A 556688-nucleotide genomic window follows, 5' to 3' on the forward strand; every position below is an offset into this window, starting at 1 on the left:
GTGCCATCAGGGCTCTACTCTTAGACCAGCCACCTTAAATATGCCATGCACCTATGCTCTGAAGCTCTTATTTATTCCCGCCTTTTGACCAATAATTTCTGAGAAATTCTTCGATCACATTATCAACAGCCATTATGGGGAGAGTGCTTTCTTTTGCATCTTGTGCTCTATATTTCCCAGTAGGACAGCCTTATGAATAACAGCAGAACATTGTCTGATATAGTGCCAGAAGATGAGCCCCTCGGGTTGGAAGGCACTCAAAAGACAACTGGGGAAGAGCTGCCTCCTCAAAGTGGAGTCAACTTTAATGATGTGGATGGAGCCAAGCTTTCCAGACCTTCATTTGGTGATGTGGCACAACTCAGAAGAAACAGTTGCAAGTATCCATTAATAATCGGAACATGGAATGTACAAAGCATGAATCTAGGAAGATTGAAAATCATCAAAATTGAAATGGAACACATAAATACTGAAATCCTAGGCACTTGTGAGCTGAAATGGACTGGTATTGTCCATGTTGAATCAGACAATCATATGGTCTACTATGCTGGGAATGACAACTTGAAGAGGAATGGCATTGCATTCATTGTCAAAAAGAACATTTCGAGATCTATCCTGAACTACAATGCTGTCAGTGATAGGATAATATCCATAAGCCTACAAGAAAGACCAGTTACTATTACTTATTCAAATTTACACACCAAGCACTAAGGCCAAAGATGAAGAAATTGAAGATTGTTCCCAACTTCTGCAGCCTGAAATTGACCAAATATGTAATCAGGATGCATTGATAATTACTGGTGATTGCAATGCAAAAGTTAACAAGAAGGATCAGTAATTGGAAAATATGGCCTTAGTGATAGAAACGATGCTGGAGATCGCACAATTGAATTTTGCAAGAGCAATGACTTCTTTGCAAATATGTTTTTTCACCAACATAAACGGCAACTGTATACATGGTCTTCATCAGATGGAATACACAGGAATCAGATCGACTACATCTGTGGAAAGAGATGATGGAAAAGCTCAACGTCATCAGTCAGAACAAGGCCAGAGGCTGACTGTGGAACAGGGCATCAATTATTCATATGCAAGTTCAAGGTGAAACTGAAGAAAATTAGAACAATTCCATGAGAGCCAAAGTATGACTTTGAGTATATCCCACCTGAATTTAGAGACCTCAAGAATAGATTTGACACGTTGAACACTAAAGACCAAAGACCAGATGAGTTGTGGAAAGAATTCAAGGAAATCATAAACGAAGAAAGCAAGAAGTCATTAAAAAGACAGGAAAGAAAAGACCTAAATGGATGTCAGAAGAGACTCTGACACTTGCTCTTGAAAGTACAGTAGCTAAAGCGAAAGGAAAAAAATGGTGGAGTAAAAGAGCATAACAGAAGATTTCAAAGGGTGGCTCAGGAAGACAAAGTAAAGTATTATGATGACATGTGTGAAGAGCTGAAGATAGAAAACCAAAAGGGAAGAACACGCTCAGCATTTCTCAAGCTGAAAGAACTGAAGAAAAAATTCAAGGCTTGAGTTGCAAGAGTGAAGGATTCTACTGAAGGAAAATATTAAAAGACTCGGAAAGCATACAAGGAAGATGGAAGGAATACAGAGTCACTAAACCAAAAAGAATTGGTCAACGTTCAACTGTTTGAGGAGGTAACATATGATCAGGAACCAATGGTACTGAAGGAAGGAGTCCAAGCTGCACTGAAGGCATTGGTGAAAAACAAGGCTTCAAGAATTGGCAGAATATCAATGAGATGTTTCAACAAACAGATGCAGTGCTGGAAGTACTCACTTCACCTATGCCAAGAAATTTGGAAGACAGCTACCTGGGCAACCGACTGGAAGAGATCCATATTTTTGCCTATTCCCAAGAAAGGTGATCCAACCGAATGCAGAAATTATCGAACAATATCATTAATATCACGTGCAAGGAAAATTTTGCTGAAGAGCACCCAGAAGCAGTTGCAGCAGTACGTTGACAGGGAACTGCCAGAAATTCAAGCCAGATTTAGAAGAGGATGTGGAACCAGGGATATCATTGCTGATGTCAGATGGATCCTAGCTGAAAGCATTGACTACCAGAAAGATGTTTACCTGTGTTTTATTGACTATGCTTAAAGCATTCAACTGTGTGGATCACAACAAATTATGCATAACATTGCAGAGAATGGGAATTCAGGAACACTTAATTGTGCTCATGAGGAATCTGTACATTGATCAAGAGGCAGCCATTCGAACAGAACAAGGGGATACTGTGTGGTGTAAAGTCAGGAAAGGTGAGAGTTAGGGCTGTATCCTTTCACCATACCTATTCAGTCTGTATGCTTAGCAAATAATCCAAGAAGCTGGACTACAGGAAGAAGAATGGGGCATTAACAACCTGCATTATGCAGATGATACGACCTTGCTTGCTGAAAGTAAAGAGGACTTGAAGCACTTACTGACAAAGACCAAAGACCACAGCTTTCAGTATGGATTACATCTCAACATAAAGAAAACAAAATCCTCACTACTGGACCAATAACCAACATTTTGATTAACAGAGAAAAGACTGAAGTTGTCAAGAATTTCATTTTACTGGATCCACAATCAACACCCATGGAGGCAGCAGTCAAGAAATCAAAAGACACATTGCATTGGGCAAATCAGCTGCAAAAGACCTCTTTAAGTGTTGAAAAGCAAAGATGTCAACTTGAGTACTGGTGCACCTGACCCCAAGCCATGGTGCTTTCAATTGCCTCATATTCATGTGAAAGCTGGACAATGAATAAGGAAGACAGAAGAAGAATTGACTCCTTTGCATTGTGGTGTTGGTGAAGAATATTGAATATACCATGGACTGCCAGAAGAACGAACAAGTCTGTCTTGGAAGAAATACAACCAGAATGCTCCTTAGAAGGAAGGATGGTGAGACTACGTCTCACATACTTTGGACATGTTATCAGGAGGGATCAGTCCCTGGAGAATGACACCATGCTTGGTAAAATAGAGAGTCATCGAAAAAGAGGAAGACCCTCTATGAGATGGATTGAAACAATGGCTGCAACAACGGCTCCAGCATAGCAACAATTGTAAGGATGTGTTCGAAGAAAGAGAACTTTATCTTGTTTTCATCTTTCAGAGGTTCTTATGAATGGCTGCTTACTCTAGTAAGCCTTTAAGACCCCAGATGCTATTTATAAATAGTCCGGCACCATCTAAAATCTTCACCATGCCATCGATGGAGCTTCTACTTCTGTGGTATTAACCTTGGAAGACATATAGAATAGGCCATGTTAAGGAATAACCTGGCTTTTAAGGAGCTGATTTAAGGAATGAGCTTGAGTCCGTCTGAAATATGGGTCCATAATTCTTTTCAAAGATATTAAATTGGTGTTCTGAGTAATCAGACAACATTTGATTTACGTAGACCAGTAAATAATACGGATCAAATCCGTAATCCAGCACCTTAAGGTAACCAGCTAAAGATGTCAAGGAAAAGTGTATCACACATAGGGAGTACAGGAAGCCAGGTTGCCATTTGGCATACCTGCTTAAGGTCTTAAAGCAGGGAATGACATTATCAGTAATCCGTGGAGCAAAAGAATAACAACAAGAAAAGAAATGAGGGTTAGGATGTCAACAAGTGTTCATAATGCAGGCCAATAAGAACTCTGGTGAAATAACAGGGTGAATAGCAAAACAGCAGCTAAAAGATTAAACTGACAATAAGTATTTCTCTTATTTGCATGGAAAAAGTATAGTATGGGAACAAGGAATAATACCAACAGTGTATAATACAGCAACCAGCATGAGGACAGCAATGAATATGAAAACAGATAGCAAATATGTCAATAGTCTATATGGGAAATTCTTATCAGTCAATAAACCCAAGTTGCCATCATAAAGCAACCTCAAAAGTAATAAGGATATAACAAAGTCCTACAACTTTAGGAGCTTGCATTTGACAGAATGGGTGAGAAGTCTTGTTCCACTCCCTTGGGAAAGCTGTCTGCTTTGGGCGCAGTTCTCTGCTTCTGCCCACTAGGGCGTTTCAGCTTCAATTTTAAGTATCCAGATGATTGCCAAGTCCAAATGAGTGCTTTAGTTCCTTTAAGCTGTGACACCTTCCACAGTTCAACTGCATACAGATTGGTGATAAGGGCAAAGTTCATTCCAGGAGGGTTCTAATGAGTCCTTTACATGATGTCTCCTTTAATATACATAATCTTTTGGGGTGAAATCAGGCAAGCCTGGAGAGTTGAGTTTCTGTTTATCAAAGGCCTCTCTCACATGTGAAAAATATTCTTTAGAATATTGGATTAGGGATTGACAGTACTTACTGGTTGACATTTTTGCAAGACAAATCTAAAGTCCAGGTGGCCTAAGGCATGAGACCTCCTGAATGAACAAAAGCAGAAGAAAAACATTCAGTTAAGAGTTGTGAAAGATACGTGATTAGCAAGATATTACAGGACAGACTCCTTCTGTTGGAAGTTAATGTATTTAAAACATACTAAGTGTTCTTCCCGAGGGCAAGCTGCCCTTCCCTGGTTTACCTACCAACAGTCATGAGTCACTTTCTCAGAAGCAAAAGTGAAGCCTAACACAAAACAGAGTCCAAGCCAGACCTTGTGTCAGCCATTTTAGTTAGGCCAAGTGCCTCAGTTTTAGAGTGCCCTCACATGTTCCCTTCTTCCGCTCATGAATTTTCACACAAATTCTTTGATCATCATTATAAGTATATCTTCTGCTCAGACACTCTGCTTCTGTGACTTTAAATTAGGGTAAGTGCAGGGTAAGGCCACATTGAAGGAATCACTTGGTTTCCCAAAATGCTGACTCAAAGTGTGAGGTCAATCTCCTCTGAGAACCTGGTTTCTTCAAGATACATGATTTTCTGCATAACAAGATGGGAGGGGGGTATGTGACAGTTCAATTACAAACAGACAGGCATTTCATATGATATTGACTCTAAAACCATTTGAAATAAATACTGATTTACTCTGAACATAGCTCCCAGTCTGATCCTTGGAATCTGTTTCCCAAAACAAATCAAATTCTTCAAAAAAGCACAACAGCCAGAGCAGAACAGTCTTACTAATTTATCTGGGCCACTGTTTGACTCAAAATGGCTTTTAGGCACCAGTTTTTCCAAGTTTCAAGGTTCAAAATGACACCTAAGGGCAATGGCCTGTTTGGGTTACCCCAACTTCCATGAAAACCAAAAATCTGGACAGCAAGCTAGGAGGTAGAACAGAAATACTGACAACAATATTAGGCCAACTGTTTAAAATAACCCACAAAACCGTGACCCTAAGTTCTTTGTACCAAGGAAACAAGTCCCATGAGGTGTTCGTTTATAACATAAGCAGCATCAGTAATGGCTTTTTATGTGCACTAGCAGCAAGGTCATTCTGCAAAACCTCAGATTGCATATTGATATAAACACAACAACATTCGTCTCTTAAGGCAAAAAAAACTGTTCTTCAGGAGACTTAGCAGAAAATCATAATGCCATTCTATTTTGTAAAATCCTAGCTCAAACTCCAGACACTTTTCTACATATGGTGTTTACAACTTTGGTAAGTTTACCAACAAGAACTTCTAATTCGAGAGTTACAATATCTAAACCCATTAGTTAGATAATATTCCTGCATAAAACCCATAACAATCCTTTAGTTCACTCAGTACTATGTAGTTAATTTCTGTTCCATATGATTCTGGATCAGCCATAGTCTGTAAACCCATCAGAATCTACAGAGGAGTTCTGGAAATCTTGATTAAGTCTTGTTTTGGGTCCACATTCGAAATATCATAGCCTTTTTCAAAAGTCCAATATAATCCATCTTTTTGTTGAGATATTTTGGTCAAATGCTTTCAGCAAATCAACAAAGTAAAAACTTATCTGGAGAGGACAAAACTTAATATGTCCATGATTAATTTATAAAAATAATACTCTTAAAAGTGAAAAACCTGGACATCTAAGTCAATTGGCAAAATAAATTCTATTAAGAAAACATTCTGCACCCCACTTTGAAGTGTGGCGTCTGGGGTCTTAAACGCTAACAAACGGCCACCTAAGATGCATCAATTGGTCTCAACCCACCTGGATCAGAGGAGAATGAAGAACACCAACTTCACGAGGTAATTATGAGCCCAAGAGACAGAAAGGGCCACATGAACTAGAAACTACATCACCTGAGACCAGAAGAACTAGATGGTGCCCGGCCACAACTGACGGGTGCCCGGCCACAACTGACGACTGCCCTGACAGGGAGGACAACAGAGAACCCCTGAGGGAGCAGGAGAACAGTGGGATGCAGACCCCAAATTCTCATAAAAAGACCAGACTTAATGGTCTGACTGAGACTAGAAGAATCCCAGCGGTCATGGTCCCCAAACCTTCTGTTGGCCCAGGACAGGAGCCATTCCCTAAGCCAACTCAGCAGACATGGATTGGACTGGACAATGGGTTGGAGAGAGATGCCGATGAGAAGTGAGCTACTTGCATCAGGTGGACACTTGAGACTGTGTTGGCATCTCTTGTCTGGAGGGGAGATGGGAGGGTAGAGAGGGTTAGAAACTGGCAAAATGGTCACGAAAGGAGAGACTGGAAGGAGGAAGCGGGCTGACTCATTAGGGGGAGAGTAAGTGGGAGTATGTAGTAAGGGTATATAAGTTTTTACGTGAAAGACTTACTTGATTTGTAAACTTTCACTTAAAGCACAATAAAAATTATTTTTTAAAAAAGTGAAAAACCTGATAGAAACTAGTTATGAAAGAGTAATTCAAAGCCAAATAAGGTCAGTTAAAAAAAATTTAGACAAAAATATCTCTAATTATAATGATTAACCTTATTTTCAAAGAGCTTCAGATACAAAACATAATCATCTTGAGACATAATACCATATAGTCAGATATACCAAGAATATACCAAGATTATCAAGTCTCTAAATATCAGAATAGTAATAAAAAATTCATGGAAAACTGATGAGAATTTCCCAGAGCATTGGCTTTGATGCTGTTAGATTCAAAAGAAGCAAAGTTGTAACCAATTTAGCAATTAAAAATGATAAAATTATAACACAATATCATACATTTGTTGCCTAATACTAACCAAAAACATAAGAGGAAACACTAACATATAAATTTTAAACCAAAGAGACTCAGGTGCTTCTCTTGATTTTGACAATACATTCCATATAATTTATATATTAAACAGACCTTTTTAGCACTTTTCTTTATAAAGTGCATCAAACTTTGTGTGTGTGTGTGTGTGTGTGTGGCTTTCCATAAAGTTTCAAAGTTGTCAGGAGTTTATTATAGGTCACTGAGAAACAATACTTGAGTCATTTAACCAAAGGTCTTAAAGGTAAAAACTTTAACCTTTTCAAAGCCATGCGGCTTGATTTTTGATTCAGAGATTTATTCTAATGAGACGTTGAACCCTTGCCTTTGAAGCAGATTGCACAAAGAATAAATAATAATCAAAGAAAATTTTATTGTTTTAACAGCGAGAAACTGAATTCTCTATTACGTGTGATTTAACATTAAAGCTCCTAAAAATCTCATAAATTAACCTGTTAAACTTTAGCCAGACAGATAAAACTTTGACCATATCAAATAAATAACCTTTTTAGCATTTTCTGTGTTTCATATTTCTCATAGCATAGCCCTTCAAATGAAAAAAATGAGTGCATTCATTAGCAGACCAAAACATATATATATTCCTAGTTATCCAGTGCTACTATAACAGAGATATCACAAGTGGATGTATTGAACAAATGGGAATTTATTCTCTTACAGTCTAAGAGGCTAGAAGTACACATTCAGAGTGCTAGCTCCAGGAGAAGCCTTTTTTTTCTCTGTAGGCTCTGGGGAAAGGTCCTTGTCATCCATCTTCCTCTAGTCTAGGAGCTTCTCAGCACAGGGACCCCAGATACAAAGGATGTACTCCACACCTGGCTCTTCTTGCTTAGTGGTAATAAGGTCCCTCTGCTCTCTGCTCCCTTCTCTCTTTTATATCTCAAAAGCGATTGACTCAAAATACAACCTACTCCTATGGATTGTGTCCTGCCTTATTACCATAACTGTCACTAATCCTGCCTCATTAACATCATAGAGGTTAGGATTTACAGCACATAGGATTACCAGATCAAAAAATGGAGAACACCCACACAACACTGGGAATCATGACCTAGCCAAGTTAACACACATTTTCTGGGGACACAATTCAATCCATAAGATATATATATCCTTTCTCTGTGGCACGTAAAGCGATAGTACAAATTATAATGAATATTTATTAACTCAATTTAGTATCCTATATGATAAAACATAATCATTGTTGAAATAAAGTTTGTTTTCATTTAAACTTTTACCATTTTCCATATTTTCCCCAATGCAACTTTTGCCCTTTAAGATTTTATCAACTGGTTTGGAAATAGTCTCTGTTCATCCCAACCAATTCATTGATATGATTATAACCTTAAGTCTCTGATTAGGGGTGGAAACATTTCCCCAGGCCATTTCAGGTGTGCCTCATTGTGATTTCTATCTTTAGGCTTCTTAAATTTCCCCTACAATTTGTTTACAGCTCCTTTATGAAGAGAATCCACCCAATTTTGATAACTACAGTAAGAGGTTTTTTTTCTTATTTTCTTTTGTCTTAAAAAAGTTCTTATCTAGTTGGGAGTGGTCCCTCAAAAGTTATCCTGGAGCTACATAGCCTCAGAGGCTGAGGGCCTGGAGGCCTGGTCCTGTCCCACCCTCCCTCTCTTTTCATTCATGGTAGAAGACACGACCACCGTGCACCTGTCAGCCTTCAGTATGGACTACACCTCAACATAAAGAAAACAAAAATCCTCACAACTAGACCAATAAACAAGATCATGATTGTCTTAGCTATCTAGTGCTGCTATAACAGAAATACCACAAGTGCACCGCTTTGACAAAGAGAAATTTATTCTCTCACAACCTAGTAATCTAGACATCTAAATTCAGGGGATCAGCTCCTGGAGAAGACTTTTTCTGTAGGCTCTGGGGGAAGGTCCTTGTCATCAAACTTCCCCCGGTCTAGGACCTTCTCAGTCACAGGGAGCCCAGGCCCAAGGAAGCACTGTGCTCCTGGCACTGCTTTTTTGGTGATATGAGGTCCCCATGTCTCTCTGCTCACTTGTCTTTTTTATATTTCAAAAGAGATTGACTTAAGACACAACCTAATCTTGTAGATTGATTCCTGCTTCATTAACATCATAGAGGTAGGATTTGCAACACACTGGAAAATCACATCAGATGACAAAATGGCGGACAATCACACAATACTGGGATTCACTGCCTGAACAAGTTGACACACATTTCTGGGGGACACAATTCAATCCATAACAATGATAAGTGGAGAAAATATTGAAGTTGTCAAGGATTTCATTTTACTTGGATCCACAATCAACACCCATGGAAGCAGCAATCAAGAAATCAAACAACATATTGCATCAGGCAAATCTGCTGCAAAAAACCTCTTACAGATGTTAAAAAACAAAGATGTCATTTTGAGAACTATGGTACGCCTGACTCAAACCATGATATTTTCTATCACCTCATATGCATGCCAAAACTGGACAATGAATAAGGAAGATCAAAGAAGAATTGACACATTTGAATTATGGTGCTGGTGAAGAATATTGAATATACCATGGACTGTCAGAAGAATGAACAAATCTGTCTTGTAGGAAGTGCAGTCAGAATGCTCCTTGGAATCAAGGATGGCGAGACTTCCTCTCACCTACTTTGGACATGTTATCAGGAAGGATCAGTTCCTCGAGAAGGACATCATGCTTGGTGAAGTAGAGAGTCAGCAAAAAACAGAAAGACCCTTAATGAGATGGATTGACACAGTGGCTGTAGCAATGGGATCAAACATAGCAACGATTGTGAGGATGGCACAGGAACAGACAGTGTTTCATATTGTACATAGGGTCACTATGAGTCAGAAGCAACTCCAGGGCACCTATCAACAAGGACAACAGAAGACAAGATTAGGTCATTCCAATTCATTTACATATTTTTAAGTTGTCCTAGGCATTTAGAAAGGTAGAAGATAATTAACTTCTTTCCCTTTGGCTCTTCTCTTGGTATGCAGTTTTGCCTTCTCCTTATCACAACTTTTTACTACCCAGTAAATACCAAAGCTCTTTAGCAATTTTGTAAATGTATCCATCAACTTTTGGATAACTTTTTTTTTTTTCTTTTTCTCCTCTAGGCTTGCCCTGTTACTCCCTTTTCCCATTCTGGAACTGCTAGTTTTACTTTAAGACAAATATCCCTTTTCCTTAAATAAAACACATTTTATAATAGCTAGCTTAAATTATTTAGAAAGATTTTGCTTTCAAGGCTGACATAAACATAAAAACCTTTGTCAGATGAATTCATTGTCATTAATTCCTGGGATTATCAGGACTATTTTATTTATATACATGTTTATTTGTCATTAAATCAATCAGAGTAAGTTCTTTGGAGAAACATTATAATTTAATTTTAATAATACATTCTGGAGGTAGGGGATTATTACTTTTTCATAACTTTATTTTTTCTTGCTTTATATGATCCTTTAGAAAAACAATCAGAGTAATTTGCCCCTTTTTAAGGTCTTATTATACCAGCCAAAATAAGCAACCTATCTTCTTTTTGTGTACCTTTGAAATACACCAATTTATATTAGAGTTTCTCCAAGTAGCTACTAAAAGTTCAAATCATAAGACACAGGCAAAAAGCAATTTTTCTAAAAACAGACCAGACTTACTGGTCTGACAGAGACTGGAGAAACCAGAGAATATGGCCCCCAGACACCCTTATAGCTCAGTAATGACGTCACTCCTGAGGTTCACCCTTCAGCAAAGATTAAAAACCAAAACCAAACGCATTGCCATTGGGTCAATTCCGACTCCTAGCAACCCTGTAGGACAGAGTAGAACTGCCTCATAGAATTTTCAAGGAGCTGCTCACGGGCTTGAACTGTCAACCTTTTGGTTAGCAGCCATAGCTCTTAACCACTGTGCCACCAGTCCTCCTGCCAAGGATTAGACAGACCTATAAAACAAAATGAGACTAAATAGGCACATCGGCCCAGAGGCAAGGACGGAAAGACGGGAGGATACAGAAAAGCTGATAATGGGGATCCCAAGGTTGAGAAGGGGAGAGTGTTGACATGTCGTGGGGTTGGCAGCCAATATCACAAAATAATATTTGTGTTATTTGTTTAATGAGAAGTTAATTTTCTCTGTAAACTTCATCTAAAGTACAAAAAAAAAAAAATTTTTTTTTAAGTTTTTCTTAGAAGAAAAAAAATGGAAATCCTTGTGAAAAACGGTAATTGCTAGCCATGGCCTCTAACCTGATACAAGACAGAAACTCAGACACTACTCTTTAGATCCGAGGCAAACTCTCAAGATGAAATGAGACAGAAAACCACGTAAACTCATTTGTCTATGAGGCCAGCTAGAAGACCAGGCTTACAGAATAACATATAATGTAAAAAATCCAGTGTTCTTAAAACGTATACAGGAATTCTTTGGTAGGATTGGCCCAATTCAACAGAAAAACAGGTACTATATAAAACCAATTGACTTGTCAGAGTCTCAGATGGCGGGATCTCAGACCCTTCAACAACCCTGAGCACCAAACAAAAAGTTCTCCAAAAGAGGAAAGAAAAGACAATACAAACGGGAACTCATTTTCCTAAAATGGAAGGAAAGAGGGATGGAAACTTATTTCCTCAAAGTTATCATGGAAATTCTAAATTACTTCAAATAGGAAATAAATTTTTTCTAACATGAACCCCAAACCATTGTCTCATTTATCCAAAATGTTAAGAATAGGCTGAAACTTTGGTCCAAAGTCAAATAAAATTCCTAGCAGGGTTGGAAACAGCTTCCCAGTCCAGTCTGTGGCATTTGATTAGTTCTAATAATTCAGGGTAAAGTCCATTTAGGAGTATGGAGTTGAAAGCTATATCAGCTCCAGGCTCTGTTAGATTTAAGCCCAAGTGTTCAGCAAAAAGTTTGTTCAAGTGGTCCCTATAATTATCTTTTTGTTGTTTACAACCTTGGACTTTGACCCAATCTATTATCCTAGGAAAACACTTGGGAATAGAGTCTGTGAGTAATTTAATGATGGCTTTGTGTGTGTATAAAAAAAAAATTTTTTTTTTAATTTTTTTTTTTGTGTGTGTGTTGGTCAATAATTCTATACTGGGAACATCGGGTCTTATAATTAAAAGATACTTCTATATTTTTCCAATTCGCCTCCCCCATCCACCTTTGAGCTTCCCCTAGTCTTTTCAACATATTTATTAATTGATACAAATCTGATAGGCCAGGTTCATAAGTTTCCATACCTAAATTCCTGGGTGAACTTGTGGGGAACCTTGCAAGGATTAGAATAGTCCTTTACAGTTGTGTGAAATTCTGCATTAGACCAACGGGAAAAGGTACCCTGGGAAGGATTATTTGCTTCTTCTGGATACCTTGTCTTAAAAGACATCTGAGGGTTTGTTACAGAAACTGGTTTCTCTAATTGTTCCTTAGTAGGTTCTGTAGGGTAGAAAGGGAGTTCAGAAAGGGTATTAGTCAGCTGGTGGAGGACAAGAAGGAATGGGGGTAGGAGAAACAGGGACAGGCACCTAATGATGTGTTTCTTTAATTTGCCTAGCCTGTTTTTGGAAGCTTCCAGGTACTAATTAAAATAGGCTTCTCATGGTACTAGTTTTATTTGGGAGACTTTGGCCTCTAGTTTACTGCATAGAAAGTCAGTTTACCTAGGTCAAATGAGTCCTATAATAGCCATTGATTTCCTCAATTATCAATAGTAAGTGCACGCCAGAAATCAAGATATAAAACTGAACTGGGGCCATTTCTGGAGCTGGCACTCCCCATCTTAATAAGTAAATTGCAAGTATGAGAACTTTAAAGGTGAACTTAAGCCTTATGTTCTCCTAGAGAAAACAAAAATTGAGTTCTAAAGTCTCACTAGGACTCCTGACTAGATGGCAAATTGAACTTGTCAATGTTCAGTGCATGAACAGAAAATGAAAGCAAAAACAGCAAACTGACAAGGACTCTTCTGAAGAGCCATCTATGCAACAAAGCAGAGGCTCAAGATTCCAGAGGGCTTAGCTTTGCGGCCCTGAGATTTCGTGGAGATGGATTAAACACAAGGGGCATGAGTTGGCATCAGAGCTGCTGTCCTAAACAATCTCGGGATTTTGCTGAAGATAAGATGCCTTTGAATTTCTTCCAACTATGCCAAAATGTTGTAGACTGAAACTCTCAGACTCTGCTAAAGTAAAACAAAGAGATTTATTGAAAGCATTAGAAACATTAAAATGGGGAGACATTATCCCACACAGAGTGAAGACCAATGAATCCAAGGGGCGGCTGCTTGACAGGGATAGTTTATAGGGCAAAATCAAGAACCTCCCAGCAAGATTCTGATTGGTTGACCCTCCCTGGACTTTCCCAGACTAGTCCAGGCTTGCTCAGGCTTGCCCTGGCTTGCCTAGCTGTAGCCATATTGTGTGTTGCTTTCATCCAGCCAGAGGTCCAAGTTTGTATGTATATGAATGGGAAGAAGTCAGAGTTACATTCTCAGGAATGCAGAAGCAGGAGCTTGTAACAAAATGGAGTCAGCCTGCTCCTAGGCCAGCCTCCCTAAATATGCTAAGCACCTCCCTTCTGAAGTTCTTATTAATATTAAGAATCTAGGAAAATTGGAAGTTGTCGAAATGAAATGGAATGCTTGAAGATAGATATCTAGGCATTAGTGAGCTGAAATGGACAGGTATTGGCCATTTTGAATTGGACAGTCGTACAGTCTATTGTGCCAGGAATGACAAATTGAAGAGGAGTGGCACCATATTCATTGTCAAAAAGAACATTTCCAGATCTATCCTGAAATACAATGCTGCCAGTGATAGGATAATATTCATACACCTACAAGGAAGATCAGTTAATGTAACTATTATTAAAATTTATGCACCAAACACTAATACCAAAGATGAAGAAATTGAAGATTTTTACCAACTTCTGCAGTCTGAAATTGATCAAACATGCAAACAAAATGCGTTGATAACTACTGGTGATTGGAATGTAAAAGTTGGAAATAAAGAATAATCAGTACTTGGAAAATATGGCTTTGGTGATAGAAACAATGCTGGAGATTGCATAATAGAATTTTGCAAGACCAATGGCCTTTTAATTGGAAATAACTTTTTTCAACTGCATAAAGGGCTACTATACATGTGGACCTTGCCAGAGGGACTCCACAGTGTAAAGAGATGATGGAGAAGCTCAACCTGATCAGTTAGAAGAAAGCCAGGGGCCAACTGAGGTACAGATCATCAATTGCTCATATGCAAATTCAAGTTCAAGCTGAAGAAAATTAAAACAAGCCCACGAGAGCCAAAGTACAACCTTGAGTATATCCCACCTGAATTTAGAAACCATCTCAAGTATAGATTTGACACACTGAACACTAATATCTGAATAGCTGAAGAGTTGTGGAATGACATACATGAAGAAAGCAAAAGGTCATTAAAAAGATAGTGAGAGGCGGGGCCAAGATGGCTGACTAGGTAGACCCTACCTCGGATCCCTCTTGCAACAAAGACTCAGAAAAACAAGTGAATCGATCACATACATGACAATCTACGAACCCTAACCATCAAGCAAAGATCTAAAGAGTTGACCTGAGTGACAGAGACTGAGAACTAACAACCAACGGGAAGCAGCGACTGTTTTCGGAGCCTGGAGCCAGCGTCCCAGTCAGGAAACCTTGGGGCCGGGCTTTGGACTGGACGCAGGGGAGCTGAGCATGGCATCCTGAGATGGCGCAAAAACGAGGTGCACATACTTAATGGTCTGACTGAGACTAGAGGAATCCCGGCAGCCACGGTCCCCAAACCTTCTGTTGGCACAGGACGGGAACCATCCCTGAAGACAATTCATCAGACATGAAAGGGACTGGACAGTGGGTGGGAGAGAGATGCTGATGAAGAGTGAGCTAATAATATCAGGTGGACACTTGAGAATGTGTTGGCATCTCCTGTCTGGAGGGGGGATGGGAGGATAGAGAGAGTGGGAAGCTGGCAAAATTGTCACGAAAGGAGAGACTGGAAGGGCTGACTCATTAAGGGGACAGCAAGTGGGAGTACGGAGTAAGATGTATGTAAACTTATATGTGACAGACTGACTTGAATTGTAAACGTTCACTTGAAGCTCAATAAAAGTTAATTAAAAAAAAAAACAAAAAACGAGGTGCAGCCCTAGCCCCCTGAACTGACCTCTAGGGAAGCCCAGCCAGTGCTCGCAGGCAGCACAGCGACGCTGCTGACAGGAAGAGAAGTGACTGGGAGGCAGCGACTGGTTTTGGAGCCAGTAGTGCAGCGTCCCAGCCGGGGAACCTTGGCGCTGGGCTTTGATCTGGGAGCAGAGGAACTAACCGTGGCTTCTGAGACAGCACAAGCACCGGACGCAGGCCTGACCATCGGGGAAAATCTCTACCCACCCAGCACATACAGTCGATGTACACCTCAGGAATCTCAGATAAAACAGTCATCCCAAGCAAGATAAGTAACTTTGTCTATATTCTGGGGTGCTACTCTCTTCTGTTTTTCTGAACCCTCCCCTCCCCTTCCCAGGCGACTTCATTAACATTGGAATTTCCTGAGCCAGAGGGAGAACTGCTCCGCAGTTTTTCTTTTCCTTTTTTTTTTTGGTCTTTTCCTAACCCATTCTTCTGGCCTGAGAGAAGCAACCACAAAAAACCCAGGGACCAAAAATCCTTCCCTAATTGGACTAAAAACACAGAACCAGCTCCAGCCAAGCATATGTGATCCACAGTCTCCGGCTTTCATCCCTACAGGGAACAAGGTGGCTATTATAATGCAAAGGCAATTCTGATAGGGATCTGACTGCAATTATTTTAGCGGATTTACTGGGAAGACAAGTTTCCCAGGCCTGATATCTCTGCATATTCAACAGAGCCCTCACTGACCCAAAACAGGGAACTGAGGGCTGAAGCTCCCCCCAGACCACCTAGCCTCCTGCCTTAGAGGTCTAAGGAGGGTGACACCTACCAATCTGTAGAGGTACTTGCATTGGGGGCCTAAGGTCTGGTGCACACATCTATCACCACTACTTCTCTAGGTGGACCCAAAATCAGATTCTACTCAAGAATAGTGAATGGACTCAGGCTTATATATCTGGTAACAGCCCAAACCAGCTGGTAATAGGACATAAGTGAGTCAAGGGCTACAACAATCAAGGCAGCTCAATCTAGTAGCCCATCTACGTACATTGAAACAAAACAAAACAAGATAAGACTCAGGGAGCAAATATAGAATAAATCACTACAATATCTTAGTGATGGCTCGGAGACAGCAGTCGATATCAAACCACATAAAGAAGCAGACCATGACTGCTTCTACAACTCCCCAAACTAAAGAATCAAAATCTTTCCCAAGTGAAGATACAATCCTGGAATTGCCAGATACAGAATATAAAAAACTAATTTACAGAATGCTTCAAGACATCAGGGATGACCTCAGAAATGAAATAAGGCAGTCTACAGAAAAAGCCAAGGAACACACTGATAAAGCAGTTGAAGAACTCAAAAAGATTATTCAAGAACATAGTGGAAAAATTAATAAGTTGCAAGAATCCATAGAGAGACAGCATTCAGAAATCCAAAAGATTAACAATAAAATTACAGAATTAGACAACTCAGTCGGAAGTCAGAGGAGCAGACTCGAGCAATTAGAATGCAGACTGGGAGATCTGGAGGACCAGGGAATTAACACCAATATAGCTGAAAAAAAATCAGATAAAAGAATTAAAAAAAATGAAGAAACCCTAAGAATCATGTGGGACTCTATCAAGAAGGATAACTTGCGTGTGATCGGAGTCCCAGAACAGGGAGGGACAACAGAAAACACAGGCAGAATAGCTGAAGATCTGTTGGCAGAAAACTTCCCTGACATCGTGAAAGACAAAAGGATATCTATCCAAGATGGTCATCGAACCCCATATAAGATTGATCCAAAAACAAAATCACCAAGACATATTATCATCAAACTTGCCAAAACCAAAGATAAAGAGAAAATTTTAAAAGCAGCCAGGGATAAAACAAAGGTCTCCTACAATGGAGAATCAATAAGTTCAGACAGCAGAAACCATGCAGGCAAGAAGGCAATGGGATGACATATACTGAGCACTGAAGGAGAAAAACTGCCAGCCAAGGATCATATATCCAGCAAAACTCTCTCTGAAATATGAAGGCGAAATTAAGACATTTACAGATAAACACAAGCTTAGAGAATTTGCAAAAACCAAACCAAAGCTACAAGAAATACTAAAGGAAATTGTTTGGTCAGAAAACCAATAATATCAGATACCAGCACAACACAAGGTCACAGAACAGAGCATCCTGATATCAACTCAAATAGGGAAATCACAAAAATAAATTAAGATTAATTAAAAAAAAAAATGCTCAAAACAGGGAATCATTGAGGTCAATATGTAAAAGATCACAATAATCAAAAAGAGGGACTAAATACAGGTGGCACAGAACTTCCATATGGAGAGGGATACAAGGCGGTATAGAACAATACAAGTTAGGTTTTTACTTAGAAAAATAGGGGTAAATATTAAGGTAACCACAAAGAGGTATAACAACTCCATAACTCAAAATAAAAACCAAGAAAAACGTAACGACTCAGCAAACAAAGTCAAATACTATGAAAATGAGGAACACACAATTTACAAAGAAAAACGTCTCAGCACAAAAAAGTAAATGGAAAAATGAAATTGTCAACAACACACATAAAAAGGCATCAAAATGACAACACTAAACACTTATTTATCTATAATTACGCTGAATGTAAATGGACTAAATGCACCAATAAAGAGACAGAGAGTCTTAGACTGGATAAAGAAACACGATTCATCTATATGCTGCCTACAAGAGACACACCTTAGACTTAGAGACACAAACAAACTAAAACTCAAAGGATGGAAAAAAATATATCAAGCAAACAATAAGCAAAAAAGAGCAGGAGTAGCAATATTAATTTCTGACAAAATAGACTTTAAAGTTAAATCCACCACAAAGGATAAAGAAGGACACTACATAATGATAAAAGGGACAATTGACCAGGAAGATATAACCATATTAAATATTTATGCACCCAATGACAAGGCTGCAAGGTACATAAAACAAATTTTAACAGAACTGAAAAGTGAGATAGACACCTCCACAATTATAGTAGGAGACTTCAACACACCACTTTCGGAGAAGGACAGGACATCCAATAAGAAGCTCAATAGAGACACGGAAGACCTAATTACTACAATCAACCAACTTGACCTCATTGACTTATACAGAACTCTGCACCCAACTGCTGCAAAGTATACTTTTTTTTCTAGTGCACATGGAACATTCTCTAGAATAGACCACATATTAGGTCATAAAACAAACCTTTGCAGAATCCAAAACATCGAAATATTACAAAGCATCTTCTCAGACCACAAGGCCATAAAAGTGGAAATCAATAACAGAAAAATTAGGGAAAAGAAATCAAATATTTGGAAACTGAACAATACCCTGCTGAAAAAAGCCTGGGTTATAGAAGACATTAAGGAGGGAGTAAAGAAATTCAGAATGCAACGAGAATGAAAATACTTCCTATCAGAACCTCTGGGACACAGCAAAAGCAGTGCTCAGAGGTCAATTTATATCGATAAATGTACACATACAAAAAGAAGAAAGAGCCAAAATCAGAGAACTGTCCCTACAACTTGAACAAACAGAAAGTGAGCAACGAAAGAATCCATCAGGCACCAGAAGAAAACAAATAATAAAAATTAGAGCTGAACTAAATGAATTAGAAACAATTGAAAGAATTAACAAAGCCAAAAGCTGGTTCTTTGAAAAAATTAACAAAATTGATAAACCATTGGCCAGACTGACTAAAGAAATACAGGAAAGGAAACAAATAACCCGAATAAGAAACGAGAAGGGCCACATCACAACAGATCCAACTGAAATTAAAAGAATCGTACCAGATTATTGCGAAAAATTGTACTCTAACAAATTTGCAAACCTAGAAGAAATGGATGAATTCCTGGAAAAACACTACCTACCTAAACTAACACAATCAGAAGTAGAACAACTAAATAGACCCATAACAAAAAAAGAGATTGAAACGGTAATCAAAAAACTCTCAACAAAAAAAAAGCCCTGGCCCGGATTACTTTACTGCAGAGTTCTACCAAACTTTCAGAGAAGAGTTAACACCACTACTACTAAAGGTATTTCAAAGCATAGAAAATGACAGAATACTGCCTAACTCATCCTATGAAGCCACCATCTCCCTGATACCAAAACCAGGTAAAGACATCACAAAAAAAGAAAATTACAGACCTATATCCCTCATGAACATAGATGCAAAAATTCTCAACAAAATTCTAGCCAATAGAATTCAACAACATATCAAAAAAATAATCCACCACGACCAAGTGGGATTTACACCAGGTATGCAAGGCTGGTTTAATATTAGAAAAACCATTAATGTAATCCACCATATAAATAAAACAAAAGACAAAAACCACATGATCTTATCAATTGATGCAGAAAAGGCATTTGACAAAGTCCAACACCCATTTATGATAAAAACTCTCAGCAAAATAGGAATTGAAGGAAAATTCCTCAACATAATAAAGGGCAAGCCAACAGCCAACATCACTCTGAATGGAGAGAGCCTGAAAGCATTTCCCTTGAGAATGGGAACTAGACAAGGATGCCCTTTATCACCGCTCTTATTCAACATTGTGCTAGAGGTCCTAGCCAGAGCAATTAGGCTAGACAAAGAAATAAAGGGCATCCGGATTGGCAAGGAGGTAGTAAAATTATCTCTATTTGCAGATGACATGATCTTATACACAGAAAACCCTAAGGAACCCTCCAGAAAACTACTGAAACTAATAGAAGAGTTTGGCAGAGTCTCAGGTTATAAGATAAACATACAAAAATCTCTTGGATTCCTCTACATCAATAAAAAGGACATCGAAGAGGAAATCACCAAATCAATACCATTCACAGTAGCCCCCAAGAAGATAAAATACTTAGGAATAAATCTTACCAAAGATGTAAAAGACCTATACAAAGAAAACTACAAAGCACTACTACAAGAAATTAAAAAGGACATACTTAAGTGGAAAAACATACCTTGCTCATGGATAGGAAGACTTAACATAGTAAAAATGTCTATTCTACCAAAAGCCATCTATACATACAATGCACTTCCGATCCAAATTCCAATGACATTTTTTAATGTGATGGAGAAACAAATCACCAACTTCATATGGAAGGGAAAGAAGCCTCGGATAAGCAAAGCATTACTGAAAAAGAAGACGAAAGTGGGAGGCCTCACTCTACCTGATTTCAGAACCTATTATACAGCCACAGTAGTCAAAACAGCCTGGTACTGGTACATCACCAGGCACATAGACCAATGGAACAGAATTGAGAACCCAGATATAAATCCATCCATATATGAGCAGCTGATATTTGACAAAGGCCCAGTGTCAGTTAGTTGGGGAAAAGATAGTCTTTTTAACAAATGGTGCTGGCATAACTGGATATCCATTTGCAAAAAAATGAAACAAGACCCAAACCTCACACCATGCACAAAAACTAACTCCAAGTGGATCAAAGACCTAAACATAAAGACTAAAACGATAAAGATCATGGAAGAAAAAATAGGAACAACGTTAGTAGACCTAATACAAGGCATAAACAGAATACAAAACATTACCAAAAATGACGAAGAGAAACCAGATAACTGGGAGCTCCTAAAAATCAAACACCTATGCTCATCTAAAGACTTCACCAAAAGAGTAAAAAGACCACCTACAGACTGGGGAAGAATTTTCAGCTATGACATCTCCGACCAGCACCTGATCTCTCAAATCTATAGGATTTTGTTAAAACTCAACCACAAAAAGACAAACAACCCAATCAAGAAGTGGGCAAAGGATATGAACACACACTTCACTAAAGAAGATATTCAGGCAGCTAACAGACACGTGAGAAAATGCTCTCGATCATTAGCCATTAGAGAAATGCAAATTAAAACTACGATGAGATTCCATCTCACTCCAACAAGGCTGGCATTAATCCAAAAAACACAAAATAATAAATGTTGGAGAGGCTGCGGAGAGACTGGAACTCTTATACACTGCTGGTGGGAATGTAAAATGGTACAACCACTTTGGAAATCTATCTGGTGTTTTCTTAAAAAGTTAGAAATAGAACTACCATACAACCCAGAAATCCCACTCCTCAGAATATACCCTAGAGAAATAAGAGCCTTCACATGAACAGATATATGCACATCCATGTTTATTGCAGCTGTGTTTACAATAGCAAAAAGCTGGAAGCAACCAAGGTGTCCATCAATAGATGAATGGTTAAATAAATTGTGGTATATTCACACAATGGAATAGTACGCATCGATAAAGAACAGTGACGAATCTGTTTCATAACATGGAGGAACCTGGAAGGCATTATGCTGAGCAAAATTAGAGGCAAAAGGACAAATATTGTATAAGACCACTATTATAAGATCTTGAGAAATAGTATAAACTGAGAAGAACACATACTTTTGTGGTTACGAGGGGGGGAGGGAGGGTGGGTGGGAGAGGGTTATTTACTGCTTAGTTAGTAGGTAAGAACTACTTTAGGTGAAGGGAAGGACAATACTCAATACACGGAAGGTCAGCTCAACTGGACTGGACCAAAAGCAAAGAAGTTTCTGGGATAAACTGAATGCTTCAAAGGTCAGCGGAGCAAGGGCAGGGGTTTGGGGACTATGGGTTAAGGGGACTTCTAAGTCAATTGGCAAAATAATTCTATTATGAAAACCTTCTGCATCCCACTTTGAAATGTGGCGTCTGGGGTCTTAAATGCTAACAAGCGGCCATCTAAGATGCATCAATTGGTCTCAACCCACCTGGATCAGAGGAGAATGAAGAACACCAAGGTCACATGATAACTATGAGCCCAAGAGATAGAAAGGGCCACAGGAACCAGAGACTTACATCATCCTGAGACCAGAAGAACTAGATGGTGCCCAGCCACAATCGATGACTGCCCTGACAGGGAGCACAATGGAGAACCCCTGAGGGAGCAGGAGATCAGTGGGATGCAGACCCCAAATTCTCATAAAAAGACCAGACTTAATGGTCTGACTGAGACTAGAGGAATCCCGGCGGTCATGGTCCCCAAACCTTGTATTGGCCCAGGACAGGAACCATTCCCGAAGACAACTCATCAGACATGGAAGGGACTGGACAATGGGTAGGAGAGAGATGCTGATGAAGAGTGAGCTACTTTTATCAGGTGGACACTTGAGACTGTGTTGGCATCTCCTGTCTGGAGGGGAGATGGGAGGGTAGAGAGGGTTAGAAACTGGCAAAATTGTCACGAAAGGAGAGACTGGAAGGGCTGACTCATTAGGGGGAGAGTAAGTGGGAGTAAGGAGTAAGGTATATATAAGCTTATATGTGACTGACTGACTTGATTTGTAAACGTTCACTTAAAGCTCAATAAAAATTATTATTAAAAAAAAAAAAAAGATAGTGAAGAAAGTCCAAAAGAGATTCAAGAAGAGACTCTGAAACTTGCTATTGAACGTACAGTAGCTAAAGCAAATGGAAGGAAAGAAGAAGTAAAAGAGCTGAACAGGCCTGTGAAAAGACCTGGAGTTAGAAAATGATAAGGAAAGAACACACTCAGCATTTCTCATGCCAAAAGAACTGAAGAAAAAATTCAAGCCTCAAGTTGCAATATTAGCTGATTCTTAAGGGTAAATATTAAATGACACAACAAGCATAAAAAGAAAACGGAGGACTATACAGGGTTACTGTACCAAAAAGAATTGATCGACATTCAACTATTTCAGGAGGTAGTCTATGATCAAGAACTTCAAGGAAGAAGTTCAAGCTGCACTGAAGGCATTGTTGAAAAACAAGGCTCCAGGAATTGATGGACTACCAATTGAGAAGTTTCAACAAATGGATACAATCCTGGAAGCATTACTTGTCTATACTAAGACATTTGGAAGACAGCATCCTGGCCAGCTGACTGGAAGAGATCCATATTTGTGCCCATTCCAAAGAAAGGTGATCAAACAGAATGTGGAAATTATTGAACTATTGGTAATTAACACCACACTCAAGTAAAATTTTGCTGAAAATAATTAAAAATCTGTTGTAGCCGTATGTGGACAGGAAACTGCCAGAAATTCATACCAGACTCAGAAGAGGGCATGGAACGAGGGATATCATTGCTGATGTCAGATGGATCTTGGCTGAAAACAGAGAATACCAGACAGATGTTTACCTGTGTTTTTAACAGCCTACAGAAAAGCATTCAACTCTGTAGATCGACACAAATAATGGATAACACTGCAAAGAATGATAATTTCAGAACACTTAATTGTGCTCATGAGGAATTTGTACATAGACCAAGAGGCAGTCACTGGAACAGAACAAGGAGATACTGCATGGTTTAAAATCAGGAAAGGTGTGTGACGGTTTTGTATCCTTTTATCATACCTATTCACTCTGTGGAAACCCTGGTGGCGTACTGGTTAAGTGCTACGGATGCTAACCGAAGGGTCAGCAGTTCAGATCTACCAGGTGCTCCTTGGAAACTCTATGGGGCAGTTCTATTCTGCCCTATAGGGTCGCTATGAGTCAGAATCGACTTGATGGCAATGGGTTTGGTTTTTTCGGTTATTCACTCTGTGTGCTGAATAACTAATCAGAGAAGTTGTACTATATGAAGAGGAACTCATCAGGATTGAAGGAGGACTCATTAACAACATTCATTATGCAGTAACCTTGCTTGCTTAAAGTGAAGAGGACTTGAAGCACTTACTGATGAAGATGAAAGACTACAGCCTTCAGTAAGGATTCCACCTCAACATAAAGAAAACAAAAATCCTCACAACAGGACCAATAAATAATATCATGATAAATGGAGAAAACACGTGAAAGCTGGACAACGAATAAAGGGAAACTGAAGAAGAATTGATGTCTTCGAATTATGGTGTTGGCGAAGAATACTGAATATACCATGGACTACCAGAAGAACAAACAAATCTGTCTTGGAAGAAGTACAGCCAGAATGCTTCTTAGAAACAAGAATGGTGAGACTTCATCTCATGTACTTTGGACACGTTATTAGGAGAGACCAATCCCTGGAAAAGGACATCATGCTCAGTAAAGTAGACTGTCAGTGAAAAAGAGGAAGGCCCTCAACTAGATGGATTGACACAGTGGCTACAACAATGGGCTCAAACACAGCAAGGATTGTGAGGGTGGCAAAGGACTGGGTAGGGGATCTTGTTAAAATGCAGGCTCTGCTTCAGCAGGTCGAGGTGCCTCCTGAGATTCTGCATTTCTAATGAGCTCTAGAGGATGCTGCTGCCACTGGTGGTTGTGGACCATACCTTGTGTAGTGAGGTCATAGGCATCTCAACCTTAATATGCCCAAAATGTAGCTCTTAATCCACATCCGCACTCCCACCCCACCCCAGCCTGAATGAGGATTCTAGCGGCTTTTCTCCATCTCCACAAAGGAAGCAAAGTGGCGAGATCCCCAGGAAGGGCTGAAAGGAGAAGCATCAGCAGGGTCTCCTGCCTTGTGAGCGCTGTCCAGTAGAAACCTGATATGAGCCACATATGTAATTTATAGTTTTCCAGTAGCACCATTTAAAAATGTAAAAGTGTAAAGACACAAGTGAAATTAATTTTAACAATATATTTAACCCAACATATCAAAAATATCACTGTAACATGTAATCCATATGAAAAATTAATGGGATTTTTTTTTCATCCTAGGTCTTGAAAATCCAGTGTGTATTTCATACTTACAGCCCATCTCAATTCAGATGTTAAATTTTAATCAGAAACATTTGATCTGTATTTAGATTTTATAAAATGTTCAGTTAAAAAAGTAGATTCAAATGCCCAGCTTGTTCCAATCATACCTGAGTGTTTTCCAATAGCTAAAATCGGTATTTGTCTTTAGATTTAAAGTGAAATTAATTAAAATAAAATAAAATTTTAATTCACTTTCTCATTCACACTAGTCACATTTCAAGTGTTCAGTAGCCACATGTGGCTAGTGGCTGCATAGTGGGTCCTGCAGATATATAGCCAATTGCTGCTGTTGTTAGGCGATTTTGAGTCAGCTCTCTGACTCATAGCAGCCCCCCGCACAGCAGAATGAAATATTACCCTTCCTTACCCAGGCCTGCACCACTCTCAACGTTGTTGATACATTTGAGCTCATTGTTGCAGCCACTATGTCAATCCATCTTGTTGAGGGTTTTCTTCTTTTTTGCTGACCCTCTTCTTTACCGACCATAAAGTCCTTCTCCAGGGATTGTTCCCTCCTGATAACATGTCCATTCTCCCTTCTGAAGAGTGTTCTGGCTGTACTTCTTCCAAGGCAGATTTGTTTGTTCTTTTGGCAGTCCATGGTATATTCAATATTCTTTGCTGACACCATAATTTGAAGTCATCAGTTCTTGTCCAGCTTTTGCATACATATGAGGCCATTGAAAATATCATGGCTTAGGGTCAGGCACACCCTAGTTCTGAAAGTGACATCTTGCTTTTTAACACTTTGAAGAGATCTTTTGTAGCAGATTTTCCCAATACAATGCGTCTTTTGATTTCTTGACTGCTGCTTTCATTGGTGTTCATTGTGGATCTAAGTAAAATCGAATCCTTGACAACTTCAGTCTTTTCTCCGTTTATCAAGATGTTGCTTATTGGTCCTGTTGTGAGAATTTTTGTTTTCTTATGTTGAGGTGTAATCCATACTGAAGGCTGTAGTCTTTGATCTTTATCAATAAGTGCTTCAAGTTCTCTTTCAGCAAGCAAGATTGCGTCATCTGCATATTACAGGTTGTTAATGAGTCTTTCTCCATTCTGATGCTGTGTTCTTCTTCATATCATCCAGTTTCTTGGATTATTTGTTCAGCATACAGATTGAATAAGTATGATGAAAGGATACAACCCTGTTGAATACTTTTCCTGATTTTAAACTGCACATCTGATATCAGCAATGATATCCCTTGTTCCATTTCCTCATCTGAACCTGGCTTGAATTTCTGGCAGTTTCCTGTCCATGTACTGCTGCAACCATTTTTTAATTATCTTAAGCAAAATTTTACTTGAGTGTGATATGAATGATATTGTTCAATAATTTCTGTATTCTGTTTGATTACCTTTCTTTGGAATGAGCAATTGTGCTTGCCATCAGTTGGGGAGAGACTCTAGAGGTCAGAGTCTAGGCCGTAGTTCATCTCGGACCCTACCCCCTAGACGCCTGGCCCGGGGCCTGCACTCAGTACTTTTTTACTGAACTGAATTTACTCCTAACAAGCCAAAAATTGGCCTTTGGGAAGGGTGGGTCAGAACCAGGAAGAGCTCTTTAGCATGATCAGTTCCCAAAAATGACCACTAGGGGGTAGTATCTGGCTATCACCGCTTGGAAGAAAAGAGGAACCCTAACGAATGTCCAGTTAGATGGAAAACTATTCAGTGCAGTGTTTATCATAATGGAGGTCACGACCCATTGCTGTTGTGTGCCCTTAAGTCGATTCCGACCCTTAGCGACCCTATAGGACAGAGTACAACTGCCTGTAAACGGTTTCCTAGACTATGATCTCTCTGGGAGCAAATCGCCAGGTCTTTTCTCCCCAGAGAAGCCGGTGGGTTCAAACCATCCATCTTTTGGTTAACAGCTGTACATGCTTAACCACTGGCCATGGAGGCTTTTCCCCATGAAAGAGTGAACTCAGTTAAATGAGTCCTAACCAGCATCCGTCTCTAGGTGGCGCAGAGTTAAGCAATTGACTACTGACCCAAAGGTTAGTGGTTCAAACCCTCCCTGAGGCTTCTCGGAAGACAGGCCTGGCAACCTGCTTCCAAAAGATCACAACCTTGAAAATCCAATGAAACAGTTCTACTCTGCACACCTGGGTTCACTGTGAATTGGAATCAACTCAATGGCAACTAACAACAATAACTGGTATTTATAAAATAACTAGAAAAAAATGATAATACAGTAAAAGCTGTGAAGGATGGAACCTGTGCAAAGTGAAACCTGTCAGAGAGGGAAAACTCAAATATTTTCCAGTGATAGTTGTTGTTGTGAGGGGCTGTCGAGTAGGTTCCGACTTACAGTGACCCTATGTACCACAGAACGAAACACTGCCCAGTCCTTTCCCATGCTCACAATCATTGTTATGCTTGAACCCATTGTTGCAGCCACTGTATCAGTCCATCTCATTGAGAGTCTTGCTCTTTTCCATTGACCCTGTACTTTACCAAACATGATGTCCTTCTCCAGGGACTGATGATCCCTGACAGCATGTCCAAAGTATGTAAGATGCAGTCTCACCATCCTTGCTTCTAAGGAGCATTCTGGTTGTACTTCTTCCAAGACAGATTTGTTTGTTCTTTTGGCAGTAAATGGTATATTCAATATCCTTCGCCAACACCATAATTCTAAGGCGTCAATTTGTCTTCGGTCTTCCTTATTCATTCTCCAGCTTTCACATGCACGTGATGCGATTGAAAATACCATGGCTTGTGTCAGGCGCACCTTAGTCTTCAAGGTGACATCTTTACTTTTCAACACTTTAAAGAGGTCTTTTGAAGCACATTTGCCCAATGCAATGCATCTTTTGATTTCTTGGCTGCTGCTTCCATGGGTTTTGATTGTGTATCCAAGTACAATGAAGTCCTTGACACCTTCAGTGTTTTCTCTGTTTATCATGATGTTGCTTATTGGTCCAATTGTGAGGATTTTTGTTTTCTTCATGTTGAGGTATAATCCATACTGAAGGCTGTGGTCTTTGATCTTCATCAGTAAGTGCTTCAAGTCCTCTTCACTTTCAGCAAGCAAGGTTGTGTCATCTGTATAATGCAGGTTGTTAACGAGTCTTCCTCCAATCCTGATGCCCCGTTCTTCTTCATATAGTCCAATTTATTGGATTATTTGCTCAGCATAGAGATTAAATAAGTGTGGTGAAAGGATATAGCCCTGAAACACACCTTTCCTAACTTTAAACCATGCAGTATCCCCTTGTTCTGTCCGAACAACTGCCTCTTGATCAATGTACATATTCCTCATGAGCGCAATTAAGTGTTCCGGAATTCCCATTCTTCACAATGTTATCCATAATGTGATATGATTCACACAGTTGAATGCCTTTGCATAGTCAATAAAACACAGGTAAACATCCTTCTGGTATTCTCTGCTTTCAGCCAGGACCCATCTGACATCAGCAATGATATCCCTGGTTCCCTGTCCTCTTCTGAATCTGGCCTGAATTTCTGGCAGTTCCCTGTTGATGTACTGCTGCAGCTGCTTTTGAATGATCTTCAGCAGAATTTTCCTTGTATGTGATATTAATGACATTGTTCTATGATTTCCGCATTCGGTTAGATCACTTTTCTTGGGAATAGGCATAAACATGGACCTATCCCAGTCTGTTGGCCAGGTAGCTGTCTTCCAAATTTCTTGGCATAGGCGAGTGAGCACTTCTGATCATGCATCTGTTTGTTGAAACACCTCAATTGATATTCCATCAATTCCTGGAGCCTTGATTTTTTGCCAATGCCTTCAGTGCAGCTTGGACTTCTTCCTTCAGTACCATTGGTTCCTGATCATATGCCACCTCTTGAAATGGTTGAACATTGACTAATTCTTTTTGGTATAATGACTCTGTGTATTCCTTCCATCTTTTTTTGATGCTTCCTGCGTTGTTTAATATTTTCCCCATAGAATCCTTCACTATTGCAACTGCTTGAATTTTTTCTTCAGGTCTTTCAGCTTGAGAAACGCTGAGCGTGTTCTTCCCTTTTGGTTTTCTATCTCCAGCTCTTTGCACATGTCATTACAATATTTTACTTTGTCTTCTTGAGCTGCCCTTTGAAATCTTCTGTTCAGTTCTTTTACTTCATCATTTATTCCTTTTGCTTTAGCTGCTTGACATTCAAGAACAAGTTTCAGAGTCTCTTCTGCCAGCCGTTTTGTTCTTTTCGTTCTTTCCTGTCTTTTTAATGACTTCTTGCTTTCTTCATGGATGATGTCCTTGATGTCGTTCCACAACTCATCTGGTCTTCGGTCATTAGCGCTCAATGTGTCAAATCTATTCTTGAGATGGTCTCTAAATTCAAGTGGGATGTACTCAAGGTTGTACTTTGGCTCTCATGGATCTGTTCTAATTTTCTTCAGTTTCAGCTTGAACTTGCATATGAGCAATTGATGGTCTGTTCCACAGTCAGTCCCTGGCCTTGTTCTGACTGACAATATTGAGCTTTTCCATCGTCTCTTTCCACAGATGTAGTCGATTTGATTCCTATATATTCCTTCTGGCGAGGTCCATGTGTGTAGTCACCGTCTATGTTGTTGAAAAAGGCATTTGCAGTGAAGAAGTCATTGATCTTGTACAATTCAATCATGCGATCTGTGGCATCGTTTCTATCACTAAGGCTGTATTTTTCAGCTACCTATCCTTCTTCTTTGTTTCCAACTTTTACATTCCAATCACCAGTAGTTATCAATACAACCTGATTGCATGTTCAATCAATTTCAGACTGCAGAAGCTGGTAAAAATCTTCAATCTCTTCATCTTTGGCCTTACTGGTTGGTGCATAAATTTGAATGATAATCATATTTACTCTTCCTTGTAGGCGTATGGATGCTATCCTATCACTTACAGTGTTGTACTTCAGGAGAGATCTTGAAATGTTCTTTTTGACAATGAATGAACCTCTTCAAGTTGTCATTCCCAGCATAGTAGACCAAATGATTGTCCAATTCAAAATGGCCAATCCCAGTCCATTTCAGCTCACTAATGCCTACGATATCGATGTTTATGAGTTCCATTTCATTTTTTATAATTTCCAGTTTTCCTAGATTCATACTTCATACATTCCATGTTCCAATTACTAATGGATATTTGCAGCTGTTTCTTCTCATTTTGAGTCGTGCCACATCAGCAAATGAAGGTCCGGAAAACTTGACTCCATCCACATCATTTAGGTTGACTCTACTTTGAGGAGGCAGCTCTTCCCCAGTCATCTTTTGAGTGCCTTCCAACCTGGAGGGCTCATCTTCCAGCACTATATCAGTGTTCTGCTGCTATCCATAAGGTTTTCACTGGCTAATCCTTTTCAGAAGTAGACTGCCAGGCCCTTCTTTGTCTTAGTCTGGAAGCTTAGCTGAAACCTGTCTACCATGGGTGACCCTGCTGGTATCTAAATACCAGTGGCATAGCTTCCAGCATCACAGCAACACGCAAGCCCCCACAGTACGACAAACTGACAGACACGTGGGGGTCCACTCATAGAGAATGACAGAAAAATGATAAGACTGCACGCTGTCAAAGGTGGAAAACTTGCCATACCCAGACAAACAAAATTGTCCCATCGAGTTCAATTCTCACAGGTTGCACTGTATAAACACTATCATTGTTTTGTGAAACTTTAGTTTTAGTTTTATTTATATATGTATTGTGTGTTGGTCTTGATGCAAAGTGTATTTCACATTGTGGGTGATAGCCAAAAAAAGTTTAATAATCACTCTAATCTCCCTTAATTACAGATAAAGAAACCAAACATCTCTCCCCATTTGTAGATATTTTAAATTCTGCATACAAAAAAGTTAATGAAAAAAAAAAAAAGCTGAGCTAGAGGGAGTAGTACAGTGGCATACTGTAGGCTCACAGGTAGGAGTGGCAAACCTGGGGCTCACAACTAATGCCTTTAATATTAATTTACAACGTATTTATGAAAGACTGACCATGTGCTAGGCACTCTGCTTAGTAGTGGGGATATAGATGTGAATAGAATAATGTCAGTTTCTGACTCCTTAGAGCTACAAGTCCTGTAGGGAAGATAGACATTAGCAACTAATCTCACAATATGGTGTTACAAACTGTAACAGGTGCACCGAAGGAAAATGGACTCGGTGACCTGAGAGAGTAGAATGTGAGCACCTAATTAGGCTGAGGAGGCTAAGGAAGTTTCTCTGAGAAGGTGGCATCTAAAAGCAGCCTGAGTGGACAGAAGTGTGTGTGTGTGTGTGTGTGTGTGTTGAGGGGCATGCTGTGACCATTCCCAGCTGAGGAAATAAGCCATGTGAAGGTGGTAGAGGCCACCTTGAAGCTCAAAGAGCTTGGAGTGTTCCAGGAACTTCAAGAAGACCAACATGGCTGAATAGGACATAGCCTCAGAGGAGACTAGGGAGGCAGGAGGGAGATCTGCAGGACCTCATGGGCCTCATTAGGATTTTTTATTTTATCCTAAAAGGTAGCCATTGAATGGCTTTGAGTAGAGGAAGGACATGATCTGGCTCATGTTTTAAGAAAAATCCCCCTGGCTCTGAGTGGAGAGTGGGCTCGGGGGCCGAGGTAGCATGAGAGTAAGGAGGCAGTTAGGAGCTGTCGTGGTTCTCTGAACAGAAGTTGGTGGCAGCCAGCCAGCCCTCACCTCAGAAGAGTCAATATGCCCTCCACCCCAGCCTCAAATATACTGTTTGGCTTCATTAGGCTAGCTATCTTCTATTAGTACCCCCAAGACCTATCTTCACCCTCTCCACTTGCTGGGAGGGCTAGCCCTTGTGGACACATCAGTTTTGTCCACCAGCTTCCTTTTGGATTTGGCCAATGCAGAGTTCCTGCAAGAGATGGGAGGCGAGGAGCTGAGTGGGGTCAGGGTATTTATTCTCCTTCTCCCTCCCTAAAGGGTCACTGCAGACTGGCTTGTCCTTCAACCAAAGGTCACAGCTTCTGTCAGGTGGCCGTATCACAAGGTTCTCTTTCTCTCTATGCCATAACTGCTCCCTCCCCTCTCCCTTCAGGGGTGATAACAGAGCCCTACTGTCATTAGCCTTGGGAACTGCACTGTCCCTAGTGTGTCCTATACCCTGCCCACAGAGTAGTCCTTTTGTAAAACTCTCCTCAAATGACCAATTTGAGTGAGTCTTCTGTTTCCTGCCAGCCCCTGGCTGATGCACTTCCTACCCAAGCAGGCAACATGGTATGCATGGAAGAGCATGGACTTTGGGGTCAGATAAAACCCGAACTGAATTCTGGCTCTGTCACCTATTAGCGCCGTGATGGGATTAGTCATTTAGCCTCTCAGAGCCTCAGTTTGTTCATCTCTAAAATGAGGGTAATATTGCCTTCTTTATAGAGCTGTTGTGATGATTAGATTAAATAACACATGCAAAGGGCTTAGCTCATGCCTAGCACATAGTAGACAATCTGTACATGCTTGTTCTGTTCTTCTACCTCCCCCACAACTGCACAAGTTATTACACTGCATGTGTCAAGCACTATGTTAAGCACTGGGAGTGGGGGAGAGATAAACCAGCTGTTTTTGCCTGTAGGGAAGTCGCAGTTTTGTAATGGAGATACGCAGCTGCTCCTCAATTTGGCCTCCCCCAAAGTGGGGAGTAATGAGTGCTCTGTTTCAAATCATTCATTTATTCAGCAGGTATATACTGTTTGACTACTATGTGGCAGCCATTTTTTTCAGAGGCTGGAGAGAAAGCAGTGAACAAGCAGTGCAAATATTTGTGGTGATCAGAAAAGGCTTCAAAGAGGAGGTCAAATTTACTTCTAGCTTTAAAGGAGCTGAACTCAAAAAAAAAAATTTTTTTTTTTTTTGTAGGGTATATTCACCTCCCTGGGGACTGCCCTCATGGGTCCTCTCCTCCTCCCCACCTCAGAGAGCTGGCTGAACTCCCTAGATTGAGAATCCAGACCTTAATTAGCCACAGTCACTCTCAGGAGTGTATTATATCCCCTAAGGTGTGCTGGGAGCAGAAAGTACCTTGAGAAGTCTGCCTTAAAGGATTTCTCCTGGTGTGATGGGGCAGCTGGAGGGGGCAGAAAACCCAGGACAGAGACCAGTGCGAGATGGCTGAAAGGGGGACATGTAGAGAGGGGGAGAGTTGGAACACGAAACATTAGAAAACTAGGTTGAGACCAGATTGCTAAACCAAGCAGTTTGAATCTGATTGTATAGACACTGGCTTTGAGCAGGGGTCAGACCCAATCAGAGCTGGGCTTTCAAACGCTTTGTCTGATAGTCGTGTAAGGTGGGTGAGTGCTGGAGTTACACGCAGTGGGCCAGGCGTGAGGACCCACGGCCTGCATCTCGGTGATGGCAGTGGAAATGGAAGGAAGGATCACACCCTTTGCATTCATTCACAAAATGTTTATCTGAGCACCCACAAGGACTAGGCAACCATGTTGCAGAGATGACACAACACACAATAACATTAAAAAAAAAAAAATTAGCAAACATTTAATTGATACCTGTGATGGGCCAGGTACTTTACTTGTGTAAACTGTTAATCTTCAAAAGAGCTCATGCACATTAACAATCCCTTTTGCAAAGAAAGAGACTAAGCCTTAAATAGATTAAAACATTGCCCAAAGTGACCAAAAAACCCAAACCAAACCAGCTGCTGTCAAGTGATTCCCATAGGATTTCCAAGGAGCAGCTGGTGGATTTGAACTGCTGACCTTTTGGTTTGTAGTCAAGATCTTAATGACTGCACCACCAGGGCTCTGCCCAGAGTGACAGAGTTAAGTAAATAGTGGAACCAGGATTCTAACCTAGTCAGTCTGAGTCCAGCACCCACCCTCTTACCCAGTCTCTGCCCCCCACACTGCACCCTCTTTACCCACAAGGAACTCAAAGTGTTGTGGGGGTAGCCCCAATAACTATCCCACAGCTTGAGGAGTTTGATGACAGAGATGTGATTACTTAGGCTGGAGTCCTGGGTGGTGCAAATGGTTAAGAAGATCAGTTGTTAACCAGAAGGTTGGCAGTTTGAGTCTACCCAGAGATGCCTTGAAAGAAAGGCCTGGAGGATTACTTTCAAAAAATCACAGCCATTGAAAACCCTGTGGAGCAAAGTCCTACTTTGTACACCGTGAGTCAGAACCAACTCAATGGTAACTGGTTTGGTTTGGAGGGGATGGCTAGAAAAGACTTCCCTCCTCCAGGAGCTGGGTCTGAGGATTTGTTTATTTGATCATTTGACAAATATGTTTCAAGGCCTGCTATGTGCCAGGCACTATTTTAGGGACTTGGGATATAGCTGTGAACAAACCAGAAGAGTGCCTGCCCTTGTGGAGTTTACATTATAGTGGAAAGGGTAATTCCTTACATGTGTTGAGATCTTTCTGTGTGTCACGCACTGTTCTAAGAACTTTACATGTATTAACTTCTTGAGTCCTCATAACAACCCTATGATGTAGATGCCATTCTTATCCTATTTTGCAAATACAGAAACTGAGGCAGATAGAATTCATAAATGGTGTGTCATGATCCCAGAGCTAGTAAGTGGTACAGCCCCAGAGTTTGCTGGGGGAGCTAGGGATGGGGGGACAGGCCTTCTGGAAAGAAACACCAACAGGGGCAAAGATAGAAAGACAATGAGAACACGGCATTCTGCAGGTTCAATACTGCTGCACAGTAAGACCAGGGAGGGGGGGCGGGGAGGTTGGAGGGAAGGAGGCCTGATAAGGGATGAAGGGAGAATAGGCAAAGGCTAGATGGTAAGGGGCTGAGGATTCCAGCTTTGCCAGTTGGGACTGTATTCCATACACCACCAGGAGCCACTGAAGCATCTTAAAGAGGGGAGACATATGCTTTGGTTTGTATTTCTGAAAAATACTTCTTGAATGCTAGAGAGAAGGGTGATAACATTGGCAGGGGACACTGGAATAGGCTGTGACAAGGGCCCAGGTGAGGAAGCTGTGAAAACAGAGTCAGGAGCAAAGGAGGTGGGGAAGAGGAGACCAATTCAGAAAACAAGAAGATATGAGATTGACAAGAGAAGGAAATTGATTGGAAGTATGGGAAAAGGAAAATATAATTTTATTTTAAAGCCAACACTTCCTGAATATCTATATGTTTCAAGGACTGCTATGTGCCAGGCACTATTTTAGGGACTTGGGATACAGCTGTGAACAAACAAGCAAGCATTATCTCATTTGATCCTTACAACAGGAATTATCTCAATCCTCACATTTACCCATAAGGTAAATCCTCTTCTTATCTTGATTTACAGATGAGGAGACTGGGACTTGGTGAGGTTAAGTAACTTGCCCAAAGTCACACAGCTAGTAAGTGGCAGATGGGTTTTGGAGTCAGGCCTGTCTGATTCCAAACTGTGTATTCTTATCAACCCCATTTATGAGGCAAATGAAAGTGTGGTGCCATTTGCCAACATGGGGGACACTGAAGAAGTCGGTTGGGTTGGGATGAGGATGATGAGGTCAGCTTTGGACAAATCAAGTTGAGGACCCTGTGGGACATCCAATGGAAATGACCACAAAAAAGATGGGCATTTAGATTTGTAACTCGAGAGAAGGTGGAAATTTCTATTGCGGAGTAATGAAATATAGGTGATAGCTGACGTCAGGGGGAGGCATGAATGGAGGGCAAGAAGAAAAGAGGGTCGATGACTGAACTCTGGGGAGCCTGCACATATGAGTGAGGGAGAGCCAGAAGAGACAGTGACAGAGGGGTGAAGGAAAAAGAAGGCATGGTCCATCGCGACAACTGCGTCCAGAGGTTAAGTAAAAAGGACTGAACACTGTCAAATGGGTTTGATGTTCAAGGTGCCAGAGCTAAATTAGGATGAAGTGGTAGGAGCAAAAGCCCAATGGAGTAGCCTGAGAATGGATGCAAGTGAAAAGTGGAGACAGGAAGAAGGATTACTTTCTTGGTTTAATAAAATAATAATTTTTATATTGGTTAAAATAGTTGTTGTTGTTAGGTGCTGTCATGGATTAGATTGTGTCCCCCCAAAATATGTGTCAGCTTGGTTAGGCCATGATTCCCAGTACTTTGTGATTGTCCTCCATTTTGTGATTTTCCTATGTGTTATAAATCACAATTTCTGCCTCTGGCTAAAGAGGATTAGGGTGGGATGTAACACCCTTGCTCAGATCACATCCCTGATCCAATGTAAAGGGAGTTTCCCTGGAGTGTGGCCTGCACCACCTTTTATCTTAGAAGAGATAAAAGGAAAGGGAAGCAAGCAGAGAGTTGGGGACCTCAGGCCGCAAAGAATGTAGAGCAGGAGCACGTGTCCTTTGGACCCAGGGTCCCTGCTCTGAGAAGCTCCTCGGCCAGGGGAAGACTGATGACAAGGACCTTCCTCCAGAGCTGACAGAGACAGAAAGCCTTCTCCTGGAGCCGGTGCCCTGAATTTGGACTTCTAGCCTACTGGACTGTGAGTGAAAAAACTTCTGTTTGTTAAAGCCATTCACTTGTGGTATTTCTGTTATAGCAGCACTAGATGACTAAGACAGGTGCCATTGAGTCAGTTCCGACTCATAGCTATCCTATCTACAGCAATGAAACGCTGCCCGGTCCTGCACCATCCTCATGATCGTTGTTATGCTTGAGCCCATTGTTGGAGCCACTGTGTCAGTCCATCTCATTGAGACTCTTCCTCTTTTTTTGCTGACCCTCTACTTTACCAAGCATGATGTCCTTTTCCAGGGACTGGTCCCTCCTGATAACATGTCCATCCTTGCCTCTAAGGAGCATTCTGGCTGTACTTCTTCCAAGACAGATTTCTTTATTCTTTTGGCAGTCATTGGTATTTTCAACATTCTTAATATAAAAAGTCAGAGAAGATTTGAAAAGTATTTTTTAAAAAAATGATATTCCATTAGCCCATGAAAGATCGTCACAGGTAACATTTTAGCATTTTTTCTATGCATTTTTATTTGCAGAGTTGTAATCATATCACTTATATGAAATTTATACAACTTTGGAACCTGTTTTCCCCCCACTTTACATTAGAATGTAAAATTTAGCAACAGTACTAATCGGAGTACTTTTGGCTGCAAGTACCAGAAAACCCAACTAACAGTGGCTTAAACAATAAAGGCAATTATCTCACATAATGGAAGCCCAGGGGCAGGGTAATTCCAGGATTGGCTAGTTCAGGGGCCTTGTTATATCTTCGAGGAGCCCTGGTGGTGCAGTTGTTAAGAACTCAGGATGCAGACCCCAAATTCTCATAAAAAGACCAGACTTAATGGTCTGACTGAGACTGGAAGGACCCCGGTGGTCATGACCCCCAGACCTTCTGTTGGCCCAGGACAGGAACCATTCCCAAAGCCAACTCTTCAGACATGGATTGGACTGGACAATGGGTTGGAGAGGGATGCTGGTGAGGAGTGAGCTTCTTGGATCAGGTGGACACTTGAGACTATGTTGGCATCTCCTGCCTGGAGGGTAGATCAAAGGGTAGAGGGGGTTAGAAGCTGGCGAAATGGACACGAAAAGAGAGAGTGGAGGGAGAGAGCAGGCTGTCTCATTAGGGGGAGAGTACTTGGGAGTATGTAGCAAGGTGTATATAAGTTTTTATGTGAGAGACTGACTTGATTTGTGAACTTTCACTTAAAGCACAATAAAAATTATTAAAAAAAAAAAGAACTCAGGCTGCTAACCAAAAGGTTGGCAGTTTGAATCCCCCAGCCACTCCTTGGAAACCCTATGGGGTAGCTCTACTTTACCGTATAGGGTTGCTATGAGTCAGAATCAACTCAATGGCAATAGATTTGGGTACGGGTTTTGATGCATATTAGCAAGGAATATGTGAATGCCCATCCCCCCATATTCTTAGAAATCTTCAGAATTTTACTATTGTTTTTAATCCTTGCTATTTTGATAGGTAACAATCATCTCATTCTTTAACTTGTATTTTCTTGATTCTTTTGAGATTTAACTTTTTTTTTTCATACTTATTAGCCATTTATACATTATTAATTGGAGTCTTTGTGTTTTCTCATTTATGTATTTATGTATTAAGTATATTAACTCTTTGACAAATTTGAGGCAAATATTCTCCACAATTTTGTTTGGCTTTTTCTTTTGTTCATGTTGTTTTATAATATATAAAACCAAACTCGCTGCCTTTGAGTCCATTCCAACTCATAGCGACCCTATACGACAGAGTAGAACCACCCCAAAGGGTTTCCAAGGAACAGCTAGTGAATCCAAACTGCTGACCTATTTGATTAGCAGCCAAACTCTTAACTACTGTGCCACCAAGGCTCTTTATAACATATAGAAGATTTTAAAAATTTAAAGTAGCCAAGTAGAGTAATTCTTTCCTTTGTTAGTTCTTTCAGCTGTTTTTATCTGAGTTCAAAAAGGTTATATGTCCATTACAGATAATTAGAAAATGCTTTTATTGCTTTTAGCCTTAGTCCTCTGCTATCCAGAGATTGAACATGTATTTAATTTTCTTCTAATTTTGTATGGTGTAGCTTTATATTCTTAACATTTGAGTTCACCTGGAATTTATTGGGTGTGAGGCACAGGTCTAAATTGCTCTCTTCCAAATACCTAATCAGTTATCCAAGCACCCTGTCTTTTCAGCATCATGAATGACTAATCTTTGTATTTCCCACTGTCTGTCAGCTAATGTCGCAATAATGCTTTATAACAAACCAATGCAAAAAGTCAGAGGCATACAACAATAAGCATTTACTTCTCACTCATGCATCTGCGGGCAGGCTGAGTTTCAGTGATCTGGGCTGGGCAGGGCAGGGCTGAATTCCAGGTTGTGAGTGGGGTCCAGGTCTGTCTCATGTATTTTTCTTCCTCTTTAGACCGGCAACTATCTGAGGGATAAAAGTAATAGTGAATGAGCATCATGAACATGGAAACCAAGTTCAACCGCAATAGCACATTTAAGGCCTCAGCTTGTATCATGTCTGCTATCATTCTATCAGCCAAAGCAAATCTCAAGGCCACGCCCAACATCAATGGGATGGGGAAATATATTTCACCTCCACTGAAAAGGTACATGGTCACATGGTAAAGGGTGTGTTTTCAGGGAAAGGTGAAGGACTGAGAACTGAAATGCAATCTACAGCACCCTGAGACAGCCTTTCAGGAAACCAGATTATATTGAGATAAAGACTGAACACAATCTAGAAGGGAGCCCAAGGTCAAGGGAGTTTTTTTTTTTTTTTAAGACAGGAAGATACTTGAGTTTGTTCATAGGGTGTGGAAAGGGGTGATCAGGAGAGAAAGCACCTGAACATATGAACGAAAAGGGCTAAGAGTGGGAAAAAAAAAAAAATAGTACTTCCTCTAAATATTCACATGTTAGTAGCAAAACTTGTAGGGGGGTGAATGGGCACAGAAACAGTTTTCTCTAAGAAGGATATTTGCTGAGAGAAAAGCAATTGGAGTTGGAGCTTGAGGTTTGGAATAACAACTGTGGATGATGAGAGGAGACTGCAGCAAAATAAAAGCACTAGCAAGCTTTGGTATTTGGGGCCCCAGTGAGGCCTGAATTGTAATGGCCCTGATTCACATGAGACGGTGGTTTTCTTCAGCCCTGTCCCTGAGGTTGGAGCAGAAAGGGTGAAATATGGGTTGGTACAATGGGTTCAAGCACAACAACAGTTGCGAGGATGGCGCAGGACCAGGCAGTGTTTCGTTCTGTTGTACATAGGGTCGCTATGAGTCAGGACCAACTCGACAGCACCTAACAACAACAACAACAGGTGGGCGTGAAGGTTGGAAGGCTAAGGGTGTTGGAGGGACAAGGGGTGAGGAAGCTGCCAGATAGTAAGTAGTTCAAGGGATTGTGCCCAAACCCTGGCTGGGAGGGAAAAACTGTGGGCAAGAGGGGTTGGAAGAAAACGAATAGTTTGAGGGGCTGGAGATGGAGGACCATGTGTATTGAGGATGAAGGTAGTCAAACAGGACACTGGAGTTTAGGTTTTCCGAGGTGGAGAAGTTCTAGTTGAATCCAGGGTGTGGCAACATGAGTAGGCTGCTGACTTGAGGTGAAAATTTTGGAACTGAGGTCAGGAACTGAGGCCAAGGCAGAGTTTAGAATCACCTGTGTGCCCCACCCAGGTCTACTGAGTCTGAATCTCTGGGGGTGGAGGTTCGAGATTCTGCATTTTAGCAAGCTCACCGAGTGGCTCTTAGGCCCCATAAAGTTTGAGAACTGTTGAGCTAAGATGTTAAATGAGCCATGCTTGTTGGAATTACCTGATTGGCAGGATTCAGGCAAGAAGTCTAAAAAATCCTCAGAGAGTAAAGGCTGGGTCAGAAGATGGGACTGATGCGGAGGAGTGGAAAGAAGTTTTTACATGAGGGAGCAAGGGCAATGGTCTTAACCTGGCATGGAACTATTGTATTCCTTTCCAACCTGGAGATGCAACAGTGTAGGTGGTTGGAGGTTTCTCCTCCAGGAGATGAGACAGTGGAAGGGATGGAAGGGAACAGAAGGCAGGGGTCATATTTAGTCAGGACAGGGCAGAGTGGGGGTTCTGTGAGAAGGCAGAGGATGTGGGGAGGAGTTGCTCCAACCAAACCAGGGTTCCAGAGTGTACAGGGCAAAGGCTCAGGGGTAAGTCCACAGTGGGAGGGTGAGCTTGTGGTGGGGGCAGCTGAGCTGAGCGGGGGACAGGTGATCCCACCCACCACCTCTGCATTTGGTTAATTTTCCCAAATTGAACTAACTTCTCCCCCTGGTCCGACCAGATGTCTTTTTTCTTTAACATTTGAACAGCTCCAATCATCTCAGCTCCTTCACAATTGTGTCATCATTATCATCATCATTGTTGTCATCTCATCATCATCATCAATACCAGTGATTTCCTGAACATCAGCCAAACACTAGGCAACAAGCTTGAACCATGATATAAAGATGAAGGCAGGCTCTCTATCCTAAGGGAAGATCCCAGGTCAGTTGGGAAGGCAGGATGTAGACACCAAGGACAGGCATCCTGGGCTGGCAGGTGGAACAAGGGGAAGGCATGAAAAGGTCCCTGGACCTGGAAGGGAGCTTGCTTTTTATGAGTTAACCTCTAAAACCACCACATCACAGGCAAACCTGCAGGATGGCCAGTCACCTGACCCAGGTTACCCGTGGATATCCCCAAAGAGTCAAACTTTAGCGTTGGCATTGCTCTCTGCAAAGCTGCTCAGGGGAGGAGGTCAAGGCTGAATACCTGGAGTGTATGGGTTCCTCAGACACGACTCTCCTGAGGGTTTGAAGAAGCAGGGAGCCTTCCCTGAAACCATGAGCAATGTGTAGCAGCCAGTCCTGTTCTGACTGTGCTTACAACCAGAACTCCTGAATGGGGTTTGGCTTCTGGACAAGTCTCCTACAGGGCCAAACCTGCTGGTCAGCTTGAGAGGGTTCCAGTCTCCAGATGGTCAAAGTGTTCAGGGGCAATAGTCATTCATTCATTCATTCTTTGTCTCTATTATTCATTCATTCATCAGAAATGCTTAACTGAGTGCCTGCTCTGTGCCAGCCACTGTGCTAGGCTCTGGGAGGACAGTGGCCCAAAGATAGACAGGTTCCTTTCTGGACCTCACAGGGCTTACATTCCTTTGCGGGTAACAGGTGAGAAACACAAAATAGTGTCAGATTATAAAAAGTGCTATGAAGGAAATAAGCAGAAGCAATGTAAGTAGTATAATAGAGAACGATGGGGTGGTCAGCAAAGGCCTCTCAGAAGGTGTGACTTTTTTTTTTTAATTACATACGGTAAAGTGCACTGATCTTTAGCGTAGAATTTGGTAAGTTTTTACATTTGTACATGCCAGAGTTTCTCAACCTTTCTCTACTGGCATTTTGGGCTGATAATACCTTGTTGTGGGGGCACTATCCTGTGCATTATTGGACATTTAGAAGCATCCCTGGCATCTACCCACTAGATGTCAGAAGTATCTCTTCCACAGCTGTGACAATGAGAAATGTCTCAAAACATTGCCAAATGTCCCCTGGGGTGGGAGGCAAAATAGCCCATCAAGAGCCAGTGGTATAAGTCCATGTAACCACCACTCAGCTCAAAATTCAGGTTGTTTCCAGCACAGAGGGGTGGTGTTTGAGCTGAGACCCAAAGGATGAGAAACTGCCACCTGGTCAAAGAACTGGGGAAGAGTGTTCCAGGTGGAAGGAACAAAAGCAATGGCCCTAAGATGGGTATGAACTTGGCCTATTTAAGGAACAGTGTGGCTGGTCTCTGGTGACAAGGGGAAGGATGGCATCTGAGGAGGTTGAAGAGATAGCCTCAGCTCTATCAGGCAGAGGAGCTCGTGGGCTGTGGTTAGGAGTCTGACATTTCAAAGAACATTTGTATTTAATGTGTGACTGGCATCAAGCCAGACACTGGAGATTCAAAGATGAATACATTGAATCATACTCCCTACCCTTAAGGAAGACATGAACGTCTTCAAGATTCTAGGCTATGATACCAAAAAAACAAACCAAACCCATTGCTGTCAAGTCAATTCTGACTCATAGCAACCCTATAGGACAGAGTAGAACTGCCCCAGTAGTTTTCAAGGAGCAGCTGGTGGATTTGAACTGCCGACCTTTTGGTTAGCAGCCGAACTCTTAACCACTGTGCCATCAGGACTCCATCTAGACCATGATACAGACATGGAAACAAGAAATTATGCCATGGGGTGTTGCATTGAATGATAGAAGTATGCACAGGACAGAGAGTTGGCACAGAGGAGGACATACTTAAGCCCATGTGGGAGTGGAGGGTTCAAGGAAAGCTTTCTTGAGGAGAGAACACCTGATCTGAGTCCTTGGGGAACAAAGAATGAATAGGAAGCCAGGCAGAAGGCACAGCATGTGTGAAGGCATGGGGGTGTGAGACTATGTGGTAGGTTCAGGTAACTACAACTAATTAGTTGTTATAGGTGTAAAGTGCGGAGGAGGGGTAAATAATGGGGCACCTGTCTATGACGGATATTAGATTCTCATGGAAGACGAAGTGAAATTAAGGCAGATTTGGAGCAGATGTTGGGAGCCTTACGGAACAGTCCAGGGGAGGAGGAAAGGATGACTTCCTGAGGCTGCATGAATCCCTTAAAGCACCCCCTCCTCACTCATCCCAGCCCTGCCCTAGCTCCATATACTTCATAATATGCATCTTGGATTTATTACTTATAACCTTGTTGGGTGTGTGTGTGCTCATGCTGCTTGAGATTTAGGATCCAGTTATCTCTGTTCTCAGTAGGCCCATGCCTGAGCCTGCATTTCCTGCTCCAGATTACAGGAGCTGGGTTTTAATTTCTCAATATAATGCTTGGCACAGCCTCATCTGCAGAAAGGTGTGTTCACAATGACTTTTGATGCTGCTTCATGATTCTTCATTTACAGAGATAGATTTAAACTATAGAAACTCCCCAGTCCTGAAAGGGGATTCTGCAGGTTGGCTTATCAGTCCTCACATCCCAGGTATCCTCTGCAGCACACACAAGCCGTGCATGGGAACGGCCAGAGTTCAATTCAATTCTAGCTGTTGCCGTTTATGGAGCGCCCTCTGTGTGTGTGCCAGGCTCAGGGCTAGGCTGAGATCAGAGAAGCAGTGGAATTGTGGAGCGAGAAAGCCGTAGGCTCTGTTCCTCAAGATGTATCCACAGAGGAGAAGCTTCATGTCTGTCTGCGTTTTCTAGATTACAATTCATTTTGGTGGCAAATTAATCCATCTCTTATCTCTTTGGGGAGACGGAGGACAGTGAAACCTCCAATGCATTGTGCATTTAATGATCCATACTTGGTATGCTAAGAAGCCCTGGTAGCACAAAGGTTAAGCACTTAGCTTCTAACTGTAAGGTTGGCTACTCGATTCAAACCCGCCCAGCTGCTCCATGGGAGAAAAGACCTGGTGATCTGCTCCTGTAAAGATTACAGCCTAGATAACTCTATGGGGTAGGCCTACTCTGTCCTATAGGGTTGCTATGAGTCAGAATTAATTCGATATCACCTAACAACAACTACTCGGTATACCCTCAGCATTGGGTACTCAGCCTTTTATCCAAATACCTGATCAGAGTACATCAGAGAGAGAGAGAGGAAGAAAATGTGTGATTTGGGGATTAGGTTATCTAGTCTGTCTCAGGCCAGGGAAAAAACAACAGTTTTGCCTCACCTGCTTTCCTCCCCCACCATCTCCCAGTGGGAGACAGAGTGAACTTGACTCTTTGCAGCATTTCCTTCCCTTCCAGTAGGGTACTGGGCCAGCACTAGGGCGGGAGCAAAAACTAGCCCAGCCCTAGCTCCTGTGTGCCTACATTTGTAGATTTCACTAGACCTGCCCTTACATCTACTTCTGTCCCACTAACCCTGACAACTTCTGGAATCCATCAGGAAGGCAGTCGTGGTGATAGTGGGGTGATGTGGAAATTGAACTGGGTTTAAGAGTCTGGATATCTCAGTCCTGGTCTTGTCTCTGCCACCCATTTACTTTGTAACCTTGGTCAAGTCACCACCCCCCTAGCCTTGGTGGCCTCTTGCCCTTCAGTGCATGCCTTAAATGTCATCTGCTCAGAAAGGCCCTCCCCCAACTAAGTTGGTCATCTCTATCTTCCATATCATTGCTCCTTCTGCTTGCTTCCTTTATAGCGCCACAATTTGAAATTACACACACACGTATGTATGTGCATAATGTTTGTTTGCTTGTTTACGGTTCATTTGCCCACTAGATGCTAGAATGTAAGCTACAGGAATGCAGGGGCCGTGTGTCTTTGACTCTTGCATCCTCAGAGCCTAGCACAGTGCTTGGTACCAGAAAAGTAATTTAATGAACGAATGAATGAATGGAAGCCGACCCAGATGATCTCTCTGGTCCCTTCCAGCTGAAAAAGCTCACGCGCCTAAGGTTTCCCCGCCAGGAGGACCACTCCACTGTCTCTCCCAGAGCCTCCAGAAGGGTGTTAGGGGAGTGGGGGGAAAACCGAGCGCCTGTCGCCTTCTGGGACTCAGGCAATTGTGCACGGGGATTAGCGCGGATCCGAGGCCCGCTCCAACCCCGCCTCCTGGCCGGCAGACGGGGGCAGGGCCAGGCCGCCTCCCGGCTGGTGGCACTCTGGACACGCGCCCGGCCGATGGTGGTAAGGGGGCGGGGCCGAACGCGAGGCAATAGCAGGGGCGGGGCCAGAACGCCCCCAACACCCCCCAGCCCGTCGGCGCAGGGGGCGGGGCCCCCAACCTCGCCGGTTCCCCGCGGGGGGCCCCGGCTGGACCGTCGCCTAGCAACGGCCAGCCCCGCCCCCTGGCTCGCTGCGGGTGCCTGCCCCCCGGCATGGCTTTAGCCGACTGGCCTGCGCCGTGGCTGTGGGTCGCCGGCTTCGGGCTGCTGCTCCTCGTCCTTGTCCTGCTCGTGAGCCCCCGCGGCTGCCGCGCTCCGCGGAACCTCCGCGGCCTGCTCATGGCGCGCAGTGAGCGGCTGCTCTTCCGAATCGGGTTTGTGCGGCCGGGCTTCGGCGGGATGCGGGGCTCGGGAAGGCGGGAGCTCTGGGGAAGGGACCAAGAAGCAGGGGCTGCGGGAGGGCTTAGGAAGGGGCATGCAGTGGGGAATCCGGGGCCAGAGAAGAGGGATCGGAGAGGCGCCGTGGAGAAGCTACTGAACTGGGGGAACTGGAGAGGAGGACAGACTTTGAGGACACGAAGGAGTTGGGGGGCTGGAGAAATAGGATAGGATGGGGGAGCAGGGAAGGGGGAGTGGGGGGGATGGGCCAAGGTAGTCAGGGAAGGGTGCGTGAGAGAAGCTGGAGACAGGGAGATGTAAAGGGGGTGGTTGCAGGAGCCCCGTGCCGGTATGACCATCCCTGTCTGGGGCTAAGGTCCCCAGAGGCCCGCCTCCCTCCCCCAGTTGGCAGGTGCAGGAGAGAATGTCTGCCTCACTGGAAACCTCCAACTCCTTTCCATGTCCCTCTTCCCACCATCCAACTCCCCACCACTCGAGGTGGGCTCTTCTGTCCCAAGGAGGAGTCCCAGCCCTGTAGGTCAGTCTGTTCCTTTCCTTCTGTTCCTGCACCCTGAGCACAGTCCAAAGTCCCAGGCTGTGAAATTTGACCAAACCACTTAACCTGACTTGTGGAGGCTCACTGATCTCTGGTGACTTGTCCCCAAGTCTGCAGGGGACTCCCTGCCCCCCCCTTGCCCTTTCTTCCTGGGTCCAGACACAGCGGTAACCAGCTGTGTTCTGCCACAGAGAGGCAGAGAAGGAGCCACAAGATGTCGGGCCTGTCAGGGCCCCTTCCCTTTCCCACGACCAGTTGTCCTCCATTGGGAGAAGTGGGGCCATGGGACAAGACTTCAAGCCGAAGGTTAGGGACAATGATGCTAGGAATGAGAATTGTGGGAACCCTGGCCATGGGCCAGTTTGTGGGGAGGACCTAAGCCTAGGAATTTCCTGAGTTGCAGAGAAGACATTGTGCAATTCATCCCCTCCTCCCCAGACCACCCCAGACACTCCTAGAGCTTCAGCCCTAGGATTCTACTGACACTCGGATCTAAGAAATGGAGATATAAAGGCCTACAGTAGAATCCTACTGACACTCAGATCTAAGAAATGGAGATATAAAGGCCTAGCAGGCAGGAAAAAACAGAAAAACGTGTGTGTGTGTGTGTGTGTGTGTGTGTGTGTGTGGTGGGGGAACCGTGTATATGTGTGTCTTTTGGAGCATTCATATCTCTAATATTCCAAACATTGGTCATGTTCTAGATAATGCTGCAATCAATTTACCATTGCTCTACAAATAGCATAAATAATGAGATTCACAAATATTTAAATATCTTCATATTTGGGATATTAAAAAGCATTTCTTCCTACAAAATTTCTGGGAATTTTACATGTCTACTTAGGAATTTTTTTAGATCTACTTCTAGCTTTCAAAATTGATAAATTGAAGTCATACAAATAGCCTGAGGAATTGGAAATTAGAAGTGTCCCTTGGGAGCTAGGAGAACCCTGGTGGCATAATGGTTAAGAGCTACGACTGCTAAGCAAAAGGTCGGCAGTTCAAATCCACCGGGTGCTCCTTGGAAACTCTATGGGGCAATTCTACTCTGTCCTGTAGGGTCTCTATGAGTCAAAATTGACTCGACAGCAAGAGGTTTCGTTTGTTTTTGTTTTTGTTTAGGAGCTAGAATCAGAAGTCCCCAGATCAGAATCCCCAAGGTCTCACCTCAGAATCCTGAGGGGTTTTGAGTATTTCTGGAATTTGGGATCTGGGAGTTTCCTATCCCCAAACTTGGAGTTCTCAAAGAGCTTCTTCAGAATTCAGTATTCCTCTGGGCTACCCTGGAAACCTGGTGGCATAGTGGTTAAGTGCTCCAGCTGCTAATCAAAAGGTTAGCAGTTCAAATCCACCAGGCATTCTTTGGACACTCTGTGGGGCAGTTCTACTCTGACCTATAGAGTTGCTATGAGTCGGAATCGACTTGATGGCAACAGGTTTTTTTTTTTTTTTCCTGGGCTTTCCCATGTCTGGATTTCAAGGTCGCCCTGGAATCAGTTTTCCAAATCAAATCTTTAGAGCTGAAGGGCGTGCCTGGAATCAGAATTCCAGACTGGCCACTCTAGGATCTGGGAAACAATCAGTTTAGTCCCATGGGGGAGGGGCTGCTTGCTGGCAGGAGGGAGAGGGGTGTTACCAGGAAATGGGAAGGGGGAAATAGGCAGGTGTTGATACTGTGGGGGTGCCCACAGGGCCTCCAGGAAGGATGGAGAGGGAGGGGGACGGGATGGGGACAGGACATGTTGGGGAGGGGCAGACGCATGGTTATGCTCCATCCTGAAGGTATGGCTGAGATGACTACAAATCAAGGTTTCTATTGGGGGCTGGAAAACAGATGATGGAAATATTAAGCAATGTCTGAGAGAGCTGTTGTTCATTAATAAGAATAATCACTGGTATTTGACCATTTAATAACAGGCTTTCCTCAAATACTGTATAACCACAATTGCCTTGGGGTAGGGTTGGCTGGGCATAATGAATGCAGGAGAGTAGACCGGAGCTAACCTGAGGATACACATGTTTGAGGCTCTGCGGGGTCTGGGAGACAGTGTATGTAGTAGCTAAGCACATAGGGTACAGGGTTGGACAAACCTGCTTTTGAATCCATGTTGTTGCTTAATAGCTGTGGACCTTGGACAAGCCACTCAACCTCTCTGTGCCTCAGTTGTTTGCACCTGTAAAACAGGGATAGTAATAGTGTCTACTTCACAGGGCTCCATGGAGGATCAAATGGAATCGTTCATGTAAGTGCTCAGGAAATGTTAGCAATTGCTCATTCTGTAGCATGGGGATATGCGGAGTAGGGTGGGCAGGCACCAGCCAGGCTTCTTCTGGAGCTTCCTTACATACTTTCAAAACCCATCCTAACCACCCACCCATCAGGAAACCCAACATCCCTCCATTCATTCAATGAACACCTAACTGCCCTGGGTCGGGACTGTGAGATCACAGATGTGAGTGGAGCTCTGGCTGCTGTTCTTCAGGAGTAGGGGAAAGAGGAGCACGTGACCAGGTCTAAGCAGGGGCCCAAATGCTCTGTGGCAGCGACCAGGGTGTGGCAAGTTGCCCTGGAGTGACAGGGTGTGCCTAAAGAGTCTGGAACTCTTCCGTGTGTGCACCTTGCTTTATACCTCAGTTTCCCTTTTGCTTCTTGGCCTTCTCAGTGGTAGTTGAAGGGGGTTTGCAGATGGGGCCTTGAGGAAAGCCTCCGTCTACAGAATGGAGGTGATGGGGGAACAAGGGTGGGCTGGTGCAGGGCTCAGAACATCTTGCAGAGCTGAGGAGGTGGCCAGCGGCCATCCTTTGGAGGTGGGCAACCCTAGCTGACCAAGCCCTCCCTCCCTGAGCAAGCCCCCTCTCCACTCCTGGGCTTAGAGGGTCTTTCTTGACCCACCTGACCCAAGTAAAACCAATTGCCCCAGAATAGGCCTTGCTTGTTCCACTTCTGCAAGATGAAACAGGCCAAGGAGGCCCACTGGCTTGATTTTAAGAGCTGGCAAGAATTTGGACCCTATGCTTCTTGAGTGAATGGCCCACCTCCTTATGGCCCAAGAGGCCAGGCAGGGGCAGTGAGCTGGGCCACCCACACAGCCTGGCAGGAACAAGGAGGGGAACAGGGACCACTTATTTCCTACAGGCCTCTGGGATCTTGGAGAGCTCCAGTCCAGGGCTCCACCCTGGCCTCCTGGCCTCCCTGCTCTCCCCACTGATCCTGCTTCCCTTCTGCTGCCTGGTTAGTTTTCCAAACCACGACTCTGAGCAGGTTCCCCCCTTCCCCAAGCCACATTGCCTACAGAAAAGAGTTCACACCCCTCACCCGGACCAGCCTAATTCCATCTCCCCAGGCCCTGATCTCTTTCTGTACTTCTGTCTGGGGGCTTGTCACACCTTCCTCCCTGCATCTCTACCTATCAAATTTTCTTGTATCCTCAAAGCTCACCTTTGAAATATATCTAAATCTGAACATTTCTCCCCACCTCCACTGCTACCACCCTGGGCCAAGCCACCATCACCTCTCACCTAGTCAGCCATAACAGCCTCCCAAACTGACTGCTTCCTTCTGCCCCTATACCCCCCAAATACTCTCAACACAGCAACCAGAGTGAAACTGTTAAGATTAAATCAGAACATGTCATTTCTTTGCTCAGACCTTTCCAGAGAGTTTCCTATCTCTCTGACCAAGAGTGAAAGTTCATTCAAAGAATGGCTTAAAGGCCCTATGTGACCTCCCACTGCCTCTCCCCCACCTTACCTTTTACAGCTCTTCACCTTGCTAGCGCACACGGCCCTTTTGGCTTTTCCTCAAACCCTCCAAGATGATCCCACCTCTGGCCCTTTGACTTGCTGTTCTCTTGCCAAAGAATCCTCTTTCCTACTGCTGCTTTTTTTCCCTCAAGTCTCTGCTCAAATTTCACCTTGCTAGAGAGGCCTGCCCAGGCCACCTCATCTAAAAGTAACAGCGCCTTACCCTGTACTCCCTGTCATCTCTACCCTACTCTGTTGTTCTTCGTAGTATTATATGTTAACTTATCTATTAGTTTAGTGTTTGTCTCCCCCAACTAGAATATGAGCAACGTTAGGGAAGAAACTTTGTTCACTACTGTATCCCTGCTTCTGGAGTAGTGCCTGGCACGTAGTTGGCCCTTACTCAGTGTTTTTTGAATGAATGAATGAAAAGGTTGGCTCCGATACCATCTCCATGAAGCCTGCACAGGCTCCCTGGTCAAAATGGACTTCTGCTTCCAGAGCAAGCCCTGGCACCAGCTTCTCTCTCAGAGCTCCTACTGCATATTCTTGCTAGCTCTTGAGTTAGGTGTTCTCAGGTCTGACTCCTCGACTGGACTCCGGCAGGTTGAGCCCAGGGAGTGGGACTGAATTAAGAGGGCCAGGGGTTGGGGTGAGGGCGAGGAGGGAGAGCCCAAAGAAACAAAACAAAACCCAGAGGGCTTCCCTGGGTAGGTGGCCTAGGGTTACAGGGAAGAAGACAGAACTAGTCCAGCCTTCCTGGCCAGGACTGAGGCATAGCAGAGAGGCTGGCCACTCTTTCCCAGCTTTTGGTCCTACTCAAGGGCCCTCAGCAGCCATTTTCCCTCCCTCTCTCTGCTAAAAGCAGGCCTCCTCTGGAGGGAGCCGCACTGGCCTCGTGAGCAGGCTTGCTCTGACCACATGAAGGCTCTGCCCTTCTCCTGGGTATAGGGAAGTGTCCCCCCTCCCTGCCCCCTTATTCTAGCAGCTTCGGGAAACTATCACTCTCCAGAGCCTTTTTATCTGTCTCATTAGCTTCTTTAGTTTCCCCAGTTTTGAGAAAGCACAAAACACGGAGCCTCTCTCTTTATCCCTAAAGGTCCATGGAGCAGGCCCTGGCTCCAGTAGAACTCTGTGCCCTGGTGGCCCCCCAGCCCTCAGACAGGCATTTCTGGGTTTGGTTTCATGAAGAGTTGCTTGTCCCTGGTCAGATGCAAAGCCTGGGCACCCTGGGTCTGGGGGGGTGGGGGGCAGGAAAGGGGAACCAAAACGCTCCCTGACCAGAGGCCTCACCAACCTGGGCGTGCCTGTTGGGTTTCAGTGGAGTCCAAGGCCATTTAGGGAACATCAGAGGGAGAGATAGGGAGAGAGTGACCTTGGTGATAAGGGCTTTCCAGGTCCTTCTGCTTGATGCTGTAAAAAACCCATTGCGGTGGAGTCGATTCTAACTCATAGCAACCCTATAGGACAGAGTAGAACTGCCCCCAATAGAGTTTCCAAGGAGTGCCTCATGGATTTGAACTACCGACCTTTTGGTTAGCAGCTGTGGTACTTAACCACTACGTTACCAGGGTTTCCTCTGATGCAGAGCCCCCTTTATCCTGTCCCCTCTACCTGACTGGCCTGAGGCTGGGCTGAAAGGCCTAGTTTGGATGGGCACTTGAAAGCCCTCTGGCGCCTGGGGCTGCCAAGGATAGTGAAACTGCCCAGGAAGGAGGGGAGGAAGAAGGGCTCCATTGTATGTTCTCCACTGTGTGCCAGAGGGGAGGTGTGTGTGGGCGGAGAGCCGTGTCTCACTGCCCCCAGCTGTTGGTCCCACACGGCCTCCCTTGGGGCTGGAGGTTCATACCAGAGAAGCCGTGCTGTGGTTCAGTGAGGTGAGAAGTGAAAAGGGCTTCCTGACCCCACACCAGTGTGGCTGGTACTATGTGGGCTGCTGGCACCCCACAGGCGGAACCTTCAGGCCCACTGCAGGGACTCTCCCCAGGCCTGCTGTCACCCCCCACACCCACCCTTGCCTGCCCCGAAGAAAAGAAGAAAAGCGGTTTTTTCATCTCCCACGTGGGTCCCCAGAGGACTGGTCAGGAAGCGTTATTTTCTTTTTGATGAAGTGATAGTAGCTAGTTCTGGGCCCCAGAACTGCTGAGTCAGAATCCAGGAAGGGAGTGGGGAGGGAGAGGAGAAGTTCAGAATTTTCTTGTTTTAACCAACATCCCCAGATAATTCCAGTGCAGGTGATCCGAGGTCCACCTTTGAGAAGCACTGTCCTAGATCCCAGCTTTGTGACCACACCTGGGAACCCTGCAGCAGAGCGTTTGAATCCCATATCTGGCCTGGGGTATGTAAGTCACCTGACCTATCTGGGTCTCAGCTGCTCTTTTAGAGAAGGGGAGTGCTTGGTTTTACAGAAAGGGCAACTGAGGAGGCTTGGGCAATGAGTGAGAGTCTGCCCCCAGGCCCTGACCAGACTTCCTGCTTCTTGCCTCCAGCAATAGGTGAAAGGAAGGTGTATATCTGGTAACTGCTGAGAAACCCAAGGCCTGTTGCATGGGGTGTGATGACCTAGCTGGTCTGGGGGCAAAGGGAGGCTAAGAGATAGAAGGACACAGGTTCTTCTCAGCTACTCCTCCACCTTCACATTTTCCCCTCTGGGGTCTATTCTTCTTCCCTAAATTCTCTTCTCCATCTGGCTCATGATGCTATCCTTGGACCCCTCAATCCATTCCTAACCCAGGATTAGGGGTCACTGAGCTGGATTTGGAAGGGATCTTCAGGACTGTCTGATTCAGGTGTCCCATCCTGAGGTCTGCAGTCTCTTACCCTCTGCAATTGTCTGCAAAATGTTGCATGTGTAATATGGTCCAGAAGGAGGAGTCATAGCATTTACCAGACTCTCCAAGAAGTTTATGACCCAAAGAGGCTAACACCAGCGCTCCAGGAAGCCCTGGAGGCCAAATTCCAAGGCTGTGTGTCTGGGTCATTGTAACCACCCAGCGTATCATTCTCAAAGGAGCTGGATCTACCCCCAAACAGTTTAGACCCATTCATCTCATCCTACTCCTTCATTTGGGGTTTGAGGAGAATTTCAATAGTCGAGAGTCTGCAATCAGGGTCAGGCTGCCTGCAGATGAATCTCTGCTCTACCACTCAGTAAGCTGTGATCTTGAGCACATCACTCTCACCTCTCTGGCCCTCAGTTTCCCTGTCTGTAAAATGGAGATAATGATAATGCTACCTGCCCTGGTGGTATTCTGAGGATGACTTGATTTCACTGATGGGAAGCACTGAGTTTAGGGCCTGCTCACAGGAAGGGGCAAGAAAAGCCATTGTGATGATAATTGTTTGAAAGATGAGGAAAATGGGCCCTAGAGAGGTGGAGTGACCTGCCCAAGGTGCTGTAACATGTCTGGGGCAGAGGATGGACTGTAAAACCAGTCTGCAGACCCCAGTCCAGTGCTCTTTCCACCTCCTTACTCTTCCCTGCTCTTTCTCTTCTTCCTGGCTCAGAGGCCCCTGGTCCAGACCCCCAGTTGCCGTTGGGTCAGTTTCAACTCGTGGTGACCCCATGTATATGTATAGTAGAACTGCTCCATAGAGTTTTCATGGCTGTGACCTTTCAGGAGCAAATTGCCAGGTCCTTCTTCCCAGGAGCTTCTGGGTGAGTTTGAACCACCAGCCTTTCGGTTAATAGCCCAGCACTTAACCATTTGTGCCATGCAAGGACTCCTGTGTTCAGACCTCAGGGCAGGGGAAATTGGGACAGTGTGTCCAGTAACACAGCCCCACCCATGCCCCTGGGCCTAGGTGACCTGCTTAGCAGAGCACCCTGCTTGGCCAGGCCTGTGGGTGCAACAAAGAGCGGAGAGGGCAGAGCAGAGGCAGAGGTGGCTGAAAATTGGGCAAGATGCCCCACTGGGCTTTGCTGGACTTCCCCACCTCGGTGTGGCGTGGACCACACAGTTGACAGTTCACCTTCCTGTCTCTTTAACATCTGCATCCCAGCCCGCTCCCCACAGTCCAGCCTTTCCTAGTCACTAAGCCAGCATTACTGATGGGTGCTGTACTACTGCTGGGAGGATCCCAGGGGAGATGCAGAGGAGCCGCGTGAGGAGCAGGTAGGACGTGGCCAGCGCTGTCTGCCTGCCCTGGGTGAGGTGCTGACCCAGGCACCTGGGTTGTTGCTGGTGTTAGTTGCCCTTGAGTGGCCCCTGCTGCTGAGGAGCTCAGCTCCTTGTGGGAGACCGGGAGGGGGAGACTGAGTGCTCCCGACAGAGCAGAGGGAGGAGGCCTTCTGCTGGGGTCACCAGGGACCACATCTCAGAGGAGATGGTTTGAGCCAGGCCCTGAAGGATGGGTAGGATTTCAGTAAGTAGAGAAGGCCCGGAGGGCAGAGAGGAGGGTATTCCAGGCAGGGAGACAACAGGAGCAGAGGCAGGGAGTGAGGGCAGTAGGTGAAAGTTCACGGAGCAAATCAGTTTCTCATTCAAGAATTTATACACAGCTTGTTTCGTGACCTTGGTTGCAAAGCCCTGAATGTGTCAGCATTCTCCCCTCTGTCTCCCTGGGTTCTCTGTGTCCATTTGCCCAGCTTTCCTACCCCTACTGTCCTTCTGAACTTTGCTTTTGGGAAAATGTTGCCCTTAAGGTCTTGTATAGTTGAATGTTCTAAGGTATATATTCCTCACATATGTTATTGTCCTGTCTATTGTATGGCTATAATGTGATCTCCAGGAGTGATTTCAGTTCCCAGTTTGAAGGATGTCTAAGGGCTGTAGTCTCAGGGGTTCTACCAGTATCTCTCAGACTAGAACGTCTGGTCTTACTGGATGAGTTTGAATTTTGTTCTACATTTCTCTCCCACTCTGTCCATGACCTAACATTGTGATCCTGGTCAGCGCAGCAGGGAGTGGTAGCTGGGCACCATCCAGTTCTTGTAGCCTCAGGCTAGTGGAGGCCATGGTTCATGTGGTCCATTAGTGAGTAATTTTGAAATTTTAATGAGTTATTTTAGGCGTTCAAAAAAGGATAGACACAATGACAACCACCACCACCCAGCTTAAGAAATTAAATATGGCAGGTACTGTGGAGGCCCCTGGGCCACCTCCCTGAGTCTATCGTCTCCCCTACCCCCTGAGATAACACTGCTAAACTGGATGTGGACCATTCTGTCAGTGACCTTTATTGTTTTACCACGTCTGTGTCCCTAAACGATATCCACGATAGTTTTGTATGCTTCTTCATCTTTAATAAGTATTGTCAGATTGTATATTCCCTCTGCATCACGTCCTTTAGCTTCACTTAGGTATTTGAGTATAGTGCATGTTGAGACCTGTTACTGGAAATCATTTGTTTTCCTGGCAGCACTGTTTTCCACAATCTGAAGATGTCACAGTTTATTTATTCATTTTACCATTGATGGACATTTAGGGCGTTTCCACTTTTTCACTCTTGAGGGCACAGTGTTTTCACTGGGAAGGGAAGAAGTAGAGTCTTGCCTTGGCTCCAGTTCACGGAAGGCCTGACTAGGGAGGGGAGTTGGACAGTCTCCTGTAAGCAGTGGGAGCCATGGAAGGCTTTTGAGGAGGAGCAGGACTCAGTCAAATGCGATGCTTTAGGAACTTACACTTTTGCCAGCGGCTTGCAGTTTGGACTGGAGTTAGAGGAGGCTTCTGTAAGAGCCTAGGTAAGAGCTGCAAGGGCCTGTTCCTAAGACGAACCCGTGTGATCCGGCCAGAGGACCCTGCATTGGTTGCTTACACCAGGGAGAGAGTTAAATGGGGGCTCATGCCGTATAACTGGGAGAATGGCAGGACTTTTCCCAGAAAGAGAGGGAGCAGAAGAGGGGCTGGAGAGGGGAGGTTTGGACCCTGCTTACTGTGATGCAGCTGGCAGGCAGATGAAGGAGAAGGAGCTCAGTAAGTTGAGAGTCATTGGAAGGCATGGTCAGGGAGGGGACAACCCTAGGGAAAGTGTCCCAGCATCACCTGGTTCTCAGGCCCCTTCCTCCCCACCTCCCGGGCCCTGGCTTCGGCTGCTCTGCCCAGTAATCCAGACTCCAGGCCCAGCAAGGCCTCCACCTGTCCCTTCCCCTGACCCCCAAACTGGATCTCAAGTTCCACATCCGTCCCCATCTTTCTGAAAATCCATCACCCCTTGAGTCCAGGCCCCTCATCTCCCACCTGGATGACTCAGTAGCCTCCTGCCACCTTCACTCTCGCACCTTTCACTGCATCCTCCACACAGCAGCCGAGTGAGCTTTCAAAAATGGAAGTCAGATTCCCCGCTTCAAAACCCGCCAGTAATTTTCCACACCTCTCACCAAGGCCTGCAAGGCCCTCCAGACCTGCCCTTGCCCACCTCACTGACCCTCCTCTGCCTCTTGGCCCTGCCTGGAGACTCAGAGGCTGCCTGCAAGTTCCTAGAACATGCCACACTCCTGCCTGCCTGGGGCCTCAGTACTGACTACGCAGAACAGTCTTCATGCTGGCTCCTTCTTATCTTTCAGTGTCCACTCAAATGTTGCCCTCTAAGAGAGGCCTTCCATGACCACCCTGTCTACAGAAAGGCCTTCTTCCCTTCCAGCTCTTCCAGCACCAGCTCTAGTTCAATAGGTTGGTAGTTGATTTGTTTTCTGGTTTATTTTCTGTTGGGCCCTCCTCTAGATAAGCGCCCCAAAGGCAGGGACCTGAATCACTTGTTCTCTGCTGCCTCCTCCGTGACCAGCATGAGCAGTAATATTTTCTAAATAAAGCAAATGCAAAAGAGAGACCTTGTTTATTCTCAGTACACAGTCCCTGTCCTCATGGGTCTTTGTGCCTTCCCCATTGTTGGGGGACAAAACCAAAGCACATAGAATAAGCATCCAACGGTGGAGGACAGTGAACATTTATCAGTCCCTTCCAGATGTACACAACCTCGTTCAAGCAGCTGTTAGGGGTGCGGGTTGAATTTGGAAAAGAACCAACAGTTGCTAAACACCTTCCACCTCCTAGCCCCTCAACTGAGTGCCCTACATTATCTTGTGTGTGTGTGTGTATTAAATGGGAAAACAACTTTATTTCAGTTGGGGGGCAGGCAGGCATCCCAGCTCGGAACTTCTGGAACCGCTTCTTGGTGCTGGTGGCCTTGGTGCCCTTGAGCACGTTGAAGTACATAGTCTTGCTCAGGGGCCAGCATTCATCCACCATGATGATGTCGATCTGAATGTCCCTGAAGCAGGGGGACAGGTGCACGGATATGTTTTTATGGCACTTCTCAAAGCAATTGTACTTGCAGATATCGTGGAGGTAGTCATGGTGGGTGACAGTGGTCTTTTGCATCTTCATATTGATTACCACACTACACAGAATGTGCCCTTGGATGGAGATATTACCAGTGAAGGGGCATATCTCATCAGTGTAGGTGCCCTCAATGGCCTCTTTGGTGTCTTGAAGCCCAGACCAATGTTCTTGTAGTAACGCGGGAGCTTCTCCTTACCGATTTCTCCAAGCTGGTCCCTCTTCTTGTTTTGGAAGATGATCAGCTGCTTTTGGTAAACACGCTTGGTCTGAATGTCTTCCATCTTCCTGGCCACTTGGGAAGAAGACCTTTATCTTATTGTATGTCATTTCATCTTCACACTGTCCTGCAGGGGTAAGTTATGGTATTACCATTTTATAGATGGGGAACCTGATGTGTGAACCAATGACTTGCCTAAGGTCACAGAACAGGGGCCAAGCCAAAACTGGAGCCTGATCTTTTTGTTGCCAGAACCCCAGCACCATCCATAAGCTGATGTAGGGAGAAAGGAATTCAAGTAAAGGACTCTGGGCATGGGTGTGAGGTGGGTGTCAGGGCACAGAAAAAAGGGTAATTTTATTTAATTTTTTAACTTTTCATTTTGGAATAACTTCAGGCTTGCAAAAATAATACAAAGAATTCCCATGTACCCTTCACCCAGTTCCCCTAAATGTTAACATTTTTCATAACTCCACCAAGAAACGAACTAAACCAAGAAACGAACATCAATACAATACTATTCACTATTCTCCAGACCTCATTCAAAGTTCTCCACTTGTCCCACAACTGCCTGGTCCAGAATCCCATCCAGGATCCCACATTGTATTTAGTCTCCTTAGTCTCCTCCTGTCTGGAGCAGTTCCCCAGACTTGCCTTGTCTTAAGATCTGACACTTTTGGAGAGTGCTGGCTAGATATCTTGTAGAATGTCCTTCATTTTGGATGTTGTCTTAGTCATCTAGTGCTGCTATAACTGAAATACCACGAGTGGATGGCTTTAACAAACAGAAATTTCTTCTCTCACAGATTAGGAGGCTAGAAGTCTGAATTCAGGGTGCCAGCACCAGGTAAAGGCTTTGTCTTTCTGTCAGCTCTGGGGGAAAGTCCTTGTTATCAATCTGCCCCTGGTCTAGGAGCTTCTCAATGCACGGATCCTGGGTCCAAAGAGCACGCTCCACTCCTGGCTCTTCTTACTTGGTGGTAATGAGGTCCCTTCCCTGTATGCTTGCTTCTCTCTTTTATATTTCAAGAGATTTACTCAAGATACAGCCTAATCCTATAGATTGAGTCCTACCTCATTAACATAGCTGCCTCAAATCCTGCCTCATTAACATCATAGAGGTTAGAATTTACAACACATAGGAAAATTACATCAGATCACAAAATGGAGGACACCCACACAGTACCGGGAATCATGGCCTAGCTAACTTGACACATTTTGGGGGCATATAATTCAATCATAGCAGACGTGTTTGCTCTTTTCTCATGAATAAATTATGGTTATGTATTTTTGGCACGAGCACCGCAGAAGTGATGCTATACCCTCCTCAGTGCGTCACATCAAGATGCAAATGATGTCTGCATATCATTACTGGAGAGGTTAACTTCCATCACTTGGTTAAGGTAGAGCCTGGCAGGTCTCTCCACTCCCTTTGTAATTAGTATCTTGCGAGGCAGATACTTTGAAACTATGCAAATATCCTCTTTCCTAACATGCTTGGGTGATTTGGCCAAGGTATCTGGGTGGTTGAGCTACAACTGCTAGCCAAAATGTCGGCGGTTCAAATCCACCAGCCACTCCTTGGAAACCCTATGGGGCAGTTCTACTATGTTGTATGGGGTCACTATGAGTCGGAATGAACTTGACGGCAAGGGGTTTTGGTTTGATCCAGGTGGCAGATTGAGCTCCTATGTGTTAGAAACTCTCAGTGTTACTTGTGTGTTCAGAGCAAGGTAAGAGTAGAGAAACTGGGGTGGTCAAGGAAGGCTTCTTGGAGGAGGGGCAGAATCTAGAGAAGGCAAGGGAAGGGCATTCGAGGTAAGGGAACATGCCCAGGGGAGAGTATGGAGGCAGGGATGTCCTGCCGCTGGTATCCTCCTACTGTTGTGCCAGATCCCCGGGGCACCCCACCTTTAGGGGCCCTGCCCCCATCTCAGCTTTGGAACTAAATTATTTCTACCAAATTGTCATAGAAACCTGCTTAGTTTTGACCAAATTTTTTGCAGACAAATCAGCTAGCTCTTCCCTAAGGGGCCTGAGGAGCAGCTGCCCCTGCCCCTACTCCCCCCGCCAGCCTCTTACAGTAAATCCCTGTAGAGATTTAGGGTCCGTCCTTCACGCACTCCTACCTCGACTTTTCTGTCTCAGACTCAACCAGAATCCCTTCCACTTTTCATGTATAACCCTAAGTGTTGACTGCTCCACCCAACCCCTGCCTCAGTTTTCATTTTGTGAGGGGAGGGCCTAAGACAGATCCTTCCCATACTGGCAGGGCTGGCTACATAATTTACACCGCCCATTGCAAAATGAAATTTTAAGGCCCCTTGTTCAAAAAGTGGAGCCCCGGTGGTACAGTGACTGAGAGTTTGGCTGCTAACCAAAAGTTAGGCAGTTCAAATCCACCAGCCATTCCTTGGAAACCCTATGGGGCAGTTCTACTCTGTCGTATAGGGTTCCCATCAGTCGGAAACGACTCGATGGCAACGGGTTTGGTTTGGTTTTTGTTCAAAAAGCAGGAAAAAAGTGCTTTATAGGTACTAAAATATAAAGCTTTTCCCTTTCTTTTATAATCTCTCTTTTGACTTGCCATGATGTTTTTAATTTGCTATTTAACATTCTAAGTAAAGAAAAATTAAAAAGTTCAATGATTAGCGTGAATATTATTGTTCCTCTTTATATTGTGTAATGCCAATTTTAAATGCCAACCTAAGAACATTTAACTCACGTGGAATCACTGGAATCTCACGATTCACACTTCATAATGTGTACATGCATATATATTTCGTTCTTAACCAGAAACGGTGGCAAGGCTGCTCAATACTAACTCAGCAGTTCTTATTTCACTTGTTGATACGCGTACATTCTACCAACACTCTCTACCGTTGGCTACTGACGAGTAAGGAAGGACCTTCCCTTTCCTTCTGTGTCATCCTTTTCAGCATCAGTGGTTAGAAAATACAGGGCACTTCATGCATTTTAAACTAATTCTGGTTGAACTGAAAGCACCGCCTCTTGGGTCGGTCTTAAAGGTACACTTACCTGTTCTTTCTCACTTTGAGTCTTACTCAACTCCCACACACAGTGAGCCCACTAGATTCTGTGCTCATGGGACATTGTGAATGCTATCTGTGTATGGGGGGCAAAGAATGGAGGCTACACATACTGTGTGTCCCCTCCATTGTGCTCCATTGTCCCCCAGACTCCACTTACAAGACACAGGTTCAAAGATAAAATCATTTCAAGGTGGCAACAGCAGAGCATTAAACCAAGTACAGGGCCCTTCTGCGCGTGGGGCCCTGTCTGACTGCGTGAATGGTCAGCCCACCCATCTTCGCCTCTCGCTGTGTCTTCCACCAAACAGCCAAACAGTACTAATAGTTTCTCCAAGCAAGCCCTCTGCTGTTTCCTGCCTCTGGGCCTTTGCCTGTTGTTTCCTCTACCCCAGTAGTCCTCCAGTGTGGGTCCCTGGACCAGCAGCATCGGCATCGCCTGGGGAGTTGCTAGAAATGCGTGTTCCCAGGGCCTACTCCAGACCTACTAAATGGGAAGCTGGAGAGAGGGCCCAGCACTCTGTTCTTTAACACGTCCCTTGGGCGATTCTGATGCGTGACCACCACTGCTCTTCCTGAAATATTTTCCCACCTCATTTCAGCTACCTAAGTCCTATTCCCCCTTCACTGTGAATATTGCTTCATGGGGGAGGCCCAGCCCTGGGCTGGATGAAGCTAACTCTCCCGGTCTCTTCTGGGAGTTCCTCACTTCACACCTCCCCTGTCTCAGGCTCTGCATGTGTCTGTCTCGGTCTTCATCTTGTCCTGGGTCTGAGCAGGGCAAACAGTAGGCACATAATAAGTGAGGGTGCAACTGTATCAATGCAGGGAATGGCCAAGGAAGTGGAGAGGAGGTGCCTGCAGGATCACGCAGGGGTCCAAGCGGGAATGGGAGAGGGGCTGACACAGAACATCCCCACTCCAGGTACAGCCTGTATACGCGCACCTGGCTCGGATACCTCTTCTACCGACAGCAGCTGCGCAGGGCTCGGAATCGCTACCCCAAGGGCCACTCCAAAACCCAGGCCCGCCTCTTCAATGGTGAGCTGTGGCCATCCCTGGCCAGCATCCCCCTAACTGACCCCACCCCATCCTCCCTGCCTACTCCCTTCATATAGCCCAATGGCCTTGCTCTCTGCTTGCCACCCCACCCACAGCCCCTTTCTGTCCCCCAGGAGTGAAGGTGCTTCCCATCCCGGTCCTCTCAGACAACTACAGCTACCTCATCATTGACACCCAAGCCCGGCTGGCTGTGGCAGTGGACCCTTCAGACCCTCGGGCTGTACAGGTGAGAAGGGAGTGGGGGTCAGGGGAGCGCTTGGGGTCACCTTCCACTTGCTAGAGAGGGGTTGACCCTGGTCCCTCTGCCGATGGGATGTGGCACTTGCCACTCCTGCACCCTCCACGGACACATACACACACACACACACACACACACACACACACCCCTCTACACAAATACACAAAGACCCCCTCATATACAACATGGGGGAGGAGCAAGTATCTAGAGCAGGGTAGATGAAGTAGGGAGGGTAGGAGTGGGGGGACCAGGGCCCAAGGGAGAGGTATGCTGACACTGGAAGTGGGCCTAGTGAGTTTCCTGTCATCTCTCACTCTCTGTGGTCCGCTTTCTGACCCTCTTTCTTCCTTCCTCACGTCTGTCTGTCAATATTTGGGTCAGTCTTTCCCTCCCATTTCTTATTTCTCTGTGTTCGCTTGTGTCTGTGTCTCTAGCCCCTCTCCTCTCCTCTCCACTACCTCCCCACCCTCCCCCATGTACCCATGCTGGGTCTTAGTCAGTTCCCTCCTCCCCCTCTCCTTTCCCCAGCTCTCTCCTCCTTCTCTTTTTCCTCTCCTCCCCACCCAGCACCCCACCCCTACCCCCATCTCTTTCTGCTTTGTCTCTCCCTTCACTTCCAGTTCCTCAGTCTGAATACTGCCTCCTCTTTCCCTCCCAGGCTTCCATTGAAAAGGAGGGCGTTACCTTGGTTGCCATTCTCTGCACCCACAAGCACTGGTAAGGGGCTGGGTGGGGGAATCTGGAAGCAGTTTTCCCTGGCCAACCCTTGCCCAACTGGGCTTGCAGGACTGGGCCCAGTGAGATGGGTCAGCTGGGGATCAGGACATCAGGATGGGTGGCAGCACCTTCTTCATGACGTCACTTGGGCACCAGCAGAGATGGAGGGTAGGCACTTCTACCACCCCATTTCTCCAGGCTCCTGAAGACCCAGGGGAGAGGAGGGCAGGAATTCATCTTCCATTCCATGGGCATTTATTAGATGCCTCCGGTGTGCTGGGCATGGGCAAAACTTGTGGTCTCTGCCTTCAAGGAGATCATAGTCCAGTAGCAGGAGACAGGCCTGCATAAAAGTATATCACCGTCTGTAAAAATGGCACAGGGGCAGTGTCTGACCTCCTCTAACTTCACAAGGGGGAAGGAGAATCAAGACCAACAGCCCAAGGTTGATTCCTATGAGGCGGAGGTCAGACATGCCTCCTTTCTCAGCCATCTTTACCAATTCTGACACCAGCTGCCCCTCCCACGGCACTCTACTTCTCTGCTGGGTTCGATAATTCATTGCAATGGCCACACAGAACTCACAGACAACACTCACAAGTATGGGGTTCATTAGGGAAGTAACAGGTTACAGTTCAGGTTCAGGAAAGCTCAGGGTATAGTTCTTCCATCAGGAAAGCCTCTTCGAGCTGTGCTCGCAGGCACACCTCTCTCTGGCCCTCAGCCTCTGCCCAGAGTCATTCAGCTTTCTCTCTCCTTGGGCTAGGGAGCCCACCATGCCATCTCCTGCTGCCAGGTCTCTGCCACAGATTCTCGCTGCCTTCAGTGTTACAGCTCTCTCTCAGTCTCCTGGTTCCAGGAGCTTCTCAGTGCAGGAATCCCGGGTTCAAAGGACATGCTGGCTCCTGGCTGTTGGTCCTTGGTGGTGGTGGGATCCTCTCTCTCCTGCTTCTGAGGTGGCTCATTTCAAGCCCAGCAGAATGGCAAAACTGACCAGTCCCTTTGGTGGGCCACAATTACCCTATCACACAGCCCCGCTGAATCAGTTGGGTGGAACTTACAAGATCATGGCTAGAATGGCCACACAAAAGTGATCCATCACACCGCAGCATTAAAAACATTTAGGGGGCATTTGGCACAGGGAACAGGAGTCAGGAGCACCAGGCAAGGGGTGGTCATATCCACTTGCGTAAATTAGAAGGTGATGACCTTGATGCTGAGAAAGTCCAGAAAGATGAGTCAGTATTGGCCAGGTTATTGAGGCCGGGGGTAGGATGGCAAGTTGGGGGAGGGGAGACATTCTGGGCAGGGGAACAACTTGCACAAAGGCCTAGAGGTGTGGACAGCTCAGCCCAGTCTGGGAGCCACAGCCCCCAGGGGCCAAAGGCCCAAAGATGCCATTGGGAGTGGAGACAAGGGACGACAGGAGCCCAGGAATGGTTGCCCCTCTAAGGACCCTTGCCTGTCTTTGCCGTCCTGCAGGGACCACAGCGGAGGGAACCGTGACCTCAGCAGGCGGCACCGGGACTGCCGGGTATACGGGAGCCCTCAGGATGGCATCCCCTACCTCACCCAGTAAGTCCCTGACCCAGGGATGGGATCGCCGTTCTAGGGGCCCTTTCCCTCACCCCATCCTTCGGTGGAGTATTTCATGCATGTCAACAATTGGACCTTCACTAGACTCCTTCCCAGTCATCTGCAGCCTGGCACCGCCCCCCTATCTGATCCAGCGATGGTCCCCTGAAGAGGAAGGGGGAGAGTTTGGGTCCAGACCCTGTGCGCTGGGGGTGCCTTCTCTCTCTGGCGTGGATGCCCACCCTCCTGCGAGTCACCCGGCCCCTTGGGCCTAGAATGGGTACAGAGATCAGCATGGTAAAAGCTCTAGTACCTTCTTTCCCCTATTGTCTTGCTCCCCAGTCCCCTGTGTCATCAAGATGTAGTCAGTGTGGGGCAGCTTCAGATTCGGGCTCTGGCCACCCCAGGCCACACGCAAGGCCATCTGGTCTACCTGCTGGACGGGGAGCCCTATAAGGGCCCCTCTTGCCTCTTCTCAGGAGACCTGCTCTTCCTCTCTGGCTGTGGTGAGTACCCCCACCCCCACCCCAAAGGGGAGAGGTAGGAGGTGAGGAGGAGGGAGGGACAGAGGCCAGGGCAGCTATGGTCCCAGGCAACGCATAAAGCACTGGTTCTCAGGACAGACGTCACGCCGGCAGAGATTCCCACCTACGTTACCCTGGTTTTTTTTTAATATCCCCAAGACTTCTCAAGGGAATGGACAGGAGAGAATGCCTGTGACTGTGTGAAGACCTCGCCACAGGGCATTTGTTTGCATTGGCGGAGACTGGCTCTCTGATGCAGTGACAGGCGGGACTAGGTTTTGAACAGTTGGGAAGTCCTGAGTGAGAGGATGACCCCGGTGGAGTGTGAGGACCATGAGTTTGGGCTGCATGGAGTCCTAAAGGGCACTACAGCCAAAGGAGTGCTCTTTGGAAAAGCAGGGCTTGGGATTGGGAGAACCAACCTAAAGGTCCTGCGCCCCTCTCCATCCAGATGCCAACATGTGGAATGGAGCCCTTCGGATGGGCTTGGGTGGGGGTGAATAATTGAGCCCACCTCCCTGGAGGGAGGAGGGAATAGATGCATTGGGGGTCAGCTCGCGGCCAGCCTGAGCCACACAGTCTGGTCCTCACCCCTCTCCGTGTATCTCATAACATACCGCCCATACCCTACCCAGGACGTACCTTCGAGGGCACTGCGGAGACCATGCTGAGCTCACTGGACACTGTGCTGGGGCTAGGGGACGACACCCTGCTGTGGCCTGGTGAGGCATTCCTCCCACCCCACCCCCTGCCCCCCCGCCATGCTCTTGGTCTGGGAAGGCTCTCCCAGCCCCTCACTGCCCCAGAGACCAGCCAGTGCAGGGCAGAGCTCCTCGCTTCTTTCTGGAGTGCTGGCTCTTTAACACCTCTGCTTCTCACCCCACAGTCCCCTGCCAGCCAGCCCTCGGCCTCTTGGGAGCCCTGAAGGCCCCAGAGGGTCCCAGAGAGATGTCCAGTTTTTCATAGTCAAAGCCAATAGCAGAAAGTAGCCTTTGCTTATCTGGGGAGAAACTGATAAATTAACTCAGCATATATCCATTGTCTTATTGTTTACAAAACACGTTCACAAACTTGTCCATTAATCTTCAGAACATTCATTCATTCCTTCCTTCATTTGACAAATACTTTATAGAACACCTACCATGTGCCAGGCTCTGTCCTGGGCATCAGGGAGCAACATCTGTGTCCTAGTTGGCAATAATTGTTTTCTCCACTTTCCACATGAGAAAATTGAGGCTCGAAGAGGTGGTGTGACTTGTCTAAGGTCACACACCTGGGCAGGGGTAGAGCCAGGGCTAGTGTGCAGGTCCTCTAGTCTAGTGGCTTCCCCCTGAACCTCCTTTACCTCTTAACTCATGGTGACTTGTGCCCACATTTAGAGAAGCATTGCTGGGCAGTTGGGATTTTTCTGGGAGCAACACCTTCCTGCCTGGTTGCTGGGTGCCCAGATGTGGCATAGGCCTGGGCCTGGGGCTGGGGAAGACTTTTTCTGACCACACCACCAGTCCCTGTCCTGTGTCCCCATGGCCATTAACGTCCATAGGTCACGAGTATGCGGAGGAGAACCTCGGCTTTGCGGGTGTGGTGGAGCCGGAGAACCTGGCCCGGGAAAGGAAGATGCAATGGGTGCAGAGGCAGCGGATGGAGCGCAAGAGCACGGTGCGGGGCTGGGGCTGGAGAGGAAACTGCTTATGCTGAGCCCCCAGGGAGAGTGGGGCCTGCAGGCACCTCCCCAAAGTTCTGACAGGCTTGATCCTCAGGCCTTCAAGTCAGAACTCCTGGACCCAGGCACGGGAGGTGGGGGGGCTCCCTGCATTGAACTCATGTTCCAGATTTTCTCCATCAAGCCTGGTGCGTCTCACCCCACAGTGCCCGTCCACCCTGGGGGAGGAGCGCTCCTACAACCCGTTCCTGAGGACCCACTGCCAGGCGCTGCAGGAGGCTCTGGGGCCAGGCCTGGGCCCCACTGAGGACGATTGCTTCTCCCGGGCCCAGCTCCTGGAAGAGCTCCGCCGGCTGAAGGACATGCACAAGAGCAAGTGATGCCCCCACCCCAGCCAGCCCGACCCCAAGGTGGGGAGACCGCCCACCTCCCGCACCACACCGTCTATCTCATTTCTACCACCGTCACCTCCATCTGTGCCCACAGCGGCCATCCTTCCCCCACACTGGTCGGGGGAGGGGAGGGACAAGGCCATGCGACTTGAGAAAGGGGACAAGTGGAAGCTTCAGAGACCCCAGGGAGTGAGGCTCTTAGGAGGGGCGGGAGAGAGAGGCCTCGGGACATCTCCAGAGCCTGCTAACTGGGATGGTCCCCTGCTCGCTTCCCTTGCTCCTGAGACTACAGTGAGGACATTATGGAGGCTGCTATGACCACCTCCCTCAGACAGGAGGTCACCCTCAGGCTGTACCCCCGAACCCAGGGCAGCAGGAGCCATAAGGGGATTAAGTCCATCTTCCCCTTTCCCCCTTCCAGGTGGAAAAATGTCAGCCCCCCAAAGTGGCCTAAGGTGTGGTGCCTTGGAAAAGTGATGGCTCAGGTGGCGAGCGGGCCCTGGTTTACTGAGACACTGCCCCCCCTCGCCCGGCCTCCCTGCCCCTGCCCCTCCCCCTCTGTCGCGCGCGCAGGCATCTTGCAGACTGAGCCATTCCTCCGGAAGTCTGAGCCACGCCATTCTTAGGCAGGCCCCGCCCCCAAGCCCTCCGGCCAATCCCCTGCAGCCTGGAAGAGGGCGGGTCCTTGTTGCCAAGGAAACCTGGCCCTGAGGCTAAGGAGACACCTAAAGCCGGTTGTGGAGGCTCACGAGCAGTCTTGCGGGTCACATGTTCGTCCAGCACAGGGGGCCCTCTGCCCTTGCCCTGGGCCAAAGAGCACCTCCGTCCGGGAGGGAGAGAGAGCCATGGTCGGTCTCGTGTTCCTCACTTTCGGCCCTTATTTTCAGAGTTTTTGCTCTGGTTAAGAGCTACGTCTGCTAAGCAAAAAGTCGACAGTTCTAATCCACCAGGCGCTCCTTAGAAACTCTATGGGGCAGTTCTCCTCTGTCCTATAGGGTCACTATGAGTCGGAATGGACTCGACGGCAGTCAGTTAACTTCATTCCCCCTGCTTTACCCTCAACCCCTATTCTCTTTCAGTTGGTAAAGGTTTATTTTTAGGCCTCGAAATTCATCTGGTCCCTTTGCAGTTTGCCAAGAACGTTCCCATGTGGTTTCTCCTTTGATCCTGGGCCCCACGGGGGAGGGACAGGGCCTGCGCCTCCACAGCAAAGAGCAGAAATGAAGTCTGGGATCAGAGAGCTCGAGTGAAATGCATCTTCCAGGACCCCAGGCCTGGGCCCTGCATCTGCTCACCCCATTCCGCAGTTCAGTTTCTCCTCGGGTCTCGGGTCCAGGTCTATTTGGGGGCCACAGTGGTCCTGAGCAGCCCGAAGCCTTCTCTTCTCGTGTGGAAGCCTTCCCTTGGGCTGTGCTCGCCTCTGGTTATCCTCCAAGGTGGCCCCTGCTCTCAGTTTCCCCTCATCTTCCCATCTCTGCCTCCCTCTCCAGCCACGGTCTCTGGTACCAACTCTAGCAATACCGTCAGACTAGTTAGAATCCCCCGCCCCCAACACAACGGTATCCTGCCTCGGTGCCTTCGCTCATGCTGTTTCTTCGAACTGGAACGCTTTTCTCTGCTCCCCCTGCCTTGTCTGCCTGGCAAACACCTATTCATCTCTCGCAATCCCACTCAAAGGCCCCCTCCTCCAGGAGGACAACCCCATGCCCTTCCCCCTCCAGGCTACCTCTGCACTTTGTAAATGCTTCTCTTGTGGCAGTTATCACACAGTACTTCACTTGTTTACATGTTTGTTTCCCCTTCTAGACTGTGAATCCTTAAGGGCATGGACTGTATCTTATGCATCTCTGTATTTCTGCGCCTAGCACGGTGCCTGGCACACAGTTGGCGCTCAATAAATGTTGAATGATTGAATGATTTAAATGAAGTTTGATGAATCAATGGCCTGCCTTTATTGCTGGTTGAGTGACAGCAAAGTACCTTCCCACTGTTTTCCTGTCTCAGGTGTAGGCCCACTAACCTTGAGTTACTGGACTTTAAGAGCTTTGGTCAGAATGGACACCATAAATATATTTCTTCCCATGGCACATGTGGATTTAGTTAGGTTTATTATTTGTTTACCTCAGTGTTTTCCAAAGTTTGAGATATGCAGGTGTATCGCCTGGCTACAGAGGAGATGGTTTTAGATGATCACAGCACAGCAGTGACTAACATGTCATGGGCAAGGCCTTGGCGCTAGCCAGTCTTTAACGCCTCTCTAACAAAGAGCCTGACTCCAGGTTGGCACCTTGGTCAGACAACTGTCCCTAGTTAAACCTTAACAGCATTATTTTGTTTTCATTGTATTTGTCTTTGGAGTTTACTTTTGACAAGTGACACCAGTTGCCATTCATGGAAGGGACTACAGATATATTTACTTAAGTAGTAAAACATGAAATAAAGAATAGTACAGGTGACAGACACCTGGCTAAGGCAAAACTCTTGAAGGTGGAACTGAAGCTGAAGACTGGGAAACACTGGATTAGCTCCACACTTCCTTGGGGCCAGCCCAAATCACAGTTTTCCCATCCCTAGCCACAGTTCCACCTCCCCTCTTAGGCACCCCTCAGCCCAGGCCAGGGACCGTGGCACTGGGCCCAGCTGTCCTGGATCAGAGCTGCATCTGAGATGGGTGGTCCTTGCCTCCCTCAAAAAGGGTGGCTCCATGTGCTCTGTGATTGTATCTGGGTCACTGCTGTGTTGGGCAGGCGAGCCCCAAGGACCAGGCCCTGGTCCAAGCAGGTCACTCTGAGCACACCCAGCTCCAAAGAATACTTGGAGAGGCTCCCTGGGGCTGGCAAAGCACTTTCCTAGGACCTTGGGTAATCCTCCCACAAGCCATCTGTCCTGAATGAAGGGCATGTGCTTCTCCTGGAGCTGTCAGTAACCAGTAACGAACAGGCCACCTGTCCTTGAAGGACAGCAGGTGTCACTGGCCTCAGAGACCTGGGTTCCAGTCCCAGCTCTGTCATTTGACATCCAAAAAATGCTGGGCAATTCACTTTCCTGGCTTCAGTTTCTTCACCTTCCAATGGAGATAACAACCCTCGTTGAGTTAGCATCTTTTTAGTTGTAAGTGAACTTAACACAAAGGGGCTTAAACTAAAAGAGGACCTTACCAGCTCCTGAAATTGAGAAGTGTGGTGTTAGGTCATAGTGCCTTCAGGGCCTCCAACAGTATCTTCATTGCTCAGCTCTGCCTTCTTCTTGAATTGTCATCATTCTCTGTCAGGGTTGCTCCCTGCAGTGGAAAAATGGTCCTAGAACTTCCAGGATTCTAATTCATCACACCTAGCAGAACCTCTAGTAGCTCCAGCCAACTCTGAGTTTTTTAGGCCCACCTTGGGTCATGTGCCCAAACCTGAACCAATCATACAGGTTAGGGAAATGGGCTTCTCTGACTGGACAGGTCAGATCACATGACCACCCCTGGACAGGCAGTGTCAGACCCAGCTGAACCACATGGCCTAAGAGTAAGGGAGGGGTTCCCCAAAGGAACAGGAGATGCTAACTCCAGAAATGATGCAAGGCAGCAAAATCATAAGCCTTCACTAGCAATTCCACTGACTGGAAGCTTTTAGGAAGGTCAGATGAGAAAAGGCATATGAAGTCACTTTGAAAAATGCTACACTGGATTTCTGGTGCTATAATTAATTATAGAGAGGAAATGGAGGTAGACATATGGCCTCAAAGGTGTTTGAATAACATGCAGTTTTAAAAATAACCAGCAAGTGGTTCACTTTGTTTGCTTGCTGGCTTTTTTCTCATTTTTTTCCTGGATCACAGACTATCTCTCTGGGGGTTAAAAAGAAGGAAGGGCAGAGGTTAGGTGGGCAGCCCTCGGGCATTCCAGGGAAAAACAGAACATGTGGAAGTTGTAGAAATGAGTGTGAAAGACACTGTGTGTGCCCGTGTGTGACTGTGTGAGTATGCGTTGGGGGTGGTCTTAGTCTTCCAAATCCCCACCCATACATAATAGAGCCTTTGAAAGCAGGTGGGAACCTAACAGTGGCTGACGTCACTAGGGTTGGTGTCACCCAGTGCAGTAACTCATGGTGTCACCCCCCGTGTTAATTACCACAATATTGTAGCTAAAACCCCAGGAAATTTGAGAAAAACAGCGACTATAAAAACACAAGCAGCAATGAAAACAACAGCACGTGCTTGTCCCGGGTGCAGATGAAACCACGTGATTCAAAGCCTAATTGTTAATTGGGTAATAATGACAGCTCTGTTATAATGACAGCTCTGACCAACAGAGCGCATTAGAAGGTTTAAAAAGTAGATTAGCATAGAGTGTTACCCTTGTAGATATACTGACACATGTAAACTGAGCAGGGATGAATTATCCAATAGGCAAGGTAAACACGGTGCTTACCTTGCTTACCAGATCATCTGTAGTGAACATTTTCACATATTTTCACCACATCGAAGATTCTGCTGCTAGGTCTGGCTGGCATCTTCCTCTCTCCTAACCCCACAGCACCTTCCTACAGAATCAAAGCCTCTTTCCAAATTTACAATCCCTGACAGTAAGCAAAGTAAGCACAGGCGTACTTGCACTTACTTATTTACTAATCTGTAAAGATTAAAGATTAGAGCCTTGGAAACCCTATGGGGCAGTTCTGCCCTGTCCTATAGGATTGCTATGAGTCGGAATGAACTTGATGGCAATGAGGTTGGTCTGGGTTGGTTATAAATAACTATAGGAGCCCTGGTGGCACAGGGGTTAAGCACTTGGCTACTAACCAAAAGGTTGGCAGTTCGAACCCACCAGCAGCAACTCGGGAGAAAGATGTAGCAGCCTGCTTCCATAAAGATTGCAGCCTTTGGGAACCCATGGGGCAGTTCTACTCTGTCCCATAGGGTCACTGAGTTGGAATTGACTCCATGGCAGTGGGTTTTTGTTATAACTAACTACAGGGACATTTTTATAAAAAATAATAAATTTCTACTGAAACACTGCACAAAAGTTTTATTGACAGCCATACTGGTGTCACCCTGACAGTGTCACCCGGTGCAGTCTGCATCCCCCACAACCTCTTAGTGACACCACTGGAACCTAACCCTGATTGTCAGTAAGCCCTAGGCTAGGACGGGGCAGGACAGGGTGGTAGAAAGAACATGGAAAGACCATATATTGTATAATTCCGTTTATATGAAATGTTCAGAATAGCCAAATCCATAGAGACAGAAAGAGATCAGTGGTTGCCTAGGGCTGGGAGTGGGGGTGTGGGTGGTGGCCAGGAAATTGGGAAGCGTGAAGTTAGGTCATGGTGGCAGGTACAGGCCAGGGGCTCAAAAAAAGAGAGGACTTGGAGTTGGACTGATCTGGGCACAAACATAGGTTCTGTCTCTGATTGGACATGTGTAAAACTGGACAAGTGACTCAATATCACTGAAACTCAGTTTCACTCCAGAGTGGCTGGAAGAATTAATGAGATGCACAGTAGTGTCCAGTTAACTCTTTCCTCTTTTTGTTAAAAAACTTTGGGCTAGTCTTTCAGGGGCAATAGAGCAAAGCAGTTACGATCATGGTCTCCGGAGCCAGCCCATACGGGCTGGAGTTCACGCTTTCCATTTATTAACTGGGTGACCTCAGGCAAGTTCCTTAACCTTTCCGTGCCTCAGTTTCTCATCTATAAAATGGGGATGATAATAGTAGCTACCTTAGAAGACTGAGGATTAAATGTGTTAATACTTGCAGAGCCTGGCACATAGTGAGCCGACTCTAAGTGTTTTTCCTTTTTTACCAGTTGCCATCCAGTCAACTCTGACTCATGGTGACCCTATGTGTTGCGGAGTAGAACTGCACTCCACAGGGTTTTCAAGACTGTGACCTTTCGGAAGCAGATCACCAGGCCCTTCTCCCAGGGCGCCTTTGGGTGGGTTTGAACCACTGTGGTGTGATGTGTCACTTTTGTGTGGTCTTTCTCACCATGGTCTTGAAACTCTCACCCAAGTGACTGGGTGGGACTGTGCCAATAGCGTAATCATGGCCCACCAAGGGGATTGGTCAGTTTGCTATCCCTCTGGGCTTGAAATGAGCCATCCCAGAGGCAGGAAGGAGAAGATCTCACCACCACCAGGGAAGAACAGCCAAGAGTGGAGTATGTCTTTTGGACCCTGGATTCCTGTGCTGAGAATCTCCTGGAGCCAGGAGACTCAGAGAGAGGAGCAATGACAACAGCAAGAGGCGGTGGCAGAGAAACGCTGGCAGGAGAGACCAGCAAGAGACAGTGTGGTAGGCTTCCCTGTCCACAGAGTGAGAAAGCTGTGTTTGGGCTGAGGCTTATTGGGCCCTTATCAGCAGAGCTAAAAGAGTTTTGTAACACCTGCCTGAGCAGGGCAGAGGCCAAGGGCCACGGAGATGCCTGCCTGTAAACACTGCTGGGAAGAGCCTGTCCTGACAGAAGAACTATATCCTGAGCTTTCCTGAACCTGAATTGTAACCTGTTACTTCCCTAATAAGCCCCATCATCATGAGTATTGTCTGTGAGTTCTGTGTGGCCATTGCAATCAATTTTCGAACCCAGCAGAGAAGTAGAGAGTGCTGTGGGAGGGGCAGCTGGTGTCAGAACTGGCAAAGACAGCTGAGAGAGAAGGCATGTCTGACCTCTGCCTCATAGGAATCTTCCTTGGGCTGGTAATCTTGATTCTCCCTCCCCCGTGTGAAGTTAAAGGTCTGATTCTGCCCCTCCCCACCCCCCATTTTTACAACCACCAGACTTTCAGTTAGTAGTCAAGCACTTAATGGTTCGCACTACCCAGGGTTAAGTGTTAGTGGCTGTTATTCAGTAGTTGCCTACCTCAGTGAAGACACAGGCTGTCCATCTCATAGCCAGGCTCATAGAGGCCAACTTACCCAGTGCCACCCAACAAGGATGTCAACCTCCTGTAGCATATCCCTACACTGGCCTGTCAGGGCCTAAGCGAGGGGAGGTGGTGGTGGTAAAAAGGTCCATAATAGATCTCTTCTGTTGTTGCTGTTGTTGGGTGCTGTCAATTCATAGTGACCCAATGTGACGGAATAGAACTGCCCCATAGGGTTTTCTTGGCTGTAATCTTTATAGGCACAGATCACCAGGTCTTTCTCCCATGGGGCTACTGGGTGAGTTCAAACCACCAGCCTTTCAGCTGGCAGCCAGCCACTTAGCCATGTGCCACCAGGGCTCCTTAGATCTCTTCCAGTTTAAAAATAGACAACAAACTGGATGTCTATGTTGCCAGACTGCTTTCTCCCCTAGCAGCTGACACAGTCAGCCAGAACCATTAGGAGGGAATTTGCGGGGGAGGTGAGAAAGTTGAGAACATAGGGTTACAGGAGGCAGAGAGCCTGTGAGGACAGGCAGGTGGGAGCCCAATACAGCTAGAGGGGCCTGACTATGGGCAGAGTAGGGGTGGGGGTGAGGGAAGCTCCAGAGGGTGGAGGGCTCAGAAAGTAACTCTTTCCATTCAGCCCAGGAGCCCAGGACAGGAGGGGGTGGGGTATAGGAAAAGGAACTGTGTGGGCATTGCCTCTTAAAGAGCAACAACAAAATAAATAAAATTTAGAAGGGGAAAAAAAAAAATCAATATGAGACCAAAAGGTGAACAATTACTCAAAAGCACAGTGGAGAAGATAAGGGGGTAGGGAAACTAGAGTACTGGAAATGGCACAAACAGAAGACAATTAAGGAGAATGCTGACACATCGTGATAAATGGAATTAATGTTGCTGAAGGATCTGAGTGGAAATTGTCAAATGGGAACCTAACTTGCTGTGTCAATTTTCACCAAAAACTCAATAAGAGAATTTTTCTTAAAAAGCACTAGACCATACTTAGCTTCTTTTTCTAACTTCCTCTCAATAATCAAAAAGACTTGGTCAAACTTTGAAGGAGTGAAAATGCTTTTTCTTTAGTGTTTTAATATTAGGGAGAATATATTTTCTCATTTGTTTTAATATAGCTCTATAAGCTGTGATTAATCTCTATTCCTTGGAAAATGGTGCAGGCTCTGTTCAAAATATAGCTGAGCAGCCTGTTCTGCTCTTAAACCTAACAAATCCCTAATACCTTACAACATATTTTCCCCTATTCGAAATAGGCGATTGAGAGCTTGACATGACTAACGCCATAATGATGCTCTAAGTAATCTCTAAACATTTTTTTAATTGCACCAGCTGCACCGGTCTCTTCCAAAGGGGTACAGAGCTCTCTCAGCTCCTGTGGCCTTGGTGTCTCTTCTCCTTTCTTTGTTCTATTGAGAAATGGCCTTCAGCCTGCAAACTGACAAGAAGGTTTTCTTTCTTGCTCCCTATCTCAGCCACAGTGGACTTGGCAAAACAGCCCCATTAGCCAAGAGATTCTTATGAGAGTTTTTCAGCCTGTTATAAATATACTGATTAGAGTCCAAGGTGCCTGACATGTTTATCTTTAGTCTAATAAATAGTTTTTGTAGTTGTTTTGTGATGTATAAGACCATCTGTGGACTACGAGCTCAAAACATGAGGTAACCGTGATCTTTCCCATATAAAACCCTCCCATCAACCCTTTAGGGCAGACAGAATTTGGGAGAAATTTAGCCCCCTCTGTCTCTTGAATACCGGTGTTCAATAAAGCCTTCTTACTGCTTACCTCCTCCTGTCTCACTATTGGCTTTGCGGTAGGCGGCTCGAACCCGCAATTTGCGGTAACAACTTTATGTAACTCACATTGGGAAAGCAACAGGGTTTGCTGTTTTTTAATTTTTTTTTATTAATGGCTTTATGTAGATATAATTCATATAGCATAAAATTCGCCTTTTAAAAGTGTTTCACTGTTTTTTTTAATTTTATTTATTTTGTTGTTGTTGTTGAGAATACACACAGCAAAACATACACCAGTTCGACAGTTCCTACATGTACCATTTAGAGACCTTGATTACATTCTTCGAGTTGTACAACTAGTCTCACCCTCATTTTCTGAGTTGTTCCTCTCCCATTAACATAAATTCACTGCCCCCTAAGGTTTTTATCTAATCTTTGAAGTTGCTGTTGTCAATTTGATCCCATATAGATAGTTCTTAAAAGAGCATGATGCTCAAGGCAGACATTTTTTACTAGTTAAGCTAAGCTATTGTTTGGTTGAAAGAAGATGTCAGGGGGTGTTTTTGATTTAAGGTTTAAAGTTTATCTGAGGGTAATAATTTAAGGAGTTCATTCAACCTTTATGGCTCCGGGGAGTCTGGAGTCCATGAGAATTTAAAATTATATTCTGCATTTTCCCCTTTTGACCAGAATTCTTCTATAGAATCTTTGATCTAAATGTTCAGTAAGGTAACATGACACCATCCAGTTCTTCTGGTCTCATGGCAAAGGAGGTAGTTGTTTGAGGCAATTAACCAACACATTCCATATGGTCTCATGGCAAAGGAGGTAGTTGTTTGAGGCAAATAACCAACACATTCCATATTCTCTTTCTATTCCTCACACTCCTTCTTCTGTTGTTCCAGGCAAATAGAGACCAATTGCTGTGCCTGGGATGGCACATCCAAGATTTTATGTTTTTGTTTTCAATTGTGGTAAAGATACATGAAATAAAACATTTACCATTTCAACATTTTTTACATGTACAATTCAGTAGCATTAATTACATTCACCATGTTGGGCAAACATCACTACTACCTGTTTCCAAATTTTTCCATCACCCTTAACAGAGCTCAATGTCCCTGTCTTAGTTATCCGGTGCTGCTATAACAGAAATACCACAAGTGCATGGCTCCAACAAAGAGAAATTTATTCTCTCATGGTCTAGGAGGCTAGAAGTCTGAATCCAGGGTGCCAGCTCCAGAGGAAGACTTTGTCTCTCCGTCGGCTCTGGTAAGGCCCTTGTCATCAATCGGCCTAGGAGCTTCTCAGTGCAGGGACCCTAGGTTCAAGGGACACGCTCTGTTCCTGGCACTGCTTTCTTGGTAGTACGAAGTCCCCCCGTCTCTCTGCTTCTCTCTTTTATATCTCAAAAGAGATTGACTTAAAACCCAACCTAATCTTGTAGATTAAGTCCTGCCTCATTAACAAAACTGCCTCTAATCCTGCCTTATTAATGTCATAGAGGCAGGATTTACAACACAAAGGAAAATTACATCAGATGACAAAATGGTAGACAATCATACAATCCTGGGAATCATGGCCTAGCCAAGTTGACACACATTTCTGGCAGACACAGTTCCCTCCATAACAGTCCCCTAAGCAATGAATCCCCCCTTTCAGTGGATTTTTGTATATTCACAGTTGTGCAACCATTGCCAGAGTCTAATTTTTGAACATTTTCATCATCCTCAAAAGAAACCCTGTGCCCATTCGATGTCACTCGTGCCTCCACCCACACCCACCCACCCCACTCCACGCCCAACCCTAGGCAACCACTAATCTACTTTCTGTCTCTATTATATTTGTCTATTTTGGACATTTCATATATATGGAATCACATGATATGTGGACTTTTGTGACTAGATTCTTTCATTTAAAATAATATTTTCAAGATTCATCCATATTGTAACATAGATCAGTACTTCCTTTTTATTGCCAAATAATATTCAACTGTATGAACATATCACATTTTGTTTATCCATTCATCAGATAATGGACATTTGGGTTGTTTCCACCTTTTAGCGATTTAGGTTGATATGAGCATTTGTGTTTAAGTTTTTGTGTGGACATATGTTTTCAATTCTCTCGGTTAAATACGTAGGAGCGGAATTGCTAGATCAAACGGTAAACATACGTTTTGATTTTTGAGGAGCTGACTAACTATTCTCTAAAGAAGCTGCCAGTGGCTTATGTGAAGAGAGAAAGTGTTCAGAATTCACTTCAGCTATTAAAAATTAATATTCAATTTATTAAAATTCACATTTTGATTGAAAAATTTTAAAACATAATTTTTTTTAAGCTTTTAAGTTCAACTTACCAGTCATATTATTCTATTCATAAATCAAACAAATGTTAACAATAGCTCTCAGAGAGCTTTGACTAATAATTGGTCTTATTTTCAAAATTAAGACCACTTCAGGCAGTATACACTGTATTTATTCAGTGCATATATTCAATTTCCATTTTAAATACAATTGACTGGCAAACCAGCCTCTCAAGTATTTTTATTGCAATCTCATAAAAGTAAACATATAAATACGATACATTTTCAGTAATTTTAATGTTCTGGTTCTACTTACAATCTCAGTAAGAATTTAATTTACACCACTGACTGCTCTGACAGGGATCACAATAGAGGGCCCCTGACAGAAGGAAGAAAAATGTAGAATGAAATTCAAATTCACACAAAAAAAGACCAGACTTGCTGGTCTGACAGACTGGAGAAACCTCACAATTATGGCCCCAGGCACCCTTTTAACTCAGTACTGAAGTCACTCCCAAGGTTCGCCCTTTAGGGAACGATTCGACAGGTCCATGAGGCAAACAGTAGCACAAGTGAGGAACGTGCATCGTAGTTCAGTTATGTATAAGGGACTAACTACATGGGCACACCAGCCCAAAAGCGAGGACGAGGAGGCAGGAAGGGACAGGAAACTGGATGAATGGAAACAGGGAATGCGGAGTAAGAGAGACAATGTTGACACATCACAGGGTTGGCAACTCATGTCACGAAACAATTCGTGTATTGTTTAATGAGAAACTAATTGGTTCCATAAACTTTCACCTAAAGCACAGTTTTAAAAAAAGAAAATTGCTTAAGAATGAAGAAAAAAAAAATTTAATGTAAAGTTACAAGTCTAAATCATTCAACTGCCTAATTCAAATGAGAATGACAAGATTTATCATTCAAGCCCTCTAATATACCAAATTATTTTAATTATTTCAAGAACCTGAAATACAAATATGCACAATTAACACAAAAGACTATCACATCTTTGTCAGTTTGTCCTACTGTGGTGGCTTGCATGTTGCTGTGATACAGGAAGCTATACCACTGGCATTTCAAATTCCAGAAGAGTTGCCCTTAGTGGACAGGTTTCAGCTGCGTTTCCAGACTAAGACAGACTAGGAAGGAGGACCTGCCAGTCTACTTCTGAAAAAATTACCCAGTGAAAACCTTATGAATAGCAGCAGAACATTGTCTGATACAGTGCCAAAAGACGACCCCCCCAGGTTGGAAGGCACTCAAAATACTACTGGAGAAGAGCTGCCTCCTCAAAGTAAAGTCGACTTTAATGACATGGAATGGAGTCAAGCTTTCAGAACCTTCATTTGTTGATGTGGCAGGGCTTAAATTAATTGAGAAGAAACAGCTGCAAATGTCCATTAATAACTGGAACATGGAATGTATGAAGTATGAATCTACGAAAATTAGAAGTTGTCAAAACAAAATGGAACGCATAAACATCGATATCCCAGGCATTAGTGAGCTGAAACGGACTGGGATTGGTCATTTTGAATCAGACAATCATATGGGCTACTATGCCGGAAATGACAAATTGAAGAGGAATGGCATCACATTCATCATCAAAAAGGACATGTCAAGATCCATCCTGCAGTACAATGCTGTCAGTTATAGGATAATATTCATATGCCCACAAGGGAGACCTGTAAATATGACTGTTATTGAAATTGTCATACCAACCACTAAGGCCAAAGATGAAGAAATTGAAGATTTTTGAGATTGATCAAACATGCAATCGAGATCCATTGATAATTACTGGTGATTGGAACGCAAGAGTTAGAAACAAAGAAGGATTGGTAGTTAGAAAATATGGCCTTGGTGATAGAAACAACACAGGAAATCACATGATAGAATTTTGCAAATACATTTTTTCAACAACATGAATGGCGACTAGACACTGGACCTTGCCAGATGGAATACTCAGGAATCAAATCGACTACATCTGTTGATAGCTCCAACACCATCAGTTGGAACAAGGCCAGGGACTGGCTACAGAACAGAACATCAATTGCTCACGCGCAAGTTCAAGTTGAAGTTGAAGAAAATTAGAACAAGTCCATGAGAGCCAAAGTATGACCTTGAGTATATCCTACCTGAATTTAGAGACCATCTCAGGAACAGATTTGATGCATTGAACACAAATGACTGAAGACCAGAGGAGCCGTGGAATGATATCAAGGACATTGTGCTTGAAGAAAGCAAGAAAGCATTAAAAAGACAGGAAAGAAAGAATAGATCAAAATGCATTATGGAGATGGACTTGAAGCATTTATTGATGAAGATCAAAGACCACAGCCTTCAGTATGGATTACACCTCGACATAAAGAAAGCAAAAGTCCTCACAACTGGACCAATTAGCAACATCATGATAAATGGGGAAAATATTGAAGTTGTAAAGGGTTTCATTTTACTTGGATCCACAATCAACACTCATGGAAGCAGAAGTCAAGAAATCCTTGCATTGGGAAAATCCGCTGCAAAAGATCCCTTTGAAATGTTAAAAAGCAAAGATGTCACTTTAAGGACTAAGGTGGGCCTGACTCAAATCATGATGTTTTTCAACCACCTCATATGCATGTGAAAGCTGGACAATCAATAATGAAAACCAAAGAAGAACTGATGCCTTTGAATTGTGGTGTTGGCGAAGAATATTGTATATACCATGGACTTTCAGAAGAACGAACAAATCTGTATTGGAAGTAGTACAGCCAGAACACTCCTGAGAAGCCCTGGTGGTGAGACTTTGTCTCACATACTTTGGTCATGTTATCAGGAGGGATCAGTCCCTGGAGAAGGACAACAGCCTTGATGAAGTAGAGGGTCACTGAAAAAGAGGAAGACCCTCAACAAGACGGATTGACACAGTGGTTGCAACAACAGGCTCGGGCATAACAACAATTCTGAGGATGGCGCAGGCCTGGGCAGTGTTTTGTTCTGTTGTACGCCGGGGTACTATGAGTTGGAACAGACTCGACAGCAGCCAACGCCACCACAGAAGATATTAATACGATCAGTTTGATGCTCCTAAGTATTTCTATACGTAATTTTAAATCTTCCTGAAGGTGAAAGATATTTCTCAACAAGGCCATTGGGGGTTACCTTCCCAAGTGACAGGAAAGGGGGGCATTTAATGAGACTGAGATTTAACACCAAGATTTCTCTTCTGACCTCAACTGTGAGACTGAACCCCTTTTATAACCACCATGACAATGCTGAGGCTTACAAGGTGGTGGATCAGATAGCCCACAGCCTAGGGCTTCAATCATAACATTATTTAATTTTTAAATCTACATATCTACTCTCCGTCCAGTTTGTTGCACCACTTTTTTGGATACAGTGTATCTGTTTACTGCTTCATTTTTTGAATTCTTGTTGGCTCTGGAACCAGATTGTCTCGGGTTGAATCTTGGTTTTGCCAATTATTAGCTGTGTGGCCTTGGGAAGACAGTTAACCTCTTGTGCCTCGGTTTTTTTTATCCACAAAGCGGAGTTTAACAGAAGTACCTACTCACAGGATCATTCCAAAGACTGAATGAGATAATGCATGTAAAGCCCTGTAGAACCAGATGGCTATTGTTATCATGATTGTCTGTTAGGACCACAATTTGTAGAGATATTCATAGGATATCTAATTGGATTCTGTGTTTTTAAGGCTGTTACAACTTCTAAGGTTATTCCAATAATCCATTTCATCTCCCTGCCTTTAAGAATGTCAAATGCTCCCCCTGCTGGACAATATCTCAGGCTTGGGCTGAGCCCCAGAACCTGCAGATCCTTCCGTTCTTTCTTGGACAACTTCCTCCAAAGTCTGGGTGTTTAGCAAAGTGGGTTGATGGCCCTTTAAGAGGCAGCAGCTAGTTCCAGTTGCTGTGGAGATAGCTGGACACTTACCGGGTAGAAGCAGGCAGCCATGTCCTACAAACTTCATTCCACAGGTGGGAAGAGGGCTACTGGTGCTGGGAAGGGGAAGGGGAAGCGGTCTCTTCTGTCTCTCAATCCACAGCAGGGGTGGGGGGCTTGAAGGATTCTGCTCTTGGGACAAAGGCCAGGACTGGGGTGCCCCTGCCTTTCTCCCCAAGGTCCCCCATCTCAACCTTACCTCTCCTCCCTCCATAGGACTCAGAGCCAAGGACCACCAGCCCTCATCCCAGAAGGAGAGTCTGCCACTCCCAGAAGCCAATGGGGAAGCCATCAAGTTCCTCACATCCCTCCGTGAGCCCTGGCAGTGGGGGGAAGTGGGGAGAAGGGACGAATGTTGGGCAAGTCAGCCCTGGATCCAGGCTCTGTCCTTGCGCCCCTCCCCTCCACTTTGACTCTTCTGTGACTCAGCAGAAAGGGTGTGAGGCCTATTTGTTGGCATTCTTCAAGGGGAAACCCAGGGCTACAGGGGAGGGAGTCTTCACCTGCTGACTGCTGTAGAGGTCAAAGGGAGGGGAGTGCTGGGGCCACCTGGAAGACAAGAGGGATGAGGAGAGAGTGGGTGGAGGTATGGTCAGGGGGGGTCAGAGGGTTGAGGCCTAGGAACCAGGGCTTGATCTGTTCTCATGGGACCCTTACCCCAGAACCTAAGGAGCTGCAGCTGCTATTCTTCTCCGAGACTCTGACCATGGTCTCAGACACAGGCGAGCCCCTGGGAGAGCTGACCATTGATGTGCAGAAAGGGAAATACAGAGATGAACTCGGGGTCATCTCAGACTGCCTCATCGTGCATGCCTTCAACCGTGGCTACTTGGACAACACGCTCTGTGGAAACTCCCTTCTGGGTAGAGGTCCTACTGCCTGGCATATCACCCCATACTTCCTCCACCACCCCAGGACCCTTATTCAGGACCAACCCCTTGACTTTACCTTGGGCCAGAATGTGGGTAAGAGGATATGGGGTGGGGGAAGGTTAATCACACCACAGACTCAAGTCAAGAGCAGCACTGACCGACCTGTACTTCTGTGGCCACATGGCACCTGAGTACCCCAGCATGGGCCACCACCCTCCCTTCCTGCAGTCTCCAACCCATGTCTCCTGTGACGTCAGTATTCACCTCTGTCCATCTCTAGGCTATCTCTCGGGGAAAATGGAGATCATGGAACAACATAGCCATGAGTTCATCAAGGTACCTCATAGGGTCCTCAGCCTTGACCCCAACCCAGGATGAGAGAATAGAGGCCCTGGGAGGGATGGAGGAAGGGCAGGCCTCCATGGAATGTCACCCAGTTACTCTGCAACCCCCACCACATGCAAGTTGAAAAGCTATCCACCTGGGATATTAGAGGTCAGCAACGGGTCCCTTCTGATAGCATTCTCTGATACACAAAGCCTGAACCCAGCCCGCTCCAATCCTCCTCCAGCCCCAAAGCCCAGCATCTCCAGGGGGCCACTGAGGCTGGAGCTTTGGGTCTGGCCTTTCTGGAGGTCTCATCTCCTAGACCATCTTGCCTCCAAATTCTCCAGCTCTGTGCCCCTCACACCCATCCCAGCCACTTCAATAACTTGTGCAATGTGATCCATTCATACATTGAAAACCACTAAGAACCTCCACACAGAAACCATTTAAAACTCATATTCTGAAGAGCATTCGCTTTTTAATTTTGTATTACACCATAATATGACTTCTACTCTTAAGCTCTACTGTGCATGGAAGGTTTTCATCAAAATCTCACCTCGGTTTTCTCCTTGTAAAGGAGGCTGGACAAGATGATCTCTGGGGGGGTCCCATTTGTATAAAATCCAGGGATCCCCTGATTCTCCCCTTCCATTCCCCCCTTCCATGCTCTGGCCCTTAGTTCCTTGTCCTCCCAATGGAAAGGAAGACCAGTTTAGTGAGGCAGGAAGATCAGCTGGCCATGACCAGGATTGTCAAGGAGGGGGAGGTAAGGACAAGAGCCAGGTGGGAATGGTCCTCCATAACCTTTCCAGAACCATGAGCAGGGACCGGATTGGGTCAGGCCAGGAGCCTGGACTGAGGACTGAGCCAGGACCATATACCCAGCTCCTGGCTTGCCCTCTCTCCCTGCCCCTTCCCTGCGCAAGGTCCCTGACCCAAATTTGTCCTGAACAGGAAATGAAGACCGAAGTGACTTTCTTCCCCTGGAACTCAATCGCTGGCTTCATCTCTGAGGCTGCCAACTTGGTGTTGCTGAGGGCGATGGCCCGGCGGCAGATGGTACCCAGCAACGCCTGCTTCCTTGCCTTGGACACGGAGGGGAAACTCTGCTATTCCACTTACGTAAGGGCGCACCCCGGGCATGGGGCTGGGGCTGGGGCAAAGCAGAAGGGGTGCAGGACAGACTGGAAGACAAGAAAGCTGAACCCTGGGAGTGAGTGGAGGAGGCAGTGGGGTTGGGGATAAAACAAGAGTATGGGAGTAGGACTTTGAGGGCAGGAAAAACCAAGAACCGACTTTGTTACATTAAATGTAGGGCAAGTGGAGAGAGTGAGAGGGATCCAAAGGTGTGGGCAGTTAAGGGAAGCAACCCTTTCTGCACAAAAGTCAGTCTAGGAAAAATAACGTAGTGCAGGAATGCTTTTTGAAAGTATATATATATTTTTAAACTAGGAAATGCACTATCTCTGACTGCACTTAAATAATATTTTATTTCTCAACCCTGGAGAGTTTCTCTTTTTTATTTTGGCTAAAGTTTCATTGTCAATATACCTAAAACTCTCTGCGATATGTGATTATAAAGCTGCACCTTTGAATACACTCTGTTTTGAGTGAGCCACTTTAGGAGCTGAGCTGTCTTTCTTGGACCATGTAAATTCTCATCTTTAAATCAAGGCTCTTTTTCTGTCACAAACACAGCAAACAGCAGTGTCTTCAACACAGACAAACGCATACCATTTCCCCCCATTTTCTTCAAAACACGAGTTTTATGTTAGTATTTTTCTCTCCAAGGCATCATTACCTGCCCCCTCCCAATAGCCATCCCCTCACCCTCCATATCTAAAGGGTTGGTCCTCCTCCCTGTAACAGAATCTACCAACTAGAAGCACTTGGTCAGAGAGATGACATCGGATGGCGTTGGGATAAGGCAGGCTGGAGGTGGCCTTATGAGGGGACTCCCAACTTAGATTATGGGTGTAACTCAAACTTTGTGGCACCTGGGGGTCTGGACAGCCAAGGTTGCTTATCACTAGTGAAAGATGAATGAAGATCGAGATGGAGAAAAGAACCAGGGTGAGATTTTGTGGGAGACCCTAGTGGGCATCCAGCTTACCCCCCACTCCATTTTGGCTGCTGCCAGCAAGCCCTGGGCTTCCAGACAATCCAGGTGGGCCGTCAGCAGGCGGAAGTTTTCATCGTGGAGCAGACCGTACACTCAGAGGAGGGCATCCCCATGTCCTGCCAGTTCTACCTGTTCTCTGATGGGTGAGCCACAGTGCGGGGCCAAGGGGGTGGTGTCCAGCACAGACTTGGGTGCTCAGTGACAGAGGCAGGGATGGGGCAAAGGGAAGACTAGCTGTTTCTGAGGACACCACCAGGAAGAGGAGCCGTGGAGATCTGAGTACCCCCTGCTTTATCCACATCCTTCACCCTTTCTTCACCTATTTGCTCATTCTTCTAATCCTCACAGTGCTTCCCAAACCTCCTAGCCAAAAAACTTTGAATGGCTAAGAAGCAAATGCCAACCTCCACAGGGCCTAAAGCACAGCTTAAAGCAGCTGCCACGGCGTTGGGTTTAATATTGAGCAACACCAAGTTTTGAAAGACACTTGATCTGATCAAGGTGTTAGGAGAAACGCCCCTGGCACACGGCCAAGCTGTCACCAGCACAGTGAGAGCACCAAACCATGAGAAAATTCGGGTGGGGAAGCAAATTTATTTCTTGACATTTCAAAAGAACTATTGACACAGTCACTACACTGGGAAAAAGTCATCAGAATGCTATCTGCTTTTTTTATTTCATAACTTAGTAAATTGTTTCCATTTTGAATTTCATGTAGCAGGAGGTTCCCGATTTTTTTTTTTTTTTTTTTAGTGCTTTCACCTCCAAAGGTGTTAGTTCAGCCTTGGCACACTGGCCACACATCTTGGGGTACAGACAGTAGCCAGTTTGAGTAGCAGGGGCCTAATACTTGTTGAGAGCCCTGTGCCGTTATCAGGGGACGCATAAATGAACAAGACCCAGGACTCTAAGACAAGTGAGGGGAGGCAGAAGTAAAAGGAGCCCCCAGGACAGGTCTCTGAAGGGTGGCGGGGAGGGGGGTGGTGAGGTCTGGGAAAGCTCTCCTTCCCGTACCTTCTTCCATGTCACACTCCAGGCACCTGGCCAAGAGAGTCCAGGTGGGCTCCCCTGGGTGCTGCATCATCACCAAGATGCCCATCTTGAGGGAGGAGGGTGAGTGAAGCTCAGCTGTGGGTGAGTGAAGGGGACGTGGGGGAACCCTGGCACCTTCTGGGGTGCAGAGGCCTCCTTGTGCAGCCTGCAGAAGGGACAGACTGCGTGTGCTTCGGGTGGGATCCAGCCTGAGATCGGCTGGAGAAACTCTGCCCTCCAGCCCCCGCCCCAAGGCACTTTGGGAGAATCCTTCTTGCTGTGAACACCTTTAAGCAACTCCGCCCACGTGGGCAGAGTCCTGGGGTTTTACCTGAACCTGTTGCTTGGGTGGTCCTAGGAAGGTTCTTGGAGTCCCTGGGTGTTAACCGAAAGGTTGGATATTCCAGTCTATTCAGAGGTGCTCGGGAAGAAAGGCCTGGAGACCTACTTCCAAAAACATCAGCCATTGAAACCCTATGGAGTGCAGTTCTACTCTGATACACATGGGGTCGCCGTGTGTGTTTAGGAATGTTCTGGGGTAGCGGTAGGGGGTATGCAGCCTTCCTCCCTCCCACCCAGATGAGGTTGAGCCTCCTCCTGTGTTTGAGAAGAAGCCCCTAGCGTGGGAGGAGGATATGGAGCTCTACTCGAGGTTTCTGGACCGAAAGGTGAGGAGAGGCTGCAGCCAACCTGGGGTCCCCATTCCTCCCTTGGCCACACCTTCCTCAAACTGATCTCCTTGCATGCCTGCTTGACCTGCACACCCCTGGGGGCTGCGAGGTTCCAGCACCACTTAGCCCTCCTTGGAGCGAGCGCGGGGCCTCCTGGGCACGGGAAGGGGGTGTCTCCGGTCCCAATGGGGCTTGGGCACCCCGCCCCCCCCCCAGGAGGAGCTCCGACTCTGCCACACCAGCTACATGCGACACCACCCTGAGGCCCACGCGCTCATCTCGGACTTCCTGCTCTTCTTGCTGCTGCGCCAGCCTGCGGACGTGGTCACCTTTGCCGCCGAGTACTTCGGTCCCTTCGCTGTGCGCCGCCGGCCGGCCCCGTCCCTGCGCTCGTCCAACCGACCCAGCCCTTTCCGCTCGCTGGCCCCGGAGCAGCCCTCCAGCAGCGGGTCCCCACCCGCCTCGGGGGAGGGCTAGGCAGCCGACGGGAGGAGAGCGCGTCCGGCCGGGCCCTGCGGGCCGGAACGGGGCAGGAAGCCGGGCGTCGGCGAGGGCGCGCTTTCCGGGCTGCGGTTTTGTAGGAATAAACTGGACCCTCCCGCTGCTCTGCTGGGCGCGCAGACACCTTCCTGGCAGCGTCGTACGTCAGGCTAAAAATAGGAGCCGCTGACAGCATTTATGGAGTGAATTTCAGTCCTTCTAGAAAAGACTATTACGATCATTATTATCGTCATTTTGCAGATAAGAAAATAGAGGCACAGACAGGTTAAGTAACTCGTAGGGCTAGAATGTGAAGAAGTAGAATTCGAGCCCAGACTCTTAGCCGTTAGTTTAGTGGGAATGGCGGGGGGGGGGGGGGCGCTTTTTCACATTCGGAGTCTTTATGGCGACCACCGAGCATAATTGCCCTCTCCACCCCACCCCCAAACTGAAAGAACACACGGAAGAAAGAATGGGGGTTGGAGCCCCTTTGACCTTGCTTGTCACCTCTGAAGCCTCCCCAAACGCCCACCGCCAACTTTCAGGCTCCACTTTCTATCCATTGACACACAGTAGCTCCCAAACTGCGGACCCTGGGTCCCCTCCCTTTTCCCACTGACATAGAGTAACTTCGAAACTGTGCAGGGACCCTGGGTCCCCTCCCCTTTCCCACTAACACAGAGTAACTTCGAAACTGTGCAGGGACACTGGGTCTCCTTCCCGTTCCCACTGACACAGAGTAACTTCGAAACGGTGCAGTGACCCCGGGTCTCTTCCCCGTTCCCACTTCAGGAGCCCCAAGCTGTGCAGGGTTCTCAAGTCTTCTCCCCATTCCCGCTGTCAGAGAGGAACCCCAAACTGCAAAGTCCCTGGGCCTCCTCCCCGTTCCCACTGCCAAGAGCCCCAAACTGGGCAGCGTCCCCGGGTCTCCTCCGTGTTCCCACTGACAGAGAGGAACTGTGAGACAATTCGTGGTCTCCTGCCCTCCTCTCCGGAGGAACCCCTAAACTGCACGAGACCCCAGTTAACCAACTTCTCCTCTAGAAAATCGGTGGGCAGGTAGTGTCACCTCCTTAGACTCCCTGTTTGATGTCAGCTGTGGCCAGCGGCTTGTTTCTGCCTGCTGGCTGAGGCTCGGTAGCTTTGTAAATATTAAACATGACCCCTTGAGGCAGCTGGTAATGAGGGTGCAAGCTCCATCCCTCCACCCATTCAATCACTGGAAGCTTTTATTTAACACCTGGATAACTCATGAATGGAAATAAGCTCAGGGCACGCTACAACACCACCTTTGAGATGAAACATTGCTCATCCGTTAGTTTGTGGTACTGTGGTGGCTTGTGTGTTGCTGTGATGCTGGAAGCTATGCCGCAGGTATTTCAAATACCAGTAGGACCACCCATGGTGAACAAGCTTCAGTGGAGCTTCCAGACTAAGACAGACTAGGAAGGAGGCCCTGGTGATCTACTTTTGAACATTAGCCAATGAAAATCACAACAGAACATTGTTCGTCATTCTGTTGTACATGGGGCCACCATGAGTGGATGGACAGGGCAACTAACAACGGTAACACTGTGAGGTGAGAGAATACAAAGAAGCTTTGCACTCTGGGGGACAATACGAGCCACTGTCTACAAGGCTGGGGGGCAGGGAGTGAGGAATCGGGGAATCAGGGAAGGTGACATGGAGAGTTATCATTTCAGTTGAGCCTTGGAGAATTTTTTAAAAATATATCCTTTGTTGTCCTCTTTCCCTTAAAAAGAAATACGTGTTTATTAGAGAAAACTTTAAAAAAGGAAGATAAACCAAAAGAAGAAAAATGGAACCACCCAATTCCTCTACCTGGAGGCAGCCACCCTTGGCACTTTTGGCAAATATCCTCTCTGCTTTTCTTTCTATGGATAAATGCTCTGGTGTTGGTTGAACATTTTTTCTGTCAAGCACTTTTATAGATTGTTTGGTCTGGTCTTCACTACCCCGAGAGAGAGATTTTATTTTATTTTTAACAAAAATGAGATCCTGTAGTAATACCTGTTCATTAATTGTTAATTGAATATTTATTTATATTTTTTGTAAACATTTCAAACATCACAGGTATCTAAGTCTCCTTAGATTTCCACTCCAGTCTCATAGTGTTTTGTAAGCTTTTCTCATGTGTTGTAACTGGCTGTTTCATTTAACAATATATTTTGAAAATCTTTTCATGACATCACACAGCCTTCTATTTTTGATGGCTGTACCAATATTTAGGAAACCCTGGTGGCATAGTGGTTAAGTGCTACGGCTGCTAACCAAAGGGTTGGCAGTTCAAATCCGCTAGGTGCTCCTTGGAAACTCTAGGGGGGCAGTTCTACTCTGTCCTATAGGGTTGCTATGAGTCGGAATCGACTCGACGGCACTGGGTTTGGTCTTTTTTGGGTTTGGTACCAATATTTAGCCACTCTTCCTACCCGTCACCCCATTTTCAGCTACTGTAAACAATGCTGCATCAAACATTCTTGTAGCTAAATGTTTGCCTGTATCAATAGTATATCAATGTATTCCGCAAGAATACATTCTGAGAAGCAGAATGGTTAGATCAATTTTAAGGATTTGTTAACTTACTGGCAAATTCTAGATGGGTAGGATTTTAGTAAGAGTCTGGTAAAGAATTCCAGGCAGAGAAAATGACATGAGCAAAGTGTAGACAGGTAAGAAAGTGTAATGCATGTTCATAGTCTAAAGCAACATTGTCCAGTAGAACTTTCTGCAATGATGGAAATGTTCTACATCTGCGATGTCCAATATGATAACATTAGTGATATGTATCCAGTGAGCATTTGAATGTGGCTAGTATGATTGAGGAACTGAATTTGTAAAATAATTTTTATTGTACTTTAGATGAAGGTTTACAGAACAAACTAGTTTTTCATTAAACAGTCAGTACGCACATTGTTCTATGACATTGGTTGACAAACCCACGACATGGCAACACTCTCCCTTTTCAAACTTGGGCTCCCTATTACCAGCTTTCGTGTTCCCTCCTACCTCCTAGTCCCTGTCCCTGGGCTGGTATGCCCCTTTAGTCTTGTTTCGTTTCATGGGCCTGTCCAATCTTTGGCTGAAGGGTGAACCTCATGACAGACTTGATTACTGATCCGAAAGGGTATCCGGGGGCCATGCACTCAGGGTTTCTCCAGTCTCTGTCAGGTCAGCAAGTCTGCTCTTTCTTTTTGAATTAGACTTTTGTTCTACATTTTTCTCCAGCTCTGTCCAGGAGGAACTGAATTTTCAATTTAGTTTCATTTTAATTAAATTTAAATAGCCACATGTGGCTAGTGGCTACCATACCAGACCTCACAGATCTAGAAGATGAGATCTTTTCACTCAGTCAGGCAGTCAGCCCAACAAATACAGGGCTCCTTCCATGCGCCATGTCTTAGTTATCTAGTGATGCTGTAACAGAAATATCAAGAGTGGATGGCTTCAACAAACAGAAGTCTATTCTCTCACGGTCTAGTAGACTGGAAGTCCGAATTCAGGACATCAGTTCCAGGGGAAGGCTTTCTCTTTCTGGACTCTGGAGGAAGGTCCTTGTCATCAATCTTACCCTGGTCTAGGAGCTTCTCAGCACAGGGACCCCAGGTCCAAAGGACACACTCTGTTCCTGGCACTACTTTCTTGGTGGTATGAGGTTCCCCTGTCTCTCTGCTTGCTTCTCTCTTTTATGTCTCAAAAGAGATTGACTTAAAACCCAGCCTAAACTTGTAGATTGAGTTATTAATCTACCTGCCTTATTAACATAACTGCCTCTAATCCTGCCTCATTAACATCAAAGAGAGAGGATTTACAACATATAGGAAAATCACATCAGATGACAAAATGGTGCATAATCACATAATACTGGGAATCATGGCTTAGCCAAGTTGACACATATTTTTGTGGGACACAATTCAATCCATAACATTCCACCCTTTGGACTCCCAAAATTCATGTACTTTCCACATGTAAAACACATCAGGACTGTTCTGGGCAATGAAAGATTAGCAGTGACAAGATGGATAAAATCTCTTGTCTTCAGGAGCTTACAGTGTGGAGAGATGGATGATCAACACAAAAGGTAATTTCATATATTTACAAAAAATAATAAAGCTGAGTAGTAAGTACAAAGTGACTCAGGTTTGGAGGGTTGACATTGATATAATCCACTGATCCCTTTCAGATTTCCCATGTTACTTGTACTCATTTGTTCTATACAACGTACAATATCCACTACTACTGTCAAGATACTGAACAGTTCCAACACCACAAGGATCCTTCATATTGACCTTTTATAACTACACCTACCTCCCTTTCCACCCTCCACCTCACCCATCCCTAACCCATGGCAACCACTAATCTGACCTTCATGTCTAAAATTCCATCATTGCGAAAATGTTATATGAATGGAATCATACAGTATCTAACCTTTTAGGATAGCCTTTTTTCACTCAGCATAACTTCCTGGAAATTCATCACAAGTTATTTTCAACAGAAAATAGAAGACTAAAACAACACTATAAGCAAACTAGATCTAACACATTGTCTTCGTTACTTACAAATACTGTAAGTAGGTGCTTTAAAGAACAAAAATTAATTTTCTTACAGTTCTGGAGGCTAAAAGTTCAAATCAGGGTCTTGGCCATGTCAATCTCTTCTACGAGTCTCTCTCCTAGTTTCTGGTGTCTGCTGGAAATCTTTGGCATTCCTTGGTGTTTTCTGGTGTCTGTCTTCCCCCTGTGTCTGTCTCTGTGTCTACTCTGCTCTTTTGATAACTCAAAAGTGATTAGGTTTAGGACCTACTGTATATGGGTATGCCCTAATTAACATCACAAAGAAAACCCCTATTTCCAAAAGGGCCATACTCACAGGTACGGGGGTTACAATTTGTCTTGGTTATCTAGTGCTGTTGTAAAAGAAATACCACAAGGGGATGGCTTTCACAAAAAGAAATTTATCTCTGCATAGTAAGGTAGGCTAAAAGCCCAAATTCAGGGTAAGGCTTTTTCTCTCTGTCAGCCTTCTCATCCATCTTCCTCCGGACTAGGAGCTTCTCCATGCAGGGACCCTGTCACTGCTTTCTTGGTGGTATGAGGTCTCCCACTCTCTGCTTGCTTCCCTTTTATCTTTTGTAAGATAAAAGGTGGTGCAGGCCACACCCCAGGGAAACTCCTTTTATGTTGGATCAGGGATGTGACCTTAGTAAGGGTGTTACATCCCACCCTAATCCTCTTTAACGTAAAATTAGAATCACAGATTATAAGACAACCACACAATACTGGGAATCATGGCCCAGCCAAATTGATACACACATTTTGGGGAGGACATAATTCAATCCATGACAGTATGCAACACATTTTGGGGGGACACAACTCAATTCATAACATACATCTATAGAACGCTCCACACAACAACAGCAGAATATGCATCCTTCTCAAGTGCACTTCTGTCATTATCCAAGATAAACCATATGATAGGTCATAAAACAATCCTAAAAAAATTTTAAAGGAGGAAGATGGGGCCAAGATGGCAGAGTAGTCAGATGCTACCAGTGATCCCTCTTACAACAAAAATATGAAAAAACAAGTGAAACAATTATATTTACAACAAGCTAGGAGCCCTGAACATCAAAGGCAAAGTTAGAAAATGGACTGAGAGGTAAGAGGAGGGAGAGACGGTTTGGAAGCAGAGAGGAGTTGCCGGACCTGAATCACTGGGAACTCTTAGGCACCATTCCCTGGAGCGACCGTGGTGGGGCTGGCGGTAGCATTCTGGACACAGTTTCCTCAGGGAGAGACAGCCAGCTGCATAGCCTACTCACACCTCCAGAACCAGAGAATAAAGGCGCTGTTAGCAAAAGCTAAGTACTTGCATATATTTTACAGCTTCAGTGGCTGTTGATTTCCCTGGGCCTGAGATAGGCTCTGCTGAGTGCTCTGAGCCATTCTCCCAGCCTTGGAGAAGGAATAAATTCACAACTGGGGGAAAAGATAATTTTCAGCTCCACTAAATGGGGGAGTTCAGGACAGAAGCAACTCCTGTCTAGGCATAAACAGTCTGTGGACTTTGAATACCTTTCCCCCCTGCATGGACCTGCGTGGGCCTATTACAGGAGAATAGGCCCTTGTTGGCAGACTGCAACTGTTTCAACTGTGCGGTGGAAAGGTGGGTGTTTGATGTTCAACACCACTTTGCCTATTAAACAGAGTCCTCACCTACCCACATCAGGGGCCTAAGAACTGGTAGCTCCACCCACATCACCTAGTTACCCCCAACAGGGGTCCAAGGATAACTGGTACCTCCCAGTCCTTATAACCAAAAGCATTGGGTGCCCATGGTCTGTCTGAAGGGAACAGGGATGCACTTTCCTCACAGACACTCAGGGGGAGAGTTGTCAGCCCCCTGCCTTGTTCAGAGCATGACCCCCTCCTGCAACCAGATACCTATACCTATATCAATCACCCCTGCCCCTCTAAGGCTGTGGGACAGAGCCTGTACCACACACTTGATGACCAACTACCTGGACACCCGAGCTGAATCCATGCAAGAAAAGTGAATGGACTCCGAGGCTCATATACCTGATAACAGCTCTAGCCATCTGGTGACAGGATGTTACAGCTTCAAAGGGGAAAATAAGCTAGCTGACTCAAGTAGCTTATTTGGGCATATCAAAACAAAACAAAATAAAGCAAGAAGCTAGGATACAGTAAGGAAACATAAAATAAACTAATACAATACCTTATAGATGGCAGAGACAACAGTCAATATCAAATCACATAAAGAGGCAGCCCATGATCAGCTCAACAAGCTCTCAGAACAAAGAATCAAGGGATCTTTTGGATGAAGGTGCATTCCTGGAATTAGCAGATGCAGAATACAAAAGATTAATATGCAGAACTCTTCAAGACATCAGGAACAAGATGAGGAAGGAGATTAGGAAAAATGCAGAACAAGCCAAGGAACACAGAGATAAAGCAGTTGAAAAAACTAAAAAGGTTATTAAAGAACATAATGAAAAATTTAATAAGCTGCAAGAATCCATAGACAGCAATCAGAAATTCAGAAGATTAACAATAAAATTACAGAGTTAGACAACTTGATAGAAAGTCAGAGCAGTAGAATTGAGCAAGTGGAAGGCAGAATTAGTGAGACTGAAGATAAAACACTTGGCACCAATATATCTGAAGAAAAATCAGATAAAAGAATTAAAAAAAAATGAAGAAACCCTAAGAATCATATGGGACTCTATCAAGAGAAATAACCTATGAGTGATTGGAGTATCAGAACAGGGAGGGATAACAGAAAATACAGAGAGAATTGTTGAAGATTTGATGTTAGAAAACCTCCCTGATATCGTGAAAGATGAGAAGATATCTATCCAAGATGCTCATCGAACTCCACACAAGGTAGATCTCAAAAGAAAGTCACCAAGACATATTATAATCAAACTTGCCAAAACAAAAGATAAAGAGAGAATTTTAAGAGTGGCTAGGAATAAATGAAAAGTCACCTACAAAGGAGAGTGAATAAGAATAAGCTCAAACTACTCGGGAGAAACAATGCAGGCAAGAAGGCAATGGGATAACTTACATAAAGTGTTGAAGGAAAAAAATTGCCAGCCAAGAATCATATATCCAGCAAAACTGTCTCTCAAATATGAAGGAAAAATTAGGACATTTCCAGATAAACAGACGTTTAGGGAATTTGTAAAAACCAAACCAAAACTACAAGAAATACTAAAGGGAGTTCTCTGGTTAGGAAATCAATAATATCAGATATCAACCCAACACTAGAACACAGGACAGAGCAACCAGATGTCAACCCAGATAGAGAAATCACAAAAATAAATCAAGATTAAAAAAAAAAACAACACTCTAAACACAGAAACAGCGATGTCACTATGTAAAAGAAGACAATCTTAAAACAATAAAGAGGGACTAAGAAATGTAGTCATAGATCTTTCATATGGACAGGAAGACAACATGATATAAAGAAATAGAAGTTAGGTTTAAATTTAGAAAAATAGGGGTAAATATTAAAGTAACCACAAAGGAGACTAATAATCCTACTCATCAAAATAAAATACAAGAAAAAAAAAAATAGAGACTCAGCAGAAACAAAATCAACAACGAACAAGAGGAAAAGACAATGTATAAAGATAAACCACTCAGCACAAAAAATTAAGTGGGAAAAATAAACTGTCAACAACACACAAAAAAAGACATCAAAATGACAGCACTAAGCTCATAAAAAAAATTATCCATAATTATGCTGAATGTATATGGAGTAAATGCACCAATAAAGAGACTGAGGGTGGCAGAATGGATTAAAAAACACGATCCGTCTATGTGATGCCTACAAGAGACACACCTTAGACTTAGAGACACAAACAAACTAAAACTCAAAGGATGGAAAAAAATACATCAAACAAACAACAATCAAAAAAGAGCAGGAGTGGCAATATTAATTTCTGACAAAATAGACTTTAAAGTTAAATGCACAACAAAGGATAAGGAAGGACACTATATAATGATTAAAGGGACAATATACCAGGAGAATATAACCCTATTAAATATTCATGCACCCAATGACAGGGCTGCAAGATACATAAAACAGCATTAAAAGGTGAGACAGACAGCTCCACAATTATAGTAAGAGACTTCAACACACCACTTTCGGTGAAAGACAGAACATACAGAAAGAAGCTCAATAAAGACCTGGAAGATCTAAATGTCACAATCAACCAACTTGACCTCATAGACATATACAGAACACTCCATCCAACAGCAGCCAAGTATACTTTCTTTTCTAGAGCACATGGAACATTCTCTAGAATAGACCACGTATTAGATCATAAAGCAAGCCATAGCAGAATCCAAAACATCAAAATGTTACAAAACATCTTCTTTGACCATAAGGCCATAAAAGTAGAAATCAATAACAGAAAAAGCAGGGAAAAGAAATCAAACATTTGGAAACTGAACAATACCCTGCTCAAAAACGACTGGGTTATAGAAGACATTAAGGATGGAATAAAGAAATTCATAGAATCCAGTAAGAATGAAAACACTTCCTGTCAGAACCTTTGAGACACAGTGAAAGCAGTGCTCAGAGGTCAATTTATATCAATAAAGGTTCACATACAAAAAGAAGGGCCAAAATTAAAGAATTATCTCTACAACTTGAACAAATAGAAAGAAAGCAACAAAAGGAACCCTCAGGAGCCAGAAGAAAGCAAATAATAAAAATTAGAGGAGAATTAAATGAAATAGAGAAGAGAAAAACAATTGAAAGAATTAACAAGACCAAAGCTGGTTCTTTGAAAAAATTAACAAAATTGATAAACCACTGGCCAAACTGACAAAAGAAAAACAGGAGAGGAAGCAAATACCGTGAATAAGAAATGAGATGGGCGATACCACAACAGACCCAACTGAAATGAAAAGAATCGTATCAGACTACTATGAAAAATTGTACTCTGACAAACTTGAAAACCTAGAAGAAATGGATGAATTCCTAGAAACACACTATCTACTTAAACTATCACAAATAGAGGTAGAACAACTAAATAAACCCTTAACAAAACAAGAGATTGAAAAGGTAATTAAAAAACTCCTAACAAACAAAAAAAAAGCCCTGGCCCAGACAGCTTCACTGGAGAATTCTACCAAACTTTTTCAGAGAAGAGTTAACACTACTACTACTAAACGTATTTTAGAGCATAGAAAATGATGGAATACTTCCAAACTCATTCTTTGAAGCCAGCATATCCCTGATACCAAAACCAGGTAAAGACACCACAAAAAAAGAAAATTACAGACCTATGTCCCTCATGAACATAGATGCAAAAATCCTCAACAAAATTCTAGCCAATAGAATTCAACAACACATCAAAAAAATAATTCACCGTGACCAAGTGAGATTCATACCAAGTATGCAGGGATGGTTCAACATTAGAAAAACAATTAATGTAATTCATCATATAAGTAAAAGACAAGAACCACCTGATCTTATCGGCTGATGCAGAAAAGGCATTTGACAAAGTTCAACACCTATTCATGATAAAAACTCTCAGAAAATAGGATAGCAGGAAAATTCCTCAACATAATAAAGGGCATTTATACAAAGCCAACAGCCAGAGTTATCCTACATGGAGAGAGTCTGAAAGCATTCCCCTTGAGAACGGGAACCAGACAAGGATGCCCTTTATCACCACTCTTATTCAACATTGTGCTGGAGGTCCTAGCCAGAGCAATTAGGCTAGATAAAGAAATAAAGGGCATCCAGATTGGTAAGGAAGAAGTGGAAGTATCTCTATTTGCAGATGACATGATCTATACACAGAAAACCCTAAAGAATCCTCCAGAAAACTACTGAAACTAATAGAAGAGTTCAGCAGAGTATCGGGATACTAGATAAAGATATAAAAATCAGTTGGATTCCTCTATAAAGAAAAAAAGAACATTGAAGAGGAAATCACAAAATCAATACCATTCACAGTAGCCCCCATGAAGATAAAACAATTAGGAATGAATCTTACCAGACTCGTAAAAGACCTACACAAAGAAAACTACAAGACACTATGACAAGAAACCAAAAGAGACCTACATAAGTGGAAAAACATACCTTGCTCGTGGATAGGAAGACAACATAAAAATGTCCGTTCCACCAAAAGCAATCTATAGATGCAATGCAATTCTGATCTAAATCCCAAAGACATTTTTTAATGAGATGGAGAAACAAATCACCAACTTCATATGGAAGGGAAAGAGGCCCTGGATAAGTAAAGCATTACTGAAAAAGAAGAACAATGTGAGAGGCCTCTCACTACCTGATTTTAGAACCTATTATACAGCCACAGTAGTCAAAATAGCCTGGTACTGGTATAACAGATACATAGACCAATGGAACAGAGTTGAGAATCCAGGCATAAATCCATCCACATAAGAGCATCTGATGTTTGACAAAGGCCCAAAGTCAGTTAAATGGGGAAAAGACGGTCTCTAACAAATGGTACTAGCATAACTGGATATCCACCTACCAAAAAATGAAACAATACCCATACCTAACACCATGCACAAAAACTAACTCGAAATGGATCAAAGGCCTAAGTATAAAATCTAAAATGATAAAGATCATGGAAGAAAAAATAGGGACAACGCTAGGAGCCCTAATACATGGCATAAACAGTATACAAAACATTACTAACGATGCAGAAGAAAAACTAGGTAACTGGAGCTCCTAAAAATTGAACACCTGTGCTCATCCAAAAACTTCATCAAAAGAGTAAAAAGATTACCTACAGACTGGGAAAAAGTTTTTAGCTATGACATTTCTGATCAGTGTCTGATCTCTAAAATCTACATGATACTGCAAAAACTCAACTACAAAAAGACAAATAACCCAATTAAAAAATGGGCAAAGGATATGAACAGACACTTCACTAAAGAAGACATTCAGGTAGCTAATAGACACATGAGGAAATGCTCACCACAATCATTAGCCATTAGAGAAACGGAAATCAAAACTACAATGAGATTCCATCTCACTCAGTGGCATTAATCCAAAAAACACAAAATAATAAATGTTGGAGAGGTTGTGGAGAGACTGAAACACTTATACACTGCTGGTGGGAATGTAAAGTGGTACAACCACTTTGGAGATCGATTTGGTGCTTCCTTAAAAAACTAGAAATAGAACTACCATACAATCCAGCAATCCCACTCCTTGGAATATATACTAGAGAAATAAGAGCCTTTACACGAACAGATATATGCACACCCATGTTCACTGAAGCACTGTTTACAATAGCAAAAAGATGGAAGCAACAGAGGTGCCCATCAACGGATGAATGGATAAATAAATTATGGTATATTCACACAATGGAATACTACACATCGATAAAGAACAATGATGAATCCGTGAAACATTTCATAACACGGAGGAACCTGGAAGGTATTATGCTGAGTGGAATTAGTCAATTGCAAAAGGACAAATACTGTATGAGACCACTGTTACAAGAACTCGAGAAATAGTTTAAACAGAGAAGAAAATATTCTTTGATTGTTACGAGTGTGGGGAGGGAGGGAGGGAGAGGGGTATTCACTAATTAGATAGTAGACAAGAACTATTTTAGGTGAAGAGAAAGACAACAATACAGGAGAGATCAGCACAACTGGACTAAACCAAAAACAAAGAAGTTTCCTGAATAAACTGAACACTTCAACGGCCAGCGTACCAGGGGCGGGGGTTTGGGGACCATGGTTTCAGGGGACATCTAGGTCAATTGGCATAATAAAATCTATTGAGAAAACATTCTGCCTCCCACTTTGGAGAGTGGCATCTGGGGTCTTAAACGGTAGCAAGCGGCCATTTAAGATGCATCAACTGGTCTCAACCCACCTGGACCAAAGGAGAATGAAGAATACCAAGGACACAAAGTAATTACGAGCCCAAGAGACAGAAAGGGCCACATAAACCAGAGACTACATCATCCTGAGACCAGAAGAACTAGATGGTGCCTGGCTACAACCGATGACTGTCCTGACAGGGAACATAACAGAGAACCTCTGAGGGAGCAGGAGAGCAGTGGGATGCAGCCCTCAAATTCTCATAAGAAGACCAGACTTAATGGTTTGACTGAGACTAGAAGGACTCTGGAGGTCATGGTCCCCAGACCTTCTGTTAGCCCAAGACAGGAACCATTCCCTAACCCAACTCTTTAGACAAGGATTAGACTGGGCTATAGGAATTTTTTTTTATATAGGATAGAAAATGATATTGGTGAAGAATGAGCTTCTTGGATCAAGTAGACACATGAGACTATGTGGGCAGCTCTTGTCTGGAGGGGAGACGAGAAGGCAGAGGGGGACAGAAACTGGCTGAATGGACACGAAAATAGAGGGTGGAGAGAAGGAGTGCGCTGTCTCATTAGGTGGAGAGCAACTAGGAGTATATAGCAAGGTGTATATAAATTTTTGTGTGAGAGACTGACTTGATTTGTAAACTTTCACTTAAAGCGCAATAAAAATTAAAAAAAATTTTTGTGAAGGATTGAAATAATGGTATGAAATATGTCCTCTGATCACAATGGAATGAAATTCAGTATCAATAACAGAAAGAAATATGAGAAACTCAAAATATGTGGGAATTAAACAACACACTTCTAAATAATGTAGCAAAGAAGAAATTAGAAAATAGCTTTATTTGAATAAAAATGAAGGCAAAACATATGGAATGCAGCTAAAGCAGTACTTAGAGAGGAATTGATTTTATTGTTTTGACTTTTTAAATTTTATTGTGCTTTAGGTAGAAGTTTACAGCTCATATTAGTTTCTCATTCTAAGATTTATATAAAAATTGTTTTATGACATTGGTTGCAATCCCTGCAATGTGTCAGCACTCTCGCCCTTTGCACCCCAGGTTCCCTGTATCCATTAGTCTAGTTTTCCTGTCCATTCCGGCCTTCTCATCTTTGCTTTTGGGCAGGTGAGGCCCATTTGGACTCATATACTTGATTGAACTAAGAATAATATTCCTGACGTGTGTTACGGTTTGTTTTATAGGCCTGTCTAGTCTTTGTGTGAAAAGTGGGCTTCAGGAGTGTCTTCAGGTCTGAGTTAGCAGGGTGTCTGGGGGCTATAGTCTCAGGGGTTCCTCCAGTCTCTGTGAGACCAATAAGTCTGGTCTTTTTCTCTGAATTTGAGTTTTATTCTAAAATTTTCTCCTGCTCTGTACGGGACTGTCTATTGTGATCCCTGTCACAGCAGTGGGTGACGATAGCTGGGCACCATCTAGTTCTTCGGAGCTCAGGCTGGTGGAGGCTGTGGTTTATGTGATCCTTTACTCCTTTGGGCTAATGTTTTCCTTGTGTCTTTCGTTTTCTTCATTCTCCTTTGCTCCAGACGGAATGGGACCAATAGACGTATCTTAGACAGCTAATTTAAAGTTTTTAAGACCCTAAACACTACCTACCACAGTAGGATGTAGAGCTATGAACTATGTTATGCCAACTGACCTAGATGTCTCCCAAGACAATGGTTCCCAGCCCTCAGCCCCAGCGGCTCAGTCCCTCAAGGTGTTTGGATATGTGTAGGAAGCTTCTATGACTTTGCCTTGGTCAAGTTGTGCTGACTTCTCCTATATTGTGTGCTGTCTTTCCCTTCACCAAGGTTGACACTTGTCTACTACCTAGTTAGTGATTTCCTCTCCCTTTCCCTCCTCTTCTACCAAAGATTTTTTTTGTATGTAAACATTTTCTTGAGTTTCTAAAATAGTGTTCTCATAGAATATTTGTCCTTTTGTGATCAACTTATTTCATTCAGCATAATGTCCTCCAGGTTCATCCATGTTGTGAGATGTTTCACAGATTCATCATTGTTCTTTATTGTTGAATAGTATTCCATTGTGTGTATGTACCATAATTTGTTTATCCATTCATCTGTTGATGGGCACTTAGGTTGTTCCCATCTTTTTGCTATTGGGAGCAATGCTGCAATGAACGTGGGTTTGCACATGTCTATTCGTGTGACAGCTCTTATTTCTCTAGGATATAGACCTAAGAGTGGGACTGATGGATCGTATGGTATTTCTATTTCTAGCATTTTAAAAAAAGGAAGCATCATATCATTTTCCATAGTGGTTTTACCATTTTACATGCCCACCAGCAGTGCATAAGAGTTCTAATCTCCCTGCCACTTCTCCAACATTTATTGTTTTCTGTTTTTTTTTTATTAGTGCCAGTAATGTCGGGGTGAGACGGTATCTTGTCATTTTGATTTGCATTTCTCTAATGGCTAATGATGACAAGCATTTCTTCATGTGTCTGTTAGCTGCCTGAATGTCTTTTTTGGTGAAGTGTCTGTTCATATCCTTCGCCCATTTTTTAATTGAATTATTTGTGTTTTGTTGTTGAGGTGTTGAAGTATTTTATAGATTTTAGAGATTAGACTCTTGTCACATATGTCATAGCCAAGAACTTTTTCCAGTCTGTAGGTTCTCTTTTTACTCTTTTGGTGAAGTCTTTTGATGAGCATAAGTGTTTAATTTTTAGGAGCTCCCAGTTACCAAGTTTATCTTCTGGTGTTTGTACACTGTTAGCTATGATTTGCATTGTATTTATGCCATGTATTAGGGTTACAGAAAAGCTTACAGTTGTAAATACCTATATTTAAAAGCAGAATGATCTCAAATTAATAGCCTAATCTTCCACTTTAAGACAGTGGAAAAAGAAGAAAAAATTAAACCAAACCAAACAAACAAAACAGAAGGAAGAAAATAATAGATTAGAGTAGAAATTAATGAAATAGAGAATAAAAAAACAATAGAGAAAATGAACATAGCCAAAAGCTGGTTCTTTAAAAATTTCAACTAAATGAACAAACTTTTACGTAGATTGGTGAGAGAGAGAGCAAGAAGATTCAAAGGACTACAGTCAGAAATGGAAGAGGGGACATCACTACCAACCTTACAGAAACAGAAAGGATTATAAAGGAATACTATGAACACCTGTATGCTAATAAATTAGATAACTTAGATGAAACTGACAAATTTCTAGAAGGACTCAAACTACCAAAGTTGAATTTTGAAGAAGCAGACAATCTTAATGGACCTATAACAAGTAAGGAGGCTAAGTTAGTAATCAAAAAAACTACTCACAAAGGAAAGCCTGGCCCCAGATGGCTTCAGTATTGAATGCTACCAAGCATGTAAAAAGCAATTAACACAAATTCTTCACAAACTTTTCAGAAATACAGAAGAGGAGATAACACTTTCCAATTCATTCTATGAAGCCACCATTACTCTGATACCGAAACCAGACAAATCACAAGAAAGAAAATTATATCTGAAAATCAACAAATATAATACATCATATCAATAGAGTAAAAAACAAAAACCACATGATCATCTAAATAGACACAAAAAAAGCATTTGGCAAAATCAAGCACCCTTTCATGATAAAAACACTTAACAAAACTATGAATAAAAGGGAATTTCCCCAACTTATAAAGAAAAAAAAAATTTTTTTTTTTTTTTTTTATAAAGAGCATCTACAAAAAACACAGAGCTAACATCGTACTTAACGGTGAAAGAATGAATGCTTTCCCCCTAAGATCAGGAAGAGGACAAAGATGTTCACTCTTTCCATTGCTACTCACTGTGGAGTGGAGGTTCTAGCCAGGGCAATTAGCCAAGAAAAAGGAATAAGAGACATCCGGATTGGAAAGGAAGAAGTAAAATTATCTCTATTTGCAGATGACATGATCTGGTGTGAAGAAAGTTTTAAAGAATCCACTAAAAAAATACTTAGCACTAATAAACGAGTTCAACAGTGTTGAGGATATGAGATCAACATACAAAAGTTAACATTATTTCTAGTTTATAATGAACAATCCAAAAATGAAACTAAGAAAACAATTCAGTTTACAATAACATCAAAAAGAATAAAACGCCTAGGAATAAATTTATCAAAAGAAGTGTATGATTTATACACTGAAAACTACAAAACGTTGCTTAAGGAAATTAATATCTAAACAAATTGAAAAACAACCCATGCTCTTGGATCTGAAACTTTAATATTGCTAAGATGACGGTACTCCACAAATTGATCAACAGATTCAATAAATCCCAGATAACTTCTTTGTAGAAGTTAGGCAGCTGATTCTAAATTTTATATGAAATTGCAAGGGACCTAGAGTAGTCAAAACAATCTTAAAAAAGAACAAAGTAGAAGAACTATATTTCCTGATTTTAAAACTTATTACAAAACAACTGCAATCAAGACAGCATTGTAACTTACATAAGGATAGGCATATAGATCAATGAAATAGAATTGAAACTCCAGAAATAAATCCATGCTCCTATAAACAATCAATTTTCAACAAGGATAAAAATATCATTAAATGGGGAAAGAACAGTTTCTTTAGCAAATGGTGCTGGAACAACTGGATAGACACATGTGAAATAATAAAGTCAGATCATTACCTCACACCATATACAAAATTACCTCAAAATGAATAAAAGGCACGTGTTGTTGTTGTTAGCTGCCATCAAGTCAGTTCCTACTCATAGCAACCCTATGTACAACAGAATGGAACACTGCCTGGTCCTACACCATCTTCACAATCGTTGCTATGTTTGAGCCCTCTGTTGCAGCCACTGTGTCAATTCATATCATTGGGGGGGGGGGGTCTTCCTTTTCTTTTTTTTTTGCTGGCCCTCTGCTTTACCAAGCATGATGTCCTTCTGCAGGGACTTGTCTCTCCTGATAATACGTCCAAAGTTCGTGATTCGAAGTCTCGCTATACTTGCTTCTAAGAAGCATTCTGGCTGTACTTCTTCATCAGCAAATGAAGGTACTGAAAGCTTGATTCCATCCACATCTTTAAAGTAGGCTCTACTTAGAAGAGGCAGCTCTTCCCCAGTCATGTTTTGAGTGTCTTCCAATTTGAGAAGTTTGTCTTCCAGCACTATATGAAACAATGTTCCGCTGCTATTCGTAAGGTTTTTCACTAGACAATGTTTTTCAGAAGTAGACTGCCAGGTCCTTCTTTCTAGTCTGTCTTAGTCTGGAAGCTCAGCTGAAACCTGTCCTCCAAGGGTGACCCTGCTGGCATTTGAAATACTGGGGGCAAAGCTTCCAGTATCACAGCAACACGCAAGCCACCACAGTACAACAAACTGACAGACCTTGAGTATATTCCATGTGAATTTAGAGATCATCTCAAGAACAGATTTGACGAATTGAACACTAATGACCACAGACCAGATGAGTTATGGAATGACATCAAGGACATCATGCATGAAGAAACCAAGAGGTCATTAAAAATACAGCAAAGAAAGAAAAGACAAAAATGGATATCAGAAGAGACTCTAAAACTTGCTCTTGAATGTAGAGTAGCTAAAGCAGAAGGAAGAAATGATGAAGTAATGATGTTCCTTCTTCTGGCAGTCCATCTTATGTAGAAGGCATGTAAGAGCTAAAAACCATAAAACTCTTAAAACAAAACATAGGAGTAAATCTTCATTACCTTGGATTTGGCAATGGATTCTTAGATATGACATCAAAAGCATGAAAAACAAAAGAAAAATAGATAAATTAGACTTCTAAAAAATTAAAAACTTTTGTGCTTCAAAGGACAGTATCAAGAAAGTGAAAAGATGACACATAGAATGGGAGAAAATAATTGCAAATCGTGTAAAAATAGCGTGGCAGGGGCATCTCACTTCCTCTAACTTCAGAAAAAAAAAAACTTCAGAAGGAGGAAGGAAAATCAAGATCAACAGCCCAAGGCTGCTTCCTGTAAGTCAGGAGTCAGCCATGCCTCCACCCTCCAAACTTTTTTCCAGCTTTGTCACTTCTCTCCACCCTGTATTCCCCGTGTCCATTCAGCCAGCTTCTGTCCCCCTCTGCCTTCTCTCCCACAGCACTATTTACTTCTCTGCTGAGTTCGATCATTGCAATGGCCACACAGAACTCACAGACTATACTAATGATCATGGGTTTATTAGGGAAGTAACAGGTTACAATTCAGGTTGAGGAGCGCTCAGGGTAAAAATCAGGACAGCATCTTCTCAGCCGTGCCCACAGGCACACCTCTCTCTGGCCCCTCAGCATCTGCCCTGCTGGGGCAAGTGTTACAAAGCTCTTTTAGCTCTGCCAATAAGTGCCCCGAGGCACCCTACTCTGCCAATAAGCCTTGGCCCAAAGGTACTTAGCTCTAGCTCCATGGGATGGCAAAACTAGTTCCAACAAGTGCCCAAAGGTACCCCATTCCACCAGCAAGCCTCCAGTTGGAAGGAACTCAGCTTTCTCACTCCCTGGGCCTGGAAGCCCACCACGCCATTTTCTGCCAATCTCCTGCCTCTGTTGCTGTCAATTCTCTGCCGCTGCTTCTTGCCATCTTCAGTGTTACCGCTCTCTCAGACTCCTGGTTCTGGAAGCTTCTCAGTGCAGGGATTCTGGGTTCAAAGGAGGTGCTCCCCCCTCCCCGGTTCTTCTTTGTTGTTGGTGGTGAGATATTCTCTTCCTGCTTCAGGAATGACTTCTTTCTCTTTTTTTTTTAATTGTGCTTAAGTGACAGTTTACAAATCAAGTCAGTCTCTCATACAAAAATTTGTATATACCTTGCTATGTACTTCTGGTTGCTTTCCCCCAATGAGACAGCACACTCCTTCTCTCCACCCTGTAGTCCCCGCGTCCATTCAGCCAGCTTCTGTCCCCCTCTGCCTTCTCATCTCCCCTCAGACAGGAGCTGCCCACATAGTTACATGTGTCCACTTGAGCCAAGAAGCTCACTCCTCACTGGTATCATGTTTTAAGAGATGGCTCATTTTAAACCTAGCGGGATGGTAAAACCGACCAATCCCCTCATTAGGGTTCCCTACACATTATTTGCATGGTTCCACACCCACAAGGTGGGATATACTCAGGGGTCATACTTTGGCTCTCGAGGACCGGTTCTAAATTTCTTCAACTTGCATATGAGCAATAGATGGTCTGTTCCACAGTCAGCCCCTGGCCTTGTTCTGATGAATGACATGGAGCTTTTCCACTGTCTCTTTCCATAGATGTAGTCGATTTGATTTAAGTGTATTTCATCTGGAGAGGTCCACTGTGTAGTTAACATTTACATTGTTGAAAAAAGGTATATGCGATGAAAAAGTCGTTGGTCTTGCATAATTCAATCATTCAATCTTGGTGATTCTATCACCAAGGCTATATTTTCCAACCTCCAATCCTTCTTCTTTATTTCCAATTTTCACATTCCAATCATCAGTAATTATCAATGGATCTTGATTGCATGTTTGATCAATTTCAGACTGTAGAAGTTGGTAAAAATCTTCAGTTTTTTCATCTTTGGCCTTAGTGATTGGTGTGTAAATTTGAAATAATAGTTATATTAACTGGTCTTCTTTGTAGGCATATGGGTATTATCCTATCACTGACAGCATTGTACTTCCAGATAGATCTTGAGATGTTCTTTTTGACAACAAATGCAACACCATTCCTCTTCAATTGTTATTCCCAGTATGGTAGACCATATGATTATTCGATTCAAAGTGGCTAATACCAGTCCATTTCAGTTCACTAGTGCCTAGGATATTGATGTTTATGCATTCTGTTTCATTTTTGATGACTTCCAGTTTTCCTGGATTCATGTTTCATACATTCCATGTTCCAATTATTAATGGATGTTTGCAGTTGTTTCTTCTCAGTTTGAGCCGTGCCTCATCAGCAAATGAAGGTCCCAAAAGCTTGACTTCATCCATGTCATTAAAGTAGATTCTGCTTTGAAGAGGCAGCTCTTCCCCAGTTGTATTTTGAGTGTCTTCCAATTTGAGGAGCTCGTCCTCAAGCAGTGTATCAAACAATGTTCTGCTGCTATTCATAAGGTTTTTCACTACCCAATGTTTTTCAGTAGACTGCCAGGTCCTTCTTCCTAGTTTGGAAGCTCAGCTGAAACCTGTCCTCCAAGGGTGACCCTGCTGACATTTGAAATACCAGGGGCAAAGCTTTCAGTATAACAGCAACATGTAATCTACCACAGTAGGACAAACTGACAGATTTTGAATATATCCCATCCAAATTTAGAGATCATCTCAAGACTAGAGTTGATACATTGAACACTAATGACCACAGACCAGATGAGTTATGGAATGACATCAAGGACATCATGCATGAGGAAAGCAAGAGGTTATTAAAAAGACAGGAAAGAAAGAAAAGACCAAAATGGATGTCAGAAGAGACTTGGAAACTTGCTCTTAAACGCAGAGTACCTAAAGCAAAAGGAAGAAATGATGAAGTAAAAGAACTGAACAGAAGATTTCAAAGGGCAGCTCGAGAAGGCAAAATAAAGTATTATAATGAAATGCGTGAAGAGCTGGAGATAGAAAATCAAAAGGGAAAAACATGCTCGGCATTTCTCAAGCTGAAAGAACTGAAGAAAAAATTCAAGGCTTGAGTTGCAATATCGAAAGATTCTATAGGGAAAATATTAAATGACACAGGAAGCTTCAAAAGAAGATGAAAGGAATATAGAGAGTCAGTGTACCAAAAAGAGTTGGTGGACATTCAACCATTTCAAGAGATAGAATATGATCAAGAACGGATGGTACTGAAGGAAGGGGTCCAAGCTGCACTGAAGGCATTGGTGAAATACAAGCTTCCAGGAATTGATGGACTACCAATTGAGATGTTTCAACAAACGGATGCAGTGCTGGAAACCCTCACTTGTCTATGCCAAGAAATTTGGAAGACGGCTACCTGGCCAACCTAATGGAATTGATCTATATTTGTACCTATTCCAAAGAAAAGTGATCCAACAGAATGCAGAAATTATTGAACAATATCATTAATATCACACACAAGTAAAATTTTGCCAAAGATCATTCAAAAGTGGTTGCAGAGGTACATCCACCGGGAACTGCCAGAAGTTCAAGCCAGATTCAGAAGAGGATGTGGAACGAGGGATATCATGGCTGATGTCAGATGGATCATGGCTGAAAGCAGAGAATACCAGAAAGATGTTTCCCCATGTTTTATTGATTATGCAAAGGTATTCGACTGTGAGATCATAATGAATTATGGATAACATTGCAAAGAATGGGAATTCCAGAACACTTAATTGTGTTCATGAAGAAACTATACTTAGACCAAGAGGCGGTCGAGTACTGCGTGGTTTAAAGTCAGGAAAGGTGTGTGTCAGGGTTGTATCCTTTCACCATACTTATTCAATCTGTGGAACCCTGGTGGTGCAGTGGTTAAGAGCTCAACTGCTAACCAAAAGGTTGGCAGTTCAAATCCACCATCTCTTCTTCGGAAACCCTATGGCGCATTTCTACTCTGTCCTGTAGTTTTGCTATGAGTTGGAATCGACTCAATGGCAACAAGTTTTTTTTTTTTTTTTTTTTAAATCTGTATGCTTAGCAAATAATCTGAGAAGATGGGGAGAAGAATGGGGCCTGAGGATTGGAAGAATACTCATTAACAACCTTCTATATGCAGATGACACAACCTTGCCTGCTGAAAGTGAAGAGCACTTGAGACACTTATTGATGAAGATCAAGGACCACAGCCTTCAGTATGGATCATTGCCACAAGTTGATTCTAGTTCACAGCGACCATACAGGACAGAGTAAAACTGCCCCATAGGGTTTCTAAGGAGGAGCTGGTGGATTTGAACCGCCAACCTTTTAGTTTGGAGCCAAGCTCTTAACCACTGTTCGATGAGGGCTCAGTATGGATTACACCTCAACATACATAAAGAAAACAAAATTCTCACAACTGGACCAATAAGCAACATCATGATAAATGGAGAAAAGATTGAAGTTCTCAAGTATTTCATTTTACTTGAATCCACAATCAACACCCATGGAAGCAGCAGTCAAGAAATCAAAAGATGCATTGCATTGGGCAAATCTGCTGCAAAACACCTCTTTTAAGTACTAAAAAGCAAAGATGTCACTTTAAGGACTAAGGTGTGCCTGCTCTGAGCTATGGTGTTTTCAACTGACTCATGTGCATATGAAAGCTGAACAATGAATAATGAAGACCAAAGAAGAGTTGATGTCTTTGAATTATGGTGTTGGTGAAGGATATTGAATATACCATGGACTGCAAAAAGAACAAATAAATCTGTCTTAGAAGTACAGCCAGAACGATCCTTAGAAGCAAGGATGTGACTTTGTCTCACATACTTTGGACATGTTATCAGGAGGGACCAGTCCCTGGAGAAGGACATCATGCTTGGCAAAGTAGAGGGTCAGCAAAAAAGAGGAAGACCCTCAACGAGATGGACTGACACAGTGGCTGCAAAGTGGGCTGAAACTATTGTGAGGATGGTGCAGGACCAGGCAATGCTTCGTTCTGTTGTACTTAGGGTCACTATGAGTCAGCATCCACTAGACAGCACCTAACAAAAACAACACCCACATGGGTGCCATGCAACTGATTAGAATTATTAACACGTGTCTTAGTTATCTAGTGCTGTGTCTTAGTCATCTAGTACTGCTATAACAGAAATACCGCAAGTGGATGGATTTAACGAAGAGAAATTTATTCTCTCACACTCTAGGGAGCTAGAAGTCTGAATTAGGGTGCCAGCTCCAGGGGATGCCTTTCTCTGTCTGTAGGCTTTGGGGGAAGGTCCTTGTCATCAATCTTTCCTGGTCAAGGAGCTTCTCAGCATAGGGACCCTGGGTTGAAAGGTCATGGTAGTCTCCTGGCTCTTGTTTCTTGGTGGTATGAGGTCCCCATGTCTCTCTGCTTGCTTCTCTCTTTTATATCTCAAAAGAGACTGGATTAAGATGCAACCTAATCATGTAGATTGAGTCCTGCCTCATTAAAATAACTTCTGCTAGTCCCATCTCATTGACATCATAGAGACAGCGTTTACAACACATAAGAAAATCACATCAGATGACAAAAGGGTGGACCATCACACAATACTGGGAATCATGGCCTACCCAAGTTGACAGGTATTTTTGGGAGACACAATTCAATCCATGACATTCCACCCTTTGCCCCCCCATTCATGTCCTTACCACATGTAAAACATTCACTCCATCATATCATAGCAAAAGTCTTAAATCAACTCCAAGTCCAAAATCCAAAAATTCCTCTTCATCTTTGAAATCTAGAATACAAGTTATCTGCTTCCAAAGTTCAGTGGTGGAACAGGCACAAGCTAGACATTTCCATTACAAACTGGAGTGAAAGAAGGGATAACAAGCACCAAGTCAGCAGAACATGTTACATTAGCTCTCAAGGCTTGAAAATAATCCTCTGTTCTCTGAGACCATTTCCACAATGCCCTTGCCCTCCAGTCTCTATGTATTGGCCACACTCTCTGGATTCTGAGTGGAGGCTCCTTGGTCCTGGGCTTCAGCTCCATCTTCCAAGCCCACTGGATCAGCAACTCTGCTCCCTCTAATTTGGGCAGCCCCATTGTCTTAGTCCTTTTTAGTGGTGACTCCACTTTTTGAGACTGAGGCAGCCCTACTTCCTCTGTTCCTTGTCACTTCAGCTTATGCTTCCTTGTTCCTTGCCTCTTCAGCTTCTGCTTCCTGGTTCCTTGGCCTCTCAGCCCCTTGGGCCTTGCAGCTCACGACTGCCCTGCCTTGGCCTCTCAGCCCCTTGGGCCTTGCAGCTCACGACTGCCTTGCAGCAGGCACTCCACAGCTCTGTAGCTCCATGGATAAACACCTGGAGGCACTCTACTCTGCCAGTAAACTTTGGCCAGAAGGCACTCAGCTCTCTGGCTCCATGGGTCGGCAAGCTTAGCTTCACCAATGATAAGTGATCAGAGGCACCCTACTCCACCAGGAAGCCTCCTGTGCAAAGGCACTCAGCTCTCTGGTTCTGTGGGTCCACTCCAGTGCTATCTCACGCTGGCCTCCTGGTTCTGCTGCTGCTGTTTTTCTGTTGCTGCCATTTCTTTGATGCTGCTTCTCCTCATGTGTGCCGTCTCCAGTGTAACAGCTCTCCTCATTTCCTTCTGAGTCTTCACCAGAATTGTCTTTGATGTCCATAATTCCACCAACACTCTCTTCAAGATAATTTAGGCTTTTACTATTAGACGCATTAAAACTCTTCCAACCTCTACCCATTCACAGTTTCAAAACTGCTTCCACATTTTATTATCTGTCAGGGCAGTGCCCCACTCTCTCGGTACCAAATTCTGTCTTAGTTATCTAGTGCTGTGTCTTAGTCATCTAGTACTGCTATAACAGAAATACCGCAAGTGGATGGCTTTAACAAAGAGAAATGTATTCTCTCACAGTCTAGGAGGCTAGAAGTCCGAATTCAGGGTGCCAGCTCCAGGGGATGCCTTTCTCTCTCTGTAGGCTCTGGAGGAAGGTCCTTGTCACCAATCTTACCTGGTCGAGGAGCTTCTCAGCACAGGGACCCCAAGTTGAAAGGTCGTGGTAGTCTTCTGGCTCTTGTTTCTTGGTGGTATGAGGTCCCCATGTCTCTCTGCCCATTCTTCTCTTTTATATCTCAAAAGATATTGGCTTAATGAAAGAATTAACAAAGCCAAAAGCTGGTTCTTCGAAAAAAATAACAAAATTGATAAACCATTGGCTAGACTGACTAAAGAAATACAGGAAAGGAAACAAATAACCCGAATAAGAAACGAGAAGGGCCACATCACAACAGACCGAACTGAAATTAAAAGAATCATATCAGATTATTACGAAAAATTGTATTCTAACAAATTTGCAAATCTAGAAGAAATGGATGAATTCCTGGAAAAACACTACCTACCTAAATTAACACAATCAGAAGTAGAACAACTAAATAGACCCATAACAAAAAAAGATTGAAACGGTAATCAAAAAACTCCCAACAAAAAAAAAAGCCCTGGCCCGGATGGCTATACTGCAGAGTTTTACCAAACTTTCAGAGAAGAGTTAACACCACTACTACTAAAGGTATTTCAAAGCATAGAAAATGATGGAATACTACCTAACTCATTCTATGAAGCCACCATCTCCCTGATACCAAAACCAGGTAAAGACATCACAAAAAAAGAAAATTACAGACCTATATCCCTCATGAACATAGATGCAAAAATCCTCAACAAAATTCTAGCCAATAGAATTCAACAACATATAAAAAAAATAATTCACCACGACCAAGTGGGATTTATACCAGGTATGCAAGGCTGGTTTAATATTAGAAAAACCATTAATGTAATCCACCATATAAATAAAACAAAAGACAAAAACCACATGATCTTATCAATTGATGCAGAAAAGGCATTTGACAAAGTCCAACACCCATTTATGATAAAAACTCTCAGCAAAATAGGAATTGAAGGAAAATTCCTCAACATAATAAAGGGCATCTATACAAAGCCAACAGCCAACACCACTCTAAATGGAGAGAGCCTGAAAGCATTTCCCTTGAGAACAGGAACCAGACAAGGATGCCCTTTATCACCGCTCTTATTCAACATTGTGCTAGAAGTCCTAGCCAGAGCAATTAGGCTAGACAAAGAAATAAAGGGCATCCGGATTGGCAAGGAGGTAGTAAAATTATCTCTATTTGCAGATGACATGATCTTATACACAGAAAACCCTAAGGAACCCTCCAGAAAACTACTGAAACTAATAGAAGAGTTTGGCAGAGTCTCAGGTTATAAGATAAACATACAAAAATCTCTTGGATTCCTCTACATCAATAAAAAGGACATCGAAGAGGAAATCACCAAATCAATACCATTCACAGTAGCCCCCAAGAAGATAAAATACTTAGGAATAAATCTTACCAAAGATGTAAAAGACCTATACAAAGAAAACTACAAAGCACTACTACAAGAAATTAAAAAGGACATACTTAAGTGGAAAAACATACCTTGCTCATGGATAGGAAGACTTAACATAGTAAAAATGTCTATTCTACCAAAAGCCATCTATACATACAATGCACTTCCGATCCAAATTCCAATGACATTTTTTAATGTGATGGAGAAACAAATCACCAACTTCATATGGAAGGGAAAGAAGCCTCGGATAAGCAAAGCATTACTGAAAAAGAAGAAGAAAGTGGGAGGCCTCACTCTACCTGATTTCAGAACCTATTATACAGCCACAGTAGTCAAAACAGCCTGGTACTGGTACAACAACAGACACATAGATCAATGGAACAGAATTGAGAACCCAGATATAAATCCATCCACATATGAGCAGCTGATATTTGACAAAGGCCCAGTGTCAGTTAATTGGGGAAAAGATAGTCTTTTTAACAAATGGTGCTGGCATAACTGGATATCCATTTGCAAAAAAATGAAACAGGACCCATACCTCGCACCAAGCACAAAAACTAACTCCAAGTGGATCAAAGACCTAAACATAAAGACTAAAACAATAAAGATCATGGAAGAAAAAATAGGGACAACATTAGGAGCCCTAATACAAGGCATAAACAGAATACAAAACATTACCAAAAATGACGAAGAGAAAGCAGATAACTGGGAGCTCCTAAAAATCAAACACCTATCCTCATCTGAAGACTTCACCAAAAGAGTAAAAAGACCACCTACAGACTGGGAAAGAATTTTCAGCTATGACATCTCCGACCAGCGCCTGATCTCTAAAATCTACATGATTCTGTCAAAACTCAACCACAAAAAGACAAACAACCCAATCAAGAAGTGGGCAAAGGATATGAACACACATTTCACTAAAGAAGATATTCAGGCAGGCAACAGATACATGAGAAAATGCTCTCGATCATTAGCCATTAGAGAAATGCAAATTAAAACTACGATGAGATTCCATCTCACACCAGCAAGGCTGGCATTAATCCAAAAAACACAAAATAATAAATGTTGGAGAGGCTGCGGAGAGATTGGAACTCTCATACACTGCTGGTGGGAATGTAAAATGGTACAACCACTTTGGAAATCTATCTGGCGTTATCTTAAACAGTTAGAAATAGAACTACCATACAACCCAGAAATCCCACTCCTCGGAATATACCCTAGAGATACAAGAGCCTTCATACAAACAGATATATGCACACCCATGTTTATTGCAGCTGTGTTTACAATAGCAAAAAGCTGGAAGCAACCAAGGTGTCCATCAACGGATGAATGGTTAAATAAATTGTGGTATATTCACACAATGGAATACTACACATCGATAAAGAACAGTGACGAATCTCTGAAACATTTCATAACATGGAGGAACCTGGAAGGCATTATGCTGAGCGAAATTAGTCAGAGGCAAAAGGACAAATATTGTATAAGACCACTATTATAAGATCTTGAGAAATAGTAAACCTGAGAAGAACACATACTTTTGTGGTTACGAGGGGGGGAGGGAGGGAGGGTGGGAGAGGGTTTTTTATTGATTAATCAGTAGATAAGAACTGCTTTAGGTGAAGGGAAAGACAACACTCAATACATGGAAGGTCAGCTCAATTGGACTGGACCAAAAGCAAAGAAGTTTCCGGGATAAAATGAATGCTTCAAAGGTCAGGGGAGCAAGTGCGGGGGTCTGGGGAACATGGTTTGCGGGGACTTCTAAGTCAATTGGCAAATTAATTCTATTATGAAATCATTCTGCATCCCACTTTGAAATGTGGCGTCTGGGGTCTTAAATGCTAACAAGCGGCCACCTAAGATGCATCAATTGGTCTCAACCCACCTGGAGCAAAGGAAAATGAAGAACACCAAGGCCACACGACAACTAAGAGCCCAAGAGACAGAAAGGGCCACATGAACCAGAGACCTATATCATCCTGAGACCAGAAGAACTAGTTGGTGCCCGGCCACAATCGATGACTGCCCTAACAGGGAGCACAACAGAGGACCCCTGAGGGAGCAGGAGATCAGTGGGATGCAGACCCCAAATTCTCATAAAAAGACCAAACTTAATGGTCTGACTGAGACTGGAGGAATCCCGGCGGCCATGCTCCCCAGACCTTCAGTTGACACAGGACAGGAACCATCCCCGAAGACAACTCATCAGAAATGAAAGGGACTGGTCAGCGGGTGGGAAAGAGACGCTGATGAAGAGTGAGCTAATTATATTAGGTGGACACTTGAGATTGTGTTGGCAACTCTTGTCTGGAGGGGGGATGGGAGGATAGAGAGAGAGGGAAGCCGGCAAAATTGTCAAGAAAGGAGAGACTGAAAGGGCTGACTCAAGAGGGGGAGAGCAAGTGGGAGCAGGGAGTGAGAGGTATGTAAACTTATATGTGACAAACTGATTGGATTTGTAAACGTTCACTTGAAGCTTAATAAAAGTTATTAAAAAAAAAAAAAAAGAAGTGCACAAAGGATATGAACACACACTTCACTAAAGAAGATATTCAGGCAGCCAACAGATACATGAGAAAATGCTCTCGATCATTAGCCATTAGAGAAATGCAAATTAAAACTACAATGAGATTCCATCTCACTCCAACGAGGCTGGCATTAATCCAAAAAACACAAAATAATAAATGTTGGAGAGGCTGCGGAGAGATTGGAACTCTTATACACTGCTGGTGGGAGTATAAAATGGTACAACCACTTTGGAAATCTATCTGGCATTTATCTTAAACAGTTAGAAATAGAACTACCATACAACCCAGAAATCCCACTCCTCGGAATATACCCTAGAGAAATAAGAGCCTTCACACAAACAGATATATGCACACCCATGTTTATTGCAGCTGTGTTTACAATAGCAAAAAGCTGGAAGCAACCAAGGTGTCCATCAATGGATGAATGGTGAAATAAATTGTGGTATATTCACACAATGGAATACTACGCATTGATAAAGAACAGTGACGAATCTGTGAAACATTTGATAACATGGAGGAACCTGGAAGGCATTATGCTGAGCAAAATTAGTCAGAGGCAAAAGGACAAATATGGTATAAGACGACTATTATAAGACCTTGAGAAATAGTATAAACTGAGAAGAACACATACTTTTGTGGTTATGAGGTGGGGAGGGAGGGAGGGTGGGAGAGGGTTTTTTACTGATTAACTAGTAGATAAGAACTGCTTTAGGTGAAAAAAATTTAGGTGAAGGGGAGGACAATGGTCAATACATGGAAGGTCAGCTCAATTGGACTGGACCAAAAGCAAAGAAGTTTCCAGGATAAACTGAATGCTTCAAAGGTCAGCGGAGCAAGGGCGGGGTTTGGGGACTATGGCTTAAGGGGACTTCTAAGTCAATTGGCAAAATAATTCTATTATGAAAACATTCTGCATCCCACTTTGAAATGCAGCATCTGGGGTCTTAAATGCTAACAAGCGGCCATCTAAGATGCATCAATTGGTCTCAACCCACCTGGATCAAAGCAGAATGAAGAACACCAAGGTCACACGATAACTAAGAGCCCAAGAGACAGAAAGGGCCACATGAACCAGAGACCTACATCACCTGAGACCAGAAGAACTAGATGGTGCCCGGCCACATCTGATGACTGCCCTGACAGGGAGCACAACAGAGAACCCCTAAGGGAGCAGGAGATCAGTGGGATGCAGACCCCAAATTCTCACAAAAAGACCATACTTACTGGTCTGACTGAGACTAGAGGAATCCCGGCGGTCATGGTCCCCAAACCTTCTGTTGGCCCAGGACAGGAACCATTCCCAAAGACAACTCATCAGACATGAAAGGGACTGGACAGTGGGTGGAAGGAGATGCTGATGAAGAGTGAGCTAATTATATCAGGTGGACACTTGAGACTGTGTTGGCATCTCCTGTCTGGAGGGGGGATGGGAGGATAGAGAGAGTTGGAAGCTGGCAAAATTGTCACGAAAGGAGAGACTGGAAGGGCTGACTCATTAGGGGGAGAGCAAGTGGGAGTATGGAGTAAGGTGTATATAAACTTATATGTGACAGTCTGACTTGATTTGTAAACGTTCACTTGAAGCTCAATAAAAGTTAATAAAATTAAAAAAAAAAAGATATTGGCTTAAGATGCAACCTAATTTTATAGATTGAGTCCTGCCTCATTAAAATAACTTCTGCTAACCCCATCTCATTGACATCATAGAGATAGGATTTACAATGCATCGGAAAATCATGTTGGATGACAAAAGGATGGACAATCACACAATACTGGGAATCATGGCCTCACCAAGTTGATAGATATTTTTGGGGGACACAGTTTAATCCATGACAGCAAGCTATCCAATTCCCTTAGTGGGCCACAGGCACCTCATTTGCATAGTTCCAGCCAGTCATTTGGTGACAGTTACAAACATTATGGTTAGAAAAGCCGTATTAAATAATTCACTGCACTGCAATGTGATAGAGGACTTGTATCTAAAATATACAAAGAATTCATATAACTTAATACTTAAAAGACAAATAGCCCAATTAAAAAATGGAGAAAGGATCTGAATAGGCAGTTCTCCAAAGAAGATGTACAAACGACCAATAATCACCTGAAAAGATGTTTGTTATCACTAGCCATCAGGGAAATGCAAACCGAAACCTCAGTGAGATACCACTTCACACCCACTTTTGTTGTTAGGTTTCCTCAGCGCTGATTTCGACTCATAGCGATCCACTAGAATGGCTATAATCAAAAAGTCATATAATGTCACTGAATTATACATGTAGAAACTGTTGAATTTGTGTATGTTTTGCTGTGTATCTCCCAAACCACAACAATAAAATAAATGACGTATTTTAAAAAGTCAGATAACAGCAAGTATTGGTGAGGCTGTGGAGAAATCAGAATGCTCATACACGGCTGGTAGGAACATAAAATGGTCTACCTGCTTTGGACAGCAGTCTGGCAGTTTCTCAAATGATTAAATATAAAGTTACCATAATGCTCAGCAATTCCACTTCTAGGTATATACTCAGAAATAAAAAAAATTGGAGTTGTCAAGGATTTCATTTTACTTGGATCCACAATCAATACCCATGGAAGCAGCACTCAAGAAATCAAAGGACGCATTGCATGGGGCAAATCTACTGCAAATGACCTCTTTAAAGTGTTAAGAAGCAAAGATGTCACTTTAAGGACTAAGGTGCACCTGACCCAAGCCATGATGTTTTCAATCGCCTCAAACGCATGTGAAAGCTGGACAATGAATAAGAAAGATAGGAGAAGAACTGATGCCTTTGAAATATGATGTTGGCAGAAAAGTACTGAATATACCATGGACTGTCAAAAGAACTAACAAATCTGTCTTGGAAGAAGTACAGCCAGAATGCTCCTTGGAATCAAGGTTGAAGAGATTTTGTCTCACCTACTTTGGACATGTTATCAGGAGGGATCAGTTCCTGGAGAAGGACATCATGCTTGGTGAAGTAGAGGGTCATGGAAAAACAGAAAGACCCTCAGTGAGATGGATTGATACAGTGGCTGCAGCAGTAGGCTCAAACATAGCAACAACTGTGAGGTTGGCACAGGAACAGGCAGTGAGTCGGAGCCGACTCGACAGCACCTAACAATAACAACATATATCCACAAAATAAACACAAATGTTTATATGAGCTTTATTCATAGTAGTCAAAAGGTTTCCACCCAAATGTACATCAACTGATAAATGGATAAACAAAATGTGGTATACCCATACAGTGGAATATTATTTGGCAATAAAAAGGAATTAAGTACTGATGCGTGCTACAACATGGATGAATCTTTAAAACATTATGCTTAATGAAAGAAAACAATACAAAAGACCACATATAATTTCATTCATATGAAATGTCCAGAACTGGAAAATCTACACAGACAGAAATAAATTAGTGGTTACTTCGGGCTGAGTGCTAAAGAGAGGAGTAGGGGGATAAAAGGTATAGAGTTTCTTTTTCTTTTGCGGGGGGAAGTTTTTTTTTTTGAGGTGATGAAAATGTTCTAAAACTGGCTGTGGTGATGGTTGCACGTATCTGTGACTTTACTAAAAACTGCTGAATTATACTTTAAATGGGTGAATTGTATGGTATGTAAACTACCGTATTTTTTTGCAAATAACGTGCACATTATACGTTTTTTGCCAACCCTGCAATCCCCTCCTGCGCGTTATTTTCCTATGTGCTCAATCTTTTTTTTACATGTTTTTGACTTCAGTTGACTCTAAGAAGACATAATTGAACTATGAAAAATGCAGATCTAACATAACCTAATAGTTTCACTTAAGACGATCTGATAAGGTTTTCGTATTCAGCTGTTGAGCTAATGAGCTATAATTATCAAATTAATAGAAATAGATGCGCAGTTTCAATTCTTTCTTTTCTGATAACCTGGAGACTACCAAACTCGATCCATGACTTCTTGACCACGGCTTATGCCTTTACTATACAATTATGATCAAAGGTAACATTTTTAGACTGTTTTGAAATACATAAGCAGGAGATTAAAGAAAATGAACAGAATGATATGATCTACCTGTAATATGGGAGGAAGGGTGAATAAGGCCAAAATTCACTTCTGGAAATGTCATGAGACATGGGTGGTATATGCACGGGTGTGCTATGTCAGACTGTTTTACTTAATTTCATCATTGGGAAAGATCCCACAAGAGTTGTGAAGAGAAAGGTATACTATCCCCAGCCTCAGCCATCCCCACATAAGCCTAAGATCCAAAAAGAAACCTGTTGCCGTTGAGCTGATTCTGACTCATAGAGCCCGAGACAGTGACTACTAGGAAATGTGTGCAAACCCCAGAGGTCACGGATGGTGACAGTACATTAAGCAATAGGGTTGCACAGTGACAAATCACGCAACTGCTCTTTCCTCTCAGGACCCACCATTCATCCTCTTCCCACTCTTCCACTTCTGCAGCCCCTCCAACCCCCTCACCCATGGGGACCCCAAGAAATTGGCCAGTTCTCCCCCTCCTGGGCTCCCGAACCTTGTCCAAAGTGTCTGACTCAGCATGGGATAAATCATACCCCAGATCAAGTCTGGGTGTGAGAAACTATCCCTATATGCTCTGGGTCCTGCAACTATCCCTATATGCTCTGGGTCCTGAAGCCTCAGGAATCGGGGTCGGAAACCTCATGACAATTCAGGTTTTCAATATTCTTGGTAGAAGAGGAAGGCCAAAGGATCGGGATAGGGAGCATGAGTGAGCCTGGGAGGAAGAAGACCCTGAGGGAGGGAAGGTTGGAGTACAGGAGCTAACAAGAAGAAATTGAGAGCTGAAAGGGTCTTGTTCACGATTTCATAGGAGGTTTCAAACTGATAATCCTCACATGGAATCCAGCCTATAGATGTGTTTTGTTTGGACTGCACAGTATTTTCCTTTTTTTCGAGCCTGATATTAAAAAATCCTATGTCACATCAAATTCCAAACTCCTAGCATCCTTGACAAATCCGAAGATGTGGTGGCAATGGATCCATTTTCCCACATGACAACAATTGGCTGGAACTTTTAGGCATTGCCCTCTTCAGAGAGTGGTTTTGCTACAGTCTCCACCGCTCCCTATTACTTCCAACACTGAGACGTAGCATCCTTTGACACTCAACACTAAGCTGGCATTGTTTTCCTTACTCTCAACCTGTCTCATCATTTATCTTACCAGTCTGGCCTCTTTAGGCACCTAAATTTTTTACTCCTTAGCTAGTCTTGACCCTTTGTTTAATGGGAGAAACTGAAGCCCAGACAAGGGCTACAATGTTGAGCGACTCAGTGGCAGAACCAGGATGAGAATCCCAGAGTCTTGACTCTGTCCCCACTACCCCCTTCTTCTGAGGATATTCTTGGCCTGAAACTTCAGTGCCTGGAAAGTCTTTTCCTCTGAGCCACTCAATGGGAAATTGAGGCCTAGGTAGTCATGAGGACTCCCTCCCATTAGGCCAACCTGTGGCCTTAGGGCTCCAGATTGAAGAGGAGAAGGGCCTGCCTGCATGTGTGTGTGTGGGTGGGGGGAGGGGGTGCTAGTCATATGTTTTCAACTTAATGGCCAAGTGGCAGGAAGTGACTAAAATCAGTGCAAAATGACAGTCACAGAAGGCGAAGTGCCTGAAAGAGGGCCAGGGGTATAGGGAGGCACAAGGCGGCGGGGTGGGAACAAAAGTCCACACCGTGGACAACCAGACCCTTCCGCCGGAGCTGGCCACTTCTGCCTTTGGAAAGGGTTTCACAACACCCCATTTGTGTGCGTTGGCGATGTAAGAGATGGGGAGGGGCCACCTGTGCCCAGCTGAGGATGGCTAAGAGAGCAATCACTCCCACACTCACATGTGCTGGTGCACAGAGAGGGAGCCTAGGTGGAGGAGCAGCCCAGCACATCGTCCACACGCAGAGTGTTCCTAAGGCCTGCTGTCCTCATGACAGGTGAGCAGCCACCTCCAAGATTGGGGTGGGCTTAGGTCTAGAGAAAACTCGGGGAGGAAAGGAAGCCCCTGGTCCCCCACGGCAGCCCTGGGCTAGGCCACAATTCTGGACACCAACCTGGGGTTGGGTTCATCTCATTTCCAAGAGCACAGCTTTCCTTGTCTGATCTTGGAGCCCCTGGGCTTCCTTGGCTGCTAGAGAACCCAGGGATGGGGCCAAGGGGTAGTCATGGTGGCCTCAGCTTGCCCTCCACAGAGCCCAGTGTCTCTCTCCCCATCCTCTGTGGAGGGAGAGGTTTGGATTTGAGGGTCTCTGCACTCACAGGGGAGAAGAATGTAATTTTGGGGCATCTACCCCCCATATTCTCCTGGAACTTTTGGTTGAGGAGTGGAGGTAATGGACCCAGGATGGGGGTCTGGGCTCCCTATTTAGTTAGATCTTGATTTCTGCACTTTGTTAGTAGGACGGGGGTACTATAAGAGATGGCTTTAACCCTGGGGCTCCAGAAAAAGGCAGGTCACTCACCATGCCTCATTGGACTCCTTGCAGGTGACAAGGATCCCCAAAAGCTGAGCAGACCCAGCTATGGCTCCATCTCCAGCCCACCCAGCCCAGGGCCGCAGCAAGTGCCTCCCAGAAGGACCTACCTGAGTGAGAAGATCTCTATTCCAGATGCAGAAGTGGTGAGAATGCTGGAAACTTCCTGGGGTCTTTCAGGATCAGTGGGACCATGTGGCAGCTCATAGGCTGGGGGAATAAGGCTATCTCCTTGTGCCCACAGCAAGTCCCTTCCAGTTCTGAGCAGCAGTGACAGGTAGTGGCAACTGCTTCCTTCCTGCTCTGTCCCCAGCACTTAGGGATAGCTCTTAATAGTTGCCTAAAAATTACCAGACGTCTTTCTGAATGAATCTCAGCTTTCCTGTGAAAGGATAGGGGCATGGGGTGAATTAGGATTGGAGCTTCAAGTATTTGTTTTCGCATCAAAAGAAAGAACCTAGACAAGGGTGGGTATAAGGAGAAATGTAGGAGGCTGCAGGCTGGCGTCTGGGACCCCATCACCCTGATCTGCCAGAACCTTTAGCAGGTGCCCCTGTGCTGGGTCAGGGTGGGGATGGGGAGACCCCTAGCCACAGTGAACTCAAGAGAGAAGTCCCTGTGGTCTGAGAAGGGGCAGGAGGGGCAGCTGGACCAGGGAAGCCTGGCCCCAAAAAGGCCCCTCTTGGAGTTCTGAGTCAGGGCCTTCAAGAAGCAGGATCATAGGCACGGCCTGCAGAGTGTGACAGATCCAGAAGAGGCACCCACTGTGATTCAGCAAATCCTGCAGTTCCCCCACCCTATGCCCTCCCTGGCCTCCGGGGTGGCAGCCCCAGGAACGGGGAATGGAGGGCCAGGCTGGGCAGCCTGGGCTGGAAAACCCGCTGGGGCTCAACAGGGGGCTGCCCAGGGTCAGCTGCTGCCCGCCCATACCTAAGACCCTCATCCTCCTCCCATCCAGGGCACATTCAGTCTTCGGAAGCTGTGGGCCTTCACTGGGCCTGGCTTTCTCATGAGCATCGCTTTCCTGGACCCAGGAAACATCGAGTCAGATCTGCAGGCTGGCGCTGTGGCTGGATTCAAAGTGACTGAGTCGGGGCTTGGGGGTGGGGGAGACTTGTGCGGGTGGAGTGGGTGGAGACCCTCAGCTTGCTCATTTCCCCAGGGTGGCCTTTATGGATGGGGTTCCAGGGAGCAGGCATTAAATTCAAGATGGGCCGGAAAAGAATCCCCATGCAGACCCTGCAGATGGTGGGGTATCTGTGTTGGGGGTGGTCTTCTCACTCCATCTTCCCACCTTCTCCCCAAGGAATGTCCTTGTTAGACAGTACCACCGGCTCCGGTTACCTGAGATTGGCCCCTCTGGCTAAAGGACTCTCCCTGCCTTCTCTACAGCTGCTCTGGGTGCTGCTGTGGGCCACGGTGTTGGGCTTGCTCTGCCAGCGGCTGGCAGCCCGCCTGGGTGTGGTGACAGGCAAGGACTTGGGTGAGGTCTGCCATCTCTACTACCCTAAGGTAAGGTTGGTGGGCCCAGCCAGGAAACATCCACAAGCTCCAAACCCTGAACAGCCATTTACAGCATCCATGATCAAATAAATCCATCATGTTACATGGGTGTCACAAATCCATTTAATAGATGAGAAGACTGAGGCTCAAACTAATGGCTCAGAGCCTGAGAGGGACATTAGTGACACCACACTCATTTTACAGAGGGGGAAATTGAAACCTGTGGCAGTGACTTGCCCAAGGTGAAAAATAGGTAGGCATCAACTAGGGGATGGTCATTGGGTGGGGTGGGCATCGGAGACACGGGTATTGTATCAGTCAGCATCTACTCAGAAAAACAAATTATGCCACTAGATATTTCAGAGGTACGTAACACAGGCATTTAGTCGCAAGATGTTGGAAGGACTGGAGGAACCAGAGAAGGGATGTTACCCAGAAATCAGGAAGCTGCTATACTCCTGGGCAGTAGCCCAAGAGAGTCATTAACTGCTGAACTTTTGGAAGCCACCACTGCTGAAATGGTTACCAATGTCGCTGCTGCCATTGCCAGTACCACTGCAAGAAACACCATGAGAGCAGGAGGAAGAAAAAAAAAGGTTTCTCCCTGCCTTTCAATCCCCCATCGAGTGTTTCCTACAGAGTGTAGCTGGCAGCAACTGGCAAGGTTGTCTTGCAAATGTAGTTTGTAGTCTTCCAGCACAGCAGTACAGGGCCAAGTGAGGAAAGGGGAGTGTAGGGCTGAGAGACAGCAGATGGAGAGCTGGCATAGCCCCCATGATGGCTACCTCCTGGCCCGCAGGTGCCCCGCATCTTCCTCTGGCTGACCATTGAGCTAGCCATTGTGGGCTCAGACATGCAGGAGGTCATCGGCACGGCTATTGCATTCAGTCTGCTCTCAGCTGGACGGTACGGCCCCAAGGGGCCCTAGCTATGCGGCTCAGGGCTGGGGACAACTACAACTTCTACCCCAGGCCTTGAACCTCCCTGAGTCCATTTTGTCCTCTAGTCCCCTCTGATACAGGGCTGTTGCCCTATTTGCCTGGTGGGGAAACTGAAGCCCAGAAATGTAACGTGACTTCTCTAAAGTCACATAGCGTGTAAGTCATGCAGACTTCAGGACCATAGTCCCAAGCTCCCTGCTATTCTGGGTACCCCCCGGCCCAGCTCTGCCCTTCCTAGAGTATTCTCCATTTTCCCCTCCCGATATACTCCCATGGCCCTCTTCCTCAGCTGCCTGGGGCCTCTTGGTTCTCTGCCCCCAGGAGGCCAGATTCCACAGTCTCCAGCCCTGAGGGTGGGAGTTCCAGGCCCCTGGAACAGGCTGGGCTGACCCAGGCCGCTCTGGTTTCAGAATTCCACTCTGGGGTGGCGTCCTCATCACTATCGTGGACACCTTCTTTTTCCTCTTCCTGGATAACTACGGTGGGCATGCACCTCGTTCCCCTAACAGATGGGGCTGGGGGATGTGGGTCTGGGCCACAGGGACATGTTAATGTAGGAGCTCTGCTGGTGCTTGACCCCTGCTGGGAGAAGGGCTCCTGATTGAGACGGCCTAATCTCAGCTTAGTCACTCTAGTTTGGAAGGTTTCTTAGACTTCAATGTCTTCATCTATAACCTGGGGATAATAATAGCACAGACATCACAGGGTTGTTGTGAGTAAGCAATGAGGTAATTATATGGTTGGCACAGTGCCTGGTAGAAAGTGCTCAAAAATATTAGCCATTAATAGTTGTGTTGTTACAATTGTTTGTTCTGCCCCTTTGCCCTCCCTCTAGGGTTGCGGAAGCTGGAAGCCTTTTTTGGGTTCCTCATTACCATTATGGCCTTGACCTTCGGCTATGAGGTGGGAAGCCAGAGACGCAAGCACCCCCAACGCCACCCCTCTCTTGTCCCTCTGCATAGCCTAAGAGGGGGGAGCAGCCCTTAGCCAATTTCCAGGAACTGCCCTGCCTGAGGGGGAGTGAGTGGGGGGGGGGGCGCGTGGTAACCGTGGTGATGGCCGGGGAGCGGTGGGGTTGGAGCTTGGCTTGATGGGGCTCCTATCCACAGTACGTGGTGGCGCGTCCTGCGCAGGGAGAACTCCTTCGGGGCCTGTTCCTGCCCTCGTGTTCAGGCTGCGGCCAGCAGGAGCTGCTGCAAGCCGTGGGCATCGTGGGCGCCATCATCATGCCCCACAACATCTACCTGCACTCCGCCCTGGTTAAGGTGAGCAGACAGCAGGGGAAGGAGAGATGCCTGAATCCTTAGGCACCTCACTGGGCCCACCTCCAAGCCTGGAGCCCAGCCCCTTGATGGTTTTAGGTAGGAGGTGAATCATTACTTTTTTTAATGCTGGGGTGTTAGTGATAAAAAAGAAGACCAGAATCCTGCCCTCCTAGCCCTTGCATTCTAGTAGGGGAGACTGACGACGAGCAAGTAAACAAAGAAAGGAAAGAATGATGGATAGTGAGAGGTGCTCTGGAGGAAATGAAACAGAAGTATGAGAAGGGCCTGACGGATTGAGGAGAGGGCTACTTTAGAAAGGGTATTCAAGAAAGGCCTTTCTAAGGAGGTGGCTTTTGAGACCTGAAGGATGGGAAGGAAGATCCAGGGAGAAGATATTCAAAGCACTGGTGCAGTAAGTGTGAAGGCCCTGGAGCAGAAATAAACCAGGCATGTCTGAGGGCATGGTGAATGAGAGGAGAGTATCAGGGGCTGAGGGTAGAGAGGGCAGGGGCCAGGTCACACAGGCCTAGAAGGCCAGCCTTCCTTCATCCACACAGTTGGTCGCTTCAGACACAGCCCCTGTGGCAAGGGCAGAGATGCGAGAAGGGGGTCCGCTGACCAACTTGTCCCAGATTGCCATGTAGGGGGCTTCAGAAGAAACTGGGGTTTGGGAGAACCAGGGCTCCGAACCTGTTCCTTCTGGTTAGAACTCCTGCTGAGAATTTGTATTCCTAAGAAGTTCCCTGCTGAGAATTTGCATTTCTAACAAGTTCCCGAAGCTAATGCTGCTGGTTAGGGACCAATTCTGAGAACCACTAGAAGAGCAGTGGTACTCAAAATTTATTATACAGGAGAATCGCCTGGGGGTCTTGTTAAAATGTAGATTCTGATTCAGTATATCAGGGTGGAAATGCAAATTCTCAGCAGGGGTTCGAACTGGTTTGAAGCTCTGGGGCGGACATGGGTAGAGGTGTGAGGGTGACACTGGAGTGGCACTCATCAACTCTGGCCCTCTTCTCCTCTCTGCCCTCCAGTCTCGAGAGATTGACCACACCCGCTGGGCAGACATCCGAGAAGCCAACATGTACTTCCTGATCGAGGCCACCATCGCGCTGTTTGTCTCCTTCTTAATCAACCTCTTCGTCGTGGCCGTCTTTGGGCAGGCCTTCTACCACCAAACCAACCAGGCTGCGGTGAGACAAACTTTCCCCATGCCCTCCCCACACCGCGCCCACACACCGCTCCCAAGCTCATATGGGGACTCAGGCAATATTCTGCCCTGCACTCCAGGCACTGGTTCAGGGAGGGAGATGTGACTTGGTCTCTGACTCGGAGCCCCTCCCACCCCACTGGAGAGGCATCGCTGCCCCATGCTAACCCCAACCCCAGGCAGGCTCTTAGAGGGGCGTGCCCACACCAGGTGGCTGCAAGGCAGGGCCATCCAAGGGAGCAAGTAGGCGGATGCAGCATTCCAGCTGCACCTTGAGGGGTGGTGAGGATTTACCAGGAAAACCACAGCGCGGGCTTCTCGGTGGAGGGGGTATCCACACACGAGCCTGGTGTTGGGAAGGTGCATGTAGCCGGGTTATTCTCTGATTTCCCTCTCCCGATAATCTTCATTGTCAGCAACTAAACTCTCATTCACTCAGCAAATACTGAGCATTTGTTAGTATCAGGTGGTGTCCTAGATGTTGGAGATACAGCAGTCAATGATACAAACAACCTCTAGGAGCTCAAATTGAGAGGAGGGGAGGAGACAGGAAACAAGTTAACAAATAAATAGACAAGGGAAGTATAGAGTGTGAACAACAGAGGGTGATGAAACAGAATTGGAGGGAAAGGGTTGCATTAGGCTAGGTGGTTAGAAAAGCCCTCTTGGAAGAGGTGATATTTGTGCTGTGGCATTTTTCCCTGGCTCTCCGGGATTTGGGCTCTAACAACTGCTGGCCACTGTTAGGTGTTCATTGTGTGCTGAGCACTGGGTGGGGAGGACTGCCTTTCTGAGTGACCATGGGAGGTCACTGACCTGCCCTGAGTCTCACTTGGCTCCTTACCACAAGGAAAGAGGTCTGGGTAGTGGGTTGCAAACCGTGTCTTCAGGGCCAGGCTGGTTGCAGGGGTGTAGGAAGTGGGTGGTGTGAGAAGAGGGGACTGGGGGACAGCCTGAGTCACTTCCAGGCAGTTGTCTCTCTATGGTAATGACAGCTCTTCCAAATCCAAGAGAAGCTAGAGATCCGGGCTCTCATTTGAAAATGTGGGCAAGAAAGTCACATTTAAAAAAAAAAAAGTTTTTTTTTTTTTTTAATGTATGTATATATATGTTTATGTGTTCCCAAGGAGCACCTGGTGGATTCAAACTGCTGATCTTTTGGTTACCAGCCACATACGCGCGCGCGCACACACACACACACACACACACACACGCAGCCCTGGTGGCCCAGTGGTTAAGAGCTAAGACTGCTAACCAAAAGGTCGGCAGTTCGAATCCACCAGTTGCTCTTTGGAAAACCTATCGGGGCAGTTCTGCTCTGTCCTATGGGGTCTCTATGAATCGGAATCCACTCGTGGGCAACAAGTTTGATTTTTTAAAAAAAATATACATGTATGTACACATAGATATACATATATATTAAACTTTGTTAGGCAAAATATGTGCGTCTGGGCAAAGTCAGCTCGCGGCCCGCCATTTTTGACCCCTGTCAAGGCCTGGCGGGTCTGATTTCCCACGACTAAGCGTACGCTTCACATTTCCCTCCTCCTTTCCCGGTGCCCGCAGTTCAATGTCTGTGCCAACAGCAGCCTCCACGACTACGCCAAGATCTTCCCCCAGAACAACCTTACCGTGGACGTGGACATCTACCAAGGGGTGGGCACGGGACAAGGTGGGCGGGGGAGGGCCAGAACCAGCGCCGCTCCTGGCCCCGCCCCAAGGGCGGAGCCTGCGGCTTAGGGGCGGGACTACGTGTCTGACCACACCCCTCCCCTCCAGGGCGTGATCCTGGGCTGCCTCTTCGGCCCCGCAGCCCTCTACATCTGGGCGGTGGGGCTGCTGGCGGCGGGGCAGAGCTCCACCATGACCGGCACCTACGCAGGACAGTTCGTGATGGAGGTGGGACCGGGGGCTGGCTGGAGTCTGAGGACAACAGGCACACAGGCAGCTCCGACACCGGGCTTCCTTGGCCCTTAATGCAGCCCCAGCTTGCCATTAAAAACCCCACTTTACAGATGAGAAAACTGAGGTTCAGAGGAATGAGGGGACGAACAAGATACTTTTCCCAAACGTGTTTAGTCTTAAGCTGTCAGCCGTGGGATGGAGACCCCACCATCTCTCTCCACCAGTCCCCTCTCCACCAACTAGGGATAGAGCTGCCTCCCACTTCACAGACAGAAAAAGAGGGGTCCCTGAAAGCGTGAGGTGGACTGAGGGGCTCCAGGAAGTTTCTCCCCTGGAATCCCCAACCCTGCCTCTGCCCACCAAATTGCCCACCCTACACCAGGGCTTCCTGAGGCTGCGGTGGTCCCGCTTCGCCCGTGTCCTCCTCACCCGCTCCTGCGCAATCCTGCCCACTGTGCTTGTGGCTGTCTTCAGGGACCTGAAGGATCTGTCAGGCCTCAACGACCTGCTCAACGTGCTGCAAAGCCTGCTGGTGAGCCGGGGGCTCCCTCCCAGCTCGATGCTGAGCTAAACCGGAACCACAGCAATCTCCCATATGAGCCTCCATGGCTCATATAATCCCCACAGCCGCCCAGGGAGGTAGGAACCACAATTACCCCCATTTTACAGATGGGGAAACTGATACACTACTAGTGGCGGAGCTGGGATTCAAACTCAGGCTGCCTGTGCCAGAGCCCCCAAACACTTTAATCTGCTTTTGAGCCTTACAACTTTGGAAGGCATAGAGCTGGGGAAACTGAGGCCCAGAGTGGTTAGGGGACTTGTTCAAGGGTTCCCAATGGGGAGGTCAAAGGAGGCCTGGAGCCCGCCCCCACACCTCTCCTCCTGGCTGTAACTTAAGGGCAGGTGCCTTAGCCTATCCCCCCTGCTCTCCCCAGCTTCCCTTTGCTGTGCTGCCCATCCTCACATTCACCAGCATGCCCGCCCTTATGCAGGAGTTTGTCAATGGCCTGTGAGTACTCCCCATGCCAAGCATTGGATGTGCTTTACCATCTTTAATCCTCACAAACCACCCTGAGGTAGGATCTCCCATTATCATCGTTATTCAGATGAGCAAACTGAGGCTCAGAGAGGTTAAGCAACTTGCCCAGGGTCATACAGCTAGCAAGTAGGGGAGCAAGGACTGGAACTGGGGGGAGAGGGTATGCTGTTTCTAGAATGTCAGTTCCTCACCCTCACCTCAGACTGTATGTATGCTTATGAAATCCCTGGAGGACCCAGAGGGCCATGGAGGGAGGAGGTGGGTGAGGGATCTACTCCAGGCCCCACAGGCCAGAGAATCAGGCTTTGTGTTTCTCCTCCCCTCCCCAAGCTGGCTGTGGGCACAGGAGGAGAAAAAGGTGGAAAGGTGGATGGTCCAACTGCATTCCACCAGTCCTGAGATCCCCTTCTGTCTCCCAGGCTGAGCAAGGCCATCACCTCATCCATCATGGCGCTTATCTGCGCCATCAACCTCTACTTCGTGGTCAGCTATCTGCCCAGTCTCCCCCACCCTGCCTACTTTGGTCTTGTAGCTGTGGTGGCCGCAGCCTACCTGGGCCTTACCATCTACCTGGTACGGTGGGGCCAAGGGGTGCCTTGGGCATTGGGGAAGCAAGGACAGGAGGTGACAGATGGAGGGGGTGTGGAGGTGACTTACCAGGGCTTCCCCAAATATTCCCCCCTCACACACACACTCATGGCCACCTCCTCCGGCAGGTCTGGACCTGTTGCATTGCCCACGGAGCCACCTTCCTGGCTCACAGCTCCCACCAACGCTTCCTGTATGGGCTCCCTGACGAGGAGCAGGAGAAGGGAGGGACAGCTGGATGAGCCCCCACATGGGCCAGACATCTGGCCTGCTGGATTGCGCAGCATGGGCGTGGAGCCAGCAAGACGGAGTGGAGAGTTTTGGAGGCAGGATCACTTGGGATCCATAACTGGACCTGCTGCTTCCCAGCCTGGAGAAATGATTAACTCTGGATCTCAGTGTCCTCATCTGTAAAATGGGAACAACCACCTTGCAATGGATGTGAAGTACTTTAGCACAGCGCCTGGCACTTTTTTTTTTTTTTTATCATTCTAAAATATTTATTGAGCACCTATAGGAGTGACCCTGACAAACCGACCCAGTGGAGGGCAGGACACAAGCTGTAAACTGACAGTTCAAATAATCAGATGAGTGCTAAACAAATGTTAGTTGACTTCTCCAAAGAGCAGAAGAATGGAAGCCAGGGAGGGGACACGCATTCCACCTCCCCCTACTAGTCTGGCTTGCTTCTACCTTCCGCTGTGTGGCCTCAGCCTTTGTGTCCTGCCTGCAGCCCATTTTCCAGGTGGTAAAGTGGAGGCGCGGTTCTCCCCTCTACAAGCACCAGGTCATAAAGAACCCAAGAGTCCGTGCCTCTGAGGCCCAGATCATTTGACATTTCCCCAGGGGACCCAGAGGCTGGGACTCCCTCGCGGCGCGGTTAACGCTCCCTGGGCGCTGACTCCCAGCTCCCCCTAGGGGCAGAGACGATCCCAAGCGCGGGCACTTCCAGCTTCGGCCTCACCCCTCCCAGCCTTGAGGGGCGGGCCTCGGGTCAAAGCAGGAATCTTCCCCGGAGGAGAGGTAGGGTAAAGCTATGTGGGCAGCCAACCCAGTCCGCCCCTGGGAGCAACCGGACGCCCCTTCGCCCCGAACAGGGGCTGCTCTTTACAGACGCTCCCTGGGCTGTTTCTAGGCTCCCCTAGATCCCTCTACCTATCTTGTCTCTTGAATCCTAGCCCCTGAGCCAAAGAGAGTCGCGGCTAGGAGCTGCCGGGGGCTTCTTCCCCGTTGTTGAACCTGGGGCAGGCGCTGGCCTGGAAGCACCCCCTGAATTCTCGGGGGCCCGGGCGGGCAGGCGGGCGGGCGGCGCGGCTCCGCTCTCTGGTTGGGACGCTTGTTTATGAGAAGAATTTCCTCTTTCTTAAAAGGGCGACGGTGCTAGTGGGGCCCGCGTGGAGGGAAGGGATAGAACTAGTTTGTCTCACACACGGCAGCGGCGGTAGAGAGGGCCCGGGCTTCTGGGCAAAACGGTCGCCCACCCTCGTTCTCCGGACGTGGCCCTGCAGAAGATGGGGCCTACGCGCGCTGACGGAAGGGATAGATGGGGGGGCGGTTAGTGGAGGAAGGCATCTCCCAGATCCCTCTCCAGCTCCCTGGAGGTGCCCCAGCTGTACACACTGCATACCTCTCGGTCACTTCACTAAGCATAAATTGGGGGCCAGCCGTGGGTGCCAGACCCGCCCCGTACTAGACGTTGAGGAGAGAGAGAACGTCCTGAAGTAAAGTCTATGGCCGCTTTCACGGAGTTCACACTCCAGTGGGGAGACCGCTAAGTGAACAAAGACAGCAACAACAAAGCTCTGTAAAGTGGGATGGGACCGAGGCACAAGGGTGTAGAAGGCACAGCTGAGAAGAGTTTGGGAAGGTAGCTTCTGGGTAGGATTTTGAAAGCTGAATAGGAAAGCGGGTTGGGGGGTGGTTGGTGCCAAGGCTGCTAGGAATGGGATCTGGTGTGCAAAAGGGTACAGACAAGAAACCTGGAGATTTCTTAGATCTTGTATGCTGGGAAGTAGGGTCCCAGGTTATAAGGGCCCCATAAAGGCAGGCTGGTCATAGACTGGTTAAGCCTAAGACTCAGAACTCGGAGCAGAGGAGATGGGGAGAGGACCAGAGGGCTAGCTGAGGGGCGAGGGAGTTAGTGCTGAGGGCAGGCCAAGGTCATTCATTCTGTACCGAGAAGCCCCACAAGGGGCTGCCCCACCCCTATAGTAGCTCTGGTCCTCCCAGCTCCCAGGCTGAGGTTCCTCAGTTTCCCTTCCTGATGCTCCATTCAGCCCCTCAGGCTGGGAGTGGCCTTGGCACCCTGATACTTCTGCCAGGGCTCCCTGCCTTTCTAAACACTCCCCTGCTCTTCCTCTGAGATTGTGTTCTTACCAACCTCATTTGGCAGATGGGGAAGCTGAGGTGCTGGGTGGAAAAGACAGTTGTCCACAGTAGCCATATGGGGCCTGGCACCTAGGGTTTCCTGACTCACAGTCCCCGTGACTTGCTCCTTCTGGGAGTGCAAATCTATCAGATTCAAAGAAATTGTGTAGATAAAGCGACCCCCAGCTTCTGGGTGTGGACCCCAGAGGACTCAGCGTGGAAACCCAAAGAACTGTCCCTCTCCACCAGCTCCTCTGTCCCCACAAGACCCCCCCCCGCGACCCTGGGCTGCAGGGACCCTCCTGACTCACGTCGGTAACCACCCTACCCGAGCCTGAGAAGGGAGATAACTCAAGGACCCCAGACCTAAAATGCACCTCCGCCTAGCCTTGGGGGGGAGGTCTCCCAGGGTGAGCGGCTCACACCAGCAAAAGCTTGGAGGTGACAACAGGGATGTTTTGGGGGCAGGAGATGAGGAATTCTGTGAGCTCAAGGTGGCTCCGTTTGGGAGGCGGGGGAGGGGAGCAGCGGCCGGACCCCGCTCCACGCCCTATCAGCGTCAGGTCCTCTGATCCTCCAAGGACCGCCGGCCAGGTTCCAGCCAGCTTCACAGACTGAGAGGAGGCCTCCGAGAGGAAAGCTAGCTCAGGCCAGAAACGAGGCCAGGGGATCACTACGCCTTTGGATACACATTCCTTTTGGGGTCAGTGCGGTCGGGGCGTCAGGAGATAAAGTTGGGGCCCCGCCCCGGGGCCAGCCGGAGAGGGAGGGGACTCTGCCCCTCGGGGGCGGGCTTGGGACAGCCACACCTCCGCGCTCAGTTTCTTTATCTGTAAAATGGGATCAGGAGGGGGTCGTTCTGAAAAGTCCGTGAGATAATAGGGGAGAGGAAGGCCGAGCTGTCCATGGGTCCCGGCGCGCTGTGCTCGGGCAGGACCGTGGCCCGGGCGCCCAGCCTCCGCCCCCCACCCCCGCACAAACAGGAATGGGGCGCGGGGGGATTCCCGCCGCAGGGCTAGCTGCACAGTAGCGAGTAGTATCTGATGAAGCGCAATGATGGCGCCGTAACGCCGGAGGCTTGCAGTCGGAGGAGCCCCGCCTGGGAGTCCCAGCCCCACACACTTCCCGCGTCGCAGGGCGCGGACGGTGGGCTCTCTTGCTGGCCTGGCAGAAGTGCGCCGCGCTAGCTCCGGCCGCGGACGGGACAGAACGCGCCCGCCCCGCCCCACCCCGCCGCGCACGCAGGCGTGCGGGCGAGGAAGGAAAAGCCGGGAGTGTTTGTTAAGGCTCTGCATCAGGATTATTTTTTAAATAATGAACACCGAATAGTAATGATGAAAGAAAGGCACTTCTTAAACAAATCCCTGAGACTTCGCAGCGCAAAGCGCGGGAGCTTCCCGTGTGAAGGATCCGCGTGGAAACGCAGGCTCCACGCAGGTCGGGATATGTTTCCCTCATACTCCGGGCGAGGGGCACGGAGTATCTAAAATCCTCAGTCAAGCGGTTGACGCCTGAGGCCCCACGGCAGGGCATGGGCCAGAATGGATGGAGCTCCCACTGTGCTGGGCCACTGGGAACAGAAACGTTCCAGCAGACATCCTGCCCCCCATAATCACAGAGGGCCAACATGCGGGGGGTGGGGTGGGGAGCGGGACCTGGGATGGCCGCTTGGACAAGGCGACATTTCATCGACGTCAATGGGATTTGGTTCGGCGTAGCAGAAGGAACTCAAGGCGAACAGAACAGCGCGCACGAGGGACCTGAGGTAGCAAGGCGTTCGGCTCCTGCTCAGGGGAACGCGAAGTGGTGGGCGTTGGCGCGAGGGTTGGGCGTGCGGAGCGCCAGAACGAGAAGTTGACTAGAGACAACCTGGGGCAGGGGCCTGGAATTGCTCCGCCCTACAGACCCTGGTCACCTCGCACGAAGATTGCAGTGGGGTTGAGGGTCACAGTCTGGTTAAGAGCAGTATTCTGTTTGGAGCTAGCAAAGAGCCTGCGTGTGCTCACAATTTAGATCTTCAGACTGGTGAGAAGACCCATTTCGCAGACGAGATTACACTATCCCGGTTTCCCCTTTGAAGAAACTGGAAAGCGGCTGGTCCCGGGCCCTCGGAATGCGCAAAGGTGGGGCCGTACCGCCCTCCTGGGCGTGGGCGCTGCAGGCGGGGCGGTCCCTGGCTCCGGACGCTTGGCGGCCTGTAACGGTGGGCCGGGCGCTGGCCCTGCCACGCAGCCGCAGAGGCTCGGCCCCGCGGGCGGGCAGCGGGAAGGGAGGCGACGCCCCCTGGAGCGCGGCAGGAACCTGGTCGGGCCCGCCTCCTCGCTCGCGGAGCCGCGTCGGCCCCAGAAGTGATGAAAGCGGTGGCCTAGTCCAGGTCCCGCCGAAGCCGTTGCCCTTTTAAGGGGGAGCCTTGAAACGGCGCCCGGGTTCCATGTTTGCATCCGCCTCGCGGGGAGGAAACTCCATGTTGTAACAAAGTTTCCTCCGCACCCCCTCCCTCCCCCTCCCCCTTGAGCCTGGCTCCCCTCCCCTCAGAAGCTCGCGGGGATCCCTCCCTCCCACCCCTCCCCTCCCCCCCGCGCCCCGATTCCGGCCCGAGCCGGGGGGGAGGCCGGGCGCCCGAGCCACAGTCCGGCCGGAGCGGAGCGCGCCCGGCCCCATGGACAGCTCGGCAGTCATTACTCAGATCAGCAAGGAGGAGGCGCGGGGCCCGGTACGGGGCAAAGGTACAGGGGCCGCGGGCGGGGGCCGGAGCCGGGCGCCGCAAGAGAGAAGGGGAGGGGGCCAGGACCACCTCGGCCGGGCTGGGAGCTCCCGTCCGGAAGCTCCCAGCCCGGAGGGGCGAGGAGGGAGTTCGAACTTGCTAAGGCTTAGAGACGTGGGGCGGGGCTTAGCGCCTTTTGGGCGTTTGCATTTTCCCGACATGGGGAAACTGAGGCAGGGTAGTGAGAGAGAGCTCCTTGGGGTCTCCCGTGCTGGCGGAGCAGGGTACCCGGGCGTCCAGCCCGCCCCTCCCCCGCAGCGTGGGCCCCCCCCACACACACACATTGGCGCCAATGGGGCTGGGTGATGGGGGGTTGAAGAGGGCGCCTTCAGGCCACCCGCCGAGACTCCGCCCCCTCTGGGCCGCGGTTGGGTCGGGGGAGGGGGCGCAGAGGTGACAGCGGGCTGAGGAGGGTTAGAAGGATCTCCCGCCAATACGCAGTCGTGCTCCCCACAAACTTCCGTATCTCGCGTGGGGACGCCGAACTCCTCTGAGGAGCAGTACTTCCAAGGGCCGCCAGTCGCCCCTGGGGGAGCCGTGCACTGCGCCAGGCACGCGGTGTCCCAGCTGCAGGCCCGCGGGTGCACGACCTGTGCACACATACACGGACTTGGACCCCGGGGGCTGGCTGGCCCAGCGTGGAGTCTCTGCCCGTCCCTGTCCCGGTATTGACGTGAGGGTCTTGGAAGCACCCCCCAGTGTGTTCTCCGGCCTGAACCCAGCTCCACCCCGGGACTGGGGGCCGAGGTGGAGGGGCGGGCGGAGGGTGGATCTGTCAATCAGCCACTCCAGGTTGGAGGTCTAGGTCGGGCGGAGGCAGAGAAGGTGGGGCTGATAGATGGCCCCGGGGACACTCTGGCTCCTAGCTGCAGGACTACAGTGTTGTGCCCCCGCCCTCTGCCACTGGGCCCAGCCTCAGTGAGGACTTTGGACCCACGGAGAAGTGGAGAAAATGAGGGGAAGGCGGGAGTGGGCGACAGGTCCCAGGTTCTGGCCCTCCTTGGCAGGGAGCCTCCTGAGCAGGGGTGGCTCAGGTAAGGTGGTCTGGGTGGCAGATGTCCCCAGTGGGTCTGCTCCTTAAGCAGTATTTCACCCGAGCAGGGATAGAGATTGTAAGGAAAAAAGAAAGCACCCACCTGAGTTCTTTTTTGGACAACCTACTCCCTAATGTGGATACATTTGTGCAGATCTAAGCATGGGGGCCCATGGGGTGGCCTGGAGCAAATACTGGTGGGGCCCCTGGCTTGGGCATTTCGGGTGGGGCCTGGCACCCATCGCAGGCCCTCCGCACCTTAGTGTGTCTCCCTTGATAAAAGGCAGAGGCCAGGTCCTGCCAGCTCAGGGGTTAGTACCTGGGCACCTAGACACACCTTTGCAGGCCAGTGTGCTTGCCCCCACCTTGGGCCTCCTTGCTTCAGGTGACAAGAAGTCAACGGCTTCCCAGAAGCCCCGTGGCCGGGGCATCCTCCACTCGCTCTTCTGCTGCGTGTGCCGCGATGATGCCGAGGCCCTGCCTGCCCACAGCGGGGCACCCCTGCTGGTGGAGGAGAATGGCGCTGTCCCCAAGGTGCGTGGAGGCTGCATGGGGCATCTGGGCTCAGCCAGGCTTAAGGCTCCTGACCATGCATTTTAGGCTCCACCTGGACGCCCTGAGCAATAACCTAGAGGGAGAATGGGAGGTGGGAGTCTACCTACCACTCCAAAACTGACTTTGTTGGTCTCAAGACTGTTCAGGGTGCCTCAGCTAGGGAACACCTGAATTTCCTCCATCCATGGAAGCTTCCTTTTACCTTGGTTTTACAGGTGGGAAGTGAGGCCCAGGCACCACACCCCAGATCTCAGGGTTGGTAGGAGCAAAGCTGGGGAGGAGATGGTCTCTCCCCACTGTCCCTGTGGCTCTTTGGGAATAGGAGTGGGGGAGGGAAGAACGATGAAGCAATGACTGGGGCTTTTGAGGGGTTCCCGAGCCAGCCCTGCGCCTCCCACAGCAGACCCCAGTCCAGTACCTGCTCCCCGAGGCCAAGGCTCAGGACTCAGACAAGATCTGTGTGGTCATCGACCTGGACGAGACCCTGGTGCACAGCTCCTTCAAGGTGGGCCATGCCCAGCAGCCCTCAGCCCCAGGGTCTTTGCCCTGGCCTGGGAGGGGAGCCTAGTCTGGGTCCTGACTGCATGGGGCTCCTGGCCCAGCTGCAGCCTCTTTTCCCCCACAGCCAGTGAACAACGCTGACTTCATCATCCCTGTGGAGATTGATGGAGTGGTCCACCAGGTGAGGGGCAGTGGAGGAGGAGGGTGGGTTAGGCTTGGTCGTCTAGACCCCAGGCTCCTCCCACCCATTCTGAGAGCCCTGGGATGGGACTTTGATAGATCCCAAAATACCAGAGGCTTAGAAGGTGTGAGACTTGTTCAAGGCAACACGGACCCTCAGGGACTTGCTGGATTCCTGGGCTTTGCAGAGTGGGGGTTCTTTTTCTCACCTCCCCCCTTGCCATGCCCCCTTGCCCCACCCTGCCCGGGACCCAGTTCAAGTAATTCAGGATAGGTTGTGTGCTGTCCAGCCTGTTCTCCATTACTTGGCTCGGGGGCCGGTGCCTTGCAGCCTTGGGGTGAGGGGGCCACCCCCAGCCCCCTACATTTGGCTGAGGGATTAGAAATTAGTGATTCCCCCTGAGAAAGGGCCGGAAACTAGGAGTTGGAGGTTCATTTTGATCTTTTGGGAGTGTGGATGGTGTCCCAGGGGCAGTTGGAGTGGCTGGCCAAGTTGAACCTGCAGGCCCTGGGGACCAGCCTCCCTCTGCCTTCTCCCACCCACTCCCCTCCCAGCCCTCAGCCACCCCCTCCATGCCCTCCCTGGCCTCGTGGCCAGCAGTCCCCTCACTGGCCCACCCCCCAGGTTTATGTGCTGAAGCGGCCCCACGTGGACGAGTTCCTGCAGCGAATGGGTGAGCTCTTCGAGTGTGTGCTATTCACTGCCAGCCTCGCCAAGGTGAGCCCTGCCCTCCGAAGGGGTCCTCCCACCCAACCCCAATGCACCTATGGCCCCACGATGACCCCCCTGGTCCCTACCCTCAGTACGCAGACCCCGTAGCCGACCTCCTGGACAAGTGGGGGGCCTTCCGGGCCCGGCTGTTTCGTGAGTCATGCGTCTTCCACCGGGGGAACTATGTGAAGGACCTGAGCCGGCTGGGCCGAGACCTTCGGCGGGTGCTCATCCTGGACAACTCGCCCGCCTCCTATGTCTTCCACCCAGACAACGCCGTGAGTGCCGGTGGACTGGCCAAGACCCAAGAAAGGGGCCCAGCTGGGCGGTGTCCAGGGCCTGGAACCTTCTCCCCTCCCTCTCCCTGGCCCACCGTTTACTGTGTCTGTCCACTATCCTTGTTCCCCCGCTTTTGCTGCTTGTAGTTTATGACTCTTCAGTGTAAAGGGCTCCCACTGAGGGCTTGGACCCAAGGTGGGCACTGGAGCAGTTTCAGTCTTCCATACAGTCTGTTGTGGTCTATGACTGGGCCACAGAATTGAGTGGTCTTGATTGGGATTTTTAAGAAATGAAATAGAATAGAAAACATTGGGGTGCTTTGCACATAGTCAGGTTAAATATTTTTTATAAACTTCTTTTGCTCTAAATCTGCTGTCAAAAAAGTTTGAAAACCACGGGTGAGGGGAGCCAGCCCTCTGGGGTGGGGTTTCCAGGACCAGAGTAGGCACTGAGGGCTGGCCTGGACATTCTGCACCCTGGGCCACTGGTCCTCCTCACTGCCCCACCCCTACCTCTCCAGGTACCAGTTGCCTCGTGGTTTGACAACATGAGTGACACGGAGCTCCACGATCTCCTCCCATTCTTCGAGCAACTCAGCCGTGTGGACGACGTGTACTCAGTGCTCAGGCAGCCGAGGCCTGGGAGCTAGTGAGGCCGGATGGGGCCAGGACCTGCCCCTGACTGACGCCAACACCTCCTCATGCTCGAACTTGGCGCCCATTGCTCCTTAAGAAAATCCATGGGCTGCCACACTCAGTGCCAGGGGGGAACAAGCACCTCCCCGCCTGCCTGGCCCAGCTGCAGAGGGGGCAGCAGGCGGCACCGAGGGCAAAGCGCCCTGGGATCCCTGTGTCAGTGCCTTAGAACCCCCTGCGTCTTCTTGGGGGGCCTGTGGGGGCTCTGCATACTGCTCCCTTTTTCTTGTCTCTGTGCTGCCATGTTTCTCTGCTGCCAAATTGGGCTCCTGGGCCTCTTCCGGCACTGCTTTGTTGGGGGGCAGGGTTTCTGCTGTCCCATGCCTTGGCCTTCAGCCTGGGAACGGTGGACACAAGTGCCTTGTGTAGAGCCCCTTTTCCCTGCCCAGCTTTTCCAGGGGCTCCATCCTGGGCAGCTGCTCTTTCCTGGACCCGCCTACAGGTCACTGGGATCCGGGCTGACTGGAGAAACTGCTCCCACCCCCTCCCCTACAGCCTCCCTGGGGACTGATATTGCCCCCACCAATTGCTGGGAGGGGGGATGATCTGTTACCATCTATGAAGGGAGCAGAGCCTGTTCAAAGGACCTCAGAGTCCAGCTTCTTCAGGGTTGAGGGCTGCTCCTGCCATCACCCAAGCCCCGTCCTTCACATGTGCCTTAAAGACCTGTGACCAGGCCCCCCTGGGGCTCAGCTCCCGCAGCTGTGAGTGGGGGTGTTATCAGGACCCCTGTCTGGTGCCATATAAATATGTATATGTGTATATAGGTTTTTAGGGGAGGGGAGATGGAAGGGTCGGGGTACAGACACCCCTCCCTTGTCCCTTTCCTGGGCCCATAAATTGGGGTGGGGGGAGGGAAAGGATTTTTACATTTTTTAAATTGTTATTTTCTGAATGGAACAAGCTAGGCTTAAGGGCCCCAGGCCTGTCCTATGTCCCTCACACCCCCTTTGCTCTGTCCGTTGAAAAAACATATTGCGCACCTTCCCTGTGCCAGCACTGTACTAGGTCCAGCAGCTGAATGGCGAGGTCTCTACACCACCTCACGGGTGCCTCCCCCAACCACCCCACACTTCCCCGGTGCCTTTTGGGGGATCTGCAGGAGGTAGGACCCTTATGTGGTTTGGGGGGTCTCCAGGAAGCCTGGTCAAGCTGCCGCCTTCCTCTGTGCCAACCCACCACCTGCAGCCGTCTGCCCCGCCCCCTGCTGGCTGGGGGCTGCCCCCAGGACACCCTGCCTTCTGGCTCTCTGATATCTGGAACCCCTCCCCCTATGTGTTGTATCTGGAGATCACGGCCTTGGTCTCTCCCAGGGCCTTACGGTTAAGGGGACCCACATACCAGTGCCAAGGGGGATGGCAAGTGGAGATGTCCTTGTGTCCCCTCCCCCCATAGAGAACTGGTGGGGGAGGGAGAATGGGAGGCTGAGTCGGGGTGATCCACTCATTTTAAGTGCCTTCTCTCTGACTGAGAGCCCCACAGTGTGACAAGAACTAAAGAGAAAGCCAGACCCCCCAATCCTGCCTCTGTGATTATTGGGGGGGGGATGGTTATGTTTCTTACACTTGGGATACATCTCTACCCTTTAGGGGCTTCCTCTGAGGTGGGTGTCTGTGGACAAGAGGACAGCCCCAGCTTTCCCGGATTTTCAAGTGTAACCATTGCAGGGCACAAGCTTTGAGGTGGATCTGAGGGTCCCAGCTCTACTGCTTGCTTAGCCTCAGTGATCTGATCTGTAAAATGGAGATACACCCCTTGTATAAATGGTTACGAGCTCCAATGCTAAGCGGAAGGTTGGTGGTTGAAACCCACTCTGCAGCTCTGTGGGATAAAGAGCTGGCACCTGGTTCCGTCAAGATTACAGCCAAGAAGACCCTATAGGGACATTTCTACTGTCACAGGGGGTCGCAATGAGTCGAAATCTACTCTGACAAGCAATCCGCTGTAGAGTTAATTAAATCCTGGGACACAGAGCCCTCGATAAATATTAGCTATAAAGCAAAAACGCTGCGGGCGTGGTGGTTAAGTGCTATGGCTGCTAACCGAAAGGTCAGCAGTTTCAATCCACCAGGCACTCTTTGGAAACTAGGGGGCCGTTCTACTGTCCTGTAGAAAGGCTAGGAGTCAGAATCGACTCGATGACACGGGGTACAAAGTAAAAGGAAGACGCCTGTGTTGGGGAGGCCCCTGGGACGTGTTTGGAGACGAGGAGAGGGTGTGCTTTCTGCCCTCGAGGGAGCAGGGCGGGGCTGGGGAGGCCCCATGAGGGCGAGGTGGGGAGCGTGGGAGAGTTGCGGGGAAGCGGAGTTCGCTCACGACGGAACTTTCGAACAGCGCTGACGTGGGCTGGCCTGAGAGTTAGAGCTCCCACCTCCGGCTGGGAGGGCCGAGCGAGGGGCCACGGCACCACCTACCGGCAGGGGTCGGCAGGCTTAGGCCTCTGATGGGGGGCTGGGCGGGGACCCCCTACCTCACCCGCCCCCCTGCTCCGGCCTTTCGGACCCAACGGCCCCACCCTTGAGGGCGCTTCCACCCCACTTCCTGCCTCCCGCCCCTGCTGCCCTGGCAACACTTCCTTTGCAAAACCGCGCAGCCCCGGGCCTTGGCAGGAAGTGCCCGCCCGCCCCTCCCAGGCCCTCCTTTCCTGCTTCCCACTGTGGCCACTAGAGGCCTCTCTGTCCTCGCGGACGCCGGGGCTCCCAGCTTCTGGCCGTCCCCCGCCTGCCCGCTGGGCAGACACACACGTGACCCCAACCCCACCCTTGGGGCCGGAAAAAAGAGGGCCTACCTCAGTCTCCCTTCCCGCGGGGGTGGGGAGCTTCTGGAGTCGTGCCCGCCCTCCAGCCACCCACAGGCAGGGAGCAAGGGGTGACCTGTCTCAATAGTTGGTTCCTGGACCCCCAACACCACCTCCCCTACTTCCCCCACCCCTCATTACCTTACGTGGGGAGTCCAGCCCCAGGCCAGCCTCTGGGGCCTTAGTTGCCCATCTGTCCCCTCAGGCCACCCTGAGGGGAATCTGCGGTGTGATAACCTCACTTCCTGCCACAACACACAACTTCCCAGGTAGAAAAGAGCCAGGAAACCCACCTGGGAAGAGGAGCCCATAGCACCCTCGAGTCAGGTTGGCATCAGCTCCCATCTGGGCCCGACCGTGAGAGCTTCTGTCAGGGTAAATGTCCAGCCCTCCCTGGGCCATGACCTTCTCAGGGTCCTGCTCTATTTCCTGCTCTCCATGCAACCCCTCCTACCCCCAGATTTGCGTCCCAGAGGCCCAGAAATGGAGAGGAGGCGTCAGGGCTCCAAACTTTGAATGAGACCGCAGTCGGCCCTTCCCCTCCACCACCAACTACACATCTTCACCCACATAGAGTTCAAATTAACCACATCTGTCATGTGCCGGGTGCTTACTATATGCCAGGCATGGTGCCAGGAACCGGGACACAACGAAACTGCACCGTGGTGTCTTCTCTCAAGGAACTCACACCCTAGTGTGGGAGAAAGAAAAGTGAACAGGGGATGTTAACCCTGAAGTGCAGTTCCAGATGTGAAAGGCAGACAGGATAACAGCAGGACATGTAATTCAGACTGGAATGGTGAGAGAGGGGGATTGGAAACACTTTCTGCCAGAGGGGAGGCTCAGAGGAGGTTGGAAAAGAAGAGAGATGCAGATGAAGGTGGCCTGAACAAGGAGAGGAAGTGTTGTGAGCAAAGCCTCAGAGGCAACCACAAAGGGAGCGAAGAGGGTGGGAAATGAGGCTACAGAAAACAGGAGGGGTCAGATAATTCAGATCTATAACCAGACCATCACCACTTGTCTGTCAGTTTGTGTACTGTGGTGGTTTGCATGTTGCTATGATACTGGAAGCTATGCTAAGGATATTCAAGTACCAGCGGGGTCACACATGGTGGAAAGGATTCAGTGAAGCTTCCAGACTAAGACAGACTAGGAAGAAAGGCCTGGTGTGCTACTTCCAAAAAGCAGCCAATGAAAACCTTACAGATCAAACAATAGTTTAGCTTAATTTATGTCTGCCTTGAGCTTTGTGCTCTCTCAAAGGTCTGTCTATGTGGGATCAAATTGATAACAGCATCTCAAAAGATTAGATGAAATGATTAGGGGTCGGTGACTTTACCTTAATGGTGAGTGGTGGAATAATTTGGAAAAGGATAGCGAGAATGGTTACATAATTTGAAGAAGAATGTAAATGTCACTGAATTGTATGTGTAGAATTTGTTGAAGTGGTATATCCTTTGCTGTGTATATTTTCACAAAAAATTATAATAATTTTTTTTAAAAAGGCTTATGGATCATAGCAAAATATTGTTCAACTCCCTTGCTTGGGTTGTATTATTAGGAGAGATCAGTCGCTGGAGGAAGACATCGTGTCTGGTGAAGCCCAGGGTCAGTGAGGGCAAGGGAGATCCTCAGTGAGATGGATTGGCACAATAACCACAATAATGGACTCAAACATGCTTGGGAGCGTGAGGATGGTTCAGATGGGGAAATGTTTTATCCTGTTATACACAGGGCCGAATTATCTAGATCTCTAGATCGTCAGTAGTCAACAATGTCACATGGGTCAAAGAGTAGGGAAACTCATGTGAAACTGTTCACTAAGCAGATTAGTACTGGGTCATCCGCCCCTGTGAGGGATCGTAAGTTTGAAAAGGGGTTTTGTTTCTGTAGGAAGGTGCTGTGGGGTTGGGAGAGAGATGCCAGCCATATCTAGAAGCAGAAACTTTGATGTGGTGAAAAATGTGAAATTGTTCACTATAGATGATCTGAATTGACGCGTTTGAGTTATGGTGTTGGTAAAGAATGCTGACTATACCATGGACTGCCAAAAGAAGCAAGGATGGCTAGATTTTGTCTCACATACTTTGGACATGTTATCAGGAGGGACCAGTCCCTGGAAAAGGACATCATTCTTGGTAAAGTGGAGGGCCATCGAAGGAGAGGAAGACCCTCAATGAGATGGGTTGACACAGTGGCAGCAACAATGGGCTTAAGCATAACAACGATCATGAGGAAGGTGTGGGACCAGGCAGTGTTTTGTTCTGTTGTACATGGGTTGCTATGAGTCAGAACTGACTTGACAGCACCTGACAACAACTGATTATCTGGTAACCAAGGTAAGCACCATGCTTATCTTGCCTGTGGATAATCCATTCCTGGATGTATTCACAGGTCATTATGAGTTGGCGTCCACTCAACAGCAGCTATCTATCCTATCTATAGCCAGATCAAGGGAGTAGCCTTTTTGTTCCAGGGAATGGGCTGCACTGAGGGATGCTGAGCAGGAGAGGGGTGTGCTCATACCTGGCAGCTGCACATGGGAAGCTAAATCAGTGGTAAAGGGTCGTAAGACTCAATTGGAAGACCACAGCCAAGATCCTGAAGATGGAAGATGAGGCTGAACTGCGGTAGAGGCAGAGTGAAAACCGCAAAAGGAAGAAAGGATGGATGTGAGATAGGAGATAACATTGGGAGGAAGTGGTGGCTGGTTGGCCCTGGGGGGTAGGGAGTGAAGGAGAGGGAGGAAGGCTATATGACTTCTGGCTTTGGAGATGTCAGCTGTGAAAACGTCTCTAACCGAGGCTGGCACGGGGCAGATATTCACTACTTGATTGTTACACACACACACACATACACAGCAGAGAATATAGGGGAACAGGCACCCGCGGCAACACTGCTGTCAGGAATGAAAGCTGGTGTACATCTCTGGAGAGTGATTTGAAAATTTCTATCAAAAAACATTTATTAAATACACTCGTTCATCAAGTAACAGCACCACATTTTTTTCTTTCAATCTGCCAACTTTATTTATTTCAACTGAAGAATATTTTCATCAATTATGCCTTTGAGTATTCTGTTCTTTTTCTTCTTTGATCTCCACATTCACCATCTTTGCTCTCATTGGGAAGTAATTCCGCTTTTAAGAATTTATCCTGTAGATAAAATGTATATACATATAACTTTGTATGTTGTTGTTAGGTGCCGTCAAGTCCGTTCCAGCTCATAGCGACCCTGTGTACAACAGAAGGAAAACACTGCCCAGCCTTGCACCGTCCTCGCAATCGTTGCAGCCATTGTGTCAGTTCATCTCATTGAGGCTCTTCCTCTCTTTCGATGACCCTCTACTTTATGAAGCATGATGTCCTTCTCCAGGGACTGGCCCTCCTGATAACATGCCCAAAGTACGTGAGATGAAGTCACACCATCCTTGCTTCTAAGAAGCATTCTGGCTGTACTTCTTACAAGACAAATTTGTTCGTTCTTCTGGCAGTACATGGTATATTCAGTATTTGCCCACGCCATAATTCAAAGGCATTAATTCTTCCTTGGTCTTTCTTATTCATTGTACCATGGCTTGGGCCAGGAGTATCTTAGTCCTCAAAGTGACATCTTTGCTGTTTTTTTTTAAACACTTTAGAGAGGTTTTTTGCAGCAGATTTGCCCAATACAATAGGTCATTTGATTTCTTGACTGCTCCTTCCATGGGTGTTGATTATGGATCCAAGTAAAATGAAATCCTTGACAACTTCAATCTTTTCTCCATTTATCATGATGTTGGCTATTGGTCCAGCTGTGAGGGTTTTTGTTTTCTTTATGTTGAGGTGTGATTCATACTGAAGGCTGTAGTCTTTGATCTTCATCTTTAAGTGCCTTGAGTGCTCTTCGTCTTTAGTGAGCAAGGTTGTGTTATGTCTATTAACAAACCTGTTGCCAGTTTGTTAATGAGTTTTTCTTCCATCCTGATGCCCATTCTTCTTTATATAGCTCAGCTTCTCTGATTATTTGCTCAGCATACAGATTAAGTGTGGTGAAAGGATACAACCCTGACACACACCTTTCCTAATTTTAAACCACACATTATCCCCTCGTTCTGTTCCAATGACTGCCTCTTGGTCTATGTACGGGTCCCTCATGAGAACAATTAAGTATTCTGGAATTCCCATTCTTTGCAATGCTATCTGTAATTTGTTATGATCCATGTCAATAAAACACAGGTAAACATCTTTCTGGTATTCCCTGCTTTCAGCCAAGAACCATCTGACATCAGCAATGATATTCCTTGCTCTACATCCTCTTCTGAATCCGGCTTGAGTCTCTGTCAGTTCCCTGTCAATGTACTACTGCAACTGTTTTTGAATGATCTTCAGAAAAATTTTACTTGCATGTGATATTAATGGTATTGTTTGATAATTTCCACATTCTGTTGGATCAGCTTTCTCTGGAAAGGGCACAAATATGGATCTCTTCCAGCCGGTTGGTCAGGTAGCTGTCTTCTAAATTTCTTGGCATAGACAAATGAGCACTTCCAGTGTTTTATCTGTTTATTGAAATATCTCGGTTGGTGTCATGGATTGAATTATGTCCCCCCAAAAATGTGTGTATCAACTTGGTTAGGCCATGATTCCTGGTATTGTGTCATTGCCCTCCATTTTGTGATTGTAATTTTATGTTAAGAGGATTAGGGTGGGATTGTAACACCACCCTTACTCAGGTCACCTCTCTGACCCAATGTAAAGGAAGTTTCCCTGGGATGTGGCCTGCACCACCTTTTATCTCTCAAGAGATAAAAGGACAGGGAAGCAAGCAGAGAGTTGGGAACTTCATACCACCAAGAAAGCAACACCAGGAGCAGAGCGCGTCCTTTGGACCCAGGGTTCCTGTGCCTGAGAAGCTCCTTGACCAGGGTAAGATTGAAGACAAGGACCTTCCTCCAGAGCTGACAGGGAGAAACAGCCATTCCCTCGAGTTGACACCCAGAATTTGGACTTTTAGCCGGCTTTACTGTGAAGAAATAAATTTCTCTTGTTAAAGCCATCCACTTGTGGTATTTCTGTTATAGCAGCACTAGATAACTAAGAGAGTTGATATTCCATCAATTCCAGGAGCCTTGTTTTTCGCCGATGCCTTCAGTGGAGCTTGGACTTCTTACTTCAGTACTATCACATGCTACCTCCAGAAATATTTGAACATCGACCAGTTCTTTTGGTACAGTGACTTTATGTATTCCTTCCATCTTCTTTTGATGATTGCTGCATTGTTCGATATTTTCCCCATGCCAAAAAACACACACACAAAAACATGTTGCCATCAAGTTGATTCTGACTCATAGCCACCCTATTGAACAGAGTAGAATCGCCCCACAGTGTTTCCAAGTAGCGGCTGGTGGATTTGAACTCCCGACCTTTTTGGTTAGCAGCCAAGCTCTTAACCACTACACCACCAGGGCTCCATTTTGCCCATAGAATACTTCAATATTGCAACTTGAGGCTTGAATTTTTTTCTTCAGTTCTTTCAGCTTGAGAAATGCTGAGTGTGTTCTTCCCTTTTGGTTTTATAACTCCAGTTCTTTGCACATTTCACTATAATACTTGGCCTTTTCAAGCTGCCCTTTGAATTCTGACATTATTTTGGCCTTTTCTTTCTTTCCTTTTTCTCTTTTATTATGATTTAAATGAAAGTTTACAGCTCAGGTTAGTTTCTCATACAAAAATTTATACACACGTTGTTATGTTACCCTAGTTGCTATCCCTGTAATATGTCAGCACACTCCTCCTTTCCACCCCGGATTTCCTGTGTCCATTCAACCAGCTCCTTTACCTTTCTGCTTTCTGATCTCACCTCCACGCAGAAGAAGCACACGCTTCACGAGTTATCATTTTGTGTCTTATAGTCCAGTCTAATCTTTGTCTTGAAGAGTTGGCTTCAGGAATGGCTTTAGCTCTGGGTTAACATAGAGTCCGGGGGCCATGTCTTCTGGGGCTCCTCCAGTGTCAGTCAGACCATAGAATCTGGTATTTGTACTAGAATTTGAGTTCTGCACCACACTTTTTTCCTGCTCCATCAGGGACTCTCTGTAGTGTTCCCTCTCAGGGCAGTCATTGGTATAGCTGGGCACCATCTAGTTCTTCTGGTCTCAGGCTGATGCCATCTCCAGTTTATGTGGCCCTTTTTGTTTCTTAGGCTAAAATTCTCCTTGTGTCTTTGATGTTCTTCATTGTCCTTTACTCCAGGTGGGTTGGGACCAATTGATGTGTCTTAGATGGCCACTCCCTAGCTTTTAAGACCCCAGATGCCACTCACAAAGTAGGATGCAGAACATTTTCTTAATAAACTTTGTTATGCCAGTTGACGTAGATGTCCCTTGAAACCATGGTCCCCAGACCCCCACCCCTGCTACTATGTCCCTTGAAGTGTTTGGTTGTATTCAGGAAACTTCTTTGCTTTTGGTTTAGTTGAATCGTGCTGACTTCCCCTGTATTGTGTATTGTCCTTCTCTTTCCTGTCTTTTTAATGACCTATTACTTTCTTCATGTAGGAAGTCCTTGATGTCATCCCATAACTCATTGGGTCTTTGGTCATTTAGTGTCCAATGAGCCACATCTATTCTTGCTACGGTCTTTAAATTCAGGTGGGATATATTCAAGGTCGCACTTTGGCCCTCATGGACTTGTTTTTTCTTCAGCTTCAACTGAACTTGAATATGAGCATTGATGGTCTGTTCCACAGTCGGCCCCTGACCTTGTTCTTACTGATCATATGGAGCTTGTTCATTGTCTCTTTCCATGAATGTAGTCAATTTGATCCTGTGTATTCCATCCAGTGAGGTCCATGTATATAATCACCATTTCTGTTGTTGAAAAAGGTATTTGCAATGAATACATCATTAGTCTTCCAAAATTCTATCATGAAATCTCCAGTGTCGTTTCTATCACCAAGGCCATATTTTCTAATTACCAATCATTGTTTATAATAGCAAAACTTTTGGAATAACCTGAGAGTACACCAATAAGGGATTGGTTAAATAAATCTTGCTATATCTGTGCCAGAGAATATCATGCAGACATGGAGAAAAATGAGGTAGAAATATAAAAGCTGGCATAGAATGATCTCCAATATAGCACTGGAGGTAAAATGAAACAAAGGAAGATTCATAACAATGATAGTGGTCTTTTCCCACTATGGAGAAATATTAAAATAGACACAAATATGCATATCTACTTTTGTATGCTGTGGTAGGGCACACAAGAAATAGGAATTGTGGCTAATTCTGGGGAGTGTGGCTGATGGGAGTGTCGTTATTAGCTATCATTGAGTTGACCCTCAACTCATTGCAACTCCACACACAATAGAATGAAATGGTGCCTGGTCCTGCACCATCTCCATGATTGGTTACAGATCAGACCGCTGCAATCCACAGAGGTTTCATTGGCTGAATTTCAAAAGTAGATCACCAGGCCTTTCTTCCTAGCCTGTCTTAGTCTGGAAGCTCTCCTGAAGCCTCTTCAGCATTTAGCAACTTGCAAACCCCCACTGATAGATGAGTGGTGACTATACATGAGGTGCATTGGCTGGGATTCAAACCTGGGTCTCCCACATGCAAGGCAAGACAAACACATTTGATCATACATTCTTTTGTACTTTCAAATAGTTTTACCAGGCACAATTATGAATTAAAAAAAAAAAATCCATTTAAAGTGAAAAACACACACACTTCCTAAATATAATATCAAAGACAGAAATCATGAATTCCTTTTTTTTCTTTCACTCATTGACATTGTCTTAGACTGGGTTTTCTATGGGAGCAAAACCAGTGAAGAGTAAGTTCCAAATCTGTGGATCAGACATCTGTGGGTCTGATTCACCTGGTTTCGGGGGCCGATGAAGCCAAAATCAGCAGGTCAGATGGCAGACTGCTGGCTCACAGAGCTGCAGGAGCTGGTCAATCCCCAAATCTGCAGGTCAGGCAGCAGGCTGCTGGCTCACATCCCAAGAACCAGAGGTCACAGGATGACAACTCAGATGCTGGATTGAAAGAGAGAGCTTTGCCAGAACATCCATATATATTGAATACAGGCTGCTCCTCCAAAGAAACTCCTCTTTCAATGGATTGGCTGCTCACATCAGATCACAAAATGGAAGATGATTACATACTATCTGCCAAACCACTGAGAATCATGCCCTTGCCAAGTGGACACATAATCTTAACCCTCACAGTACATCCCTTGTCAAGTTGGCACCTGTACACATCTCCTTAAACCATATATAATCTCTAAATAAAGACAATTATAAAGTCATACTTGCACCTAACGTGATAGAACTAACACGCCCACAATAAAAAATGCACCAGCCCAGTTTTATATTTTATACTACGTAATGGAATAAGGGGGAAGGGATAAAACTAAGATATTTGCTATACGCACACCCACATATAATCGCAACAAGGAAGAAATACTCATAACAATCACTGTCCTCATTTCTGCAACTGGTCATGTGGTCATAAATGGTATTCAGAACTACATTCCTCCACCACCTAGTCTGTATTACCTTTGCCCTCAGCAAGCACCTCAGCAGATTTTGGTTCTTTGCCTGGTGGGATGACTGAAACCTTCATTCTTGAAGGGTCTGGATCATTAGTAGTCATGTTGAAATTGAGTTGCTGTAGTTTTTTGTTGACTTTAATCAGGGCATGGCAGTACTAAGAGATGTCCTAAGGGATATCCTGTATTCTAGACATAACTCTTCTTTACCTCCATTATGTAATATCAATCCATTTTCCCTTTGCTAATCAGAATCAATCACATCAGAGATGAAGTAACTCCCTTGTTTGCCTGTTGATCCAGAGTCATGAGGAGCCCAAAGTGGCTGAGTGGAACTCAACAGTGGCTATAGCCAAGTTGGTCTTGGTGAGTGGAAGTCTGTGTTGCTGAGCCCAAGCATAACCTGTTCCTCGTGGTCACTTTGTTCATGAGCCTACTGGGCAATGATAGGAGTGGCTGGAGAAAGAGACTGGTATCCACGGACCCTGTCCTCCTATCCACTTGTTGTTAAAATCCTTCTCTGTCGAGGTTACCCTTTGGTGAGCATTCACATGAGACACAAATATCTTTAATTCTTTGGACCATTCAGAGAGGTATATCCACATGCCTCTTCCTCATACCTCCTAGTCACCAATTTTCCAATCATGTTCCTTCCAAGTCCCTGATCATCCAGGCAAACCATTGGCTACAGGCCATGAATGCAGTATACAATTACACATCTGGCTATCTCTCCTTTCAAGTAAAATGAACAGTTAGGTGTACTGCCCTAAGTTCTGCCCACTAGGAGGATTCCCCTTCACCACTGTCCTTCAGGGAGGTCCCCAAAAGGGGCTCCAGTGCTGCCACTGTCCACTTCTGAGTGGTGCCTGGATGTCATGCAGAGGCGTCTGTAAATCAGGCAGGAGTTTTCTCTTCGTCAGTCAACTGATGGTAAAGAACTCTCCACGAGGCCATAGGTGCAGACTGGGAAATAGAAGGTAATGTGACAGAAGTGGGGAGCAGGGACATTTGGGCCACTTCCTCATATAACTTGTGCCTTCAGGGCCTGCTCTAGCTCAGTCTCGTTACTACTTCCATTTAATGACAGAGTGCTGCTGTGCAAGTCCAACTTTATGACTCTGTGGGTCAGACAACTCTCAGTTCTTGATGGGCAGCTCAGGCCACATGGTGACTTGATGGCCCATGGTTAAGTGTTCAGTCTCTACTAAGACCTAGTAACAAGCCAAAGCCTGTTTTACAAAAGGAGGGTAGTTATCTGCAGAGGATGGCAGAGCTTTGCTCTAAAATCCTAAGGGCCTGCACTGTGATTCACCAATAGGGACCTGCTAAAGACTCCAAACAGCATCTCTCTGCCACTGACGCTTCAAAAACCATTGGATCAGCTGGATAACATGGCCCAAGTAGCAGAGTGGCTTACACGGCAGCCTGAACCTGATGCAGAGCCTTCTCTTTTTCTGGGCCCCACTCCAACCTAGCATCTTTTTGAGTCACATAATAAATAGGCTGGAGGAGAACACCCAAATGAGGAACATGTTGCCTTCAAAATCCCAAGAGGCCCACCAGGCATTGTGCCTCTGTCTTAGTTATTTAGTGCTGCTATAACAGAAATACCACAAGTGGGTGACTTTAACAAAGAGAAATTTATTTCTTCACAGTAAAGTAAGCTCAAAGTCCAAATTCAGGATGTCAGCTCCAGGGGAAGGCTTTCGCTCTCTGTCGGCCGGCCTTCTCATCAATCTTCCCCCAGACTAGGAGCTTCTCCACACAGGGACCCCAGGTTCAAAGGATGTGTTCTGCTCCCGGAACTGCTTTCTTGGTGGTATGAGGCCCCCCACTGTCTGCTCACTTCCCTTTCCTTTTATCTCTTGTAAGATAAAATAAAATGTGGTGCAGGCCACACCACAGGGAAACCCCCTTTACATTGGATCAGGGAGTTGACCTTTGTAAGGGTGTTATAATCCCACCCTAATCCTCTTTAACATAGTCTATTCTTGCCTCATGAACCACAGGTAGAGACCAGGGTTTACAACACAAAGGAAAATTACAATCACAAAATGGAGGACAACCACACAATACTGGTAATCATAGTCTAACCACATTGACACATATTTTCGGGGGACACAACTAAATCCATAACAACCTCCTTTTCACTTTTAGGAGGGGTGAGATGAAACAACTTATCCTTCACTTTAGAAGGAATATCTTGACATGTTCCACACCACTGGACCCCTAGAAATCTCACTGAGGTGGAAGGTGCCTGAATTTTTGTCAGATTAATTTCCCACCCTCTAGCACACAAATATCTTAGCAATAAGTCTAGGGTCACATATACTTCTTCCTTACTGGGTTCAATCAGCATAATGTCATCAAGGTAACGGACCAGTGTGATGTCTCGTGGAAGGGAAAGGTGATCAAGTTTCTTTCGGACTAAATTATGACATAGTGCTGGAGAATTGATATGTCTCTAAGGTAGGACACTGAAGGTGTATTGTTGGCCTTGCCAGCTGAAGGCAAACTGCTCCTGGCATATGTTTGAAACTGGAGCCAGAAAAAAAGCATTGGCCAGATCAATAGCTGCATGCCAGGCACCAGGAGATGTATTAACTTGCTTAAGCAGTGAAATCACATCTGGAACAGCACCTGCAATTGGAATCGCCAGGTAGTAAAGTTTATGATAATCCACTGTCATCCTCCAAGATCCATCTGTTTTTTGCACAGGCCAAGTAGGCAAGTTGAATGGGGATGTGGTAGGAATAACCACCCCTGCATCCTTCAAGTTCTTGATGGTGGCAGTAATCTCTGCAATTCCTGCAGAGATACAGTATTGCTTTTGAATTACTATTTTTCTAGATAGAGGAAGTTCTAACAGTTTCCACTTGGCTTTTCCTGCCATAATATCCTTACTTCACATGTCAGGAATCCAATGTGGAGGTTCTGCCAGTTGCTGAGTATGTCTATTCCAATCATGCTTTCTAGAACTGGGGAAATCACTACAGGATGGGTTTGGGGACTGACTGGACTAAGCTAAGACTCTGTTAATAACTTGGCCTCTATATGCCCCCACTCTGATAGGACCCAGTGATGTTTTGGTTCTCCTGGAATTAGTGTCAGCTCATAGCCACTGTCCTGTAATCCCCCCAAAGTCTGATTATTTCTTTTTCCTCAATGAACAGTCACTCTCATAAAGACCATAGATTCCTTTGTGGAATGCTGGAAAAAAGATCAACAGTATAAATTTGGCAGTGCAGTGGGGTTCTCCCTCAAGGGGACTTGGCCTCCCCTTCATTCAAGGTGTTGTGAGTCTGTAAACTGGCTCACGCTTGGGAATTGACTGATGGCCTATGACTCTCTATCGTGGAAATTCAAGTTAGACTGTCATTCGGTTGACCTAGAATTCTTCCTCTTATATAGATCAAGTACATATTTAGTAGGTTTCCCATCTATTTCAGTCTAGGGACACCATGACTAAGTAGCCAGTGCCATAAGTCCAGACTATTCTGATTACTGCTTTGACTCTGCTGTCTGTTACAGTAACCATACCCACCTTGTCTTTGTCCATTAAGTGCTGGCACTTGTCCTCTACCACCACAGGGTTCAATCAGCCCCATTGTAGTTATGTGTTTTAATTCAGTTAGGGCAGTTCCCAGTGTCAAATCTGACTTACAGACATTCACAATCACAGCAGTCTTGAAGGATGCTGGGGCTCCTTTCGTAAATTTGTTCCTCACCATTGTGGCAAAAGGTGTGTCCTATGGGCACTCCATGGGGTGGGTCTGTGGGTCTAACCTGATAAATACCCTTAACATGTCAATTTCCCAAAGTCTTTGGATAGCTTCTTCTACAGTATACCAAGGCAAGTCTGTCATTTCAACTTGATTTAGTGTAGGCCCCCACTTAATCCATAGTTCAGTGAACAACTAAACAAACTATTAGAACCTCTTCTAACCTCTGGAGCTGAAACACCGAATGAAGAATCTGTCTTAGTAGGCCCATATCAATAAACTCAGGCTGATCCAACTTTATGTTCCTTATACCGTTATCCCGCATCCTTAATAGCCATGCCCACGTATATTTCCTAGGTTTCTATATTTGTATGTATTAGAAAAATCAAGCAGTTCTTTTTGAGTATAGAGTACCTTCTCCTGAGTCACACTTTCTACTTCACCTCTTGGGCCTTTCTGGACTTAAGTCTAGTTTTAGGTGTAGAAGCAAAAATAGGTGGTGGCGGTGGGTTTTGGGGACATTCAGCAATGCCTTGTAAGGCATCTGTCTTAGGTGATGCCCCAGATAATGCCCCAGGTACCACCTCAGGCAGTATCTCATACAAAAAGACTCTTCAGGCACAGCTGGGTTAATCTCATCAGATGGACATGCAAAGGATAACGGTTTTACTGGGGAGAGTGGCTTAGCAGACAATGATGGTGTAATCTTTTCAGGTGGGAGTAAGATGGCTGATTCTGTTGGCAGGAGTGATTCAATGGAATGTGGGGGCTCAATGTCCCCAGCTTCCTGATTATCTGCTCATATTTCCCCATCCCAAGTTTCAGGATCTCATTTCTTCCCAATCGATGTCCTCACTTTAACTTCAGACACCATTTAATGTTGGTAATTCAATTGGTGTTGTAATTCAGCCACTCTAATGATAAGACTCTGGGCTTGGTTTTTGACAAATCAGCTCTGTTACTACAAGAATTAGGGCTTTCTTTCATGGTACAAGTGGCAATTTTCAGGTCTTGTATGTGGCGCTTGAGCTGCGACTCTGAAGCTTTGAGATCGTTCTTTTCTTTCACCATTTTGTCTACAGAAAGTGGGACCAACCAACCAGCTTCCTTATATTTTTCATTCTGACAAAATAGTAGAAAAATATCAAATATGTAATTACCCAGAGCCTTGTCTCTCACAAATATTTGATCCTGTGGTGGTGCATTTGTGTATTTTGATTGCCTCCTCATGCCATAGATTAGCAGTGCCCTCTTTACAGTAGTAAAGAGTAGGAGGCTGAGTCATCAGTGACTTTTAACACTAGTCAGGTTTTAGAACGAATCGAGAAAATTCATCCTTACAATTTTGTTCCTCTAGAACCACTCCTGGTACCAAAAGTCTAGGGTTCCCTAGAGAAGCAAAACCAGAGAAGTGGATATATATTTATTTATTTCAAGGAAATGGCTCACACAGTTGTGGAGTCTGGCAAGTGCCAAACCTGTGGGTTAGGTATCAGGCTGGAGGATTCTCCTGACTCTTGTGGTTGCAGGGGTTGGTGAATCCCAAAATCTACAGGTCAGGTGGCCACTGGCCTACTTACCAAGAATCAGAGGTCAGAGAGTATACATTGGATGCAGGCCACGCCCCAAAGAAAACTCCCATTTCAACTGATTGGGTGCTCACATCAGCTCACAAAATGGAGGATGATTATATAATATCTGCCAAACCGCTGAGGATCATGGCCTAGCCAAGCTGACACATAACCATCACAGACATTATGCACCTTCTGATGTGAAATGCACAGCATCACTTTTGAGCTTGTTGGTAATGCAGAACCTTGGGCTCCACCTCAGACATACTGAATCAGAATTTGTGCTTTTAAGACTCCCAGGCGATTCTTATAATATTACCGCTTAAGAAGCACTGGCCTAAAAAGTATTATTGAAAAAAATGTTTAACCAGAACTGAATCAAGCCATTACGGGTAACTTTGAGCCTGTGGGAAACAAAGAAAGAAGCTGGAGAAATTAAATAATACCATAAGGAAAGACTCAGACATATCCAGACTGTGACCATTCTACAACTGTCTGGCAATTAGGTAAGTCAATGTCATGGGGAAAAAAAGTGGAGGAGTGTGCTAGGTTAAAAAAAAAAAAAAAAAACTAAAGAGACACAAGAATCAAAGGAAATGCATGATCTTGATTTGCTGTTTGTTATGGATTGAATTGTGGCCCCGCCCAAAAAAATTTGTATTGGAATCCTAACCCCTATATCTGTGGATGGAATCCTATTTGGAACTAGGTCTTCCTTCATTATGTTAATTAGATCATACACAAGTTGGGTGGGTTCTAAATCTAGTCACTTCTGGGCTATAAAAAGAACAGATTAGACACAGAGACACGTACACAGGAGACAATAGATGCCATGTGTATAATCGCTAAGGAACCAAGTAATGCCCAGGGCCACCAACAGAGAAGGAATCAACCCTGCCAAGACCCTAATTTGGATTTTTTTGCCTCCGGAATTGTAAGAAGGTAAATTTCCATTCTTTAAAGCCCTCCAGTTGTGGTATTTCTTCTACAGCAGCATTAGGAAATTAAGAACAAGCCTATGTCAATAAAACTGGCTATTAAAGTGCTTTCTGAAAGCGAAGAGAGCTTGAAGCACTTATGGATGAAGATCAAAGACTACAGCCATCAGTATGGATTACACTTCAACATAAAGAAAAAAAAATCTTCACTACTGGACTAACAAGCAATGTCATGATAAACGGAGAAACTATTAACGTTGTCAAGAATTTCACTTTGCTTGGATCCACAATCAACACCTATGGAAACAGCAGTAAAGAAATCAAATGACCTGTTGTATTGGGTAAGTCTGCTGCAAAGACCTCTTTAAAGTGTTGAAAAGCAAAGACGTCACTTTGACGACTAAGATGCAGCTGACCCAAGCTTGATATTTTCAATTGCCTCATATGCATGTGAAAGCTGGACAATGAATAAGGAAGACCTAAGAAGAATTGATGCCTTTGAATTATGGTGTTGGTGAAGAATATTGAATATACCATGGACTACCAGATGAACGAACGTGTCTGTCTTGGAAGAAGTACAGTCCTCCTTGGAAGTGAGGATGGCAGGACTTCATCTCACATACTTTGGACATGTTATCAGGAGGGATCAGTCCCTGGAGAAAGACACCATGCTTGCTAAGGTAGAGAGATCAGTGAAAAAGAGGAAGACCCTAGACGCGCTGGATTGACACAGTGGCTGCAACAATGGGCTCAAACACAGCAATGATTGTGAGGATGGTATAGGACTGGGCAGTGTTTTTTCCTGTTGTACATAAGGTCACTCTGAGTCAGGACTGACTCAACGGCCCATAATAAAACCCAACAATGTTAAAGTACTTTTGGAGACATTGGATAAGTTTGAATACGGTTGGATGGAAAATGATACTAGAAATTATTGTTAATATTCTCAAATGTAAAATGATACTCAAGTTATGAAGAGAGCGTCCTCATTCGTAGGCGGTAAGTGATTAAGTATTTAGGGCTGTCTGCAACTTCATAGATATATTGTACTAATATTTATACTTTTCTACTTGTCTGACATGTTTCCAAGAAATTGGAAACAATTAAAGAAAAGACAATACATATGTGCTCCAGAAAGTTCCTTCTGCTAAATTAAAAGGCAAGCATCAAGCTGGAGAGAAGTACAACACAAATGAAAGGCAAGTTAACAGCCCTTCGTACATTAAATATATAAACAGCCTCAAAATGCACAAAAGCTTAAGTCAGTAAAGATATTTTAAAATGTTCCATCTCAGTGGTAAATCAAAGAAACCTAAATGAATACAATGACTACTTCCTTTTTTCATAGTCACCTTGACAGAGATTATCTTAAATGTTGGAACCACTCCAGGGGAGAGAGTGTGGAGAAGCAGGTACTCCCATACACTGCTGGTGAGACAGTAAGTTAATGCAACTTTTCTCAAAGGCAGATTGCCCATTCACGTCTTTGGCCCAGCAATCTCACTTTTCAGAGTTTACCCTGAATAAATAATACTGATGCAAACTAGAGGCAAAGATTTAGCGCTAAGAATCCTTATCACAACATTCTTTGTAGTATCAAATAGTTGGATATAATTTGGAAGTCCGGTGATGAGCTATTGGTTATGTAAACTGTGCTATCCAACAAATGAAATACTGTGAGACAAAAGTGAAGTTGCAAAATACCATATAACACAGCAGTAAAAAGTATGTATATATTTTATCACATTGACAAAGTTCTTATTGCAAAAAAAGTAGATAGTTGATGCTGAGTCAGGGCGATGTTATGTATAATGAAACAGAAAGTTGCCAGGTCCTGCACCATCTCCGTGACCTTTGGTATGTTTGAGCCCATTGTTGAGGCTATTATGTCCATCCATCTCATTGAGGGTTTTCCTTGATTTCAGTGACCCTCTGCTAGACAGATAGAGAGGTAGGTAGACAGATAGCTAGGTAGGCAGGCAGATGTGTCATATACATATAGACCATACACACATCATACGTACTGAACAACTACGTGAAAGAAGGGGCCCAGGTAAATCACAGGGATTTCTCTGTAGGTTATATCTGAGCTGGAATTATGGGTGGGCTTTTCAGACTCTTTTTTGGTTATTTATATGATTGAGTGAACGTATATTCAGGAAAAAATGTGTTATATTATTAAAACACACCTGCAATGTATTTGCTCCTTTTACCGGACTGTGCAAGGAGCTCTAGGTGGCGCGGTGGTTGAGCTCTTGCCTGCTAACCGAAAGGTAGGTGGTTCCAATCCATCAGCCACTCCATGGGAAAAAGATGTGGCAGTCAGCTTCCAAAAAGATTACAGCCTTGGAAACCATATGGGGCAGTTCTACTCTGTCACTATGAGTCAAAATCAACTCCATGGTAACAGGTGACACACACACACACCAGTTGGCCTCCGGAACTCTGGAGGGTGTGTTTAGGAGGAGGGGCTGTCCCCAGCCAGCCACTCCGTCTCACCCTCCTAGGACCAGGGTTCAGAGGATCCAGGAGGATTTCTGCAAGGGTAGAAGTTGGGGGCAGCTGCCTTGAAGGAGACCCACACAGGAGAGGGACCCACTCCTTTATGTCCTGAATGAGATGGGGTTCCCCTAGGATCAGGGATTGGAGACTAAAACCTTGGCTTCTGGAGAGTGGCAGAGAGCAGAGTCCAAAGGCACTGGTTTATGGCAGCTCATAAATACTTCAGGTGGAGCCAGGGCCCCGTTCAAGGTGGGGGTACAGGAATTGCATGTCATGCCCCCTCGTCTGCTGAGCAGAAGAGACTCCTGTGGGTGCCAGGGTCTCATCTGGCCTGGAGGGCCTCAAGTGCGAGCCCTTGGCCCTGCATCCCTGCATTTGGGGCCCTTAGATCCCAGGAGTCCTGCTCCCCACCAGCAGGCATCACTCCCCCAGAGAGGAGGGAGACAGCTGAACCTTCTTCTGGTTGGAAAGAAGGAAGGTGCAAGTGTTCTTACTCTCCCTGGCCTGTGCCATCCACTTGTGATGAAGGCCTGGGCCCTGGGCAGACACCCATGCCATCCCCTGGGTGCGTACTCAGGAGCAAGGGTGGGGCACATCTGGCTTCGGCTGTCAGGCTGTTGCTGGGATCTAGGCTCCCAGGGACCTGGCGGGCACCTGCTTCCCCACCCCCTCACCCATTCTCTCCCTCTCTTGGGCCTTATCTTCCCTTATATGGTGAAGGCAGTGCCTAGAGAAGGGGGGGGGGGTGGGAACAAAGGTCATTTTCCTGCAGCCAGCTTGCCACAACTCCCTGAGATCTCCCAGGTGGCGGCTGCCTCTCTCAGACAGGTAAGGCACCGGTGGAGACACATGTAGACCATAGGTGGTGGGAGGGGACAGGGCCCCTGCTTTTTGGCAGCCTGGGGCCTCCTGCAGCACCCTGGCATGGGCTGGAGGGAGAGTTTGGAAAGGGCAAAGAGCTGACGTGCCTATTCTGAGCCTCCCAGGAAAGAATTTTGCAGGTCCTGCCCCAGCCAACTGCTCTTTCGTCCCTCACCTGCGGCTAGCCACCACCCACTTAGGGTGACCAGCCATCCTTGTTTACCCTGGACTGAGGAAGATCCTAGGTCATTAAAGCCGGGTCTGTCTCAGGCAAACGGGGACTAGCTGGTCACCCTCACCCACTCTCCCTGCCCAGCCTATCTCTTTGCTCATTTCTGCCCCATCTGAAATGGTTTCTTTCTTTGTGTTCCCCTGATACTCCTGGGACCTCTGGGCCCTCATCTCCTGGATCCCAGAATGTGAGCAACAGCCGTCAGGAATTGAATGGGCCGGGGCAGGGGATGATAGCAGCAAGGCCCTTCAGTCCTGGGCCACGACCCACCACCCTAGTGTACACCTCTGCCTCATCTCCCCTTCCCCAGGCCTTCTCCCTAGACCTGTCCCTGACCTTCCCAGCCCTCTCCTGCCCATTCATCTGAAATGGGGCAGAGGACAGAATGGGAGCCCAGGCCAGACCAAGGCCTTGGGACAGGCAGGAGGCCTACTCATGTGTCTTTCAGGGCTTCCAGGGCAGAGTCCGCGGTATGGGGTTGGAGGGGCTGGGGGAATGTCCTCTCCCTCTGCTACTAAGGACCTGGGGAACAGGGGAGCGTCCCGTATTTCAGGGACTGGGACCTTCACCCCCAAAGTGCCTAACCTCCTCCCTGTCCAGCTTGGAACTGCAGACTCAGGCTAAGAGCACTGGCAACACCCGGGGTTCTCTGGAGCCTGCACCCCACCCCAGGGCAACAGGGCAGCAGATAGAAGAGGAAAGATGGGGCCAGGGGCCAGGTGAGAGCAGGAGCCCTGTCTCCTGCACTGCCCTAGGCAGGGCCCTGGGTGGACCCCAGCCCCACCCCTTCCATTCCACAGTTCAGTCTTTCCACTTCACAAATACTTATTGAGCACCTACTATGTGCTAGGAACTGGGGGTACAAAGATAAACACAGCCAGGTCCTTGACTTCAAGGACCACCAAGTTCAGTGGGGGAGACTGACACTTTCATTACCATGTGGTCAGTGTTAGGGGAGGCATCAGTCCAGGGTGCCTGAGGCCACTAGTCCAGCCTGAGGATTCTGGGAAAGTCTCCTGGAGGAAAGAACACCTAAAATGAGTCTGGAAAGGCATGTAAGTGTTAGCCAAGTGAAGAAAGGTAGAGAGGGCATTCGGTAAAGGCAACTGCAAGATCAACGGCAAGGGTGTGGGAAGCAGCATGGCCGGAGCCTGGCAAGCAAGCAGTCCAGCATTTCTAGAAGGCAGAGGGAGTCCCTGGGTCCTGCAAACAGTTAACATGCTTGACAGATAACTGAAAGGTGGGAGGTTCAAGTCTACCCAGAGGCACCTTGGAAGAAAAGCTTGGCAATCTACTTCTGAAAAATTAGCTGTTGAGAGCCCTATAGAGTGTAGTTCTACTCTGATACACATGGGGTCACCATGAGTCACAGTTGACTTGGGAGCAACTCGTGGTGGTGGGAGAGGCAGAGTGTAAGCAGGGAAGGGGAGGAGGAGTGGAGGGAGGCAGACTCGGAGGTGCTTAGGTGGGTAGTAGGGCAGGGGGAGACGGGAGGGGTCCAGGATGTCGCGCAGATGTCTGACTTTAGGGTCTGGGGGTGATGGTGCCCTTTCCTGAGCGGAGGAACATAGCAGAGAGGGGACCACTGACTTCAAGTTGACCCCACGGTGTCACATGCTGGTGAGCGTAGGGGAAGTGAGGGGCCCATATATCTCCTAGCAGTTCAGGCGAGACATGAGGGCTGGGAAGGACCCACCGAGGGGTGGGGGCAGAGGTGTCTGTTCTAACCAACATCAGTTGGGGCAGGAGCAGCTGGCAGGTATCTATGGGGGGACACGGCCTCCTCTCAGAGCCACCCCCTCTCAGTCCCCTTGCCCACCCACTGGAAGGTCCCCAATCCAGATTTCTCTTCAGAGAGGGAGAACACTGGCTTTTTCAAGTCCCTACTGCCCTGAATCCCCTCTGATGGGCAGAAAGTGCTTCCTCATGTCTACCCTTTATTCTTCTTGCTGCTGATTCATTCCTAGACTCAGAGCATGTCCATGGGGGTGACTTTAGAGATCATCTAACTGACCTCCCCAGTCTCATAGATGAAGAAGAGGGGGTCTATTCACATAACTAGTGGGTGTCATAAGGCTTTGACAAAGGGGGATGCAGACAAAGGTGGTGACTGAGACAAAATAGAAAACCTTCTTCTCCTTTGTTCCCAAATTGGTTCTGCTGAACCAGGAGTCCTGGGGGCCCTGATGGTGAAGGCAATGGCAACAGACAAGCTCCAGGCCCAAGCAGCTTCCTACAAACCCTGCAAGCAGGGCTGGTGAAGTTCAGGTGGCTAGGAATGGGCTGGAGTGGGGGCTGAGCAGAGGCTGGCCAGGGAGGCCTTGCCCTCAAACAGGGAGAAGGGCCACCCCTCAGGGTTCAGCAGAGGGAGTTTCCAAGCTGTAAAAGGCCAGGTCATTATTCCAAGAGATAACTCAAAGTCAAGGTGCAAAGAGAAATTAGAATGAGTAATTTGGGCTGTCAGTGCAGGAGATGTGACCTTCCTGTCATTGTTCATCAGTTCAAGGAGCATTTGTGAAGGGCAACTCTGGGCCAGGCCCGGTGGAAGTCTCCATGGGAATGTGGTGGGAGAGGGGCAGTGAAATCCTGGACGAAGATAACTGGAGGCCACCCTGGCTTCTATCACCATCACTGGGAACTTTTTAAAAAAAGCACCCAGGCCCTGCCACCCAAAAGTCAGAAAATAAATTGCCCATGCCTGTGCCCCACTCTGCCAAATGAAGTCAGACTCTCTGTGGATGTGGTCTGGGCACTGGAGCATCAGTATTTTTTTTAGAACTCCCCAGGTGATTCTGATGAGCAGCTGGTAGTGACCACAGCCATAGGTGAAGCCAGAAAGAGCTGATCCCATGAAAGAAGCTTGGGAAGAGGGGATTTTTCCTGGCTCAGTGGGTGGAGGCTGGTTCACCCTGGGAGGGTTCACTCTTGGCCGTCCATCCATTCATTCATTCGCCAAAGTGCCAGCACTGTTCTAGATGCCGAGGATAGACTAGGAACAAGCAGACATGGCCTCCGCCCTTGTGGGGTTTACATCTTGTGGGCCACCACAACGACGAAGATGGAGGGGTGTTTAGGGGGTAGCTGGGAAGTGGGGAGCAGGAAACTGTTGCGTACACTTTTTTTTTTATTGTGGTAAAATATATATAACACCGATTTACCATTTTAACCATTTTAATGAGCACAATTCAGGGGTATTCAGTCCGTTCAAAATGCTGTGCAACCGCTAGTTAGTTTCAGAACATTTTCTTCACCTTAAAAGGAAACCCCGTGCCCGTTAAGCAGTCACTTCCCATTCTTCCCCTCTTTCCAGCCCCTGGCAAGCACTAATCTACTTTCTGTCTCTAGGGATTTGCCTATTCTGGACATTTCACAGAAATGGAATCATAGAATCTGTAGCCTTTGCAACTGGCTTCTTTCAATTAGCGTAATGCTGTCAAGTTGCCTTCAGGTTGTAGCATGTATCAGCACTTCATTCCTTCTCATGGCTGAAGAGTGTTCCACTTTTTGTTCCTCTCTTCATCGGTTGATGAACTTATGGATTGTTTCCACCTTGCAGCTACTGTGAATAGAGCTATTACAACTATTTGTGTACAAGTTTTTGTTTGAACACCTGCTTTCTGTTCTTTTGGGTGCCTACAAAAAAAAAAAAAAAAGCCCAAAAGCCCTTATTTATTCTTTGCTCCCCCCTCCTTTTTTGTAATAACACCGTATGATTTATTTATTTATTTTTAACCAAGTATGACTTGGATAAAAAAAATTTTAAAAAGAAAAATTGTTTAGGCCTCAATAAAAAAGGACCTGGGATGCAGGCTAAGGAGAGAGGGTTTTATTCAGTAGGTGAGAGGGAGCCAAGGTAGGCGGTTCAGCAAGATCAGAGCTGGGTGGGAAGGCAGGAGGCTGGGCTCTCAGCTAATCAGAGCGGGGAGCTAACCCCTCTCCTCTCACGCCCCTGAGCATGTGACCTCCTGGTTCATGATGGGAATTCTCTGGGCTGGGCTGGAAGGGCAGCCCCTGAACCCAGGGCGCTCCCAGGTTCTCAGCCCTTTGCTCCCACATCCCTCCACCCCAGGCTCACCCACGATGACCAAATTGAGCGCCCAGGTCAAAGGCTCTCTCAACACCACCACTCCAGGGCTGCAGATATGGAGGATCGAGGTGAGCCCCTGCCTGCGGAAGGGGGAGGGTGCTGCAGACTTGGGACCCTGAGGGAAGGAAGGGGCCTGGGATTCTGTTTAAACGCTTCCAGTCCTGCCCTGCTGGCTTGAGCCGTCTTCACCTGGCTCCTCCTACCCAAGCTGCCCCTTTCCCTCCCTGCACCCCCTCCCCTCCGGAGTCAGCCACATCCCCCTGCTCTTTCTCTTCCTCCTTTTTCCAGTACCTTCTCTTCTCCTCATTGGCTGCATATCTTCCCCTTTTTCTCCCTTCCTCTTTCATCTGTCTCTTCTCCTCTTCCTCATTTATCTGTCAACTTTCCTCTCCATTCCATCCTCCCTCACTTTTAAAAACTATTTTTCTTAATAATAATAATAACAAACATAAAGTCAGTGTGTACAAATTGTATATATCAAAACTGAAAATAATACAATAGAACGTTTGAATTTTTAATCACAATGATTAGAAACTTAAGATCACCGCTGTTGTTAGATGTCGTTGAGTTGGCCTCCGACTCACGGTGACCCCAAGCACAAGGAGATTGTACCCTTGTGATCCGTGGGATTTTCATTGACTGATTTTTAGAAGTAGATCGCTATGCCTTTCTCCTTAGTCTGTCCTAGTCTGGAAGTTCTGTTGAAACGCGCTCAGTATTTTAACAACACACAAGCCTCCACTGGCACAAGCCACTGCTGGCTGTGCGTGAGGTGCACTGACTGGGAAACGAACCTGAGCCTCCTGATGGAAGGCGAGACTTCTACCACTGAACCGCCATTGTAACCTCCAGGATATAATAATTCACTGTAAAACAGTTATGCTTGTTTTCATGGAAATGAAAGTGTTTATTACAGTTTCAAAGCATACTTGCTCCAATATTTGTTTCCTATTAAATAAGGGAGAATGGCTGGATTTGAGTCATGTGATAGGGTGGACCTTAAGTTCTCTTCACTTTTCTCTTTCTTTCCCTGCTTCCATTTCCTTTTCCTTCTCCCCTCTTCCTTGCCTTCTTCCCCTAGTTCCTGTGTCTCTCTCTCTCTTCCTTCACCTCCTCCTCACATTCCTCCTCCTCATCAGCTTTTCTCTGTGCCCTCCTCCTCCCTGTTCTCTGCCTCTCTCCACCCACCCTGTGGGTCAAGGGCGGCAGGACTGCAGGGTCCTGGGGGGCCAGGGCAGCCCCCGACCTCCTTGTCTCCCTAGGCCATGCAGATGGTGCCTGTTCCTTCCAGCACCTTCGGGAGCTTCTTCGATGGCGACTGTTACATAGTCTTGGCTGTGAGTGTGGGGCTGGCAGGGGAGGGGTGATCAGGGATCAAAGCCTACTCATCCACTGGTGTCAGGCTAGGTGGGAGAGAGAACTAGTCTGGCTTCAACCCCAGACACTATTCACTGGGTGTGCCCCAGTGCCCAGCCTTGGGCTGGCTCTGCAAGGGATCAGGGACAGAAGAGGCTGCCCTGCCCCTGAGCCATTGAGCTCCTTGCTGAGGCCCCCTTCTGTGGATTCACAGTCTTGGGGGACATTCTGGGTGTCACCCAATTAGAACCCTCATTTCCAAAATCCTTGCTTATCTTCATATCACCTCCTTGATTTTTCCCACATCCTGGTACCACCAGTACTATGAATTCATTTGTATTTTTCATTATACTAACTCGCTTTAACATTTAAATGCATTTATTTAAAAATATCTCTGTATCGTTACGGTAAATGAGTATCAATGTCACGTGTCACTAATAAAAAGTAGCTATAAAATATTTACACAACTATTGCATCTAATACATGTATTTGTATACCGCCTCATTACTTCACATACCTCTGGTGGACCATGCACAGCACTTTGGGAAATGCTGCTATGATCCAATCAAGTTATCTCCAAGATGAGGACAGCAAGGCCCTTGGCAGACTGGGGCTGAGACTCAGGGTCTGAATTGCCCATCCAGTGGGCTTCCCTGTGCCAAGCTCATTGTGGTCCAGGACCCATGTGGTGTAGCAGACCTTGCAAAACAGGGAGGCTGTACAAGCCCAGGGCCTTGGGTCCACTCAGCACTCCTCTCCCCTAGATCCACAAGACTGGCAGCAACACGTCCTATGACATCCACTACTGGATTGGCCAGGACTCGTCCCAGGACGAGCAGGGGGCTGCTGCCATCTACACCACACAGATGGACGACTTCCTAAAGGGCCAGGCTGTCCAGCACCGTGAGATCCAGGGCAACGAGAGTGAGGCCTTCCGAGGCTACTTCAAGCAGGGCCTTGTGTACGGGGGGATGTGGCAGGCTGGGGAGAAGGCCAAGGCTGGGAAGGGAAACTGAGACTGGAAGGGCACTATGGGGACCAGGGTGGAGATGGGGGGCTGAGCTGAGGGGGCATACCCGAGGCAGGGGAGGTGGGCAGTGGGAGGTGACCTTGGGCCAGGAAGGGAGCCTGAGGTTGTGGTGGGAGCCTGTGAGGTGTCCCATGTGACTTTTGGTGATTTTTCCTCACCTGTCTCCACTCTCTCATCCTCATTTCTGCTACGGCTCTGTCCTTAGCTCTTGTCCCTCTGAGTGTGCCTTTGGCTGCCCTCAGAGGCTGCTCTGAAAATGTGTGTACCACAAATTTTCTTCCATAAATCAACTCCTATTTGAATATCCTCGAGAGCTCAGTGACTAAGGAGGCCCTCTGGGGCATCACATCAAGCCCCAATCTGGCCAATGGATAAATACCTGCTCCCTCTTTCTCTAAAACAGGCATTTCACGTTTAAAACCCAAATTTCCAGCTTTTCTTGAAAAGTCTGAAGTTCTGGCTTCCTAGCTTCCCCATGGAAATACATGGTCTGGAGCCAAGTTGCTACTGATATGTAGGGTAGGCCAGGGCCTCTCTGCCCTTCAGTTGGCCGTAAGCTCCACCCCTCCTTATTGTCTTGCTCATTCCTCTTCCCATACTTATTGGAGTAGTCCACTTAACCCGGCATTTGTGCCGGCACCTCTCCTTCTTATCCTTTACTTCAGTTCCCTGCTCTCAGGGTCCTTCCTTATCCACACTGGCACCCTCCACATTACCAGGCCCCATCCCAGTGGGCCTTCAGCAGGACCCGAGTCAGTGGGAGGTAAGTGAGGCATCGAGGATGCAAACTTTAAGGAGGCCCTCACTCCCAGGGTCATGCGAGTGCATGCAACAGGCACCCTGAGAGAGAGTGACTCCTTCAAGTTTGCATCCTCCATCCCTCACCACCTCCCCCCATCCCAGCCCTGCCCCTCAGATGGCCCCACCACAGCCTCAGGCAGTCCAGGTCTGAGTGCAGGGGCCTGTTGCACCTCCCGGCCCTCTCCCTGGATCAGCTCACCTCTCTCCTCAGCATTCGCAAAGGTGGTGTGGCTTCCGGCATGAAGCAAGTGGAGACCAACTCCTACGAGGTCCAGCGGCTGCTCCATGTCAAGGGCAAGAGGAATGTGGTGGCTGGAGAGGTGGGCAAGCCAACTGGGGGATCATGCCAGGGCTTTGGGGCATGGCCTCCTGTCCACCCTCCCAGCCTGGAGGAGGCCTCAGATGGAGGCTTGGGGTGGAGGGCAGAGGCCAAGGAGAGGAGAGCAGCAGGGAAGGGGTGGCCAAGAGGTGATGGATGGTGGACAGGGTTTGAGTGGGGTCCGCGCCTCCCACATGGCTCCCCAGGTGGAGATGTCTTGGAAGAGTTTCAACCGTGGGGATGTTTTCCTCTTGGACCTCGGGAAGCTTATCATCCAGTGGAATGGGCCGGAGAGTAACCGCATGGAGAGACTTAGGGTAAACACCACCATGCTCAACACCTGCCCCTGTAGACCCAGCACCTACCCACTCCAGTCAAACTCTTACATGCCCCGATGGGACCTCATTCCAACAGGCCTCTCTCCCCTGGCTCTGTAGGAGAGGGTGTGTCCACAGGTGGATGTGAGTGTGTGTGTAGGTGGGGAGAGGGTATAAATGTGGGAGTTCGCGTGTGCGCTGTGGGTGCTAAACTGCATGCAAGTCCACTAAGATTTACTGAGTCCCTGCTGAGTGGCAAGGAGTCCCTGGGTGGTGCAAATGGTTAAGTACTTGACTACGGGCCTAAAGATTGATGGTTCAAACCCACCCAGAGGCACCTTGGAAGACAGACCTGGTGATATGCTTCCAAAAGGTCACAACCTTGAAAATCCTATGGAGAAATTCTACTCTGCACACATGGGGTAGCCGTGAGTCAGAATCGACTTGATGGCAACTAACAACGACAAAAACTGTGTGGCAGCCCCTGCACCAAGTGCTGGGCATTTGGTGGTGAATGAAATGGGCAGAGCCCTGCCCTCCAGAATTGGCCATCCAGTGGGGGGAATAACTGGCTATTCCCAGACAGGAATAATCAGAGATTTGAGGGATGGGAGCATGGCACTTGTGTTTCAGGGAAGGCTTCTGGGAGGAGGTAGAGGTGGGAAGAAAGCCTTAAGGAAGGAAAGAGAGTGGTTTGGCTAGGGGTCTGCCAGGAGGAGTGCAGGCAGGTCTCATAGGGTCACATGACAGATGGCTGTGGTTGGGTTTTATTCTCAGGGCTGTGGGAGGCCATTGACAAGTTTTAACGGGCAAGGGACATGCTCTCATCCATGATGTAATGTCATTTTGACTCCTGAGTAGGGATGAGGTGGGGTGGGGGGCAAAGGGAAGTGGAAGCCCCTGTAGTGATTTATGGTGGGGGTGGGTACATGGGCTCAGGCTTGGATGGTGGAATCCACCGGACTTACTTGTGTGCTGGACGAGAGGGTGAAGAAGGAAGGAGTGGGGCAGAAATGGAAGGCCTTGCGATTGAGCAGCTGTGGATGGATGGGAGTCCCATTTCCTAAGAGGGATAAGATAGGAAGCAACAGATTTGGAGCAAAAATTGAGAGTTCAGTTTTGGACATCTTGAAATGGCAGTCTTCTTGGAAGATGTTTTGAAAATATGAGAGCAGAGAGAGGGCTGGAGACAGCAATGTGGGCCTCAGCAGTCTAGAGGGGCCATTGTATATCCTGTCTCTGGGTGGGAGCGTAGAGAAGGGAGGGGGCCTAGGATTAAAATAAGAATAGCTGAAACAGTAAAGGTCAGGCTAGGGAGGGTGAGTCAGAGTGTGTGTGTGTGTGAGCATGTGTGTGAGTGTGTGTGAGGACATAAGGAAGTATGCTGTGTGTACATGTCCATGTATTTGTGAGCACAAGTGAGACTGTTCATTCTGTGTGTGCGATTATGACTGTGTGTGTGTCTGTGTGAGCGTATGTGAGACTGTTATGTGTGAGCACGTGTAAGACTGTGCTGCATATGTATGTGTGTGAGTGGGCTTTGGAGACTGAGTTCTGTGATCCTCAGACCTCAGCTCTTGTCCAAAACTGTGAAGTAAAATCACAAATTTCAGACAGTGCCAAAACTGAAGGCCCTACAAGTCCACCCAAAACAGCACTTCTGCCAAGGAGGAAACCTGCTTTCCTAACTGGTTTCCTATCCACACCTTAAAGGCTGGTCCAGGGTAGCCTCAAAGGGGAGAATCGGGGCAGTGCCTCAGCGCTGGCCCGACGTGGCTGGGGTGGTGGGCGCTACCTTGTCCCTGCCAGCCTTCATGGGTCACCTGGAGTCTCCCAGCAGGGCATGACCCTGGCCAAGGAAATCCGTGACCAGGAGCGGGGCGGGCGTGCCTTTGTGGGCGTGGTGGAGGGGGAGGACGAGAAGGCGTCCCCGAAGCTGATGGAGGTGATGAACCACGTGCTGGGCAAGCGGATGGAGCTGAAGGCAGCTGTGCCCGACACCGTGGTGGAGCCGGCGCTCAAGGCCTCCCTCAAGTTGTACCAGTGAGTGCATGGCTGGGGCCTTCTGCATGCTGGGGGACTTCCTGGGGCAGGGCCCCCAGCTGGGAACTATGCCCTTCGTTTGATTTGCAGCGTGTCAGACTCGGAGGGAAAACTGGTGGTTAGAGAAGTCGCCACACGGCCACTCACACAGGACCTGCTCAATCACGACGTGAGTCCCCAACTCCCAACTGGCCTACTTCTCCCCTAAAAGCAGGATAAATTCCAGTGGGCTGGGGTGGGTGTGGGAGGGCAATAGACTTTATATATATATATATATATATATATATATATATATATATATATATATATGTATATATGTATATATGTATATATGTATATATATGTATATATACATATACTTTTTTTTGGTGAAAATATACACAGCGAAGCATACAACAATCAACAATTTCTACATGTACTATTCAGTTACGTTGATTACATTCTTTGAACTGTGCAACCATTTTTGCTGTCCTTTTCCAAATTATTCCACCACCATGAAGATAAACTCGCTGCCCCCTAAGCTTCTCATCTAGTCTTATGAGCTGCTATTGTCAATTTGATCACATAGAGATAATTATTTTAAAGAGCACAATGCTCAAGACAGGCATTCTCACTTATTAAGATAAAATACTGTTTGGTTTAAAGATGACTTCAGAGGACAGCTTTGGTTTAAGGTTAAGATTTCAAGATTATCTCAGAGCAATGTTTTCAGGGGTTGATCCAGCCTCAGTGGCTCTAGAAAGTCTGGTTTCCATGAGAATTTGAAATTCTAGTCCACATTTTCCACCTTTTGATCGGCAAGAGACTTTTTGTGCCTGAAAGCCCCCCAGTCCAATACTCCCAGACTCACTCTGGGTCTTTCTCTCTCACTTCTAGGATTGTTATATCCTGGACCAGGGGGGCCTGAAGATCTTTGTGTGGAAGGGGAAGGGTGCCAATGCCCAGGAGAAGAAGGAAGCCATGAACCAGGCACTGGTAGGGGTGGGGGTCAGGGAGTAGGGAGAACCGTGAGGAGGGAAGAGACATAGAGACACATGCAGGGAGAAGGAAAGTGGGGTTCAGGCTGGGCACAGCACCAGGCAGAGGCTGAGGAAGACTCCAGGAAGGGGCAGGGCAGGGGGCTGGACCTTACCCAGCTGTGGGGGTCTGAGGGGCCATTCCATAGCCATCCTGGGGATTTTTGCACTCCAGGGAGCCAAGCCCTAGGCAACCCTGGGCCTCCTCAGGATGTAAGCTCTCACCTCCCTAGACTCAGACCTGTCTCAATGGAGGGAGGGAGAAATGGAGACTGGTCTTTGTCTTAGGGGGATTGGGCCAGCCTTGGGGCTGGTCAGTTTGGGGTCATTGTCAGGGCTGAAGTCAGTAACCCTAACTGGCTTGGGGTCCATGAGAGATTGGCAGTTGGGTTCAGGGCTGGAGTTGGAAGTGGAGCGTCAGGACTAGAACTGAAGCGGAATCAAGTTTGAGGTCAGCTTTGGCCTTGGGGCTGGAGTTAGAGCATTGGGAGGGGGGTTGGGTTTAGGTTTGGGCTTAGGACCAGGGTTAGGTTTGACCTTGGGTCTGGTGGGGGTTAGAGCCAGGCTTTGGCTTGCACAGGGGGTGGGGGCTAAGGAAGGGACATAGCCCCCAGCCATCTGCTTTTCTACCTAGAACTTTATCAAAGCCAAGCAGTACCCACCGAGCACGCAGGTGGAGGTGCAGAATGACGGGGCCGAGTCCGCTGTCTTCCAGCAGCTCTTCCAGAAGTGGACAGTGCCCAACCGGGCCTCAGGCCTGGGAAAAACCCACACTGTGGGCTCTGTGGGTGAGAGCCAGGCCAGGGCATGGTGGGTGGGGTGGGGGACTCAGGAGTGGGCCAGAAAAGCACCCTGGATCTATCCTTTCCCTCTTTCCCAGCTTACTTCTCCCATGCATGCTTTTACCCTGGCTCTGGGCACCCCCAGATGGGGTTGGGGACACACAGGGGTGTGGATAAACTCAAGAGTTGTCATAAAAGGGAGCTGAGAACTACCTGTCTTTTGTTTGGAATGGGGTTGCTCCCTGGGAACAAAGAGCTTCAGTCTCTCATCAGACAGTATAAGGGCAAGCTTGGCACCAGGCCCCTGGGGGGAGTATAAAAGGATCATGTACAGCTCCCATCATCGAGGAGCTCCCTGTTGAGCTGGGAGATCAGGCCAGTGGATTGAAGCCTGGATTCTGCAGAGGTCAGGACGTGGGCAGGCCATCACACCTTGCCCTCTGTCCTCCTCTTGCTCCCCTGGAGGCACTGGTTAAGCATGAGTCTTAGGAGCAGAAGATATTGTTCTATATTATAGCACTGCCTCTCTGACTGTGACATTGGGTAAGCTACTGAATCTTTCTAGCCTTAGTTTCCTCATCTGTAAAATGGGTATAAAAATTGTAGCCACCGGTCAGGGCTGTTGAGAGGGTACAGAGGACCAGGCTATAAAGTGCAGGTTGGGCAACCAGCAAGCCCTCAGCTGGTGACAGGTGGTATCATGACTCTCCCAACCCCAGCCAAGGTGGAGCAGGTAAAATTTGATGCCACATCCATGCATGTCAAGCCTCAGGTGGCTGCCCAGCAGAAGATGGTAGACGACGGGAGTGGGGAGGTGCAGGTATGTCAAGGGATGGGAGGACTTGTTGGGTGGGATGGGGGTGGCAGAGCCTGTCCTGAACCTCACATGGCCTGACGTTGGCCCCAGGTGTGGCGCATTGAGAACCTGGACCTGGTGCCTGTGGAACCCAAGTGGTTAGGACACTTCTATGGGGGCGACTGCTATCTGCTGCTCTACACCTACCTCATTGGCGAGAAGAAGCACTACCTTCTCTACATCTGGCAGGTCAGGCCCTGCCTACCCAGAGTAGAGTCAGCTCAGCCCCTTCCACCATACCTCTGCCAAGTGGCCATCACCCTTGAGTTGAATATCTCTGGTGGTGAGGAGCTCACTCCCTCAAGACACAGTGTACTCTAATATGGGGCTGCTTTGGCTGTGAGATTCCATTGACTTTGAGTACCCCATTCACAGCCCTTTTCATTTTTGGTTCTCTGGATCTCCCTTCCCATTTCTATCACCTCCTACACATTCCCTTTGCTCTGCCTACTTGTGTGAGTTTCTGTGTCCAGAAATGAGGGCTCAGGGAAGTGTGTGGGTGCTGGGGGTCAGTGGTGGGTCTGTGGGGCTTCCTCAAGGAAGGCACAGTAAGAAGGAAAAGAGGCTTGGGGTCAAGGTTCAAAGATGGGTTGCAGGTGGGTTAGAGTAGGGCTGAGGCTGGGCAAGTATTGGGGCTGGGATTAAAGTTAAGGTCTGAGACAGGGGGCATTTTTGTCCGTCTCCAGGGTGGGGCTGGGTAGGGAAGACGGTTGGGTTTGAGGCCAGGTCAGAATTGGGGAGGTTGTTGCTGAGGCTTGGGATAGGCTCCCGGTTGGGGGCTGACTCTGTCCCTTCTTCCCTTCCTGCTCTTCCCAGGGTAAGCAGGCCAGCCAGGATGAAATCACAGCCTCAGCCTATCAAGCTGTCATGCTGGACCAGAAGTACAATGATGAACCGGTACAGATCCGGGTCCCAATGGGCAAGGAGCCACCCCACTTCATGTCCATCTTCAAGGGACGCATGGTGGTCTACCAGGTACGGCTGCTAGACTGAAGTGCCTGGCAGTATCCACAACTAAGGCAGGGAAGGCCTCTGGGAGGTGGGAAAGGACAAGATCCTTGTCTGCGGGAGGGCCTGTGGGGTGACAGTATGGAAGGGGCCAGCGAGGGGGAGGCCCATTCTTGGAAGGAGAGGACTGTTGGAGGCCCCCTCACCTAAGAAGAACTGATAATAGAAACCATCATTCAGTCACTTTTAAAAAATGCATGTAATGAGCACCTACTGTGTACCAAGTACTGTCCACTCTCCAACTCTTTGAATCCTCTTGAAAAAGTAAGATATTTGGCTAGATTTGCTTAAACGATGCACCCGTCCAAACTGCATTAGTGAATCCCAACATGAGGAGGTGGTCCTCTCATGCATGCGCTGAACCCACAGCCTATTTACTGAGCACCAACTAAGTACACAGCCCGTTGCAAAGCCCCTAGGAGGGAGAAGAATGACCTGCTGATACTTTTACCATCTTATTGGGAGAGGAAAGATACGTGGTTGTGCTTGAGCAGTGAACTTGCAGTCCGAGGCACAGTGTGGTTAAGTGCCAGAAAGAAAAGCTGAGTTTGAAGGGGAGTGTGAATACCCTGACCTGGGAATAGGCCCAGAATTCACAGTGAAGAAGGGATTAGGAAGCAGTCTTAACATTTGGGTCAGAGTTGCAGAGTTTAGCAGAGTAAAATGGGGCCTACAGCGCAGGTGGCAGCACAGACAAAAGCCCTGGGTTAGGCTCCATGGGCGGTGAGAAGCTAGGCCTGGCTAACCTGGAGGGCGCGGGAGAGCAGTGAGTCTAGAAAGGCAGTTTGCAGCTTTCCCACAAAGGGCCCTGAAATGCCCAGGAGAGGAACTAGTTGCCATTGTGTTGACTCCGATTCCTGGCAATCCCACATATATCAGAGTAGAGCTGTGCTCTAGAGTTTTTAATGGCTGATTTTTTTCAGGAGTGTATCGCCAGGCCTTTCTTCCAAGGCTCTTCTGTGTGGACTTGAACCTCCAACTTTTTGGTTAATGGCTGAGTGCATTAACCGTTCACACTGCCCAGGGGCGACTCCTGGCTGAGCTTGGCCTTTATTCTATAAGCAGTGGGGAGCCACTGACGGTGTTTGAGCAGAGGCATCCATAATCAAAGCAATGTTTTGAAAAGATTGGTTCGTGTCTGTGATGGTGTATCAAAGGAACTGGAGGGTGAAGAGCAGGCCGACTCCATCCCAACTCCTTCCTCTCTGGTTCTCTTTGTGCCCCTTGAGCCCTCCATCATGATCTTCTCTATTAAGTTACTCCCCCTCTCTCCTGACCTCCGCACCACACCTTTTAGGGAGGCACCTCCCGGGCTAACAGCTCGGAGCCCGTGCCCTCCACACAGCTGTTCCAGGTCCAGGGCACCGGCGCCAACAACACCAAGGCCTTTGAGGTCCCAGCCCGGGCCACCTCCCTCAACTCCAACGATGTCTTCGTCCTCAAGACCCAGTCCTGCTGCTACCTGTGGTGTGGGAAGGTGTGTGCAGGCTCAGAGGCCCACATCCCCAAATGGGTCCTGGGGTCCTCCAGCCTCTGAGCAGACCTGGATCAGGGTGGGACCTCAGGCCGACTAGGTCCTGCTCACTCATTTCCCTGCTGCCTCTGGGGCTCAGTGTCTGCCTCGTCTCTGGCCGTGCCTCGAATTCTGTGCCTCTACGTCTGAGTCAGTCTCTCTTGTTCTGTTTGGTCCAGCACCTCTGTCTGTCCCAGTGTTGGTCTGTCTCTATGTCTTGAGCTCTCTATCTCTATATCTGCCTCTGTCTCTCCATTTACCGCTGTGACAAGGACTCTCAGCCTCTTGGAGTCCATACCCCGCCCTCTAAAGTGGTGCCAACTCTCTTGTCTTTTCTGCCATTCTTTGAAACATCAAGGACAAAGGGGATGATGGGAGAATGGGCCCCACTTCAGCTGTGTGTGGGGTCTGACTTAGGGGCGCCTTCTCAGGCCCCAGAGCTCTGGGGAAGGGTGGGAGCAGGAGGTGGCACTAGACATGGTGTCCCCCAGCTCACCTGACCCCCTCTTTTTCCCAGGGCTGTAGCGGAGATGAGCGGGAGATGGCCAAGGTGGTGGCTGACACCATCTCCCGGAAGGAGAAGCAAGTGGTGGTGGAAGGACAGGAGCCAGCCAACTTCTGGGTGGCCCTGGGCGGGAAGGCTCCCTACGCCAACACCAAGAGGTAACCAGCTGGTCCCTCTGCCTCTGGCCCACCTTCCGAGGCTGGAGAGCCTCCCGGCACCTCTACCGCCATGGTCCACAGCCTGAGGTGGGGACGGACTGAGAACTCTGTGTACCAGGCTCCCAGGGCTACGTGATGCACCCGGGGCAGTCATGCCCTGGAGCTTCTTGGGAACAGGGGTTGTGTCTGTGCTGCTCATCAGGGCATGGCTGGGACCTGGGGGTCTTCTCTTAGCAACGGGAGTTCACAGCCATAGGAGGCAGCTCAAAGAGAAGGGCAAGCTATAGGTTTGCCCTTCCCTCAGGTACTGACGCAGGCTCAGATGTTGAGGAGCACCAGGCGAAAATCCCTTTCAAAGGGTTTTCCTAACGAGTATCCATGTTCTACCATTCTCTAGTTCAAAAGCAAAAGGGCCTGTGGTAGTAGCAGCAGGAGGGATGGAGGGAACATACCAGAAAGACCTTTCTAACAGGACTGTAGATGAGTCGCTAGAATGCATGTAATGGAATTTTCTCCCCGAGAGCACTCGTGGGGTGAGGGAGGATCCTTTCGTTGGATAAGAAGAGAGGGAGTTTTGCTAGGAGATGGGCTTTCCATTTTGTTGTGCGCCATTGAATTGATTTTGATTCACAGCGACTCTATATGACAGAGTAGAACTGCCCCATAGAGTTTTCTAGGCTGTAATCCTTATGGGAGCAGATTGCCAGGTCTTTTTCTCACAAAGCTGCTGGGTGGGTTCGAACTGCTAACCTTTTGGTTAGCAGCTGAGCACTTAGCCGTTGCACCACCAGGCCCTGTCTTTTCATTTTAGAGTCCCTCAAAGTTCAGTGTCCTTGATTCTCCTATCCTCCACCAACACAATTTTCTCACCCTCCTGCAGATTGCAGGAAGAAACCCTGGCCTTCACACCCAGGCTCTTTGAATGTTCCAACAAGACTGGGCGCTTCCTGGCCACTGAAATTCCTGACTTCATTCAGGATGACTTGGAAGAGGATGACGTGTTCCTGCTCGATGTCTGGGACCAGGTAGGAAGAGGCCTGGGGCCCGCCTCAATCCCTAGGCTGAGAAAGAGTAGATGTCAAAGTTTTCTTGGCACCCACGTATTTTCTCCCTGGGAACCAGATTATGAACAACAGGAGCCTAAGAAGGGAGAAGAAAGGGGGAGAGCGTGCCCGGGGTCTCTGGGTAGGAGGTTATCTTCTCCACTCAATGTCTAATTTATTTCATGTGGCAGCAGGAGTGCTTTTGAGGATCTGGGCTCCAGAGAGTTGGGAGTCACAGATTTGCAGAACTTCCAAGTAGAGGGCATCTGTCCAATATCCTCATTTCCCAGATGCAAAAGCTAAGGCCCAGGGCAGATGGGGCCTGCCCGAGGTCGTATGACTGAGTGGTGGTAGAGCCTGGACTCAACTGTTGGACGTCTGAGTCTGGAATGAACTGAAGCAGAGCCCTGTGGGCCACTGAAAACAGGAAGGACCAACTGAGCGCTGGGATTCTCAACAGGTCTTCTTCTGGCTGGGAAAGGGTGCCAAGGAGGACGAGAAGAAGGCAGCAGCCATCACGGCGCAGGAGTACCTCAAGACCCACCCTAGCGGCCGTGATCCCGAGACTCCCATCATTGTGGTGAAGCAGGGACATGAGCCTCCCACCTTCACAGGCTGGTTCCTGGCTTGGGACCCCTTCAAGTGGACTGTGAGTGACCCCTGTCCAGCCCGTCCCTGTCTACGTGGCTTCTTCATGACACACCCTTAGAGCAGGGCTGACTCCCTTGTGATGTATGATCTACTTATTTGTAGGGGATTAGAGGTGACTCGGAGCCCCGGGGTGGTGTAAATAGTTAACAAACTTGGCTGCTAACCAAAAGGTTGAAGGTGTGAATCCACCCAGAAGCTCCTCGGAAGAAAAGTCTGGCAGTCTACTTCCAAAAAAATCAGCCATTGAAAGCCCTGTGGAGCACAGTTATACTCTGACACGCATGAGTCAGAACTGACCCAATGGCAACTGGTAGAGATGACTTAGAACAAAAAGTAAGGCTGCAGAAAGAACATTATATCCCCTGGAGAGGGAGAGGGAAGGAACTCTATCAGAAACCTAGGTAATAACGTAAAGCCTTGCTTGTGCACTCTAGTTAGCTTAAAGCTGCTGGAATCATAGGTAAGATTTACACTGGCCATTTCAGTTAATTAGAATAAAATAAAATAAAAAATTCAACCGCTCAGTTGTGCTAGCCATCTTTCAAGTGCTCAATAGCCATGTGTGGCAAGTGGCTGACATACTGGGCAGAGCAAATATCCATTTCCAACGTTGCAGAAAGTTCTACTGGATGGCGCTGCTGGATCCTCATTCCAGATAAAAGGAAACATGTCAGTTTCAAAGGACAGACAAATGTTCTCCTGGCCCTAAAGTCTAAGCAAAATGGCTCATGTCCCTTACCCAAGGGACAGTGAATCAGACTTCTACACCGTGGTTCCTAAACCTACCCCAGTAGAAGCAGAGTCCTGAGGGGCAGGTCCTTACAGTGGAACCCCAGTGAGGGTTTCCTGCAGGAGGGAGGAAGGCCAAAGTAGAGTGAGAGCCGCAGCCTTGTGCTTTCTGGTGCTCTAAATTGATGCAAGAGAGCCCTGGTGGTACTCGTTAAGCACTGGGCTGCTAATGGAAATGTCAGTGGGTCAAATCCACCAGCTGCTCTGTGGGAGAAAAGACCTGGTGACCTGCTTCTGTAAAGATTACAGCCTGGGAAACCCCGTGGGGCAGTTCTACTCTGTCATAAAGGGTTGTTTTGAGTTGGAAGCGACTTGGTGGCACACAATAGCAATAAAATTGATGCAACAGTCAAGCTTAGGGAACATGGAGAGCTTAGGTTAATTTGCAAAAAAAATTTTTTTTAATTCAGTGATTGAAGGGCTGAGTTTAACCTTGAGCCTGGATCATATAAATCTGAAGGCTAGCAAATCTAGATGCCAGAATTTCTCATATCCATATCAGTGCCCCAGGTCAACCACACTGGCAGTATTCCCCTCCCCTCAAGTCTGTGCTGGCTTCTCTCTCAGCCTCATTCATTCATTCAGCATAACATGAATGATGTGTCAGGCTCAGTGCCAGGCACTGGGAATACAGAGATGGGACCTCTCAGGGATCCACGGCCCCTTCCACCCGCTTCACTCCTCTGCAGCAGGGTTTCTCCCTGACTCTCCCAGGATCCCCCCTGTTCTCCAGGACCCGAATGCCCCCAGAACCTACACAGTGTCAGCAGGTTCTCAAAGCTGCTTGTGGGTGCCCACAGTGGTGCCCGAGGGTGGAGGGAACAAACCACTCCTCTCCATCCCCATGTCAGGCTGTGCAGGAACAGAAAGCCCCTTTGATTCCATGCTCACCATCTAACCTCCTTTCCGAGGGACCCTCCCCAAACCCAGCCAGAGCTTCCCCTTCCCCTCTTCACCACCAGGCCCCAAGCCAGCCTTCTTTCAACTCCTGAAGGAAGATAGCCTTCCTTCCCCTCTGCTAAGACCTATGTCTAATCTGTCACTTACTTTATACGCAGAACGCCAAATCCTATGAGGACCTGAAGTCGGAACTTGGAAACCCTGAGGACTGGGGCCAGCTCACTGATGTGAGTATGCGGCAGCGGGGCTGGCCCTGGCCTTCTCTCTCAATGCCTTGAATCTGTGCCAGGTGGCTGGCCCTGTGGTGGTCTGCTGGTAGTCAGAAAGCTCCAGAGAAGAAGCCAATGGCCTACCATTTCCCCAACTTCTTATGGAAGTTCTTCATGCTGTTTATCATTAATGCCTCTAGTTGTGTTTCCTTCATTCTCTAGTGAAACGGTTCTCAAGTTTTATCATGCATAAGAGTCTGGGCAATGGGGTGTGGGTGGGGGAAAGCTTATTAAAATGCAGATTCTGAGGCCTGCTCCCAAAGATTCTGGTTTGTAGAACTGGGTTGGGACCTAAGAACCAGCATGTTTTTGACAACGGGCCCAGGTAATTTGATACAGTTAGTCCAGGGACTACACTTTGAGAAAGAGTGATTTCTCTACACACTGTCACTCTTGGGATCTCTTCTCCAGGTAGGATAACTGCAATGCCTTCAGTTTTTCCATTAGTTGACCAAAATGTATTTAGTCTATAGACCACTGGCCTGGGATATGGGAATATGAAATCAAAGCCTTTCTATCAAGAGTTCACAGGCTTACAGGGGAAATAACGCAGAGTAGATGCTGTAGAAATATGTCCAGAAAACGAGAGCAGTTTCACAAGCAGACTGGGGTAATCAACAGCTAACGCACAGGGTATCTCTACCCACTCACAGGCGGAGTATACCTGGTGGCCTTCAATAAACCCTTTTTGGTAGACTAACTTTGAAGGCTGAAAAGTATGAATAGGGCAAGGCTAAGTAAATATACAGGATGCCTGGTGGTGCAATGGTTAAGCACTCAAACCGAAAGTTCTGAGGTTCAAGCCCACCAGCCACTCCACTGGAGAAAAGGCCTTTCCATCTTCTCTCATAGATTACAGCCTAGGAAACCCTATGGGGATAGTTCTACCCTGTCCTATAGGGTTCTTATGAGTCAGAATCAACTCACAACAAGTGTGTTTACAGATGGCAATTTCACAACAGGTATCGGCAAGAGAGGGTCACAAATGACCAGGGTAGATTTGAACACGTGGGTGAAGGTAGTTTACTGAACAAAATAGCCATCTTGCACTAACTGGCTTTGGTCAAAGACCGCTATGTTCTTAGCTCGTGGGTCCAATCTAATGTGTGTGTTCTTATGAGGAGTGTATGCGGAAGGTGGGGAGGTGGGATTGGGGGAGTCAAGGGGGGCTTCTTGAAGGAGATGTCCTAGAATCAGTGCTGACTTCAGAGACAGATAGCCTGAGAGAGAGTGACAAACCAGTTGAAGTAACCAGTGATGTCCTTTCCTTCCTTAGGAGATCACAAGCCCCAAACTGGACATGTTCAATGCTAACACCAACCTCAGTTCTGGGCCTCTTCCCATCTTTCCCCTGGAGCAGCTGGTGAACAAGCAGGTGGATGAGCTCCCTGAGGGCGTGGACCCCAGCAGGAAGGAGGTGGGTCGGACTTGACCAGGAGGACAAGAAGATCCCAGTCAAACCCAACCCATTGGCATCGAGTTGATTCTGACTCATAGCGACCCTACAGGACAGGGTAGAACCGCCCCATAGGTTTCCAACGCTGAAATCTTTACAGAAGGACATTGCCACATCTTTCTCCTGAGGAGCATCTGGTGGGTTTGAACCATCGACCTTTCAGTTAGCAGCTCAGAGCTTAATCACAGTGCCACCAGGGCTCCTTGGACAAGAAGATAGGGCTTGCTTATTTGTTGAATGGTCCACCTGACACCCCCTCCATGTGCCCTGCAGATGAGGAGATGCTGGGGATGCCCTGGGAACAATACAGACCTGTCCCCTCTATCGCAGGCTTACGTCCCAGTGGGGAACAGATGAGAGATGCCTACTTACACTAGTGTTTGATTTCAGTGGCGATAAGTGGGACAGAGGTGAAGCGCAGCTGCCATCAAGAATATTTAAAACAGAAACCTGCTTTGGTCAGAGAGGATTTCCTTCAGAAAGGTGAACAGGAATATTTCAGGCAAAGTAGGGGCCAGTTATTCCTGGAGAAGGGAACATTGTATGCGAGTGCAGAGGTAGGGACTAGCACGGTGTGTGGCGAGACTGCCAGGTGGCCAGAGTGGCTGCCTGCTGAGAGCTGGGCAGAGGCAGCTGGTGAGGAAGACAGAAGCCAAACTGGACAGTGCCTTCTGTGCCATGTGACGGATTGTGTTCTCTCCCCTAAAAGTGGAGATGAGCCATGATGGTTTGAAGCAGGGAAGTGATGGTCAGATTTGCATTTTGAAAAGATCACTATAAGCTTCTCATGAAGAATGGATCATAGATGGCAAAGCAGCCATAGGAGACCAGGTAGGAGACCAGCTAGGAGAACAGTGCAGCTGTCAGGTTGGGAGAAGGATGGAAGCCCAGGATAGGTGGTGGCTCAGGAGGCCGAGAGAAATAGGTGGTTTAGGGCAATATTTAGGAGGTCAAATCAAGGATACGTGGTGATTACCGGATAAAGGGTTTGCGAGAACGGGAAACAATGAGTCGTTCTTTGAGATACAAAACCCTGGATCAGGCCGAACTTAACCCATTGCCATCGAGTCGATTCTGACTCATGGTGACTAGGTAACTAAAAGTTTGCATTCAACTACTAAGCTAAAGATTGCCAGTTTGAACTCACCCAGTGGTGCTGTGGAAGAAAGGCCTGGCAATCTGACTCCAAAAGGTCACAGCCTTGAATACCCTATGGAGTAGTTCTACTCTGTAACACATGGGGTCACCATGAGACTGAAAGTAGAAGGGGACAATGGATTTAGTGCTGGCTGTGCTGTTGAAGACCCTTGTGAGACCAAAAAAAAAAAAAAAAAACTTGCTACTGCCGAGTCAATTCAAACTCACAGCGACCCTCTAGGACAGAGTAGAACTGCCCCATAGGATTTCCAAGGCTATAACCTTAACAGAAGCAGACTGCCATATCTTTCTCCTGTGGAGCAGTTGGTCGGTTCAAATTCCCAACCTTTTGGTTAGTAGCCTAGCACTTTAACCACTGCACCACTAGGGCTACTTCCTTGTCAGGCATCCAGGTCAACATACACATTCAGTAGGCAGTCAGACTTTCTAAGTCTGTAAGGGGTTTGGCTTCGCTGTATACGTATAAATGCATCATTCCCAGAGCATTGCATCCTGCCTTGCACCTTGGAGAGCATTTTCCTACAAGTTCTCTCCCCTATCCTCCCATCTGTGAGGTGGCTGGAAGGCTAGGAGGTATCTGTGTCCTCACTATGTATAGCATTGGGTTGATCACACTGTGAGAGACAAGCTTAGCCCGGCCTCTGGTACATAGAAGGTACTCTGTAAATGCAAGTAATTATTCTTACTGTCTGTTCTATAACTCAAAAAACTGAGATCCAAAGAGGGGAAGTGACTTGCCTACTGTCACATAACTAGTTAGTAACAAAGCCAGCTCTTTTGAGTCTCACTCTTGTCATCATATCCTTAGGGATAAAAAAATGGACTTCTAAAGGGAAGGTGGCTAATGTCTTTAAATCACGTGATGGACAGGAGGCTGAAATGGTGTTACTTTCGAATGGAACAAACAGAATCAAGAAAGAAAGAAAAAAACCCACCATGGCAGAAGCAGTCTTTAACCTCAGATTATTATTTTTTTAAATCGGTCTTCTGTTGCTGATTTTTTATCGGGGGAGCAGTGTACATTCTTGCCACGTGGGAGGGAGGTCTTCAGACCCCTCTGCCTCCTCCGCACTCGAAGGTGAGCCAGTGACTGCAGTGATCACGGTGGGGGCCTGGCTACAGGCAGAGTGGGAAGAGGATAATCTGAGTGTTTGAGCACCAATGAATAAACCACAGGCAGGCGGATGTGGGCATGGGTGTGGCAGGTAATCAGCTGGCAGGGACTACAGGGTTCAAGACCAGGACAAATGAAAGATACAAGTCCACTGGGATGGGCAGTCCCTGCTATGTAGCCCAAGGGATCAGAGTCCAGCAGTCTTAACAATACCGAGGACCAAGCCTGGTTGGACCAGAGTGGCCACTGCAGAGACCTAGGACACAGCAGCCACAGCTGTGAGGGACCTGGGGGGACTGCAGACAGACTTGGGGCATGGCAGCTGCTCCCCATCTGCTGATGCCCAAACCACTCGTTTACTCTCTTCTCCCCAAACAAGGTGCTACACTGCCCTGCCTTGGGGAGCAGAGAAGGTTCCCGGGAGCCTTGAGGAGAGAATGCCCCAGGGGCAGGAAGCAAGTCTAATGACAGGTTAGAGAACTAGGTCTTCAGAATCACCCGAGTTTGAAATCCATCAACAGGTGTTTACCAAGAAGCTGTTCAATTCAGGGCTGTCTTCTGGAGTTAATAAAACACTCCCCTCGGCAACCCCCCTTAGCAAAGCCTAATATTTAAAGGAAGTCCACTGCTGTCACCCCAACCTGTCCCCTCCTGGTGTCTCAGGGAGCAGAAACACAGGTTGGGGGAACCTGTTTTATAGCAACTTGAATTTGAGGTTCTTACTTGAGTGTGCCTTGAGGGTATCTGGCTTGCCTTAAACAGCATCGCTATCGTATCATGTTAGAGTTGGGATGAAAGTTGTTTCAGTCAATCCCCTCATTTATGGCCCAGAAAGGTAGTGACCGCGAGTCATGACTTCCAAGCCAAGAGTGAAAAAGGTAGAATTCTGATATCCAATGCTTCTAGATCACTCTTAGGACAGGAGAAGCCAGGACAAGTCATTTATCTAAATACTTTGTTTTCTACTCAAAATAGCTAGGCAAAACCTGTCTCTGAATTTGTTCTGTGGACTTCCTAGTTTCTCCTCTTAGAATCCCCACCTCAGTTGTACCTTCTGCCACCACCCTCCCACCATCTCTAAGCAAAACTCCTCCCAGGAAATAACCCAGCTGATACATCCTCAGGGGAATATAAATGACGGAAGGGGTTCAACATGTTGCCTTTTATCCAAAACCAACCTGTAAGCTAAAAAGGATGAAGCTATCTATAGTGGTAAAATGTCCATCAACTACAAGCACAATAGTATGCTGGGCAGGTCGGAGAGGGAAGATAACAAGAAGCCTTTACAGTATCCCTGAAATCACGCCAGGAAGGGAGAGTCAGTGTGCTGCAGTGGGACATGTATGGGACTAGGAATCAGAGAACTCTGAATTTCAGCTTTATCATCTGAAAATGATAAAGTGTCAAGTGTCTCTGTAGACGCTACAGCAGCATATATAGATTAGAATGCTGCTAGCTCTGCCCACTAGGGAAGGGGCAGGCCCTACTTCCCTTGCGGCCGGTTGGCTAACTTGGTGCAAAGCAAGGTAGGATCCAGGAGGGAGAGCCCCTCCCTAGGGTAATGGGCTTTTGCTAGAACAGCCATTCCCCTGTGATAACAGCAACTAAGTCTTACGTATCCAGACTCAAGCCGACGCCCTCTTAAGGGCCCCTCTGCTTACTCTCCCTGCCAGCTCCTGTAAAGGATCCCCTCACTGAAGGTTCATTGTTTGCTAAGATAGATAACAAATACCTTGTTTTCAATGCCCTTTCACATGTGATATGTTTTTGTTCAAAAGGTCACCAGTTTGAATCTACCAGGCACACCTTGACACACACAGGGTCGCTATGTGTTGGAATTGACTCAATGGCAATGGGTTTGGATTTTTTTTTTCTTTCATATATTCGTTTCATCCTTATGAAAACTTAGAAAGGAGCAAAAATTGGCCTTTATGATATTTCTTCCATTTTATAGAAAGGAAAACTAAGACCTTGAAAGGGAAGCAACTTCTTAACCAAGCTTAGTCAAACGTCTTAATTCTTATTTCAGGGCTAATAAGAACCTGACCTTGGTCAAAGGAAAAGGAACTCAAGCTATCACATTACTGCCCTTTTCATTAGGTTCCAAATGTAATCATTTAGGGGTCAAACTTTTGGAACCCCCACATGCTGCCCTTGTCCTCCCTAGCCTTTTCCTGGCTCTCATGACATTGCCTGCTTTTGCTCTTCATTTGATATACATGCCATACCTACATGACTCATCCAGGAGTCCCTGGGTGGGAGATTAAAGCTTGGAGATTAGAGTCCACCTAGAGGTGCCTGGTGGTATAGTGGTTAAGAGCTACTTCTGCTAGCCAAAAGGTGGGCAGTTTGAATCCACCAGGCAGTCCTTGGAAACTCTATGGGGCAGTTCTACTGTTCTATAGGGTCACTATGAGTCAGAATTGACTTGACAGCAATGGGTTTGGTTTTGGTTTTAGAGGTGCCTAGGAAGAAAGACCTGATGGTCTTCTAAAAAATCAGCCATTGAAAACTCTATGGAATAGTTCTACTCTGACACACATAGGGCCACCATTAGTCAATCAACTCAATGGCAAAGGGTTTATATAACTCATCAGAACAAACCCTGGGCAATAATGTGAACTTTGTCCTCTGGTCCCTCTCCGCTTCTAGGAGCACCTGTCTGTTGAGGATTTCACAAGTGCCTTGGGGATGACTCCAGCTGCCTTCTCTGCCCTGCCTCGATGGAAGCAACAAAGCCTCAAGAAAGAAAAAGGACTATTTTGAAAAGGAAGCATAGCCTCAGCTGTAAAGCCCCACCCTACCCAGCTTGCGGGGCGGGGGCAGAGTTTTGTTGTTATTACTTATCATCCTATGCCAATTGAAGGGAAAATTTATAGTTGTGCTTGTGAGCAACAGGGCCTGTGGCAATGTCACCTGTTTGTAACCTACCTAAAGAGAATGCCTCCAGGAAGTCTCTATGATCTCAATCCCAGCTCTCCAGAAAGTGGCTGGATTGTTTCTATCCTAGGGTGCATCACTTTTAACCATCCTGTTCTAGAGCTTTTGCTTCTTAGAAGGGCAGCCAAACACTCCACAGCACAGTAGAGTTCCGAGGAGCCATCCCCAGGTTTTTCTCTATCATGACTCATTTTTATCCATCGCAGGTCACCTGAGGCATTTTAGTTTTACATCTTTCCCAGAGTAATGGCATTCCCTTTTCACATATACTTTCCTCACTGCCTTACCCAGGTCATAATAGCTACAGGGACCTCTTCTTTGAAGCACAGCTGAGTGCCCTAGATACCATATTAGACTTCACAATTCTCACTAGCCAGTATCCAGGGAGTGTGGCATATTCATTGAGTCTAGGTTTGAGGCTTAAGGTAAATACAAAATGCAAATGCTATTGCACCCCCTCTCTGGTACTCTTAATAACAAGGCAAAGGAAGAGCTTACCTAAGGCCAACGCTGAGTTTACAGGTTGCTACCCAGAAGTCTCTGCAAAGCCACAGGCTCCTCTGATGAAAACAAGTGAAACTCAGTGACTCCAGCCCTACACTGGTTTGCCATTCCATGTCCTTTCCTTTAAGATCTAACAGTGCTGCACAGAAGCAGGGTCAGAAGCCCAACAGCTTTCCACAGCTTCAACTGACTTTTAAAAGTGTCTGTAAGAGTGTGTCCTTTTCATAAATAAGAGTCACCAACAGAAGGTTAATAAAGGCTTTAATTTCACACACAAAAACTCTATGCATAATTTAAAAAGGAAACACCAATGAGGAAAAACCGTAAAGGGTACAGAGGAATAGTTCTGCTAAAACACAGATAAAGTGCTGCTCCATACAAAACAACAATGAAGAATCAGAATCAAAAGTCACTCAGAATACAAAGAAAAACCACTTCACATATAATGTGGCCAAGGCTGCTAGCCAAGCTGGTAGCAGCTCAATTAGGCAAAATGTAGGAACCCCACTTCTGTTTTCCTCTCTGTAAGCATAAATAAACAACACTGACATAGGCCAGATAAGCTGGGGCAGGAAGGACAAGGTCAGAGGGAGGGAAAGCCGGGGAAGAAGAGAAGTGTGCACAACCCCACGTGGTCTCACTCTTGGACAGGCCCACTCTGTTCTTGAAACAGATGGTGATTGCTCTTCTGGGTTCTGGCACTCAACCCTGACAAATCTGGGTCCTGATTCAGGCTCTCATCCACTCTTATGCCAGTGGAGGCACCTATACTCTGAATCTCTGTATTCTAAGCAAAGTCCAGTGTCACTAAGATCGGCTGGTTTTATGTTTACACTGGCATACTTTTTATTAAATACTTCAAAACCTCCGATACATGGCACACACGGAAAAGAAACAATTTACCAACTGTGTATAAATAGGATACAACAAAAGAGATTGCCTGAAGTCTAGTAAGCAAAGCATGCCATAAAGGAGTCAATGATCGTGGTGAGACACGGCAAAAAAATTGTCACAAAACTCTCAAGGCCTAACAAGCCAGTTTCCCCATAAAGTATATATATTTCCAGGTGTTAATAAGACGTATCAACTGAGACAAAACGAGAATTTTGAAGTAATGCATTAGGCAAGGTGTCAGAGGGAAGAGTCTGTTTAATTTTGGTACACACTTGTAAGAGGACATCACTCAGTGTAAAGGAAGACGGAGAGGACAAGGACAGATCCGTTTAATTGGGACATTTTGGTGACTTAGTGCTTTTTGGTGATTTTTCTAAAAATCTCCCAATAAATACAAGATCCATGTGTACTTGCCATCTGTTCTGCTTCCCTGATTTAAAACAAAAGACCACATAACGGGTCAATTAAACCAAACAGGGAAAAACAAAGGCTGGATAATCAAAAGCATCCACTGAAGTCACTTAGGAGAAAGAGGGAAAGGGCATTTTTTAATATAACCTTTCAGTAAATCCTAAATGAGTTTATGCTACCTCTTTCACTGTATGTTCCCCAAACGCCCTCCCGATACCCAGAACACTCAACTCTGTATCTGAGATACTGCCAAGAATCTTTAGTTTAGGGTTCTCCAGGTAAGCTTCTTTCAACAACTCCATCCGTGGCTGGGCACGCGCAGAGCTGTGTTTATACTGCTACAATGCTAACTGCAGTAGGGAAGAGTAACTACCTCTGTGAATTACCTTGCTAGGTTTTAATTCTTAAAGCTTATCGTTTAGAACAATTTTATACTTGATCAAGGAGAGAAATAAAGAAAGGTGTAGACTAGTATTTGCCTTGTGGAGTCAATTAGCTGAATCTGTAATACACTGCATACTTCTTAAAATGTAAACACTTTTACATTTGTTCAATTTATCGTTAAACCATTTAAGTTAGGCCTGAAATTAACAGACCCTGGCAAGTAAACAGATAATTTTAGAATCAAAATATAAACAGCAGAACAATTCATAGATTTGCTTCTAATTCTATCCTGCTGAGACCAAATTGATGACTGTGGACACACATATAAGAATGTTCTCTATAAAGGGGAGTCTATCTTAAGGCCAGAATTAAAGTTACGGCTACTAAAGTGATAACATCTGGCCACACTCACTCAAATTTTCCAACACTCCATAATATTAGGTGAAAATAATCTCAAATTTTGTTTGGTTTATGTTTCTCTTCTAAAAAATCCCAATTAGCGCACAAGGTTGTGTGCAGAACGAAGTGCTGTCAAGTTCCAATTCGCTATCACTTAAAGGAATGTAACCACACACTGGGTATTTTCGATGGGAAGATTAATGAGTTATTATGCAGACTGCCTGGGTCTGAAGCACTCTGTCCGTATATAACTTCTTCCTTCCTAGCCCCAACATGCCAACTGCCCCATCCCCTGATTCTGGGCAAACTGATCACACTGCAAAAAAGAATATATTATCTATTTATAGTCTTTAAATATATACAGCCACCTCAAAGCAGTAACAAACCTCACCAACACAGTCCAGTTGAAATCTCCATTTTTAGTCACTAACCCTTCACTGAACTAAAATGACAAAATAACACTGTAGTGAAAGGAATGAAGGGAAAGGAGGAAGACTTACGAGGCCACAAAAATGGACAGATATCAAGTAAAATCTGAGTATATGAGCAGTGGGATAACTCATATACCCCAATAACCTATTTTCAACTAACAAGTCCTGCCCAAGAGATGAAGCCCACGTCAAATCAGGTTTCTGAGCCAAGTGTGCTTCTAGGTCGTGCACACATGCAAGCTACCAAAGCAATTCCATGGGCTGCTTTAAGGGGCAACCCAGGCTTTTGGCATTATTTCTTTTTTCTTTATGCCCTAATGCAGCCCTCACTTCTAATCATTCCCAATCATTTTTAACGGTGCCTTTCAATGCTCTTGAATGTGGACACAGAAGAGAAACAATAGCTAAAGAATCTGATCACCATTTCACTCATTTATGAGGGAACCAGTTATTTTTAAGCAAAACACACATACACACACACACAAAGAGGCTCCGTGGTGGGAATGAAACAAAATTTAAAAGCTAGCTTTTAAAACAAATATTCACCTCTGCTCTAAACTACTCCTGCATAGTCTACCACCGTACCAATTTGCAACGTTCACTGGAGTAGCATGTGTGTAGACGGAAGGAGGCTAAGCATTTATCAGAAGTTAAGCAAAAATGCTGAGGCCATGTACAATTCAAAGATGCTAAATTTGAGAATAGGTTACTATGTTGGAACTTCTCCAAGTTCTAGAGTGGGGCTGAAGCTCTCTTCAGGAAACCCGTCAGGAAGGATGTGGTATCCTCTGTGCTGATGGATTTTAAAACGCCTTCTCCCCCTGAAAAACTGATGTGGTTTTGTTCCTACCTCAGAACTGAAGGGTAATCCACTTCATTTATTTAAAAAAAAGAAAGAAAATACTGAGGTTTTATTTTGCTTTACATAACTCTGTGAGATCCAACTGATTCTCGGGCTCACAAAATTATTTTGTGGACAGAATTCCACCCTCAAACTCATTCTTTACATAGTTTCACAAGCTGCTCAACCAAGGTGGTTATGCTAGCTGAGTGATTCAGGCAGTACTTTACATTGTACCCTCATTTAGCCTCAACACAAAGCACCTAAAAAGTAAGATAAATACATTATGCACCTTTGTTATTTGTTAGTTCTAGGATTACCTAAACCAAATCACATTTTAATTTCCGCCCTGTTTCAAGGGCAAAGCCAGACAGCAAATGGTTAAATGCTCAAGCTTTATCTTACAGCTCACATACTTAATTCTATACTTGCGGTAGGGCTTGTTTACCTTTACTGGTCCAGAGTTTTAGCTTTAACACAAGAACACTTCTCTTGACCCCCTCTGTTTGAGGGCCAGAGATATTAGCATTCTTCCTTATCTCTAAGCACCCCGGCTGTCCCTTCAAAGAACACCTGCTGGGGAGTACCAACCAGGACAGTATTATCCTCCTACCTCTTCATGTTTTGGTTACAACCTGTTATGGTAGTGCCTATTCCATGGAAGAATGATACAGAAGAAAATTAAGACTCTATCTTTACCACGATAATAATATTGATGACATATGATGAACATACTGCAGAGGGAATCTCTTTACAAAAATGCAGAGTATATAATGAACACCAAACGTAGGACCATAACACATTCCAAAGCACCAACAATCCATTTTGGGGGACTGCATGTAAACAGCAAAGGCATTACAAATCCACAAAATAATTAAAAAAAAAAAAAAAAAAAATTTAGCTCCTTAAGTCAGGTGAGAGAAACTCCCTTCCCTTGTAAGGAGGACAAATGGTCATTAGTGTAACATGGAAGGCTGGCTTTCCAGTGAACTGTACTAACAAGAAACACACGAACAATTAGTGATTTGAGTGAAACTACTCAAAGAACATGAAAGCTAAAAGCCAACTGGTATGTGTGTATCTTCACACATTTCTCAGGTGAACAGACTCTTTGACACCTCCATTTCTTCTCCAAACTGCTGTGCTATTAATTTTGAGCAGGCATACTCTGGTGACTGACTCATTCTAACTCTTTAAGGCTCCACTCATTCCGTATATACATATGTATGTGTGTTTGTGAGTGTATGTACATATATATATTTACAACATGTATTCCCAAGACAACAGGAAATGCCGCTCCTGTAGGAGAAAAAAAGGATAATCAGCTACAGATGTGAGACCAAGGTTTCCATAAAACAGTCAACATGGAGCATTCAGCATAATTGCAATTTTCGTCTTTTGTTTTGGCCCTGAGCTGTGTGCTGCTCCCGCATCAAGTAGAGTTCCAAATTCTTTTTGGGCAGAGGCAAGGTGAGATGGGAGGCAGTAAGAGAATATGCAGTGCAAACTGCCAACCCAGGAGTTTGCTCCTCATGAGGCCTGACGAGTAGTCTTCCCTGCTTCCATGTTAAGTGCCTGAGGGTTCTTTTCTGTTTCCATCAGCTCATCAAAGATCTCCCTTAAAATAAACCAAATAAAAATAAAACAGGAAAATTAGGTGAGCAAAACCAAAAGACAGACAAGAGAAAGAGTCACAGAAAATAGGTACTAGTGACGCCTGCACAATTCTATCTGGTGCCTTGTTGCTGTCAGCTGCCATCAAGTCAGCCCCCAATTCACGGCAAGCCCATACCACGGAATGAACGCTGCCTGGTCCTCCAGCATCCCTATGACTGGTTATGAAGCTGACTACTGTGATTCATAGGGTTTTCATTGGCTGATTTTTAGAAGTAGTTCACCAAACCTTTCTTCCTACTCCATGTTAGTCTAGAAGTTCTGTTAAAATCTCTTCAGCCTCATAGCAACACACAAGCCTCCACTGACAGATGGGTGGTGGCTGCACATGAGGTGCACTGGCTAGGAATCGAACCTGGGTCTCCTGCATGAAGGGGGATTCTACCACTGAACTGCCTAATTTGATGCCTAAATTTCAATAAATAACCAGCTCATTCATTCAATCACCTTTTTAACCCCCTGGCATTTTTTAGAACAGTAGGCGGGAACTGGCAATTTAATAAAAATGCCATGTAGTTTCCATCCACATAACTCAGATCTTCTAGCTGATACAATAGGAAGATAAAAAAAGTTTATGAAAGGACAGCCCCTATCATAAAAATAAACAGTCTTAAGTTCCATACCTAGCTGCTACTGCGTGATAAGTAATTAATGCTGACCGAGGAAAGAAAACATTCCGGAAATATAAGGAAATATTAAGAGACAAATCCTAGGCCAAAATAACAAAAAAACAAAAATTGCCAACCAGTCAAGTGATGGGAACATTTTACCCTCAAAGGAAGAAGAAAGTTTGGGTGATTTTTAGCTTGTGGCTTTGGATCTGGCAAAATTTCTTACTTGTGCATATAAAAGAAGATGTAACCACTCCGATCTCGATCACTCTGCACGGAAGCTTCTTGGATTTTAGATACCTCTAGGTCATTATAAGTAAACCATGCCTGCTTCTTAATGTCGTACACATCACTAATGTAATGACCTGAAATAAATAAAATCTTAAACTAAGGTTTTTTTTTTTTTTAAACATATTGAGTCTTTTTTCAGGTACAGGAAGTTTCAGAAAGAGAAAGGCCACCCTATCTACTCCACCCCCACCAATGTTTCTAAAACTCATTCAAAAAAACCTGTACAGAAAATTAAGGGAGGAAAATACTACACTGGGACAATTATTTTGGTAAGTATATTCTGTTTGGGGCATTTAGGTTATTCATGAATAGAGATTCAAAACAGTTACACCTATTAACACAATTCACACTTAACGTGACCAAAGACAGAATTTCAAAGTTTTTCTTGATACATTCAACTTATAGCTTGAAAAATGAGACCCAGCACTGCCTGATAAGGGAACAAGTGCTGGCTAGTCAGGCCATTTATAAAACGCTGAAATCAGGATGTCCATTTACCTGAAGAAGAAGTGCTACCAATGTGACTGACAACACTGATGAGCCGATAGGAATGAGGAAGAGTTCCTGTCTAGAAAACAGACGCAGGCATTAATTTTAACTCTTCATTTTGAATAAAAGCAAAACACTGAATTTAAGTTTAATATCAAAACTGACATGTCTAAGCTCAGTGTGTGGTGTAGTCAGACTCAATTAAAAATCCAGTGGATGTGCTTGTTCACACCCATTGACCAAAGAATTCAACCCTTAACTAAGAATTTATCCTAAGGAAAAAATTCAAAAGAAAAGAGTATATGCATCAAGTTATTCACTACAGCATTATCTACGATAATGAAAAGCTGGAACTAAGAATACAGCCAATGCCAGCTGACTGGGTGGTAGCATGCCAACTCAATACAACATTATGCACTTATTTAAGAAAATTATGCGGATCAGCAACATGTTAACTTTAAAAAAAAAATTCATATGAATGCAAATAATAATTACAGCTGTATAAAAATCTGTATGCTAATGGCTGAGTACTGGAAAGCAGAATGAAAAACTAAAAAGAACTGCTGTAGGAATTATGGGTGAATTTCTACATTTTTAATATTTAAAAAAATGCAATTAAAATATCGTTAGTAAAAAAAAAGAAAACAAATCTGAACAGTGAAATTCATGCACTGTAGGAGCACTATCAGATAAAATGTTGGCAAATATAGCTATAGGTAAACCAAGGAACCCTGGTGGTGCAATGGTTAAGTGCTTGACTACTAACCAAAACGCAATGCAGTTGGAAGGCCTGGAGATCTGCTCCTGTAAAGATTACAGCCTAGGAAACCCTACAGGGCACATGGGGTCAGTAAGAGTTGAAAGAGACTTGACGGCAACTAACAACAACATACGTAAACCAGAAACCATTGAAATGTTCATAAACTTTGATCTAGGAATTTATTTCCAAAATATGCAAAACACTATAATCACACGTTGTTCCTCATTGTATTACTTATTACAGTGACAAATAAAAACAACTTAAATGCTCTATGTTAGTGAAAAAATTAAATAAACAGTATGTTCATTTGAGGGAATATAGTACAGTCACTAAAAATGGTTTTAAGTAATTTGTCTTAAAACAAGTAGGATAAAAACTACTTATACTATGATTCTTTTTATGCACATACGGGGTTAGGAAGACAAAAGAATATATCAAAATGCTAATAGCAGTTATGTTAGACTAGTTGGAGCTTAAAAAAAAAAAAAACTTAGGTAACTGAAATTACAGAAGGTTTAGAAAATAGAAAAAAAAATAATTATTTAATGTTAAAGTAAAAAAAAAATTCATATGAGCCTTAGTTAACATCATTAACTCAATAGTTTTCACTGTGCAATAACCAATGATTTTGGTATTTGACTATAAACATTAAGAGTTACTTGGTGGAACTAAAGGTAATTTAATATACATACGCCTTTTTTTTTAGTGCCATGTCACCCAGTTCTATCTAAGAGGCACATAAAGTGGTTAGGATGTTTTTATTTGTTTTCAGAATCTTGTGTGTAAGAAGGAAACCCTGGTGGCACAGTGGTTAAGTACTATGGCTGCTAACCAAAGGATTGGCAGTTCAAATCCGCCAGGTGCTCCTTGGAAACTCTATGGGGCAGTTCTACTCTGTTCTATAGGGTCGCTATGAGTCGGACTCGATGGCACTGGATTTTTTGGGTGTGTAAGATATAAGAGTAAAGGACAGGAGAAAACAAAGACCATTCGATGGCTGCCAAAGGGGCAGAAATGACTGTTAATGGGGGAGGAACAACTCAGAAAAGGAGGGTGAGAATGGTTGCACAACTCAAGAGAATGTAATCAATGCCACTGAAATGTACATGTAGAAACGTGAATTGGTGTTATGTCTTTGCTGCGTATTCTCAACAAAATTAATTAAATAAAAAAAGGAGGGGTGAGGGGAAAAGGCAGAAATGAGCCAGCAGTAGAAACTGACAGTGGGACAGTTGGAGAGAATGACCAGCCAAGAGTAGTACTGATGATCTGACCAGTTCTGCTCAGGGAATGAAATATTACCTCAGCATTTCTCTTCAGTTCCTCAGCTTCAGCTTCTGTGTACTCCATGTCTAAAACATCCTCATTTCCAGAGTCCTCATCAGAACCCAGGGAATCCAGAAAGGAGCTGTTGAACTCTGAAGAACACAAAGACAAAGTCTGTAAAAGTTCTTGGAGCAGACACAAAGAGATGTGATTAGAAGATTAAAAATAACTTGAGGTACACATTTTACCATCCTAAGGAAGTGTAAAACAGAGTACTATTATTACAGGTTTCCAATCCACCCAGCCCACTTGGGGAATAAGATTTCAGGTACCAGCTATCTGTAAAAGAAATGCTCCCTTTTCTTTTAAATTTATTTATATGATAAGACAATCTAACCTTCATAAGAAAGGAATAAAACTGAAAAAGAGAATATAATTTTACACGCAACCCAATTTCACTAAGTTTTATATCATATAAACTATACATGAGATTTGAAGTACTTGGTACCTATAGGTGTCACTAGCAAATATAAAGTATCCTTGCGAAACAGCACCCATAAAAAGGTCAATATCCTTTCATTTTTCTTTGATATTAAGTCATTTTTTAAAAGAATTGTTAACAAAAAGTAATGGAAATTCAACTTCTAAGTTTCACCTAAAATACACTAACCAAACAAGGAAATTCAAGATCCATTTTTTTCTTTAATAATGTACTTTCACTGGAACAACCAATCTTTACTAATGACTTTAAAGAATCTAAGAGCATTTGTACATAAATCTGCTTTAAAACACAGTGAAACCTCTGAGAGCCAGGACTCGACAGGATTGCCTTGTTTTTCCAGGTCTCATAAGTTTTCCGCCTTCAACAGTGTATCCTTACCACTTTTCTATTACTCTCTATTAGGGGAAAACATTTATGTTTTCCTTCTCTGACAGGCTTCCACTTTTCACAGATTCCAGCTTTCGCAGGTTTTACTATATAATTAAGTCCACTAAAATCACAGTATAGGCTTCTTCGAAAAACACAAACATGTAAGAATGGGAAGAATAGAAAAAGAGATCGTAGCATCAAAATTTTGGAAGCTAGTAATAGGGGAGAGCAACTGACTCAGCAGACCCTAGAAATACCATGCCAGTAACGGAAAAAGTTTTCAGAATCAAGCCAGTTTAGATCACAGACTCAAGACTTGGAAGTACCAGGTACCTCCGGAGTAGGTGAAGGAGCGGGTGGAGGAGTAAAATAAGGACTAGGTGAAAGCTGTCTGAGAAAAAGACTCCTAGATCCACTCCCTCCCTCAACTATGTACTGCTGGGCAATCAAAGAAGTCTGGAGATTTCTCTCTGAAGAGTGTAAAACAGTCTCTGGACTGGGGAATGACAGGCACAGGTGAGGTCATGAGTACCATATACTGAAAATAGGGGAGAAGGTGACAGTATAAAATCACGAGCATACGGACCCCCATCTCCAGCCCTATTCCTATACTTGGCTTCTAGAACTCTGAAGGCCACATCTTTTCTCTTTGGGCAAGAGTTTGGAAAACTCTTCTTTAGGAATCTGACAAGCTGAAGAGAAAGGCCTAAGAGTGCTAACATCTCAAAAAAATTCCCACCCTGTGAAATTCAAAGTTGACAAGTTTTATCTATCCATGTGCTCATAGCTTCCAACCATCTTTTTAGTCCATCCAGTCTTAATCACGAGCTGACAGCCAAAGATTAGTAGATATCTGAGGAAGGTCTCTAACAAAGAATACCAGGAATATAAAGACCATAATAAACATACAGGATACAATATGGAGGAAATAGTCTTTTCAAGGGGAAGTAAACTTCAAGCAAGCAAGCAAACTATATTTAATATTCTCAGAGAAGTGAGATGATATTACTTCCATGAAAAAAAAATCTTATAAAAATGGAACATTCACCGCACAAAACAGTTCTTCAAAATTAGAAACATGATAGAAATAAAAACTCAACAGAAGGTTTGGAGTTGGAGATAAGGTTGGAGAAATGTCCCAAAATGTAGATCAAAATGATAAAAGAAAATTAGAGAGAAGAGATCAGAAGATTAAAAGGACCAGACTAAGTGGTATGGATAACAGTTCAAAAAAACAAAATAGAGGGGAGAAAACCATCAATAATTCAATAAAATTTCCTAGAATTAAAGGACACGAGTACCTGAAGCCACAAGTTATAAGGTCTCCAAAAAATCGAAGTCACTTCCCTTTTTTCAAGAAGCCACTGGAGGATGTTGTTGTTGTTAGGTTCCGACTCAACAGCGACCCTACATACAACAGAATGGAACATTGCCCGGTCCTGCACCATCCTCACAATCTTTGTTATGCTTGAGCCTGTTGCTGCAGCCATTGTGTCAATCCATCTTATTGAGGGTCTTCCTCTCAGTGAGGATGTTCTCCATCAAAACATGAATACATTGAGAATGAGGAAGAATCAGATATAGAACATGGGAAAGTCAAACCAAGTAGAGAATCAGAGAGAATCCCCAGAAGATTGATTAAGAGAGATCTCAGGCTCTCTGTGCACAGATGTAGAGGTCAATCAGTCCAGACTGGAGCAATATGACTGAGAAGAATGCCTGGGTGAGTCTAGCCTGGCTTACTTGTAACTTTGTCTAAACCATGTGCCAGTGAAATTCCTGCTCTTTCCCCCATGCCCTGTTGTCTAAATCAGCCTACAATACTTACCACTAAAGTATTCTGCTCTATTTCTGAGAGCTGGAGAAAGACCACAATGATATTCGAAACAGAAAATCCCCCAAAGCTATACACTCTTGTGAACTGCCAGTATCTGGTCCATATATTGGTCCTGCCAAATGCCATGACAGTGGTGAACCTTATGTTTCCTTGAGTACTCACTCATGACCTTGCCCACAGACTACCCCCAGAGTGATTCATAAGGAAATTGAAGCTGCATTACCTTTTCCTAATACTTAAAAGTGGCACTATAGCTCTTTCATTATACAGAGAGATTACCCTTGCTATTTAGTTTTTCAAAACTAAAAAAATATATTGTTTAGGGATATGGATACAGTTTGGTAAAATTATAAAGATAAGCAAGCAAAATTTTGCTGAATATCATTCAAAAACAGCTGCAGCAGTATATTGACAGGGAATTGCCAGAAATTCAGGCCGGTTTCAGAAGAGGACGTGGAACCAGGGATATCACTGCTGATGTCAGATGGATCCTGGCTGAAAGCAGAGAATACCAGAAGGATGTTTGCCTGTGTTTTATTGACTGTGCAAAAGCATTCGACTGTGTGGATCATAACAAATTACGGATAACACTGCAAAGAATGGGAATTTCAGAACACTTAATTGTGCTCATGAGGAACCTTTACATAGATCAAGAGGCAGTTGTTCAGACAGAACAAGGTGATACTGATTGGTTTAAAGTCAGGAAAGGTGTGCGTCAGGGTTGTATTCTTTCACCATACCTATTCAATCTGTATGCTGAGCAAATCATCCAAGAAGCTGGACTATATGAAAAAGAATGGGGCATCAGGATTGGAGGAAGACTCATTAACAACCTGCATTATGCAGATGACACAACTGTGCTTGCTGAAAGTGAAGAGGACTTGAAGCACTTGCTAATGAAGATCAAAGACCACAGCTTTTGGTATGGATCGTACCTCAACATAAAGAAAACAAAAATACAACTGGACCAATGAGCAACATCATGATAAATGGAGAAAAGGTTGGAGTTGTCAAGGATTTCATTTCACTTGGATCCACAATCAACAGCCATGGAAACAGCAGTCAAAAAATCAAAAGACTCATTGCATTGGGTAAATCTGCAGCAAAGGACCTCTTCAAAGTGTTGAAGAGCAAAGATGTCACCTTGAAGACTAGGGTGCACCTGACCCAGGCCATGGTATTTTCAATCGCATCATATGCATGTGAAAGCTGGACAGTGAATAAGGAAGACCAAAGAAGAATTGAGGCCTTTGAATTGTGGTGTTGGCAAGGAATATTGAATATACCATGGACTGACAAAAGAACGAAAAAATCTGTCTTAGAAGAAGTACAACGAGAATGCTCCTTAGAAGCAAGGATGGCGAGACTGCATCTTACATACTTTGGACATGTTGTCAGGAGGCATCAGTCCCTGGAGAAGGACATCATACTTGGCAGAGTACAGGGTCAGCGGAAAAGAGGAAGACCCTCAACGAGGTAGACTGACACAGTGGCTGCAACAATGAACTCAAGCATAACAACAATTGTAAGGATGGCTCAGGACCAGGCAGTGTTTCGTTCTGCTGTGCACAGATAGGGTCACTATGAGTCGGAACGGACTCGACGGCACCTAACAACAACAAGCAAGCTGATGTTAGTACAAATGTGAGAATAGTGGTTTTCTCTGGGAGGGAGAAGGAAAAGGAGGGGTACACAGGTAACTTCTAAGGTTCTCTTTACCTGGAGCTGTTCAAATTTGCTATTATTATTAAAAATAGCGGACACACACATTTTATATGCACTTGTCTGCATGTGTGACACATTTTGCCATTTAAAAAATGCAATTAAAATATTCTCCACACCTTGAAGACTTAACTCTGTAGCTCTTTTGATGTCATCATCTTCTTTCTGTTCCCAAGCCTCCTAAAGGGACAAGAATAAAAACTAAGGTATTTAAAGAAGTTATTGATTAAATTTATTTAATGAGGATGAAATCAGCTACTCTGGAAGTGTTTGCTAATGTTTTCACAACCTTAAGATCTTTGGACTATGGCCTTTTGAAGGACATGGGAAGTTCTTCACTTTTTCCAACATTGTCCCTCTTAAATGCTATCTCCTCTAGACATTGGCATTTGGATTGCCAACCAAAAGTCCTTCAATGTGACATTACGATGTAATTCCCTTTCTCCTAATATGTGTAAAATGCCTGGCATGCAGTAAATATTCAGCAAACCGCACTCTTTCCTTTTCCCTGATTCATAGTATTTGTTGGATTTTCATGGAATAAATACTCCCACCATGGCCAATTTCAAGCCACCAACATAATGACACTGAATGAAAGCCAGGAAGAAGTGTGCACAATTTGTTCTCTTTAACGGATGGTGAGCCTGCACTGACCCTAAGGCTACGAGAGCAAGATAAGGTATTTCCACAAGATACTATTCACAGGTTTCTATTTCTCTTCTTGATACAGAGACCAAGAGACATAGTAGATGCTTGGTACATACTTGCTAAATGAATGCTGTTAATCGTCACTTTTCTAATATATTTGTGGTTCTCCTAAAGAAACAGCATCTCTGCTATCTCCTAAAAATACCTCAACTAGATGACTACTTTAATCATAAAAAGGAATACGAAAATGCTAAATATTAAAAAAATTCCTCCCTCATCTTCAGAGAAAAGACAATACACAAATAATACATGAACATAGAAACATATAATTTAAGTAGAATTCTTTACTTTTCTAAATTCTACACTTGGTTTTAAAGTTACAAAATCATATAAGAAACAAAGAAAGTACTATTCTGCACTATAGTCCTCTAGGAGCAATAATACTGTATTCAAGAAAGTAACAAAAATATTATCTAAGAGGAAATAGGATTCCATAAAGTTACCCAAGTATATAAAGTCTACTCTAAAACCAGAACAGAATGATGCAGGGATACCAAACTAAAGAAATTTCATCTTACAACCCTATTCTCACACCTGGAAAAGATCGGGTAGTTTAAACTGGGTTAGCTGACAAAATATAGGATATATATCTTTCATCCACGAAAAAGAGTGGTGCTGAACTTTCCTTTTGTACACTCTAAGGAATAGTTTCTAAGAAAGCAGACCTTGGTCTTTTACAGTAAAAATAAGTTTCCTAAAACAAATGATTACGTATTCGCCGTAAAATAGTTTGACATATATACACCTTATACATACATCTTAACAAGACAGCTAGGGCAGTACTCTTCATAAATAAATAGATATAAAACGACTGGTTTTGCAATGTTTTTCGAGTAGCAGTTCTCAACCTTGCCTGCACATTAGAATCACCAGGGAAAGCTTTTAAAAATTCTGATTGGGGAAAAAAAAAAGAAATATAGTCATGTGCCACATAACGTCTGTTTGGGCAACATCCAACTGCATATACGTCCATGGTCCCATGAAGTTATAATAGAGCTCAGAAATCCTGACTGGAGAACGGGATGCAGTGAATGTAACAGGATGTAGTGGAAGCCTATCATATTAAAAATCTGATTTCAGTACAGTGGTTCACAGTAACGAATGCACATACTACTCTGTGACACTCGTGAAAACACTGCATGGGGTGCAAGTATTTCTTCAGTTTTTTGTACGCATAGAAGGGTAAAATATATACTGTATACTAAGACAAACATTTGACTAACTCATGCTAAATAAGAACCATATGTACCTGTTCCAACTCACCTACAAATTCGACTTATAGACAGACTTAGGATCAGATCTTGTTCGTAACCCAGGGACTGCCTGTACGGTGTTTGCACAACTTCCAAATCACGTAACATCCTACCTATTTCACAGAATGTACTGTGGACGTTAAGCAACACATGATTGCAGACATCCATGACATCAGAATTTCTGAGGGACACAAGCCAGGCATCAGTATTTTTTAAAGCTCTCCCGATAATTTTAATGTGTGGTCAAGGCCAAGAACCACTGTTTTAGAGAAACTAGATTTCGTAGTCTGATTACGTGCAAACACTAATATTATACATTCCTTCTATGGAGTCTTGGTAAATTTTTACTAGTAACATGATTTGGACTCCACAGGATCAGACAACCATGAAACCACCTATCAGTCAGATATCTCAGGGGGGTACAACGGTGCAAATCAACCAGCTTTGGTAAATACAAACCATAACTAAAAACTGAAGAACAGATTACTGCATAATGAATAGAGCAGATAAATGTTCTCCTATAATGACAATCTGAAAATTAGGATTTAGATAATATTCCTGAGAATTTTATGTACAAATTCACAGCAAAGTATTTATATTGTGAGAAAATGACCAAAACAAATATACTGCTTTAAAATATTAAAATAAAATCAGGGTGGTACGCTGGCTGTTTTTACAGCTGGCAAAATGAAGTTGGGCTGGGATGATTTCTAATATCCCATCTTGCTTTAACGTGCAATGAACCACAGTAAGGGAAGAGAACCAACAATACATTTTGTTACATATGAATTTTCAATAAAAAGAACAACTATCAATGGTTTCCACTTTAAATCCAAGGCAAAGCCCCAATTAAGTTTGTTTTTTCCCATGTGGATCAATGATTTAGTGTATGTAAATCACTTTGGAACAATGTCGGCTGTACAGTAAGTGATCACTACATGGTATGATTTTATTTCTTGGGAAAGACAGGTATGGAGAAAGTAGCCACATAACTTACTTGCTCCTGAAGGCTCTGAGCCAACGCCTGCTGAAGCTCTTGCTCTTCCCTTTCACGCTCCATATCGTACTGCTGGAGCCAATCAACCTCTCCCTGAGACCCTTCAGGAGTTTTGTTTTCTTTATTCTCGTCACAGTCTTTAGTTATCTCAGTAAAACTGGCAGGATCTGAGGGAGCAGAACATAAAGTCATTATTCAGGAAAACCCTCACTGAAGAACTGACACATCTGAGCTAGAGTGACATCTACTGTTCAGAGGGTAATTTATCCTAACCTCACATATAACTTATTTGAGAAACGGCACAATTTCATCCTACTACATCTATAGCAGGGTTTCTTAATTTCAGCACTATTGACATTTTTTGCTGTTGTTGGAAGGGGCTGATTGGTGCACTATAGGATCTTTAGCAGCATCCCTGGACTCTACTCACTAGATGCCAAGAGCAACCCCTTCCCCCCAGTTGTGACAATCCAAAATAACAAACACTGTCAAATGTCCCCCAGGGGAGCAAAATCGCCCCTGGATGAGGATCACTGACCTATAAAAACGACTCTGAGACGTAACTGATCATTAGAAGCACACTATGGTTAAGGAATAAAACAAACAGCCGTGTTCATAGGTCATAATGTCACACGACCAAGCACTGGGAATAAAGTATTGTTCAGAGTAAATGAAGTAAGGATTAGGCTAAAATGATTAAGGTAATACTGACATTTTTCCATCTGCTACATTGTATATTAAGAGAGTGTATGTTTTCACATTAATAATCAAACAAGCCTTATATATATTCTAAACCAAAAGAGCTAAAAAACAGTAATAAACAACTTATGTACCCACAAATCCATCACAGCATACAAGTTTAAAATATTCATCCAGGGAGGTAAGGAAAAAAATCTTAATCTTTTCTTTCTTTCTCTACCTTCTCAATCTCTAGGCTGTGGCTAGCTGGGATAACAGAATGATCATGATTTGTCTAGTTATCTGAACTGTGAGAAGGCAACAACACTTCATCATAACTTTTAATATCGTACAAGTGGAAAAAAGAACTCTTCAAATATATCAAACCCTATCAAGGTAAAAATTATTATCTTAAGAAAATTCTCATACAATTTAACTGGTCAATGAGAATTATCTTTAAATACTCATTTCATACAGACTGCTTTTAAAACAGTATATGCTGTTTACCTGCTCTAATATTACATTATAAACGGACATTTTTCTACAGCACAGACAACTCCGAAGCTTACAGCTCCTTGGTTTTAGTCATCATTTTTAATTGTATTTAACTGCTGAATTTTACCATTAAAATAAACTGAGTATTTATTAAAAGAGGAAAAGGAAAAGAAACTAGGCTTTTTATTAAGTGCAAAAAGCAGTATGATTCTGATTTTTTAAAAAGCGATTACACTGGAGGTATCAATCTTTTCCTTTCCTCCATTCTTGGAGAAACAGCCCTTCCCATAGCCTGAAAGGGGCAGCCCTGAAGGCTATGACCCTCTCTGCCCTGCTGGCCTTAGCTTACTGGACCAGGAATGGCTATGACTCAACCAATCAGATTATCTCTTCCGGAAATTTGGAACTGAAAAATATGAAGTTAATTGATGGTGAGCATTTCAAGTGGAAGAAAGATTTGGGAGTTAAGGTTGCTATTTTAGGGCCTAAGATGAATATTATTACTTTTAATATCAAAATATACTCATTAAAAAAGTGAAAGAAGTACAAGTTTTCTTAACCAATAATTTTCAGTACTCAATGTACCAACACAGCCCTCAGGCAGCCCTGGAATTACACTAGCACTTAACCCACATGACAGAAAACAGATCAAGGTGGTTTACATTAAAATGCTAAAATTATCAGACATGTCAAGAAACTACTTAAAATCTGTGGCAACAAATATGACTACAAAAAATGACCTATTTCTAAAGAACCTGCACAATGGATCAAAAGGGATTCACATGTTACCACTCAACATTCTTAACACCAAATACGTCAACTATCTCTTCCACCACCTCCCCAACTGAAACCTGGTTCTTATAGTCTATATCCAAAAAAAAAAAAAAAAAAATTTTTTTTTTTTAATATCCCAGAAGGGACCAGTCCCTCAAGAGGGACATCATACTTGGTAAAGTGGAGGGTCAGTGAAAAAGAGGGAGACACTCAATGAGAGGGACTGACACAGTGGTACAGCAATGGGTTCAAACACAGCGGCGATGGTGAGGATGGTGCAGGACTGGTCAGTGTTTTGTTCTGTTGTACACAGACGGGGTCACCATGGGTTGGAACCAACTTGACGGCACTTAACAACAACAATATATTCCAGCAAATGGGATCACTGTCCACATGTTTTTTTTTAAAGACAGAAACCTGTGGGTCATTTTTCATTTCTCCCTCTCATTCACCCCTCACATCAGATAAAATCTAAGTACCTCTTGAATCCATCAACTTTTCTTATTCACACAAAAACCTCAGTTTAGGGCACCATTAACTTTTGGTTTGAGCTACAGTAGCTTCCTAATAGCTCTCCCAAGACTATTTTTGATTCTTCTCTAATTTATGTTGTACACTGCAGCCAGAATGATCTTTTTACAAACATATATCTTTATCAAACATTTGTTTGCTTACAAGTACTGAATAGCTCCCTAATGCTTCTGAAATAAAAGTCCAAACTTCTAAACATGGTTTTGGGGTTGTTAGATATGGTTGGGCTGGTTCCTACTCATAGTGACTCCTATGTACGAAAGAAAAAACCACCACCTGGTCCTGCGCCATCCTCATTATCTTTGTTATGCTTGAGCCCGCTGTTGCAGCCACTGTGATCATCCATTTCATTGAGGGTCTTCTTCCCTTTCACTGACCATCTACTTTACCAAGCATGATGTCCATCTCTAGGGACTAGTTCCTCCTGATAACATGTCCAAAGTATGTGAGACAAAGTCTCTCCATCCTCCCTTCTAAGGAATATTCTGGCTGTACTTCTTCTAAAACAGATTTGTTTGTTCTTCTGGGAGTCCATAGTATATTCAATATTCTTTGCCAACACCATAATCCAAAGGTGTCAATTTTTCTTTGGTCTTCCTTATTCATTGTCGAGTTTTCACATGCACATGAGGTGTTGAAAATATCATGGCTTGGGTCAGACGTACCTTAGTCCTCAAAGTGACATTTTTCCTTTTCAACACTTTAAAGAGGTCCTTCCAGCAGATATACCCAATGCAATACGTCATCTGATTTCTTGACTTCTGTTTCCATGGGGGCTGACTGTGGATTCAAGTAAAACGAAATCCATGACTTCCATCTTTTCTTCATTTATCATGATGCTGCTTATTGTTCCAGTTGTGAGGATTTCCGTTTTCTTTATGTTGAGGTGTAATCCATACTGAAGGCTATAGTCTTATCTTCATCAGTAAGTGGAAGTCCTCTTCACCTTCAGCAAGGAATGTTGTATCATCTGCATACCGCAGGCTGTTAAGGAATCTTCCTTCGATACTGACGCCGCATCCTTCTTCGTGTAATCCAGCTTCTCGGATTATCTGCTCAGCATACAGATTGAGTAAGTATGGTGAAAGGACACAACCCTAATGCATACATTTCATGATTTTAAACCGTGGAGCATCCCTTTACTCTGCAGGATAGACTGACTCTTGGTTTATGTACAGGTTCCCCATGAGCACAATTAAAGCGTTCTGGAATTCTCATTCTTCCCAGTGTTATCCATAATTTGTTATGAGCCACACAGTCAAATGCCTTTGCATAGGCAATAAAATACAGGTAACCATCTTTCTGGTATTCTCTGCTTTCAGCCAAGATTCATCTCACATCAGCAAAGATATCCTTCATTCCACATCCTCTTCTGAATCCAGCTTGAATTTCTGTCAGTTCCCTGTTGATGTACTGCTGCAACTGCTTTTGAATGATTTTTAGCATAATTTTACTTGTATGTAATATTAATGATATTGTTTGATAATTTCTGCATTCTGTTGGATCATCTTTGTTTGGAATGGCACAAACATGGATCTCTTCCAGTCAGTTGGCCATGCAGCTGTCCATCAAAATTTCTTCGCATAGATGAGCGAGCACCTCCAGCACTGCATTTGCTTGTTGAAACATCCCAATTGGTATTCTGTCAATTCCTGGAGATTCGTTTTCCGCCAATGCCTTCAGTGCAGCTTGGATTTCTTCCTTTGGTACCATCAATTCTTGATCATATGCTACCTCCTGAAATGGTTGAACGTCAACTAATTCTTTTTGGTACAGTGACTCTGTGTATTCTGCCCATCTTCTTTTGATGCTTTCTGTGTTGTTCAATATTTTCCCAGTAGAATCCTTTGATATTGCAACTCAAGGTTTGAATTCTTTCAACTTGCAAAATGCTAAGTGTGTTCCTCCCTTTTGGTTTTCTAACTCCAAGTCTTTGTACATTTCATTATATACTCTGTCTTCTCCAGCAGCCCTCTGGAATCTTCTGTTTAGCTTTTACTTCATCATTTCTTCTTTTCGTTTTAGCTACTCTGTGTTCAAGAGCAGGTTTCAGAGTCTCTTGTGACACCCATTTTGGTCTTTTCTTTCTTTCCTGTCTTTTTAATGACCTCTTGTTTTCTTCATGTATGATGTCCTTGATGTCATTCCAAAACTTGTCTGTTCTTCAGTCATTAGTGTTCAGCATGTCAAATCTATTCCTGAGATGGTCTCTCAGTTTGGGTGGGATATACTTAAGGTCATATTTTGGCTCTTGTGGACTTGTTCTAATTTTCTTCAGCTTCAACCTGAACTTGCATATGAACAACTGGTGATATGTTTCACAGCCAGCCCCTGGCCCTGTCGTGACTGATGATGCTGAGCTTCTTCTTCATTTCTTTCCACAGATGTAGTCAATGTGATTCCTGTGTATTCCATCTAGTGAGGTCCATGTATATAGTTGCTGTTTATGTTGTTGAAAAGTAGTTGCAATGAAGTTGTTGGTCTTGCAAAATTCTATCATGCAAAAATTGGAGATTGCATAACTCTATAGTCTCATCTTTTGCCTTTTCCCCTTAACACTATGCTCCAGCCATGCAGAACATTCTGAACTTCTTTTTGGTCCACTAACTTGCCACGGACTTTCTCATCTCTGGACCTTCACATACACTGGCTGGTGTCTGAAGACTGTGACTTGGCCAGTCTCCCTTCCCCTCCTCAGGTGATTTCACCAGATAGCCAATTTGTTAGGTCACAAACATGTGTTGAAAATCTACTATGTGCCAATCACTGTACTAGAAGCTGGGGATAATGTGATAATCAGGGTGAGATGGCCCTTGCCCTTAAGAAGTTTACATGCAAAGGTTGTGAGACGAGCATGAACTAAGCATGCTTGAGGAACAGAATGCCAGTATGGCTAAAGTAGATGAAAGAAGGGGAGAGTGGAGACAGGCCGCAGTAAGAAGCCTGGATTTTTATATTAAGTGTAATGGGAAGTCACAATAAGTTTTAAGCAGGAGAGTGATACAGTTATGATTTAGGCTTTAGACAGATTATTTTGTTTTGTTCATGAAAGAATGTTTGCAAAGGGGCAAAGGTGGAAGAAGACATAGTAGTTAGGAATCATTTGCAGTGGTCCAGGTGAGAGATGGAAGACTAGTGTTATAGCCATGAAAATGTTGGCAAATCGTTGAATTCAGGACATATTTTGGAGGCACAGCTGACTGGACTTACTGATGGCCCAAAGGCAAGGTGTGGTGTTAAAAAAAAGGATTACGGGAGATACATTTTTTGGTCTGAGCAACTGGATGAATGATGGTATCATTACTGATATTGGGAAAATATATTTGGGAAAATAAAAATTAGACAGCCAAATGGAGATTTCAAGTACAGATTTCTATGTACACGGTTCTGAGGTACAGGCATACCTCAGGGATATTGTGGGTTTGGTTCCAGACCACTGCGATAAGACGAATATTGCAATAAAGTGAGTCACAAATTTTTTGGTTTCCAAGTGTATGTAAAAGTTATATTTACACCATACTGTAGTCTATTAAGTGTACAATAGCATTATGTCTAAAAAACATGTTCATACAAAATGCTAACCATCATCTGAGCCTTCAGCTGGTAGTTATCTTTTTGCTGGCAGAGGGTCTTGCCTCGATGTTGATGGCTGTTGACTCATCAGGGTGGTGGTTGCTGAAGGCTGGGGTGGCTGTGGCAATTTCTTAAAATAAGACAACAATGAAACTTGCCACATAAATTATTATTCCTTTCACGAAAGATTTCTCCGTAGCATGTGATACTGTTTGATAGCATTTTACCAACAGCAGGATTTCTTTCAAAATTGGAGTCAACCCTCTCAGACCCTTCCGGTGCTTTATCAACTAAGTTTATGTAATATTCTAAAATCCTCTGTTGTTTCAACGATGTTCATGGCATCGTCACAGGAGTAGATCCCATCTCAGGAAACCACTTTCTTTGCTTATCCATAAGAAGAACCCCTCATCCATTAAAGCTTTATCATGAGATCGCAGCAATTCGGTCACATCTTCAGGCTCCACTTCTAATTCTAGTTCTCTTGCTATTTCCACCACATCTGCAGCTACTTCCTCCACTCAAGTCTTGAACCCCTCAAAGTCATGCACGAGGGTTGGAATCAACTTCTTCCAAACTCCTGTTAATGGTGGTATTTTGACCTCCTCCCATGATTCAGAATGTTCTTAATTGCATCTAGAATGGTGAACGCTTTCCAGAAAGTTTTCAATTTATGTTGCCCATCAGAGAAATCAGTCTATGGCAGCTATAGGTTTATGAAATGTATTTCCTAAGTAATAAGATCTGAAAGTTGAAACTACTCGATCCATGGGCTGCAGAATGGATGTTGTGTTGGCAGGCACGAAAACAACATTAATCTAATTTCCCTGTACATTTCAATCAGAGCTCTTGGGCGACCAGGTATACTGTCAATGAGCAGTTAACATTTTGAAACAAATCTTTTTTTCTGAGCAGTAGGTCTCAATAGTGGGCTTAAAATGCTCAATAAATCACTTTGCAAACAGATGTGCTGTCACCCAGGCTTTGTTACTCCATTTACAGCGCACAGGCAGAGTAGATTTAGCATAATTCTTAAGGGCCCTAGGATTTTCAGAATTAAATGAGCACTGGATTCAACTCAAAGTCACCAGCTGCATTAGCCCCTAACAAGTGTGTCAGCCTGTCCTTCGAAGCTTTGAAGCCAGTATTGACTTCTCCTTTCTAGCTATGAAAGACCTAGACGGCATCTTCTTCCAATATAAGGCTGTTTCATCTTTGTTGAAAATCTGTTGTTTAGTGGAGCCACCTTCATCAGTTAGCTTGGTGCAGCTTCTACATCAGCACTTGCTGTTTCATCTTGCACTTTTATGATATGGAGACGGTGTCTTTCCTTAAACCTCATGAACCAACCTCTGCTAGCTTCAAACTTCCATCTGTAGCTTCCTTACCTCTATCAGTCTTCACAGAATTGAAGAGAATTAGGGCCTTGCTCTGGATTAGGCTTTGACTTGTGGCTGGTTTGCTCTTCTATCCAGACCACTAAAACCTTCTCCAGATCAGCAATAAGGCTGTTTTACTTTCTTATCATTTGTGTGTTCAGTGGAGTAGCATTTTTAACTTCCTTCAAAAACTTTTCCTTTGGATTCAAAACGTGGCTTACCATTTGGTCAAGAGGTCAAGCTTTCTGGTCTATCTTGGTTTTTGACGTGCCTTCCCCAATAAGCTTAATCATTTCTAGGTTTTGATTTAAAGTGAGAGATGTGAGACTCTTCCTTTCACCTGAACATTTAGAGGCCACTGCAGGGTTATTAATTGGCCTAATTTCAATATTGTCATGTCTCAGTAACAGAGAGACTCAAGGAGACACAGAGATGGGGAATGGCCAGTTGGTGGAGCAGTCAGAACACATACAACAGTTTCTTGTCTTACATGGGTTCGTGGGGTCCCAAAACAACTATAATAATAACATCAAAGATCACTGATGACAGGAACCATAACAGATATAGTAATAATGAAAAAGTTTGAAATATTGGGAGAATTACCAAAATGTGACAGAGACACGAAGTGAGCACATGCTGTTGGAAAAATGGTGCCAACAGACTTCCTTGACACAGGGCTACCACAAACCTTCAATTTGTAAAAAACAAAGTATCTGTGAAGCACTAAATGAGGCATGCCTGTATAAGCTTAAAGCTCAGGGGAGAAATCCAAGCTAGAGATATGAATTTGATATTTTATCAGTATGTGAGGCTGTGATACTATGCGAGATCACATAGGGAGAAAGTTCAAGCAGAGGAGAAGACAGCTGAGGATAGTGTCCTGGGAATGCTCCAGCAACTACAGAGTTCTGACGAGGGAAACAAAGAACAAAACAAAATAACTGAAAGCAGTGGTTGGTTTACCAGGAGGAAAACCCCCAACATGTGTGGTGTCATGGAAGCTCAGAAAAGGAAGTTTAGAAAGTTTTAAATGCTGAGGAAGAGGGGGTGAACTGTGTGAAATATTGCTAATGTACACCTGCTGAAGATCATTTTAGTAGAGTGGTGGGGATGAAGGCCCACTTGGACAGGTCTAAAGAGAGAACAGGAGAAGGCAAGAAAGTAGAGAGAAAGGTTAATACAACTCTTTCAAGAAATTCTGCTATGAAGGGGAGCAAAAAAGGGGGCAGTAGCTGGAAGGGAAAATGAGATCACAAGAGACTTTTTAAAGATGGGTTAAAGAAAGGCACAACGGGAATTTTAGAAGACAGGGACGACTTGATGCAGAATAGAAAGAGTATAATTTCAAGAGGGAAGGTCTTGAGGAAGCACAACAGGATGAGATTCCAGATATGGAGGGACTGGCCTTAAATAAGAACAGGGATACTTCCTCCATGGTAACAAATGTGAAGGCAGAGTTTTCACTGGATTGTACCTATTTTCTTTGAAAAGTATACAGTTAAGACATGAGCCTAGAGTGTGTGTAGAAGGAAAACTGGAAATTTGACGAAGAGATCCTAGAGATGAGAAAAGAAATTTACTAAGGAAGTACTGACAAGTAGTGTCTAGTGCCCACTTAAGATTGTAGTAAAAAATCTAAGGTAAGTCCAGGCACCATAGTTTTTGTGATTTTCTCCAATAATCTTCAGCTGCTTAGATGCAGGCAAGGGATAAGTACCTAGCTGAGTTTTGAGTTGGGGCTTTGTCAGGTGACTGTGACAGAGGAAGAGAAAGGAAGCATGTAGGCTGGGTAAGGAAGGAAGTGATGACAAGAGGGAGGTGATGAATAGCAAAAAAAGAGCAATCAATACACTGGAGGTCTTGATGAGATCAATTGTTGGACTAAAAATATGACACTAAATGAGCTGGAGAGAAGGGTTAGAGAAGAATATCTGAAATCAAGATTTCAGAGGTGGAACCAGACCCAAAGCCCATTGCCATCAAGTTGATTCCGACTCATAGTGACCCTACAGGACAGAGTAGAGCTGCCCCACAGGGTTTCCAAGGCTGTAAAACTCTATGGAAGCAGACTGCCACATCTTTCTCTCTCAGAGTGGCTGGTGGGTTTGAATTGCCAACCTTTTGGTTAGCAGCCGTAAGCTTAACCACTGTGCCACTAGGGCTCCTAGAGGCAGTACCAAAAAAACAAAAAGAAAATCACTGCTGTCGAATCGATTCCGACTCACAGTGACCCTATAGGACGGCGTGGAACCACCCCACAGGGTTTCCGAAGAGCGGCTGGTGAATTAGAACTGCCAACCTTTTGGTTAACTGGCACAGTAGCTGCAACACTGGACTGAACATCCTTGCGATCATGAGGATGACACAGGACTGAGCAACATCTTGTGTTGCACATAAGGTCACCAGGAGTTGGTGTTGATGCGATGGCAGCTATCTTACCTATTTCTGTTATGTAGGTCCATGTCACCTCCCGTGATTTAGATGCCATGTATCACTATAAGGCTTAACCAAATTCAAAACCAAATTCACTGCCATTGAGACGACTCTGACTCACAGTGACCCTATAGGGCAGACTGGAACTGCCCCATAGGGTTTCCAAGGCTGTAAATCTTTGTGGATGTAGACTGCCACATCTTTCTCCCACGGAGTGGCTGGTAGGTTTGATTTGCCAACCTGTTAGCAGCCGAGAGCTTAACCACTGTGCCACCAGGGCTTAGAACCACAATTATACTTTGTTTACCAGATGTTTATCTTCTTTAAACCTACCTGGTTCTGTGACTGCTTTGGGCTTCTCGGTTTCCACAGGTTCTGGGTTTTCAGGCATTTCTTGAATATCATCCTCTGCAAATCCAGTATCTGGGCTGCTGGTTGGTTTATCATCATCTTCATGACTCAGAGATGGTGACGTTTCCCTCTTACTTATCTCTAAGACAGCTGCCACAAGCTCTTCTTCACTCATTCCATCAAATCCTGAGTTTTCCAATTCGGACTTATCAGGCTCTAGTCTGCATAATTTTGAATCCTGAAGAAGACAGTTACTTTTAGAGGAAACCAGAATGGCTACGAAAACAGCAATCTTAGAGTTTAAAGTGGTTGTTCATTTCTAAAAAGTTTCCTTTCTTTGATGTTTTGGGTTATTTGATAATCGATTTAACAATCACTGGTAAACCTTTTTTTTTTTTTTTTAATAATCACTACGTAAGGATACATGTTCATTTTTCTTGATTACAATAAATGTTACGTATGCTCTTTGTAGAAAATTTGGAGAATGCATAAAAGATAATCAGATCACCTCAAAGCCCATCACTCAGTGGTAACCACTGTATTTTTGGTGTATTTTCTTCCAAATATACATGGATTATACTGCAAATATTCTGTCATTACACACTGTATTCCATTTTAAATGTTAACAGATCTTATTCATTTACAAAAAATTAATGAGAAAAATAAAAACTACATTGAGATAATGTAAACATTTACAAGTTATTTTCTCAATAGCTTTCTCCCATTTCTGAGAGAATTTCTTTCTCTCATTTCTCACTCAAAGTGAGCATATTTCTCTGGTCTCAACCCACTGAGAGCAAAGGAACGCCAAAAACACAAGGTAATTACGAGCCCAAGAGACAGAAAGGGCCACACAAACCAGAGACTACATCAGCCTGAGACCAGAACTAGATGGTGCCCGGCTACAACCGATGACTGCCCTGACAGGAAACACAGCACAGTCACTGATACAAGCAGGAGAACAGTGGGTGCAGACCTCAAACTCTCATAAAAAGACCAGACTTAATGGTCTGACCGAGGCTAGAAGGACCCCCGGAGGTCATGGTCCCCAGACCTTCCGCTAGCCCAAGACTGGAACCATTCCCAAAGCCAACTCTTCAGACAGGGATTGGACTAGATTATAAAACATAAAATGATACTAGTGAGGAGTGAGCTTCTTGGCTCAAGTAGACACATGAGACTATTTGGGGAGCTCCTGTCTGGAGGGGAGATGAGAAGGCAGTGGGGGACAGAATCTGGCTGGATGGACACAGGGAATACAGGGTGGAGAAAGGGAGTGTGCTGTCTCATTAGAGCAAGAGCAACTAGTACGTAGCAACGTGTATATAAATTTTTGTATGAGAGACTGACTTGATTTGTAAACTTTCACTTAAAGCACAATAAGAAAAAAAAGAAAGAACATATTTCTCATTGGCAACCACAAACTGCTTCTAGCTTTAAAGTAAGACGGGAAACAAGTCAGAGCAGAAAAGAACGACTAAAATAACTGGTAGCTTACCAAAAGGAGGCTTAAAATAAAGCATAGCCACATGAGGTGATGCAAACTCCTAGAAAAGCCTAGATCTTCAAAGTGTTAACTATCACTAAGTGTCAATAAAGGAGATGATGTAGCTATGCCTTCATGTCTATAATTCAAAACATTAGATTACTTGGTTGGTCTGCTGATGTAAAATGTTTCCTATGGTTCCTCCCCATAAACAATTAGCACCAAAATAAAGTAAGTAAGTATTTCAAGTCCAACATGGAACAGAAGCTCCGAGAGTTAATAAAAGAAAGTAATTTGTCTGGAACAACTCCCGTCTCTTAAAAATCTAGGTCCCAAAAGCAAAGAAGTTTCTGGGATAAACTGAATGCTTCAAAGGTCAGTGGAGTAAGGGTGGGGGTTTGGGGACCGTGGTTTAATGGGACTTCTAAGTCAACTGGCAAAATAATTCTATTTTGAAAACATTCTGCATCCCACTTTGAAATGTGGCGTCTGGTGTCTTAAATGCTAACAAGCGGCTATCTAAGATGCATCAATTGGTCTCAACCCACCTGGAACAAAGGAGAATGAAGAACACCAAGGTCACACGATAACTATGAGCCCAAGAGACAGAAAGGGCCACATGAACCAGTGACTCACATCATCCTGAGACCAGAAGAACTAGTTGGTGCCCGGCCACAACCGATGACTGCCCTGACAGGGAGCACAACAGAGAACCCCTGAGGGAGCAGGAGATCAGTGGGATGCAGACCCCAAATTCTCATAAAAAGACCAGACTTAATGGTCTGACTGAGACTAGAGGAATCCTGGCGGTCATGGTCCCCAAACCTTCTGTTGGCCCAGGACAGGAACCATTCCCGAAGACAACTCATCAGACTTGGAAGGGACTGGACAGTGGGTAGGAGAGAGAGAGACGCTGATGAAGAGTGAGCTATTTGTATCAGGTGGACACTTGAGACTGTGTTGGTATCTCCTGTCTGGAGGGGGGATGGGAGGATAGAGAGAGTTGGAAGCTGGCAAAATTGTCACGAAAGGAGAGACTGGAAGGGCTGACTCATTAGGGGGAGAGCAAGTGGGAGTATGGAGTAAGGTGTATATAAACTTATATGTGACAGTCTGACTTGATTTGTAAACGTTCACTTGAAGCTCAATAAAAGTTAAAAAAAAAAAAATCTAGGTCCCTCTGCAAACATACTTTTTTGTACCTCAAGAAAGGCTTTAAACCTAGTGAATAGATTCATTAAATTTATGATCTACCTTTTGTACTTCTTAAATTTGCTGATGATGGTCAAGAAGGGCATTTGTTGTGATATTTAAGAGTTACATAAATCTTTGTCAGACATTTTGATGAGAAACTGCTTACTTTTTCCAGGTCTTCCTGCTGCTGCTCGCCGCCTGACACTTCACAAAGTCTCTGGCTGAGGGCCACAGAGCGTTTTAGTTCATCTTCACTGTCTGAATCAAGGCATAAAGCCAGGGAGGAGCTCTTGGATTTGAAGGTAAATTTCCTGTAATTTAAGGGTAAAAAAAACCTATATAAGTCTGATAAATAAACATTTGTTCTTGTTAATCCTTTGATGTATAAATACTAAAACATTTTCCATAATGGAAAATGATTTAACAGGGGAAAAAGATATATCAAAGGGAGTATATCTAAGCATTACCTTTGCCCCACTCCAAAAGAGCCATGCTTTGGAAATTGGACAATTCTTATGCTACTATATATCATCAGTAAACCAATCACTTTGTGCCTTTTTTCTTTTAATGATCACACCCAATGAAGTTTGCTATTGTCTTTATAAGGCAAATACTCTACTGAATTCATGCAGACATAGCAATGAGTAAGTGTTTCTGACAACAAAGTGCATAAGGACTAATTTCTCAATCTTTTAAATTATGATCCATGCACTTGTAAAATAACAGTAACATTCCACTTATCTATTTATCTGTAGGTCGGACTTCTGGCAACTTCTGCCTTCCAGAACACAGGGATTCCAAAATAAGAAAAAAGGCTTCTGAGGAAGGCAGCAGTCCCAAAGCCCATGCACTTTTTAGATATTCTTTTTTCCCCCAGGAAATAATGCATAAAATAATGTAGCAAGTTCATCAACAAATGAGAGCTAAGAAATGAGAGAATAACCACAAAAAAGGGCAAAAAAGAAGTATACAGTCATCTAATGTAACGGTAAACTGCCTTGTAAGAATTAAGAGCCCCTGAAGGCATTATACTGAAACAGTGTAGTAGCTTATATTCATAATGCTAAATTCTAAGCCATTAAGATATATTTATCTCCAGTGTATTTCATTTAAGAATATAAGGAATGATGTAATATATCTTAGAAATTTTTTTATCTAAAGTGGTTATAATTTTTTAAAGATGTAATCCTTAAAAGGCAAGCTTCAGTTTTATGAAAATCCATTTATGTGGAACACCAAATATCATTCTTCAATGATACCAGATAAGTAAGGTGTTACTGTGTTTTCTTGAAAGTGAGCTGAAAATAAACCAAAGGAAAAAGTGGTAAAGGTCAAAAAGAGCAAGAACTTTCTTTGATGAAGGGTAACATAAATTCATATGCTATACTAATAAAATCAATGTAAAACGGAAATTAGAAAAATGTAATTAATCTAAATGTGAAAACTGTAAATAAACATATAGAATGATGGCATCAAGAAATAAGAGGCTGCAATGGAAATCAGGAGGATTGCATAGCAATGTAGATCAAAGAAAAGAGGCAAGCAGTCAGCGATTAAGCCCAACCATAGTTTGCAGCTGAGAGCAGCCAGGATATCACTGCACTCCAGCCTGGACACTTGAAGAGCCTCCCATTATGTGTTCAAAAGGGTTTTTAGTATAACTTAGAAAAAGCCAATTAGCCATCTTAATTCCTTTTTTTTTTCTGATTTCATGCTCACCAAGCAAACCTTAACATATTAATTTGTTTACCCAGGTAAATATTTTGCTGAAGGAGGGTGACACCTGGCTACTATTGTACCAGGGTCAAATGTGACAAAGGACAATGTAGAAGAACCAATGGTATTCTGGTTCGTAACTCAGCCTCTTTTAAGTTTGATCGGCATGACAGGTCTTCTAGGGCCTAATCATCCTTTATTGACCAACTCTCAAATTCTTACACCAGTAGACCCTGAGAACAGATGACCATGCCAAGGTACAATGATGCCCAATGAAACCATCTCTTTCTTGCAGCTATAGTGATTTGGTACATAAAGAGTGCATTCCATTAATAATTACTATATTCACAGAAGGCAGCTTGCCTGTAGCAATGAAAAATATTCATCCTGTAAATGCATCACTTGCTCACTCTCTAAGCAGCCAAGTGGTATTGCTCATTTGTATCTTGAGAACGGGCAAGAGTATTCATATCGGTACCATTTCAGATTTCTAGTCATGTTAGTCATCTGGTTTTAATTGCACTGAAAAATAATTAACAGGAGGAAAAGAAAATAGCAGTTCCCAAATGTCATTTTATGGTTATATAAATCCCCCCCAAAAGCCCTTAAACAACAAAAGTGTCTCTTCTCTAAAAGTACTTTGGGACATCGATATTTAGAAAAACTAATTTTAAAGACAAATGACAAATAAGTCATTTAGAGCTGTTTAATCAGGAACTGTGGTTCTAGTGAAATCTTAGAGGAGGTATATTTAAAAAAAGCATTTGTTTCCCTCCTTGAACAAACCTGGTCTTAAACAAGAAATATAAAACACTTACAGAATAGCTACATTCCAGTGTGTGTTTATTTTCCTGTCACCTTTCAGAATACCTCCAATTCAGAGTCTAAGTCAAGAAGCCTCAGACTGGCCAGCAACAGGTGAAAAGATGTTTTGGGATCTACATGCCTATCTTTGAAGAAGGATGCTTAGTATCAGTTGGGGTTACTTTACCCCTTAATCTCTAAAATCTGTCATCAGTCAATTTTCAGAGTTCCAGGATGGAAATATTAGATATTAATGAATGATAAACTGTAAGAAGTTTTACAACAGAATTTTGAGAAGATCATTTGAACTTGTTTCACTGTTAAAAACTTGTCATAGCCTAGGCTATAGACTAAGCCAGATTCACGGAAATTCCAAAGTATGGGTAATACAGAGAAGTTATCATGCAAAAAAGAGAAAGGGAAGAGGAGGGGAAACAATCTTGGAGATTAAAAAAAAAGAGATTAGGATAAGCCAAATCCTTAAAAATACAGATTTTGGATACACAAGAAACATAACTCACTTTGAAGGTGTAGAAGGGCTGGTGATGCAGGAATTCACCATTTGAGAGGCTTTCAATGGTCTAGAACTATCAGAAAATTAAAAAATATATAAAGTATACAATTATTAAGAAAAATATATTTAACTTATAAACTGAATTACTTTATACTATAACCCCTAATATATCCTCTTAAAAAACAAGCCATTTTAATACTTTTTAAATTACTAGTAGTAGAGGCATAAAGAGAAAAGAAAATACCATTTCTAGGCTCTCCCGGATCCAATAAACTAATTAAAAAGCATTGGAAACAAAGTCAAATGTTATGCATATGAAAAGAATGATTTGGGAAAAATTACCTGGTCTCAGTTATTAACTTTTAAACAATATAATAGCTCTCATTTATTGAGGACTTCCTGGGTATCAGGTACTTTTCTAAGAACTCTACATGTATTACCTCATTTAATGCTCACAGTCATCCTATTATTTTCCCCACATACAGGTCAAAGAATTTGTCCAAGGTCTTGTAGCTATTAACTGGTAGAGTCAGGATTTAAATCCAGATAGACTTAACACTGATGGCTTCGTATAGTACTAATGCCAGAAAAAGTAATAATATCTCTACCAGCAGAGGGCAGTTTACATCGAGTGAAAATATCCATTCCAAAGAAAGGCCTTAAGAGAAAAACCAGAAATACTTGGACTCACTTGACACATGCCTTTATCCGTAGACCCTGAAGCCTTTAGTACAACTTACATGATGGAGTCTATATTTCAATCATAAATCCCAGGGGCAGTACATTTTACAAAATTGTATCAATTCATTTTGGCAAAATGTTCATTCACTTTCTGAAATGTCTATTATTCCACTTTAGCCACAAGACCTGGCTCTGCCAGTTACTAGCCATATGACCATAGGAAGATCACTTAACCTCAGTAAAACTAGGTATTTGGACAAAATCTCTTTCACTTCTTAACTTCTTCTCTTCTGGAAAATCTTCTAGGAGCCGCTGAAATTCTTCACATTGGTGATAATACACTTATGAAGGTAAAATCTATTCTGGAGGCCCCAGCATTTAATACATATTTAGTACAGTGTTTCTTAAAATTGCATGTCGTTAAGTCAGCAGAGCCATTTGTTAAAAATAACTATTCCTAAACTCTACCTCAAATCTACTGAAATAGACTGCCAGGGAAAGAACACAAGAATCAGTATTTATAGCATCCAGGTGAGTCTTACAATCATGCGTGTTTTATACTCCCATGGTGTGTCAAATCGTCTTCTAAAAGAGAGGAGCACTCCCTAAAGTACCTCATTATAAAAGGCAACCACCATACTGAGAACAACTTGGTTTAGGCCTTTTTTTTCAATTAATGCATAGTAAAGTAATTTAACACTGAAATCCCAAATAAAGCAAAATTGAAATCTCCTTCCTGGCCTGATTTTACCTGGGAGTCGTATTATCTGGTTCATTATTGGATTGGATACTAAAGCCTTTCTACCTCAAAAGGGAAGGTAATTATCTCAAAGGACTTACACTGTCATATGTGCACTCCAACCAAGGTTAAGGGGTGGTTTTGTAGTTTCAGTGCAGTGAGATGACAGGGTCAGGTATCTTGGAATGATGACTTGCTGTCCAATCTTGTTGTTAAGTGAGAGAGCCACATTAAAGCTATATCGTTTCAAATGAAGAATGAGGACCCTGAAAAACACGAGAAGATGATGTAACTAATTCAACAGCGGTCAGCTCTCATATAGGACAAGAGAGATCACTCTAACCATATTAGACAACTTTTGATTTAAAAACTATATTTGGCCAAATTAAGAGATCTTCAAACAACGTTTACTGAACACCTATCAGGTGTCAGGCATTGTGTTATGTACTAGGCATGTAAATACAAATACGCCCTCTCCTCGTTTACCGACACGGTTAAGTTCCAAACACCAGGTTGTTATGCAAAACTGGTGTTATATGAAAATGGTGGAGACTACATCAGATCACAAAATGGAGGAAGACTACATCAGTACATAACCGCCAAATTACATTATTACATAACTGCCAAACCAATGAAAATCGTGCCCAGCCAAGTTGACACATAACATTAACCATCCCAGCCAGCATCATTCTCCCCTCACACCTACCTCAGCATTCGTTACTACCAGACATATGTCCTTACTGTGCAAAATAGTCGGATAGTAGATTTTTTACTATTGTTATAAATGTCAGATAACGAGAGAGTAGATAAGTGAGGAGAAGGTGTAAACAACAGGTATTGGGTTTGGGTAAAATACTTCTAAAGTTACTTGGGGAAAAAAAACATGTCAGACAAGAATGCTAAAAATTTTCAAAAATGTTGATTTTGATATTGGGCTAAATCCTCAAAATATTCACTTCAGTTTTATACAGATTTTTTAAAAAACTAATAGTAAAATAATATATATTAAGTCAAAATGTTATATAACCCTTATGTTTGGTGGTAAACATTAATTGTTTCAGTATGATTTTTGACAAGAACTCTTCTCATTTCAGTAGCACTTTCTCTGGAGAAGGCTATGAGAGAAATAGAAAAACTTTCCCCACCTAGAAAAATACTGTATAAAAAGTTGCATGCCAAACCTGAAAAAGCTATTAGCACTTTAGAAACACCTAATTTTCTTTGATTCCTATTACAGTAGGTAACCTTCTCATAATCTCTGCCTGATGGGCCAAGTATATTTCACAACCCACAGGAACACTTAAAAGAAAAAAAAAATTTTTAATTATTATGGAAATAAGCCTCAGTTCTAGGCAAAAAAAAAAAAAAATCTTATTTATGGAAAGCTATTTCCTTTCTTACCATGAATACCTTCACAGAAGCCACAAACTCAAAAATTTGCAAGTTGCAGTTATTAATTATACTTCTCTTTAAAAAGTATGCTAGAATTCATAGCCTTCAAATTCACAGCAACTCAAGAGAACACATGGATCCAAATGATGTGAAGTGACAAAAACAAATGTCTAATATTTTGACTAAATTTCAAATAATTCTAACTGAAATAAAATGATAGTCAAAATCGCTGATCTGCAAAGATGAAGAAACTAAAAGTGAACACACTTGATAAAGATACCAGGCCCTTCAAGAATAAAAGTAGACTGGCTTTAGGTATTAAAATAAATAAAAATAAAGCAAGTCCAATCATTAGGATTTAAGATACAGAGGCTTCCATTTAAGTTTGAAATAAATTAACTTTTGACACAAGCAACCTACCATAAAAAAAAAAGAAAAGCAAATGGAAAAACTTCCCTCAGCAAAAACTTTTTTTTTTTTTTTTTTCACTTTAAAGTCCAGATAGCTAGGAAAATGGGAAAGGGAAGGGACATCCATCTTGCCAGGTCAAACAAGTCTTTTTAATTGCACCCTGGTTTCCCTAGTCAAAGAAACTGGTAACAACCAATACTTTGCCATCTTCTCCCCACTCTCCTGCCCCAAAACACTCCCATCACACTCACAAGTACAAAAGAACAAAGTACCAGAAGTCAAAGACATAGATATGTTCAACACAGCAATACTGCTAAGACTTAGAAAAGTTGTTCCTTTAATACAACTCATTTTCTAGAACTAGGAGTAGATTACGGGATGTAAAATAACTAGTCTCTACGGGCTAGGTTCCAGAAACGCCACACTTCTCATAGAAAACTGAAGCTAATAAAAGAAAGTAAAGCACTCTGCAGGCAAAGTGCCATATAAATACTTAATGTTAATAACCTTGTTTGTGGTTGAGACCTATTCTTGGAGAGAACTAAAAGCTGTCCTATAAGCACATCATACATAATTTTTCATAGTTTGGTTTTACTTTTGTTTATACAGATCTAAAACAATGTAAGTTAACGATTTCATTCTTAATTCAGAAAAACATCTTATCTTTACAGGAAACTTACTAACAAACTCTAAGATGCTAAAAAAAGGAATGCACGAGTTGCAAAAAAATTCTTCCTATCTTATTTTCTGTTACACGTTTGCATCTACCGCAGATTTTTACTGAAGGTTTGGGATAAAAGAGGAAGTTACAGCCCCAACATACGACAATAAATTATAACTGAATATTACACATTACTGAATTAAAAGTCCAGCAGATGCTATTCTAAAGTCTCACCAGCCCCATCCTCTTTTAGGAGTAGGCTTGTTGCCTTCTTCTTGGGACTCCCAAGATCCTTCTCCTCTCCCTGACTTTTGCATCTGTGATGGCTAAATAGCCTTTGGTTCCCAGCTGTTTGGTCAAATACTAGTCTAGCTGCTGTCATGAAGTACTTACATGTGATTAGATCAGTTGGCCGTAGGTAGAGCAGATTACCTTCTGTAACGTAACGTAATGCAGTCAGCCAGCTGAGGTCATACTAAATGAGGGTGGACCCTAAACCCAATCACTTCTCAATTATAAAAACACCAGAATAGACACAAGGACACAAACATGTGAGAAAACAGAAGACATGGAAGGATCATCTAAAATCCAAGGAATGTCCACGGCTGTCCACAAGGAAAGCGATCTCAGCTTGGACTTTTAGCTTCCACGACTATGAAAATATAAATTTCTGTGCTCTAAAGCCATCCACTTGTGGTATTTGTTACAGCAGTACATACTTAACTCAAAGACAGCACCTCAAAGCCTCTTCCCTTCATATGAAAAAGCATTTTAGCCTTCTCATCCTCTACTTTCTTCAAATCTCAGTTTTGCTGACCTTCTTTACCAATCCTTTCTGGTAAATATGCAGTAATGTTTTTATGAGTTTTAAGGAAGAAAAGTTGAAGAGACATTACATTTACCTGGGCAGCCTGTTAAATTTGTGCCTGACAAGAGCACACTTTCCCCCACACTTTTCACAGGAATACTCAAGTTCTTCTGCCTATAAAAAAAGAGGGAAAAATAAGAAGTGTGAAATTGAGCCAGCGTTCCCCCATTACATGCTAATAATTTTTTCTAGTCTTACTAGTTTGGTTGAATGACAGTCTGAACCAGTTTAAATTCTGAAGAACCACGAGCCTTACTAAATTAAGACCTAATCCTTAAAATATATATATATAAAAATATATATATAGTTGTCATAAATTTATGCCCAATTTGAGAATTCCTAATTCCCTTTTGTACCAAAACAGCATCTCAATTTATGATAGTAACCAGACTCTAAAGTAGCAGATTCTCAACCTTTTCCCCATAGACACACATGAAGCACTGCCAAGACTATACCCTGATTTTAACATGTGGCCATAGCAGAGATAAGATCATCTTAAGGTTAGGTGCAGTTCCTGGTCTGTTAGGTGTAACTCTACCCTTTTCTTATAATGGAACTCAATCTTCTGGTGACAACTCACTAAGAACAAGTGCTCTAAAAAGACCAAAGTTTGGGGTAGATATCATTACCTAGAGAAAACTGAAACAAGAAATCCTTAAAAAAAAAAAGGGGGGTAAAGACACACAGGAAAGCTTCAAATTCTATAGTAACAGGAATACTACAGAATAAGTAAAACACAAAGACAGCAAAATACTTATCTTTGGAGCTAAATGTTTGTAACAGAGAACAGAATTTTTTAGCCTTAGGAAGACAATATGCCAAACCGCTACAACAAAATGATAACCACTATTATACAAAAGAGGGGATCCTGGCAAATCACCATGAGTTAAAAGGATTGCCACAGAACAGGTCCAATTAAGCCCCCAAAACATTCTATATTATCACAGACACAAATATTTACTATCACTTTGAATAATCATGAATCTTCCTTCCTCCTTGAAACAGGGTAAATACAACCTAAGGAAAAGCGAAGAGCATTTTTTCATTCCTCTGATCTTAGTATACCAACTTATATAAGGTACAATTTTAATTCGCATTACCAGATTTTAGGATATGTCATTTGATATGCTTCAAATTAACATTTGTTTACAAATAACCAGCTTCTAAGGCTGTCTAAAACACTTGCTATTCAGTTAAATGTCCAATCTATTTAAGCTATTAATTTTCTTCTTAAATGAGGTAACAATTGTTGTTAGGTGCTATCAAGTCACTTCCATCTCATAGCGACCCTACGGACAACAGAATGAAACACTGCCCAGTCCTGCACTGTTCTCAGAGTGGTTATGTTTGATCTCATTGTTGTAGCAACTGTGTAAATCCATCTCTTTGAAGGTCTTCTTCTTTTTCGGTGATCCTCTACTTTACCAAGGATGATGTCTTTCTCCAGAGACTGGCTCCTCCTGGTAACAGGTCCCAACTACGCGAGACAAAGTCTCACCATCCTCGCTTCTAAGGAGCATGCTGGCTGTACTTCTTCTAAGGCAGATTGGTTCATTCTTCTGGCAGTCCATGGTATATTAAAAATTCTTCGCCAAACACCATAATTTATAGGTGTCAATTCTTCTTTGGTCTTCCTTATTCACTGTCCAGTTTTCGCACGCATATGAGGCAACTGAAAATGCTATGGTTTCGGTCAGGTGCACCTCAGTCTTCAACACGACATCTTTGCTTTTTAACACTTTAAAGAGGTCTTTTGCAGCGGATCTGCCCAATGCAAACACTGTTTGATTTCTTTACTGCTGCTTTGATGGGTGTTGATTGTGGATGTGAGTAAAATGAAATCCTTGACAACTTCAATATTTTCTCCATTTATCATGATGTGGCTTACTGGTCCAGTTGTGAGGATTTCTGTTCTTTTTATGTTGAGGTGCAATCCACACTGAAGGCTGTAGTCTTTGATCTTCAGCAGTAAGTGCTTCAAGTTCTCTTCACGTTCAACAAGGTTGTGTCATCTGCATACTACAGGTTGTCAATGAGTCTTCCTCCAATCCTGATAATGCTTTCTTCTTCATACAGTCCAGCTTCTCGGATTATTTGCTCAGCATACGGACTGAAGAGGTATGGTGATACAACCCTGATGTACACCTTTCCTGACTTTAAATCACACAGTATCCCCTTGTTTTCTGTTCAATGACTGTCTCTTGGTCTATGTACAGGTTCCTCATAAGCACAATTAAGTGTTCTGGAATTCCCATTCTTCACAATCTTATCCAAAATTTGTTATGATCCACACTGTCAAATGCCTATGCATAGTCAATAAAACACAGGTAAACATCTTTCTGGTATTCTCTGCCTTCAGCCAAGATCCACCTGACATCAGCAAGGATATCCCTTGTTCCATGTCCTCTTCTGAATCTGGCTTGAATTACTGGCAGCTCCTTGTCGATGTACTGCTGCAATTGCTTTTGAATGCTCTTCAGCAAAACTTTACTCGTGTGTGGTATTAATGACACTGTTTGATAATTTCTGCATTCTGTTGGATCATCTTTCTCTGAAATGGGCACAAATATGGCTGTCTTTCAGTCGGCTAGCCAGAAGGCTGTTTTCCAAATTTCTTGTCATAGACGGGTGAGCATCTCCAGCGTAACATCTGTTTGCTGAAACATCTCAATTGGTATCCTGTCAATTCCTACAGCCTTGTTTTTTGCCAATGCCTTCAGTGCAGCTTGGACTTCTTCCTTATCATCGGGTCCTGCTCATGTGCCACCTCCTGAAACGGGCTGAACGTCAACCAATTCTTTTTGGTACAGTGACTCTGTGTATTCCTTCCATCTTCTTTTGATGCTTCTTGTGTCATTTTGTATTTTCCCCATAGAATCCTTCAATATTGCAACTTGAAGTTTGAATTTTTTCTTCAGTTCTTTCAGTGAGGAATGCCGAGTGTGTTCTTCCCTTTTGGTTTTCTAACTCCAGGTCCTTGCACGTTTCATTATAATACTTGGTCTTCTAGAGCCCCCCTTTGCAATCTGTTCAGCTCTTTTACTTCATCATGTCTTCCTTTCGCTTTAGCTACCTGATGTTCAAGAGCAAGTTTCAGAGTCTCTTCTGACATCTTTTTTTTCTTTCTTGTCTTTTTAATCACCTCTTGCTTTCTTCATGTACCATGTCCTTGATGTCATTTACAATTCGTCTGGTCTTTGGTTATTAGTGTTCAACGCACCAAATCTATTCCTAAGATGATCTCTAAATTTAGGTGGGATATACTTGAGGTAGTATTTCAGCTCTTGTGGACTTCCTCTAACTTCCTTCAGCTTCAACTTGAACTTGCATGTGAGCAACTGATAGTCTGTTCTGCACTGGACCCCTGGCCTTGTTCTGACTGATGAGATTGAGATTCTCCATCACCTTTTTTCACAGATGTAGTCAATTTGATTTCTGTGTTTTCCATCCAGTGAGGTCCACGTCTATAGTCCTTACGTTGTTGAAAAAAAGTATGTGCAATGAAGAAGTCGTTGGTCTTCTTAAAACCAAACAATAGTTTAGCTTAACTAGTCAAAAAGGTCTGCCTTGAGCATTATGTTCTTTTAAGAACTACCTATGTGGTATCGAACCGACAAGAGCAACTCGAACAGTTCAGACAGGAACCCTAGGGGGCAATGAGTTTATGTTAACGAAGGAGGAAAAACTCAGAATAGGAGGGTGAGAATAGGCGCAAAACTTGAAGAATATAATCCTTAAATTGTACATGTAGAAACCATTGGGGAAAAAAAATACCAAAGATATTATTTACCCTAAAGAAAAGATCAAGAGAATCTTGAATTGACCGAGGAGGAAGTGGCTTTTTCCTTCGAGGAAGGTCAATGGAGAGGTCGTTAAACTGTTCTCTTTTGGGAATAATCTCTCCACATCTGGAATAATAAAGAAAACAAATGTCTAAATGTGAAAAGCAAAAAATAAATAAATAAATAGAAAATACAAATACATGTGAGAAACATTGTTCCCCTCAGAATTTATCATGTATTGACAGATTATACAGCATAAAAAATAGATAAGACTTTTCGCATGCTTACTTCAATCCTTATTGAATTAATATAGGTAAAAACTTCAACTGCAAGTATTGATGTGCCTTCTAAAAATGCTAAATTTTTTAATTGTGTATTTCAAAAAACAAAACCCCATACTTTTTAAAACTTAAGCGTAACAAACATAAAAGAACCAGTCACAAGTGTACAGCTTGATGACTCGTCAATGTTACAGAACGCTATGAACTCCCTAGAAGCCCCTTCACATGCCTCTTTCCAATCACTATTTCCTTCCTTCTCCCCAAAGACAATCATTATCCTGACTTCCAACAGTATAGTTTTGCCTGTTTCTGGGCCTTATGTAAATAGAATCATATGGTATATTTTCTTTTAACTAGTCTCTTTTGTTCAACATGATTGTGAGATTTCAAACACACGGCTCTAGAACATTCATTTTCATTGTTGTCATTTATAATCTGCATGAACATGCACAATTTATGATATTACTACTAACGGGCATTTGGATTGTTTCCAGTTTTTAGCTGTATGAACAATGCTGCTATGAAAATTCTGTAAGTTTTTTGGTGCACATGTGTAGGCATTTCTATTAGGTACTATAATTGCTTGGTCATTGGATATATTTTTATAGAATTTTAAAAACAGGCTCAGAAATCAAAATACCATATTCCTGGAAGTGATTGTACTTTTCTAAATTAGTTTTAGTTAACTGGTTTTCATTTTGTCTTCATATCAGCATTTTTTAGCAATATTCAATTTTCTGCCCCAGTTCCCTACTGCCACATTTGAAAACTAGGGACCGTAATAATAATATAGTCATTCTTCATTCAACAAATAATGAGTACCTCTCTGACAGGCAGAATTCTAAGATGACCCCCAATGAACCTCGCCTTTACATTATCTCTGCCCCTTTGAGTGTAGGTAGAACCTGGGAATATTATGAGTTATCCTCATGATGATATGTCACACGGCAAAAAGGATTTTGCAGATATAATTAAAAGGTTACTAATTAGTTGATGGAAACCCTGATGGCATAGTGATTAAGTGCTGTAGCTGCTAACCAAAAGGTTAGCAGTTTGAATCTACCAGGCAGTCCTTGGAACTCTACAAGGCAGTTCCACTCTGGCCTATAGGGTCGCTATGAGTCTGAATCAACTCGACGGCAATGGGTTTAGTTTTGGTTTGAATCAGTTGACTCTGAGTTAATAAAAAAGGAGATTATCTGGGTGGGTCTGACTTAATCATATGAGCCCCTAAAATTGGAGTCTAGAGATCAGAGAAGATAAAGTCAGAGAGATATGTTCCTGGTGGCCCGGAAGAAAGCAAACAGCCTTGTTATGAACTGCCTGTGGGGGAGCCACGTGGCAAGGAATTAAAGGCAGCCTTTAGCAAACAGGGTTTCTGCCAATGGTTAGCGAGAAAACAGGAACCTCAGTCCTACAACTGCAAGGATCTAAATTCTTCCAACAACCTTAATGAGCTTAGAAGAGAATCCAGGGCTCTAGATGAGAATGCAGCCAAATGCAGGCTGATTTAAGCCCTGTGATAACCTGAGCGGGGAATTCAGCCACACCGTACCCAGACTTCTATAGTACTATCATTACTGAGATAGGCAAAATGGCAAGAGGAGGTTTTAGGGAAATGTCAAGGGTTTAGTTTTGGGTATTTTCTTTGAATGGAGAATTTATAAAGAGTTTTCATAGTCAAGAATATATTATTACTAACATATTGAACTGCCTTATAGTAAGTGAGAACTAGTCAAGTTAAACCATAACAGTAAAAAAAAAAAAGCCTCTGGCAAACTGGCTAAACTAACCTACAGCCAAATGGAATAAAGCCTAACCATGCAGAATTATAACTGAAAGGATGAAGTGTATGGAATATTCTTTCAGTCAGAAACAATTTCACATTTAGAGACAGACAGAAAGCCAGTCAGCCAGCCAGTCACAGATTGTTAGGAAAAAAAGATTACCCTCAAAATTAAGTTTCTCCCAAGTATCACGGAGTAACAGGATACAACTGGGCAGCTTATTTAATATGTTGAAGGAAAAATGCTGTGTGTGACTCTGTAATTTTGTATCAAGCCATATAAGAAAGCTACAGAAATCATTCACATTTATACAGGGGCTCTGAAAAACTCCATTCTCTCTGCAAAAATTTATTCGGCGATGCACTATAGATGACTAGAAGATTAATCAAAATAAGAAGTGCCTGGTACAGAAATCCTGATGGCGACCATGGAAATTAATTAAATATAGAAAGTAAGTCTGAATAATTATTGTTAACGTAGTTCAAGATGCTGAAAATGTAAAAATAATTCAAATTTTGATCTATTGTTCAAAAAAAACCTTCAATGAAAATAATTTGGTTCAACAAAATAAACTAGTATGGGGAGGTCTTTTTCAGGGAAAATATAAGATAAAAATCTGTATTTCCAAACAACCTGAATTTCATACAGTGATTTAAAAAAAAAAATTGTAGATTAACATTAACTGTTTAGTCAGCACTAAAACATATGACAAAGTATTTAAATTCTTCTTACTTTCACCTCACCAAGCATTTTTATACAAAGAGAGACACTGGAAAAAGATATTTTCTCCATGATGTAGAAAAGAAGAAGCGTTCATACCATTTGGTATTTCTCAGAAGAGTTTTAATCACTGGTCATAAAGTATTAAAAGGGAAAAAAAACTTTTCAGAGACTACTTACGCTTTACAAATGATGGAGTGTTGAACCTCAAATTCCAAGTTAGTAATAACAGGACAAGTATATACTCTGGTGGCTGAAATATCTGGTGAATTTTCTTCTCCAGGAACAGGTTCAGTCTTCCAAGTTTTATTTAATTTTTCCATATCCTCTTTCAGCTGGTCTAAGCACTGACTTAAAAATTCATGGGCATCCTAGGAAGGCCAACGACATTCTCAATCAGATCAAAACGTTTCTTGTCATAATAACAGCTTATTAACATTGTGATTTAGATGACTAAAGCACTTGAAATTCAATGGTACACACGAACAAGGTCAGATTTATTCTAAATAAAATTGGACAATGGATTTTATATCCTTAACCATCATCTGGACTAGTATGAATGAATTAATTACTCTTTACTTTGCTAAAAAACTTTTATTTTTCTAAAATAGCCTTTAAGGCTAAAATACCCCAAGTTCCTGCACTGGCAAACCACATCTACATTATTAATATATGATAAAATACACAGACGGGTCTTATTCAATCTTAGTGTAACTCCTTGGGTTTACCAATTTGTGATGAACACACATATAGAAACCCTCATTTAATAACAAAAATAAGGTGGCACATTAAATCATTTCAATTTCCCTTATCTCCAAAGTGTCTGAAAATAATTAGTACTCACATTTTGCATATAACCAGAGAATCTCTCTGCTGTAGCTGAAATGGCATTTTTGACCTTCTTGAGTAAATCTTTTTTGGTCTCTGAATTACAGATATCTTTCTTAACAAGCAAGTGTGCAAAGCGTCTGGTAATATGAAAGAGACAAATAGCACATGTTTTACAAAACATCTGAGATTACATAATATTCTAAAGATTAATTATTAACAATGGGACATCAAATTTTAAATGTCTAACCCACGGCCATCAAGTTGATTCTGATTCACAGTGACCCTCTAGGACAGAGTAGAACTGCCCCATAAGGTTTCCACAGCTATAATATTTACAGAAGCAGACAGCCACGTCTTTCTCCCACGGAGTGGCTGGTCAGTATAACCACTGCACCACCAGGGCTCCTTTTTAAATGTCTAGAACCCATTATTCTAGAAGCAGTGAGGTAAAACGTTACTCACTAAGTACCTAACAATTACCTGAGAAGCGCATTGAGTGGAATTTTCTTCCATGGGATACCTTGCTTAAGCAAATCATTTGCAAATGATTGAAGTGAAAACAGAGATTGTAAAATAGCATTCATATAGCATGTATTTCCCAAATTGGAGAAGCTGAAAATGAAAGAAATAGTGCTTTAGAAGATAACGGCATTTCCTGAAGTATGTTCAGTACAGTAGGGGTTCTCACACCTCAGTAAGCATCATCAGAATCATACAATGGGTTTCTTAAAATACACATTGCTGGGCTCTACCTCCAGAGTTTCTGATTTAGTAGGTCCAGACAGAGGGGGCACAAAAATGTGCATTTCTAACAAGTTCCCAGGTGATGCTGATGCCACTGGTCTGAGGACCACACTTTAAGAACCACTGCACTATAGCTTTATAATAATAGCGTACTTTAATCTAACAGTAAATAATAATTTTTCAAATAAACGCAAAACACGACGATGGGCTCACCCAAAGAGCTGCTCATTCTTTTTATAATTTTAAATTTTTCATTGAGATAAAACTTTCAACTTAATAAATTTTTATATACGTATTTGCTACAGGCATGGGTCATTTTATGGCACTTGCTTTACTGTGCTGCACAGATACAACATTTTTGACAAATTGAAGGTCTGCGGCAAACCTGCATGGAGCAAGTCTACCAGCACCATTCTTCCAACAGTATGTACTCACTTTGTGTCTCTGTGTTACATCTTGGTAATTCTCGCAATATTTCACACTTTTTCATTATTATTATACCTATTATGGTGATCTGTAATCAGTGATCTTTGATATTACTACTGTAATTGTTCTGGGGCGCCAGGAACCACGTCCATATAAGACTGCAAACTTAATTGATAAATGTTGTGTGGTCTGACTGCTCTAACGACCAGCCGTTTCCCATCTCTGTCCCTCTCCTTGGGCCTATTCTGAGACATGACAATATTGAAATTAGGCTAATTATAACACTACAATGGCCTCTAAGTGTTCAAGTGTAAAGAAGCGTCACATATCTCTTACTTTAAATCAAAAGCTAGAAATGATTAAGCTTTGGGAGAAACGCACATTGAAAGCTGAGATAAACCCAAAAGCTTGGCCTCTTGTACCAAACAGCCAAGCTGTGACAGCAAAGGAAAAGTTTTTGAAGGAAATTAAAAGTGCTGCTCCAGTGAACTCACAAATGATAAGAAAAGCGAAACGGCCTGATTGCTGATATGCAGAAAGTTTTAGTTGTCTGGATAAAAGAGTAAACCAATCACAACACTCCTTTAAGTCAAAGCCTAATCCAGACCAATATCCTATCTTCAATTCCATGAAGGCTGAGGGAGGTGAGGAAACTGCAGAAGAAAAGCTTGAAGCTAGCTGAGGTTGGTTCATGAGGTTTAAGGAAAGAGGCCGTCTCTGTAACATAAAAGGGCAAGAGAGCAAGTGCTGATGTAGAAGCTGCAGCAAGTTATCCAGAAGATCTAAGATAATTGATGCAGGTGGCTACACTAAATAACAGATTTTCAATGTAGATGAAACAGCCTTATATTGGAAGACAACGCCATCTAGGATTTTCATAGCTAGAGAGAAGAAGTCAACACTGGCTTTAAAGCTTCAAAGGACAGGCTGACATTCTTGTTAGGCGCTATGCAGCAGGTGACCTTAAGTCACAGCTAGTGTTCACCTACCACTCCAAAAATTGTAGGGCTAAATCTACTCTGCCTGTGCTCCATGAATGAAACAACAAAGCCTGGATGACAGCACATCTGTTTACAACATAATTTACTGAATATTTTAAGCCCACTGTTGAGATGTATTGCTCAGAAAAAAAGATTCCTTTCAAAATATTACTGTTCATTGACAGTGTTACCTGGTCACCCAAGAGCTCTGATGGAGATGTACAAGGAGATTAGATTAATGTTTTCATGCTTGCTAACACAACATGCATCCTGCAGCCCATGGATCGAGTAACTTTGACTTTCAAGTGTTATTAAATACATTTTGTAAGCCTATAGCCACCATAGATAATGATTCCTCTAATGGATCTGGAAAAAGTAAACTGAAAACCTCTGGAAAGCATTCACCATTCTAGACGCCATTAAGAGCATTCATGATTCATGGGAGGACGTCAAAATACCAACATTAACAGGAGTCTGCAAAAGTTGATTCCAACCCTCATGGATGACATTGAGGGGTTGCAGAGTTCAGTGGAGGAAGTAACTGCAGATGTGGTGGAAATAGCAAAAGAACTAGAATTAGACATGGAGCCTAAAGATGTATGACTGAGTTGCTGTAATCTCATGATAAAACTTTAATAGATGAGGAGTTGCTTCTTATGGACGAGCAAAGAAAGCAGTTTCTTGAGATGGACTCTACTCCTGGTGAAGATGCTATGAACACTGTTAAAACGACAACAAAGGATTCCTGAATATTACATAAACTTAGTCGATACAGCAGCGGAAGGGTCTGAGAGGGCTGACTCCAATTTTGGAAGAAGTTCTGCTGTGGGTAAAATGCTATCAAACAGCATCAAATGCTCAAGAGAAATCTTTCGTCAAAGGAAGAGTCAATCAATGTCTTAGTTTAAGAAACTGTCTTAAGAAATTCACTTAAGAAATTGTCACAGCCACCCCAACCTTCAGTAACTATCACTCTGATCAGTCAGCAGGCATCAACATCAAGGCAAGACTCTCCACCAGCAAAAAGACTATTACTTGCTGAAGGCTCAGATGATGCTTAGCATTTTTTAGCAAAGAAGTTTTTTTTAAATTAAGATAGGTACATTGTTTTTTTAGACATAATGGTATCGCACACTTAACAGACTACAGTATAATAGAAACATAACTTTTATATGCACTGGGAAACCAAAAAAAATTCATGTGACTGGCTTTACTGCGATTATTTGCTTTATTGCAGCGGCCTGAAACTAAACCCACCATATCTCTGACATAAGCCTGTTTTTTATATGCTGAAGGGTATGTGTGCTTTTATTTTCACTCCTTGTTAATTTTATGGCTTTTTTGTTTGTATTTTAGAGGATGTATGAGGAGAATTAGAGTTAATAGCCTCCATTATCCTGTAGAGCTGCTTTAAGAGTTCTTAGTCTTGGATACTTGGCCTACTTGAAATACTACACTGTAATTCCGGAAAAAGTATTACAAAATGGAAAGCAGTGATTCTAGGGATGGGCACTGGCACTGTACAGAAACGAAAGAAACACTAGAACCAGACAGATAGTCTGGAGCACCAAGGGTGGCCACCTCAAGAAGTCACAGTCAAAGAACTATGAAAGGAATGAATGACAGAGGCCAGAGGTAGACTATAAAATACATGAGAAGAGGCAAAAGGAAAATGAGACAAATATAATCAGGGTTGACAGACAAGACCTGGATGTAGAACGGTCAGAAAAGCAGATGGATAAGGTCAAATAAAAATGCTGTGCAGTAAGAAGACAGCAATATAATAAATTGAGGCAGGTCAATCAGAATAAACAAAGGAAATTAAGTATTAAACCGGAAGGCAAAGATTGTAAAAGATGGGCCAAGAAAAGGTAAAGATTAGAGAAATCAACAGGTAAGCAGAAAAAAATGAAATGTTTTCACTGCAAATTTTATGTTGTTTTCTGCTAACCTATGAAACACATAAATTATTATGGCGGACACCACTCATTTAACTATAGAGGTAAGTGTAAAGCTGCTATAAAGCAATAATCTGAGTGAGATTAAAAACAAACTGGTAGATTTGGGAGGGCAATTTGGTAAGAATATTAAAAAAATTTAAAGTGTCTTCCTTAGCCTTAACAATTCCACTTCCAAGAATTTGTGCTATAGAAATATTCCGACCAAGTATTAAAAACATATGTATGTATGTATAAAGATGTTCATTATAGTCTGGATTGTAACTGTGAAAAAATGGAAAGCCTAAATCCATGTGGTTTAAAACTAAATCAACCTTATACATTTAGATACTAACATATAAGGATTCCCATAGTTCATGTGGAGTAAAAAAATCAGGGAACAGAGAAGTGTAGCAGTTAAGAAGCGTAGTAGTTAAGAATGCAACTGGAGTTCAACCGCCTGTATTTATTTCTGCTGTATTACTGCCTGTACCACCTTGGGCAAGTTAATTAACTTCTCTAAGCCTTAGTTACTTTATCTATCCAAAGAGGTTTTTAATACATTTTTTCTTTACCTCATAGAGCTGTTGAGGGGGTTTAAAGAAAAAAACAAATGTAAGCCCTTAGCACACTGTATCTGGCACCTAAGCACTTTATGTAAGATAACGAAAAAAAAAAACCAAATACAGTGCTGTTGAGTCGATTCCGACTCATAGCGACCCTATAGGACAGAGTAGAACTGCCCCATAGAGTTTCCAAGGAGCGCCTGGTGGATTCGAACTGCCGACCCTTTGGTTAGCAGCTGTAGCACTTAACCACTACGCCACCAGCGTTTCCTTATGTAAGATAGCTACTATTATTATTACAGTTATTATATTATGATCTGATTTTTGTGTGGTTATTAAAAATACAAGCATGAAGGGATTGGGAAGAATATAAATATTTTATGTTGAGGGTGTACCAGAAGTAGGATAAAGTGTGGGAACAGGCAGGAGAACAGACGTTTTCTGCTTTACAAAATACTATGTATGTGTATACCCAACCCAGTGCTGTCAATATATATATTCTAAAATTCAGTGATTGGAGCTAGATAAGGTACTTAACATTATGGATAAGTGATAAGCCTTTAATAAGAAAGCTCATCTCTAAATATTTTAGAACTATAGTTAATATGACTCTTTTCAATACCGTTCTTTACATAAAACAAAACAAAAAAAAAACACCTCAGATAATTCATCTTATGAAAATAAAGCAAAATAAAAGAATTTACCTACCCCTGCAGTTGTTGCTGTGGATGAGAGGAGAGGGGCACTCTTGGTTTGTTCCAGCCAGTATAATCCTGGTTACATCTCAGTTTTTTAACAGAAAGAGGGGCTGGCTGAGGAAGAAATCCTAAACTTCTTTTGGCAGAAGGGGTTTGGCTTGGAACATTAGTCCTACGAAAAAGAATAATGAAGAAACAAAACAATTTTTGAAAGCTACTTTTTTTTCCCTAGTAGATTCACTGAAGACAATATAAATGAGAGCATGTAGTATTTGTCCTTTTGTGACTGACTTATTTCATATTTCACTCAGCATGATGTTTTCAAGGTTCATCACTGTTGTGGCATGCATCAGTACTTCACTTTTCTTTATGGTCGAGTAATACTCCACTGTATATGTATACCGCATTTTGTTTATCTGTTCATCTGCTGATGGCCATTTAGTATGTTTCCACCTTTTGACTATTGTCATAGCGCTACATCGAACACTGGTGTACAGGTTTCTGTTTGCGTTCTGGCTTTAATTGTTTTGGATATATATACGTAGGATAGGGACTGCTGGGTCATATGATAGTTCTCTGTTCAAATTTTTAAGGCACCATCAAACTGTTTTTCATAGCACAGTACCATTTTGCATTCCCACAGCAATTGTTGAAGGTTCGAATACCTACACATCCTCACCAACACGTGTTAGCTTTCTTTCTTTTTTTTTTTTTTAATAAAAATCATAACCATGGTTATGGTTTTATTTGTCACACCTTAGGTCCATAACTGTTTTCTTTTTTAAATAATTTTTATTGTGCTTTAAGTGAAAGTTTACAAATCAAGTCAGTCTCTCACACAAAAATCCATATACACCTTGCTACACACTCCCAACTACTCTCCCCCTAATGAGACAGCCCACAATCTCCATCCACTCTCTCTTTCTGTGTCCATTTCACCGCCTTCTAACCACCTCCACCCTCTCATCTCCCCTCCAGGCAGGAAATGCCAACATAGTCTCAAGTGTCCACCTGATCCAAGAAGCTCACTCCTCACCAGCATCACTCTCCAACCCATCGTCCAGTCCAATCCATGTCTGAAGAGTTGGCTTCAGGAATGGTTCCTGTCCTGGGCCAACAGAATGTCTGGGGGCCATGACCACCGAGGTCCTTCCAGTCTCAGTCAGACCATTAAGTCTGGTCTTATGAGAATTTGGGGTCTTATCCCACTGCTCTCCTGCTTCCTCAGGGGTTCCCCGCTGTGTTCCCTGTCGGGGCAGTCATCAGTTGTAGCCAGGCACCATCTAGTTCTTCTGGTCTCAGAATGATGTAGTCTCTGGTTCATGTGGCCCTTTCTGTCTCTTGGGCTCATAATCACCTTGTGTCTTTGGTGTTCTTCATTCTCGTTTGATCCAGGTGGGCTGAGACCAATCGATGCCTCTTAGATGGCTGCTTGCTAGCGTTTAAGACCCCAGATGTCACTCTTCAAAGTGGGATGCAGAATGTTTTCTTAATAGATTTTATTATGCCAATTGACTTAGATGTCCCCTGAAACCATGGTTCCCAGACCCCTGCCCCTGCTACACTGGCCTTTGAAGCATTCAACTTATTCAGGAAACTTCTTTGCTTTTGGTTTAGTCCAATTGTGCTGACCTCCTCTGTGTTGTGTGCTGTCTTTCCCTTCACCTAAAGCAGTTCTTATCTACTATCTAATTAGTGAGTACCCCTCTTCCACCCTCCCTCCCTCCCCCCTCTCGTAACCACAAAAGAATATTTTCTTCTCAGTTTAAACTATTTCTCAAGTTCTTATAATAGTGGTCTTATGCAATATTTGTCCTTTTGCAACTGACTAATTTCACTCAGCATAATGCCTTCCAGGTTCTTCCATGTTATGAAATGTTTCACAGATTCCTCGCTGTTCTTTATCGATGCATAGTGTTCCATTCTACGACTGAACTACGTCTCATACTCAAAGGGTCACTATGAGTTGGAATCGACTTGACTGCACTGGGTTTTTTTTTTTTTTTTGGTTTAGTATTCCATTGTGAATATACCATAATTTATTTATCCATTCATCCGTTGATGGGCACCCTGGTTGCTTCCATCTTTTTGCTATTGTAAACAGTGCTGCAATAAACATGGGTGTGCATATATCTGTTCACGTAAAGGCTCTTATTTCTCTAGGATATATTCCAGGGAGTGGGACTACTGGATCGTATGGTAGTTCTATTTCTAGCTTTTCAAGGAAGCGCCAAATCAATTTCCAAAGTGGTTGTACCATTTTACATTCCCACCAGCAGTGCATAAGTGTTCCAATATCTCCACAGCCTCTCCAACATTTATTCTTTTGTGTTTTTTGGATTAACGCCAGCCTTGCTGGAGTGCGATGAAATCTCATTGTAGTTTTGATCTGCGTTTCTCTAATGGCTAATGATCGTGAACGTTTCCTCATATATCTGTTAGCTACCTGAACGTCTTCTTTAGTGAAGTGTCTATTCCTATCTTTTGCCCATTTTTTAATCGGGTTATTTGTCTTTTTGCAGTTGAGTTTTTGCAGTATCATTTAGATTTTAGAGATCAGGCGCTGATCAGAAATGTCATAGCTAAAAACTTTTTCCCAGTCTGTAGGTAGTCTTTTTACTCTTTTGGTGAAGTCTTTGGATGAGCATACGTGTTTGATTTTTAGGAGCTCCCAGTTATCTAGTTTTTCTTCTATATTCTTTATAATGTTTTGTATACTGTTTATGCCATGTATTAGGGCTTCTAACGTTGTCCCTATTTTTTCTTCCATGATCTTTATCGTTTTAGATTTTATATTTAGGTCTTTGATCCATTTTGAGTTAGTTTTTGTGCATGGAGTGAGGTATGGGTCTTGTTTCCTTTTTTTGTAGATGGATATCCAGTTATGCCAGCACCATTTGTTAAAAAGACTGTCTTTTCCCCATTTAACTGTTTTGGGGCCTTTGTCAAATATCGACTGCTCATACGTGGATGGATTTATGTCTGGATTCTCAATTCTGTTCCATTGGTCCATGTATCTGTTGTTGTACCAGTACCAGGCTGTTTTGACTACTGTGGCGGTATAACAAGTTCTAAAATCAGGTAAAGTAAGGCCTCCCACTTTGTTCTTCTTTTTCAGTAATGCTTTACTTATCTGTGGCCTTTTTCCCTTCCATATGAAGTTGGTGATTTGTTTCTCCATCTCATTAAAAAATATCTTTGGAATTTGGATCGGAATTGCATTAAATGTATAGATCACTTTTGGTAGAATAAACATTTTTATAATGTTAAGTCTTCCTATCCAGGAGCAAGGTATGTTCTTCCACTTATGTAACGCTCTTTTGGTTTCTTGCAGAAGTGTACCGTAGTTTTCTTTGTATAAGTCTTTTACATCTCTGGTAAGGTTTATTCCTAAGTATTTTATCTTCTTGGGGGCTACTGTAAATGGCATTGATTTGGTGATTTCCTCTTCGATGTTGTTTTTGTTGGTGTAAAGAAATCCAACTGATTTTTGTATGTTTATCTTGTATCCTGATACTCTGCTGAACTCTTCTATTAGGTTCAGTAGTTTTCTGGAGGGTTCCTTAGGGTTTTCTGTGTATAAGATCATGTGATCTGCAAATAGAGATACTTTGACTTCTTCCTTGCCAATCTGGATGCCCTTTATTTCTTTATCTAGCCTAATTGCTTTGGGTAGGACTTCCAGCACATTGTTGAGTAAGAGTGGTGATACAGGGCATCCTTGTCTGGTTCCCAATCTCAATGGGAATGTTTTCAGGCTCTCTCCATTTAGGGTGATGTTGGCTGTTGGCTTAGTATAAATGTCCTTTATTATGTTGAGAAATTTTCCTTCTATTTCTATTTTGCTAAGAGTTTTTATCATGAGTGTTGAACTTTGTCAAATGCCTTTTCTGCATCGATTGATAAAATCATGTGATTCTTGTCTTTTGTTTTATGTGGTGGATTACATTAATTGTTTTTCTAACGTTGAACCATCCCTGCAAACCTGATATGAAACCCACTTGGTCATGGTGAATTATTTTTTTGATATGTTGTTGAATTCTATTGGCTAGAATTTTGTTGAGGATTTTTGCATCTACATTCATGAGGGATATAGGTCTATAATTTTCTTTTCTTGTGGTGTCTTTACCTGGTTTTGGTAATAAGGGATATGGTGGCTTCATAGAATGAGTTTGGTAGTATTCCATCTTTTTCTATACTCTGAAATACCTTTAGTAGTAGTGGTGTTAACTCTTCTCTGAAATTTTGGTAGAACTCTGCAGTGAAGCCGTCTGGACCAGGGCTTTTTTTTGTTGGGAGTTTTTTGATTACCTTTTCAATCTCTTCTTTTGTTATGGGTGTATTTAGTTGTTCTGCCTCTGTTTGTGTTAGTTTAGGGAGGTAGTGTGTTTCTAGGAATTCATCCATTTCTTCTAGGTTTTCAAATTTGAGTATAGTTTTTCATAGTAATCTGATATGATTCTTTTAATTTCAGTTGGGTCTGTTTTAATATCGCCCATCTCATTTCTTATTTGGGTTATTTGCTTCCTCTCCTGTTTTTCGTTTGTCAGTTTGGCCAGTGGTTTATCAATTTTGTTGAGTTTTTCAAAAAACCACCTTTTGGTCTTGTTAATTCTTTCAATTGTTTTTCTGTTTTCTATTTCATTTAGTTCAGCTCTAATTTTTATTATTTGTTTTCTTCTGGTGCCTATGGGTTTCTTTTGTTGCTCTCTTTCTATTTGTTCAAGTTGTAGAGATAATTCTTTGATTTTGGCCCTTTCTTCTTTTTGGATGTGTGCATTTATTGATATACATTGGCCTCTCAGCACCGCTTTTCCTGTGTCCCAAAGGTTCTGATAGGAAGTGTTTTCATTCTCACTGGATTCTCTGAATTTCTTTATTCCATCCTTAATGTCTTCTATAATCCAGTCTTTTTTGAGCAGGGTATTGTTCAGTTTCCAAGTGTTTGATTTCTTTTCCCTGCTTTTCCTGTTATTGATTTCCACTTTTATGGCCTTATGGTCAGAGAAGATGCTTTGTAATATTTCAGTGTTCTGGATTCTGCTAAGGCCTGCTTTATGACCTAATATGTGGTCTATTCTAGAGAATGTTCCATGTGCACTAGAGAAGAAAGTATGCTTGGTTGCTGTTGGGTGGGGTGTTCTGTACATGTCTGTGAGGTCAAGTTGGTTGACTGTGGCATTTACATCTTCCGTGTCTTTACTGAGCTTCTTTCTGGATGTCCTGTCCTTCACCGAAAGTGGTGTGTTGAAGTCTCCTACTATTATTGTGGAGCTGTCTATCTCACTTTTCAATGCTGATAAAGTCTGTTTTATGTATCTTGCAGGCCTGTCATTGGGTGCAACTGTTATCTTTTATAGTGGATAAATTTTCTCTCTGGTAGCCTTTTAGTCTATCTTTACCCATTATCTTCCACAATATGGATTTTTTTTTTTTTTTTTAAGTATTTGCTGTTTGCTGTCTGTTGAAGCTTTCAGTGTGAGGACTTCCTGCATTTTCACCCATAATTTCTTTGACTATTTCCTTGCTTTCATTCTCCTTAGTCTTTTCTTTCAGAATACTATTAAGACATGGCCTCTTCATTTCATCTACATTTACCATCTTGTGTCTGTGATGCATTCTATGACCACGCCTTCTTGACAAATGCTTAGTAGTTGCACAGGCTGGCCCTCTAAGCTGCAGGGGACTATATACGAAGAGTTAATAATTCTTACTCCTATATAGGTAACATTAAAGCAGATGCCGGTCACTGTAATTTCCATTTTCATGTCTTTGCTCTCTCCTTAGGGAACATCGGGCAAGTAGCACATTTATAGTTGCAAGCCCCAGTAGTTGTAGAGGTATTTGCCCTCATTTACTAATGTAGAGAGCAGTTCTAGAAACCCAGCTTCGTGCAACTTCATATAAGAAAACAAGTCCTGGTCTGGGGTCATGCTCAGTTCCCAATTTTATGTTGGTTTTGAAGTCCCAGCCCTCAATACATGACTCCAGACTCTTCTGTCCATGTGTCTTATGACTTAAGTCTTTGTTCAGGATTAGTTTTCTTACTGACCTGGAAATATTCACCTTACCTTTGAGTGCAGTTTTATATGAAAGAAATTTCTTTTCTCAATCACTTCTACATGGAATGTATATGGTCATTCTATTAGCCTCGAGAAGAAATTTGTATTGTGTTTAATAAATAATTTACAAACTAAATTTAGTTTTTTTTTTTACTTAGATTCCTTTAAAAGTCCTCTAATAAGCAGAAACATACCAACTTTCCTCTCTCTTATATTTAAATAACTTAGTTACCACTACAGATGTAAATCGCAAGCACATAAAGTGCAAAATTCCACTTTTCATTGCTGTGTGCGCACCCTAGATTGAATACTCCTAAATATACAATATCAAATTCTTTACTTCACCCCAATCATTTTACTTGAATAATCAAGATATTTTTCCCACTTTAAATTATATAAAAAAAACAAAATATGATATAATAGGTCATTATATACAGCCCTGGTAGTACAGCAGTTAAGAGCTTGGCTGCTGACCAAAAAGGCCAGCAGTTATAATCCACCAGATGCTCCTTGAAAACCGTATGGGGCAATTCCATTCTGTCCTATAGGGTCGCTAATGAGTGAGAATTGCCTCCATAGCGATGGGTTTGTTTGTTTGCTTTTTATAGGACACATGGTTAAGTCAGCAGTTCCAATCTACCAGCCACTCCTTGGAAACCCTATGGGGCAGTTCTACTCTGACTGTAGGGTTGATATGAGTCGGAATTGACTCGACAGCAATGGTTTTGGTTTCGGTTTTCATATAGTATATAAGGAGCCTTGGTGGCCTAACAGTTGAGCCTTCACTGCTAACCGAAAAGTTGTAGGTTTGAGCCCATCCAGTGAAAAAAGACCTGATAATCTGCTACCATGAAAATTATAGTCTAGAAAACCCTATGGGGAAGTTCTACTCTGTCACATGGGGTCGCTATGAGTCAAAATCAACTCAACAGCACCAAACAACAACATATATGTTATACACCAATATCACCCTTGCTTTTTACATTTACCTTCTCTTCTCTGTGGTGCATTCCATGATCACACCTTCTTGGTAAGTGCTTAATAACTGTCGTGTATTCAAATCCAATAATCTCAAAAAAAAATTTTAAGCTATCAACAGCTAAATTTCAGATTAGCCTTATCCAATAAAACATATTCAATGATGTAAAGCTTTCATTTTTTAAAAAAGGGTTTTTTGTTTTTTTTGTACAGTATGGAATTTTTACTTCACTGAAAATTATTTTGTGAAGATTCTGGTCAATAATATGCTGTTAATATATTCTTACACTTGTCAGCAGGTGGCTACAGTGGGTTTGCGGATCCATAGACCGAAAGAGCCAAGCGCCTCTGGGCAGGAGGCTTCCTGGCAAAATGGAGTGCCTCTGGGCACTTGTTAGTGGGGCTAAGCTCACTGGGCCCATGGAGCAGAGCAAGAGAGCTGAGCACCTTCAGACGGGAGGCTTCCTGGTGGGGTGAGGTCTTAAGGGCCAAGCTAAAGAGCTCTAACACTTGCCTGAGCAGGGCAGAGGCCAGGTCCAAGCTGGGCCCTGTGGTGGAAGAAGCTGTCCAGATCAAAGAACTATATCCTGAGCTGTTCCTGTTACTTCCAAGTTGATCCTGATCCTGAATTGTAACCTGTTACTTTTCTAATAAACGCCATAATAGTGAGTATTGTCTGTGAGTTCTATGTGACTTGCAACAAATTATCAACCTCAGCAGAGAAGTAGAGTGCTGTGGGAGTGATGGCTGGTGTCAGAATTGGTAAAAAGGTTGAAGAATGGAGGTGTGTTTGACCTCCACCTTATAGGAATCAGCTTTGGGCTGATGCTGATTATCCTTTACCCCTGCTCCCCCAAAGTAAGATGAGGTCTGATGTCATTTTACATGTCCCAGAGCACAATATAATTGCCGTTGGAATACCAGGAAGCATTGGCAGAGGAATTGTATATTTTTCTGCTAAAATTACAAATCTGTCTTCTATTACAGGAGTTTCAAGCAGGGCCTCTTTCTCCTTTCAGTCTGGGAACAGTTCTTCAAAAGCATATGCATCAAGGCAAGTCCCTGAGAGGGTATGAGCTCCACTCTGAGCAGCTTCCTCCACCAGACATGCACGGATGTTCTTTTCCTGTTTAGCAGCCAACTGCTTTACACGAAGTATAAACCTCTCCTTGTTCATTTCTTCCCATCACTTGTTCTTATTTCCGGGATAAATACCAAGTAGTAACTCGAGGTACAACAGAAGTTGAAGGCCATTTTGTAGCACACAGAAGTAGAGAATTTTTCTTAATTTTTAAGGCATTTATTTAGACACTAATGTGCCAGGCAGGACATCTTGGCTAGCACAATGACATGTTCACAGTAACCAGGAATCTCTCTCCCTAGACCTCAGTTTATTCAACTGCCAAAAAATTAAAAAAAGAAAAGCTTGAACTAAAACATTTCTAGAGTACTTTCTAACTAAAATGTCACAATTCTATGATTCTCTTATCCATTTCATTATTTTAAATTAGCGTATTCACTTCCAGCATAATGCACAGCCTATCCCATCATTCAATTATCCAAAGAAAGCTCTTCAAGCTCTTCACAAGGCATGTAACCAATGCATACCTGTCTACGTTAGTGCTGCCAGAAGAGTAGTCTTTGGATCCAGTTCTGCTACCATAAAAGGATGATGACTGCAAAGGTAAAAGTCCTATAAAACAAATGAACACAGGAAAACAATTAATTTCTAAGTCAGTTACTCAAGTTCATTTAATAATAAAATTACACCATTGGGCCTGGGAAACTCTGGTGGCATAGTGGTTAAGTGCTATGGCTCCTAACCAAAGGGCTGGCCGTTCGAATCAGCCAGGCACTCCTTGGAAACTCTATGGGGGCAGTTCTACTCTATCCTATAGGGTCCTTATGAGTCAGAATCGACTCGATGGCACTGGGTTTGGTTTTGGTTTTTACCACTGGGCCTATCTATATTTATTTTTTTCTTCTTTTTGTCAAAGTAACATATATAAACGATAAAAGCTTAAAATAGCAAAAAAAGATTATAATAACAAAGCAATACTCCCTCCACTATAGCTTTATAAGTTCTGCTTCTAGTTTCTAACCCCTTTTATATTTAGTTTTTCTAATTTCCTCTGTAGCTTTAAATAATATGGTACTATTTCCTGATTTATTTATTTTAAACAATATCAACTGAGTCCCTATTATGAAAAATTAGAAATATCTCACATCGCTGCTATGTCTCCTCTCTCTAACCCATTATTAATCATGCTACTTTAGTTCTACTCCTGATTAACTCTGTAACTTTAACACACTTGAAACATCTACGTTTTATTCCATGGCCCTTTTTATCACTTGAACACCCACTTCTTTCTCTTTCTTCTTTTCTACACATGTGCCTTAACTTCAACACTGTTAATGCTTACAACATTTTTAAGTCTTCTATGTTCTATCTGGAGCCCTGGTGGTGCAGTGGTTAAGAGTTCAGCTGCTAAACAAAAGGCCAGCAGTTCGAATCCACCAGCTGCTCCCTGGAAGCTCTACGGGGTAGTTCTACTCTGTCCTATAGGGTCTCCATGAGTAATTGACTCGACAGCAACGGGTGTGGTATGTTCTATCTATCAGTTGATTTTAAAAGTTAAAAAACCAGTAGGGTAGGGTTTATATCATGTAAGTATTATTTACTTCAGAGTTAAGAATTACATTAGAGACACTTCCTTCTGTAGGGGTCCAATGTCACAATCCTAAACCACTCAAAGGAGTGGTTCCTAGAGTCCTTATCTATTGGATTCTCTTAAATTACCAATTTCTCAAGCTCATGCCGTATTTGAGCTTGCTTCAATTTAATTTCAGCTGATGTAATATTCAAATCAGTACAAAGTATTTGAGTGTCTAAGGATTTCAGAGGATCAGAGAGACGCTAAGTGTGGAGAAACACAAAAATTCAAGGACGGATCAACTTTTATTTTTTAAAAAATAAGGTATAAATTTTTAAGCGTAAATCACTGCTTTAGGCATTAATTTCAACATTTTCTCCTGGAGCTTCTAATAAGTAGCAACGCTGATAAACTTTCATTTCAACCACTTTAACTCCTCTGGTTCATCCTATGGTCTAGGCACTTTGACAATGAAAGAGCTTAATTCTAGGCAAACAGTAAAGAAGAGGGTAAAGACTAGATTCCTTGCAAAGAGATAAAAGTTCCCTTATCTTTCTAATACTTTAAGATATCTAGCCAAGTACTGGGTACAAGTTGGTGGCCAATAACTAGTACTGAATTATGTAGTATTCCTGAATAATGCAGAGAGATATGTCCTGATTTAGGTCTTTATTTCTAGTCTAACAGAATATAACACATAATAATTGAGTGTCTTTATAAAGACCAAACACTTACCTGATGTCCTATTCTCTTCTGACTGCTTCAAACTCAGCTGTTTCTCTCTACTGCTGGTTAGATACTTTCTTGAGGGATCTGTCATAGCCTTGTTGTTCCTACAGTTAATAATTTTAAATGGGCACAACATTGTTAATAATTTTAAACCAATATAAACTATAACATCAGATACTGTTCTTAATTTTAAAAAGCTATCACTAAAAAAATTTACATTTCAAGCACTGAGATGAGTGATACATGCATGAAAATTAGGCTACAAGGTGTTAAAGCCTCAAGAGGCTGAATACTTAGAGCAAATGAAAATAACCTTTCATTACGAAGTCAAGAGCTAATCCAGTTCATGACCCTGGTGATTAAGATAAAATGAGCACTTTCTTGATATAAAAGTCTAATCAGACACAGCAAGACTGCATAGACTTTTTTGACCAAAAGCAAGATCAGATAAAATAATTTAGCTACTAAGGCCAAAAGAATCAATTAAAAGGTAAAGTATGCAAGTTTGGTACTTTTATAGAATAAAACAAAAACTAAAAAACCCAAAATGTTCTGATAGTTTATATGGATGTGAAACAGTATTTACCAAATGGCAACAATATTTCAATTCATAGTGATTAAAATATTTTAAGTTTGTGAACAGATAAGTTTCTTAAACAAGCCTCATTTTTTCCCCTCTATTGTCCCCAAATATCTGAACCCACATAAGCAGAGTGTCCACTCAGATAAATGTTCATGCTGTGATTAAATGTGCTGATTTTAGGGGAACCATCATAAATCCCAGGAGGTATCAGTCCCTGAAGAAGGACATCATGCTTGGTAAAGTAGAGGGTCGGCAAAAAAGAGGAAGATCCTCAATGAAATGGACTGATACGGTGGTTGCAACAATGGGTTCAAACATAATGATTGTGAGGACAGCGCTGGACTGAGCAGTGTTTCATTCTGTTGTACACAGGGTCACTATGAGTCAGAACGAACTCAATGGCACCTAACAACAGCACTGTAAATTAAGCTTGTAACAGACAACACAGGTACTCCATCCAAATTTCCATTTTTATGTCCTCTCTTCCACATCTCGACCCCCACTTCAAAAGCCAGCACCTAGGGCTCTCATTAACAGGACTGCCCTCAAGCTACTAGAGATACTTTGCTTGGACTCTCGGAGAGTCACAAGTAAGGTCAGGTACTAGAGTACAGAAGCCCAGCTCCCTTGCTATATGTTAGAACAACTCTAAGGTGGAACTTACATAATAGATTTCCTCTCTGGAATCAGGATGAAGCCTAAACTCTTGCATGCCTTTTGTCTGAGGTCACACCCATGCCTGGTTTCCTGTCCTCCACTTCTTCCTTTCCCCACTCCCTTACTGGTCTCCTCTGGGAGCACTTCCTTAATAAATCATTTGCACACTAATCTCCATCTCAGGGTCTGCTTCCAGAGAACATGATCTTTAACAGTTGGTACTAGAAGTAAGCCTAGGAAGCAGATTAGCAACTACTTTCTGTTAAGATATGAACTGAGGAACTAACTGGTAACTGCATAATACGTTGACTCTCTCAACCAGTTGTCATTGAGTGGATTCTGACTCGTGCTGATCGCATGTGTGTCAGAGTAGAATTGTGCTTCACACAGTTTTCAATGGCTGGTATTTCATAGATTGCCAGGTCTTTCTTTTGAAGTACCTCGGGGTGGACTCAAATCTCCAGTCTCTGGTTAGCCACCAAGCATGTCAACTATTTACACCACCCAGGGGCTCCCTTTCTCCCTGGAAGACCAAAAAATCCTCACATGATGGGGAAGCGGATCATGCCCTCCCTGCTGCAGGTCTGTCCCCTTTTTTTCAACCCAAAAAATACCTCTGAAAGTTCTCCTTGCCTAGAACCTACTGAGGTTTCGTATCCTTTCATCCCTAGGCCAAGCTGACTTTTTCACATAAGGTTAAAAAAAAAAAAAAAAAAAAAATTTAAGAGAAGGAGTTCACAGTAAAGGAGCATCCGGCAAGAAAAAGTGGTTTAGAGTTCTTCACCGCTATTCCTCCTCTAGGTGTTGGAGATAAAAGTTAGTGTAGGAGAAGCATAATGAAATGACCAAAGCAGTATCAATGGCAAAATCCCCTGTCCACTGAGTCTATGGTCTACTGTCACCAAAACACTGTCAAATTTTGCTCTTCTATCTTTGGAATTCCTATAAATTGAGCACTATCTCCCCAAACTTCCCTAGTGGTTATAATTACCAATAAAAGAAATAATTATCTAGTGCGATAAAGGCTCGTAAGGCAACTTACGATGATGAATCATTTTCCTTAGGGTAATCTTCGCTCAACTCTGAGCCAGATGATAGCATTCTTTTCCTCTTTTCAGTCCTGTTGAAAATGTAGGAAAAGAAGTAATTTAAAAAGTCATACTGCACCCATTAAAACTATAAACCACCTGAGAGTATAGCTCCCCCAGACAGCCTTTTAATTTAGTACTAAGTTGCTCTGAGCTTCACGCTTCAGCCAAAGGTTAGACAGGCCCATAAAACAAACAATTATACAAGTAGTTCAGCCATGTATATGAGACTAAATGGGCATGCCAGCCCAGGGTCAAAGACAAGAAGGCAGGAGGAATTGAAATGGGGAACCCATTGTTGGGAAGGGGAGAGTGTTTACATGTCACGGTGTTGGCAATTATGTCGGAAAACAACACGTGTATTACACGTTCAATGAGAAACTAATATGCTCGGTAAACCTTCACCTAAAGCACAATTTAAAAGAAAAATTACACTTAAAAAACCCCAAAAAACTGTAAATTAACATACTTAAAGACAGGAATTGTGTCTATTGCTATCTAATTCTCTACACCATATTTAAAGTAATATACTATATATCTGCACACTTAATATGTGTAACTAACAGAAACATACTTCTAATTAAAAAAAAAAAAAACTTCTAATTAACTACCAAAAATGCACTCCATACTTTCTTCACTTTCTCTAACAGAGTTTACTCACTAGACATTCTCCTCCTTTTCTTCCTCAAATTAATTGTCTTTCAAAAAGGCCTAAGAGAAACTTATAAACAGGTACAACTAACGACCAAGTATAAACAGAAGTCTTTCATACCTATTTTCTAATAACCCTGATCTAAGAGGTGTTGACGTAGATGTCAGAGAAGGAATCGTCCGGGTGACAGGTATCCCACTTCCTGGTGTAGTTTTAATAGATCCTCTACTTGGAGTGCCAAGAACTTTTCGAAATGGAACATCATCTTTAGTTTCCAAGCTTCCCCTTTTTGAAGAGGCCTGTAAGAATAAAGTTTAAGATAGCTAAATCTTTAAATTAATTGGAATACTTTTAGACCACTGATTCACACATGGGAGCTTTTAAAAAATACCCACAACTGGGGACATATCTCCAGAGATTCTATTCTTATTGATCTGGGTTGGGGCCCATGCATCAGTACTTTTTTAAAGCACTCCAGGTGATTCTAACGTACAGACAGTATGAAAAACTGCACTTGACATTTATTTTCTGATAGCAATCTTATAAACTTAAGATTCCACAGCACGTCTGGAAGCAGAAAGCAAGGACCTTGCTTTGAACTACTAATTTAAAAAAAGACATGGTTCTAGTAATCACCATGAGACTAGATCCTTGGGAAAAAATATATCCAATTGTGATTATGGTAAAGTGACCCAGAAGTGAGAAAAAGGAGCAACAATAATATTCAGTTGCCACAACTTACATGCCAAGTCACACATACCTCCTATGACTGTTGGGAGGGTTCTAGTTTAGAGGAATGAAACAATAATATGTAACCAAGGGGTGCAGGGGGATCAGATAGAGTGTGTGGGCAGAGACAAACCAAGAGTCTATCCCAAAGACACAGCAAGAACATTCAGAGAACACAGCAGTTCGAACACAGTAGCTGGGAAACAGTACTTTCGAACATTTTGTCTCCTAAGTGTTATAACTCTACATTAGGAGCTATGTGATTTCGCTACGGAAGATGTGGCCAATTGCATTCTACCAAATTACAATCTCAAAGGAAAGAAAAAGATCTCTAAGATCATCTGGGTGAACGATTTTAAAGCTTTTTTTCCAATAGGTGATATATTTTTCAAGTTCAAAAATAAAAATATTAGAAGCCATGTACTGAGAAGTCTCACTACCACCCTTATCCCTATCTATCCACTTCTTCCAATTCTCACTTTCCTGTCCCCTACAAACATTCTTCCACTGTTTCTTTATGTAAGTGTAAACTGATATTTTTATTTTCCTTTGGTATACAAATGGGAGCATACTATATATACTCTATTTGGCATCTTTTTCAAACTTTTTTGATTATTGCACCAAAGTCATCACAAATATATTCAACTATCTTGATTATGGTGATGGTTTACAAGTGAATACATATGTCAAAACTTATCATTTGTGTACTTTAAATATGCGCAATTTACTTAATGTCAATTATACCTCAATAAGCCCCTCACCCAAATCCAACCTATAAAAAGAACCTAACAAAACAAAACAAAATCTCATTCACTGCTTAGTCCAGTAAATGGACTAAGTAATCCTTTCTGCGCAGCCAAACAGAACTCATACAATTACTTAGCGGAGAGCCTCAGTTTCTCATAAAGTTTTTTATGCTTACGGGGTACTGAATTTCTGTTAAGGGTGATGAAAAATAAGTAAACGCCTAGTAGTGATGGTTGCACAACATGATGAATGTAATCAATGTCAGTGAACACTACACATAAAATGGTTGAAATGACAAACGTTTTGTTGTATCATTATTATCATAACATATACCTGCAATAAAAATAAAAACTAAGGGAAAAAAAGACAAATGGTAAAATGTAAAACAAACAAAAAAATACATTTTAACAAATTTAGCTGCCTAGGATTGCCAAGTTGCAATAAGGGTATTATTTATTAATGCACGGTAAGCCCTACGGCTAGCTGAATTACTCATTACAGAAAATCTATTAACAAAGCAAGCAGAGCCTGTCAGCAAAAAAGTCTGGTATCATATAGTATAGAGGCAAAGATGAAAATGTAGAACAGACCTAAAGGGTGTCACAAAAATAGCAGCAGCAAACATTTATAGGGTTGTTATTACATTATATGGTAGAAACCCTGGTGGCGTAGTGGTTAAGTGCTACAGCTGCTAACCAAAGGGTTGGCAGTTCGAATCCACCAGGCGCTCCTTGGAAACACCACAGGGCAGTTCTACTCTGTCCTATAGGGTCGCTATGAGTCGGAATCAACTCGACGGCACTGGGTTTGGTTTGGTTATTATATGGTATAATGGGCTAAGCACTTTTACACGCATCATCTCACCCATTTTACAGACGGTAATGAGGCATAGAATACTTGAGGAACTTCCTCAATGACCCCAGCTAGCAAGTGGCAGCACCAAGCCTCAAAGCCAACCTAACTCCAAAGCCATGCTTTTAAAAACTATACTCTACCGTGGTTCATGATGATGACCATGACACAATAAGCAAAGATTAAACTGTGTTCAGTGAAAACTACATGAAAGAAAGGAAGAATGTGGTAAATTTTAGAAAGATTTTCATAAAAATAGTTGGAGAGAATAAGATCACTAAAACAGTAAATTTCAAATACCTGGAAAATATCCTCATGACAATGGCAAAAATATTAGGCACTTTTATAGACTATGAAGTCTACTTCCTGTGACTACCTAACAGAACATACATCACAGTCTGTCTGTGACATTAAAATAAAAAAAGCTACAAGATTCAAGTGAATGTACCTGATTGTCTGAGTAAGAAAGCTGCCTGTTGGTTTCCTTCTGTGAGGTCCTGCTGCCCAGAATAGCTCCAAAACTACCAGATCCCTGAGGTTTCATGGCTGGTGACAAAAAAAAAAAATCCCCAATGCACTCACTTTAATAAAGAGATTTATCCTTATCATCACTAGCATGTAATATTGACAAAATCGAAGAAACAGCATGAAAAAGATAAAACAAATCAAGGTGCTTATTGGTCAATTCTTTCTGATGAAAAGTTAATTTGACACATAGTAATTAAATTTAGAGCTAGGATCTGAAGCAAATATTAAATAACACACAGAAATTTGGGAAATTGTAAAAGAAAGATAAATTTAAAAAAGAAAATGCTGGAAACTGTTCTATATAAGATTTAGTAATTGACACTGTGGAAAAGTCAGTCACACCTATCTATTTACAACATAAACACTGCCACTGGAAACCAAGGAGAGAAACAGGTCCAAAGTAGTGACAAGTGTATCTCCAGTAACACATACTTCAGAGAATTACGTACGTTCCAAAGAATTCACTAAAAGCTTATTAAGAATAAAAGGCTTCTATTCCAAAGAAATCAAAGGTAGTTTAACGAATGTGCAAGGCACTATATGAGGTGAATCTGTATGTTCTTTTTGTATTTTATATTTTAATTTAGTTAGCCAATTTTCCACTAATGATAGTTTAGAATGCTTTAATTTTTCAACATTATAAACAATGTTGAACACCCTTTCATATACCTTCTTGTGCTAGAATTATTTTTGTAGGATAAACACCATAGAATTAGAACTGCTGGATTAAAGGATACGCACATTTTAAATTTAAATTGATATTACCAAATGTTGTTGTTGTTAGCTGCCATCGAATCGGCCCCTGACTCATGGTAACCCCATACATAACAGCATGAAATGCTGCCCAGTCCTGCACTATACCCATGGCTCGTTGTGTATCAGACCGTTGTGATTGTGATCCATAGGGTTTTCGCTGGCTGATTTTCAGATCACCAGGCCTCTCTTCCTAGTCTATCTCAGTCTAGAAGCTACGCTGAGATGCTCAGCATCTCAGCAGCAGACCTTCATTTTACACATGAGGAAATTGAAACTCAGTATTAAGTGCTTTGCTCAAAACCACACAGGAAATAACAAGCGGAGCTAGGATTCGAACCTAAAGCTGCTTAGGTCCAAAGCCCATATTTTTCCATTATGGTATGTTGTTTAGATTCAAACCTGGGTCCCCACACAGTCCACTGGGCTTTCTACTCCAATGTATTTAGAGAGATGTTAATTCTTTAGATAGTGTTTCAATTAATATAATGGGATAAAACAACAACAGAAATATAGACACAGTCCCTGACATACTATAAGAATTTAAAATAGTACTCATTTCTGAAATTCAATAGCTATTTATTCATTAAATTGACATAGTTCAGAATTGATAGTATGAACACATAATGAGTAGGTACTAAAATGGCAAACAGCCATAAAAAAAAGTTTTATTTTACAAGGAAAGTAGTGTGTCAAGTAGAGATATTAAATACCAGCAAGGTAACACTGCTACATCTTCATTTTCTAATGGTTTTAATGTGTAATATTTAAGTTTAAAAAAACCTCATAAGTTTTTCACCTATAAAATATAATTAATAGCAAAGTATTGACGATGATAGAGTTGATGACTAACAACACTGGTGATAAACTCATTTTAAACAATAGATCATTCCTAAAAAGATACATGTAAATACATTTAAAAAAAAAAATCAAAACACAGTTTAAAGGAAAGGGGTTGGAGGGCACAGGGGAACCTGATTACACTGTATGATTTTCTACAGAACTCAGTTTTCACAGCAAGAATAAAATTTCAGAGTAAGTTTCAAACAGGGAGCAAGTCCCTGAGATATGATGTAACGAGGTAACTTTTCCCAGTTGTAATTTAAATCCTCCTCCTTTTCTAGTCTTACTCTTTTATAAGTGCTAACATGTCAGACCCTGGGATGATTAGTGCTCACCTGCATGAAGTCTGTTTTGATGGACTGCATCTAGAAATAACCGCATTTCCTCTGCATCCTTACTTGGTACTTTGTCAATAGACAAGAAGCTGTTATCTTGTAGAGTTAACATTAGGCGGCTTTGTTTTGCTCCGCTGGGTCGAAGCACCACATTTTTAATGTTATGAGTTAGCTGATCGAGACAAAAGAGAAATTACCTTAACACCAAAAATATGAGATAATGAAGTATAATAAACTGTCTAATGAATACTAAACTTTGTACTTTCCAAGTTACATTTCTACTCTTTGCCATAGTAATTTAGTTTTCTACCCCCTCTACCCATTTCTTGAGCATTCAGGTCAAAGACTGAACTTTTAAGAGGGACAAAAACATACTATTAAAATTCATTTTACAGAATAATCCTAGTACTCTTGATCTATGGTAAGGAATTCTACATTTTCAGATACAAATTTACAGAGCATAAAAATAAGTGAGGTAACAATTTCCAGAGCCTGTATGGTTATATTATTACCAGTTTAGAAAGCCAAATTAAAGATTTTCTTTTTCTTTCTTGGACAAAAGCTTATAAGCAATGTGGCAAACACCTTAGGCATCTGCAATGTAAAAAGATATATCAATCCAAACTATAATCCTCAAAAGAATTCTAACCTCTTAAAAGCACATTAAAATAAACCTTTGCCAATATAAGAACACCCCCCCCCCCCTTTTTTTTTAAACTATCTAAACAGACTTACTAAACTTTCATTCAAGTACCCTGGAGCTCTCTCACCTTACTTTTCCTCCGCCCTAGAACTTGTTCAATAACCTGTCTCATACTCTCCCAGACTTTCCATCTGTGATATAAAGCAGTAATTTTTATTTTCTCTTGGCTATCATTTTTCCAAGGCTAAATAAAAAAATCTTCCAGTTTCTTTATTTTAGTCTAAATAATTCCTACCAACCAGGCATCTACAAACCCTTACTCTCTAATATTCTCCCTTAGCAGGCATATACAAAGGTTTCTGAAGTTGCCATTTGCTGAGAACATACCCTCTGAACAGCATAAAGACAGAGTAATAACGTATTTCAGAATTTTTTTTTTTTAACTAGGAAGAACTGACCTTTGTCAGTTTTTAGGTAAGAATGAAAAAACTATTTTACCAGACTTCATTGATATTCAAATTTTAAATGATACGTATTTTTTAGCTTCAAAGTAGATATTAAATTTATATCCTTGGATTAGAAATTCTCTTGTAAAACAGAGTAACACTAGTTCCAGATGCTTATTTAAATAAGCAGTTTTAGCATGCAAGAAAAAAACAGGCTGCATAAAGGTATTTCAGTCACTGCCACTTTTTAAAGATGAAACAAATATAAGGGGGAAGTCTGTTCATGAGCAAACAAGATGAGCATAATCATGAATTCGGTTATGTTCACGACTGAGAATCCTATCCACTTCACAATTTTATAACTACTAAATGGTAAGGACTCCCAACTCTCCATCCTAAGTCCAGACTTCTCTGCTGGCACGCCAGTCTCGTTTACCTACTGCCTACTAGACACCAATTTCTGGGTGTCTCATACCTCTAACAACTCATTTCTCTCACCCAGTCCTCACACTCCACTTCTTCCCCTCTCAGAGAGAACAACAAAAGGGACTGCCATTCACTCAGAAACTTGGGAACTCCCAGGCTCTTTTCTCCCTCACCCCACAAATCTAACGAGTTAAGTCTTCTTGAAATCACTTTCGAATCTTTTTATCCTCTCACTTCATCTACTACCTTTTCCTTTGTTCAAGACTTTCGTCCCTCACCTACACCTCCAAATAATGTTCTAAACGTGCTTATCTTCTCACTCTCTCTGCTGAAATAAAGCCATCTGTCTAGTCTCCAAAGGAACTTGATTTTGAGATTCTTGGCTCCTTAGAGCCTGAGCTCCCCTTAGTTTGACAAACAGGACCTGTTTCCTACCTAGCTATTCAGCCTCTACTTCTGCCACTCACTCCCCACTGTTCATTTATTTTAAAACAACTTTCCTGTTCCCTCACATTTGCATGTACTTGTCCATATATAGAAATCACCTCCAACTTATCTCCACAGTGTTTGGTAAATTCCCGATTATCATCTAGATCTTTGAAAAAGTACAAACACCTCTCTTCTTTGTGTTATCTCAGTATCTTTAAAATATTTTCACAGTTAAAATGAATATGGCTACTCATAAATTTGAGGGGAATGCCATCTCATTCAGCCCTGTTTTCTTAGCCCTTAGCACAGTACCCAGCACAATGTCAGAGGTTAACAAACGACTGCTGAATGTAAACTGATCTAGAGCGGAGATGAGGCTGGAATTGCAGACAGAATCATCATGCTCCCAAAAATCTGTCTGGGATTGAAACTTAAATATTTACTTGGTGTCAACTTGGGCTAAGGACTGAAAAAATTAATCTCTATTTGGAAAAATCTTTCTTTTGCTAAGATGAGCACTCAGTGCATATATTTATGTGGCAGAAACTAGTACCCAGTGCCATCAAGTCGATTCCGACTCATAGCGACCCTATAGGACAGGTACTGTTTCTAAAACCTACGTCACTACCTCCAACCTACTTAGGAATATCTTTGATACACTAAATCATTAGCAATTTATTTTCACAGTTCAAAAGCAGAAACAAATAGGAATTTTCCAGGTTCTCAAGCATAAAGGTATACATTGTTCTAAAGAGTAGTTTAGTTTGAAAAGAGTATTTTATTTTTGTATAATCTCATTAACAAATGTAGAATTTTAAAGTGCAGAAAAATATAAGTATCACATTATGTTCCTACATCCAATTCCTATCAAGATGAGTTCTTTTCAAATTCTTATATTTAAAAAAAAAAGGCCCAAACTGAAACAGTAGAGAAACAGAGGACTCCCTGAGACTATCACCCCGAGACACTCTTTACACCTAGAACCAAGCCTATCCCGAGATCACATTTTTGTGAAATAGCAGAGTGGCACACAAAATAAAGTATATTACCCGTAATTGGTGCCCTATTTAAAAACCATCAGTATGAGACCAAAAGATTAACAATTACTCAAAAGTAGAAACTAGAAATTAGAGATAAAGAGAACAAACAGAACACACTGTGATAAATATAACTAATGTCACCAAACAATTTGTGTGGAGACTGTCAGATGGGAACCTAACTTGCTGTGTAAATTTTCACCAAAAACTCAGTATTATCAAAAAAAAAAAAAAGATAAGTTCTTGGCTACAGAAGATAAGTATTATAGAAGTGAAAAACAAAATTGTTTTCGCAGTGATAAAATGAGTATCTTTTAAAGCTTTAGTTAGAAGAAAACAGCAGTAAAGATGACCTCAAGCAATTACCCTTGAATGGTCCATCCTACAACCTTAGGCAGGATTACTTAGGAAATACACATTAGCTTTTAGAAGATACTAACGCATTCTATTAAAAGCTAACACTAAACAGTGGTAAATCCACCATATATGTTTAAAAAATAACTGAAGTTATTCTAACGTGGTTTTTAACATATCACAGATATATAATATCCAAACCCCTCTCAGGTTCCTCCCACTTCTTTGGTGACTACTTCCCGCTCTTTGTTATACACCACCAAACAACGCTGTTAAATAGTTTATAAAACATGTACACAAAAGTACTAATGTCCTGGAAATAAGAAGTATGAAATACCAGTCCAAGAGGAAAACTACTATGATACCATAATACAGAACAGCTAAAGGATCTGATTCGAGGTCTATTCCAAATCAAAATTTGGAAATACCTGAAATATCCTTGGAATTCCTCCAGTATTGTAGTGAACCACTAGGCTGACTTTATTCTCTTTTTCCACAATTTCAAAGGATCCTTCTTTCCACTTTGTAATCCCAGTCTGCATACTGCGAATTCTGATAGGACCATGTATCTTCAGAGGAGACATACTTTCTTTAAAAATAAATTGCTTCCAGCCCAATTAAAATGAAAAAATACTTTCACCAGACAGGTTCTAGGGAACAAAAATAAAGTAAAATACTAAGTTACAATTTACTAGTGATGAAAATAAGAGTTTAAAAGAGGAAACTTAATGCGCCACCTTTCTCCGTTGTTCCTTTCTCCATTTCAATAAACTACTTTTACCAAGTACCCTCAAAGGCCCTATAAGCTGGATAGCATAGGGAAGGACAACTAGAGTAGTCACTGACAGTCAGTGACTACATCTAACCATCTTTTATTTCTTCTGGGAATGTTGCTTTTTTTGCTATGTGTTCGGTACCTCTGCCTAACTTCTACATTTTGCACCCTAACAGCCATACTGCTACCACTAAAGACATGCCAATTAGGAATACTACAGATGCCATTCCCAGTGTGATCCTCACTACAATGTGACTACCCTTTACCTTCATCATTTAAGTGCCTATTCTTGTCTTCCTTCATGAATGCTAATGAGTCTCGAATTTCAAATATAAGAAAGTATTTTCAGTCATCTGACTCCATTTTTTAGAATGGGGTTCCTCACAAACATCACAGCAGACCATGAAACAATTCCTTCCAACAGTCTGCAATCTAAGCACATCTAACAGCTGGCAGTCTAAGAAGCACATGAAGAAAAAACTTATAGAATATTCAAATTAGCTCAGCCGCTAGAATTGTATTATTTGAGAACATAATATAATCTGTAGGAAAACAAACAACAAAACCTCTCTTCCTAAGAACCACCTGTCATTTATGCTTAATATTACCATTCTTAGAATCTTCACCAATTTTGCCTTCGAAAAATATTCAAGGTTTCTTGAATGAACCTCTTATATTAAAAATGATGAGATGTTTAAGACATTTCAAACTAACTTACCAATGTCAGCAAGTAAATACATACATAGTAAGACTAAGCAGAGAATATTATCAAATAGTGTGTCTTATCTACATTATACATGCACACATGTATATATATATTCAATCACATAAAATGGCTAAAACAAATTATATACTATTTTCACATCTCTAAAAACAATACTCTAAAATTGATTCTTGTTTGTAATTTAATAAATTAAAAATTATTAAAAACCACCTTTGCCTGAACAGCTCAACTAGAAAAGGTAGAGGTAGCCTACAAGGGAAAAAGACTGTACGCCTGTAAATCCTGAGTGATCTCTATCACTTACTACTTTTTAACTTACCTTCTCTAACCTTTCGTTTTCTAAGCTGTAAGAAAGGAGTAGCACACGCTGTTCCAGTCTTAGTGCTGCAGAATTGAAGGTGATAACATACATCAGCACTCAAGAGACAGCAGCTATTAAGGTTAATGGAGTTAATGTCTACTTTCTGAATTTATTCCTTGTCTAAAACACCTCTTTCTCCAAAGGTCCCAAACAAATAAGTTGTTGACAAAGTCACAAACTCAACTACCTATTAGAGATCAGACAGGTGACATAAATGACTCAGGCAGGCAAAATATGAACAACTGCTACTCAAATCTAGCCAACTGTCACTATGTAGAAATAGTGAACGCTTTGCTAGATTATCTAATTTTTCAAGAATATGAAGACATAAAATTTTACATAAAACTGTCCATTTTTAGTTGTGGGCAACGAATTCAAACTTATTTTTAAAAGCTACAAAATCAAACAAGACGCACCTGCAGGCAGGATACAGTCTGAGGGCCCCTAGTTTGAGGCTCTATTTACTGTACATCAAATTACTGGGGATAAAAGAAGAAATGTGAAAACACTTTAAATAAATGTATTATGCATTTTCATTCTTCTATTATTATACATTCATCTCAGCAACTTTTTTGAGTGCCTACTGTAAGCTGATTTAGACAGTAGTATAAATGCCTGGGTATATAAATCCACCAAAGTAATAGAGTTCATCACTGTTTATAGACCTGTCTGTCAACAAGACATTTTGCTCGAACTAGTTATTCTACAGAAAGAAATCTGGGCTGGCAATGTGTGTTTGTAATATCTTTTGGCAATTCGTAACACTGTTGTTTCACTGCTTGCACATGTCCCTTACGATTTTTTTCCACTCTACTCAGCACTGCAAAGAAAACACACCCCCTTCTCCTACCCCAGGTGCCCATGCCAGAAACATGAGAGTTGTCTTTGATCTTTCTCTTGATGATTATTGGTACTGGATTAGAGATGGAAGGTCCAATTCCACCTCCAACATCTTCCAGACATCTTTGTAATGAACTGCAGATCAAGATGTCACTCTCTTCCTTAATACCATTTAATGCCTCCCCACTGCACTTAAAATAAAATCCAAATATCCTTAACATGACATAAAGGTCCTTCATAATCCAGATTCTACTTACCTTTCTATCCCCAACAAGCCCCCAAATCCAGCCATTCTGAGCTACTTATATTTTTCCCAAAAAGTGGTATGCTCTCATGCCACTGTATCTTTGCACACACCGGGACCTTTGTCTGCAGGATTTTTATGCACTCTCCCCATCCATTCCAGCCCTCCTTCATTTCTTCTCCAAGGTATAAAACTTAGGCTCATGTTACCTTCTTTAGGAAGCCTTTCCCAGCTACCTTCCCCTCCCCTTTGTCTGTCCTCCCTCAACCACACTAAGATTGCTTAAACACTTCTTTCTCTATTCCCGCATCATGCTCTGTGCTCTATCTCTAGTACAGCACTTACTACACTGTATTATAAGCTGTGTGTTGACCTCTTTGTTTCTATCTAGAATTTGCTATTTGAAGCCAGGGAATGTGTTCTTTAATCTCTGCAACCCCACTAGGACAGTGTCTGACACACAAGAAGCAGAAACCCACCGTTTAAGAATTATGAAAAAATTAGTACTATCAATTTTCTTCAACCTGCTGTTAAAATACACAGCAGGGGAAGTTAGCCTCTGGAATCATAAATTCCCATTATATAGCCAATATAGTTACATTTACTAAGCTCTTTAAAAGAGCACCACTATGCACTGTATTACATATAACTTATCTCCCAAAGACTACATCTAAGTTTTTCTATGTGTATTTAAACTTTCCAGTTAAACGCAAAGCTGTCCTCAGACCCTGTTAAGAATTCAAGAGAAAAATGATTTATGAAGAATACGAATTGGTATGTAGTTACAGAATGCATTATGAAAACAGAAACAGTAAATCTGCCTAAAACTAGGATTCATGTTATGCATTGCTCAAAGAAGAAACTCCATGTTAAGAGTTGTAGGTCTTTGCAAATTTCTTGAGCTTTCCTTATGTCATTATGGGTCAGAGTGCCAAAATAAAAGAGAAAATAAAACTCTATTCTCTTAATGTTTTCCTTACAGAACCACAAGTAAGTAAAAGTCACTGACTTTGAAATTTCCAATGAAAAATATATATTTTAAAAATAACATTTAATGAAATTCTGAGATAAAGTTCCAAAGTTCACTAAAGCATTAGAGAAACAAAAAATGTATTGGTTACTTCTGTTTATAGATAACTATGCCTCCCAAACACTCAAATATTTCAGTACAAAGTTTTGGTTAACTGCATAAGATTTTACTTCAAATACTGAAAATGTCTCAATCATTTCTGCTAGCAGCCTCTCTTTCTTCTAAAGAAAAAAAAAAAAAAAAAACTAAAAGATGCAGGACATAAAATTGGCAGAGCCAATAAGACAAAACTTTTTCTTAATGCCTCAATTTACCCCGTTACCTGCTTTCGCACTAACTGAAGTAACTACATCCACTTTTGCACATTCATCATGTTCTCAGGGATTCCCTTAGTGGGGTAAGAGGAAAAAAAACTAAGCTTCTTTTTCGGTATCTTGCATGATCCAGTAACAGTTAAACTTTCTATGAATCTAGGACAGACAAGGTTTCTTTGAACTCTGCGATGCTAATTCTCCTATCAAAGCAATATTAGGGAGACAAAGGATAACTAATTATTTTTTAAGTATGTACAAAGAGATTCCCCTTTTCCTAAATTTCTTCACAATTATTAAAATTACTGTTCAGTTTTGAACATTTCATGAAAGCTCAATCAATATTGGCAAAAATATTCCTATTTCCTGTACATTTATTTGAATGCTCATATTTTAGGTTCCACTTTGAAAACACTCTTATTTAGAGGGCATTCTGTGGTAAAGATAGTATGCTAAAGCATAAAACTGTTACTACAAAATAGACATAGAAAACTGTCATTCTTGCCAATTTCCGTACTCTTGGGAGCACATATCCAAAACAAAAATATTACTTACTTTTCAGTGACTTTTACTGAAAAACCCTATGTAATAACAATTCACCTTTATTCTGATCCTTGTGCCAAAGGCAAAGCACTCTTCTTGGGGAACTACTCATATTCTGCAGCTATGCCAGTTCTCCGGAAGCCATCAACTCAGCTGAAAAAAATATAAATGTGTCTTTTTAAAAGAATCAAATATACAAAATTAAAACTTAAAAAAATCATTTATACAACAAAGATTAATCCTTTGATTATTAAAAACCACAAACTTACTAAAAACATTTAAAACATGACGCTCAACACAGACACACACACAGACACACACACACACACGATCAACAGGACTGTAGGAGCACTGCTACGCAAAATGAGGGACTCCAGAAGGAGCCAGCACCTTGATTAACTTGTGTCTTGGTTTATTTACCCTGCTACATTTTGAAACTAAGAAAGAGTATATGCTTTGTTGATTTTATAAACATAGTTACATAATAATGTCTTTAAACACCAGTTACATGATGTGCTGATATATATTTCAAAAGGCAGGTAAACTTGGAGCTTTCACTTTTCTTTCAAAACTAAATGTGTGGGTTTCTTTCTCAAACTTAGGCCTAAGTCTGAACTTTTCCTCAAGTTCTACCCAAACATCTCTCACTCACCTACTTTAATGCCACAACTTTTAAATTCATTTACTTAGTAATATATCATTTACTGAGCTACTCCAATTTGAAGGGCTGAGGTAGAGATACAAATGTGCAGATGATACAACCCATACCCTCACTTCAAGGGTCACCAGACTTTCCTACTTTCATCCTTCTATCATCATTGAGGCAAGAAATTTTAGCATCAGCTTTAACCTCATTTTCCTCCATCCAAACCTCAGCCTCTTCATAGCTACTATCCTAATTCAGACACTCCTCTCTGTCACAACCTCCACCCCGTATTATGCAACATTTACTAAGCACAGTCCTAAGTCCCATACATACATTATCTCATTTAATTTTCATAATAATCCTAAAGGATAGGGATTATTATCTCCATTTTACAGATAGGCAAATAGGCTTAGAGGGAGTAAGTAATTTATCCATGGTCACAGAATTAGGAAGAAACAAAACTAAGTACTGCCAGAGCCCACATTTCTATATTCCATCCTCATCCATGAACTGCATCAATTGCTTTCCAGTCTCCATTCTCTCAATTTTTTTCACCCAATGAATCTTTTACACTATAATATCCTTTCTAACGGCTACTCTTTGGGCATTATCAGCTAAGTTATGCAGTAATCGTCACCTTAACTTCATCGCTGAAGGAGAAAATAAAGTCGTATCTTCCTATATATTCCAAGAAAACGCTCTTAGTAAGTGCTAAATTGATTGATGCTAATTCCTTCCCCTTTTTAACAGCTCATGACTACCCATAAAAGAAATTCAAATGCTTCTCTGTGTTTGGGATTCATACACTTCCTATTTCTAAATACAAATCCTGTTCTACACAAACTATTACATTTTAACATTTCCTCCCATATCCACCACCACCAACTGACTTAAATATGGAATTTTGCTTTATCTATTTTGGAAACCTCATCCTCACTGGTCTCACAGTCTACCCCGTTGCTAAAATATATATATATAAACCACTGCTCTGATTTCCAAGGGCTTTCTTTCCTAAAAAGATCCATATGACAAACACACAACAAGATAAAATTAGTGGTGTGGCTGAAAGTAAAGAAGGAAGTTAGCCTACATAAAATTTATCTCCAATTCAAAGAATGAATCTGAATGATTTTATGACATATGAAAGGGTATAATGACCCAAAGCTGGAAAACTCTTTGTTTTTCTCTTGTGGTCCTCTGTTTTTGCAAAAGGTAGCTGTCTTAAAATGACAATAATCAGTAAACTGGTCCTTCCAAAAGACTCATGGTTGTTATTTAAGTCCAGTTTACTCATTTAACAATTTTTTGAGAAGTAGAAATGGTCATTAGTTTGTAATCTAGTAGAACACAGACTTTAAACAATTTCACAAGTAAATATACAATTACAAGTTCCAATAAGTGATAAAAAGTGAAAGTACAGGGCAAGATGAGAGATTACAACAGGGTATTTAAGATTTGGTGGTAAAGGGTAGGGAACATTAAGAAAAGTACCACTTGAACAGAAAATTAAGTAAGTTGATTGGGGAATGGTGGTGCTGGAACAATCCAAGAAAACAGAAAAGAATTTCTTTTTTATTTTATAAAAGTGCAAAGGCCCTGAGATAGGTAAGAACCTGGCATGACTGAAAAGTAGCAGCATGGATGCTGCTTAGTGACAGAGAGAATGGTGCAAGATGAAGCTAGTGAAGCAAGAGCCGAGTTACACAGTTTTACAGACCACAGTAAGGATTCTGAATTTGATCTTTACTATTCAACATAATGGAAATGCTGGTGGCTTAGTGGTTAAGAGCTACAGCTGCTAACCAAAAGGCTGGCAGTTCGAATCCACCAGCCACTCCCTGGAAACCCTATGGGGCAGTTCTACTCTGTCCAATAGGGTCACTGTGAGTCAGAATCAACTCGACGGCAATGGGTTGTTTTTTTTTTTTTAACTCAGTGTAATAAGCACTTAGTGATGGGAGATGCATGGGAGGGTTTTAAGCAGAGAAAATGCCATATTACTGCTGAATGGAGAAGTGACGTGGTTTGTTTGGGTCTGGGGACAAGAACAGTGGAGGGAGCAAGAACAGAAGAAAACAGAGCAACCAGATAGAATACTTAAGTTGTTCGGCTTATAACAACAATTACAATAACAAGTAACACTTATTGGCCATTTACCATGTACCAAGTGCTCATCGTGGTTATCTCATTTAATCCTCCCAACAATCCAATAAGGTAGAACCTTTTATTATTTCCATTTTACAGATGAAAATACTTGGAACCAGTGAGATTAAGTCCAGGTGAAAGGCGACTGTAGCTCGAACTAAAAAAGGTGGTAGTGAAGATGTAGAGAAATAGATTCAAGACATATATTGAAGTATAATAGATAGAATTTGGAGAGGGTATGGATACACAGGATGAGGGAAAAGCCAAGAATGACTTTCAAGTTTCTAACCTGTGTAACTGGATAAATGGATGTATCATTTAATAAAATGGGACACTGGAAGAAAAAGAATTTGGGTGTGGGAAGAATGACCAAGACATGTTTCAGACATGTTATATTTGAAATTCCTCTGAAAAAATTAAGTAGAGATGTCAAACAGGCAGTTGGCTATTTAGATGTGGAGTTCAAAGCAAAGGGATTGGATGGGAAATAAACATTCTTAAGTTTTCAATGTAGAGATGGAATTTGAGGCTTATGGAAGGCAAAAGTAAAAGCAGAAGAGGACCTAGGGCTGAAGTCCAGATATTCAAAATAGAAACACCTCTTACTAAGATCACTAATTACTTCTATGTCACCAGGGTTTTTTCAGTCCTCATTCAATTTTACCTTTCAGCAGAATTCAACACTATTGACAACTTCTTTCATCTCTTTTGCAAGGCTCATTCTCCTTTATCCAGTTATTAAATGTTAAGAATTCTTCAATGCTCCCTCCTAGGTCCCCTTCTTTTCTAGCACTATACTCTATGCAATTTCATCCACATCCATAGCTTCAATTACTACCAACATGACTCTCTGTTTATGTGTATATATACAGTCCCTATGAGTCGGAATTGACTTGACAGCAACAGGTTTTTTACAGGTGTACACATGTATATACAATTGTCAGCCCAGAAATTCTTCTCTGAGCTCCAACAGCATATCCAACTGTCTACCTGACATCTCCTTTAAGATAGCTCTTCCAGTTACAGGCCCGTCAGGCATCGTTGTTAGTTGCCATCCAGTCAATTTTGAGTCGTGGTGACCCCATGTGTGCAAAGTAGAACTCCTCCATAGGGTTTTCCAAGCTATGACTTTTTGGAAGCAGATTGCCAGGCCTATCTTCTGAGGCACCTCTAGCTGGGTCTGAACTGCCAACGTTTCAGTTAGTAGTCCATAAATTAACCATTTGAGCCACCCAGAGACTCCTGTCTGGCATTAGCAACCTCCCCCCCGCCCCCCCGCAAAAGGCATTCACAGAGCTAACATTTTGAGGGGATTACAACAAAACCAAACAGCCCTGGTGGCACAATGGTTACGAGCTCGACAGCCAACCAAAAGGTTGGTCCAGCGGCTCCATGGGAGAAAGACCTGGTGATCTGCTTCCATAAACACTGCAGCCAAGAAAACCCTCCAGGGCCGTTCTACTCTGTCACATGGAGTCACTAGGAGTGGAGAACGACTCGAGGGCACCCAGCCACCACCACCACCACAAAACCATTACAGGACAACTCGTCAGAATACAGGGCTTTGCCATCAATTACCATTTCCTTCTGCGGATCATAACCTAAAACGGGTAAACCTGACAACCTAATCTGATGGCCAGAAATGGGGAACACCAGACAGATGCACGACAAAAAATATAATTCATGCCTTTTGGTGAAGGATACTTAGGAGAGGAAAGAAAGTGAAGAATGGTCCAGAGACTGAATTGAGTATCATGTCTAGGACCCGATGGAATGTGCGGCAACGGAAGTCACCTGAAGAGACAGCAGGCCTCATTAAGTGGCAAGTGGTGGACGACAGCAGGAGCCAGTTTCGGACTGCGGAGGGCACGGGACAGTAAAGACCAGGTTTTAAGAGAGGGAGAGCCTGGGGGGAAGCCCCAAGTCGAGTATCTGAGGCTAGGGACCGTCGAGGGGTTGGGGGGCGGGCTGAGAAGCAGCGCGGTGAACTCTTTAAGAGTGAACGCCGAGTGGGCGGACAGCGAAGGGGAGGGGGGCTGGGAGAAACAGCTCAGTTGAGAAGCTTGCCGGGCCCGCCTTACCTGTGCCTGCGAGTCAGGAGCCCCAGAACAGGCCTACCGGAAACACAGAGTCCGAGCGGAGGAGGAGGAACCGGGAGTAAAGTAGGGGTACCGGCCACTGTGGAGCGGGGCCGCTCACTCCCCCAGTCAGGGAGAGCGGCTGATGGCGGGAACTGTGACCACACGCAAACACGCACGCACGCACGCACACTCGACGCGACCAAACCAGGCGTGCGCGCAAGCCTATAACTCCGCCCTTCCTACGCCTTCGCCCCGCCTCGGCACCAAGCGACGCCCTGCACAGAAGCCCCGCCCCTGCCGTGACTGTAGTACGCACGCGCACTTTCCATTTCATCCCCCTTTCGAGCTCCCACCATTTCCCTCCTACTGAGCCCAGTCGGGCATGCGCACTAACAGGCCTCCCGAGACTGCTCCTCTTTTCCCGCCCTTCACTGGCTTCCGAAGGAGGGTCAGAGTTCACACCCGTAAGGATGCCTACTTGAAGCCGGGGATACGGGGACTAGCGGGTCGCGGACGTCCTCCCTGAATCTTAAGGGGCAAAAGACATACTGTGAGACTTTTAACTCCGCCGAGGGCAGGGAGGCGGGAAGAGGTTGTGTGGGCGGGGTCAGGGGTGAGAGGTCAGAGGGCGGCGAAGGGGGCGGAGCGAGCCGGAGGCGGATGGCGGCTGCGGCGGCTCATCATCTTCGGCGGCAGCGGCGCTGAAGCAGGACGCGGATCGGGCGCGTCCGGCGGTAGGAGGAGAGTGGCGGCCGCCCCCAACATGCACAGCCTGGCGACGGCTGCGGTGAGTGGCTGGACCGGCCGGCCTGGGCCCAGAACCCCTCCTCAGCCCTGCGTTTCGACCTCCTCTCCCAGCTCCCTGTGTCGGCCCCGAGTCCAGCTCCTTCTGCCCTCAGCCGGCGAGGCCCTGCTTCCCTCCTCGCCGCGCCTTTCCTGCGATGCGGCTGGCCGCCGCTCTCCTCGGCTGACGGCTCTCGCTGCCTGTCTCTGCGCGTAGCGTTCTGTTCCGGCCCTGGGGCCTGGTCCAGCGCCCGGAGCGTCTCCCTCGCGGCCCGGGCCGGCCATTCATTGATTCCTTACGCTGACCAACAGTTTGAGAGCCGCAATGGTGTGCTGGGCGCCGGCGGGGCCGAGGGGGATCCCGTGGTAAATCTGACGCGGCCGGTGCTCTCGGAACTTACTGCCTAACGCAGCAGGATGGGAATGGCTTCTAGCTCAAACCACTAGCTTTTACAGATGGAAAACCTGAAGCCCGGAGAAGTGAATAAATATGCATCTGGTTATGATTCTTTGCTTTTAAAACCTTTCACACATCTCGTCCCAACAGCTTACCAGGCTTTACCAGCGTGCTCTTTTAACAAGAAAAGCGCAACGTGTATTTCACCTGTCTGAAGTACTTCTATGGCTTCCCATTGCACTTAGATAAAATCTAGACTCCTTGCCATGGCCTGCAAGGCCCTGTGTGATGTCGTCCTTACTCACGTTTTCAGCCTTGTCTTATGTCACTGGAACCTGATGGCACAGTGGTTAAGGGCACGGCTGCTATCCAAAAGGTCAGCGGTTGGATTCCACCAGCTGCTCTTTGGAAACCCTATGGGACAGTTCTACTCCGTCCTGTAGGGTCTTTATGACCCGGAATCGACTTCACTGCAACGGGTTTGGTTTTTTAATTTGGTTCTTATGTCAGTTGCTCCATGTGCTTTAGCTACACTGCCCCCTTGCTAACCCTCCTCCATGTGCTTTTCCACTCCTGGGTGCACCTCTGGTCTCTATGTCTGAAATGCTTTTCTTCCCTCTGTGTGTGTTTGTGTGTCTCACACACACAAACACACACACACACACCATGTGGGTGTAACAGGCTCTCATCCTTCTGGTCTCCACCTAAATGTGCTTCAGAGTGGCCTTCCCTGGCCACCTTATTCAGAGTAGCCAACTTTTCTCTTTCAGAGTACCCTGCCTAATACCGATCCTAATATGTAGCTATTGTATGAAGTTACTAGCTTGTTGTCCTCCCCCTTGAACACAGAAACAGGGATCATTTGGGTCCTGTTTACATTGTTTCCCCAGTGCTAGGATAGTTTCTGCTACCATTTAGTAACTCAAATACTTTGTTCAGTGAAGTAATATAAATGCAGGAGGTGACCACTGAGAACATGTAGCCATAATGGGAAAAAGGGATCATTTGATTTTAGTGAACGCTTCTGCATGCCAGTCCTACTTTTTCAGTTTCACCAAGGACAAAGTGACTTAAGCAGATAATAACGTGCTGAAATTGCATTACCAGGCAACATGACATAAGTTCTAAATAGAGCACAAAAGAAATTGCCTTAACTTTAAATATAACAACTGAAGAAAAAGTGAGCCAAGTGTGGCTAGCCTATAGCAAACATTGCTTTCTGAGATTTGATCCTTATCAAGTCATCATTTCCAGGGCCAGTGGCATCTCTGTCTCCTGTCACCATGTTTGTAATTGTGGAGAGGTACTTTTTAAATCTTAATTTGATTTTAATTTCCCTAGCTTTTTTATTCTACCTCCCAAATTTGGGAAGAAGTACATTGCAAGGTAAGGCTGCTGCTGGTAGGGGAAAAAAGAAAACAGGAGAGAGGCAGATTAAACTGAGGGAGATTCTTGTAAGGTTGGCTCTCTCTCAAAATCTTTGTCTTCCCCAGGATTTGTACTTTTGATACCAAGCCATTCTCCAATTTTATTTTCAATAGTTCATCTTTTGAACAGCCATTGAAGCTGTGGTACATTAAGAATAATAAATACTCAGTATATGCTTCTTCAATGTACAATGCCTTATATTTACTTAAGAATTTAAACTTTTACATGTACTTGCACCTGTTACACTAGTTGGACTGTACAGCAGCTCTGACAAGTTCCTTTGTACCACTCATCCACTGAGCTATTTGATTAGTGAGGAGACTGAGGCATAGAAAAGTTGACTCACCTCGTTCCCAATCCCTCATGTCATCTGTTAGACCAAACTGGGAATTATGATCTGGGTAAAAGGACAATAATGATGTATATCACTCATTAGAAGATGGGGAGAGTTAATAATACATGCAACATTACCCACAATAATCTAAGCTACTTGAGAAGATGCTTACATATTGCCCAATAATGAAAATTTATATTTGTGTATGTGCCTTTATCACTCCCTTCTCCCTTCTTTTTTTTTTTAAATAGCAGGAAAGTTATTTCTTCAGGCAGGGAGATAGAAAGTACTATCATAGGATGATGTGATCACACGTGAATTCAGGCTATTCTTTGTAGAGGGAGAGATTGAGATAATTGGGGAAGTACCTTAAATCTTGAGAGTAGAGTAATATTTTATTATGCTAGAACTGTGCAGTAGACAAGGAGCTGTGGATAAGCACTTGGCTGCTAACCTGAATATTGCTGGTTCAAACTCACCAGCTGCCCCACAGGGGAAAGATGTGACAGTCTGCTTCCGGAAAGATGGCAGCCTTGGAAACCCTGTGCGGCGGTTCTGCTCTGTCCAATAGGGTCACTATGAGTCGAAATCAACTCGACAGCAATGGATTTGGTTTTGATGTAGTAGACTTGTCATTCTTGAGGGAATACATCCTAACAACTTTGTTATTGCCAACATAGAATATAATAGGGACAGTAATACCACACGAGATTATTCTAAAGATTGAACAAGAATGACAAACTGCTTAGTGGTTGGCTCACTTCACTCACTGGTTAAATGACTTGCTTCCAGACTTCAGCCTTGGGATTTTAGTTCCTACCTCTGCAAAGTAATAACTTTGTTATGGACCTTGGAGATTGCTTCAGATTAAAACAACTACAAATCTTCACATACCTAGAGTTGTTATCTTCCGTAATGAATGTTATGCTAGTGATCTGAAAGCCAAAGGTATACCTTTAAGAAATGCTTTGGAGATACATATACATATATATATTTTTCTTAATTTCCCACTAATTCCCAATAACAATTGTAGCATCCTTAAGCCATAATCTTTCCCTTACTTTCTACCTGGTCATTTTATATACTTTTGTTGAAGCTGTGATGAACTCCCAGAAGCCCTCCCTTTTGGAAAGTAGAAAGAACACTGCACACTGAAGGATCTCCTCCTGGGTCTCCCATTGAAGCTTTAGTCAAATTGCTTAACTTCTCTTTGCTTGTTCACATCTATTTTTCAAAAAGTTACCTTGAAGAATATTCTGGCCCTTATTTTACAAGATAAGAGGTTAATAAAGCTAATTGAATACTTGAAGCACTATTTAGAAAGTTCTATTTTTTTTGGTGTGGAGCTCTGATGGTGCAGTGGTTAAGAGCTTGGCTGCTAACCGAAAGCTTGGCAGTTCAAATCCACCAGCCACTCCTTGGAAACCCCATGGGGGCAGTTCTGTCTATGGGGTCACTATGAGTCAGAATCAACTTGACAGCAACGGTTTTGGCTTGGTTTTTTCTTGGCATATCATCATTATGTTGACACCCAAAGCCACTTGAATCATCTCCAGACTTTAGAAAATAATTCCTATTTCAATCTAAGTCAATTTTTGAATTCACTGTCACATATTCATTGGTGTCAGGAAAACTGACAGCTATCTTGGCCCTTGAACATAATGTTATATTGATAGATTTGGCTATTTCTGTTTAAGAAAGCCATCTATATTAATTTTTTAATTAACCCAAAAGGAAAAAATCATAATTAAGATAATTTCTAATATCTGTCTCCTTGTCATAGTAAATGTTAAGATCTTTCAGAGATCGAAAACCAACTGTCAATACCCAGTGTTTGTTGACACTTGGAGTTAGCCATTAGTGACTCACTTTGGTATAAATTTCTAACCTGTATTACGTTTTGTTGAAAGAAAAAGGTGTTACTTGAAATACGTGGTCCATGTACAGACTGTTAAACGGAAAAGCACAGAAAAGGGAAGAACAACTTCCTACTTCCTTCTAAATTTTGATAATGTAAACATTATAGGGGTTTTGTTTTGGTTTTTAAAGCATATAATAAAAAGAAAAGACTGTTAACCTTAAACTTAAGAAAATTCTTTATTGGATTTTTTTCAAAATAAGTTTTTCTACTTGGAGGGATATTTGTTGATTTCAGTCCTGAAGACCCTGTAGGGATCTCTGCTTCTAGAGAGAAGTAGACCAGAGTTTAAATCTCACTGTGCTGTGCACTGGCTGTGTGACCTTGAGTGTGTTCAACCTTGACCCTGTTTCTTAGAATTTTAAGACTAAAGTGAGGTAATGGACAGTGCCTAGCACATAGTATGCTCAATAAATAAATGCTCTATAGTTTTAATTTGATCCTTACAGAAACCTGGGGCTCAAAAATTGTTAACCTTTGCTCTTGTGATTAATTGTTATATTTTTAAATTAGGTACTCTCCAATAGGAAAGTCATAGATGAATTTGCTTATCTGCCACTGGGCCATGTTTGCTACTAGATTGAATTGCATATTAGCCATAGCCTCAGAAATGTATAGTAAATTATACCAGAAGTCTTTAGAGGTGATCTTTGAGTAGAGTTTCATCAGTTGTAAAATAAGGATAATAACCACTTTGTTGTCATCATTAAATGAAACCGTTCCTTGCCTTCCCTCATCCATCCCACCCTTTCACTTTCCACCCCGTTTTAGGAAGACATGAAATTTCAAATTATTCTGTTTTGGTTAAAAGCATGCCTAAAAGACCTTTGGAATTCAGAAGGAGAATAATAGATACATTTTGGGTTTTTATTACCATCAAGATTTATTGAAATACTAGAGTTGTGCTTTGGTGATATATTTAGGAATGATGTTCAAAATAGTTTACCAATCATCTGGTAATATAAATTAATATATTAATACCTAACTTAAGATGTAAAAATATTTTCTTTTTCATTCTGCAGAATAACTAAACTCCTTTGTGTTATAAAAATTGCTTGTTGGGGTATGTGTAGGTGTGTTTAGTTACTATCACTAGCTAAATTATGTCCCTGTCTGAGCCATCATACTTTGACATGGGTAATGATGTCAAACTAGTTCACTGATTTTCCTATTAAAATAGTGGTTGTTAAGTGACTTTTAATCTCAATAAATAGAGAATTTCTCTTAACATCAATGATATTGTTCCTAGTACTGATTGTGCTTTCAGATTCTGCTGAACTAGCAGCAATAACGTTTTAGTTTTGCCTGAGATTTTTATATATTCAGTATCTCTCGCATTTTGTAGGTCACAGAAATTGCCTATCAGAAGGTCATTTTTAGATCAAACCTACTCTTTCAGGCAGATGAAGAACTACATTAGGAAAGCAGTGAAGAACATGGGCTCTGTTGCTAGACTGCCTTGGTTCAAATCCTACCTCTAAGTTGTAGATCAAATCCTGCCACTTAAGTTTTGAATAACTTCTCTGTGCCTCAGTTCCCTCATCTATAAAACGAAAGTGATGATGATAAGCATTTATTTCGGACAGTAACTGACATAGGGTAAGCATTATAACCCCATTTTTATTTTAAAAAGTAATAATTCCATGACAGGTGTGTATTCAGTGGGTTTAAAGTAACTCTTGCTGTTAAATTGGAGATGAAATTCAACAGAGATGATGAAAAGGAGTGTCCTTAACCGAGGTGTTTCCTGGCACCAGACTGCTCTCACTGTCCTCTGTGGATGCCGTCCTGTTAGTGGAATGACTACAGAACCCATGACAAATACTTAGATGGCCCACATTACCCCCACCTGACATTCCTAACTCTCAGATCTAAAGTCCCATGGAAGCTGCAGCTTCCACAGGTAGCCTCACAAGCTGCAAGTGGGAAAACTATCCCTTCTATATCATGTTGTTGCTCTAGGAGCCTGTTAAGGAGCATCAAAATGGAGGTTATAATACAGCTTTTAGCAGATTACTCCAAGGCACTTAAAGATGATTTAAGCTGCATTCCAGTCCATTCAGCAGAACACCTTGTGGTTCATTCTGTCAAGCAAGTGAAATGATAAACATCAAGCTAAAAGCTTATATAATTAAGCTTCCCTCTTTTATTTTGGCCCAAAGTCCATTAAATGGGGAAAAGACAGTGTCTTTAACAAATGATGCTGGCATAACTGAATATCTGCAAAAAAATAAAAGAAGACCCATACCTCACACCACGTACAAAAAGTAACTCAAAATGGATCCAAGACCTAAATATAAAACCTAAAACAATAAAAATCATGGAGGAAAAAATAGGAACAATGCTAGGAGCCCTAACACATGGCATAAACAGAATATAAAACATAACTAACAGTACACAAACACCAGAAGAGAAACTAGATGATGGTGAGCTCCTAAAAATCAAATGCGCTCGTCAAAAGACTTCACCAAAAGAGTAAAAAGACAACGTACAGCCTGGGAAAAAATCTTTGCCTACGACATATCCGAAAAGGGTCTAATCTGTAAAATATACCAGGTAACTGCAAAACCTCAACAACAGAAAGATAACCCAATTAAAAAATGGGCAAAGGGTGTGAACAGGCACTTCACCAAAAAAGACATTCAGGCAGCTAACAGATACATCAGGAAATGCTCGTGATCATTAGCCATTAGAGAAATGCAAATCAAAACTACAATGAGATACCATCTCACCCCAACAAGGCTAGCATTAATCCAAAAAACACAAAATAATAAATACTGGAGAGGTGGTAGAGAGAGTGGAATACTTGTATACTGCTGGTGGAAATGTAAAATGGTACAACCACTTTGGAAATCAATTTGATGCTTCCTTAAAAAGCTAGAAATAGAAGTACCATATGATCCAGCAATCCCACTCCTTGGAATATATCCTAGAGAAATAAGAGCCATCACATAAATAGATATATGCACACCCATGTTCATTGTAGCACTGTTCACAGTAGCAAAAAGATGGAAACAACCTAGGTGCCCATCAACACACAAATGGATAAACAAGTTATGGTATGTTCACTCAATGGAATGCTATCCAACGATAAAGAGCAAAGATGAATCATATAACGTGGATGAATCTGAAAGGCATCATGCTGAGTGAAAGTCAGTTGCAAAAGGACAAATAATGTATGGGACCACTATTATAAGAACTCAAGAAAAGGTTTAAACACAGAAGAAAACATTCTTTGATTGTTACCAGGGTGGGGAGGGCGGGAGAGTGGAATTCACTAACTAGATTGTAGTCAATTATCTTAGGTGAAGGGAAGGACAACACACAATACAGGGGAGATCAGCACAAATGGACTGAACCAAAAGCTAAGAAGTTTCCTGAACACAACCAAACACTTCAAAGGACAGAGTAGGAGGGGCAGGGGTCTGGGGACCATGGTTTTGGGGGGATATCTAGGTCAATTAGCATAACAAAGTTTATTAAGATAATGTTTTGCATCCTACTTTGGTGAGTGGCGCCTGGGGTCTTAAAGCCTTGCTAGCGGCCATCTAAGGTGCATCAGTTGATCCCAGCCCACCTGGAGGAAAGGAGAATGAAAAACACCAAAGACCCAAGGAAAATATTAGCCCAAGAGGCACAAGGGCCACATAAAGGAGAGACTCCATCAGCCTGAGACCAGAAAAACTAGATGGTACCCCGCTACCACCAATGGCTACCCTGAGAACACAACAGAGAGTCCCTGATGGAGCAGGAGAAAAGTGTGGTGCAGAACTCAAATTCACATTAAAAAAAAAAAAAAGTACAGACTTAAGGATTTGACGGAGACTAGAGGAACCCCAGAAGACATGGCCCCTGGACTGTTAATCCAGAACTAAAACCATTCTTGAAGCTAACTCTTCAGAAAAAGGTTAAAAACCAAAACCCAGACCCGTTGCCGTTGAGTAGATCCCGACTCACAGGGACCCTATACAAAGATTAGACTGGGCTGTAAAACATAAAATACTCAAGAAGAGTGTGCTTCTTAGTTCAAGAAGATACACAAAATTAAATGGGCAGTTCCTGTCCAGAGGCAGGATGAGAAGGCAGAAAGGGATAGAAGCTGGTTGAATGGACACAGAAAACCCCAGGGTGGAGAGGGGGAGTGTGCTGTCGCATTATAGGGATTGCAGCTAGGGTTGTATAACAATAATGTGTATGAAGTTTTGTATGAGGAATTAACTTAAGCTGTAAACTTTCACCCAAAGCACGATAAAAAATTAAAAAAGAAGGCGGCTATTGTTCAAGAGGAGCCCTGGTGATGCATTGGTTAAGAACTTGACTGCTAACCAAAAGGTCTGCCTGCGGTTCGAATTCACCAGCTGCTCCTTGGAAACCGTATGGGGGCAGTTCTACTGTCTCCCATGGGGTCTTTATGAGTCAGAACTGACAACAACAATATTGTCAAGTTCGGTTAAATTTGAGTCCACGTCAGAGTCCCTGTTAGACTTCATTCTGCTCCTCAAAAAAGACAGTTGTCCTTTTTGTTCCTCATCATTCTAACACATCAGAGTGTAGTGAGAACATGCAACTACGACTGTAAGAAGCTGTGTAATACTGTTCAAGAAAGTGTTAGAATACACAACTTGGTACCTGCGTGAATTAAAAAAAAAAGCCTGTTGCCATCGAGTCAATTTCAACTCATAGCGACCATATAGGACAGAGTAGAACTGCTCCATAGAATTTCCAAGGCTGTAATCTTTATAGGGGTAGACTACCATGTCTTTGTCGTGTGGAGTGTGGCTGGTGGGTTTGAACCACCAACCTTTTGTTAGCAGCCACATACTTTAACCACTGAGCCACCAGGGCTCCTTACCTGGGTGAGTAGAACAAGTTAATTCCTCTTGAGCATCAGCGCTCTTATCTGCAAGTGTAGATTCCCTTTTTTGATATCTACCTATTTCACAGTTTGGGGAGAATTAAGTCAGAAAATATTAAACATAGGGATAGAAATGACCGTGTGTTTTTTAGGACCTCAGAGCTACAAGTAACAACGGCAGTCATTTTTCTAGCTTGCCATCTTATTTTCCAGGTAAGAATAATTATGGTACTTAACCGAGGTCACAAGGCTTTTGACAACTATGAAGAATTACAGAAATGCTCAAATTTTATAGAAATGGGAATATTGTGATTCTTCAGCACAATATTGAGAACATATCACGTTAATCTGTTTATATAGTCCCTACATGAGTAAGTAGTGAATGATTCTCAAAGGGGCGGAAATGTGGTAAATATAAGAATTACTAGGAGGAGGAGCTTTTCCAAATGACATAGGTTTGGTTCTCCTTGGAGGGGATGCCAGAATTACTTGGGAGGGACTAGCAACAGGTGGGGAGGGTATAATGTTTTTCTCTTTCAAAAGCTATTTCATGCATTTGGTTAAAAGAAATAGTTTATGCAGGAAGTTTTGTTGTGTACAATGAAAAGTAAGTCTCCTAGATCCCAAACCTTAGAGGTAACTGCTAGTTAGAAGTTTATTATATGTTTTTCTAGAAATGTTGTCTGTAAATCTAAGAATATGTACGCATATGTTAACGGAAGCATATATGCTATTCTGTGCATTTTGAAAATTTTTTTGTTTTTTATTTCATATCAGCACATTTAACACTATCTCATTTTTTCAAAGAATTAATTCTATTATAAATGTACCAATACATTTAACCAGTTCCTTCATTGATAGAGGAAACCCTGGTGGTATAATGATTAAGTGCTACAGCTGCAAACCAGAAGTTCGATAGTTCGAATACACCAGGTGCTCCTTTGGAAACTATGGGGCAGCTCTGCTCTGTCCTATAGAGTTGCTGAGTTGGAATCGACTTGACAACAACGAGTTTTTTGTTTTTTTTTAATTGTTAGATACTTATTGTTCCAAGTTTTCTGCTTTTAAAACAATACAGCAGTAAAAGTGGCAAATGTTTTTAGTTCAGCCCTACTGTAGCCCAAGTATACCTTTAGGATAAATTCCTAGATACAGAATTACTAAATCAAAGTGTGTGTACATTTTAGATTTGGTAGATTACTGCCAAAGAGGTTGAATTAGTTTACATCCAAGTTAATATATTTGAAAAAGTTCCCCTGGTGTTTGTGGAAAAATATATTCCCCCTAAAGCACTATTGCAGAGTAAGACTTGATTTGACTGTAATGAAACTTACATGTATACTTTCTTATTTTCACCTTAAAGCCTGTGCCTACGGCACTGGCTCAAGTGGATAGAGAAAAGATCTATCAGTGGATTAATGAGCTGTCCAGTCCTGAGACAAGGGAAAATGCTTTGCTGGAGCTAAGTAAGAAGCGAGAATCTGTTCCTGACCTTGCACCTATGCTGTGGCATTCGTTTGGTACTATTGCAGCACTTTTACAGGTGGGTGTGTATCGATGAGTACAGTGCAGTCCTGTTCATCACACTTTGTTAGTGTATCTTTCTTTGCCCAGATGATTTTGAGGACTTTAGGAGGATGATTCTTTAAACGTTAGCGTTCATAAGAACCTATTTTAGAAAAGTCTAAGATGCTTGTTAAAATGCAGATTCTAGGATTCCACCCAAGAGATTCAGTCGATTTTCTGGGTGGGCCCTAAAGTCTGTATTTTTAACAAGTACCTCCCCTGCCTCAAGTGATTCTGATGCAGGTGGCCTAAGGACTGCCTTTTGAGAAACACAGCTTTAGGAGTACTGTAAGATGATTCTACGTGACGGGTGAAGAAGGTGGAAAATAAGGTGTAAAGATTGCAAGGTATATATCTGGGGAAAAAATGTTAAGGTGAAGATACGACAGATATAGCATTAAACATGAGTATATGTGTACATTAAAGAATAAATATCTGAAACTTGTTCCTAACCACAATATCATTGGTGGCAAAAAAATTGATGTGATACATCAGTTTTGAAATGATCATCCCTTCAAGTATTGCCCAAAATTCCTAATTAGATTAACTTTTCAAATCTGTTAAATAAATTCACATTCCATCCTTACTTCCTGTAGTCAAGAAACAAAAGTTTGTTATGGGGACATTTTCATGTAGAAGTTTTACAATTAAAATAATGGAATTTTTTAGCAGATTATCACCTTTTGGCAGCACATATAGTCACTGCTCTGTGTCCATATACTCATATACCCATGCTTTTATCTCCTCCTTTTTATAGTTGTTACCTAAACAAACTCAAACGTTTTTATGAGTCACTATGGTTGACCTACTAACAGTTTCTGGTCAGCTATTTCATCGGTGTAACTTCAAGCAGAATGCTGACAAAAGGAGGAATTATAAAAATATAAGGATCTCTCAAGCAAAAGCCTCAACGGATGTAGGATATAAGAAGTATAGGTGATCACAGTTGCTTCCGTAGAAATCTTCCTAGAGACATATGTAGAAATTGGCTAGTAAATCTCAATCAAGTATGTTTGGGATCAAAGGATGGGAGCTTTATTTGTTTATTTCTGCTCCCTCTTTGAGGGTTCAGGACTGAATCTTTTTTTTTTTTTTTAATTTTTGCATTAAATTTTGGGAATCAATTTACTAATAAGTTATTTCTTGTTCATCTGGTGCTGATTTCTGTTTTTTAGGAAATTGTAAATATTTATCCATCTATCAATCCACCCACCTTGACAGCACACCAGTCAAATAGAGTTTGCAATGCCCTTGCTTTACTGCAATGTGTGGCGTCACATCCAGAAACCAGGTAAATGCTTTGGTTGAGGCTTATATTGAATTTGGTCCTAAATTTTCTCTGAGTAATGAGGGCAGGGGTATGCAATGGGATGTATGTATGTGTGCACACGTGTGTGTGTGTGTGTGATCGAGACTCCTGTTTACTTTTTACCCATTCATGGCAATGAACTTTAAGGGATCTGTGTTCACATCTCAGCAAAGGTAATTATGTGCCAGGCATACAACTAATTCTCTTCTTAAACTCATGGTAGGCATCACTATGCCATATGTGAGGCACATAGTAGGAGTTCAGTAAATCTTTTAGTCCTGCACTTTTTCCCACTAAGCCCAGATCTGGTCTCAGAATCCTTAACAGAACATTCTAGATAGCTTCTATAATGGATGGCAATTGGCGTGTGAGTTAAAATGTTTTTGCCATCCTTCTGTAGCTGAAAAATTAAGTAAAGGGAAATCCTGTTCAAGAATCTGCTATGTGGCTCTTATGGCCTTAAGGCACTTAATAGTCATTTCATTAAAGGCTTTCCTCTCTCTGTAAAGTTTCTTTATAAAACCTGAGTGCGAGACTGACACTAGCCTTTCTGGGCTTTAGAGAAGTTACCAATAAAATTACTTTTAAGTACTTAGAAAAATACAGGAGTACTTGTGTATTCAAAGTCTTGGATGTTGGTGCAACTATAAATAATAATATGAAGTAACAGATCAGATTCTATATTTGTTACCTGACATACAGCTGCAGATTGAAGTGAGTTTAGAGTACTTAGTATATTAGAAAGGACTAAAAGCAAGAGTGTGCATTTAAGCATAGCAGATAAACCTGATAAGGGCTGCTTTATTTTGTTGTCTTGGCTTATAAGGTTTTGTTTGACTGCACCTGTGAATATTATTTAGTCATGAACTAGGTGAGGCAGGGAATCTAGGAGAATCTTTTGATCAGTTAATAGCATTTTATGACCTGTTTTTTAAAATCTGCAGTTGGCTATTTTAAATTAATCCATTTTGAAGGTACTTGGTGCTGATACAGGGAAAATGACATATTCTCTTAACCATTGGCCTAAACCAGGGTTTTTCAACCTGGTTTGTCCACCTTAGCACTATTGACATTTTTGACTAAATAACCCTTTGTTGTGGGCAAGCAGTAGGGGACTGACCGGTGCATGGCAGGACGTTTAACAACATGCTTGACTTCTACCCATTAGATGCCAATAGCACCCCTCAGCTGTGACAACCAAAAATGTCTTCAGATATTGCCACATGTCCCCGGGGAAGCAAAATTGCCCCCAGTTGAGAACCACTGGTCTGGGCTAATGACCAGCAACATTTTTTCCTAAGGATTCTTTGTTCTGGCAATGTTATAGGCCTTACGGAATTAACCACCCAGGAATTTGAATGTTCAAGATCAGTAGAAATCAACTCTGAGCACTGAACATGATTATTTTTTTCTTCCAGGTCAGCATTTCTCGCAGCACACATCCCCCTTTTTTTGTACCCCTTTTTGCACACTGTCAGCAAGACACGCCCTTTTGAGTATCTTCGGCTCACCAGCCTTGGAGTTATTGGTAAGTTGTTAGGGTTGTTTTCTCTAGCCTGAAATCATCATTCATAATAGTAGTCTAGATTGGGTGCTTTACCTTGCCCTTCCAGCTTTTGTTCACCAATTGTTTAGTTTTGTCTTTGAGGTTGAGCTTATTTTCATTAATAAGTGAGAGTCAGGAATGTGATGGCTGTTATCAAGCATCATACTGAGTATTACTAATAAGGCTATGGAGATTAAATAAGCCTGTTTGTGATTACATTCAGCATATATGTAGAACTGTTTACTGAAAATTGTAGGGAGAGTAAAGATTAAGTACTTGATTCAATAAATAGAGACTGGTATTTCAGGAATAAGATTTTGAGTTTGGAATTTTTTATCTTTCTTGCTTCTAACTATTCTCCCACAACTACAGTGGTTTACCTTTTGCTGTTTTACCTAAATCTTTTTATGCTCTGGTTAATGTTTCTATATACATTTACTATGGAGGATGTGTCTAAAATACTTTTTACTTAAGAAAGTAATAAATCAGCCATTTCAGATCTCAGGCTCCTGGGTAGTAAAGAACTATCTTTGGATTTATGAAATGTAATACATCTAAAAGGTTTCTTTTTTAAATCACCCTTTTTCAGTGTCTCTTTCTCTTAGTTTTTGTTTAAGTACTGAACAAACAATAAGAATATTGATCATACAAACTTTATTTTGTTGGATTATTTTTTCTATGCTTAACTGGTGTTTATATCTCCATGATTATTAACCATAAAACAGGAAGTAAAATTTAAGTTTGGCATTTTTAAGACGTATTTCCAGAGACATTTTATTTGGTTTTTAAGGACCAATCACCTTCTCATATACTCCAAATGAATGTTATTGTTTTTTGCATCTCCCTGCAAGTGGTATTCTAATTAGGAACTTTTCTAACATAAAGTTTTCTTCTTTGAAGCTATAAAAATTTCTCATGCAAAGTTTAAAACATCAACATGATTCCAGCCAAAAGAAAACATTTATATCCTTAACTCTGATTCAATCAATCTACTTCTGATTTTTTTGACTGCTGCAATAGGATGATGCATTTATGTAATGTTAGGATAAAGGTTAAGAATAGGGTAATTTAAAAAAAAAAAAAAGACTTGGACAGCACGAAACCAGTTGTCTGCCCTTACGTATATTTTCAGAAACTCAGTTTCTCCAAGTCAGTTGAGAGAGCTAGCAGAAGGTGAATATTTGGGCCAAGAACATTTTGCCTACAGCTTAAGGGTTACCATACAAGTTTGAATATAAATGAAATAATACACAAGAAAAATTAAAAATATTTGAAATTGAGTAAAAGTGAAAACACAACATATCAAAATTTGTGGGATGCAGCTAAAGCTGAGCTTAGAGGGAAATTTATAGCATACTTATATCAGAAAGGCCTCTAATCAATGGTCCAAGCATCCACCTTAAACTAGAAAAAGAACGAGTTAAACCAAAGAGAAGGAAGGAAATAATAAAGAGCAGAAATGAGTGAAACTGAGAACTGAAAAGCAGGAGATAAAATCAATGAAACCAAAAGCTGATTCTTTGAAAAAATGAATAAAATCAATAAACCTCTAATCAGACTGACCAACAAAAAAAGAGGAGACACAAATTACAAATATCAGGGATTAAAGACGGCACATTATTATAGACTCTACATACATTAAAAGGGTAGTGAGGAATAATACTAGTAACTCTATTCCTGTAAATTTGACAAATTAAATAAAATGGACAAATTTTTTGAAAGATATGATCTGCCAGCATGCACTCAAGGAAAAGATAACGTGAGTAGTCTTATCTAGTAAATAAATGGCTTTTGTAGTTGAAGACTTTCTAACATAGAAAACTCTAGGCCCTGATGGCTGCACTGGTGAATTCTACCAAATTTCTTAAAAAGAGATAATATCAATTCTATGTTTCCAGAACATAAAAGAGAAAGAACACTTCTCAATGCTTTTTGAGGCTACCACTACTCTGATAATATAACCAGACAAAAATATTTTGAGAAAAGGACACTATAGACCAGTACCTTCCTGAATATAAATACAGAAATCCTTAACAAAATGCTAACAAATCAAATCCAGCAGTATCTAAAAAGGATCATTGTGATCAAATGGGGTTCATCCCAGTAATGCAAGACCATTTCAACTTTGAAATATCAGCTGATATGAACATATCAAGTGATTAAAGAAGAAAAATCACATGCTCATCTCTGTAGATGGAGGAAAAAAAAAAAAGCCATTCACAGAGTCCAGCATCCGTTCATGATAAAAACTTTGAACAAGCTAGGAATGGGGTGGTGGGGTGGGGGGAACTTTTTCAGCCCAATAAAATGCATGTATTTTTTTAAAAAACCTATAGCTAATATATAGTTACTGATGAAAGAATGGCTGCTCTCCTCCTAAGGCTGAGAACAAGGCAAGGATGTCCATTCTCATCACTCCTTTTCAATATCATCTTGTATGTCATATCCTAGCCAGTGTGTTAAGACAAGAGAAAGAAGTAAAAGACATACAAATTAGAAAGGAAGAAATAAGACTGTCTATTCACAGACAACTTGACTGACACTCAAAATCCCAAAGAATCTACAAAAAACTACTAGAACTAATTAATGAGTTTAGCAAGGTTGTAGAATACAAGGTCAGTATACAAAAAAAATGATCATATTTCTGTATATTAGCAGTAAACAATTAGGAATTGAAAAAATTTTAAATTACCGCTTATGATAGCACCAAAATACATGAACAAGTTGGGTAGAAATCTTAAAAAATTTGAGCAAGATCTGTAGCTGAAAAAACACTAATGAAAGGAATCAAAGGAGACCTAAATAAATACAGAGATACACCATGTTCACTGTTTGAAAGACTGAATATGAATGTCAATACTCCCCAAACTAATCCATAGATTCAAAGCAATTCTAACAAAATCCTACCACAATTTCTTGTTGAAATTGACAGGAATATATATGAAAAGGCAAAGGAACTAGAATATCCAAACTTTTTTTTTTTTATAAAAGAACAATTATAGAAGATGTACACTACCTCATCTCCAGATCTACCGAAAACTGTAGTGGTAAAGATGGTGTAGTATTAGAGAAGGTACAGCCATGTAGATCAGTGGAACACAATGGGGACTCCAGAAATAGACCAATATATATGTGGTCAATTGATTTTTGACAGGCGCACAGGTAATTTAGTAGAGAAAGGATTATCTTTCCAATAAATGATGATAGAACAATTGGATATCCTTAAAAAAAAAAAAAAAAGCCACAATCCAGCCTATACAAAAATTAACTTAAAATGGATTATAGACTTACATGTAGAATCTAAATGAAATAGTAATAGAGATATGCTTTAGGCTGTATTAGTAAATTCTGGTACATATTGGTTGCTCTGGGGTTTAGATATATATAACATTTATGGATTGCCAGTTCTGATTTAAGCAAATGATATTCCTTTCTCCTAAGATAATTTAGTTATTACAGGTCCAGGTAACGAAGGCCTTTCATATAAAAGCTAGTGATGCATATATACAGAATGGAGAAGATATCATTGAACTGTATATGTCACCTGAACAGTGGTATTAATAGTCTAAAAACCCATAGAATAATAGGTTTGGAATGAATTTTAGAAATCATCTGTTCCAACTTTGATTTTATGAAGAAACAGAGACATACAAAGGGAAAGTAACTTTATCTAGCAAACTTAGGTAAACTAGTTGCAGAACCATGTAACTGTGTTTTTCTTTTGGGTATACCCTACAATCTTTGTGCGCTTTGAAGAAAGAGGCAGTTGAGTAACCAGAAAACAATGCATATTTATGCTCGTTGAGAAGTAGTATTCAGACTAGTGCCCTTTCTTTGCTACCTGGGAATATGCTTTAATAGTGATGTAGATTCTTCTCCCTTACTTGAAATTGGAAAGGAACATAATTGGTGAATAGACTGGTGATGTTATTTTAACAATGTCCAACAAGAGTGATAGAAAAATTATTTAGATGGCTAAACTGCCAGCTACGTAATGGACCAAATTTGGCATCTGATCAGTCAGCCTATGCTTTTCTTCTTTTTTACGTATGAATCTGATTCCCTGACACACAACCACAGTTTGTGTCCTATGTTGTTTGAATTTCATAGCTAGTTGGGTAAACAAAATGAATTTTAAGTGAAAATCTTGACTCTAAAAATAATTTTTGTCCGTATTTTCTTCAGGGGCCTTGGTGAAAACAGATGAGCAAGAAGTAATCAACTTTTTATTGACTACAGAAATTATCCCTTTGTGTTTGCGCATTATGGAATCTGGAAGTGAACTTTCTAAAACCGTATGTGTTTTTAGCTTAATTGGATTCTACATTTTAGTGGCTCTTTAGCTGCTTCTCATTGTGGTTCCAGGATCATTTTCTTCCTGTCTTCAGGTTTTTTGAAGCTTTTATGGTTTTTTTTTCTTTGAATAAAAATTGTTATAAAATTATCATTAAAAAACTCAGACCATTCAGAAGGGTATCAAGTTAAACATATTTCTTTCTTGTCTCTGAACCCATATCCCATACCACAAATCTGTTACTCCAGATGTTTTTTTACGCATGGTCAAATGTATATATACTTGAGCTTCTCCTTATTTTGTTCTTTAAACTTGAATGACAACGTGACTGGGTATAGAACTCTGTTGCGTAGCCCAGTTGTCTTCTCGTATTGAGTGCTGCAATGGAGAAATCTGAGGTCAGGCTCCTTTTTCCTTTTTGTAGATGAACATACGTTTTTTGTTTGTAGATGTCTGTAAGCATCTTTCATTACTCTTGAAGTTCATTTGGTAATTCTGTGTCAGATTTTTTCTGGAAGAGCATACTGCCCATGTCTCTATTTGTTAATTTTTATGTTTTCTTCTTTCTTTTGTCCTGACTGCTTGCTTCGGGGATGTCAGTTACGCATGTTTCTATCTTTCATATCTATCTTTTTTCTCTCTAATCACTTTTTATTTCATATCATGTGATTTTTCTCAAGGCTGCTTTTCCACATCACTGGCTGTTTTTTAGCAGTATCTGACCTCTGCTTCTAGTATGTGTTTAATCACATTGAATTAATTTTTAATTCAATAAATACTGCTGAGTTGAATGTAAGCCATGTGTAATGATTTTTTTAATTTTTATTTTGAATAGGCAATACATGAACAAGTAAAAAACTCAAATAGTACAAAAAGGTATACAAATAAAAGTAAGCTCCTCCTACTTCAGTCCGTAATTCCTATTCCCAGTGATAACCAGTGTAACCACTTTCTTGTACCCTTCCAGAAATACTCTATGCATGTATGTAGTGGTTGAATTTTATAGTTAGTTTTGTCTCTGCTGTCTCACTTCTCAGGGCTTTTCAGCTTTTCTTTGAGGTTCCTACCACCCTTTGAGTTCTTTTAAAAAATTTTTTTCTTTAAAGTTCATATTCTGTTTAATTTCCTTGAAAGTGTAGATAATTATTACGTTTTACCTCTAAGGGTATGTCTCTGCATAAGTTTCCATGTGGGAGTAGTTTGATATATAATTAATATAAAATTCCATGTGTTACCTCCACCACAGATTGTTGGTTAATATTCCATGGATAAGCTAATATTTGATGAAACGTAGTTTAGGAAATGTTGCCCCAGAGCCATCTACCACAAATTCAGGAATCTTTTCCTACCATTTGTTTCTACCCTCCCCTTTGGAAAAACAAGGGATTTGAGGAAACTACTTGCATCTAGTCTTACTTTCATAAAAGTAATTGGAAATCACCATTTAGATACATACTGAGGTACAGGTGATATAATTCAAACATTATAGCCTTTTCTAGCTCCTACAGTTACTGCAGAACAGGGCATAGTAAAACCTCATTGCGGTCCTCTTACAAATACCTTACCCACTAGATTATATCAGGAACTGGTCCATTGTTTCCATTTCACCATTGAAGAAGGAATGTTGGGAGATATTAAAGATGAGGAGAAAATTATTTTAAATCTCACATCTGGAAAAGGTAGAGAAATTCTGAAAGAATAATTGGGAAAAATAGACACTAATATAGGCTGTGGATAAGTATTGAAGTATTTAAATAGAAGAAGAAAATGTTAAAATTATTTCATGGTAACCAGCTGTTTTCTGTCACCTCTGATGTCCTAACAATGCTCTTCGAGCCCTGAACATGAATGATTATAAATTCTAAGTTCATAAGTAGACGACCCAGGCCCAATTTTTATGACCATTTGAGGACCTGGTGCTCTTATACAGTGTTTTTGAGAATCAGAAGTCTTAAAAATTTGTGTTTCTTTTTAGTCCTTCTACTTCTAGAAATACTAGGGACGTAATTATGAATTGCATAAGTGTTTAGCTACAATAATGCTTATTGCTTTACTCTACATAATATTGAAATATTGGAAATATACAAATAAATAGCAATACCTACCTACCCCATTGTCGTTGAGTTGAGTCAAACTCATAGTGACTCTGTAGGACAGAGTAGAACTGCCCCATAGGGTTTCCAAGGAGCGATTGGTGGATTTGAACAGCCAGCCTTTTGGGTAGCAGCCATAGCTCTTAACCACTGCTCCACCCGGGCTCCAAATATAGTATAGATTCCATATATTTTCACGGATAGTCAAGATAAATTAAGTGCATATATAACAATATATAGACTATGATTAGATTTTTGTGTTGAGAAAAAAGACTGAATTTATAGTGGTTATTTTGGGATAATAGGATTTAAATATCTCCATTTCCTAATTTTTTATAATAACTAGCTCAGTTATTACCTCTTCCAGGAATTCCTATTGTAATAATCCCTATTTCCATTCCTTATTCAGAACTAGATCTGTCCTATTGATCTTTATGCCTCAATAAGAATACCTCCCATACCTTGTCTTCCTTTACTCTATGCAAGCAGAGACCTTGTGTTCACTTTCTGTGTGCAACACTTAGTGTAACACTTTGTCCATAATAGATACCCAGTAAAGCAGAGGTTCTTGATCAGAGCTGTGTGACAGGCTGTGAAGTGTTTTAAAAATACAGATGTCCAGATTCCATTCTCAACCTACCGAGTCATTCTTCAGGTTGGTAAAATCTGGGCATTTGTGTTTTTTAAAAAATCCCTCTAGGTGAGTTTATAGTGTAACCAATTTGGAAAGCTGTTGGGCAGTATCCACTAAAGCTAAACATAAGCCTATCCTAAGGCCTAGCAGTCCCACTCCTAGGTATGTACCCAAGAGAAATGAGAAGCCAGACACCTATGAGTTCATATGTGTTGAACAGGCAAAACCAATCAATAGGGTTAAGTCAGAATAGTGGTTACCTCTGAGGGAAGGATATTGACTGGGGAAGGGCACAAGGGGATCTTCTGGGCCATGGGAAATGTTCTGTATACATGGATAAAAATTCATCAAGCTACAACTGAGATTAATATACTTTATACATTTTACTGTGTATATGTTTGTATTAGTTTCCTACTGCTGCTAAAAAAAAAAAAAAATTTACCACACACTTAGTGGCTTAAAACAACATAAATTTATTCTCTTTCAGTTTTGGAGACCAGAAGTCCAAAATTTGTTTCATTGAGCTAAAGTCAAGATGTCAGCAGGGCCACATTCTCCCTTTAGGCTCTAGGGGAGAATCCATTTCCCTGCCTTTTATAGCTTCTAGAGCTGAATTCCTTGACTTATGTCCCCCAGGAGTTTAGCATCTTCCAGTTTCTCTCTGCTTCTGTCACATTGCTTTCTCTGTGGCTAAATCTCCCTCTCACAAGGACTTGTGATTACATTTAGGGCCCACCTGAATATTCCAGGATAATCTCCCCATCTCAAGACCCTTAACTTAATCACATCTGGGAAGTCCTTTTTGCCATGTACTGTGACATTCACAGGTTTTGGTGATTAGGGCATGGATCTCTTTGGAGGTGATTGTTCAGCCTACCACAATATTATACAGTCATCCATCAATATCCGCGGGGGATTGGTTCTAGGACCCTCCAGATACCAAAATTCATGGATGCTCTATCCTCTTACTTAAAATGGCATAGTATTTGCATATAACCTACACACATCCTCCTTATACTTTAAATCATATCTAAATTACTTATAATACCTAATACAATGTAAATGCTATGTGTAAGTAGTTGTTACACTATATTGTTTAGGGGATGACAAGAAAAGAAGTCTGTACGTGTTCAGTACAGATGCAACCATTGTTGGCCTAACTACATAGTATGTGTCAGCAACAGCATAACGTTTTTAGTATTTGCAATCTGTTGTTGGTTGAATCCACGGAAACAGAGGGCTGACTGTACCTCAGTACAATAGTAAAATAAATAATTCCCACAAATGGTTCTGATGAGCATCCAAGAAAGAGGGTCATAAGAAATACTTGATTTTAATTAAACCAGCATTTTTAATCCCTTCTTTGTAAAGAATAATGAGTTTAGGTTGAGGGAAGAAGAATTGAGGCTAGATAAAAGCTTCACAGCCAGAATATTCTTTATTGTTATTAGAGCAATTTTCAAAGAGAGGTTTAAAATCTTATTTTTTCAAGATCTTTTAAGAACAGAAAAGGCCTTACTGGTGAGGGGTGGGCTTCTTGGATCAAGTAGACACATTGAGACTATGTGGGCAGCTCCTGTCTGGAGAGGAGATGTAAAGGCCAAGGGGGACAGAAGCTGGCTGAATGGACACAGAAACACAAGGTGGAGGGAGGGAATGTGCTGTCTCATTAGGGGGAGAACAACTAGGAGTATATAGCAAGGTGTATATAAGGTTTTGTATGAGAGACTGACTTCATGTGTAAACTTTCACTTAAAAAAAAAGAATAGAAACGACCTTACCTCATTTGGAAGAGATGAGGCATAAGTGGTCCACAGAAAAGAGAGAGGCTCTGGCATTCAAACTAGGTTTGGGTCCCAGCCCTGTGACTTAGTAGCTTTGTCACTTGGGACCTTAACCTCCTGACAAGGTTATTTTATTGGTTAGCAGTTATATCTGGTACATAGTAGGTGTTCAGTAACTGAGAAAGTGTCTGGGATTTTAAGAATCTGATAATTACCCTGAACTTACCCTTTTATGTATGACAGGAATAATAATGGTACCCACCTCATAGGCTTATTGTGAAAATAAGATATGTAAAGTCTTTAGAAAAAAATACTGGTACATAGGAAGTATTCAATATGATAATTTTTTTGTATTATGCATATTTGGTAGAGTAAGTTATAACTATAAAAACATCTTTAGTAGTTTTCCTCATTTGTCTAATACTTGCTTTTCTATCCATTACCATGTAGAATGCAAAGGTCTCTGTTTACTCAGCTTTCTGATTAATGGTCATTCCTGGGAGAATGGGTAGACAGTTGGAAGACAAGCCTGAGCAACCTTTGAACACCTTAATTTTGTTTTACTCCAGGTTGCCACATTCATCCTTCAGAAGATCCTCTTAGATGACACTGGTTTGGCTTACATATGTCAGACATATGAGCGTTTCTCCCATGTTGCCATGATCTTGGTGAGTTTTTTCTTCTACCCCTTTTGCAACTACTTGTGATCACACAGCTTAATCCCTTTGCCATGGGCACTGAGCAGCCTCTGGCTTCCAACTAGAAATAACGGCCCTGGAACCTTGTATGATGATTCCTGGAATATCTGATTGCTAACATCAATTTGGATTATTTTGTGTATTGTGTGTTTTTTCCCTACTCTACACCCTGTTCTGGGGGAAACAGGGTAAGATGGTCCTGCAGCTGTCCAAAGAGCCTTCTGCCCGTCTACTGAAGCATGTAGTGAGATGTTACCTTCGACTCTCAGATAATCCCAGGTAAACATTTACAGGACGTATAGGACTTTGGGAAAGTGTTCTGCTGAATGGTTTACCCATCTCCTGGCATAGCTAATATATCTTCAGGACAGGGAAGGAATATAACTATGTTTTGTCTGGGACAAAACTTAATTCATTTTAAAACCTGAGTGTTGAATTTAAAAATCCATCAGAATTTTATCTCGCCACTGTAACTGTCTACCCCCCATTGCCATCGAGTCGATTCTGACTCATAGTGACCCTATAGGACAGAGTAGAACTGCCCCATAGAGTTTCTAAGAAGCGCCTGGTGGATTTGAACTGCTGACCTCTTGGTTAGCAGCCGTAGCACTTAACCACTACGCCACCAGTGTTTCCATAACTGTCTGCAGTACTCTTGAAATTCCAGAGAGTCAAGGCAATTCCCAGGGAAGCCTTATGATGCATCACACCTGTGGTTTGAGTGTTCCACTGCTACTGCAGGTGGCCAGAAAGAGAAGAATATTTTCAAAGATCTCTTAAAAAGAACAGAGGGCTCTTAAATTTTATCTCCAGTTCGCACCTTGATTCCTGTAAGCTCCCTGAGCCAATCATTTTATCTCATGTTCGTAGTCTTTCTGCCAAAACTCATACATAATTGTAGATATAATGCATTTTAGAAATGTTTGACCTTTTGCTTTGTAAATCTATAATTCATGCTGAAAGCTACTTGCTTAGATTAGGCTAAACCACATAATGGGGTGATTTCTGTGCTCCTAGGAATGGGGAGGATAACTAGATTTAGTGTGAACTCAGCCTCCTGCCACTGAGGTTATTCAAGCCCTAGCTATTTCTTCAGTCAGTTTTACTCCTGTTCTTCAGTGGTTCCTGTTTGCGCCAAAGTTTGAAAATGTGCTTATTTAAAATTCTATAGTACAGAGAAAACTAGACTGAATACAAAAGCCATGACTTTGTTTAAAACAACCCTATAAATAGTTTAACATTTACCTTTTTGAAGTTTTTGGATTTGATTTTCTGCTGGTCTTTTTAAAGAAAATAAAACGTTTAAAAGTTTACCTGATAATACTGCTACCATAATTTTGTTTTATTGCTCATCTTTTATTATGGATTTTTAACTATAAAACTGAAGCAGTTCCTACAAATACAAACTTATAAGTTAGTATAGAATTTAAATTCATTATCGTACTATAAATCAAGTCATATCCCCTATTGATGTTGTGATTTTTGAAATGTTGCATTATTGTAACCCAAAGCATATTCATGTGTTTCTAGCTAGTATTTTGATAGTATTTACTGTAACAAATCAGAAAGCAGTTTGAATTGGAGTAAACTTCCACCTTTTAACTCCATTTTGCTGTCTCATGAAATTCTACATTGGGGCATCATTTTGAAAATTTTTGCAGACTACAGGCCCTGGAGATCTCTGAACTTAGGCCAAATAGAAACTTGAAAAAGTTTTAATGGCTTCATAAAGTAACTTGACAGAGCCATAGATTTCTAGGATTCTGTATATTTGTGTCTAAGAAAGGAGCTCTTCCCTGTCCCCAGAATGTGGGTTTATTTGTTGGTCTCCCTGGTTGGTTTGTTTGTTCCTGATGTAGGGCACGTGAAGCACTCAGGCAGTGCCTCCCTGACCAGTTGAAGGACACGACCTTCGCCCAGGTGCTAAAAGATGACACCACCACAAAACGCTGGCTTGCACAACTGGTGAAGAACCTGCAAGAAGGCCAGGTCACTGACCCCCGGGGTATCCCCCTGCCCCCTCAATGATCCTCCCCGTCCTCTCCCACTACTCCCCCGCATTGGGGAAGGGAGGGGGAACCTGCGAGGAAAACAGCTCAGGTTTTATCATCGACTGGGAATAGACAACCTCAATGCTGAACCGCACTGGAGAAAAGGGGCAAGGGACCCTGCTGAGGTGTGTGGGCTGCCATCTCAGGCTGCCTCAAGGACCTGAGATCCTTCTGCTACTCCCAGGAAGTGGGCTCCTGACAGAGCAGTCTGCCACCACAGCCCCAGGAGGGTGTCAACACCAGCAAATGCTGTATTTGCAGCGTGCCCAAGATGACCGTCTCCCCCACCTCTACCTAGCCGCTGGCAGAGAGGGGAGACCATGGTGAGAGCAGCAGCACTCTAGGTATGGTGAACGCCTGGGACCAAGCCATGGGGCGTTTCCTCTTTTGCCTTCCTGGAAGACTCAAGATGTGTCTCTTCATTCTCTCTCAGTGTTTGTTTACTTTGGTTTTTTGTTTTTAATCTCAGAGAGAGGCGTGTTTAGTGGACACAAGCTGTAATACTCAGCAAAACTTTGTCAGTTGGCACTGTTTACAAGTTTGTTAGCTGCATAAGCTCAATAAAAAGTTGGTCTGGGCATTACATTCCCTCTGGCAGGCCAATAGCTGCATTGAGCTGTTGGGAGGAATGGGAAGCAAGGGAAAGGTGTAAAGCCAAAGGACGGCAGAAACCCACCATGTATTTCACTTCCCATTACCATTCTCCTACCCCTTGGATGCCACAAGGACCTTAACCTTGTTTCTGGCTTTAGTGCTAGCTTTTCCCAAATCTCAGCGCTTTCACTTTTTCACTCCCCTCCTACTAAACTTTAAAATACATGTCTTAATTCATCAGGCTGTCCTGGAAGGGTATTCTGTTGGGTGGGGGAGACCCCACCTTCAATCCAAATTCTCAAAAATGTTTTCTGGATGACTTTTAAAAAGGAGATGTTTGGAATTAAGGTGACTGGCTACTTTATCCTATTCTTTGCTGTAGTGTGAATTTCAGCAGATCCAGCTGCTTTCATGATTGTACTTGAAGCAGTATTAGCTGAATGAGTCCATTTTATTCAGATTTACGATGGAGGGTTGGGCTGTGCTTGCTCACTCAGTCTTTTCTTTTGACACATTCCCTTTTGGTCTATGGGAATTACAGGGTTATGACTAAAATATTTTCCATTTGTTCATATTGTGTCAGAGAATTCAATTCCCTTCCTCCTCTGGAGCTTTGGATGGTTCTGCTCCCAATTCACAGGCTTGAATCTGTAACCTAGTGTAAACTGCCTTGCCTACCCCCAGTCTTTCCCTCTGCCAGCACCTACTATCTCTCACCCCCATCTCCAATCAAAGATGGGATTGCTAATCCAACTCTTGAGAGGGACCAAGTCTTTTCTGTCCTCATCTTACACAGTTGAAGGTGTTTCTAAAACAAGTAGAGGGAGGGTCTCTAAGGGGCAGGCTCAGAGAAACCTTTACAGAGGCAGTTTTACCAACACAAGGGCTCTTTCAAGCCGACTTTCACAAAGGGAGCCGGCCTTGTTAATTGGATTCTGTCTCTTTAGAGCCAAGAAAGTAGTAATTAAGTAGCCTAGATGTAGGAAGGGTAGGATAAGCACTTATTCTTCTACCTTCTAAAATGAAGAGGAGAATCAGGCCAGCTGTCAATAATCTCATGCCTGAAGAGGAGAAGTCTTGGTGAAAGCAGAGAACAGCATGGACTGGATAGATGTTTTGACTCCCTTCAGCCCATAGTCTGTGCTCTGGCAAGCCCACTAGGGTAACCCTGATTTTTGCCAACCGCCTTCCTGTTGAGCCAAAGTTTTCTCATTTTCCCTTCACTGGGGAAGCAGTTGAGGCCCAGGGCCTTGCTCCCTGGGAAATTTTCTCCATCTTTCGGTGCACTGGCCATGTTACTGTGCCAATAGTGTCTTAATTCTTGTCCCATTTTCTCTCCCTCAGCTGGCCTTGAACCCCACATAGGAGTTGGGGGGGAGGGGCAGTGGAAATGGGTATTATTCCTTGTAGTTGATCTTGATGTTGTGTGTGTATGTGTGTGTATAAAGAGACCCCTCCCCTCATTTTATGTTTTGCGTCCCTCTCACTCCCTCAACAGGATTGAAATAAAACATGCTTCTGTTTTTATAAAAAATGAGTGTTTTCTTTAAACTGGAGATTTTATTCTATCAATATACAGCTATCTGGCACTTTGGCAGCCCTTGCCCACCCCTGCCTCTATCCTCTGTACACAGACACGCACTCACAAACACACTGCCACTGCCAAGACGGCATTGATGGTTCCTTTGCGGATACGTCCCTCGGGAGGAGTCCAACGGATGAGTGAAAGATGTTTGGGAGACTGGGATGGTGGTGCCCCTTATGTGATAAAGTTTCTCTTACTGGGACAAAACCTCACTCCTTTCTGTAGTAGCCAGAACTTGGTACCAGTGTGGGTGAGACATAAGTAAAAAGATTACCCTTGGGGCATTTTATCATAGACTTTAATTTTCACCTGTTTCTGGGGCACAGCATTTGGAGCACATCTCCAGAGTTGTTTCAATACCTGCTCCTGGGAGGACTGCCTGGCTTTTAGTGAGAGACAGCCAACCCCTGCTTCCAGCTTATCTTTTCCAGGGTTTTAGAGGGCCTGTGACTGTTTCAGGACAAGGGGAGGCATCAGTAGCCTTCTGAGCATACCTGTCTTATCTATATATATGATTCTCCTGCTCACTGTACCTGCTGGGAAAGGGGGATATACAAAGTTATTACTACCAAAAACCCAAGGAAAGCATTTGGACTAGGAAACCATAGAATGAAATGAGACTTTTCTTTCCTGATACATTATAGAATTTAATTATATATATATATATTTTAACACATTTATTTCAATAGCAGATATAACAGGCTGACAATTTGAATAACAAACAGCCTAATTGAATATATAGAACACTGCACTCTAAACCAACAGTATGCATACTTTTTAAAAATTCTGCATGAAGCATTTGTGAGAATTGACCTTAGCTGGCCATCAAGCAAGCCTCAAGAAATTTCAAAAACATTACAATAATAGAATGTCTGACCGTAGTGGAATTAAGCCAGGAAAAAAAAAAAAAAAAAACTGTAAAGTTCTTAATTGTTTGAAACTTCAGCTATACAGTCTAAATAACCCATGGGGCAAAGAAGAAATCATGAAGGAAATTAGAAAATATTTTAAATTGAATGATAATGAAGATATGCCGTATCAAAACTTAGGTTATACATCTAAAGCAATGCTTAAAAAAAGATATATAACCTTAAATTCACACATTACAAAAGAAGAAAGTTTGATTGTCAATGGTCTTAAGTTTTTATGTCAAGAAACCGGAAAATAATAGCAAATTTAAAAAAGTATTAGGAGGAATACCAAAAGAAAAAAAAAAGCAGAAATCAGAAAATAGAAAACAAATAACGAGAAAATCATAGACAAAAGGCATCTCCGTGAAAACAATAAAATTGATAAACCCCTAGTAAGACTGATCAAAAAAAAGGACAGAAGAAACATATCAACAACCTTAGAAATGGAAAAAGGGGCATCACCCCAATCTTAAAATTACCAATCTCACGTAAACTTCCTGTGAATAGAAAAAGGGAACAACTCCCAACTCACTTTTGGAGCAGCATAACCCTGCCACCAAAACCTGTCAAGGATATCACAAGAACAAAAAACCAGGGCCAACCTCTCCTGTAAATGTAGACATAAAATCCCCAGACAAAATACAAGCCAATCAAATCTAGCAAAATATAAAAATGATAATGTAATAGATCTAACTTGGATTTATTGCAAAAATATAAGTTTGATACTTTAAAACCAAGCAGTGCAATTAGCATTAAAGGAGAAAAATCTAGATAGAGGCAGAATACTACAAAATTCACCTGTTCGTAAAAAAAAAAAAAAAAAAGCTCTTAAAGAGTCAAGAATAGAAGGACATGTTTTTAATAAAAAGAATCAGCAAAAAATCTACTAAAAACTTTTCAATGGTGAAATACTGAAATCTCCATGAGATGAGGAATGAGAAGGATGTCCACTATCACACCTCCATTTACCATCATACTGGTCGGAGCCGGTGTGGTAAACCAAGAAAATAAAAGGCAAAGGATTATAAAGGGTTAAATAAATCTCATTCTTTGCTTACAACATGATTATGCACACAGATAATCCAAAAGAATCTACAACCCTTAGAATTACTGAGTGAATTTAACAAGATCATAGAATACAAAGTCAATATACAAGAAATCAATTGTTTTCCTATATACCAACAATAAAAATGAAATTTTAAAAATAGATTGTTTATAATAGCATGAAAAATCAAGTGCCTACAAATAGGCACTTGTATATCAAAAGATGTACAGAACCTTTGCACTGAAAACTATGAAGCGTTCTTGAGAGGAATTGAAGACCTATATAAATGGAGGGGTAGATCATCTCCGTGGATTGGAAAACTTAATATTGTAAGGATGCCAGTTCTCTCAAAGTGATCTGCAGGTTAGACCCAATTCTAAGTGAAATCCGACTTCATTTTTGTGAAAATTGACAAACTGATTCTAAAATTTGTATGGAAATACGAAGTGCCACAACAGCCAAGGCAATCTTGAATAAGAGCAAAATTGTAGTCCTCCCACTCCCGGATATCTTCCTTTAACTCTCAACCTTTTGGTAACATCTTTTTGTAGACATGACTCTTCTAAATAGCACATATTTATGTTTTGTTTTATGACTGTTAAAGTTTTGTGTCTTAATTTGGAATATTACATAATTTGTGTTTTTTACTCTGATTCTCTGAGTTCTATACTTTTTTGTTGCCCCTCCTTGGTTTTTTTTTGTTTGTTTTATTTTTGGGGGGATGGGGGCTATACATTCTCTGATATTTTGAAATTATATATCCTGGGATTTATAGGTGGTTATATTGATGATTTTTAAATAGAATTTAATATTTTGAGTTGCCTTTTTGACTATCAAGACGATGGGCTTTATTTCAAAAGTTTGAGCAGTTTGCCTGCATAGGCTGGGGGAGCTGCTGGCCTCTGGCTTCCCAGCCTGACTGTCCTGAGAAGCAGAAATGTTGAGGTGCAGTGGCATCTACCCTGGGTTTCAGGACGGGTCTGTGCCTGACTGGGTGGCAGGATGAGAGTACAGTGTTTAGGGCTCCCTTTTTGCCAGCTGCCCCTTCATTTCAATTTAGGGCTTCTAGGCCTTTCCTGGGCACGGTTCCCAGAAAGTCCCTCTGCTACTGCTGCTCTGATCAGATTTCTGGATCTGTTAATAATAGAAAACAGTGGGGGAAGGGCCTGAATTGCTGTGAAAATAGGAACAACCAAGCCAGATGGACAGTTCTTATGCCTGGGGCCCTATGTGTCTGTTTCCTCCCTGGATCTAATGAGTGCCCTACAGCAGCATGCCTCTAAGCCACCCTTTGGAGTCATACTAATCTTTTAAAGACCTCCAAGTGCCCATCGAACATAAGAAACGATGGCCTGAGAGTCCTGGTGTATTTATGGGAACACCAAAACAGAGTATTTGAAATCTGGGCTCTCCCAGAAAATCAAGGATGTGTGATAATACCCCTTATAGGATACGCAGAAGAGAAGGAGTTTGGGAAACATTGAGCTGAAGCAAATAATGACTCAGAAAGGGGGCAGCCATATATAGTCCTGGGTGTGGAAGAGTGGTAGGGAATGTGAAGGTGAAGCATAGAAAAATAAGGAGGTGATGATGTTGGAGGAGTAGAAATGGGAGGACAGTTAGGGCCTCCCTCTTTTGCCTTCCCTCTTCCTCTTTCAAAACTTGCTCTCAAGACTGAAGAAACCCAACGAATATGGCCCCTGGACATCCTTACAGCTCAGTAATGAAGCCACTCCTGAGGTTCACCCTTCAGTCAAAGATTAGACATGCCCATAAAACAAAACAAGATTAAATGAGCGCACCAGCCCAGGGGCAAGGACAAGAAGGCAGGAGGAGATAAGAAAGCTGGTAATGGGGAACCCAAGGTTAAGAAGGGGAGAGTGTTGACATGTCATGGGGTTAGCAACCAATGGCACAAAGCAGTACGTGTATTAATTGTTCAATGAGAAACTTGTTTGTACTGTAAACCTTCGTGTAAAGTACAATTAAAGAAAAAAAACTTGGTGTAAAGAGTATGGTAAACTCAACCTAGGTTTAAATTATGAAAAATCAATAAGGCTTCAGAAATTATAGTTGCAAAAAGTTTAAACGTTTTGTAAAATATAACACAGATCTAGAAAACTACATAAAGAAAATGTATAGCTTAATAAATTATTATAAAGTGAAGATCCTTGTTAGGACCCAGGATTGGAAATAGAGCTTGGCCAGCTATGTGCCCCACCTCATCACAACCCCTCCCTCCTCCCAAACGAAAGTAACCACTATTCTGACTTTTAGGGTAATCACTTAGGAGGATTTTATTTTAATGGGACTAAAGGTTTAGCTATAAATAATCACTAATGGTAGAATATTAGGCAGTTGGAAGGTATTTGAAAGAGCCATGAGAGGCAGCTAGATCTCAGGACACTCAAAATTATACTATTTCATACAATTAGTTCCCTCTGCGCCTGTGATTAAGATACACTTCACTGGAAAAGAATCGCACAGAAGTCCAAGTAGAGAGAGGGCTGTGCCCTATGCCTTCAGTTCCCTTATTGTCACCCACTGGTCCAAAAAGAGCCATGCCCCACAATTTTCCAAAGGCAAAACAAAAGTAGGTTCCAGCTCACAGTGCTTGGGAGCGTGCAAGGGGTTGGTTGTCTCTGGAGCTGACATGTACAAGTCTAGGATCCCTGGGTCTCATTTTCTCACTGAGTTATGGGATCATAATAAGGCCCTTTACAATCCCCTTTCCTCAATTTTGGTTCCTGTTTCAACTGCCTATTCATTCACCCTTGTAAGGAGTTCATTACTTTCCTTTGCCAGTAGTGCATTTTTCCAGCTCCTCTCTTTGCACTCAATTCTTTCACACTGCAAATTTCCTTCATGTCTCCGCACATTTATAAACATGCATGTAGGTCCTGGCACACTGGAGGTGCTAACAAATGTAGACATAGATAACTAACCAGTCCCTGTGTACTCTAAACTCATTCCTCTCCTCCCCTTCTCCTAATCTTCTTCCTTTCCCATCCTATTCCTTGCTTCCTTTCCCGGGCCACAGAGCTAGACTGAGTGCCCTGCAAGGCAGAAGGCAGAGACACAGGAGCACAGGCTTACGGAAACAGACACCATGGAAGGGAGCCAGATGAAATAAGAACAAAGTCGTGTTACAGGCAGAGAGAAACCGATCAGATTGAAAAGCAGTGATTCACGGAGTACAGCAACTCAGATACTCCTTGGGTTTCACTTTGAGGGCTACTGCGAGATTGGGGTCAGCAAGAGTTGGCAGCAAGATGAAGGGCAGCCGGCTCCTCCTCCCTGAGATGTGGTGGCCGCCAATCCCCTGCCTTAATCCACTTCTCCCCACCCCACCCCCACCACTCCCGCACTCTGACCAGTGTCCTGGGCCTTTAAGAGGTGGATGGGCTAGACTGAGGGGAGAGCTTACACCTCTCTCCACTCCACTCCTTCCCTCCAGCTCTGCCTCCGTGAGCCCCAGCAGCAAATGCTGTAGAAGAGGAAAGGAACCGAGCAGTGCAAGAGGAGCAAAGGAGCCAGGCTGGGCTTCCTCAGGCCATAGTGGAGTGCATCGCAGAGCTCTGGAGGCAGAGCTCAGACACGCAGGACAGCTATCCTGCCCAAGGTAAGGGCCTGGGGACTCTGACCATCTCTTCTCTAAGCTCTGTCCTGCCTGAGCCCCCAACTCTCCCCTCCAGATGCTTATCCATTCTCATTACATTGTACCCTGCTCTACTTTCTGCACGTCTGCCCCCACCCCCCCCCCCACCCCCCACCAAACAGCTCTTCTACATGGCTTAGACCTCCTAGTTCTCTCTAGCTTACCTTCTTTGACTCTTATAATTTTCCTCCTGGCTGTGCCAGTCTCCCCTTATATGTCTCCTGTCCCTTCTTAGCTACCCAGGGCCAGGAGTGCTGTCCCTAGCCACTCCTCAGATGTAAGCCCCACCCCATAAGGTAAGCTGGAGTAGCCCAGCTTTGCATAGGTTTATTAGCAGAATGTTGAGGGTTGGTCCCATGGGGGAGCACAGAAGCCCCTGAAAGTGGGGAGAACCGTTGAGGCTTTCTTGCAAAAAGCCAGGGTTTGAGTTCTGGACCTTGTTTTTTAGCCTAGTCAATGAGCCAGAGCAGTTGTGCTAGGAAGGGCAGTTGCTTCTGGTCTTGACTCTACCATTAATTCACTTTGTGACTTCAGACCACAACCTTGTGACCTGTAATAGGAAAGAGTTTAGGACTTCCCAAACGTGCCTTTGTACCAGGGGTGCTTGTTAAAAAATACATACTCGTGGTCCCATCCTTGGAAACTCTGAGTAGATTTTGAGTGGGAATCTCTGTTTTAAGACACTCTCCAGGGGATATTGATAAGCCAGGATTCTCTGAGTTAAAACCAAAAAAAAAAAAAAAACAAACGGATTGCCATCGAGTTGATTCCAACTCGTAGTGACCCTATAGGACGGAGTAGAGCTGCCCCATAGGGTTTCCAAGGAGCAACTGGTGGACTTGAACTGCGGACCTTTTGGTTAGCAGCCAGCTCTTAACCCCTGTGCCAGCAGGGCTCCTTGGAAGTGTTTTAAAAGAGCCTTCAAATGCTAACATTCTGAAGGCTATGACCTGTGGCCAGACCTATTCTGTCTTCTATATGAACCAGGTCAGGAGTAATCCTGCTCGGAAGCAAGGGAATAGACAAAATGATTCTTGTCCTTCCTGCCCCTTGGGGAGGCCTGAGACACTCTGAATCCCACTGTAATGCCATTGGTTCCACTGGCAACATGCCAAAGTCCATCTCCAGGATGACATGAAGTCACCTGGAAGTTGAGGACTGAATCTTGCTCTGGAGCCCTGGATCACTTTCCATCTTATTTTGTGTCTGTTTTCCCATCTGTGTTATAAATGCTTTCCTGCCTTGAATCCCTGAGGATTTTCATCTATATGCCTAGGAGTTAATGCTTAAGACCCAATTTCTCTTACTCTCAGTCTTCATCCTCTGTTCCTTGTCAGTGCCCCCACTCCCAAACCCTTCCTCCTTTGTCTTTTCACTGCATCTGCATCAGCTGTGACCATCCGTCCCACCCTACCTTCAGAAACCAGAGAAAACACCAAGACATACTGCACCTGACTCCCAACTTGCATTCTCTGGACAGTTTGTTTAGGCAATTTCCTAGGACACAGGGAAAATTGAGACAGAGTAGAGGGATGCACTACTGAGTGTCCAAACACAAATATCTCCTTTCTGGACCACAATCTCAAGATCCTCAAAGGGGAATGAGAATCAGAGCTATCGGGAATTAATGAAGACAACGGAGGAAAGTAACAGGAAGAGGTAGAGGGGAGAACAGATGAGGAAGAGAACAAACAGAAACTGACTTAAGTGAGCAAATAGGCAGAGAGGATTGGGAGAAAGAGAAGCGTGAACTAGGGAGAAAGGAAAAGAAAGGATCAGGCACAAGATAGAGAAAAGACAGAAAATGGGAAGAAAGAAAAGAAAGGCTCTATGAAGCGGGATAAAGAGGGAACAAAAAATGATGGCGGGGAGAGACAAAACTGTGGATGTCCCTCATTAACCCTACTCCAACCAGCTACCTAGAGAAGTTTCTTTCTAAGGGCAGGAGTCTTGGTGAGATCTATGAGCTGGTCTTGTGGAGACCTTAGTTCTAGTCCCAGCTCTTCCACTTAACTCATTAGGTGACTCAAGCAGTTCAGCTAGCCTTTCAAGTGCTCAGTTTGCTTCTCTATAAAAAGAAGTTCAGCTTTGACATTCTGTGGCTCCTTGAGTTGAAACTGGCCCTCTTACGGCCACATCTTCACAGGTTTGAAGTAGTAATTTAGCAATGGTAGCAGGATTAGAAGACAACTCCAAGACAAGCCCAGGAGTTGGAAGAGTCTGACAAAGGAGGAACAAAATCACTTTCTGCGGCTGGTTTGAGAGAAAGCAGGCTCCAAAACAGAAGTGTCTAGGCACTTGGGCTCTATTCTCAATCTACTAATGTTTCAGGACATCACTGTGATTTCCTAGAGTAAAGGAAGGGGATCCTCTCTTCTCCCAGGCCCAAGGCATACCCCATCCCAGAGCCCCTATGCCTCAAATATGAGAACTGAGGTCCGGACAGGAGGTGAGACAGGATGTTGGCAAGGGGAATTACACTTCAGCCCAGGCCAACCCTGTTTAGAGCCTGAGGACCTAAAACATTGGAGAGATCTATTATTTCCTATTTCAGTCTTCACATCAGAGCCTCTGTAAGCCTGAGTTTCCAAACTGTTATTTCCACCCAGAATAAGCAGAGATGCTTTCTATCTCCCAGGAAGCACACTGTGTCCCTTCTTCTATGCAAAGCTTTTTTCTGGTCTTGCCCAGGCACTCATTTTCAGCCTCAGCCAGCAGACTCTTTCTTCCTGGGACAGTCGTAATTCCAGTTCCTGAGAACTGCCTTGAGCTATCTTTCCCACTTAGGCCCAAGCTACTTTCCAATCTTCCACTCTCACTGTGGACACCTGCACCTGCTTTTTAGAAAGTCTTCCCTGTAGCCAGGGAAGTGGTGCTTTCACAGAGCCCCCCACATTCTTACTAAGACTAATTGCCCATGGGTAACTTTATAGACTTCCCACTAAAGAGAGGTAGGGACTAACATGCTGTGTGACCTCAAGCAAGCAAGTTACATCACCTTTCTGGACATCTGCTTTTTCATTTCTAAGATAAAAGAAATCGAACTGCATGATGTTTTAATGGAACAATTACTGAATGATCACTTTAGAGATTCTTTTGATATTTAGATATGGGTTTTTTAGATATTTATTGTGGTTGAAATTTTAATTTACTAATTAAAAAACAACATTTCTATTCAAGTGTTAGGTCCTTTGCTTATACATAATCATAGTTTTATGTTTCATGAGCTTTGTCAGTTTCATGATTTGATCAAGAATTGAGTATTTCTATATGGGCAGAGCTAGATCAAAGTGGCCGCATATCAAATCTTCTAGTTCTTTCCAAGAGAGCTTTTTGTTAGCTTCTGGGTGCCTTAGTTGTTGTTAGTTGATGTCAAGTTGGTTCCAACTCATGGTGACCCCATATGACCCCACGTGTGCAGAATAGTACTGCTCCACAGGGTTTTAAAGGCTGTGACCTTTTGGAAGCAGATTGCCAGTCCTGTCTTCCGAGGTGCTTCTGGGTGGGTTCAAACGGCCAACCTCTCAGGTAGTAGTTGAGCCCTTAACCATTTGCATCACCCAGGGACTCCCCTTAGAAGCTGTCCTAAATTGGATAGCATATGTTGTAAACGAAGCACCCTTTTTTAGTAGGTAGAGAAAACTTGAAAATACAGTTCTGAGACTTGTGTAAGTTACTTGGTCCATTAAAGTTGTGAGAATAACTGCTATGAAAAAGAATATCGAATACGCTTTACAATGTGCAAGCAGAAGACAGCTCACTTAGCTAAGTACAGCACTAAGTGTTGTTGAAGGGATGAAAGAGATGTTTTGCTCTAGCCCTTCAAGAACTGGACAATCTATGAGGGAGCAAGGAGGGGGTTCCAGACAAGGGAAACTGGGATGATTCCACCTGGAGAAAAGAAGGCTAGGATGCGAAATGCTTCCAGGTTCTGGAAGGGGACAGCCAACAAGACAGTGGATCCTAATAACGAGGCAATGAGAAGTGAGCAAAGCGTGGCGTGAGGTTGCCCAGTGGATAGAGGGGTATTGGGTAGGAAGCGGGTGTTTGGCAGAAAGCCCTGGTTAGCCTTCTGTGGAGATGGCCATGGGAAACAGCAGGGGCTCTGAGATCAGACAAACCTGGATTTAAATTCTGAGTCCACTAGGTGATTTGAGGCAAGTTTCTCAGCCTCTCTAAGCCTCAGCATCACCAAACTCAGATTAGAGGCAAAAATAGCTACAGATTATGTAGGTGAAGTGCCTGACACATAGTGGGCACTCAGGAAACACTGGTTTCCTTCTCTTTCTCCTTTGATCTGTTATTCTAAGACTACCAAGATTCACCAGAAGTCCATCGCTCCTCCTTGCTCCTTTAGGTGACTCTGGTGCCAGCTGGTGGAACAGTAGGGGATGGCGTCCCTGCTGCAAGGAGTCCGTGAGTACCCCGGGAGGGGACGAAGGCTTGGGGAGATAGCCCAAGGAGGGGGAGGAGGCTGGACTCCGTTCCAGAGCTCCTCCTAGGCCTCTCCCTCCCCGCTGGCTCCCCAGCCCCTGCTTCTCCTCACCCAGGGCTACCCGACGACCCGGACCTGCTGCTGATGCAGGCAGGTGTGCAGATGCGCAAGGTGAGGTCCAAAAACTGGAAGAAGCTACGATACTTCAGACTGCAGGATGACGGCATGACAGTCTGGCATTCCCGGCAGATCGGGTGGCGTGCCAAGCCCAGCTGTGAGTGATGTGGATAGCCGGGGGTGGGCAGGTGGTAGACTAGGACCTGAGGAGCCTAGTGGCCTGAGGGCAGGGGGAGGACCAGTATTTTACAAGAGTGTACTGTTGTGCTATCCCTACTTGTGTCTTATATCTCAACCTATAAAATGGAGATTATAACATTTGCCTCTTAAGGTTGTTATAGGAATTAATTACTTACTGCATGTAAAGGGCTTAAAGAGCCCTGGCACATAGTAAGGCTCAATAGATCGTAAGATTACATCTTGTTATCATTATTATAAAAGCATAACCTCAGGTATCTGCCAGCCTGGATTAAAACCTTTGCTTGGCCACTTTCTAGCTGAGTTATCTTGGACAAGTTACTTAACATCTCCAAGCTTCAGTTTCCTCATCTATAGAATGGGAATTAAAGAGTACTTTTATAGTTCACAGGTACTCAATGAGTCCCTAGCATGGACCCTGAGACCAAGAGGCATTTAATAAATGTTAGCCATTATGATGAGTTGTTTTAGTATCATAAATGCATCGTAACAGTGTGCATCCTATCAGCCAAGCTCTTTATACCTCTAGAAATTTGGTCACAGGACACATCTAAGACAGTCTGCTTTAAAAAAAAAAAAGACAGAATCAAGGTTCATGATCCACACCAGCCCTAGCTGAGGTAAGGAGGTGGGCGAATTTGTGTGGCTTCTTCCTAAACATTCTAGAAAGAGGAAGCCCTCAACCCCAGAACTGGAGAACTGGACTTGGCATATATTGCTTTGATGTGACTGCTTCTACCCCTCAAGTGTGTTTCCATCTGCCAGCCCTTCCAATCACCCTGCGATGCTCATAAAGACTGGCCATAGAAGGAGACCATCCCTTATTTAAGATGAGGACACTGAGAGGTTAAGTCATTTGGTCTGTGTCACACTGCCAGCTGGTGGCTGGAAGCCTGGTCTTGCCACTCCCAGCACAGTCCCCTTGCCATGCTGCCTATGAAAACAGCAATGACTCATGTGCACTCCTGAGCCCAAGAGGTCTGCATCTCCCTGTGCTTATGCCTTTTGGGTCATCCTGGCAGGGGGGAATATGCTATTCTTCTCTGTATTATTCCAATCTTAGTATATGTGCTGCTGAAACAAGCACTGTACTAATGTGTTTTAGGACCCGGCCTTCGGAGGCTGAGGTTCCTCCTCCCTCTGGCTTCACAGAGAAGAAGAAGAAGGGTCCTTGGCCCTTGGCCCCTGCAATTTGGTGGACTCCCTTCCTCAGTGCCCCCATCCACTTCTTCTCCGGCAGTCTCAATCTCTGACGTGGAGACAGTGCGTGAGGGTCACGAGTCTGAGTTGCTGCGCAGCCTGGCAGATGAGTTCCCTCTGGAGCAGGGCTTTACTGTTGTCTTCCACGGCCGCCGCTCCAACCTGGACCTGGTGGCCAACAGTGCTGAGGAGGCTCAAATCTGGATGCGGGGGCTCCAGGTGCTGGTGGATGTCGTCACCAGCATGGACCGGCAGGAGCGGCTGGACCAGTATCAGTAGTACAGAGTCAGGGTGGGGGTCAGGGTCACTAAAGGAGCCAGAGGCTGCAAGACGAGGGACAGGTGGGAGGGCTATGGAGGTCCAAAGGCCCAGATGGGGTGGGCAGGGGGAGCTCAGGCCCACGTGAGGCTGAGGATCCTGAGGGAGGGAGGGGCACTAGGGGTGGCAAAGGCACAGCCAAGAGTCCAGTCCAGGAATGAATCAGGACCCCCAGGTTTGGGGGAAAGAACAGTGGAAGGCAAAGGACCATGAGTGGAACAGAAGGTCCAAGTGGCATTGAGTAACTACCATAGGGGTGGGAAGCAACTATTAGAGGGCATGGGGTATAGACTCACTTAAAGTTTGCTGAATTGTACTCACCTTCTCCCCATTCATTCATTCATTCACCATCTATTCAGCAAAATGTGTCAAGCACTATGCTAAGCTTCAGGGGTACAAAAATTAAAGGGATTAATAATTTAGCCAGATATTGCTTCAGTCAGTAGAGGGGATGGAATTGTGAAAATAATCTAAGTACCATAGAAGTATTATGGTACTTAGATTATTTGTGGGTGTTCAAAGAAAGGAGAAATACTTAATTCTAGCATAGAGTGTCCTGAAAGCTTCAGGGAGAAAGGGGCATTTGAGCTGGGCCTTGAAAATGAGTAGAATTTGAGCATGAAGAGAGGAGGAGGGAAAGGTACTCCAGTCTGAGGGAACAGCATGAGCAAAGGGCCAGAGATAGGAAAATGAAGAGCAAGAGGGAGAGTGAGACATCAGAGAGCAGAGAGTTCCTGAGTGTGGCTAAAGTACAGGGAGGAGACAGAGATGTATTGAGAAGGCTGGGTTGAAGCCTGATCATGGAGGGGCAAAGGAGATCTTGACTTCAATGTTAAGGAACTTGGACTTCTTTCAGCAAGCAACATGGAGGTTCCTGCAGGCTCCTAAGCTTTGCAGTGACAAGATAGTTCGGTGCTCTGGGGAGATTATCCAGAAGCTGTGTAGAGAATGGATTGGCATGGGAGGAGACAAAGATGGGGGAGAGATGTTGCTGTAGAAACACACACATCTGTACACATACACACACACACATGCACACAGTGCTTTTTCCTTGACTCAGACCTGGATGGCTGAGTGACTGGTTCCAGCGTGGAGACAAAAACCAGGATGGTCGGATGACTTTCCGAGAAGTCCAGAGGTTACTGCACCTGATGAATGTGGAAATGGACCAAGAATATGCCTTCCAGCTTTTCCAAGTGAGTGTGCTTGGGGAGAATTTGCAGGAGTCAGTCAGGCCACATTCACACTTGGCCAGAAGTATTCTGACTCTTATAAGCAATGTTCGTTTGTTGAATCCCTACTATGCACCCTAGCACCATATGACAATCAATGGGGAATCAACGGAAGTGCCCTTCAGTCTTGTTGGAAAGATAAGTCCCTGGGTGGCGCAAATGGTTAAGTGCTCAACTACAAGCCAAAAGGTTGGTGGTTGGAAACCACCCAGAATCACCTCGTAAGACAGTTCTAGCGATCTGCTTCTCAAAGGTCACAGCCTTGAAAACCTTATGGAGCAGTTCTAGTCTGCACATACAAGGTCGCCATGAGTCAGAATCGACTCAACAGCAACTAACAACAACAACAATCCTATGAAAGATAAAGAATATGTTACTATGTCAGACTCAAGGACTTCTCTGTCCATGACCAAAATGTTACAGGTACATAGTAAATGGAAAACTTCAACTGGAATGTGAGTAAATAGGAGGAGGGATCTTCTGACCCTTTAGGGACATTTGGGACATTCAACTCCTTCTAGTTGAAAACTTCCTCTCATAGCAAATGGTATGGTTGAAATTTTACTTACTTTTACTTACTGAAGTAGCTTGTTCCATGAACACTAAATATGAGGAGTTCTGTGGGGGGTTTTGTGAAAACATGTTTGGAACAGTCCATTGGTAAATCTGCTCTTACAGGGCAAATCGAGGCCATCCATTATCAGGTTAAAGAGTTTGCTCATTCTCCCCTAAACCCTCTCTGGCAGGCAGCAGACAAGTCTCAGTCTGGGACTCTAGAGGGAGAAGAATTTGTAGAGTTCTATAAGGCATTGACTAAGCGGGCTGAGGTGGAGGAATTGTTTGAAAACTTTTCGGCTGATGGGCAGAAGCTGACCCTGCTGGAATTTGTGGATTTCCTCCGAGAGGAACAGAAAGAAGGAGACCAAGCTCCTGACCTTGCCCTGGAGCTCATTGACCGCCATGAGCCTTCAGATAGTGGTAAGAGGGTTAGAGATGCAGAGGCACCAGGTGTGGGAGGTAAATGAGGGCATGATTAGAAAGATCCAGAGACGAGCAACCTTCTGCCTAACTCAAGGCAGGCTGAGTGCACCACTACCCCCTGCCCCTGCTCTATCATCTCATTCAACCACTACCCCAGAAGCAGATCAGCCATTCCCTGACCAGGTAAGATGGGGCCCTCCTTTGTAATGCTAGATCTCTCAGGAGGAAGAAGATTCCATAGATCCCCTATGTTCAAGTTTCATATCCTCGCACTTTCAGAAAGTTCTTCCTGATATTAGCCAATGTCTTCAGTGGAAAGGGAAAACCCTTGGTCCTCTTGCCTTGGCCCCTTCTCCAGTACAAATTATTCCTTTCCCTCTAGTTCCCCTTCAGGGTTCCTGTTTGCTGTCCCTTTAAGTGCTGGCTCTCCCCTTTCCTGGGCTCTCTCCAGATCTCTAAGTGGTTCTTGAGTGTCTAAGCCCTGCGCCAGGGAGCTAGTGAGCCCCTGATTGGGGGATGATGGACAGATAATCATTTAACTGTTAACAAGTACAGTTAAAATATGCTTTCTTTGCCCTCAAACCTTTCTCCCCTTATCCCTTGAGTAGACTCCTAACCTCCATTCCCTTCAGAGTGTGAGGAATTTATGTTATTAATAATAAATGATTTACAAGGGACTTTCACATATCTCACTTAGTCCTCACTACAACCCTGTAAATCAACAGCAATAATGTTCATCGGGCTTTTGCTAAGCATCTCATAGTATGCTAATATCCCTATATGCCCTCTCTCTTCTCATCCTTGCAATGGCCCAATGAAAAAGGTTCTATATTTTTTATTGTGGTTAATATATATGTAACAAAACACTTGCCATTTCAACATTCTTCACATGTACAATTTAGTGACGTTAATTATGTTCATTATGTTGTGCAACCATCACCACCATTCATTTCCAAATTTTTCATCACCGTTAACAGAAGCTCAGTGTCCCCTAAGCAATAGGCTTTATTATTAAGTCATTTTTAACAAAAGAGGAAAACTGAGGCTTAGAAAGATTAAATGACTTGCTCAAAGTTAACAGCCAGAGGAGAAATCAGGCTTCAACCCCAGGTCATTGGATCCTACCTGGTGCCTCTTTTGAGAATGAAGATTAGAGATGGAATGAATGAGAGCTGAGTCTCAACTCCCAATCCCATTCATTCATTCATTTACTACTTCAGCTGATGCTTATTGAGTACCTATAAATAAGCTAGGCACCAGAGATACGGTGGTGACTAGCTCAGACAAAGATACTGCCCTCACAGAGTTTAGAGTTAAACAGAAAGTTGTGATCTCCACTGCTGAGTCCAGATTTGTGTGGGTGCTCATAGAAGAATGGGGGTTGTAAACCAATCATTTCAGAAAATTAAATGGAAGAGGAATTTCAGATGTTAAGAAATAGGATTTTCTGTTCCTGGTGCAGGAGCCAATATATAGTAGTGACATTTATTTTACAACCCCCAAAGCCCTTGGTGTTCCCTTCTCTTGCAATCAACAATCAGTTCTTCCATGAAGGAAAAGATGTCTGGCAGCAGAGTATAACATTGAGTCAGGAGACCTGGGCTCATATCCCCACTCTGCTTCTTACAAATCACCAGGGTAAGTCCACAGTTGCCAGATACTTTTAATGTGCATGATTTCATTTGCTCACCAATTATTTTACAAAAGAGGAAATTGAGTTTCAGGTTAAGTGACTTGGCCAAGTGGTCACAGAGTTTCTGTTTCACAAACTGTGAAACTCTCTTAGAACTTATGGGTCCTGATAGATTTTATTTCTTCAGGTAAAGAGACAAATGGCCAAGTCATTAAACCTCCCTGAGACTCACTTTCCTCTTTTGTAAAGCAATTGGTGAGCAAATGAAATCATGCACATTAAAAGTATCTGGCAACTGTAGACTTACCCTAGTGATTTATTACTGTCAGGATGAAACTTGCTGCCCAACTTCCCCCCATTCTTCATCATCTCCTGGTTTTGTTAAATCTCAAGCAAGGAAGCTGAGCATGACAGCCAAATTGTTCCACCTTTCAAGGGAGTATCACTTCAACAGCGTTACCCTCAGTGAGATGGCATAGCCCAGCGTGGCTCTGACATGTGGCCACTAGGGTTCAGGTCCCAACCCCTTCACTTACTAGTTATGTGAGCTTGGGCAAGTTAACTGCTGGAGGGTGGATTATGTTATACCTACCTCCTGGTGTTAGTGAGAGCATTGAGGTGCTTCATGTAAGGTGCTTGGCATAGAGCAAATGCTCAATAACTGTCATTCCTCATTGTTATTATAGGAAGCCCATGCTGGAATGGTGAGGGTTATTGGAGGAGTGATGAGGCCCTGTCCTCAAAGAGGGTGCAGCCCAAGGGATATTGGAAAAATGCCCCTCAAACTACCATATGGGAGTATTGAGGATAGGTCATAGTTGGCAGCATCTACACAGCCCAGGGGAAAAAACACAGGCACCTTGGCCATGTCATTAACAAGGCTTTGACTCTGATTCTCTCTGGGCCTCAGTTTCCCAACTATAAAATTAGTCCTTTGGAAAAGATACTGTGCTGTTCATTAGCCATGAGCCCCAACGTGGCTATACAAACTATTTAAAATCAAATAAAATTTAAAATTCAGTTCATCAGTCACCCAAGGCACATTTCAAGTACTCAACAGCCAGCCATATGTGGTGAGAGACTACCGTACTGGACAGTACAGAATAGAACATTTCCATCACTGTAAAAACTTCTATTAGGCATGCTGGTCTAGAATGATTTTGATGATTTCCTCTTGAAGCTTTAACATTCTCTGGGGGTGGGAGGGGGTGGGAGGAATGATTGAAATGGCGGACGCTAGGTGGGACAAGTCTGCGATCTAGAGACTGAGAGTGGACACCTTCTGAAAGGCAGCACCCTGGAAAGGGGTGAGTTGAAGTAGGATGGAGGAGGGGCTGTAGGTGTACTGGGAGCCCCCACTCTGAGTTTTTCACTCTAGTGTTTCCTCACCCCATACCCTAGGCAAACGGCGGCACGTGCTGAGCATGGATGGTTTTCTTAGCTACCTCTGCTCCAAGGATGGCGACATCTTCAACCCGGCCTGTCGCCCCATCTACCAGGATATGACTCAACCCCTGAGCCATTACTATATCAACTCCTCTCACAACACCTACCTAGTAGGGGACCAGCTTTGTGGCCAGAGCAGCCTCGAGGGATATATACGGTATAGTGTGGGGATGGAAGGTTCAGCTCATGAGAGGGACTACCTGTGGGAAACTCTGGGGGCAAGAAGGGGGAAAGGGGTGTCAGTGGATAACAGGGATTGAGAAGGTATTGTGGGGGCTTAGGAGATGAGGGTCCCTGGATACCTGAGAGACTTGGAGGAGGTACTTGGGACTGGAGGAGGAAGTGATAATGAAACTCTGTGGGTGAAGAGAGCTTCTCTTTCACAAGCTATAAAACTCTCTTGGAACTTGGGGGTCCTGACAGATTTATTTCTTCAGGTAAATAGAAGAAGACAGTAGAGCAAAGAAATTAAAAACGTGGGTTCCTAAGTCAGGCCATCTGAGTTCAATTCCTAGTTCCCTCAGTACTCTGGGGCTAAGTATGATAACAGCGCCTATTCTGTCTGGGTTGTTGTGATGATAAAATGAGATAATTCATGTGTCAGCACTCAATAAGTAGTATAACCCATTGCATTGAGTCAATTTTGGCTTAGGGCAACCCCATGTGTTACAGAGTCAAACTGCTCCATAGGGTTTTCTTGGCTATAATTTTAAGGGAAGCAGATGACCAGGCCTTTCTTCCCTGGTACCACTGGGTGGGTTTAAACCACCAACCTCTAGGTTAGTAATCTGAGCACAAACTGTGCCACCTAGGGCCCTGGCAATAAGTAGTAGCTGCTCTAACTGTGACTACTTATGGATTAGATTGAATAGTCACGATATCATTGCAGTGCCAGCAACTGAACTAGTAGCTTCACGGGATACAAAGATGAATGAAACATAGTTTTTGCCCTAGGGAGATCATGGTCTAGTTGAGGAAATAAAGCTTAACTCTACCTGAGTTTGAATAACCCAGGATTGAATACAGATATACAAGTGAATGCCGGAAGTATTATGAGACAACATGGGATGGGTTGTTAGGAAGGACTTTCAGTTGGGGTAGGGATGGGGGGTAATCCGTGTGAGCTGCAGCAGTGTCCCAGTGGACAGAGAAGCCTCCATGGAGAAGTAGCTTGAAGGGGTCTTGAAGGGTAAATGCTGTAAGCACCGCATTATCCAGAGCAGGGAGAGGGTCTCTAGGCGGAAGATCGTAACTTGACCCCTGCGGTTCCTGGGGGCGGGGTTCTTGCAGGGCCTTGAAGCGGGGATGCCGCTGTGTGGAGGTGGATGTCTGGGATGGACCTAATGGGGAACCCATTGTTTACCATGGACACACCCTGACCTCTCGCATCCTGTTCCAAGATGTCGTGGCCACAGTAGCTCAGTATGCCTTCCAGGTAGGAGCTCAGGATGGGAATATTGGTGAGGCAAGAGGGTTTGAGCCCAGGGAGGGCAGACGGGGTATCATATGGCACCATGTGAGGAAAAAAGATTTAATTGTGAAACACCAGGCTGATATTACGGATTATTATGAATAAGTGTTGATTTGTTACCAGTATTTGTAGTCAGAGAGGTAATTACTAGTGGTTAGTAACTACTACTTCTAACAGCAATGACCTGGAAAAGGGTGGATAAGGAAACAGTGAAAGTAGTGAGTAGGGCTGGAGGACAATAGGAATAGGAGATGAGAGCATGAGAGTGTAACATAAACACATAATCAGGGGAATGGCCTAGCCTTCCCACTTTTTCTGAGCCTGAAAACTCAAAGTCTTAGAGGAACCTGGAATAAACCTGGCCCAGGCAGGAGATTCAGGGTCTCAAGAGTGACCTTTAGATGTGGACGGTGTTCCAGGGGTGGACCCCAGGCACAAGCAAGCCCTCCTTAAGCCTTGTAATGGGATTGGAGCAGCTGAGAAATCAAGGTACTCCATACAGTAACTAAGGGGCCTAGTAGTCAGGTGACTGGAGAAGCCAAGAGGTTACGGGGCTTTAGAACTCTATATTCCCTTCTCTCTAAAAAATAAAAAAAAATAAAAAATTTTTTTTTTTTTTCTCCACTAGACATCAGACTATCCAGTTATCTTGTCCCTGGAGAACCACTGCAGCTTGGAGCAACAGGAGGTCATGGCACACCATCTGACCGAGATCCTGGGGGAGCAACTGTTGAGTACCACCTTGGATGGGCTACTGCCCATTGAGCTGCCCTCGCCAGAGGTAGGAACGCTGCTTCCCCAGCCCAGGCTCTACTGTGACTTCCACATGCTTCTCTTGCGCCTTTCTTCCCATTCTCAGACAGACCATCTTGTCCTTTAGTGTCCTTGGAGACTACTTTAACAACAACAACAACAAAAATCTAATTGAACACAGAATTCTATTTATAATTCTCTAAATTTTAAATCAATGATTTACTTTATGTATTTTTTTCCAGTGAAAATATCTTACATTTTTCCTGATAGTTGATGATTGTTGTAGAATATTGAAACAGTATAGAGAAAGGGAAATTTACCTTTCTCTAATCCCAGTCTCTCCTGTAATAATCGATGTCAACATATTTTTTAAATGTTTATATTGTACAGGAGCCCTGGTGATGCAGTGGTTAAGAGCTTGGCTGCTAACCAAAAGTTCAGCTGCTTGGAAACTCTATGGGGCAGTTCTACTCTGATCTCTAGGGTCGCTATAAGTCAGAATCGACTCGATGGCAAGAGTTTGATTTGGTGTTTTATATTGTACACGTATATGTTCATATATTCATATAAAAATCACGAATGTGATCATGTTCTATATCCTTTTTATATAATCTCACATATAAGATGTTGTGGATGTCTTTTCATACATAGTTTTTTTTCTTTTTAACAGTTCTATAGTATTCCATGGATGTTATGGACCATAATTTATTTAACCAATTCCCCATATTTAAGTTGTTTATAATTTTTCACTTGTATACACAACTTTGCCCATTTATTCTATTATACCTTTGAGGTAGATTCCTAGAAGCACAATTTCTGGGTTGAAGAGTTTGCATGCTGACAATTTTGGTTGTTATTGCCAAGGTGCCCTCTGGAAAACATACCAAATTACACTCCAGCCATCAGTATGAGAGAGTAACTGCAAGTAACTCCAAGAGTGAGATGGTTCGTAATGGCAAACATGAAAAAAATTTGGTTTTTTAAAAAGAAAAAAAGTTCATGTTTGTTTTCTTTTGAATTGTTTATAAAATCATTTACTAATTTTTATTAGGGTTTATAATTTTTACTGATATGTAATTTTTACTGATATATAGCAATTCTTTAAATGTTAAATATATTAATACTTTGAGAATTATATTTTGTAGTCTATTTTTTTCTTATAGCATCTTCTGCCTTGCAGAAATCTTTAAGCTTTATGTAGTCAAATCTATCAATTTTTCCTTTTATGTATTCTGGGTTTTCATGCCATATTTCTAAAGGCTTTTCCATCATAAGATTATTTTAAAAGATTTTCTGTTTTCTTCTAGTACATTTATGTTCTTTATTTTTTACGTGTAAATCTTGAATCTGCGAGGACTTTTATGTGTCATATGTGAATTAGGGTGTTGTGATAATTAAGGTTGTGTGTCAAATTGCCTGGGCCATGATTCTCAGTAGTTTGGCAGGTACGATATAGATTGGAAGTTATGTAATGTTGAGATCTCATGTAATGTAATCACCTCCATGATGAGATCTGCTATGAGCTACCAGTCAGTTGAAAGGAATTTTCCTTGAGGATGTGGCCTACATCCAATATATAAGTACTTTCTGGCAAAGCTTGCTGGCTTTTGTTCACTCTGAATCCTGCATCTGGCTTGTCATAATCCGACCTCTGGTTCTTGGGACTTGAGCCAGCAGCCTGCCGTCTTAGCTACTGATCGTGGGTTCGTCAACCCCTGCAGCTATGTGAGTCAGGAGATCCTCCAGCCTGACACCTGACCCAGGGACTTGGAACTTTCCAGCCTCTACAACCATGTGAGCCATTTCCTTGATGTAAATCTCTCTCTCTTTCTGTATATACGTATATACACATGCTTCCCTGGCTTTGCTTCTCTAGAGAACCCAGCCTGGCGGATTCGAACTGCCAACCCTTTGGTTAGCAGCTGTAGCACTTAACCTCTACACCACCAGGGTTTCCAGAGAACCCAGCCTAAGACTTTTAGTACTGAGAGTGGTTCTAGAGAAACAAAATTGTAAGGATGAGTTTTCTAAAGTAGTTCTCAAGTCTGGTTAGTCTTAAAGATGTTGATGACTCTACTTCCAGTAGTAAAGAGGTGCTGCTAATCCATGGCATGAGGCAGTGATAAAAATACACAAAATGTCACCACCAACAGATCAAATATTGGTGAGAGGTGAGGCTTGGGTGATTGTATGTTTGATACCTTTCTACAATTTTGTCATAATAAGAGGTAAAAGAAAGCTGGTTGATTGGTCCTACTTTCGCTAAACAAAGTGGTGAAAGAAAGAGATGAGCTCAGGGATTCAGAGTCAAAGCTCGAGCCCCATATAAGCGACCTCAAAGTTTCCACTCGCACCTTGAAAGAAAGCTTTATTTTTTGTAGTAACAGAGCTGATATTGCTGAAAACCAAACCCAGAGTCTTATTGTAAAAGTGGCTGAATTACAACGCCAACTCAACTTTCAACTTTGAGTGCTGTCTGAAGTTAAAGTGAGGGCATTGACTGGGAAGAAACGATCCCGAAATTTGGGATGGGGACATATGGGCAGATAATCAGGAAGCTGGGGACACTGAGCCCCTAAATTCCACTGAATTACTTCTGCCAACAGAACCAGCCCTGTTACCCCCATCTGAAGAGATTACTCCATGTTTGTCTGCTAAACCACTATCCCCATTAAAACCATTATCCTTTCCACCCCCATCTGATGAGATCAACTGAGCTGTGCCTGAAGAATCCTTGTCTGAGGTTTCACCTTGGATGCCACCTGGGGCATTATCTGGGGCATCACCTAAGGCAGATGCCCTATGAGACATTGATGAATGTTCCCAAGACCCACCCTCACCACCCATTTTTGTTTCTAGACTTATAACTAAACTTAAATCCCAGTGAGCCCTGAGAGGTGGTGTGCACGGTATGACTCAGGAGGAGGTACACTACACTCCAAAAGAACTGCTTGATTTTTCTGATATATACAAACAAAAACCTGGGGTATATGTGTAGGAATGGCTATTAAAAGTATGGGACAATGGTGAAAGGAATTTAAAGTTGGATCAGTCTGAGTTTATTGATATGGGCCCACAAAGCACAGATTCTTCATTCAGTGTTTCAGCTAGACAGGTCAGAAAAGGATCTAATAGTTTATTTAGTTGGTTCACTGAACTATGGATTAAGTGGTGGCTTACACTAAATCAAGTTGAAATGACAAGCCTGCAGTGGTATATTGTAGAAGAAGGTATCCAAAGGCTTAGGGAAATTGGCATATTAAATGGATTTATCAGGTTGGAGGACAGACCCACCAAGGGAGTGCCCAGAGGACACACCTTTTACCACACGCCAGTGAGAAACAAATTTTGTGAAGGGAACTCCGGCATCTTTGAAGACTGCTGTGATTGCGATTTTATGTAAGTCAGATTTGACAGTGGGAACTGCCCTCACTGAATTAAAACACCTAACTACAATGGGGCTGTTTGGACCCCATGGTGGTAGGGGCCAAGTGGCAGCACTTAATTAACAAAGACAAGGTGGGCGTGGTTACAGTAACAGCCGGCAGAGTCAAAGCAGTAATCAGAATAGTCTGACTCGTATGGACTTATGGCATTGGCTACTTAGTCGTGATGTCACTAGAGTGAAATAGATGGGAAATCTACTAAATATTTACTTGATCTATACAAGCAGAAGAATTCTAGGTCAACTGAATGACAGTCTAACTTGAATCGCCAGGATAGTCATTGTCCTTCAATCAGTTCCCAGGCTTGCGCCAGTTTACAGACCCACAACACCTTGAATGAAGGGGAAGCCAGGTCCCCTTGAGGAAGAATCCCATTGCACTGCCAAAAATTTATACTGCTGATTTTTCTCCCAGCCTTCCCCAAAGGGATCTATGGCCTTTTACGAGAGTGACTGTTCATTGGGAAAAGAAAATAATCAGACTTTGGGGGGATTACTTGACGCTGGCTCTGAACTAACACTAATTTCAGGAGATCCAAAATGTCATTTTGACCCACCAGTCAGAGTGGGTGCGTATGGAGCTGAAGTTATTAATGGAGTCTTCTTAGCTCAGGTTCATTCACAGTGGGTCCAGTCAGTCCCTGAACTCATCCTGTAGTGATTTCCCCAGTTCCAGAATGCATAATTGGAATAGACATACTCAGCAACTGGCAGAACCCCTTCATTGGATCCTTGGCAGGTGCAGTAAGGACTATTATGGTAGGAAAAGCCAAGTGGAAGCTGTTAGAACTGCCCCTACCTAGGAAAATAGTACACTGAAAGCAATACCACATTCCTGGAGGGACTGCAGAGATTACTGCCACCATCAAGGACTTGAAGGATGCAGGGGTGGTGATTCCCACCACATCCCCATTCAACTTGCTTATTTGACCTGTGCAGAAAACAGATGGATCTTGGAGAATGACAATGAATTATCATAAACTTAACCAGGTAGTGACTCCAAATGCAGCTGCTGTTCCAGATGTTTCATTGCTTGAGAAAATTAATGTATATCCTGGTATCTGGCATGCAACTATTGAGCTGGCCAAAGCCTTTTTCTCAGTTCTGGTTTTGAAGAAACACCAGAGGCAGTTTTCCTTCAGCTGGCAAGGCCAGCAATACACCTTTACTGTCCTACCTCAGAGGTACATCAACTCTCCAGCCGTAAATCATAATTTAGTCCACAGGGACCTTCAATGCCTTTCCTTTCCACAAGACGTCACAGTGGTCCATTACATTGATGACATTATACTGATTGAACTTAGTAAGTAGGAAGTGTCAACAATTCTGGACTTAATGGTAAAACATTTGTGTGCTGTGTGCTAGAAGGTGGGAAATTAGTCTGACAAAAATTCAGGTGCCTTCCACCTCTGTGAAATTTCTAGGGGTTCGGTGGTGTGGGGCATGTTGAGATATTCCTTCTAAAGTGAGGGATAATTTATTTCATCTGGCCTCTCTCACAACTAAAAAGAAGGCACAACACATGGTGGTCCTCTTTGGATTTTGGAGGTAACATATTCCTCATTTGTGTGTAGGAAATGTTATGGATTGAATTGTGTCATCCAAAAATGTGTGTCAACTTGGCTAGACTATGATTCCTAGGATTCTGTGGTTGTCCTCCATTTTGTGATCTGATGTGATTATCATATGTTTTGTAACTTCTAACCTCTATGATGTTAATGAGGCAGGATTAGAGGCAGTTATTTTAATACATCAGGACACATTCTACAAGATTGGGTTGTATTTTGAGTCAATCTCTTTTGAGATATAAAAGAGAGAAGTGAGCAGAGAGGAGAGAGACCTCTTTACCACCAAGAAAGAAGAACCAGGAGTGGAATGTGTCCTTTGGACCCAGGGTCCTTGTGCTGAGAAGCTCCTAGACCCAGGAGAAGATTGATGGCAAGACACATGAAGATCTCTAAGGAACACCCAGCCCACAGTTTTTAAAAGGAGATAATGACCTTTCCCCAGAGCCAACAGAGAGAGGGAGCCTTCCCCTAGAGCTGGCCCCTTGAATTTGGACTTCTAGCCCCCTTAACTATGAGAGAATAAATTTCTGTTTGTTAAATCCATCCTCTTGTGGTATTTCTGTTATAGTGACTCAAAAAGCTGCTAGTTTTGAGTGGGGCCCAGAACAAGAGAAGGCTCTGCAACAGGTTCAGGTTGCTGTGCTAGCCGTTTCTGCCACTTGATCCATATGATCCGATGGTGTTTGAAGTGGCAGTGGTAGATATAGATGCTAGTGGGAGTCTTTGGCAGGCCCCTATTGGTGAATCACAGTGTAGACTCTCAGGATTTTGGGGTAAAGCCCTGCCATCTTCTGCAGATAACTATGCTCGTCTTGAGAAACAGCTTTTGGCTTGTTACTGGGCCTGAGTAGAGACTGAATGCTTAACCACGTGGCCTGAGCTGCCCTTCATAAACTGGGTGTTGTCTGACACACAGAGCCATAATGTCCGACATGCACGGCAGGACTCCGTCATTAAATGGAAGTGGTATATACAAGATTGGACCCAAGCAGGACCTGAAGGCACGAGCAAATTGCATGAGGAAGTGGCCCAAATGCCTGTGGTCTACACTCCTGTCACGTTACCTTCCGTCTCCCAGTCTGCACCTATGGCCTCATGGGGAGTTCTTTAATATCAGTTGGCTGAGGAAGAGAAAACTCGTGTTTGGTTTATAGATAGTTCTGTGCCATATACAGACACCCCTTGGAAGTGGACAGTGGCAGCACTGTAGTCCATTTCTGGGACCTCCATGAAGGACAATGGTGAAGGAAAATCCTTCTAGTGGGCAGAACTTAGAGCAGTGCCCCTGGTTGTTCACTTTGCTTGGAAGGAGAAATGGCCAGGTGGTGCAACTGTATATTGATTTATGGACTGTGGCCAATGGTTTGGCTGGATGGTCAGGGACTTGGAAGGAACATGACTGGAAAATTGGAGACAAGGAGGTATGGGGAAGAGATATGTGGATATACATCTCTGAGTGGGCCAAAGAAGTGAAGATATTTGTGTCTTTTGTGAATGCTCACCGAAGGATGACCTTGACAGAGGAGGATTTTAACAACCAAGTAGATAGGATGACATGTTCTGTGGAAACCAGTTATCCTTTTTCCCCAGCCACTGCCATCATTACCCAGTGCACTCACAAATAAAGTGGCCATGGTGGCAGGGATGGCGGTTATGCATGGGCTCTGCAACACGGTCTTCCACTCATCAAGGTCAGCTTGACTACAACCACTGCTGAGTGCCCAATCTAACAGCAGCAGAGACCAACACTAAGTCCCGCATATGGCACCATCCCTCGAGGTGGCAGGCTGATTAGACTGGATCGCTTTCATCATGGAAAATGCAACGTTTTGTTCTCACTGGAATAGACACTTACTCTGGATACAGATTTGCTTTCCTTGTACACAATGCTTCTACCAAAACTACCATTTCTGGACTTACAAAATGCCTTATCCACCATCATGGTATCCCACTCAGCATCACACTGGATTAAGGGACTCACTTCACAGCAAATGAAGTGTAGCAATGGGCCCATACTCATGGAATTCACTGGTTGTACCATGTTCCCCATCACCCTGAAGCAACTAGCTTGATGTAATGATGGAATGGCCTTCTAATGACACAATTATGGTGCCAGCTAGGTGGCAATACATTGCAGGGTTGGGGCAATGCTTTCCAGGAGGCTGTATATGCTCTAAGCCAGCATCCAGTATATGATACTGTTTCTCCCAAAGCCAGGAATCAGAAGTCCAGGAATTAAGGGGTGGGAATGGGAGTGGTACAACTCACTATCACCCCTAGTGACCCACTTGCAAAATATTTGCTTCCTGTACCCACAACCTATGCTCTGTGGTCTAGAGATCTTAGTTCCAAAGGAAGGAATGCTCCCACCAGGACACAAAACATTGATCCCATTGAACTGAAAGAATGCCACCCAACCACTTTGAGCTCCCCATGCCTCTGGGTCATCAGGCAAAGGATGGATTAACTGTATTGGCTGGTATGATTGGTTCTGGTTACCAAGGGAAAAATTGAATTGCTGTTAGATAATGGAGGTAAGGAAAAGTGTCTGAAATACACAGGATCACTTAGGATGTCTCTTAGTACTATCATGCCCTGTGGTTAAAGTCAATGGAAAAATACAGCAACCCAATTCTGACATGATTACTGATAGTGCAGATCATTCAGGAAGGAAGGTTGGGGTCACCTCACCAGGCAAGAACCACAGCTAGCTGAGGCATTTGCTGAGGGCAAAGGGAATATGGAATGAGTGGTAGAAGCTATTTCTAAATACCAGCTACAACCATATGACCAGTTGCAGGAAAGAGGACTGTAATTGTTATTATTTCTTCCTTTTATGTGTGCATCAAATATTTTTGTTTTCTTCACTTATAAGATGTAAACAGGGCTAGTGTGTTTTCAGTTGTACATGTGTTAGTTGCATCATGTTAGGCACAATTATGACTTTATAATTGTCTTTATTTAGAGATTATGTATGGTTTAAGGAGTCATGTATAGGTGCCAAGTTGACAAAGTATGGACTGTGATGATTAAGTTTAGGTGTCAACTTTGCTGGGCCATGATTCTCAGTAGTTTGACAGTTATATAATGATGTAATGATTAGATCTGATGTAATCACCTCCATGATGAGATCTGCTATGAGATGCCAATCAGTTGAAAGGGATTTTCCTTGGGGGTGTGGCCTGCATCCAACACATATGGACTTTCTGGCAAAACTCGCTGGCTTTTGTTCACTCTGGATCCTGCATGCTTCTTGTCATCATCTGGCCTCTGGTTCTTGGAACTTTAGCCAGCTGCCTGCCATCTTACCTCCTGATCCTGGATTCATCAGCCTTTACAGTCCATGACCCAGCAATCTGCTCTCTGACCGGCTGATCTTGGGTTCTTCAGCCCCTGCAGCTATGTGAGTCAGGAGAAGCCTCCAGCCTGACACCTGACCCATGGACTTGGGACTTTCCAGCCTCTACAACCGTGTGAGCCATTTCCTTGACATAAATCTCTCTCTCTGTGAGGTATTTATATATATACACCTCACTGCTTTTGCTCCTCTAGAGAACCCAGTCTAAGATAGGAGTCTTTATTTTTCCATATGGATAGAAATGTTCAAGTTTGCAACAATAGGGGAATCCCTACTGTATGTATCAAGCAGCCAATTTTCTTGTGGAAACTTCTGACCATCAATTACTTCCTCAGTCTTTGAGGTGGTTCTGTGACAGCAGTGGGATCAGCATGATCCCCAGGGGGGTCCCAGAGCAGACAGGTAGACAGACCCCTTCATTTTTCCACCTAGGAGCTTCGAAGAAAGATCCTGCTGAAGGGAAAGAAGTCAAGGACACTTGAAGAGGATCTTGAGGAAGAGGAGGAGGAACCAGAGCAGGAGCTGGAGCTAGAGGCCCAGTCCGAGCTTGAGCCTGAGCCCCAGGAGTTGAGCCCTCGGAGTAAGGACAAAAAGGAGAAGGTGAGCCAGGAGTGGTCTTTGTCTACTCTGGCATTTGAGCACCACAGCCTGAGGGCGCATATATGAAAAGAGACTACAGCCAGGCAGGGTAATTGTCCAGGGAGCAAAATGCCCTCTCCTTCCAATGAAAGAAGCATAAGAATGCATGCATGGCAACACTATATATTATACACTGTCATATGCAGATATATTGCAGTGGCTTCCCATCTTCCTTAGGCCATGAAATCTTTATTTTAGATGAAATTTATATGGAAGCTTAGTATACAAAATAGATCAATGCAGAGGCATCCTAGCCGGCCCTCTCCTGGGTCCCCCAGGTGACTCCTGAGACATCTTTGTACTTCTCAGTCTCCTTAAGGGCCAGTTTGAAAACCACTGATAAGTGGTGTGTGTATGTATGTACAACATATTGCTTGGGTAAGTAGGTGCTAGTGGAGTGATTCCTGTGGCCTCAACTAAAGTGAGCTTAGTTAGAGGAAGTTTCATGGGAAGTGTGAGTTTAAGAAAAGACCAGAAATAGCCAAAGGGGAGCAGGAAGGAGAGACAAGCTTTGAGTAGGCGGGAAATGAAGGCTCTGAGAAGGCTGTGTAGAGTGGGCCATCTTGTGGGGAAGAGAAGCAGAGGAGGAAGGGGTACCATTGGTGGATCCTCCAAGATCGGGTTTGAAGTCTGCGTTTCTCTCTCTTGTGTGCTTGCTTGGCTCAGCCAACGGACTTTTAGCTTATCCTGTTCTCTCTGTGGCCGTGGTGTCTAACCTGCTGTCATGTCCAGGAATGGAAATGGGAATTCAGGAGACGAATTCAAAGATATTACTCTGGGACCCTCACATCCTTCCTCTTAATTTGTTTTAAAAGAAGGATGATGACTCCTCTCTGTTTAAAATAATAATAAATTAAAAACCTGTTATCCAGGATCTAACACTGAGCAGACCCTCCAAGCCCAGAGGCTGAAACTGATCCTGTTAGCATAGGCAGACAATTTATTCCCATTCCCACCCCTAGGTTGTGACGTGTGCACTGTTTTGTCAGCCTACTTGTTGTAAGACTACAGCCCAGGCTCCTATCTCCAAGCCTGGGTCCCTTCTCTTGCCCAAGCAGGTGAGGTAAGAGAAAGAATGCAGTGGGGAGGCAGTGGGCAGAGGCTTAGGGTGGATGGGGAAGTTTGAGTCTTAGTCATGACCTTCTTCCCTCAAATTGCTGAGGGTTCCTCTTCCTCTCCACTTTCTCCTTTTCCAGAAATCTAAGCCTATGTTGTGTCCGTCCCTCTCTGCCTTGGTTGTCTACTTGAAAAATGTCCCATTCCGCAACTTCACTCATTCGAGGGAGCACTACCGCTTCTATGAGATATCATCCTTCTCTGAAAATAAGGCCAAGAGCCTCGTCAAGGAAGCTGGTCAGGATCAAAAGATAGGGGGTAGAAAGGGAACTGGAATGGGGTCAGCGCTGACTTAGGGCATGCAAGTGAATCCAAAAAGAAAGGGGACAAAGGGCTAAGGAGTGATGAGGTTGCTAGGAAGCTCCCCAGGGCAGGCAGTGGGAGGGCTATGAGTAGTGGGCTCAGGGCTCTAGGGGGAATAAAGCCTAGATGGAACAGAGTAGAAGCACCTTGAAGCTCTCTGGAGCCAGCCTCAGGAGATGGTGGGGAGAGAAGTGGGTGGGCAGGGTCCGTGGGGCCCGAGGAAGTTGGCCTCACTTCCACCTGTCTCTCCACATCCCATTTACAGGTAATGAGTTTGTGCGACACAACACCTGGCAGCTAAGCCGAGTGTATCCCAGTGGCTTGAGGACAGACTCTTCCAACTACAACCCCCAGGAACTCTGGAATGCAGGCTGCCAGATGGGTGAGGGGGCAAGCAGGGACTGGGAGGAGGAAACAGAGGAGCAGCAGATGGGAAGTAAGCGCCCTGCTGGCAGTTGGGCCAGGGAATTCTCCAAGACAAGTGCTAGGTTGAAAAAGATGCTATCTATGAAGATGTTCCCAGCAGGCACTCTTCCAGCCAATACTTGTGTTCTTAACTTCTCGAAAGAGGTGCTGGGAGGCTCCCCAAATGAATCCTTCCTCTTTTTTCCTGGGGCCCTCAGTGGCTATGAATGTGCAGACTGCAGGGCTGGAGATGGACATCTGCGATGGGCTCTTCCGCCAGAATGGTGGCTGTGGCTACGTGCTGAAGCCAGACTTCCTGTGTGACACCCAGAGTTCCTTCCACCCTGAGAGGCCCACCAGTCCTTTCAAGGCCCAAACCCTCTTAATCCAGGTATAATGGAAAGAGAAACTGGGTTAGCAGTGGCGGACAAAGTTGCTAGGCCTGACAGGAGTGTAATGGCTGAACAGTTTTTCGTGAGAGGCAGGATAGCATGATTGTTAAGAGCATGAACTTTAGAACCAGACTACCTAGGTCCAAACCAACTTCCTAGTTGTGTAATGTTGGGCAAGTTACTTAACCTCTCCATACCGCAGTCTTCTCACCTGCAAACTGAGGGTAATAATACTACCTACCTCACAGGGTTGCTATGAGGATTACTTAGTTAATATACATAAAATACATACAATGTGTGGTACACATTAAATGCTGTAAAAGGGGTTGCTATCACTAACATTTCAAATTTTCAAACCTTGTTACTACTTGGATGCATTTTAAATTGCAGATAGACTACTAAAAGAAATATATATATATATATACATATATATATGTATATGTCATGGAGGAATAGCCTTGCAAACCCAAAGCTATAGCACAAGGTCTTGTGTATCTTCCCTTTCCCTACCCCTGGGGTGTAAGAGCTGGAGCAGGGGCTGGGCTGAGCAGGAACTAGTGAGGTTCCAGAGCCCTGGTTGCAGGTGATCAGTGGTCAGCAACTGCCCAAACTGGACAACACCAAAGAAGGATCTATTGTGGATCCACTGGTGAAAGTGGAGATCATTGGCGTTCGCCCAGACACAACCCGACAGGAGACCAGCTATGTGGAGAACAACGGTGAGAGGCTTGGCAATACTGGGGGAGGAAGTGGGAGCATGACCATTGTTTTCCTTCCATCCTGCCCTCCATTAAATATAGTCCATGTCACCACCTCTCCATGGGAGACAGTGTGGAGCGGTAGAAAGAATACGAGCTTGGATATCTTGGGTCTGAATATTGGCCCCTCACTTAAAAGCTCCAGTGACCTCGGCAAATTGCTTAACCAGTCTGAGCTTCTGTCTCCTCCTGTAAGATGCTGATTGCTATAAAGATAAAATGAGAGAACCAAGGAAAGTAACTCAGTATAGTGCCTGGCATAAAGAAGAAAGCTAATAATGTCTCTCCCTTCTTTCCCTTCTACTCACCACCTCAGGTTTTAATCCATACTGGGGGCAGACATTATGCTTCCGGGTCCTGGTGCCTGAACTCGCCCTGGTGCGTTTTGTGGTAGAGGATTATGACTGGAAATCCCGAAATGACTTGATTGGTCAGTACACCCTGCCTTGGACCTGCATGCAACAAGGTGAGCCAGCTTTCTGAGCCCTGGTCAATAACCCCAACTCTGGCCACCTTCCTAACGCTGCTTTCCTGCCCCCTTCCAGGCTACCGCCACATACACCTGCTCTCCAGGGATGGTACCAGCCTCCACCCAGCTTCCATCTTTGTGCACATCTGCATCCAGGAAGAGCTAGAGGAGGCTGAAGCCTGAAGTGGGCACTTCATGTGGAGGGTGTGCACTGGCTTTAGATGGCGAGGAAAACGTGGAAGGATGTGCCAGAGATCAAACAGAGGTGGTGAAAACCAAGCTTTGGATTGTGCATCATTCTAGTTACGAAATTACTTCCCCCAAGCAAATCTAGGGCTTGCTTTTACATCTTTCTCTTTCCTTTTCACAGTCCATTGGCATCTTTCCTGCCCTTTTTCTTTCTCTATACTGGAGTTCTCTCCTTCCTGTTGCTGTAGCTCAAACCCTTACCTGGATCTAGGACTAATCTTTCCCATGAACCCTGGCTCAAAAGTAGACTGCAACTAGAAATCCACAGAGGGGCCTGGGGCTGAGAAACCGAAAGAGGTATTATCCCTTTCACCTCTAACTTCCTCAAGCCCAGAGCCAAGGGAAGAATGAATCAAGGCTCAAGGCTCCCCAAGCAAAGGTTGGGGAAGAAGAGCTGACCACACTACACCAAGAACTCTCGAGAACACTGCGCAGCCCTCAGAGTCCCCACTGGACTGTTCCTCCCCAGCCCAACCTGTATAAACAGAGCTTCTCCCCACAGTTTGGCTTGGGTATGGTCTTATTGTTGGACAAGGGGGAGGTACAAGGGTTATAGGACATCTGGGTAGACAGGTGGGTCTACCCCTTCACGTGCTACATAGGAAGGGCACAGAAGTAAGGCTTCTAAGGAGCAGGGCAAAAGGAGGAGACAAAGGGTTATGTAGCTCAGCCCTCCTGCAGTTTGCCCAGGATAGTCCTGGGTTGTCTGTTGTCCCAGCCTAATAAGTTTTCCAAGTGTCTCAGTTTAGAAGGAGCCCTGGTGGTACAGTGGTTAAGCACTAAGCTGCTAACCAAAAGGTCAGTACTTTGAACCCACCAGCCAATGCATGGGAGAAAGACAGGGGGAATCTGCTTCTGTAAAGATTACAGCCTTGGAAACCCTATGGGGGCAATTCTGCTCTGTCCTACAGGATCACTATGAGTTGGAGTTGACTCGAAGGCAATGGGGAACAGAACAGGTTCCAGTTTAGATGGTGAATTATATAGTCATTGTGAGGCAATTAGAGTTCTGGATTAGAGATTTACCTCTCCAATCATCTGCTTCTCACACTCTCCTCATGTCTTCACTCCTCGGTACAGTTGCTGAGCCAGTCCAAGAACTGATGGTGAGCTAAAGCTGTTTCTTAGAGGAGACTCAGTGAGCAGCAGCCCTCCCTCGACAGGTAGACTAAGGGCTCAGAAGTAGGGAGCAGGGCCAGGGCCTCGACAGGCTCAAGGACAGAGAGAAGGCAGATCCTCCTGGGCCTGTTTCAGAATCAATCATCGAGTGAAGATGGAAGGAGAAAAAGGAGAAGCGGAGGCTGAGAGGTGGTAGGGCAGACTTGAGATGACAGCCTAGAAATGTTGGCAGAAATCTGGACACGTCTCTAAGCCAGTAATCAGTCTGTTTAACATGCTTTACAGAGCGTTAGGCACACCAGCACATGCGGTTAGATACAGCTGTTTTGAGGATGCTAAATGAAAACAGAACTTGACATTTTAAGAAAAGAGAAGAACAGAGTGGGTAAAACCAGGATCTCATTGCCAAGGACTTCAGTGGAGCGGTGGAGAGGCAACTAGGAACTCGTGAGTTAAAAACACTGAGTGCCTCGACAAGAAATCAGCGTCGCAGTCCAGGTCCGTCTTTGATATAGCTGTCAATCCCCAAGTACTACTCCAGTCTCCCCGGAGGGTTCCAGCCTCCCTGAAGCCCGAAGCCAGCCCTTGGTAGGCCCCGAGCCCCTCAGGCCAGCTCTGGTTCCGGCTGGCATGCTGCGGACCGCGCCCTCTTCCCGGCTGGGAGGCGGGCGGGCCCTCAGCCCTCAGGTCCGGCGGGGAGGGCAGCGGGGGCGGGCGGGCCGGGCTCCTCCAGCTGCACGTCATGCAGGTGCACTGTCGGGGTGCTGGGGTCCTTGCCCACGCCCTGGCTGGGGTCGGCCTGGTCCGGGTGGTGCCTGCGCACATGCTTGACCACCTGGAATTTCTGCTTGGCCTTGTAGCTGCAGAGGCGGCAGAAAAAGGGGTGGCGGTCGGTGTGAGTGAGGGCGTGGTGGCGCAGGCCAGCAGCCCAGCGGAAAGCACGGTGGCACACGTTGCACACGTAGGGTTTGGCCTCGCTGTGCTTGCGGAGGTGGGTGCGCAGCAGGAAGCGCGTCTTGAAGGCCTTGCCACACTGCTCACACATGAAGGCCCGGGCTTCCCGGTGCCGCGTCTCCCGGTGCACACGCAGTGCGTCAGCCCGATTGGTGCAGTACTCACACTCGGGACACTGGTATGGCTTCAGTCCTGTAGGGCAGGGCAAGGACAGGAGAAGGAGGATTAGTGGCAGAGTAGCCTCACATCACCACTGAAGGGGAGTGAACAAGGTTCAAAGGACCATAGGGTCACTGTGATCCTGAGACATAAGGACTAAACAACAAGCTGACTAATGACCATATCTTTGGAATGTTCCAGTTCTGTCTGACACTTGTGTACCCTTCCTCCCAGATAGCCCCTTTTATACAGTGAGTGTTCAATGGATGCTGATGACTAACTAGACCCCTAAGTAGCCACCTGATAGCAAATACTCAAATACGGTAGGCTTGCCAAACCAGAAATTCCAACTCCCTTTTGGTCACAGGCCACTCACGGATTTGAGAATCCGTTTAAAAACAACTCCTCGTTCAACTCAAGAAGTGAAAGAAAATGTTTATGAGGGAAGGGGCAAATGTTAGAGAAACGGCACTGACAGAAGCAGAGGGTCTTGAAACGCATCTGGTCAGTTCCCTCACAGGAGGGACCATATGCAGTGATCATAGGCACGCAATCGTTAACCCTTCTCTGTGGACCCACAGTTATCGATTCCACACTCGGGAGAAGAAACGGAAGAGGTAGAACAGGAGAACCATCTGGTTTCTCCTCCTTACTCAAGATAGTTCCATCATATCCATGAAGGAGCCAAGTAGACCTGCCCTCCATCGCTTGGCTGGGGGTTCTCAACTGGGGTGGACGACTTTGTACCAGTACACATGCCCACGTTCTCAGGTTCACCCCTCTTCTGAAAGGTCTTCAGTGGGGTGGGGAGCCATCCTGGTACAGACTCCCCAGCCCACTCCCTACCCTCAATATGAAATTGATGTTGGCACTGAATCTGAGCAAGGACACATGCTGCCTCAGGGTGGCTGAGTATATCAGGGGCGGGGAAACCCCTTCTGACTGTCAAAACCACGAAGACTCACCTGTGTGCTTAGTCATGTGGTATTTGAGCTGATTGACCCACTTGCACTTGTAGCCACAGTCAGGACACAGGTACTTTCGCTCCTCCTTGTGGATGCGCATATGGTACTAGAGGAGGGCAGAAGCAGAGAATATACCCAGGTGATCTGGGAGTAGGGGCCAGCAGGTGGGAAGCTGCTGGCAGATAACCCTGTTCCCTGCTCCCATCCTATGCATACTCCCATTACCAGGTCTCCCAGTCTGGTTGTTTGACATCAACCTGACTCATTCCGTCTCCTCCTGGATCTGCCCTGACCTGAGTCTGAATCTCAGCTATGCCACTTACTAGCTGCGTCACTGGGTAACCTAATCCATAATTCCCAGTTTACTAATCTGTAAAATGGGGAATGGTAAAAGTATCTATATCTCATTATTTTTAAGAGGATTAAGATTACAGTGCCTAGCATACAACAAGTGCTCAGTAAACGTTAACCATTATTGTCATGCAGATTACCCTCAATCTATTACACCCTTTATCACTTGTCAAGTACCTATTATGGAATTTTATCTTTGTAGCAACCCTATGAAGTCGGTTAAGTATTACCCCTTTTTTACAGATAAGGAATCTGAGGCTTGGAGAAATGAAAGAACTTGCCCATGGTCACAGAGCTAGTATCTGAAAGAACCAGGATTAGAGAAACCAGGAAGTTTAACTCCAGGAGCAGCATTCCCTCCCCTCCTGCCCCCCATGGCCCCTGACCTTACCTTGAGGCGAGAGGGATCAGCACAGGCATAGGGGCAGAGGTGACAGCGGTAAGGCTTTTCCCCTGTGTGGATGCGGCTGTGCCAGGTAATCTTCTGCCGGTTCTTGGTGCTGTAAGCACAGTCGGTACACTTGTAGAGCCGGGTGCCCCCGTGCCCCTTCACATGGTGATCTAACACCAGCTGATGGCGGCATGCAAAGTCACAAAAGGGGCAGCGCAGAGGGGGCTGGCTAGCATCCCCATCCACATCTGAGGCTGCCACTGAAGTCTCCTCATGCTGCTCCAGGTAGTGCTTCACCAGGCCCACCCGCTCCCGGGCAGCAAAGTCACAGAGCTGACAGCGGTGGCTGAAATGCTGCTGCCTCCGGTGCTCATCCAGTGCTGGCCGGCTGGGGAAGGCCTCCCGACAGGCCACACACTCCAGCCGTGGGTGCTGCTTACGGGTGTGTCCTCGCAGGCTGGCAGGGCTGGGGCATAGCAGCCCACAGCGGGAACAGTGCAGGGGGCCCTCGGTAGCTTCTGTGGGAGAGCCTGGGGTTGGGGGTGTGGGCTCGGGGTGCCGGCGCAGAGCATGCTGCTTGAGTGCTGTCTCTGAGCTGAACTGGGCCTCGCACTGAGGGCAGGCAAAGGCTGGGGTGCCCTGGTGGCAGCTGTTGACATGGCGCGTGATGTCATGGCGGAGATAGCCACTGTAGTCACAGAGTGGACAGAAGTGGGTGGGTGTTTTGTCATGTACCCTTAGTTGGTGTAAGCGTAGCTTCGAGTTGGTACCAAATGTCTGGGGACAGGAGCTGCACGGGATGCGGCCAACACCTGTGTGCCGGGACTGGTGAGCCTCCAACCGGTACCGCCTGGTGGTAGAAAAGTCGCAGAAAGGGCACTGATGTGGCTTTACCCCTTCATGCTTGAGCCGCCGGTGCTGCTGCAGACACCGGCTCTGCTTACAGGTGAAGCTGCAGTCCCCACACTGCAGGGGGGGCCGGGGGCCACGGGCTGGGCCTACAGTAGGATGTCTCCTCTTCTGGTGGAGACGCAAGGTGGCAGCAGCAGGGGCGGTGAATGGGCAGAGGCCACAATGCAGCTCTCCGGACTTGAGGGGGCAGCCTCGGGCCTGGTGAGTCCGCAGAGCACGCTCCTGCTGGCAGCTAAAGGGGCAGGTGGGGCAGGAGAAGCGAGCCCCCTTCTGTCTTAGAACCAGAGTCGCATCCCCATCACCAGGCCTGGACTCTGTGCTCCCACTGTTCAGGGGAGCAGAGTCCCCATTGCTCATGGCGGACAGGACAGGCTGGGCCTGGGGGGCCTCTCGCTTCCCTCCCCCGCCACGTGACCCCCGGCAGCCTTCAGCTACATGAGAGGTAATGGAGGTGAGCCGAGAACAAAGGAACGCACATGAGCTGCAGTGAAACTTGCCCTGCTCAAAGTGGAACTTCTCGGGGGTCCCTGTGGGTAAGGTGTTCCCTGCAGGAGGGACTGGGGAGCCAGAGGCTGTCATAACAGCTTCCTCTATTTCTTTTGGCTTCCTGGGCAGCTCAGAAGGAGTACCTTTTGGAAATGTTAGCTCTATGTCTAATGGTTCCAGTGAGGGCTTCCCAGCTTTTGCATCCTCTGAGGCCTGAGTGTCCGTGGGCAGAGGGCTGGGTGAGTCTGGTCTGGGCAAGCCCTTGTTCTTTCTGAGCAGAACAGGGCACTTTTTCAGCAAGTGGGTGCTGAGGCCTCGCTGTTGCTTGAAGCTAGCCCCACATTCAGGGCACAGCAGGGGCTCTCGGCGGCCCTGGCACCCAGTCCTGGAGTGCAGACTCAGGGCCTTCTCCCGGCGGGTAATAAAAGGGCAGTGTGGGCAGCGGAAGGCCCGCCCCTCTCCTTGGATCACTACCATCTGCACCCGCCCCTCCAGCACCAGTGCCTCTGCCTGCTCTTTGTCCTGCCTCCTTAGGGCCTTCAATAATGACTCTGACTCAGGAAACTGGGGCAAGGGTGCTGTCTCAGCAGGTGGAGTTGCCTTGAAGATTCCCACCCAGCTGTTAAGAGGCTCCTCTGAGAATGGGGGATCTCTGGGGGGCTCAGGAACTGACTTCTCCAGAATGGGCTCTTCTTCAGCACCTACGCCAGAAGGGCCAATGCCTTCAAAGCTGGATAGCTCTGTCAAAGTTCCATTTGGCCCTTCTAGTCCCAAGGGCCCTGAGGGACCCAGGGGCCTGAGCTCCACGGGGGCTGGCTCAGTCATCTCCTCAAGGCGTGGCTCAGCCACAGGTTCCAGCTCTACTCCCAGGGCCTCTAGGTGTAGTGTGCAGCCACCCTCATCTACCTCTGCTGGGCTGGGGCTGCCAACTAGGTCATCCCCCTGGGGTGCCTCATTGCCATCCTTTCTCCCAGCACCATCCTCCTCACTAGTCTTTGGTAGGGCCTCGCCCAAGCTTGGGTCCACTGCAGTCCCAGGGTCAGGGTCCAGCCCCTCAGGCTGGGCAGACAGGTGGTTTGAGGGCTCTGGGTCGTGTGAGGGCACTGGGCACTGCCTGGAGCCCTCTGGCTCCTGGCTAGCACAGCGGAGCTGCCAGACCTGGTCCCCAGGCACATAGCCGTGGGCCTTGCGCTTGTGGAAGAAGAGAGTGGTGTTGCTGAAGGTGCGGTAGTCACAGAGAGCACAGCAGAATTCACGGAGGCGGGTATGTTTGCAGTTCTCATGGCTCAGCAGGGCCTGCTTATGGCGGCTCTGATAGCTGCAGTAGCGGCAGGGATAGAGAGGGGCTGGTGTGCCAGGGTGGTGCTGGGAAGCCATGTGCTTCTGCAGCTCATACTTCCGCTTGCAGGCGAAGGCACACACCTCACACATCAGCGACTTGCCCTGGTGCCGCAGCTTATGGCTGTTCAGCTGGTCAGCCCGGTGGCAGCGATAGGAACACTGGTTGCACTGGTATCTGGCAAGAAGGGAAGAGGGGCAATCATAATAACAAGCCAGTCACAACAACTAACAGTCACAAATAAATACTTACCCTGGGCCAGGCTACCCTTAGTAGTACACGCATCATCTAACTGAATCCTCCTTCCTACCACCCCATGAAACAGGTATCTCTATTTTACAAGAGAGAAAACTAAGATGTCGAGAAGAAGTTATTAACTTGCCTAAGGTTACAAAGGAAGTGAGGGACAGAGGCAGGATTTGAACCCTGGCAGCATAGCTACGTGGCCTGTGTTCTAATCCCCACTCTAGATTGCTTCTTAAAGGAAAATAATCAAGAACCATAGACTTCTAAGGAGCTGACATTGCTGGAGTCCCACAGGGCAGTTCTGTGTCTAGTTCCCATTCTCCCATGAAGGAATGAACACTCTGGAGAAGCTCTCTAGCCAGCTGTGCTCACAGGTCAGAGGGGTACTGGACTAGATTTGGAAAGCACCACTTTCCCAGGACTGGACACTGAGAACTCAAGTAACACCTTAGTCTCTAGGCCTGTACTCCCTTCTCTGAGCCCAGAGAGCAATCACTGCACAGACTGGGCCACAGGCACAGAGGCCTACTGTAGATGATAGGAGAAAAGGTTTAGAAAGAGTCTCTCTGGGACTGAAGAGAAAAATGGGGCCAGGGGCTTGGAGCCAAGAGGAGCCTAGCTTGGCACAAGGTTCTTGGGATAGGGTGGAGGCATGTGTGTACTCATACCTGAGGTCCCCTGCATGTTTTCGCATGTGCACACTGAGGTAGTGCTTCCACTTGGTGACATAGCCACACTCGGTGCACATGTAATCCTTGGCGGTGGAGTGGGTCAGCATGTGCTTCGACAGGTAGCTCACGTCTCGGCACGTAAAGTCACACAGCTCACACTTGTGAGGCTTCTCGCCTTATGTGGGGGATGGGATGGGGATGAGGGGGGAGAACACCAGTCAAACACAGATCGAGTGAGCTGCCAGACCACCTTCCCCCACAAGCTTGCTCTGATGCCCAGCAGGAGCAGAGGCGTCAGGTGCTACCTGAGGTGCTAAAAGCATTATAATTTGCAAGGCTGCTCCACACCCCTCTCAGACCACTGCTCCCCTGACTCCTACACCAAGGAGGGTGGGAAGAAAGTAAAACTGAGCTTTGCAAACTGGTTTAATGTCTACTTTTTGATTTGTTACACAGCTTGTTGGCATTAACAGCCAGTTGCTCCACTTGACCCAATTCCTTCTAGTTTTCTGGAAAAAGAAAGAAATTAGGCAAGAGAACACAGTGGCTAAGAACTCTGACTCTGGAATCTGATATAATAATGAAAATATTAACAGCCAACATTTATATAGTGCTGACCAGGTGGGTGCTTTTCTGAGCACTTCATAAAAATATTTCCTCTCATTGAACCCTCACAATATTCCTATGAGGTAGGTTCTATTATTACTTCCATTTTACAGATGAGAAAACTGAGGCACAGAGAGCTATAAAGTGGTGTTTCAAATCCCAGGTTATTCTTGTATGGCTTTGGGTAGGTCACTTAACCCCTCTAAGTCTCAGTTTCCCTGTCTCCAAAAAGGGGGCAACCAATATATTAGCTTCATACAGTTGTCCAGTGGGAACACAAGGACCGGCTACCAGTGTTCTGGTGAAGGCCTGGCACTAATGCTGGGGCATGTTCCTTCCGGGCCCCTGTCGACACTGCAACCCACCCAGCCCCTTTCTCCGGCAAGCAATGTGGTATTCTGGCTCTGAGACTAGATGGGTGGTCTTAGAACAGGTCATTTAACTTCACAGTTTGTTTTCTCATCTTTACCTGACTTCCTTACAAGCTTGTTATTATAGATTAAATGGGATGATGCATCCAAAAGAATCCTGTAAACTATAAAACCCTATATAGATGTAAAATTTTATGAAAGGCCTCCGAAACATGAGATTTTATGGCTAGAGCATGTTTACAAATAAGCTGCTCAAATGGAACAATGTCTTCATCCTAAGTTGCCTAAAAACTGTCCTCTCAAACCAAAGAATCTTTGATGAGATCTCTGATGTCCTGTCAGTCCACTGATGCTCACGCAGAGATCACAAGTGGGACAGTGCTGTGGCAGGAAGCTTGACTTGGTAGTCACCCATTGTTGGTAACCAATTCTGAGCTAAAACACCTACAACTTCTAGGTCATTGGAGGTTACCTTGTTTCAGTGTCATGGACACCCAAGCTATGGAAGGTCATACTTGTATAAATGGCTCCATCTCCTCATTCTGTCTCTCACAGTATGTCTTAAAAATTGAATTACAAAGAAAGTATCTGTCCCTGGTCAGGGCATGTCCACTGTAACAGGCTAAGGATGACCAACCCAAACTAGGGGTAGACAATACAATAGTGTAATGGTTAGAGCACAGGGTCAGGAATCAGACTGCCTGGGTTCAAATCTTAGCTCAACCACTTTACTAGGTGAGTGATACACTATTTAAAGCTCAATTGTAAAATCAGAATACCAGGCTTATCTCTAGGAATACTAGGTGAAGTAAGAAAATGTACGCAAAGCCTTCATGTGGTGTCTGATACATAGTAAAAGCTCACGTCAGCCATTATCATCATGAATGTTGTTACTCCTACTACAGTATAAGGACGTAAGCCACGCACCAGTATGCAGCAGCATGTGTCGGATGAGCACCCTCTTGTGGGCAGTGGCAAAGTTGCATTCAGGGCACTGGTGGATCTTCTCATGAGCGTGCATCTTGCCCACGTGGTCCTGGTAGGCTACTGGGTTGAAGGTGGCAAAGGGGCAGAAGGTGCAGCGCAGCTCTTCACTGCCAGGGTGGCCCTGCTTCTTGTGCTTGCGGAACAGGTGCTTGTTGGAGCAGGCGAAGTCACAGTGGGGGCAGTGGAAGGCGTAATGGCTCTTGTGGTGGGCCTCCATGGCCTCAGCTGTGGCGAAGAGCATGGGGCATGAGTGATGGCGGCACTCCACAGCTCGCACCCCGTGGGCCTCCTTCAGGTGCTTTACAAAGGCCTTGCGATCGGGTGCTGCATAGCTGCAGCCCTCCTGAAAGCAACATAGGGTCAATGGCTCCGCTGCAGCCGCGGCTGTGTGGCTCTTGAGGTGCTCCTTAAGGGCCTGGCTGAGGTGGAATTCTTCACGGCAGACAGGACAAGCATAGGTGTCTGAGTAGAAGTTGGAAATGTCCTCGTGCATGCTGGCCATGTGGCGGTTGAGTGCATTCCTCTCCACGGCACTGTAGTGGCATAGTGGGCAGCGGTGGGCCTTCTCGCCCAGCTCCCGCAGCAGGTGGGTCTTCAGCTTGCTCTTACTGGTGAAGAACTTCTGGCAGTTGGGGCACTGGAGGCTGGGGTCTGGGAAGTGGAGATGCAGATGCTCCACCAGATGGGTCCGCTTCTTAAAGCAGCGCTTGCACTCTGGACACATGTGGGTCTTGAAGAGGGACTCAGTGCCAGAAGCCACCTCACCTGGAAGAGAAAGGAAAGGGCACAGGGCTCAAGGGAATAATCAGGGAAACAGTGTTGAGAGCAAGATTCTTCAATTAGGTCAGTGACTGGCCAAATAATAGAAGAACCACAATTTTCCCTGACACAAACATTATATTGCCTGTCTCTTTTCTATCCAGGAAACAAAAAAATAGGCTCTCAAATAAGAACTGAGATGAGAAAGTCAAATATTCAGAGAGCCAAAATCCCAGGCCTTGCTGTGGCCTGTTTCATTGGCTTCACCCAGCCACCCACTATTCCTGAGCCTTTGTTTAGAGCTGCTCAAAAGAACAATCTAGATGAAGCATTCCTGTTCTTCCTGGCCCATGTTCCACAGGGGTAAACAGAAGGACCAACGGGTTGTTTGGAAGGAAAATAGCCCCATAGAGAGTGAGTTGAAGAGAAGAAGGTAAAGGATTCTTACTCGTAAACACTGGCACACCGGGTTCTAGGTAACAGAGTTGTAATAAATACAATCAGATCTTTCCTATTCACCTGACACTAAATATGCTCCCTGTGGGATGGGTTTTAAATGTTCTATCTTGAAAAACTGGGAAGCAAAGATTCAGAAAAAAATCTGAGGGGACTCAATGCCAGACAAGACAGGCTGCTTGATCATCAATAACTACTGGCATCTGTATATTATAGATCCCCCTGACCACCCCGCACCCCTCCCAACAAAAGAGCTTTCTGCCTTAGGAAGACCAGCCCGGGAGAGCAAACTTTATTTATCCCTACCCTGTGTTACTAGAGTTATTGCCCATTTATCATTTTCCCACTAGAGATGTCAAAGTGGAATGGAAAGAAATGAAGGGTCTGAACCAAAGCTCAGACAACCCAAACCCGGAGCCACAGTGCCAGGCTCCCCACAGCCTCCTCCCCACCACCAAGAGCTGCTAGCCTAATGACACCATTACCTTCCAACTGCTGAGTCCCCAGGCCTTTTTCCAGGGCTTTCTGGGAGTCCTTCTCGGAGCCACTCTTTTCTTCTTCAGCTTCCTCCTCTTCAACTGACTTCTGCCCAGACAAAGGTGCACCTGCTTCCTCAGAAGGCTCTCCCTCTCCTGGGGGCAGTTTGGGTGCTGGAGACATACAAAACCTGATGAAGTCTATAGGACCCAATGACAGCAATGAATCCTTATTCTTCTCCACTTACTAGCTGGAATAATCACCCCCCTCCCGAGTTTGTATAAGGGAATCTGAGATTCTAAGTAAATAAATTTATTTCCACTCAAGACAGGTATAGAAAGATCAGGAGCTAAGCTGTCAGCAATGCTCCAGTCAAAAGCAAATCAAACCTTAAATAACATCAACCTCAGATCTCTTGAAGGTAAGAGGCTTTAGGTCACTGGGGGACTGAGAAGTAAGAATTGGTCAACTGTACTTCCTTGGCTCGGTGTGGGTAAATCTACCCTGATTCTCAAAGTATCCCACTGAGAAACCCAACTCAGCAATTCAAGGTCATCATAACTTGCCACCTCAAATCTACTCCTTCTATCCCCTTAACAGAGGCCTCAGCAAGGTAAAGATGTAAGGACTCTTCTCCAGAAAAAAGAAGTCTTTTCTTTGGGTACCAGAGCACAACTGAGTCATTACAAGCCAAGTTTTCTCATCAGAATCCTGGCTTCTCCTGGCCTGTTTTCTCTGTTTCTTCCTGCTCCTCTACTCACCACATGCCTTTTTTTTCGAAAAGGAGGAAGGATCAGTGATGCACCACCCAACCCCAGGAAGATTTCTTTTTTAAGTAACCCAAGCCTCTTTTATCCCAATCCCATTTGCTCTAAACGGGAGTTTACAAGCTCTCTGCCACTGGCTATGGCCACTGATAGACATTTAAGTTTTGACCCTGGAAAGTTCTGAAATGGATCAGAAGAAAACACTGGTTAAATAACTTCAAGGCTATAGGGTAGCTGCAGCCAAATTTCACTCATTCATCAGGACAAAGACTTGCCCTGCCCAGGCAAAGATACATTCTGCCCAGTCAACGATTTCTAGATGTCATCCAGTAACTCTGTCCTCCTGAGTCACTACTCTGGATTCCCTTGTACTCATCCACTGCTCTCTCCCAAAAGGGTGATTGTGCCTTCTAGGTTGGGGACTGCATGGCCCTTTGCCTCATACCTGGCAGCAGCTCCTGAGATGGAGGGCCCCGAATGGCAGAAAGTTCTCTCTGTGTCCCAGCCCCATGGCTTCGCTGGTGCTGCCGGAAGAGTCTGATGTTGGAGCCCATGAAGTTGCAATGGCTGCAGTGGAAAGGGTAATGAGCCTGCCGGTGCAGCTCCATGCCCTGCTGGCTCCCGAAGAGCAAGGGGCAGCCCCGGAAAGAACAGGGCACAGGAACCACTTTGTGAGTCTGCCTCAGGTGGTGCTGCAGACCCTTGCGATCTTCAGAGGAGAACACACAGCCAGACTCTGGGCAGAAGAAGGTGTCAGGAGTGCCTCGGTGAATCTTGAAGTGGCTCTTCAGGGCCTGGGGTTGGGCAAACTCCTGTCTACACACGGGACATGGCAGGGGGCTATCTGGTGGGCTCCGGCCCTGCAGAGGGCCAGGGAGGGTGAGGTTGCTAGGGGGCAGCTCTAGAGAACATGGGGAGCTAGACAGGCCCTGCACAGGCTGTATAAAGGCCTCAGGGCACTGGTGCAGGGCCAGCAGAGTGGGCTCTGCGAAGCTCTGCTCACAGCGCTCACAGAAGTACACTTCCACCACCTTTACCAGGACACCTGCAGGCAAGGACCAACAGAGAAAGGCACCGTATCAGATGGGATGAGACTCACAGGTGTTAGCTACTAGTAGAAAATGTAGTGAATGTTTTAATATTCATGGAGTGGAGATGGGCTTTAAGTCTAGTTCTGCCACTTGGGCTGTAAGCCCCATAAAGTCCGGGACAGTCTATCTTGCACATGTGTTTGTATTCCCAGTATCTAGGACAATAAAAAAAAAAAAATACTTGGCATAAAATAGGTACTTAATAAATATTTTTTAAACGGATGAACCAAATCCAGAAAGTATTTTAAAAAGGTAATATATTTTGCCCAGGTAAAAATGGGAAACTTCCAAATGAAAATGACCCAATAAAGCTAAAAGACATATGACCAACTGGGGATGAGCTCAACACAAAAAAAATTGAGATAATTTGCAACACAAATGACAAAGTATCACTTTTAATTCTATGAAGAGCTTTATAAACCAATAAAAAAGATGAACACTACATAGAACATCAAAAGCCACCAACAGCCAATGCACAGAACACAACCAATAAAGACAAGACAGTCATCCTAATTATCAAAGAAATGCAAATCGAAGCAAGAAACCTCATTCTTCCCTCTGTTGGATCACTAGATTGGCGCCAATGTTGGCAAGGGTATGAGAAGACAGGTACAAACACAGGCTATGGGTGAGGATATAAATTGGTATGACTTTTTTGGAGGGCAATCTGTTTCAAAATTTAAAATGTGTAATTCAACTTCTAGGAATTTACAGGAAGACTTTCACAAGTGCACAAGCTTGTGGAGAACGATGTGTATCAGAGTGCTTCATTAGAGCAGAGAACCAAAATGACCTCTGAGCAAATTAAGGCACATGCATACAACCAAAGGGTAGGCACCCAGCAGAAAGTGATATTTTTTCAAATAAAAATATAGTTACAATAAGTTAGACTAAAAATAGGTTACAAAACAGTACACATAATAGAATTTATGTAAAAATGTCTATACAAATATATGCATAGAAGAAAGTCTGGAAGGATGTACCAAGTTGTTCACAATGATTATCCAGGAGTAATGGGATTATAGATGATTTATTTCTTCTGTTTCTGAATTGACATTTAAAAAAAAAAAAAAAAGAACATGCATTGCTTTTATTTTCAGAAAACATAATAAAGCTATAAAAAAACCAAATCTGTTGCCGTCGAGTCGACTCTGACTCATAGCAACCCTACAGGACAGAGGAGAACTGCCCCATAGAGTTTCCAAGGAGCTCCTGGTGGATTAGAACTGCTGACCTTTTGTTTAGCAGCTGTAGCACTTAACCACTATAGCACCAGGGTTTCTGAATAAATCTATAAATACTTTAAAAAAGCAAAAAAGACAGGTGAGAATCAAAGTATGCTAGCAATCACTGAGGAACTGTCCATGATGCTGAAAAATACACTTTCAACAAGTATTTACTAAGTATTTTTTACTAAGTTTAAGGCACTGTTTCAGGAGGCAAATTTTGGAGAAGTAGACCACGATTTTCCCATGTTTCTCAGTGAGGCCCCAAGCAGGCCTGTGTTTGGTTCTGGGCTCTGTACCTTAGAGAGAACATCAAAATTGGAAAGGAGACTAGAGCAGACATACAGAAGGAGTAGAAGAGCTGAAGGATGGCAGCAGTAAGAAAGATAGAAAGATCTAACATTAACTGAACACTCACTCCATGTCAGATACCTCAAGGTCAAGTTAGAGAACAGAAATTCAGGAATGAGTCAAACTAGAGGAGAAACAGCTCAGGGAGACTGGGATGAGTACTAGGTGTTTCAAAGTCACAAGCATTCATAAAATGGAGAACATCCCTTTCAAGGAGAGCAGAATCACCTTCATAATAATCACTGGTATTCTTGAGCAATGTGCAGGGCCTTGGTAAAGCCCCGGGAAACAAAGGCCATCATGCTTGTTAATGGTACAGCCATGATTCAAGTCCAGGTTTGTCTGACAACAAAACCTGAGCTCTGCATTTATTTTGCTGGTTCTCTTCCTGTTTATGAGGAGCAATGGTGATGCAGTGGTTAAAGCGCTCAGATGCTAACCAAAAGGTCAGTGGTTTGAACCCATCAGTTACTCTGTGGGAGAAAGATGTGGCCGTTGGCTTCCGTAAAGATTTGCAGCCTTGGAAACCCTATGGGGCAGTTCTACTCTGTCTTGTAGGGTCGCTATTAGTCAAAATCGACTTGATGACAGTGAGGTTTCTCTTCCCCTCTTTGTTGTTTAAAAAAAAAAAAAAATCATTCATTGCAACAGAATCAAATGATACAAAAGTATAAAAAGAAGAATAAGCTCCCTTTCCCCAACACACAGTTTGGTTTATATTCCTCAGGCCTTTTTCTGTGCAAACACATGCTCCATGCATACATCTACACACAGACTTTTGGTTAAAAAAATTCAAAAAAAAGGTTAAGCACTGTTGCCATTACTCTGATATTTGCTTTTTTTCACTTTTCAAGAATACTTTTATCTGTGGGTACACTGAGCTCTTCCTTTATTTTTTTTGTCCAGTTCATGGTACTTCAGAGCGTGGATAAATCATAACAAAATTTTGCCCTTACTGATGAACATCTGGGTTGTCTTCAATCATTACAAACAAAGCTGCCCTACACATCATATCTTTGTAAGTGGGAATCTTTATACAGAACAGATTCCTAGAAGTAGAATTACTAAGTCAAAGAGTATGTATATTTTAAAATTTTGTAAGCAGCTAAATTGACCTTCAAAAGGTTATATTAATCTATATTCTCCAAAAACACTGTTAAGAGTGTTTATTTCCCCACATTCTCACCAACACTAAGTATTTTAAAGTACACTTAATTTTTCTCAAAACTGATAAGCAAAAATGGCTAATCTCAGAGTTATTTTTAACCAGTATTTGTGTATTAACGAGATTACACATGCTTCCATATGATTAGTGATCATTTTTATTTCTTCTTTAGAAATAAAAGGATTGCATGCGGGCTTCTTTTTCCTCCTTTTTTTTTTTTTAAAACTCTTTCCCTTTCTTTTTCTTATTGTGGAACTCTGAATCTTAAAGATATTAACTGTTTCTTGTATACTGCAAATATTTTCCCCAGCCTCTTTATTTATTCTTTATGGTTTCTTTCATCACACAGAGAAGTTTAGCTAAGCTTTTCCAGTATTCTTTGCCACAACACTATACTGCCAAAGAGAGTGGTGACAATTAGCTGGAGGATGGCAGTTAAAAATATAGGTAGTTTCCTTAAAATAAGAGATTATAGATGGTATGTGGCTACCACTACATACTATTCTAATCAGGACCACAAATAGATGGACCCTGATAGAATGGGAGAAGAATGTAGATCAGAACCTCAAACTCCTTTAAAAACAAAAAACAAACAAACAAACAAAAAAAAAACAGACCTACTGGACTGGTTGAGACTGGAGGACTCCCCGAGTCTAATGCCCTGAGATACTCTTTAAGCCTTGAATCCAAACTAGTCCCTGAGGTCACCCTGTAAGTAAATAACAGACTGGCTCACAAAATAATGAATACCACCCGTAAGTGCTGCGCTCCTTTTAAAAATCACCTATGTGAGACCAAGTGGTCAACAATTACTTTAAAACAAAGATGAGGATGTAAAGCAACAGGGAAACTAGATTAAAGGAAACAAAACAACCAGAGCTAAAATAACAAGAATGTTCACGCACTGCAACGAACGCAACCAAAGTCACTGAACAACTTGTGCAGAAACTGTTCTAAAGGAACCTAAACCACTACGTAAACCTTCACCGAAAACACAATTTTATTAAAAAAATAAAAACAAGGGATTATAGATATGGGCAGAATAAAGGGATGACTCTTTCCCCTAGGATAAATACAAATGCTCAACTGCCACTCTTTAACAGCTTGCTTGGATGAGTTACTTATGTTATGCAGGAGAAACTAGGACGGGAAAGCAGGTACCAGGTTACCTCCGGAAAGCCCTGCCAAGCCCAGGTGGTGGAAGAGAGCCTGGGCCTTTTGCCTGATCCCTGGCTGCAGTTCTTGGGTTGGAAGACCAATATGGGTGAAAGAATTCCCGGGAAATATAAGAATAAAAAGAAGCCAGGATTGGCCAGAGGTGTCAGGAAGGTCTTCCTCTCTGGATTACTGCCTAGCAAACTGAAGCCCATCCTGAGCCCTCACCAGGAACAGGCTCTGCCAAGAGCTTGGTACAAGGTTGTGCATCACCTTGGCAGCCTTCGGTCAACATTCACCAACTGCAAACCAAATTACAACATCTCAAAGTATAAAAATAGGATGCTGCCCTGTGTTCTCATATTTATACAGAAAGATCAAAAATAGCATGGACAAAACCTCAGGGCTGCTTGTTCCACTGGCCTCTAGCAACTGTATTTGTACCTGGGGTGTCTCCAGGAGCATCTGGGGATAGGTTTCCAGCTACTGCTTCCACAATGATCTCCATGTTCCCTGTGCTCTCATCAGTTGCTGTGGCCTCTACCAGCAAGCAGCCTGGGTCCGGAGGCAGAGTTGTGGGGCTCCCAGAGGGGCAGGGGCTATGAACAGGCTCCAGGATTCCACGGTTAGAGAGAGGTTGGGGGATCAGCAATAGTTCAGAGCACAGTCCATCCATCTCCCCAGTACTGTTGGCTGGCTGTGAGTCCAACACAGGGTCTGTCATCACCACCGATTTCAGTGCTGTGGCTTCTTAAGTGCTGATAAGCCAACGAGAAGAAAAACAAAAACAAAGAGTCAGAGGTCTCACTTTTTTCCCAGCTGGTGTGGGTGTACAGCCCAGTGTCTGCCAACCTAGGCGGTTCATGCTATACCTTATTAACCTAAAGAGAGATTTTCTTTTTATGACTACATCGAGAACAAAAAGAGAATAGAAATAATGATAAACAGGGTCACTACTGGAAGACAGCCGACAAATCCTGGCCAAGATATTAAAGACAACAGGTTGTGTTTCTTGCACTGCTAACACTTAGCTAAGTGACCTTGGACAAATCATGAAACAATGATTTGTTTTCTCATCTGCAACAAAATTTGGTGGGACCAAAGAAATCTCTGCAGTGCCTTCCCCTCTTAACATTTTATGATTTCACTGTTCTTCATCACGTCTATAAGGCCCTTCATGATCTGGCCTCTGTTGATCCTTCCAGACTCAACTTTCACTTCTCCCCTCAACAAACCTCTAAACCAGCCATATCAATTTACCATTCCTTAGACTCCCAAAATTCTCCATACCCCAGCACATGCCTCTCTCTTGGCGTGACATGCATTTCCACCTTCTCTCACCTGCCTTCCCAACTTCTAACTACCCTTTAAAAATCTGCACAAATGTCACTTCCTCTACGAAGGCTTCTTAACTTAAGTTGTTTTTTCTCTTCTGTGGTCCTAAAGACACTTTCTACGTGGCCCTATCACAGACTATGTCACATTGCACTGCTGTTTTGCTATCAGTCTCCCTCCTTAGACTCTGAGCTTCTTAAGTGGAGCTTTTTTTCTTTTAAGTGACATCACTTCACTGAACACAACCCACCAACAATCTATGCAAGTTAGACAAATAAGGTGATTCTAGTGAAGAATTGTAGAGGATCAACTGTAGAGACGCACCAGGGTAAAATGAGTTATCTTGGTAACCATGTGATTCCTTACGCATAAAATAATACATGTGGAGAAATTTCAAACTCATTGACTGGACTATGGCCTCAGACTAAACACTGGAACACAACTGAGAAATGAATGGTGGTTAAACTGCATATCCTGTTAGACATGACTAAAACAAGTTTAAGCTGAATAATTCATAACCAACAAGAATAACGACAGTAATCACTTCATGGAAGATCAGTAAAGACCTAGGGCTAGGAAGAAATCAGGTTGCACGTGAGAAGCAAGATGCACAAAAAAGAAACTAAGTCCCTGCAATCTCATATGCCCTGTTCTCCAGAATCCTGCCTCTCAAAATCTCAGTTCACACGGAAGTGCCCTTCTGCGATTAGAGGGGTTCTCAGCAAACCACAGCCTTCATTGATTCTTATCTTCGCTCTGGGGTATCTTTCCGTTTGGTCCTACATGGTCTGAAAGGGGAACCAAAGCGCACGCGATGCGGTCTAGATTGAGAACCTTCATCGTCTAGAAGGCGCGGTGAGTCGGGAGACAGGTGGATACAAGAGAAGAGATGAGCTGATCGCTGGGATAGGAGCAATGAGGAAAAGAAAGGGCAAATGAAGGCAGTGAGAAAGAAAGATTCCCGGCTTGGGGACCAAGGCCTTCAGGCTCTGACTCACCGTGCGGCCTTGGGCAGACAATTACTTTGCCTCTCTGGGCCTCAGTTTTTCCATCTGTAAAATGGAAACGATGACAGCATCCACAATGTCTGAGAGGAGTGAGGATCACAAGAGCCGAAGAATGGGAAAGGTGTTTTGTAACCTGCAAGGCTTAGGACGGAGCATCGTCATGATTACGGTCCTGAGGAGGCAGCGGGTACCTGGGAGTGGTCCAGAGCAGTGACGCGGCTGAGGCACCGGGGCCGACCTCCTTGGCGTGCACCCTTCAGCACCTCCTCCCGGGGGTTCCCCCTGCCCAGACCAACCCTCATCCTCGGGCTCGAGAAACTTTTGCCTAGGGATCGCTCCACCCGCACAGCCTTGCAGTGCCCAGCCCGTAGCCACTCACTCACCTCCCGGCCCAGAGCCGGCGGGAGCCGCATCTCTATGGTCGATCAGCGGCTAGAGCGGTCGCCCGGGGCTCCTTTTGTGCAACCGCCTCTGGCCCAGCGGCCTCTAGGACGTAGGGTACATGAAGGCTACTCTTTCCTCCTCTCGCCGGTTGGCGGGGTACTCTATGGTTTTATCTATAGTTTCCCTTCCCACCTCTCCCGGCCGTGGCTCCCAGGGAGTACCATCGAGAGTTGTGGGGCAGAGTGGCAGGGCCTTCTTGGTGGGCGTGGCAGGAAGTAGGCAAAATAAGTCGGGGCTGGGCCAAGCGGCGCTTCCCTCAAGTGCGAGGAGGTGAAACCATCGAGAGGGAGGGCCAGAGAGTCATGGCGGTAAGGGGGCGGAGTGACGGGTCACTCCAAACCACGCGGCTGGAGGCGCAAGCTGGGGTGTGGAGGGGGTTCGGGAGTGGGCTCCTGAGCGTCCAGCATGGGCCGGGGCCGGGGAGGGCTCCTTCTGCGGCTTTCCATGCAGAGATGTTTTGGAAATCTGGATCCTAACCCTGAACCTCCGCCGAGGTCACTGCTGTCAGTTCACCGCCCTGCGAGCCAGGCGCAAGGCAAAGTGGCAGGAGGATTGGTGGTGGGGAAGAAGGGCGGGATACTAGAAACGGCTTGGCCCTTACCCCTTGGGATCTTACAGCCTAGAATTAGACACGGTCACATTTTATTGGGGTAATTCAGCAGAGACTCCGTGGAGGAAGTAGCAAAAGGGCAGTATTTCTTTTTCCGAGAATGGAGGGTATAAAGAAGAACGGGTATTCCGAGCTGAGAGACCTTCAAAAGCAAGGCGGTGGGAGGTTGTTCGCATATTTTTTGGCTAGAGTATTAGAAGCTAAACCAGGGAAGGTAGGTGGGTGCTGTGTTGGAGAGAACCTTAGATTCTAGACTGAGGAGTTCGTACCTAATTCAGTGGTCTGTTGGGAGCCATTGGAAGTATTAGAGCAGGGCGAGTGATAGAATTGGAGCTGAGCCCACCTGTGTAGCATTTTGGTGAAGCTGGAGGTGGAGACTCATTAAGAGGCCATTTCGAACTAGAATTTAAACGTTTTAGAGAGACAGGTTAGATGAGAATTAATAAAATTCTAAGCAGGGCAGGTTAAGGGGAATTGGGCGTGAAAGGCAGAGTATGTTTGAAAGACCTTACTCAAGGAAGGCACGGGGTTAACTGCCATGTCAGTGGAAAAGAGTAGCTCTTTCACTCTCTGCTGACTGCAGGCATTGGGCACCTTTCTGTCCCAGCTGGTCTCAGGGACCACAAAAATTCTGTCCTTCCGTTATCCTAATGTGAAGCTGGTTACATTGCTCCCTGGGGTTTAAGGAATCTCCAGACACTTCCTCTGGCAGGAAACAGGTATGAACAGGCTAATGAAGGGCAAACGGGAACAAAGGGCCTGGAGTCTCAGTTCTCTTGCCCTCGCATTCCAACCTCTTCCCCCTCCCCCCCACAAAGGGTGGATATTGAAGCACACAGTAGTGCCTACCTGTCCCTCTACAGGAGGGAGTGGGGTGGTTTGGGATAGGAACTATGGAGTCCAGTTTGTTTCTAAGCTAATCTTATGCATTGTCTCATTTCCACTGCCTTCAACCCCTAGGTTTTGATAATGCCTCAGGGCTTGTAAGGCTCGGTGTTTCCCTTTCAAGATGTCCCTCTCAGACTTTATTCTGGCCCTGAAGGACAATCCCTACTTTGGGGCTGGATTTGGGCTGGTTGGTGTGGGCACAGCCCTCGCCCTGGCCCGGAAAGGTGCCCAACTGGGCATGGTGGCATTCCGGCGCCATTACATGATCACACTGGAAGTCCCTGCTCGAGACAGGAGCTATGCTTGGTTGCTTAGCTGGCTGACCCGCCACAGTACCCGAACTCAGCACCTCAGTGTGGAGACTTCGTACCTTCAGCATGAAAGTGGCCGCATCTCCACCAAATTTGAATTTGTTCCCAGCCCCGGAAACCATTTTATCTGGTAAGGTTGGGAGCCAGGGAAGGCTTTAAGAGCAGAAAAGGAAAATGAGGGGAGCAGGGTCTGACCCATTTGCTCACCCCATTTTGGCCATTCTTTTTCTTTTTTAACTGTGCTTTAAGTGAAGGTTAACAGAACAAATTAGTTTTCCATTCAATAGTTTATACACAAGTTGTTCCATGACATTGGCTGCAATCCCTGCAGTGTGTCAGCACTCTCCCCGTTATCACCAAGTTCCCCATTTCCATTTGTCAGGTTTTCCTGCCCCTTCCTGCCTGCTCATCTTTGCTTTTGGGTAGATGTTGCCCTTTTTGGTCTCGTGTAAATGATTGTTCAGACCAGTAAATATGGTCGTTTTTATGAATTTGAATTTTGTTCTTTTTTTATCTCTAACTGGGACCTTCTGTTGTGATCCTGATCAGGGTGGTAGTGGTAGCTGGGTACTATCTGGTGGCGTAGTGGTTAAGAGCTACGGCTGCTAACCAAAAGGTCAGCAGCTGAAATCCACTAGGCGCTCCTTGGAAACTCTATGGGGCAGTTTTACTCTGCTCTGTAGGGTCGCTATAGTTAGAATTGACTTGACGGCAGTGGGTTTGGTTTTTTTGGGTACCATCTAGTTCTTCTGGGCTCAGGCTAGTGGAGGCGTGGTTCATGTGGTCCATTACTTCTTTGGATTGTTTCCTTGAGTCTTTGATTTTCTTCACTCTCCTTTGCTCCAGACGGAAAGAAATCAATAGTTGTGTCTTAGATGGCTGCTGACAAGCTTTTAAGACCCCAGATACTACTCACCATAGTAGGGTGTAGAACGTTGTTTTTATGAACTATGTTTTGCCAGTTGACCTAGATGTCCCCCAAGATTATGATCCGTAGTCTTCAAGCCCAGTAACTCACTTCCTTGAGGTGTTTGGTTATATCTTGGATGTTGCCATGGCTGTGCCCCCTGTGTGCTCTGTTATATATATGGATGTACATGCTGCACATACGAATATGTATGTAGAAATATCCACAGCCAAACCATATGCGTGTGGATGTACTCCCATACACCCTCCCACTTCTTTTCAGCATACATATCTACTATGTATCCACTCAAATTATTGTTTGTTATTACTGTTGTTGCAGGATTGTATATGTCATAGTATTTACCACTACGTATCCACTCATAAATTGTTTTTACTGTTGTTCCAGGATTGTATATGTTATAGTATTTACGTCCTCTTTTATCCTTGTGTACCTCTCAGTGTCTTCTCTTGCCTTGGTTGTATTGTGCTGACTTCCTCCATATTGTGTACTGCCTTTCCGTTCACTAAAGTTAACACGTGTCTACTCTCTAGTTAGTGATTTTCCCTTCTTCACCCTCCCATCCCTCGTAACCATCAAAAAATGTTTCTCTGTGTAAACTTTTTCTTGACTATTCATAATCGAGGTCTCATGATATTTGTCTTTTTGCGATTGACTTATTTCACTCAGCATATGCCTTCCAGATTCATCCATGTTGTGAGATGTTTTGTAGATTCATCGCTATTCTTTATCGTTGCATACTATTCAATTGTGTGTATGTACCACAATTTGTTTATCCATCCGTTCATGGACACTTAGGTTGTTTCCATCTTTTTGCTAGCCTGAATAATGCAGCAGTGAACATAAGTGTTCGTTTGTTTTCTTGTCATAGCTCTTATTTTCCTAGGATATATACATAGGAGTGGGATTGCTGGATCATATGGTATTTCTATTTCTAGCTTTTTAAGGAAGTGCCATACTGTTTTCCATAGTGGTTGTACCATTTTACATTCCCACTAGCAGTGTATAAGAGTTCCAATTTCCCCACAACCTTGCCAGCATTTGTTGTTTTCTGTTTTTTTGATCAGTGCCATTATTGCTGAGGTGAGATGGTATCTCATTGTGGTTTTGATTTGCATCTCTCTAATGGTTAATGGGGAAACCGTGGTGGCGTAATGGTTGAGAGCTATGGGTGCTAACCAAAAGGTCGGCAGTTTGAATCTACCAGGCGCTCCTTGGAAACCCTATGGGACAGTTCTACTTGTCCCGTAGTGTTACTATGAGTCGGAATCAACTTGATGGCAACAGGTTTGGTTTTTTTGTTTTTAATGGCTAATGATTGCGAGCATATCTTCATGTGTTTTTTAGCCACGTGAATATCTCCTTTGGTAAAGTGTCTACTCGTATCCTTTATATTTTAATTAGGTTGTCTTTTTGTTGTAGAGTTTTCTATAGATTTTAGAGATTAGACCCTTGCCAGATATGTCATAGCCAAAATTTTTTCCCCAGTCTGTGGGTTCTCTTTTTACTCTTTTGGTGAAATCTTTCGATGAGCGTTAATTTATTATTAATTAATTTTTAGGAGATCCCAACTACCTAGTTTATCTTTTGCTCTTTGTGTATTTTTAGTTATGTTTGGTGTTCTATTTGTTGTATATTAGGGCTCTTAGTGTTGTCCCTATTTTTGATTCCATGATCTTTATAGTTCTAGGTGTTACATTTAGGTTTTTGATCCATTTTGAGTTAGTTCTTGTATATGGTGTGAGGTATGGATCTTGTTTCATTTTTCTGCAGATGGATATCCAGTTTTGCCAGCACCATTTGTTAACGAGACATTCTCTTCCCCATTTGATGAACTTCAACCCTTTATCGAATTATCAGCTGTCCATTAAGTGGATGGATTTACTTCTGGGTTCTCAATTGTTCCATTGGTCTATGTGTCTGTCATTGTGCCAGTACCAGGCTGTCTTGACTATCATAGTTGTATAGTAGGTTCTGAGATCAGGGAGTGTGAGGCCTCCGGTTTTGTTCTTCTTCAATAATGCTTTGCTTATCTAGGGCCTCTTTCCTTTCCGTATAAAGTTGTTGATTAGTTTTTCCATCTCATTAAAGAATATTGTTGGAGTTTGCATCAGGATTGCATTATATTTGTAGATCACTTTGGGTATTGACATTTTCACAATGTTAAATTTTCCTATCCATGAGCATTGTATATTTTTCCATTTATGTAGGTTTCTTGCAGTTTTTTGTCGTTTTCTTTCTATAAGTCTTTTCCGTTTCCAGTTAGATTTATTCATAATTATCTTTTTGAGGGCTATTGTAAATGGTATTATTTTTCTGATTTCCTTTTTTGGAGTTCTCTTTGTTGGTATAGAGGAATCCAACTGATTTTTATGTTGATCTTGTCATTTGGGCCATTCTTATTTAGGTATCAGGGGAAATGGATCCGGGTGCAACGAAGTCGAGAGATGCAGATGATAGACCTGCAGACGGGGACTCCTTGGGAATCTGTCACCTTCACGGCTCTGGGCACTGACCGCAAAGTTTTCTTCAACATCCTGGAGGAAGGTGTGGATGGCACAGGAGGCTTTATAATGGGGCTGCAGAGGTGGTGACATTTGACCTCAGAGTAAGCAGCCTTGGAGAAGACGAATAAGGGGACCAGAGCCCATGGGAGCAGGGAGCCAGAAGAAGGTGTTTTAGCACAGGTCTTTGTCTAGTTCAAGAATCAGCCGTGGCGAAAGAGGAATTACTGGCCTTGTCTCATCTCCTCTCTCCCAGCTCGAGAGCTAGCCTTGCAGCAGGAGGAAGGGAAGACAGTGATGTACACAGCCGTGGGCTCTGAATGGCGTCCCTTTGGTTATCCACGCCGGCGGCGGCCTCTGAATTCTGTGGTTCTACAACAGGGTCTGGCTGACCGAATTATCAGAGACATCCGGGAATTCATTGATAACCCCAAGTGGTATACTGACAGAGGTGAGCAGCAACTGGGGTCTTGACTGGGCTCTTTTGATGTGTTGTTAGGACACAAGATGGGGCAAGCAGAAAACTCTAGGCCAACTTCCAAATGAATGGGAAAGAAAAGTTGCCCACAGAATAATTTATTCCAATACCAAGGCCATCAGGCCTTCAGCTGGCGGGACTGGGGATGAATGTGGACATTTGGGGCAGAGTATGTGATTCATTTTAGATCTTGATGATCATCCTGGCTATATTCCTAGGCATTCCCTACAGACGTGGCTACCTGCTTTATGGGCCCCCTGGTTGTGGAAAGAGCAGTTTTATGTGAGTAGATTCAAAATTTCTCATAACTTTGCAAAACTTAACCTTTGGAGAAAAACTGGGCTGATGGGGTTGGAAACCTAGGGAACAGGGTCCCAGATAAATTGAGACACGTGGAACATCAGGGTGTGGTGGTAGAAGGGTTAGGCTTTTCAGACACACCTCCCAGGACAGTGAGGAAAGGGCAGCGGGGCCAAGGAAGATTTCCAAGGTGGCCTACACCACCTCCTGTCACCTCCCCTTCCCCACCCCCATAGCACAGCCCTGGCTGGGGAACTGGAACACAGCATCTGCCTGCTGAGTCTCACAGACTCCAGCCTCTCTGATGACCGGCTCAACCACCTGCTGAGCGTGGCCCCTCAGCAGAGCCTGGTGCTTCTGGAGGACGTGGATGCTGCTTTTCTCAGTCGAGACTTAGCTGCGGAGGGTAAGTGAGGGGGCTGGGGGAAGGGGAGTGTTTCCAAATGAAGGTAAATGAGGTATAGAAGTAAATGAGGAATCATATAAGGGAGTGGAGATCCATACGCTGATGAGGATGCCTGCGTTACCTGGAAGAGCCCACAGGAGGCACTGATAAGCAGGGGAACATGGTGGGGAATGGAAGGAGATGCTCATTTTAACTAGCTAGGGCTATGACTACTCATACTTGTTTGTCCCTGCCTTCCTCCAGATCCAGTAAAGTACCAAGGTCTAGGTCGTCTCACCTTTAGCGGACTGCTCAATGCCTTGGATGGTGTGGCTTCCACAGAGGCACGCATTGTGTTCATGACGACCAACCATGTTGACAGGTAAGGAGACTCTACCCCCTCAGTGCCCTAGAAGGATCTGGAGGTTTAGAGGGAACCATCTTTTGGGATGCTGGTAGTACTGGTACTCATGACTCTGCTTTTCCTGCCTCCTTCTCTTAGGCTGGACCCTGCCCTGGTACGTCCTGGGCGAGTAGACCTCAAGGAGTACGTGGGCTACTGCTCACACTGGCAACTGACCCAGATGTTCCAGAGGTTCTATCCAGGGCAAGCACCTTCGTTGGCTGAAGCCTTTGCAGAACATGTCCTTCAAGCTACAACCCAGATCAGTCCTGCCCAGGTGCAGGGCTACTTCATGCTGTATAAAAATGACCCTGCAGGGGCCATCCATAATGTTGAGACTTTGAAGAGATGACCGGGCTGTGCACAGCTCTCCAACTATTGGAAACCAATAAACACCTGGTACACTCCTCTGTCTCAGAGCTCCTTTCTTCCCTCACCATATTGGTACTTGAATAAAAAGCAGGATCTGCAATTGCAGATGCCTGCAGGAGTCCCTGGGTGACCCAACAGTTAAGTGCTGGACTACTAGCTGAAAGGTTGGCAGTTCGAACCCACCCAGAGGTGTCTTGGAAGACAGGCCTGGGATCTGCTTCCAAAAGGTCACAGCCTTGAAAACCACACTGAGCAATTCTACTTGGCACATACGGGGTTGCCATGAGTCAGAACTGATTCAACAGCAACTAGTAACAGAGGTCAGGGACGACATAAACAAGTAGTTGGGGCGTAGCCAAGTGGAGAGGATGTACTGTAGTACACAGGAAAGTACATTCTTCCCCCTAATGGCCTTAAAAATTATATGTATATAAAGCTGAACAACGAATAAGAAAAACCAAAGAAAAACTGATGCCTTTGAATTATGATGTTGGCTAAGAATACTGAATATACCATGGACTGCAGAAGAATGAACAAATCTGTCTTGGAAGAAGTACACCCAGAATGTTCCTTAGAAGCAAGGACGGTGAGACTTTGTCTCATATACTTTGGACACGTTATCGGGAGGGACAAGTCCCTGGAGAGGGACATCGTGCTTGGTAAAATAGAAGGTCAGTGAAAAAGAGGGAGACCCTCAATGAGATGGAGTGACACAGCGGTTGCAACAATGGGCTCAACAACTGTGGCGCAAGACTGGGCAGTATTTCATTCTGTTGTACACAGGGTCACTATGAGTCAGAATTGACTCAATGGTAGCTAACAATAACTTACAGAAAATACACAGTGGGTTATGTGGCAGGGTGGTTCCTGAGTATTCTCACATGTTGACACCCCACTAGCATTCCCTAAAACTCACTAGCTCAGATGCTGGACCCCTCTATACAGACCATAACCCCTTGGGAGAACAGCCATCAGAGCACAGTTTGGAGCAACTCTGCTCCACTCCAGTCTTGCTAGTAATTTAGAAGACCGCCATACCACACAGAATGAGCGCTGCTGAGCAGAAAAAGCCAAAGGCCGAATCTCTTTATTGCTCCCCTCCCGTCTGAAACTCCCTGCCCGCCCCCCTCCCACCAACAATACTGCTAGGAACCATCTTCAGGTTCCAGGCCCAGGTGCTCTCTCCGACTACCAGGCCTGTGGACTCCCCAACCCCGAGGCAGGCGGGGGTGGGAAGAACCTGGTGTCCGACCTTTGGAACGCTCCCAGCGAGTACAATCCCGAGTCTTACGGGGTGGGGGGCCCTGCCGGTTGCCAGGCCCCTTCTCTTGGGGAGGGCCCTGAGCCCCTTGGTTTAGGTCCATGGGCTCCTTGACGGGCCCCTCAGGAGGTGGCAGTTCCTGAGTGTCACTGGTACTTTTGGAAGCACAGCACTCCCCTCCCTTCAGATACCGCCGTTCGGGTGGTTGCCAGGAGTCTCGATTGGCCCGGGGGGGATCTGGCATAGCTTTCTGGGTCTTGCCCAACCTCTGCTGATTTGGCCTAGCCCCTGAAATCTTCTCACTTGTCTGTTGGGAGTCCGCAGGCAGAAGAGTTGACGGGGTGTGTTGGGCAGTTGGTGAGGTGGACAGTTCTGCGGCAAGGGCACTGGGTGGGTGGGATCCTCTGGAGACATCTACAGCTGACTTGGGTTCCACAGGGGCAGGAGCCTAGAAGGAAGCCAGGAGATACAATGAGGGAGATGCAGTTTCTACAAGGCCAGGAACTGCAGGCCCATCTCCTACCATCTGAGCCAACCACCATCCTATAACCAGTGTGGGTAGAACACAGACCACACTAGAGTCATAGTGTTTGCAGAAAGGTGGCACAAAGGAGTGGGAAAGCCTCACCTGCTGGAGGCTAATGAAGTACCGGTTACGCTCAGCCTCAAGGTCAATGATGCCCCCCCGCTCCTGCTGTCTCTGGTAGAGCTGTTTGCGCTTTTCTTGCTGGCGCAAGCTCTCTGCATCAGGCTGGTACAGCTCCTGGAGGCAAGAAAGCAGGGTGGCAGGGAGGAAAGAATAAACTGAAGGCTGACTTGAACCCCTGCTCTTCCAGGACTGCCTCAAGAGATCTGCATGAGGCTCTTGCTTTGGCTCCTCAGGTTCTGGTTTCTAATCCTAAACCTTAGGCTCCCGGTGGGGCTGCAGCTTTGCGGAGTGGTCCTAGGCAGGTCAAGCTCAATTCCAGAGATCCCATTCAAGGCAGGCAAGACGTCATTTCCCCTTCCTTGGAAAATGCCATTACTCCTGGCTCAGGCTGGAAGGAGTTCCCTTACCATGGGCTGTTGGGGTTCAGGGGCTGCTTCCAGTGTGGCAAGATCGTACACAAGGGGCTCTCTGCACACTGGACATTGCACACCAACTGCCTCCTAAAAAAGAAGAGAAATCACATCTCTGCTTCACAGCCCAAGATGCACCCAACCAGCCAGCCTACTCTGCAGACGGCAGAGACTGTTCAGTGATAAGCATACCTGTTCAGTGATGAGGCAGGACAGAGCAGGGATGGGAACTAGGGGTCTGGGAACTCCCTAACAGTACATGCAATACCAGAAGTGTATATAAGGGTGCACTTTTTTCTGGACTGAGATGAGCTTTCATTAATCTCAAAAGTAACTAAACCTGTTGCTGTCAAGTCGATTTTGACTTGTAGGACAGAGCAGAACTGCCCCGTAGGATTTCCAGGGTTGTAAATCTTTATGGAAGCAAACTGGCACGTCTTTCTCTCACAGAGCAGCTGGTAGGTTCAAACTGCTGACCTCTTGGTTAGCAGCTAAGCGCTTAACCACTGCGCCACCAGGGCTTCTTCCAAAGGTATCTAGGACCCTAAAAAGGTTTAGAGCCACTGGAGTAAAAGGATGGAAAAGGTTGTGAAAGTCAGAGACCAAGGGTGTCGAGATGGCAGGGGTGGGTGGAGTCTACCTTTTGGGTTGCAGCGTGCTGCCGTTCCTGCTCCTCTCCTTGAGCCTTCAGCTCTTGCTCCATGTGCTGGATGTACCGCGCAAGGCAGCGGCAGTGGAAGTAGTGGTAACAGGGAGTTTTGGTAAAGGCCTCCTTCTCCTGGAGGAAGGACAATGCAGGGCTCTGCGCCAGAGCTCTTCACTAGCCCTCCACTGCCCATCCCAAGCAGATCCCCAGGCGCCAAGAGAAAAACCCACCTGGAAACCATACAGGCAGATGACACACTGCCCATGGGGAATGTTGTTATCTGTGAGAATTTCTTTCCCTTTCTGAGAGGAGAGAAGACACGGTTCAAACGGAGGCAGAAGCAAGAATTGTGAACCAAGCCTGTGGACCATTCCCAGGAATGACTGGCTGGACTGCCTCCCTCAAGCCAGTTTGCTGACTTGTGTTTATGCATTTCTATCTCGGTGATGCTCCCACATCCCCAACCCTCCCCCAAATGTGATCTTCCTGGCTTCCAAATCCAATTCAACTTTTTCTCTCATTAAGTCGCTTTAAATTCATCTTGGAGAGGAAAATAAGTATATCCTGGAGAGAAACAAAAGTTCAATTAAAACTTGTATCTTATGGGCGGCCTTTCTTGATTAACCCCCTTGGAGTACAACTCCCTCACTGGGCAACGAGTTTGTTCTAGAGATAGCTTTCAGAAAGAAATTCAAGGCATGGACAACTCAAATGGGCAGAGAATTCAAATGCCATTGGTTGGGCAATGAAATATGTGTTTGCACTGCTACTTGAATAGTTAATACTCTAGAATTCCACCAATTTCAAAGCTGCATTGTAGAGGCTTGACTCAACAGTGTTACAGTAGTCTGTGCCACCCCCTCCTAGAAAAGGCCATCATGCTTAGTAAAATACAGGGTCAGCGAAAACAAGGGAAACCCTCAACGAGAGCTTTTGACACAATAGCTGCAACAATGGGTTCAAACATACCAATGATTGTGAGGATGGCACAGAACCAAGCAACGTTTTGTTCTCTCATACATAAGGTCGCTCTGAGTCAGAGCCGGCTTGATGGCAACTAACGATAACTCTGACTCCAGACCACACACCTTCATTCAATTCTCAATGGTTTTCTTAAATCAATTCAATGTAAGGAAAACAAGATTGTACTTAATTGTGTTTTTAACCTCAACCAAAACATACCAACATGTAGTTCTAAGTATTGCTTCATGTGTGTTGTTTCCTTAACCAGGGTATTAAGTCTTTAAGTGAAGGAACCATGACTTTTTCCATTCAGCCCTGATGGCAGGCTGGCCTTCAAAAGTTCAAATATGGCTGACTAAGATACCCCCTCCCCATTTTAGGCAAGATCCGTATCTCTTGCCATTTTCAGTTGCCAGTCCAAAGGGAATAGAAAATGCAATGAAACTGAAGCAATAAAAATCACAAGTTAGAGGAAAAGTAATTTTCTTTCAAGATGCTGGAGTAGTCAACTTGGGAAAGCTACAGAACTATCTTGGAGGAAATTTCTTGAAATAGAAGTGAGTCTCATCTTTCGTGATTAATTTAGGTCTTACCTAAACAATGACTGGAGTCCCTGGGTGGTAAAAACGGTTAATATGCTTGGCTGCTACCCGAAAGGCTGGGCCCACCCAGAGTCACCTTGGAAGAAAGGCCTGGTGAACTACTTCTAAGAAAAAAATCAGCCATTGAAACCTGATGGAGCACAGTTCTACTCTGACACACATGGGGTTGCCATGAGTTGAAGTCGACTGGTTGGTGGTTAAACAATGATGAGATGAAGTGACTCCAGGTATAGTTCAGACTCTAGACCCATGTCTTCCCTTGAGAAAAACTGGTCTAGCTTGGAGGGAAGGACAGCCCCCCAGTCTAGCACTGCACACCTCTTACCTCAATGAGTTCATAGAGCATGGCAGTGCCCAGACTGGCCTTGGCCACATGGCTCAGCACCTGTGAGATCCTGGAAGAAAGAGGGTAACCCAAATATTAGGCCTGCCCCCTTCCCTCACCAGGCAGAGCTGTATCCTGAGTTTTCCCTGCACAGACCGGCCAAACTTACGTGCGGATCTGTTCATCTGAGAGTCCTCGGGGGTTCCGGATAGAGATCTGTGGCACCTCATTGGGGTACTAGTGGGGGAAATAGCAAGTTACCACTCAAGTGCTCCACCTCAGGTCCTCTCCCCTTCCTCCCTTTGCTGCCACAGACTAGGGGCCTCACCTGTGCTGGGACCCGAAGCACCAGGGTGAAGCAGACATATTGTGAGTCCTGGTCCTCTGCAGTGGCAGGGTGTAGGGTGATGTAGATCTCCCATGGTAAAGATCTGCAGTGGATGAAGTAGAGACCTCGGATGTGACTGTGCAGGGGCTTGAAGACTGCAGATGATGAGCGTGTGACAATCACGGGGCAGGGGAAGTAATCATGGGACTCTGTCTCTTAGGACAATGAAAGGAACAGCCTTTGTCTTCACGAGAGAAACATCAGCTCTGAATCAAGGCTCACAGTGACTTAAGGCCAAACTCTACATGGAATCCTCTCCTCATTACTTAGAGGACTCCTTCCCACCCCTAGGTGGATACATACCTTCCATTTCCTTTAACCACCTGTAGTTCATCCAGATAGATAGACTCTAACACTTCAACTTCAGAGGGGAGGACCCTAGAGAGACAAGGGGAGACTGGCTTAATATTATAGCTCTCCCTGTTGAAGCCTGCTAAGGCCAATGAAGGCTGGCTTTGTAGAAAATGACAATCTGCCTCAATGTATTCTCATGCTAAACTCCTTTAAAATTGAGGAATATGTTGCCAAGTGGCCAGGGAGAAAGCCCGGAATCCAAATTTTAGAGATCATTTCTGTCGAAGATGAGAAAACGGATTCCCGAAGAGGTGAAATGACCAGCCCAAATCTCAAGGCTTAAGAGGTAGAACTGGGATCAGAGTCAGGTTTCCCATTTAGGTTTCATTCCTCTGTTGGTAGTCACTTAGCAGCCATCTCTCTGATCCAGAAATATGGTTTCTATTCATCAGCATCGAAGTTCCCAAAACTACTTCTGGCTTTCCCCACTGTTGGGCATGGGGCCCAGACAGTGCCCTGTCTACTCTCTACACACAATGCCAACACCAGAGTCACTCTAATCCTTCTCAAAGGAGATACTAACCTGAGCAGAACGACAGATCTAGGTGGTATAAAAGCTGTGTTGTAGTGGAAGAGCCATGAGTCATGCAGTCAGTAATAGGTACCAATCACCAGCTATGTGGTCTGAGCTGCCCTGTCTACCATATATGGATAATACCACCTACTCTTTAGGGTTTATTATGAGGACTAAAGATGACTTGTTTATGTAAAGTACCTAATAGTATCAGGGCCATAGTTTATGTCCTCTTTTTTTCCCATTTGTACATAATTTTCTTTTTTAAAAGCAAAGAGAGAAGGACATAGTATGCAGAATATTCTGGATATATTTATGATCTTGGCTGTCTGGTTGATCTTATATCATCAACCTGTCTGAGTCAGGATCCAGTGGTTCTATTTTAAGTCAGAGGACACACATGCTTAATCACAAACGGCAGTTATAATGACACTGAAGATGAGTGGTTGGTTTGAGTACACACCTCTACCAGCATAATACATGAAAAACGCATGCTTTGTACGCTTTCCAATAGTTATAAACATTGTTCCCTCTTCACCAGCAGCAAGGCTTTTCTAACATGGCCTACATATTAGTGGTCCTTAAAGCTGTTTTTTTTTTTTTTTTTAGGCAGGAAGAAAAAAAAAAAACCCATTACCCTAGAGTCGATTCTGACTCATAGTGACCCTATAGAACACAGTAGAAAGAACTGCCCCATAGGATTTCCAAGGCTGTAAATCTTTACAGAAGCAGACTGCCACATCTTTCTCCCGCGGAGCAGCTTGTGGGTTTGAGCTGTCAATATTTTGGTTAGCAGCTGAGCGTTTCACCACTGTGCCACCAGGGCACCTCAGTCACAGGCAGAAACCCCAAAATATAAAATAGATAACTGTGGAGTAGTTCTGGCTGACATGGGAGTGGGAGGCTCAGAGCACCACGGACTCGCTGCCGCAGCCACTGCTTCTATCTCCATGGTGCAAGGTGTCAGAATCTTAAAGTTCCCCAGGACAATTTGAAACCACCGGCCTAGATGGACTCATGAGTCGGAATTGACTCGATGGCACTGGGTTGGGTAGATGGACTCAGTCAAGGCCAGCACTGGCTGGGCTCCCTAAGCCAATGAAACACTGAACTGAGTTGCCTGAATCAGGAGGCCCATCAATACTTCTCCTGCTCTAGCTTTGACTTGAGCCCTGGATGTGAGGTATGGAGCAGGTGGTGACATAAAAAGTGACTGCAGAATGTCCCAGTAGTAAGAATATAAGAGTTGGAGTCTGGCGGACCTGGTGGATTCCTCACGGTTAATATTTACCTTTTGGCAAATTACCTCTTGGGGCCACATCTATGCTCCTCAGCTGCCTCCACCTCAAAGATCTTAATGAAAGTGAGGTTTATATATGTTACAAATACGTCCTGATCCTCTCAATGATTCTACGAGTAGAAGCCACACTTATTACTTTGTATAGCTAAGCATACTAACTCACAGACGTTAAGTGGCCTGGTCAGCATCACACAGCTAGTAAAATGTGAGTGAAGCCATATTTACCCTGTTTCCAAATCCCGGAGTTTTTCAAGGTTCTGGTCTTTTGTTAAGAATGGTTGAGAGAAGGACTAAGAGAGCTTTTTGTGAAGCGTAAGGCTTTATTCTGATAACAGTCCTCATTAGTGCTATACGGAAGGGAAAAGGTTAAGGCAGGCCTCAGCAAAAATAGGCTGACCCAAGGGGGAAGGGACATGGAAGCTGGAGGTATAAGGGAGATGGGGAGGTCTGATGAGCAGGCATTCCACCGACTCCTGAGCAAATGTGCTGCAGGAAGAAAAGATGGGACAGGGTGGGGCCGAAGAAGGGACTGAAGCAGATGAGACGCGGCCCGAACTGGGGCCCGGCCCACATCCGATCTCCTTTCGCTCACACCAGTACCCCTCCAAAACCCGGCTGCCCAGTCTAAAGGCTCTCCTAGGGAGACGTATCAGCGTCTCTGCTAGCTCTCATCCCCCGCTCCACCCCATGAGCCCGCCGGGCGAATCCTCCGCGGCCGCCGTTAGTCCCTGAGACCAAGCCAGGCGGCCGGCCAAAGCCCATGCCCCAAAGTTACCAGTCCTCATCCCCGGGAGCAGCCAACGCACACACGGCCATGTCTTCGCCGGCTCGTAGCCGGAACCGGAAGTGCTCTTGGGAAGGTCGGAGGCAGAATGCTAAGGGCGATGGGAACGGTGGCTAGCAAACGTTTCTAGGCAACCGGAGACTCCGGGTCCTTAGTGGGGCCTAATGGCCAAGGGACGGTTCGGAAGTGCCCGAGCTAGTGCCTACGGGCGGTCCACCGTCTCTCCCACCAAGCTGAACGCCTTTGTCCTCCAAGCCTTTGTCCAGTTCTAGCGAGTAAAACTGGTAAGAATGAAAGTCCAAAGAGACCGGCAGTGCTGGTGAAGGAGAATTGTAAGTCAGGCAAAGTACGTAGGCAGCCAGAAGGGGCGGGATGAAGGCCAGGGTCGGCGTCCCTCGGCCTCAGGAGCCTGAAGCTCCTAGGCTGGGGGCGAGAGGGGCTCTGGCTTGCGAGGCGCGTGGGTAAGGGGATCTGGGCGAGGGTGGTGAAGAGTTTGAGAATGGCAGGACCATGAGGGAGGCTGGAAAGGGGCAGGGTCGTGGGACGAGGCTGGGTGGGGGGAGGGGTCGGTTGAGTGAGGCTGGGCTGGGGAACCGGAGGAGGCTAGAAAGGGGAAGGAGCTCCAAGATCTCGTTCTTCATCTTTACATCAACTCCAGCCTCCCATATTTTCGAGGCCTAGATTATTGTGAAAGAGGAAAAGGCAAGGTGGCTGACATTAACCCTTTTCCCGTGCCCGTACCAGGTCTCCCATATGTGCGGAACTGTCCCTGGAGCTGTCCCTTCACCACCATCTCTACCTCCTTCTTTTTGAGGGATCCTGAGACGCCTGTCATGGAAAAGTACCATGTGTTGGAGATGATTGGAGAAGGCTCTTTTGGGAGGGTGTATAAGGGTCGAAGAAAATACAGTGCTCAGGTGGTGAACAAAGAGGGATATCTTTTGGGTGGGACTCTGCTCCCCCAACTCCAAAAGGGGAAACATCAGTGGAAAATGGGGCTGGAAGGGAAACATACGTTCCGACCTGTATTACTAAGTCACTGACTTCTTCATACATCTTTTGGAGTATGAGCTCTGGGGTTAGATTGCTTGGGTTCACATCGTAGCTCTACTGCTTTCTAGCTTTAGAACTGTGGACAAGTTACTTAACCTCTCTGTGCCTCAGTTTCCTCACTAGGCAATGAGGATAATAACGTCTGATTGATGGGGCTTGAGGATTAAATGTTATAAGTCACACTAAATCCCTTAGTGTAGTGCCTGGTATCTAGTAAATAACAAATAAACATTAGCTATTATTATTACTTATACCATGCAGGAAAAGATAATTCATATAACTCACTTCTTCCCATTTCATTTTCCCTTCCTTCCCTTTCCCTTAAATCCCATGAATCTTGAGTTCTTTTGTCCAGCTCAGAACATCTCTCCCAGCATCCACTATTTTTCTAGGTTTTCTCCCCAAGTAACCAAAGAGATCTGTCTGGTGGAGCTATTTCCTCCTGGTGGAGAGAGGGAAACTTGGGTAAGGTCAGGGTACCACAGAGAAAATGGAAGGAGGAGACTAACAGGTATGATGAGAGATTCTGAAACAGTATAAAGGATGTGTTCTGGACCTCTCAGTCAAATGTTGAATTCCTAGCCCATCTCAATAGTGTGGTTAGGCCATGACTCTTCACTTTACCACTGACAGGTTGTGGCCCTGAAATTCATTCCAAAATTGGGACGCTCAGAGAAGGAGCTGAGGAACCTGCAACGAGAGATTGAAATCATGCGGGGTTTGCGACATCCCAACATTGTGCATATGCTTGACAGCTTTGAGACTGACAAAGAGGTGTGCTTCGATGGTTTGGGTCACCTTTCTCCAGCACAGGGTCCCAGGAATTTCCCCACTTCAGGATGCATGAATCTGGAGCTATCATCGCCATTGCCTTCTCCCTGCAGGTAGTGGTGGTAACAGACTATGCTGAGGGAGAACTCTTTCAGATCCTAGAAGATGATGGGAAGCTTCCTGAGGACCAGGTATGCTTTCTGACTCAAACTTCTCCCTGCCCCTCACCTCGTTCCAGGTCAAGAATTGGTAAGAAAGCTGAGGGCACTGACAGTCTCCATTTTCAAGACTCCTGAGAAGAACATAAGAGTCTAGATGTATATAGAGGCAACGTGGTGTGACAGTACAGTATGTGAACACCGGAGCCAGAATATCAGGATTCAAAGCCTGGCTCTGCCACTTCCTACCTGGCTCCCCTTGGTCCAGTTGCTTAACCTCTTTGTACTTTGGTTTCCTTTATTTTACAGATGAGGATAACAATAATATTAGCTTATTAGGTTATTCTGAGGGTTTATGCATTAGTTTACTTAGGGTGTTTAAAAGTGCACCTGACATATACTTTTCAACATAAGTAGTTATAACCAATGGTGGTGTCATTCTTAGGTATCTTAGGGAAGAAGGGCCAGCTAGTATGGTGGTGTCCTTGAGGGCAGTAAGAGTTAGGGTTGCGGTCAGACAGAATTCACCACCAGGGCGTAGCTGTCCACGGTAGGATTTGCTTGAACCATATTCTCTAGCCGTATTCATCTCTTAGGGTTTCTCTGCATTCTAAAAGTAGGCTCCACTCAGTGTTCTTTATCACAGCTCTCTGTTTCCTTTGGAGCACTCATCATCATTTGTAATCATCTTGTTCATTTGCATTTTTGTTTTTCTGATTATGTCTTTTGAGAGCAGAAACTTTGTCTTGTTTAATAACAGCTAATGTGTACTGAAAGGAGCCCTGGTAGTGCAGTGGTTAAACACTTGGCTGCTAACCAAAAGGTTGGAGGCGTGAACCCACCATTTGCTCCACAGAAGAAAGATGTGACAGTCTGCTTCTGTAAAGATTACAGCCTTGGCCTCAGACGTCATGGTCCCCAGGCCTTCTGTTAGCCCAACACAGGAACCATTCCCAAAGCCAACTCTTCAGACAGGGATTGGACTGGACTATGGGATAGAAAATGAAGCTTGTGAAGAATGAGCTTCTTGGATCAAGTAGAAACATGAGACTATTTGGGCAGCTGCTGTCTGGAGGGGAGATGAGAGGGCAGAGGGAGTCAGAAGCTAGCCGAATGGACATGAAAAGAGAGTAGAGGGAAGGAGTGTGCTGTCTCATTAGGGGGAGAGCAATTAGGAGTGTATAGCAAGGTGTATATAAATTTTTTTGTGAGGGACTGACTTGATTTGTAAACTTTCACTAAAAGCACAATGAAAATTAAAAAAAAAAAAAAAAGATTACAGCTTTGGAAACCCTATGGGACAGTTCTACTGTGTCCTATAGGATTACGCTGAGTTGAAATCGACTTGAGGGCAGTAGGTAATGTATATTGAATGCTTACTAACTGCCAGGCACCAGTCTGAGCATTACCTCACGTGTACTAACTTATTTAATTCTCACAGTAATTCTCTGAGATAGGTGTTGCATTATAAATGATGAATCTGAGAATTTGGCTGTGATTACACAATAGTGACATTCAATAAATTTCCCTTGAATGCATAAATGAATGAACAAATGAAACAGTGAACGAACAAGGGGAGCAAAAACTAAGGAAGTTACAGTGTGAAGCTCTGGAAAAAAGGGAAGGAGGAAAAGACCGTATCCGCATAGGATTAGGGAGGAGTCTTTGGGCTCCCCCGCAGGCTCCTTCCTCCTGCTTTTCCGATCTTCTTGCCTGACTGCTTGGCCCCTAGGTTCAGGCCATTGCTGCCCAGTTGGTGTCGGCCCTGTACTATCTGCATTCCCACCGAATCCTGCACCGAGACATGAAGCCTCAGAACATCCTCCTTGCCAAGGGTGGTGGCATCAAGCTCTGTGACTTTGGGTGAGGATCCTAAGCTTCCATCTATGCTTCCAGCTCTGCAGGGAGTCTTAGACTGTATGCATGACTTACTTGGGCCTTGTTTTAGAATCTGAGCTAGAGCCTGGGACTCCTGCTGGGTCTTTTGGAACCTAGTCAAAGATGCTTTCTGTGCTCAGGTTTGGGATATCTCATGCAATGACAGATGGTTAGTGACCAGGTCTTGTTTTCATTGAGCATCTTCTCCCTTTTCATTTCCATCCCATCATCTCTTTTAGGTTTGCCCGGGCTATGAGCACCAACACGATGGTGCTGACATCCATTAAAGGCACACCACTTTACATGTCTCCAGAGCTGGTGGAAGAGCGACCATATGACCACACGGCAGACCTCTGGTCTGTGGGCTGCATCCTGTATGAACTGGCTGTAGGCACCCCTCCCTTCTATACCACGAGCATCTTTGAACTGGTCAGCCTCATTCTCAAGGACCCTGTGCGCTGGCCCTCCACCCTTAGCCCTTGCTTCAAGGTAATGAATATAAAAAGGGAGATTGCTTCTGCATCAGAAACATGGCTCCCTCTGCGCGCATTCCCTTTTCCAGAGCTGGGGCAAGACTTTGTAATTACTGAACTACTGGAAGAGCTGGGCCAAAGCAGCTTTACTTTTCTACTTCAGGGGTTTATCTGAGAGGATATTCTAAGGTTTGCAGTGTTTGGAAGTGGCAGTCCATCTTTGGGCCAGGCTATACTTTATCACAATGAAAGGTGATTTCAAGACCCCAGAATAACATATTGGTCCTTTCATGTGCCCTGTATTCCATTTGTTTTCTATCAGACACGATGCCCCAATGATAGCTAGATGTTATCCACAGAGCCTTCAGCCCTCTGCCTGAAAAAGGAATCTTCAGACATCTGGATGGTGGGAGCTGGCAGGGTAGCTCAGTGATTAGGGGCATACAATAGAGGTGGTACCTGTTCATTACAGCTAAATCTCAGCAGGCTGAAGCCCACCACCTTTCTCTTTAAGTCGAAGTTCTGACGCTTTGAATTTCTTATCTGGGGCAAGGTTATGGGCCTTCAATGAAATTTAAATACAATCTCCTAGAGTGATATGCCTTTACAGCTTTCCTTTGCTTTATCTAAAAAGCAACAAATTTCTCCCCATCCTATTTGGGGGTTATAAGTTATTACAAAGAATCTAAACAAAGGAAATTCATTGTCTCTTTGGACAGTTATGCAGGCATCTTCAGCAAGAGCTGCAGTTAACTAATCTACCTTCTTTTAGAACAGTGGTCGTAATCTACTAGTCTTCCTATTCGTGTTTCAGGCCTAACTGAGGATTTTTCCAAGGATCCCTCATAACAGATATACCCTTTTCAGAGGCAGTCTCTCTATCCCTCGACCATCTGAAGACTTGCTGAAATGTTTCTGTTTTTGAATCCTCCCAATTACAGCTTTACACGATAGCTTTTGCGTGCGAGTGAGTTTTTAACCATAAATGCATTTGTTCCTACCCAGCCACAAACCCTAATCAAAAGGAGGGCAACGTTAGCACTTTGGGAGTCCTTTTGAGTATTTGCTTTCTACAGATGATTGTGAAAATGACATCTTTCTCTTTCTCCCATTTTTTCTCCTTCCTCACCAAGCTAGTGGCGTTGAGGTTTCTGTTTTTACTTCTGGGGTTCCAAAAAGTCCATGGACAGAAGGTGAGGCAGTGAGGTCTATCCTTGATTGCAGCCAAGAAAGTGAGGCCTAAGGAAAGGTATAGAAAGCATATGATCAAGACTAGCTAGTTTGCTGTGAGAATGGACTTAGGAGTCTTGGTTTGTCAGTTCTGCTGGCGAGTTAAAGCCTTTAGGCAAGTGGAGAAAGGACTGATGGAGTATTTCTCTCCACAGAACTTCCTGCAGGGACTGCTCACCAAGGACCCCCGGCAGCGTCTGTCCTGGCCAGACCTCTTACATCACCCCTTCATTGCTGGCCATGTCACCAGTGAGTCACCAGAACTCCCAGGGTTCTTGCACTACTCCAACACTCTCTCTAAGTACTCCCGCCAATCTCCTGGGTCCAGCACCTCCTCCTTCCTCCACCAACTTGAATTTTCATCCTAGCCCTGTACCTAACCTTGCCACTTCTCTTCTAACCTCCTTCCCTCTGTCACTTTGCCAAAATGATGATCTTCCACAGAAGCCTGGAGACACTGAAGTTGTCTCTGGCCAAGTGGTCATACTAGTTGCAGCTCCAGTATTATGTCTTCCCCCTCTTCCCTGCAGTAATAACTGAGCCAGCAGCCCTAGATTTGGGCACCCCATTCACCAGTCGCCTACCCCCTGAACTTCAGGTCCTAAAGGACGAACAGGCACATCGGTTGGCCCCCAAGGGTAGTGAATCTCGCATCTTGCGTCAGGCACGTAAACGCATGGCTGAGGAAGCCAAGCAGAAGGTGCGTGGTGCAGAGGAGTTTATGAGACATGGCCAGACTAGTGACTGGGGTGATTGGAGAAAGAGAGTGACTTTCTAGGGTTGGGAAAGGACCATGAATAGGATCCATATTGCCCTATGGTAACCAAATAGTTCTGATCTAGTGTCTCCCACCCATCTCCTGCAGAAACACCAGAACACAGAATCTGCACTTGAGCAAGAGGATAGGACCAGCAAGGTGGCTCCTGGCACAGCCCCCCTGCCCAGGCTAAGGGCCACCCCTCAGGAACCAGGCCTCTTGGCTGGGATCTTGGCCTCAGAAATGAAGAGCAGCTGGGCTGAGTGGGGGGCTGGAGAGGCCCCCTCTACACCTCGGTGAGCAGGGTATACCCAGTGATTTATAGGGTGAAGTATCTTGCAAATTTTTTATTCCAGCCAAAGCATATACAACGTAATCCCTGTTACTAACCACTGCCTAAATATGGACAGGGCCCTGGGAGTCTTGGTCCTGGGTTCTTGGGTTCTAATTCCAGACAGTTTCCTGACTGATTAGGAAACTTTTCCTTTTTAGTTGTACATTAACTGAAAGGGAAAGGATAATCTCTCCATCCAAAAAAGAAAACTGTATGAGTTGAGAGCCACAGGTGAAAACTGCCAAAGAAGACATGAGAATAAGATCCAAAGAGGGAGGGCAGTCAGGGGTGTGTCTGTAGTAGTCAAATACCCTGTCCTGGCCACATCCCAGAAAGCATTCACCTTTATCCGATCCTATGTGGCTTTCCTCATTCCTAGCCTCAGCCTGGGCGAGGGACAAGTCAATGAACTCCAGCCTCACAGGTCTGGAGCTCACCCTACTCATCAGTTTCCTCCGTTAGGGAACACCAGATCACCGTGGATTGTGAACAGGCATTCCCAGAGCTGAAGTCAGAGGTGGTGGGCCAGAGGAGCATTGATGCTGTAGACCTAGAAAATGAGGTGAGCCTTAGGGGTTCTCCTTGGCCTTCTGCCATGGGACTTTGGGTCTGGGTAGATGTTTTTCTAGAATAGTGATTCTCAACCCAAGTATGAGCCTCCTTTGTGTTAGAAATTGTTTTCTTATTATTATAGATTTTCATTGCACAGTTTCTGAACAAGTAATTTAAAAAAAATTGGAATACATAGGAAAAACAAAAGTCCCCCACAAGCCTTACCTCAGTCTCAGAGGTGCCCGTAGTTGCCAGTTTAGTCTGTCTTCCTCCAAACTTTCTGTGCTTTTACATACACATACGTGCACACTAAATCCTGGTGGCGTAGTGGTTAAGAGCTGTGGCTGCTAACCAAAAGGTCAGCAGTTCGAATCTACCAGGCACTCCTTGGGAACCATATGGGACAGTTCTACTCTGTCCTGTAGGGTCACTATGAGTCAGAATCAACTTGATGGCGACAGGTATGGTTTTTTTTGGTTATATGCACACTTATGAGTACATAGTTTGACTTTATTTCAACATTACTGAGTGAGTTCATACCATATGTATTATTTTGTTCTGCACCATGCCTGTTTTTACCACACGACCTGTTCAGAGATCTTTCTGCGTCAGATCATATCGTTCTGCCTCACTCTCTTGTCTTTTTTAGGGTTTTAACTTTTTCTCTTGAAATTCAAACTTATAGAAAAATTATGAGAATACTACAAAGAATTTTTGGATACCTCTTCACCAGATTCAGCATTTGTTAACATTTTGCCACCTTTGCTTTATAATTTTCTATGTGTGTCTTTGTGTGTATGTATATGTATATATACATATATACGTATGTATGTGTGTGTATATATATATAAAAAAAAAACATACACAAATACGCACATACATGGAAACCCTGGTGGGGTAGTGGCTAAGAGCTATGGCTGCTAACCAAAAGGTCAGCAGTTCGAATCTACCAGGTGCTCCTTGGAAACTCTATGGGGCAGTTCTACTCAGTCCTATAGGGTCACTATGAGTTAGAATCGACTCGACGGCAACAGGTTTTATGTGTACGTAGACATGCCATGGAAACCCTGGTGGCGTAGTGGTTAAATGCTACAGCTGCTAACCAAAAGGTCAGCAGTTCGAATCCACCAGGCACTCCTTGGAAACTCTATGGGGCAGTTCTACTCTGTCCTATAGGGTCGCTATGAGTTGGAGTCGAATCGATGGCACTGGGTTTTGGTTTAGACATGCCATCTTTGTGTGTACGTATGTGTATACAAATGCATGCATGTATGTGTATATATGTGTGATGTGTATATATATGTGTGTGTAGATATGTATATATGCACGTGTGTGTGTAGACACCATCTTTCTGAACTATCTTAAGATAAGTTACAGACATATCTGTTTACACTTCATTGTGTGTTTCCTGAGGAGCCCTGGTGGCTCAGTCGTTAAGTGCTCGGCTGGTAACTGAAAGGTTGGCCATTCAAACTCACCAGGTGCTCTGCAGGAGAAAGATGTGGCAGTCTGCTTCTGTAAAGATTTACAGCCTTGGAAACCCTATGGGGCAGCTCTGCTCTGTCCCATAGGGTTGCTATGAGTTAGAATCGACCCAGTGGCAGTGGGTTTGGTTTTTGGGGTGTGTTTCCGAAGAACAAGGTCATTCTCTTGCACAACCACAGTACGTTATAAAAATCAGAAATTTAGCATTGTGTCATGCTGTTACCTATTCTCCAGTCCATATTCAAATTTTGCCATTGCTCCAGTAATGTTCTTTATAAAAAAAAAAATATTCAAATTTTGCCATTGCTCCAGTCATGTTCTTTATAGCAACAAAAAAATTTTTTCCTGGTCTAGGATCTAATCAATTATTACACGTTGAATTTAGTTGTTTATCTCATTAGTCTCCTTAATCTGGAGCAGTTCCTAGCCTTTGTCTTTCATGACTGACAGTTTTGAGGAGCACAGACCTTTTATTTTGTAGACTGTTTCTCAAATTGATCTTTCTTCCTGATTAGATTCAGATTATGCATTTTCGACAGGAATATTTACATAAGTAATACATTCTCAGTACCACAGTCTTTTAAATGACTTTATAGCACTTCCTAATGTGGAAGTGGCACGATTTCTTATTTCCTTAATGATTGGCTTTTAAAAAAAAATTTTATTTTAATTACAAACCGTGCTGCACTGGACACCTTCCTAGATATCGCTTTGTGCATGTGTGCCAGTGTTCTCTGAGAGACTTTACAAGACCCCTCACGTACTACCAGCTGTACTTTTTTAACTGATGGCTGAAAAAAATACATCTGTGCCAAAGGAGTCATTGGCTTCTAACAGTTATTTCGTGGTTCCCCAGGGTTTTTAAGCCCAGGTTGGGAGTTACTACCCATAAACCTTACAACCTTCTCCTGACCTTTTTTACTCACCTTTGCCTCAGGAGCCAGACAGCGATGAGGAGTGGCAACACCTGCTAGAGACCATCAAGCCTGTGCCCATTCAACTGAAGTCCCCTCTCACACTGCTGTGCAATCCCGACTTCTGCCAGCGCATCCAGAGCCAGCTACAAGAGACTGGAGGGCAGGTGGATGGCATTTGAGACTATTTTCACAGATGAGGCATAAAAAACATTGACTAACATAATGAGATCAAGTTTCTTTTCAGCTCTCTTAGTTCAAGGAGATTTGCTAATCTTCCTTAACAACACAGAAAAAACAGGTCTCAGATTTCTTTTTCTAAAGGGAAATGTGTCTGTGTAGAGGAAGGGTTAACAAACTTTTTCTGTAAAGGGCCACCAAAAAAAAAAAAAACAGCAACCCTATAGGGCAGAGTAGGACTGCCCCATAGAGTTTCCAAGGAGCGCCTGGCAGATTCAAACTGCTGACCTTTTGGTTAGTAGCCATAAAACTTAACCACTATGCCACCAGGGTTTCCAAAAGGCCAGGTGGTAAATATTTAGGCTGTGCAGGCTAAGAGGCAAAAATGGAGGCAGTTATAAAATAATCAAGTATGTAATTATTTTGTAATACAGATATTCTACTGAAAAGAATGAAATTCTTTTTGGGGGATAACACTTCGCTTTAATTGAGGTTCAAAGTTAGTGTTTCCTACTACAAAGTCTTCCCCTGCTTCTCTGAAACACAGTGATCTTTCCTCCTGGGACTCCCCAGAAGAATATGTTGCACCTCTCTCTCTAAATAACTGTATTGAGATATAATTTACATACCATAAAATTTTCTGATTTTCAGTGTACGAGTCAATGATTTTTAGTAACTTTGCTAAGTTGTGAAACCATCACCATAATCCAGTTTTTGAGCATTTTCATCACCTCAGTACAATTCCTTCATTTACAGTTAGTCACCATCTTACCTCTAGCTCCAGGAAACCACTAATCTACTTTTTGTCCCTGTAGATTTGCCTTTTCTGAACATTTCATATAAATAGAGTCCTACAGTACGCAGTCTTCTGTGCCTGGCTTCTTTCACTCAGTATGGTGTTTTTGAGGTTCATTCACGTTGTAGCATATCTCAGTACTTTTTTTCCTTTTTACTCCTGAGTAATATTCCATTATATGGGTAGACCACATTTTGTTTATACATTCACCAGTTGATGGGCATTTGGATTGTTTCCACTTTTTGACTTACGAATAATGCTACTATGAACGTTCACATTCAAGTCTTTGTGTGGCCATATGCTTTCAGTTCTCTTGGGTAGATACCTACAAGTGCGATTGCTAAGTCATATGTTAAATTTATATTTAACATTTTTTTTTTAATTGTGGTTTAGGTGAAAGTTTACAATGCAAATTAGTTTCTGATTAAACAATTAATACACAAATTGTTTGGTAACATTGGTTGCCAACCCCGCAGCATGTCAGCACTCTCGCCTTCTTGACCTTAGGTTCCTTGTTTCCATTCATCCAGCTTTCCTGTCCCCTCCTGCCTTCTTGTCTTTGCCCCTGGGCTGGTGTTCCCATTTAGTCTTATATACGTGGTTGAACTATGTGTGTTATTGTTTGTTTTATGGATCTGTGTAATCTTTGGTCAAAGGGTAAACCTCAGGAGTGACTTTAGTGCTGCATTAAAAGGGTTTCTGGGGGCCGTACTCTCGGGGTTTCTCCAGTCTCTGTCAGAAAAATAAGTCTGGTCTTTTTTTGGTGAATTTAAATTTTGTTCTACATTTTTCTCCAGCTCTGTCTGGGACCCTCTATTGTGATCCCTGTCAGAGCAGTCAGTGGCGGTAGCTGGGTACCATCTAGTTGTTCTGGAATCAGTTTGGTGGAGGCTGTGGTAGTTGTAGTCCATCAGTCCTTTGAAGTAATCCTTCCCTTATATCTATGGTTTTCTTCATTTTCCCTTGCTTCAGACAGGGTGGGACCAGTGGAGTATCTTAGATGGCCACTCACAAGCTTTTAAGACCCCAGATGCTACTCACCAAAGTAGGATGTAGAACATTTTCTTTATGAACTATGTTATACCAATTGAGCTAGATGTCCCCTGAGCTCATGATCCCCAGCCCTCAGCTATATTTAACATTTTAAGAAAGAAACTGCCAAACTGTTTTCTTAGTGGCTGTGTCATTTTGTATTCCTACCAGCAATGTATGAGGGTCCCTGTTTCTCCACACCCTTGCCAACATTTATTATTGTCTGTCTTTTTGATTATAGCCTTCTAGGTGTGAAATAGTATCTTTTTTGTGATTTTAATTACGTTTCCCTAATGACTAATATGTATGCTGAACAAATAATCCGAGAAGCTGGACTATATGAAGAAGAACGGAGCATCAGGATTGGAGGAAGACTCATTAACAACCTGTGTTATGCAGATGACACAACCTTGCTTGCTGAAAGTGAAGAGGACTTGAAGCACTTACTAATGAAGATGAAAGACCACAGCCTTCAGTATGGATTGCACCTCAACATAAAACAAAAATCCTCACAACTGGACCAATGAGCAACTTCATGATAAATGGAGAAAAGATTGAAGTTGTCAAGGATTTTATTTTACTTGGATCCACAATCAACAGCCATGGAAGCAGCAGTCAAGAAATCAAAAGACGCATTGCACTGGGCAAATCTGCTGCAAAGGACCTCTTCAAAGTGTTGAAGAGCAAAGATGTCACCCTGAAGACTAAGGTGCATCTGACCCAAGCCATGGTATTTTCAGTCACATCATATGCATGTGAAAGCTGGACAATGAATAAGGAAGACTAAAGAAGAGATGACGCCTTTGAATTGTGGTGTTGATGAAGAATATTGAATATACCACGGACTGCCAAAAAAATGAGCAAATCTGTCTTGGAAGAAGTGCGGCCAAAATGCTCCTTAGAGGCAAGGATGGCGAGACTGCGTCTTACATACTTTGGACGTGTTGTCAGAAGGGATCAGTCCCTGGAGAATGACATCATGCTTGGCAGAGTACAGGCTCAGCAGAAAAGAGGAAGACCCTCAACGAGGTGGATTGACACAGTGGATGCAACAGTGAGCTCAAGCATAACAACGATTGTGGGGATGGCTCAGGACTGGGCAGTGTTTCGTTCTGTTGTGCATAGGGTCGCTGTGAGTCGGAACTGACTCGACGGCACCTAACAACAACAACAAACAATGACTAATAATCTTGAACATCTTTTCATGTGCGTATTAGCCATTTGTATATTTTCTTTGGTGAAATATCAGCTTTTTTGCTAATGTTTTTAAATTGGGTTGTTTGTTGTCTTACTGATTCGTAAGAATTCTTGGTATGTTCTGAATATAAGGCCTTTATCAGATACGTGATTTCAAAATATTTTCTCTGAGTCTGTGGTTTATCTTTTCATTCTCATAAAGGTCTTTTGAATAATGGGTTTTGAATTTTGAAAAAGTCCATTTTGCCATTTTCTGCCTTTATGGATTATGCTTTTGGTGTTTATCTAAGACGTCTTTTCAAAACCCAAGCTCTTGAAGGTTTTTTCCTAAAAATTTTATCAGTTTGGCTCTTAAATTTACGTCTCTGATCCACTTTAAGTTAATTTTTGTGTATGGTGTGAATTAAGGGTCTAAGTTATTTATTTATTTTTTTTGCATGTGAATAGCCAGTTGTCCTAACACCATTTATTGAAGACTCCCGTTACCCCATCAAGATTCCTTGGCACCATGCCCCTCTCTTTTGGCACTTACACACTGTTCTCATAGTGTGGGATAATTTTTCACGTGGGGAAGCAGGGTAAGATCTCTGCCTCTGGTGGTGAGGCTTCCTGGACTTGAATTCCAGCTGAACTACTCATTAGCTGGGTGATCTTTGATTACTTATATCACCTATCTAGACACTTCACTTGGAGCCCTGGTGGCATAGCAGTTAAGAGCTATGGCTGCTAACCAAAAGGCTGGTAGTTTAAATCTATCAGCTGCTCTTTGGAAGCCCTGTGGGGCAGGTTCTCTTCTGTCCTATAGGGTCACTATGAGTCAACTCGACAACAACGAGTTTGGTTTTTTTTGTTTGTTTGTTTTTAGACACTTCAGTTACCTCATCCATATAGTGGGTAATTGTACCTACTTCACAGGGTTGTTGCAAAAATTTAGAACAGTGAATGACATATTGTAAGCCACTTCCTATGAATGTTTTTATTTTTTTTTAAATTTCTTTCCTCCAACTATTTAAAACTATAAAACATTTCTTAGGTTGTGGGCTATACAGAAATTAAGTTGGTAGGCTGGATTTGGCTTGCCGACCATAGTTTGTTGACCCCTGATCTAGAGTTAAATAATGTTGTTTTGTCTATCTGGCGTTGAATAATATTGTTTTCTTTCCATTGTTTCTAAGTTTTAGACTTTTTTTAAAGGTAGGGACTAGAGAAGGGCAGGAGCAGACAGGAATGGCTCTGGGCCTGACAGATCCTGAGGGGAGGCACCCTCCACCTTGGTCACTGTTATATGTTGAGGTAACCCCGACCATCTATATCCTCTTCCCTGGTACAGTTTTCCTGTTCCTCTCTTCTGGGTTTTAGGCTCCCCAAGAAAGGAATGCTACTTGTTCTACTTTGCCATCCTCCTGGGGGTACTTAGTATCTGTGACTCTCCTTCTTTCACCTCGGGTGATATTGATCCCTGTCTCTTTCCCTCATGTCTCCTAGATCCTGAAAGGCATCCTAGAAGATGTTTCCCACATGCTTCCTGCGCTCCGGGTCCTGAGCGGTCTTCTGTCTGGCTGCAGTGACTCTGTTGCCTTGTATTCCTTCTGCCGTGAGGCAGGGCTGCCAGGGCTGCTGCTGAGCTTACTCAAACACAGCCAAGAGAGCACCAACATCCAGCAGGTGAGCACCAGGCGAGGAGCCTCTCAAGGCTGACAGAAATGTCCTCTTCTTGGCTTTTGCTCCTTCTGATTGCCATCTCTTTTTGGCCCAAATGCCCCTTGTTTCCTTCCTCCTCTCTCTAGTTAGTAAACTAAGAATTGAAAAAACTAGTGCCTTCCACCACCATGTGTCTGTCAGCTTGTCATACTCTGGTGGCTTGTGTATTGCTGTGATACTGGAAACTTTGCCACCAGTATTTCAAATACCAGCAGAGTCACCCTTAGTGGACAGGTTTCAGTGGAGCTTCCAGACTAAGACAGACTAGGAAGAGGGACCTGGCAGTCTACTTCTGAAAAAATTGGCCAGTTTCAACAAATGGGTGCAGCACTCACTTGTCTATGCCAAGAAATTTGGAAGACAGCTACCTGGCCAACCAACTGGAAGAGATCCATATTGGTACCCATTCCAAAGAAGATGATCCAACAGAATGTGGAAATTATTGAACAATATCATTAATATCACTCACAAGTAAAATTTTGCTGAAGATCATTCAAAACCAGTTGTAGCAGTACATCGACAGGGAATTGCTACAAATTCAAGCCGGATTCAGAAGAGGATGTGGAACAAGGTATATCATTACTGATGTCAGATGGATCATGGCTAAAAGCAGAGAATACCAGAAGGATGTTTACCTGTGTTTTATTGACTAAGCAAAGGCATTTGACTGTGTAAATCCTAACAAATGATGGATAACATTGCAAAGAATGGGAATTCCATGACACTTAACTGTGCTCATGAGGAACCTGTACATAGACAAAGAGGCAGTTGTTTGGACAGAACAAGGGGATACTGTGTGGTTTAAAGTCAAGAAAGGTGTATATCAGGGTTATATCCTTTCACCATACTTATTCAACCTGTATGCTAAGCAAATAATGCAAGAAGCTGGACTATATGAAGAAGAAGGTGGCATCAGACTTGAAGGAAGACTCATTAACAACCTGCGATATGCAGATGACACAACCTTGCCAGCTGAAAGTGAAAAGGACTTGAAGCACTTAGCGATGAAGATCAAAGACCACAGTCTTCAGTATGGATTACACTTTAACATAAAGAAAACAAAAATCCTCACAACTGTACCAGTAAGCAACATCATGATAAATGGAGAAAAGATTGAAGTTGTCAAGGATTTCATTTTACTTGGATTCACAATCAATGCCCATGGAAGCAGCAGTCAAGAAATGAAGCGACTTACTGAGTTGGCACATCTGCTGCAAAAAATCTCTTTAAAGTGTTAAACAGCAAGGTATTCACTATGAGGACTAAGGTGCCCCTGACTGAAGCCATGGTGTTTTCAGTCACCTCATATGCGTGCAAAAGCTGCACAACGAATAAGGAAGACCAAAGAAGAATTGATGCCTTTGAATTATGGTGCTGGTGAAGAATATTGAATATACCACGGGCTGCCGGAAGAACAAACAAATCTGTCTTGGAATAAATACAGCCAGAATGCTCCTTAGTAGCAGGGATGACAAAATGTCATCTCACATACTTTGGACGTGTTATCAGGAGGGGACCAGTCCCTGGAGAAGGACATCATGCCTGAAAAAATAGAGGGTCAACTAAAAAGACCCTCAATGAGATGGATTGACCCAGTGGCTACAACAGTGGGCTCAAACATAGCAATGACTGTGAGTATGGCACAGGACCGAGCACTGTTTCCTTTGTTGCACACAGGGCCACCATGAGTTGGAACTGACTCAATGGCACCTAACAAGAGCAACAGTGCCTTGTGGGGCCAGGCAGATAATGTCAGTCAGTGAAGCGGACTATGTGTGTGACTATACAGAATAGTGGAGAATGTGATAAACTAGAGATCACATACCCAGTCTAAATAGGGCATCCTCTCCTCAGCTCCCACCCATTGATGCCATATGGGACGACAGGCCCAGTATTCTAGCTTTCCAATCGTTTTTTAAAAAAATCCGATTTTTATGGGCAGTTTTCCAATTTTTAGAACACTGTGTTTTGAAATGCAAAATCCTAGGCTTTATTGACCCAATTTCTTTGAGCAGGGGACTGAAATTCAGAGGTTATCTAACTCAAGTATAGTCACCAACTTGTAAATTGTCACAGACGCAGTAAGTGGCAGGGCTGGGATTGAGACTCAGAGTGTTTGAGGCCACACCTCTACTTCCCCATGCTGTGTCCTGCAGAAGCTGAGCTAAGAGGGCAGGGAAACCCTTTCAAAGTCACAATAGAGAAATATTTAATGGGACCTAAGCTGAGGCACCTGGTATTAATCTTGGGTGTTTTTAAGGAATTTAGAAAAATAATTTGAGCTATTTTGAAAAACCAACCCTACAAAGCCTCTCAAACTCCAAAATTCTTTGCAGGGGAAACAGGACACTTTTCCAGGCTGTTTATAGCCCATATGCTGATACTTTGTTATACCTAGAGCTTCTCTCTCTGCCCATACTGGATCGTTAGAGCTTCTCTCTCTGCCCATACTGGATCCCTAGAGCTTCTCTCTCTGCCCATACTGGATCCCTAGAGCTTCTCTCTCTGCCCATACTGGATCCCTAGAGCTTCTCTCTCTGCCCATACTGGATCTTCCCCCCATTCCTTTCTGTTTGGTTCACTTGACTAATTCTCAGTACATCTCTTTTTTACTGCTTTTTTTTTAACTCTTTTTTTTCATTCCCCATATCTGGTTGCCTTACTCTCTCTTCTCATCCCTGGCAGCAATCTTGGTATGGGACCTTCCTAAGGGACCTGATAGCTGTGATTCAGGCCTACTTTGCCTGCACCTTCAACCTGGAGAGGAGCCAGACAAGCGACAGGTAGGATGAAAGGCAGTTTTTCTCTGTCAGCCATTTTGACTCCAATCTCTACCTGATTTCTTCCCCTCCCCATCAGGAAGAGGCCAAGTGAGAAGAAACTGTGGTTTGTGATAGGTTTTGGGATCTGATGAGTGACCTCTCAGAGTCTGACTGGTACCCTTAAAGACCCTGGGACACCTCCAACTTTGCCCCCAGGCTTTCAGGTTCTAATAATCAATAGCAACCATGGTCCTCAATGGAAGGGTCAAGGTGTGAAAAACTATGGAAAATGGCAAAAAAGGACCTTGGAGGGTGTGTGTCTGAGGCTGGATGTGTGTTTAGTGGGAGAACTGGCAAGAGCAGTTTGATATGTTCCTTTGCAGGGCCTCTTCCCCTTGTTCAGAGTTGAGCCAGTCAGCACATTTGGGCGTTTATTAGAGAGATGAGAAGAAACCAAGGTCTCATTTTTTCCCAGCTTGCAGGTGTTTCAGGAGGCCGTCAGCCTCTTTCTGGACTTGTTAGGGAAACTGCTGGCCCAACCAGATGACTCTGAGCAGACACTGCGGAGGGACAGTCTTATGGTAATCTGCTCCACTCCAGATTCCTGCCTCACCTATTCCTTGTGTTTCTCCTGTCCTCTTCCTTCTGACTACATAGGGTCAGATCAAGTTAATACAACCAACATTTGTTGAATGTAAACTATGTGCCACACCCAGTGTGAGTAAGAGAAAGTTCCTACCATTAAGGGATTAGGAATTGTCTAGTTGGGAAGACACAAAGTGATCACAAATAGTATTTTTCTTGAAGAGACTTGGAGATCTTCTAATAGTTCCCAACCTTGTCTGTTTTAAGGACTAGTAAACTATATGGATTCTGGAGATGACGAACAGAAGAATGAAAGGTTGAGAAAATAGCAGAGTTCTAACTGACAGTAGAAGAGATTACAGAGGAACATGTGCAAGGAAGTGAGCAATTGCCTGATCAATGTTCAGGTTGCAAGTTGGGAAACAGACCTGGGTTACATTTCTCCCGCTAGCAGGCCATTCAGACTTCTCTAGTCTGAGAGCCTATTTTAATACCCTTCACTCTTTTAAGTCAAGAAGCTCTTGTCTATCTTAAATTTTGGCCAAGTTCATCCTGAGTCATGGACAATCCAGCAGTGACTCATGCTGTTGGCCAGCGCTTCTCAGATGTCTTTGTGCAATGAGTAGCATTGAGAGTTTAGAATAAATATTCCACCTCCTGAAGTTCCGAATCAGTAAGACTGGGTTGGGAAGGATCCAGGAATCCTCAGGAATTCTTATACCCTTGGTCCACAAATAACACTTTGAGAAACAGTATAAGAAGCAGCTGACCAGGGAATAGAAGGACTGACACCTAGAATTCCTGTCTTTGAAATGAGTGCATTTTCTGTGTAAGGAATGCTTAGAATTAGACAGCCGTTGCCCAGAGTTTTTATCTTCTTCTCTCAGGTTCTCAGGGAATTCTTGCTCCTCACAATAAGCCTAGTCAGCTTTCTGATGCCCTGACGTTAATGCTGCCCTTGTCTCCTTCAGTGCTTTACTGTTGTGTGTGAAGCCATGGATGGGAACAGCCGGGCCATCTCCCAAGCCTTTTACTCCAGCTTGCTGACTACACAGCGGGCCGTGTTGGATGGGCTTCTTCACGGCTTGACAGTTCCACAGCTGCCTTTCCACACACCCCCAGGTAACCAGTGTGGAGTGGGGGATTCTCTTGGCTTATTTGTTGCTTAAGTCTGGCTCTGTTCTTTCTACTGCCACCACCTAGAATAGTGCTTGGCAGCTAGTGGATGCTCAATAAATAGCTGTGAAGTGAAAGAATGATTGGGGATCTGAGAGAAACAACCAGAGCTCACCCTGCATTTTTGCCTTTCTCTGTAGGAGCCCCACAAGTGAGCCAGCCGCTGCGGGAGCAGAGTGAGGATCTGCCTGGAGCCATTTCCTGTGCACTGGCAGCCATATGCACTGCTCCTGTGGGGCTGCCTGGCTGCTGGGAAGCTAAGGAGCAGGTCTGAGTGGCAGTTCCCTGCTCTGGCCCAGCTTCTCAGATAGGCAGAAAGATAAAAGCTTTTAGGGCCTGCATTTTATACCTCCTTTTCTGGTATAGTGGTTAATATCTATGGCTGCCAACCAAAAGGTCAGCAGTTCAAATCCACCAGGCACTCCTTGGAAACTCTATGGGGCAGTTCTACTCTGTCCTGTAGGGTCTGTATGAGTCAGAATCTACTTGACAGCAATGGGTTTGGTTTTTTTTTTTTTTAATCAGTGCTTCTGGAAACATGCTCCTATTCTGGGTCTGGGCCACTTGAAGAATGTGATATAGCTAGAGGCCCAGTGCCCTTGGCCAGCTGATGAGGGAGAGCTCAGTGATACGTTGCTTATCTGGTTAGGGGCGCTGGTCTGAAGCCACCAGTGATGCTTTCCCCAGGGCTTAGGATTCAGCCTTCCCACTCCCTAGTGACCAACAACACTTTCCTCTGTACCTGCCCACACTGGGGCCAAAGTACGCATTACTTTTAGTAATGAGGACTGGGAATAGAATGGGGTCTGAGATTCCTGGTGGACCCGGGGAAGTGGCTAGTAAGGAGTTTAGCATCCTGGTCAGTTGGAGATGGGAGAGGAATAGGATTGGAATATTGGGGGTAGGATTTAGTCTACAAGTATGTCCCTATAGGTCTCTCGGTATTTGGCAAATCAACTGACTGAAGACAGCAGCCAGCTGAGGCCGTCCCTCGTCTCTGGCCTGCAGCATCCCATCCTGTGCCTACACCTTCTCAAGGTACTGCCTTCCCTTAACTCTTGGCAATTCAGATTTCTTTTTAATACCTAAGACTTCTAAAAAGAGAGAGATTGAGATTGAGAGAGAGATCGATTGAGAGACCACCACTCCCCTTGGAGGACTTCATTCTGTATTTAAGCTAGTTCTCCAACTGAGTTGGTCCCACTGTTATCCAGTCCTCACCCAAACTGAGAAATATCCCTATCTCTGTATCTCAAAGAAGAGGCAAAAGTGGTTTGAATTCCTCTCGCACCCCCAAGCGCAGATACCAGATCTGCTGAGAGACTAGCCTGCCTTTCAGCTGAGCCTTCCAGTCTTGGAGCCCTGGGTCTGCTCTGCCTCACAACAGTCTCCTTCCTGGTCGTTTAGGTTCTCTACTCCTGCTGCCATGTCAGTGAGCGCCTGTGCCATCTTCTAGGGCAAGAGCCCCTGGCCTTGGAGTCAATGCTGATGTTGGTTCAAGGCAAGGTAGGCCAGCATCACAGGTGGAGATCTTACAGTGGCCCCACCATCTCAAACAGAAGTTGTCATTATAGCTTAGCTTTCCTTTGTAGGTAAAAGTAATGGATTGGGAAGAGTCTACTGAAGTGGCACTCTACCTCCTCTCCCTTCTTGTTCTTCGACTCCAAGATCTGCCGTCTGGGTGAGTCATAAAGTAGGGTCTCTCCACTAAAATCTCCTATATACATATCTAACCATGTCATAGAATATGGAGGAATGGCCCTCTACAGTCTGTCCTTAGAAGGGACTGGGACAGAGAGTGAAGGTTTCTCTACAAAAACAGACCTAGATTCTCAGCTTAGTGCCTTGGAGGTGGACATGCAGCCTAGGTGAAGAGTGCAATCCAAGGGTGAGGAAAGGCTACTTACTACCTTCCTTTAATACTGCTACATCCCTTGATGTATCTTCTTATTCTAGAATGGAGAAGCTAGGCAGTGAGACTGCTACACTCTTTACCCACTCACACGTCGTCTCTCTTGTGGTGAGCTTTCAGCCTTTATGCTTCTCCCCTTTTTACCCTTATCCTCTAGCCCTTGTGGGAGCAGGGGAGTCGGTATCCCATTTACAGCTGTCTCTGGGGGTATTCATCTGGACCAGGGCAGAGAAATTCTTTCTCTGCCTGTCCTGAATTCCACTCAGATTCAGACATTCCTTCTCCTCCTCTACCTCTCCCACAGAGCGCAGCAGCCTCTCTGTTGGAACAGCTTTGTCAGCAAGGGGTGACCCTTGACCTCCAGCCTGTGGAATGGATAGCTGCAGCCACACATGCCCTGTCTGCCCCTGCAGAGGTGAGGTCTACCAGGGAAGGCACAGATACGTTTTCTCCAAGTCAAATACTGGGACAGCATTCAGGGGGCAAAGATTGAAACACCAGCAAGCCTAGAATAAGCTAGGGCATGGTAAAGGAATAAGGAGGCAAGAAGTCCTTCATTTCCTATCCTTTGCCCCCATATAATAGGCTCCTTTGAGAGAGAGAAGAATAGGAAGAGAGAGAGAAAAGAGACCTGAGTTCTCTGAGAAGTGAATTTTCCCTGCCTCCTTCAGTCGCCTCCTCCTGAGCTTATACTCATTAACGTTAAAGTCCTTCCTAATGCTTATCTCTTCCCCTCCTAGTGCAGTTGGCACTCAGCTGTTCCAACTGTTTCTCCTTGAAGATGGAAAAGGTGGCTGACATCCCATGAACTGTTCAGGAATTCACAATCCATTACATAACCTCCTTTGTGCTTTCTTCTTTTCCAGGCCTTCTCCTTTCTCCTTTTTGGACCCTTTGGATCCCATATTTCCCTTACTTTGTGAAAAGAAGGATAGATTTCATATTCAAATTTTTGTCATGTGTTATATATGTAGAATCCTGTATACTTTATAATGAAGTGGTTTCACACATGCTATTCCACAACACCCTTGAAATATAGACAAATCAAATGTAATAATATTCGTCTGCTATTTCTAGATGCTTCTAACACTCATCCAAGAGCCTAAGTCAGAAACTTGGGAGTCATCATAGCCTCCTCCCTCTTCCCCATTATTCCCTCATCTAAATGGTTTCCCGAGTCTCTTATATTCTACCTTCCAGTTTTCCTTAAATCCATTCCCGCCGTGGGATCATCACTGACCTGTCTTGCTTTATGCATAAGCCATTGTTCTCCTGGGCTCTAGCACTTGCCTCCTAAGGGATCTCCTGCCTCTTAGACTGTCTCCTCTCCAGTTCATTCTTTCCACTGCCACCAGATTGAGCTTTCTGAAAAGCAAATCTGGTCATTTGTTCAATCCGTGGTATTGAACACATTAATATGTATTGAGTACCAGGTACTATACTAGTCTCTGAGGATACAGCAGCGAATAAAAGACAAAATATCCTACTCATGTGGAGCTTATGCTAGTCACATATAAACCCTTAGTGGCTTCCAGCTGCTTCTGGGATAAAGTCCAGGCTCTTTGTCAGTCACTCAGAGCTTATCTCCTGTAACCTCTGGGCTCTAAAATCCTGCTATACCAAAAGAGTTACTATTTTCAAAATTCACAGGGTTTTCAGGCCTACCTGCCTTTACATAAGCTTTGACATCTACTTGGAATGTTCTCCTTCCTACCCCCAATTTCTTGTCTGACTTTTGAACTTTTCATCCACCAGTTTTCCCAACTCTCTGAGGCAGAGTTAAGCACTCTCAACTGCGCCCCCCAACCTCTTATTTGGCAAGTCTCTTCCTAACCTGTACTTGTTTCTGTGTCTGCTTACCCTGCCAGACCGTGTGTGTCTTTAGGACAGGGCTATTCATTGAATGAATCGGCAGGAACCAAGATTCCTAAGTCCTGAACTCTTCCCACTGTACCACACCAAGGAAAAGATCTTCCTACCCGATTAGGAATTGGGTATACAGGCCTATGAGGCTGCCTCCTTCCTCTCAGAGTTCTGCATCCTTCCTGCCTCTCTCCAACAGGTCCGGCTGACTCCACCAGGTGGCTGTGGATTCTATGATGGCCTCCTCATCCTTCTGCTGCAGCTCCTCACCCAGGTACGGGTTTATCCTGGGGTGGGTGAGAAGGAACGGGAGAGAAACTGGGTGTTTTAGGGGACCACCGGACGATAGGAACGAAGCAACAACTCTCATTCACCTCTCTTCTCAAACCTACTGTGATAGCCTTAGAACAGGCCCACCTGCCCTCTGTATGGACCCTTTGAAGGAAACCATTCAGCTGCATCCCTTGGGACTCAGTGGGACGAAAAGCTGTAGTTCACCGATTTTTAGCGGATGTGCAAATGGGTTGAGAGGCCTGGAGGTTAAGGTGTGGTAAGAAAGGGAAGTAAGACAACAGGAAAAACCTAGGTGGGAAAATAAAAGGAATTGTTTGCGAGATTCCCTTTCCTTATAGGTCTGGGACAGGAATGAAAAGTGGCATTTTGGCTCCTGACTTCTGTATCCCCACCCCACCCTTTTCTAATTTTGTCTCCAGCAGGGGAAAACTAGCCTGATAAGGGACATGGCTAGTTCAGAAATGTGGACCATTTTGTGGCACCGCTTTTCCATGGCCCTGAGGCTACCTGAGGAGGTGTCTACGCAGGAGGAAGAGCTGTCGCTATCCAGTCCACAAAGCCCAGAGCCAGACTGGACGCTGATCTCCCCGCAAGGTATCTTTTTAGCACCACAGCCTCCTTTTTGGGGCCAGTATATTGATCCCTCTTCAGGAGGAGGCAGCCTAGAACTGGGTTAGCCTCCAGAGATTTCTTCTGCTGCTGCCTGAGGAGAAGGTAGCAGAGTCTATACTGGAGCTGCTCAGGGATGGAGAAGGGAACCAAGGGAAACCAGGAACACCTGGGCCCCTTGTCTGCTCCACTGAGTTCCTCCCATTCTTGGTGTTTCCAGGTATGGCAGCCCTGCTGAGCCTGGCCGTGGCCACCTTCACCCAGGAGCCCCAGTTATGCCTGAGCCATCTGTCCCAGCGTGGAAGTATCCTTATGTCCACCCTGAAGCACCTGCTTTCCTCCAGCTTCCTGCATCAGCTAGGGCAGGCGTGAGTGTGAGCTGGAGGAGAGAGAATGGAAGATCTAGGGAATTAGCAGTGGCGGGTGTGAGGGGAAGTCAAGAGAGAAGCAGCTGACAGCTTGAGCTGTGAGGCAAGAAATGGGATAAGGATTAGGCTGGAAACCTAAGAGTTGCTGGGATTGGGGAAGAAGAACTGGAGAAGGGAATTTGAAAAGAAGAAAATAAGAATTATAAAGGGTATAAAGGGTACAAGACCAAGCGTATCCTTTCACATTTCCTTCCTTAGGCCTCACGGGTCTGAGTTTCTCCCTGCCGTGGTGCTCTCTGTCTGCCAGCTCCTCTGTTTCCCCTTCGCCTTGGATGTGGATGCTGACCTCCTTATAGGTATCTTGGCTGACCTCAGGGACTCGGAAGTCGCAGCGCATCTGCTACAGGTACTTGGAAGCTACCCAGGCATGAAAGCGGGAAAGGAAGATGGCCCACCTTGTGTACTCTAATTCACTTCCTGACATCCCAGGGCTCTCCTTGGCTCTCTAGAAGAGTGGAGCATCTGGCTTGGTCTAGGAGTTGGAATGGAGAAAGTATTCAGACCTGAAGAGAGGCATGTGGCTGGGGCTGGTGTCTCTTTCCCCGGTAGCCCCTTATCTGCGTTCTTTTAGAGTTCAGTGGGGAAGATAGCCTAGTCTAGGACACTAGAGACTCAGCTCCATGGCCAGAAATTACTTCTCTGCCGATTTTAAGCAGTGGGTTTTTGAAAGGCAGAGAGACTGAGTCCTCACAGAGCAAAGAGTGAACTTGGAAAGGCCTGCGCTTTGGGCTCCAGATTGTTTCTCATTTGGAGTACTGGGTAGGAGTGGCCCAGGTCTGCCAGCTCTCTGTGGCTTTTCTCACCATAGCTTGGCTTTTCTCTCCCAGCTTTTCGGCTCCTTCTAGCAATTGAGCTGCCATGTACTACTCTTCCTTTGCCTTAACTCTTTTTTCTTACACCCCCATTCTCCCAGGTCTGCTGCCACCATCTCGTGTTGCCACAAGTTGAGCTGCCCATGAGCCTCCTCACACGGTTGGCCCTCACAGATCCCACCTCTCTCAGCCAGTTTGTGAATACAGTGGCAGCCTCCCCTAGTCCCATCATTTCGTTCTTCTCAGTTGCTCTCCTGGGTGACCAGCCGCTGCTGACCTCTGACCTTCTCTCCCTGCTGGCCCACACAGCCCGGGTACTGCCGCCCAGCCACTTGTCTTTTATCCAAGAGCTTCTGGCTGGCTCCGATGAATCCTATCGGCCTCTGCGCAGCCTCCTGGGCCATCCAGATAATTCCGTGCGGGCGCGCACTTATGGGCTCTTGGGACACTTGCTTCAACATAGCATGGCTCTCCGTGGGGCACTGCAGAGCCAGGCTGGACTGCTGAACCTTCTGCTGCTGGGGCTCGGAGACAAGGACCTTGCTGTGCGGCGCAGTGCCAGCTTTGCTGTGGGCAATGCAGCTTACCAGGCTGGTCCCCTAGGACCTGCTCTGGCAGCTGCGGTTCCTGGTATGACCCAGCTGCTTGGAGATCCTCAGGCTGGTATCCGGCGCAATGCTGCTTCAGCTCTGGGCAACTTGGGGCCTGAGGGACTGGGGGAGGAGATGTTACAGTGCCAAGTACCCCAACGGCTCCTAGAGATGGCGTGTGGAGACCCTCAGCCAAATGTGAAGGAGGCTGCCCTCATTGCCCTCCGGAGCCTCCGGCAGGAGCCCTGCATACATCAGGTACACCCCAGGACTTATGAGCCATGATGATCAGGCCCCTTATATTTCACAACATTTCTCTGAGATGGTTTTCAAGGAATTGGGACATCCAGAAACCCAAGCTGTTTTCCTCCCAGGGCTAGAGTCCTAGAGATGCATTTCCATTTATCATCTCACACTCTGGAGAAGGGAAGGGACCTGGAAAAGGGCTTCCTTGGGCTGGAAAATGCCTGGGATCTCAAGGACCATTGTTGATCTTTTCTAGAGGCTGTGTGGGAGGGAGATGGGGGAAAACTAGGAGATGTTGAGGCGCAGACTGGCTTTGTTCGGAGGGCAGTGAAGGTGATGACGATCTTTTTTAGCACTTACCATGTGAACAGCACCATGCTAAACATTTATATCTGGTTTAAGCTGTTATTGTCTTCATTTTGAAGCTGAGGAAACTGAGGCACAAAGAATTAATAACTTGTCCAAGTTACAAAGCTAGTATATAGGATTGGACTTTTGAACTCAGGAGTCTGAGTCCAGATCCCATACGCTTAACCACCACTTTACTCTGCCTCTTCTGCTCAATTTTCAATATATAAAGAGCCCAATGGAAATTACGCACCCACTTAGGATAAGGCTAAAACCCCAAATTATAATAGCTCAATGTGGTAACATTGGGAGATTCATGCATAACAGAAATTTTGACAGGATGGTGATGATAGTATTCGAATTTCTGGCAATCCACGTGGGGAAATAATAAAAGGGATCCTTGGCAATAAAGAGGTTGGGACCTACTGGTCTGGATCCAAGGCTGGGGATCAGACCTTTTGGCCTACTCTCACTGCTGCATTCACTACCTCTTTCTGGAGGCAAGTGTATGGGTCCCTTGGTGCCTTAGCTTTGTGGTTTAACCAAAGAAAATGTAAGTAGCTCTCTTCTCCCACATAACCTATTGCAAGTCCCCAAGAGCCTTTTCTTTTTTCTTTCTTTCCTAGAGTCTGAATTGCTGAGCAATTGGAATTTCTCTGCATCTCAGACACTACCGTTTCTGAGCCTCATGTCCTCTTTTGTCATCTGTTCTCTATCCCACAGGTGCTGGTGTCCCTGGGTGCCAGTGAAAAATTAGCCTTGCTCTCCCTGGGGAACCAGTTACTGCCACACAGTGGCAGCAGTCCCAGGCCCGCTTCTGCCAAACACTGCAGGAAACTCATTCACCTCCTGAGGCCAACCCACAGCACGTGATTCCAGGTTCCTGGGTCCCAAGCCTGCAACCCTTTCTTGCCCCTACCATTGCCAACTTTTCCTTTTTCTACTATACAAGCTGCCAACTCAACTGAGAGCTAAAGAGACTAAAGTTGCCAACTCAACTAAGAATGAGAAACTAGAAGAGATTATGCATAAAGCTCTTTCCTTCCCCCAGATTCAGGATAATTTCAACTAGTAAACTTCATTGCTGTTGGTACCAAAGAAGATTCCTTCCTTCTCTACATCCAGGGGTATTTTCTCCCAATAATGTGCCTCTTACTGCAGGAACTGCCTCCTGGACCTTAGGGAAATGCTGTCTGTCTAAGAGATCTTTTCCTTTCTGGAGCAGCTATAATCCTCCAGCAAGTTCTTATTTTGGGTGCACTGGCCCCGGGACAGTAGTGAAGACAGACTATTTCACCTCTAGGCTATTGTGATAAATGCCACCAGTTCCTGTTGTTGAGGAGGTCCCCAGCCCTTATCCCATATTCCCATCCATGGGTGGAGTTGGGGAATATATCTTTTTTTAAGTTCTTTTTATAAACTTATTTAATAAAAGATGTTCCTCACCCTACTTGGAGCTGCCAGAGTAAGGGGTAAGGAGGTTCAGCCTGTTTTAGCTTCTGGGTGGTGGTTGAAGCACTGGTGTCCTTCATGGTTCTTAGGAGGTCCTGGCTTGGGGGCTTATTTATATCTTCTCCTACCTTCCAGCATTCTTCCATCCCTGATTACTTCTATTTCTACATTCACCTACTTCTAAGCCAAGGCCAGTGGAGGTGAAGTAGGAAAAGGTAAGATTTAACAGCATTGCTTTGAGATCTCAGGCCTAGTCACTAATTTTAATGTTCAGTGGAGTTTTAGTGTATACGGAATCCCAGCTGCTATAGAAGGGTAACTGTTTATGAAAGTTGTGCAGGAGTATTTGAAAGACCAATTACGGTGATTCCAACCCCATTAGCTTAGAATCTTCATCCAACTGGAAACATACTGCAAAAATTAAACCTTAACTCATTGGATGGTTTGGGACAAGCTTCCTAGGATCCTAATTTCTCTGTCCATAAAATGGGGGAGATTTCTTTCTGTCCTTTCGTAAACTCCAAGTGTTTTAGAAATGAAAGATGAGTAAGGTGCTCTTATTTCTACAAGGAATTTTATTCTCATCTTCATTGCCCACCATCTTGTGTTTTTACTTTAACAAAAATAACATCTTTCGAGGGGCCACCATAACTTCTTCCTATCCAGATTATTTCAGTTCAGTGTGTATTGAGTGTTTTCTATGTAGTATACTGTTCTAGGCACTGGCAACAAAGTAGTGAACAAAATTAGAAACAGTCTGTTACAGAGTTTCCATTCTGGTGAGAGAGATAGTCAGCTTATTAAAATAAGTGGATTGTATATAGTATATATATAGGAAGATGATAAAAGCTCTGGAGAAAAATAGGGAAAGGAGGATTTGGAGTGCTGAGCTGGATGGTCAGGGTAGGTCTTACTGGGAAAGTGATACTTGAGTAAAGACTTGAAGGAGGTTGGGAGGAAGCAGTACAGCCGTTTGAGGGGAAAGCCTAGGCAGAGGCAATGGTCACTTCAAAGGCCCTGAAATAGAACCATACCTGATGCGTATGAGAGAGGCCAGTTTGGCTGGAGCAGAGTGGAAAAGGGGGAGTAGTAGGAAATGAGGACAGGAAGTAATGGGGGCCAGACGTTGTAGGCCTTGTAGCTCTTGTGGAAGACTTGGGATTTTTCTTTGAAAGGAATGGGGATCTATTGGAGTGTTCTGAACAAAGGAGTCATGTGATCTACCTTCCATTCTAAAAGGATCACTCTTCATTTTGTTATTGCAAATGGACTGGGGAGGGGGTGAGGTAGAGTGGGAAGCAGAGTGAGCCAGTAGGAGGCTGTTGTAGTAATTCAGGTGAGAGGTAATGGTATCCTGGACTAGAGTGGTACCATTGGAGTGGTGAAAAGTAGTCACATTTTGAATACGGAGCAAACGGGATTTCTTGACTGGTTGACGTGGGGGTGGAACAAAAGAAAGCAGTTAAGGACAACTCCAAGGTTTTCAGCATGAGCAACTGGAAGGATGGAGTTGCCATTAACTGAAATGGGCAAGGCTACTGGTGGAGCAGTGATGGATGGGAAAATTTGAGTTTAGTTTTGAAGATGTTAAGTTTGCAAGGTGTAATTGTTGGAAATTTCCAAATATACACAAATGCAGAGAAATTAGATTAGTTCAGTGAACCCCATCACAACTTCAACAGCTACTGTATCTTTTTTTTTTCAATTTACTTGGGTGTTTTAAAACAAATCCCAGGCAACATGTACCCGTAAGTGATGTGGTATCTATATCTAACAGATCAGAACTTTTTGTTTTAACAAAACAACAGTACTGTACAACATGACAGAAATTAACAATAATTGTTCAGCATTAAATATCTGCTCTGACTTCAGTATTCCTTGACTTATGGTTGGTTTCTTTAAATGCAGTTCTAATCAAGGTCCACTCTTAGCATTTGGTTGACATGCTCTTAAGACTGTTTTTATATAAAACAGCTTCCTCTTTTTTTTTTTTGGTGCTAGTTTATCTGTTGAAGAAACTGGACCATTTGACCAGTAGAATTTCCCGTATTGGATTTGCCTGATTCTAAATTGGGATGTCATTTATTCTGTTTCAATATCCCTCACATTTCCTTTAAACTGGTCATTGACTCTAAATGGATAGTGGAGTTAGAAACACTTCTGTTGAAAATTCCTTTGCTCACATCTCCAGTGCTTATTCCCTAATTGGGATCCAAGCAGTCAGTTAGTCTGCCATACTTTTTGACTCCACTATGTGGAAAGAGGATACCCCGGTGGCATAGTGGTTAAGTGCTACGGCTGCTGACCAAAAGGTCTGCAGTTCAAATCCACCAGGTGCTCCTTGGAAACTCTATGGGGCAGTTCTACTCTGTCCTATAGGGTCGCCATAAGTTGGAATCGACTCGAAGGCAACAGATTTTTTTTTTTTTAATGTGTAAAGACCTGTATGGATTTAGGCAAATACAATGTATTTTAAAATCTGGGTTTTTTTCCCTAGAAGATAAACTAGGAGAAATTACCTTGCTCATTTTTTCAAACAGTTCATCAGATATTAGTTTGAAATGTCATGCTTATCTAGTACAGAAACAATTTGATGTAGAGAAATTAAATTTACATCCAAACTTTGTAGGCTATCGGTTGGGTAAACAAATAGTTAATGAATTTATGAGGATGCATAATAAGAAAACATGGCCCCATCCTTGGGAGCATACAATCTAAAGAATTAGAAATAGCACACACATAATTTTATACCTTGCAATTATTGTGACAGTTTTTATATATACAGAGTGCTGAGAACAGCTCATGATGCTGGTGTGTTCCACTATTGGTGAAGTTACCTGTGATCGCTTGGTTAAGGTGGGTTTGCTGGATTTCTATTGACGCAGTATTTTTTAAAAAGTTTTTAGACTTTTTAGGACAATTTTATATATACAAAGTGCTAAGAAAGTGCTGTGAGGCTTTGGAGTGAATGGTCTGAGTAGTGCCTGGAATTCAGAGAATGTCTGGAAGGTTTGAGGTTTCATGCCTGTGTCTTGTGTGATAAGCGTGTATGTATTTTAACTTTTTTTTTCCTTTGGAGGGGGTGTTTGGTGAAAGTTTTCAAACATATGAAAGAAGAGAGAATGGCATAATAACCCCCTTTCCCCATCCCACAGATTCTGTTATCAACATTCACATTATCTATTCCTTTTTAAAATTTTCATGGCTGTATATATAGATTTTAATTCTCTTTTAAACTTAGAGAAAGTTTAGAAAACTCCCATATACCCTTCATCCAGATTACTTGTTAACGTTTTGCCACATTAGCTTTAGCATATTTTTCTGAACCATTCAAGAATAAGCAGTGAATATCATCACAACCAGAACGCTTCTTAGAAGTGATGATGTGAGACTCCGGCTCACTTACTCTGGACTTCAGAAAAGACCAGTCACTAGAAAAGGACATCGTGTTTGGTAGAGGGTTAGTGAAAATGAAGAAAACCTTCAATGAAATGGGTTGACACAACAGCCACAACGATGGACGCAAACATACCAACAGCCATGAAGATGGCACAGGACAAGGCAAGGTTTTGTTCTGTTATACATAAAGTCATACCCCATTACCTTAAAATACTTAAGTGTATATTTCTTAAGATCAAGGATATTCTCTTATTTAACAACAGTATAATGAACAAAATCAGGAAATTTAACATTGATACAGTACTATTAACTAATATACAGCTCATAGATTAGTTAATATATTGTATCGATGTTAAACTTGATGTTCAAATATTGTCAGTTGTTCCAGTAATGTTCTTTGTACCAATTTTTTCCCCAGTCCAGGATCCAACCCAAAATCATGCTTTGCTTTGTCGTCTTTGTAGTCTCTAATCTGGAACCATTCCTCAGCCTTTCTTTGTCTATATGACATTGATTACCGTTTTGAAGAATACAGGCCAATTTGAGTGTATCTGATGTTTCTTTGTGATTTGATATAAAAATAGGTTACACAATTTTGGCATAAACACTATGCAAGTGGTATCTTCTCAGTGTATTGTACCTGGAGGCTCATGATGTTTCTGGTTCCCACTATTGGTGAAGTTACTTCTGATTACTTGGTTAAAGTGGGTTTGATGGGTTTTTCTTGCTGTGGTATTTAAAAAAAAAATTAATAGACTATTTTTAGAACAATTTTATATATATAGAAAAGTCAAATACATAGTTCCCGTGTTATACTTTGCCCCCCAACAATTTCCACCTAGTATTAACATCTTACATTAGAATGATACATTTGTTACAGTTAATGAGCCAATACAGATATACTATTATTAAGTGGAAATCCTGGTGGTGCAGTGGTTAAGAGCTACAGCTGCTAACCAAAAGGTCAGCAGTTCGACTCTACCAGGCACTCCTTGGAAAACGTGTGGGGCAGTTCTACTCTGTTCTATAGGGTCGCTATGAGTTGGAATCACCCTGACAGCAACAGGTATTATTAACCAGTAGACCCGGGGTGGTGCAAACGGTTAATGCACTTGGCTGCTAGCCGAGAGGTTAGAGGTTCAAGTTTACTCAGAGGAGCCTTGGAAGAAAGGCCTGGTGACCTCTGTCTGAAATTTCAGCCATTGAAAACCCTATGGGGCATAGCTCTACTCTAACACACATGGGGTTGCCAGAAGTAGGAATTGATGGCAACTGGTTTTTATTATTAACTGAAGTCCATAGTTTATTCAGATTTCCTTAGTTTTTACCTAATGTCCCTTTTCTGTTCCAGGATCTCATACCACATTACATTTAGTTGTTATGGCTCTTCAGACTCCTCTTGGCTGTGACAGTTTCTCAGACTTGTTTTTGATGACATTGACAGTTTTGAGGAGTACTGGTCAGGTATTTTGTAGGATGCCTCACTATTGGGAATTTTCTGATGTTTTTCTCATGATTACCCGGGGGTTATGGGTTTTTGGCGGAAGGTCACAGAGGTAAAGTGCCATTTTCATCACATCATACTATCACATACATACTATCCACATGATTTATGACTGATGATGTTGACTTTGATCTCCTGGCTGAAGTAGTGTTTGTCAGGTTTTGCCACTGTAAGTTACCCTCCCTCCTTTCCATACTGTATTCTTTGGAAGGAAGTCACCGTGCACAGCCCACACTTGAGGTGTGGGTAGTTATGCTCCCCCTCTTTTAGGGTGGAGTATCTGCATAATTTATTTGAAATTCTTCTGCATAGGATATTTGCCTCTTCTCCCACATTTATTAACTTACTCAGTGACTTATTTATACCAATATGGACTCATGCATATTTAGTTTGTACTTTGGGTTATAAACCAATACTATTTTATTTTGTTGCTTAAATTGTTCCAGCTTTGGCCATTGGGAGGTGTTTCAGTTAGCTCCTGTGCTCCTTTGACATAACCCATCAATGTAGTGCATTTTGTTTTTTGAACATCCCCTTAACTTTCTGGCACAAGATGCTCCAGACTCATCTTGTGTATTTCCTATTCCAGTCCTAGAATCAGCCATTTCTCCAAGGAGCCCTGGTTTGATGGAGAATGTTATTGGAGCAAGATCTGAGCTCTAGGTGTGCTCATTGGAACTGGGTATTTGCTGAATTTGAAAGCAAAAGAAAAATCTGTCATGCATGTCATTAAATTCCTAAACACTTCTGTATGTACATCTAAAAAATAAGGATATTTTCTTATATAACCAAGATGTCAAAATATTTATCTGCTGTCTGCTGTAACCGATCACCACAAATTTGGTAGCTAAAAGCAACAAATTTATTCTCATTTTTTGGAAGACAGAAGTCTAAAATCAAGGGGTTGTCAGGGCCTCATTCTCTCCTAAGACTTTAGGGGAGAATTCATCCCTTGCCTCTTCCAGCTTCTGGTGGATCCAGGTGTTCCTTGGCTTATAGTCACATCACTCCAATCTCTGCCTCTGTGGTCACATTGTCTCCTCCTCCTCTCTGTATCTTCTCTGTCAAATCTTGCTTTGACTCTTATAAGGACACTCCCAGATAGTCCAGGGAAAATGCTTCCTCTCAAAATCCTTAACTTAATCATACCATTTGCCATGTAATTGTAATAGGTTGAATGGTGGGTCCAAAAAAAAAGATATGTCCATGTCCTGATCCCACAGGTTCCTGGGATCAGGACATGGACATATCTTTTTTTTTGGACCCACCATTCAACCTATTACAATAATTTCACAATGTCATCTGTGTTCTTAATGTCCCCAGTCCATATTCGGATTTCTCCATTGTCTCAAAAATGCCTTTTTACAGTTGATTTGTATGAATCAGAATCCAAACAAGGCCCACTCATTACATTTGCTTGAGTTTCTTAAATTTCTTATAATCTAGAACACCCCTCCCCCATTTTTCATGCCCATGAATTGTTGAAGAAGCCAGGTCATTCATCTTGTACACTGGCCTACATTCTGGATTTGACTGATGAATTTCTTGTGGTGTCATTTCATTGTTCCTCTTTACATCCTATAAACTGGAAGTCAGAACCAAAAGCTTGATAAAATTCAGATTAAATATATAACAGAAATACACTGTACTTTATAAATACTGTTGTGTAATTCAAATTGCATCACATCAGGAGACACAAAATGTATAGCCGCCCCACATTTAGCGATCTAAGATTGATTAGTATATACAGGTGATGGCAGGCATCCTTCAGGTATAAAATTCTCCACAATCATCTAATGGTTTTAGCATCCATCAACGACTGTTATCAGAATCAATTACTTATTGAGCATACTTGGTCTCCTCTAGGTTGTCTTCATCAGGTTAGTTTCATCTTTGATTGCCTCCTTTATTTCTGTAGCCAATAGCTTAGAAAAGATCCTTTCACCCTCCAACTCTCTTTAGGTCTCCAAATCCATTAGATCCAGGGACATCAGCGACTGAGGTGGCACGGATCCGTCTTACCTGGGGAGATAATGAATGAGTCGGTATTTCTTGAAGTTCACGCTTGAAGGCCAGGAAGCAGGGCGCTGTAGCTGTGCGCTACTGGATGGATTAAGGTTAGGGAAGGTGGATCAGAAGGAGGCAGAGTGGATCAGGCGATCTCCTGTTTCCTGGGGTCAAACCCAAATCTTTTATTGCAAAATGCTACTCAGAAAATTCTTTAATAAAGCCTGAGATCTTTGATTTCATAGGAGTGAATTAAGGCACGACCAAAGAACGCCTCCATAGGGGTTAGGTGGAATCAAACTAGAAGCGTGCGAGTTCTGGCAGTCCCAGAATCCAACCTTTCTGGGACTTAACCGCGGCACTACATTTCCCAGAATTCCGTTCGCCGGGGCTTACAGGCGCTGAAGCGACTGCGCGAGAGCAAGACAGGTGACGGCCAGGCCGCACAACCCCCAAGATTCCGCGCGCCGCTCTTCCATCCGCCTTTGGCTGCCCCTGCCCGGCCCTCGGTCCGTCCGCTGGGGGCGCGCGTTGTGCCTGGCAGACGCCAGCGGCTGAGAGCGCGGGTCGCGTGGTGGTGCTTGGTTGCTAGGGGCGCCTGAGGCCGCCCGCCTGCCGGCTTAGGAGGCCGAGGGAGGGAGCAGCGCGGAGCCGGCACCCAGCCAGGGCGAAGCTGCGGCCGCTAGGTGAGTGATGCTGCGGAGCCGGGGGCACTGGTCCGATTCTCCTGCGCCTCTGCTCGGGGTCCCTTTGAGCCCGGCGCCAGCCCTCGGACCGCTCCCGCCCCAGCCCCGCTTCCTGCCCGCCGCCCCTCCATCCCTCGGGAGGCGAGGGGCCGCGGCCTCCTACCCGGCCGGGACTCTGCGCCTCCTCGGAACCCTTCCACTCCATCAAGCCCCATGAACTTAGTCTACCCCGCCCCTGGGTCCCCTGGACCTCGGTGCTTCCCTTTTCCCGCCGTGCAGCGGTTGTAAATTCTCCTGGCTTGGGGGTGAGTCAAAGCTTCTCGCAGGCTTCAGGGTTGAATTTAACATGGATACCAGCCTTTTCACTCCCCCACTCTCGGTCTCTGTAGAGGAAGGACTATAAGACTGTAGAGATTCCAAAAGGAATCCAATTCAACACTTCATGTATCCATTCATCCATCCATTCTTTCATTTAATCGTTGACTCAAAAATTTTTAATAGCACTGACAAATATTTAATGAGTCAGTCACAATGGAAGGCCCTGGGAGGATATAGTGGTGAACAAGACAGACGTGTTTTCACGGAGCTCATAGTCTACGGGAGATTTTAGTCAAGTAAATAGGCACTTGCTATACTGTGCGGTGTGTGCTGTGATAGAACAGAAGAAAGCACTTAACTCGGTCTTACTTGCAAAACTACATTACTCCTGTTCCTGGTCTTCGCCTTTCCATTTTAGATCTAGGAAGTGTTTTAATGGCTTCCATCATTATGGAGCCTCTGCTCTCTCAGATCATTCACATCGCATCTTCCCCAGCTTCCGCACCTGTTGATGTAGCCACATCCAGGTACTTTGATGGGCAACCAGCAGCCAGGGTCCCTTTGGGACCATATTCCATCCAATCCTTTCCCCTTTCTTGCCATAAATACTGAGGCTCTGATTATATAATGGAATCGACTCGACAGCACTGGGTTTTGTTTGTTTGTTTGTTTTGGTTACATAAAAACCACCTCCTTGATGTCCAGGAAGTTATCAGCTGCTTATTGAACTGAGGAGCCTTGAAAATTTACTGTTTTCTGGGAATAGAAGTGGGAGGACATTCTAGATACAGAGTAACTTTAGAAAAGACACAGCAAGGCCTGGAATGAAAACTGGAAACACTTTAACAGTCCTGAAGTGAGGTTTAGAGAGAGCCACCCAGTGAGGAGTAGGGGGAAGGGAAGTAGAGGCTAGCTCAAAAAGGGCCTTGGATGTTTTGACGGGGAGTTAGAATTGTATTCTCCAGAGCAGTGGTTTTCATACTGGGGTAATCAGGACTTATATATAGCTTTAAAAGAACCAAGTAACAGCACTGGTGGTGTGGTGGTTAAACCCTTGACTGCTAACCAAAATGTCAGTGGTTTGAACCCATCAGCAGCTCCACTGGAGAAAGATGTGACAGTCAGCTTCTGTAAAGATTTATAGCCTTGGGAACCCTATGGGGTGGTTCTGCTCCGTCCTCTAGGGTCACTGTGAGTTGGAATTGACTCCATGGTGACGGCAGCAGGTTTGGTTTTCAACTTCCAAAGGAACTTTTTTTTCTGAAACTGTCCTTACTTAAAAAATAAAGGGGGGGGGCAGGTTGCATATCCATCCTGCTTCCCAGATTTTATTATGGTGTATCATCTCAAGTGTAAAAACCAAATCAGGTTGCCAAACATGGAATAATTTGGGAATACCGATTTCAGGGAAGTGATTAAGTTAACCTCCCAGACCCAGAAGGCTCCTGTCTTTCCTTACTTAACATATTGCTGTTAGAGTGAAGCTTGTTCCATGTTGGGATATTCGGAATTCAGAAGAACAGAATAGTTAAGTGTAACTGGAATGTTTTTTGGGACCACCACATTTTTCAAGGGATAATTGGATACCTAAACCAAACCCATTGTTGTTGAGTCAGTTCTAACTCCTAGTGACCCTATAGGACAGAGCAGTACTGTCCCATGGTGTTTCCAAAGAGTGGCTGGTGGATTCGAACTGCTAACCTTTTGGTTAGCAGCCGAGCTCTTTACTACTGTGCCACCAGGGCCCCATATTGGATAAACCTTTGCATAAAAATCTGTTTCTTTTAGTTAGGTGTGTCATTCAATAAGATAATTAAAGGCTGTTTTATCAAATCAAGCCATGAATTGTTTATTCCAATTACAGTTAACCTCATTTCTTTTTATAAGATGTTTAGCATTTTTTACCTCCTCTTAACACAACAAAAAACTTGTGATGAAAAGTTTGAGTTGTCAGCTTTAAAATGTGCAGACAATACATGGTTTTAAAAATTCTTTTGGGGGTACATGGGTAAAGTGGTTTGAAGATTATGTTCCAGGAAAGCCATAGAAGATAATTAGCAGCAAAATAACATCAGATTTGTGTTTGAGAGAGGTTACTGTAGCTTCATTGTGCAAGTTTAGTAAGAAGGATTTTAGACTGCTGGTAGCGAACCAATAAGAAAACTGTTACAGTGGTCCAGGCTAGAGATGATGAGAGCTTTATGGTCATTGCAGTGGGAATGGAGAGGGTTTAGAGAAATGTTAAAAATACTAAGATTCTGAATGCTTCAAAGGTCAGCGGAGCAAGGGCGGGGGTTTGGGGACTATGGCTTAAGGGGACTTCTAAGTCAATTGGCAAAATAATACTATTATGAAAACTTTGAAATGTGGCATCTGGGGTCTTAAATGCTAACAAGTGGCCATTTAAGATGCATCAATTGGTCTCAACCCACCTGGAGCAAAGGAGAACGAAGAACACCAAGGTCACACGATAACTATGAGCCCAAGAGACAGAAAGGGCCACAGGAACCAGAGACTTACATCATCCTGAGACCAGAAGAACTAGATGGTGCCCAGCCACAACCGATGACTGCCCTGACAGGGAGCACAACAGAGAACCCCTGAGGGAGCAGGAGATCAGTGGGATGCAGACCCCAAATTCTCATAAAAAGACCAGACTTAATGGTCTGACTGAGACTAGAGGAATCCTGGTAGTCATGGTCCCCAAACCTTCTGTTGGCCCGGGACAGGAACCATTCCCGAAGACAACTCATCAGACATGGAAGGGACTGGACAATGGGTAGGAGAAAGATGCTGATGAAAAGTGAGCTACTTGTATCAGGTGGACACTTGAGACTGTGTTGGCATCTCCTATCTGGAGGGGAGATGGGAGGGTAGAGAGGGTTAGAAACTGGCAAAATTGTCACGAAAGGAGAGACTGGAAGGGCTGACTCATTAGGGGGAGAGTAAGTGGGAGTATGGAGTGAGGTGTATGTAAGCTTATATGTGACAGACTGACTTGATTTGTAAACTTTCACTTAAAGCACAATAAAAATTATTAAAAAAAAAAAATTAAGATTGGCAAAAACCTAGTGGCAAAGTAGATGTAGGGGGAGTGGGCCGAGGAGCAGTCTGGAATGAGCCCAGGTTTCTGACTTCAGTGACCAGGTGGGTGGTGATGCTGGAAGAGAGGAACTATCAGGAGGGGCAACTTTAAAGGAAAAGATTAAGGAGTTATGTTTTGACCATGCCAAGTTGAGGTCCCTACAGCATGTCCAGGAGGTCATTTTGCCAGTCTGGAGCTCACCGCAGAGGTCTGAGTGGTGATAGAAAGTCCGGTATATAGGAGGTGAAGTCATGGGATAGAAGAGGTTGCTCTGGGAGAGCGTGTGGTAATAATCTAGCTGCCATTTATTGGGTGCTTACTATGTACCAGGCAAAGTGAGAAGACCGAGCCCAGCAGACACCAGAATTGAAGGGATGGGGAGAAGAAAAGAGGTGGAAGAAGGGGGCTGAGAATACCTAACCACATACAAAACTGTGTTTGTGAAAATATGGAGTTGGATTTAGCTTCTCTGCTAGAGTCTTTCTACGGCCTTGGGGATGTCTGAGCATAGGGTTCTTGGATTTTTGCGTGGAATCAGGTGTTTTGGTCTGTCAGTGAAATGCAGAGACAGGGTTTTTCTTTAATGCCCTGGACTTTCCAGCCTCTCTCTTGGCAGAACTGGGAAGTCAGATCTGGCATTTTGAAACAAATATTGACAGTGCTAATATCTCTTAGGCCTTGAAATACAAAAGACCTATTACGGAGTCCTTCCTGGACAGGCAGTGCTGCTCTAGACCAGGGATTTTCAGACTTTTGGTCTCAGGACCTCTTGATGTATTTCAAAAGCGTTTTGGCATCCTCAATAAATTTTTAATGTGGTATATATATATCTTGATATTTGCGATGTTAGAAATTGAATTATTAATTCATTTAGCAATAGTAAACCTATTACAAGTTAACATAGGTAGCATTTTTTTTTGCCAACTTTTATTCATTTTCCAACATAAATGAAGCCTAGAACCTGGCACATTATAAGTATCTCACTTTCGAAATTTCAGTAGATATTCTTGTCCATCACGTATACATAGGTAACCATCTGATACATAATTTTCTTGACATCTAAGCTCAGCATTCAGATTTTATTGCCTCTATTTCACAATAACTACAACAAAACTCATAATATCCTCACATTCTCATTGTCATATGACTGTAAATGTTCAGAACTATGCTTCCAAATATTTGGGTGGAATAAACAGAAATAACGCACACTTAGAGCTCTCTTGCAGCTAAAAGATACTGAAAACTGAGTTAAATATAATTCAGTAGCAATCTTAAAAGTAATTAATATCAGGTATTGGTTATTTCCACATGAACTTTTTTTTTTTATTAACTTTTATTGAGCTTCAAGTAAACGTTTACAAATCAAGTCAGTCTGTCACATACAAGTTTATATACATCTTACTCCGTACTCCCACTTGCTCTCCCCCTAATGAGTCAGCCCTTCCAGTCTCTCCTTTCGTGACAATTTTGCCCGCTTCCAACTCTCTCTATCCTCCCATCCCCCCTCCAGACAGGAGATGCCAACACAGTCTCAAGTGTCCACCTGATATGATTAGCTCACTCTTCATCAGCATGTCTTTCCTACCCACTGTCCAGTCCCTTTCATGTCTGATGAGTTGTCTTCGGGGATGGTTCCTGTCCTGTGCCAAGAGAAGGTTTGGGGACCATGACCTCCGGGATTCCTCTAGTCTCAGTCAGACCATTAAGTCTGGTCTTTTTGTGAGAATTTGGGGTCTGCATCCCACTGATCTCCTGCTCCCTCAGGGGTTCTCTGTTGTGCTCCCTGTCAGGGCAGTCATCGATTGTGGCCAGGCACCAACTAGTTCTTCTGGTCTCAGGATGATGTAGGTCTCTGGTTCATGTGGCCCTTTCTGTCTCTTGCACTCTTAGTTGTCGTGTGACCTTGGTGTTCTTCGTTCTCCTTTGCTCCAGGTGGGTTGAGACCAATTGATGCATCTTAGATGGCCGCTTGTTAGCATTTAAGACCCCAGACGCCACATTTCAAAGTGGGATGCAGAATGTTTTCATAATAGAATTATTTTGCCAATTGACGTAGAAGTCCCCTTAAACCATGGTTCCCAAACCCCCGCCCTTGCTCCACTGACTGACCTTTGAAGCATTCATTTTAACCCGGAAACTTCTTTGCTTTTGGTCCAGTCCAATTGAGCTGACCTTCCATGTATTGAGTGTTGTCCTTCCCTTCACCTAAAGCAGTTCTTATCTACTAATTAATCAGTAAAAAACCCTCTCCCTCCCTCCCTTCCTCCCCCCCCTCATAACCACAAAAGTATGTGTTCTTCTCAGTTTATACTATTTCTCAAGATCTTATAATAGTGGTCTTATACAATATTTGTCCTTTTGCCTCTGACTCATTTCACTCAGCATAATGCCTTCCAGGTTCCTGCATGTTATGAAATGTTTCACAGATTCGTCACTGTTCTTTATCGATGCGTAGTATTCCATTGTGTGAATATACCACAATTTATTTACCCATTCCTCCGTTGATGGACACCTTGGTTACTTCCAGCTTTTTTGCTATTGTAAACAGAGCTGCAATAAACATGGGTGTGCATATATCTGTTTGTGTGAAGGCTCTTGTTTCTCTAGGGTATATTCCGAGGAGTGGGATTTCTGGGTTGTATGGTAGTTCTATTTCTAACTGTTTAAGATAACGCCAGATAGATTTCCAAAGTGGTTGTACCATTTTACATTTCCACCAGCAGAGTATAAGAGTTCCAATCTCTCTGCAGCCTCTCCAACATTTATTATTTTGTGTTTTTTGGATTAATGCCAGCCTTGTTGGAGTGAGATGGAATCTCATCATAGTTTTAATTTGCATTTCTCTAATGGCTAATGATCGAGAGCATTTTCTCATGTATCTGTTAGCTGCCTGAATATCTTCTTTAGTGAAGTGTGTGTTCATATCCTTTGCCCACTTCTTGATTGGGTTGTTTGTCTTTTTGTGGTTGAGTTTTGACAGAATCACGTAGATTTTAGAGATCAGGCGCTGGTCGGAGATGTCGTAGCTGAAAATTCTTTCCCAATCTGTAGGTGGTCTTTTTACTCTTTTGGTGAAGTCTTTAGATGAGCATAGGTGTTTGATTTTTAGGAGCTCCCATTGATTTTTAGGAGCTCCCAGTTATCTGGTTTCTCTTCGTCATTTTTGGTAATGTTTTGTATTCTGTTTATGCCTTGTATTAGGGCTCCTAAGGTTGTCCCTATTTTTTCTTCCATGATCTTTATCGTTTTAGTCTTTATGTTTAGGTCTTTGATCCACTTGGAGTTAGTTTTTGTGCTTGGTGTGAGGTATGGGTCCTGTTTCATTTTTTTTGCAAATGGATATCCAGTTATGCCAGCACCATTTGTTAAAAAGACTATCTTTTCCCCAATTAACTGACACTGGGCCTTTGTCAAATATCAGCTGCTCATATGTGGATGGATTTATATCTGGGCTCTCCATAGGTAGCATTTTTAAAATGAAAAATGCTGTTGTTTCAAAAATTAGTGAGAAGTTGGAATTGTTTTTGCAAATTTTTTAATGCCTGGCTTAGTAGAAGACAGCTAGATTTTCATATCTATTTCTGCATTCAGTCTGTTGTGATATATTGTTCTGGCTGAAATATGAAAAAGAAAAAAATCCAGCATCACCCAGGTATTTAATTGAAAAGGGAGGAGTAATTCAATAGCCTTTTCAGATAATTGTGGGTTTTCTTCTTTGGTACTACACAGAATTTACCAAGGAATGGTTTTGTAAAGGTTAATTGCGATGTGGAATTGGAAATGGCATCAGTGAACTTTTCATACCCTGTTACATTAAAATCCAGTGGCCTATCTGGCACTTTGAATGGATCTTTTACCCCTGTGTGATTCTGTAGCATTATGTGTTAGATATTTGGAAAATACTGGTTCACTGAGTTATGCAGATCTTCCAAATGTTGACACATTTTATTATACAGTATCAAAAATCGTGTAGTATCACCATGATCTCCTTAGAAAAGTATTGGGAAACTCTCAAATTCATGGTGGCAGATACAGGTTTTTCAGAAATCTAATTTTGTCTTGGGATATCAAATTTCATCACTGGTGATAAATACTGTCAGTTGTTTTCCTGGAAATGACAGGCTTACTTGGTTTCATTTCCAAGAAATTGTCTGCCAAATACCAAAGTCTGGATAACCGAATAAATATGGTGTCATTTAGTCATCTCTTGCTGCTGTAACAGAAATATCACAAGTGAACGGCTTCATCAAACAAGTTTATTCCCTCACAGTTTAGTAGGCTAGGAGTCCAAATTCAGGGGATCAGCTCCAGGGGAGGTTTTCTCTGTCGGCTCTGGAGGAAGGCCCTTGTCATCAATCTTCCCCTGGACTAAGAGCTTCTCTTCCCAGGAACCCCTGGTCCAAAGGACATGCCCTGCTGCTGGTGCTTCTTTCTTGGTGTTATGATGTCCCACCTCTCTGTTTACTTCCCTTTCCTTTTATCCATCATGTTTTTTAAGCAGCAGAAGTATTTCATGTGTTACTTCTCATTCTGTCATCAAGAACATTCTTAAGTAAAACAGCATTTTTTTCCACTGCATGGTGAAGTGCATGGTGGTGAACAATATAACGACTACTAAAATAACTTGGTTCCATTTTCTTGATTCATGGTAAGGGGCCAGCAGTTTTTCACACCATCAGTGCAAAGGTTAGCACAGTAAAAAAGGCAAGTAACATCTTAGTTCTGTTATGAAAATAGTTTTGACCTACAGGAAGGGTCTCAGGGTCCTCTTGGGGTCTGTGGACCATACTTTGAGGACCGTTGCTGCAGAGCTCACACCTGAGGAAGAGGAAAGAGGTTTCTTCTTGAAGTTCATAACAGTCCCGGAGTCAGGTGAGCTAGTCACCTAATTATCTTAAACCTTCAGCTGGTTTCACTTCTCAGTAATTTGTAGGTTTACCTTCCTTGGCTCTAGTTGCTGTAACCTGTATCTTTTCCTCAGGTTTGCTAACTCGTTTTTACATTACATAACTGTCTTTCACAAGAGCTACTTGGGACTTCACTTAACTTGTGATGTGGCATTAGCAGCCTTTTCTCAGTCGGGCTTTAAGGAGTTGATTACTCCTCCAGCTTTCTTTAAGGATACATAGTTTGGGATTTCGTTCGTAAGAGAAATTGGGCCTGGTTCCTATACTCCCCATTCTGTTTGGTTCCAGATAAGTTGGTTCTATCTTCTAATACAACTGTTGAGCAATTGAAGTAATCTATCAGAGATCTTGTGAGTTGTAGACTCTGAACCATTTCTGATGCCCTGAGTTCACCCCTGGGGACTGAGGAAACACCAAGATGAAGGGGGAAAAGGAAACTGCAGATTCCTAGAGCCACACAGTCTGCTCTAATATAGGAGAGTGATTTAATCAGTGGGTAATGAATAATTGCTTTCTGTAGAAGTAGATACCTTGTCCAAGTTGGTCTGGGCCTGGTCCCTGGAGACTTGATGGTTTGAGACAACAGCAATAGATTTTCTACGCTAGGCTGCTAATCGCTCACTCTCGGTTAAAGAGGAAACATGAAGCAGAATTCCCTTAGGCTCCAAGAAGATTGGAGACCAGCGTGGGATAGGCAGTTTCTGAATACTGTATAAAGATGACAAAGCAGGATGTTCAGATTCCTGAGACTGAGGGCTTTAGAAGTGGAGGTTTTGGAGTTATGGTGGGAGGAAATGCAAACATACGTAAGCCTAAAATTAAAAATTAAGGCCAGGCTATGGGATCCTTCAGTCTAAGCTAAAAAATCTAGACTTTATTTATTGACTTACATGAGAATCATCTCGCTTGCTAAAAATACAGTTTCCTGGTCCCACCCTAGAACTACTGAATCCCCTCTGAGTCTGTACCCCAGGTTATTCTCATGCAGGTGGTCGGTGGACCGCTGTGATATTTAGTGAAGGCTCCAGGATGATTTTTGAAAAGAGAGTGACCTGATAAAACAATATTTGAACAAAATGAATCTGGAAGTGGCCTGCAGGATGGGATTAGGAAGGCCAGACCCTGGAGACACAAACTTCAATCTTGACGCTGTTGCAGTAATTCATGTTGCAATAACTCATATCTGGATTGGGGGTGGAAATAATAAAAGGAGGGAGACTTTGATGAAGAAGTTCTCTGAAGTTTTATGAGTAGCTTGGCTTTGGGGGATGAGGGAAGTAAGTCAGAAGTGACTTAAGTTTTCCTCTTAGGTAATTGGGTAGATGGAGGGAGGTACAGATCTGCCGAGGTCAGGGTGGAGTCATACCACAAAGAGTGTTGGGAGTTTCTGTGTTGCATGAACATCTGTCCCAGGGTCTTAGCCCTTTCTGCCCTTTGTTGAAGTCTTCTTTGTGCAGTTGCAGCTCATTTCCTGCCCCTGAGTCTAAAAGATTAATCGACGCAAATGAGGAATGTGATTGGTCCTTTCTCGTCTCACCCTGAGACTTCCGCGTAGCTCATAGCTGGGTCTGATAATTAGTGACCTGTCTGTATTAAAGGATTTTAGAAAGGATAAAAGCTTCACGTTGTAGCCCTCCCCTACCCTAGCATGACTTTACCAAAATCCGACATTCCCATCTGATTCCAAGGGAGTTAAAAGATAACATGTTCCCTCCTTGAATAACAGTGGTTATAGAAACCCTTGAGCTTCCACAGTACTCCCTTGTCTCCTAGCCCTAAAGTCCTTATCTCAGCCTGTTTCTCAGCTTGCACTGACAGCAACTGCTTTCTCAGTTGAGGGCAGGACCAGGACTTGTGTTTGGTTGGGCATTGAGGTTTTCACATAGAATCAGCATTTCTACCCTAAATATTGGAGTCTCTCCTCCACCCCGTGATGTGTTGATGGGCTACGAGAAAGTGCTTTTAAATTTCGTCTGCAAGGCTCAGGTATTTGTCTTCTCATACCACGCCTCTTAAGCCAGAACTTGCCAGTTCCTTTGCTTTATTATTCATTCATAGTCTCTCTCCTATACATATGTACATGCATATATATATATATACACACACACACACATATATACTTGTTGTTAGGTGTGGTCGAGTTGGTTCCGATTCATAGCGACCTTATGTGAGTGAAACACTGCCTGGTCCTGCTCCATCCTCACAATCATTGCTATATTTGAGCCCATTGTTGCAGCCACTGTGTCAGTCCATCTCCTGAGGGTCTTCCTCTTTTTCATTGACCCTTGACTTTACCAAGCATGATGTTCTTCTCTAGGGATTGGTCCGTTTCGATAATATGTCCAAAGTAAGTAAGACGAAGCCTGCCATCCTCGCTTCTAAGGAGCATTCTGGCTATACTTCTTCTAAGACAGATTTGTTCATTCTTCCGGCAGTTCATATATGTATATTATTGTTGTGTGGCATCGAGTCCATTCCAATTCATAACAACCCCACGTGACAGAGTAGAACTGCCCCCATAGAATTTTCTTGACTGTAATCTCTACGGAAGCAGTTGCTAGGTCTTTCTTCCGAAGTGCCGCTCGGTAGGTTCGAACACCAGCTAAGCGCTTAACGGTTGCACCACTGAAGCTCATTCACTCGCTCACTCTGTATGTGCATGTTGTATTTGTTTTTGAAATGTTTGAGAGTAAGTTGCTGACATAATGGCCCTTTTACATCTGAATACTTTCTAAAATCTTCCTAAATGTTTCCTAAAACAAGGATGTTCTCATATGTTGCTACAGTATAATGATCAGAATCAGGAAGCTAACATTGATATAATACTGTAAAAATGGCATGGGGGCAGGGTCTGACCTCCTCTAACATCACCAGGGGGAAGGACAATCAAGATCAACAGCCCAAGGCTGATTCCTATGAGGTGGAGGTTAGACATGCCTCCTCTCTCTGCCCTCTTTACCAATTCTGACACCAACCTTCCTTCCCACGGCACTCTCTACTTCTCTGCTGGGTTGGACAATTCATTGCAACGGCCACACAGAATTCACAAACCATACTCACAGTTTTGGTGTTTACTAGGAAAGTAACAGTTACAATTCAGATTCAGGAGCACTCAGGGATACAGTTCTTCCATCAGGACAGCCTCTTCCAGCTGTGTTCGCAGGCAAGCTTCTCCCTGGCCCTAGGCCTATGCCCAAAGGCACTCAGCTTTCTCTCTCTGTGGGCCGGAAAGACCACTGCACTGTCTCCTGCTGCTGGGTCTCTGCTGCCAGGTCTCTTCTGCCACCGCTTCTCCCCGTCTTCAGCGTTACAGCTGGCTTGTTCTCTTGGTCTCCTGCTTCCAGGAGCCTCTCAGCACAGGGATCCCAGGTCCAAAGGATGTGCTGGCTCCTGACTGTTCTTCCTTGGTGATGGTGAGATCTTCTCTTTCCTGCCTCTGAGGTGGCTTGTTTCAAGCCCAGTGGATGGCAAAACTGACCAGTTCGTTTGGTGGGCCACAGTTACCCTATCACATAGTCCCACCCAATCACTTGGCCACACACTAAGTAATCAATCACAAGGCAGATACCATATACTATTATCTAATCTACAGGCCTATTCAAATATTGTCAATTGTCCCATTGTTGTCCTTTATCTGGCCCAGGACCCAATCCAGGTTTTGTTTGTTTGTTTTAAATCTTCTGTAATCTGGAAGAGTTCCTCAGTCTTTCTTTGTCTTTTATAAGCTTGACACTTTTTTTTTTTAATAATTTTTACTGTGCTTTAAGTGAAAGTTTACAAATCAAGTCAGTCTCTCACATATAAACTTACATACACCTTACTACATACTCCCATTTACTCTCCCACTAATGAGTCAGCCCGCTCCCTCCTTCCAGTCTTTCCTTTCGTGACCATTTTGCCAGTTTCTAACCCTCTCTACCCTCCCATCTCGCCTCCGGACAGGAGACGCCAACACAGTCTCAAGTGTCCACCTGATACAAGTAGCTCACTCCTCATCAGCATCTCTCTCCAACCCATTGTCCAGTCCATTCCATGTCTGATGAGTTGTCTTCGGGAATGGTTCCTGTCCTAGGCCAACAGAAGGTTTGGGGACCATGACCGCCGGGATTCTTCTAGTCTCAGGAGCTTGACACTTTTGAAGAGTATAGACTAACTCTTCTCTAGAATGATTTTTCCTTTTGTAATTAATATCTCATGAGGAGATACTTTAAGACAACGTAATTATCCTATTTTTCAGTCTTTTACCCATGAATTTTAGCATCAGCTGGTGAGCCTGGCCTGAAGCCATTATTACTGTGGTGCCTCCCAATGGTGATTTTCTACATTCATTAGTTGGAATCCTGAGTTGTCCCTTCTCCCAGTTTGTTTATTCATTCATTCATTTATATCAGTGTGGACTCGTGGATTTTTATTTTATTTAATCTGATACTGTCATTTATTTTGCTGTTCAAATTGTCCCAGATTTGATCAGAGGGATCCTGTTTAATTTATATACCATACATACATACCATATAATTGATTCATCTGCTATAAAAGTATAGTTCAATGCCTTTTAGTACATTTGTACAGCTGTGTAACCATCACCACAATAAACTTTTAGAACACTTGCATCACACCAGAAGGTTCCCTTGTGCCTGTTGCAGTCATTCCTTGTTCCTACTCCGCGTCTTGGGCAACCACTCATCTACTTTCTGTCTCTATAATTTTGCCTTTTCTAGAATTTTTTTTCAATAATTTTTATTGAGCTTTAAGTGAACGTTTACAAATCAAGTCAGTCTGTCACATGTAAGCCTATATATACCTTACTCCATACTCCCACTTTCTCTCCCCCTAATGAGTCAGCCCTTCCAGTCTCTCCTTTCGTGACAATTTTGCCAGTTTCTAACCCTCTCTATCCTCCTATCTCCCCTCCAGACAGGAGATGCCAACACAGTCTCAAGTGTTTACCTGATACAAGTAGCTCACTCTTCATCACCATCTCTCTGCAACCCATTGTCCAGTCCCTTCCATGTCTGATGAGTTGTCTTCGGGAATGGTTCCTGTCCTGGGCCAACAGAAGGTTTGGGGACCATGACTGCCAGGATTCCTCTAGTCTCAGTCAGACCATTAAGTCTGGTCTTTTTATGAGAATTTGGGGTCTGCATCCCACTGATCTCCTGCTCCCTCAGGGGTTCTCTGTTTTGCTCCCTGTCAGGGCAGTCATCGGTTGTGGCCGGGCACCATCTAGTTCTTCTGGTCTCAGGATGATGTAAGTCTCTGATTCCTGTGGCCCTTTCTGTCTCTTGGGCTCATAGTTATTGTGTGACCTTGGTGTTCATCATTCTCCTTTGATCCTTTGATCCAGGTGGGTTGAGACCAACTGATGCATCTTAGATGGCCGCTTGTTAGCATTTAAGACCCCAGATGCCACATTTCAAAGTGGGACGCAGAATGTTTTCATAATAGTATTATTTTGCCAATTGACTTAGAAGTCCCCTTAAGCCATAGTCCCCAAACCCCGCCCTTGCTCCGCTGACCTTTGAAGCATTCAGTTTATCCCGAAACTTCTTTGCTTTTGGTCCAGTCCAGTTGAGCTGACCTTCCCTGTATTGAATATTGTCCTTCCCTTCACCTAAAGTAGTTCTTATCTACTAACTAATCAGTAAATAACCCTCTCCCACCCTCCCTCCCTCCCCCCCTCATAACCACAAAAGTATATGTTCTTCTCAGTTTATACTATTCTTTTCTAGAAATTTTGTAAAAATGAAATCATATAATATATAGTCTCTTGTATCTGGCTTCTTTCATTTAGCATAATGTTTTTGAGGTTAATCCCTGTTGTTACACGTATCAGCAGTTCAATTCTTTTTTATTGTTGAGTGACATTCATTTAATGGATGTGTAATCCTTTACCAGTTGACAGACATTTGGCTTGTTTCCAGACTTTGCTATTATACTTGTCTTCATAGCAGCATTAGCCTAAGTCTTTGTGTGGACATAGGTTTTCATTTCACTTAAGTAGATACCTAGGAGTGGAATGGCTGGTTCATTATATATTAAGCCATTTAAGAAATTGTTTGTTTTTTAAAGTGGCTACAACATTTTACATTTCTACCAGCAGTATTTGAAACTTCTAATTTCTCTACATAATCACCAAAACTTAGTATTATCAATGTATTTGATTATAGCCATTCTAGTGGCATAGTGGAGTCCTGGTGGCACAATGGTTAAGAAATTGGCTGCTAACTGAAAGGTTGGCAGTTTTGAATCCACCAGCTGATCCTTAGAAACCCTGTGGGGGCAGTTCTACTCTGTCCTATAGGGTCACTGTGAGTCGGAATCGACAACAGTGGCGGGAGTGGGTATGTAGTAATATCTTGCTGGGGTTTCAATTTTTGTTTCACTAATGACTAATAATACTGAGCATCTTTTCATGTATTTATTAGCCATTTATACATTTTCCTCCTAAATATGTATTCAGATATTTTGCCTGTTTTTAAAATTGAATTGCTTTTCTTCTTATCATTGATTTATAGGAGTTCTTTGTATACTCCGGATGAAAGGCCTTTATCAGTTATATGATTTGCAAATATTTTCTCCCAGTTTGTGGGTTTTCGTTTTCATTATCTTAACAATGCCTAAATTATTAATTGTGGTAAAGTCCAATTAATCAAATTTTATTTTATGGATTATGCTTTTGGGATCATATCTCATAAATCTTTGCTTAACTCAAGGTCCTAAAGCTTTCTTCTGTGTTTTCTTCTAGATGATTATAGTTTTAGTTCTTGTGCTTAGGTCTCTGATCCATTTTGAGTTAATTTTTGGGTATGGTATGAGGTAAGGGTCTAAGTTTATTTTTTTGCATGTGGACATCCCGTTGTTCCAGCATTATTTGTTTAGAAGACTGCCTTTTCTCTCATTGAATTGCCTGGACAACTTTGTTGAAAATCAGTTGACCATAAATACAAGGTTTTATTTCTGGACTGCATTGTGTTCCGTTGATCTGTAGGTCTATCCTCATGCCAATACGTGATTGCTATAGCTTTATACTAAGTTTTGAAATCAGGTAGTGTAAACCCTCCAACTTTATTTATTTATTTTTCTTTCAGAATTGTTTTGGCTGTTCTAGGTACTTTAGATTTTCATATAAATTTAGGGATCAGTTTGTCAATTTCTACAGAAAAACCTGCTGGGATTTTTTTTTTTTTTAATTGTGCTTTAAGTGAAAGTTTACAAATCAAGTCAGTCTCTCATACAAAGATTTATATACTCCTAGTTGTTCTCCCCCTAATAAGACAGCACACTCCTTTCCTCCACTTTATATTTTCGTGTCCGTCCGGCCAGCTTCGGACCCCTTCTGCCCTCTCATCTCCCATCCAGACAGGAGCTGCCCACATAGTCTCATGTGTCTACTTGATCCAAGAATTTCATTCTTCATCAGTATCATTATCTATCCCATAAAGTCCAGTCCAATTCCTGTCTGAAGAATTGGATTTGGGAATGGTTCCTGTCTTGGGCTAACAGAAGGTCTGGAGACCATGGCCTCCGGGGTCCTTCTAGTCTCAGTCAAACCATTAAGTCTGGTCTTTTTATGAGAATTTGGGGCCTTCATCCCTCTGCTCTCCTGCTCCCTCAGGGGTTCTCTGTTGTGTTCCCTGTCAGGGCAGTTGTCGGTTATAGCCAGGCACCATCTAGTTCTTCTTGTCTCAGGCTGATGTAGTCTCTGGTCTGTGTGGTCTTTTCTGTCTCTTGGGCTCATAATTACCTTGAGTCTTTGGTGTTCTTCATGCTCCTTTGGTCCAGGTGGGTTGAGACAATTGATGAATCTTAGATGGCTGCTTGTTAGCATTTAAGACCGGAGACACCACTCTCCAAAGTGGGATGCAGAATGTTTTCTTAATAGATTTTATTATGCCAATTAGATGTCTCCTGAAACCATGGTCCCCAAACCCCCGCCCCTGGTACGCTGGCCTTCGAATCATTCAGTTTATTCAGGAAACTTCCTTCGTTTTGGTTTAGTCCAATTGTGCTGACCTCTCCTGTATTGTGTGTTGTCTTTCCCTTCACCTAAAATAGTTCTTATCTACTACCTAATTAGTGAAAACCCCCTCCCTCCCGCCCTCCCCACTGACGTAACCGTCAAAGAATATTTTCTTCTCTGTTTAAACTATTGTTCAGGTTTTTATAATAGTGGTCTCATACAATATTTGTCTTTTGCAACTGACTAATTTCACTCACCTGCTGGGCTTTTGACAAGGATTGTATTTATAGATCTATTTGGGGACACTTACTATCTTAACAGTATTGACTCTTCTAATTCAGGAACATGTTATATCTCTCCATTCATTTAGATTTTCTTTAATTCCTCTCAGCAGTATTTTATAGTTTTCAATGTACAGATCTTATTCTTCTTCAGTTAAATTTATTCGTAAATACTTTATTCTTTTTTGATGCTATTATGAATGGAATTGTTTATTTCATATTTTACTTGCTTGTTACTAGCATATAGAAATAAAATTTATTTTTGTTTATTGATTTTGTATCTTGTAACTTTACTAAACTTGCTTATTAGTTCTAGCAGGTTTTTTGTAGATGCCTTAGGATTTTCTATGTATAAGGTCGTGTCTTTTGTAAACAAATAGTTTTACTTCTTCCTTTCCAGCTTTTATGCCTTTAACTTCTTTTTCTTGCCTTCTTGCACTGGTTAGAATTTCCAGTATAGTGTTGAATAGAAATGGAGGGAGTGAGTAGACATCTTTGTTGTGTTCCCAGTCTTAGAGGGAAAGCATCAAGTCTTTCACCATTAAGTGTGATGTTAGATGTTTCTGTGACGTTGTGACCGTGTCTGTCATTTTTGAACACTTCCTGGCAGTACAGGATGTTCCAGGCTCACCTTCTGCTTTCCCTGCTCCAGCCCTGGAACCAACCATTTTTCAAAGAGCTCTGCTTCCATTTATTGAAGAGTAATATTTTTTTTAATATTTAGACACCAGGTCCTGGGCACTAGATGAGGAACAATCACTTTTTAACTCTCTTCACCCAGTGTTTTCAGAAATCCCTACCATCTAGTTATAAAAACCATAAGATGACCTAGAAGCAAGGAAACAAAAGGAGGCTTTGGTTACCTCATACCTTCTTCTGGTATGTTCCAAAGCATTTTCAATTGTTCTTTAATTCAGTCACACCTGCATCTGAAGAATTTAGTTACTGGTAATATAATGAATTTCACAAAACTCTCCAAATAGCAAGACAACTATGCCTTTTATAAAAGAGCATCACTCACCCTCCAAACCTGGAATAGAACCCACTCCCACTGATCGCCTTTCATCCGAACAATAGATAGGCCTATAAAGTGAACAGTAACACCAGTGAGGAATGTGTTCCTCAGAACAATCAACCAGAGGAGACCAAAAGGGCAGCATTTGCCCAAAAACAAAGTTCAGAAGGCAGAAAGAGATAGGAAAGATGGGCAAATGGAAATGGCGACCCCAGAGAGGAAGGGGGTAGAGTGCTGTCACATTGAGGGGATTGCAACTAATGTCACGAGACAAAATGTGTATAAATTGTTGAATGGGAAACTAATTTGCTCTGTAAACTTATAAACCTCAATAAAATGTTCAGAAAAGAAGAGCATTGCCTGTACTAGCTGAAATTTTCTGCTGGAGTTATTGTCGCCTGCTCCTTGTGTTTTGGTTTTTTCTCCTTGTTGCAGCCTGCAGAAGGGCTGAGGGGGAGTTTATAGATTATTTTGTATCAGGAAGACTGTGAGTGATGACTACCACACATTTACTGTGAGCCAGAGCTGTGCTTTACCTGAATATTGTAATTTGATTTCACAACCACCCTGTAGGGAGTGTAGTACCGATACTATACTGATACATACAGCGTGGCTGGGAGGAGGAGTAGTACCCTGGAGACTCCTGGAAGCTTCTTCACCTAAGGAATTCAGCCTTTTTTTTTTTTTAAGATCAAACAATACAGACGCCTATGAAGTAAACTGGAAAAGTATCCCATTCCCCTCCCCTCCCTAGTCCTCCATCTCACCCCTCCCCTCAAGATAGCCACCATTAAGTTTTGGTGTATATTCATCAGGATCTTTGTGCACAACCATATTCAGTTGTCTTGAAGTTTCAAGAGACTTTTCTTCCCAAGAACTCGCTCCTCAAATGCTCTGTCCTCAGCTAATCTTTAATTTCTTCTTAGCTCAGCATTTTTGTTTGGACCTTGATTGAGGAACTCAACCACAGAAACAGAGTTGCTTTCTTCTAAACTTGAACTCTGCTGGCTGAAGCTTAGTGTTTGTACCTCCTGCTTAATGCTTAAGCCCTCCTATTCCCCAAGGATGCTGTGTAGGAGCAAGAAATGTATGAGGTTAATAGTGTTGTAAAATAGATTATTCAAAATATTGTTTTCTAGGTGAGGTCATTTTATTGGTTCCTAAAATAAGTTCCTTGCAAGCCGCTGATTAGAAAGTTAGCTGATGGTAGATCCTTTGGACTTAGAGTAAATTAATAACTTTGCCTGTCTTTAAGCAGTGTATATATGTGACTGAGGAATATGTGTAGACTGAATGAAAATAGTGGAATTTGTGGTAAAACATTAATCTTTCTAATTTGGATTTAAGTTGGGTGTTTTTGAAACAAAGTTTCCATTAGTAGCTTATGTGGCCTTCTACAAATACAAATAAATATTCTCCCTGTTCTTTCCTTTGAATATCTCATTATAAAATATTTCCTGGGATATGGAGCAGCTTGTCTTTAGGATCCTAAAGGCACACACAGATACACAAAATGTCTTAGGCTGGGTTCTCTAGAGAAGCAAAACCAGTGAAGTGCAAATATATATATATAGTGCATATACATATAGAGAGAGAGAGATCGATTGGCTGATTTATCTCAAGGAAATGGCTCACGTGGTTGTAGAGGTTGGCAAGCCCCAAGTCCATGGGTCAGGTGTCAGGGTGGAGGCTTCTCCTGACTCACGTGGCTATATGTGCTACAGGTCCGATGGCAGGCTGCTAGCTACCTCATTGGCTGCAGAGGCTGATGAATCTAGATGGGCAGGTAAGATGGCAGGCTGCTGTCTCACAGGCTGTGGAGGTCGATGAATCCCAGGATCTGTGGGCAGTATGGCAGGCCACTGGCTCAAGTCCCAGGAACTGAAGGTCAGAGGATGATGAGCCTGATATAGGATCCAGAGTGAGCGAAAGCCAGTGAGCTTTGCCAGAACATCCATATATATTGGATGCCACACCCTTGAGGAAACTCCCCTTACAACTGATTAGATGATCACATCAGATCACATCGTGGAGGTAATTATATTATGTCACAAAATGGGGGATAACTACATCATTACATAACTGCCAAATTACATTATTACATACCTGCTAGACTACATCATTACATAACTGCCAAACCACTGAGAATCATGTCCCAGCCAAGTTGACGTACAACCTTAACCATCACACAAAGTGTTAGCACTGTGCACTTAGTGATTTGAAGGGAGGCTGGGAGAAGGGTTTCTTGAGCGCAGAGAGTACCATGGGAAGCAGGTTTGATAACCTCGCTGATAAACTGTTAAGTGCATGTCATCTGTGGAGTCTGATGCCAGGCATTATCCTCCTATCTGGACTTTGACTTTATGGCTGAACTCACTATTTTCAGTGAGTTAGATTTTGAAACTATTTTCTCTCTTCCTCCACTTCTCAGATTTTGGACCTTCTAAAGCATTTTCAAGTTTGTCACTCAGCATTCCTGTAGGGTGATGGGATCATTCCCATGGTACTTCAGTGGCAGTACTCTTAAGGTTGGAGACAAATTCGTCTTGTCAGATCCTCTACAAGAGCAGGAAGTAAGCAGTATCACTCACAACACTATCATATACAAATGCTCCAACCTAGTTTCATTGTTCTTGGTTACAAGGAAACAATGGTTGCTAAAAGCAACTTTCTTCTTTATGCTTACAGAAATTCCTGATGAAATCAAAACCCCTATGATGGGGAAGCAGAGGCCTACATGGAACATTCAGGCAACCTGGTCTGTCCTGAGGTGTTGGGCATTGGGTACCCTTGGATACTAGGGAGAATGGGATTGGCCATGGTGTTGGCGAGAAGGCAGTGGTGTGCTCATGGGTATTTAACCCAAAAAGAGGCTCAGTATAGACAATGGAAGAGTGTTTCCAGCCTGGCATTTGTCTTGTACCTAAAGGAAGGAATAATTGAGGGGACAAGGACAAAGTGTGTTTCGTTTCTATTTCAGAGGCAGTGAAACAGGCAATGATTAAGCACTGGGATGCTAACTGAAAGACTGGCAGTTGAAGTCCACCTGGAGGCACCTAGGTAGAAAGGCCTGGCAATCTACTTCCAAAAAACCGGCCATTGAAAACCCTATGGAGCGCAGTTCTACTCTGGCACATGAGTTGGGATGAGTTGGTTGCCATCAGTTGGAATTGACTTGAAGGCAACTGGTTTTTTGGTGGAGTCAGACCTACTTTAATCTAGGCACCACTGCTCACTGGTTGTTTAGTTATAGATAAATTGCTTTTCTAAGTCTCAGGTTAATCATTAGTGTATTAAATTTTAGTATATTAAATTTTTAAGATGATTAAATGAAATAACAGGTAAAGTGCCTAGCATGGTACCTAGTACTCATTGGTACCCAATAAATTTCTTTCCCCTTCATTTGTTGCACCATTTCAGTTTTATTCATCCAACAGAATATTTATTGAGCACTTACTATACCAGACACTGTACTGGGGACATCAGATGGAGGAAGACGTGCTCCCTGCTCCCAGTTAGATGACTTAGTCCATTATTAAATCTCAGTGTAATACAAACAATGATGGTGGCATGCACAGAGGTGAGGGATCCTATTCAAACTAGAGAGTCAGTGATGTTTGAGTGGATATTCTAAACCCCATAACGGAGAAGGGGAGCTCTGGTGGCACAGTGGTTGAGAGCTACAGCTGCTAAGCAAAAGGCCAGCAGTTTGAATCCACCATCTGCTTCTTGGAAACCCTATGGGCCAGTCCTACTCTGTCCTATATAGGGTTGGTATGAGTCAGAATTGACTTTATGGCAGTGGGTTTGGTTTATTAATTTTTTTGGTTTAAAGAAGAAGGAAAGGGCTCCAGGGATCACACTTGTAAAGGCTTGAAGGTCTGAGACAGGTGATGCACATGAGGAGCCACAAGTGGGGTATTTTTCAGAGGATATCATCCTGGATTTTCATTTCCTTAGTCCCTTTTCCCCGTCAATTTGATGTCTGATGTATTGCATTGGTGGGGCAGGATGTGGATTTCTAAAAGAGCACTAAGTGAGTTGGGATTGTGAATCTGTTGAATGTGTACACACATGCACAGGCACACACGGTCTTGTAAAATCATTGGCAGGATTGAACTCTTCCTTCGTGTATTCTCTACCATGAATGCACAGACTGTAATTGTTGCCTGTACAGCATTTCCATAGTTTGGCCTTGTGTCCATATTGTGGCACCTGAATTTGAGGACACTGATATCAAAATCTAGTTTTGGCATTTATGCTGCTTTTAACCCACTATCATTCTGAATATTGGCAGTGAAGAGTTGTACGTTTTTGTACTCTCCTTGAGAAAGAATCCGTGCAGTTCAGCTTTTCAAGAAAAAGGGACGACATGGTGTGGTTTCTGAGGCTCTTTGTTGGTGGTATTCCTTCCTATAGCTGTAGACTGGAATATTGGATCTTCCTCAGCCGTTATTCTCTTACCAAAATACAAGTTTGTGTTTTAAATGCAAGTTTACAAAAAAAAAAAAAAATTCTCTGCTTATTCTTCCCTCAAGCCACTCTGAAAATACTTGATGAGGATGTCAGAATTCAATTCAGAATTATCTCATATGAATGACTTCCTACAGAAAGGTTTTGTTTTTTTCTCCCTGGGCGTTGTCATGAAAGCAGGCCCACCCTCCCCTGCAGTTGTAAAAACTGGAGAATGTTTTGTGAATTTGACTTAGAAAATAAGTGACCATGCTGAACAGACTGTTTGAGACCCAGAACTATAAGGCCGGTTCAGAGGTTTTGCCTTAGAGGAAACATTGCATAAGAAAAAACACAGGAGATGGACTCCCTCCCTGAGGTCAGCCCAAACTGAAGCTTGGCATTTGGAGTAAATAAATCTCTCCTCTTCTCCCTCTTGCCTCTCTACTCCCTGAACTCTCCTGTCCCGCTCACTCTGGCTATTGGAAACAGTCCCTTTAAGTAGAGTGATGTTGGTGTCTAATTCCATTTTGTTTCTTCTTTTTCCCACTAACACATGGGGTGGAATTTAAGTGTATGTAATTGACAGGACTCTTGAAGAGATGAAGTTACTGTCTCAGCTTCTCAGCTCTAGAATGAACTTTAGGGGCTGGCAGGTGAATTCTCTGCCCATATCTAAACTTGTCACACTTAATCAGGAGGAGTGGCACCAAGCAGAGGCAGTTGGGAGGTGGTCAGAGAGCAGTAGACATAAAATGTGCTTCTTAAAGGATCTTTGACCTTTCAGAATTGATCGGTGAGGAGGAAGATATTGGCTGGTGTCTCTGATAGTCCCAGGCTTGCCTTACTCCTAGCCATACAGGGGTGAGGGTAAGGCAGAAAGGTGTCCTTTTCTTTGAAGAGAGAGAAAAGCGAGATTTCTGAGTGAGAGAATGGGGACAGGTGAGCAGCTCACAGCAGTGGAGCCTTAAAGTCCCAGTCTTTGATGAAGCCAGCTTTGATAGCATGAGAAAAGCAGGAAGACCACTGAAAACTCCCCAGAAATCTAGTGTTCTTCTCCAGAGCTCCAAACGATGACCAAGACTGATTGTCCAAGAAATGCTGACGTGGGACTCTATTGCTGACCTGAGGACCACTGTAGCATATCGTCTGTCCTGACACTGTAACGTTCCCAATTGTTTCTCCCCCCATCAGGCTGACAGATTTGAAGGATGCAGCTGCTACTACTGGAGGGGTGTGGCACCTTACCTGAGCTGGGCCATGAGACCGTGTGGCTATGATGTGGGCCCCTCATGGCCTCAGCAGGAACAGAGCAATACAGTATTGGCCTCCGCCGGGGTAACAGTTTCAAGCAGAGTGGTCCCTCAGGCACAGTACATGCCTTACCACTTGAGAAACCCTCTGAGGGCAAAGGCTGGTCTCAGGCCCATCAGCAGGTGAAACCAATCTGGAAGCTGGAGAAGAAGCACGTGGGCACACTGTCAACAGGGTTGAGCCCAGGCCTCTTGGGTGTCCCACCCCAGCCAGCATATTTTGTTTGTCCCAGTGCTTTATGTAGCTCTGGGACCACAGCTGTCATTGCGGGCCACAGCAACTCCTGTTACCTGAACTCCCTCCCAGACTTGTTTAGCAGCACCCTGCTGTACCGCTGCTCCAACTATAGGCACAAGCCGTACCAGCAGCTGGAGTCTTTCTGCTTGCGTTCAAGCCCATCAGAAAAAAGACCTTTTTCTCTCCCTGAAAAGAGCCTCCCTGTCAGTCTCACTGCCAGTAAGGCCACTTTTTCCACGGTCTCCCCCATGGCCTCTTCGTCCACGGATCCGTACCTGTCATCACTGGGAGCAGCTGGAGAAAACTCTTCAGGGAGGAGCCTGGCCTCTGCCATCTCAGGGAAGATCCCATCTCCACTCTCCTCCTCTTCTTACAAGCCCATGCTAAATAACAACTCCTTCATGAGGCCAAATAGCACTAAAGTGCCTTTATCACAGGCCCCAGAGGGCCTGAAGCCGGTATCCACACCCAAGATTCAAATTATCTCCTGGCCTCATTCAGGGGGTACTGGGGACTGTACATTCCAGCCTATTGAACATAAGGTGCCCAGAAGCAATGGCACTGTCCTAAATGACGCCACTGACCATACCACCATGTCCACCCCTAGCTCTGTAGACACATTCATCACCAGTGTTGCCTCTCCTCAGTATAACCTGAATAACTCAGCCACAAGGGCAGAGCCACATCTTTCTGGCCTGGATGATGACTCTGATTCCCAGGCCCAGACTGAGGAGATTCGCTTCACTGAAGCTGTGAGGAAGTTGACTGCAAGAAGCTTTGGGAAGATTCCAAGGCAAGGCTTCCAATTTGAACAGTCTTGTTTTGTGAATCGCAGCTTCCAGTGGAGCCTCCTCAACAAGGACAGGCAGTGGGAACCTCCCATGGTAGGTCAGCAGTTTCCTCAGGAGGATGATGGAGCGGACAGTAGGATTCTCCCTGGTGCCTCAGACACCTTGGGGTTGGACAGTACAGTCTTCTGTACCAAACGCATCAGCATTCACCTCCTTGCCTCACCTGCCAGTGGGCTCAACCACAGCCCTACCTGTGGGTCTGCGATCGACCACCCACCACTCGGAGGAGACAGAACTCCGCCTCCCCCCCCTCCCCCTCAACCTCTTGGAGTAGCTGATGTGGCCACCCAGCTCTCTTCCATCCATCTGGGCCAGCCTGTGAAGGAGCCTAGGGAGGACAGGCAGCTGGACTCACCTGGTAGGGATATTGGGTAAGTTGGAGAAAGTTTTTGGCTCATTTAGAGCGGTAGGATGTATACGCCATAATTTGGTGACACTGACCTTATATCGGAAACCCTGGTGACGTAGTGGTTAAGAGCTACGGCTGCTAACCAAAAGGCTGGCAGTTCGAATCTACCAGGCAGTCCTTGGAAACCCTACGGGCAGCTCTGCCCTGTCTTATAGGGTCACTGTGAGTTGACGGCAACAGTTCTTTTTTTGTGTGTGTTTTTGACCCTGTGCCTCTGAAGGTTGGTTTGATTTTTTAGCTGCCCTAAAGTTTTGATTTTCACTTTAGGGCAGGGGTTGGTAAACTATAGCCTGCAAGCCCAATCCTGCCTGCTGCCTGTTTTCGTAAATGAAGTTTTATTGGAACGCAGCCTCACTCGTTCATTTACGTATTGTCTGTGGCTGCTTTCTTGCTACTATGGTAGCATTGAGTAATTGCAACAGGCTGAATGGCCCTCAAAACCAAAAATATTTTCTATCTGGCACTTCAGAGAGTTTGTAGACCCTTGCTGTCAGGTGAAGCCAGGGGAGAAATAACCTCAGACATCAAGTGTAGGGGGCCTGTGACTTTCCTACTTATTTCAAACCAAATCAAGTTCCTAGTTTTTCCTGGTATGACAGCTGTTTCAGAGTTAGGGCATATATATACGTGGCTTCTTCTCTTGTGCCTTGTTACTTTTCTGGAAGCTTGGTCCATCAAGGCCTTGTTCTGAGAGTTGTAGAGAGAGATCTAGGAATAATTGAAGTTAATTACCAGAAATTCGTTGATGGCATTTTGTTTGCAGAATGTCCTAATTATGTGCTTTAAGGGACTTCAAAGGAAATGGAAGATATGGTGCCTCTACTCAGAAAGGGGGATATAGGGTTAAGGGACCATGGCTGTATTTAAGCTTTAAGGGCAAGAGAAATAAGTGAGGTCCAGGCAAGAGAGAGATTTGTCACTGGAGAAGAGGCAAACATTGGGAGATGATGAAGGAATAAAAATCTAATTGTGGCCTCTCTTATGGAGATGGCTGGGCTGGGGGAATAATTCTTTCTTATAGCTCAGCTACTGACCTCCAGCCAGACCAGGTTGAGGCTGAAGATGTAGAAGAAGATCTAGTAGATGGTTTGGAAGACTGCTGTAGCCACGATGAGAATGAAGAGGAGGAGGGTGAGTAGGGGACCCTTTCACCTCCAACTTGGAGTTGGTCTCATGAAAACAGAGAAGTGAGCTAATGGTGATGTACCAGGTTTTTGACTCACATTATCACCTACATTAATCATTTGTCTTGGGACAAGGGGCAGTCCAAAGGGGCAGTGACTTCCAGGGGACTTCCGTCTCTAGTCCTCCTGTCCTACCAGTCTTGCCTTGTCCCTGCTGCTTTCGAGCTCAAGGAAGGCAATGCAAGGCAACAAGGTGGTGTGTGTGGCTCCCAAGAAGGGCTAAGCCCAGGATGTCAAAGGAAGAACTGCCTAGGCTTGGCGGATTCATGTGGCAGCCTAGTCAGAACTTCTCTGTTCTTCCTCCCCCCCAGGAGACTCGGAGTGCTCCTCATTCAGTGCTGTCTCCCCCAGTGAGTCGGTAGCAATGATCTCTCGGTGAGTGTTGGCTGTGTGGATCATTGGTAGATGCTCCTTTTCTGTCTCTTCAAGATTATAGGGTTTAATCACCTAAGTTGTTAATAGCCCTGAGAATCCTAACTCATTTTCACCAGATTTTTAGGTTTGGGGCTTTGGTTTTGAACCAGGAGCGATGGAAGGGACCAGAAGCATATTTCATCAGTTGGGCTTAAAAAATAGTACCATGTTTTTCAGGCTGCAGTTTGGTTCTTAGGCCCTAAGAAATTGTTCAAGTAAAATGCAAATAATTTTAAGAAGTGTTAAGGAAATTAATACCCAATTAATGAAGAAGCATAATAATGTTTGAGGTAAATCCTTAGAGTTTCAGGCTGCCTACGTGAGGGTAATTGTCAGCTTGCCCTATAAAATGTGTTCCATTGTCAGAAACCATTCTGAGACAGACGGATACCACTAATTTGAGCTTTTTAAAATGCTTTTTTTGCTGCCTTCTAGGGTTAGGTTTATTTTGTACAATAAGATTGACATTAACTCTGTTATTAGGTGCCATCAAGTCGGCTCTGACTCATGGTGACTCCATGTACAACAGAATGAAATACTGCCTGGTCCTGTGCCATCCTCAGTCATTGCTATTTTTGGGCCCATCGTTGGCAGCCACTGTGTCAGTCTATCTCACTGAGGGTCCTCCTCTTTTTTGCTGACCCTGTAGTATACCAAACACAATGTCCTTCTTCAGGGACTTGTCCCTCCCGATAACATGTCCAATGTAGGAGAGACAAAAGTCACACCATCCTCACTTCTAATGAGCATTCTGACTATACTTCTCCTAAGACAGATTTGTACCTTCTTCTGTCAGTCTGTGGTATATTCAATATTCCTCACTAACACCGTAATTCAAATGCATCGGTTCTTCTTCAGTCTTCCTTATTGGTCCAAGCTTTTGCACGCATATGAGACGATTGAAAACACCGTGGCTTGGGTCAGGTGCACCTTAGTCCTCAAAGTGACATCGATATGCTTTTTAACACTTTAAAGAGGTCTTTTGCAGCAGATTAGCCCAATGCAGTATATTGTTTGATTTCTTGACTACTCCTTCTATGGGCGTTGATTGTGGATACAAGTAAAATGAAATCCTTGGCACCTTCAATCTTTTCTCTGTTAACCTTAGTAATAAGAAATTGAATTAAAAATTCTCTAGTTTTAATCCAGATTATTTTAATTACTGCCTTTGGTGGAGCCTAAGGGATGCTCATCTCTAACTAGAAAACCAAAAATGTCTTCCCTTAATGTAGGCCCTTCTTTTGTAAAACAAGTAGTTTGTAGGATGCTGCATAGCTGAGATGGGAGTAGGGGGAGAGGAAGGATTTAGCCCTGGTGGCACAACAGTTAAGTGCTCAACTGCTAACTGAAAGGTTGGCATTTCAGATCCACCCAGCAGCTCTGTGGGAAAAAGACCTGGCGATCTACTCCTGTGAAGATTACAGCCTAGAAAACCGTGTGGACAGTTCTGTTCTGTCATGTGGGGTCACTATGAGTTGAAACCTACTCCATGGCAACAACAACAACAAAAACAGAGAATCACTTAAACCACCTTTCTGGGTAGAAAGTTAATGTTCTTCAACATAATCTTCCTGTTCCCCTTACCACTTCGAACCTTGCCTCAATGAGGCTCTGTCTTCATTCATTAATTATATTATTTTTACTTAATACTAAATATATGCAAAGAACCAAAAAGAAAAAAGTACTAAATATCAAAGTTTTTACTTTTTAAAAATAACTTATACTAAAACATGTAAGAAACAAAATGCAAATATAGAAAATAAATTTGTTGTTTTTGTTTTTTAGTACAAAATGTCAATTCCAAATTTTTACTTGAAATCTAGCTGTATATGGCAAGGCTTACCCCAGTATATGGAGCACCCAGACTCTGGTTGCTTTTTCTTTATATCATCTCTGCTTTGGTTAATAAGGATAAGGCAAGCTGCCATCTCCTCTCTGTGAAATATGTTGGTGGTAGTGGTTATACCGATTTTAGAGCCCCAAATTAGCAAGGTAGAGGCAGACCTTTTTGGAAAGTGGGAGAGATAGAACTGGGATTGTGAAGGCTGATAGAAATCGTACCACAGATAACCTGAGTCTTCATGTATAAATTCTGTCACTTTAAATCCAACACACCATCCTTTCAGAAAGGCAAAGCTTCTTTCGGTTGTATGTGTTGGATGCTGATTTAGATTAAATACTCCCACTCATCATGAGAGAAAGATATTTGACATATAATTCACCTGGACTCCTACCTTTTCCACACTTAAAACTGATCTGTTGGTGCCCAGCTACAACCAGTGACTGCCCTGACAGGGAACACAACAGAGAATCCCTGATGGAGCAGGAGAGCAGTGGGATGCAGACCTCAAATTCTCATAAAAAGACCAGACTTAATTGTCTAATTGAGACTAGAAGGACTCTAGAAGCTGTAGTCCCTAGACCTGCTGTTAGCCCAAGACTTGTAGCATTCCCAAAGCCAACTATTCAGACAGGGATTGGACTGGACTATAAGATAGAAAATGATACTGGTGAGGAGTGAGCCTCTTGGCTCAAGTAGACACATGAGACTGTGTGGGCAGCTCCTGTCTGGAGGGGAGATGAGAGGGCAGAGGGGGACAGAAAATGGCTGAATGGATACGGGGAATACAGGGTAGAGAGAAGGAGTGTACTGTCTGGTTAGAGCAACTAGGAGTACATAGCAAGGTGTGTATAAATTTTTGTATGAGATATGATACAAGGAATACAGGGTAGAGAGGAGTGTACTGTCTGGTTAGAGCAACTAGGAGTACATAGCAGGATGTATATAAATTTTTGTATGAGATACTTGATTTGTAAACTTCCACTTAAAGCACAAAAAAAAAGCTCTTAAAAAAAAAAAAAACTGATCTGTGTTTATCTTCTGACCTGCCACGCAGACATACAGATGTTTGTCTAGCCTTCCTGATAGAAAATAAAATCCACAAAAGGTGTTTGTTAATAATTTGTCTGCTAGTTAATTTAACTCCTACAAATTGTCCAGACTTTCTGATCTATACAAGAGTTAAAACATGATTTTCATGCAAATGGAGATTAAATTTCAAACCACTTCACATTTTAAGGATGGCTAAAATCAGAAATATTTTTGGATTGCTAAAATCTTACTTTGTTCCAATTATGAAAGATTTATATATTTATTAGATAAATATAAATTTGGCAACCACAGAAAAACACAGGATAATTGAAAACATTACCTCTGTTCTTCTACCCAGCAATATTATCTTTTAATAGTTTATTGCATTTTCTACTATTGTATTCTTTTCCTAAAAATCATGTAATTTTAGAGATGGAGGTCATCAAGTCCAGCATCCTTTTTCAGATGTAGAAATTGAGGACCAGAGAAGTTAAGTAACTACTCCAACGTTATAGTCTGTAGCACTGCTAGACTAGGATCCAGGTCTCTTGAGGGTAAGCCTACTGTTACCTGATTGGGGTCCATGCCATGGAGCAGTTGAGCCAATGAAACACACTCCAAGTTAGAAAGAGAAAGTTTAGGAGGTGACACCAACAGAGGGGCCCCAATAGCAATGCGGCTGTCCATTGTGGAGTCCCCCCAAAAGCAATTTTTACATCGGAGCTTATATATCATTTTGGCAAAGATTACCTAATGTTTTTAAGCACATAGCCCATATACATCACAAAACAACTAGAAGAAACTCTTTATTAAACTAAAGATATGCATGTTGGACATCTGGACTCTTATCTGTGTGTTTGTAACAGGCAAAAAAAACTTACGTAAGAATCTCTCGGCTAGTGGAACTGGACTGCCAAGTCCACTCTGAGTGAGATACAGAGCAAGAAAGAAAGTTGCAAACCAAAAGTGCCCTGCAGCCTTCATAGCTGCCATCTTGGAGGCTGAAGGCCATTTCTCAAGAGAAGAAAAAGGAGAGAGAGACCAAGGCTGCAGGAGTGGCGAGGGCTCCACACCCCTTTGGAAAGAGACCAGTGCAGCCGGTGCAATAAAAAAATGCTTGTAGATTACTTGGAGTATCGTTATGGTGTTAGTTATGTCAAGCTCTCAGTCATCCATCTGGAAAAGAAGAAAACATGTTGCAAGGTATTAGGGTCACAATACTCTTAAGAGTCTTGGACAAGGGCTTCCTGTCTTAATTGAACTTTTGGTTTTGAGATAATAGTAGATTCATTTAAAAAAAAAAAAGTTTTTTTTCTTTTTTTTTTTTTCATTTACAGTTGTAGGAAATAATATAGAGATCGCCTGTACCCTTTACCCAGTTCCCCAGTGGTAACATCTTGCAAAACTATAGTACAATACAGTACAACCAGGATATTGACACTGATACAGTCAAGATACAGAACATTCCCAACACTGCGGGAATCCCTCATATTGCCTTATAACTGTATCTCCTTCCCTTCTACCCTCATCCCCTTCTTAGCCCCTGGCAACCACTAATTTTTTGTCCATTTCTATAGTTTTGTCATTTCAAGAATGTTGTACAAACGGAATCATAGCAGTATGTAACATTTTGGGACTGGCTTTTTTTTTTCACTCAGCATAATTCTCTAGAGATTTGTCCGCATTGTTGTCTTTATCAGTCAATAGTTTGTTACCACAGTTCATTCACTAGTTGAAGGACGTTTGGGTTGTTTTCAGTTTTGAGCTATTACAAATAAAGCTAGCAACATTTGTATACAGGTTTTTCTGTGAACATAAGTCTTCATTTCTCTGGGATAAATGCCCAGGAGTGTAGTTCCTGGGTCTTATGGTAGTTGCATGTTTAGTTTTTTAAAGAAATTGCCCGAACTGTTTCCCAGAGTGGCTGTACCATTTTACGTTCCCATCCTGTCTTTGTTTTTAAATCTTCATTCTTCTTGATTTTCGGTGATCATAAAGTCAATACTTAGTGAATTAAACATCTTTGATTTAAAAAAAATTGGAAATGAGAATTAATTGGAACCATCCTAATTGGGAATTAGTATTTAACTTGATCCAATAGTTCATTTACAATCTCTAAGATTTAAAACACTTCGTATACATTCAGTGCATATTTCTGTTGTGCTGAAAATAACAACTTTTTAAACTTTTTATATGCTAAAAATCTTGTAATATTTTGGATCATATCAGCTCAGGGTAGAGACTATTCTCTCCATTTTTTTTTCAATGCTATCTAAAGAAATGGTCTGGATATGTCCACTTGACGTGACAGATAGCTAAGGTATCCACTATTTTGAGACCCCTCGAGATAGCCTTGACGGAGCCATTGTTGGAACAGCAGTCGATGTCCCCAAGGCCCACTGCCCCAGATTCTAAGCAGCATCTTTTCATCAGATCCATACCCGAGTTATTGTATGTTACATAAAGATCTAGTGTCACAGATCTTTTCCAAAATGGAAAATAGCGTTAAAAAAAACCCCACTGCCGTCAAGTCGATTCCGACTCATAGCGACCCTATAGGACAGAGTAGAACTGCCCCATAGAGTTTCCAAGGAGCGCCTGGCAGATTTGAACTGCCAACCTCTTGGTTAGCAGCCATAGCACTTAACCACTATGCCACCAGGGTTTCCGAAAATAGCATTAAAAAAAATTTTTTTTTAACTGTACTTAAATCTTCAGATAAATCTACACGTAAAATTAGTTTGGAGTATTACTTTTTCTTCTGTTGTTTTTTCCCCCCATTTTCTTTTTTTAAATCTCAATAACTCTTAGAGCTTTTCTGCATTTCCTCCCTTTTAAATGATCTGTATCATTCTTTTTCTTCCTTATTTATTTCTTTGTCTTAGTATAGCATATTCATCTACTGGTATATACCCAAACTCATTATCCACTCTCAGAACCAGTTTTTTGGAGACATCCTTAGCTTGTAGCTTATCACAGGAAAATTTGCCGCGGTACCACAGAGTGAAGTATTGGAAAAGGACGTTTAATAATGTGGCTGCATGTAGGTCAGCTGTAGCACCTTGTGAATAATATTTGTAAAATAATAATTGAGCACTTACCCTTTTAGAATCACAATGTCAATGGCAGCATCCTGAAATAAATTATCTATAAAATTAACAATACTTCGGGATTGTTGCTTCCCCTTTCTCTGCCACGTTTGTTTTCCATCTTAGGAGCTGCGTAGAGATTCTGACCAAACCTCTTTCCGATCATGAGAAAGTTGTCCGACCAGCCCTCATCTACAGTCTCTTTCCCAATGTGCCCCCTACCATCTATTTTGGCACTCGAGATGAGAGAGGTAAGCCTAGCGGAGTGTCTAAACCCAGAAGGGTCCCCAGGGAGAAGGATGGCAGCAGCTAAACTGGGAGGAGGCAGCAATAGCAGAGGTGGGGATTTCCAGAAAGACCTGGGGTGGATGATTATCACACTTTGTGCTCCGCTTCCCACTGGGTCCGCGTAGGTCCAATGTGGACCTTTTTCTTGTCAGTTCTTTAGCTGACCCTACTCAACCTCATAGTCTCATTCTTAGTTCATGCCCTCTAACATTGTTCCTTTCCCTTTTCAACCTCCCCTCCTTTCTTTACTCCTCATTCCTGTTCAGCCCTGTGTCTTCCCCGAAGTGTGCTCCTTTAAAACCCTGATTGGGAACAAGACTTAGTGATTTTACTATCCAGCAAAGGATGGGTGACAGAGCCACCTTTTCCTCTTCTCACCATGACTCTCCTGCTCATCCTCTCTCCCCTTCCCTGTCCCCTGCTTTCCCCCAGTGGAGAAACTTCCCTGGGAGCAGAGGAAGCTGCTTCGGTGGAAGATGAGCACAGTGACCCCCAACATTGTCAAGCAGACCATTGGACGGTCCCACTTCAAAATCAGCAAGAGTGAGTCATTGCCTTACTGCAAGCCTGTCCTCTACCCCAACAGACAGGCTTTGAGCAGGAGGAGAGCTCTAGATGCAAGTACTTCCTGCTATGTGGGGGATAGCTGGGACCCTGCCCTGGAATTTCCAACCTCACTGGGAGAATGTAGCTCTGAAAGGCTGACCCCTCTGTCCCTGGGCCTGTCACTCAAGATTGGGAGAGAAAGGGCCATTGTTTTATCTCTGGCCCCCTGACAGCTCCATGGCAACTTGCAGAAAACTGAGTCTGGGAGCTGTGCCCAGGCCCAGTGGTGTTTCTGGGGCGTTTGGGCCTCTCTCCGTCCCAGGGCTGAGCTGTCAGCAGGACTGACATCCTGATGTCCCTTCTGTAGGAAATGATGACTGGTTGGGCTGCTGGGGTCACCACATGAAGTCTGCTAGTTTCCGATCCATTCGGGAGCATCAGAAGGTAGGGGCCGTTTCTGAGGAGCTCTTTCCCTGGACTTTGGACTAGGGCAGGAGGAGGGTGGTATGAAGGAAAGAGGAAGATGAACGTGGAGAAGACAGCAATGTCCATAGAAGAGTGGAGAAGGTCTAGGAGGAGGGTGTAGTGCGAGACCGCCACAGACCATACATATCTCCAGTTCAGCCGCAATGCCTTGGGTAATCCCAGCCTCTCAAAGAGACCTCTTCCTATAATGTGTCTTGAGTGGCATCATCTGTTTTCTGTTTTCTCCGTGTAACCACGGCACATTACCTTCGTTCCCCCAAGCTGAATGATATTTGTAACGAGGGCTTCTGGTCTCATGTTGGGACGAATGAGTCCCTTGCCCTCAGACTTACTAAAAAGCCAGATGCTTTTCTGTCCTTGTCACATGGGCTATACTGGAAAGAGATTTAATAGTTCTTTCTTTGTACCTGAGATAAATATCATGTCTGTCTTAATCTGTTATATGCCATGAACTATAAACTCCCATGGGCACTAAATTTTGTTGTGTTTTAACCATATTTTGGTCAGTGCTCAGCAACTGAATACTTAAGGACCATTAGGCAGTGATGATAAAACAGAGCAGGAGCTTGGAATGTTGCTAAGGAAGTTGGAATGATGTAGTGAGTCTTGTCATGAAATGGCGTAGAGGTCTTGCCTCGGCCACTTTCCCTGCTCTCACCTTTGGTCCCTCCTGTAGCTAAACCACTTCCCAGGCTCATTCCAAATTGGGCGGAAGGACCGTCTGTGGCGGAACCTATCCCGCATGCAGAGCCACTTCGGCAAGAAGGAGTTCAGTTTCTTCCCCCAGTCCTTTATCCTGCCCCAAGATGCCAAGCTCCTGCGCAAAGCCTGGGAGAACAGCAGCCGCCAGAAGTGGATTGTGAAGCCAGTGAGTCAATCACAGTGGGTCGTGGACCGTGATCTAAGAGTGGGAACAACAGAGTATTGGGTCAGGAGCAAACCTCATTTCTTTTCCACTTGACTTCCAGCCAGCATCAGCTCGAGGTATTGGCATCCAGGTCATTCATAAGTGGAGTCAGCTCCCTAAGCGAAGGCCTCTCCTGGTACAGAGGTGAGCTTGTCTCCAGCCAGATCTCTCCCCATTTTTCTATCTCCGTTGGCCTGGAGAGTCCCTTTTTACAATGTTCTCCTGCTCTTTGTCCCCGAGGCAAAGACCTTCCTTAGCCAATTGTTTTAAGGTCCTTATCTCAAGGACTGTTGGCTGGCTTATGCTATACAGAGCCATGGGCCCAATTACCCACTAAGTCTTTATCTGTTCTTGATGATGCCCTTTCCCCTATGTAGGTATCTGCACAAACCCTACCTCATCAGTGGCAGCAAGTTTGATCTACGGATCTACGTTTATGTCACTTCCTATGATCCTCTACGGATTTACCTCTTTTCAGACGGACTCGTCCGCTTTGCCAGTTGCAAGTATGTGGTAGTGGTGAAGTGTCACCTGACAGCTTTCAAGATTTATTTCCTCAAAAAGAAGGAAGCCAAGGGACACCGAACAGAAAAATAACAAATGTTTTAGTAGTTTTTATTAGCAAGCGGGAAGGTTGGGAATGGAAAATGTGGTTCTCTACTTCACTGAATCTGGGCTCTTCCGGCATGCACTGAGATAGGATAAAGGAGATGAGTTTAACTATGGTGTTTTAGAACCTTGCCACCAGGCGTACTTCTCAGGCTCTTGTAGGTGTGAAAAGATCTGTCTACTTGCCTTTTCCCTCCTCAGGACTTGGAAAAATGTTTAGCCCATTTTCCATCTGCTATCTCACTGTCTTACCTCTGCCTTTCTTCACTTCCAGGTATTCCCCCTCCATGAAGAGCCTTGGCAATAAGTTCATGCACCTGACCAACTACAGTGTCAATAAAAAGAATGTCGAGTACCAGGCCAATGCAGATGAAACGGCCTGCCAGGGCCACAAATGGTACTGGGGGCAGGGTGTCCAACTCAAGTGAAGGCCTAGAGGAATACAAGGTTCTGGGAGGTTCAGTGGAATGGTGACTGGAAGATTAATATAAGACCCAAGGATTACATAAACACTTCTCAATTCAGAACTGGTCTGTGTGCATCCAAGTTCATCTCCTTCTTAGTCAAAACATCAAAGAAGAGATAAGAAGAAAATACCTATAGGCCTCTTGTTTTTGTTTTTTGCTTTCTCTTTCCTTCATCACCCATTTTAAGAATATAACCCCAAACACTCCCTTCTCTTCCCTCTACAGGGCACTGAAGGCTTTATGGAACTACCTGAGCCAGAAGGGAATCAATAGCGATGTCATCTGGGAGAAGATAAAGGACGTTGTTGTCAAAACCATCATCTCGTGAGTCACACTGCCACCTGGGGGGTGGGGACTGCCACCGAACTGCCGCATTTCTCATTGGCTTCTACGCTGCTGTGCTTCTGACTTTGACCATGTTGTGGTTCAGTTTCTCAGAACAGAGTAGAGGTGGATAGAGTTAAATTCTGCTTTCCTCCTGCACTTTATCCCCAGGAGCTGGCCCAGATCAGAGGCATCTCTCGAGAGCTGGTTTTCCTGGGTTGCTTCTGCTGTGTGCCATCTCTGAACTGCTTCATTGGCAGGGCAGCTGTTCATGTCCCCTGGGAGGAGTTGGGCTAAATACTTCCTCCTCCCCATAACCAGGTCAGAGCCCTATGTAACCAGCCTGCTCAAGATGTATGTGCGGCGGCCCTACAACTGCCACGAGCTCTTTGGCTTTGATGTCATGCTGGATGAAAACCTCAAGCCCTGGGTCCTAGAAGTCAACATTTCCCCGAGGTAGGCCATATTCTCAGGGCATTTGCAGTGGAACCCTTTCTCTATCCTCATGATTTGGTTCCCATTCTAGTCTTGCTGACTTTTGGAAAACCTTTCCTTCATTAGAATTTTTGTTTCCCTCTCATCATGTTTGTTCATTCACTCATTATGTCAAGGTTCTTTGAGGAGGACGAGAGGTTGTTAAAAGTTTTTCTTTTAAACTTGATCCCTACCTCTTGCTTTTCCCTAGCAAACCAACGTCATGGGCAGTGCCATCCTGAATGAGGTTATTCACTCTCTTTGGGACAAGAAAACCCTCATCATGGTGCTCATGAATATGGATTTTGAGCGCTTTTCATCCTAGGGAACCCAGGGAGTGAGTGGGGCTAGCACTGACTTGAAAACCTGACTGGACCCATTTTGGAATGCAGCTTTGACCACTCTTTGCATCCTTTCCCTGAAGCCTCCACTCTAACTCTCCACTGGACATCAGCATCAAAGGCCAGATGATCCGTGACCTTCTCAACCTGGCGGGTTTTGTTCTGCCCAGTGCAGAGGATATCCTTTCCAGTTCCAGCAGCTCCAGCAGCTCCACCACCAGGTTAGCCTCCCTGCTTCTCTGAGGCTTGGCTGGCAGCATGAACAGCCCCGTTGTGACCCTGGGAAAGGATGGCTTCTGGGCACTTTCCCCAGGACTGTTTGATGGTATCCTCCTACTTGGTCTCCCTTGCTACTCGATCTGCCACCACTATCCATCCACACACTACTGCCACATCAATGCCCTTAAAGTGTGTTTGATTATATTGCTCCCCTCTTCAGGAATCTCCACAGGGCCTGGAGAATCAACTTTAAGCTCTGCCTGCACACTTGAGGTCCCAGCCTCCCTTTCCCAGGCTCATCTCCCTTTATTTCTTTCTGTCTCCCGTGCTTCCAACAAATCTGATCACTCATGGGACCCCAAGGTTGGAAGGATCCTTGAAAGTCAGTTCAATTATTGCCTCTTGCAGTTCCCCTATAGTGCCCTTTCCTCTGCTCATGGGATTTCTTCCTCCTGAAGAGCCTCTCAGCCAGAGCTACCTGTTGTAAACTCAGCCATCCACCAAAGCCAAGCTCAAGGCAACATCTTCATAAAGCCTGCTCACTGTGGGCTTTCTTTCCTCCATACCCTCAAAGCACTTGGAACTATTCTTGAGTTAATATTTATTTGGTAACTTGTCTGTGTCAGGAAAAACCTATGTTACCCTTACAACAATCCTGTGAGGTTGATATTAGTATCTTCAGTTTACAAATGAGGAAATGGAAGATCACTGGGTTTAAGAAACCCACCCAATATCACTCAGCTAGGAAGTGGTAGAGCTGAAATTCACATCCTGATTTGCCAGGTAACAAAGTTTGCTTTTTCTACCATACCCTGTAGACTCATGTTTGTGGTTGTCATTTGACTTAATTCTTGGAGGTAAGGGCTGCTTCTCAGTCATCTTTGTATCTCTCTTAGTAATACTTGTAATAACATGGATGAGGAAACCAAGGTACGGAGAGGTTAGGTAACTTACCCAAGGTCACATAGCCAGTACGGCAGAGCTGGGTATTTGATAAATGTTCACTGAGCTAAACTAAACTAAAGTACACAGCAATTAGGTTTATTCCAGGCTCTGATCTTTTATCATTCAAATGTAGCTGAGAGAGGATGCTTTGAACTCTTAGTTTTTCCATGGTACTTGAGCTTTGATTCTCAGACTACTTGAGTAGAGTGCATTTTAGTCTTGATTTACTCAGGTAACAAACATTTATCTATACTTTTTCATCTTCTCTTGAAAAGGGAGCTTACTGGACTGGACCTTCTGTCCGGGAGATAAAGCTGCTGAACTTACTCTTTGTTCCCTTTCCACCCGATTAGCCTGACCAGCACCCCCAGGGACAAATTTCGAGTGGCTTCAGAGCACGTCACTGCACAGAAGATGAAGAAAGCCTATTACCTGACCCAGAAAACTCCTGATCAGGTAGGAAATTGACCTTCCCCTACAACACCAGCAGAAAGTTTCCTGGTGAAACATCTGTGACCCCAAGGCAACCAATTTTTCTTCTCTGTTGTTATTGTTAGGTGCTGTTGAAGTCACTTCCGACTTACAGCAACCCTGTGTACAACAGAACGAAACACTGCCTGGTCCTGTGCCATCCTCCCAATCGTTGTTATGCTTGACCCCATTGTTGCAGCTACTGTGTCAATCCATGTCATTGAGAGTCTTCCTCTTTTTTGCTGACTCTCTGCTTGACCAAGCATAATGTCCTTTTCTAGAACTGGTCCCTCCTGATAACATGTCTGTCTAGAGCAGGGTTTCTTAACCCAGGTCTGCAGTTCCCTTGAGTGCAGAGATTTGATAGCATGTGCATTGTTCTGGGACAGAGTTGATGGCCTTTATCACTTTTTCAAGAACCAGTGCTTTTAGCAAAATGGCTTACTAGCCCACCCTTGTTGTCAGAGACCTTTACCCTTTGGATTTTATCCCTGAGAGATGCAGTGGGACCCTGGGAGGGTAATTCTCAGAGCAGATAGAAGAGTGGCTGGTACCAAATCTGAGGTGCTGGATCCTAATTTTGACTCCATCCAGCAAATCACTTGACCCCTGTGTCCCAGTACTGTCCCACCCCCACCAAAAGTATCTTCCTTCACCACCTAAGTTCAGCAGACATAGGAACACGTGAGGTCCAGTGGTAGCCCACCAAGCTGCCTTGGTGGTCGCTCAAGAGCCCTGGAGCTATGCTCCTGTCCCCAGCTTCTGGTTTCTCTGCCTCTGGCTTGCACTCTCAGTCACACTCTCTAACTCCCTGTTCTTCGGGCCATAGGACTTCTATGCATCTGTGCTAGATGTCCTGACGCCAGATGATGTTCGGGTTCTGGTGGAGATGGAGGATGAGTTTTCTCGACGTGGTCAATTTGAACGAATTTTTCCTTCTCGAATCTCCACTCGCTATCTCCGCTTTTTTGAGCAGCCACGATATTTCAACATTCTCACCACCCAGTGGGAGCAGAAGTACCATAGCAACAAGCTCAAAGGTGATATGCCTTCCCTGGCTCAAGAGGCCATGTTTAGAGGGAGGTTAGATCCAAGTAGACCAAGAAATGGGCTTCTCTGGCAAGAAGAATTGACCAGTTGATTTCACCTTCTTAAGTCCTGTCCCCTGCTGTCTTGTCCTAGGAGTAGATCTACTTCGGAGTTGGTGCTACAAAGGGTTCCATACAGGAGTCATCTCTGATTCTGCTCCAGTGGTGAGTGGTGCCAGTAGAGAAGGAGACAGCTGCATCCCAGGGCCCTCCCTCCTCTGCCTTAAAGAGTGAAGCATGGGCTGGGTGTGGGGACAGGCCTCTCATTTCTCTCCTAGGCCTTGCCTTTGTGTCTCCTGTCTTTTCTCTTTCAAAGGAATAATTGCCTCAAGGATTTCTTGGGTGCTTTCTTTCAAGATCAGAAAGTGCCTTGCAGGCCTCAGCTTCTTGTGTGACTCAGGAGAGAACCAAGACTCCCTATAGAAAACCATGACCAAAGGCTAGGGAAAGGGAGAGGCCTTTGGTCACTCAGACAGAGCTGGAAAAAGTCCCAAGACCACAAACACTCCTGCCTGACCTCTGCCTCAACCTTTCCACCTCATTGCTTCCTTCACTTTTAGTGGTCTCTCCCGACATCACTTCTGACTGTCCCAAAGGGCGATGTGATGCTCAATGCCTTCTGCAAATCAGAGATTGGCAACCTGGGGTGAGTGCTGCCTGGGAAAGGGAGGGAGTTGGGTGTGAGTTTGAGGAGTTCCCTTCCTTTCTTCACAGATTATGACAAGATCAGCATTGGGGGTGGGGTTAGTGAGGGTACCAGAATATGCAGCCACAACGTCCTCTTCCTGGTGGCTCTCAGTATGTCCAGTGAAGCTGAGCCAAAGTCACTGATCATCTGCTGAAGTGACCACTTTCAGCCATACCCACTAGCTGTAGGAGATCCTTCGCCCTCCCCCCCTCACATTCACACTTGTATTTAAGTTCTCAAAATTTCAGGTAAGTGAAATACCTTTTATGGTTATTTTTATATCTATATAATTATGGTCCATAACACCATAATGTTGTGAGTGCCTGGTCCAAACTTTGAAGGCAGATCACAAGTTAAGGTCTCAGCCTACACAGTGTCTTAGCCATTTGTTTCCCACCTGTTCCCTTCAGAAAGCACAGCTCCTCTGAGGGAAGCCTACTGCTCTCTGAAGACGGAGCCACCCCTAAGACCAAGAAGACTCCAGTTGGCCTTTCTCCTTTTCCCAGGAAACCTAATTGCTCAAAGGACAGTGAGGACACTAGCAAAGAGCCCAGCCTCTCTACCCAGATGTTACCTCTGATCAAGTACTCTGGGCAGACTTCGAGACTTTCTGCTTCCCCCATTTCCCACTCAGCCAGTGACTCCCTCCTTGCTGCTGTGAGCCCATGACTGGCCTGAATCCACTAATCCCTCCCCAGGAGCACCATGTTAACTACCTCATGGGAACCTGCTGGCCTGCCTGAACCCCTCCCTTCTCCAACTCGCCCTCATCGTAGTATTTTTTGAAATGGTTGAATTGCAGAAATGGGTACCTATAGGGTTGGCGGGGTGGTGGGCATGGGGAGAAGGTGAAGGAGGTTCACCCTCTGTCGCTTGGCTGGCACCTTCTATCTCAGCAGAGAAACCAATGATGGCCACACAGCCTTATAAAGCAGGGTTTGGTTTCTACCTTCAGAGAGCCATGTGTGGTTTATTTTAGGCCTTGGTGAAGTGATTATGTTGTAGCTCAAGAGTAGAAAACATACTAAAATTTGGGCCTGAAATCCTTTGTTCTGTAATGAGGAGGTTCTTCTGAAGGTTCTTATCTTCTCAGGTTCTCACTCCTTTCCGCACTCTGTCCTAAAGAGCCACTTTCAGAAATGTTCAAACCTTCCAACTTCCCCAGTAGAACTCACTTCCTGTCATCCTTCTGCTCATCCTAGTCAGGGGCTTTACCAGCTCCATTTCTCCTTTCATATACCCACCCAGCCAGTAGCCCTATGCCTTCTTACTTTGACCTCACATCACTACTTATTCAGCCTTCTAGGCCTCTCTTTCATGGATGTCAGTCACCTCTTCAACTCAGCTTTTTTTGAGGTGAGAGGTTCTATGGACTTCGTGAATTTCCCATGGCCCCAACAAAGGGGTCCAGATAATCCCAGTTGCTGTTAATCTGTGTCCATATATGAAAGGGTCACAATCCAGAGGGAGGGTAGAAGGAGCCGTGATTTCCCCACAACACAGAGGAAGTCTCGTGTTCTGTTCCATTCTTTTTATTGCCACCGATTAGCGGTGTCTAGATCACAGGTTGCTAGGGCAAGCAGAGTCCAGTGACTTGGCAGGTGGGTTTCAGGAGCAGTCACTGTTAGAGAATGGTCTTCCAGTCAGACCTCTGACTAAACTCATGTACTCTTAACTGAATCTACCTCCCTCCTCTAGGCTCAGTAAAGAGTGGGCATTCAATAAATGTTGACTGAGTGAACTATACATATAGAGATCTCAGAGGACATGAGCACCTGAACCAGAAGCTCTACTTCTCTCTCTCCTGGTGAAAAGTGGAGCCCAAGAAGCACAAGGGGGGAGAGTTTGGATCAGAAATATCATTTTCTTGAACTACGCTCCCCCCTAACCCAGCAACCCAGTTGCTGCTTGCCCCTGTCCGATTCCTGCAGTCCCTTAGTTTTTCTAGCAACAAGGCAAAGAAGAAGCCAACTGGCCCCATGTCTCTGATACTCAAGTTTTCTCTCTTGCACATCAGCAGGAAGCTCAGCTACTTGGTCTCACCTTGGGCTCTAGATGGTCTCGTTCCTTTTGAGGTTTGGAAAGAGGCTGCCCTGTTTTGTGGCTTCTGGATTTCTGTGGCGAGTTGGGATGGAACCGTGGAAAGATGACTGAGAAGCCTGACTGGGTTCAAGGACACAGAGTAAATGGCCAGCCCAAAGGTCACTTTGACAGTTGTGAAGAAAGCTTGGTGGCAGAATCCTAGGGTAGCAGCTGCTGCTCAATAAGTACTTCAGTGCCCGGCCAGCGTGGGAGAGATCCTGGACAGACCCATTAAATCTCTTCTGATAGAACTGAACTGCCACTTGCCCTTCCTGGATGCAGTATTCTAGTGCAGATGTCAGAGCCAACCTCGTGATAAGGGCAGTAAACAGCCTTTCTAAGAGAAAACCGACCACATGCTTATCAGCTTTGTTGCGGCTGGTCCTCCGGTGCAAGGGCTGGTTTAGGTGTGGAGGTCTGGCAGAGCTGATGGTGGTTTACTTCTTGGAAACCAACTTCCATTCTTTAGCCTACCTTCTGAGAATCCCTGTACACCACAACCCACCTATTTCCATCCCTGTAACTGGAGAGGGAACTAGCATTGCAGCATGATGGGGCTTGGCTGTGTGTGGGGGTGCGGGGCTTATGAAATTAAATGAGTGATGAAAATACAGTGTTCTTCGTTTAAAACGTGCTTATATACAACATTATTTCTGATTGTCATCACATTTGGGTGTCCGATAGGTTTGGGTGTTTTGCTGGGTGGGAAAAAGGTATGGGGCTTATGTATCACATTTTCCTTTCACCCTTTTGAGAAAATGAAATCTCGCTTATTAAACATTCAGCATACATAACTGAGCATTGAATACCCACGGTATGTAAGGTATTTTTAAGTTGAAATTCAGGAGTGTAGTAGAATAAATGTTTGTCAGAACATGTCAGTTGTTTTCCTAGCTTGGTAACTTACCCAGTTCCTGTTCGGAGAAAGGGGACTGAGTGTACCTGAGACTAAGAAATAAAGTACAGAGTATTTCAGAAGCAGTGGAATAAGGAATTTGGCGTGGGGAGTGGGGAGGCTGGTAACTTTGCATTTACTTCACATCCACTCAGGACTGATCAGAAACAAGTACCTTACAGTGTGTACTAATGAAGAGGTGGCATTGTGTTAGGAAAAGAGCATGGGCCTCTTTGGCCGACCTTGGGTTCATATCCCAGTTTGCCTCTTAGTAGCCATGTGACCTGCGACATGTCGTCTAACTTTTTAAAGTCTTAGAGTTTCTTTATAAGGCCAATAGAATACCTGTGTCACAGAGTTGTGACAATTTAACAAAACATTTAAAAGCACTTGGGACATAGAAGTTACTTATTACATGGTCAGGGCAATCTGACACTGGTGAGGGCCAATGAAGGAAGCTGATGTTCAGGTATGAAGGACCTTTCCACTTGTCATTTGAGGGATGGCCTTTATCCAATTTTCAAGAGCCACTGCTCTTAGAAAAATGCTGTACTAGCCCACCCTTGTCAGAGCTGTAGGCTTTTACCCTTTGAGCTTATCCCCTGAGAGGTATAGTGGGGCTCTGAAGAGGGTGATTCCCTCAGAATCATTGGATTACAGTTACCCAGAGAAGGTGATCACCAAAGGTAGCCAGAGGGACCTCCCCTCCTGGCTTCCCCTTGATTTGTCCTTTAAGGCTCAGCTCTGACTACTGTTCTAATCCCCAACTTCTTACCGACTAGTTTTCAGAGATGTGTGGCTAAGAGCTACGTTTCATGCTACTTGAGACTGATCCAGCATCTCAGACAACCCTTTCCGGGTCTTTTAGATTCCTCCTGTAGCAGAGCTTGTACACATTAATATCCAGGGGTCTATACAGGCTCATTTGCCTTGGCCCCTCACCAGGTTTATTCTGGGTTGCCAAATATGGATGGTAGGTCTTGTGCAGCTCCTGACAGATTTCTCATGTAAGTGAAAGAACACAAGAAGGGTAGTTGTTTTCCTAGAACCCGTTTGTGCCTTTATTAGTATATTGGACTGAGACACAGAGTGCCAGGGGCTGTCATGGGAAAAACAAATTTTGAAAAGTTATTTAATCTTTCTAAGTTTCAGTTAGTAAATTGGAGAAACTAATGCGTACCTCTAGGGTGGTTGTGAGGATTAAATGGAAAAAATAAAGCATCTAACACAGAGCCTGATACATACATGGTGTAGATACGTTGTTGTTAGGTGCCATCGAGTCAGTTCCGACTTATAGTGACCCTATGTACAAAAAAACACTGCTGATATAGTAGATTCTAAAACAGGCAAAAACGAAACAACCACCAAATACATTTCTTCTGCATGGTGGTAATAAACTGTAATAAAATATATTTTGATTCTATCCATGAAAGACTAAATGTGTGGATTTAATTGAGATAATAAACTTGGAAAGATTGGAGCCCTTATCATGAGTCATTAGAGAAGTGCATTTAAAACTACAAGACACCACTTATACACTAACCAAAACCCAGACCCACCACCGTCATGTCGATTTCAACTCATAGTGACCCTATAGAGTAGAACTGCCATAGAGTTTCCAAGGAGCACCTGGTGGATTTGAACTGCTGACCTTTTGGTCGGCACTGCAGCATTAACCACTATACCACCAGGGTTTCCACTTATATACTAGAACGACTCAAAAAGACTGAAAATACCAGATACTGGCGTGAATGTGGAGCAACTGGAACTCATACATTGCTGGTGGGGATGTGAAATGTACTTTGATAACTTCTTATAAAGTAACTTTACCATGTGGCCCAACAATTCCACTCCTGCACACAAACGTTCACAGCAGCTTTATTCATAATAGCAAAAACTTAGAAACAACCCAAATGTCCAACTAGTGAATGAACGAAGTGTGGTGTATCTGTTCAATGGAATTTTATACTTAAGCATAAAAAAGGGAATAAGCTACTGATAGGTGCAACAACATGGATGACTCTCAAGAACATTATGCTAAAAGAAAGAGGCCAGAAATGAAATACTACATACTTAATGATTCCATTTATAAGACATTCTACAAAAAGCTTAACTAGTGACAGCAGATCAGTGGTTTCCAGGGGCCGTGGGTGAGGGGAGGATTGACTGCAATGGGGGACAATGGAAAGAGCCTATATGTTGATTGTGGTGGTGGTAATACAACTGTGTACATTTGCCAAAACTCATCAGATTGTATACTTAAAATGGATCAGTTTTATTGTACGTAAATAAAGCTGATTTTTTTAAAAGCACGAGGAACTATCATCAAGCAAATTAAAACCATGATGAAATAACGTCGTTAGGTGCTATTGAATCGCTTCTGACTCATAGCGACCCTATGCACAACAGAACAAAACACTGCCAGGTCCTGTGCCATCCTCACAATTGTTGGCTATACTTGAGCCCATTGTTGCAGCCACTGTGTCAGTCCATCTCGCTGAGGGTCTTCCTCTTTTTGCTGACCCTCTACCTTATGAAGCATGATGTCCTTCTCCAGGGACTGATCCCTCCTGATAACATCCAAAGTATGTGAGACGTAGTCTCACCATCCTTGCTTTTAAGGAGCATTCTGGTTGTACTTCTTCCAAGACAGATTTGTTCTTTCTTTTGGCAGTCCATGGTATATTCAATATTCTCTGCCAACACCACAATTCAAAGGCATCAATTCTTCAATCTTCCTTATTCATTGTCCACCTTAGTCCTCAAGGTAAAACCTTTGCTTTTCAACACTTTAAAGAGGTCTTTTGCAGCTGATTTGCCTAATGCAATGCGTCTTTTGATTTCTTGACTGCTGCTTCCATGGGTGTTGATTGTGGATCCAAGTAAAATGAAACCCTCGACAACCTCAATCGTTGTTTATCATAATGTTGCTTGTTGGTCCAGTTGTGAGGATTTTTTTTTTTTTTATGTTGAACTGTAATCCATACTGAAGGCTGTGGTCTTTGAGCTTCATCAGCAGGTGCTTCAAGTCCTCTTCACTTTTAGCAAGCAAGGTTGTGTCATCTGCATAATGCAGGTTGTTAATGAGTCTTCCTCTGATCCTGATGCCCCGTTCTTCCTCATATAGTCCAGTTTCTAGGATTATTTGCTCAGCTCACAGATTGAATAAGTATGGTGAAAGGATACAACTCTGATGTACACCTTTCCTGACTTTAAACCATCCAGCATCCCCTTGTTCTGTTCAAATGACTGCCTCTTGATCCGTGTACAGATTCCTCATGAGTACAATTAAGTGTTCTGAAATTTCCATTCTGAAATAACACTAAAATGGTAAATATTAAAAGTGCAGCCAGGAAGGAGGCGGGGCCAAGATGGCGGAGTAGGTGGACGCTACCGCGGATCCCTCTTGCAACAAAGACTCGGAAAAACAAGTGACTCAATCACATACATAACAATCTACGACCTCTGAACAACAAACACAGATTTAGAGACGGAGAATGAACAAATACGGGGAGACAGCGATCGTTTTCAGAACCAGGAGCCAGCGTACCAGGCAGGTGACCTTCGGAGCCCGATCTGGGGCAGAGCCCAGGGGGGCAGACGGCACAGACAAGGGGCCCAGCCCTACCCCCCGAACTCATCCCGGGAGCGAGCCCAGCTGGTTGGCACGGGCGGCGTGGCGGCGCAGCCGGTGGGAGAAGTCCCCGGGAGGTAGTGACTGGTCTGGGCGCGGGGAGAGCAGCGTCCCAGCCGGGGAGCCATCCCGCCAGGAGTTTGGTGGGAAGCGGGCGGGGCGTGAGCACGGGGACCACCTACATTTCCCTGAATTGACCCCGGTGGGGGGGTCCAGTCGTTCGTGCGGGAGGCGCCCACCCAGTTCCCGTGAGCGGCGTGGTGCGCCGGAGGGAGAAGCCCCCGGGAGGCAGTGGCTGGTCTTGGAGCGGGGAGAGCGGCGTCGCACCCGGTTCGCGGGAGCGGCGCGCGTCGCGGCTGGAGGGACGGGGAGCCCCCGGGAGGCAGCGACGGATTTTGGAGACGGGAGTGCACCGCCCCAGTAGGGGAGCCTTAACTTTGGGGGTGGGGCTGACAGCGGAGGATCTGACAGTGACGCCAGCGGGCCAGACCCCCCGGGGGACAATCTCCACACACCCAGTACATATAGGCGACGCGCCCCACGGAAATCTCAGATATAAGAGTCATTCCAAGTAAGACAAACAACTCTGGCTATATTCTGAGGTGCTACACTCCTAGCTCTCTGATCCCTCCCCCACCCTCCCCAGGTGGCTCCATTAACATCCGAAAAGCCTGAGCCAGAGGGAGAACTCTGATAGGGATCTGACTGCATTTTTTTTTTAGCGGATTTTCTGGAAAAACTAGTTTCCCAGTGATGGCTCGGAGACAGCAGTCCATATCAAACCACATAAAGAAGCAGACCATGACGGCTTCTCCAACCCCCCAAACAAAAGAATCAAAATCTTCCCCAAATGAAGATACGATCCTGGAATTATCAGATACAGAATATAAAAAACTAATTTACAGAATGCTTAAAGACATCACAAATGAAATTAGGCTAACTGCAGAAAAAGCCAAGGAACACACTGATAAAACTGTTGAACTCAAAAAGATTATTCAAGAACATAGTGAAAAAATTAATAAGTTGCAAGAATCCACAGAGAGACAGCATGTAGAAATCCAAAGATTAACAATAAAATTACAGAATTAGACAATGCACTAGGAAGCCAGAGGAGCAGACTCGAGCAATTAGAATGTAGACTGGGACATCTGGAGGACCAGGGAATCAACACCAACATAGCTGAAAAAAAATCAGATAAAAGAATTAAAAAAAATGAAGAAACCCTAAGAATCATGTGGGACTCTTATCAAGAAGGATAACTTGCGAGTGATTGGAGTCCCAGAACAGGGAGGGGGGACAGAAAACACAGAGAAAATAGCTGAAGAACTCCTGACACAAAACTTCCCTGACATCATGAAAGACGAAAGGATATCTATCCAAGATGCTCATCGAACCCCATTTAAGATTGATCCAAAAAGAAAAACACCAGGACATATTATCATCAAACTTGCCAAAACCAAAGATAAACAGAAAATTTTAAAAGCAGCCAGGGAGAAAAGAAGGTTTCCTTCAAGGGAGAATCAATAAGAATAAGTTCAGACTACTCAGCAGAAACCATGCAGGCAAGAAGGGAATGGGACGACGTATACAGAGCACTGAAGGAGAAAAACTGCCAACCAAGGATCATATATCCAGCAAAACTCTCTCTGAAATATGAAGGAGAAATTAAGATATTTACAGATAAACACAAGTTTAGAGAATTTGCAAAAACCAAACCAAGGCTACAAGAAATGCTAAAGGAAATTGTTTGGTCAGATGACCAATAATATCAGGTACCAGCACAATACAAGGTCACAAAACAGAACGTCCTGATATCAACTCAAATAGGGAAAGCACAAAAACAAACAAACTAAGATTAATTCTAAAAAATAAATAAATAAACAAAATAATACACATAACAGGGAATCATGGAAATCAATAGATAAAAGATCACAATAATCAAAAAGAGGGAATAAATATAGGAGGCATTGAACTGCCAGATGGAGAGTGATACAAGGCGATATAGAACGATACAAGTTAGGTTTTTACTTAGAAAAATAGGGGTAAATAATAAGGTAACCACAAAAAGGAATATCAACTCCATAACTCAAGAAAAAAGCCAAGAAAAACGTAACGACTCAACTAACATAAAGTTAAACATTATGAAAATGAGGATCTCACAATCTACTAAGAAAAATGTCTCAGCACAAAAAACTATGTGAAAAAATGAAATGGCCAACAACACACATGAAAAGGCATCAAAATGACAGCACTAAAAACTTATTTATCTATAATTACGCTGAATGTAAATGGACTAAATGCACCAATAAAGAGACAGAGATTCACGGACTGGATAAAGAAACACGATCCATCTATATGCTGCCTACAAGAGACACACCTTAGACTTAGAGACACAAACTAAAACTCAAAGGATGGAAAAAAATATATCAAGCAAACAATAAGCAAAAAAGGAGTAGCCATATTAATTTCTGACAAAATAGACTTTAGACTTAAATCCACCACAAAGGATAAAGAAGGACACTATATAATGACAAAAGGGACAATTGATCAGGAAGACATAACCATATTAAATATTTATGCACCCAATGACAGGGCTGCAAGATACATAAATCAAATTTTAACAGAATTGAAAAGTGAGATAGGCACCTCCACATTTATAGTAGGAGACTTCAACACACCACTTTCGGAGAAGGACAGGACATCCAGTAAGAAGCTCAATAGAGACACCGAAGATCTACTTACAACAATCAACCAACTTGACCTCATTGACTTATACAGAACTCTCCACCCAACTGCTGCAAAATATACTTTCTTTTCTAGTGCACATGGAACATTCTCTAGAATAGACCACATATTAGGTCATAAAACAAATCTTTGCAGAGTCCAAAACATCGAAATATTACAAAGCATCTTCTCAGACCACAAGACAATGAAACTAGAAATCAATAACAGAAAAACTAGGGAAAAGAAATCAAATACTTGGAAAATGAACAATACCCTCCTGAAAAAAGACTGGGTTATAGAAGACATCAAGGAGGGAATAAGGAAATTCTTAGAAAGCAATGAGAATGAAAATACTTCCTATCAAAACCTCGGGGACACAGCAAAAGCAGTGCTCAGAGGCCAACTTATATCGATAAATGCACACATACAAAAAGAAGAAAGAGCCAAAATCAGAGAACTGTCCCGACAACTTGAACAAATAGAAAGTGAGCAACAAAAGAACCCATCAGGCACCAGAAGAAAACAAATAATAAAAATTAGAGCTGAACTAAATGAATTAGAGAAGAGAAAAACAATTGAAAGAATTAACAAAGCCAAAAGCTGGTTCTTTGAAAAAATTAACAAAATTGATAAACCATTAGCTAGACTGACTAAAGAAAAACAGGAAAGGAAACAAATAACCCGAATAAGAAACGAGAAGGACCACATCACAACAGAGCCAAATGTAATTAAAAGAATCATTTCAGATTACTACGAAAAATTGTACTCTAACAAATTTGAAAACCTAGAAGAAATGGATAAATTCTTGGAAAAACACTACCTACCTAAACTAACACATTCAGAAGTAGAAGAACTAAATAGACCCATAACAAAAAAAGAGATTGAAACGGTAATCAAAAAACTTCCAACAAAAAAAAGCCCTGGCCTGGACGGCTTCACTGCAGAGTTCTACCAAACCTTCAGAGAAGACTTAACACCACTACTACTGAAGGTATTTCAAAGCATAGAAAAAGACGGAATACTACCCAACTCATTCTATGAAGCTACCATCTCCCTGATACCAAAACCAGGTAAAGACATTACAAAAAAGAAAATTATAGACCTATATCCCTCATGAACATAGATGCAAAAATCCTCAACAAAATTCTAGCCAATAGAATCCAACAACACATAAAATAATTCACCCTGATCAAGTGGGATTTATACCAGGTATGCAAGGCTGGTTTAATATCAGAAAAACTATTAATGTAATCCATCACATAAATAAAACAAAAGATAAAAACCACACGATCTTATCAATAGATGCAGAAAAGGCATTTGACAAAGTTCAACACCCATTTATGATAAAAACTCTTACCAAAATAGGAATTGAAGGAAAATTCCTCAACATAATAAAGGGCATCTATGCAAAGCCAACAGCCAATATCACTCTAAATGGAGAGAACCTGAAAGCATTTCCCTTGAGAACGGGAACCAGACAAGGATGCCCTTTATCACCGCTCTTATTCAACATCGTACTTGAAGTCCTAGCCAGGGCAATTAGGCTAGACAAAGAAATAAAGGGTATCTGGATTGGCAAGGAGGAAGTAAAGTTATCACTATTTGCAGATGACATGATCGTATACACGGAAAACCCTAAGGAATCCTCCAGAAAACTACTGAAACTAATAGAAGAGTTTGGCAGAGTCTCAGGTTATAAAATAAACATACAAAAATCACTTGGATTCCTCTACATCAACAAAAAGAACACCGAAGAGGAAATAACCAAATCAATACCATTCACAGTAGCCCCCAAGAAGATAAAATACTTAGGAATAAATATTACCAAGGATGTAAAAGACCTATACAAAGAAAACTACAAAGCTTTACTACAAGAAATTCAAAAGGACATACTTAAGTGGAAAAACATACCCTGCTCATGGATAGGAAGACTTAACATAGTAAAAACGTCTATTCTACCAAAAGCCATCTATACATATAACGCACTCCCGATCCAAATTCCAATGTCATATTTTAAGGGGATAGAGAAACAAATCACCAATTTCATATGGAAGGGAAAGAAACCCCGGATAAGCAAAGCATTACTGAAAAAGAAGAAAGTGGGAGGCCTCACTCTACCTGATTTCAGAACCTATTATACAGCTACAGTAGTCAAAACAGCCTGGTACTGGTACAACAACAGGCACATAGACCAATGGAACAGAATTGAGAACCCAGATATAAATCCATCCATGTATGAGCAGCTGATATTTGACAAAGGCCCAGTGTCAGTTAATTGGGGAAAAGATAGTCTTTTTAACAAATGGTGCTGGCATAACTGGATATCCATTTGCAAAAGAATGAAACAGGACCCATACCTCACACCATGCACAAAAACTAACTCCAAGTGGATCAAAGACCTAAACATAAAGACTAAAACGATAAAGATCATGGAAGAAAAAATAGGGACAACCCTAGGAGCCCTAATACAGGGCACAAACAGAATAGAAAACATTACCAAAAATGATGAAGAGAAACCAGATAACTGGGAGCTCCTAAAAATCAAACACCTATGCTCATCTAAAGACTTCACCAAAAGAGTAAAAAGACCACCTACAGACTGGGAAAGAATATTCAGCTATGACATCTCAGACCAGCGCCTGATCTCTAAAATCTACGTGATTCTGTCAAAACTCAACCACAAAAAGACAAACAACCCAATCAAGAAGTGGGCAAAGGATATGAACACACATTTCACTAAAGAAGATATTCAGGCAGCCAACAGATACATGAGAAAATGCTCCCGATCATTAGCCATTAGAGAAATGCAAATTAAAACTACGATGAGATTCCATCTCACACCAACTAGACTGGCATTAATCCAAAAAACACAAAATAATAAATGTTGGAGAGGCTGCAGAGAGATTGGAACTCTCATACACTGCTGGTGGGAATGTAAAATGGTACAACCACTTTGGAAATCCATCTGGCGTTATCTTAAACAGTTAGAAATAGAACTACCATACAACCCAGAAATCCCACTCCTCGGAATATACCCTAGAGATACAAGAGCCTTCACACAAACAGATATATGCACACCCATGTTTATTGCAGCTCTGTTTACAATAGCAAAAAGTTGGAAGCAACCAAGGTGTCCGTCAACAGATGAATGGGTAAATAAATTGTGGTATATTCACACAATGGAATACTACGCATCGATAAAGAACAGTGACGAATCTCTGAAACATTTCATAACATGGAGGAATCTGGAAGGCATTATGCTGAGTGAAATGAGTCAGAGGCAAAAGGACAAATATTGTATAAGACCACTATTATAAGAACTTGAGAAATAGGAAAAACTGAGAAGAACACATACTTTTGTGGTTACGAGGGGGGGAGGGAGGGAGGGAAGGAGGGAGGGAGAGGGTTTTTTATTGATCAATCAGTAGATAAGAACTGCTTTGGGTGAGGGGAAAGACAACACTCAATACAAGGAAGGTCAGCCCAATTGGACTGGACTAAAAGCAAAGAAGTTTCCGGGATAAAATGAATGCTTCAAAGGTCAGCAGACCAGGGGCTGGGGTCTGGGGAACATGGTTTGAGGGGACTTCTAAGTCAATTGGCAAAATAATTCTATTATGAAAACATTCTGCATCCCACTTTGAAATGTGGCGTCTGGGGTCCTAAATGCTAACAAGCGGCCATCTAAGATACATCAATTGGTCTCAACCCACCTGGAGCAAAGGAAAATGAAGAACACCAAGGTCACACAACAACTAAGAACCCAAGAGACAGAAAGGGCCACATGAACCAGAGACCTACATCATCCTGAGACCAGAAGAACTAGTTGGTGCCTGGCCACAATTGATGACTGCCCTGTCAGGGAGCACAACAGAGAACTCCTGAGGGAGCAGGAGATCAGTGGGATACAGACCCCAAATTCTCATAAAAAGACCATACCTAATGGTCTAACTGCGACTAGAGGAATCCCAGTGGCAATGCTCCCCAGACCTTCTGTTGGCACAGGACAGGAACCATCACCGAAGACAACTCATCAGACATGAAAGGGACTGGTCAGCGGGGGGGGGAGAGAGAGGCTGATGAAGAGTGAGCTAATTAAATCAGGTGGACACTGGAGAGTGTGTTGGCAACTCTTGACTGGAGGGGGGATGGGAAGATAGAGAGAGAGGGAAGTCGGCAAAATTGGCACGAAACGAGAGACTGAAAGGGCTGACTCAATAGGGGGAGAGCAAGTGGGAGAAGGGAGTAAGATACATGTAAACTTACATGTGACAGACTGATTGGAATTGTAAATGTTCACTTGAAGCTTAATAAAAGTTAATTAAAAAAAAAAATGCAGCCAAAGCCACATGTTGGAGAGGATACAGGGCATTTGGAGCTTTCATGCGTGAATATAAAATGATGCAGACACTATGGAACATTCAGTTTCTTATACAGTTAACATATATCTACTTGTGACTCAGTAATTCCCTAGGTGTTACTCCCCCCACCAAAAATGACATCACATGTCCACCAAAAATGTTTATTGCCGCTTTATTCATAATAGTAAACAACCCAAATGCTTCTTGACAAGAGATCGTGTAAACTGTTACACAATGAAATAGTACTCAACAATAAAAAGGAACAAACTGCTGATTTATGCAATGACTTGGATGAATCTTCAGAATACTGAGAAAAGAAGGCAGACACAAAAGAGTACATACTGTGTAATTCTATTTGAAGTTGAAGTACAGGGGAAGCTAACCTATGGAGATTGAAATTAGAACAAAGGGGCACAAGAGGACTTTCTGGGGTGATGGAAATGCTGTATTCTTGATCCGGGTGTTGGCTACATGGGTGATGCACTTATTAAAACTTACCAAACTGTGCACTTAAGACCTGTGCATTTTAAGGATAACTTTTTTTTTTTTAAATCAGATGATATTGACATAAAAGTAACCGTTTTAAAATGAATAATGCAGTGGCATTTAATACATTCACACTGTTGTGCAACCACTACCTCTAGTTCTAAAACATTTTCGTTACCCCAGAAGGAAACCTGATACCCATTAAGCAGTCACTTCCCATTACCCCCTTCTTCCACTCTCTGGCAACCACCTATCTTCATTCAATCCCTATGGATTTACCAACTCTAGACATTTTCATATAATGGAATCATATAATATGTGACCTTTTGTGTCTGGTAGGAGGACACAATTCAATCCATAACATTCTACCCTTTGTTGTTGTTAGGTGCCATAGAGTCAGTTCCGACTTAGAGCAACCCTATGTGCAACAGAACACTACTGGTCCTGTGCTGTCCTCACAATCGTTATGCTTGAGCCCCATTATTGCAGCCACTGTGTCAATCCATCTCGCTGAAGGCCTTCCTCTTTTTCACTGACCCTGCACTTTACCCAGCATGATGTCCTTCTTCAGGGACTGATCCCTCCTGATAACATGTCCAAAGTATGTGAGATGTAGTTGCACCATCTTTGCTTCTAAGGAGCATTCTGGTTGTACTTCTTCCAAGACCGATTTGTTCGTTCTTTTGGCAGTCCATGCCAACACTGTAATTCAAAGGTGTCAATTCCTCTTCAGTCTTCCTTATTCACTGTCCAGCTTTCACATGCCTATGAGATAATTGAAAACACCATGGCTTGGGTCAGGTGTACCTTAGTCCTCAAGGTGACAACTTTGCTTTTTAACACCCTAAAGAGGTCTTTTGTAGCCGATTTCCCCAATGCAATGTGTCGTTTCATTTCTTGACTGCTGCTTTCGTGGGTGTTGATTGTGGATCCAAGCAAAATGAAATCCTTGACAACGTCAATCTTTTCTCCATTTATCATGGTGTTGCTTACTGGTCCAGTTGTGAGGTTTTTTGTTTTCTTTATGTTGAGCTGTAATCCATACTGAACCCCTTGATTTTTTATCTTTATCAGTAAGTGCTTCAAGTCCTCTTCACTTTCAGCAACCAAGAATGTGTCACCTGTAAAACGCAGGCTGTTAATGAGTCTTCCTCCAATCCTGATGCCCTGTTCTTCTTCATGTAGTCCAGCTTCTTGCATTATTTGTTCAGCATACAGATGAATAAGTATGGTGACAGGATGCAACCCTGACACACACCTTTCCTGACTTTAAACCATGCAGTATCTCCTTGTTCTATCCGAACAACTAACTCTTGATCTATGTACAGGTTCCTCGTGAACACAATTAAGTGTTCTGGAATTCTCATTCTTTTCAATGTTATCCATAATTTGTTATGATCCACACAGTTGAACACCTTTGCATAGTCAATAAAACACAGGTAAAAATCTTTCTGGTATTCTCTGCTTTCACCCAAGATCCATCTAACATCAGCAATAATATCCCTCATTCCTTGTCATCTTCTGAAACCAGCTTGAATTCCTGGCAGTTCCCTGTCAATGTACTGCTACAGCCGCTTTTGAATGATCTTTCTTCAGCAAAATTTTACTCATGTGTGATATTAATGATATTGTTTGGTAATTTCCACATTCAGTTGGCTCAGCTTTCTTTGGAATAGGTATAAATATGGACCTCTTCCAGTCAGCTTGCCAGGTAGCTGTCTTCCAGATTTCTTGGCATAGATGAGTGAACGCTTCCTGCGTTGCATCCATTTGTTGCAACATCTCAGTTGGCATTCCATCAGTTCCTGGAGACTTGTTTTTTGCCAATGCCTACAGTGCAGCTTGGACCTCTTCCTTTGGTACTGTTGGTTCCTGATCATATGCTACCTCCTGAAATGGTTGAACACCGACCAGTTCTTTTTGGTATGGTGATTCTGTGTATTCCTTCCATCAAAAACAGATGGAAGGAATACACAGAGTCACTATACCAAAAAGAATTGGTCAGTGTTCCACCCTTTGGCCCCCTGAAATTCATGCTCTTCCCACATACAAAACATATTCACCCTATTGCAAATACCATACCTAATACTCTACTTAACTCCTACCTACTTTAGCCCTGGGCTGGTCTTTGTCCCTTTCTCAGCCTCTTTTTTTTTTTTTTTCAGACATAAGCATTTTGTTGATGTATAACATATACAAAAGCTTAAGTGTACAGCTTGATGAATTTTTACAAAGTGTACAAAACCATGAAACCAGCACTAACAATACAGAACCCCAGAAGCCATCTTGGGCTCCCTTCCAATTGCTAACCATTCCCCTCCCACTCAAGAGAAACCACCATCTTAAATTCTAACTCCATACGTTTCTAGAGACCTCAGCATGGCATACTTGATTGGGATAACAGTATCTTAGATGGCCACTTGCAAGCTTTTAAGACCCCAGCCACATACGTCTACTGGTCCCATCCCATCTGGAGCAAAGGAGAATGAAGAAAACCAAAGGCACAAGGGAAATATTAGTCCAAAGAACTAAGGGACCACAAGTACCACAGCCTCCATCAGCCTGAGCCCAGAAGAACTTGACAGTGCCCAGCTACCACCACCAACCACTGTGATGGGGATCACAAGAGAGGGTCCTGGACAGAGTGGGAGAAGAATGTAGAACAAAATTGAAATTCACACACGCAAAAAAAGACCAGACTTACGATCTGACAGAGACTGGAAGAATTCCCGAGACTATGGCCCCTGGACATCCTTTTAACCCAGAGCTGAAGCCACTCCTGAAGTTCACCCTTCAGCCAAAGATTACCCAAACAACCCAGTCAAAGATTAGACAGGTCTATAAAACAAACAGTAACACATGCGAGGAACGTGCTTCTTAGTTCAATCATGTACATGAAATCAAAAAGGCAACACCTGCCCAAAGGCAATGACAAGAAGGCAGGAAGGGATAGGAAAAATGTATGGATGGAAACGGGGAGTTGGGGTGTGGAAGGGAGAATGTTGACACATCATGGGGATTGCGACCAATGTCACAACACAATTTGAGTATAAATTGTTGAATGATAAACTAATCTGCTCTGTAAAGTTTCACCTAAAGCACAATTAAAAAAAAAAAAAAAAGTAGATAATTAAAAAAAAAAAATTCATTGCCCTGCAGAGAGGTAAAGAGTAGTAAGTGATAAAGTCAAACTTTAAACTCAGGTCTTTAGGCCCTGAATTTAGTGCTCTTTCCACTAGATTTGAGGTGGGAAGGAGCAGACAGTATGGGCATTTCTTCTGTAGAAATGGGAAATCGAAGAAAGCACACTATTACCCTGGTACCAGAGGCTAGGTAATGATGCATAAGAAGGTAGAACCACCTTGCCTGGCGCTGCATTAAACAGCACCTGCATGGAGCCAAAAAAGTCCCAGCCCTAGTGACTTGAGTATCTCTGGAAGTGGTAAATCACTGTTATACTGGAGGCAGCAGTGGCACAAGATAGCAGAGGCATAGAACCGGCAGACGGCACAGTGGGTTCGCCAACCCGTTCAGTAAGACAGCTGAGCACCTCAGGAAGGAGGCTTCCTGGTAGAGTCGGGTGCCTCTGAGCACTTACTGATAGAACTAAAAAGTTGTAACACCTACCCAAGCAGGGCCTGGCAGCAGAGGCCTGTGCATAGGCATAGCCAGAAGGAAGCTGTTCTGATCAAAGAACTGTATCCTGCGTTGTTCTTGTTACTTTCAAGTTGATCCTGATCCTGAATAAACCCTATAGTCATAAGTATGGTCTGTGAATCCTCTGTGGCCATTGCAATGAATTACCAACACAGCAGAGAAGAAGAGAATCCCGTGGGAGGGACAGCTGGTTTCAGAATTGGTAAAAAGGAATGGAGGGTGGAGATATGTCTGACCTCTACCTCATAGCAAATCAGGTTTGGTCTGGAGGTGGTTATTCTTCCCTCTCATGAAATTAGAGAACTTCAGACATTACACTCCGTAAACTTCATTTTCCTTATCTGGACAAGTAGACTAATGATCTCTAACTATTCCAGGTGGCTGTGGCATTCAAATACTTTACTGCAGGTGGGAAGTGTTTTTTTAAAGGGGCAGTATTTCAAATAGCATTGTGCTGGCACAGGAACAACCAAAAAAACCCACTGCCGTAGAGTAGATTCCGACATAGCGACCCTATTGGACAGAGTAGAACTGCCCTACAGAGTTTCCAAGGAGTGCCTGGCGGATTTGAATTGCTGACCTTTTGGCTAGCAGCCGTAGCACTTAACCATTACGCCACCAGGGTTTCAGCACAGGAACAGGCAGAGGCAAAAGTGGAACATAATGAAGCAGAGGGTGAAAGTCAACACACACAGGTTTTTTTGGACTGATTAAAAAAATTTTATAAGGCTGTTTGCTGATTTCACATAAAAATTCTGATCTCTACGAAAAACAAAACAAAAACCCAGAAAATAACAAATGTTGGAGAGACTGCAGAGAGATTGGAAGTCTTATGTGCTGCTGGTGGGAATGTAAAATGGTACAACCACTATGGAAAATGATATGGTGCTTCCTTAAAAAAAGCTAGAAATAGAAATACTATAAGATCCAGCTGTCCCACTCCTAGGTATATAACCTAGAGAAATAAGAGCTGTGACAAGAATACCATATGCACACCCACGTTCATTGCAGCATTATTCACACTAGCAAAAAGATGGAAACAACCTAAATGCCCATCAACAGATGAATGGATAAACAAACCATGGTGCATACGCCCAATGGAATGCAACGATAAAAAGCCAACGATGAATCTGCGAAACATCTCACAACATGGATGAATCTGGAGGACACTATGCTGAGTGAAATAAGTCAATCACAAGAGGACAAATACTGCATGAGACCACTATTATAAAAACTCGTGAAAAGTTTTACACACAGAAAGAAACAATCCTTGATGGTTACCAGGGAGGAGAGGGATGGGTAGGGAAAAACACTAAAAAAAAAAAAAAAAAATCCTGATTTCTTGCTTCTCTTCAAAAATCTGAATCTCTAACGATACCAGGCGTGTATTTCCACATGGCAACAATTGGCTGGTGCGGGGTGGTAGCTGCCCTAGGGATACATCTATCCATTAGTTTGCCCCACTTCCCACCACTCCCAGTTCTGGTCTCTGGCTTGGTCTGCTTTACTTACAGCTATTTGGATTCTTCACCCCTGGAATGAAGGATACAAAAATAGATCCAAATATATATTATAAATGAAGAAAAGATTTAAGTGGTATTTCAAACCTATGGAAAGTACGGTGTGGTAGGAAGAATAGGCTATTCCATCCCACCCCAAATCAGAGGACAATTATTGACTTGGAAGAGTTTAATTAGGGCAGGTACCTTTCCCTGTGTATAAGAGAGTGCAGGCATCAAGAGCTAGTGTAGACCTTCTGTGATGCCAGCAAGTTTCCAATGTCCCCAAGCAGAGCAGGAACAAAACCAGCTGCTTTACTCTTCAGCAAAAGAGTTGATACTCACTGATTTTGTTAATTTGGGGAGGGAATATTCTTGCTTCAGTATGGGTTTAGATTGCATAGTCTGTAAAGGGAAGAACAGTAATTCGCCTAGGGCTAGGTGCTTACTTTACAAGTCAGCCAGTAGAGAAAACATACCAGAAGACTTACCACCATGTTCATGGGTGGGAATATTATAAAGGAAACAGAAACTGGAGGTTCCTCATTCACTGGCTCGCATAACTAGACAAACATTCCTTCTGTGCCTGTGGAACCATCAGCTGAAACTCAGGTTCCAATAGGACTACCAAACTAAGACTCAGAAGCAGGGATGCATTATCCAATAAGCAAGGTACACATGGGCTTACTTGTGTTTACTCACTAATCTGTAGTGCACGAGTTTGTCTGTTTTTCACTATATCAAGTGTGACCCAGAGCCAGCTACTAGGTCATCAAAGGAATCCATTGAATTGAAATTAAGTAAAATCTGCTAAATCCTGATGTTTAAAGATCACTGCTCCAAGGTAAGAGATGGGCACCCAGCAAACTCCTCAGCTATTATTTAATAAATGGTTCTGGGATAATTAGATATTATGTGGAATAAGGTAAGACCCTAGGTCACACTAAAAACAAAAATAAATTCTAGTTGGATTGAATTGATAACTGAAACATATAGCATGCAAGCAAATAAAACTATCAGATATAGGTTTTTTTCCCCCCTAATAATCTTAGGATAGTCTCAAGCAAGCTATGAAACCTGGAAGCCATAAAAGGAAAAAATTAACAAAAGACATCTTAAATACAGTTAAGAGATAGAGGACACCATTCTGACCAGGGGCATGATAAAAGATCCTGGATAGAATGGGAGAGAAAAGTAGAACAAAACTCAAATTCCTAAAAAAGGCCAGACCTGCTGGACCGATAGAGTCTTGAGGAACTCCTGAGACTATTGCCCTAAGATACTCTTTGAACTTGGCACTGAAGCAACTCCTGGAGGTCACCTTTCAGCCAAATACTGGATTGGCTTATAAAACAAACAATACTGCCAAGGAGTAATGTGTCCCTTAAACGATGAACTATGAGACCAAACGGTAATACATTTACTCAAAAGCAAAGATGAGAAGGTAAGGAGGGGAAGGGAATCTAGATCAATGGAAACAGAAAAAACAGAATGGAAATAATGAGAATGCCGACACATTGTGAAAATTGTAACCAATGTCATGGAACAATTTGTGCAAAAACTGTTAAATGGGAACCTAATTTGCTTTGTAAACTTTTTCCTAAAACACAATAAAATATTAAAAAATAGAGATAGGGGACAGACCACTGGGAGAAAATACTTGTAATACATATAACAAAGGCTAATCTTTTTAAACATAAAAAGAGTACCAACAAAACAATAAGACAAACAATCCAATAGAAAAATGATCAAACGCTATGACCAGGGAATTCATAAAAGGAATAGAAATGCTTAATAAGCACATATGTTTTTTAAAACCATCAGCCTTGGCCTGACAGAGACTGGAGAAACCCTGAGAGTATGACCCCCAGACACCCTTTTAGCTCAGCAATGAAGTCACTCCAGAGGTTAACTCTTCAGCTGAAAATTGGACAGGCCCATAAAACAAAACGAGGCTAAAGGGGCACACCAGCCTGGGGCAAGGACTAGAAGGCAGGAGGGGACAGGAAAGCTGGTAATAGGGAACCCATGGTCAAGAAGGGAGAGTGTTGACATGTCATGGGGTTGTTAATCAATGGCATAAAACAATATGTGTACTAACTGTTTAATGACAAACTAGTTTGCTCTGTAAACGTTCATCTAAAGTACAATTAAAAAAAAAAAAAAAGGAAAGGGAAGAAAGCAAAGAGTTGGGAACCTCGTATCACCAAGAAAGCAGTGCTAAGAGCAGAGCACACCCTTTGGACCAGAGGTTCTTGCGCTGAGATGCTCGCAGACCAAGGGAAGACTGATGCCAGGGACCTTCCTCCAGAGCTGACAGAGAGAGAAAATCTTCCCCTGGAGCTGGTGCCCTGAATTTGGACTTTTAGCCTAGTTTACTGTGAAGAAATAAATTTCTCTTTGTTAAAGCCAAAAAAAAAAAAAAAAACCCCTCAGCTTTTTAAAATTTAAAGAAATTCACATTAAAGTATCAACATGATTTTTTCACCTACAGGTAAAAAAAAAGGGTTATATAAACACAGAACGAGGTCTAGAAGACCACACACTGAACTATTAACAGTGCTTCATTTTCAGAAAACGTATTTGGAAGAACAGAGGAGAAGTCTTCCATTTTTCAAGTGGTAGGTTTATGGATGATTTTTCCTTGCGGTACGCTTTTCTGTATAATTTTTTTTAAAGCAATGCAAACATAAATTCTCCACTTTCAGGAGGTATGAAAACTGTCTTAATTTCAAAATCACAACGATGTGTGAGTTAAGGAAAATACAGAATTAGACCAGATTTTACCTACTTCTGTTACTCTCTACCTCAAATCAATTTTTATGCATATTACTTGTCCTTACAGTTAACTCATGGATATCTCCAATTATGCATTTTCCCCAAAATATTCCTTTTTAGATGCCCTCCAAAAGAAAAGAAGGAAGGAAGGAAGGGAGAAAGGAAGGTAGGGAAAAGAAGAGAAAAAGTAAGCTGCTATATTTATGTAAGGATTTAATTATTTTAATACCTTGTTATTGATGTCACAGGGTCCCTGGGTAGCACAAATGGTTTGTAATAGGCTGCTAACCTAAAGGTTGGAGGTTCAAACCCACCCAGTGGCATTGCAGAAGAAAGTCATGGAGACCTGCTTCTGTAAAGATTACAGTAAAGAAAACCCTATGGAGCAGTTCTATTCTGTAACACATGGGGTCGCCATAAGTTGAAATCGACTCAACGATAATGTGTATGTGTGTTTTAATTGATGTCACTAAAAGTTCTTGGCTCTGGTGAGTACCTAGGTCACCAATCACCACTTTGGGAAACAAGTTTTTAGGAAGCTCAAGAGAAAATGCCCTCAACTAACATGACTTTTGAATAAACCATTTGAAAAAAAGTAGATATTACATGTACATGTTACAAAATTTAGAGTCTAAAAGGGCATGAGGTAAAGGTAAGTGTTCTGCTACCTTTGTCCCAGAGGCAATGGCTATTATCAGTTTCTTGTGTATCCTGCCAGAGATAGTCTATGCATATACAAACACCGACATAGTGATATGGTAGCTTACCACAATGCTGTTCTGTACCTTTTTTAATTAAAAAAATATATTGGAAATTGTTCCTATATCAATATGTATAGAGTTATATCATTTTTTTAAAGCTGCAAATGATTCCAATGCATGAATAAACTATAATTTCATTTCATTAATCCCCTAGTGATGGGCTTTATGTTGTTTCCAATAATTTCTTTACCTGTACAAACAATGCTGCAAAAAAAAAAAATCCTCGTATATTTGTGATTTTGCAAACGTGCAAGTGTATTTGTAGAATAAATTCCTAGAAGCAGGGTTGCTGGTACAAAAGATAGACGCATTTTAAATTTCGAATGCTTTGTAGCAATTTGCACTCCCTTGACCATGATTGAGGATGTTTTCTCCTCATCCTCAATTATATAGTGTTTATCGAGCATTTGATCTTTGCCAGTCTTATAGGTGAAAAATGCTATTATATGCAGTTTATTTTTTCAGCAAGCACTACATTTTAATAGTAAGGACACTTATTACCCAGTAATTAGGAAACAAAGTTCGCCTTAAATGCTACATCTTTAGGGGAGAGTACACAATATTTCTACACAATTAAAATCAAAGACCTAACATTTTTACATCCCGGACATCTTTATAGTACACTTATGCCATGAACTCATAGAGACTAGGTTCCAGCAGCTCAGGCTCCTTTCTCTTGGTTCTCACAAAGTGTGCTGCCCTGGGTGGAGCCGGCTGGTGCTTCAGTTGAACGCAGATACCTTTCCCTTTGGCTTCCTTCTTTTTCTGATCATTTCCTTTAATGCATTTCAGGAAGTTACCTTGGCTCTTAGAGTGCTTAATATGCTCAATATGTACAGCTCTTGGCAAGAATCTTCCCTTGTTTGTCCACAACAATGGCAACTGCATGCTGGGTAACATTGTAGACTCTTCCAGTTCTGCCATGGTAACATTTTCTTTTTGAACAGTGCTAGTTCCTTGATGCCTACAATATCGCCTTTCTTGTAGATTCACATGTCTATGGCCAAAGGAACAACTCTATGTTTTCCAAAAGCCCTGGAGGACATATAGCAGGTGACTCTCCTCTTTCCCTTTGTGTTCTTTGTTTTTGCAAATCACTGCAAGGTGGTGGTTCTGGCCAAAAGGCTATCTTATGTAGTCTTGATTTGTCTTTCTCTTATTATAAGTTGAACGTCTTTGTATATGTTTAAGGGTCATGTATAATTCCTTTTCTATGAACTGTCCATTCATTATGTTTTCATTTTATTTAATTTCATCCATTTGATTTTAAACTTACTAAAATTACAAAAACACTATTTATAATTTAAAGATTCTCTCATTGGGTACAAAGTAAAAAATCCAGTTACGTGCTATTTATGAGATACGTCTAAAACAAAATAACTCAGAAAATAAAGGAATGAATAAAGATATTTCAAAAATGCTTACAAAAAATAAAGGAGGAGTAGCCAGTTGAAACAGTTGCCATCGAATTGACTCTGACTTGTGAGGACCCCATGTGTGTCAGGTTAGAATTGTGCTCCAAAGGGTTTTCAGTGGCTGATTTTTTGGAAGTAGATCACCAGGCCTTTCTTCTGAGGCATCTCTGGGTGGACTCAAACTGCCAAACTCCCAGTTAGCAGCCAAGAGCGTTAACCGCTTGTGCCACTCAGCGACATCAGCATTAAATTAGAAACTAAGAAAAGGACATAGATTTGCAAAAAAACTAATCAAAACTAAGAAATGCAACAATAGAATTAAGAACTCAATGGATATATTTAACAACAGATTTAACATAACTAAATAGAGAATTAATGACCTAGAAGAGACAACCTAAACCAAGCTCACTGCTGTTGGGTCAATTCTGGCTCAGAGTGACCCTACAGAACTGACCCATATCGTTTCCAAGGCTGTAATCTTTATGAGAGCAGATTGCTACATCTTTCTTCTGCGGAGCGGCTGGTGAGTTTGAACTGCCAACCTTTCCTTCAGTTAGCAGCTCAGCGCTTAACCACCGCAGCACCAGAGCTCCTTGAAGAGATAAAACAATAGAAAATACAGAAAAGAGGGTAAGAGACAGGAAAAAATACAGTGCAAAGGTTTAACATATGTATAAGTTGGAGTCCTAGAAGAAGAAGCCAAAGAGGAATGGAGTAGAAGCAATGTTTGAACAGATAAGTGTCTGAAAATTTCCCCAAACTGATGAAGATATTCCCAGTCACAGATTCAAGAAGCTCTAGGAACCCTAACAGGATAAATAAAAAATAAATCCACATTTAGCTACATCAACTGTCAGTCTAATTGTTGCCCATTTGAACTTAATATAACTGCTCCCCCCTCTGGCTGTCTATAAATAACCAAAATTCTTCAAATGCTCTTACTACTGTCCCCCTGGTTTCCTCGTTAATGGGCTGAATAGTCTTTGCCATGTGCTTGTTTTATAGTTGTATGAGTCATATTTTTAACTTTTTGAAAATGAACTTTGAATGCATGCTGTTGTTAGGTGCAGTTGAGTCGGTTCTGACTCATAGTGACCCTATGTACAACAGAACAAAATACTGCCTAGTCCTGGGCCATCTTCATAATCATTGTCATGCTTGAGCCCATTGCTGCAGCCACTGTGTCAATCCTTGAGGGTCTTCCTCTTTTTTGCTGACTCTCTACCTTACCAAGCATGATGTCCTTCTCCAGGGACTGGTCCCTCCTGATAACATGTCCAAAGTACATGAGACGAAGTCTCAACATTGTTGTTCCTAAGCAGCATTCTGGCCGTACTTCTTCCAAGACAGATTTGTTTGTTCTTCTGGCAGTCCATGGTATATTCAATATTCTTTGCCAACACCATAATTCAAAGGCATCAATTCTTCTTCGGTCTTCCTTATTCATTGTCCAGCTTTCACATGCGTATGACGCGATTGACAATACCATGACTTGGGTCAGGCACATCTTAGTCCTCAAAGTGGTATCTTTGCTTTTAACACCTTAAAGGGGTCTTTTGCAGCAGATTTACGCAATGCAATGCATTTCTTGACTGCTGCTTCCATGGGTGTTGATTGCAGATCCAAGTAAAATGAAATCCTTGACAACTTCGATATTTTCTCCATTTATCGTGATGTTGCTTATTGGTCTACTCACGAAGATTTTTGTTTTCTTTATGTTGAGGTGCAATCCATACTGAAGGCTATAGTCTTTGATCTTTATCAGTAAGTGTTTCAAGGCCTCTTCACTTTTAGCAAGGAACGTTATGTTCTCTGCATATCATAGGTTGTTGGTGTCTTCCTTCATTCCGATGCCACATTCTTCATATAGTCCAGCTTCTTAGATTGTTTACTCGACATACAGACTGAATAAGTATGGTGAAATGATACAACCCTGGTGCATACCTTTCCTGACTTTAAACCATGCAGTATCCCCTCATTCTGTTCGAATGACTGCCTTTTGGTCTATGTACAGGTTCCTCATGAGCGCAATTAAGTGTTCTGGAAATCCCATTCTTTGTAATGTTATCCATAATTTGTTATGATCCACACAGTCAAATGCCTTTGCTTAGTCAATAAAACACAGGTAAACATCCTTCTGGTAGTCTCTGCTTTCAGCCATGATCCACCTGACATCAGCAATGATACCCCTTGTTCCATATCCTCTTCTGAATCTGGCTTGAATTTCTGGCAGTTTCCTGTCAATGTACTGCTGCAACCACTTTTGAATGATCTTCAGCAAAACATTACTTGTGTGTGATATAATGATATTGTTCAATAATTTCCACATTCTGTTGGATCGCCTTTCTTTGGAATGGGCACAAATATGGATCTCTTGCAGTCAGCTGGCCAGGTAAGCTGTCTTCCAAATTTCTTGGCATAGATGAGTGGGCAGTTCCAGTGCTGCATCTGTTTGTCGAAACATCTCAATTGGCATTCCATCAATTCCTGGAGCCTTGTTTTTTGTCAAATGTCTTGAGCGCAGGTTGTACTTCTTCCTTTGGTACCACCGACTCTTGATCATATGCTACCTCCTGAAATGGTTGAACATTGACCAATTCTTTTTGGTGCAGTGACTCTGCATTCCTTCCATCTACTTTTGATGCTTCCTGTGTCGTTTAATATTTTTCCATAGAATCCTTAGATATTGCAGCTTAAGGCTTGAATTTTTCTTCAGTTCCTTCAACTTGACAAATGCCAAGCATGTTCTTCCCTTTTGGTTTTCTAACTCCACGTTTTTGCACATGTCATTGTAGTACTTTATTTTGTTTTCTTGAGCTGCCCTTTGAAATCTTCTGTTTAGCTGTTTTACCTCATCATTTCTTCCTTTCACTTTAGCTATTCTACGTTCAAGAGCAACTTTCAGAGTGTCTTCTGACGTCCATTTTGGTCTTTTCTTTCTTTCCTGTCTTTTTAATGATCCCTTGCTTTCTTCATGTATGACGTCTTTCATGCCATTTCATAACTTGTCTAGTCTTTGGTCACTAATGTTCAATGTGTCAAATCTGTTTTTGAGAGGGTCTCTAAATTCAGGTGGGATATACTCACAGTTGTATTTTGACTCTCATGGACTTGCTTTAATTTTCTTCACTTCGGCTTGAACTTGCATATAAGCAATGGATATTCTGTTCTGCAGTCACCTCCTGTCCTCATTCTGACTGATGATATTGAGCTTCTCTATCATCTCTTTCCACAGATGTAGTTGATTTTATTCCTGTGTATTCCATCTGGAGAGGTTCACATGTATAGCCACTGTTTATGTCATTGAAAAAAAGGTATTTGCTATGAAGAAATCATTGGTCTTGCAAAATTCTATCAGGGTCGTTTCTGTCACAAAGGCCATATTTTCCCACTACTGATCATTCTTCTTTGTTTCCAACTTTTGCATTCCAGTTGCCACTAATTATCAATGCATCTTGATTGAATGTTTGATTAATTTCAGACTGTAGAAGCTGGTAAAAAACTTCAGTTTCTTCATGTTTGGCCTTAGTGGTTGGTGTGTAAATTTGAATAACAGTCGTATTAACTGGTCTTCCTTGTAAATGTATGGACATTATTCTATTACTGACAGCGTTTTACTTCAGGATAGATTTTGAAGTGTTCTTTTTGATAATGAACTCAATGCCATTCCTCTTCAAGTTGTCATTTCCAGTACAGTAGACCATATGATTGTCCTATTCAAAATGACCAATACCAGTCCATTTCAGTTCACTAATGCCTAGGATATCGATGTTTATGCATTCCATTTCATTTTTGATGATTTCTAATTTTCCTAGACTCATACTTCGTACATTCCACATTCTTACTACTAATGCATGTTTGCCGCTGTTTCTTCTCATTTTGAGTCATGCCACATCACCAAATGAAGGTCCTGAAAGTTTGACTCCATCCACATCATTAAGGTCAGCTCTACTTCGAGGAGACAGTTCTTCCCCAGGTGTATTTTGAGTGCCTTCCAACTTGAGGGGCTCATCTTCCAGCACTATATCAGACAATGTTCTGCTGCTATTCATAAGGTTTTCATTGGCTAATACTTTTCAAAAGTAGACTGCCAGGTCCTTCTTCCTAGTCTGTCTTAATCTGGAAGCTCTGCTGAAATCTGTCCTCCATGGCTGACCCTGCTGGAATTTGAAATTCTGGTGGCATAGCTTCCAGCACTCACAGCAAGGTGCAAGCCACCACAGTACAACAAACTGACAGACAAGTAATGGTTGAATATATACATACATACATATATATGTATATATGTATACATATATGTATATATTTGTTATAGAGAGATATAAAAAAGATTTCTAAAAATACTTTTTCTTCTTGCAATGTCTTCAGTACTATTTTATTTTTTTCATTTTTTTTTAAAACAGAATTTTTTTTTTTTTTTTTAACAACCCACTAAATCTGGTCTCACGACATGTCATCAGGAAGGACCAGTCGCTGGAGAACGACATCATGGTTGGTAGGGGGTCAGTGAAAAAGAGTAAGACCCTCAATGAAGTGGATGACAGCGTGGCTGCAACAATGCGTACCCAGCAAAGATTGTGAAGATGGCGCAGGAACCGGCAGTGTTTCGTTCCGTTGTACGCGGGGTCGCTATGAGTCGGAACCGACTCGATGGCATCGAACAATAATAAATCTGGTCTCAAACTGTAGTTGGAAAAACTCTGCCTTAGCAGGCTTGGGGTGGATGGAAAGAATTGGATTTTAAAACACACCCTAATATTTAAATTGTTTGGTTGGTTGGTTGGTTGGATTCCTCAAGCCAGGAATCAGACGACCTCTTTGATTGGCCACTTTGACACACTTGCTCTTTCCTCACTCAGCTCTCAGATTCTAGGGTCAATCTGGAAAGCCCTTAGGGAAAGCCAGAGGCCAGTGTAGCCTCAGGAGCCGGCCCCGGTCCCTCCGGGGGAAGTGAGGGCCACTGAGGCGTTGGCCTTTGCGGTGGCGAATGGGCAGGCGGGCGCCTGTCTGTCTGGGTCGGGTTTGCAGGCAGTGGAAGCCGACCCCACTTCAGAGGACCTCGCGGCACTCCTCGCCCGAGCTAAGCAGAGTTCTCGAGGGGTGGAGAGTCGGCGGGAGGGACGACCACCGTCTGAACGCTGTGGGTCCCTTTAGTCACCCCGTCCTTCGCCCGCCTTTGGGAAGCCTGGCCCCCCTCCCCGGGCCGGCGGATTTACAGCTGGAGAAGGGGATACCGTGTATTCATTAGGTCCTGCCTTGGCGGGAGTGAGGATCGCCAGGAACAGGGAGCGGAAAGGGGCCTGAGGGACCGCAAGCGGCCTCCGGCTCCCGGCACCATAGACCTTCCCTGCCCTCGACCCCGCCCCGCTTGCCTGGCTTCCGGGGCTGGTCTACCGCGCCCCACTTGGAGCCCAAGGCACTTTGGAGCAAACACGGTCCATGGCTGCGCTGGGCTGCACCAGGCTGCGCTGGGCTCTGCTGGGGACGCGGATGGCGGGCCTAGGTCTCCGTCCGCCGGGGACCAGGGCCAAAGCCGTGCTCCCCGCCGCCCTCCCCGCGGCAGAGGCAGCCGGAACTGGGCGTAGCGACCGGCAGCTGCGGAGCCCGGAGGAGATTCCGGTGCAGGGACGGTTGCGCTTTTTATTCCAAATGTTCGTGCAAGGCTATGTGCTGCACATGCACCAGCTCCAGGTACCGGGGATGGCGAGCACGGGGACAGAGAAGCTGGGGGTGGGGACGACGTTGGACACAAAGGGAAGGATATTTAGGGGCTGATCATCCCATAGGCAAGGGAAGCACGGTGCTTACCTTGCGTACCGGATCATCTGTAGGGAACATTTTCAGCACTTCAGAGATTCTGCTGCTGGGTATGGCTGGCATCTGTCTCTCTCCCAACCCCACAGCGCCTTCCTACGCAATCAAAGCTTCTTTTCAAATTTACAATCCCAGACAGGGGCGGGTGACCTAGTAAGCAAGGTAAGCACGGGCTTACTCGTGCTTACTTCCTAATCTGTAGTGAACAACATCAAAGATGTCGTGAAAGCCATGTGAAATTGTTCACCACAGATGGTCTAGTAAGCAAGGTAAGCACGGGGTTCACCTTGCCTATTGGATAATCTGCTCCGGAGGATACGGAAACTTAGCTCAGGACAACCTGGGCCTTCTCCTTATACATTACGAATCGGAATCCGTACAGGGAATGTGCAAAGTGCAAACAGAACCCTTTGAATAGAAATGAACAGTGTTGGCAGTTAGACTTAAAGAGGACTGAGGTTGCAAGAGGAGGGAGCTGTCTTACTAAGAGAATGTCAGATGTGAGTGTATGATTCAGTGAGATGGGGCCCCTGCCCTCATGGGGCTTATGAACTCCTTTGGAGAAGATGGAGCACAAGACAGTAAATAAATCAATAAACAGTTCATTTCAGAAAGAGAACTAGAGTGCTCTGAGAGGAGAAGCCCGTTCAAGGCTGGGGGCGTAGGGGGTGGGGGGATTTGTGTCAGTGGGCCAGGGATGTGTCCACAGAGATATTCAGCCTTCAGTGACAAACAGTAGGAGGAGGCAGACTTTGGGCTGGGCTGGGGAACCGTGGGCTTACTGTGGGGCTGCACTGGGGAGTAGTCAAAAATCAGGAGGAGCTGAAAGAACTGCGGACTGGATAGGCCTTTGAGAGTCTTGGAGGAAGGCCAGACTAAGGTTCCGGCTCCATTGTGGCAGATGCTGAGGGGCCATAGGGACCCTTGAACAGGCATGGGGTGAAGATGTCCCCTGGAAAGCACTGTTCAGCTTGTGGTGTGTGAAGTAAGACAGATTGGATAGGAGAGGGTCTGGGGTGGAGATGTCTGAGGGGTAAAGGGCTCAGGTGTGGCAGCCTCAAGGGTGGAGAGGCAGATCTGAGCCACGTGCCAGAGAAAGCCCAGCTGGTAGTCTCGGACAAAGGAGAGAACTGAGGGTTAGAAGTCAAAACTGACTGAAGCCAGGGCTGCATCCTTTGGCCCTGGTTGCTGCCCTCTCCTTTGGGACTGTCCCTGTGGGCTCGGGTTTCCCAGGTTTGGTGGGCAGGTCACAGGATACTCAGGGGGGCTTAAAAAATCCACATTCTATAGGCCCAGCTCCTCTCAGGCAAAAAGCCAGACGCTACCAAAACCAAACTACTGCCATCGAGTTGATTCTGACTCATAGCGAACCTAGGGGGCAGAGTAGAACTGTCCCATAGTGTTTCCAAGGAGCTGGCTGGTGGATTCCAACTGCTGACCTTTTGGTTAGCAGCCTGAGCTCTTAACCACTGCACCACCAGGGCAAGAAACCAGAGTTCTGTAAACCTCCTTCTGCTTGATTTAACCTCCAGAAATGTGAGAGGCTCAGTGAATGGCCCAAAAATGGGCCCTGAGGATTTCTCAGCATTTCTCAGGGGGAGATTTGTGGGGAAGCTTAGCTCAGGATTATCTCCAGAGCAGCAACTACCAAAGACACTAGGAGGAGGAGTCAGAAGCAGGAGAAAGCCAGGAATGTATGGCCTTTTAAAGGGGCAGTCAGAACAACATGATGAGCAAAAGTTAATGTCACTGGACTATACATGTGAAGAATGTTGAAGCGGCAAATGTTCTGTTACATACATATTTACCACAATTAAAAAAAAGGAGAAATCAAGGCCAGGATTTAGAAGACTATTCCCCACCCCCACCCCCGCCCCCCAGCTCCAGCCCTCATAAATATCCCTTGGGAAATACAGCCGCCTTCACCACTACATGTGGCTGGTGTGAGTTAATAAAAGTCAGAGTGTTGTAGATCTAGGTTGTTGTTGTTTAGCCACCATTAAGTTGTATCAGTTAGAATTTGGTTGCCACTCAAACTAGCTTAAACTATAAAGCAGATTTATTAGCTCACATCACTGAAAAGTCTGGTAGTTGGGTGCCCTCGAGGTAGTTTGTTCTAGAGATTCATGATGTCATCAGGGCTGTCGAGTTGCTTCTGACTCATAGCAACTCTATAGTACAGAGTCAAACTGCCCCATACAGCTTCCAAGGCTGTAATCTTTACGGAAGCAGACTGTCACATCTTTCTACCTCAGAGTGGCTGGTGGGTTTGAACCACCGACCTTTCAGTTAGCAGCTGAGTGCTTTAACCACTGTGCCACCGAGTCTTCTTACTGTAGTTTTTTCTGCAGTTCTGTCGGCTCTTCTGCCTTGCAGATGTCCTTTGTGGCATTGAGGCAGCTACCAGCAACTCCACTCTGAGACCACACTGGTCTACATCTTTTTCTCCTAGCTCTGGGCAAAAGTCTTGGGCTTTCCTGTGATTGGGTCAGCTTGGGTCATGTCTCTACTCCAAACCCATTCACTGTGCTCAGGGGACTGTCATGACTGACTGGCTTGGCCTGGAGTAATTGCCCACCTAGGTGGCATAAACGGTTGGCAGTTGGAACCCACCCAGCAGTAGCACAGAAGAAAAGGCCTGGCAGTCTGCTTTCATTAAGATTATAGCCAAGAAACCCTATGGAGCAGTTCTACTCTGTAACATATGGGGTCACCATGAGTTGGAATTGACTAGATGGCAACTAACAACGACAGACGTTATAGTGGCCAGGGACAATAGGCACACTTAGACACATGGAGACTTACACCTAAAGCTGTCATTGGGTCCCTTCTACTCAAAGCAGGTGGCTACCTCACAAGGGGAAGGGGTGGAAGGGATGTAAGGGAAGCTGACCACAATACCCCATGCACCTTCAGTTGTCAAAAATGGCATTATTACATGTAAAAATAAAAGCAAATTAGAGAAGAATTGTAGGACTTAAGGATGGGAAGGAAAATGGGAACTGAGACATGTAAAATTTGCAGTACTGCACAAATACCGGTTCATTTCTGTTTCCTAAGTAAAATAATGTCAAGAGAGCTGGAAAAAATGAAATGTGAACATATGGTAGATTTATATTAAATTTATATCTTACACAGATGTCGACCCTAGGAATGATGAGATAAGCCATCCACTGTGTAGCTGTTATTGTGGACTACCTGGGCTGTTGGCTGTCATGGGTTGAATTGTGTCCCCCCAAAATATCTATCAACTTGGCTAGGTCATGATTCCCAGTATTGTATGATTGTCTACTATTTTGTCACCTGATGTGATTTCCCTATATGTTGTAAATCCTATCACTATGATGTAATGAGATGGATTAGTGGCAGTTATATTGATGAGATCTACAAGATTAGATACTGTCTTGAGCCAGTCTCTTTTGAGATATAAAAGAGAGAAGCAAGCAGAGAGACATGGGAACCTCATACCACCAAGAAAGCAGTGCCAGGAGCAGAACACATCATTTGGACCCGGAGTTTCTGCACAGAGAAGCTCTCAGACCAAGGGAAGACTGATGACAAGGACCTTCCTCCAGAGTAAGCAGAGAGAGAAAGCATTCCACTGGAGCTAATGCCCTGAATTCAGACTTCTAGCCTACTGGACTATGAGAGAATAAACTTCTCTTTGTTAAAGCCATCCACTTGTGGTATTTCTGTCATAGCAGCACTAGATGACTAAGACAGTGGCCCTACCTATGCTGTCTTAATGCTGGGCTGTGAAGCTCCTGGGGTTTGGGCCTATGTCGTTCCCAGCTCTGTTCCTCCAGCACCGGGCACAGTCCTGGGCATAGGGGAAGTTCTCAGTAATGTTTGATAAATGAATAAATGCCATGTACCAGCCGAAGGGCTGTAAGTGGTACTGAGCAGTGGATACATCTGGTTGCAAACTTTTATATCAGACTCCTGACTCCCTGATCTGAGTTATTTTATATTAGATGGTATGAAGAAGAGATGGAGGTGGACAGATTGCTCAAGCATGGCCCTCCATTTCTCAGCTTTTCAGGTTCAGAAACCAAATTTTGTCAGTGTATTCAGCATGGGCAGACTATTGGGGACTGACCAACATTGGTCAAACCCATAAAAATTGATGTGTGGACTAGGGTGTCCTGTGTTTATTTGCTGAAGAGATCAAACCTCTATCACACAGGAGCCTCTTGTCCTAGTTATTTTTTGCTGCGTAACAAACTCTCCCAAAATATAGAGTATTAAAAAACATCTTATTATGCTCATGGCTTTGTGGGTCAGGAATTTGCAGGAATGGCTTATGTCTGTTTCATGGTGGACTTTAACTGGCATTGCTCAAATGGCTAATGATGGATGGAATGGCTCAAGTGGAGCCTTGGTTCTGGCTTTTAGCTGGCTTTCTGTATGTCACCCCTGCTAGGGGTGGAATGTCCAAGATGGCTTCTTCAATTGCATGTTTGGTGCCTGGGCTGTTTTGGATGGAACAGCTGGGTATCTCCCTTTTTCTCCATGTGGCTAGCATGGGCTTCCTCAAAGCATGGTGGTCTCAAGATAGTCAGACTTCTTACATGGTGCTGGCTTCACCCAGAGTAAATATTCTAAGAGACAGAAAGTAGAAGTTGCCAATTTCTGAAGGCCTAGGCCTGGAAACTGGTACAGAATCGTTCCCACTGTATTCCACTGGTCAAAAGAGTCACAGAGCCCACCCATGTTCTAGAGGAGATGACATAGACCCTGACCTCCTGATACAAGGGTTTGTCAAAGAATTTGTGGCCATCTGTAATCTACCACATCCTCTTCTAGGATCTAGGTCCCTAGGGAGAAAATTAGTAACTACATTAGTGGACTACTTGATGTTCAAGGACCCGGAACCAAAGAAGTAGAATTGTATGGAAGGAAATTTCACCTAGTTCTTAGAGAAACCTGGTTAGATGCAGTTCTCTGGTGCCTGTCTGTTAGATTAGGTATCTTTCTCCCTTGGGTACCCCACTGCCATCGAGTTAATTCCAACTCAGAGTGACCCTATAGGACAGAGTAAAACTGCCCCATAGAGTTTCCAAGGAGTGCCTGGGGAATTCAAACTGCTGACTTTTTGGTTAGCAGCCGTAGCACTTAACCACTAGGCCACCAGGGTTTCCTGCTCCCTTGGGTAGTGAGTGATAAATCCTGCCAAATTCTTGCTTTGGGCTCTCCTCTTTGGGATTTTGTAAAGACTATTCCCATTCTGTTAGCACATTCTTTCCTCAGTTTGGCTAATACCTTAATTCGATGGGCTTTCTTCCTCAGCACTCATGTTCCCACTAATCCTTCCAGATTTGCCTCCAGTTACCTTGACTAGGCTTGAATGTTTTTCAGTCTCATTTGGCAGGCATTTGTGTACACGGTGTCTGTTACATAGGGCTGTGGCAAAACTTGGTGCTCTGACTAAGCTTCAGGGATGGGAAATTTGACACTAAATATTAATTAAGGCCAAAAAAAAAAAAAAGTGTGTATCATATTAACTTGGCAATTGAACTGCCAGAACTTACAGATAAGCTAGTGTGGTCAAAGAGACATGAAAAAATATTCAAGGTAGCATTATTTATGGTTGGGAAAGATCGTTGTTGTTCGGTGCTGTCAAGTCGATTTTGACTCACAGTGACTCATGTGACAGAGAACTGCCCCGTGGGGTTTTCCAGGGTTTAATCTTTACGGGAGCAGATCGCCAGGTCTTTCTCCTGCAGAGCCAGTGGGTGGGTTCCAACTGCCAATTTTTTGGTTAACACCCTACCCTTAACCGTTGCACCACCAGGACATCTTTGGGAAAGATGAAAATGACTTAAATGTTCTACACAAGGGGACTAATTAAATAAAATTTGGTACCGTCATACAGTAGAATTTTATGTTGTTACTGTTGTCAGCTGCTGTCGAGTCTTTCCTGGCTCACGATGCCCCATGTGTGCAGAGTAGAACCGCTCTGTAGGGTTTTCAAGGCTGTGACCTTTCTGAAGCAAATCACCAAGCCTTACTCCCAAGGCACCTGTGGGTGGGTTTAAACCACCAACCTTTTGGTTAGTAGTCCAGCACTTAACAGACAGATCCATATGTACTGATATGAATCGATGGCCAAGATATGGTAAGAAAGAAGGGTGCAAAACGATATAATAGGCCATCAATTGTGGAAAAAGGAAAAGGGTGGGGTATACATGCATAAACATGTTTGCATATGCATAAAATATCTCTGGAAGGGCATGCAAGAATCTGCTAACAATGGTTGCCTCTGTGTAGAGGTCTTGGAATCTGGAGGTCAACGTTAGATTTACTTTTCATTGCATACTCTTTTGTACTGTTTGCATTTTAAGAATGTGCATGTATTTATTACATTTTATAATTTAAAAAAACAACAGCAAATGCATTGAGAGCAGGCGATGAAAGGATAGCTAACCAAATGCCTTGTCCAACATAATATTCGGGGGTATTTTGACACTCCACTTTATCTTGTACTCCTGTTTGTCTCAGGGTCCTTATTTATTTATTTTTTATTGTAGTTTAAATGAAGGTTTATAGAACAAACTAGTTAGCACACCTATTGTTTTATGACATTGGTTAACAACCCCACAGCATGTCAACACTCTTCCTTCTCAACCCTTGGGCTCCTTATTACCAGCTTTCCTGTCTCCTCCTGCCTTCTAGCCTTTGCCCCGGGCTGGTGTGCCCTTTAGTCTCATTTTGTTTTATGGGCCTGTCCAATCTTTGGCTGAAGGGTAAACCTCAGAAGTGACTTCATTACTGAGCTGAAAGAGTGTCTGGGGGCCATACTCTTAGGGTTTCTCCAGTCCCTGTTAGGCCAGCAAGTCTGGTCTTTCTTTTTGAGTTAGAATTTTGTTCTATATTTTTCTCCAGCTCTGTCCAGGACCCTTTATTGTGATCCCTGTCAGAGCAGTCAGTGGTGGTAGCAAGGTACCATCTCGTTGTACTAGACTCAATCTGGCAGAGGCTGTGGTAAATGTGGTCCATTAGTCCTTCGGACTAATCTTTCACTTGTATTTTTAGTTTTCTTTATTCTTCCTTTCTCCCAGAGGGGCGAGACCAGTGGAGTATCCTAGATGGCTGTTCACAGGCTTTTAAGATCCCAGGCACTACTCACCAAAGTAGAATGTAGAACATTTTCTTTATAAGCCATGTTATGCCAGTTGAGCTAGATGTTCCCTGAGACCATGGTTTCCACAGCCCCTCAGCCCAGCAGTTCAGTCCCTCAGGGAGTTTGGATGTGTCTACGGAGCTTCCATAACCTTGGCTTGTGCAAATTTTGCTGGCCTCCCCAGTATTGTGTACTGTCGTACCCTTCACCAAAGTTACCACTTATTATTGCCTATTCAGTGTTTTTCCATCCTCACTCTCCCCTCCCTCATAACCATCAAAGATTGTATCTTTTTGTGTGGAAACCTTTTTAGTACAGTAGTGGTCTCATAAAATATTTGTCCTTTTGTGATTGACTTATTTCACTCAGTATAATGTCAGGGTCCTTACTTCTGATGTCTACCTCTGCATCTACAACCTCTTTTCAGCTTTGCATCCATTGCTGACCATCCACTCCTTGTTCTTGGCATCCTATCATTGTTTTACCCCAGCCCAGCTAGCTTCAGGCAAAGATGTGCTTGGCATACTGGGGTTTTCTTCTGAATGTGTGTGTGTGGTGGTTGTAAAAATGGTGTGGCTGGGCTGTCTGACCTCGTCTAACTTCACAAAAGGGAAGAAGAATCAAGATCAACAGCCCAAGGCTGATTCCTGAGGCAGAGGTCAGACTTGCCACCACCCTCCAGCTTTTTTACCAATTCTGACACCAACCATCCCTCCCACAGCACTCTCCACTTCTCTGCTGGGTTTGATAATTTGTTGCAGTGGCCGCACACATAACTCACATACCATACTCACAGATAGGGGGTTTATTAGGGAAGTAACAGGTTACAGTTCAGGTTCAGGATCACTCAGGATATAGTTCTTCCATCAAGACAGCCTCTTCTCAACTGTGCCTGAAAGCAGGCCTCCCTCTGGCCCTTGGGCCCCTCTGCCTCTGCCCTCCTCGGGCAAGTGTTACAAAGCTCTTTTAGCTCTGCCAATAAGTGCCTGGATGCACCCAACTCTGCCAGTAAGCCTCAGCCCATAGGCGCTGAGCTCTAACTCCTTGGGTCAACAAACCTAGCTCCACCAAGTGCCCAGAGGCACCCTACTCTGCCAGCAAGCCTCCTGCCTGGAGATGCTCAGCTTTCTTGTTCTGTGGGCTGCAGCTGGGAAGTCCACCGTGCTGTCTCCTGCCGGTCTCCTGCCGATCCTGGGATGGGGCTGCTGGGATGCATCAGCTTCCGTAACCCCCTGGGCCAGCACCCTATCGCCTGTCTTTGTCTTCCATATTACAGCTCCTCTCTCCCTTTCTCTGTGTGTCTCCCTTTAAGCCTAGTGGGATGGCCAAAACCAAAAACGAGACCCATTGCCTTTGGCAAAACTGACCAATTCCCTCATTAAGGTTTCATACACCTTATGTGCATAGTTTCACCCAGTCATTTGGTGGGAGTTACAAAGACTGTGGTTAGAAGGGCCATATTAAGTAATTCACTGCACTGCAGTGGTGGTGGTATGGTGTGGTGATGGGGAGAACAGTGCTCCTGGCTTCCTGAAAGTCTCTCTGCGAGCATCCCAGGCCATGCTTTTCCTTAGATCACTCTTGAATCATTCCATCATTTCTCTAGATTGCAGAATCAGGGGGAAATTCTCCCTGTTCAGTTGTCTGGTACATATCCTTGTCATTTATGACAGTTCTGACTTCCTGCTTAAATGCAGACCTTTCTCTAATTATTAAAGTAATGGCTGTTACATATGCAGAAAAATCTTTTCTGCAGCTTTGCTTGTAAAAGCAAAAATTCAGAAACATATTAAATGTCCATTAATAGGATAAAAAAATTGTGATATATTCATACAACAGAACACTATACAACAGTTACAATGAATGCACAAGACTTTTATGTATTAATGTAGAGTACAGAATAATACGTTCAGTAGAATACCATTTCTGTAAATTAAAAAGCATACAAAAATGGGTACATATATATGTAGTGGAGTCCCTGGGTGGTGCAAATGGTTAAGCACTCAACGACTGACCAAGAAGTTGGCAGTTCAAATCCACCCAGAGGTGCCTCGGAAGAAAGACCTGGCAATCTAGTTTGAAAAGATCACAGCTGTTGAAAACCTTATGGAACACAGTTCTACTCTGAAACACATGAGGTCACCATAAGTTGGAATCGATTCCACAGCAATTTTTTTTTTTTTAATATACATAGTAAATTGATATAAGCATTGACAAGGGGGATGTACTTCAAATTTAGGATAGGGGTTGCTCTGGGGAAAGTGGGCAAAGAGACTAGGGAAAGATAAGAAGGGGACTTGGTATCTGAAATGTTTTCATTTAATAAAAAAAAAATTTGCAGCAAATATGATAAATATTAACATTTCTTAATTCTGGAGGGTAGATGTATGGGTGTTTCAAGTAGTCCTGCTCATCATGAGTCCAACTGCCTTGCTCTGATCTTGGAGGGATCATTCAAGGCAAGGTGTGGGGCAAGTAGAAACTGGGAATGCTGTTAATTATTTAGCACCTCCTGTCACTTAGAAATGTGAATTCCACTGGTGTGAGTGGGTTGGGGCTAAATTTCTGATGACACTTTGACAGCACTTGGACTTGGCTGTCCCAGCTGGACTCCTCTTCACCTCTGACCCTCAGTGGGCCTTCTTTCTGACATCTGTCAGTATAGGCAAGAGTGGCCTGTGCGAGAAGTTACATTTCTCCTTCTGTTTATCCAACTGGTGGCTGCCTACTTTTAGGGGCAGGTTTGTTGACCCTGACAAAACAGAACTTGGGATTTGCGAGTTTGATTTTGTTTGTTGTTATAATGCTCTTTTGTTGTGCCAAGAGCCTCTCTAAAGAGCCCACAGTCAGTAACTAAACAGGAGAAAAAGAGCTCTAGTGGCACAGTAGTTATGTGCTCGCTTACTAACCAAAAGGTCGATGGTGCAAACCCACCAGCTGCTGGTGGGGGAAAGATGTGTCAGTCTGCTTCTGTAAAGATTTACATCCTTGGAAACCCTGAGGGGGGACAGTTCTACTTTGTCCTAAAAGGTCTCTATGAGCCAGAATTGTCTCAGTGGCAATGGGAGGTAGGAGAAAAGAGCATCAAAATGTAGTATCAATTTTTTTGGAGGGGAGGAATTCACATGTTTTTAAGTCTGTTGAAACAGCTTTATGAGATATCATCACATACCATAGAATTCACCCTTTTAATAGTTAATTGGCTTTCAGTATATTCTGAATTGTGCAACTGTCACTATAATCTATTTTAGAATATTTCATCACTCCCAAAAGAAACTGTTAGGGGTTGAATCGTGTCCCCCCAAAATGTATGTCAACTTGGCTAGGTTGTGTGGTTGTCTTCCATTTTGTGATCTGATATAATTACTTGTGTGCTGTAAATCCTACCATCTATGATGTTAATGGGGCAGGATTAGAGGTAGTTATGTTAAAGAGGCAGGACACAATCTAGAGGATTAGATTGTATCTGGAGTCAATCTCCTTGAGATATAACAGAGAGCAGCAAGCAGAGAGGAGAGAGACCTCATGCCACCAAGAAAGGAGCTCCAGGAGGGGAGCGAGTCCTTTGGACTGGGTGTCCCTGTGTTGAGACGCTTCTAGACCAGAGGAAGATTGATGACAAGACCGTTCCCCCAGAACTGACAGAGAGAGAAAGCCTTCCCCAGGAGCTTCACCCTGAATTTGGATTTTTAGCCTCTTAAACTGTGAGGATAAACTTCTGTTTGTTAAAGCATGGTTTTTCTGTTATAGCAGCACTAGATAACTAAGACAAAATTTGGTACCAGGAGAGTAGGGTGCTGCTCTAACAGATACCTAAAATGTGGAAGCAGGTTTGAAAGCGTGAATGGGTAGAGGCTGGAAGAGTTTTAAAGTGCGAATGGTGAAAACCTAGACTGCCTTGAAGAGACTGTTGGTAGAATTATGGATGTCAAAGGCAATTTTGGTGAGGCCTCAGAAGGAAGCGAGGAGAGCTGTAATACCAGAGTTGGTGCAGGTGGCAAGAAGCAGCAGCAGAAGAAAAACAGTAGCAGCAGAACCAGCTCAAGATGGCTTAAGAGCCAACCCACAGAGCAAGAGAGTTGAGTGTCTTTGGGCAGGAGGCTTTCCTGGAGGAGTGGGGTGACTCTAGACACTTATTGTTGGAGCTAGGCTTGCTGACCCACAGAGCAAGAGAGCTGAGTGCCTTCTGGGCGAAGTTTACTGGTAGAGTGGGTGCCTCCAAGCACTTATCAGTAGAGCTAAAGAGCTTTGGAACACTTGCCCAAGCAGAGCAGATGCTGGGCCTGAGGGGCTGAGAGGCCAAGGAAACAGGAAGCAGAAGCTGAAGAGACTAGGAGCACAGAATGCAAAGCTGCCTCAGACTGAAAGGGTAAGGCCACAACTTCTGGGGTCTCAAAGGGTGGAACCATGGCCTGCTGGGTCTCAAACGGTGGGGTCGTGGCCTCTGGGGTTTCAAAAAAAAGGAGGCCACAGCCTCCTGGGTTTCAAAGAGTCAGATCTTCACCAATTCAATTCTGGAGTGTGGGGCTGCCTTTCATGAATGCCAGTGGAATGGGGCTGGATCAGCCACCCAAAGCTGAGGGGGCAAAACAGCCATGCCCAAGGGGCAGAAGAATGGAATCTACGAGGGCTGAGGGGTATGGTTGCCATTAAGATGGACTAGGAGAATGGCGCTGCCCAAACCTGAGGGAGCAGAGTTGCCATCCCAGCGGGCCTGGAAAGCAGAGCTGAAGCCAAGGGCTGAGGAGCCTTCACCCAGAATTTGGAGATTGTGGCCACCACCCACAGTCTGGAGGACAGGGCCATTGCCTAAATGGTCTCAGAGAACAGAGAATTATTTTCAAGGCTTGAGAGCTAATGTAATGTGTTCTGCTGAATTGCTTGGTGCATGTTACTCCCTTCTTTCCCTCCAATTTCTCCCATTTGTAATAGAAATATCTACCTTGTGCCTTTTCCACCATTGTACTTTGGAAGCAGATAACTTGTATTCTAGATTTCACAGATGAAGAGGAATTTTGCCCCAGGACGGAATTTGGACTTGGAGTTGATTTAAGACTTTTTTTTTTTTTATGATAGGTTGCATGAGTTTTACATGTGAAAAGGAGATGAATCTTTTGGTGTCAAAGGATAGAATGTTATGGATTAAATTGTGTCCCTCAAAAATGTATGTCAAATTTCCGATCAGCACCTGATCTCTAAAATCTACATGATACTGCAAAAACTCAACTACAAAAAGACAAATAACCCAATTAAAAAATGGGCAAAAGATACAAACAGACACTTCACTAAAGAAGACATTCAGGTAGCTAACAGATACATGAGGAAACGCTCATGATCATTAGCCATTAGAGAAATGCAAAATCAAAACTACAACGAGATTCCATCTCACTCCAACAAGGCTGGCATTAATCCAAAAAACACAAAATAATAAATGTTGGAGAGGTTGTGGAGGACTGGAACACTTATACACTGCTGGCGGGAGGGTAAAATGGTACAACCACTTTGGAAATCGATTTGGCACTTCCTGAAAAGCTAGAAATAGAACTACCATATGATTCAGCAATCCCACTCCTTGGAATATATCCTAGAGAAATAAGAGCCTTTACACAAACAGATATATGCACACCCATGTTCATTGCAGCACTATTTACAATAGCAAAAAGATGGAAGCAACCAAGATCCCATCAACGGATGAATGGATAAATAAATTATGGTATATTCACACAATGGAATACTATGCATCAATAAAGAACAGTGATGAATCTGTGAAACATTTCATAACATGGAGGAACCTGGAAGGCATTATGCTGAGTGAAATTAGTCAGTTGCAAAAGGGCAAATATTGTATAAGACCACTATTATAAGAACTCAAGAAATAGTTTAAACAGAGAAGAAAATATTCTTTGATGGTTACGGGAGGGGGTAGTGAGAGGGGTTTTCACTAATTAGGTAGTAGATAAGAACTACTTTAGGTGAAGGGAAAGACAACACACAATACAGGGGAGGTCAGCATAACTGGACTAAACCAAAAGCAAAGAAGTTTCCTGAATAAACTAAATGCTTCAAAGGCCAGCGTAGCAGGGGCAGGGGTTTGGGGACCATGGTTTCAGGGGACATCTAAGTCAACTGCATAATAAAATCTATTAAGAAAACATTCTGCATCCCACTTTGCAGAGTGGCGTCTGGGGTCTTAAGCTTTAGCAAGTGGCCATCTAAGGTGCCTCAATTGGTCTCAATCCACCTGGACCAAAGGAGAATGAACAACACCAAGGACACAAGGTAATTACAAGCCCAAGAGACAGAAAAGGACATATAAACCAGAGGCTACATCAGCCTGAGACCAGAAGAACTACATGGTGCCCGGCTATAATCGATGACTGCCCTGACAGGGAACACAACAGAGAACCCCTGAGGGAGCAGGAGAGCAGTGGGATGCAGACCACAAATTCTTGTAAAAAGACCAGACTTAATGGTCTGACTGAGACTAGAAGGACCCCCGTGGTCATGGCCCCCAGACATTCTGTTAGCCCAGGACAGGAACCATTCCCAAAACCAACTCTTCAGACAGGGATTGGACTGGACAATGGGATAGAAAAAAGATGCTGGTGAAGAACGAGCTTCTTGGGTAAAGTAGGCACTTGAGACTATGTTGGCATCTCCTATCTGGAGGGGAGATGAGAGGACAGAGGGGGTTAGAAGCTGGCGCAATGGACACAAAAAGAGAGAGTGGAGGGAAGAAGCAGCCTATCTCATTAGGGGGAGAACAATTAGGGGTATATAGCAAGGTGTATATAAATTTTTGTGTGAGAGACTGACTTGATTTGTAAACTTTCACTTAAAGCACAATTAAAAATTAAAAAAAAAAATGTATGTCAACTTGGCTAGGCCATGATCCACAATATTGTGTGGTTGTTGTCCATTTTGTGATCTGATGTATTTCTGTTATAGCAGCACTAAATAACTAAGACAGAAACTATGTACTTTTTAGCAGTCACTGCCTTCCACTTCCCGTTTCTCCATCTCCTTCAGTCCCTAACAGCCACAAATCTACTTTGTGTTTCTATGGATTTGCCTGTGTATTTTTAGTATATTCACAAAAATTGCAACCATCACTGCTATCTAATTCCAGAACATTTTCATCACCCCAAAAAGAAATCCCACACCCATTAGCAGCCTTTTCCCCTTTCCCAGCCCCTGGTAACCACTAATCTGCTTTCCAACTCTATTGATTTGCCTACACTGGACATTTTATATAAATAGAATCATACAATATATGGTCATCGCTTAGCGTAATATTAAGGTTAGATAAACCCAGATAAGGCTATAGCATGTATCAGTACTACTTTCCTTTTTATGACTGCATAATATTCCATTCATCATTGCTATAGGGTTGCTTTGAGTCGGAATCGACTCGATGGCACTGGGTTTGGTTTTTTTGTTTGGTTTAATATTCAATTGTATGGATATACAACAGTTTTGTTTACCTATTCATCCGTTGATGGACATTTGAGTTTTTTCCACTTATGGGCTCAGTATGACTTTTTGAGTTTTTAAGACACACACAACTCAGAGCTGAGCTTCTTAATTTGTTTGGGTTCCCAGCCCTTTGAAAATCTGAAAGCTATGTCACTCTTCTCCAGCAAAAAAAAAAAAAAAAAAATGAGTTTATGCACAACTTATGTACAGTTTCAACTCTCCCAGCCTGTCCACATACCCTAGATTATGACCCCTTGTCTTGCAGGTAAATTCATGTTGTCTAGGCAATATACCTACAATTTGGATGTCAGTCATCAGGGGTGCCTTGGATTATCAACACTTTAGATATGGGTTAGCCACAGTGCGCCTTTGGGATCAGCTATTAGTACAATTCCCTTGTTTAACTGAGGAGGGAATATCAAGCTCACATACACAAGAAAAGGCAAGGCCCAGGCCTGACTGATTTGCCTGGTAAGGATATAATAAGCCACTTCCATATCAGATAGTTTATTACATAGACAACAAAAAGAAGACTAAGCCAAGGCACCAGCTCCCCAGAACCATCGTGCCACACACCAAAAAGGAAGACATTGAACCAAAAAGGGTTAACGACTGCAATGCAAGTGGCAAGGAGCTACTTCTAGGCTGCATTCAGTTTTATATTCTGTAGCTCTGTTCTGACAGGGTGGGCAGAAAGCCATCCTTTATCAGAACTGAGGGGGTGATAAAGCTGTCTCATGACGGCTTCCCAGGGGAGCTGGAGAGCTGAGCTGGAGTTGGCCTTGTAGCAACCTCTTCCAAACCTCCCATTCTTTTTTGTTCCGGGAAGATCACAGGATGTTCTGCCAAGACTGATAAGTTGCAGTTCAAGCCTTTGCTTGGAGGATTCGTAGAGGTCACTAGCATACCAGGGCCTCATTGTTCCCTGGAACCCCACCCCCTGACCTTTCACCTATCCAGCTAAAAAGTCTCAAGAGTGTAGCCTACCCTGTCAGATACTCTTAATTAATTGTACTGATTGGCGCTGTATCAAATCTATTTGTCTTGGCAATATTAGGTGACAGCGCTCACAATTATGACTCTAAGGCGATTGATCAGGTCTCCTTGGAGGATAGACAGCAGCCAGGCTCTCCATCTGGAGCCAGGCCAATGAAACATATCATTAATCCAGGTGCAAAAAGAGGTGTTGGCAACCACACATACCCTGCCTTGATGGGCCCGCAGGAAGTCCAGGGTATTACAACCGTCTATTACCACCTACGCTGAAGAGTTTAGAACAATCTTTGAAAAACGTACAAAACTGGCCAACAATAGTAATAGGATGAGACCAAGAAGATCAGATCAGCGTCCATAAAGTTCATCTTGCTCTGTCATCCTTAAGAGAGGCAGACTGTTCTGAAGTTTGTGGCTGCTGGGAGGTTTCTAAGAGTTGTTAGATTCAGATTCTTCATTGTCCAATGATCAAGTTGAAGATGATGGTGTCACTTTGGGTTAAATAGGCCAGATGCCCTGATCCTTTCTTCTACCACTGACCTCCTGGGGTTGACCCCTGGTGTCCCAAAGCTGGAGTTGTTCCTCACCTTTCACAGACAGGTGGTCAGTGTAACCAGTCCTGTTATGGATTGACGTGTGGTCCAAAAATATGTGTTATAAACCCTAACACCTATACCTGTGGATATAATTCTCTTTGTGAATAGGGCTTTCTTTGCTATGTTAATGAGCCCGTATCAGTGTTGGGTGTGTCTTAAACCAATCGCTTTTGAGGTATAAAAGGAACAGATTAGGCACAGAAGCAAAGAAGCACAAACAGAAAAAGATTGATGCCACGTGGAGATGACAAAGGAACTGAGGAAGAGAAGCCGAAAGAGACGAAGATTTTGCCCCCAGAGTGGACATGGAGAGCCTTGCCCTAGAGCCGGCCCCCTGGATTCAGACTTCTAGCCTCCTAAACTGTGTGAAAATAAATTTGTTTCTTAAAGCAACCCACTGTGGTATTTCTGCCATAGCAGCAGTAGATAACTAAGGCAATGACTAAGGAAAGTCCCTGCAATGATCACTTCACCCTTTTTTCCAGTCCTCCCCATGTGTTCGCACACAAATGCCCTGGCTTGTCCCTAGGTTCCTTGTACTTTGTACCATGCTGTACCATCTCCCACAGCAACAAGCCCTGATCACTGTTTACATGTCCTTGCTCTTTGCTCATGTCATCAGCCAAGTTGTTCTTGACCAGGGTGGCTTGGCGCATATGGCTGGTCATTAGGTGATGGGGCGATTTCTATTTCTTTTCATCCAGCAGAACTGGCATGGCTTCCTCATCAGCTAGCCAAGGAATCAAGCTTCTGTAGTCTCATTAGGCCTTTGCCCAAACCTTTCTCTAATTTCTCTCCTTTCTTGCTCCTTGTAAGAGTGGACCTCAGTACATCTCTGACTAACTGACTACCCTTGAATAAAAAATAGCAGGGAGTATTTTATCTGTGGTCACAGCTACTGGTCCTAGCAAAGCTGTTTCACTTTCCTGGTGACACAAACAGGTGAAGAACAACCATGGGATGCTTTTCATAACTTTATGAGACTCTCTTCCCTTTATCTCTAACAACTAGTGCAACTTATCAAGGGTTTCAGGGACAATGGTCAAGGACCACTTGTTCTCCTTGTCACTAAATACATCAGCAACCGATCCTGCCAGGATCCTGTTCCATACTTGGCTAGTTGGCATGGTGACCGTATCAGCTTCTGGGAGGAGGGGGTTAAAAATCCCATGTAGTCAGGAGTAGATGGGCAAAGCCCCTGGTAGTGTGGCCAATCTCACAGTACAACTTTCATATCAGGATATTTTAGTTTCCTAGGGCTTCCGTAACAAAGTACCACAAACTGAGTGCCTTAAGAAAATAGAAATTTATTCTCTCATGGGTTTGGAAGTTAGAAGTCTGAAATCAGAGTGTTGGCAACGTTAATTCCTTCTGAAGGAGAATCTGTCCCATGCCTCTGTCTTAGCTTCTGGTGATGGTCAGCAGTCCTTGGTGTTCCTTGGCTTGTAGGTTTATCACCTCAATCTCTGTTGTCACATGGCATTCTACCTACATGCCTATGAGTCTCTTCTTTTTATAAGGAGACCAGTCATATTGGAGTAGGGTAGGCCCTACTCCAGTATGACCTCATGTTAGCCTAACATTTGTAAAGACACTGTATCCAGATAAGGTCACATTCACCAGTCACAGATTCCCTGTGAGTTAGGACTTGAATATATCTTTCTGAATATATAACACAGGAACATCCTGCTCTTTAGAGTGGAAAAGACAGGAGTTTTTCTTTGGCTGCCAGAGGGATTCAGTGTTGTGGATCTACCTACATTGTTTTGAGAAACTCCACCTGGCAAGCAGGCCTTGAGTCTTGGGGTTTACCAGTCACTCCCATTGGCAGGCAGCCAAAACCACTAACAATGAGACCTTTGTACCTTGCTGTCTTGGTTTACTCGACGGCACTGGCTACTGGGTCTTAGTTTGCTAGTGCTGCCATAACAGAAATACCACAAGAGGGTGGCTTTAAAGAACAGAAAGTTATTTTTTCTCCCAGTTATGGAGGCCGAAAGGCCAAATCAGGGCCTTAGCTGTGTTGATTCCTTCTGTGGGCCTGTCTGCTAGTTTCTGGTGACTGCCTTGCATTCCTTGAACTCTTTGGCGTTCCTTGCTTGTAGATGATCCTCACGTGGTGTCTGTCTTCTCCCTGTACGTGTGTGTTTCTTTGTGTCTGCTCTGCTCTTTTTATAAGACACCACTTAGAAATGAGTCAGTTTATGACTCAAGGTACTCTGGTATGACCTCATTAATGTACCAGAAGAAAACCCTTGTTTCTAAACAGGGTCATATATACAGGTATAGGGGTTAGGACTTCAACACATATTTTGGGGGGGGACTCAATTCAATCCAACACATTTGCCAACCAGCAAGACATCACTATACAGTGAAAACCTTGAATATCAGAGAAAATTTCTAACGCTTTATGGACGTTCACAATTAAACATGTAACACTTTCAATGCCAAGTGCATGTTTATGCAATAGTACCTTCAAGAACTCAGCTCACAGGCCTTTCACTCACAGAATCACTGCTATTTTTTCTTCTCCGCACTGTAAGCTCTCGCCCTACAATTATTAGACATTTTTTTAAACAGAAACACAGACCACGAGTTTATTTATTTATTTTTTTTAGTAATATGATACTGTGTTTTCAGTGAAGGTTTACACAGCAGTTAGGTTCCCATTCAACAATTTCTACACACATCGTTCGCTGACATTGGTTACATTTTTCACAATGCATTAACTAACATTCTCATTATTTCTGTTCTGATTGTTTCGTTTCTATTAATCTAGTTTCCCTGCCACCTTACCTTCTCATCTTTGTTTTGAAAGTAATTGTTGACTCTTTGATCTCATATAGATGATTTTTTTTGGTAAAGTGAAAGTCGTTATCATTTATAGAAAGAAAACAATAAACAATAACAAGAGATTCTCAAAATGAGAACTTCTTATCCTTCCTCAAATGACCCATGTCCATTCCTATGTCACTGGGGAGGCATGCCGTGGCTCAGGTCAGATGTCAGATGCTGTCTTCGTGTCACCACTGCCTCTGGCTACCATCATACTGCTCAGGGCTTATGCTCTGCTACTGAAGCTCGCTGGGCCTTGCCTTGCCTTGCCGGCAGAGAGACCCCTACATAGGATCTCCCAAGCCTCTGCTACCAGCTCCCCCAATGCTAACTTAGGGCTTTGGGGCTCTCTTGCCACCACACTACCTGGGCCCACATTGTCCAGGCAGAGAGGCGTGCAATCCCTGCACAAGGCACACTGAGGCTTTCCTTGCCCTGCACAGGCAAATGTTACAGCTCTTTTGGTTCTGCTGGCAAGCTTGCTGCCCAGAGGCATCCGGCTCCTTGCTGCAGTAGAAAGACTCCTATGCAGGATCCTCTGAGGCAACACCTGCGTGTGCAGCTCAGACCTCTGCCTGCACAAACAAGTGTTGCAGCTTATTTAGCTCTGCCAGTAAGCCCGCTGCCCAAAGGTGTTCAGCTTTTGCTCCACATCCCAGCAAGCCTACTGCAGCTGCCTTGCTTCTTGGGCTGGCAAGCCCACCACCACTGTCTTGCGCTGTCTTTAGTGTTACAGCTCTCTCTTCTGGGTATAGGAAATTCTCAGTTCAGGGATCCCGGGTCCTTGGTCCAAAGGACACACTCCTCTCCAGACTCTTTTTGATGGTAGTGAGGTCCCCCTGAAACTGTGGGGTTGGCAGTTATGTAAGGGAATCCTTGTCAATTTCAAGGTATGACCCTCACACCAGAAGCTTGAATTGACCAATCTCCTCAGTGGACTTCAAGTCATTCAATTTGCAAAGTAGACTGACCAATCCCTTGCAAGATTGTGGCCCGACCAAATAAAAGCAATTCGCTGCACTAGAAAGGCAATATATATCCATAGGGTTTTCATCGGCTGATTTTCAGAAGTAGATTGCCAGACCTTTCATCCTAGTATGATATAGCCTGGGAATTCTGCTGCTACCTGTGCAGCATCACAGCAACATGCAAGCTTCCGTGGACAGACAGGTGCTCACTACACTTGAGGTACATTGGTGAGAAACTGAACCCAGGTCCCACATAGAAGGCAAGAATTCCACCACCGAATCACCACTGCCATCTCTTACATAAGTAGATCCTTGTTGAATTCCATCAAGCAAACTAACCGGAGGAGAGGAGTATGAAGGAAGAGAGCAGACCTTTGGCCTAGACAAAAGGGGAAGTATTCCAGAAACTTCCAAACTGACAGCCAGGAAATGGTGGTGGCTTTGGATTCCAAGAAAGAAGCTGGTAGCCTAGTAATGGTTACTTGTCTAGTCTTTTAAAACATAACATTTTCCTTCTGCTTCTAAGTTGATGGAAAATTTGAAAAACAAATCATAGTATGTCTTAGTTATCTAGTGCTGCTATAACAGAAATACCACAAGTGGGTCTCTTTAACAAAGAGAAATTTATTCTCTCACAGTCTAGGAGACTAGAAGTCTGAATTCACGGTGCCAGCTCCAGGGCAAGGCTTTCTTTCCCTGTCGGCTCTGGGGGAAGGTCCTTGTCATAAATCTTCCCTGGTCAAGGAGCTTCTCAGCATAGGGACCCCAGGTCCAAAGGACATGCTATTCCCCTGGCTCTTGTTTCTTGGTGGTATCGTCCCCATGTCTCTCTGCTCACTTCTCTCTTTTATATCTTAAAAGAGATTGACTTAAGACACAACCTAATCTTGTAGATTGAGTCCTACCTCATTAACATAACTGCCTCTAATCCCGCCTCATTAACATCATAGGATTGACAACACATAGGAAAATCATGTCAGATGACAAAATGGTAGACAATCACACAATACTGGAAACCATGGCCTAGTCAAGTTGACACACATTTTAGGGGAACACAATTCAATTCATAACATTCTAGCCTTTGGCACCCAAAAATTCATGCCCTTGTCACATGTAAAACACATTCACTTCATCATATTATAGCAGAAGTCTTAAACCAAGTCCAAAATCCAAAAATTCTTCTTCCTCTGTGAAATCTAGAATACAAGTTATCTGCTTCCAAAGTACAATTGTGGAACAGGCACAAGGTAGACAATTCCATTACAAATGGAAGGAATTGGAGGAAAAGAAGGGGTTACAGGCACCAAGCAAGTCAGTGGAACACATTACATTAGCCCTCAAGCCTTGAAAATAATCCTCTGTTCTCTGAAACCATTTGCACAATGGCCCTGCCCTCTAGACTCTAGGTATTGGCCACACTCTTTAGATTCTGAATGGAGGCCCCTCTGTCCTGGGCTTCAGCTCTGCCTTCCACACCCACTGGGACTAACTCAGCTCCCTTGGCTTTAGGCGGCCCCATTCTCCTAGTTCATCTGAGTAGTAACTTCACCCTTTGACACCCCAGAGGTCGTTGCCCTACCCTTTGAGACTAAGGCAGCTCTGCGTCCTCTGTTTCTTGTCTCTTCAGCTTCTGCTTCCCGGTACCTTCGCCTCTTGGCCCCTTGGGCCTCGCCGCCCTCATCTGCCCTGCTCTGGCAAGTGTTCCAAAGCTCTTTATCTCCACCAATAAGTGCCTGGAGGTACCCTGTTCTGCTAATAAACTTCTGAAGGCACTCAGCTCTCTTGCTCTGTGGGTTGGCAAGCCTAGCTCCACCAATAAATAGCTCGAGGCATTTCACTTCGCCAGGAAGCCCCTGTGCAAAGGCACTCAACTCTCTTGCTCTGTGAGTTGGTTCCATGGCCATCTTGGCCTGGTTCTGCTGCTGCCGTTTGTCTGCTGCTGCTTCTTGCCATGTGCACCATCTCCAGTGTGACAGCTCTGCTCACTTCCTTCTGAGTCCTCACCAGAATTGCCTTTGGCGTCTATAATTCCACCAACAGTCTCTTCAGTGCAATCTAGGCTTTTACTATTAGGCACTTTAGAACTCTTCCAGCCTCTTTCCATTCAGTTTCAAAAGTGCTTCCACATTTTAGGTATCTGTTAGAGCAGCACCTCACTCTTCCAGCACCTAATTCTGTCTTAGCTATCTAGTGCTGCTATAACAGAAGTACCACAAGTAGATGGCTTCAACAAATAGAAACTTATTCTCTCACGGTCTAGCAGTCAGACTGTGGTAATGTTAAAAAAACAAAGAAAGAAAAGTTGCCAGCTCAATAACAAAAAGACAAATAATCCAATTAAAAAACAGGCAAAAAATTAGAGAAATGCAAATTAAAACTACGATGAAATTCCGTCTCACTCCAGCAAGGCTGGCATTAATCCAAAAAACACAAAATAATAAATGTTGGAGAGGCTGCAGAGAGATTGGAACTCTTATACACTGCTGGTGGGAATGTAAAATGGGACAACCACTTTGGAAATCTATCTCGTGTTTTCTTAAAAAGTTAGAAATAGAACTACCATACAACCCAGAAATCCCACTCCTCGGAATATACCCTAGAGAAATAAGAGCCTTTACATGAACAGATATATGCACACCCATGTTTATTGCAGCACAGTTTACAATAGCAAAAAGCTGGAAGCAACCAAGGTGTCCATCAACGGATGAATGGATAAATAAATTATGGTATATTCACACAATGGAATACTACGCATTGATAAAGAACAGTGGCGAATCTATGAAACATTTCATAACATGGAGGATCCTGGAAGGCATTATGCTGAGTGAAATTAGTCAGATGCAAAAGGACAAATATTGTATAAGACCACTATTATAAGAACTTGAGAAATAGTTTAAACTGAGAAGAACACATTCTTTTGTGGTTACGAGAGAGGGGAGGGAGGGAAGGTGGGAGAGGGTTATTTACTGATTAGTTAGTAGATAAGAACTACTTTAGGTGAAGGGAAGGACAATACTCAATACACGGAAGGTCAGCTCAACTGGACTGGACCAAAAGCAAAGAAGTTTCCGGGATAAACTGAATGCTTCGAAGGTGAGTAGAGCAGGGGCGGGGGTTTGGGGACTATGGCTTAGGGGGACTTCTAAGTCAACTGGCAAAATAGTTCTATTATGAAAACATTCTGCATCCCACTTTGAAGTGTGGTGTCTGGGGTCTTAAATGCTAACAAGTGGCCATCTAAGATGAATCAATCGGTCTCAACCCACCTGGATCAAAGGAGAATGAATAACACCAAGGTCACACGATAACTATGAGCCCAAGAGACAGAAAGGGCCACAGGAACCAGAGACTTACATCATCCTGAGACCAGAAGAACTAGATGGTGCCCGGCCACAACCGATGACTGCCCTGACAGGGAGCACAACAGAGAACCCCTGAGGGAGCAGGAGATCAGTGGGATGCAGACCCCAAATTCTCATAAAAAGACCAGACTTAATGGTCTGACTGGGACTGGAAGAATCCTGGCAGTCATGGTCTCCAAACCTTCTGTTGGCCCAGGACAGGAACCATCCCCGAAGACAACTCATCAGACATGGAAGCGACTGGACAATGGGTTGGAGAGAGATGCTGATGAAGAGTGAGCTACTTGTATCAGGTGGACACTTGAGACTATGTTGGCCTGTCTGGAGGGGAGACGGGAGGGTAGAAAGGGTTAGAAACTGGCAAAACCATCACGAAAGGAGAGACTGGAAGGAGGGAGCGGGTTGACTGATTAGGGGGAGAGTAAGTGGGAGTATGGAGTAAGGTGTATATAAGCTTATATGTGACAGACTGACTTGTAAACTTTCACTTAAAGCACAATAAAAATTATTTTCAAAAAAAAAAACAGGCAAAGGATATGAACAGACACTTCACCAAAGAAGGCATTCAGGCAGCTAATAGACACATGAGGAAATGCTTCCAATCATTAGCTGTTAGAGAAATGCAAATCAAAAATACAGTGAGATACCATCTCACCCTGACATTACTGGCACTAATCAAAAATAGAGAAAATAACAAATGTTGGAGAGGTTTCAGAGAGATTGGAGCTTCTTATTCACTGCTGGTGGGAATGCAAAATGTTACAACCACTATGGAAAATGATACAGCACCTCCTTAAAATGCTAGAAATAGAAATACCGTATGATCCAGCAGTCCTACTCCTAGGACTAATATCCTAGAGAAATAAGAGCTGTCACACTGATAGACATATGCACACCCATGTTCATTGCAACATTATTCACAATAGCAAAAAAGATGGAAACAACCTAAGCGGCCATCAGCAGACGAATGGATAAACAAATTATGGTACATACACACAATGGAATACTATGCAACAATGAAGAAAAATGATGAATCTGTGAAACATCTCAACATGAATGAATCTGGAGGGCATTATGCTGAGTGAAATAAGTCAATCACAAAAGGACAAATATTATTTGAGACCACTATTATAAAAACCCAAGATAAGGTTTACACTCAGAAAAAAATAATCTTTGATGGTTATGAGGGAGGGGAGGGGTGAGGAGGGAAATCACTAAATAGAGAGTAAATAAGTAGATAACTTTGGTGAAGGGAGAGACAACACACAATGTAGGGTAAGTCAGCACAACTTGACCAAGGCAAAGCCGTAGAAGCTTCATAGACACATCCAAACACATTGAGGGGCAGAGTTACTGGGGTTGAGCGCTTGGGACCATTGTCTTGGGGGCCATGTAAGTCAATTGGCATAACATAGTGCATAAAGAAAATGTTCTACATCCTACTTTAGTGAGTAGCTTCTGGCGTCTCAAAAGCTTTCGAGCGGCCATCTAAGATATATCTATTGGTGCCATCCCATCCAGGCCAAAGGAGAATGAAGAAAACCGAAGACAGAAGGGAAAGATTAGTTCAAAGGACTAATGGAGCACATGAACCACAGCCTCCACCAGCATGAGCCCAGAAGAACTAGATGATGCCCAGCTACCATCACCAACCACTCTGACAGGGTTCACAATAGAGGGTTCCAGATAGAGTGGGAGAAAAATATAGAACAAAATTCAAATTCACAAAAACAGACCAGACTTGCTGGCCTGACAGAGACTGGAGGAAACCCCAAGACTCTGGCCCCTGGACATCCTGCTAACTCAGAACTGAAGACACTCCTGAAGTTCACTTTCAGCCAAAGATTAGATAGGCCTATAAAATAAACAATAACATACATGAAGAACATGCTTCTTAGTTCAGTCAAGTGTATGAGACCAAATGGGTATCACCTGCCCAAAGCAAAGATGAGAGGGCAGGGACAGGAGAACTGGATGAATGAACATGGAGAACCTGGGGTGGAAAGGGAAAGGGGAGAGTGCTGACACATTTTGGGGATTGCAACCAATGTCACAAAACAATTTTTGTATAAATTTTGAATGAGAAACCAATATGCACTGTAAACTTTCACCTAAAACACAGTACAACTAAAGAAAAAAGAGAAAACAATTCTAAAGGTGTTAATACCTTAAAACAGAGCTTCAAAAATACATGAAACATTTCCAAGGAGTGTGTATTTTAGTAAGAGAAAAATGTTGTGTATATATTAATGAAACCTAAACTGAAATGTATAAATATATAGTTTGTGGGTCAGACAAGTCTTTCAAACTATTGGCTTATGTATTCTCCTAAAACGAATCATATATATCCTTTACAGATTGTTAAATTGTTTGGTGACTGGGGTTTTAAAAGCTTGAGAGTAGCTATCTAAGATGTAGTAAATGGTCTCCTTCCAACTAGCATGACAACAAAAAGAATTCAAAGAATCGGTAGAAATAATGTGCATGTCACAAGTACCTGATTGCTAAGGCACTACTAGATGGTACTACTAGATTACTAGGTGGTGCCCATCCAACACTTAGTTGATCAAAGATTCTAATTGAATCATGATCAAAAGGAGAGAAATTGTGAAATAAAATGGTATGTTTTGCCTTATGAAAACAGAGTTCTCTTGCCCGTAACACTAAATGTCATCTTATTAAATGTTAGAAGCCTATGTGCTGTATAATCATATATATATACATGTATATGTGTGTATGTATATATAATTTTAACAGCTTATAATTATGCCTGGAACAGTAACTAACCTTCTGAAGCAGCTTGTCTTGTTTCACATAATTATATTTAGATGATCAGGTTCACTGAAGCATTTGCAACTTATTCCTTCCGAAAATAATTAAAGATTAACCAACATGTCCTATTTCTAAGACTCCAGAGGTCTTACAATCGTGGCTCACCGATACTGTGATTGTCTTAGCAAGATTTCTATTCTTTATAATGTTTGAGCACATACTGCTCTCTTATAAGATTTATATATTCTGACATAATTGCCAACCAATCAAAAATTTTTTGTTCAGAGTTCTTGGTGAAATTATATATAAGTACCCCAAAAATCTTAGTTAATCGGAGTACTGATTTAGTCAGTAACGACATACTGCACAACTTTCAAGTTGTCTGTTAGCCTGCACAGCAATCTCCTAATGGTATTCTGAGTTATTTTTGACAACCCCTTTTGGCTCAATACACCAGGTTGCTGCAGCTAAAGTTTGGAACCATGTATTACTGAGGATCTAGAGTGCTCACTGGAGTAAGCCAGTTTAAGAGTACTGGCTTTGGAGGTAGGCATTCCCAGATTCAAACCCAGGCTCGTGATTTGTCTACTGTACCAACTCCCATCAAGAGCAAATTTCTGTGCTTCAGTTTCCCTATCTGTTGTTAGTAATAATTATTGTTTCTTTTTCTTCCTTTATTGCACTGACTAGAATCTCTAGTACAATATTTAACAGAAGTGGTGAGGATGACTATCCTTGCCTTAGTCCTTATGTTAGAGAGAAAGCATAAATTCTTTTTCCATTGGGTCTGATGTTGACAGTGGGGTTTTTTGAGGATGCCCCTTATCAGGTTGAGGGAATTCCCTTTTATTCCTAGTTTTTCAAGAGCTTTTGGCAGGTGCTTTTTCTGTGTCTATTAGGCTAATCATATAGTTTTGCTTTTTAAGGTTGTAATATGGTGAATTACATTGTTTCATTTTTTTTCTATTCTTTTTTATTGTGATTTAGGTGAAAGTTTATGTAGCAAATTAGTTTCTCATTAAGCAGTTAATCCACAAATTGTTTTGTGACATTGGTTGCCAGCCCCACGATGTGTCAACATCCTCCCCTTCTCTACCCCAAGTTCCTGTTTCCATTGTCAATTTTCCTGTCCCTTCCTGCCTTCTCATCTTTGGTAGTTGTGGTCCATTAGCCCTTTGGACTAATCTTTCCCTTGAGTCTTTGGTATTCTTCGTTCTCCTTTGCTCTAGCCGGGACGGGGCCAGTAGATGTATCTTAGATAGTGGCTTGGAGGCTTTTATGACCCCAGTCGCTACTCACCACAGGCGGATGTATAACATTTTCTTAATAGACTTTGTTATGCCAATTTAGGTAGATGTCCCCGGAGTACATTGTTTCATTTTTGAATGTTAAAGCAATCTTGTATTCCTGGAATGAATCCCACATGGTGGTTGATATGTTATTCTTTTTATATAGTGTTACATTTGATCTGTTTAGAGCTTTTTTCATTTATGGCCGTGGGAAATATTGATCTGTAATTTTCTTGTTGTGTTTTTCCTTACTTCTGTTATCAGGCTGGTGCCAGCCACACAGAATAAATTAAGAAGTATATTTAAAAAAAAAAAAAAGGTGCCATTGAGTTGATTCCAACTCATGGTGACCCCATGTGTGTCAGAGTAGAACTATGCTCCATAGGGTTTTCAAGGGTTGATTTTTCAGAAATAGATTGCCAGGCCTTTCATCCACAGCACCTTGAGGTAGACTCAAACATTAGCAACCAAGCATGTTAACTGTTTATGGCACACAGGGACTACTGGTAATGTTAAACCTACCTTATACAGCTGTTGTGAGAATTGAATGAGCTATTTTAAGTAAAGTGCTTGGATCTGTGTCTGGTTTGTGGTAAAAAAAAAAAAAAAAAATTGCTGTCAAGTGGATTCTGACTCATAGTGACCCTAGAGGAGAGAGTAGAACTGTCCCATAGAGTTTCCAAGGAACGCCTGGTGAATTTGAACTGCCAACATTTTGGTTAGCAGCTGTAGCACTTAAGCACTACACCACCAGGGTTTCCAGTTTGTGGTAAGCTGTGTATAAATATTTGTTATTATTATTGATGTCCTAAATAAACCAAACTAGAAACAAACATTAAACCTACTTTTAGCATAATTCTCCTAGAAAGTTTAATAGAGAAAAGTAGACCTATAAGTAAACTATTTAGAAAATGGAACCTTTAAGAATAATAAACAAAATTAATTTATAGTTGAAAATGAATATGGCTAGGGCCCACTTATAAATCTAAGGAGTATGTACAGGAATTCTGAGGTTCAGCAAAGTTTTTCTACCTTCTAGAATTACCTTATTAAGGGTAGATTGTCTTATTGTTTCAGAAAAATTTGTTTTTCCTTTAGATTTTAAAATGTTGAGTAGGCAATACATTCTCACAGCTCAAAAATCAAAACAATATAACAAAGAAGGGAAAACCACTAAATAGACAGTAGGTAGTGGTAACTTTGGTGAAGGGTAAGACCGTACACAACACTGGAGAAGCCAGCACAACTTGTACAAGGCAAGGTCATGGAAGCTCCATAGACACGTCCAAACTCCCTGAGGGACCGAATTGCTGGGCTGAAGGCTATGAGGACCATGGTCTTGGGGAACATCTAGTTCAATTGGCATAAGATAGTTTATAAAGAAAATGTTACCTTCTACTTTGGTGAGTAGAATCTGGGATCTTAAAAGCCTGTCAGCAGCCATCTGGGATACTCCACTGGTCTCACCCCTTCGGGAGCAAGGAAGAAAGAAGAAAACTAAAGATACAAGAGAAAGATTAGTCCAAAGGACTAATAGACCACATCTACCATGGCCTCCACCAGACTGAGTCCAGTACAACTAGATGGTGCCCAGCTACCACCACTGACTGCTCTGACAAGGATCACAATAGAGGGTTCCAGACAGACCTGGAGAAAACTGTCAAACAAAATTCTAACTCAAAAAGACTTGAGACTTGTTGGCCTGACAGAGACTGGAGAAATCCTGAGAGTGTGGCCCGTGGATACCCTTTCAGCTCAGTAATGGAGTCATTCCTGAGGCTCACCCTTCAGCCAAAGATTGGACAGGCCCATAAAAAAAAAAAAAAATGAGACTAAAGGGGCACACTATCCCTGGGGCAAGGACTAGAAGGCAGGAGGGAACAGGAAAGCTGGTAATAGGGAACCCATGGTTGAGAAGGGGAGAGTGTTGACATGTCATGGGGTTGGCAACAAATAACACAAGAAAATGTATATTAATTGTTTAATGAGAAACTAATTTGCTCTGTAAGCCTTCATCTAAAGCACACACACACAAATATATATATATATATATATATATATATATATATATATATATATATATATATATATATATATATATATATATATATAAATATATAAAACCAGATATCCATTGGGTAGTCTTACTCCCTTCTCTATTCCTCTTCCATCCCCTACCCTGCTACTATCCCATAGTTCATTACTTTTTTTAGTTTGTTATGTATCCATCCAATGTGTCTTTATAAAACCAAATATAAATACTGTATACCCCCTTCATACAAAAGGTATCACACTTTTTTACCTAACAATCCATCCTGGATATATTTTCATATCAGTCCACAGGAAACCTCTTCATCCCTTTTTATGGTGCAAATGGTTAACATGCTTGGGAGCTAACCAAAAGGTTGTAGGTTCGAATCCATCTGGAAATTCCTCAGAAGAAACACCTGACGATCTACTTCTGAAAAAACAGCCACTGAAAATCCTATGGAGCACAGTTCTACTCGGACACACGTGGGGTCACCATGAGTTGGAAATCACCTTGACAGCAACTGGTAAACCCCAAAAAAATACCTGTTGCTGTCGAGTTGATTCCGACTCACAGCAACTGGTAGTACCCCATTATGTGGACATGCCATACTTTGTTTATAAATTCATTTGTCATTTTAAAAAAGATGAACAATTTGTCTTCCATATAGACTCTCATCAGAAATTTATGAATATGGCTATTTCCTTCTAAGAATCATGGTAGTTTTCAGACCATCAAAATCATAGTATGTTCAAAATCGTACCATGAAGTTTACTTCATATTTGGACCCTGACTTTCTCATTCAACTTCTTGTTTTTGCTGGAATTTCTAAATGTGTTTCTTTTGTCCTGTTGGTTACACAAGACATTTATCTTCATCTCATTGATAGCAAGCTTTAGTTTACTCTCTGGGGTAGATTTAAGTGCTAAAACGTGAAAGGGGCCGTAACCATTCTACTGTATCTCACTGAAGGCCTCAGTTTCCCTTAATCCCTGGGCCCCAAATATCTAGACCTCAACATACCTCAGCTCACTGCATTTTCCCAAAATCTCACTCCTCCAAGAACCTCAGTTCCCCCAGTTCCATCAGATACTCATTGTTCTCAATATTCTAGCTCCTCGGGTGCTTGGAACCACAGGCCATCCCAACGCTTACCTTCCACACAGTGTACTTTTGCCCAGCCTACTTATTCTGATGTGGCCATCAGACACTCCCCACATATTTCCTCTCCCCAAAGTTCCCGCCTGGTTGAGCTCCAATTATTCAGCTTTGATTGAACCCCACAGATGCTGAACAAGGCCAAGTATGGGCCAATGTGGATGACCTGTGTAGGACCTCAAATTTCTGTGAACCTGGCTAGTGCCCCACTCCTGGAGCAACTGATGCGGCAGGAGGACAAATACCCAATACGGGACGACATGGCACTGTGGAAGGAGCACCGGGACCAGCAGGGCCTGTCCTATGGGCCCTTTACGACGTGAGCTGGGGCCTGAAGGGACAGGAGCAGGGACCCAGAGGGCCAGGCCCAAGGACAGTGGGCACTGGGCAGCCAGTTGGATAATGGGCAGGGCATCCTCTGGGCCTGATACTCAGTCTAGAAAGCAGTGGTTGTGCTGGGCTGAAGCCCAGAGTCCGTGCATTGGCTCTTCCACTAACACACTGTGTGACCTTGGACAAATGAGTACTTTCCCTTTTCTTGGTTTTGTGTTTCTCATCCTTAAAAGAGGAAGTTTGGACTAGAGTATTTCCAGTGCATATCTAAGACTCCTTCCAGCTCCAGTATTCTACATTGTTGCTGAAAATATATCAGCTCAAATCATAATGGAACATATCAGCTTATAGTTGAAAAAATACCACCACATTAGGTGGGAGAGCTCAATTTAAATTTTTTCAAAAATTTGCTCAAATTATGTATTGTCAGATATAGATTCCATGGACACTTTTCATACATAGAGATAGATGTAGGTTTTAGTCTTGAAATGATGCCTAGAAAAATTTAGATTATTTTGTCTGTGAATAAATTGAATGATGGGCTGAGTATGTTTTTTACTCGTATGCCACCTGAGGTAGATCATTGTGGATCATTGGAGATAAACCATTCCCAAGGCCACAGATTGTGATTGGATATATTATGGGCTTGTTTTTCTACAGCATGTTAGCAGAGCTCCAAAAACAATGAATGGCTTTTTTCCCCACTAGTTGCTGACACCATGTTTTAGTCACTTTGTTAAGGAGTTAAAGTTGATTCTGGTGGTGGTAGTAGCAGTGACAATGGTAATAACTAACTATATGTTTATGGCATACCAGGCATCAGGCTAAGCTCTTTACACTTATCAGTTCATTTTATCCTCACAACAAATCCATGACGTAGATAGTTTTATTTTATATTAGTATTTGTATTTAGTTTTGCATTTTGTAGATGATGAAGTTGAGGCCTAGGGAGGTTTTTACATCACTTCACAGAGGAGGTACAACTAGCAAGTGGTGGAATAGATCTCTCAGGTTCCAGAACTCAACTATGTACTGTTTTTACACTTTGGGAAAGGAAACAAACTGGATAGAGGGTTCATTTCATCTGTCTTTGATGACAAGACAGTTTTTTTTTCTTTACATGCTTTTCTTTCTTCTCCCTGCTTTTTTCGCAGGTGGACAGTTTCAGAACAAAAACAACAATTCCTAGGCCTTTTAGTCAAAGTTATGGGAACCAAAGAGAGAATGTTCTTCAAATCCTCTTAACCTTGATGTCTGACTCTGAGGACAAGATTTGGGTCCCAAGTTTTCATGAGGCCCAACCACCTCTGATTTAAAATTGGAGCTAACCATTTTGTACACCGTTTGTGACCTATTTGAACTTTTTACTCTAAAACCATTTTCCTAAATGTTTGTTGCCAAGTGTATATATTTTAAGACCTAAAAAAGTTATAGGGTCGCTATGAGTTGAAACTGACTGAACAGCACCTAACAAAAACAAATTTTGCTAACTCATGAGAAAAGTTTTCTTTTTAGTTTTAACATCTCTATTTTTTTAAAAGGTCATCTTAGGAAGCATTTTTCCTCCCAAGATATATTTCAACAACCACAAAAACACTCTTATTTAAATCCTGCAAATCTGATTGCTACTGTTGGGAGAGCTTGACTTTTGCAGAAGCACCTACAACCTGAATTTCCAGTAAATGGATCTATTCTGGTTTTCGTTTCTTTTTCAGCAACACTTTGAGTTTCTCTTTTTGCAGTTTCTGAAAAGTAGAGCTCCCAGGGTATAGCTTTCATTTTAATAAATAATTCAAAAAATATTTTAAAACATCTAATTCTTCACTTAAAAGTTTTTAATGTTTTTCTTTTAAAATGCTTTTTTGGAAAAGTGATACATGCTTAATGTAAAAATTCCAATAATAAACACATTATTAAGTCTCCCTTTCTCCCATTCCAATCCCATCCTCCTAAGTAACCAGTGCTAACAACTTCGTGTACATTCTTCCCTACTTTATTTAGAAACGTGCGAATATACATACAGATACGTAGGGTTTCCTTTCTCTCTCTCTTTTTCTTAAAATCGGACCATACTACACTTTTTTTGATTTTTATTTTCTTTTATTTTTTTGTTGTTGAGAATATATACCAGTTTACAGAAAAACATACACCAATTCCACAGTTTCTACGTGTACAACTTAGTGACATTGATTACATTCTTTGAGTTGCGCCATCATTCTCACCCTCCTTTTCTGAATTGTTCCTCTGCCGTTAACATAAACTCACTGGCGCCTAAGGTTCCTATCTAATCTTTCAAGTTGCTGTTGTCAATTCGACCCCTTATAGATAGTTCTTAGAAGTACATAATGCTCAAGGCAGATTTTTTTTACTAGTTAAACTAAACTATTGTCTGGTGTTAAGAAGACTTCAGGGATATTTTTGGTTTAAGATTTAAAGTTTATCTCAAGGCAGTAGTTTCAGGGGTTCATCTACCCTCCATGGCTCTGGGATGTCTGGAGTCCATGAGAATTTGAAATCCTGTTCTGCATTTTCCCATTTTGAGCCAGATTCTTCTATGGAATCTTTGATAAAAATGTTAAGTAATAGTAGCCAGGCACCATCCAGTTCTTCTGTTCTCATGGCAAAGGAGACAGTTGTTCATGGAGGCAGTTAGCCACACATTCCATATCCTCCTCCTATTCCTGATTAACCTTCTTCCTCAGGTGAATAGAGACCACATACTGTACTTTTTACTCTGCAACTAGCTTAAAACAACAACAACTCATACCCAGCTTGCTTAGGAATGGTAACAGGCTTGGGGGACAGCTGAGGTTGGGCACAGCCCCTGAATGTTAATGCATAATATGGGAAGTGTGTTCCCACTCATATGAGCACCTCTGCTTAGTCAGGGCGGGGGCCTGACTGTCTATTAGATGGCTGTAACAAGAGGGTTTGGGGAATCAGCCTGGTGGGCCTACCTGTTCCCTGACCCACTGAGCCAAGCAGAGTCTGAAGACTCAGAACCTGAGCACCCCAGGAGTCCTAATTTGCTCCTCCTTTATCCCTCAGCCCCCACACAGAGGGACTGAGTCCACCACTGCTCCCCCTCATTGTGCACGTAGAAGTTGTATAATTCTAAGATAATCATAGTCGACATCCACTAAGCCTTCACCATGTGCCAGGCATTGATCTAAGCACTTTAATCATCTTAACAACCCTAGAAAATAGGCACTCTTATTATCCCCATCTTACAGATGAGGAAACTGAGTCATAGAGGAATTTAAGTCATTTGTCTAAGGTCACCCAGCTAGTAATCACCAGACCCTTGATTTGACCCTAGGCTGTCTGATTCTAGATGCCCACCTTAACCACTTCCACTTAGTGGGATTCTGAAGTTTGATGTTCCTATCATTCTAAATTCTAGGAGTCTGAGATTTTTCTTAAACTCCATAGGGATCTCAGTGTGGGAAGATACCATTTAATCCAACCCTCTGTCTGATGGTTACATGTGTGCAGGGAAGGACACCGCTGGTACCAGCTGCGCCAGGCTCTAAACCAGCGGATACTGAAGCCAGCGGATGCTGCACTCTATACAGATGCTCTGAATGAGGTGGCTGCGGACTTTCTGGTTCGGCTGGACCAGCTGCGGGCAGAGAGTACCTCAGGGGACCAGGTGCCTGACATGGCCTACCTTTTCTACCACTTTGCCTTGGAAGGTACTCATGCTGGGAAGAGGGGCTGGGGATGGGAATGGGTCAGGGGTAGGTTGTTTGTTCCTCCTGCTCAAGGCTCCCTGAATCCTGTATGCCATGGCACTGCTTCCCGTGATGACCTCTGTGCTCCGCCCCTGGCCCCTGCCACTGCCCAGCTATTTGCTACATCCTGTTTGAAAAACGTATTGGCTGTCTGAAGCCGTCCATCCCTGAGGACACTGCAGCCTTCATCAGATCTGTCGGGCTCATGTTCCAGAACTCTCTCTATGCCACCTTCTTACCCAAATGGACCCGTCCCCTGCTGCCCTTCTGGAAGCGATACCTGGATGGTTGGGACACCATCTTCTCCTTCGGTGAGGAATCCAAGAAAAGGAAGTTGGGGGTGGGCCTCAGTCTTTGAGCATTAGCAGCCTCCCCCAGGACCTGCTTCCTTATACTACGTAGGTGCCAGACTGGCTCTTCGTCTGGGCAGGGCTTCGAACTGGTTCTTCCCAGTTCAGTCATGGCCAAGGAAGCGAAACCAAAACAGACTCAAATTTTTAAAATTTGAGTGAGCCAGAATGATAACTGGAACAGAAAAAATTACAGGTCATAGCCCTGGTGAAACCTAATCTCCCTCTTAGAAAACAAGAGCAGCGTAAGCGTTGCATAGCAACCAAATCTTTTGGCCGCGGGATTTTGAGCAGAGTCAGAAACAGAGGTGCTCCGGCTGACTATGCAGCTTTGAATGTGTGTCGCTCTCCACAGTCCTGCCAATAATCCAGTCTCATGCATTAGGCTCACTACGCCTCTTTTGAGTCTCCCATGCCAGGGCCTCAACCTATAATTTTTCCCATTCTAGTTATCGTTCTGGTTCACCCAAATTGTAAAAATCCTGGTTTTGCTTCGCTGTGACTGAACCAGTTGAAAGCTCTGGTCCCTGGAGGTCATGACTTTTGACCTTATCCTCCTCCATCTTCTGTTGTCCCTGCAGGGAAGAAGCTGATTGATCAGAAAGTCAAGGAGGTAGAGGCTCAACTGCAGGCAGGGAAGCCAGATGGGGCCCAAGTATCTGGCTACCTGCACTTCCTGCTGACCAGAGGACAGCTCAGCCCTCATGACGCCATGGGCAGCCTGCCTGAGCTGCTCATGGCTGGAGTGGACACGGTGCGTGAGGGGGACCATCAAGAAGACCAGGGGTTCCTGGCTCCCATCCTGAACCAATTCCCTGTTATCCCCCACCTGATCCTGACCTTCACCCCTTCAGGTACCTGCTTTTTTTTTCTGTAACATGGATGTAGAGCTAGAAGGAAAGCAGAAGAGTCACTCAGCCTAGCTGAGGCAGGCAGGGGATGGTCCTCAGGGGTATTCCATCACCTGCTTCAGCCTCCTTGCTCTCTCTGACAGCTGGGAAGTTGCATCTCACATCTAATCCAACTCTCTCTTGCTGTAACTTCAGACCATTTCTCCTCATTTGATTCTGGGCAGCGTGGAGCTTGTCTGTGAGCACCTTTTTTCTCTGATCTGTTTCCAGTCCTTTAGTCATGTTGAGTTTCTCTTTGTTACAGTCTCCTCCTATTGCTAACATGCTGTTCTCCATCATCTTGGTCCTCATTCTTCTGTGGATTTATGTTTAGCATGGAAGTCCCCATGAACCCCCTTGTCTTTTTCTGCCATCCTTGTGGCACATTTGTTTTTCTCCTGCATTTTGTAGCATCCACTCACATACCCTTCCACCACCCAGCTGGCCTCTTTCTTAGAAGTGCCCCTCACTTTATCTCTCACTCTACCTCCCAGACATCCAACACACTGACGTGGGCCCTCTACCACCTGTCAAGGAACCCAGCAGTCCAGGAGGCCTTGCATGAGGAGGTGGTGGGTGTGGTGCCAGCTGGGCAGGCGCCCCAGTATAAAGACTTTGCTCGCATGCCGCTGCTCAAAGCTGTGATTAAAGAGACTCTGCGGTAGGATGCTGTTCCCAGGGGCACAGGGCCTGTGTGTGGGAGGAATCAGAGATGGGAGTGGGGAGTGGGGGCTGGTGGGATGGGGCTGGGGACAGGTGTGAGAAAGAAGAGGGGTCTGGGGACCAGAGAGGTGGGGGTGCTCTGCCTCTTCTTGGATCCAGAGGCAGACCTTGGACTCCCTTTCCCCTGCAGCCTCTATCCTGTGGTCCCCACGAACTCCCGGGTCATCCTGGAAAAGGAAATTGAAGTTGGTGGCTTCCTCTTCCCCAAGAATGTGAGTGGGGTTAGAAAGCCTTGGTTTCCAGGGGTACCCACAACCCTAAGCTGATGAGTGCCCATTCTTCCTCTGCAGACCCAGTTTGTGCTCTGCCACTATGTGGTGTCTCGGGACCCCAGCATCTTCCCTGAGCCTGAGAGCTTCCACCCCCGCCGCTGGCTGAGGAAGAGCCAGCCTGATACCCTTGGGGTCCTCCATCCGTTTGGCTCTGTGCCCTTTGGGTATGGGGTCCGAGCTTGCCTGGGCCGCAGGATTGCTGAGCTGGAGATGCACCTGATGCTGACAAGAGTGAGTGGGGGAGACACTTGGAGGGGTTTGTGGGCCAGGGAAGAGTGAAGGACACCTGGGGAGGAGAAGAAAATGTGGTGGGGTACAAGGCAGGAGCATGCCAATGAGGGCCATGGATGTAGATCACAGACTCTAACTGCCCCTGTGTGCTTCTACCTCCCAGCTGATCCAGCAGTACGAGGTGGTGCTGGCCCCTGAAACAGGGGAGTTAAAGAGTGTAGCCCGCATTGTCCTGGTTCCCAACAAGAAAGTGGGCCTGCGCTTCCTGCCGCGACAGTGCTGAGCTGGGCCCGTGCCTTCCTGGGGCTTGTCTCAGGGCTCTGGCCCTGGCTCAGTGATTCCTGACGACAGCTGTGGCTCATATGAAAAGGGGAAAAGAGGGCTGCCAGGCCTGAGAGGTTGGAGGAGCCCAGTGCACCGCCAATCACATCCTGAGGTTTTGCCACTTTTGTCTGTTTTGAGCATCTCCCTGTCGGATAAAAGGCATTGCTTGTCAGCATTGCTATCCTTCGGGGAAAATATGGAATAAAGGAACTTGTATTGGTTTTAGGGGCCCTTTGTCATTCTTTTTGGCCATTCAGCATCTGAACCCCTTTCTGTGTTTAGGGAATGCCCTCTTTGCATTTTGGTGGGAGGCAGAGGCCCTTCCCTCCATGGAAAACGAGAATGACAGATGCCTTCCCAAACATCACAGACTGACCTCCACTTTACATGGCGTTGGCTGAGGCCTCACAGGAACAGGAGCTGCAGAGGGATTCCCGGGCACTGAGAGTGGCACTGTGTCAGGCAAGCATCCCCTGACATAATAGAAACCACCCACTTTTAAAACAAAGTGCTTAGATATAGGAAATGGGCTACTATCAGAATGGCCGATGAGCTCAAGGCTAGGCCTACAGGAATGACTCCTGAAACCCCCTCAGGGTACTAACCAGCCTGGGGAGCATCATGTTGGCCACAATCAGGAGGATGAGGGGTCAGGAAGCTATCGCTACAACTAGGGGACTTCCTGGGTTATGAACTTCCTGACAACTCACACTTGCCCTTTAATGTTATGTAAATTTTCCCTCACTTTGAAATAATTGAACCAACCCCTACTTACAACAAATTCTTCATCACAATCACCTTCACCTGCTGCACTTGTAGCTTTTAAATAATTGAAAAGCCTTTGAGCTTTTTCTAGCACTAAAATAAGGTTAAATAAGAAACTTATGCACCTGCTCAGACTCACCTACAAATTCGACTTACACAGGAACGATATCATTCACAACCTGGGGACTGTCTGCTGTATTGGCTCCGGAGCTACGCCATGTCTCCTAGATCTATCTGTGCTGGCAAAAAAAAAAAAAGATGTCCCCATCCTGTTCTCGATACCAGTGAAGCCAGTAGTAACTGGACTTGGACCTCTGCTAATGCCCCCAACTGCCCCAACAGCGGAAGCATGGCCTCTGCCTCAGGTTCACCTTCCAAATCTCTCTAATGTGTATCTGAGTGGTGGAACCTAAGTCATGCCTGGAACTCTAGCTGCAAAGGAATCTGGGAATTGTAGTTTTTAGCTTTCCAGCCTCTGCAGTAGGAAGTCAACTAGAAAGAAAGTGGGCTGTGGGTTGGTGTTGAGCCCCAATGCACCATACCACAAGCCTGAACCCTTAGCTAATCCCAGCAGTTGTTGTTAGGTGCCATCAAATCAGTTCCGACTTATAGCAACCCTATGCACAACAGAACGAAACACTGCCCGGTCCTGTGCCATCCCTACAATCATTGTTATGCTTGAGCCCATTGTTGAAGTCATTGTGTCAATCCATCTCATTGGGGGTCTTCCTCTTTTCCACTAACCCTCTACTTTACCAACCATGATGTCCTTCTCCAGGGACTGATCCTTGCTGACAACGTGTCCAAAGTATATAAGACGCAGTCTTGCCATCCTTGCTTCTAAGGAGCATTCTGGTTGTACTTCTTCCAAGACAGATTTGTTTGTTGTTTTGACAGTCCATGGCATATTCAGTATTCTTCACCAACACCACAATTCAAAGGCATCAATTCTTCTTGGGTCTTCCTTATTCATTGTTCAGCTTTCACATGCATATGAGGCAATTGAAAACACCATGGCTTGGATCAGGCTCACCATAGTCCTCAAGGGGACATCTTTGCTTTTCAACACTTTAAAGAGGTCTTTTGCAGCAGATTTGCCCAATGCAATGTGTCTTTCGATTTCTTGACTGCTGCTTCCATGGGTGTTGATTGTGGATCCAAGTAAAATGAAATCCTTGACGACTTCAATCTTTTCTCTTTTTATCGTGATGTTGCTCATTGGTCCAGTTGTGAGGATTTTTGTTTTCTTTGTGCTGAGGTGTAATCCATACTGAAGGCTGCGGTCTTTGATCTTCATCAGCAACTGCTTCAAGTCCTCTTCACTTTCAGTAAGCAAGGTTGTGTCATCTGCATAACACAGGTTGTTAATGAGTCTTCCTCCAATCCTAATGCCCCATGCTTCTTCATATAGTCCAGCTTCTTGGATGATTTGCTCAGCATACAGATTGAATAGGTATGGTGAAAGGATACAACCCTGACACACACCTTTCCTGACTTTAAACCACTCAGTATTCTCTTGTTCTATCCAAACAACCGCCTCTTGATCTATGTACAGGCTCCTCATGAGCACAATTAAGTGTTCTGGAATTCCCATTCTTCACAATACTATCCATAATTTGTTATGATCCACACAGTTGAATGCCTTTGCATAGTCAATAAAACACAGGTAAACATCCTTCTAGTATTCTCTGTTTTCAGCCAGGATCCATCTGACATCAGCAATGATATCCCTGGTTTCACATCCTCTTCTGAATCTGGCCTGAATTTCTGGCAGTTCCCTGTCGATATACTTGCTGCATCCACTTTTGAATGATCTTCAGCAAAATTTTGCTTGCATGTGATATTAATGATATTGTTCGATAATTTCTGCATTCGGTTGGATCACCTTTCTTGGGAATAGGTTCCAGCTGAGTTAGAGAAAAATAAAGTTGAATCTCTTATGCCTCTGGGCATTGCAGTTTGAACCCATTATAAAATTCTGTCATTACCGTTATTAAAGGCATTCAGTGAGTGGCTCCCCTTAGCCTTCAGGCATAAGTCCAACCTCTGACACCCACCATGCCCCTGTCCCCACCCCTTCTGCCCCCACACCTTTTCCACAGCTGAGCCTGAATTCCTTGCAGTTCCCTGAGCACGTTATGTTTTTTTCAGCCTCAATACTGTGTACTTGTCCCCTGCCCTTGGAACACCCTCTTGACCAACTGTTGTGTCATCCCAGAGAACTTGCTCTTCCTTAGGACACAGCTCAAATGTCACTGCCCTGCATAAGCCTTCCCTGTTTTTTTTTTTAACCTCTCTGAGCACTTCCTGTTGTGCCCTCCCCCAGCCCCTGAGCACTCAGCACATTAACCTTGTTGTAGACCCGACTATCTCCCCACCAGCTGTGAGACCCTTGGAGGGCACAAACCCAGTTTCTTTCTGTTTGAATCCCAGCATCTAACTCTAAATGCCTAGCACCTGTAAACCGAACCTGTTGCCATCGAGTCGATTCCGACTCATATTGACCCTATAAGACAGGGTAGAACTGCCTCATAGGGTTTCCAAGGAGTGGCTTGTGGATTCGAACTGCCGATCTTTTGGTTAAGCAGCCAAACACTTAATCACCACGCCACTAGGGCCTTAACTGAATGAGAACAGGCTGGATTGGGAGGTAGAGAAGGGTATAGAGCTTTCTATATTGAAAAGAAGAACTTGGAAGGAATTCCTGATTAAAAGGCATGGCTCTGGGCCCCACATGTGCAGTGAGTTCACCTGTGGGAGCTCCTTATAAATGCAGGGGGTGGGCATTGGACTCAGAGGATACCAGGACCTCTGTCACAGAGCTAACCACAGAGTGGACCTGTGTTCCCCTTCCAAGGGGACCTCCAGTGTTCTGCTCCTTCAGGACTTAGCTGCTGGAGCCACGTTAGCCCCTTGGTGCTGGCACTTGGGTTAAGGAGAAGTCTGTGTGATGTGGCTTGGGACTGGGGTTTATAGCAACTGTGCAACAGAGTATCAGCGTTCATGGTCTGCAGCTCAGTTAATGAATTTATAGGTTAATCTCACATCAAAATCTATGAAGATCTAGTATATCCATGCAATGGATTATTATTCAGTCATAGAAAAGGAATGAAGTACTGGTTCATGCTACGACATAGACAAACCTTAATAACATTATGCTAAGTGCAAGAAGCCAGACACAGAAGATCACATATTGTATGATTCAGTTTATATAAATATCCAGAGTAAGCAAACCCATAGAGACAGAAAATAGATTAGTGATTGCCAGGGCAAGGGGAAGGGAGAATAGGGACTGACTGCTCATGGTAAGAGGTTTCTTTTTGGAGTGATGAAAATGTTCTAGAATTAGATAGTCATGATGGTATGTCTTTGTGAATATACTAAATATTACTGAATTGTACACTTTGAAAGTGTAAATTTCATGGTATGTAAATTATATCTCAGTTGAAAAACTATGAAGATCAGTTTGATAAGATTATTGTAGAAATAGCTGCTTATGTAAGTAATACCCACCCAGAAGATTCTCAAGGATCGCCAACACCCTGGAGGCACCACGGGAACTTCTGAAGCAGCACAGACCTGTTGTGCATCCATGTTGTTGTGGTGGTGTGCCATCGAGTTGATTTTGGCTCATAACAACCCTATACGACAAAGCAGAAGTGCCCCATAGGACTTCCTAGGCTGTAATCTTTGCGGGAGCAAATCACCGGGTCTTCTCCCTCAAAGCAGCTGGTAGGTTTGAATTGAAGGCTTTTGGTTAGCAGCTGGGTCTTAACCATTGCACAACCACGGTTCCTCTGTGTATCTGTAGCACCTGAAATGCAACGTGAAATTGGAAATGCAGAGGGGAAGCATGAGTGAAGCAGGCTGGAGAAGTAATGAAGTCCTTGGTAGGATTAGTGAAAGAACAGACACTATGCCCTCACGTTTTGTTGATGTGTAGGCACAGCTTCAGAGGCTACCCCAAGTTTTTCCACCAGTGACAGAAAACAAGATATGAAAGCTGAAAGGGTTATTAACATAAACATGAAAACTCACCCATAGTGGCTGCTACCAGAAAGGCACAGCACTGGGAAGGAGGAGAATCAGACACCCACCTCAAACACAGAAAAACCAAAACCAGAATCCAGCATGGCCAAAGAGGTTTTCTCTTTACAGTTGAGGTTCTTTTTTTTTTTTTTTAAAGGATTTTCTATTGGAGCATAATATACCTATAGGAAAATACAAATACCGTAAGTGTACATGAAATTCTTTCACTTACCTTGCCTGGACTTACCTTGCCTGGACAAAACTTACTGAATGCGAATAGATAGCTATCTTTGATAGTGACTCATTGTAGGGTAATGCTATTCAGCTATATGCATCCCTTCCTAATGGAGTCAGCTTTGCTCTTCCCCAAAGCATGCTGGGGGTGAACTCAGGATGGGCTCAGGCTAAGGTACAAGGCCAGGAGTGGTATGACTGGGCCGGTGGCCAAGGCTGAGGAACACCTTAGCAACAAGAAGAAAAACATCTGGGCCTGGACGTGAAGTCCCTGGAAATGTTGACTGCCCAAGGACCTGGGAGAAAAACCGTGAGCCTCGGTCCCAGCTGAACAGTATACAAGCAGTTGGAGAGCGCTAAACTGGTCCAGCCGCTGCCCTGGGCCATGGTCCTGTAAGTAAACTTCCCAATAAACCATATGTCATGATCTCTGGTTCCAGAGTCTTTCTTTGGTCTCTTAGAGATGCGGCTGACCTTGGGTTCAGGTGCTGCTGGATTGTTACACAACACTCATGTAAACACATAAGAGCCCCAGGAGGGTTATGATGTAATCACACGGGGTCCTCCACTTGAAGATTTCTCTTTGTAGGATGAAAAACACCAGCATTGGCTTGGGGGTTGGCAAAAAGCTCATCTCTTCCAGGGTCCCAAAATCTCAGGGACTCTGAGCTGCCCCCCAAGAGTCACAGGAAAGGGAGGTCACAAGGAGGCTCCCTGACAGCCCACCCTGACCTGCCTCTATAAAGAGAGAATAATAATGGATTTTGGGCAATTGTAGAAAGGTAACATTGATTCAGCACAGCAGATATACCTTTGACTAAATGGGATGTGCATGTAAGCGAAACAGGCCTTTCTCCTTGTTACTTCTATCCCAGTTAATTCGACTCTGTTGGCCAAATTAAGACCCGTATCTTTGGGTAAGATGTTCTGAAAAACTAGGCAGCACTCTTGTGAATAAAAATAGACAGAGTATTTGATGTTCTCGGTTGTCTACATGCTTATGTTCTATAGAAGTTGGAGCTTTTAATGCATTTGTTATGGATTGAATTGTGACCCCTAAAATATGTATTAGAACCAAAATCTCTATACCTGTGGATGTAATCACATTTAGGAATGGGGTTTTCTTTGTTATGTCAATGAGGCCATATCCATGTAGGGTGTGTCCTAAACACTTCTGAATTATAAAAAGAGCAGATTACAGGCAGACTTCGGAGATATTTCAGGTTGGTTCCAGACCACCCTGATAAAGCAAATATTGCAATAACGTGAATCACATGAATTTTTTGGTTTCCCGGTGCATATAAAAGTTATGTTTACACTATACTGTGGTCTATTAAGTGTGCAATAGCATTATGTCTAAAAAAAACACACCTTTATTAAAAATATTTTATTGCTAAAAAATGCTAACCATCATCTGGGCCTTCAGCGAGTAGTAATCTTTTTGCTAGTGGAGGGTTTTGCCTCAGTGTTGATGGCTGCTGACTGATCAGGGTAGTCGTTGCTGAAGGTTGGAGTGGCTGTGGCAATTTCTTAAAAGGAGATAAAAATGAAGTTTGCCACATCAATTGACCCTTTCACAAAAGATTTCTCTGTAGCATGTGATGTTGTTTAATAGCATTTTACCCACAGTAGAACTTCTTTCAAAATTGGAGTCAATTCTCACAAACCGTTCTGCTTTATCAACTAAGTTTATGTAATATTCTAACTTGTCATTTCAACAATGTTCACAGCAGCTTCATCAGGAGAAGATTCCATCTCAAGAAACCACTTTCTTTGCTCATTCATAAGAAGCAACTCCTCCATTACAAAGTTTTGTCATGAGATTGCAACAATTCAGCCACATCTTCAGGTTCCACTTCTAATTCTAGCTCTTTTGCTATTTCCACCACATCTGCAGTTACGTCCTCCACTGAAGTTTTGAACTCCTCAAAGTTATTCATGAGGGTTTGAATCAACTTCTTCCAAACATCTGTTAATATTGATATTTTGACCTCCTCCCATGAATCACGAATGTTCTTAATGGCATCTAGAATGGCGAATGCTTTCCGGAAGGTTCTCAATTTACTTTGTCCAGATCCATCAGAGGAATCACTGTCTATGGCGGCTATGGCCTTACAAAATGTATTTCTTAAATAATAAGACTTGAAAGTCAAAAGTACTCCTTGATCCATGGGCTGCAGAATGGATGTTGCGTTAGCAGGCATGAAAACAACATTAATCTAATCTGCTTGTACATCTCCATCAGAGCTCTTGGGTGACCAGATGCATTGTTAAGAAGTAATGTCTTTTTTGAATTGTGCTTTAAGTGATAGTTTACAAACCAAGTCAGTCTCTCATACAAGAACTTATATAAACTTGTATACACCTTGCTATATACTCCTAGTTGCTCTCCCTCTAATGAGACAGTACACTCCTCTCTGTTTTTGTGTCCGTTCAGCCAACTTCTGACCGCCTCTACCCTCTCATCTCCCCTCCAGACAGGAGCTGCTCATATAGTCTCAAGTGTCTACTTAATTCAAGATGCTCACTCATCACCAGTGTCATTTTCTATCCCATAGTCCAGTCCTATCTGAAGAGTTGGCTTTGGGAATGGTTCCCATCTTGGGCTAACAGAAGGCCTGGGGACCATGACCTCCGGGGTCCTTTTAGTCTCAGTCAGACCATTAAGTCTGGTCTTTTTACAAGAATTTGGAGTCTCCATCCCACTGCTCTCCTGCTCCCTCAGGGGTTCTCTATTGTGTCCCCTGTCAGGGCAGTCATCGGTTGTAGCTGGGCACCATCTAGTTCTTCTGATCTCAGGCAGATGTAGTCTCTGGTTTATGAGGCCCTTGCTGTCTCTTGGGCTCATAATTACCTTGTGTCTTCGGTGTTCTTCATTCTTCTTTGGTCCCGGTGGGTTGAGACCAATTGATGCATCTTAGATGGCCACTTGCTAACGTTTAAGACCCCAGATGCCACTCTCCAAAGTGGGATGCAGAATGTTTTCTTAATAGATTGTATTAAGCCGATTGATTTAGATGTCCTCTGAAACCATAGTCCCCAAACCCTCGCCCCTGCTACTCTGGCCTTCGCAGTGTTCAGTTTATTCAGGAAACTTCTTTGCTTTTGGTTTAGTCCAGTTGTGCTGACATCTCCTGTATTGTGTGTTGTCTTCCCCTTCACCTAAAATAGTTCTTATCTACTATCTCATTAGTGAAAACCCCCTCCCTCCCCGCTCTCGTAACCATGAAAGAATATTTTCTTCTCTGTTTAAACTATTTTTTGAGTTCTTATAATAGCAGTCTCATACAATATTTGTCCTTTTGCAACTGACTAATTTCACTCAGCATAATCCCTTCCAGATTTCTCCATGTTACAAAATGTTTCACGGATTCATCATTGTTCTTTATTGACACATAGTATTCCATTTTGTGAATATACCATAGTTTATTCATTCATCTGTTGATGGGACCTTGGTTGCTTCCATCTTTTTGCTATTGTAAACAATGCTGCAATGAACAAAAGTGTGCATATATCTGTTGGTGTAAAGGTTCTTATTTCTCTAGGATATATTCCAAGGAATGGGATTGCTGGATCGTATGGTAGTTCTATTTCTAGCTTTTTAAGGAAGCGTCAAATCGATTTCCAAAGTGGTTGTACCATTTTACATTCCCACCAGCAGTGTATAAGTGTTCCAGTCTCTCCACAACCTCTCCAACATTTATTATTTTGTGTTTTTTGGATTAATGCCAGCCTTGTTAAAAAAAAAAAAAATTTTTTTTTTTTTTGTTGGAGTGAGATGGCATTTCTCTAATGGCTAATGATCATGAGCATTTCCTCATGTATCTGTTAGCTACCTGAATGTCTTCTTTAGTGAAGTGTCTGTTCATATCCTTTGCTCATATCCATTTTTTAATTCGGTTATTTTTCTTTTTGTAGTTGAGTTTTTGCAGTATCATGTAGATTTTAGAGATCAGTCGCTGATCGGAAATGTCAGAGCTAAAAATTTTTTCCCAGTCTGTAGGTAATCTTTTTACTCTTTTGATGAAGTCTTTGGATGAGCATAGGTGTTTGATTTTTAGGAGCTCCCAGTTATCAAGTTTCTCTTCCGCATTGTTAGTAATGTTTTGTATACTGTTTATGCCATGTATTAGGGCTCCTAATGTTCTCCCTATGTTTTCTTCCATGATCTTTATCGTTTTAGATTTTGCATTTAGGTCTCTGATCCATTTTGAGTTAGTTTTTGTGCATGGCATGAAGTATGGGTCTTGTTTCATTTTTTTTTGCAGATGGATATCCAGTTATGCCAGCACTATTTGTTAAAGAGACTGTCTTTTCCCTATTTAACTGACTTTGGGCCTTTGTCACATATCAGCTGCTCACATGTGGATGGATTTATGTCTGGATTCTCAATTCTGTTCCATTGGTCTATGTATTTGTCGTTGTACCATACCAGGCTGTTTTGACTACTGTGGTGGTATAATAGGTTCTAAAATCACGTAGAGTGAGGCCTCCCACTTTGTTCTTCTTTTTCAGTAATGCTTTACTTATCCAGGGCCTCTTTCCCTTCCTTATGAAGTTGGTGATTTGTTTCTCCATCTAATTAAAAAATGTCATTGGAATTTGGGTCAGAATTGTGTTGTATCTCTATATGGCTTTTGGTAGAATAGACATTTTTACAATGTTAAGTCTTCCTATCCATGAGCAAGGTATGTTTTTCCACTTACGTAAGTCTCTTTTGGTTTCTGGTAGTAGTGTCTTGTAGGTTTCTTTGTATAGGTCTTTTATGGCTCTGGTAAGATTTATTACTAAGTATTTTAGCTTCTTGGGGGCTACTGTAAATGGTATTGATTTGGCGATTTCCTCTTCAATGTTCTTTTTGTTGGTGTAGAGGAATCCAACTGATTTTTGTATGTTTATCTTGTATTCTGATTCTCTGCTGAACTCTTCTATCAGTTTCAGTAGTTTTCTTGAGGATTCTTTAGGGTTTTCTGTGTATTAGATCCTGTCATTTGCAAACAGAGATACTTTTACTTCTTCCTTACCCACCTGGATGCCCTTTATTTCTTTATCTAGCATAATTGCTCTGGCTAGGACCTCCAGCACAATGTTGAATAAGAGTGGTGATAAAGGACATCTCTGTCTGATTCCCGATTTCAGGGGGACTGCTTTTAGACTCTCACCACTTAGGATGATGTTGGCTGTTGGCTTTGTATAAATGCCCTTTATAATGGTGAGGAATTTTCCTTCTATTCCTATTTTGCTGAGAGTTTTTATCATAAACGGGTGTTGAACTTTCTCAAATGCCTTTTCTACATCAGTTGGTAAGATCATGTGGTTCTTGTCTTTTATTTTATTTATATGATGGATTACATTGATTGTTTTTCTACTGTTGAACCATCCCTGCATACCTGGTATGAGTCCCACTTGGTCATGGTGAATTATTTTTTTGATATGTTGTTGAATTCTATTGGCTAGTATTTTGTTGAGGATTTTTGCATCTAAGTTCATGAGGGATACAGGTCTGTAATTTTCTTTTTTTGTGGTATCTTTACCTCGTTTTGGTATCAGGGATATGCTGGCTTCATAGAATGAGTTTGGGAGTATTCTATCCTTTTCTATGCTCTGAAATACCTTTAGTAGTAGTGGTGTTAACTCTTCTCTGAAAGCTTGGTAGAACTCTTCAGTGAAGCCATCTGGGCCAGGGCTTTTTTTTTGTTGGGAGTTTTTAAACTACCTTTTCAATCTCTTATTTTGTTATGGGTTTATTTAGTTGTTCTACCTCTGCTTGTGTTAGTTTAGGTAGGTAGTGTGTTTCTAGAAATTCACCCAGTTCTTCTAGGTTTTCAAATTTGTTAGAGTGCAATTTTTTGTAGTAATCTGATATGATTCTTTTAATTTCAGTTGGGTCTGTTGTAATATCGCCCATCTCATTTCCTATTCGGGTTAGTTGATTCCGCTCCTGTTTTTCGTTTGTCACTTTGGCCAATGGTTTATCAATTTTGTTGATTTTCTCAAAGAACCAGCGTTTGGTCTTGTTAACTCTTTCGATTTTTCTTCTGTTCTCTATTTCATTTAATTCCACTCTAATTTTTGTTATTTGCTTTCTTCTGGTGCCTGGCGGTTTCTTTTATTGCTCTCTTTCTATTCAAGTTGCAGGGATAATTCTTTGATTTTGGCCCTTTCTTCTTTTTGTATGTGTGCATTTATTGATATAAATTGACCTCTGAGCACTGCTTTCGTTGTGTCCCAAAGGTTCTGATAGGAAGTATTTTCATTCTCATTGGATCCTATGAATTTCTTTATTCCATCCTTGATGTCTTCTACAACCCAGTCTTTTTTGAGCAGGGTATTGTTCAGTTTCCAAGTGTTTGATTTCTTTTCCCTGCTTTTTCTGTTATTGAGTTCTACTTTTATGGCCTTATGGCCAGAGAAGATGCTTTGTAAAATTTTGATGTTTTGGATCCTGCTAAGGCTTGCTTTATGACTTAACATGTGGTCTATTCTAGAGAAGGTCCCATGTGCACTAGAAAAGAAAGTATACTTGGCTGCTGCTGGGTGGAGTGTTCTGTTATATGTCTATGAGGTCAAGTTGGTTGATTGTGACATTTAGGTCTTCCATGTCTTTATTGAGCTTCTTACTGGATGTTCTGTCCTTCACATAAAGTGGTTTATTGAAGTCTCCTACTATAATTGTGGAGCTGTCTATCTCACCTTTCAATGTTGTTAAAGTTTGTTTTATATATCTTCCAGCCCTGTCATTGGGTGCATAAATATTTAATATGGTTATATCCTCCTGGTACATTGTCCCTTTAATTATTATATAGTGTCCTTCCTTATCGTTTGTGGTGGATTTAACTTTAAAGTCTATTTTGTCAGAAATTAATATTGGCACTCCTGCTCTTTTTGATCGTCGTTTGCTTGATGTATTTTTTTCCACCCTTTGAGTTTTAGTTTGTTCATGTCTCTAAGCCTAAGGTTTGTCTGTTGTAGGCAGCATATAGATGGATTGTGTTTTTTATCCATTCTGCCACTCTCTGTCTCTTTATTGGTGCATTTAGTCCATTTACATTCATCGTAACTATGGATAGGTATGAGTTTAGTGCTGTCATTTTGATGTCTTTTTTTGTGTGTTGTTGACAGTTTCTTTTTCCCACTTAATTTTTTGTGCTGAGTAGCTTATATATTGTCTTTTTCTCTTATTCATTGTATTTGATTTATTTCTGCTGAGTCTCTATTTTTCTTGTGTTTTATTTTGATGAGTAGGATTGTTAGTTTCCTTGTGGTTACCTTAATATTTACCTCTATTTTTCTAAGTTTAAACCTAACTTTTATTTCTTTATATCGTCTTGTCTTCCTCTCCATATGAAAGATCTATGGCTACATTTCTTAGTCCCTCTTTATTGTTTTAATGTTGTCTTCTTTTACATAATGACATCGCTGTTTCTGTGTTTTGAGTGTTTTTTTTTTTTTTTAATCTTGATTTATTTTTGTGATTTCTCTATCTGGGTTGTCATCTGATTGTTCTGTCCTGTGTTCTAGTCTTGGGCTGATATCTGATATTGTTGATTTTCTAACCAGAGAATTCCCTTTAGTATTTCTTCTGGTTTGGTATGGTTTTTATGAATTCCCTAAACTTCTGTTTATCTGAAAATGTCCTAATTTCACCTTCATATTTGAGAGATAGTTTTGGTGGATGTATGATTTTTGGCTTGCAATTTTTTTCCTTCGATGCTTTGTATAAGTCATCCTACTGCCTTCTTGCTTGCATGGTTTCTGCTGAATAGTCCAGGCTTATTTTTATTGACTCTTCTTTGCAAGTGACTTTTCATTTATCCTTAGCTGCTCTTAAAATTCTCTCTTTATCTTTTGTTTTGGCAAGTTTGATTATAATTTGTCTTCTGACTTTCTTTTAAAGCTACCTTATGTGGAGTTCGATAAGCATCTTGGATAGATATCCTCTCATCTTTCACAACATCAGGGAGGTATTCTGCCAACAAATCTTCAACAATTCTCTCTGTATTTTCTGTTATCCCTCCCTGTTCTGGTACTCCAATCACTAGTAGGTTATTTTGCTTGATCGAGTCCCACATAATTCTTAGGGTTTCTTCATTTTTTTTAATTCTTTTATCTGATTTTTCTTCAAATATATTGGTGCCAAGTGCTTTATCTTCAGTCTCCCCAATTCTGCCTTCCACTTGCTCAGTTCTGCTCCTCTGACTTTCTATTGAGTTGTCTAATTCTGTAATTTTATTGTTAATCTTCTGAATTTAATTGCTGCCTCTTTATTGATTCTTGCAGCTTATTAAATTTTTCATTATGTTCTTGAATAACCTTTTTAATTTCTTCAACTGCTTTATCTGTGTGTTCCTTGGCTAGTTCTGCATATTGCCTGATCTACCTCCTTATCTCTTGAAGAGTTCTGTGTATTAATCTTTTGTATTCTGCATCTGGTAATTCCAGGAAGGCATCCTCATCCAGAGGACCCCTTGATTTTTTGTTTTGAGAGCTTGTTGAAGCGATCATGGTCTACTTCTTTACGTGATTTGATATCAACTGTTTTTTCCATGGCATCTATAAGTTATTGTATTAGTTTATGTTTATGTTTGCTTACTGTATCCTAGCTTCTTGCTTTGTTTTGTTTTAATATGTCCAAATAGGTTGCTTGAGTGAGCTATCTTGATTATTTTCACCTTTGAAGCTCTAACACCTTGTCACCAGATGGCTAGAACTGGTACCAGGTATATGAGCCTAGGAGTCCATTCACTTTTCCTGTATGGCTTCAGCTCAGGTGTCCAGGTAGTTGGTCATCAAGTGTGTGGTACAGGCTCTGTCCTACAGTCTTAGAGGGGCAGAGGTGGATTGGTGTAGGTACCGGTATCTGGTTGCAGCAGGGGGTCACTCTCTCAACAAGGCAGAGGGCTAAAAACCATCCCCTGATTGTCTGTGAGGAAAGCATGTCCCTGTTTCCTAGAATGCACAGGTGGGTGGGTTCTGCAGATGGACCTTAGGCACCCAATGCTTTTGGTTGTAAGGACTGGGAAGTACCAATTATCCTTGAACCCCTGTTGCAGGTGGCTGGGTGACCTGAATGGAGCCACCAGTCCTTAGCCCCCTGATGTGGGTAGGTGAGGACCCTGTTTAATAGGCAAAGCAGTGTCAAACATCAAACACCCACTTCTCCATTGCCCAGCTGAAACAGTTACAGTCTGTCAGCGAGGGCCTATTCTCCTGAAATAGGTCCACACAGGTCTGTGCAGAGGGGAAAGGTATTTAATGTCCACAGACCATTTATTCCTGAACAGGAGCCGCTTCTGTCCTGAGCTCTCCGGGTTAGTGGAGCTGGCAGATTATCTTTTCCCCATTTGTGAATTTATTCCTTCTCCAAGGCCGGGAGAATGGCTCAGCACACACAACAGAACCTATCTCAGGCCCAGGAAAATCAATAGCCACTGAAGCTAGCTTTGGGGCTGGGGGCACAGTAAAATATATGCAAGTACTTAGCGTTTGCTGAGAGCGCCATTCTTCTCTGGTTCCAGAGGTGTGAGTAGACTGTGAGGCTGGCTATTTCCTTCCTGAGGAAACTGCGGCTGAATGCTACTGCCAACCCACCGCAGCTGCTCCCAGGTATGGTGCCTGAGGGATACCGGCTTTTCAGGTCTGGCAACTCCTCTCTGCTTCTGAACCATCTCTCTCTCCCCCTGCCACTCAGTCCGTTTTCTAATTTTGCCTTTGATGTTCAGGGCTTCTAGCGTGTCATAAATGTAATTGTTTCACTTTTTTTTCAGGTCTTTGTTGTAAGAGAGTTCACCAGAAGCGTCTGACTACCACACCACCTTGGCCTCACCCAGCAGTTAATATTTTGAAAGGAATCTTTTTTTCTGAGCAGTAGATCTCAACAGTGGGCTTAAAATCTTCAGTAAGCCATGTTGTAAACTGATGTAGTGTCATCCAGGCTTTGTTTTTCCATTTACAGAGCACAGGTGAGTAGATTTAGCACAATTCTTATGGGCCCTAAGATTTTCAGAAAGGTAAATGAGCATTTGGATTCAATTTAAAGTCACCAGATGCATTAGCCCCTAACAAGAAAGTCAGCCTCTCCTTTGAAGCTTTGAAGCCAGGCATTGATTTCTCCTCTTTAGCTATGAAAATCCTAAATGGCATGTTTTACCAATGTAAGGCTGTTTCATCTACATTGAAAATCTGTTATTTAGTGTAGCCACCTTCATCAACTTTCTTAGCTAGATCTTCTGGATAACTTGTTGTAGCTCCTACATCAGCACTTTCTGTTTCACTTTTATGTTATGGAAACAGTGTCTTTCCTTAAACCTCATGAACCAACTTCTGCTAGCTTCGTACTTTTCTTCTGCAGCTTCCTCACCTCTCTCAGCCTTCATAGAATCGAAAAGTTAGGGCCTTGGTCTGGATTAGGCTTTGGCCTAAGGGAATGTTGTGGCTGGTTTGATCTTCTACCCAGACAGCTAAAATTTTCTCCATATCAGCAATAAGGCTGTTTTGCTTTCTTATCATTTGTGTTCACTGAAGTAACACTTCTATTTTCCTCCAAAAACTTTTCCTTTGCATTCACAACTTGGCTAACTGTTTGGCACAAGAGCTCTAGCTTTCAGCCTGTATCAACATGCCTTCCTCACTAAACTTAATCATTTCTAGCTTTTGATTTAAAGTGAGAGATGTGAGACTCTTCCTTTTACTTGAAAATTTAGAAGACATTGTAGGGTTATTAACTGGCCTAATTTCAATACTGTCGCGTCTCAGGGAATAAGAAGGCCCAAGGAGAGGGAGAGAGGTGGCCGGTCGGTGGAGCAGTCAGAACACACATGACATTTATTAATTTCACTGTCTTACATGGGCGTGGTTTGTGGCACCCCAAAACAATTACAATAGTAACATCAAAGATCACTGATCACAGATCACCATTAACAGATATAATAATAGTGAAAAAGTTTGAAATACTGTGAGAATTACCGAAATGTGACACAGAGACACAAAGTGAGTGCTTGCTGTTGGAAAAATAGTGCAAGACTCCAGACAAGAATATGCTATTTGCTGTACTCTCAGCAGATAGGCCTGGGACAGCCTCACAGGGCTTCCTGAGTCCAGAAGCGTTCAGTGCCACGAGTTAGGCTCCCGCAAGAGCAGGCAGTGACCACACATACCAATGACCAGCCAACTGACAGCCAGATGGGAATCAGGGTATCTTAGCAGAGGCTGGCACAAATGGATGGATGATGCTGACTGAGGAAAAAAAGCTTATACCACCTAAAGCACCCAAAGTCTCCCCTCTCCCCCAAATTTAATCCCAGGAAGAGGTGGGGGCCCCAAATTGACTGAGATTAATTTCTACCACCTGCTGAAATGGGGTTCATAACAAAATTATATCTACCTTTAGAAAAATGAAGTTATATGTCTTGCAAATTAGAGTTTGTGGACTGAGTTGTACCTATTATATACCAGTTGCTGTTGAGTCTATTCCAACTCATAACGACCCCATCTGTGCCAAAGCAGAACTGTGTTCCATAGAGTTTTCAATGGTTGATTTTTCAAAAGAAAATCACCAGGCCTTTCTTCCAAGGTGCCTCTGGGTAGACTCAAACCTCGAACCTTTTGATTAGCAGCCAAGTGTTAACTGTTTGCACCACCCAGGGACTCCATCTTTTATATAAGTAACTATAATTAATATTTTCTTTATGGTTTTGTTATAAATAAAAGATGAAAAAGTAATACGGGTAGAATAATGCTATATGTGCAAAAGGAACTGTTGCCACCTGCAAAGTTTCAGTTACAGATTTTCCTTCTTGCCTTTAAATTCAGAAGGCACAGGGCTCTTGTCATAAGCTCAAGTCAAATGGCTGTAGCATTTTCTGAGTGAAATACATAAAATTCAAGTTAATGTATGGTTCTTTTTTTGTTTTTTTGATCATTCATTCTCAGAGATCTGAACAAAAAGTCATTACTGGGGATTGAGAACCCTGTCTGATGGTGAGAGCTAAAGAGTTTTCTGAATGAGAATGGAGAGAGGACACTACTCCGACAGGCAGCTCTATAAATAACTGGTTTGGAAGTTCCATGGTGACCCCTGGCAGCCCTGGAAGGACAGTGTCAGGAAAGTAAGTAAAAGTTGTGAGGAACCACTAAGGTCAGAGTCCATGGGGAAGAACAGCTGGGACCTCCAGGAACTGGGGCCACTAGTGGTAGCCCAGAAGTCAAGGAATACAGAGCCCCTTACTAAACCTGTGGGCTGTGGGCTCACTGCCCCACTGGGGCCAGTCACAGCCCAGGTAAAGGGAAAGGGATTGTGGGTGGACATGGAGCAAAAATGGCCTTGAGGTTATCCTAGTGCACCTGGTTCAAGGACCTCCAGGCTTGACTCAGCTGTTCCCTTTTGTTTCATCATCCCATGGTGCATTGGGCATTCTCGAGGGCTTCTGGGAGCATAGACAAGGCATGGGCAATTAGGAAGGGCCAGAGAATCCTGTAAAGAAAAGAGAAGGGAAGATTGTGACTGAATAGGGAAAGGAAATTGTCCCTTCCACAGGGGAACCTGGATCTTGCCATCCACTGCCAAGTAGGTAGAATTTGTGCCCTACCTTCCACAACCCCTAGGAAATGTGCCATCAGAAGAGACTCTGAGTTCATATAGAATTTACTGAGATGAGTACTCAGGCAGATGTTCTCTGCCTCCCAGAGTATTTGTGTTTTGAGCCTTAGTTTTTACTGAGAATGGAAATTCCATTCAACAAAAGTTCATTAACTTGCTTCTTCCAATGGAATTCCAAGCAGATGAGAACAAATTGTGAGAGAGCAGGTAAATCTTCCTGAATTATCTGAAACCACACTGCTGCCTTTACCTGTACTCCAGCCTCTGTCCACCCCTCTTATGAGGGCTCTATGGCCTTAGATGAGAATGTGACAAATGGTGGCCTGCAGGGCTCTGAGGACGCCAGCAAGTCCTTACATTTATAATTGTCATGGGGCTGCTCAGCTATGAGTTGGGTCACTATCGTCATTAGGGAGCCCCAATCTGAGATCTGGGAGCCCAGCAAGACCAAAGGGCTGGTGCTGACCTGAACCAGAGCCTACCTAAACCAGAGCTGGACCATCAAATGGGGCAGGGGGAAGTTGAAGGTTGAGTTCCTCAACTCCCTTCTTTGGCTTCTGTTGTGTGGAAGGTGGCTTGGAGTGAAGACTTGAATATTCTTAGGCACCGAGGGCATCGATGCCAGCAGGGCTGAGTACCAGTGCCTGAAGGATGTCAGAGAGGGAGACCACGCCCAAGAGATGCTGGGTTTCATCCACTAGCACCAGCCGGTGTACCTGTGGGTCCACAGGGGCCAGTTAGAGGGCAGAGCCATGGGGCCATGGCAGTTAAGGAGGTTGGCACCAAGAATCAGGGGAGAACTGTCACCCTTGAGTACTACGTTCTTAAAAAAAAAAAAAAAAGAATCTATGTAAGACCAAAAGGACAACAGCTATTTTAAAGCACAGATGAGAAGGTTGAAGGGCAGGGGATTTAAGTCAAAAGGAGTGAAACAACTAGAATAGAAATAATGAGAACATTGACACATGTGAAGAATGTAATCAATGTCATTGATCATTATATCTAGCAACTGTTGAATGGGAGCAGGTTTTGCTGTGTAGATTTTCACCAAAAGTAAAATATCAAAAACAAAAAAGAATCAGGAGAGACAATTTGACATAACTGAGGGCCGTTCCTTGACATGAGGGCCTCATGGACAGGACCAGATGCAGACCAGTATGGACACCAAGAGCTTGGCCATGAAATGGAGGACAAGGCAAGTGTCTGATGCATAGGGATGGCCAGAGTCACTCACAAGTGGGACTGGGCCATGTGTGTTGGGGCCCTGTATGGAGGGGCAATGGACACAGGTACCTGCTCCCGGACAATCCTGTCAATGACTTCTCCAAAGCTCTCGTGGGGCTGGCAGGAAAGGACTCCCTCCAGACACTGTGTCCTCTGCCTCAGGGCTTCTCCCACACTCATGTCTAGGTGGTTGTAGGTTTGCTGGGCAGCCAGGTGCTGGAGAAAGGAGAGAAGTGCCACTCTTAGTCACTCCCTGACCCAGGCTCCAGGCCCACAGATATCACTCCCTACACTTACAAAGGTCCCGCTAGCCTACAGATACCCCAATTGACACTCACACTTGCAGCCTCCCTGCAGTACCCCCACCTCCTCTCCATAGTCCACAGGCACTTACAATCACATCGAAGCGGGAGTAGAGGCCCACGACCTGACCTGTGCAGGGCGGGGAGTGAGGGAAAGAGGGGGAAGAGGCTCAGATCAGAACCAGGATGCTGTGAGCAGAGCCTGGGGCAGGCTTCTGAACTCAACTCCTAGACAACCCCCTGCATCCCACCAAGTTATTTGGCTTTACGTTGGAGGCATCAGGTTGCCACTCCCTGCATCTGAAGCAAATTTGGTATCACAGAGCTTAAGAACCTGACATTGTGCTTCCTGACGTGATGCAATACAGAGTTCATACATCCATAGCCTGTGAGGTATTCTAGCCTTGAATTTGTTGCCTGAACCTGATCGTCTTTAGATCTAGTTTCCCATTTATAAGAAATGCAGGGATAGAGGAACAAGGTAAAGGCCACCTCTAGAAAGACAAATCCTGGAGGCGGGACATTCTCTATGACAACTGATGGTTAAAAGAGATTTAAGGGACAAAAAAATCAGCTGCAAAATATAGACCTTAATTGCATCCTGGTTTAAACAAACCAACCATAAAATATATATGTATATACACACACATTCACGCATACATATGTATGCATATGTATACATATATGCATGTGTGTGTTGTTTTTTTTTTGCCATCAAGCCAATTCTGATTCATAGCGACCCTATAGGACAGAGTAGAACTGCCCCTTAGGGTTTCTAAGGCTGTAATCTTTACAGAAGCAGACTGCCACATCTTTCTCCAGGGATAGGCTGGTGGATTCAAACCTCTGAACATTGGATTAGCAGCCCAGCGCTTAACCATTACCCCACTCCACCTCTTTCCACTACACACTGGGACCCCAGACTGATGGCACCAGTAGGTCCATGCGTCCCACAGCTCCTCCCACGGTCTCCCCACCAGTCCCTTTCTCTTCCTGCTCCCAGCCAGATTCTCTGGTTCTGGATGCATTCTGGGTGCGGTACCAGATTCATTGATCACAGGCAGTGCAGACACACGCCGGTCCACAAAAATGTCCAGTGCAGTCAGGAGGGGGGCCGTTTCCAGCACCACAGCCAAGTCTCGGAATGTGCCGATGCCCAAATCTTGGATAGTGCGGGAGAGGAAGGAGGGCGGGGGCAGCAGGGTGCCCTGAGTGGAGTTGGGAGGAGGTGGCGATCAGGGCTCCAACGCCCCCCAGCGGGCTTCTCTCTGCCCATTCCTGGGTATAGGGAGACTTCTGAGCCCTCCTTAGGCTGCCTCCCAGTGCACCCCCCTCCTGTCACCCGCACCCTGCCTGGCTCACAAAGATGTGCAGGAACTTAAGCAGCCGCTTGTGGGTGAGAATGTGGAGCACAGTGCCTGAAACTGGGTCCAGGACAGGCAGGCGATGAATCCGGTTCTTGATGAGGACATAGACGGCTTCTAACAGGCTGTAGGAGTGAGGTGGGGCAGTGAGTGCAGGGGCAGCCTGGGAAGAGACACCTCCATCCCTCCCCACAAAGAAGAGGACAGGCCACTAACCCACCTTGTCTGCCGCTTAGGATGAGAAGGTGTGTTAAGAACTGAGTGGGGCTAGGGAAGGGACTATGCAGGGCAAGAAGGGCCTGGGGTAGGGTTCAAGGGAACTTACCTATCATTGGGAGAGATGGAGACCAGAGGCTTGAAGCAGCCTTGCAGGTAGATCTCTGCAGGAAAAGCTGGAATCAGGTCTAGAAAGCTGGTCACCATTCCCCCCATTCCTCCCAACTCCACCCCCAGGCCTCCTCACTCTGCTCCCCTTCCCTCAGGCACCTGAAGCTGCCTGTCACCCTTCCTGGCTCCTTCCAGGAAATCCTCACTGCCCTTCTTCTACCCGGATCCTGGTCCCACCCTTTTCCAAGCACCCTCAGCCCCTCAAGGGGTACCTCAAGCCCCTCTTTCCCGCTCACCCCTCCAGGTCTCGATCTTATGTTCTTCAATCTCATAGATCTGGACCTAGAGACACAGACAGGCCTCCGGGAAGTCAGATGTGAGTCCTCGGGCCTCAGGCTCCCAAAGACTCCACTCTGCCTGGCCCATCTGGGTGCCCCAGGACTCCCAGCCCATCCTCACCAGAGGGGACCTGTAGTAGCGGTGCAGGACCAAGATGAAGTCTGTGATGGTCAGCATCCCTGCAGGATGGGACGAGGAGGGGAGAGGAAGGTCAGCCTGGCACCTTTTGGAGGGTGGCAGGTTGAGGAGCCGGGACCCACCCCCCTCGCCAACGCCTTAGTGCTGAGACAATAGTGTATATTTTGGAAAGAGGAGAGTATGGCAGCCTCAGTGCCTGAGAAACGGGGTTCTCCCTTTTATTCTTCCTCCTTTAATTTCCCTTCTTCTCCTCTTCCCTTTTCTATTCTTTTGTTTCTTTCTCCCCTCTTGTCCTACCTGGCATCTATAGCATGGAACCATAGTGGAGCAGAGTTGGAAGGGGTCAGCTGGTCACATATCTTTCACAGATGGGGAAACTGAGCCTCAGTGTCTCCCAGGAAGCCACCCAAGACCTGGGTTGGGTTTCCCCCACACTGGCCCTGCCTTGGTTCAGCCTGAGGCTCTGCTCAAGCCTTACAAGTTCCCTCCTTCCTGTTCCCAACTCACCCCACCTTCCCAGTCCCCACTCACCCACAAAGCTCTGCTTCTTGCTGTCCCACAGAGGTGCTGCCCGCACGCCGTTGGCCACCAGGGCAAAAAAGGCCTTCTTGATCTGGGGAGGAGGAGGGATTAGTTGAGGGGTGAATCTGGAGTAGGTCCTCCCTCTCCTCTCTCACTGACCCTCAGTGGGCACTCATCCATCTCCCTGCTGTCCCCTGTTCCCCACCTAGGATCCTTCCATCGGACCTTCTCTGGAGTCCTCCTCTTTTTCACGTCACTGCATACTAGAAATGGTCATTGTTGGGCACATTGGACAATGTAGACAAGACTGCTTGTAACTAGAGGTGCTGAGTGAATGCTCACCAGCCACACCAACACGTGGGAACTAACTCAGTATTCCTGCTTGTAAGCTATGTGTGTACGGTCTTTATAAATTTTGCTAATCTAAGTCCTACAGGTACAGTTATTTATACCATATTTACATTTTTTTCTCTAAATAAACTTTAAATTGACTCATTTTGAGTCTCATCCTAAATAATAATAAGGAACATGCTGGTTGCATTTTTCTAATACGCCTTAGAATAAATGCAAAACTCCTAAAGTATTTGTTCATGCGCCATTAGAATCACATCCCATACTGTGGGTGATACATATATGATGCTTTGGGAAACACTGCTCTGCTGTAATGATGGTAAGACTTGAAGCATAGACACTTTGTAGTTTGGTTGAGTGGAAAACAGGGACCAGAGTTCATTCCCTACTCCTTGTCCTGAGAGACTCTGCAGTGTCTTACACGTGCTTCTCTGTCTATAAATTGTTCCCGTTTACAATGGGTGGTCCCAGCAGTGCTCTCTAACAGGTAGGGCATAGCAGGCATTCATATACCCATTTCAGGAATGAGAGAGGTAAAGTAGCTGAACCAAGGTCCCACAGATAGTAGGTGGCAGTGCTGGGATGACAATCAGGTGGTGTTCAAAGAAAACATAAACCCTCCCTCCACCCACTCACTGGTCTCCATGGAGCTAAGAAGGAACCTTCGAAGGGGACATGCAGGGGAATGTGGCAGTGCTGTGAGAATGGAGACTGAGCTTAGTGGGACAGAGCTGTGCCTCACCTCCAGCATGGTGTCAAAGATGACCAGCTTGGAGCTGGTTGCCATGGCATCATAGCAGGTGTGCTCCTGCATGAAGTGCATGTAGACCTGGGCCCCGGGCTTCCGAAGTTCGTCGTCCCAGCCCATCTTGGGCAGCGGAAACTTTGGGGACGGGCATGGGGAGGGCCTGTCTTCCACTAGGCGTTCGAGCTCATATCCACCGTCTGGTGTGGCTGGGAACTCTATGTTCAGCGCCAGATCATCTGTGCTGGAGCCCCCAGCTGAGATGGCACAGTCAGGGGGCAGGAGGTCCCACCCTGTTGGCGGGGTGCCTGGGCAGGCCAGGGGAGCAGCTTGGGCCAAGGGTGTGGCCTTGGGGAATGTGGCCTCTGGCTTGGTGGATTCAGCAGCTGGCCTGGATGGGAAACCTGTGGAGAGGGGAGGGAGGACATTAACTCCATCTTCCGAAGCACTTGGGAAGCCTGGCTGCTGTGGCCCCCATTTTGCAGGTGAGAAAGCTGAGGCTCAGAGTCACACAACAAGGTAGTGGCTCTGTCCTGTCTTTCTGAGTTGGCCACACTGGGCCCCTGGGTAGACTGAGTCTACAAGATGAAGGTTGGGTCCAACTCTGTGTTATGGACAGACTCAGGGCACAGTCCAGCCCCACACTCTGGGAGTTCCTACAGCCACCACTCCCCCCTCCTCCAGCACTGACCTTGGCCTCACCTTTCCCCAGGCCTGGCAGCTCCCCTTCCTCCACAACCTCCTGCCTTGTCCATTTGGAGGCCTTGGCCCCCTGTTTCCCACAGGTTCTTTCTGACCTGGTGGTCATGGTGGGTGATGACCATGAGGCACTATCTCCTTGCCCTAGGAAGCTCATCTCTGGAAGGAGAATGGGGTCTATTTGGTTAATGGGGAGTGACACAACAAAATCAATAAAGTTTAATTAATAACGATATTTGCAAGATTCTAAAGGGCTTTTCTCCAACACTTTTCTCATATAAACCTCATAGCAGCCCTATAAGGGAGGCATTGTTGTCATTGCTATTTTACTAGTGAGGGACCTGAAGTTCAGAGAGGTTAAGCAATTTGCTACAAATCACACAATTAGTAAGTGGTGAAGTCAGGACTGGGGTCCAAGTCTTCAGACTTCAGATTCTTCCTCTCTTCTTCTGGAAGAAGGAAAGAGGAGGTGAGGAAAGCAACAACTGGGGAAAGGAGGAAGTGGAGACAGAGGGAGAAGGAAGGAAAAGGAGAGGGAGATAAAAGCCAGGCTGGTGGGAGGGGGGAAATTGGGGTCACAGAGAGGTAGGGGGCAAAGGGAGTCAGGGAAAGGTTAGGCCCCCTGGGAGAGGGGCAGGACCACCTACCTCGATGTTCAGGCTCTCCAAGTCTGCTCCAGGATGGGGTCTGTGGGGAGAAGTATGTCTGATGGGGAGGGGAAAACTCCTTAAGTTCTTAAACCACAGGACCTCCCCTCCCCACCACACACACATACACACACACTTACTCATATACATATACACAGACACACACATACCCATACACATAGACACACAGACGCAAAAACACACATACACACAGACACACAAATACCCATATACACATACACAGGCACACACACACATACATACACACCCCCACACACAGAGACACACATAAACACATACGCAGCCATACACAAACACTAATATCCAACCACTCAGATGCACACAGAACTACATACACTCACGAATGTACAGACACAGACACCCACAAGCTGACATACACAGAGACAATCCAGACCAAATACACACATGCTCTCTCTCTCTAGCCAAATGTGCTCTCATCCTCTGCCCCAGCTGCCCCAGCTGCCGCCCGTCTGAGACCCCTATACCCTGCTCAGTGTGTGCTCCGGCTCGTGCTCCATGCAGCCAGCCCTGGACCCACGGAGAGTGAGTCCGCGACACTGTGGCTGGGTAGCACTATTCTGGGCCTGGCCTCTGGCACCCTGCCCTCTCCGGATCGGTTTCCTTCTGATTGGGTGTCAGGCTGTGGGGAGGGAGGGGTCCATCCACCCAGCTGCTCCAGCCCAGCGGCCTGGGGGGCAGGTGGGGAGAAAGGGGAGCATGTGGACATCTTGATGCCTGGCCCCTAATTGCCTCCTGGGTCTCTGAGGACAGGTTACATGAGAAACTGCCTGGGGGAGGCCCCTGGAGCATTGTGGGGGCATGGGGCTGGGAGGAGGCGGGTTTCAGAGTTCCAGCTTCCTACTCTGAGAGCCTCTGTCACTTTTGTCAGGCTCCAAAGGAGGGAAAATGGAGGTGGGTTGGGCCTGACTTTCTCCACTTGAGTTGGAAAGTGCAAGCTACCTGCTCAGAGGCTGGGGATAACCCAAGAGGCTTGTGGGTGATCCTGGGAGAGGCGCCAATATCTGTCCAGAGGTTCTCATTTGAGTCTCAAGAGTCTGTCCCTCTCTCTGGACGAGGGGCTGGAGTGGGGGTAGTTCGGGCAGGTGGGGAGCTGTGGGGATCACCTTGAAGCTATGGGGTGGCATTGAGGGCTAAGGGCCTGTACTTCTTCACAGGGTGAGACACCTGTTCTTACCTGCGGTTGGGAGGTATGTCTGGGTGTGCAGGAGCCTCGGCAACCCCACAGACTGCGTGTGTTGTCCCTGCAATTCCTGGAGCCAGCGGGATCCCAGCCTGACTCTGTAGGCTGCCCACCCCCACCCTACTTGGCATTCCTGGGGCCTGAGTCAATGTCCAAATAGGGAATGCTGACCCAGCTGCTCCAGCTCCCCTCTCCCTGCCCCTCCCTTCCTCTCCTCCTTCTAGCCTCTTCCATCCCAGTCCCTGGCCCTGCAGTGGACACTCAGGAATGGATCCATGGATTTCTTGCATCATCCCTCAAAACCCATGTGCTGCGTGTGGGGCGTGGATAAGAACAGAGAAGGGGAAGACTTTGCCTTTCATATGTATCGTGAAAGGGGATGTGTGCAGCCCTTCTCCCACTTCCCCATTTGACCCTCTGGAGATCCCTGTGGCCTGGCCCTATCTGGCCACAGATGATGGAATTTCCAATGTACTGCTAATGTGGATGCCTCAGATGGTAGAAAGACCAAGTGGACCATCTTTGGTTATATGTAATGCAGTGGACCTGGAAAGCCCCCTCAATCCCTGCCCCACCTCCTTATGCTTGGAAAAACTCCGACCGTTGGTGTGTGTTAGCTATGTCTTGCTGCTAGTAGCAAAGTTCTACAAGAGAGATGCGCTCAGGTTAAATAGAGGAGGTGGTTGAGAAGAGGCTGCCTTAGCAAGGGCTGCACATGTGGTCCATAGCCTTTCTTAAGCACAAACTGTTGAGCAGAATCAGAATAATGGAGTGTCTTCACAGCCAAGCATGTTTTCTCAGATGGCCTCAAGATAACCACCAGTAGTTTGAAAGAGGGGAGAATAGGAAGAATATCAAGTATAGCATATTCAAGCGTAAAATTGATGTCTACACAGTACTGTTGACTGTGGTTACTCAAATAAGGAACTGGTCAGAAGCCTTCTAAGAATTTGAGGGCATTGTATTGAAAAAGAAACCAGGAACCTGATCAGCAAAGTCTAGCTTGACTCCCCCCAAATGCCCCCAAACCCCAAGTCTGTACCAGCAGAAAGAGGCCTATGAGAACTGTGGGGTCCACAAGGAGGACACGTTCTCCAATGGGCCACAAGGATAATGGGTAAGGAATAATTCCTAGGAGGCAAAGCCAGAGGCCATACCGGGGAGTGGAAAGGGGTAATCCTCCCAGAGAACAGAACCAGAGGTGGCCAGATACACTGACCAAGAACTTACTCCACTGCCAGGAAGGGGCTTTGTAATCCCTGCCCAGCTGGTTTTAGTAATTGTTAAGTTCAGTGAGTGATGGGTGTTTGCCATTCTTTGCTATCCTGAGTGGATGTTTTAATTGAGCTGTCCAGTTCCTGTTCCACTTTTGTTATGGGGAATGGAGGGGTATACTTCCGCCTTTCAATTTTTAGGTCACCAGACCATGAGGAACCCCATCCAGACCTGGTAGAGAGGACTGCTCAGAGATCCTGGACTCTGAGCTGTGTGCTGTCCCAACTGGAACTTTGTCTTGCCTCCCTTGGAGGAGTGGTGAATGTGTTCTTTGTGTGGGGTAGCCAGGCAGTGGGCTCTGACAGAGCAATATCTATTCTCCTCTTCTTGCTCTGCTAGTAAATCCTTAAGATTTTAGCTGAGCACAAGATTATATTTCCCAGCTTCCTTTAGAGATAGTGGAAACCCTGATGGATCAGTGGTTAAGTGCTATGGCTGCTAACCAAGGGGTCAGCAGTTCAAATCCACCAGGAGCTCTTTGGAAACTCTATGGGGCAGTTCTACTCTGCCCTATAGGGTTACTATATGTTGGAATCAACTTGATGGCAATGGTTTTTTACACACAGTATGACTATGTGACTTAAGTTTGGCCAATCAGATGTGAGCAACAATGTGGTTTGCAACTCTTAAGGGTGCCCTTAAAAGGAAGTGGCAGATTTTCCCCTTCCTACTGACTTTTTTTACTGACTGGAATCATGATATGATGGTGGGAGCTTGAGCAGCTATTTGAACCCAACCATGGAAGACAGATGTTGAAAATGATAGAACCTCCCCCAGCCCCATCCTGGCCACCTAATTTTGTAGAGAAATAACTGTCTGTCTTGTTTAAGCCACTGATAAGTTGCGCCTTTGCTACAGCCACCAAGCCTCTCTCTAACTCATACATCTACCTGTATCACAGATTGGGGTAGGATTAGAAATTACATATGTCTGTAATAACCCTTAATGTTTATGCAGAAAAAAGCCCTGGCAATCTACTTCTCAAAAACCAGCCATTGAAAACCCTACGGAGCACAGTTCTGCTCTGACACAAAGTGGGGTCACTGTAAGTTGACATCAACTTGGTGGCACCTGGTTGGTTGTTGTAAGTGGTTACTATTGTTATTACCTTGCCACCTGCTTCACAGTTCTCCTAGACCTCCAGCTACGAGGCTCTGAAGGCAGGCAGGCATGAGAGGGCTCTGACTCTAGTAGTTATTACTTGGTGGCGTCAAAGGTGGAGTAGAGAAGGGCCTCAGAGGAGGGGGCAAACCCCGCACTGCTCAACACCAAAATCATAGTGATTTTGTGCCCTTCTCCTGCCTCTGCCCTGCCCCTGCGCTCTCCCTGCTCCTTTGCCCGCGCTGACCCTGCTCTAACCCTATCCTCCTGCCCCTGCCTTATCCCTGCCCCGCCCCTGCCCAGTCTCTGTCCTCCTGCCCCTATGAATCCCCGCCCTGCCCCTGCTTTGCCCTCATTTTACCCTGGCCCTGGTCCTTGCCTCAGAACTCTAACACCTGCTCTTGCTGCCAGCCTACCCGCCACCCATCCTCTTTGGCAGGGAGAATCAGCAGAAGGTGCTGGCTTCGGATGGATAATAAATACTTCTCAGGTGATTGATTTTAGCCTCTGGTCATGGCATCATATTTCTTGAAATCTTACTTCTTGGCTTGCTTGCAGAACTGGGTGTAAAATAAGGACCCTGCACCCTGACCCTAGGGTGAATTTGGCTGCCATCTCTGGATAGCTGATTTGTCTGGGACATGGGGTCAGGGATCCTGTTTAAATGTTATTTTTATATCAGAGGGAGAAAAACAGCTTGAGGAGGCCAAGAGAGTTGCCTCAATGAGACCTATGACTGATAAATCTCAAATGGGGTCCCCTCGTGTCAGAGTGGTTGGAAGCACCCTTCATGCCATTCACCCAGACACTCCAGCTCCCGTCCTGTCTGTGTGGGTGAAAGAGAGCTGCATCTGTGCCTGTGTTCCAAGGACCTGTCAGAATCAGCACCTTGTTAGTACAGCCTACCCCAGGCACCCTTATTGAGCCTTTTTCTGTGAGCTGTTGGGGATCATAGTGGAGAGATGGTGCTTTTATCTACCCAGTACCCATGTACCCCTCTTTTGGAAAATCCCTGAGTTTTCCTTCAGGGAACCACACTTCCCCCAATCTTAGAGCTTGTGATTTGGGAAGGGTCAACTGTGGGCCCCAGGAAGGATGCCTTTGATTCAGACTTAGTCAATTAACACACAAATTCCCCCGGTCACATTGGTTGGGAGGACATTGACAGAATTGGTACAATAGGGATGAATCCTGGGACTTTTGCTAGGCCTAATGGAGAGGAATTTCTTTCCCCTGGATTTGGAGCTGTGAGGATGTAAGCGTAGAGATTCTGGAGGCTACCATGAAGAGAGGGCCTATCTGAGAATGAAGCCTAAACAGAGGGCAAAAGAGCCATGATATGATGAGAAAGACTAAGTCTTCCTAACATTCATTGAGCCCCTAGATCAAACTATACCTGAAGACCCATCACTGAATTTTTCAATTAGAGCAACCAATAGACTCTTTCTTGGCTTAATGAGGTTTGAATTGAGTCTTCTGTCACCTGCAGCTGAAAGGGTTCTAACTGACACTGGAACTAACAAAGTATCAGAAGGCCTAGACACCTTCAAAGACTTCTGTAGTGATGTTTATACCACTACATTTTCCCAAGAAAAAGACTGCACATTTGAAAAAGCAATAATAGTAAACCAGTAGGGTATCCATGGGGTAAAAAAATACTTGGGGAAAATAGAGTAAAAGAAGGATTGGGATGAGACAAGTTTGATGAAGGAAGGCTTCCTAAAGAAGGTGCATTGGGATATGGATATGCCAGTGTGGGAAGATGATGACTGAGGACCAAATACCTCCCCTGGTGCCCCAGACCTCAGCCTTACCTAAGTACTCAGGAACTTAGACAATCCCCGGGAAGATAGGGAGACTCTGAATTAATTGAGATGAAATTTCTCAGAAGGTAGGATGTGTCAGTTAGGATGCTTTCAGCCACAAGTAATAGAAAACTCAATTCAAGTCAATTTAAACAATATGGACATTTATTTGTTCACTTAACAGGGCATCCGGGGACAGGCTGGGGCTCCGGCTGATTTAATTCAGTGCCTCTGATATGTTTTCCTTTGATTCTCTTAGCTCTGCTCTCCTCTGGTGCCAGTTTCAAGTACTGAGCAACTGAAGTGCCAGTGACAGTTCTGGTCCCCTTATCCATGCCCACCAACATCCAGAGGAAAAGGGGCCATCTTTTCCTATATTTTCTTCTAAGAGGAGGAAATTTTATTGAAAAGTTCACAGAAAAATTCTCTTTGTATCTTATTAGCCCAGATTCAGCCATGTGCTCATTCTAGAACATCCAAAGCAGATGGAAGAAATATACAAAGTTACCGTACCAAAAAGAAATGGCCGACATTCAGCCATTTCAGGAAGTAGCACATGATCAAGAACCAATGGTTCTGAAGGAAGAGGTCCAAACAGCACTGAAGGCACTGATGAAAAACAAGGCTCTAGGAATTGACAGAATATCAACTGAGATGTTTCAACAAATGCATGCAGTGCTGGACGTAGTCACTTGTCTATGCCAAAAAATTTGGAAGACAGCTACCTGGCCAACCCACATATTTCCACCCATTCCAAAGAAAGGAGATCCAAAAGAATGCAAAAATTATCGAACAAGACTATTAAAATCACACACAAGTAAAATTTTGCTGAAGGTCATTCGAAAGTGGTTGCAGCAGTACATTGACAGGGCACTGCCAGAAATTCAAGCCAGATTCAGAAGAGGACGTGGAACGAGGGGTATCAGTGCTGATTTCAGGCGGATCATGGCTGAAAGCTGAGAATACCAGAAAGATGTTTACCTGTGTTTTATTGACTATGCAAAGGCATTTGATTGTGTGTATCATAACAAAGGAAACCCTGGTGGCATAGTGGTTAAGTGCTATGGCTGCTAACCAAAGGGTCAGCAGTTCAAATCCACCAGGCACTCCTTGGAAACTCTATGGGGCAGTTCTACTCTACCCTACAGGGTCGCTATGAGTCGGAATCGACTCGAAGGCACTGGGTTTTTGGGGGGTTTATCATAACAAATTATGGATAACATTTCAAAGAATGGGAATTCCAGAACACTTAATTATGTTCATGAGGAGCCTGTACGTAGACCAACAGGCAGCCGCCTGAACAGAACAAGGTGATACTATGTAGTTTAAAGTCAAGAAACGTGTATGCCACGGTTATATCCTTTCACCATATTTATTTAATGTGTGTGCTGAGGAAATAATTACTGAAGCTGGACTATATGAAGAAGAATGGAGCATCGGGATTGGAGGAAGACTCATTAACAACCTGTGTTATGCAGATGACACAACCTTGCTTGCTGAAAATGAAGAAGACTTGAAGCACTTACTAATGAAGATTGAAGACCACAACCTTCAGTATGAATTACACCTCAACGTAAAGAAAACAAAATCCTCATAATTGGACCAATAAGCAACATCATGATAAGTGGAGAAAAGATTGAAATTATCAAGGATTTCATTTTACTTGAATCCACAATCAACACCCATGGAAGCAGCAGTCAAGAAATCAAACGAAGTATTGCATTGGGGAAATCTGCTGCAAAAGATCTCTTTGAAGTGTTAAAAAGCAAAGACATCACTTTAAGGACTAAGGTGAGCCTGACCCAAGCCACGGTGTTTTCAATTGCTTCATATGCATGTGAAAACTGGACAACGAATAAAGAAGACCGAAGAAGAGTTGATGCCTTTGAATTGTGGTGTTGGTGAAGAATATTGAATATACCATGGACTGCCAGAAGAATGAACAAATCTGTATTGGAAGAAGTACAGCCAGAATGCTCATCAGAAGCAAGGATGGCGAGACTTCATCTTACGTACTTTGAACGTGTTATCAAGAGAGACCAGTCCTTGGAGAAGGACATCATGCTTCATAGAGTGTCATCAAAAAAGAGGAAGTCCCTCATCGAGACGGATTGGCAGAATGGCTGTAACAGTGAGCTCAAGCAGAAAAACAATTGTGAGGACAGTGCAGGACCTGGCAGTGTTTCATTCTGTTATACATAGGGTCGCTATGAGTCAGAACAAACTCAACAGCACCTAACAACAACAAACAAGTACATGAAGTATTATGGATGGCTCTCACAAACATAATGTTGACTGAACACAAAATAACACAGGCTTTCTGATTGTATCAGAAACGGACAAAGCTAATCTATGACGTTAGAAGTTAAGACAGTGCAATCTACAAATACAATGCAAGCCCGACCCAATTACCAACAACATTCTTTAACGAGGTTAAAAAGCTAATCAGTCATTAACTTTACTTGGAAAGGAAAGAGCCCCTGGATAAGTAAAGAAAAACAAAGCGGGAGGCCTCACACTGACCTCAGAATCTACCATACAGTTACAGTAGTCAAAATAACCTGGCACTGGTAAAATGACAGACACATTGACCAATGGAACAGAATCGTGAACCCAAATGTAAATCCATCTACCGACGGTGACCTATCTTTGACAAATGCCCAAAGACCATTAAATGGGGAAAGCCAGTCTTTTTAACAAACAGTATTGGCAAAACTGGATGTCCATCTGTAAAAAAATGAAACAGGACCCATACCTCACGCCATACACAAAAACATTAAAAAATGGATCAAAGACCTAAATATAAAGCTGAAAACTATAAAGATCATGGAAGAAAAAATAGGGCCAACACTAGGGGCTCTAATATGTGCCATAAATAGGATATAAACTATAACTAACAATACAAAAACACCAGAAGATAAGCTATGTAACTGAGACCTAAAAATTAAACACTTATGCTCATCAAAAGGCTTCACCAAAAGAGTAAAAAAGAGAACCTACAGACTGGAACAATTTTTTGGCGATGACATGTCTGACAAAGGTCTAATCTCAAAAATCTGTATGAAAATCCAATACCTCTGCAACAAAAATACAAATAATCCATTTTAAAAATGGACAAAGGATATGGACAGACACTTCACCAAAGAAGACATCCAGGCAGCTAACAAACACTTGAGGAAATGCTTGAGCTCCCTAGCCATTAGAGAAATGCAAATCAAAACTACAACGAGATACCTTCTCACCCTGACATTACTGGCACTAATAAGACATAAAAACAGAAAATAACAAGTGTTGGAGAGGTTGCAGGGAGATTGGAACTCTTATGCACTGCTGATGGGAATGCGAAATGGTCCAACCACTATGGAAAACAATATGGCGCTTCCTTAAAAAGCTAGAAATAGAAATACCATACAATCCAGCAATCCCACTCCTAGGAATATATCCTAGAGAAATAAGAGCTGTCACTCAAATAGACATGTTCGTTGCAACATTATTCACAATAGCAAAAAGATGGAAACCGCCTATGTGCCCATCAACAGATAAATGGATAAACAAACTATGGCACATACACACAATAGAATATTATGCAACAATAAAGAACAATGATGAATCTGTGAAACATCTCACAACATGGATGAATCTGAAGGGCATTATGCTGAGTGAAATAAGTCAATCACAAAAGGACAAATACTGTACGAGACCACTACTATAAAACTCATGAAAAGGTTTACACACAGAAAGGAACAATCTTTGATGGTTACGGGGGAGAAGAGGAGTGGGGAGGGAAAAACCTAACTAAACAAAAGATAAGTGGTAATTTTGGTGAAGGGTAAGACAGCACACAATACTGGGGGAGTCAGCACAACTTGACCAAGGCAAAGTCATAAAAGTTTCATACCAAAAAAATACCCAAAAAACAATCTCGTTGCTATCGAGTTGTTTCTGACTCATAGCGACTCTATTGTACACAGTAGAACTGCCCCATAGGGTTTCCAAAGGGTGGCTGATGGATTCAGACTGCTGACCTTTTGGTTTGCAGTTACAGCTCTTAATTACTGTGCCACCAGGGCTCCAGAGCTTCATAAACCCGTTGCCATGGAGTCGATTCTGACTCATAGTGACCCTATAGGACAGGGTAGAATTGCCCCATAGAGTTTCCAAGGAATGCCTGGTGGAGTAGAACTACCGACCTTTTGGTTGGCAGCCATAGCACTCAACCACTACACCACCAGGTTTTCCCCAGAGCCTCATAGACACATCCAAACTCCCTAAGAGACCGAGTTACTGGGCTGAGGGCTGGGGACCATGGGTCTCTGGGGATATCTAGCTCAATTGTCATAACATAGAACTTAAAAAAAGTGGTGTGGGGAGGGTGAAGTCTGACCTTTCTAACTTCACAAGGGGGAATAAGAATCAAGACCAACAGCCCAAGGCTCATTCCTATGAGGTAGCAGTCAGCCATGCCTCCTCTTTCTGTCATCTTTACCAATTCTGACACCAACTATCCCTCTGACAATGCTCTCTACTTCTCTGATGGGTTCAATAAATCATTGCAGTGGCCACACAGAACTCACAGGAAAGTAAAAGGTTACAATTCAGGCTCAGGAACACTCAAGGATACAGTTCTTCCATCAGGACAGCCTCTTCTCAGTTGTGCTTTCAGGCACGCCTTTCTCTGGACCCAGGCCTCTGCCCAAAGGCACTCAACTTTCTCCCTCTGTGGGCCGGGAAGCCCACTGCACCATCTCCTGATGCTGGGTCTCTCCTGCCACTGCTTCTGACAGTCTTCAGGGTCACAGCTCGATCTCTCTCTTGTTCTCCTTCCAGGAGCTTCTCAGTGCAGGGATCCCAGGTCCAAAGAACACGCTGACTCCTGGCTGTTCTTCCTTGGTAGTGGTGTTATCTTCTCTTCCCCATCTCTAGGGAGGCTCATTTCAAACCTAGGGGGATGGCAAAACTGACCAATTCCTTTGGTGGGCTACAATTACCCTACCACACAGTCCTGCCCAATCACTTGGGCAGAAATTACAAGATCATGGCTAGAAAGGCCACACAAAAGTGATCCATCACACTGCACATAGTTTATAAAGAAATAATTCTACATTCTACTTTGGTGAAGAGTTTCTAGGGTCTTAAAACCTTGTGAGTGGCCATCTAAGATACATCTACTGATCCCACCCCGTCCGGAGCACAGGACAATGAAGAAAACCAAAGACACAAGGGAAAGATTAGTCCAAAGGACTAATGGACCACAATTACCACAGGCTCCACCAGACTGAATCGAGAACAACTAGATGGTGCCCAGCTACCACCACTGACTGCTCTGAAAGGGGTTACAACAGAGGGTCCCAGACAGTGCAGGAGGAAAATGTAGAACAAAATTCAACCTCAACAACAACAATAAAAAAGGCCAGAGTTACTGGTCTGACAGAAACTGGAGAAACCTCGAGAGTATGGTCCCCGGACACCCTTTTAACTCAGTACTGAAGTCACTCCTGAGGTTCACCCTTCAGCCAAAGAAGAGACAGGCTTATAAAATAAACAATAACACTCGTATTTCTACCAATTAAATGGGCACACCAGCCCAAAAGCAAAGACGAGAAGGTAGGAAGGAACAGAAAAACTGGACAAATGAAAACGGGGAACCCGAGGTTGAGGAGGGGAGAGTGTTGACACATTGCAGGATTGGCAACCAATGTCACAAAACAATTTGTGTATTAGTAGTTTAATGAGAAACTGATTTTCCCTGTAAGCTTTTACCTAAAGCAAAATTAAAAAAAAAAAGAAGATGTTAAGGCAGTGGGTACCTTTGTGTCTTAGTTATCTAGTGCTGCTATAACAAAAGTTCCACAAGTGGATGGCCTTTAACAAAGAGAAATTTATTCTCTTACAGCCTAGTAGGCTAGAAGTCCAAATCCAGGGAGTCAGCTCCAGGGGAAGGCTCTGCTGGTTCTTTGGAGGAAAGTCCTCGTTATCAATCTTCCCCTGGACTAGGAGCTTCTCCCCGCAGGAACCCCAGATCCAAAGGACACGCCCTGCTGCTGCTGCTTTTTTCTTGGTAGTATGAGGTCCCCACATCTCTCTGCTCACTTCTTTCTTTTATATCTTAAAAGAGATTGGCTAAAGACACTATCTAAGCTTGTAGATCTCATCAATATAACTGCCACTAATCCATCTCATTAACATCATAGTGATAGGATTTACAACACTTAGAGAAATCACATCAGATGACAAATGGTAGACAATCTCTGGGGTTTTAAATGCTAACAAGCAGCCATCTAAGATGCATCAATTGGTCTCAACCCACCTGGATCAAAGGAGAATGAAGAACACCAAGGTCACACGATAACTAAGAGCCCAAGAGACAGAAAGGGCCACATGAACTAGGAACTTACATCATCCTGAGACCAGAAGAACTAGATGGTGCCCGGCTACAACCGATGACTGCCCTGACAGGGAGCACAACAGAGAACCCCTGAGGGAGCAGGAGATCAGTGGGATGCAGACCCAAATTCTCACAAAAAGACCATACTTAATGGTCTGACTGAGACTAGGGGAATCCCGGCGGTCATGGTCCCCAAACCTTCTGTTGGCACAGGACAGGAACCATTCCTGAAGACATCTCAACAGACATGAAAGGGACTGGACAGTGGGTAGGAGAGAGATGCTGATGAAGAGTGAGCTAATGATATCAGGTGGACACTTGAGACTGTGTTGGCATCTCCTGTCCAGAGAGGGGATGGAAGGATAGAGAGAGTTGGAAGCTGGCAAATTGTCACGAAAGGAGAGACTGGAAGGGCTGACACATTAGGGGGAGAGCAAGTGGGAGAACAGAGTAAGGTGTATAAAACTTATATGTGACAGTCTGACTTGATTTGTAAACGTTCACTTGAAGCTCAATAAAAGTTAATAAAAAAAATGGTAGACAATCATACAATACTGGGAATCATGACCTAGCCAAGTTGACAGCTAATTTGGGGGGACACAATTCAATCCATGACACCTTGGGAGGAAGAGATAGTGACTGGAAAGGTTACCAGAGGGCTTCTGATATATGGTATATAAAGTATTCAGGGGGTTCTGATATATGGTTTTCTCTTTCTCGCAGGGTGCTAGTTACTTGGGTGTGTTCACTTAATGAAAATTCATCAAACTGTACTTTTATGTGTACTTTTATGTACTTTTGTATATGCATGTTATAATCCAATAAAAAAGTGGCATATAGTAGGCTTTCTATAAATAATAAATGTTACAGAGCATTGTTACAACTTCCTTTAATTTTCTCCTATATATATATATATTTTTTGCTTTGAAAAATAACTTGTATTAGTTTTTTCAAACATAAAGAATATAGGGAAATTGCTATTAGAAAAAGTTACTAGAATTATAAATACTTTTTTCCTTTAATCCAGCAGTCTGACTTTTAAAATGTATCCCACAGATACACTTGCACACATATGAAATTACATATGTGCAAAGTTTTCAATGCAGCATTTTTTTACAATAACAACCAATGAAAATAATACAAATGTTCACAAAGGATTTATTAAATGGCTTATGGGCCATTCATACAATGGGATACTCTGCAGCTATTTAAAAAAGAGAGAATTATGCTTCCGGAATGGAGAAATAGTTAAGCGCTAGGCTGCAAACTGGAAGGTTGGCATTTTGAACCCAGCCAGCAGCTCCAAGGGAAAAAGACCTGGCAATCTACTTCCATAAAGATCACAGCCAAGAAAACCCCATGGGGCAGTTCTACTCTGTTACATGGGGTAGCTATGAGTTGGAATCAACTCAACAGCACCTAATAACAACAACAACATGCTTCTAGAAAGACAGAGTAGAAGTACTTTTCCCTATTCCTCCTGCTAAGTACAGCTAGAACCACATTACACACAAAACAAACATAAGATGTCTCTGAAAGGTGGAGAGAAGAATAGGCAGGCTCATTAGGGCCTTGAGGCCCAAACATGGCAGTGAGTTTTCTGGGTGTTCTTTTTCTCCCATACATCCCAGACTGAGTGCTGGAGAAGCTGACAATCTGAAAACACCAACAGGTGCTGACAAAAGAGCTCTAAGAAAAGTTGCTCTCTCTAGTCAAATCACCAGGAAAGGGGCAGCCTAGCAAGACAGAAAACTCTTGCTCTACTTTCTACTCCAATCAAGTGCCACAAAAACAAAAACAACTGTGGTCCCACTTCCACCCCTGCCAGCAAAGGCCAATTGGGGAGCCTAGATCACCAGCTTTGCCAGGTGGTAATGAGGTACACCAACCCCTCCGCTGGGTGGTGTCAGTGGAGACCTGTGGTGCTGTGAATTACTATTACATAGCCCTTTTAGTCATGATCTTGTAACTCCCACAAAATAATTGGGTGGAACTATGCAAATAAGGTACTTGTGGCCCACCAAGGGGATTGGACAGCCTACTAATGCAAATAAGGTACATGGAACTCTTGTAGGAGATTGGTCAGTTTTGCCATCCCACTAGGCTTAAAGGGAGTCAATCCCAGAGGTTGGAGGGGACCTCACTACCATCAAGAAGAAGAGCCAGGAGCAGAGAGCATCATTTGGACTTAAGAAGAACCTCCAAGACCCAAGAGACAGAGAGAGCTGTAACACTCAAGATGAGGAGTAGCAGCAGCGAGAAGGGCAGCAAGCATGGCAGAGTCCAGAAGCAGCAGACCCAGGAGACTGGCACGAGCTGGCATGGTGGCCTTGGCCTATGGGGTGAGAGAACAGAGCATCTTCGGGTGGGAGGTTTTCTGACAGAGTGGGGTGCCTCCAGGTACATGTTGTAAGGACCTTAGTAACACCTACCCAAGCAGGGCAGAGGCCCAGGGCCTAGGGCCCCGGCTGAGAGCCAGGGCCCAGAAGCAGAGGCCTTTGGGAATGGCCAAGAAGGAGCTATTCTGATTGAAGAACTGTGTCCTGAGTTGTTCCTGTTACTGCCAAGTTGTTCCTGATCCTGGATTGTAACCTGTTACTTCCCTAATAAACCCCATAATCATGAGTATGGTCTGTGAGTTCTGTGTGGTCATTGCAATGAATTATTGAACCCAGCAGAGAAGTAAAGAGTGCTGTGGGAGTGACCGCTGGTGTCAGAAATGGAAAAAAGTTGGAGAGTAGAGGTAGGGCTGATAATGATCTTGATTCTCCTCCCCCGGTGAAGTTAGAGAAGGAGGTCTGTTGCTGCTGCCATTTTTACAGACCACTTGGGGATCCTGAACTTCCATCTCCACCCAGTGGTCATGAGGTATCCTTCCCCTTCCCCTGGTCTCCCCTTGAGATAAAGGAGACATCTCAATGTATACTTTGTTATATTGTCCTGATTTTTTTTAACATAATGTGTTACCCATTCAAAACAACAAGACATTTAAAAAAAAAATTTAAGCATAAAGGAAAAAACAAAATGGCCCATAGTCTTCCCACCAGATAACGCCTGTTGACATTTAAAACTAATCATACATGCACATTATTAGAAAAATTCAAAGTAGTAATAAAAAAAATCCATTGATGTCTAGTCGATTCTGACTCATAGTGACTCTGTAGGACAGAGTAGAACTGCCCCACAGGGTTTCCAAGAAGCGACTGGTGGATTCAAACTGCCAACCTTTTTGGTTAACAGCTGCACTCTTAACCACTGTGCTATCAGGGTACCAAAGCACTACCAAAGCACTATAGAGAGGTATAAAATGACAAGTAAATCTCCCTTTCTCATAGTCCCTAAAGTAAACCCTGTAACACTTTCTTGTGTTTCCTTCCAGAAATTTACTTATTTATAGGATTTATCCTGGATGTACCATCCTTATTTTCCTCTTGAACAGTGTATCTTTAGGTTTTCTCTCCAGGTACCTTTTACTATTACCAGTGATACCCTAATGAGCTATCTTGTTTAAATATCTTGAAATTACAAATTCATTTTGAACTTAGATGAGGTAAAAAATGATGCATTTGGGTCTTTTGTAGAACCTGATAGTTTTTCATGATGCTAGACCTCTCCCCAAAGAGTATTTAAAAACATTTTTGTAAAGAAAGAGAAAGTCTCATCTTCAACCCCCACCCAACCCCCCTTTAGAAATCCCCACGGGAAGGTAGAATGTTGCTTTTGAATATGGGCAGGTTGGTCTCTAGTTAAGGAGCCCTGGTGGTGCAGTGGTTAAGTGTTTGCTGCTTACTGAAAGGTCAGTAGTTCCAACTTACCAGCCACCCAGTGGGAGAAAGATGTAGCAGTCTGCTTCTGTAAAGATTACAGCCTTGGGAAATAAATGCTCAAGATCATTAGCTATTAAAAAAATCAAACCTACAGTGAGATGCCATCTCACCCCAACAAGGCTGGCATTAATCCAAAAAAACACAAAATAATAAATGCTGGAGAGGTTGTGGAGAGACTGGAACTTATACACTGCTGGTGGGAAGGTAAAATGGTACAACCACTTTGGAAATCGATTTGGAGCTTCCTTAAAAAGCTAGAAATAGAACTACCATATGATCCAGCAGTCCCACTCCTTGGAATATATCCTAGAGAAATAAGAGCCCTCAGACAAATAGATATGTGCACACTCATGTTCATTGCAGCACTGTTTACAATACCAAGAAGATGGAAACAACCAAGGTGCCCATCAACAGATGAATGCATAAGCAAATTATAAATTCACACAACGTAATACTACACAACGATAAAGAACAACGATGAATCCGTGAAACATCTCATAACATGGAGGAATCTGCAAGGCATTATGCTGAGTGAAATTAGTTGCAAAAGGACAAATATTTTATGAGACCACTATTATAAGAACTCAAGAAAAGATTTAAACACAGAAGAAAACATTCTTTTACTAGGCTAGGGAGGGAGGGAGAGGGATATTCACTAATTAGATAGTAGACAAGAATTATTTTAGGTGAAGGGAAGGACAACACACAATACAGGGGAAGTCAGCACAACTGGATTAAACCAAAAGCTGAGAAGTTTCCTGAACACAACCAAACACTTCTAGGGACCGAGGAGCAGGACCAGGGGTCTGGGGACCATGGTTTCAGTGGACATCTAGGTCAATTGGCATAACAAAGTATATTAAGAAAATGTTCTGCATCCCACTTTGGTGAGTGGTGTCTGGGGTCTTAAAACCTAGCAAGTGGCCATCTAAGATGCATCAATTGGTCTTAACCCACCTGGAGCAAAAGAGAATATAAAGAACACCAAAGACGAAAGGAAAATATGACCCCAAGAGACAGAAAAGGGCCACATAAGCCACAGACTCCATCAGCCTGAGACCAGAAGAACTAGATGGTGCCCAGCTACCACCAATGACCACCCTGACAGGGAACACAACAGAGAATCCCTGGAGGAGCAGGAGAAAAGTGGGATGCAGACCTCAAATTCTACTAAAAAGACTAGATTTAATGGCCTGGCTGAGACTGGAGGGACCCCTGAGGTCATGGCCCCCAGACTTTCTGTTACCCTAAGGCTAAAACCATTCCCGAAACCAACTCTTCAGACAAAGATTAGACTGAACTATCAGTCATAAAATGATGCTGGTGAGGAGTATGCTTCTTAGCTCAAGTAGACAAATGAGACTATGTGGGCAACTCCTGTCTGGAGGTGGGATGAGAAGGCAGAAGGAGACAGGAGCTGGTTGAATGGACATGGGAAATACAGTGTGGAGAGAAGGAGTGTGCTGTCACATTATAGGGAGAGCAAGTAGGGTCACGTAAGGATGTGTGTGCAAGTTTTTGTATGAGAAACTGACTTGAATTGTAAAATTTCATTTAAAGCACCATTTTTCAAAAAGCAAAAAAAAAAAAAAAAAGATTACAGCCTTAGAAACCCTATGGGGCATTTCTACTCTGACCTATAGGGTCAGTGTGAGTCAAAATAGAGTTTTTTGTTTCTGTATTGTTTTGTTTTTTTCGTCTCTAATTGCGATGTGCCTTGGCCTGAACCAGGCCTGGAACCCCGCTTGCCCCATTCCTACACGGAGCTTTTTCTCCTGATCTGTGGCTGCTTTTGGGGAGGAGCCCTATCAAATTGTTGAGTGGCCCGTCCCTCCAGTCAGGCTCTTGGGTATCCGTGTCTCAGGCTGAAGGTAAGTTTTGCATTTCCTGTCTTGGGATCTCGGCTTTTTCTGCCCCCCACTGGAAGGTCTGAGGAGGGGTGCGTCAAATCTGCTCCTTTGCGTCTGGCGCCCCCTGCTGGCTTCTAAGATTCACAATCCCTAAAGGACTGTAGGAGCCCTGATGGTCCCGTGGTTAAAGAACTCCGCTGCTAACCAAACGCTGGGCAGTTCCAATCTACCGGCAGCTTGTTGGAAACGGTATGACGCGGTTCTACGCTGTGCTAGTCGCTATGAGTCAGAATCCACTCGAGGGCGACAAATTTGGTTTTTGGTTTTTTTTTAAGGACTTCGAACCTCTGCTGAACATCCATTGCCATGCCCTCAGAGAAATAAGGAGAAACTGAGGCAGGAAGTGAGGAAATGGCTTGTTTAAGAAAGCAAAGCAAGTCAGCTCCTAGGACCAGAACTAGGGCTTCTCACCAGGAGGCACCAGACTGGACTCCCAGGCTGGGGGAATCCACCTTTCACATTCCTGTCCCAAGAGCTCCCAGGACCTCTCAGGCAGGCAGGAGACCCTGGATTTGGGTGTTCTGGGGCAGTGGACCCTACAGTCCTCTCTGGGATGCCTCAGTTTCTTTCCTCTGAGCGTGGATGAGTTTAACTCTGCCCTAGGCATAGGCCATGCTTCCCCAGCCTCCATCATTTGCAGTCCTCTTCATGGAGTTTGCCATATCCACGTAACACCTTGGCTATTATTTACTTAATAATTTTCTTCCAATTGTCTCATTTTAAACTTAAACTTATTTTTAAAGGATAATTTATATTCTTATTATAAAAGCTAGTTATATTTTTTCTAACATGCTTTTTTTTAACTTTTATTGAGCTTCAAATGAACGTTTACAAATCAAGTCAGTCTGTCACATATAAGTTTATACACATCTTTCTCCGTACTCCCACTTGCTCTCCCCCTAATGAGTCAGCCCTTCCAGTCTCTCCTTTTGTGACAATTTGCCAGCTTCCAACTTTCTCTATCCTCCCATCCCCCCTCCATACAGGAGATGCCAACACAGTCTCGTGTCCACCTGATATAATTAGCTCACTCTTCATCAGCATCTCTCTCCCACCCACTGTCTAGTCCCTTTCATGTCTGATGAGTTGTCTTCGGGGATGGTTCCCGTCCTGTGCCAACAGAAGGTTTGGGGACCATGACTGCCGGGATTCCTCTAGTCTCAGTCAGACCATTAAGTATGGTCCTTTTATGAGAATTTGGGGTCTGCATCCCACTGATCTCTTGCTCCCTCAGGGGTTCTCTGTTGTGCTCCCTGTGAGGGCAGTCATCGATTGTGGCCGGGCACCAACTAGTTCTTCTGGTCTCAGGATGATGTAGGTCTCAGGTTCATGTGGCCCTTTCTGTCTCTTGGGCTCTTAGTTGTCGTGTGACCTTGGTGTTCTTCATTCTCCTTTGATCCAGGTGGGTTGAGACCAATTGATGCATCTTAGATGGCTGCTTGTTAGCGTTTAAGACCCCAGAAGCCACATTTCAAAGTGGGATGCAGAATGTTTTCATAATAGAATTATTTTGCCAATTGACTTAGAAGTCTCCTTAAACCATGGTCCCCAAACCCCCGCCATTGCTCCGCTCACCTTTGAAGCATTCATTTCATCCCGGAAACTTCTTTGCTTTTGGTCCAGTCCAATTGAGCTGACCTTCCATGCATTGAGTGTTGTCCTTCCCTTCACCTAAAGCAGTTCTTATCTACTAATTAATCAGTAAAAAACTCTCTCCCTCCCTCCCTCCCTCCCCCCCCCGTAACCACAAAAGTATGTGTTCTTCTCAGTTTATACTATTTCTCAAGATCTTATAATAGTGGTCTTATACAATATTTGTCCTTTTGCCTCTGACTAATTTCGCTCAGCATAATGCCTTCCAGGTTCCTCCATGTTATGAAATGTTTCACAGATTCGTCACTGTTCTTTATCAATGCGTAGTATTCCATTGTGAGAATATACCACAATTTATTTACCCATTCATCCGTTGATGGACACCTTGGTTGCTTCCAGCTTTTTGCTATTGTAAACAGAGCTGCAATAAACATGGGTGTGCATATATCTGTTTGTGTGAAGGCTCTTGTTTCTCTAGGGTATATTCTGAGGAGTGGGATTTCTGGGTTGTATGGTAGCTCTATTTCTAACTGTTTAAGATAAACACCAGATAGATTTCCAAAGTGGTTGTACCATTTTACATTCCCACCAGCAGTGTATAAGAGTTCCAGTCTCTCCGCAGCCTCTCCAACATTTATTATTTTGTGTTTTTTGGATTAATGCCAGCCTTGTTGGAGTGAGATGGAATCTCATTGTAGTTTTAATTTGCATTTCTCTAATGGCTAATGATCGAGAGCATTTTCTCATGTGTCTGTTAGCTGCCTGAACATCTTCTTTAGTGAAGTGTGTGTTCATATCCTTTGCCCACTTCTTGATTGGGTTGTTTGTCTTTTTGTGGTTGAGTTTTGACAGAATCGTATAGATTTTAGAGATCAGGCGCTGGTCGGAGATGTCATAGCTGAAAATTCTTTCCCAGTCTGTAGGTGGTCTTTTTACTCTTTTGGTGAAGTCTTTAGATGAGCATAGGTGTTTGATTTTTAGGAGCTCCCAGTTATCTGGTTTCTGTTCGTCATTTTTGGTAATGTTTTGTATTCTGTTTATGCCTTGTATTAGGGCTCCTAAGGTTGTCCCTATTTTTTCTTCCATGATCTTTATCATTTTAGTCTTTATGTTTAGGTCTTTGATCCACTTGGAGTTAGTTTTTGTGCTTGGTGTGAGGTATGGGTCCTGTTTCATTTTTTTTGCAAATGGATATCCAGTTATGCCAGCACCATTTGTTAAAAAGACTATCTTCTCCCCAATTAACTGACACTGGGCCTTTGTCACATATCAGCTGCTCGTATGTGGATGGATTTATATCTGGGTTCTCAATTCTGTTCCACTGGTCTATGTGCCTGTTGTTGTACTCTAACATGCTTTTAAAACAAATGTTTATTAAAATAATTCTACATCCTCAAATACTTCTTGGGTGCCAAGGTAACACCCATATCCCATTTTGGGAAATCTTACAAAGGATGGAGACTTCAGCTTGGAGGTGTTACCTCCCCTCTACCTTAAGAGTACAGGGACCAGGGAAAGTCTGGCCTCCTCCTGCAGCTCCTTTGGGAAGGGCTATATATTGGGGGCCAGGACACCCGGGTCCTAGGCTTGGATCTTTCACCAAATAATTGTGTGGTCTTAGGCAGGGCACCGCTGGGAGGTGGACCTCAGTGGGTCAAGTATAAAATGACAGGTTGGATTGCTGAGGTCTTTTCCAGCTCTGACATTCATTTATTCATTTAACAAATCTCACTAAGTCCTGTTTAGATGCACCCACTGTGCTAGGTACCAGGACCTAAAGAGATAAATGGTGAATCCTTTCCTTTTTGGGTGCGGGAGCAGTTCTAGGCGTGGAGGCTGTGCCAGAAGCTGAGGGTGCCCAGCCCACCTTAGGCACAAAAGCATCCTGAGGACGTAAGTGTGGAAGGAGCTGGCTCACAAGTTGAAGTAAAAATGAAGAAGACTGAGATAAACCCAAGGAAACGCACCACCCTTCCCCTAGGTGATGGCCCATCGATGTATCTGGTTCCCTAGAAATTGTCTTTGAGTCCTCACTGTCTTCACTGACTGCAAGAAGACTTGATCCTCAGTCTGAATTCTTCACTTAAAAAAAAAATAGCCCTTATTAGTGAATGAGAACCTGTTCTTCCAGGTACTGGCTTTGCTCTGTGCCTCCATGATTTTATTTAAAGCTCATTACAGCATTAAGGGGTAGATTTTTTTACTCTCATGGAAATCAAGGCAGAGACAGGCTTGCTCATGATCCCACAGCTGGTAGATGGTTGAGCTGAATTTGATCACACTCTATTTTCAAAAACAACTGATACAATGTTGTTTACTTTTTGAAATCTCCCCTCCACCCACCTCCCACACCAAAGTGATAGTTAGGAAATGACAACACAGTCTGTGCCATAGAAGGATCCACTGTGCAGAGGAAGGCAGACAGTGGGCACTTGAGCACAGTCGTGTGGGTCATGCCGTGATAGAGACATGGGCAAAGTGGGGTATCCTGGCACATAGGAGGTCCAGGCAACTTGTGGACTATCCTTGTGGAGGGACGTGGGAGTAAGAAGGGGCATTCTGGGTCTCTGGGGAATGTCATCGGTCCCACTGGATACCCTGTGGCTCCCTCTGATCATCAATGGGCCATCCAGGAACACTTCCTGGGCCACTGTACGATTGGCAGGAGGTGGAAGCACAAGCCAGAATCCTCGCTCTACCACTCAATGACTACTCTCTTGATCATTCTGAGTAAGTCATTCTCTGGGTCTCAGTTTCCTCATTGGTCAAATGTGCCATGGCAAACACAAGATGCAGCAGCCAGTTTCCCGTTCAAAAAAGGTCTTACTGGCCAATCACAGGGAGTGCAGCCAGCAGACAGTCTCCAACTGTCAATTTCTTTAGCTTCAGAGACTCTTTGCCTGAGGCCACATGCTTCTGGGGACTGCCTGCACGTCTGGTAACTGAGGGAGGGAGGGATGTAAAGGAACCCAGTGAGGGACACTGTGACAGGCAAAATTCACTTAGACCTCAAGGCTCGAGGGTTGGCAGAGGCTTTATTGGGTCTGCATCAAAGCTTAGACTTCTCCCTCTGCCCAGTCCTGCTTCCTTCTCTGTCCTTTTCCAGGAGTTGACCCGAAATAAATCTCTTAAACTCCATCTCAGCCTCTGCTTCTTAGAATCCAACTGTTATGCATTGAATTGTGTTCTCCCAAAGATGTGTGTCAACTTGGCTAGGCCATGATTCCCAGTATTGTGTGATTGTCTACCGTTTTGTCAGGTGATGTGATTTTTCTTTGCATTGAAAATCCTACCTTAACGATGTTAATGAGGTAGGATTAGAGGCAGTTGTGTTAATGAGGCAGGACTCAATCTACAAGATTAGGTTATATCTTGAGTCAATCTCTTTTGAGATATAAAACAGAGAAGCAAGCAGAGAGACAGGGACCTCCTACCACCAACAAAGAAGAGCCAGGGGCAGGGCTCATCCTTTAGACTTGGGGCATCTGATCTGAGAAGCTCCTAGATCAGGGGAAGATTGATGACAAGGACCTTCCCCCAGAGCTGACAGAGAGAGAAAGCTTTCCCCTGGAGACAGCACCGTGAATTCAGACTTCTAGCCTCCTAGATTGTGAGAGAACAAATTTCGCTTTGTTGAAGCCATACACTTGTGGTATTTCTGTTGTAGCAGCACTAGATAACTAAGACACCAACCTATGACATATCCGCCTTAAAGCCCAGGACACGTGAGTCATGAGATCAGCCTCAATGAAATGATTCTGGGTATAATTCCAAAATGGGAGAATCATCACATTAGTTTGGACCTACTTTTCAGCTGAGGAGCCCTCGTGGTGCAGCTAGGAGACTGTTAGCTGAAACGTTGATGGTTTGAACCAATCTGGTGACTCTGCAAGAGAAAGGCCTGGCAATCTGCTTCCAAAAAGGTTACAGCCAAGAAAACCCTATGGGGCATTTCTACTCTGTCACATGGGGTTGCTGTGAGTCAAAATCGACTCAACAGCACCCAACAACAACCACCTTCTGGCTAGTCCTAGGTTCATTTTTGGTGGAGACACTGAAGGTAGGTAGGGGGTCTGTCTGTGGGGTTCACGGAAGCCTCATTGTATGATCTGGCCTTCACAGAGCAGGGAAGATAACTTGAAGACATCAGAAGCAAACCTGTTACCATGGAGTCAAGTGAAATAAAAAAAAAAAAAGAGCACCCAAAATGTTATTTTCATAATATAGACTATGAAGTAGAAACTGTGTGTACAACAATAAGGATCAGAAGAAAATGAAAAACCTTATATGGCTGATGTTATTAAATGGTAAAGAAGTGCTTTGAGGGTTTTTTTTTTTTTTGCTTATTTATTTACTCTCTGGTTGCTGCTTGTTTTTATTCTAAAGACATCCTCTATTCAGCAAAAAGAAATCAAATGTCCAAAGCTTATAGGGCTAGGGAATGTTCCTTGGGCTCAGTCAGCCCCAGAGGCCTCCCCCAAAGTATTTCTCCAAAGTACTTTCTACCTCCTGGCTCAAAACATGTGCTCAATAAATGTCTCTGAAACACAAATGATGCAGTGCCTGAAGTATCTGCCTTCTTCCCTGTTGCCATTCTTCTCTCAAGAAGTCTTCCTCACTCGCCTCTCAGCCCTATGTCTTCAGAATCAACTCGACGGCAATGGGTAACCAGTATTCTTTGTTTCAGTACAACGAACGTATTTGTCATTTTAATGGCTGCATCATATTCTATTGTGTGTACAGATCATACTTGGTAGGTAGGCATGACAGATGCTTCAAGTTCCTGACTTAATGTAGAAAATGTATTTATAATTACATTTATTATGCATAGAGTAGAGTTTCTGGCTGGCACAAATGGTTAAGAGGTTGACTGCTAGCTAAAAGTCTGATGGCTGGAACCCACTCAGAGGCACCTTGTGATGGCTAAGACTGTGTGACAACTTGGCTGGGCCATGATTCACAGTGTTTTGGCAGTTGTATAATGTTGTGACCACTTCCCTGTTGAAATTTTGTATACGATCACCCCATGATGGAATCTGCTGAGTGGTACTGGCAGGGGCAGGGCCTGTGGCATTCACTGCCCCATCAGCCTTCATCCCTCTGTCCTCTGCCACCTACTTCCTTCCTGCTCGCCTTGCCAAGGTATTTGGCTTGTTCTGGACCCTGAAGCTGCCTCTTGTCCTCTGACCTCTGGTTCTTGGGACTTGAGCTAACAGCTTACCTGCCAATTCTGGGATTCGTTGATCTTCACTGCCTGTGAGCAAGAGTCCTGCTCCCCAACCTACCAATCTTGGGTTTGCCAGCCCTTGCAGCTACGTGAATTAGGAGAAGTTTTGTTGTCTTGCCTGCCGATCTTAGAATTCCTTGACCTTAACAGCCTGTGAGTGGGAGCCCTGCTCTCCGACCTGCAGATCTTGGATTCACCAGCTTCTGTGGCTTTGTGAATCAGGAGAGGCCACTATCCTGATACATGGACTTGGGATGTTCCAGCCTCTGCAATTGTGTGAGTTGTTTCCTTGATATAAATCTCTCTCTGTATATATTTATACCCTTTACTGGTTTTGCTTCGCTAGAGAACCCAGCTTAAGACACACCTCAAAAGGAAGGCCTGGTGATCTGCTCTCGAAAGATCACAGCCTTGAAAGCCCTATGGAGCAGTTCTCTGCACACATGGGGTCGCTATGAGTTGGAATCGACTTGATAGCAACTAACAACCACCACTTGTCTGTCAGTTTGTCATACTGTGGTAACTTGCATGTTGCTGTGATGCTGATAGCTATGTAATTGGTATTTCAAATACCTGCAAGGTCACCCATGGTGGACAGGTTTCAGCAGAGCTTCCGGACTAAGACAGACTAGGAAGAAGAACCACTTCTAAAAAAAGTGACCAGTGAAAACCTTATGAATAACAATGGAACACTGTCTGATATAGTGCCAGAAGATGAGCCCCCTCAGCTTGGAAGGCACTACACAGGTGCTGCAACAATGGGCTCAAACATAGCAAAGATTGTGAGGACGGCGCAGGACTGGGTAGCATTTTGTGCTGTTGTACATAGGGTCTATGAGTCAGAACCAACTCAATGGCACCTAACAACAATACATAGAGTTTTTTTTTTTCTTAAATAACTTCCACTGAGTGTTGCTCCAGAAGTGAAATCATTCACTCAGCTTGTATGTCCACACCTCTGCCAGTTTGGAGTTTTACATCTTGATAACATCTGTTAATTGAAAAGGTTGGTGCTCATCCTGGTTCTAGTTTTTCATTTGCATTTCTCTATTGTGGAGACAGGAACCTGGGTGGCGCAAGACTACTAACCTAAAAGTTTGGCCGGTCAAACACACCCAGCAGTGGCCTGAAAGAAAGGCCTGGCAACCTGCTTCCATAAAGATTACAGCCAAAGAAAGTCCATGGAGCGGTTCTGCTCTGTAGCACATGGTGTTGCCATGAATCGGGATAGACTTGTCCACAGCGGATTGTTTGTTTGTTTGTTTGTTTATTATGGAGACAATCTTTCAGAAAGCGTTTTTTCTTTTGTGGAACAATGTCTCATCTTGCCAGGAGATGGCGCTGTGACTCTGTGCTTAGGCTCCCTGAGAAGGAGCGGTGGTATTAGTGCTGGGGTGTGTATATGCACCGGGTCTGGGAGTGTTAAGGAATCCTCTAGTCTCTCCGGTAGCCCCAATTTCTCACCTGAATTGGAAAGACTTGGTTTCAGAGAGGAGGTGCTACCACACCTGCGGAGCCTGCCTTGCCCTGCCCTGCAGCCTGTCTTCCACTCTCTCACCGAACCCCAAAAACCCAGCCCGTTGCTGTTGAGTGGATTCAGACTCAGCGACCCTACTCTCTCACGGTCCAACAGAACTCACGAAGTGCCCCCTGCAGGCGAGACGTGGTTCACACCTTCCGAAAAAACTCAAGTGGAACAAGTGGAGAAAAAAGATTCAAATTCAACTGCAGATACTGTACTTCCTCTAAGACAGGTTGAAAATGCCATGAATTAATGGGAAATGGAGATCTTGCTCCCAAAATATAGGTATCTGGGATCTTGAAGGAGGTGAGGCCTGAGTTGGACCTGGAAACGCAGAAGAGACTTCGAGAGTCAGCTGGGGAGTGGAGGTGGAGGTGAGTTTGTTCGGCCAGCCTCTGGGGCCTGACCAGTGAGCCCCTGTGAACCCTGGGCTCCCATGGAGACAAAGTGGAAGATGAGGCTGGAAAGATAAACAGAGCCAAACTGTGGTG

The 556688-nt window shown here is 43.8% G+C and overlaps 15 protein-coding genes and 3 pseudogenes across 53 annotated transcripts; 11 read left to right on the top strand and 7 right to left on the bottom strand.

The window, feature by feature from the left end:
- Positions 1–45178: 45178 nt before the first annotated feature.
- On the top strand, positions 45179–68357 carry LOC126078091 (probable hydrolase PNKD). The gene is made up of 9 exons (XM_049888145.1): positions 45179–45426; positions 61203–61318; positions 61453–61565; positions 62236–62294; positions 63777–63869; positions 64212–64375; positions 65029–65115; positions 65937–66052; positions 66263–68357. Exons 1-9 carry the CDS (start codon positions 45266–45268, stop codon positions 66434–66436), a joined length of 1083 nt encoding a protein of 360 aa, XP_049744102.1. The 5' UTR covers positions 45179–45265; the 3' UTR covers positions 66437–68357.
- Positions 55691–57349, bottom strand: LOC126077897 (40S ribosomal protein S11-like; annotated as a pseudogene).
- Positions 68358–81203: 12846 nt separating the features above from the next.
- On the top strand, positions 81204–89323 carry CATIP (ciliogenesis associated TTC17 interacting protein). Of its 4 annotated transcripts, none has more exons than XM_049888149.1 (10): positions 81204–81337; positions 81519–81614; positions 81965–82171; positions 82455–82510; positions 83181–83267; positions 83456–83623; positions 84642–84766; positions 85660–85736; positions 86235–86323; positions 86543–89323. In XM_049888149.1, the coding sequence occupies exons 1-10, from the start codon at positions 81313–81315 to the stop codon at positions 86801–86803; spliced, it is 1191 nt and encodes a 396-aa protein (XP_049744106.1). In that variant the 5' UTR covers positions 81204–81312; the 3' UTR covers positions 86804–89323. The 4 variants fall into 4 exon arrangements, with proteins under 4 accessions (XP_049744106.1, XP_049744107.1, XP_049744108.1 ...); XM_049888150.1 differs by having other exon boundaries at positions 81965–82165; XM_049888151.1 differs by lacking the exon at positions 83181–83267.
- Positions 89324–121333: 32010 nt separating this feature from the next.
- Positions 121334–131020, top strand: SLC11A1 (solute carrier family 11 member 1). Of its 2 annotated transcripts, XM_049888154.1 has the most exons (15): positions 121340–121575; positions 122125–122258; positions 123071–123193; positions 123505–123624; positions 124415–124521; positions 124967–125037; positions 125392–125459; positions 125666–125821; positions 126856–127014; positions 128598–128687; positions 128811–128930; positions 129319–129468; positions 129875–129948; positions 130398–130551; positions 130695–131020. In XM_049888154.1, exons 1-15 carry the CDS (start codon positions 121569–121571, stop codon positions 130806–130808), a joined length of 1647 nt encoding a protein of 548 aa, XP_049744111.1. In that variant the 5' UTR covers positions 121340–121568; the 3' UTR covers positions 130809–131020. The 2 variants fall into 2 exon arrangements, with proteins under 2 accessions (XP_049744112.1, XP_049744111.1); XM_049888155.1 differs by lacking the exon at positions 129875–129948 and having other exon boundaries at positions 121334–121575.
- Positions 131021–135489: 4469 nt separating this feature from the next.
- CTDSP1 (CTD small phosphatase 1) lies at positions 135490–141852 on the top strand. 2 transcript variants are annotated; one of them, XM_049888156.1, is made up of 7 exons: positions 135490–135659; positions 137116–137264; positions 137686–137790; positions 137911–137967; positions 138592–138684; positions 138771–138956; positions 139478–141852. In XM_049888156.1, exons 1-7 carry the CDS (start codon positions 135593–135595, stop codon positions 139604–139606), a joined length of 786 nt encoding a protein of 261 aa, XP_049744113.1. In that variant the 5' UTR covers positions 135490–135592; the 3' UTR covers positions 139607–141852. The 2 variants fall into 2 exon arrangements, with proteins under 2 accessions (XP_049744113.1, XP_049744114.1); XM_049888157.1 differs by having other exon boundaries at positions 137689–137790.
- A 22968-nt stretch (positions 141853–164820) lies between these two features.
- Positions 164821–187724, top strand: VIL1 (villin 1). Of its 2 annotated transcripts, XM_049888164.1 has the most exons (19): positions 164821–164970; positions 166165–166239; positions 167023–167219; positions 168301–168409; positions 168615–168725; positions 170566–170768; positions 170859–170937; positions 171645–171743; positions 172419–172572; positions 173286–173386; positions 173474–173611; positions 174239–174397; positions 175728–175907; positions 176461–176606; positions 177487–177631; positions 178110–178298; positions 180148–180216; positions 181535–181675; positions 186639–187724. In XM_049888164.1, exons 1-19 carry the CDS (start codon positions 164896–164898, stop codon positions 186750–186752), a joined length of 2484 nt encoding a protein of 827 aa, XP_049744121.1. In that variant the 5' UTR covers positions 164821–164895; the 3' UTR covers positions 186753–187724. The 2 variants fall into 2 exon arrangements, with proteins under 2 accessions (XP_049744121.1, XP_049744122.1); XM_049888165.1 differs by lacking the exon at positions 166165–166239.
- Positions 187725–187738: 14 nt separating this feature from the next.
- Positions 187739–268128, bottom strand: USP37 (ubiquitin specific peptidase 37). 6 transcript variants are annotated; one of them, XM_049888160.1, is made up of 26 exons: positions 267927–268128; positions 263112–263207; positions 260503–260565; positions 258655–258876; positions 254892–255063; positions 252881–252978; positions 250225–250403; positions 249407–249484; positions 247131–247228; positions 245350–245434; positions 236712–236873; positions 231831–231962; positions 231364–231487; positions 230700–230890; positions 227740–227857; positions 223984–224063; positions 220719–220883; positions 219205–219270; positions 216330–216474; positions 213466–213721; positions 203270–203436; positions 200431–200491; positions 195918–196033; positions 193865–193934; positions 193302–193440; positions 187739–192408 (listed from the first exon to the last, which is right to left on the bottom strand). In XM_049888160.1, exons 4-26 carry the CDS (start codon positions 258808–258810, stop codon positions 192321–192323), a joined length of 2946 nt encoding a protein of 981 aa, XP_049744117.1. In that variant the 5' UTR covers positions 258811–258876; positions 260503–260565; positions 263112–263207; positions 267927–268128; the 3' UTR covers positions 187739–192320. The 6 variants fall into 6 exon arrangements, 5 of the variants coding, with proteins under 5 accessions (XP_049744117.1, XP_049744115.1, XP_049744116.1 ...); XM_049888158.1 differs by having other exon boundaries at positions 263067–263207; XM_049888159.1 differs by lacking the exon at positions 260503–260565.
- Positions 268129–268488: 360 nt separating this feature from the next.
- Positions 268489–301346, top strand: CNOT9 (CCR4-NOT transcription complex subunit 9). 3 transcript variants are annotated; one of them, XM_049888173.1, is made up of 9 exons: positions 268539–268713; positions 279005–279184; positions 280383–280498; positions 281935–282044; positions 286248–286357; positions 291437–291535; positions 291753–291844; positions 293425–293554; positions 301209–301346. In XM_049888173.1, the coding sequence occupies exons 1-9, from the start codon at positions 268690–268692 to the stop codon at positions 301242–301244; spliced, it is 897 nt and encodes a 298-aa protein (XP_049744130.1). In that variant the 5' UTR covers positions 268539–268689; the 3' UTR covers positions 301245–301346. The 3 variants fall into 3 exon arrangements, with proteins under 3 accessions (XP_049744132.1, XP_049744130.1, XP_049744131.1); XM_049888174.1 differs by lacking the exon at positions 301209–301346 and adding an exon at positions 293801–295745 and having other exon boundaries at positions 268540–268713; XM_049888175.1 differs by lacking the exon at positions 301209–301346 and having other exon boundaries at positions 268489–268713; positions 293425–295745.
- On the top strand, positions 301288–327829 carry PLCD4 (phospholipase C delta 4). Its single transcript, XM_049888176.1, has 16 exons — positions 301288–301373; positions 305767–305825; positions 305960–306118; positions 307400–307628; positions 308738–308873; positions 309656–309887; positions 312925–313126; positions 314260–314404; positions 315069–315221; positions 323997–324164; positions 325400–325556; positions 325888–326004; positions 326246–326418; positions 327003–327138; positions 327494–327643; positions 327723–327829. Exons 2-16 carry the CDS (start codon positions 305801–305803, stop codon positions 327827–327829), a joined length of 2289 nt encoding a protein of 762 aa, XP_049744133.1. The 5' UTR covers positions 301288–301373; positions 305767–305800.
- LOC126078637 (uncharacterized) lies at positions 307134–307246 on the bottom strand (annotated as a pseudogene).
- Positions 327830–328732: 903 nt separating the features above from the next.
- Positions 328733–347841, bottom strand: ZNF142 (zinc finger protein 142). Of its 6 annotated transcripts, none has more exons than XM_049888169.1 (10): positions 347625–347841; positions 347233–347286; positions 345344–345657; positions 340357–340956; positions 339153–339317; positions 337393–338217; positions 335486–335663; positions 331835–334748; positions 331093–331198; positions 328733–330160 (listed from the first exon to the last, which is right to left on the bottom strand). In XM_049888169.1, the coding sequence occupies exons 3-10, from the start codon at positions 345621–345623 to the stop codon at positions 329691–329693; spliced, it is 5538 nt and encodes a 1845-aa protein (XP_049744126.1). In that variant the 5' UTR covers positions 345624–345657; positions 347233–347286; positions 347625–347841; the 3' UTR covers positions 328733–329690. The 6 variants fall into 6 exon arrangements, with proteins under 6 accessions (XP_049744126.1, XP_049744125.1, XP_049744124.1 ...); XM_049888168.1 differs by having other exon boundaries at positions 347233–347382; XM_049888167.1 differs by having other exon boundaries at positions 347233–347432.
- Positions 347842–347950: 109 nt separating this feature from the next.
- Positions 347951–354896, top strand: LOC126078102 (mitochondrial chaperone BCS1). 6 transcript variants are annotated; one of them, XM_049888182.1, is made up of 8 exons: positions 347951–347993; positions 349256–349624; positions 352827–352966; positions 353180–353374; positions 353620–353683; positions 353938–354107; positions 354351–354468; positions 354589–354896. In XM_049888182.1, the coding sequence occupies exons 2-8, from the start codon at positions 349305–349307 to the stop codon at positions 354839–354841; spliced, it is 1260 nt and encodes a 419-aa protein (XP_049744139.1). In that variant the 5' UTR covers positions 347951–347993; positions 349256–349304; the 3' UTR covers positions 354842–354896. The 6 variants fall into 6 exon arrangements, with proteins under 6 accessions (XP_049744139.1, XP_049744135.1, XP_049744134.1 ...); XM_049888178.1 differs by having other exon boundaries at positions 347981–347993; positions 348879–349624; XM_049888177.1 differs by lacking the exon at positions 347951–347993 and adding an exon at positions 348068–349014.
- Positions 354897–355988: 1092 nt separating this feature from the next.
- RNF25 (ring finger protein 25) lies at positions 355989–363114 on the bottom strand. Of its 2 annotated transcripts, none has more exons than XM_049888185.1 (10): positions 363049–363114; positions 360409–360483; positions 360046–360148; positions 359887–359954; positions 359718–359787; positions 358058–358129; positions 357822–357959; positions 357179–357271; positions 356751–356885; positions 355989–356570 (listed from the first exon to the last, which is right to left on the bottom strand). In XM_049888185.1, the coding sequence occupies exons 1-10, from the start codon at positions 363087–363089 to the stop codon at positions 356007–356009; spliced, it is 1359 nt and encodes a 452-aa protein (XP_049744142.1). In that variant the 5' UTR covers positions 363090–363114; the 3' UTR covers positions 355989–356006. The 2 variants fall into 2 exon arrangements, with proteins under 2 accessions (XP_049744142.1, XP_049744141.1); XM_049888184.1 differs by having other exon boundaries at positions 357822–357983.
- Positions 363115–363221: 107 nt separating this feature from the next.
- On the top strand, positions 363222–421534 carry STK36 (serine/threonine kinase 36). 8 transcript variants are annotated; one of them, XR_007517964.1, is made up of 28 exons: positions 363410–363518; positions 363802–363974; positions 364744–364884; positions 364995–365072; positions 366772–366902; positions 367157–367406; positions 368776–368869; positions 369151–369320; positions 369486–369673; positions 370174–370273; positions 372686–372829; positions 377353–377532; positions 380254–380351; positions 380806–380911; positions 381887–382037; positions 382232–382359; positions 383025–383129; positions 383499–383597; positions 383684–383772; positions 384048–384111; positions 384308–384418; positions 386066–386140; positions 386580–386754; positions 386990–387137; positions 387396–387543; positions 388111–388857; positions 389917–390860; positions 421454–421534. XR_007517964.1 is itself a non-coding variant. In XM_049888187.1 (27 exons), the coding sequence occupies exons 2-27, from the start codon at positions 363891–363893 to the stop codon at positions 390064–390066; spliced, it is 3954 nt and encodes a 1317-aa protein (XP_049744144.1). In that variant the 5' UTR covers positions 363222–363341; positions 363802–363890; the 3' UTR covers positions 390067–394795. The 8 variants fall into 8 exon arrangements, 6 of the variants coding, with proteins under 6 accessions (XP_049744144.1, XP_049744146.1, XP_049744143.1 ...); XR_007517963.1 differs by lacking the exon at positions 421454–421534 and adding an exon at positions 393981–394795 and having other exon boundaries at positions 389917–393501; XM_049888187.1 differs by lacking the exons at positions 363410–363518; positions 421454–421534 and adding an exon at positions 363222–363341 and having other exon boundaries at positions 389917–394795.
- A 12-nt stretch (positions 421535–421546) lies between these two features.
- On the top strand, positions 421547–442841 carry TTLL4 (tubulin tyrosine ligase like 4). The gene is made up of 18 exons (XM_049888192.1): positions 421547–423032; positions 424092–424201; positions 424566–424629; positions 430756–430880; positions 431350–431460; positions 431831–431907; positions 432626–432817; positions 432918–433000; positions 433234–433362; positions 433740–433862; positions 434158–434256; positions 434578–434712; positions 435155–435292; positions 436589–436691; positions 437536–437746; positions 437889–437959; positions 438355–438440; positions 438893–442841. Exons 1-18 carry the CDS (start codon positions 421552–421554, stop codon positions 439149–439151), a joined length of 3597 nt encoding a protein of 1198 aa, XP_049744149.1. The 5' UTR covers positions 421547–421551; the 3' UTR covers positions 439152–442841.
- A 19114-nt stretch (positions 442842–461955) lies between these two features.
- Positions 461956–468215, bottom strand: LOC126078348 (60S ribosomal protein L21-like; annotated as a pseudogene).
- LOC126078108 (sterol 26-hydroxylase, mitochondrial) lies at positions 468139–506287 on the top strand. The gene is made up of 9 exons (XM_049888193.1): positions 468139–468465; positions 499318–499508; positions 503018–503217; positions 503370–503567; positions 504188–504360; positions 504991–505157; positions 505350–505431; positions 505510–505722; positions 505886–506287. The coding sequence occupies exons 1-9, from the start codon at positions 468214–468216 to the stop codon at positions 506003–506005; spliced, it is 1596 nt and encodes a 531-aa protein (XP_049744150.1). The 5' UTR covers positions 468139–468213; the 3' UTR covers positions 506006–506287.
- Positions 506288–519376: 13089 nt separating this feature from the next.
- On the bottom strand, positions 519377–531647 carry PRKAG3 (protein kinase AMP-activated non-catalytic subunit gamma 3). 8 transcript variants are annotated; one of them, XM_049888199.1, is made up of 15 exons: positions 531547–531647; positions 530837–531039; positions 530331–530388; positions 529687–529842; positions 528982–529388; positions 527898–527979; positions 527349–527407; positions 527186–527231; positions 526888–526942; positions 526561–526687; positions 526241–526406; positions 525291–525328; positions 524962–525112; positions 524155–524384; positions 519377–523546 (listed from the first exon to the last, which is right to left on the bottom strand). In XM_049888199.1, exons 2-14 carry the CDS (start codon positions 530867–530869, stop codon positions 524272–524274), a joined length of 1491 nt encoding a protein of 496 aa, XP_049744156.1. In that variant the 5' UTR covers positions 530870–531039; positions 531547–531647; the 3' UTR covers positions 519377–523546; positions 524155–524271. The 8 variants fall into 8 exon arrangements, with proteins under 8 accessions (XP_049744156.1, XP_049744154.1, XP_049744155.1 ...); XM_049888202.1 differs by lacking the exons at positions 519377–523546; positions 524155–524384 and having other exon boundaries at positions 525061–525112; positions 526241–526476; XM_049888197.1 differs by lacking the exons at positions 519377–523546; positions 524155–524384 and having other exon boundaries at positions 525053–525112; positions 525291–526406; positions 530837–530991.
- Positions 531648–556688: the final 25041 nt, after the last annotated feature.

Source organism: Elephas maximus, chromosome 6 (assembly GCF_024166365.1).
Source record: "Elephas maximus indicus isolate mEleMax1 chromosome 6, mEleMax1 primary haplotype, whole genome shotgun sequence".
NCBI lineage: Eukaryota > Metazoa > Chordata > Mammalia > Proboscidea > Elephantidae > Elephas > Elephas maximus.

Coding starts and splice junctions, on each gene's coding strand:
- LOC126078091 (XM_049888145.1), top strand. CDS start 45,266: ATGGCTTTAGCCGACTGGCCTGCGCCGTGGCTGTGGGTCGCCGGCTTC. Junction 61,566..62,235: donor CAGACCCTCGGGCTGTACAG/GTGAGAAGGGAG, acceptor TTTCCCTCCCAG/GCTTCCATTGAAAAGGAGGG. Junction 65,116..65,936: donor CGACACCCTGCTGTGGCCTG/GTGAGGCATTCC, acceptor TAACGTCCATAG/GTCACGAGTATGCGGAGGAG.
- CATIP (XM_049888149.1), top strand. CDS start 81,313: ATGTCCTACAAACTTCATTCCACAG. Junction 83,624..84,641: donor AACTCTGCTATTCCACTTAC/GTAAGGGCGCAC, acceptor GGCTGCTGCCAG/CAAGCCCTGGGCTTCCAGAC. Junction 86,324..86,542: donor CGAGGTTTCTGGACCGAAAG/GTGAGGAGAGGC, acceptor CCCCCCCCCCAG/GAGGAGCTCCGACTCTGCCA.
- SLC11A1 (XM_049888154.1), top strand. Junction 122,259..123,070: donor CTATTCCAGATGCAGAAGTG/GTGAGAATGCTG, acceptor CCTCCCATCCAG/GGCACATTCAGTCTTCGGAA. Junction 125,460..125,665: donor CCTTGACCTTCGGCTATGAG/GTGGGAAGCCAG, acceptor TCCTATCCACAG/TACGTGGTGGCGCGTCCTGC.
- CTDSP1 (XM_049888156.1), top strand. CDS start 135,593: ATGGACAGCTCGGCAGTCATTACTCAGATCAGCAAGGAGGAGGCGCGG. Junction 135,660..137,115: donor GGGCCCGGTACGGGGCAAAG/GTACAGGGGCCG, acceptor TCCTTGCTTCAG/GTGACAAGAAGTCAACGGCT. Junction 137,968..138,591: donor TTGATGGAGTGGTCCACCAG/GTGAGGGGCAGT, acceptor CCCACCCCCCAG/GTTTATGTGCTGAAGCGGCC.
- VIL1 (XM_049888164.1), top strand. CDS start 164,896: ATGACCAAATTGAGCGCCCAGGTCAAAGGCTCTCTCAACACCACCACT. Junction 170,769..170,858: donor GCCTCCCTCAAGTTGTACCA/GTGAGTGCATGG, acceptor TTTGATTTGCAG/CGTGTCAGACTCGGAGGGAA. Junction 170,938..171,644: donor AGGACCTGCTCAATCACGAC/GTGAGTCCCCAA, acceptor TCTCACTTCTAG/GATTGTTATATCCTGGACCA.
- USP37 (XM_049888159.1), bottom strand. CDS start 258,810: ATGTCTCCTCTGAAGATACATGGTCCTATCAGAATTCGCAGTATGCAG. Junction 255,064..258,654: donor GAATTCCAAGGATATTTCAG/GTATTTCCAAAT, acceptor TGTCTCGATCAG/CTAACTCATAACATTAAAAA. Junction 230,891..231,363: donor TCTCTGGTTATATGCAAAAT/GTGAGTACTAAT, acceptor TGGCCTTCCTAG/GATGCCCATGAATTTTTAAG.
- CNOT9 (XM_049888175.1), top strand. CDS start 268,690: ATGCACAGCCTGGCGACGGCTGCG. Junction 279,185..280,382: donor CTATTGCAGCACTTTTACAG/GTGGGTGTGTAT, acceptor TCTGTTTTTTAG/GAAATTGTAAATATTTATCC. Junction 282,045..286,247: donor CACCAGCCTTGGAGTTATTG/GTAAGTTGTTAG, acceptor TATTTTCTTCAG/GGGCCTTGGTGAAAACAGAT.
- PLCD4 (XM_049888176.1), top strand. CDS start 305,801: ATGGCGTCCCTGCTGCAAGGAGTCC. Junction 306,119..307,399: donor GTGGCGTGCCAAGCCCAGCT/GTGAGTGATGTG, acceptor CTTCTCCGGCAG/TCTCAATCTCTGACGTGGAG. Junction 325,557..325,887: donor GAGCCTCGTCAAGGAAGCTG/GTCAGGATCAAA, acceptor TCCCATTTACAG/GTAATGAGTTTGTGCGACAC.
- ZNF142 (XM_049888166.1), bottom strand. CDS start 345,623: ATGACAGACCCTGTGTTGGACTCACAGCCAGCCAACAGTACTGGGGAG. Junction 338,218..339,152: donor GGGGACTCAGCAGTTGGAAG/GTAATGGTGTCA, acceptor TTTCTCTTCCAG/GTGAGGTGGCTTCTGGCACT. Junction 335,664..337,392: donor ACACATGCTGCTGCATACTG/GTGCGTGGCTTA, acceptor CCCCCACATAAG/GCGAGAAGCCTCACAAGTGT.
- LOC126078102 (XM_049888182.1), top strand. CDS start 349,305: ATGTCCCTCTCAGACTTTATTCTGGCCCTGAAGGACAATCCCTACTTT. Junction 354,108..354,350: donor TCGAGACTTAGCTGCGGAGG/GTAAGTGAGGGG, acceptor GCCTTCCTCCAG/ATCCAGTAAAGTACCAAGGT. Junction 354,469..354,588: donor ACGACCAACCATGTTGACAG/GTAAGGAGACTC, acceptor TCCTTCTCTTAG/GCTGGACCCTGCCCTGGTAC.
- RNF25 (XM_049888184.1), bottom strand. CDS start 363,089: ATGGCCGTGTGTGCGTTGGCTGCTCCCGGGGATGAGGACTG. Junction 359,788..359,886: donor TCAGATGAACAGATCCGCAC/GTAAGTTTGGCC, acceptor TCTTTCTTCCAG/GATCTCACAGGTGCTGAGCC. Junction 356,571..356,750: donor ACTTCATTAGCCTCCAGCAG/GTGAGGCTTTCC, acceptor GCTTCCTTCTAG/GCTCCTGCCCCTGTGGAACC.
- STK36 (XM_049888187.1), top strand. CDS start 363,891: ATGGAAAAGTACCATGTGTTGGAGATGATTGGAGAAGGCTCTTTTGGG. Junction 363,975..364,743: donor GAAGAAAATACAGTGCTCAG/GTGGTGAACAAA, acceptor TACCACTGACAG/GTTGTGGCCCTGAAATTCAT. Junction 380,352..380,805: donor AGGAGCCAGACAAGCGACAG/GTAGGATGAAAG, acceptor ATTTTTTCCCAG/CTTGCAGGTGTTTCAGGAGG.
- TTLL4 (XM_049888192.1), top strand. CDS start 421,552: ATGGCCTCAGCAGGAACAGAGCAATACAGTATTGGCCTCCGCCGGGGT. Junction 432,818..432,917: donor AGAAGTGGATTGTGAAGCCA/GTGAGTCAATCA, acceptor CTTGACTTCCAG/CCAGCATCAGCTCGAGGTAT. Junction 437,960..438,354: donor TCTCTGATTCTGCTCCAGTG/GTGAGTGGTGCC, acceptor CTTCACTTTTAG/TGGTCTCTCCCGACATCACT.
- LOC126078108 (XM_049888193.1), top strand. CDS start 468,214: ATGGCTGCGCTGGGCTGCACCAGGCTGCGCTGGGCTCTGCTGGGGACG. Junction 503,568..504,187: donor GGACACCATCTTCTCCTTCG/GTGAGGAATCCA, acceptor TTGTCCCTGCAG/GGAAGAAGCTGATTGATCAG. Junction 505,158..505,349: donor GTGATTAAAGAGACTCTGCG/GTAGGATGCTGT, acceptor TTTCCCCTGCAG/CCTCTATCCTGTGGTCCCCA.
- PRKAG3 (XM_049888197.1), bottom strand. CDS start 530,869: ATGGAGCACGAGCCGGAGCACACACTGAGCAGG. Junction 527,980..528,981: donor TCTTTGACACCATGCTGGAG/GTGAGGCACAGC, acceptor CCTCCTCCCCAG/ATCAAGAAGGCCTTTTTTGC. Junction 526,407..526,560: donor TTAAGTTCCTGCACATCTTT/GTGAGCCAGGCA, acceptor AACTCCACTCAG/GGCACCCTGCTGCCCCCGCC.